At 41.8% G+C, this 553,037-nt stretch overlaps 5 protein-coding genes across 18 annotated transcripts; 3 read left to right on the forward strand and 2 right to left on the reverse strand.

The window, feature by feature from the left end:
- Positions 1 to 45,060: 45,060 nt before the first annotated feature.
- On the reverse strand, positions 45,061 to 365,815 carry TMEM117 (transmembrane protein 117). Of its 3 annotated transcripts, none has more exons than XM_048835994.2 (8): positions 365,374 to 365,812; positions 362,693 to 362,997; positions 320,224 to 320,356; positions 215,399 to 215,498; positions 163,327 to 163,424; positions 119,490 to 119,649; positions 65,177 to 65,306; positions 45,061 to 46,044 (listed from the first exon to the last, which is right to left on the reverse strand). In XM_048835994.2, the coding sequence occupies exons 2-8, from the start codon at positions 362,967 to 362,969 to the stop codon at positions 45,404 to 45,406; spliced, it is 1,539 nt and encodes a 512-aa protein (XP_048691951.1). In that variant the 5' UTR covers positions 362,970 to 362,997; positions 365,374 to 365,812; the 3' UTR covers positions 45,061 to 45,403. The 3 variants fall into 3 exon arrangements, with proteins under 3 accessions (XP_048691951.1, XP_074980495.1, XP_074980496.1); XM_075124394.1 differs by lacking the exon at positions 365,374 to 365,812 and adding an exon at positions 350,004 to 350,091 and having other exon boundaries at positions 362,693 to 362,783; XM_075124395.1 differs by lacking the exons at positions 45,061 to 46,044; positions 65,177 to 65,306 and adding an exon at positions 106,359 to 106,830 and having other exon boundaries at positions 365,374 to 365,815.
- Positions 334,047 to 335,047, forward strand: LOC125630287 (P2Y purinoceptor 1-like). Its single transcript, XM_048835995.1, has 2 exons — positions 334,047 to 334,095; positions 334,272 to 335,047. Exons 1-2 carry the CDS (start codon positions 334,047 to 334,049, stop codon positions 335,045 to 335,047), a joined length of 825 nt encoding a protein of 274 aa, XP_048691952.1.
- Positions 365,816 to 381,084: 15,269 nt separating the features above from the next.
- Positions 381,085 to 420,335, forward strand: TWF1 (twinfilin actin binding protein 1). The gene is made up of 9 exons (XM_048836011.2): positions 381,085 to 381,549; positions 385,858 to 385,935; positions 395,611 to 395,789; positions 396,904 to 396,999; positions 405,944 to 406,048; positions 409,102 to 409,227; positions 409,418 to 409,568; positions 410,021 to 410,142; positions 412,879 to 420,335. Exons 1-9 carry the CDS (start codon positions 381,525 to 381,527, stop codon positions 413,047 to 413,049), a joined length of 1,053 nt encoding a protein of 350 aa, XP_048691968.1. The 5' UTR covers positions 381,085 to 381,524; the 3' UTR covers positions 413,050 to 420,335.
- Positions 420,336 to 422,013: 1,678 nt separating this feature from the next.
- IRAK4 (interleukin 1 receptor associated kinase 4) lies at positions 422,014 to 449,294 on the reverse strand. 5 transcript variants are annotated; one of them, XR_012666492.1, is made up of 13 exons: positions 449,140 to 449,287; positions 448,467 to 448,631; positions 445,525 to 445,670; positions 444,983 to 445,177; positions 443,763 to 443,923; positions 440,373 to 440,437; positions 438,527 to 438,641; positions 434,579 to 434,688; positions 431,273 to 431,456; positions 430,268 to 430,330; positions 427,250 to 427,430; positions 424,558 to 424,702; positions 422,014 to 423,987 (listed from the first exon to the last, which is right to left on the reverse strand). XR_012666492.1 is itself a non-coding variant. In XM_048836004.2 (12 exons), exons 2-12 carry the CDS (start codon positions 448,625 to 448,627, stop codon positions 427,147 to 427,149), a joined length of 1,392 nt encoding a protein of 463 aa, XP_048691961.1. In that variant the 5' UTR covers positions 448,628 to 448,631; positions 449,140 to 449,286; the 3' UTR covers positions 425,679 to 427,146. The 5 variants fall into 5 exon arrangements, 4 of the variants coding, with proteins under 4 accessions (XP_048691961.1, XP_048691962.1, XP_048691964.1 ...); XM_048836004.2 differs by lacking the exons at positions 422,014 to 423,987; positions 424,558 to 424,702 and adding an exon at positions 425,679 to 427,179 and having other exon boundaries at positions 427,272 to 427,430; positions 449,140 to 449,286; XM_048836005.2 differs by lacking the exons at positions 422,014 to 423,987; positions 424,558 to 424,702; positions 448,467 to 448,631 and adding an exon at positions 425,679 to 427,179 and having other exon boundaries at positions 427,272 to 427,430; positions 449,140 to 449,294.
- On the forward strand, positions 424,695 to 471,389 carry PUS7L (pseudouridine synthase 7 like). 8 transcript variants are annotated; one of them, XM_075124396.1, is made up of 12 exons: positions 424,695 to 424,935; positions 425,229 to 425,319; positions 441,527 to 441,690; positions 450,997 to 451,251; positions 454,292 to 455,203; positions 456,053 to 456,212; positions 460,744 to 460,939; positions 463,980 to 464,078; positions 465,820 to 465,901; positions 467,801 to 468,081; positions 469,123 to 469,176; positions 469,872 to 471,389. In XM_075124396.1, exons 4-12 carry the CDS (start codon positions 451,245 to 451,247, stop codon positions 470,199 to 470,201), a joined length of 2,121 nt encoding a protein of 706 aa, XP_074980497.1. In that variant the 5' UTR covers positions 424,695 to 424,935; positions 425,229 to 425,319; positions 441,527 to 441,690; positions 450,997 to 451,244; the 3' UTR covers positions 470,202 to 471,389. The 8 variants fall into 8 exon arrangements, with proteins under 8 accessions (XP_074980497.1, XP_048691953.1, XP_048691957.1 ...); XM_048835996.2 differs by lacking the exon at positions 425,229 to 425,319; XM_048836000.2 differs by lacking the exons at positions 425,229 to 425,319; positions 450,997 to 451,251.
- The last annotated feature ends 81,648 nt before the right edge of the window (positions 471,390 to 553,037 follow it).

Here is a 553,037-nt window from a genome sequence, read left to right on the forward strand (position 1 = left end):
AATAAAATAAAGATCTAAAAAATATTCAGGAAAAAAAGGACCAGTGCAACATTCTACAGTGGACTATTAAAGCTATGAAGGTTTTCAAACTGAATAAATCTTTTTTCTCTTCAAGACCTTGTCCATAAATAATAGCTACTCACGGGATTTTCTGTTTTATCCTCCGTTTCTGACAAGCTACAATCAATGTTCTTGAAGAAGCATGTTTGCTCCTTAAAAAGAGGCTGTTTTGTGCACTGTTTTCCTGTCTGCAAATAATTGTAAGGGGTCATGTTTTGCCCTCAGATACACAGGCACATTTCCTGTTGATTTCAATGGCAGTTTTGTGCCTGTATCCGAGGGCAGATTTGACAGACGGTGTGACTGTTTGGGGATTATGCTGTGATTTCATTATAAAACGTGTGTTAGAAATACACAAAGCTCAGACCATTTGTTTTTTGTTGAGCAGGGTAAAAAAATGAGTTAACGTATTACTTGAGGGCAAAATCCTCTAGCTCAAGTAAAGGCTGCAGAAAGCCCTGAACGAACACTGTGAAACTAGCACATGGAAGGGGCAGGAGATACATAGCCCAGCTTCATGCATACTTAATGTTGGACTCAAGGGATTTAAGGGTCATGAAGGGGAAGTGGGGGGGGGGGGGGAGTCTGTTCAGTTGGTCCACAACTACATGAATCCAATAGCTTAACACCCTTTGTAAGGCTTAAGGATGAGGCTTGGGGCATTACTCCATGCCTGGAGCTGTAATAGCAGCCACAAAGAGGCTAGAAGGGTTTTCTATGCCTTCTCTGTGGGCTGGGATTCTGTTTCCCCTAACCTCCAATGTACTTTCTCTGCACGTAGTCTGGCTTGGGTTATGCACAGAGATCAGGTTTGGCCCTAAGACAAAGGTAAGATCATAAGATCTCTTCATTTTTTTTTTCTTCACTTCTTCGAGGCACAGTAACATTTACACTTCATACCAACCTGTACTTCAGAACTCAGAATGGTGAATGATGGAAAACAAATCTCTCCATTCATTGCCGACCCGCCCCTGGAATGATGTGTCTTATGTTTTGGGTTGTTGTGGGTGTTTTTTACCATCTCATTGAACAACCTGCACTTCGCCAACAACTAGGTCAAATACAGCCAAGACATACCATAATAGTTTTTTGTCAAAATGAACCATGTTCTCAAATCCTGAGACAGCCAGTCAATACTATAGGTATTTGAGGAGCACAAGTTATTCAGTTGAACAAAGCTGAATGAATAAAAGATGAGAAGGGGTTGAGTGAGCATTTTCTAATCCAGGTTGCTAATTAGATGGGAGTTCTTGTAAAGGTCAATAAATTCCACAAAGACATCTCGATAATCCCCCCCAGCTAAATTGACCCATCAATTAGTAGTTCATCTTTCTAATTTTCCCCCAAACAGAAAAATTAAATACTACTGAAAATTGATCTCCAAGAATTCCAGGCCTAAAGAATCTCTCAGGTAATATCAAACATTTATTTTCCCTTACAAATAATTCATTTGACGTATTTCTTAGCCATCTCACAGGAACAGTCAGAGTGAAGCTGCTCTGTTGTGTTCTTCTACTGACCTTTCATTATTGGTGCACTGTTTTCAGCATTAGAATTCAATAACTCCCATAGAAGAGTTGTCACCTGTTTGCAGAGTAATTGCCCTAAGTTAATAGACCTGCAGATACAAAGGCAGAAATGTCTTCAGTTACACTGGATTCAATTCTATGGTGAAACAAATTGGCAATGAATAGCTGCATTGTAAACTGTTGAAAACTAAATTCTTTAACTGGAAATTTCTGGTATCTATAAATTCACCCTGGGCAAGAGGAGGGAGAAAGCTAGATTTCTCTTCACTCAGTGCTGGTGTTAAACATTTCTATGTGAGACCAATTGAGCCTCAAAGTGAAATGTTTATCTTCATTCCAGAGGTTAGATTCATAGAAGTTGAACTGTGCGTCCCAATTATTCATCATACTGTGCAATAAACTTACATTAATATATGTATAGTACCAAAGCTCTAAAGCAACATGGTGACTATGCATATAGCTTTGTGTGTGTGTGTGTGTGTGTGTGATAAACTGAGTGAGGTAATATCTTTTATTGGACCAACTTCTGATGGTGAGAGAGAAAAGCTTTCATACTCAGTTCACAAATTTAAACTTAGTGGAAAGAGTTGAAACTGTCTAGACAATAGAAAGAGGTTCTTTGTGTTATTAGGAAAAGTAGCCTAGTGTAACACTGGACAAAGAATAATGCATATTTTATGGTGCAGTAAATGTTCCTGTTTTCTCCAAAATCTCCATCTGTTTCAGTCTTGCCTCAAAAGTAGAGCCTTTGAATTAAGGTTGAACTCAATATTTACTGGAAGAAACTGTAACAGTAATGGGGATAAATATTAGTTTATAATAGAAATGTGCCATAGAATTGCTTGTGTCTCAAGCCTGGATGGTCAGCTTCCCATTGCTCCTAATCACTCTTATATGGGGTGCACAATGGGTTTACAACCAGAAGTGCTGCACAAAGGGCCTGATTCAATGCCCATTGAAGTCAGTGGGAGTCTTTCCACTAATTTCAATGGACTTTGCATCAGACTTGTAGTGGGTTAGATTCTGATCTCAGTTAACCAGCATAAATCTAGAATAACCCCTCTAAAAATCTAAATATATAATCAGAATATGATCCATTCAATACAGAGTAACCTGGAAAAAAAGTTGCTCAGAAAATTGTACTTTATAGATTGGGATTTTTTTACGCAGCCCAAGGAAATTAAATGCACAATTTCCATTGCATCTGTGGAATTCGGGCACCTAACTCACTTAGGCGTTTTTGAAAATCCCAGATATAGATACTGCTTCACTTCTTAAAATATAAATGCCCACATACTAAAACGCTACAGATCAGTGTTGATTAGTATTTTCTGATTTCCAGAATTTACACCTTCTGTAAAATGCTAACTAAGAAAAAATTGTCTAATACAGTGGTTCTCAAACTTTTTTATCCACGGACCACTTGAAAATTGCTGAGGGTCTCAGCAGACCACTTAATGATCTTTCCAAGTGTTGTTTATATTGTTAGCTAAGTATTGTAAAGGCCTTTGGATAAAAGTGCTATATAAAAAAAAGTAATCATAAATGTTTTTTGTTCTACAAATAAAAGCACACAACTCATATTTTAATATCAGTAGTCTTACCTTTCTAATGCAATGGATGTGCCCTCCCTCCCCTGCCGTGGCAGCCCTTAGGCTGGGGCTGGGAAGGAGGGGGGTCTTTCCCTCTCTCCCCCACTGCAGCAGCCCCCGAGCTGAGGCTGGGAAGGAGGGCCGTCTCTCCCTGGCAGCTGCAGCACTGGAGCTGGGGAAAGTTGCCTCTTTCTCTGGCCGCTACAGCCCTGCAGGTCCCAAATTTCCCCAACCCCCTCTTCTCGCCCCACTGCCCCCTCCCACCTCACCTTACATGGGCGTCTTCTCCAGGGTCCAGGCACCTCATTAGTGAAGCCACGCCTGCTCGGCTCCACTAATTTGGTGGGTGGCCCTTCATTCTCTCGTGTGCGGCCACCCAGGCATGCACCTTAGAGGGAACTATCCGCGGACCATCTGAATGGAGCTCGTGGACTACTGGTGGTCCACCGATCACAGTTTGAGAACCTCTGGTCTAATATAAATAAAAAATGTGCACCTTATGTTCTACCAACTTTAGTGAATCGTTTAAATAACATAAACCCTTAATTACTGCAAACTGCAATAGTTTACTAATCACATTATATTCCATCCATAAAGCCACCACATATAATTACTCTGCTTTTCTTAAAAGTATTTTTTTCAGTACTATCATTTTACCCTTTAAGTTATACTTTAAATATAATTCCCAGGATGCATCAGAGGTATTGCTTGGAATTGCTAATATAAACAATTCCCCGGGTCCTATTTAAACTGCAAGGACTGAGACGTATTTGAACTGCCAAAGCCAAAACAAACTGATCTGCATCATTGCTTCTAGAATATTACCCTAAATAAAGAAGCAGATCACTCATAAAAATTCTGCCTCAAGAGAAATTTAGAAAATGAAAACAAACAAACCATCCCATTGCTAACCGGTCAAGCACTCGTTCCCCTTTTAATTATGAGACATTTTAAGATGAAAAAGAAAATTAGTGTGCAGTGGATTTTTCTTACTTTTTGCATGTGCCACTTAAACAAATTTCTTACAGGTGCCACAGCCAAAGGCATATTTACGGACTGCTGCTCTTGGACATTTCTTCCGACTTTGTTGGCTCTGACCATTTGCTATTTCTTTTCCCAGTCTGTTTTTCTGGTAATATGTCAGGATAATTTAGGATCATAGTATCACAGAGGTGAGGGACAGCCTGTTAGAAGCCAGAAATTTCACTAGCAGCAAGCACAGATGCATCAGTGCGGCACAGGGCAGAGGAGCTCTGCTGGGGTAATCCCCTGTCCCCCAGCCGGGATCCAGGCACCTGCATGGTAAGGTGGCAGGTGGCAGAAACCTTGCCCAAGGAACAAGTTCCCCTCCTGCTGCTTTATAGCTGAACCAGAGCCTGAGATTTTTCAGTTTTTTCTGTGATAACCTCCTCATGAGGGGAGGGATCAGACAAGAGAAGGACCAAGTGGCTCCCCTTGGCACCACATGAATCAGGAATGCCTCTCCTTGCACCTCGTGAGGGTGAGCTCTGCCTGAGAGACATTGCCAGCTGTCTTTTCACTGTAGTGGGATGCAGGGGATAGGAATGGTGACAGCCTTTGCTACCCTGGGAGCCTGTGACATGAGAGCAATGGAGGCAGGGGTGAGGGGAAGGAAGGGAACTTGTGCTAAGGAAGGAGATTGATAGTCAAAGCAGCATGAGCAGGGTTCATAGGATGACTTGCCTGTACTTGCCAAGTGAAGAGAGGCCAAAGGTTGTCAGGATGGGGGTAGAAAGGAAGGTTGGACAAAACTGAAGGATGGCTGGACAGTGGACTAGAACAGCAGCTTAGAGAGAGAAGGTGGGTGGACCTTCTGTTGTGAGAGATACCAGCTTTTGAGCTTACACAGAGCTCTTCTTCAGCTCTCTTTAGCTCGAAAGCTTGTCTCTCTCACAAACAGATGTTGGTCCAATAAAAGATATTACCTGACCCACCTTGTATCTAATATCCTGGAACCAACACAGCTACAACAGCAGTCTATAGCTCGGCAGGTGTAAGGGAGCACCGTGCTTTTGAGGGTATGTTTTGTCAGAATAAATGTGCATAATAACTAATGAATCATGTGGCCTTACTTTTGTAACCTTCATCTGCCTCTATTCCTGTTTTCCTTTACTATTTTAACTGCCTCGTATTGTGCCATGACTAGCATTAGAATATGAGCTCTTTGGAGAGAGTCCATCTGACTATACTTTCAAAACACTTTGCATATGTTGGATGCCACCACAATAGAAACTGAAATTGCTTGTATGGATAACAATAATAGCCAGAGTTATTACAATTAATGCAAAAAAAAAGGTGTTTTGGAAGGGATTAAAAACCTCATGCTTCAGGGGTCAAACCAATCTCTCACTAGTCAGGATTTGGATGAGGTCTCCACGGACAGGCAGAGTGTGGGAGGGTATCTAGCTTTTACTTGTAATTAGCTTCTACTTGTAATTCTATTTGGATAGGCTAGGAGAGGAGAAAGTCATGGACAATGGGTGCTCCATCCTTCCATATCTAATTTATGCTACCTATAATGTGCTAACCATCATTTTATATATCAAGATATACAATTTTCAGTCTCTTGGGAAGGTTCTTGATGTTTTCCATAACAATGTTTTTACTTTTTAGGCCTTCAAACTTTTTTAAACACACAGTTCTCTGATAGAGCAGCTTGTATTGTTGTCTATAAATGTCTTAGTCAATGGTAACTTTTTCTACAATACTTAATACCTCTGACCATAGACCGTTCTTTTTAAGACCTAATGCCCACAAACCTTGTAAAGTTTGGAGTCACATCTGAATCTGGCCTCAAACTCTGTAGTTCAGGCTCCTCTTTACTTACTGCCGTCTTGGGAATCTAACCAGACTGAAAGACCTGTTACTGAAATTTTAATTCCAATCTTGTGTTCATTCTGAATGGATAATTATAGCAAATCATTATTCCAGGTCTTCCAGCAACAGCTTCCTAACATCTATAGTTCAGACAAAATTTGTCAGCTGAACTCTTTCCCCACATCTAAGTCCTTCAATCACATTACAGCTAGATTTAAAGATTTCAAGTAAAGCCACGAATACCTGCACACTTAAGGGATCTTTTTATTTCTTATAACCAGGTTTCCCTCATTCATTTGGCTTTTAAATGGTTTTTTGCATGCTTCATGTATTTGGATTGCCTCTTATGGGTAATGCACACTTGCACATAAAGCTTCTCCGCTATTGCATTTCATTTTTCTAATCTAGTAGAATTTGGGATTCACCTAGTAAATCTATCCCTGGTAGAGCTCCAATCAGCAGAGTCACACCTCTTACACATAGGCCGAATTTGGCCGATTGTGTATAATTTGAAAGCTGAACTTTTTGTGTGTGATTTGGCATTTAAAACATTTTTGTGTGTGTTTCATAATAGCCTTCTGTAGTTCCCCAGGGTCTTCACATTAATGCTTTAGAAACATAAATGTAGATTGATTGAACAGTCAGTCAATATGAGGTAGAGTGAGGACATTTCCTCCCATCTGTGCAGTTTAGGGGTTTTTTTTGTTTGTTTTTGTTTTTGGGGTTTTTGTTTGTTTGTTTGTTTTTAAACTAAGAGGCATTAAATTTTACAGTAATGAATACAGCCATACAATTCACTGCAGTCTGACAACTACATGGTTTTCCTTTAAAAGGAGAGAGAAGACGATGTGCTAGGTTAAGGAAGCAACACATTATCATCTAGTTTAGTGAAATAAAGATAAGAGGAAAAATGAGACAGTTACAGATATTGAATGGCTGTTCAGTATTGTACCGCTAACCACTTGCAAACCCATGGGAAACAGTAACCGACTACCACAGGTATAGCCAGTTAATAATGAGATAATTTAGTCAAGATGAAGAATGTCATCTACCAAAACCTCCAACCACTAATTACTTTGAATATGTAGTGTAGACAGGGTTTAAGCACCTTTAAACCAAGTTAGCTGATTGTCCATAAGGTCAGTCATTACCAGCTAACACAGTTCTAAAATGTGTTAAATCCTGTCTACAATGGGTGCTAACATAGTTTTGTCACATTCTGGGGTGCAATCCAGATTAGTTCAGGGCTGTCATCACCTGCCCTGCAACCTGGGCTGCCTCACCAACAGACAAACAGCATGCAGGTCACACCCTGAGTGTCGTGTGTAGTTGCAGCCAGCCAGCTACACTCCAGTCATGCTCTGGCTTCCACCAGCCTTGGTTGCCATTTGCAGGGTGACCCCCCCTAACACACTCGCAGTCCCGAATTTTCCCAGAAATGTGGGTTCCACACTGTCCAGCCCTCCCCTAGCCAGTTCAGATATTAGAAATCTGTTGTGCTTGTAAGGGAGTCAATATTCAACAGTTTGTTTTTTAACTGGAGTTACCCAAACAGTTCAGTTTAAACACCATATTGGATTAGTTTTGATTAAAGAATATTACAGATGTATTTAACCACACAGAGAGAGCAATAAAGAAGAGAAATAAAGATAAACTGCAACCTAGTAATTATAACTTAACAACCTAGACTTGATTCAAGGTAAAATCCCCATCACCAGTTCCCAGTAACAGGACGGACCAAATTTTCAGATCAGAACCCATCCCAAAGTCCAAAGGCTGGTTCCTTTGTCTTCTTAGGTGAAAGAAAGAGCGAGACAGGGTGAGAAAGGATGAGAGACTACCTGGTGTGTTTGCCTCTCACTTTTCTAATCCAGTCGCCCTTTCGTGATGGTTACCCCTAGATACAGTTCCTTCCCAGTGTGAGAATGGAGACATGGAATTTTGTGGTGAAAGAGGTTCCATGTTGTTGTTAAAATGAAGATTGATCTGTTCTGGTCCCCCTATGTTGTCAAAGAACGGCCACTAGAGCAGTGATTGCCAATCAACTTGGATGACACCTGGCATCAGCTTGTCCTTTGTCTTTGACGAACAGGTTCTCCCCAGATTAGTCTGGTAAATTATGACCAAAATCTGTTTATGTTAATAACTTGACATATAATGTTGCTACACACATTTCACCATGCTATTATTGACCAGTGTGTGATGTTAGTTTTCAAATGATACCTTGCAAGGCATATTTTGTACAAAGATTATTATAATAATGTGTAGGGTCTTTATACAGGGATGAATTCCATCACAGTGTTTAAACAAGAGTTAGTTAAACCATGTTAACTAACATGCTTAAGACACACACACACACACAAACAAACAAACAAGTGTGTCTTTTGTCAGTTTCTCCCCAAACCACCAATATTACCCAAAAAACCCAACAACCCCAAAACCCACAGAAGACCAGAAACTGTCCCCAAACCCTTGCATTATTCATGTTGAAAAGCACCTGACTCCATGAGCAGTCTCACTAATTTCAATAGTTACTTGAAAAAAAAAACTACTACTCAATGTGAGTAAAGGTGGATGAATCAAGCCAGCAAAGTTCTATACTGTAAATCTGCTGAATTGTACTAGAACATTATAACACCAATGGCCCAATATAGCTATCCATCACAGCTGCCAATATTTATTCGCTGGCAATTGTTTTAATAACTAAACTTATACATTGTCATTGGAAAACATAGTGTGCCTGATCCTCAGAAAGTGTAAACTGGCATAGATACGCTGAAGTCAATGGAGCTACACCAATGTAGCTCAGCTGAGGCATGGGCCCATTTAAAAAAATGTCTTCTAGTGAATCATTGTGTATAGTCTTCGCTTTATACAGTTTAAATAATATAATAGTTTGTATAGCTTATTTAAGCACATTTCACTCTAGGGGGTTGTTTGCAGGATTTTCAATACAGCTATTCCCAGTGTGTGATTAGGCACCTTGGGGCAGATCCTCCATTCACATCAGTGGAGCTATGACACTTGCCACTAGCTGAGGCTATGAGGCCTAGTTTCTTCTTTGGGAGGGGATGACAAACCTTTTAAATAGGAATGTAGTGAAAACAATAGTGCTGCACATGCACGATGAATTTTTGGCTGTACTAACATTCATGAAACTTGGATTCCTGATAATTTCATATATAAAACTTGTCTGCCCTTGTCCATTTTCATAATGTATACTAGTGCTATTGCACTGGTTGCACCACTTGATATAAAAATCATAGAAAGTAAAGAAGGGAAATACAACTTGTGCCCGGACTGCACCAACTCCTAGGTTGTCATGGGAAATAGTGGTTCTTCACTATACCTGGAAGACAAGATAGGCTCTAAATAACAAGGTGCTGAGTTTGCCAGAAAGTCTTTCTTCAGATTTGTGTATTGTAATTATCCTTGTCGAGGCTCATTCATGACCTTGTTTCTCTGCTGCTGTGTATGCTCATAAAGCAGCAAGCATGTCAGCAAAAATTAAGTTACCTGCAAAATATTAGCCAAGATGTTCTGCCAGTCATGCACCATTCTTCAGAAATGCACAGAACTCAAATGCCGACTCCTTCAGATGTCTTTCAGCTTTACATTCACCACTTCCTAATTAATTTATAAGGAAGAGAAAAAGAAAGGAAAGCACAGAAAAAAAAAAGCCCTGAAATTTCCATTTTTATGGTGAAACTGCTTTATAAAATCTAACCCTAATAGTTTGTTTCATCACTCCTGCATGAAACAAATAGTCATTAACCAATATTTCATATAGCATAAAAATATGAAAATAAGATTTCTTAGTAGTGTGTTTTCTTAATGTAACATTGCACACTGAGCTATTTAATAACTGCTGAGCAAGTCTACTTTGTAATAGATGTCAAAACGTCCAGTTTTATGAAAGTGCAGTTTCACTTTCAACACTCCAAGAATACATGATGAGCCAATGACAAATAATCAAATATAACATGTTTAGGCCAATGGTAATGTTTTCAAAAGTGCCTATGTCACCTTTAAAAATTGAACATTTGTACTGCAAACATTAGGGCATTGGGAAAGTGCCCAGGGACTTGCCTATAGCTACCCATAACCTAGTTACCACTTGTAAAATTGATTATGGCAATGAACTCCATTTGTTGTGACATTTGGAAGGCTTCTGCTTGTGCACAATAGGCTTCATCCATGGTCCTCTGAAGTTAAAGTTAAGTTCTTGTTGTTTTCTGTGGGCGTTAGTCTGGGCCCAATGCCCTTAAGCCCTGATCCTACAAATATTTCCACCAAGGCTCTACTTTATTACTATGAGTATTCCCACTGAATTCCATTAAGTAAATTTGTTTGCAGTATCAGTGCCTTAATGAATGCATCAAATTTGTCCGCTTTCATTTCACACTGCAAAGCCTGGGGGTCTCTCTGAGGGCTCTATGTGAGAAGGGGTCAGGGCTGGTGGGTGTAATTTCTGTGAACTTTAAGGTTGGTACAGAAAAGTATTTTGTTTTTTGTTGTGAACTAAGTTCAGCTAGATAAATTTAATTAATAAATAAACGATAAATTCATACAACTGAAAGTGAGGTTGGCTAGAAACAAAATCGTCCATTTTTCATAGTCCAAAGTACTAGAAAAAACACATTTTAAAGCTATTTCAGTGTTCATACTTTAAGATGGTGTTAACAACACAAGTAAGGAACTAGTTTATTGTACATGTCTGGATTTTTAACCTGACCATGTCTCTTTAAGTGTTGAAAATGGTCCATATGCCAGAGGACAGGATTTTTTGAGTGTGCAATTAGGAGCAATGATGCAAAAAATTACACACACACACACAAAACCCAGAATGACTTGCAGATGTGTGATTGAAACACCTAGTGTATCTGAAAGAAGAATGTCCTGTCTAAGGCTATGTCTACACAGCACACCTTAGAATGGCGTGGTTATGCCACTGCAGCTACACCATTGTCAGGTGCGCTGTCTGGCCACTCTTTATTGCCGGGAGAGAGTGCTCCCAGTGACAAAATAGAACCACCTCCAATGAGGAGCGCTAGCTTCGTCAACAGGAGCACAGTTCCCGCCGACAAAGCACTGTCCACACCAGCGCTTTTCGTGGCAAAAAATTTTGTCATTCAGGGGGTGTCAAGGTTCCTTCCCCACTCTGAACTCTAGGGTACAGATGTGGGGACCTGCATGAAAATGCCCTAAGCTTATTTTTACCAGCTTAGGTTAAAACTTCCCCAAGGTACAAACTATTTTACCTTTTGCCCTTGGACTCTATTGCTGCCACCACCAAGCGTCTCACAAATATATAACAGGGAAAGAGCCCGTTTGAAAACGTCTTTCCCCCAAAAATCCTCCCAAACCCTACACCCCCTTTCCTGGGGAAGGCTTGATAAAAGTCCTCACCAATTTGCATAGGTGAACACAGACCCAAACCCTTGGATCTTAAGAACAATGAAAAAGCAATCAGGTTCTTAAAAGAAGAATTTTAATTGAAGAAAAAGTAAAAGAATCACCTCTGTAAAATCAGGATGGTAAATACCTTACAGGGTAATCAGTTTCAAAACATAGAGAATCCCTCTAGGCAAAACGTTAAGTTACAAAAAGACACAAAAACAGGAATATACATTCCCTCCAGCACAGCTTATTTTATCAGCCATTTAAACAAAACAGAATCTAATGCATATCTAGCTAGATTACTTACTAAGTTCTAAGACTCCATTCCTTTGCTGTTAACGGCAAAAGCATCACACAGACAGCGAGCACCCTTTTTTCTCCCCCACCCTCCAGCTTTGAAAGTATCTTGTGTCCTCATTGGTCATTTTGGTCAGGTGCCAGCGAGGTTATCCTAGCTTCTTAACCCTTTACAGGTGAAAGGGTTTTTCCTCTGGCCAGGAGGATTTAAATACCCCCCTTCCCTTTATATTTATGATGGGGGGTATTTTTTCACACCTCTGAGCGACAAAAGTTTTAGTGACAAAAGTGCCAGTGTAGACATAGCCTAATTGTGCACCTTAGCACTCAAAATTATGCATGTAACTTATGTGCATATTTTCAGTGGTTTCAGTGAGAAGCCTGGATTCACAGTGGGTCCCTGACAAATGCCTATATCCTTATTAAAAGACCCGATCCTTCCTAATTATGCTATGATTTGCAGTATGGGCCAATCCAGATCCTATTCAACTCAATGACAAAACTCCAAATTGACTTCATATAAGACTTCTTATAAGTCTTTTCACTCTTTTTGTTCAAATCATCAATAACCTCTATAGCCAAAAATACTTCTAAAAAAGAAAAGGAGTACTTGTGGCACCTTAGAGAGTAACCAATTTATTTGAGCATAAGCTTTCGTGAGCTACAGCTCACTTCATCAGATGAAAGCTTATGCTCAAATAAATTGGTTAGTCTCTAAGGTGCCACTAGTACTCCTTTTCTTTTTGCGAATAGAGACTAACACGGCTGTTACTCCAAAAAATACTACTGTAGCAAATAAAAGCTTACTTTTATTTATACTGGGAGAAAACTGCTATTTAACATTAGATGGGATTTTTCCTCTTAATTACATTTGGTTCCTTTCTGATGTAAAGATAAACTCTATCAGTCCCGTAGGTCTGCTATACTTCCTCCTCCATTACAGATCAAAACCTAGCCTTTTGTCATAAGGATAAAAACATTTTTCCAATGCATACAATGAAAACAAATGTAGAAGAGCATTGGGATGTGCAGTGTATTGTCAGATTTGGCACCGTTCTTCTATGGAACAGTGAGGAAATAAATCAAATATAGGTCTTTCTTTTCAAGCATAAGTTATTTGTTATGACCTTGATTCAGCAAGGTGAGTTACAGAAGGGTGTGCCTATCTTTATGTCATGAGATGTCCTATTGAAGTCAATGGGACTACTTGTGTACTTAAACATAAGCACACACTTAAGTACCTTGCTGAATCAGGACCTACGTGAATAGCAACATGGAAGTATATGTTTGTGGCTCACACATTGATAAGTATTTTTTATTAGATGACATGAGGGTTGCTTAATATCCCCATACGTAATTGTTAGGGATAGAGCAATATAAACTGTTATATTTTATGTTTTGTATTTGCTTTTTGTCCCTGTTGGTTGTGGAGTTTTGAAATTTGAGCTGCAGAATATAGAGTCAAATATGAATGAGATAAACTCCAGGTATGTTCACAGTGAAATACCTCCCAGTAATTTGAGCTTTAGGCAAAAGAAATCAGAATGCTACAAACTGGGGATCTAATCCTGAAAGGTGCTGAGCACTCACATCCCACATTGATTTAGTGTAAATCAAACTGTGGAGATACTTGATCATGCAGTTGCCCATTTCATCTACAGATGAACAAATCTTTTTGAAAATTCAGCCTGGTAAGAAAGAAAAAGAATAATTTTTAATAAAATAGAAACCTCACAAGATATGAGCTCAAACCCATTGTAATCTACTACATAACTTTTATTCACTAGACTGTACAGTCTTTTGTTACTATCTATGGGAATTTACAAACGTTAAATTAGTGACGGAGAACTCCCATATTACTTCCTTAATGTAACAGAAGCATATTGAGAATTACAAAGGAAACACTAATAAAAAATTGAATATAAGGGCTGCAAGGACTCATACAAAGTGTATTCCTATAGGGCATTAAGATCTGGCAATATACAAAGTGTCATGCAATTCACACTTAATAAACCGTATTTTGCTTCTTCTGTAAGAAAAACAAATTCTACATGAGAGCTTAAATTGTCTCTATTAATAACACACCTTTTTGAAAGTATTAGGTCAATGCAGAAAAACAAAAACAATGGTATCCAAATGGCTGGTATTCTTAGAACAATGCTCCGACTCCCTCATTGAGTTGGATGCTGTAAAGGTAGGCTTGTCAGAAACGGATTTTTATTTTTGTACAACTTCAAAAGATAATATAGATGTTTATTTTTAATAAATTTTAATCTATTTAAATTTTCACATTGGTGAAAAATTATGGGTTTTAAGCATTTTTTCTATTATGGATAGTATTGCATGAGTCAAATGCAATTTCAAAAAGCTAATATAGTTCTCTATACATACAAACTGGTTTGTTTTCCATGTACTAGCACATTTGTGACCCTTTTTCTGGTCTCCCAATTAAATGCTGGGCAAGGGTAAAACCAGCAGGTCACAATCACTTTGTTTTGCTTATTGTATAAATCAACCGAAACTACCACATCTTAGTGCATGTCAGATTATTTATGACCAAGTCTAATTGAACAAATATGCTTGTGAGCCTGGACCTAAGAAAGAAAGAAAGAAGAAGAAGAGTCAGCATCATAAATTGACAGAAGTGGGGAAGGTCCAATCTGAAACAAGCAATGAGTCAAAACATTGACCCATCAAATTAATAAGTGGAAACCCCAAATGATGAACTTCATTGGACCATGTGTCCTGGGTGTGGCCATTACATAGGTCATAGAATCATAGAATATCAGGGTTGGAAGAGACCTCAGGAGGTCATCTAGTCCAACCCCCTGCTCAAAGCAGGACCAACCTCAACTAAATCATCCCAGCCAAGGCTTTGTCAAGCCAAGCCTTAAAGACTTAAATTATTTAAAGTGTTCCTTTGCAACTGCACAATCCTGATTTGTTCTCATAGGATGTTTTGCATATACAAAATGGATATTCACAAGAGCTCCCTTTAAAAACCTGTAGATCAAAGCAACCAGCCAGACCACCTTTAACTTGCACAGGATTTAAGTGTGAAGCTACATTTTATCAAAAGTGAGGGCAACCATCCAGAAGATGTAAAATATAACTAGAGCTGGGTGAAAAATACACAGCACAATGTTTGTCTTTAGTCAAATTCATGAAACACTGGGAAAACTGGTATAATGGGAGACCACGTAGAATTTGAGGAGGACAGTGGCCTTCCCAAGACACTGGAAAGGAGGGACTCTTTCCACAAAATACCCAGGAGGTGTTCACAGGTCATTGTGTGACAACACAGAAGACAGCACTAAGGCCTGGTCTACACTAGGAAATTAGGTCAGTAGAACTACATAGCTCAGAATTCTCCTGTTGTCCTAGCGACCACACCTCAGGGAGGTGGATTACCTATGCTGATGGGAGGCATAGGTAGCATCTTCACTGAAGTGCTACAGTGGCACAGCAGCAGTAGTGCCACGGTGCCACTGTCGTGGTTTAGGTGTAGACAAGCCCTCAGTAGGGTTTGTCAAGGAGGGCTTGCTGCATAGTCTCCACAGGTTCAACAGCATTGTATCATGGCTAAATATCCAACCTCAGAATCTTTAAAATCTGCTGCATTCACTAGATTTATATGAACTGTGGCTATGGAAAGGCTGGTTTCCTGGTGCTTTAATATGAAGTTTGGCTATGTCAGTTTCTGGGTTTGGATTTTATTTCCTCATCGTCATAGAGTTAAACTCAGCCAGTGTTTCCATTTGCCTCTGAGGTGGAAATCAAGGCACATGACTCTTGAGGAGGAAGTCCTCCTAGGTGGTTGTAGTCTGGGAAGATGTCAGGTTCACTAAGTATTTTTTCAATTCCTTCAGTTGCCCCAATTAGGCAGACTTCTGTTTTCATGAGATTGAGTTCTAAACATTAATGCACACATAAACACAAGAGGGCCAAAGTCTTGCATTTACAATAGTCCTCATCCTTTTCCATTAGAGGGACCTTAATTCTCATTTTCAAATATTAGGGCAAAAACTCATCTCCTGTGGGACAAGTCAGACAGTCCCAACTTCTGAATAGTTGTGTGCATTTTGTTTTTCTTAAATAAGACTCTGACCTGAGCGTCCTTTCATCTGTACTGGTGACCAATGAGTTCATTGCCTTTAGAATTTATAAGACCCAGAAACTCGCTCTGTAAAATATTATGACCTTCTGGGGCACCCATTTGACAGGATTTCAGCTATTCATTGCGGCCATCCAGCTGGTACTGTTTTATCCATTTCACTAGTAATGAAATTTTAAAATCAAAATAGGTCTATTTATCTACATTCATGTTTAAATGCAGACAGAGTGACTATTATAATAATAGCTGTTAGCAAACAGATACTTATATTGAAAGTGCTGGCCCATCATTAAAAGACCTCCTATAGACTGATATGCCCCTCTGGAACTGCTTGGCTTATTAAGAAAGTTTTAAACTACTGTGTCTCTCTAACAGAAATATAATAAAGCCAACTTGCTAATGAGGCTAAATCCTGCATTCAGAAGCATCTCACCCTCCTAATAGTGTCTCGGAAGCCTCAAATGTCTCCATTTTGGCTGTTGCAGGTGGATAACTTTGATTTGAAAGACTACAAGATCTCATGACACTTTTATATTATGATTCTAATGATAGACACTTAGGCTGAAATTTTCAAAGATGTATAGGGGATTTAGCTGCGCATTAAAATGAATCCACTTCATCAGATGTATGAAGTAAAAGATACAGGAGCAGGTATAAATACATGAACCGGAATTAATTTGCAAACTAGATACCATCAGATTAGGCCTGAATAAAGACTGGGAGTGGTTGGGTCATTACAAAACCTAAACTTAATTTCCCCAATATTAATTTCCTCCTACTGTTACTCACACCTTCTTGTCAACTGTCTGAAATGGGCCACTCTCTTACCACTTCAAAAGTTATTTCTCCTCCCTTGGTATCCTGCTGTTAAATTGATTTATCTTGTTAGACTGACCTAACACTTGGTAAAGCAGCCCACATCCTTTCATGTATTTATACCTGCTCCTGTATCTTTTACTTCATACATCTGATGAAGTGGGTTCTAGCATGAAAGCTTATGCCCAAATAAATTTGTTAGTCTCTAAGGTGCCACAAGGACTCCTCAGGTTTTTTTGCTGATACAGACTAACACGGCTACCACTGAAACCTATTAAAATGAATCTGTACATTGTGTCTAAATCTGTTGGATAACATAGAAAAAAACCTCAGCAGTACTATATAATTTTTAATGAAGCAATTCTTTCTAGTGAATGCATAATCTACAACCTGGCTTGCTGTTGTAAATGGGCCAGGTCCCAGCAACCTTGAAGTATGCCAGCTGAGACTATGGACCAATGGGTTTTATAATATCTTAATTAATTCTGTGAATTAAGATGCATTTGCCAAATAGAGAGATGTGGTTCAGCAAAAGTTTTCCAACAGCTCACTTAAACTGTAACAGGCAGTGTTGCTTGCCAGTTTTGTGGCTCCTCTAGGCTTCTGATTGTACGGTTTGAGAAAAATCAATCTCTTATTTTGCACTGGATAGGCCAGGCAAGGGCTTCAGCTGAGGACTTGTGTCATTCTGACAGGGCAAAAAACCATGTTTTTCCCATTTCAAGCTCTACAGGTTACAAGCTGCTGTTGACAGCTTTGCAGCACTTTTTCCAGGAGAGATCCATCATGGTGGAGCTTCAAGGCACTATTGAGTCTGCTATAAGTGTATTTCTAAATACCCTCACCTGCCAAGTACAATTATAAATTCCTTAAGTGGTGTCTATCTTTGAACGTGCTCAATAAATGAGAAGAGTGGCCAAGAAACTGCATAGATGTTCTGAATCACCTACAAAGCCAGGGAACCCTAAGTGAACACTCATAGATCTGAACAGTACCTCATACGTTTAGGTCCCCATTTTAACAATAAATTCTTCCAGAGTTAATCTAATTTACAGCCAGCCTGATGCTGCTGAGCCACACAGAAAGGTGTAAACGGGATTTGTTTAACAAAAAAAAACCTAGAAACTGCAATTTTGTGCATTATGAAGAAATTATTTTCCCTGCATATGTAAATAGCACAGCTCTTAAAGGCTACTGCAGAGTATGCCGGTGGAAACAGTGGAAACAGTGACTGTATTCTTCAGCACCATATCTATCATGGTACATGTCAAAACAAAAGATCATTTTTAATGCCCACTTCTGAAGTACCATTACTATTCACATCAACAATCTGTGTTAATATGTTCTATCTCAAAATTTAAAGCTTTCTAAAAGAGTGTGTTATTTTTTGGGCCTATGTACATTAGTATAACAATGCAAATTATTTCAAATACCATTGATCACCTACATACAGAATGTAATTACAGCCCAAAAATACCTGAAACGAATATTAAGGTAGCAAAGTCAGGCACTCAAAAGTTAAGCAATGCCAGAATTAACTTTGCCAGGTCACCTTAGGAATGGACAGTTGAAGGATCCAGATGCTGGAGAGTTACAGGCTTGGGGAATTCAGGCAAATGAGTGGTTGGGTAGAGGACGAGGGCCCATGTTCACTTGCATGGTTCCCAAACATTTATACAACATTCATGTGAACCGAGCCTGAGTTGGGAAGAAAAACTGAAGAATTCAGGATTCAATGTAAATATTTCACACAGACAACCATTTATGTGGTTATGAACTAACAGTTGTAGCCTTTACAGCGTCAAGCATGTAACTGGGGTTTAACAACCAACACCATTATTTTTTGCAATAGGGTGCATAGACAATTGGTGCCCCCCCACGGGGGGGGCACCAGCTAATGAGGAGGACACGTGACCTCCCCACATGACTCTGTCCCCACCCCGCCCCCGCACTCTCCCCGTCCCCTCCCCACTTCACGTTACCTGCGGTGGGGCTCTGTCCTCCCACTGTGCCAGCTCCCCCCGTCATGTTTGGCTGCTCTCCCTAGCAGCCAGGCCCCAGAGCTACTCCCTGATGCTGCCTGGCCCAGCACAGCAGCTACCTGGGAGAATGCCTGGCTGTGGTGGCAGCAGGCTGCTTCCCACCTGGGCTTGGCTTCTGGGACAGCAGCTGAGCAAGTTGGGGCCCCTCCGCCCCGGCATGCTCAGAGTCAGCTCCTGTCCCCAGAAGCTAAGCCTGGGCAGGAAGCAGTGGCAGCCCTGCCCACTGGGACCTGTGTCATCTACATGCCTCCGAGAACACCAGTGTTGTCAATTTTTAACATTCCAGTAGCTAACACGCTGCTATCAAGAGTGCCTAATTATATATCAATATGAAGTAGTTAAAATTCAAATGCAGGTACTACATTTTCTACAGTTCACCTTCCAGAGAGCTACAGCAGCAGCTCAATTTGCTTGCGTCACAAGGGGAATTTTTGTGCAAATATTGGCCGTTTATATTCCAGTGCAAAGGAGTGGACTGCAAACTAGAACTGTGTGAGACTGTCATTATAATTTCCCCAAACAAGCATGTTCCATTGCAAGCTTGTATCTCAATCCCAGTGCGTCTAAGGATTTGTTACAGTTTGCAAAACATTCAAAAGCACCACAAGTTATTGGCTGGATGCAGAAATCATTGGGTGAAATGCTATGGATTATGTTATGCAGCAGGTCAGACTAGATCATCATAATTGTCCCTTTGGGCCTTAAAAAACTATGATTTTGGGTCCAGTTTGATAGGAACTTGAATCAGTCTATGGTTTCCACACTATAACAATTTAAACTCAATGGTTTTGACTGAGGTTTGTTTTGAGTTTTTGGGTCCAATAAAATTTAAAACTGAAACCAAAATTCAAGAGGCAGCAGTGATCCAAAAACAAAGAAAAGTTTCATGTGAAACCATGACAACTGAAACAATGGAGAGTCACAATATTACACACCCATAATACCCACAGCTGTCTAGGCACATCTCTGACACATGTCATGACATAGCTTCATAAAGCTGCTTCATTAAGTGAGACATGGGCCATGGAAGGCAATTTTGCAAAACCAAAGTTTTTGGAAGCTTGGGCCTGTAGTCCAGTTATATGAAACCTTGAAAGTGCTATGGGATCAGCTGAACGGTTCCTGTTTTGGATGATTTCTACTGAAAATGCCTAAAAGTCAATGCTGCTGTACATAGCTATAAACAAAGGCAGAATATAAACTCTACTGTCCTTTTTGAGGCTTGCTTTTGCTCAAGTATACTGTAGTGAGTTTTGGCAAGGACATGTAAAGATCAGCTTGTCAGAGAGGTTGGGGGTGTAGGGAAAAACATTTGCACCATTCACTCTTAGCCAATCTAACCTTCAAGACAAAAATCAGCAGCGTATTGACCATGACTTTTAGAACCAGTGCTTCCTCCCTCCTCTTCTGGCAGCTTGTGCACTCAAATTGCACTTACAATTCTCAAACGGCAGACAGGTAGAGATGAACTTTTGTTTCAGTGTAATGTAGGGTGACCAGATGCCCTGATTTTATAGGGACAGTCCCGATATTTGGGGCTTTGTCTTATATAGGCTCCTATTAGCCCCCACCCTCTGTCCAGATTTTTCACACTTGCTGTCCGGTCATCCTAGTGTAATGGTAGCCTGGACCATAATTACACACTAATTTTGTAAGCCATAAATGAGAATCCAGCCACCAATCCATGGGATTTCTCTCATCCAGTGTATATGTAACCCTTCTGCCCGTCAGAGTTGGCAGCAACAAGGGCTGGGTTCAATATCATGGGGATCCATTCCAATAACACAATGCAAACCGGCTCGAGCCTCCACCCAGTGACCTGGGATAAATATATACCACCCCTGCTGGGCGCCTCCAAGAGGCAATACTTCCCCTCTCGCAAGCACATAGTCTGAGTGTAGCAAAAAGCCTTTTAATAACAGAGAGAAACAATGTGGCATTATGTTGGGGAAACACCACCAACAGGATTCATAACACAACCCATGAGCAAAAAACCCACCCCAAGCAAATTGGGGCATGCCCTTTCCCTTTGGTTCTTGAGTCCAGCAACCCCAAATCACCCAAAGTCCCAAAAGTCCAATGACCCAAAAGTCTCTGTCCCTGGTCAGGGCAGCCCCAGAGTTCGAAAGTTTATTTGCAGAGCTTTACCTCCCAACCTGGGTGGAGATGGGGGCGGGGGTAAGAGGCACCTTACTTGATCTGAAGCTTACAGCCCCACAGCTCCAAAGGCCTTCGCTCCGCTCCGCTCGCCGCCCCATGAACTGCTTCGCTCAGCTCCGCTCTGCAGCCCACCAGCAGCTCCCGCCATCCCATGAACTGCTCCACCAGCCAGTCCACAAACTGCTCCGCATCCCACCAGCAGCTCCCGCCATCCTATGAACTGCTCCACCAGCCTGTCCACAAAGTGCTCCACCTCCCACCAGCAGCTCCCGCCATCTATGAACTGCTCCACCAGCCTGTCCACAAGGCACTCCAGCCGTCCCACAAACTGCACCACAATGTATCTTCAGGCTCCCCCACTACTTAACACAACGTTCAGTGATTTCAGCTCTTAGTCAGTTCAGCTCTGTCAGTTCAGCTCTTTGGTGAATTCAGCTTGTAGTAGGGGAGCCTTAGTGCTGGTGCACTATTAGCCCAAAGTGAGCTCAGCAGCCTGTAACTAGACTTCTAATGAAATTAAAATTAGCTCTGATATTCCACAATGGAGAGAGGAGGAAGTAAAATTAGCATGTAAGGCCCTCACCAAGGGGCCCATACCACCAAGTATTAATACTTTTCCCCAACCTCTCTCCATTCACAGAGTTTTGGAACGCATGACCTTTGCCTAGCAAGTGCTACTTAGTTGATGGTGAGTCACTCCATCATAACAAAAGGCCAAGTACAGTTCCAAGCACAGTTCGCATAATCAGGGTAATAACAATTTATTCTTCCTGCCCCAATAACAGAGACACTGGGGATCCCACAGCATGCCAAAGTGACCATTTGGGCAGCTATGGCCTCATTCTAGGCGGGGTGGGTGTGCCTATGCAAATGAGATCGGCCCCTGAAGTTCTTTTCTACAACTTGCCACACCTCACCACCAGATGTCAGGGTGGAGCTCATCCTGACACTGCTTACATCCTCCCCCCAGCCGAGAATTTGTCGTCCCGACAAATCACACTCCCTTTATACCAACTCATTGGTTTCCTCCAAAGGGCCTCAGGAAGCCCACTTTAGCTTCCACAAGCCTGTGTGCTAAATGTATTGGTTCCTCACTAGTCACCCCAGGTGCATCATAAGTTAACCGTTTTACTGGTCTTATCACCCTGTCTCGTCTATTGAGAATCTCTGTTGCCGAGGTAGGGGGAACATTGTTAGGATATAGATATTCAGGCCTGTCTGTAAAGGCCTATACTCTAAGAATTTAGGTGTATTCCTATCACTTGGCTAGTTAGAGGTATAAAAGAAAGAATCAAAATCACTGTCTGCCAGTGTAAGGGCCTTCTCTTACTGTGACAGTCTGAGGCCCTGTTCTTAGGCTAAGGCCTTTGGCTAAGCGACAGAGGCAGCCATAAGCTGGGAAGTGAATGGTCACATCCTCACATTCCAAACTAGTCACATTGAAATAAGGTGCTATTGGGCTGTTAGGAATTTAATCCTGTCCTTATAGTGCCTATCACCTCCAGAGAAAGGGAAGTGCCTAGAAGCTGTAAAAGGAAATTGAGGTTGATAGTTTTCTGTCTGGTAAGAACTCACTTATCAATAGACACAGCTGGGAAACTCTTATGTCTTTACAGATGTAGTTGTGAAATCCTCACTTCTGTATTGTTTTGTCATTATAGTTCCCACTTTGCTATTGTTTATTGGCATGGTCTCTGTCTGGTTCTGTGATTGCTTCTGTCTGCTGTATAATTAATTTTTCTGGGTGTAAACTAATTAAGGTGGTGGGATATAATTGGTTAGCTAATCCATGTTAGGATTGGTTAGTTAAATTTTAGTAGAATGATTGGTTAAGGTATAGCTAAGAATATTACTATATAAATTAGGGGCAAACAGGAAGTAAGTTGGGATTCGAAAATAAGAAAAAGGAACTTGTATTTAGCTTGCTGGAAGTTCACCCCAATAAACATCGAATTGTTTGCACCTTCGGACTTCGGGGATTGTTGCTCTCTGTTCATGCGAGAAGAACCAGGGAAGTGGGAGAGTGAAGGAATAAGCTCTCTAACAAACATCCTCTTGAGTGACGAATGGAGAGGCTTCCTTTGAGGGTCCCTTGGCTACTGGCTTAGGCCCCTGCACTCCTAGTTCTAATGCTGGAGGGTCCAAGGTGCCAGGACATCCTCTACCTGTGTGTCTCCACTGGCCAATAACCTGTGTGTGTCATCACACGGGGGTCTCATCAGCGGCACAGGGGTGTCAGAAATGGGCCTAAATAATTCCGCCATGGGGTTTAGGGCAGAAGAGGGAAAACTCTCATTTGGTTCAGCTGATTGAGACTGAAATCTTGTCTCCATCCCAGGATACACCAGGGTTGTGTCTTCCTCCTCAGACTCACTCTCAGATGTGCAGAATAGGGGTAGGTTAGCTGCACGGGGCCCGCTGTCTGTGTTGGATGGTGGCTTTGGTCTAGCACTCTGTTCTGCCCGGCTGCCCTGTCGTGGCCCGTCTCATAAGGGGTGCTTACCAATTCCCCCACAGGGAGCAAAAGGTTTCTATGCACCGTCTTTATTTGCACTGGACCGTCTTCAGGTTTGATCTTGTAGACCGGCAGATCTCCCAGCTTTTCCATCACCAGGTAAGGTATTGCCTTCCATCTGTCAGCTATCTTGTGTTTGCCAGCAATACCCAAATTTCGCAGCAGGACTCTGTCCCCCAGCTGGAGCTCCTGCGAACGCACTCTAGCATCATATCGATGTTTGTTGCGGTCTGCGTTCTTCCGAGCCGCAGCGGTAGCTAAGTGATAAGCATCCCGCAGCTTTTCTCTTAGTCGGGATACATATTGCTGATGAGTTTCATAGCTATCTCCATCCTCTAATACACCAAAGCACAAGTCTATGGGTAATCTTGGTTCTCACCCAAACATCAAGAGATATGGAGTGACTCCCGTAGCATCGTTCTTTGTGGCATTGTAGGCATGCACCAGAAATGCGACATGCTGGCTCCAGGTTGCCTTCTGTTCTGGTCGCAAAGTTCCCAACATATCTAATAGGGTTTGGTTGAACCTCTCTGGCTGAGGATCACCTTGGGGGTGATAAGGCATTGTCCTAGACTTTTTAATTCCTGCTATCTTCCGCACCTCCTTCAGAAGGTGACTCTCAAAATCCCGCCCCTGATCAGAGTGTATCCGAGCCGGGAATCCATAGACTGAGAAATATTTGTCCCACAATACTCGAGCGACGGTGGTAGTCCTCTGATCATGTGTGGGATATGCCTGTGCATACCGTGTAAAATGGTCAGTCACTACTAGAATGTTCCCAACATTCCTCTTGTCTACCTCTACAGACAAGAAATCAATGCATACCAATTCCAAAGGTTTGTTGCTGGTGATGTTCTTGAGATATGCAGCCCTCGTGGGCAGAGTTTTCCTTTGAACACATCGAGCGCAAGTCTCACATTTCCTGCGAACATCTTCAGCCATTCGGGGCCAATAGAACCTACTACAAATAAGTTCCAGGGTACTCTCCATCCCTAAATGCCCAAAGTCATCATGAAGGGCCCTCATGGCCAGGGATCTGTACTTTTTCGGCAGTACTAGTTGTGCTCATTGTTTTTGTAAAGGATCGGTGGTCATTCGGTGTAGCACTCCCTGAATCAGTTTTAGTTTGATCCATTCTCTCAATAGTAGTTTACCCTCCGGGTTAGGTGGGACAACCGTAGCTGGGCTTCGCCCCTCCCTTTTGGCAAGTAGTGTATCACGAATGTCAATATCTTGCTGCTGGGCTTCTTGCCAGTCAGCCACATTGAGCATGGGCAAAGGAGATTGGTCCAATGCAATATAGTTCACTGAAGCAGAAGGCATGCATTCAGGGGGCAGGCCCAAAGCTTCTGCTACACATCCCTGAAGGCTCTCACGGGCCTCTGGCTCTCGGTGACTCACACTGCAAATAGCTCTCACTCCATCTGTGGGTATCACAGCAACTTCTGGAGCCTGCGGATGCCTGGACAATGCATCTGCATCTACTTTGCTTCTCCCTGATCGGTACTGAATGCTGAACTCATAGCTAGCCAAGGCGGCCACCCATCTCTGCCCTGTAGCATCCAGCTTAGCACTTGTTAACACATAAGTCAGTGGATTATTGTCTGTCCACACCTGGAACTGAGCACCATACAAGTAGTCTCGAAATTTCTCAGTGATGGCCCATTTCAAGGCCAAGAATTCCAGCTTGTGGGTGGGATAGCAAGTTTCACTATCAGACAATCCTTGGCTGGCAAAGGCTACAGGTTTACGTTTGCCTTCCACTTCCTGGTATAGGACTGCTCCCAGACCCTCCAAACTGGCATCAGTATGCAGGATAAATGGTTTGCTTGGGTCAGCAAAAACTTGGACTGGAGCATGAGTTAGGCAAGTAATGATTTCTCAAAAAGCCCTTTCACATCTCTCATCCCACTGTGGCCCAAATGGTTCAAAGGGGCCATAGTGTCTCTGCATAGGAGGCTTTGGGGACCTCCCCTTATTCTTGGTCTTAGATTTGTTCTTGATGGACTGATGTCCCCTGGTAAGATCGTTCAGAGGCTTTACAATCGTAGCATCGTTTTTCACAAATCTGCGGTAGTAGCCACTAAATCCAAGAAAGGTCTTGAGTTCTCTGTAGTTACTTGGACGTGACCATGTAGTGAGTGCTTCTATTTTATCAGGATCAGTACTCACACCCTCTTGGGACACGATGTGACCCACATACTTCACTGAGGTTCTGCAGAACTGGCATTTGTCAATTGAAAGCTTCAGACCATAATCCTCCAACTTATCAAGCACTTTAAGAAGTCTTTCTTCATGCTCCTCTAAGGTTCTTCCAAACACAATCAGGTCATCCAAATAAACTAACGCAGTAAATTCATGTCTCCCACAACTTTCTCCATGAGATGTTGAAAGGTGGCAGTGCTCCAGAAATCCCTTGGGGCATGCGTTCGAACTGATAAAACCCTAATGGGCAGATGAAGGCTGTCTTCTCCTTATCTTCTTCTCCCAGAGGGATCTGGTAGTATCCACTTCGCAGATCCAACACAGAGAACCACTGGCTTCCCAGCAAACAGTCTAAGGCATCTTGCACTCGAGGCATAGTGTACTGGTCGACCACAGTACGGCTGTTTAGGGTGCAGTAATCAATATACATCCGGATTTTTCCGTTCTTTTTATGGACTACCACAATGGGTGAGGCGTATGGGCTGCGGGACTCTGTAATGATGCCATTCGCAGCCAGCTCCTGAAGATGGTGTCGCACATCTTCCATCTCAGAGAGAGATATCTTCCTAGATCTCTCCCTGAAAGGTCGAGAGTCATGTAGTCTGATATTGTGCTCTACTCCTTTTGCACATCCCACATCCCACTCATGCAGTGAGAACACCTTGGATCTTTCACAAAGTTTCTTCCTCAGGTGATCTTTCCAGTCCTCGGACACTGGTGAATCTCCAAAGTCAAACTTTGCTGGGTCTATTGTCGGAACTTGAGTTTCACACTGGGGTTTTACAATTGACTCAGGCTCAAAGAGGTCTGCTATCTTTTGTCCTTGCTTCACAACAACATCACGACTCGTTTCATTAGCAATCAGTATAGTCACCCTTTCCTGGGCTTCAGCAGGTAGGGTTATGACTCCACTGGGGACCAGCACTCCTTCAGGGAGCTCTCCTCCCATCGGCTGCTCTATCATTGCTAACGTCCCTTTACTGCCTTTCAGACAGGTACTCATGACAAGCACTTCTTGCTCCATCCTTGCAAGCACTACTAAGGGGGTCGTGCCCGCGTACTTCAGTGCCCCAAGCGGTAGCTCAGATGTGTCCCTTTTAGCGCTCTCAATTTTCCTATAGGCTTCAGCACAAAGCGTATGGATCATCAGGGTATTCAGGTATTGGTCCCCAGCCCGCCTTCTGCAGTAATCCGCGAGTACCTTGAAGAGACTGGAGTTGGTCCCTAGCAGCACAGACACATCAGAAGTCCCTTTAGGGTCAGGGCATATTAAGACAACTGTGTCTACCTCTTCTCTTACCCCAGCAACTTCCTCTGGGAATTCCAGGTGCACTATGACATACCCTTGGTACGGGTATTCATCCATGCTGAGGCCACACAAGCCAAGGCCAATCAGTGGCTGTATAGGCATCTGTTGGTAGAATGACTGAAAAATAATAGTCACTTGAGATCCAGTGTCAAGCACTGCTTTACACTCCACCCCTTCAATCCTCACCGTGACCTCTGCTCGAGGCCCTATCAGTCCTGCGGGGATCCCAGCTGGACAGTCTTTTCTGGGGGAATCTTCAAATCCTGCAGACCTGGGAGGTCCCCGTCCCCAGACCCTCTGGCAGCTACCGGATCTCTCCCAACTGATCCTCAGCTTTCCATACACTAAGGAGGGGTTTTCTTCATTACAGCATTTGGCAGCACTGTGTCCATCCTGACCACTTCGGTAGCAGAAGAATTGACCTTTCCCCCTTCGCCTGGGTGGGATGGTGGCTCTAAGTGCGGGCTTCTCAATCGCCACAGTTTGAGGCTTCTTATTCCTGGAAGTCTTAACTCGGTCAACGGTACTTTGCAGCTCAGCTATCCGTTCCGTCAGGACCTGCATTTGTCGGGCAAGTTCCTCTCTGGTGCTCACCATCAGTACACTGGCCATTTGCAGTGGTGTTGTGCTGGCTGGATCCGATGTTTGGGCTTCCCAAAACTCACTGGCAGCCTGCCTTTCTTCCTCCTCTCTGACCTCTTTTATCAGCTGGGAGTAACTTGGGGGATGTTCCTGTCATTCTCTTAGCTGGAGATGAAGTAGAATCGGGTTCTGATACTGAGTTCCTCTTACAATTTGAGCCAGTCTGGTCTGATCCATCTGCTCAGCAGTCACTGCTCCCCTCATGACAGCTCTCTGAAGCAGTCTCTCCAGTCTCTGTATGTAGGCTGAAGCCTTCTCGCCCTTTTGCTGTCGGGAATAAAGGAACTTATAGTAGCTGTCTTCACGGCCCTCTACGCTCCCAAAGGTGTGTTCAAGGGCCTCTAGACAGTCCTTCACACTGACCCCGGGGTCAATGAGCTTCAGGGTGCGAATCACATCTAATGCTGGGCTGCCAAGGCTCTCTATAAGGCATCTTCGCTTTTCTGCATCTGGTACGGCCCACTCTTGCAGCATTTCAGTGGTATGCTCTAACCAGGGTTCAAACTCCTCCTCCCCAGCAAATAATCTTAACTTACGACAAGAGTCCGACTCAGCATGGGACAGCACAACCTTTTCCAATGTTTGCCCCAGAGCTTTTGTCCAATCATCAGCTGAGGCTGCAGCCTCTGAGCTAGAAGCTGCTGAGCCAGGGCCCAACAAACCTGACATATTAGCCATTATACAAACAGTAATTTCCTCAAAATATAAGCACAAACAAACAAAATATAAATTGTTTCCCAGTGTAGTGGATCACTCAACAGGTGCTTGCGAGGGGTATTGACCCAGGGATCCTGGACGAGCCCCCAAAAATGCAACCCTTCTGCCCGTCAGAGTTGGCAGCAACAAGGGCCGGGTTCAATATCATGGGGATCCATTCCAATAACACAATGCAAACCGGCTCGAGCCTCCACCCAGTGACCTGGGACAAATATATACCACCCCTGCTGGGCGCCTCCAAGAGGCAATACTTCCCCTCTTGCAAGCACATAGTCTGAGTGTAGCAAAAAGCCTTTTAATAACAGAGAGAAACAATGTGGCATTATGTTGGGGAAACACCACCAACAGGATTCATAACACAACCCATGAGCAAAAAACCCACCCCAAGCAAATTGGGGCATGCCCTTTCCCTTTGGTTCTTGAGTCCAGCAACCCCAAATCACCCAAAGTCCCAAAAGTCCAATGACCCAAAAGTCTCTGTCCCTGGTCAGGGCAGCCCCAGAGTTCGAAAGTTTATTTGCAGAGCTTTACCTCCCAACCTGGCTGGAGATGGCGGCGGGGGTAAGAGGCACCTTACATGATCTGAAGCTGACAGCCGCACAGCTCCATAGGCCTTCGCTCCGCTCCGCTCCGCTAGCCACTCCATGAACTGCTTCGCTCAGCTCCACTCTGCGGCCCACCAGCAGCTCCCGCCGTCCTATGAACTGCTCCACCAGCCTGTCCACAAGGCACTCCAGCCGTCCCACAAACTGCACCACAATATATCTTCAGGCTCCCCCACTACTTAACACAACACTCAGTGATTTCAGCTCTTAGTCAGTTCAGCTCTTTGGTGAATTCAGCTTGTAGTAGGGGAGCCTTAGTGCTGGTGCACTATTAGCCCAAAGTGAGCTCAGCAGCCTGTAACTAGACTTCTAATGAAATTAAAATTAGCTCTGATATTCTACAATGGAGAGAGGAGGAAGCGCAATTAGCATGTAAGGCCCTCACCACCACATATTAATACTTTTCCCCAGCCTCTCTCCATTCACAGAGTTTTGGAACCCATGACCCTTGCCTAGCGAGTGCTACTTAGTTGATGGTGAGTCCCTCCATCATAACAAAAGGCCAAGTACAGTTCCAAGCACAGTTCCCATAATCAGGGTAATAACAATTTATTCTTCCTGCCCCAATAACAGAGACACTGGGGATCCCACAGCAGCCAATGTGACCATTTGGGCAGCTATGGCCTCATTCTAGGTGGGGTGGGTGTGCCTATGCAAATGAGATCGGCCCCTGAAGTTCTTTTCCACAACTTGCCACACCTCACCACCAGATGTCAGGGTGGAGCTCATCCTGACACTGCTTACATCTATATAATTATGGATTATATTTTTTTACATATCTATGCATACTCTTCACTCATGCGAGTGTCTGTGAAGCATTTGTTCTTTTCACCCAACCCTATGCAATCTGAGTACAAAGGACTGGCTCCTGAGAGCTTCCACGTACCAGTAACTGCTATAATAAAGGTGGTTATTTTTTATTACATGTGCCTAGGGGCCATGGTACTAGGCACTAGACAAACACAGAGTAGCTGACACTCCCTGCCCCGAAGAGCTTACAATCTGAATAGACAGAACAGACATGGGGTGGGGGAAGGGATGTAAAAGCCAAAGTGAGTGGTGATGGTTTGCAAGCAGCATGTCAGTGCCATGCTTCTTTCATTTTTTGGGTGGGGTTTAATTAGTCCGTGATTGGCTAGCTGGAAAGACAAAGGGTGAGGGCCATAGAAGAGAGGGGAGAAGAGGAGCATGGGAGGGCAGGTGGAGAGTGAGGGTGAGGACAGAAAGAGGTTGGTGCAAGCAGCCAATCAGCACAGGGGAGAGAGATCAGATCTGCAGAAAGCAGGTTGATGGCATCACTGATGCTCATGGTCCCTGTTGCAATCTCTACTGAGGCTGCCTCTGTACCTGCTGCTACTGGTTTGAGAGTTTCTCTGTCCCTGGGGCTGTCTCCTCCGTGGAATATCTTTCTTCTCCAAGCCTACAGAGCTCAGGGGAATGGGCTCAAATAAATTGGTTAGTCTCTAAGGTGCCACACGTACTCCTTTTCTTTTTACTTTGGTCCTAGTGCACCTACAGGGGAAGGTTACCTCTGCACACTGCTGGGCTTGAAGTCTTCTGGGGGCAGGGGTGCTCCCAGCTGGGCCCCACTGTTCTCCCCCAGTCCAGTGCTGTGGCTTCATCTTTTGTTTGCACCTGCCAGTTAGCGTTCTTTTGGTGCCGCATACAGATAAGAGCGTGACCTTTATTGCCTCTTCCCGGTCACATGACATGGGTCAGGGTTACAAAAGGGTATAACCTGCCATGCTTCAGGGGTCAGTATTCCCACATTGCAGGGGCTATTGTTGTAACTTTCACCGAGTCGCGTGGAAGTTACACATCTACAGCAATTCTGATTTGGCCTGAGAACAGCATCGTGGATGGTGTCATTAGCCACACAGATTGTGTTTGGAATCCAAACTGGTGGAGAAACTTTTTAATTAAAGGCCAGCCCACCCATTAATGAGTTATAAATATGATTACATTTAGCAACTTGCATTTATGGCAGCAGCAGGTCCCACCAGCAGTGAGTTCCCATCTGCTTTCAGGAGTAAATTGGCACCCAGGCTAAGTAGGGGGTGGTCAAGTTTTTTTATGTGTCACAGGCTGTGTTCCGTGATTTGTCATGCACACTTGGCTTGGCCCAGCATATTGGCAGAACCCAACATTTCTTACATGTCACAGACCACATTTCATGAGTCATCATGCAGGCACTGATTGATGGAGCACAACATCTTGGGTGTGAGTATTCTGAGAGATAGGAAGGATCTTGTCATGGGCCTGCTGCACGCAGTGATCCTCACTGCGCTAACATTTTCCCCTCAGCTTGTCACTAAAAATATTATTTATCATGCTGATGCTGGCTGTGCTTTTTCACATCTTGGATGAGACAGCGCATCAGGATTTTTTGGTGTAGAATCCCATTACAAATGTATTGTCGTTTTACAGGTCTCCGTGTCTCATCGTTCAAACAAGAATTAACGCACGTGCAATGTACATGAAGGGGAACATGTTAAGTGAATAATCTTCACTGCATGGCTTTTGAACGTCCAGCTTTGCTCATTGGTGACATTCAATATAACCAAAGAAAAAAACACAAATGGGCACAAATTCTAAAAGTGCAACTCCACAAACAACCGCAAACCCTGCACCTACCTTCAAGAGCGGGTTAAATATAAGAAAAAAATAGTTCAAAGAAGCAGTGGGGTTTATATATTCCTTGGAATAAAAGAAAGTACAGCTGTGAGGTACCTTATTTTCTTGGCCAGTGTGCTTTACTGTGTAATTTGCATACAAGTTTGCACCAGCCTATGCTATATTTAGAGCTATGCAATGTCTGACTACAAAATGAGACCAGCAAATCTGGGGTGTGTTTCCTATTCTGTTGGATGTAACCCTGGTGGCATTTTTCCCATCACTCGATGCATGTCATCTCATGTTAGCAAAAATAATTTTTGTGAACAAAACCTGTATTCCCCAAACTAAATACAGTATACAGTATGGTCAGGGCCCTCCCTAGTGGGGTGTGGGGCCTGGGAAAAATCAGCCTCCCAGCTAGTCTCCTCGCCATCCATCCGGCACGCCTGCCCGCCAGACTGCCACTTTCCTCCTTGCCATCCACCCGCCTGCCTGTCACTTGCCTCTTCACCCACCTGCCCGCCACTCGCCTCCCCACTAGTCTCCTTGCCATCTGTCTGGCGCGCCCCCGCCCCCAGTCCACCACTCTCCTCCTCACCCCCCACATCCACCTGCTGTTCTCCTCCTTGCCATCCAACCTGCCCGCCACTCGTCTCCCCACTAGTGCCTCACCGTCTGTCTGGCATGCCCCTTCCCCTATCCACCCAACTGCTGCTCTCCTCCTCACCATCCACCCACCCGCCTGCCACTCGCCTACTCACCCCCCTCCCGCCTGCCGCTCACCTCTCCATTTGCCTCCTCACCCCGCTCGCCCGCCTGCCCACCACCCACCTCACCTCCCCACCTGCCTCCTCATCTGAATATTGGGACAAAAGGCATTGTGATCATACATCTGTCAGGACACGGGAGACAGGACTAAATATTGTGACAGTCCTTATTTTATTGAAGTGTGGGGCCCCCCAAAGCACGGGGCCCAGGGTGGTCGCCCCGATTCACCCTACCCAAGGGACAGTTCTGTGTATGGTAGGAATACCCCCCCAACCCCCTTGCTTTGCAAATTCAGAACAATACCTGCTGTGCTAACCTAAAGGCACAAAGAAAACACTCGCCTTTACTTTGGGGAAGTGCAGGATAAGTCTGTCTCAAGCATGATGGGAGACTGAAGGAGCACTAGCTTAGCATGCAGGATACCTGGCTTCAATTTCTAGCTCTGCAATTGACCAGCTCTATGATCTGGGCAAGTGGCTTCATCTCACTCTGCCGCAGTTTTCCCTCCCATCCTTTGAGTGTCTTCTCTATGGTAAGTTCTTCCGGACAGGGTCTGGCTCTTCCTATCTGCGTACAGCACCTCACACAGTGGGCTTCTGCCAGGGCTGGGGGTTCTAAGTGCTATCATAATATAAACGATAAGAATACTAATAAGATGGGAGCTTGGCCCAGCTAAAATACAATTTTCCTCTGCAGCACTTGGCAGATGGAAAAGAGGCCTGCCTGAAGCCTCGCTTGTCTGGTTAAATTCTGAGACATGGTTATGTTTTGTCCAATCAAAATGGAGTTATGAGAACCCAACAGGGTTGTCTGATTTCTTGATTTTTGTTTTTTCCTCACACCTTTTTGCCAGAATACAATGGAGACCCCTGTGAGAATTGGTACTTTATTATGGTGCTAGAATGTTGGCATCATTTCTTAGAAGTCAGCTGGGTTTTGGGATTGCTCACTGGCAGAGGGTGAAGGGCTTTTGCCACCTGCTGCGAATAATAATTAATAAACACCACCAGGTCTATGCGTAAAGGAAAAATTAAAAATCCAGGCCTCTTTTTGGTAGAACTTTGTACATGTCACCGGTGGATTTCTCTGGATAACTCCAGCCTGGGAAGTCCATCTATTAGAAAGACAGATGTGCTTTACTGTGTAATTTGCATACAGGTTTGCACCAGCCTATGCTATGCAAGGTAAGTAACCTTACCTTACTGAGGACTCACTGTGTAAATTGAGAAGGACCATGGGGTGGGTTAGTGTCTGATCCAACATGGCAATTCTTATGTCAATAATGTATTCACTAGCCCTAGGAGTATTGACTTTGCACCAATGAGTCCAGGAGTCCCTAATGGACCTCCATTCCAATCTCAGTGTAGAAGAGGATTCCCAAGGATTTCTTAAAAGAAGTTCTTTTCTTTGGAGCTGGTGGGGCATATGTGGGTGACGGTGGGAGAAGGGAGTGGGACAGATGGGGGAAGATGGGTATTTTGTGGATTGAAAATTTTATTTTTATCTTATAAAAATTATGGAAAACATTACATTTTCATATCATTTCACAATGCAAAACTAGAACATTTTGCCCTTCCAGTCACCATGGAAACAATGATTATTGGAAACGATCTGTACTTGAGAGAACAGGTTTGCATTATCTCCAGATGACATGGAAGATAAAATGCACATGCTTGTTAAGCAGTGCTAACTGGCAAAGCTTTCACAGTCAACAAGTAAGGAAACTCACAAAGGACCTCTGGAATCTGGAACAGCTTTAACCCACGTGTTCTGGAACACACTGGCCCCCCAGCTGTCATTTTCTCAGATGTGTCTGCTTTAAAGCAGTGATTTTACTCATGACTAAATGGTAAAACGGTGACCATGTTTGAATATTTGTTTTATTCAACTAGAAGAATTAGTAACATCCATTAATATGATTCATTTTAAATTTTTTGAACCCATCTACAGAGGAGCCAGTAGAGCCACCAGTAATGTAGCATGACTAGGTGCTTGCCCTAAGAAATCATTAATGCTGTATCTAATCAATCATTTTTAGCAAGCGAAAAAACTATTGATATTACATTTTTGAAAATCTTGTTTTAATCTAACATTATCTTATTATCTGGTCTGTGTTATTTTGTCTTTCTGACCTTTGTGTTAGTCCCCGGACCTTTATGTAAGCCAGTTCTTAAAGAGCTAAATGCTTAATAAATTGTACTGAGCAAATGCCCATGAATTTAGTTCCTATATAGATCCGCTTCCTCCACACCCCACCTGTCCCTAAGGCATCTGAACCATTTTGCTAGTGTTTAATTCTTTTGAAATTTTGCAAAGTCACTGGCACACTCTTCCAGGTGTTTAAACTATCTGCAACCTTCAAAACAAGAACCTGATCAGCTCTTTCTTCCTTCCAGTTACCCTGTAGTAGATGGGTTATTTTTATTTTTAAAGGAACATTGTCAGGCAATTTAGGTCCAGCATGTAGGTTTTAATTAAAAGCTAACAACAAAAGCCCAGCAACTCCAGCTTGTCCATGTTGCACATGTGGAGTATTTGCTGTTCTGTTTTTCCTTTGTAAATGTAAACTCTAACACAGCATTTAGTATTGATTTGTACCATTTGAATGATAGGGTGTGCAACCTGAGTGAGAATGCTGGATTGAATTTTGTTTTTCATTTTATTTTAATACTTTTTTCATTTAATAGAGATTATAGAATAATGACTTCTGCGATCATGACCTAGTCAAACTGTACAATACTGAGTCCCTACTGCCTCCTCTAGCCGTTTTCCCCAAAAACTTTAAAAATTAATCAAACTATTGTATGTTACTAGTTCTTCTACTTGAACAAGAATAAAGTAAAACTCTTTCATGAATAATTCCAAACACTGACTCAAGATAATTGATTACATGAACCAAAGGTTGCAAAGTGCAGAGCTAATTGACTTCAGCAATACCAGCTAATAGATATTAGTTATATCAGTACAAAGTATCATTGCAATTAATTTCAGCATCACAAAGAATTTTCCTTTAATTTTTTTCAACTCTTAAAAGCCATTTCCGCTTGTCAATTATTCATGTGCAATTTCCAGTTGTAGCAATAGGAGTTGGTGTAGCATTTGTCCCTATAGTACAGTCCAAAGGGTATCTGAACACTGAGAACATAAGTGTTACATGGGCCGTAGGCGGGGCTTGAGGTATTTGCATTGATGGTGTGTGATAGTTTGAACGTTGCTGTTTATTGCTACTCTTAATTCCTTCTTTCTATCAATATTAACCTTTATCCAAAACTGTTTAAATCAACTGCAAGCATCTGGGTAAGATGGTTATAAAAGAGCACCCCTCTGCTTTCAGCAGCAACCCTTCCTTTCCAAAGGGTAAAGCTCTCAAACAGCAAAAAATGGCTCAATTCCCCTGTCCACCTGGCATTCCTTAATGGGATGGAGTAAGGAGCTGGGAATGGGAGTGAGTGGGAACATAAGAAGGGGGAGATGGAAGGGGACTGAGGACTTGGAGAGGATGCAAAGAATGGAAAAGGGAATGATTTAAATGGAAGAAAGGGAAAAAATCATATGGAAAAACTGAGCAGTTAAGAAACTGAGAACTAGCCTGACTCAGGAAAGGAATGTGTGATTCTGTCCCCAAATGCCATTTTTGGAAAAAAGTAAGAAAATGGCCAGTCTTGATTTTTTTAACAATGTAAACTTGCATTTTAATTTTTGACTGATTGATTCCCTTGTCTTCATTGTCCTTCCTGATTGCCTCCTTCTTCTGCAGCTAGAATCCTGTGTCATCAAAACACTGGGGGGACAGAGAGTAGCAGTTGTAGCTATCTGAAGAGTAGGGAGGATCTGCAGTTTCTTAAAAACAGACAACCTGGAGGGCTGTGGGAAGGGGAGCAGCCCCAAGAAGAAGCCATAGCAGTCATGGGGTAGGGAGAAGGAAAAGGCTGTGCGTGTAAAGATCACCAGTGCCCTTTTAGACAAAGATATGGCAAGCTGAAGTCACTTGTTCCTTGTAGGAATTAGAGAAAGAGCAGCAGAGGAATGCTGGGGGCTGGGAAGAAATACCACTCTCCCTGCTGCCCCACCTTTTCCCAGAATCTAGCAGTTGGAGGGGCAGGGAGTGCTCCCTTAATAATCAGAAAAATGTAGCAGAGATTGTTCCATTGTTATGGTTGTTTGCATATTACTAGAACCAATAACAAATTTGTCATGAAAAACCCCAGTGAGCTAAAACCTTATGTATTTCATGAAACCTCCTGGTTGTAAAGACCAGCCCCAGTCTTTGTTTGTGCAGTACTGTAATGAACTGACCTTGAATCTACTGTGTCTTCAGATTGTTAACTCTTTGGGGAAGGAAACTGTTGCTTCTTAAACATAGTTTCATCAATTGAGCACAGCTTTGTGCACAAAGGGCACTAGATAAATAATTACAACCATCTATGGTCCTCCAATGGGTGTTTTGTATTCAGAGCTGTCCAATGGAAAAAGTGCATGGAAGGGAAAGCAGGAGCCAAACAGACCTAACCCCTCCCGTCCCCCAAATCACTCTGATGAGAAAAGCAATGGAGGGTGAATTTCACCTGCAGATAAGCTATTCAGATGTCAAGTGCAGAGCCTACAACAATGAGCTAAAATACTTTAATTTCTGCCGCCCCCCCACCGCCAATCTGAAGTCAAAGGAAGTGCTATTAGCAGTGTCTAATAGCAAGGCAATAAGAGTATTGTATTGGCCAAGACTATAACAGGGTTCGGAAAGGAACTAGATAATTTCATGGAGGATAGGTCCATCAATGGTTATTAGCCAGGATGGGCAGGGATGGGGTTCCTAGCCTCTCTTTGCCAGAAGCTGGGAATGGGTGACATGGGATAGAGCACTTGATGATTATCTGCTCCGTTCGTTCCCTCTGAAGCACCGGGCATTGGCCACTGTCAGAAGACAGGATATTGGGCTAGATGGACCTTTGGGCTGACCCAGTGTGGCCGTTCCTTTGTTCTTATGTTCTGTTCTTATGTCTATGGGTCTGGCCTTCTACTGTAACTTATCTTTATGAAAGTGTTTGACGTAAAGTAATTCCTTTGGCAAATATGCCAATCACACAATGATGTTGTGACAGACGTAGATTTTCTAAGGATATAGCTCATATAGTATATATCGGTATAGTTCAGATGAGACACACACAAACTTAAACCAAATATTAATTTGAAGGGTTAGCACAGGATATGTGCCTTCTACTATCCCCCATCACTAGTCATTTGGGCTCCATTAGCTCTGTGCAGCCACAACTCCATCTCACCACAAGTGAAGCATTTGCAGAGGCCAGCTCATCCATGTAATTCCATCTGTTGCTGAATCCATCTGCCACCCTATGGAGTGGATTTAACTCTTGGACATATTGGTATAACTTTCCTCAGCTTCCCCAGCTGTAAAATGTGGCTAACAATGCCTAGCCAGTGCTTTGAGCGCTGCAGATGAAAAGCACACTATAAATGCTATGTGTTTTATTATTAGTATTATGACTAACGCTGAGCTAATTTGAAGTGGGGCCTAGCAAGTCCTAGCAGAGAGATTAGGCCCTGTTGGAACTTGGAAATAAGAGGAGGGCTTTGCTGAGGCCTGGTCTTCTTAATGTGGAGCAAGTAGTGTTGGTGAAGAGGAGGAAGAAGGATCTCTGTTGTCCTATGGAGAAGCTGGCAGAGAGAAGGGTATTTAGTGGTTCCCCTGCTGGGGGCATTGGCCTCAGGCTTTTTCCCTCTCCAGTGAAGGGTTGCCATGGAGTGAAAGGCAGAAGATTAGACTCAAACTCTTCCTCCCAAAAGAAGGATCAAGTTTCTTCTTCTATGTGCCTCTCCCAAGAAAACACGCAGAGAGGAATTGCTGATCTCAAACTTCCTCTGCATAGAGGAGCTATTAGTGGGTATCAGAAAGAAGCCATAATTATGAATCAGGGAGTTAGGAGCTGCTTGTGAGCACTATAGGGAAGGCCTCAAAATAATGCAGATTTTCATTTTTTATTGTTCCAAAGATATGCATAGCCTTTCAACACCAAGTAAAGACAACTTCCCTGCCCCAAACCACAGCAAACACCAGGTCACCAGGATGAGCTGACATCACATAAAGGCAAAGAAAATAAAAATGTCTGATACTTTATCCAATAGGCTATCAAGGCTCCTCCAGGAATGTCCTCCCCAGTTTTGGGTAAGAAAAAGAACGTTTGGTTGTTTTCTGTACCTCACCTCTGAACTTTTTCAGTTTTGCTGGGCAAACTTTCAAAGGTTTAAAGTTCAAGACAAGCATCCAAAGGTTCATATGTGTGTCTTACTTAGCCAGTGTTTTTCAGTCTCACTCCTTTACAAGCCATGACAACCTCTCTTTAACACAGTCCCCTACCTCAACATACCCTAGCTCCCTCCTACTGTGGTAGAAGATCTTCCTAAAGGCTGGAAAAAGAGGATTCCTAATGCCTCTCTTTAGGGTAGGGGAAATGTCCTACTGGTTATAGTTTCTTCTATGTTTATTTTTATCAGCTTAGGGGCTGGCACTTCAGAGTGTAGGGTTAATGTGTTCCACATCTCCCTTTGAGAATGCAAATGAAACAGGACTTTTTGTTTCTGAACTGTTTAAATAAATGATTTGCCCCACGCCCATGTCCCCAACTTCATCGCAAGTTTCGGGTACAAATTCAAGGAGTTATTAATTTTCCCATTTCTAGTAGTTTGAAACTATGTGTTACATTCTGAAAGCCCCAGCTCCCCAATGTGGATAGTTTAAGAGCCTAGTGAAATGATGATGGGTAGGATGAACAGCCCCTTCGTCAGTTTAGCCAAAGAATGGCTGTATAGTAACTGTGCCAGAACTGTTTGTGTGTTTGATGTGTTTGCTGTAACTTGGGAAATCTCTATAGTGATAAAAGGTTTACAATTGTTTGTTCATAAATGTAACTTGAACCAAAGCATCTGCAGTACGTCATCCTGAGTATTTCTGCCACTCAACTCCAAGAATAGTATCAGTTTAACATCTGATATAGTTCATTCCTCATCTGTACACTATACCCAGCAATTGCAAGAGGATCAGCTTTATGTACTTATACAAGCTTGGATCTGTCTCTGACATTTATTATTCTTATAGTCTGTTCAAAACTTCAGACCTTTCCTTGTAAGTGCTACCCAAAGTGCTGGTCAAAACCACATGCAGCTTCTTGAATACCTACAAGACTATGGCCTGAGATACAAATTTCCCTTGTACCTCTGTTAACAAGTTACTAAGATTTTGCACAATAGCTCATTGGATTCATTAGTTAAAATCTAGAAGTGTGTGTTGAGTGTCTGATGCATCATTTAGTGGTGGCCGATCCTCTGTACTTGACAATCTAGTGGGGTTTTAGATCTCCAGCTTCTGTTGTCCTATTTCTGTCTCTCATGTGACTAGTGCTATGGAGGCTATTCAAGGAAGGAAAGATGAAAGGGAAACACATTAGGAGTGTGAGGTGCAAATGCAGTCAAGAAGTTAATTCACAATTACTGTGCCTAGAGCCAGAGTAGAGAATATATTTAAAACAGAACAAGTTAGCTTTTCATGCAAATTAACTCAAAAGCATTCAGCGAGGCAGATAATAGAGCTACAATTTAAGTTAACATTTAATACAGCTAAATGTTAAAAAAAAAATAGTAGAGAAGAGAAATGTACTCGGAAGAAAAGATACAGGTTTGGCTGGGATTTTACAGATTTTTACAGCTGACAGGTGGGAAAATAGAGAAAAATTGTTCCAGGTAATGGCAACTGCAGAGGAGAATGTTCTAAAACTAATAATGCCAAATTATAGGAAGGACCAGGGATGAGGACCTGAAGGAATGGGGGAAGAAATGAGGTAGAGTGAAGCAATTTCCTGGAGCATTATAAAATAAGGAGAGCAGTACTGAAGTGTCTCCTTAAAGATATGGGCCATTTCTTCCAAATAAATAATTAAAAAACCAAAACCTATAGCCAAGTAAGCAGAGTCTGTTTTGAAGGGCTGTTTCAAAAATGTACTTACCCTCCATTTGTTCCACGTCATTTCTGTGTCAGCAAATGTAATCACTACAGATGCTCATAGAGACATTTGTAAGCACTTGTATGCTCATAAATCCTGCATGCTTATCCCTGGGATGACCTTTGCTATTATTTTTAGGGTACCTGTTATGATATCTTGCAATATATGTGAATGTAAAAAGCTATTGTACCAAATACATTCTCTCACAAAGCAGATATAGTTCAGCTATAACGGGAGAGCAACTCCTGAATGGTTCAGGCTTGAGAACCACAAGTGCTCTCCCCTCACCAACTCACTCATGAGGACAAGGTTTTGGAGTCCTTGGGGGTTATTTTCATTTTCTGTGGTAGGTAGACCATACATATCAAGGTAATGGCTACTGGTGCTGCATAAGGCCCTTAGATTAGAAAAGGTTTCCATTTTGATGTAAGAAAGCATATTGTGAATGTTAAATAAGAACTACCATGGAAAGAATGAACATATCTACTTCTGTGTTTACAAATATATACAGCAACAGTTACTGTAAAACTAGTGCCTTTTCAATTGCTTCCTTTAATTAAAATGCAGAGTTGACTGCAAGGGTCATGCTGAATCCTGTGACTCCTTTTGAATCCATTTTGGGTACAGTTTCTCTGCTTGACTCTTAATTTGAGCACTCATGGAAAATCTCAGGATTACTTGTTTTTCTCTCTCTTGTATGCAGTCTTGTGGCGACCTTAAAAGCATTAACTTGTAAGGTCACAGAATTATTTTAGCTGTGGATCAGTTGCTTAATAACAGTTGCTTTAGAGTCATGTAATCATGCAAGCAGCAAGGCTCAAGTCAGTCTTTCATTTTTTGCTTATATATTAATGGACTTAGCCACCCTATGCACAGAAAAAACAAAGCAATTCACAGACGGGTTTGATGTTCTAGAGTAAGTCTTCCAAATCACATGGAGGAGCATGTGTTTGCAAAAATAATTAGCCATTTTGTCTACCTATTTGTCCATATCAAATCCTGCTTGGACATAAAGCATAAATATAATCACTTCCTACACAATAAAGGGAGAATCTGAGAGTATTTTACCATAAGTAGTGAATGGCTTTGAATAGATAACTTCTATCTTAAACAGACTGAACAAGTTTACAGGCTGCAGTAACCAAATGCTAATAATAGATTTTTTTATAGCTATAATTTCTGGTAGATAAAAATTCAGCCTCATTAAAAAGGAAACTTTCTCTTGATAAAATATTAAATGTTCTATAGGCAAAATGGTTGGTTTTGATATTACAATGATTTCGATGTCTGTATTTTTAATGTCAGAAATATTTATGATTCTAAATAGGACAAAGTATGGGCGAAATGTTAAAACAAAACACAAAAAAACCCTAACAGAGGATAGGTTCCTGCCACATGATAAACAATTGTTGAATGATGTTTATTCACTTGGCTCTCAAGAGACAGATAATAAATGCATAGTTCTATTATGCATGCTAAATTCACCATGCTGAAAACTTAAAAGCAGATAGATCAAAACAACTGAGATAAAAAAAACATGAAGACAAAATACAGCAACATCAGTAAGAGATAGGGAAATAATTCAGACTTTAAAATGACTTCTTATTTAGTAACTTGTAACAACAATTTATGAAACTAAATTAGAGGCAAGTCAGAGTTTTTCTGGTATTTTAGATTTGCTATGTTTTTAGTGTATATAGCTTGAACAGACATCAGAGGAATTCAGATTCCAAGTAGCCTTTAAAAAGGCTGCAAAAACAATTCCTGCATGTTTTTGCTGCTAGGTTCCATTAACGGACAGTGTTTAATTCTTGAAAGGGGGAGGGGGGGAATTCAGGACAATTCATTTGCTAATCTATCTCATGCATTCACTATCCATCCCTCACACTATTGTTTCAGTCTTTGAAGAAGTTAAAGCTGTCAGTTGTGTTGTACATTTCCCAGTGTAATGTATCCCAAACCATAGTTACATAAAGTTGTAAAACACTGAAGGCTATGGGCTCTGTGTTCTTTCCTGTAATCACTACACTGGTTATTTGGCATTGTACAGGTTGTATTGATGAAGGGATATTGACTGTTGCTCCAACTATCATTTTAACCTTTGTTTCTGAAAGGTGAAGGGCAGGATTTTTAATCAAGTAGCAGTTTATCTTTAATTATGAAAAACATAATTGGCATTATCATCTAATTGCAATTACTGATCGAAATTACTATTTTCACAAGTATGACCCATGCTGCATTATCACTCCACTGTTACTCTGTTATGAAGCTGTATTTGTATTTGGCAGGCAGCCAGCAAAAATTAAAAGGTAATCAAAATGCTTCTCTGCAGTCCAGTTATCAAAGTCACTGACCCTACAGCTGAGTAAATAACAAAGTCAACCTTTAGTGTAAAAAGAAAAGGAGTACTTGTGGCACCTTAGAAACTAACCAATTTATCTGAGCATAAGCTTTCGTGGGCTACAGCCCACTTCATCGGATGCATGCAGTGGAAAATACAGTAGGATGATTTTATATACCCAAAGAACATGAAACAATGGGTGTTACCATACATGCTATAACGAGAGTGATCAATTAAGGTGAGCTATTACCAGCAGGAGAGAAAAAAAACCTTTTGTAGTGATAATCAAGATGGGCCATTTCCAACAGTTGACAAGAATGTGTCAGGAACAGTAGGGGGGAAAATAAACCTGGGGAAATAGTTTTACTTTGCGTAATGACACATCCACTCCCAGTCTTTATTCAAGCCCAATTTAATGGTGTCCAGTTTGCAAATTAATTCCAATTCAGCAGTCTCTTGTTGGACTCTGTTTTTCAAGTTTTTTGTTGAAGAATTGCCACTTTTAGGTCTGTAATCGAGTGACCAGAGAGATTGAAGTGTTCTCCAACTGGTTTTTGAATGTTATAATTCCTGACGTCTGATTTGTGTCCATTTATTCTTACACGTAGAGACTGTCCAATTTGGCCAATGTACATGGCAGAGGGGCATTACTGGCACATGATGGCATATATCACATTGGTAGAGGTGCAGGTGAACGAGCCTCTGATGTGATTAGGCCCTATGATGGTGTCCCCTGAATAGATATGTGGACACAGTTGGCAACGGGCTTTGTTGCAAGGATAGGTTCCTTGAGTTAGTGTTTTTGTTGTGTGGTGTGTGGTTGCTGGTGAGTATTTGCTTCAGGTTGGGGGGCTGTCTGTAAGCAAGGTCTGGCCTGTCTCCCAAGATCTGTGAGAGTGTTGGGTTGTCCTTCAGGATAGGTTGTAGATCCTTGATGATGTGCTGGAGAGGTTTTAATTGGGGGCTGAAGGTGACTGCTAGTGGCGTCTGTTACTTTCTTTGTTGGGCCTGTCCTGTAGTAGGTAACTTCTGGGTACTCTTCTGGCTCTGTCAATCTGTTTCTTCACTTCAGCAGGTGGGTATTGTAATTGTAAGAACGCTTGATAGAGATCTTGTAGGTGTTTGTCTCTGAGGGGTTGGAGCAAATGCAGTTGTATTGTAGAGGTTGGCTGTAGACAATGGATCATGTGGTGTGGTCTGGATGAAAGCTGGAGGCATGTAGGTAGGCATAGTGGTCAGTAGGTTTCCGGTATAGGGTGGGTGTTTATGTGATCATCGTTTATTAGCACTGTAGTGTCCAGGAAGTGGATCTCTTGTGTGGACTGGTCCAGGCTGAGGTTGATGGTGGGATGGAAATTGTTGAAATCATGGTGGAATTCCTCAAGGGCTTCTTTTCCATGGGTCCAGATGATGAAGATGTCATCAATGTAGTGCAAGTAGAGTAGGGGCATTAGGGGATGAGAGCTGAGGAAGCGTTGTTCTATGTCAGCCATAAAAATGTTGGCATACTGTGGGGCCATGCGGGTACCCATAGCAGTGCCGCTGATTTGAGGGTATACATTGTCCCCAAATGTGAAATAGTTATGGGTGAGGACAAAGTCACAAAGTTCAGCCACCAGGTTTGCCGTGACATTATCGGGGATACTATTCCTGACGGCTTGTAGTCCATCTTTGTGTGGAATGTTGGTGTGGAGGGCTTCTACATTCATAGTGGCTAGGATGGTGTTATCAGGAAGATCACCGATGGATTGTAGTTTCCTCTGGAAGTCAGTGGTGTCTCAAAGATAACTAGGAGTGCTGGTAGCATAGTGCCTGAGGAAGGAGTCTACATAGCCAGACAATCCTGCTGTCAGGGTGCCAATGCCTGAGATGATGGAGCGTCCAGGATTTCCAGGTTTAAGGATCTTGGGTAGCAGATAGAATACCCCTGGTCGGCGTTCTAGGGGTGTGTGTGTGCGGATTTGGTCTTGTGCTTTTTCAGGGAGTTTCTTGAGCAGATGGTGTAGTTTCTTTTGGTAACCCTCAGTGGGATCAGAGAGTAATGGCTTGTAGAATGTGGTGTTGCGCTACATCGATGACATCTTCATCATCTGTTTTTTTTTCTCTCCTGCTGGTAATAGCTCACCTTAACTGATCACTCTCATAATAGTGTATATGGTAACACCCATTGTTTCATGTTCTCTGTGTATATAAAATCGTCCTACTGTATTTTCCACTGAATGCATCTGATGAAGTGAGCTGTAGCCCACAAAAGCTTATGCTCAAATAAATCTGTTAGTCTCTAAGGTGCCACAAGTACTCCTGTTCTTTTTGCAGATACAGACTAACACGGCTGCTACTCTGAAACCTTTAGTGTGACATCTTATCAGGAACCTTTCTTCAGAAATCTCTACATCTATTGGTAAGAAATCAAATGACATTCTAAATAATTGCATACAAAAATACCCTTGCAAAATAGGTTAGAAGAGTTGTTCTCTATATCTTCTGGTGTTGAGTTAAAAATCAGTTTAATGTTTCAAGGCACCAACATGGTTAGAATTTTATACCTGCAAATATTTATCTATGCACTATTACACAGTAACATCAATGTATTAATAAATAGTTTGTGCAATTCTGAGAAGCAATCTATAAAGGAATGTTAGCTATACAGTAGGCACATATATTATAATACAAATAGAAAACAAAATTCCTAGAAAAAGCATGTTGAGCACCTTTGTGGCACGGGTTATATTTCTTGTGCTAAACACTATGTAAACCTTAACTTACAATAACTGAACTCTCACAATAATTGGTTATTTAAATCTTTCTTTTCTGGGTGGTTGGCTCTAGGTCATGGGATCACTCTTAGGCGCAGAAGCCTCTGTCATTGGTTGTAATGGGCTGTCTTGTTCATTCAACTGTAAGCTCAAGTTTTCAGAAGTTAGAAGGGAAGAATTAAAGACAATTTCACTTAAGTCTGATTTTATGGATACTAAATGTGGATCTTGAAAACTTAAAGTTTTCTCCACTAAAACCTGTGTATTTTCTCGTGTCATTCCCATGTCTGATGGTGACTTCTTTTTCATTCTTGTGTATGATTTGTCCAGATTCTCCATGCCTTGCTCAGTTTTCTGAAATCGCCCAAAGAACCAGATGAAGAACCCAAACAAAGCAAAAGCGAGCAAACTTGGAATAAAGGCCAGGCATTTGACATCAAGGCTAGTCCCTGTATATCTGCTATGCAAGAACATGTCTCCCTCAGCATAAGTCCTGTTAGTCAGAGGGTTTGTGTTATTTGATCTCCAATCCCAGGATAACTTGGTTCTGTTAAGGTCCTTTAAGCTTTCTGAGTCCTCCACTGTGTAGATCTTCTGTCCAGGACCAATATACTGACCATATTCATGAGGTTTGTAAAATATTTGATTCTTCCACATATTTAGATCCAGGATTAAAACCAGAAAGATAATTCCATAGTTAAACCATTTACCTGTTTGAAAAAAGAAAACAGTGTCATCTGATGTCCTTTTTATAAGTATCACAACCGTGCTGATACAGTAAATGCCCCTCAGATAAAATGTTTCATTCAATTAACCTGTAAAACAAAGTTATAATGAAATTCTCAGCAGACCCAGATTTATTCTTGAATCTCTCTTAGTATTTCATAATTATGTCTAGGCACATAATAAATCATTTTGTAGAGCAGTACAACAGTATATCAATTGAATTCATACTGCAGTTTGTAGGTGACCTGTTGATTAAACCATTAGGTGATGTGGTTTACATCAATCAATTTTAAAAATAGTTGCATGAAAATTCTCCTTGAAAAGGCTACATTTGATAGAACTCTTTGTATGCTAGTGGTGAGATGCTTTGAAAAGATGACAATTACATTGCTTTAATGGTACGTACTGTGATTGATTAGTACTCATGCAGTGAAGCCCAGACATATGTACGTGGGAAGTATTGTGGTTCTGAGACATGGTATCCAAAGTACATACAAGATACTACTTTAGTAACTATTCTTTGTATAGATGCCATTGCAGTATTGTCAGAGCCTACTTATTAACTGGTTTCAGAGGAACAGCCGTGTTAGTCTGTATTCGCAAAAAGAAAAGGAGTACTTGTGGCACCTTAGAGACTAACCAATTTATTTGAGCATGAGCTTTCGTGAGCTACAGCTCACTTCAAGATGCAGTGAGCTGTAGCTCACGAAAGCTCATGCTCAAATAAATTGGTTAGTCTCTAAGGTGCCACAAGTACTCCTTTTCTTTTTACTTATTAACTGGAAACGTCTTAAGATCTTACCTTGACACGGTATTAGCAATGTCCAAGAACTCATCACATTCACATACAGTTAAAGACATTTTTAGGACTGTGGATGCACAAGTATATCTAACTGCTGCATTAAGTGATTTTGGACATAAGACACTAAGGAGTATATTTGCTGGTAATTAGCAATGTTGAGCTGTGTTGATGTTTAGGTAAATGTAACCCTTCTGCCCATCAGAGTTGGCAGCAACAAGGGCCGGGTTCAGTATCTAGGGGTTCCATTCCAATAACAAAATGCACAACCGGCTTGAGCCCCCACCCAGTGACCTGGGACAAATATATACCATTCCCGTTGGGCGCCGCCAAGAGGCAATACTTCCCCTCTCACAAGCACATAGTCTGAGTGTAGCAAAAAGCCTTTTAATAACAGAGAGAAACAATGTGGCATTATGTTGGGGAAACACCACCAACAGGATTCATAACACAACCCATGAGCAAAAAACCCACCCCAAGCAAACTGGGGCGTGTCCTTTCCCTTTGGCTCTTGAGTCCAGCAACCCAAAATCACCCAAAGTCCCAAAAGTCTCTGTCCCTGGTCAGGGCAGCCCCAGAGTTCGAAAGTTTATCTGCAGTTGAGATGGGCAGGGGGGGGGTTTAAGGGGCACCTTACATGGTCCAAAGCTGATTACCCCACCTCTTCATGGGGCTCCGCTCTGCCAGCCACCCCCATGAGCTGCTCCAGGCATCCGACAAACTGCTCTGCTCCACAAGCTGTTCCACTCACCGTGCTGCAAACTGCTCCGCCATATATCCTCAGCATCCCCCACTACTTAACACAACACTCAGTGATTTCAGCTCTTAGTAAGTTTAGCTCGTTTGTGATTTCAGCTTGTAGTAGATGAGCCTCAATGCTGGTACACCACTAGCCCAAAGTGAATTCAGCTCAGCAGCCTGTAACTAGGCTCCTAATAGGATCAAAATTAGCTCTGATATTCCACAGTGCAGAAAAAAGAAAGTGCAATTAGCATGTAAGGCCCTCACCAGGGGGCCCATGCCACCAAGTATTAATATCTACCCCTAGCCTCTCTCCATTCACTGAGTTTTGGAACTCATGACCTTTGCCTAGCGAGTGCTGCTTAGTTGATGGTGAGTCCCTCCATCATAACAAAAGGCCAAGTACAGTTCCACTGTCCTTGATTCACATAATCAGGATAATAACAGTTTATTCCTGCCCCAATAACAGAGAAACTGGGGCTCCTACAGCAGCCAAAGTGACCATCTAGGTAGGTTTCAGAGGAACAGCCGTGTTAGTCTGTATTTGCAAAAAGAAAAGGAGTACTGGTGGCACCTTAGAGACTAACCAATTTATTTGAGCATGAGCTTTCGTGAGCTACAGCTCACTTCATCAGATGTATACCGTGGAAACTGCAGCAGACTTTATATACACACAGAGAATATGAAACAATACCTCCTCCCACCCCACTGTCCTGCTGGTAATAGCTTATCTAAAGTGATCAACAGGTGGGCCATTTCCAGCACAAATCCAGGTTTTCTCACCCTCCACCCCCCCCCCCCCCCCACACACACAAATTCACTCTCCTGCTGGTGCTAGCCCATCCAAAGTGACAACTCTTTACATAATCAAGTCGGGCTATTTCCTGCATAGATCCAGGTTTTCTCACATCTCCCCCACCCCCATACACACACAAACTCACTCTCCTGCTGGTAATAGCTCATCTAAACTGACCACTCTCCAAGTTTAAATCCAAGTTAAACCAGAACATCTGGGGGGGGGGTAGGAAAAAACAAGAGGAAACAGGCTACCTTGCATAATGACTTAGCCACTCCCAGTCTCTATTTAAGCCTAAATTAATAGTATCCAATTTGCAAATGAATTCCAATTCAGCAGTTTCTCGCTGGAGTCTGGATTTGAAGTTTTTTTGTTTTAAGATAGCGACCTTCATGTCTGTGATTGCGTGACCAGAGAGATTGAAGTGTTCTCCGACTGGTTTATGAATGTTATAATTCTTGACATCTGATTTGTGTCCATTTATTCTTTTACGTAGAGACTGTCCAGTTTGACCAATGTACATGGCAGAGGGGCATTGCTGGCACATGATGGCATATATCACATTGGTGGATGTGCAGGTGAACGAGCCTCTGATAGTGTGGCTGATGTTATTAGGCCCTGTGATGGTGTCCCCTGAATAGATATGTGGGCACAATTGGCAACGGGCTTTGTTGCAAGGATAAGTTCCTGGGTTAGTGGTTCTGTTGTGTGGTATGTGGTTGTTGGTGAGTATTTGCTTCAGGTTGCGGGGCTGTCTGTAGGCAAGGACTGGCCTGTCTCCCAAGACTTGTGAGAGTGTTGGGTCATCCTTTAGGATAGGTTGTAGATCCTTAATAATGCGTTGGAGGGGTTTTAGTTGGGGGCTGAAGGTGATCGCTAGTGGCGTTCTGTTATTTTCTTTGTTAGGCCTGTCCTGTAGTAGGTAACTTCTGGGAACTCTTCTGGCTCTATCAATCTGTTTCTTTACTTCTGCAGGTGGGTATTGTAGTTGTAAGAAAGCTTGACAGAGATCTTGTAGGTGTTTGTCTCTGTCTGAGGGGTTGGAGCAAATGCGGTTGTATCGCAGAGCTTGGCTGTAGACGATGGATCGTGTAGGCAAGGACAGGCCAGTCCTTGCCTACAGACAGCCCCGCGACCTGAAGCAAATACTCACCAACAACCACATACCACACAACAGAACCACTAACCCAGGAACTTATCCTTGCAACAAAGCCCGTTGCCAATTGTGCCCACATATCTATTCAGGGGACACCATCACAGGGCCTAATAACATCAGCCACACTATCAGAGGCTCATTCACCTGCACATCCACCAATGTGATATATGCCATCATGTGCCAGCAATGCCCCTCTGCCATGTACATTGGTCAAACTGGACAGTCTCTACGTAAAAGAATAAATGGACACAAATCAGATGTCAAGAATTATAACATTCATAAACCAGTCGGAGAACACTTCAATCTCTCTGGTCACGCAATCACAGACATGAAGGTCGCTATCTTAAAACAAAAAAACTTCAAATCCAGACTCCAGCGAGAAACTGCTGAATTGGAATTCATTTGCAAATTGGATACTATTAATTTAGGCTTAAATAGAGACTGGGAGTGGCTAAGTCATTATGCAAGGTAGCCTGTTTCCTCTTGTTTTTTCCTACCCCCCCCCCCCAGATGTTCTGGTTTAACTTGGATTTAAACTTGGAGAGTGGTCAGTTTAGATGAGCTATTACCAGCAGGAGAGTGAGTTTGTGTGTGTATGGGGGTGGGGGAGATGTGAGAAAACCTGGATCTATGCAGGAAATAGCCCGACTTGATTATGTAAAGAGTTGTCACTTTGGATGGGCTAGCACCAGCAGGAGAGTGAATTTGTGTGGGGGGGTGGAGGGTGAGAAAACCTGGATTTGTGCTGGAAATGGCCCACCTGTTGATCACTTTAGATAAGCTATTACCAGCAGGACAGTGGGGTGGGAGGAGGTATTGTTTCATATTCTCTGTGTGTATATAAAGTCTGCTGCAGTTTCCACGGTATACATCTGATGAAGTGAGCTGTAGCTCACGAAAGCTCATGCTCAAATAAATTGGTTAGTCTCTAAGGTGCCACCAGTACTCCTTTTCTTTTTGCATCTAGGTAGGGTGGGTGTGCCTATGCAAATGAGATCAGCTCCTGAAGTTCTTTTCCACAACCCACCATGACTCGCCACCAGATGTCAGGGTAGAGCTCATCCTGACTCTGCTTACATCAGTAAATGTTGAATCTCAAAGATGAGTTACTTTATTGGTTTGGTAAGCAGTGGTGTGGTTGAAATTACTGTCAGGCTGTGCACTCATGTTCTGCCATTAATTTGAATGTCTCAGTAAAGTAACTCCTTATAGTTTGGTATTTGGATTTATGTTTTTAAAGTGATTTTTTTAACCCAGATGGCCATTCTGGATGAGAATAAACATGAGCATTAATTTTCTTGTGGCCCTATCCAGAAACTAAATTACTGAAAGACCAGGGAGGAAATTCTGCTGTCAGCTTCAAGAGTATAAGTCCTCACAAACACCACTGAAGCTATTGGTATTATTCTGGATTTTCACCAGCATAGCTGAAAGCAGAAGTTAGCCCCATATTTCCTATTACTTTAGTCCCTTAAATGCTCCCTGAGACATTAATAATACTCATAAAAATGTAAACTAAACACAAAATACCAAGAAATACAAATTCTAAACCACCTTGCCCCTAGATGCAAAACTAGGGTTTTATTGCACCCAAAACATCTTTTGTGCATGTCAGTTACCTTTAGAGTCCTGACTGCAACAGTAACCTGTTTTGTCATATCTTATGGCACCACACTCATCATCAAACCTCTGCTATATTTTTCACTCTGAATGTAAAGGTTCCTGCTGGGTTGCACGTTCAGTTCTGTTTGCGTGCCAAGCTCAAAGTTGGAAATAGGTCACTAACGGTTTTCACACCTCCTCCCACACAGGCTATGAGGCCATCACCTGCATTCAGGAGGGTCCTCTCATGCCTCTTCAGCCTGCCTGGAGGAGCTACCTCCTCACATGCTTTCTTCTCTGATTGGCACCACTAGGAAATAGGCTATGTTACTGTGCTTTTTGTTTCCATGGAAACAAGGCAAGAGACTCTGCAGAGAGCCTTGCTAGGTGTAGGGGATGGTAGGAAATGGGTGGACTGTTATGGGCATTTGTAGGAAGATTATAATACTTTGCTTCAAGCTGACACACCTACAAGTGAAGCGGGATAGGAGGAGTAACGGAAGAGATTGAAATTAGGAAAAAAATTAAGCATAATGCAACATATGTTATACTCCTGTATAGATCTGTAGATGGCCAGTCCAAAAGGGACCATTACGAGTCTAGCCTCCTGCATAACACAGACCAAAGATCACCACACAATAATTTCAGCATCAGGTCCATAACATCTAGTTGGGCTAGAGCATGTCTTTTAGAAAGACATCCAGTCTTGACTTAAAGACTTCAAGTGATGGATAATCCACCAGATCATTTGGTAACTTGTTACAACGGTTAATTCCCCTCAGTGTTAAAAATATTTGCCCTTTATCTAGAATTTGTCTAGCTTCAGCTTCCAGCCATTGGGTTTTCTTATGCCTTTGTATGCTAGATTAAAGAGCTCCTATTAGAAATATCTTCCCTGTGTAGATGCTTATGCCCAGATCCAGAGACTTGATCACAGTCTCTAAGGCACAGATCCTTAAAGTATTTAGGGGCCTAACACCTAACCCATGGGTGTTAGGCCCCTAAATACTTTAAGGATCTGTGCCTTAGAGACTGCGATCAAGTTACCTCTTAACCTTCTTTGTTATAAATTAAATAGATTGAGCTTCTTAAATCTCTCACTGGAAAGCAAGTTTTACAGACTCTGAATCATTCTTCTGGCGCGTCTCTGAACCATACACAGTCTTTCAACACATTTTTTAAAGTGTGGAGACCGCAACTGAATACTGTATTTCAGTACCAGTCCCACTAATGCCATATACTGAGTTCACACCACCTTCCTACTCACAAATTCTTCTATGCATTCCATCCAAGGGTTATGTTAACCCTCTTAGATGTAGAATTGCACTGTGAGCTTATGTTCATGGGCTTATCCACCTAAGTTCTTTTTAGAGTCGCTTCTTTCTAGTGTAGCCCCTCCCTTGAGGCATAGCCCAAGTAGGGTGACCAGATGTCCCAATTTTATAGGGACAGTCTCGATAATTTGGGGCTTTTTCTTATATAGGCGCCTATTACCCCACACCCCCCGTCTCAATTTTTCACACTTGCTGTCTGGTCACCCTAAGCGCAAACCTCCTCCCTGATGCTGGCTACTTAGAGTGGCTTTTCCCTCTCCTTGTGTGAATAGGATCCTGTTATTTTTTTCTGATGCTGGGTGCCTTCAACCAAGGTGACTCTTCACTGTGCCAGAGAAACATGTCCCTTGGGGAAAAAATGAATAATGCTACTAATGGGCAAGGAGTATAAAACCTAGTACATAAGACACAATAAAATACAGCAACAGAACCCCAGCAAAATAATGACACACCCCAAACAACAATATAACAAAGGGCGACTTTACTGGGAGCAGGAAAATAGGATCTGGGGAAGGCAAAGGTTAGCCTTGTGCTAGCACATCAATAAACAGGTACTAGTACATTAGCAAATCAAGAAATGTCCCACTTCCCGACACTCACAACTCTTCCCAGGCACTAGCTCCAAGCCCGCCAGCTTCCCAGGCAAGTGTGCATTGAAGATGAGTCTAGAGACAAGTGCTGCAGTACTGTGAATGTTGGCCAGCTTAAACAAAAATGGTTCTCTTACTGTGTCTTCATTCCTGGTGGGGCAGGGTCCTCCCCTGCAGGGCTGTAGCTAGAGTTGGGCAAGAGGGTCAGCTGCCCAGGGTGCAGAGCCGGCAGGAGTGCAAAAATGGGGCGACGCAGGATCAGGACCAGCAGTGCCGGCTCCCCCTGCAGGATTGGGCACAGCAGCGTCGGCTGGAGACCATGAGTGTAGTTTGGGGCAGGGAGGGCATTGCCCCCTCAAACAGAGGCCTTGGCTGGGAGTGGAGAGGGTTGTCCAGAGCTGCTTCTCCTGCCAGGTGCTCGGTGCCTCTGTGCCCGGACGACGTCTCCTGGGTCCCAGTGCCAGTTGTCTTCCCTTCTGCGTGTGCTGGTCGCCCCATATGGCCACCATCCTGTTTTCTATACAATGGTTAGTGCCTGCCAGGGTGGGATACGGTGGAAGGGGGGTGAGGTGGGGGAAAGAGTCAGTGGGGAAGGAAGGGGGATGGGATAGGGCAAGGGGAAGAGAAGGGGATAGGAGAATGGGGGGAAGTGCGAGCCCTGCATGCAGCATCTCTGCAGCAGCTGGGTCTCCTCAGTTAAGCTGGCTCCCACCCCCTCCCCGAGCACTGGCAGCCCATCTCCAGTGTATACCCCTGCTGAAGGTACCCCCTCCAGTGCCCTCCAAATGCCCCCGCCAATAATCCCTAAATATCCCACACAGACACCCCCAGCACCTTTCCAGATAACCCCTCCAGTTCCTCCTCCTCCTCCCCCTGGTAATGTCTTCTATTTGAGTACTTGAAATATGGTAACCCTGGGGGTTGCTCCATTCTCACAGTCTTGGTTTCTGGAGCTGGTGGGAGCGAGTCCACCCTGCCAGCAGCTGCCTGCCCCCAGCACCTGGGCTGGGCACCAGGCTTGATGCAATGGCTGTGTGACCACAAGCCCAGAAGCCATGGGGCTGGGGCAGGGCAGCCAAGCGGAGCAAGGGGAAGTTCTGCTCTGTGCGCAGGGAGTGTGCGGAAAGTGACCTGGTGGCAATGGCAGGTCCCTGGGCAGGGACAGGGGTGTGACCGGGTTGCTGAGAGGTAGGAGCCCAAGGGGGATGAGTACTCCAGGGAGCTCCTCAGGGAGCATCTCATGGCAGCCAGGCTTCATGGGCAGAAGCTGGCTCCAGGGGGGATCACCGGCTGGCACCAGGCTCCTTCAGGACAGAGGCAAGAGCATGTCAGGGGTGCAACTCGGAGCTGTGCTGCCCACCCTGCCTGGGGAGCACCTGGCTGTGCAGAGCTGGCCCAGCTCAGGGAGCAGGGCAACTAGGGCTTCCAGGCAGCCAGCCAGCACCATGGCTCCCACAGCACAGAGAGCCAGGGGTCCGAGTGGGCTGGGCAGCTCCCACCAGCTTCTAATCTGCTGGCTCCTAGCAGGAGGAGATGGTTTTCAAACTGTGGGGTGCAACCACTAGCGAGGCCCGCCCCATAGTTTGACAATCTCTGTGCTAAATGGGAGGCAGAAATCTGGGGGGACCACGTGACCCCATGTGCCTCCCACATGTCACCTTTAGGGGGTGCAACTATGATTGCTCACCCCAGGCACTAAAATGCTTAGTTATGGCTCTGCTTGCCTGGCTCTAAGTCCGGAGTCCTGTGGAAGTCTCAGCTGGTTCTCAGTAGCTAGCGCCAGGTCATATCTCTGCCTCTCTGGATGCTGGTCTCTGCAGGGCTGGAATGGCCTGACTCATGGACTGGATCCCACAGCAGCTCAAAGCCCCCATCTATGGGGAGTAGGACCTAAACTGTTCTGCTTCTCTCTCAGCTCCCAACTCAAAAGAAGCTAAACTAAACCTAGTCTCTTTGCCTCTGAGTCGGGCTGACCCTTCCCCTGGAGGGAGCTGAGCAGCCCTGGTTCATCACTGGCCCAGCAACTGCTTTTCCAGATCACCCCATGCAGAAGCCTCATTATTGGGCTCAGCAGGAGGTTCCAGTCCATTCTATCCCCACCACTGACTCCAAGCATGCAGGGAAATAGTGTTGGAGGCTTTGGTAGCCATATGGTTGTAATTCATAGGGTAGACCCAGCTTGATGCTCCAAGGCCTGGCACTCCAGGAGCTGGCAAACTCTGAAGAGGGGTTACACTAGACACAGTAACCCATCCTGTAGTTGTGACATCTATCCTTTGTTCCTATATGTGCAACTTTCATATAATGTGTTAGAATGTATATTGTTTGAATCAGCCTAGCTAACCAAGCAATCCAGATTGCTGTATAGGGCTGACTTATCATTATTTACTACACCACCAATCTGTGTGTCATCTGCGAACCTTACCAGCAATTTTTTTCTCAGATTAATGATAAAGATAATGAATGGGAACGGGACCAAAACCAAGACTACCGCTGCAAGACTCCACTAGAAACCACCTATTTGATGATTTCCAGCTTTCATTTACAGTATTTCACATTTTGTAGACGAAAATGGAAGCTGGAGTCACTCATTATGAAATCTTAATGTCAGCCACATCTAAACAAATAGTTGTAAGCAATGGTCCCACTATTGCTCTAGCATGGATTCAGCTCTACTCATGTTCATTCAGTCATGAGCACTAGCATACAGTGGCCGCTGGCATTTTTGCCACCATGTTTTTTAGCCTTGCCCACAGCAGGGCTTTAGCACAGAAGCTGCCTGAAGTGGGAGTTTAAGAATGGCCACACTGGGCCAGACCAATGGTCCACGTAGCCCAGTATCCTGTCTTCCGACAGTGGCTGGTGCCAGATGCATCAGAGGGAGCGAACAAAACAGGGCAATTTGTCCAATGATCTGTTGTCCAGTCCCAGGTTCCAACAGTCAGAGGTTTAAGGACATCTAGAGCATGGGGTTGTGTCCATGACCATCTTGGCTAATAGCCACTGATGGACCTATCCACCAGGGGCTTAGCTAATTTTTTTAACCCAGTTATATTTTGGCCTTTACAGCACTCCTGGCAATGCCTTCCACAGGTTGACTGTGCGTTGTGTGAAGTATTTCCTTATGTTAGATTTAAATCTGCTGCCTATTCATTTCATTGGGTGACCCCTAGTCTGTGCGTGAGGTAAACCTTTCCCTATTCACTTTTCCCATACCATTCACAATTTTATAGCCCTCTGTCATCTCCCTCCCTCAGTCACTGCTTTTCCAAGCTGAACAGTCCCACTCTTTCTACTCCTCATGTGGAAGCTGTTGTATGTAGTATTATACTCAGTGCTGCACTCAAGGGTGAAAGCAGCAGTCAAAACAAAACACCTAACATACATTCGGGAAATGGGCAAACATTTAGTTGCTGGTCCAGCAAAGGATGTAAACATACATCCGTGACAAAAGAGAAGGAGGACTTGTGGCACCTTAGAGACTAACAAATTTATTAGAGCATAAGCTTTTGTGAGCTACAGCTCACTTCATCAGTTGCATTCAGTGGAAAATATAGTGGGGAGATTTTATATACACAGAGAACATGAAACAATGGGTGTTACCATACAGAGTGTAACAAGAGTGACCAGGAAAGGTGAGCTATTACCAGCAGGAGAGCGGAGGTGTGGGGGAGGGAACCTTTTGTAGTGATAAATCAAGGTGGGCCATTTCCAGCACTTTACAAGAACAGTAGGAGGGGAAATAAACAAGGGGAAATAGTTTTACTTTGTGTAATGACCCATCCACTCCTAGTCGCTATTCAAGCCTAAGTTAATTGTATCCAGTTTGCAAATTAATTCCAGTTCAGCATTCTCTCGTTGGAGTCTGTTTTTCAAGTTTTTTTGTTGAAGAATTGCCACTTTTAGGTCTGTAATGGAGTGACCAAAGAGATTGAAGTGTTCTCCGACTGGTTTTTGAATTTTATAAGCCCGTTGCCAACTGTGTCCACATATCTATTCAGGGGACACCATCATAGGGCCTAATCACATCAGCCACACTATCAGAGGCTCGTTCACCTGCGCATCTACCAATGTCATACATGCCATCATGTGCCAGCAATGCCCCTCTGCCATGTACATTGGCCAAACCGGACAGTCTCTACGTAAAAGAATAAATGGACACAAATCAGACGTCAAGAATCTGAAGTGTTCTCCAACTGGTTTTTGAATGTTATAATTCTTGACGTCTGATTTGTGTCCATTGATTCTTTTACGTAGAGACTGTTTCATGACCCATTGTTTCATGTTCTCTGTGTATATAAAATCTCCCCACTGTATTTTCCACTGAATGCATCTGATGAAGTGAGCTGTAGCCCACAAAAGCTTATGCTCCAATACATTTGTTAGTCTCTAAGGTGCCACAAGTCCTCCTTTTCTTTCTGCGAATACAGACTAACACGCTGCTACTCTGAATACATCCTTGAAACATACATCCCATTGAAATCTCTGGGACTACCCCTGTGTTTGAAGTTAAGCAAGTGCGTAGGGCCTTTGCTAGATGTGGACATTATATATGAACAAATCTTTTAATTGAAAGGTGTTTTTTAAAGCAATCAGTCAATGAAAACAAGAAACTTTGTATTTTTACATTAGCTATATGCCCCTGTTATTTCACAGAGAAAGTGTAATGTATCTCTGCATGGAGCTGTGGTAGTAATCCATCTATTATTTCCCTTTTCTAATAAAGTTATATCACTATCTCTTCTAATGATGTTGCATTCACTTCAAAGTTTTTAGCAGATTAGTTCTTTTATATTTCGGTGGTGTAATGAAACATTGATTTTCAAAACTGCGATTGTCAAGGCAATTTTGTTTTTGTAGCTGATGAAAAGTAATAAAATAACAGGCTAATTAATTTTAAAAGTTACTACATCAACCAACATGTCTTTAATCAGCCAAACAAATGACAGCACAACTTAGATTAAGACGATATTCCTTCCTGCTGGGACCAAAACACCACAAACACCTGTTTTGTGTTTCTTTTTCTTTCTTTTGCTTGTTTGTTTTAATGTCTTGATGTCATTAGGTATGACTGTGTGGGTCATATGATGAGCCAGTTTGGTAAATTAAATGGAAACAATGTGTTGTAGACACAAGAACTATGAGTGGCTCTAAACTACCTGGGGATTCCCACTAGAGTGACATGGGGATTCCCACCTACCCAGATTTCTCCTTTATACCAGAAAAATAGCACAAAGGGACCCAAGTGGATCCAAAGGTTGAGTCCTCAGTCTAGAATATATTCCTGGATATCTATATTTAAAATGAGGGGACCTTTTATCTTAGAATTTGCTCTCACAATTAAAGTAGGGATTTTTCATTTTACCCTTTCCAGCATTGCACCTACTTTTGTCCACTAAATACTGAATTATGTCCACTTTTAAAAGGTCTCCAAAGGCATATGTGTATGTACACCCAGGAGTTGGGTGTCAGACACCTGGGTTGCAATCCCAATGACACTGACTTGCTGTGTGATCTGGGCAAGGCACTCAGCCCAAAACCTTCAAAACTGGCCTCTGATTTGAGGTGCCTTTGTTCTGGTGGGTCCAGCTTGTCAGAGCGCTCCTGAAAGCCTGTCCCAGGTGTAGCTGGGGACCCACAGTTCCCACTGAGGCCAATGGAATTGTGGCTGCGCGTATTAAAATCACGCTCAAGCAGCCTCAAGTTAGGCATCCAAAACCAGAGTCTACTTCAGAAATATTGGCCATAACCTCTTTTGTCTCAGTTTCCCCACGTGTAATGTGTGGATAAAAATGCTCACACGTCTCTGTAATGCACTCGGGTAGCTGCGTGCTTTGCTGTTTGCTGGTGTTATTCGATAAATGCATACACACATACTGTGCACAACTGAACCAAACAGGAAACCCTCTGAGATTTCTCTCAGATCTTGTGTGCCTGGATTGCTTTGTTTTTGCCTCTAACTGTTCTATTTTTGCCTACAGGCTCCCTCAGGCATCTCTGTGCAGACAGTGCTCATCCTGGACCTAGACATGCTACTTTTGGGTTACCTCCACAAGCCATCCTTGCCATTTAGATGACAACCACCACTGAGACACTTTCTCCGCTGGCTGGATTTCCCAGTCCTTTCTGAGATAAGCGTTAAGGCCTCTCCAAAAACTGCCCAATAAGGAGGCTTAGTTAATAGTGAGCCCAATCTCCCCACACCCCTTTGTTTTGACACTTGACACACAGCATTTCCAACTTGAACCCTATCCACAGAGTTCGGGTAGCTCAAGACTCTGGATCTCCTGTGTGGTAGAATAATATGTTGGTATTAAAAATACCACCCTGGCCTCTAGATGCATTTTTAACAACGAAAGAATACGAAGGTTCAGTAACAACATTTACTTTTAAGAAGTACAGATTTCCCTGGGTACTGTAGAAACTAGGCTACACTGTATATTTTCGTAAACTGCAGCCCAGGAAGGAAAGCACATACACTGCAGTGAACCATTTGTCAAAGGAAATCCAGATGATTTAAGCAGATGCAAAAATTCAAGCTCTTTCTGATACTCAGAGATAAAAGCAAGTATGAAAACAGGATAAAAATATTTAACATGGACTAAACACACACTAGGATTCCTAGGTACAAAAGAATTAAAGCAGGAAGCAATACTGTCTTTCCAGGAAAAAAAGATTTTTTTTTTTATAAAAAATGACAATTAACTAAAGCATGAGAACTAGGGCCGGAAGATGTTAATTCTGCCGTATTGCCAACTCCAAAAGGTTAAAAAATCATGAGATTGGCTTAAAAACAATACATTGAGGGTTCTTTGTATTTGTCTCCTGGGTTTGTTTGGTGGGGGGTCGGGGTTTTTTGAGCCTTTGAGGTGCACCCAAGTAGCACTTTAAAGCTTTTCTCTGCAGCCATGAAGTTATTTTTTTAAATGGGCGCTGAGATTCTTGTGCAATCACATGACTCCAGGCTCCAAGAAAAACACCAAATAACACAAGATTTATGATAAAATCATGAGAATTGTAACCACAAAACCTTCAAGCCGCACTGAATAGAGCAAAAATACACTGAGCATAGCAGAGAAAAAGTGGTTAAGCAACCCTTTGCACTTACCTGTTCTTCATGCTGCTCTAATTTAGGCTGACTTGCAACAGCCTCAGGGCCAAAGGAGCAGCCCAGTATCCGGGGGGCAAAGGAGCAGCCCAACAATGCCTCCTTTTCTCCAGTCACGCCCCCTTTTCCCTGTTCTGCTAGTGGCAGCCAGGTCTGTGCCAGCACAGAACTACCCTTACATGTGCATGCTCTTTCACTAGGCTGGTTTTATTAACAGATTACACTGGGGATGCTATGCAAACCAGCTCACCCACATCAAATCTGACCAGGGATCAAAATCTGAACCCAGGTCAAGACCTCAGGGGTGGACAATATTCAGAGTCTGGATGTCTGGATCCAGATCACAATTTTGCAGCTTGAGCTTCTCCCTATACTAAACTAAACATTGTTTCCATCCCTAGACTCCTCTACTTGACCATTATTATTAACAAAAAAGGGAATTTCTTTTCCAAAAAAGATATGTTCGAATTAGGCATTCTTATTAGGCTACTGTCTAAAATATTTTAATTGGTTATTCCTGATTTTTTCATTAGCTCCTTGATTTGAATTGAGAATTGCTATATCTGCACACAGTAACTAGAGCTTGAAAATGCTGTAAGATGATGGAGAGCTGACGGCAAGAACAGATGGACCAGGTAAAACACCCACCCAAAGGAAGGTTCTCATGCCATCTATGTTAACAGCTGCTTTTAGATATCCTGAAGAGTGGCGAAGCACTAAGATAAAACAAGCACTCAGTATCCAGGGTATGTGACATGCACTCAAATGGATTGATTTGTCTAGTAAATCTAATAAATGGGTCTTATTAATTCTGAGCCAAGAGAGAAAATATTCCTCAGTCCTTATTCATAAGCTCATTCTCATTCAAGAGTGCCTCCTCTCCAAAAAATCAAAGGGGCCTCCATTTCTTTCTGCAGAGAACTCTATAATGCATAGGTATCCGTTTCCCTTAGCGGGTTTGTTTTCAAACAGCGGCACAGACAGTAGTTAAAGGAAATCTTTCAACTGTTGTAGTTTCTTTTCGTCACTACCTTATTTTCTTTAATGTTACTCATTCTCCCTTCTCTTGCACAGCCTTCAACCATCAATACCCCTGACTTCTCTGCATCCCTGAGTCAATCTTCTTTGCCCTTTATTCCCTCTTCTTCCATTCATTGTTTTGTCATCTACACTCTGTACTACCCGTAATTCCTTTGTCTCCTTCTGTCACTGCACAGTCTCCCCCACCAACCATCAGCCACGGTTCACACTCCCATCCATTTCCTTGTCTCCTGCTCAAACAATAGTTAACAGGTCTGGATGAAATCTAAGGACCTTGTGCGTATGTGCCACAGCAAATTCATGTTCTCCATCTTCAGTACTGCCTCCTCACAAAACACCAGGACTTCTCCACTGATCTTGAATCCCATACCCACAACCCATGTCATACATCTGCTACTTTTGATACCTTCCTTGAGCTCTCTCTTCCTCTCCTTTCTCTCTCTACCCAAGACTTTACTGACTTCAAAGAGAAGATTTATGTACTCCCTTCACGTACACTTTTGCCCCTCCCCTCTCTCTATTTTCTCTTCCTTTAATCTGTATTTAGTCTTTAGTTGAGGTCACACACACATGCTCCTAATTTCCAATCCCTCCTGAAATCCCTTTGTCTCTATCCCTTCACTGTTACTGGCCTCTCTTGCCGTACTCTTACCTATTACCTCTTTTGTCTCTTTTCTCTCAGTTTTAAGACATACCCCATATAACATAACCTCCAAAAACACCCCTTTCCCTCCATCTGTCTTTCCTACTACCAGCCCATCTCCCTTCTCCTTTTCAGTGAGCAATTTACAATTGCTGCACTGATTTCCTTGCCTCTAGCTCAAGTAGGGTGACCAGATGTCCTGATAAAATTGGGACTGTCCTGATATTTAACCCTTTGTCCCACGTCCTGATCAATGTATGATTGGGACCCCATTTGTCCCGATATTCAGGTTAGGAGGTGAGTGGGAGGCAGGTGCTGACTCCATAGGTGCTCCAGAGCTGGAGTACCCATGGGGAAAAATTAGCAGGTGCGCTGCACCCACCAGCAGCCAACCTCCCCACTCCTTGCCTCCTTCTCCACCCCGCAGCACGCCACGTCCCCGCTCCTCCCCCTCCCTCCCAGCACTTCCGCGCCCCCGCCACCTAACAGCTGTTTGGAGGCACTTGGGACTTTCCGGGAGGGAGGGGAGGAGAGGGCATTCAGGCACTCAGGGGAGGAAGATGGAAAGAGGCAGGGGAGGGGCAGGGACTTGTGGGAAGGGGGTGGAATGGGGCAGGGCAAGGGCAGAGCAAGGGCAGGAAGAGGCGGGGGCCGGGCAAGCACCCACCAGGAAGAGGGAAAGTCGGCGCCATAGTAGGTGAGTGGCAAGCAAGGGGGTGAAGAGGTGAGCGGTGGGCAGGGGTGTGAAAAGACAAGCAGAGAGTCAGCAGCGGATGGGGAGGGTGAAGATCCCTCTATTCGACATTGGTGAGGCCTCATCTGGAGTACTGTGTCCAGTTTTGGGCCCCACACTACAAGAAGGATGTGGATAAATTGGAAAGAGTCCAGCGAAGGGCAACAAAAATGATTAGGGGTCTGGAACACATGACTTATGAGGAGAGGCTGAGGGAACTGGGATTGTTTAGTCTGCAGAAGAGAAGAATGAGGGGGGATTTGATAGCTGCTTTCAACTACCTGAGAGGTGGTTCCAGAGAGGATGGTTCTAGACTATTCTCAGTGGTAGAAGAAGACAGGACAAGGAGTAATGGTCTCAAGTTGCAGTGTGGGAGGTTTAGGTTGGATATTAGGAAAAACTTTTTCACTAGGAGGGTGGTGAAACACTGGAATGCGTTGCCTAAGGAGGTGGTGGAATCTCCTTCCTTAGAAGTTTTTAAGGTCAGGCTTGACAAAGCCCTGGCTGGGATGATTTAATTGGGGATTGGTCCTGCTTTTGAGCAGGGGGTTGGACTAGATGGCTTCCTGAGGTCCCTTCCAACCCTGATATTCTATGATTCTATGATTCTAAGAGGCAAGCAGTGGGTGGGGGACTGAGGAGGGATGCAGCAAGCCAGCGGTGGGCCAGGGGATGAGGAAGGGCTCGGTGGCTGGGGGTGGGGAGGGCCCAAGTGGGGAGGGGGCGGGACCTGGACCTGGGGCAGAGTGGGGGTGGAGCTGCTACTTTTGATACCTTCCTTGAGCTCTCTCTTCCTCTCCTTTCTCTCTCTACCCAAGACTTTACTGACTTCAAAGAGAAGATTTATGTACTCCCTTCACGTACACTTTTGCCCCTCCCCTCTCTCTATTTTCTCTTCCTTTAATCTGTATTTAGTCCTTTAATCTGTATTTAGGAAGGAGCAGGGGTGGACTGTGGGTGGGGCTGACAGCACCCCAATGTGTCCTGATATTTTATGGTCACCTAAGCTCAGGGGGTTCTCAAGACAAATTATTTGGTGGTCTCAGAGTGCGGCCACCAACTCTTGCTGGTGGCCATTCTCACACCTTTTCCTAAAATACTTAATTAGCTTTAGGAAAAACAAATAAATATGCACATATACATGTCCAAATCATTGTAACTTATTTACTTCTAGCTAGTAAGTCTGCTGTGAAAAGTGATATTAAACATACAAGTACCACTTTTCACAACAGACTTAGCCCCAGCAAATCTGGGGACAAATTAAGCCCTAGATGAGGAATCGGGAGAGGCAGCGGGGGCCAGGGGCGATGGGGGTGAGTGGGTAGCCAGGGGAGGCAGCAGGAGGGCAGAGCCTGAAGCCCCACCACCCAAGGGCTGAAGCCCAAAGCCTGAGCCCCATTGCCCCTGGGAAGGTGGGAAACTCACCGGCTGCCTGCTCCTCCAGTGTTTGCCCTGGGTGTCTCCAGAGGAGGGGCAGGGCCCAACCCCTTCTGGAGGCCCCTGCAAACAACACCAAGGCTGTGCCCCCAGGAGCACCAGGGAGGGAGAGGGGCTGCTGGCCCAGGAGGCTGTGGCCACAAAAAAAAACCCTGGTGGCTGCATGCGGCCACAGTGGTCGCATTTGAGAAATCCTACTCTAGCTCATGTCTAGATCCACTCCAGTCAGATTTCTGTTTCACTGAAAATGCCATCTCCAAAGTCTCACAAAATGTCCTCCTGTCTTAGCAATAGATGCTCAGTTCCATCCTCCTCGACCTTCAGTACTGTTCATCAATCCCTCCTTCTTGGCAACTTCTTTTCCCTTGCCTTTTGTGACCCTGTCCTCTCATGGTTCATCTACTTTCTCTCTGACCTCACCTTAGGCATATTCTTTAATGGCTCTTTCTCCTTCTATATGGGAATCCCACATGGCTCTATCATTGGCCCCTTCACTTACACTTTACTTCTGGATATTACTGTCTGCTACCATGGTTTCTACTACTTGCCCATGGTACCAAGTTTAAACTACCCATCCTCATGACGCATACTAGTACCCTTCAGCCCACATCTTACAGCCCCCTTTGCCCTCATGGCTCTTATACTGAACATGATTCAGTCATACTTTAGGATTGGGTCTTTTATTCCTAAATTTGCCATGCTTTAGAACATCTACAATCTTTGTGATCACTCTGCTGTCTGCTTCTGGTTACAGGACTGATAAAAGTGTAGCTCTAGATAGTCTTTCCTGGATGAGAAAGACTGGAGTTAAGAAAGAATATAATAAAAAATCATACTGAAGCAATCTGAAAGCGGAACAGATCTGAAAATGTAATAAGATTCTTTAGGAGAATCATCTCAGATAAATATGATTTCTGCTTCAACGATAGGTAGTATTTAATGGCACAAGAAGTTGTGAACTCCTTGAAGAATTGTAGGCCTGTTTGGTTCATGGAATATATATTCTTGTTCTCTTCACTAATGGGTTATTTTGAAGAAAAAACATAATCTGGGTAAAAATCATATGGTCAACAGACTCATCCCAGCAGAAAAGAGTACCATGTGAGATAGCTATCACCACGTATAAGATTACGTACCTGTTATATGTATGTGATATTCTTCCTTGAAGATCTTTTGGAAGTAAGGTAGTTTGAACTGCAGATGTGCATATGGCAAGCCAGGAAGATTTACATCAACATCACCCATGAAATGTGGAAATTCCCAATCCTGTTAAAGAAAGAACAGAAAAAATAACTTCTTACAATATATTACCCCCCTATACAATGGTATAAATTAATAGTAGAAAAAGGATTCTGACAAGTAATATGGCAAAACACAAAAATATGGCAAGTTCTTGGAATGTATTGGGGACAACATTTTGTTTCAGGGGGACAGCCATTTCAGAGTTGGTTCTGACTAACTGGGACAAATTGGTTGAGAATTTGAAGGCAAGTTGGGTAAAAGTGATCATGAAATTACAGATTTCATGATTCTAAGGAAAGGAGGGAGTGAAATTAGCTGAATAAGGAAAATGGACTTCAAAAAAGCAGACTTTAACAAACTCAGAGAACTGGGAGGTAAGGTCCCATAGGAAGAAAATCTAAGGGAAAAAGGAGTTCAGGAGAGCTGGCAATTTCTCAAAGAGACAATATTAAAGGTACAACAGCAAACAATTCTGATACAAAGGAAAGATCAGAAGAATAGTAAGAGGCCAATATGGCTCCATCGGGAATTCTTTAACGATCTGAAAATCAAAAAGGTGTCATGCAAAAAAATGAAAACATGGACAAATTGCTAAGGAGGAGTACCAAAGCACAAGCACAAGCACCATAGTACAAGCACGTAGGGACAAAATCAGAAAAGCTAAGGCACAAAATGCACTACACCTAACAAAGGTCATAAAAAGCAATTAAGAAGTAGTTCTATAAATACATTTGGAGCAAGGGAAAGATAAGGAAAGTGTAGGCTCTCTACTTATCGGGGAAGCAGAGCTAATAATGGATGACAGAAACAAGGCTAATGCCTATTTTTGCTTCAGTCTTCTCTAAAAAGGTAAATTGTAACCTGATATTTAACACAATTAATATTAATAACAAGGAAGAAGACACAGAAAAGCAAAATAGTGAAAGAATAGGTCATATAGTATTTAGGTAAATTAGATGTATTCAAATTAACAGGGCCTTATGAAATTCATCCTATGGTACTTAAGGAACTAGCTGAAGCAATCTCAGAACCATCAGCAATTATCTCTGAGGACTCCTAGAGGATGAGTGAGGTCTCAGAGGTATGGAGGGGGCAAACATAGTCCCTAACTTTAAAAAGAGGAACAAAGAGGTCCTGGGGAATGACAGAATAGTCAGCCTAGCTTAGATACCTTGAAGGAACTGGAACGAATTATTAAACAATCAGTTTGCAAGCACCTAGAGGACAAAATGGTTATGAGTAATAGCCAACATGGATTTGCCAAGAACAAATCATGCCAAATCAAACTAATTTCCTTCTTTGACAGGGTTATTGACCTAGTGGATGGGAGGAACCTGTAGATGTAATATTTCTTAATTTTAGTAAGGCTTTTGACACAGTCCCACATGACAGTCTCATAAACAAACTATGGAAATGTGGTCTAGATGAAATGACTATAACGTGGGTGCAAAATGAGCTGACAGACTGTACTTAAAGAGTAGTTATCAATGGTTTGCTATCAGACTGTGGGGATATATCTAGGGGGGTTTACTTGGATAATGATGTGGAGAATATGCTTATAATATTTGTGGACAACACCAAGCTGTGAGGGGTTACTAGCACTTTGGAGGAGGAGGAGTAGAATTCAAAATGATCTTGACAAATTGATGGATTGATCTGAAATCAACAAGATGAAATTCACTACAGACAAGTGCAAAGTAGTAAACTTAGAAAGGAAAACTACAAACTGGGGAATAAGTGGCTAGGCAATAGTACAGACAGCAGTAGTACTTCTGATAATGATCTGGGGGTTATAATCATTAAAAAAATGAATGAGAGTCAACAATGTGATGCAGTTGCAAAAAAGACCAATATTCTGCGTCCAGTTCTGAGCGCCACGCTTTAAGAAAGATGTGGACAAATTGGAGAAAGTCCAGAGAACAACACAAATGATTAAAGGCTTCGAAAATCATACCCACGAGGAAAAGTTAAAAAAATTGGGCACGTTTAGTCTTGAGAAAAGAAGACTATGGGGAGACCGGAAAACCATCTTCAAATACGTTAAGAAAATAGAGATCAATTGTTGTCCATGCCCTCTGAAAGGAGGACAAGAGGTAACTGGCTTAATTGCAGCAAGGGAGGTTTACGTTAGATATTAGGAAAAACTTTCTAAGTATAAGGATATTTAAGCACTGAAATAGGTTTCCAAGGGAGGTTGCGGAATCCACATCATTGGAGGTTTTTAAGAACAGCTTAGATAAACGGAATGGTCTAGGTATACTTGGTCCTGTCTCAGCACAGAGGACAGGACTAGATGTCTGCTCAAAGTCCCTTCCAGCCCTATGATTCTGTGCTTTTTATACATTTAATACATTTATACATAACAAATCTGGCAAGAAGGGGCCTGATCCTGAAAGTGCTATGCATGCAGAATTCCAACAGAAGGCAATTGCTCCCAATTTTTGTGTTAATTCTCACAGACATAGTACTGTGGAACACACTATAATAATGTCTATCCCATTTTTTTGAAGTGAATCCTTGACCTAAAGTGAACCCCAGTATCATGATAAAATTAAAAAAAAATTCACCAGTTTTTAACATGCATATTGACCCACTAACCTTAAATTTAAAAAGTCACTCACATTATTCAAATTAGCAATAACATGTGCAAGGCAAAAGAAGCCTTAAATGACCTTAGCAATAATAGGGATCTTAAAATACTAATTTCCCAAACTAGGATAGAACTTGCATTTAAAGCCTTGTTTGTATTACAAGGAAATTAGTTTTAGTTGCGTTAATCATGTATTGCTGCTTAGACAGTTTATTAAGGCACTAGAAATCATATATAAATCATCTATAAGTGTCCTCACCACTGTTTCATGTATTAATTTGTCAAAGATGTTGCCTTGATAATACAAGCGACAGGTGTTGGACGTGTTGATCAATATATGCTGGGCTAATTATATATCAATCACATTATTAATATATATCATTGACATCACATATATTAATATGCATGAAGCACATAATAACAATATAACATTATATTGTATACATTTCCAGCAGTTACATGTCCTAAATTGGCCTGTCTTTTTATAATCCTGTTTACTTATGCTAAAAGAAAAGGAGTACTTGTGGCACCTTAGAGACTAACCAATTTATTTGAGCATGAGCTTTCGTGAGCTACAGCTCACGAAAGCTCATGCTCAAATAAATTGGTTAGTCTCTAAGGTGCCACAAGTACTCCTTTTCTTTTTGCGAATACAGACTAACACGGCTGTTCCTCTGAAACCTGTACTTATGCTAAGTATCTCGTAGCACTTACAAAACTGAAGTAAGCTTTGGCATTAGAAACTTGTTAAAGGCAAAATACATTAATGTTCTGCTCTGTACAAGCTGGGGAGGTACCTTCACAGACCAGTACCTGGAATGTTAGTAGCCAAAACAAAAATAAGGAAAGGTCCAGAACAACAAGTTAAGGAACTGGGACGAACTGGTGTGTTGGGATTTTAGTAATGTATAAAGGGTTTTGTAGCTTGTAAAACCATGCAGTAAATACTAACAGCTGAAATGTATAAGTTTGGGAGCACACCTTCTCTGTGAGAGTAATTTAAATACGCTGCGTGAGAAGCTTCCTGGAAACTAAGCCTTTCTTCCTATACTATATTATCTTTGACTTTTAGCAATAAACCTGATTGATATTGATTATTTTGTCTCTTGAATATATTTCATAACAAACCAAAGTGTGCTCAAGCAATTGACTGTTCAATTTATCAACAGTCCTCAACACAATCTGTCCCAATGAGTTCAAATACTGCCTCCTATTTACTTGTTTGCAGTGTTGTTATAGTCATGTTGGTCCAGGATATGAAAGAGACAAGATGGGTGAGGTAATATCTTTTTCTGGACCAACTTCTGTTGGTGGAAGGCACAAGCTTTCAAGCTACACAGAGCTCTTCTTCAGGTCTGGGGAAGGAAGCAGAGTGTCTGAGATAAATATAAATTTGGACAGACTGTCAAGAGAAGGGGTAACACATGTTTGAGGCAGCCATTTGAAATGAAGTGGGCGATTGGGGGTTAGATTCTCATGCATAAAGGTTTTGAAGTGGGCAATTAATAGATGGCAGGCAGTGTGTTGTGTGACAAATTGTTGTAATGAGCCAGTCTCCCTGCTAAGTCCATGGTTTTTGGTGGCTAGTAGAATGAAGAATTTAAGCATCTGGGCTCAGCTTTTGAAGGTGTTGTGCAGGTTTCCCTTGAGGATAAGTATTGAAAGATCAGATATGGAGTGATCACTTTGTGAAAAGTGTTTACCCACAGGTGATATGACTTTTATCATTTTTCTGTGTGAGTTCATTTGAGTGCCCGGTAATTGTCTCATTTCACCTACACAGTTGTTATTGTGGCATTTGATGCACCAGATGAGGTACACCACATGTTGTGATAAGCATGTATAGGACCCATGAATCTTGAAAGGCATATTGTGTCTAGCAGTGGAGATATGTCTGTAGGTTTTGCATCTGTTGTTCTAGTGGGGTCTGGTACCACTTTCAGTTTAGGGTGTCCTGGTCTATGATGAGGTTGCTTCTGATGATGAGCTTGGCAAGGTAGGTTGTTTGAAGGCCAGAAGAGGAGGTTCAGGAAAGATTTCTTTCAGGTTTTGATCCCCATCAAATATGGGTTGTAACTGTTTGATGGACCTATTTACTTATTTCATATGGCAGACAAAATGGTGTATGCAATGTGGAGGTTCTTATTAATTATTTTTATATTATGGTAGTGGCTCAAGGTCCCAATCCAACTGGTGCCCTGCTCTGTGAGGCACTGAATTTGGAGGAATTTTCCTACTTAGTTACATTTCCCCATCTCTGGCAATTTGAACTAGGGTATAATGCCATGTCCCTTTAAGGCTAGAACCTGAAAACTCTGGGACTGCTGGTAGACTCAGTGTAATTGCTGCCTGAGTGGTTACACTGTGAGATGCAGACTGCTGAAGCTCCGCTGATAAAACAGGATTGGATCTGTTCCCATATATGCACCTGGACTTATGTCACACAAGATGGTACAACTGGTATCTGAATTACTAAAAATAAAATAAAAGAATCTGAAATCTAATAGCTTACAGGATGTTTGCTTCACATGGACATTCCCCCTGTGTATTCATCCAACTTGAATAATCATTTCAATTTTCTCCAGTCTTCTAAGACAGGAAATTTAGTAACCAGATGAGGCAATGAAAAAGAAAAACATTAGCAACAGCAAATCGTCTTTGAAAGAGCAACCAGCTTTACTTCACTTATTTAATCATTAAGAATTAGTGTGGGGTACCGTGTAAAATCATAGGGTTAGAAGGGACCACCAGGGCCAACTAGTCTAACCTCCAAGATGCAGAATTTGTTGTGTCTAAACCATCCAAGACAGATGGCTATCCAGCCTCCTTTTGAAAACCTCCAGTGAAGAAGCTTCCACAACCTCCCGTGGCAGTCTGTTCCATTGTCCTACTGTTCTCACAGTTAGGAAGTTTTTCCTGAGATTTAATCTAAACCTGCTATTCTGTAGTTGGAACCCATTGCCTCTTGTCCTGCTCTCTGTGGTAAAAGTGAACAACTTTTCTCCATCTTCTTTATGGCAGCCTTTCAAGTATCTGAACACTGCTATCATATCCCCCCTTAATTTCCTCTTTTCCAAATTAAATATACCCAGTTCCTTCAGCCTTTCCTCGTATGGCTTGCATTCATTCTATCCCTTTGATCATCTTTGTTGCTCGTCTCTGGATCCTTTCCAGTTTCTCTACATGCTTTCTATACACTGGTGACCAAAATTGGACACAGTACTTCAGCTGAGGCCAACCAACACCTAGTAGAGCAGTACTATCACCTCCCGGGACTTGCATGCTATGCCTCTGTTAATGCAACCTAAAACTGCATTTGCTTTTTTGCAATTGTTGACTCATGTTGAGGTTGTGATCCACCACAACTCCCAGATCCCTCTCAGCAGTGCTGCTACCAAGCCAGGTTTTGCCCCATTCTGTATTTGTGCACTTGGTTTTTCTTCCCTAAGCGTAGCACCTAACATCTGTCTTTAGGTTGAATTTCATTTTGTTGTCTATAGCCCGGTTCTCTACCTTATCAAGATCCCTCCGAATTTTAGCTCTATCCTCCAAAGTATTGGCAACCTCCCCTGCCCCCAGCTTTGTGTCATCTGCAGACTTGAGCAGTATGTGCTCAATACCTACATCCAGGTCATTAATAAAGATGTTAAACAACACTAGACCCAAAACAGATCCCTGTGGAACCCCACTTGAGACCTCCCTCCAATCTGGCACCATTCCATTAATAGTTGTTCTTTGTGGTTGTTTAACCAATTATGTAGTTCTGTTGAGCCCACATTTCTACAACTTACTTATCAGAATGTCATGTGGGACTGTGTCAAAAGCCTTGCTGAAGTCCAAGTATATTATGTCCACTCCATTCCCCTTATCCACCAAATCAGTTACCTTCTCAAAGAATAAAATCAAGCTGGATTGGCATGATTTGTTCTTGGTAAATCCATGCTGGCTACTAGCGATTACCCCTTCACCCACCAAATATTTGCAAATTGAATTTTTATATATTTCTCTCTAGTAGCTTACCAGGTATCGAAGTCAGGCTGATTGGTCTATAGTTCTCCTTTTCCCCCATTTTAAAGATGGGCATTGCATTAGCCCTTCTCCAGTCTTCCAGGACCTCTCTTGTCATCCATGAGTTTGTAAATATTATTGCCAGTGACTCCAAGATTTCTTCAGCTAATTCCTTCAGTACTCTCGAGGGAATAGCATCCCCCGCCCCACTGATTTGAATTTATTCAAATTCGTCAGAAGATCTCTGATATGTTCCTTACTAATCCCGATCTGCATCCCTTCCCCTTTATTGTCGATGGTAACTTCACTAGTAGTCCTGTCATGTCATTTTTTTGTGAGAAGACTGAAGCAAAGTAGGCATTGAGCAGCTCTGCCTTTCTATCATCTTCTGTTACCAGCTCACCTTCTCCATTGAACAGTGGATCCACACTGTCCTTGATCTTTCTTTTTTGTCTGACATATTTGAAGAACCCCTTCCTGTTGCTCTAATGTTTATTGCTAGCTGTAACTCATGCTTTGCCTGGGCTTTCCTGATTTTGTCCCTGCAGGCTCATGCTTTTCCCATGTATACTTCCTTGGTGTCATGTCCCTCCTTCCATTTCCTGTATGTATTCCTTTTGGTTTTTAGATAGGTAAAAAGCTCCTTGTGCAGCCACAGTGGCCTGCTGTGGCTCTTCTTATCTTTCCTCTGCATCGGAAATAGCTTGATGTTGAACATTTAGTATTATATCTTTTAAGAACTGGAGGCCCTCATCAACTCCTTTTCTTTCTAATTGGTCTTTCCTTGGACCTTGCCTACTATTTCTCTTAGTTGGTTGAAACCCACCTTTCTGAAGTCCAGCGTCCTTCTTTTTCTGTTCTCATGTCCTCCTTTTCATAGGATCTTGAATTCTATCAGATCATGAACACTTCCTGCCAAGTTCCTGACCAGCTTCATGTTCTCAACTAATTCATCGCTGTTGGTCAACACCAGATCCAAAATGTGTGAGCCCGTAGTTGCTTCTTCAACTTTCTGACTCAGAAAGCTGTCCCCTACATATGCTAAGAATTTGCAGACATATTATGTTTTGCTGCAATAGTCTTCTAACGGATTCCCGCAGCTCCCATTGGCTGGGAATGGCGAACCACAGCCACTGGGAACTGCAGGGGGCTGTGCCTGCGGACGGTCAATGTAAACAAGATGTCTCACGGTCTGCCACCGGATTACCCTGATGAGCTGTGTGCCAAAGGTTGCCGACCCCTGAAGTAGACTAATAGGATTCGGATTGTCTCTTGATAAACAGATGCTGGGAAGTGGCTAGAATTAGCAGAGTTGTGATGCAGGATTTTTTTAAAAGGGCTCTTCTGGAAATAGTAACTTTGCCTTAATAAAAAGCTTTTTAAAAATCCAATATTTTTAGCATGAATAATCATTGGGTTACTTTGCAATTATGGAAAGTACCAGAACACTGTTCCAGCTTGCCAAACCAGTGCCAGAGCAGCATTCTGGCATGACTTGAGCACTGCTGCTGTACCATGTTCAAAGCCACTCTGCACTTGTGATACAAAGTAAGGAAGCCCTAATGCAGAGAAACATCTGGGCCTTTGGATTTTAATAATACCTAGCTCTTACGTTGCATTTTTCATCCACACATCACAAAGGCTTTGCAAAGGAGGTCAGTACCATTAGCATCATTTTACAGATAAGGAAACAGGTACAGGGAGGGAAAGCAACTTGCCTAAGGTCACCCAGTGGGCCAGCAGCAGAGCTGGGAATAGAATCCAAATCTTCTGAGTCATGGCCCTGTGATCTATCCACTAGCCCATTTTAAGCACATCTAATTAGCTGAGGCAAGTGTTGTGATATTGACTTAAACGGGTTCAGCTGGATATAACTGGGGACATTCTGATCCAACACATGGCTCTCAGTGCTTACTGTGATGCTAGATACCATATTGTGCATAAGTGTAAAACAAAATATAACTGTTTTGTTTGTGTGCGTGTGTTCTCAGCTCACAGTATCTCTTGCCTAGTTTACCTCTCTAGGCCAATATTTCACATGACAAAAAAATATGTTGCATACGATTGTATCCACATTAGGAAACACACATGGAACCTTCAAGACCTCACACATACTAAAACGGAGAAACCATGTGATCTCATTTCTATAACCCTTGTCCTTCCTCACCCCATTTCTCCTACTGCTTTTAACTCTCACTCACTGAGACAAATCTAAATTTACATTGTCAAGCATTCTGGTGAGGGATCACATCTTCTGAAGTTGTTCTGTAAAGTGCCTGATGCATTTTCTGCACTGTATAAATAACAATAGAGAAAAAATAGAACACCAGCTCTGTGATGACAGGAACTAAAGTTACATCTACATTGCACTTTAAAACACTCCCGACTGACAAAAGTTTTGCCGATGAAAAGTGCTGGTGTGGACAGCGCTTTGTCGGGGGTGGGGGAAATGCTCTCCCGCCAACAAAGCTGACACCCCTTGTTTATTTTGTTGGCAGGAGAGTTCTCGCCTGCCAACAAAGAGTGGCTACACTGCGTGCCTTACAGCATCAAGGCTTTAGCACCACAGCTGTGCTGTTGTAAGCTCCGGCAGTGTAGACATAGCCTAAGATTTACTTTTTACTGAAAATGTTCTTTACTTGTGTAGGTGTGATGTCTTTGACATTGCCACTCTGGTGTGTGGCCATGCCAGCACATACCAGCTCAGTGAGACATGAGTTAGCTTCTGCTGTCTCATGTCCGGTAAGGTTAACCAAGTGAAGACAACCAGAGGAGAGGGTAACCTATAACATGGATGGACAGTACTGTGTTGTTACTGATCATGAAACATATATTTATGGGAGTCATAAATCTGATATCATCACTCTAAATTTTTGCTTTATCCTATAAACATGAACTGTGGTTGAGCAAACCAGTATAACCGCCATTCCAATTTCCAGTGAGATATCCATAATCAACAGTGAATCTGACCACTGGGATGAAATTGAGGAGTTGGTCCCTGGTTTTGATGTATACATCACTCCACTAACTTTAAACCTGAAAATCTTGTTAACTGGAAAAATGCTCATTTTACACAAATTAGTAACAGCATGAAAAAGGCAGAGAGGATCTCACTTAGTTACTCCAAGATAGGGATCTTGAGGTCCTGTTGTCACACACTTGGGTAAAAATTACTTTCAAGGCTTTAACTGTAGTTCATTATACTTTTGATGGTGTTCAATCTATTTTGCTGCTTAAGATGTATGGGTGAGGAGGAAAAGATTGAAACTGAAGCTTTGTATGCCAATACTTTTATAACTTATGTTGATCCTTATGTAGTGTTGTGTAGATAAGTAAATAATAGTATGTTTATAGGCTTTGCATGAATTAAATAAGTGATACTATAAATAAGTGATACCATAAATACATTTATGGTATTAGGGTGGGGACTGTGGGCCAGTAGGCCAGCCTTGTAAGGCCTTCTGGCTGGTCTGTGAGCCAAAGTTGAGCCAAGGGACCAGAATGCTTGTGGGAATGTTAAAAAGTGGAAATTTATCAGCTTGCAGTTCTATTAAGAGGAAAGATATAATAACCTTTTGCCAAGTGTCCTTCTGTTTAACTGAGCAAACAATGTACTAACCTCAAAGAGATAGGAACATATGTAAAATAACTTGTTAACAGACAAACAGTGAGTAAGCAATAGATATGTGGTCAGGCAGCTAGAAATTAATGAAATATTACGAAAGTTCCAAGTTCTGGAAAAGCAAGATAAATTCAGGTCAGAAAAAGGGAACTACAGTACTAGGACCTGAAACTGCAGACATCCAAAAAACTAGGGGTATAATGGTAAAAAGGCTGTCAACGGGTCATTAGACCCAAGACAAGACTGGGATCACTGCAGGATCAGGCACTGTCTAATTAATAAAATAAATAAATAAATAATCTTAATAAATCCAATCCTTCTGACTTATTCAATGTCTCTTTAATTATTTAATAAATTGAAACCAGTCAAACATTGTTAATTTGATTAGAGAGAGAATTATTTGTACTGATTTATTATTGATTATTGGAACCCTGGTTATCAGTCCTTTGTCTCCAAAAAAAAGCACTGAGAACAGAAAACATTATGTTAAAGCTGAGACCTTTATTATTACTGGTATATACTATCAGTTTATATTGAAAGAGGGAGCTGAGTTGAGAGATCTCAAAGGAAAAAATACCATGGTTACAAAAGTTATATGGATACCCTCAGGCTGTAACTGTTTTCCATACACATCCCACATTTTATTAAATATGTCTGAACTCTCCAATGACCTCTATGAGTCTGATCCTATAATGCTGACTTAAGTAACACTCTCAGTGAAGCACATTAAGAGTTTCACCTAACATTGTTATTTTTTTCTTCAAAAGCATGCACAGATCCCACTCATTTTTTCTCTTATATGGTTACCGATTCCATGTATTTGATCCTAGGCATTATATACATTTGGGCTACCAAAGGAACACTTTTTAGAAGTAAGTAAGTAATGATATCCCCATTTCGCAATCCTTGGACTGTTGCGAGCTGGTGTCAATTATGGCTGCACCTATGCAATACCAACCTTCTCTAGTGCCAGGAGAGACATATACACTTGGATTATGAAAATTTGCAGTTCTAAAATGTCCTGCTATAAGAGTTCTCAGGATTTTCTAATCCCGCATTCATACAAGATGGCCTAGCACTAATTTAGAAACTCCCAACCAGCTTGGAGCCAAGGGGTTAAAGTAAAGTAATAGGCTGATGCTACAAATAGGAATTTAGTGATTCCTCCTGAAACTGATTTCCCCCAGAACAGCCACAATATATTAATGCAGACTGTCCACACTAGAAAACTAGTTCTAAATATCAACTACCCGATCATTGAGAAAAAAAGAGACAGAGTGATAGTGTGGGAGAGACAGAGGCTACGTTGGTATCCTTTTGTCTGCGAGAGACGATGGGAACTGAAGCCTATGATGTAGATGGTTTGCAAATGTCTCATGTGACTGAATAATTCAATCTGAGATTTGCATGATCTTTGGCAGTTATTGCAAATCTATGTATCTTGGTTGGGAGTTGCTTGCTTCCTATGGGCTCTTTTCTCCTCAAGCTGTAGGAGCCAGCTTCTGTCATCGGTTTTGATACCCTGATGGAGACAATGGCTCCACTTGTTACAATCACTTGCCAACATTTCCCATTGGTCAGGATCAATTCTAAATTTATTCATATCTCACTTGCATGTGTCTTTATAGTGAAGCTTGGGACATCCTGTTGTTCTTGTTCCCTCTGATAGCTCCCTGTATAGCATGTCCTCGGGCACACATCTGTCTTCCAACCTACTCAGATGTCCCACCAAGTGCAGTCATCTTTGCTTGAGCAGGGCTGTCACACTTGGTAAATTTGCTCTTTGAAGAACCTCTTCATTGGTGATTTTATCTTGCCATTTGGTGACAAGTATGTGGCATAAATATTTCTCCTGAGGAGCATAAGTTGTCCAGGTTTCCCCACCATACATGAGAGTGCTGAGGACGCAAGCTTGGTACACTAGCATTTAGGTCTTGATGGTAAACTTTGAGTTGTTCCATGCTCTTTTAGTCAGTCTGCTAAAGGTGGTGGCAGCCTTTCCAATGTGAACATTTAGTTCTTCATCCAGTGAGAAGTTGCTGGTCACTGTAGAACCTAAATAGCTGAATTTTTGGACTACTTCTAGATGGTTTGCATTTAAGGTAATTGAAGGATCTTGTTGAACCCTCTAGTTTAATACAACCATTTTCTTGATGCTGATGGTCAGAGCAAATGCCTGACAGGCACTTGAAAGGTGGTCCATGAGTTCTTGTAATAGATATTCATTGTGGGCTATGAAGGCAGCTTTATCAGTGAACAGAAGTTCCCTGATTAGCACTTTTTTTACTTTGATCTTTGACTTAAGTTGGGACAGGTTGAAGAGTTTCCCATCTGATCTTGTGTGGAGATAAACTCCATCTTTCATGTCCTAAATGCACAGTTCAAGAATACCAAGAAGAAGATGCCAAAGAGTGTAGGGGAAAAAACACATTGTTCCTTCACTCTGCTTTTCATCTCAAAGCTGTTCGAAGTGGACCTGTAAAACTGGACAGCTGCTCTCATGTTGTTGTGGAATGAATGTATAAGATTTAACAGGGTTAGTGGACATCCTATCTTTTCTAGTATTGCAAATAGACCTGCTGTTCTGCTGACTGTGTCGAATGCTTTGGTTAGGTCCACAAAGACAATGTGCAATGGTCAGTTTTGCTCTCTGCACTTTTCTTGGAGTTGACACAGAGAAAATATCATGTCTGCACTGTGATTCAGGGTAGACACGATTCACCAGCTGTTGTAGGTGCACTAAGATGACTTTTGTGAAAGCTTTTCCTGCTATACTTAGTAGCGAGATACCCCTGTAGTTGTTGCAGTCGCCTTTTTCGCCTTTATTTTTATACAAAGTGATGATGTTTGCATCACACACATGATACCTCACCCCCTTTCCAGCATTTAAGTAGCAGCTGATGAAGATATGGTAACAGGCTGTCTTTCCCATCTTTTCCAGGAGCCTTGCCACTTGATAGCAAATCAATGGCCTTGCTTAGCTCTTCTACAGCGGTCTCCACATTTAGCTCTGGCATGACCTGTAGAGTTGGTATTTGGTCCAGTGATTTGCTGGTGATGTTTCTTTCTTGTGCGTATAGATCTGAACAATGTTCAACCTAACGAGACATTTATCTGTAATGATTTCACCACTGTGCGATTTGAGAGGGGAAACTTTGTTGATAGTGGGACCTAGAGCTTTCTTCAGGCCGTCATACATGACTTGGAGGTTTCCTGTGTCTGAGGCTTTCTGCATCTCTTCACAGAGCTCGATCCAGTAATGATTTGCACAATGTCTGCTCCCTCACTGTACCTCGGATTTTGCATGTCGAAATCTCACTTTGGTGCTCTCTGTTGGCTTCTTGTGTTCCTGATAGGCTGTGTTCTTAATGTTGAGGAGAGCTAATAGTTCTGCTTCATTTTCTTCAAACCAGTCATTTTTTGATGGTCTCTTTCCCCCAAATGTAGCTAAAGCTGTTTCATGGATTGTTGTTCTTAAGTCTTCCCAAAATTCCTCTGCCTTCTCTGGTAATGACTTCCCATTAGAGAGAGGCCTAGACTTTTTAAAAAATAGGAGCCTAAAGTTAGGCTCTTAAACTCATTGAGTTCAATGGGAGCTGCTGGGGACACAGTACTGCAGAAAATCAAACCCCTTATTTAGGTGCCTAAACACAGATTTGGGAGTTAAATTTGGGATCCTAAATTTGATAATCTTGGCCAGGCAGTGCATGTGTGTGTGTGTCTCTGTGGGGGCCAGAGTCCAAAGCAGGCAGTAACACATTACATGAGCACATGAAGCTCAGGGTACATCTACACTTTAAGCTGGAGGGGTAATTTCCATCTTGTACTCATGCTAGCTCTGATTGAGCTAATGCACTAAAAATAGAAGTGGAGTCACAGCTGCATGGGCCGCAGGAGTGGCTAGTTGCCCTGGATAGGTATCTATTGGAGATACTAGGTTTGTTCTTGGGCCGCTGTCCCATTGCTTGTGCAACTATAGCTACACTTCTGTTTTTAGTGCACTAGTTCTATCAGAGGTATGCCTGCTTGAACTGGATGTTACACCTCCACCTCGAAGTGTAGACATACCTTTTGATAATAATTGGTCCGCTTCTCCACTGAATTACAGGCCAATAGGAAGAGAAGAGGAGTGGGAGCCTATCAACTTTGTTGGCTAAAACCAGTCTCAGGAGGCGAGACTCTAAACCCAAATAATCTGAAGGGGACATGCTCCCCTCCATATTCTAACTAACAAACTGGGGACTGGGACCGATACTGCAACCACGTGGTATCTTTGTGGCATATTGCATTAATGTATCATTGTGGGCTAGGGATTATACTCTGCTTCATGGGGGAAGATTACTGCATCCCCTCCAAGAATGAAAAACAGTCCCTGTAAACAGCTCCAGAGAAGTGCCCTGCCTCCAGGTGGCTTGCATATAATGCTTCAGGGTTTCAAGAAATGCAGACAAAAAAAGAAAGAACTTGGCGTATAACGGGTCATCTTGAAGTGACACAGGGGCCTTCCTTTTGATTCAGCAAATGGACATGTCCAACGAGGGACCCAGTCCTGCTGAAGGGTTGGGAAGAACTTTGATCTGCCAGACTCCCGCATGGGGACAATGGGTGACTGTTGGTATGTATTTATACATTTTTATTATTTTATGTGTTTTGTCCCTAAATAAATGTACTGTGCTTTAAGAGAACTGTTTGGTTATTGGTAACTGACACTGATCATAGCCCATGGGGAGGAAAGTAAAGTGCAGGGGCCGGACTTTAGTCAGACCTGCTGTGATAAACACAGTGAAGTGAAAGGGGGTTGCAAGCCTAAATCTGTAGTGAAGAGAGAGAAGTGTGTGTCCCCGCCTAGAGAAAGGTGAAGGCTAGAGGCCTGAGACCTAAGAGGGGATTCCTTGAATAGGCCAGGAGAAGGTCAAAGCTGCAAGTACCCTGAAACCAACAGGAACTATCCAGAGACAAAGTAGATGAGGTAATATCTTTTATTTGACCAACCCACCTTGTTTCTCTAATATCCTGGGACCAACGCAGATACAACAACACTGAATAAGGGAGCTTCCTAAACAGTCACCAGTGCAGTCCCAGCATGGGTATAATTGTTGTTCTTTGGTAATCTAAACACAGTTCAGCTTCTGTAATATTCAGACAACAATTTTTGCAGAAAGACCATGATATCCAACAGAAATTATCCCCACTGATGAGGGGAGGTGATCAACAGCTCCAATTTACAATCTGCACAAATTCTTTACTGTTGTGTTAGAAATAGATTTCATATCTGACATCATGCCTTCCCCACAGCTTCCAGTCTTCACTCTATGTTATCTGCTCCCACATCAAAGGTTAATCACTGCAGGTGACATATGCTGCGTGCTTTAACTTCTCAACTGATGATAAAGTAGATTTTACTTGATCAGTCTTAGTGTTTGCTATAGTGGTGCCCCTGCTTTGCAATATCTAGGGTCTCATTAACAACTGACCCCTGAATGCCATAACTAGATTGCAATCATACACATTTGTATAATTTTAAAAATAAATGCACACAACCATACTCATAGCTCATATTAGTATCTCTCATAATCCATGACTAAAACTGATTTCTTCTTTGAATTCAACAGCAACCAAGTCCTGCTATTGATCCATTTTGATTTCATCCTGCAGTTACAGGGAGAGGGCAGTTACAGGGAGAGGGCAGCCACAGGTGCATTTAAGACCCTGAGGATTCATACTGGACCCTCAGCTGCCAAAGTGGACACCTCTGATTTACAATTTCCAAAGGCTGCCTCATTAAACTGACATGCTTCAGTGCTGAGAGCTCCAGGAGAGGAGTGCATGTCGCAAAAAGGAGATCAAGCTTGAGAACAAAACTATTTTGATTTCCTCTGACTGGCATCTAATATCCCAAGCCAAATAAAGGGACATCCTTTATTTGATGTTCAAAGGAAGATTTAGAATGGAATGGAACAATGGAAATACTGTAGTTAAGACTGACAAGGCATTTCCACCTTAAATTCCTATTTCAGTTCAAAAATTAATTTCTATTGTTCAGTTTCAGCCTAGAACAATTGTTACTTAATTTCAGGAAAATCTGTTTGGTGTAATGCTGTGTGAGAGGGGAAAGTATTGTTCAGATACTGAGAATTTTTCAGAATACTGGATACCTCTTAAATAGCTTATTTTTCAATCTCAGCATATGATGTAAACACACACACACCCACCCACCCACCAATCCTACTTATCCGAATGGGCTAGGGGACATCCGAAACTTTTGGATAACTGGGCGTTTGGGTAAACTGAAATGCTATTAACTAACATAGGACTACATGGGGGACCTCATGGGACCACAATCCACACCATGGATTTGGATAAGTAGGATTTTTGCATAAAGAGAATTCAGATAACTGGAATTATACTGTATGTATATTCTTAATAAGAAGTAATGGCTTTGCCTTGCTTGAAGAAATCTGGTTCTGAAATAAGAAACTGAAAGCTGGAAGATAGTCAGCTGGGCATGCTGTGTTATTTATTTCCCCTAATTTCAGTGAGATGTTGCAGGATTCAATGTTCCTAACGGTGGCAGCTGTGAATAGCTGAAATACAAATAAGTGTTTTAATCCCACACTCAAACATAAAAGAGAAGTTACAGATGATGATGATATGCACTTTTACAGTGCACCAGTAGCCATTTATAACTGGGAGAACTGAGGCACAACTCAGTCTCTTCCAGTTTGTTGCATCCCATCCTTTGCCAACAAGATATTTGTTTAGATAATATGCTCTTTGAGGAAGGGGCTTGGTTTTCTTTGTTGACCCTGTAAACAATTATACACATGCTTTACTTTATGCATGTGAGTACTTCCACTGGCTGCAGTGGAATTACGTGCATGTTTAAAGTTAACTATGCACATAAATGTTTGTAGGATGGGACCTTCCTGTTTGTAAAGCACCTAGCATCACTTTGGCACTATTAAATACAAAACAGCGGATGCTGGTTCTCAGCAACCCCACTATTAACAACTTTCAGTTAATAGCAACGTTTTGCTAGGAACCAATCCTGTCCCATTGACTATAATGGTTATGGGATTCAGCTTTATGCCACTTATTCAGAACTTTTTTTTTTTTTTAAAGAAAGACCCCACTGCAGGCAGGAAGAGTGGCACATGCCTTCCCCGATTGCAGCCCCACCAAACTGGCCTACAGGCAGGAACACACTGCCGGCACAGGCGGTGAAGGACTGGGCCGGGCATCCGCATCCCCTCCAATGGGAGAGGCTCTGCCAGAGGGGAGCATGACCCAAGGACCTCTTGATGCCAAATGTTAAGTGCAGTATGTTAAGCAGAGTGGGTCCGGAGGTGAATTTTGCAAGCTGGTGGGTACTGTTCCTTTGGGAATAGCGAATCTAAGAGTTCTGTGGGCGGTCAGTGGAACAGGGGCTGAGCACTCCTGAGGGACACTCGGAGGACTGCGGGGTTGGTGTGTGTCTATTACTACCTACACAGAGAGATCGAGGCCTGCGAAGGCCAGGAAGGCAGTGTTTGTGTTGCCAGAGGCTGGTGGATTCAGGGAGCTGACACAGCAGGCAGAGGCAAAACTTCCTCATGCTAAGGGCAGGCGGTAGCGAGGTGCCTCACAACCCTGGGTATTCCCAGGAAGTGTCAGAGGGTGTTTGAGAGGGGAGGCTGTGGGCTGGGCAGCAGCAGGGAGAGGGGCTGCGGCCCAGATGTTGGGGCTTTCCATGGAGAGCAGGAGCATGTGGGCTGCACAGTACCTTTCCCTGCACTCTGTGGCTATGCCTTGCCCTGGCATCAGGGGCCCGGGCTAGGCATACTCCAGTGCTTCTATCCCTGGCTGCAGCTCCACCAACCTGCCTTTACCTTATTGGCAACCTTCGGATAATAGCAACTTTTTGCTGGGAACCCAGAGATTGCTAATAAATGAAATGTGATGGCGGGATCTGCCCCCCCTTAAGGGTAGGGGTGCTTAGGGGTCAGCCCAACCATGTCACGTGGCGTGGCCCTTTAAGACGTGGAAAGATCTGACATACAGAAAGACCAAGGAGATTTGGTGGAGAAGGTATGGGTAGAAAGCAATAAGTGGTGTTTGGGAGAAACTCTTGGCACTGGTTCGTAAGGGCCCAGGATCAGGAGCCTTGCAGAGTGGGCAACGTAAGGCTCCCCTCTCACCCAACCAATTGGGGTTGAGCTCTAGGGGGGGGACCAGCATATATACTGCCTCCTTCTCAGAGCAGGGCAGACAGCAGCAAGTGGAAGGACTGAATGGGAAAAGGGCTAGCTGGAGGAGAAGCTGCCTGAGGCTCTGCAGCTGGCCTAAAGTACAACTCCAGCTCCCAGGAGGAGAGGTATGGGGCTTCTGTCTTCAGGAGAGAGACAGAGCGATGTCTGCAATACACCCCAACTCTGAGAGGAGGGCTGGCAGCTCCTCACCAGAGGGAGGAAACCAACTGGGACTCTTACATGGACCTGCAGAGGGCACAAACTAGAGCAGCTAAATAAATGAGTTACCCTCTGTAGAATGAGTGAATAAACCAGATCCTGCAAAGGAGGTATATGTTTGAACTGTGAATACACCAGACCCCGCAAAAGTGCAAGTGAACTAATCTAATCTGGGTAATTGACCAAAAGAACTTAAGCAGTGCTGAGCACAATCAGCTGAGTTCCCAATAATGTGGAATCTGTGGTGTCAAGGTTCCTTCCCCACTCTGAACTCTAGGGTACAGATGTGGGGACCTGCATGAAAACCTCATAAGCTTACTTTTACCAGCTTAGGTTAAAACTTCCCCAAAGGTACAAATTAATTTTACCCTTTGCCCTTGGAATTTCCACTGCCACCACCAAACTTTAACTGGGTTTACTGGGAAACGTAGTTTGGACACGTCTTTCCCCCCAAAATCCTCCCAACCCTTGCACCCCACTTCCTGGGGAAGATTTGGTAAAAATCCTCACCAATTTGCATAGGTGACCACAGACCCAAACCCTTGGATCTTAGGGCAATGAAAAAGCATTCAGTTTTCTTACAAGAAGACTTTAATAGAAGTAAAGGAATCACCTCTGTAAAATCAGGATGGTAGATACCTTACAGAGTAATTAGATTCAAAACACAGAGACTCCCTCTAGGCAAAACCTTAAGTTACAAAAAAGACACACAGACAGGAATAGTCATTCTATTCAGCACAGCTCTTTTCTCAGCCATTTAAAGAAATCATAATCTAACACATACCTAGCTAGATTACTTACTAAGTTCTAAGACTCCATTCCTGTTCTGTCCCCGGCAAAAGCAGCATACAGACAGACACAGACCCTTTGTTTCTCTCCCTCCTCCCATCTTTTGAAAGTATCTTGTCTCCTCATTGGTCATTTTGGTCAGGTGCCAGCGAGGCTACCTTTAGCTTCTTAACCCTTTACAGGTGAGAGAATTTTTCCTCTGGCCAGGAGGGATTTTAAAGGGGTTTACCCTTCCCTTTATATTTATGACATGTGGTAATAACATAAATAGATTTTAAGGCCCAGAAGGGACTATTATGATCATCTAGTCCAGAGGTGGGCAAACTACGGCCCGCAGGCCACATCCGGACCACGGGACCGTCCTGCTTGGCCCTTGAGCTCCTGGCTGGGGAGGCTACCCCTGGCCCCTCCCCTGCTGTCCCCCCTTCCTCCTCCCCCCCACCCCCCACAGCAATGCCACCACATGGGAAGCGTGGCTGGCTCCAGCTGGGAGGCGTGGCTGCAAGCTCCTGCTGCTCTCAGCTGCATGGTAAGGGGGCGGGGAGGTTGGATAAGGGGTAGAGAGTCCCGTGGGCAGCAGTCAGGGGACAGGGAGAAGGGGACAGTTGGATGGGGCGGAGGTTCGGGGGAGGGGGCGGTCAGGGGACAGGGAGCAGGAGGCGTTTGGATAGGCATGGGCGTCTGGTGGTCCTGTCAGGGGGCGGGGAGTGTGGCTGGGGTCAGGGAAGTCAGGAGACAGGGAGCAGGGGGGGTTGGATAGGGGGTGGGGTCCTGGGGCGCGGTTAAGGTGGGGGATCCTGGGAGGGGGCAGTCAGTGGAGTGGGGGGGTGTTGGATGGGTCGGGGGTTCAGAGGGGGGCAGTCAGGAGGTGGAAAGTGGCAGGGGCCAGGCTGTTTGGGGAAGCACAGCCTTCCCTACCCAGCTCTCCATACAGTTTTGCACCCCAGTGTGGCCCTCAGGCCAAAAAGTTTGCCCACCCCTGATCTAGTCTGACTTCCTGGATAACTCAGGCCATTGAACCTTCCTCAGTAATTTCTGCATCTAGCCTATAACTGTGTTGTGATCTATAACACACATACCTCTTTTAAAAGACCTCCAGTCTTGATTTAAAGACTTTAAGAGACAGAGAAACCACCATGGCCCCAGCTAAATTGTTTCAATGGTTAATTAACCTCTTAAACATCGTGCTTTATTTCAAGTCTGAATTTGTCCAACTTCAGCCTCCAACCACTGGATCTTCTGCCTTCTCCTGTCAGAAATCTCTTTCCCATTACTTGTAGCCTGTGATTAAGTCACGTTTCTTCAATAGACACAGCACCGAGGGTCCTTGCCTTCTTCTTAACCCTTTCCACAAGGCTTTTCCCACAAGCCTGCTCAGACACCTTCCCAGCCTTGCTTTGACATCTACGGTGGAAGTCCCACTGCTAGTCTTGCCCAGTTACCTCCTCACTTTAGTTGAAATGATGACAATGACCTATAAGCAGCTCCTCTTTGTGAGGGACGGTAGCAGTGCTTACATGTCTTCCCCTTTCCTTGCTGGATATGGGCCTGTCCTTAAAGGCACAGCACACCCCATTACAAAGTCCATAAAGATTCACTCTTAGAATCATAGGTTTCAGAGTAACAGCCGTGTTAGTCTGTATTCGCAAAAAGAAAAGGAGTACTTGTGGCACCTTAGAGACTAACCAATTTATTTGAGCATAAGCTTTCGTGAGCTACAGCTCACTTCATCGGATGCTCACGAAGCTCACGAAAGCTTATGCTCAAATAAATTGGTTAGTCTCTAAAGTGCCACAAGTACTCCTCTTCTTAGAATCATAGAATCATAGAAGATTAGAGTTGGAAGAGACCTCAGGAGGTCATCTAGTCCAACCCCCTGCTCAAAGCAGGACCAACCCGAGCTAAATCATCCCAGCCAGGGCTTTGTCAAGTGGGCCTTAAAGATCTCTAAGGATGGAGATTCCACCACTTCCCGAGGTAACCCATTCCAGTGCTTCCCCACCCTCCTAGTGAAACAGTTTTTCCTAATATCCAGCATAGACCTCCCCCACTGCAACTTGAGACCATTGCTCCTTGTTCTGTCATCTGCCACCACTGAGAACAGCCTAGCTCCATCCTCTTTGGACCCCCCCCCCTTTAGGTAGTTGAAGGCTGCTATCAAATCCCCCCTCACTCTTCTCTTCTACAAACTAAATAAGCCCAGTTCCCTCAGCCTCTCCCCGTAAGTCATGTGCTCCAGCCCCCTAATAATTTTTGTTGCCCTCCACTGGACTCTCTCCAATTTGTCCATATCCTTTCTGTAGTGGGGGCCCCAAAATGGATGCAATACTCCACATGTGGCCTCACCAGTGCCGAATAGAGGGGAATAATCACTTCCCTCAATCTGCTGGCAATGCTCCTACTAATGCACCCCAATATGCCATTAGCCTTCTTGGCAACAAGGGCACACTGTTGACTCATATCCAGCTTCTCGTCCACTGTAATCCCCAAGTCCTTTTCTGCAGGACTGCTGTTTAGCCAGTTGGTCCCCAGCCTGTAGATGTGCATGGATTATTCCGTCCTAAGTGCACGACTCTGCACTTGTTCTTTTAGCCCAATCCTCCAATTTGTCTAGGTCATTCTGGACCCTATCCCTACCCTCCAGCATGTCTACCACTCCCCCCAGTTTAGTGTCATCTGCGAACTTGATGAGGGTGCAATCCATCCCATCTTCCATAACATTAATGAAGATGTTGAACAAAACCAGTCCCAGGACAGATTCCTACGGCACTCCGCTTGATACTGGCTGCCAACTAGACATCAAGTCGTTGATCACTACCCATTGAGCCCGACGACGTAGCCAGCTTTCTATCCGCCTTGTAGTCCATTCATCCAATCCATACTTTTTTAACTTGCTGGCAAAAATACTGTGGGACACCATATCAAAAGCTTTGCTAGAGTCAAGATATATCATGGCCACTGCTTTCCCCCTATCCACAGAGCCACTTATCTCATCAGAGAAGGCAATCAGGTTGGTCAGGCATGACTTGCCCTTGATGAATCCATGTTGATTGTTCCTGATCAACTTGCTCTCCTCCAAGTGCTTCAAAAATGGATTCCTTGTGAACGTGCTCCACGATTTTTCCAGGGACTGAAAAATCCCTGAGGCTGACCGGTCTGTAGTTCCCCAGATTCTCCTTTTTAATGATGGGTACTATATTTGCCTTTTCCCAGTCATCCGGGACCTCCCCCAATTGACATGAGTTTTCAAACATAATGGCCAATGGCTCTGCAATCACATCGGCCAACTCCCTCAGCACTCTCAGATGCATTAGATCCGGCCCCAGGGACTTGTGCATGTCCACCTTTTCTAAATAGTCCTTAACCTGTTCTTTTACCACTGAGGGCTGGTCACCTCCTCCCCATACTGTGCTGCCCAGTACAGCAGTCTGGGAGCTGACCTTGTCTGTGAAGACCGAGGCAAAAAAAGCATTGAGTACTTCAGCTTTTTCCACATCATCTGTCACTAGGTTGCCTCCCCCATTCACTAAGGGTCCCACACTCTCCCTGATGTTCTTCTTGTTGTTAACATACCTGTAGAAACCCTTGTTACCCTTCACATCCCTTGCTAGCTGCAACTCCAGTTGTGCTTTGGCCTTCCTGATTACGCCCCTGCATGCTGGAGCAATATTTTTATACTCCTCCCTAGTCATCTGTCCAAATTTCCACTTTTTGTAAGCTTCCTTTTTGTGCTTAAGCTCACCGAAGATTTCTCTGAGATGGCAGCTTGCTGTGGGGAGATATAATGTATTTGAATGTATTTTTAGAACTAACAGAAACATATCTTGTACCATTATTAAATAACATGAAATCAATAAGCAACACTAGAAAAAAAAAAGAGATAGAGCTTAATGGCTTTGGAAATTTTGTAACACCAAAAGAGACCCAAATATCTGACTCTAGTTACTAATGTGAAGGATAAAATTAATTAATTAAATACATTGTTATGAACTAGTATACCCCCTGTACAACGATAATATAAAAACTGGAGTATTTCAGGGCTTTCAAAAAGTATTCATGCTATCTGTCCCCACTTTAGAAGATTAGTCTCTATTTTGAGCTATATAGTTATCATTTTGCCTCTTTTCCCTCTTAAAACCTTTCTGTGTCCAGTTTATTTCAAATGAGATGAAAGATGTACCACCACCTCTCTCTTCCCACATGTCCACATTTATAGATTTCCATTGTTGGCTAGTAGGAAAGAGTTATTGGTGTATTTTAGTGCTGCTCACGATAATATGTTATTTCTCCTCAAAATTTTGTTATTTAAAAAAAGATTATGTTGTAATGTAAAGAAATCTAAAATAGGTAGTGATGGAAAAACAAGAGCATTTGCTTTTTGCAAAAACTGGCTAGAAATGCTTTGATTTTATGGAAAATAGTAATATAGAATATGTTTTGTTTTCCCAGTTCCCTCCATTCATTTTTAACTCAAACTGAAATAATAACTTCTTTGGGCCCTTTAAGTAGCCTTTGCTGTGTTTCTAGAACTAACAGAAGAATAAAATAGAAACAACCCGAGAAGCCCAGCATAACAAAAATGTATATAAGAGAATACATAAGGCCTACCAGCTATGCATATAATAACACCAACGCCAATTGTACATTTGTACTTTTAGGGCATGCACCAAAACTAATATTAACACTGCAAAAAAAAATATATAAATCATACTGGCACTGGTTTTATATGCGCTTATCTTACGCTCTTAGCTTTCTGACACACGTACACAAACTGAACTAAAAGGGGAACATAAAAAAGTTTAGATTCAGATCAGATAAGCAACCAAAAGACAGAAGGCTTATCCTAAACTTAACAAATCTACAGTACAGAAGGCACCCTTTCAGCCCTGTCTCCCAACTTCAGAGAATTCTTTCCTGGGTATCTGGCTGGTGAATCTTGCCCATATGCTCAGGGTTCAGCTGTTCACCATATTTGGGGTCAGGAAGGAATTTTCCTCCAGGGCAGATTGGAAGAGGCCCTGGGGGTTTTTCGCCTTCCTCTGTAGCATGGGGCATGGGTCACTTGCTGGAGGATTCTCTGCACCTTGAAGTCTTTAAACCATGATTTGAGGACTTCAATAGCTCAGACATAGGTGAGAGGTTTATCGCAGGAGTGGGTGGGTGAGATTTTGTGGCCTGCATTGTGCAGGAGGTCAGACTAGATGATAATAATGATCCCTTCTGACCTTAACATCCATGAAACGCAGATGTACCATGAGCCTTGACAGCCTGCTGATACTAAGGATGCTGGCAATGGAGGATGGCCTGCTGCCCCGACAGCCCCTCTTGGGATGTGTAGCATGGGTGGCGGGTATCATAGGCTGGGGGAGGCGGTGCCCCAGGCGTGGTCCCACCTGTTAGGATATAGATATTCAGGCCTGTCTGTAAAGGCCTGTACTTTAAGAATTTAGGTGTATTCTTATCACTTGGCTAGTTAGAGGTATAAAAGAAAGAATCAAAATCACTGTCTGCCAGTGTAAGGTCCTTCTCTTACTGTGACAGTCTAAGGCCCTGTTCTTAGGCTAAGGCCTTTGGCTAAGCAGCAGAGGCAGCCATAAGCTAGGAAGCGAACAGTCATATCCTCACATTCCAAACTAGTCACATTGAAATAAGGTGCTATTGGGCTGTCAGGCACTATCAGGACAGGATTGTATTCCTATCACCTCCAGAGAAAGGGAAGTGCCTAGAAAATGTAAAAGGAAACTTAGTTTGATAGCATCCTGTCTGGCAAGAACTCACTTGTCAATAGCTGGGATGTGAAATCCTCACTTCTGTATTGTTTTGTCATTATAGTTCCCACTTTGCTATTGTTTGTCTGTATAATCTCTGTCTGGTTCTGTGATTGTTTCTGTCTGCTGTATAATTAATTTTGCTGGGTGTAATCTAATTATTGTGGTGGGATATAATTGGTTAGCTAATCATGTTACAATATGTTAGGATTGGTTAGTTAAATTTCAGTAGAATGATTGGTTAAGGTATAGCTAAGAATATTACTATATAAATTAGGGGCAAACAGGAAGTAAGTTGGGATTCGAAAATAAGGAAAAAGGAACTTGTATTTAAGCTTGCTGGAAGTTCACCCCAATAAACATCGAATTGTTTGCACCTTCGGACTTCGGGTATTGTTGCTCTCTGTTCATGCCAGAAGGACCAGGGAAGTGGGAGAGTGAAGGAATAAGCTCTCTAACACCACCCGTGCTTCATCCCCAGGTCTCTTCCTGCTTCCTGCTCTGCAGTTCCCCATGCAGTGGCCTGGGTTCGGGCTGGGGGCATGCTGTCCACCCTCCCAGCACTCTGGGGCTGGGGAGGCTGGGGTTGTGCTGCCGACCCTGCTGTTGCTCCTTGGCTGGGGCCGCACCATCCGCCCTCCTGGCGCTGGGGACATTAGCCTCGGGTGGGAGCTAGCACCCACGGTGGTGGGGGGAGGCTCTGGGCTCCAGTGGGGGTGGTTGCAGAAGGGGCAGGGTCTCGGGCAGAAAGGGCGGGGGTGGGGGCTAGCCTCCCTCAGCCCATGGTTCACACACCGCCCATGATGTGTAGGAACCTGCCTACTTTTCCCAGACAATCTGAAGTCTAGTAGGTGACGTAAGACAGCGGAGCTGGCCACCTCTTCTCTTGAAGATTTCAGTGGGGGCTCCCTCAGAAGATATGAAAGGCAAACAGCGGAATGCCTGTTGAACAGAGGGAGGGAAGATCACATTCTTCTCAGTGGCTTCTGACTTTTGGTCCAGAAACTGGTTCAAAAATCAATAATACCTTCTGTATCAACACAAAGAATTTACAGCCTATGGCTTCACAGAGATCTGGCTAGGCACCAGGAGTTCCATTAACTTCAGTGAGGGTTTTACCTGCATGGAGCTTGTCAAGGTTCCTCCCCCACTCTGAACTCTAGGGTACAGATGTGGGACCTGCATGAAAACCTCCTAAGCTTACTTTTACCAGCTTAGGTTAAAACTTCCCCAAAGGTACAAATTAATTTTATCCTTTGCCCTTGGAATTTCCACTGCCACCACCAAACTATAACTGGGTTTACTGGGAAATGTAGTTTGGACACGTCTTTCCCCCGCAAATCCTCCCAACCCTTGCACCCCACTTCCTGGGGAAGGTTTAGTAAAAATCCTCACCAATTTGATAGGTGACCACAGACCCAAACCCTTGGATCTTAGGGCAATGAAAAAGCATTCAGTTTTCTTACAAGAAGACTTTTAATAGAAGTAAAGGAATCACCTCTGTAAAATCAGGATGGTAGATACCTTACAGGGTAGTTAGATTCAAAACATAGAGAATCCCTCTAGGCAAAACCTTAAGTTACAAAAAAGACACACAGACAGCGATAGTCATTCTATTCAGCACAGCTATTTTCTCAGCCATTTAAAGAAATCATAATCTAACACATACCTAGCTAGATTACTTACTAAAAGTTCTAAGACTCCATTCCTGTTCTGTCCCTGGCAAAAGCAGCATACAGACAGACACAGACCCTTTGTTTCTCTCCCTCCTCCCATCTTTTGAAAGTATCTTGTCTCCTCATTGGTCATTTTGGTCAGATGCCGGTGAGGTTACCTTTAGCTTCTTAACCCTTTACAGGTGAGAGGATTTTTCCTCTGGCCAGGAGGGATTTTAAAAGGGGTTTACCCTTCCCTTTATATTTATGACAGAGCTCATTACAGGATCAGGGCCTAAAACAGAGGTGCCATATAAATTCAAAATCCTTTTACATTTCACATAGGACAAGCCATTATTTAGTTATAAAATAATCAACAAACCAGACATCAGCATGCTAAAATAAAATCAAAGAAAAGTATAGCTTCTGACCCTGCAAGGTCTGTGTCATAAGACACCCTTTTCATTTTACTGTGTTTCATTTACTCCAGGGTTTGCCATGAGACTTGGAGAATAAGAAGAAAACCATAGTTTCCCTACATTAACGCAGGGTCTACTAGTTTTATTATTTTCAATATTTATAATAAGAGGCGATGTAAAACTAGCGTGCTGCTTGGATTATTATACTGTACCTTCCACCCAGACCATAGTATTCCATTGCTCACTCACAGCAATTCAATGACATGAAATAACCTTCTATTACTAAGAGTGTATGTGACTTAATAGTTACAGAAATTATTTACAAAATAAAAACAAACAGATCACTCTCCCTTCTCTTTGGGGAAATGCATCTAGCATAGTCTGTATGCAATGCATCCATAAATTACATACCTTAAAGTATGAACAAAATCATAAAACTAAAAATATGGCCTCAAATGTGAATAAATACCCAGGGAAGATAAATCTCCTTTCCAGCCCTCTCTTTGACCCCACTGCAAAAGCTCCCTTACCGCGTGTGAGAGCAGAGAAATGCAATTTCAGCTTTTTATTCCAGAGCAATATATCTACCAGTGCCAGCTCCATGCAGAAAACATGAACTTCATCCTAAAAGGCTTTCAGTGTTTAAAATCACTTGGGAAGAATTGTCAAAAACACAGTGAACCAAATTCTAATTGCACTGACTCACCCTGGCTTTGACAAACAAAACAATTTGGTTTGAATTTCAAAACCGTTCTCATCAAAATCGTTGGGAAAAGAGAGTGCATGTATTTAATGCTTCTTTTTGAATCTCAAAGACAGAGTCAGTTTGGTGGTGAGCCTGGAATGAATTAAAGAATTCTTCCAGTCAGATGTGAATCTATATATAGCAACCATCTCTTTTCAAAAGCAAAAGCTGAATTATAATTTTAAGAAATGGCATTTGAGGCGTGATGGGCAAACCTCAAAAGTTGAAAAATTCAGTCTAGATAAAGATCCACATTTCAAATGCTTGGCTGAAGCTTATCCAAACTAACAGGGATGCCCTCCTGCAACCTTCCTTCTCAGCCCTTACCTTTGATCTGGGAAGGAATCCCTTTCCCATCTGACTGCAATAGCACTTCGGGAAGGCAGCCTGCCAGCTATCCTATGCAGAGAATTTATTTAGGAGGTAGGCTCTGCAACCTTTGCTGATAGCTTTATTCCTTTTGACACAGGGCAGGTTCTCTTACCTCACAATCCTCTGAGAGGAGTGGTTCTGTACTTCATCTTCCCATATGACCTCTTCTCAGAAAAGAAGGAAAATCTGGCACCCTCTCCATGCTAGTGAGAGTGTTTGTGTACATCTTCCCCCCCCCCAGCAGCATTTTTTCCTTAGGTGGGAGGCTCCATAGCCTTCCCCTCAGTTTCAGCAGGTGGAAGGGCTGGATTTGATTCTGCTCATTTTAAATTTTGTACTTCTGGGTAGAGATGCCCCAAAATGTACAATGTGCCCTTTGGTGCATTGCTATAAGGGCCAGATCCTCAACTCCCGGAGCTCAATTTGAGACAATAGAGCCACGTTGCACCAGCTGAGGATCTGGCCCAGAACAATTAATAGAACAGCTAATGGTTTAAAAGTATACTGTGTGTCTGTCCGGTGGGGGGGACAGTGTTTTAATCAGGCCAAGTCATCTAAAGTAGATAGCTAACTTTGGACTTTCTGGGCAGGGAAGAGATAAGAATCAAGGTTTATTTTCAATTGTTTAAAGAAATGCTAAATCAATTCTGTCATCAGAGGAATCATTTTAGAGCAATTCACCAAGCCAGGATAATGAATGAGCCTTTCTTTCATGGCATTCCTAAAGGAGGCATTATCCCAAATGATATGGTTACTGAATATGAACATTTATAAAGGGACAGTCATTATGTGAATTATGCATTTTACATAATTTATTTTGACTTACAGTGTATAGCACCATGTTTATCTTTTCACATTCAGTAATAAAAAAGGCATCAATTACAACCCTTCTATCACAGAACAAATGTCTGTTCCTGAAATTGCCATGCTCAATCAAATATATAATTATACATTGAAGGATACAGGGCAATCTTAACTTGGTGTAATAAAGAAACACTCAAAAATACATGCTTAAATGAAGCTTCTTAGCATGAAAGGTGAAACAAAAACCACAGCATCTAAGCAGATCTCCTCTGCCGTCCAGCGCTTGATGGCTGTTGTCTGAAACATCGCTATTGCTAAGTATGTAAATCCACTCAGAACTGGGGATCAGTACACTTGCTGCAATGTTTTAAAATGAATACATGAAAAATTACTTTCACATTCCTGCAAACACAATTCATTTTTTGTAGAGGCTAATCCGGTTTTCATAGCTGAATACCTGTACATTAGCTGTGAAGCATAGAATGCATCAAAGGAATAAGAACCATACAAATTGTAACAAACAGAGCTGCAGTTTTAAAGAATTAATACCGTGTAAAAGGAGGTCCAGAGGTATAAGAGGTAAAGCAATTTAGAGCCACTTCTACAGGTTATTACGAGAGCAATGTGCTATTTAGGAATTAAAACATATGAGGCCGGGGTCTGCATCAGCATGACTGATGCGACAGCCATTGGCCAATTGCTGTGACTTGGTCTGAAAGTTATTGCACAGGTTTCTGCAAATTAAAGTTCAAACTCCGAATTACTACAAATATCGTTTGTCTGCATTGTGTGAAGGGAACTAATGTATTAGTTTGTTGCTCACATGCAAGTTCTGGATCCTGGTTCAGGATTTTTCTTTCTTTCTTTCTTTCTTTTTTTCCATTTTTAGTATTGCCCTTTTAGTTTGTTTTGAGTATCCCTTAGATTACTCTGGATTAGAAGAAACAAAACAGAATTTAATAATAATTAATAAATAATTCTCAAATCACAAAGGGAATCATTCCACTGACTTCAGTGGGCTTGGATCAGGCCCTGGAAGGCAACACTCAGGGTATGTCTATGCTGCAGCCAAGGGTGTAATTTCCTGCTCTGACAGATGTACTCACACTAGGTTTGATTGAGCTAGCATGCTAAAAAGAGCAGTGTAGCTGTGGGTACACAGGTTAGCCACCCAAATGCAATCCCACCCAATCCCCACACAAATCAACAAATTCCAACAAAGTTGACAACTTTTCACAAAGTAAAATTGTATTTGTAAAAAAACTATTTTTGACCCCAAAAAACCCCAATAACAACAACAAAAAATGTCACTTGAAAAATTTCAATCTGTCCTAGTATGGATATGTTATGTTATTCCCACATTAAAGGTGGGTCTTAGAGGAATTAAGGAAACTAAAAAAAGGAGGGTGTAAAGAAAAGCATTAAGTAATTGCTACAGGAATGACTATGGAAATGAGATTATGGAATGTTTGTATGGATGTGACTATCCTAGCGCTTGGGTTAAGCCTCCGAGCATGTCATTCAATAGAACTGAACATACTCAAAATTGTCAGCGTGGCTCGATTAGGAGCCATTCTATCAGGGAGTGGGAGTGGAAAATGAAGCCAGAGGCTGTCCCAGAATAGCTCACAGTGAGGGGAACCTCATCCCTGAAGATCCCCAAAATTAAGCAAGCGATGAGGGCATATAGCCTTCAAAATGCACAGTCTCCCTACCCTACTGCCTCCCAACCAGATTGGGAAATGCCAGGAAAACTCTGTAAGGAGAACCTCAGAGATTTCCTCCTTTCTTACCCCTGGGTAATATGGATTCAAGTACAATAAAAGAGAGATGAAACTATTTACATGATACCAAAAATAGAATTTTGACATTATAATTTCTAATAGCTGTGGAGTGGCAAGAGGGGAGTAATTTATGTAACCTACGTCATAAAGATACTCTGATACCATTGTGACAGGTGCTACATAAAATAGATAGGTATTCTAGTACATGGAGTTTCATTATGGTTATGTAAGTAGGGCTGGTACTGCTGCCTAATATTAAGGTTGCCTGACATCCATTTATAAGACCCTGCTTTCAGTTGCTTATAACTTTGCCAAACTTTAACCATTTGGAGTGAAATTTTCCATGCCAGCTGTCTGCCTCAGGCTGAATGTTGTTGGAAAATTTTAGCCTAAACAATTTAGCCATTTCTGAGAATGAGTCTAGGAATAAATACACTGTTTTGTCCATGTAAAAAAAAATTGAGAAGCTTTATTGCCCCCCCCCCCCATGCTTTAGAGCAGAGATTTGAAATTTGGCAAGGGGATGGCCTTTGTGTCAGGAATGTGCCTTTTGCCTGTGAAAATCCACCCAAATGCAGCCAAGTTATAAGCCTTTGAAAAACTGCACTTCACACATGCTCGCTAGAGACTTGATAGTTAGTCAGCTACAAATCTTCAAAGATGCTCTGCTCACTGAGCATGCTTGACCCTCTCACAACTCCCAATGTGGATAAGAAAGTGCATGCCCCATCCCTACAGAACGACTGAAAAAGCTCCAGCCAAGGACTACAGGGGCATAGAAGGAATTTTCCTGTTATTGCTGCTCATGCTGGGGTTGGGGCCAGGCACCAGGAGTAAGAGCAAGGAGCCTGTCTCTCCTGTGCACTCAATGACCCCCTCTCCCCCTGCAAATCCCTTACTGGTACCCAGGCAGCATGGAGGAGGAAGCCATTTGATTCAAATGAAGAGCAGACAAAAGATGGAAGCTGGAGCAGGGAAAGGAGTAGAATGGGACAAGGAGACTGGTGAGACTAAGACTGAAGGGGGGAGAGGAAATGTGACTGAGAACTGGAGGTGGGGGAAGGTAGGCTGGGACAGACAGGGCAGGGTGACTGAAACTTGATGGAAAAAGAGACTGGAACTATGAACCAATCAGGGAGGATATGGGGGGGTGGGTGGAGGGAAAAAGAGAGATATCTGACAAGGATCTGGCATTTGGGGAGAGAACGGGAACAGGCTGAGCAAAGACAAGGAGACAGAGAGGGAATGGGCAGGGAGGAAGAGACTGAGATTGGATGAGAAGACTGGGTACCAGTAGATGGGGAGAGAAAGATCAGACAGAACTAGGAGTGGGGAACTGCAATTGGCTGAGCAAGGGCACTGGGTGTGGGGAACAGACTGGACAGCAAGCTCAGAAGGGGTGACTAGGCCTGACTAGGCAAAAAGAATGGGACTGGGATGAGAAGTCTGAGGGAGTGAAGACCGGGACTGGGTAGGCAAGGAGAATGGGATGGGAAAGAGACAGGATTGGGACAGGGAGAGACTGGAGGGGATGGGGCATAAAGCTCAAGCTTGGGGGAAAGGGGTAGATGAGCCTGTGCCCACTAGAGCACACACCTCTCCAAAGCTTGGAATGGAACCCAAGATTCCTGAGTCTCAGCATTCCTCTGCTGTCAGGAAATATCTGAAACTTACTAGCAAAGTGTGTGTCTCATTCCCCTCTAGTGCTCAGCCACCCAGAGGAGGACAACAAACCACTGCTATCAGTCACTCCACTAGCTCAAGTGTCAGAGGTCTGTGTGAGAATCTATAGGTTTCAACCCAGCTCATGACCCATGTGGGTATCAATATGATGCCACGTGATGAAATTTCTATATTTTTCAGTTTGCTTTTTGAAAAGCCAGTGTAATTACATACAAAAAGCTATGTTAGGAGAATATTATTAAGGTTAAAAGTCAAGCACTGAAAATAAAGGAAATGCCAGCATTAATGTTGCCTGTGACAGCTTCATTTGGCCCCCTTGTGTATATGCATTATGATACAGTTTTAAATTACATATTCACATACTATTTTTTCCACAGGACTCCTTCCTCATTCAGTACACTTGGTGGACCGACTCTGGGGGTGAATCAAGTAAAGGAGACTGCTGTCTGTACGACCAATGCTTCCTGCAGAAATTGGAAGGTATGTGGTGAATGAGACAGGGAACTGCAGGAAAAGAAAGGAGGTTCTCATCATTAAACAGCTGAATGCTGCCTTGGGGAATTGGATTTTATCTCTGCCTCTGCCACCAAGTTCCTATGCAATGCTGGGCAAGTCACTTAAACCAAAATATTCACAGGTGGTCAATAGCTGTGTGTTGCTCATTTTCTAGGTGCCCAACTTGAGATCCTGAGGACTGATTTGTAGTCATGTGGCTGGCAGCAGCTGGACCCAGAGGGTTAAAAAGGACTGGACTGTGTATTCTCTGGGCACGGACTCTACTGCCTCATGCAGAGCCACTCCGGCTGGCTAGATGGTAATGCAGCATCCAAACGCAGAGAATCCGTGAACAGATCCATATTCACCCAGCATCATAGCATGCCTCTGAGAAGGGCCAAATGTCCCTACCTTCCTCTCAGCTGGCTGGGCAGGACACAGCAGCGCCCTCCAGCAGCTGGGAGTCACCCTGCAACCTTGGCAGCAGGGCAGCCTCTCCTCCCAGCCTGCCTTCCTGTGACAGTTCAAGAGCCCCATCCGGAGTTGCCTTACAGGACCCAAACACTGTGCAAACCAGAACCCCTTGCTATTGCCACCCATGACTCAGCTCCTGAGGACATGCGGGTCCAGCAGGTACCCAACACAGCCGCTCCTCTCCTGACCCTGCAGGGCAGTGACTGGGCTGGGTCTGTGGCATCGCACAGCCTGCTGCCAGGGGAAGTCATGGGGTGTCAGTGACTCGGCAGGAGCACAAGGCTTGGAGAGAAGGGGCACTGCTGGCTCAGAGTTGGAGATATCTCTGTGGTGAGTTCTTGGTGGGGGAGAAGGTCGTTCTGGCCATTCTGCATCTAGCATAGACAGCAGCATGTGTCTGAATGTCCCTGTGCCCTGGGCTCACTCGGCACCCTGGGGCCTCTTCCATGGCTCTTGGCACACTCTGCACACAGCACTCAGCATGGGTAGGGGCATCTTCATCTCAGCAGCCACAGTACTAGGACTTATTGTTAGCCCTGCCTTAGCCAAGCTGCAGCTCCGCTCATTCCGCCTGACATTGCCGGCCGGGCGTCTGGCATCACTTGGGTGCGCCTGGCACGGACATGCGAGAAGCTGACCTGCACCCAGACACACTGGTACAATGCCAGCTGCACTGCTAGCCCGGAGAGTGGGGCTCTGCAGGGCTCGCCACAGCTCCCACCACCTGCCCCCAGCTGGCAGCTCCTGCCTTGGTCCCCGCTCCTAAGCACGAGGCACAGTGGGCCTGTGCCCAAGGCTCTGGCTTGGGACTGAGGGGACTCACTGACCATCAGATGAGACCAGCTGGCCAGTGGGGGGCAGCCTGCTTCATGGAGGAGGCACCAGAGGAGCCAGAGACCCCAGTCAGTGTGACGGGTTGGATCACAGGAACCCCTTTGAGACGGCCACCTGATATGCCTAGACTATCTCTGAGCCTGTTTTCCCTGCCAGCTTGGGACTTCAGTGCCTTGCCTTGTTTGAGCCAGACACACTTGACTGCTGCAAACATAGATCCAAGTCTGAACCACAACCCCCACAAGCTGCAGACTTAACTGAAAACAGCTTAAGAAGTGCTCCTGTCTCCAGTACTCAGATACCCAACCCCCAATGGGGTCCAACCCCCCAAAAAATCCATTTTACCCTGTATAAAGCTTATCCAGGGTAAACTTATAAATTGTTTGCCCTCTATAACACTGATAGAGAGGAGTACTTGTAGCACCTTAAAGAAAATCATGGCCTACGTGTCTCAAATGGGGCACCCAAATTTAGTGGATACTTTTGACCTTAATTTCTCTGTGCCTCAGCTCCCTCTATGTAAAATGGGGGTAATGATAGCCTCTCCCATCACAGGGGTTTTGTGAAGATAAATTCAGGAACGTTTGTGAAGCTCTCAAATACTATAGTGATGAGGGCTATAGAAAATCCTATGAGGAAATTAATAATTCTGTATTCAGAGCAGGATTTGAATGGTGTACAGTAAATAAGGCATGGGGCCACACATCGAACAATGACAATACTACAAAATATTGAATAGCTGCTCATTAATTAAGCACTGTCCATCCAGTGCACTGAAAAAATATATAATCCTGTAATTAAAAATTGTATCGTAATTAAGGCCCTACTTGAATCGCAGGATGATTGTCCAAAAATTGAGGCTGAGTTGTGGACAAGCCATGTAAAATTGCGGAAAAGTAGTAATGAACCTTTTTACTTGAGGTAATAAGTTCCTTATTACTTTTCGGTGATTTTCCACTGCCGGCCGCCCAGGGCTCTCAGGTTAGCACTGCGTACAGCAAGGTTCCTGCTGTCACAGTTGCAGTGATTGCCCAATATTGCGGGATCCACAATATCGTGAATTAAGTAGAGCCTTAATCATAATGTACATGCACACGGGGGCTTTATTATGGTTGCATGGTCAACCTTATTTCTGTCTTCTTAGTGCTTGATTTTGCAACCCCAATAATGTACTGTTAAATATAATTACACACAAAAAACCCTATGTTAAGTTTGCTTAAATGATCAAGTGTTCATTTCTGAGCTTAGTCTTGTTTGTGCAATGCTTTTCATTGCCTTATCCTCTGTATTTGGAACTTTTTGTCTAGCTATGCAAATCTTTGCAGACTGACCTTGATGAATAGTAGGAGTTTGTATAATTAGTTCAGTAATTGTTTGGATCACATGCCAAAAAATCCCCAGAAGTATTTAACATTCACTCAGAAGACAGAGTTGTTTGTTCACAATTTAAGATCAGGACAAAGTAACTTCTTGGAGCCAAGAGAACATTCTGCTGATCTTGCCTTGGAAGTAGCTAGCTAGACATCAATAACAACTAACTGATACAGAAGGGAATGGGCTGATTCCAGAATTCCATTGGGTGCTGAGTTTGGAGTAACATATATATATATATATATAATCAGAACCAAAGCCAAGTGGTAATAAAAGGGTTCCTGTGACTTCAGACATCACATACAATCTTCCCTTTTACTTCCCTTAACACTGGCTGCCTGAGAAGATTGCTGTTGTTGTTGCTGCTATCTTTTGTTTTGCAACCTATTCTAAAGTAAGTTGCATTCTGGGAACTGCATCATTTGTTGCTGTTCAGGATTGTTTGCTTTGGGTGCCTACTTCTGAAAATAGAAGTAAATTTAATTTCTAACCTTGATGTGTACTGCACATTGTAGCCAAGCAGGAGAGAACACTGGAGAGAATCTAAAAGACAAGAGCCATCCAAGAAGGATTATAAGATTATATTCTTAAATCTGTAACAAGATAGATGTAAGAAGAAATTTGCATTATTTTCTCATTTACATCTACAGTCACTAGAATAAATCATCTAGACACACATTTAATTCCTCAGACCACACCTGATGTAGGAAATAGTGTAATAAAAGAACTCTCTCAGAATTTGCATATGTGGGGTTGAACCTATGCTCAGTGAACCTATACATGTGTGAGTGGTAGGGAAACAAATTTCCCTTTCTACCACCTTCCCTCCCCACCCCGCCCACAAGTTCTGTGGCCAACCAGGAGCTGCTTCAGCCCCTGACATTACTTAGAGCTAGCCTCCTAGCTTACCTAAATTGCACTGGTATGTAATGGCCTTTTGAAGCTGTTGTACTGAGAAACTGCTGGATCACGGAATGTACCAGCCGTGCTGCATCCTGCCTCTGGCATGCTGTCTCTGCTGGTGGAGTGGGAAGAAGTGGCATTGAGCCAGCTATGCTACTTTTACACCAGCTGATTCCCTACACTGACTCTAATGGGAACAGAGGAAAGTCAGCATTGAGCCCTTTTGAAATCTTACCCTAGAAATCCACACCTCTCTTGATCAGCTGAAGCCAGTTCTGCTTCTGCTGCCACCAGCTATTGGAGATTCTCTTTTAGCAGGTGTCATAGGATTACTGCTTTCGCAACCAAGAGTCCACCAGCTCTGCCAAGGATGGAATTCTCACGGACTAAATAGGACTTACAGGATAGAAGCAATTCACTGCTTCTACCTAGTGGACTACAAGAAGACTTATACAGCACTTCCAGTGACTGCTGGAGTTACGCTGAGGAAATGCCAATGAGATATTGCATAGAAACTACACAGTCCTGCACCAGTAGAATCAGAGTTTTGGAGAGGGCTTTGAGATATGCCACTTTCTCAATATAAACTGTAGCCTGAACGTACTTACTACTCTTCATATTATTTCAAAGACAGTGACAGTGTGCTATTGCTCCCATAGCACACCACTCAATGTTGAACTCCTTCAGAGCTCTAGGGACACTAAAAACAATGTTAAAAGAAAAGGAGGACTTGTGGCACCTTAGAGACTAACTCATTTATTTAAGCATAAGCTTTCGTGAGCTACAGCTCACGTCATCGGATGCATCTACTGAATGCATCCGATGAAGTGAGCTGTAGCTCACGAAAGCTTATGCTCAAATAAATTTGTTCGTCTCTAAGGTGCCACGAGTACTCCTTTTCTTTTTGCAGATACAGACTAACACGGCTGCTACTCTAAAAACAATGTTGTAATTGTACTAAAAGGGTAATCTATTTAGCTGAGAGAAGGTGGAGAATGGGTTCATTTTTTGAGGCCAGGTGAGACATAAGAAGGTTCCAGACTGGCTACAGTCAGTGAGAGAGATTGTTTGTGTACTTGTTATAGGCATGTTGTCACTGCTCTCCAGTGGGAAAAACAGATTCATACTGTGTCATGCAGTGCTGATTCCCTGTCTAGCTGTCAGATCTGCTAAGTGTTATGCTGGGGAATCCATTCTCTGTAATAAGTATTACAAGACAGCCAGGCAAACCCAGTTAGATACTAAGAAATACTGAAACTTTAAAAGAAAAGGAGTACTTGTGGCACCTTAGAGACTAACCAATTTATTTGAGCATGAGCTGTGGCTCACGAAAGCTCATGCTCAAATAAATTGGTTAGTCTCTAAGGTGCCACAAGTACTCCTTTTCTTTTTGCGAATACAGACTAACACGGCTGTTCCTCTGAAACCTGAAACTTTAAAATCTTTTTATTTTCTGACCTGTGGGAGACTGGAAATCTTGCTGAATTAAGACTCCAGCTGTATTGTCCTTGTCCACACGGACCTGACTCCAAATGCAACATAGTTGAGTAATTAAATGCTAGTTTGAAGCAAGAAAATACTACAACTATCACTTCAAATTGCTGTGTAACACTGGGAAAAAATAATTTCCCTATCTCTGTACAGTGTGAGAATTATCTATTAATGGTCACAGTAAAGTCTAACTATAACAGATGCTAAAATACCTAATGCACTCATTATCCCAAGACACTCAGTGATTAACTATGCACATTCCTTTTGTTATGCAAAAGAATGCAGCAGCTTTATTGTACATTACAGGAACTCAAAGGCAATAAAAATAAGCAAGTCTTTCAGTTAACGTACTATATCAAACTTTCTAAGCAAATGTAAACTGCCATTTAATAAGCTTTGCAGAAATTATGCACTCAGACTGAGAACATGATGCATATATTATCCTGCTGTTACTAGTCTATACAAGAAGCCTAATAGGGAACAAGTTGTTCTGGACCCTCTTATTTACTGTGTTCAATATTATTGCTGAGTATATCTGCATGCCCAGATATTATCCCTTCAATCAGTGAGTCCTGTAAAACCCAGCACTCCATATAGCTCTATTAAAAATATGAATAGAAACAGAATTACCTTAAGGTAATATTTAGGGTCTGACTAAGGCAAGTTAGAACTTTCATTCTGTTTTTCATTCACACAGTTGTTCTTAGGTATTTCAAGATTCTACAACTTAAAAATAGTTGAATCAGTTAAAAACCCCATAACAGTAAGATGAGAAATTGTGTAACAAGTTTCAGTCTGGACTAGATTTTCTTGGTCAAATGATATATTTCTGAATGTTGCTTTAGATAGTCAAAATGCTCATAGCCTCTTAACTACTGTCATGTTACTGTCATGTTACTGTCATGTTAAAGGAAAAGGAGTACTTGTGGCACCTTAGAGACTAACAAATTTATTTGAGCATAAACTTTCGTGAGCTACAGCTCACTCACGAAAGCTCATGCTCAAATAAATTGGTTAGTCTCTAAGGTGCCACAAGTCCTCCTTTTCTTTTTGCGAATACAGACTAACATGGCTGCTACTCTGAAACCTGTCATGTTAAAGTGCCACAGAAACAAAAAAACAAAACAACAAAGCAATCATCATACAAACATCACATAACAATGAAGTCTATCAGACAGTGACTACAGCAGATGGATAATCACTACAAGGGCTTTGCTTTGTATTAGAGCTGCAATTAGGGCTGTGAGAAAACAGAAAAAAAATTGCAAAGAATGTAGGCCTTTTCTTGTTCCTAGAATTTTGCTTTTCTGTGAATTTTAGCAATAATGGCGGTTTGAACAGTAAATGAACAATGCTATGTCCACTTTTGCAGAACCGCTCAATCATGTGATGCAAACACTAGGCCTGTGATAATGGCATCAGCACAACAGATACAAGGTAAAAGGGAAAGACTGTGGCCAATGGTAAGTCAACTGTTCTTATTATTTTTATTGTTGTTGTTATTATTTTATTATTATTATTACTTGAATTGTGGCATGATTGTCAAATAATTGCAGCTGAGTTGTGGACAAGACATGGAAAATCGCAGAAAAGTAATAATGGACCCCTATTAATTGCGGTAATTTGGAGAAGCCAGGAAAGATATGTTTGTTTAAGAAAAATGTGCTGGAACAATATACACATTCAAGTATGATGTTGTGCCTGCTAATTTTTTTAAACCAGACAGTTTGCTGCAACTATATTACAGTCATTAATGAATGGGCCTGACAGCCCAAGCCCCAGCCACTATCAGTTCTGATAAACGGAGTTCTTCTGTATTAATGGGGAAAAACGTGTGTTGCAAACCTCAAAATGTATGCAAAATTGTGGACTGTACAAAGTAACATAATTAAAATCAAAACTGGTGGAAGCCTAATATTGCAGGATCTGCAGTTTCCGCACTATCACACATTAAATTGGGCCTTACTTATATATAGTTTTATATTACAGTATGACCTAGAGGCCCCTAATAAGATTGGGGCCATATTATACTAGATGCTGTACATAGTAAGAGACAGTCCCTTGTTGAAGAGCTTACAGGCTAAATAGACAAAACACACAAAGGGTGGGAGAAAGAAAGTATTATTCACCTTTAACAGACGGGGAACTGTGACATGCATATTAAGGGCTAAATCCTCAGCTGGTGTAAACTGGAGCTCAGTGGACATATACCACTTTATCAAACTGAGGATATGGCCTTACATACTTTCCTCAAGGTTACAGAGGCAGTCTGGTGGTGCCATGAATTGAATCTGTATCACCTGAGACTCAATTCAGTGTTTTAACCACAAACCCAACCATCCTCTATTAATGCAGAAGGAGAAGCAGACTTCAAAATACAATAATTCCTGTAACTCCTGTTTTACAAAGCACCTGGCATAACCCATGCCACCCTCACTTCTGCGCTGCTGCTGGTGATGGTGCTGCCTTTGGAGCTGGGCTCTCAGCCAGCGGCCACTGCTCTCTGGCTGCCCAACTCTGTGAAATTTGGTCTCCCCTACAATAGCTGGATTTCGTGGGGGAGCTCAGATTTCACGGCCCATGGCACATTTTTCACAGCAGTGAAATTGGTAGGGCCCTAGCTATGACTATTTCACACCATTCTATTTGCAATATTAAATTCATCCCCAAACAGAAGTTTCCATTCAGATTCCATGCATAATAAAAGTAATGGGTTTTATTTTAATTCATTTCCAAATACAAAACTAATTCTTAATATGAAAAAGGAAACCCAGAAGACTGGCACTCTTAGTATGAGAGGCACAGTTCTACTTTATTTCCTGGCAAAACCTACAGAGCAAAGATTATGGATGGGAAGCTGGAGATAAAAGACGAATTCATGAGCTATATGCAGAAACAAGGGGCATGGAAATCTCTTACTCCCATGCTTGCTGGCAAGGAACTGACCTGACCTATTCTGACAATAATCAGACTAGGCACCAATGGGATACAGAGGGGCTGCTCAAGGAGAACAGCTAAAGAATCAGCCACTTCTTAGATAATTTCCTCTACAGATACATCACCTCTCTTTTCCCATTGCTCTCATCACAGAATATGTCAGTGTGGGGGAGGTGGTGGAATGAGGATCATGCGCTGGTTGTTCTGAGTTCTCACACATCTCTCTCCACTAGGCAAGTGGTATCTTCACCCCACGGGAACCTGAAATCCATTCCTGAACTGTCAGCTAGGGAATCATTGTTGGGGGCCACACTGGCCCACTTAGTCCATCTGGATGAGTGACAGACAGGAAAGAACCTGTTAATAAGAACATAAGAATAGATCATATTGGATCGGACCAAAGGTCCATTTAGCCTAGTATCTTGTCTTCTGACAGTGGCTAATACCAGGTGCCCCAGAGGGAATGAACAGAACAGGTAATCATCAAGTGATCCATTCCCTGTTCCCACTGATTGCACCTGTGGGCAGAATTACAGGAATGCTCACAGAAAGCATCCAAGGAAGCCTTTGGGAAGTGCCTCTGAGGAGACATGAGAGAGTAGCTCAGAGAGCACTTCAGCATACACAGCTCTGCCACTCCATAGAGTTCCATACCATGAAACCAGGCAGGGCCAGGACTTGGCCCAGAGGGAGAGAAAACTGTAAGGGGAAAATGAACAAAATACTTTAGCACTGAGAAATGTAATACTGATGCAAATGCAAAAAACAGCAGCAGAGATGGCAGATACAGAAAAGACAGCAATTGCAGGATAGGCCAGAAAGATCAGTGCCTGAGCCAACAGCAGGAACTGTAGTGATATCACTAAAGGCATAGGGAGCATTACTAATATGTTTCTGAAATTGTGTTTATGAATGAGCTTGAGTCTACCATAGGGATTCATATTATCGATGAATTGTAAGTTGGGTTATAAGGCAAGAGGAGTTGATGCTTCCTAGGCATTTCAGTATTCATAGACGTCATGGAGAGAGACGCAGTGCTGTGGAATCATCCTTTACTATAAGGGATTACAGGCAAAAACTGTTCAGTTAACTGAATACAACCCATCTTCAAAATACCTGATAAAACTTAAAACAATGCTGTGTTGCAGATGCCAGTGAAAGGCGATATACTTTGAGCTAGAGAGAATCCTTCATTTAACCAGTGAAAGAAATAGCTTAGTGTTTTCTGCTCCTAACCATAAAATATTGCCATGTGACAATGGCCAGGAACATAAGTGAGAGACTTCGACCTGCTGTCATATTTTTGTGAAACTCATTTATCTTGACTCCTTTAGAATATCACTCACTGAACACCTGCCCTTACGTCTAAATCTGCCTCCTGAAAAACAGTAGCAAATAAAAAAATTATGTAACAGTGTCTCACATACAGAATGCCTAAATGTCAGAAAGGTTCCAAAATGGCTGCCAACTTCATTAATATAGCTGCCTCTCAATGGGTTCGGCTAGTGTTTGCTCATTTTCCTGTGCTTTCAAATGTTACAAAACCCAATAAAAGCATGATGGAACTACTGTGACATTCACAGATTCACTTCTTTAGAAGTTTTCACAGTGAATGGGAAGTTTTTACAAGCACATTTGCTGAAACCAAATCCAAACAAACAACATGCAAATTGGGAAAGGAGCACATTAATAACCAGATCATGAAAGGGAGAGCTTTTTCTTGGGTTCTTCATTCAAATTTTGGAAACTGTCTCAGGAACAAACTGTGCATGGACATTTTCTTCTGTTGCTTGTCAGGAAATGGGGAAACATGTACACCGTTCCTGAACTAAATGTACAACTGTGAGGACACTGTTCTCAAAAGAATGCATAAATGAAGTTATTTTGTTTTGTACTTCCAGCTTTGTCTATTAACCACAAAATCATATCTTCACTATGTTTCAAAAAAACTATACTTATGGGGCCTCCTCTCACGTACATAAGTGTAAATCTGGATTCTCCTCTCATTTACATCAACTGTAAATTAATTTCACCAGTCGATAGTGTTACAGTAGTGTAAAACCAGAATAAGTTAAGGGAAAATCAGACTGATAAAGATGTGTAGATTTTCTAAAGAATTGGGAAGAATGTAAATCTTACCTCTTCTATGTACAGATAGAAGGGTTTGTTTTTTTACTCTTTATAGTTAAGCAAATCAACAGCTTATTGCTAACTGAAACATTTTTAATGTACTATACAAATTAACCATTCATTGGAGCAGATTCTAATCTACGTAACCAGTACATTGGTGTAAACCCATATTAACTAAAAGTAAATAGAGTTGCTCCTGATTTATACAGATGTAAATGAGATCAGAATCTTGTTGATTTTGTCTATATAATACATGGCTTACCAATGACATAATTAAAACATTCATAATGCCAGAGTTAGGAAATGTCTAAATAAACTATTTTCTTCAGCAGGGAAACAGATGAAGAGGCTGGGGAAAATACTTATAGGAAAATGATAAGTATTAAAATCTTTTCTATCTACCAAACTTCTACTCTCCATATTAATATTTGTCATCCAAAGGTACAGTATCAGCTCTAGAGAAGAAATTACAAAAAGCATGGTTAAATATGTTCATTATTAATTACAGCACATAACTTATTTTCAGGGGAGGTCTGGAAACAGTTTAAGTTTAACAACTCTGTGTTTTCAAGTTCAGCAGTTATCATTGACTTTATATCACAAGTTCCTCAAGATTCTAGTTTCTTAAATTGTAAGTGAGAAGACAGCATTTCTGAATTCAGCAATAAAGAACTGATGCCATCAGAAAACATAGGAATTAGAAAACATTTTCTATAGTAAAAGTTCTCGTGAATAGTTCATATTTAATGACAAATTATGACAGTATCTATGTACTGTATATGACTAGGAAAGTATGGAAGTCTTTTGAATCATCCATTAGGTCTGGTATTCTACATGCTAGTCTTCGTGGTTATGGTTTTATCTCCTAAAAGGATTCCCTATTCAAGTTTCCACTTCTCAGTCATATCAATCTCTCACTTGTGAAACTTTCCTTCTGGTTCTACCAGTTACTAACCTTCTACTGTTTAACTCTTCTTCTTGACACTGAGGATGCATGAGATTTTTTTAAGTATGAGTTAGCATGAGAATTATTCCTCCTAAAATTTTGTGTCGAATGAAAGGGGTACAGTATAAGTGCTTTGAATAATAAAACAGATTGTTGAAATGAAGCATCCAAATGCATTACCTCATCTGGGGGCACATGTATATTCATTAATAATATTGGGTTTACAGTAATTAAGAAATGCCTGAATTAACTACTTTCTTCAGCGGAGAAACAGATTAAGAGACTTGGGAAAGGATCTACAGGAGAATGGAAAATATTAAAATCTTTGCTATATACCTTCTAATATCCATATTAACAGAGAGCCAGCACCTGTGATGAAGAAGACTGCAAACTGTCTGAACCTATTTGATCATATTTCCCCTCAAGTGATCCAGTGGGCCAAATTCTGCTTGACTTATTTATAAAAAGAGTCCCATTTGATTTCAATGGGATTACTTGAGTAAGTGACCATAGATTCATAGATTCCAAGACCAGAAAGAACCATTCTGATCAACTAGTCTGACCCCCTGTCTAACACAGGCCATAGAACTTCCTAAAAAAAATTTCTAGAGCAGATCTTTCAGAAAAACACTGAATCTTGATTTAAAAATTGCCAGTGACGGAGAATCTACCAGGAGCCCTTGGTAAATTGTTTCAATGGTTAATCCCTCTGTCAAAAATTCATGCTTTATTTCCAGTCTGAATTTGTCTATCTTCAGCGTCCAGCCATTGGATCATGCTATATCTTTCTCTGCTAGATTGAAGAGCCCATTATTAAATATTTGTTTCCCGGGCAGTTATTTATAGACTGTGATCAAGTGACCCCTTAGCCTTTTCTTTGTTAAACTAAAGAGATTGATCTCTTTGAGTCTACCTCCATAAGGCATATTTTATAATCCTTTTTCCTTTTTGTAGCTTTTCTCTGAACCCTCTCCAATTTATCAACATCCTTCTTGAATTGTGGGCACCAGAACTGGGGGACAAAGTATTCCAGGAGCAGTTGCACCAATGCCAAACATAGAGGTCAAATAACCTCTCTATTCATACTTGAGATTCTTCTGTTTATGCATCCAAGGATCTCATTAGCTCTTTTGGCCACAGTGTCACATCGGAAATTCATGTTCAGCTGATTATCCACTAGGACCCCCAAATCTTTTTTCAGAGTCACAGCTCCCCAGAACCGTGTCCTCCATCCTGTAAGTATGGCCCACATTCTTTATTCTCAGATGTATACATTTACATTTAGCCACATGAAAATCCATATTATTTGCTTGAGCCCAGTTTACCAAGTATTCTAGACTGTTCTGAATCAGTGACCTGTCCTCTTCATAATTTACAACTCCCCCAATTTTTGTGATATCTGCAAACTTTATCAGCAATTATTGTAAGTTTTCTTCAAGGACATTGATAAAAATGTTAAATAGTATAGGGCTGATAACTGCTCCTAGAGAGGTCCCACTAGAAACACACCTACTCAATGATAATTCCCTATTTACAGTTACGTTTTGAGACTTATCAGTTAGCCAGCTTTTAAACCATTTAATGTGTGCCATGTTTTATATATTGTTTTAGTTTTTTAATCAAATGCCATGTGGTACCATGAACCATGTAAAAGCCTTACAGAGCTCTTAGTATCTTTATCTACCAAACTTGTAATCTCATCAATTTGGGACAGTACCTCAGATTTATCATCCAAAAAGAATTGCTCAAATGTAGGTATCTTCCCCACATCCTCTGCGCTAAAGACCAATGCAAATAATTCATTTAGCTTTTAACAACTTTGTCATCTAATGACCCCACTGTCTGTTTGGCAGGCTTTCTGTTTCTCATGTACTTAACATTTTTTTACTCTTAGTTTTCGCATCTTTAGCAAGTCGCTTCTCAATTTTTTTCTTGGTCTGCCTTAGTGTCAGGTTCTGGTTCCAGGCAGTAAGGGCTGGTGGTTGGTACAGTGGTCAAAGCCTGATGTAGGGTCAGGACTGGGCCGAGGGCAGTGTTGAAACCAGGGCTGGAGACAGGTTATGGGTCAGAACTGAGGTCAGAGTTCATAGACAAGCCAGGTCAGTATTGTAGTCGGAGTCCAGATGCAGGCCAAGGACTGAAGGTGGGTTGAAGTAAGTCCAAGGATCTGGGGGTCAAGAGGGAGATGCAGGGCTGGAATGGGTCAGTAACAGGGCTGAAGCAGGGTCACAGAAGGGCCTGAACAAGGCAGGGGCAGGCGGAACAAAGCTCAATCAAGGCTGGGGCAGGAACAGGTACTGGATCCAGGGCAAGCCAGAAGCCTAGGGAGTTTGTTACACTGAGAGGCAGCAGGAGCATTCCTGGCTGGGTAGTGCTGTTGCACAGACTAACTTGCAGCTCTGGAGTGGTCAGTGAAATACCTGTGCCAGGGGATCATCTGACACAGGCCCACCTTAGGGATAGGCTGCTGAAGTATGCATGAAGCCCTGGTCAGGTTGTGGGTTTGCCTCACACTTATACCTTTACATTTTACTTGCAGAGTTTGTGCTCCTTCTTATTTTCCTCATTAGGATTTAATTTCCAGATTTTAAAGGATGCCTTTTTGCCTCTAACAGGCTCCATTACTCTGTTATTCAGCCATGGTGACATTCTTTTGGGCCTCTTACTATCTTTTTTGACTTGGGGTATATATCTTGTTTGATTTGGGGTCTGAGCCTTTCCACTATGTCTCTAAACATCTCCTCCATGTACCTTTCTGTCTCCCTTTGCTCCTCCAGCCTCTGTCTCTGAGATACATGAGTTGCTTGCACTGCACACACACATATACCACCTGTCCATGAGGCAGATAATCATACATGGTGCACTCTGTGCAATAAACTGGGTAGTCCCCATCTTGCTGCTGTTCTTCTGCATGCATTGTTTTACTCTTGTGACTTTTTTTATGTAGCTTAAGTTATGGGTGTGTTGGGTAAATGTATTTTTTTTCCTGTCCATTATTTTTCTTGGGGACTTGGCGCCTTTCTAATTGTTATGATCCCTCAGCCTCCCCTGCCGCAGCTGAACTCTTACTGTAGCCAAACTCTCCTTACCATGGAAGCTCACTCCGCTACCATGCTCTCTCCCTCTGTTGTGGGCTCTTTCTGTTCAAGAAGAATGTTATTATATAACTACATCATCTCCCCCCCAATACAGAACAGAAATATTTATTGAGCACTCTGCCTTTTTGCATTATTATTGATAATTCTACTATTTCTATCTAGGAATGGACCAATGCCATTGTTAGGATTTTCCCTCTTAATATACTAAACTCCCTTTATTGTTCTTAACTCTGTTGGCCGTGGATTTCTTTTTGTGTCCTTTTGCTTTCCTTATCAGTTTTCTACCATTCCTAGTTTGTGATTCATATTCATTATGATCAACTTCCCCTTTCTTTCATTTGTTATACATATTTTAATTTTTGTATAGCTACCTACAGTTCCCCTCTAAACCAGGTCACTTTTTTTAACCCATACAGGCTTTTTGGGCTTCATGATTTGGCCCTAGATCCCCAAACTACAATTTTTCAAAGAGGCTGAGATATAAACATTGTCTGTTTTCTGCCTATTCCACTGTATTACTTTGGAGCTTATTCTGTTTCCTGAAGAAATAAATTTCATCTATTGAAAACAAATGACTAAATGTGACAGTATTCTTACAGAGCTCTGATATCTCTCAGACATTGTATCTTATTGCTCTGTCAGTTAAAAAGTGTCATGATTTGTAAGAAGTATAGGAATGTATACCCTGAACTTTGTAAAGTGCACAGCAAGGCCTCTACTCCGTGTAACTCCACAGACATACTAAAAATATTCCACAATCTTTCAAAATTCCACAGAGTCCAGGAAGTGCTCACAACGTACTCTGCAGGGATCCAACACTTCTGGATAGATGGTATTTAATCATCTAGCTGTCATTGGCTTCTAACCATTAGGAAACTTCCTTCAAACACTTGATATCAAAAATTGTATTGCATAGAGTAAGTAATGCACACTCTGAAATCTAACTTGTCCAAATGGAGTACTTTGGGGTTTGTGGTCTAGACTCTTTAATCCGCATCCACAAAAATCAACTCATATCCAACCTTCAATCCGCACTCCATCTTTTATCTATATCCGCATGCGCACCGCACCCGCAGCAGCATAGTGCCTCTCAGGAGGAGCATCTGTGTGCATGCATGTGTACTGTATATAGGATCTCAAAGGCAGGGAAAAAGCTATATGCAGCTCATAGCTTATAAAACTGCTTCCTCACCTTCCCACTCCCCTATATACAGAGAAAGGGGAGGTGATAGATCCAGGCAGGCAACAGAATCCCACATGCTCCTATTGCAGCGGTTTAAGCAACCAAGCTATTTAGGAAACCTCTCCCGACTTCATTATTGCCGTATCAAGTCAGTTGGAGAGGGAGGCAGCTGCTTAGAATCATAGAATCATAGAATATCAGGGTTGGAAGGGACCTCAAGAGGTCATCTAGTCCAACCCCCTGCTCATAGCAGGACCAATCCCCAATTAAATCATCCCAGCCAGGGCTTTGTCAAGCCTGACCTTAAAAACTTCTAAGGAAGGAGATTCTACCACCTCCCTAGGTAATGCATTCCAGTGTTTCATCACCCTCCTAGTGAAAAAGTTTCTCCTTATATCCAACCTAAACCTCCCCCACTGCAACTTGAGACCATTACTCCTTGTCCAGTCCTCTTCTACCACTGAGAATAGTCTAGAACCATCCTCTCTGGAACCACCTTTCAGGTAGTTGAAAGCAGCTATCAAATCCCCCCTCATTCTTCTCTTTTGCAGATTAAACAATCCCAGTTCCCTCAGCCTCTCCTCATAAGTCATGTGTTCCAGACCCCTAATCATTTTTGTTGCCCTTCGCTGGACTCTCTCCAATTTATCCACATCCTTCTTGTAGTGTGGGGCCCAAAACTGGACACAGTACTCCAGATGAGGCATCACCAATGTTGAATAGAGGGGAACGATCACGTCCCTCGATCTGCTCACTATGCCCCTACTTATACATCCCAAAATGTCATTGGCCTTCTTGGCAACAAGGGCACACTGCTGACTCATATCCAGCTTCTCCTCCACTGTCACCCCTAGGTCCTTTTCCGCAGAACTGCTGCCTAGCCATTCGGTCCCTAGTCTGTAGCGGTGCATTGGGGTCTTCCGTCCTAAGTGCAGGACCCTGCACTTATCCTTATTGAACCTCATCAGATTTCTTTTGGCCCAATCCTCCAATTTGTCTAGGTCCCTCTGTATCCTATCCCTGCCCTCCAGCGTATCTACCACTCCTCCTAGTTTAGTATCATCCGCAAATTTGCTGAGAGTGCAATCCACACCATCCTGCAGATCATTTATGAAGATATTGAATAAAACTGGCCCCAGGACCGACCCCTGGGGCACTCCACTTGACACCGGCTGCCAACTAGACATGGAGCCATTGATAACTACCCGTTGAGCCCGACAATCTAGCCAGCTTTCTACCCACCTTATAGTGCATTCATCCAGCCCATACTTCTTTAACTTGCTGACAAGAATACTGTGGGAGACTGTGTCAAAAGCTTTGCTAAAGTCAAGAAACAATACATCCACTGCTTTCCCTTCATCCACAGAACCAGTAATCTCATCGTAGAAGGTGATTAGATTAGTCAGACATGACCTTTCCTTGGTGAATCCATGCTGGCTGTTCCTGATCACTTTCCTCTCATGTAAGTGCTTCCGCAAGGTGAGTAAGTACAGGGCCAGGAGGTGAGGGAATATAGGATCTGGAAGGCAGGGAAGCAACCTCGTAGACTATGAGGTGCAGACAGCTGCTTTCCCACCTTTGAGATCCTATATTTAGAGCCCTGTGCAAATACAAAATTTGTTTATGCATCCAATCTGCAAAAATGGTCTGCAGATATCCACATCTGCGGATGCGGATATAAAGCTGATATCCATGGATTTGCAGGACTCTGTACGTGTTGATTGTGGCATCACATGTATCAGGAAAGATACAACCAAACAAATCACAAACATGGACAGCTTAATTAACTTCAGTGTAGGGAAAGGATGACAAAACTGGGGCTAAATTCTGACTTGGTTTAAGCACACATTAAAGTCAGTGGACTTGCACCTGCTTCCACCATGTCTGAAGTTGGACTTTAGTTTTACCATGAAAAAATGTGCATTTGTAATACTGACAGACCCTGGTCATCATCAAGCGGGATTAAACCTGGGACCTCTGGAGCTAAATGCATGAGTTTCTAGTGCAAGGATCAGCAACCTCTGGCACGTGACCCACCAGGGTAAGCCCCCTGGAGGGCTGGGCCAGTTTGTTTACCTGCTGCGTCTGCAGGTTCGGCCGATTGTGGCTCCCACTAGCCACAGTTCGCCGTCCTAGGCCAATGCGGGCTGTGGAAAGCGACGGCCAGCACATCTCTCAGCCTGCACTGCTTCCTGCAGCCCCCATTGGCCTGGAGCGGTGAACCGCGGCCAGTGGAAGCTGCAACTGGCCAAACCTGCGGACGCGGCTGGTAAACAAACTGGCCTGGCCCGCCAGGGGGCTTACCCTGGCGGGCCATGTGCCAGAGGTTGCCGATCCCTGCTCTACTGCATGAGCCGAAAGCTCCAGGGCTCTGCTAAGGCTGTAGCAGACACATTCATCTCTAAGTAGTCTTGGTGCCACTAGAGGGGACCGAACACCACTCCCAGGAGGTGTGTGGGTTACACATTCTCTTTCTTTTAAAAAAATACAACTACCAATAATCTCCCTCCTGCCCTTAACCTCCACATTCTCATGGCCTTAACTTCCCCTCCTTTCTCTTCTGGGTGCTGTGTAATCTCACATCTGCCTGCTCCACTCTACAAAGATTGCTTTCATTAAGTATACTCATGAGTTGCCTGTAGCCAGATCCAAGGAGCTCTTCTCCAACATTATCATTCTTGATCTATCTGCTGCCTTCGACAGTCAACATCCCCTATCGATCTTCCTTGACTTTCTCCTCTCTGTGGATTTTCAGTCTAACTCAGGATCTGCTTTCATGGCTTCATTTACTGTGTCTACATTCATGACTCTCAAATCTACATTTCAACAAATGGCATCTGAGATCTCTGGCTTCTCTTCCTGGATGCGGGGAGGGAAGACATGGCTATAGCTTCCTGACACTGCCTGGCCCCGAAAAGGAAGTGAAAAGAAGTGCACAATACAATCAGCATAACTTAATATCTCTCCCTGGGTAACACTTGGCCTCCCATATTCCCACCGCCACCCTCTGTTTATGGCATCACTTGCTATGTTATGTCTAATTTATAATTTTAGCCCTCCAGGGCAGGGTCCTGTCACTTCTTTATTTGTTTCTAAAGTGCTTTGCTCTACACGGGGGCCTGTATAAATATTAAATTCTAATAATATTCAGCAAGCAAACTTGTCCTTTACATTAATGTAATTATTTTTCACAGCATCAAGAATGGCTTTCCAAACTCAGTTACTTTTCTCCTGTTGCTAAACTTTGCCACATTGATAGGAGTAATGCTACCATTCAAATGCAGAAAAAAACATATTTCTATATACTACTCAGAACACTAAATGAGATTTCATCTGTGCCCTTAATTAATATCATCCTCACATGGAAATTAGAGGATTTAACCCAATACTGGTTTTTGTTTAGTCTGCTATTCTGCTGGAAAAGCTTACTGAGATCTGTAAAAACTGCCACTGCCCTTAAGAGAATGTGTGCATACATTTAATTCCAAAATATGCTTGTTTCCCTCTAGTATAATCACAGGGTCCTGATTTTAATATTGATTTTTGCTTGTAATTCAATACTGTGCTGGGTCAGCTTGGTTTTATTCCCATGCAAAGCACTGATACTATAACCACAATGCAAATAAAATGTGTTATCTTAGTTGTGGATTCTGAATAAATATCTTAAAAAGTAAGTAACTCCACTGTACAAACATCATTCTTTCACATGGCTTGGATAGGTAGCAACGATCACAAATTTATATCTAGATTTGATAGCCAGCACATTGCTTCAGCAGTGAGCTGGTGAATATATTTCAGGCCTCTGACGAAAGAACGAAGGGGACACTAAGGTCTGATGTGCTACATCATTTGTGCCTGGTGACCACAGTCACAGACAGAAATTTGGAGCAAGATGACAACCTGCATGTGGTGCTCTTGTTAAGTGTCAGTGTTTTTTGTGCTTTGTTCAAATTCACTAACATACCAATGTCTTCAATTGGCCACTGGACACTGCATTACCAACCTTGAAGAGAAAATAGCAACTATATGTACATACACGCACACACACACACATATATGCAATTAGAGCAAGTCTTACTTTATGTCGTAAAAATATGGAATAGGGCATGAGACAGTTCTTTTCAAATACAAATTCTCTAAACTCAAAACCCCCAAGGTCAAAATATGGTAACTTCATTTTTCAAACTCCAAAGGATGGTTTAATAATGATTTTGGGATTAAGACAGCCCCATTTCTATATGTGGCACACAATAGTCAGTGCAGGATAGGAGGCTGTCTGGTGCATTTCTATTCATGCTTTCATTACAGTTACACAAAGTAGATCCATTTATTATACACCCTCTTGCATCTTTTTAAAAGACCAAATTAAATGTAAAATGCAGAATGGGAGAGAAGAAAACATGATAAAGGACTCACTCACCAAGAGAAGTTGGTCCAATAAAAGATATTACCTCACCCACCTTGTCTCTCTGAAGGGCTCATTAGACATTTAATCTGAACTTCTTTTCTTAACCTTCTATTCAAACAACAAACAGCACATTGGTTTACTCCTGGACACTTAAAATGAAGCAAAACTGTAGAAGTTTATACCCCTCTGATGTCCCATCACAGTGCTGATAAAATCTAGCTGCCATGACATTGTCACTTCTGTGGTAATTACTCTGGTGATGGATACTTGTCACTATTTACAGGAAAGTTGGTACCTCATCAGACAGAACTGAACACTTCTTCGATTTGGTTACCTTTGTGAATAGATTTCAGTAATTGTGAACAAAGATGCAGTAGCATGCCCAAAAAAGAGGAAACCCAACCAGTTATTATGGACCTCTTCATTAAACTTTAACAGAATGATGCAACTCCCGGACAAATAACATTTTTCATTTTGAACACCAAACAGCCTCTTCCACCAAGTCAGCCAAAGTGACCTTTCTTGATAGAGTATCAGAGTTGTCTTCAGACACCACTATGACAAAACTCAAGCAATAGACAGAGGTGATGGGTAAGGCATAATGGCACATGAAACAAGTTGTTTGGACTTATATCTACTGCATATACTCCTTTCTTAATTTCCAGATACCAAAGAGCAGCCACTGGAAGGAGTAAAACAAATTATCTGCCTAGTTACACTGACTGGTGAAAGACATTGCAATGCAGCAAACTGTCACTGTCAAAATATTGTTTACATGAAAATGGAAATATTGAATACTGAGAGCAAGTGTTAATTTTCATCACAAAAATGCATCCCTATATTGTGTACATTTCAAATATTGTAAGCCTTTGACCTGACAGGCAGTCTTTTTTTCCTTGCTTTGCTGAGTTTCTCTCATCCTCATAATAGAGGCTTTACATTTACAAAATGACTAGCTTCCCTCCCCCCACCCCCAGTGTAGTTTTGGCAGAAGATACCTTCCCATTTGGAAAGTCACCAAGTTCTTACCTGGCACTCTTAGCAAAACAAATCAGCAATGTTTTCACAATAAAAGGCCAACTGGCTTTTTACAAAGTCCCTGAGAATTGTTGATGTAAAATCTCTCAGTAGTGATTGCAAACAAAACATTTATTTAACTTTATGAAGTCTCAGTTGAACAGTGTTTGCTCTAGTGGAAATACGGTGACTAGGCAGCTTCAGCAGCCTGAATGAAACATTGAGACAATGTACCTGCATGATAATAAGAAGGTCAAACACTAAGATGAAAGAAGCCAGGAAGGCTCTTGAGACCTCATCACTTGGCAGAAATCCACGATTCAACTTGTCCCAGCTGATCCAGTCAGTAGTGATGACAAGCACAACTGCAGAGGTCAAAGTAAATAGAACAGTCCTGCAAGGAGAAAAAAATACTTCAGAAACAATACTGTATAATACAATTCTACATGATTTTCTCTCTCCTCTAACAGTTAACGAATACTTTATCATACTGTTCTGCAGACCAAGCGAGCTTGAAGAAAATTCTGTGTAAAAGTAGGTAATTTTACTCAAGATATAAAAGGCACTGAACAGATCTTTAGTGCAAAGAAATGTGCTAGCTGTTTCCAAACAAGCTGAGAAATTAATGCTGAGCTACATCATTTTATATTTCAGTTTCATACTTTTCATATATATTGTAAAGACTAATAAAGACAAATGTAATACAATAAACCAATAATTACATGCAAAAGTACCAAGACTGCCATGGTGTCTTTGAAAAATGGAATGCAGACTCACTACCACTGCATTGTGTTTACAATTACCCCCATCAACTTTCAGCCCGGCGCCAAGGTTCCATTTGGGCGTATATATTCTATGTCCAAACCAGAGCTATCATCATTAAGGGAGTACCTCCAGAAAAAACTAACTACAGTAGAACCTCAGAGTTATGAACACCAGTCAACGAACACATCAGTCAACCACACACCTCATCTGGAACCAGACATATGCAATCGGGCAGCAGCAGAGACCAAACACACACACAAACAGCAAAAACAGTTCAGTACTTTGTTAAAAGTAAACTACTAAAAAAATAAAGGGAAAGTTTAAATAAAGATTTGACAAGGTGAGGAAACTGTTTCTGTGCTTGCTTCATTTAAATTAAGATGGTTAAAAGCAACATTTCTCTTCTGCATAGTAAAGTCTCAAAGCTGTATTAAGTCAATGTTCAGTTGTAAACTTTGGAAAGAACAACCATAAACTTTTGTTCAGAGTTATGAACAAGCTCAATTCCCAAGGTGTTTGTAACTCTGAGGTTCTATTCTAATCGTTTTATCCACTGCTCTGCCTCCCCTGAAGGCATCCTGGTACCTTTACCAAAGAAGAAAGACAGCACTCTGAGACTTTGTAGACTACAAAGCTCTGAACCAAATAACTACATGCAATTGTTACCCTTTACCATTAATCCCAAACTCTTGGATCGAGTACGATCAGTGTGGGTGTTTATTAAAGTGGACCTCAGAAGAATATATAATCTAGTTCAAATCCAGGCAGGGGATGAGTGGAAGACAGACTTTAGAACAAGGTATAGACACTTCAAGTATTTGGTAATGCCCTTTGGACTCACCAATGTTCCCACCACTTTTGAGCACCTAATCAACAAGATATTTTGGGATATCCTAGACCAGTTTGTTGGCATATCTAGATGATATCTTACTCTATTCCAGTAGTCAAGCAAGCCACAACCATCATGTCCGTGAAGTTCTCACATAATTGCCCTAGCAGGGGTTATATGGAAAACTGGAGAGTTGTGTATTTGAGCAATCATCCATCAAATTTTGGGGTTCATCGTGTCAGCAAACAGACTGTGCATGGATTGCAGGTATCTGCAATGTGGGATTGCAGAACCCTGGAGCATCTGAGATTCTGAGAGATTCATTGGGACTGCCAAAGGTCGCTGGCCCTATAACTGCAATCCTCCAAAAACCTGCAAGGTTTCACTGGCCCCCAGAGGCCTTTGAACTCCTGAAGATAACTTTCACATCTTCCCCAGATCTGGTCCACCCTGATCCTGACCTTTGTCCTTGAGTATGACACTTCTGTGTAGTATTGTCCAAGAAACAGGGTCCCAACATGAAATGCATCCATTTGCATATTTTTCATGACAACTCACCTCAACTGAACACATTTATGAAATAGCAGACTAGGAGTTACTCACCATCAAGCCTGGATTGGAGACTTGGCGACAATACCATGGGGGAGTCAAACACCTCATCCTAATCTTCTAACCATAAAAATCTAGAATAGCTACAATCTGCCAAGGCTCTGAATCAGCAGCAGCTGATCTAGGAGTTTCACTTCCTAAATGTCTGGCCCCAAGCATCCTCCACACACCACCACTGGCCAACTGGAATGGGTCAACCAGGTGCTTAAAAAACACCTATACTGTTTCCTGAACCACTGCCAAAACAACTGGGTTGTGGTATTCCTGATCACTGTATTTGCATATAATGTGGAATACTCCTCTACCCAATCCAGCCTCTTTTTCCTCCAGCCATGGTTTTCATTCTTGTTTCCACCCTTCTGTCCTCTTGTCCACAATGGTTCCTGCTGCCTCTGATCTGGTGCAGACCATTCATTAAACCCAAGACAACCTAAATGAGCATCTGGAAGTGGTTGAAACAGCCTACAAATGCCATGCTGACAAACACCATCAGAAGCCACAACTATAAAGGCAGGCCAGAAAATATGACTGTCCACAAAACACCTGCAGACCAGCTGACCTGCACACAAATTAGGCCATCAATAAGAAGGCCCTTTCATTATTACTCAGCAGATCATTTGAATTACAACTCCCTCGATCCTAGAAGATCCACCCAGTCTTACATGTCTCCCTCCTGCAGCCTTTCCTTGACAATCCGTTTCCCAGGCAGCATATGCCATCTCCACCCCTGGTTCAAGTTCAAGACCATGAGGAGTACCTTGTCCATGACATCCTGGACTTCCAAAGTCACAGAGGGACCCTGTACTCTGTGATTGATTGGGAGGGCTATGGGCCCAAAAACACTCTTGGGAGCCAACTCATCATGTGCACACCCCTGAAAAAGTATGGGCCTTCCACAGGAATCATCCTGAGCAGCCTGGCCCAAGGCATCCAGGGATCACCCTTGAAATGGGTGTTTGTGGGAATCAAGTTTCAAATCCAGGCTTGTAGGGCTGCCACGCGGGAGCCTTATCCTCTGTGCCATCAAGCTGCAAGGGCTGACATGGCAACTGCTGCTAATACCCCACCCCAGATGCTATACCCGCTGACTCAGCAGGGTCAGATGACTTACAGCAGACTAGTGATTGGACATCATTGGGTGTAAAGCTTCCTGTTCCTGTCCCATCCCTTGCCTGAGCAACTAGTCGCTAGGCCTGTTGTTGCCCAGACCTTGAAACCAAGTCCCTGCTTCCTTGCCTGGTTCCTGTTCCTCATGCCTGCTACCACACCTCATCCCTGTTCTTGTTACCACCCCCAGTTGCGAACTCTGGCTTTGACCCTTGGCATGATTTCTGAGTCAGACTCTGGCTTGACCCATGGCATGACCCCGAGCCCGATGCTACTCCTGGCTCCAGTCACCAGACAACCCACATTACAGGCCCTGACACATCCAAAAATAAATATTTGTTTTTGGCTTCATTCCAAGGCATTTAAACTCTACTCATTTTCTTCAGCTAGGGAAGAAGGCTAAACAAACTTGAGAATACTTCCAGACATGATCAATATCCAGTAGAGTAAAAAAACGGCAAACAGATAGACACTGATAGAGACATACATTTACAGAGATAAATCTTGCTGACATCTGTGCAGGAGGGAAAAGCCATAGACCTTCACACAAGCAGCAGTGTATTCATGTGGGCATCTAGATAGTATCCTGGCATGCAGGTGGGCCTGGGGCAAAATCTGAAAGTGAGTGCCCCCCCCCCCCAGAACACCAATGGTACAAAAACACTCATGAAAAAAGGATGGAGTGGGGCGTTGAAGAGCTGGCATGCCCCACACTAACCCCGCAGCAGTGGCTCCAGTCCCACAGGGGCTGAGTCGGCACATAGGATCGCAGTGCCACTCAGGTTCAGCCTGATGGAGGGGCAGCTGGGCCAAACCTGAGTAGCATTGTGACCCATGCACCGGGTTGCAATGCCACTCAGTTTGTTGGCTCTCTGAAATGGGGGTCCTGGGGCTCATTCCCTGCCTCCCAGGTGGCCCTGCTGCCATGGCACACACGAGTAGACCATCAGATACATCTTGAAAATATGTTAGAACATGTCATCACCACACAGAACATGGTTGGTCCGGTCTGTATGCTGCTATTTACAGCAAGCCGTAAACTAGTGCTGCAGCAGCAAATAGACTACTCCTGTAGGAACCCTCCAAGAGTGGTAAACCAGAAGCAAAGCATCACACATTTATTTTTATTTGTATTGTAATCACCTCACATGTAACATATTTAGTTACATGCACTACCATGGGCAGCACCATGTTGTCATTTGGGTGTATCACCAGGATTTGGGCCTTACCAGATTCCAGGGTGTGCACATGAAAAAGCTTGCACACAATTTTATGCCTGCCTCACCTGCAGGGACACAAATTCCAGTGTGTGTGCCCAGTTCCTGATTTGCATGTACTCATATCTTGATGCATGCACAAAACAGAGGTTGAACATGAGAATTAGAGTTTTCATGCATGAAATCTGGGTACATGTACTTTTGAAAATCTGGCTCTTTATATGTTTAAACCAGGGTAAACCAGAAGAACTTCAGCTAAGTTAAGGTCTGATAGCAATAAAACAGTCATGCTAGAAAGGGAAAGCTATTTGAAATGGCTAAATTCAACAGAACACAAGTAAGGTTCACTTGCTTTTTTTAACATATGAAACTGGAGCAGAGCCAAATATTTAATACAAGTCTTTTTGTAGCTATTTTTTAAAAACAAAATCGGTATGGTTTTGAGTTCACTGAATTTTTGCAAAATTGGAGCATTGTCCCGACACACCAGAAGGAAAGAGAAGACGCCAGGAATATCATTTAATTAGACCACAGCTTTATTAAGAAACATGAGCTATCCAGCAATAAGTCATCCAGTGCAGGTCGCTTTTCCTTTGTAATCCATACTACCTGGGGAGGGCTGCCCTTAGCTACTACACACCCACCATTAATCTGGTCTGAACAGCATAACTGGTACCCCATGTCCTCCCCTTAGACAAGAGTTATGGGGATGAGGAAGAGAGTGTTGTCTCTTTGCTGTACCAGACATTAAGAGGCCCAGGACCATTCCCCAGTTTCTTTAGGAGATTCTGTTCCAAATTCACTTTCAATTCCAGGTTATCAGGAAACTGGGCTCCCTATTGAATGATTGCCTGCACTGGATACCTGCCAAGCAGTGACAACAGACAGTTTACAACCTTCCCTTCCCACCAGGTCTCTTGGCTTCTGGGATGAAGATATATAAACACCATATCGCCCAGGCCTCTCTAGCTTGCAATGAGGGGGAAAAAATTCTTCCCAGCCCCCCAGAAACAGCTAACATCTTGTCCACAGAAAAACCTAAAAATCTGGCCCTACTCTAATCACAAATCTTTTGCTGCCAGGTGCAAAGGTTTCTAAGCTCTCCCCTAAGGTTCACAGGAGCCAACTGGCTTACATTGCACCCTTCCGTCCAACCAATCAGCCAAGCAGTACCTCCCTCCTCAAGCCCATGAGCACGCTGAGTGCCCACGAGGAGGGGAGTTAAAAAAAGAGGGGGGGGAATCCTTAAAGGGCCCAGAGTTTTCCTTCCCCTGCTGGCTGAGACAAAGGCTCCCTGTGTCTGAGGTTGGGGGTGAATGTTACAAAATATTGAAAAAAAAATTCTAATATTTGCCATTTTCTAGAGGTTTTCAAAAGCCTGAAAAACCCATTTCCACTCACAATTTATACTAGAAAATTAATATTTCTCCCTCACCCTAAAGGTCTAGTAGAGGGAGGAAGTGGTGGGAGCTCGGAAATCCTGAGTTATATTCCCTACTCTGCCTCTGACTGACAGTAATTTCCACTCACTGTAACTTTACAGACACAGAACTTTACAGACACAATTAAATTATCACTTTACATCCATCATTTATGCAGTGCCTCATATCACCCTGTGAAGTAACTAAATATTATTACCCCCAATTCACAGTTTGGGGACCAGATTCTCTCCCTGTGGGCCAGCTCTTACGCACCAGTTGAAACTGGCTGTGTTTAGCCTGCTAAGTGTTTCCTCAATGGAACAGATGTCTCAGCTAGTGGAAAAATCAATTTACATCTAGGTCTTCCACCAACCGCCCTCTCCCCTCCATAGACAACATATCAGGAGGAGTGGGATCGGAACGCAGCTGTGCCTGGGCAACTCTCAGATGGCACATGGTCCGTGGGGGATCACAGCCAGGAGGCACAAGTTAAAGGAACCTGTGGCTGTTCTAATTTATGCTGGGCCCAGACCTGGCAAAGATCTATCCACAGAAACAGGGAACCATAACAAGCTCACTGATGACCCCCCTCTCTTCCACTTGCCTGTGCTGAGTAGATCCCTGAACAGCAAAGAATCTGTCCCTGGAAAGCTAAAGATAAGTTAAATAACCAACCCAAGTCCACAAAAATCAGTGCCAGAAACCAGATTCTCAGGCCTGTGACAATTCCACTAAGTCACAGCACACCCAAAGCAAGGCACAACCTGAAATTAGTTTCCCAGTCAGTAACAGGTGAAATTTGAAAATGCAGAAGGTTTGCATACAAGATATATCCAGCCACATGTAGGTGGTAGATATTATTACCTACAATTACCAGCAACTTTGAGCTACTTATTGCAATTCTTATTTAGAATTTTCTTCTAAACCTTTCATGACCCTCCCTCCTCTGCAAAAGCCTTTATGATGTTTCAGCTTTGATGATCAGGAAGTAAGAGTTCTGCTAAGATCAAGTGATGAGATGAAAGTCATACTTTGACTATTTTCCTGCTCAGTTCTTGTCTTTTGTGACAGGCCAAAAAGTGCATTATTTTTCCCTTTTACAAATCTTCCTGTGTTAACAAAAAATCAGTGTGCTTGGTGAAAAGTAAGTTTTGAAATATCTGTGGCACACTATTTTAAGAGCCTTGTATTGCGAGTGTATCCAGGCGTAATTCCCATTGAACTCAGTTGACTGAGAATTGGCAAAGACAGCTAATGGACACTGAAGAGCATACAGCTTAATACTTGTAACTTCTTACCCAAAATAAGAACATCAGTTACCCAGAATTAATATTCGGAATGAAATTTCCATAGAAATTTCCATAGAGTTTTGTTTGAGCAAGGAGTAGAGAATCAGATGTTAAGTTACTGATCATTATCATTGCATGAAGCATGTGCACTTAGTAATTTATTTAATGTGTACTTATGTAATAGAACAAATAAACTGGCATCCTCTCCAGGCATATTGAAACTGAAACTAATATTAATTAATATTTAATTAGCATTTGTCAAACACTTTCAGCTCCTTGGATGGAGGTGTTACAGGGATATAAAATACCATGCTATTCATTATTTTCAAAATCATTAGGGTATGCATTGAATAGCAATAAGTTAAAGACACATTTCATAAACCTGCCAGGATAGTTAAAAGTACGCTGAAAATAGAGATAGAGCAGGCAAAAAAGAATTTGATTTTGCAACTCTTGGCATTTAGAAATGCTTTACAAACCTCCAAAAAGAAAGATTGTCAGGCAAATTAAATATTTTTCATCAATTTTAATTTCAGCTCAAACGCTGTCCCACAGTGTACAGTAACTATAAAGCACAACAGAGCTGCAGCTGTTCATGTGCAAATGCCAACATTTTTTATTTTTCTTGTTTTAATTCGCAAGGTTTCCAATACTAAATCTGTTTCAAAAAACGAATTTCCTAAACCATTTAAAAAATGAAATGTAAGATTTTTAGTCAGCCCAGTGGCTTGGTATCAGCACCACTTGCTGCCATTTCCGACACCCGTTTAGGACAGATCCTCAGCTAGTGCAAAATGTCAAGCTCCGCTGAACTCAATGTAGTGATGATCATTTACACCAGCTGAGGATCTTCTTCCTTGTTTCCAGAATGGCCTTAGATCACAGTTACCAACTTTCATGCAGTAAATAAGCACCCCGCCTTTCACAATAAGCCAAAAATCAAGCTAATCCCATTTCAAAACAAGGCCAAAACAAGCCAATCCCTAAGAACCCCAACACTCTATGTGACTAGATCCCCCCGTTTAGGACAGATCCTCAGCTAGTGCAAAATGTCAAGCTCCGCTGAACTCAATGTAGTGATGATCATTTACACCAGCTGAGGATCTTCTTCCTTGTTTCCAGAATGGCCTTAGATCACAGTTACCAACTTTCATGCAGTAAATAAGCACCCCGCCTTTCACAATAAGCCAAAAATCAAGCTAATCCCATTTCAAAACAAGGCCAAAACAAGCCAATCCCTAAGAACCCCAACACTCTATGTGACTAGATCCCCCCGGCGTGCAGTCTGGGCCTGTGGTGGCCTGCTGTGCACCCCTGACTGTCTCCCATCCTTGCCCCTGTTTGCCACCCCTTGTCCCTGCTTGCTGGGAGCCAATCAAAAAAAAGAAGCAACAAGCTACAACAAGCTACAAGCCAAACAAGCAACAAGCAACAAGCCAAAAACTAGCCAACAAGCAATCCACAAGCCAATTAAGACAAAAACAAGCCCAATTTCTGCGTTTTTTTCGTGGGTTTGGCATGTCTGCCTGACATCTCTTGCTCTCACAACAGCAGAGCCTGGGAATGCCAGATGCATTGGGAGACTTATCTGCACTGGGTTCCTTTGGTTTAACTATGATCACAAAGAGAATAATGCCAGTGTTTGTTCTTACAGTGGGGATGGGTGTATGGGGAAGGCAGGTAGTGATAATGCTGTCAAAATATATATTTCAATTAGTGTCTTAAATTCCAACATTAAAAATAATGTTTGATTTATTTGATATGATCTCACTTTAGTTCTTGACATCACCTACTGCATTTAATGCTGTCACTGCAGAGCACAGTGGGCCTGATTCTGACTTCACTTGCCTGTTTTTACAGTCATGTAATTCTAATTACTTTAATGGAGGTATTCTTGATTTACACTGGTGTAAGTGAGCTTAGACCCAGATCCACAAGGGCTAATTCACCATTCACTCACTTACAGTTGGTTTGCTGTAGAATGCTGTATGGTAAGAGTGTACAGTAGCGGCACCAGGTAATAAGACATGGCCTATAGGTGTAGGCTAATGGGGATTAGCCCCTAAAGCTATTTTGCTCGAACAGTAGTGTTACACAATACATGTACCAGATAGCACTTAGAAATGCACTAATGTGTGTTTCACATTATTGGAAAAACATGACTTCTTGTCCTGTGGAATTGTGATATAGTAAAATATGGATGGTCCCGGTAGTGGAAAATCTTTTCACACCAAGTACTTACAGAAGAGAAGCGCCAAGATAGTATTTAGAAATTTGGTCACCCTTTTTAGTGAACTCAGAGAAGGAGGGTTCCCCAGCCAGCAAGCCAGAATCTTTAGCCAGGTTTATTGAACATTAACCTGATCCTGAATAAGTAATAAGTAATGTACGATCTAGTATGTTAACATTATTGTAACTTTGCCTTAATGAAAAGTTTTGAAAAAGAAAAGAAAAAAGAAATGCACCAATGAATATTTTAGAGCTAGTATACACTTACTATATTAAAATACTTTACTTACGAAGATCGCAACTTTAATTACCAAAGTTAAATATCACTTACCTGAAAATATAATTTTGTTTTAAACTTTCTATACCATGATCCCTTTAGACAGAAACATTACCATTGCAAGATTTCACCCCAATCTCTCTCTCTCCCATGGTTGAAATTAATTGATAAATGATCTGCATTAAGAAATTGGTATTTGCCTATATAATTCTGGAATAGTACAGTTCCCTTGACTTAGAATAGAAAATAACAGGGGGACCTGTGTAGCGGGACCTGTTCACAAATGTTGATTTTTTAATAGTAACCATGGTATACAAGATTTGGGCTCTAAAAAACAGAGAAATTAAACATTTTGGGCGCCTCGCATTCCCCATAAGACATCACTGGTCTGTGCATACAGCGTTTCTGTTAGGTGGGATGAAGGGACTAGACAAGAGTGAACAGACAAAAACGTTCTGAAGGCGGAGAAAACAGTTCTAAGTCAATTTACTCTGCATAATGCATCAAATATACATGTCTTAAACCTCATGTAGGGGCTGCAGAAGGAATGCAGATGCCACGGTTTAACGCGGGGTGCCTTTACAGCCGCTATATGTGGTAGAAATGGTCCTTTGGCCAGCCTCATGCATACCAAAACATTTCATACTACTCATGCCCAAAACATCTGTACTACTGGTACAGAGGGGTTGCAGCTGTCGCTCCAACCTCAAGTGTCTGAGAGCCCTGTGCAGCTCACTGGCCCATGATTTGTGTGGTAGATATCATCTCCTCCACCTCTTCATACTCATCCACATAAACCCTGATTATTATTAATTATTATTATTATTTGTCTTACTCTGGTGCCTAGGAGCCCTAGTCATGGACCAGGACCCCATTATAGCTGGTGCTGTGACAAACACAGAAACAAAAAGACAGTCCCCTGCCCCCAAAGAGCTTACAATCTAAGATAAGCAATGAAAACTGGGTATAGACCAATAGATGGGGGAGTATGAGTTAACAATGAGACAATACTGGTCAGCCTGATAGGCAGTGATCTCAGCACACCGGAAGATTTTTGTAGGCATCATGGCTAAGGAGAGTTTTGGTGGAGGATAACAAGGTAGCTTTGCAGATGTTTATGGACAGCTTCTCTCTTAGCTATGTGGATTGAGAGGAAACACCCACCTTTTTATGTGGCTAGGATGTATTTCATCCTTTGTGTACTCTAGTAGCATTCAGTACTTATTTGCTGTGCATATGAATTTGAAATTCATTTTCTGAAAACCTTCATTCCAGTAACCCTTAAGGGCCTGATCCATAGACCACTGAAATCAAAGGGAGTCTTATGATTACTTCATTTGGTTTTGGATCAGACCTCACTTGTTCAAATATCTGTTGAAAATAGATGGGAAAGAGGGAGAAAAACAGAGGCAACAAGTTCATTTAAAGATTGGACACAGATATTTGTGGGAAAATTTAAGCAGTATTCACCAGTTCTAATCAAATCCTGGGTCCACGTGTGGCTGCAGATGGATGTTCTATGCAAACAAAGTAATGTAATCTGATATTTCATGCTATCAGCAAAGCCAACAAAATAAATCATAATACACTTTTCTCTGATACTAGTCATTACCCAAAATGCCCAATAAATAAATATGATTCCAGAGTTACTTGAGTTTTTTCCACTAACATTTGTATAAAATCTAAAATTATATTTATGTTAATGTGGAGAGGAAATATTTGTACTATGTTTCATGCAGAAAAATAAATCAGATTAGGTAATATAATTATATGATGAAGTATTAGAATTCTAGAGAGCATCATATTTTATTATAGGTAGAAGCATCTTTTAGCGGGTTTTTTTGCCACAGCATTAATTTATCGAAGTGAAAGTGTTATCTATTTCAAACACTAGCTCATTTAAATTAAACTAATTAGCCTTAAACCTTTAAGTTTCGAATGCCATTGCCTATCTGTAACATAGAAGAAGGAAAGCAGTCTAAGAAAGTTCATGGCTTGTGTCATAAACATACAGCTAAGGATATCATAAAAACCCTCCTTACCTGTAAAGGGTTAAGAAGCTCAGGTAACCTGGTTGGCACATGACCAAAAGGACCAATAAGGGGAGAAGATGCTGTCAGATCTGTGGGGGAAGGTTTTTGCTTTGTTCTCTCTGGGTCAGCGAGGAATCAGGACAGGGAAAATACATCTCCCAAAGCCCTACTTGAACTAAGCATCTAGATTACAAACACTGTAAGTAAAGCAAGGAAATGCATTCGTTTATCTTTAGTTTTAGCTTGTGAATTTTCCCTGTGCTAGAGGGAGGTTTATCCCTGGTTTTTGTAACTTTTAAGTTTTGCCTAGAGGGAAATCCTCTGTGTTTTGAATCTGATTGTCTGTAAAATTACCTTCCATCCTGGTTTTACAGAGGTGCTTCTTTTACTTTTTTTTAAATAATAAAGTTCTGTTTTTTAAGAATCTGATTGGGTTTTTAGTGTCCTACAAACCCAAAGGTCTGGTTTGTGCTCACCTTGTTTATTTTTCAAGCCTCCCCAGGAAAGGGGATGTAGGCTTGAGGGGGTATTTTGTGGGAATAGGAACTCCAAGTGGTCCTTTCCCTGATTCTTTGTCTAAATCACTTAGTGGGGCCAGCATACCTCAGTCCAAGGACAAACAGAGATTTGTGCCTTGGGGAAGTTTTAACCTAAGCTGGTAGAAATAAGCTTAGGGGGTCTTTCATGTGGGTCCCCACATCTGTACCCTAGAGTTCAGAGTGGGGAGGGAACCCTGACATGGTGGCAGAGCGGTGGGATCATTTTGAACCAGAGATCATTTTGAAACAGGAGCACAAACCTTAGGAATTTTTTTTCTTCTTTTAGCTGCTTGGGGAAAGAAGGAGCTGAGAACAGCTGGAGTTTTTTTCCTTTTCTATCTCTTTGCCTGGAGGCAGAGGTGTTAGGTTTTTTAACAAAGGTGTTAGCGATAGCCAGAAAATTCACAAGCTAAAACAAAAGATAAGCTAACACATTTCCTTGCTTTACTTACAATTTTTGTAATCTAGATGATTAGTTCAAGTAAGGCTTTGGGAGATGTATTTTCCCTGTCCTGATTCCTCGCTGACCCAGAGACAACCAACAAAGAGAACAAAGCAAAAACCTTCTCTGACAGATTTGAAAGTATCTTCTCTCCTTATTGGTCCTTTTGGTCAGGTGCCAACCAGATTACTGGAGCTTCTTAACCCTTTACAGGTAAGGAGGGATTTTATGATACCCTTAGCTGTATGTTTATGACAGCTTGCTTGTAAAAAGTTTCCTCAGTCAACACCTATCATATGCAAGGTAGTGTAGGATTCACACGAGTTCTAGTCATAGAATTCTACCTCTTGGTCAACTTTCACAGTCAAAAGTTAATTGCCTAGCTCTAGTAGAAAGCAGTTTGAAAAACAACCCTTATATATGTAAATGTAACCCACAAGCCGGGAGTTACATAAAGAAAAGGGAAATGATATTTCAGGCTTACTTTATGTGGGATAGGTAACCTAATTCTCCAGCAAAACTGGGGGGGGTGGGGGGGGAAGGGTCTGCAGCTGGTCTAGGAAACAGCAGAATCAAGATTTTTCAAAAATAAGGGAAAATTTTCAAAGCACCTTAGTGGCTTAGGATACTAAGTGCCATTTTGAAAACTGACTTGGGCAAGTCCTGAAAATGTTATCCTAGGAGGCTAAAGATACACTTTTAAAATATATTTCCTGATTTTCAAAAGTGTGAGCACCCAACTTCCATTGAACTTAATGGTAACTGTTGGAAATTTAGCCCTTTTGAAAACCAAGGTCGTGTCTATATATGGACTTAACACTGAGATTTTCAAAAGTGATCAGTTATTTAGGGTGCTTCAGTTTTGGGGTGTCCAAACTCAGACAGATAAAAAGAGCCTGATATTAAAAAAATGCTGAGCAACCACCCTCTGAAAATCAGGCCCCTGTAAACTGTCTCAAGCTGGGCACCCAAAAACTGAAGTACTCCAAAACTCTAGTTACTTTTGGAAATCTTGGCCTTCGATTCTAACTTCTGGCTCATAATTTTAAAAATCTTGATTCGTCAGGCTGACCTAGTGGAAATTCCAGGCTATCTTACATGTACCAGTAGGTGAGAAGGTTCGGGACATCACAGGGTGTGTACACAGCTTGGTCTCTCAGCCTCCATCAGATACCAGGGTCTGCAAGAAATGGAAGCCCTAGAGATGAAGGAAGTAGAAGACATCCTCATGAATTCCCCTGTAATAACACAGCTCCTTCAGGAGGTACTATACTGCCATTGTAATAGCAGCTGTCAGGAGGACCAAGCAGGAATTAGTAATGCTTCAGATGTGCCCACACTTTCTCCAGCCACTCTCAAGTGGCTCTACACTATTCAGTAATTCCTCTACACAGGGGGAATCCTCCCTGTGAACATATACATTGGCTTTAAAGCAGCTTTGTGGTGGCAATGGGATAAAGCTTTCACTGCATGGCTAAGTATCTGGTCAGGCTTCCTACTCCAGGCTCCCTCATCCTACCTTTGATATCTACAGGGAAGGCACCATCTTGGGCACAATGCCCAGTCCTCTTGGTGGACTCCTTTCCAAACAGGAACTGTGAGGGCCCAGCAATTAAAGATCACCTAACTCTAAAAAGATCTCGAGTAAGTGTGGAGGCAGGACTTGCCCAGTACAGCAATAGTCAGAAAGGAAACATGCTTGCTCTCATTGCCACTTCTGGCTGTCCTGAGATGGCTGTAGATGATGCAGCACAATCCAAGGTTCATATCTGAATTAGTCTGAGAACCACACGAGGTAATATGGGGCACTTGTGCTGTCAGCTCATTGGAGACAGCCACTGCTGGGAGATGTATTTTGTGAGTATCTTTGCTATATGAGCACCCTGAGTGAACTCTTGTGTTGGCTGCAGATGATAATATATTATGAAACAGCCTTAAATTAAAGAAGTGTTTTAATTAATTATATTTTATTATTTTTTTCAGTAATATAGGAACAAAACACAATAACTGACAAGTAGGCATTGGGTTGCAAAGAGAGAAGGCTTAACAAATTGGAGTAGATGTGATACAAAGAGGAGTACTGCTCATCAATTATAGAAGTTCCTGGAAAAGTTTTCAAAAGTTTTACAGCAGGTCCTAATGCAGGGCTTTTTGTAGCGAAATCAGTGGAGTGGCAACCTAAGTCAGATATCTGTCTGCTGGTAGGAGGTGTACTGTTGGTAGTCTGTGTTCAGCAGCAGTCAAGCTCTTAAACAGCCTTCTCACCAATGACAAGCTAATAGTCTGTGAGACATTTCTAGACATAAGCTGTCCTATAACTGCCTCTCTAAAAAGAGAGGTTGAGAATGTTCAGTCAGTCGGTAAATCCAGCTGGTGGATGAGCCTTCTGAGATACTTTATAATATCATAAATCCAAACTCTGCATTTTGAAAGGTTGTGGTTTTTATTTTAAGGTTTGGGTAACATATAAAAACTCTTTGAGTTTTGCTTTGTCTCCTGAAACCTTGAAAAAAATGTACCTCAGTAATGCATAGTTGGCTCTATTTCATTTTATAGAGGAACAGAAGAAGAGAACTTCCATCCATTATGGACACAAATCATCTATCACTTAAACCAACTGTAACTCCAGCAACAGCAGCAGAGTTATACCAGATTTGCCCAGCGATCAGTGAAATGAGAATTGGGTCCTCTGTATGCTGTTGGAGATTCAGATATGCCAAGGTATAAATTGGTTTATAGAGGAAGGGGTTATCGGAACAGTTAGTTGAACCATTGTGTGAATTTATTCTACTATGGCTAAATTCCCTCAAGGGCACAGAGGCTGCAGAAGGCCTCCAGCTGAACACAGCTACGGAGGTTCGACTGTGAGTGGAGCAGGTTGCAAAGTGGACACTACGGTGTTGTGTGCTTCCTGTGTATGGCAGAGTTGGACTCCATCCCAGTACCATATAAGCCATTCCTGAGGCAAGCTTTAGAGCCATGCTGCATAAGATGTGAGAATATGACCACTTAGTCGGCAATCATATGAATCTAGCAGTATGGGCAGGGGCACTGGCAACAGCCAAGCTGGGACAGTAACCCTAAAGATATTAAAGAATTGCCCTACACCATGCTCTGGTTTTGGAGTGGGGATTCCATTCCCCCTCAAGTTCCACACTATGTCCCACACAAAGCAACTTCACTCAGACTCTGTGCGGGGAGGAGAGAGAACTTCACCCCAATGCATAAAGGCACCTCACTGTACTAATTCATGTTAATGGCACAGTGGTATAAGATACTGGTCCTGTTTGCCCTCAACTGTCACTGAAGTCAACAGAATTTGAGGGTGGCTCTGCAATTCACAGGATTGGGTCTTTAATTAGTCTTTTAACACAAAGCATGCAATCTCTGAAGTTCAGAACATGTTCTCGGAAACCTCCTCGTCAGTTTCTTTCTGTTCAGTTCTCTGTCAAAACTAGTTTTGTTTTTGAAAAGTTTTATTTATCAGATAAATGGAAAGCATGAGATTCTGGATAATTTATGCTTATTCATAGTCTAAGATCAATAATATCTTCTTAGGTAGTAGTAGGCTGTGCTCAATTTTTAGAAAAAGACAAATGTTCATTTGTTACCTGTGACATTTATTGTATTGGGGATGTGGAGGGTCAACTGCGGTTGAACCAAATAGTAAAAATAATACTTACTACAGTGACAACAAATTTCAGATGACATTCTGAGCATGTAAAATACTTTGGTAAAATACTAAAGGATGCAGATGTGACAACTGAAGCTCATAGGTCTTATATACTAATTCAAACAGAAATAAATCCTTATTGCTGTATTTACTGTATAAAATTTAATAATAAAAATTTCTATATTTTTTGGTTTGAAGCTACTCACAGTTCAATTACTATCTTTTTTAACAAGCAAATAGGATTGTTCTCTGTTGAATGATTTGTTATATTTCTTTCATAAGTGTAATTGATTTATAACTTATGTGCCTGGTTATTAGGTGTCTTTCATTTGTGCAAAAAAACAAACTCCTTTGCTTAGTGACATATGGTGCGTACTCTCTTGAAACATTTTAACATGAAAAAATTGCCAGAGAAAAAAGAGTTATACCTTTTTGGATTTTTTTTTGCTCGTAAATATATCTAGCACTAGATTAATCATCCTAGTTAGATGAAAGAGACATATTTATTCAAACTCTTTGAAAAAACATTAAAGAGTTGTTCAAAACACTTGTAATTATATTTTACCTTGGTAAGCTTTGCACAAATTTTATTGTAAAAAGTACTTACAAGATGTCTTGATGAATGAGAAGTTACATCTTGCAAGATATCAGTGTGTGAAGTCTAAAATAACAGAAAATTTGCTATCGCATCAGTCTAATATAAAGCCAAAAATACAAAGCTAACGTAATGGGGAACATACAAAACTATTAGCCTATTATAGTTGTTTCACTCTAAACTTGAAAGCTGCTAACACTTGGAAAAAAGTATCCTTATATTTTTCAATTCTGCCAGGTTTGTGGAATTATAGATAGATATATAGATGTATTTGTGGAACTATAATACATATAATATATGGTACTAATACAATTAAAATATAAGCATATTATTTTACATTGAGTTCCCATCTGTACTACCACTTTGCTATGGCATCCAGCTGAATCATGATAGTGCAATGATATGCTTAAAATTGAGCTCTGCTCTATATAGATATGAGCAAACCATATTTTAACCATACTGTTTGGTAACTCAGTGCCCCAAAGCAGTAGGTTTGTAATGGAGTTGGAAACTAACTAGATGAGTTATCATACTGTAAAGGAAGTAATTCTTCACACAACACACAGTCAACCTGTGGAACTCTTTGCCAGGGGATGTTGTGAAGGTCAAAACTATAATGGGGTTCAAAAAATAATTAGATAAGATCATGGAGGATAGGTCTATCACTGGCTATTAGCCAAGATGGTCAGGGATGCAACCCTCTGCTCTGTGTGTCCCTAAAACTCTGACTGCCAGAAGCTGGGACTGCACTATAGGGGATGGATCACTCAGTTAAATTGCCCTTCTGTGTTCACTCCCTCTGAAGCATCTGGCACCGGCCATCATCAGAAGACAGGATACTGGGCTAGATGGACCATTGGTCTAACCCAATATGGCCATTTTTATGTTCTTATTTTCTGTCAGAACACATTAATATTACAGTTCATAATCTCATCTCATAAAATGTAAGAATGTGACATCCTACAATTCATAAAGCTATATTATGTACTTCTATGCCATAAAAATAACAGCAGAGCAGGCTTCTGATACATCATAAATCATGAGAATGCTATTACTGTTCAAAACTGGAACATAAACCTTTAAGAAAAATAACTAGCCAAAAGGAAAACTCACTAAATGGAGGGATGAGAGGGGATGAGGTAGAGGAAGCAATATGCACAAATACAAACACATATGCCAAGCAATGGTTGTATCATAGGAAAGATTTTTAATACCGACTCACACTGGTTTTAGTGGGAGTTTCGCATGTGGAATAATGACAAGATATGAGTCAGCAGTATGAAGGAACTACCATTGGGGTAACATCAGGAAGATGCTCTTGAAGCTGAAGAAGAAAGTGTTTAAAGACTTAACTCATCAAACACAATACCTGTCAGTTAAAGGCTCCAAAATCTAGTTGTATATACTGCATGGAGTTTGTTTACAACTGTGGAAGCTAACTGTTGAAGTTAAATATCAGTCAGAATTAGGGCCTGATCCTGCCCCATTGAAGTCGACTGGAATTTCAGCATCTATTTCAATGGGAAGAGGATCAGGCCCTTGTTCCCTTGAAATATATCTCTGGGACAATCAGTCATCTTAAGTGCTAATGTAGACCTCAAAAGCCAACAACCACAGCTTCTTGCAGATACCCAGGTCTACTTAAACTCGGAGCACCTCCAAGATCATTGGCCTCAGATTCAAACTGTAGATCCTGATGCAATTGCAAACATGAGTCATATAAAAACCTGCCTCCCTGCTGATGTTTGGGCACTCCCATATCCTATAAATATTCCCCTTTGTTCCTGACATCTCCAGCAAGAACAGATGTCCTAAAGTTCATATTTTTGAGTCCAATATGCTCAAAGTAGAATTTTAAATGGAATAGTCTGGGTTTTGAGTTCCTTCTTAATTACCTAATGTTTTGGACATCAAAGCATTCAGCATGTTAAAGTGAAAATAGAAAGGAAGGATGGTCCTGTGGCTGGGGCATGGACACTAGTCTGGGACTTTGGCCATGTAAGTTTAATACCCTGCCCTGCTATAGGTTTCCTATGTGACCTTGAGCACATCACTTAGGGCCAGATTTTTAAAGGTATTTGGTGCCTACAGATGCAGAAAGGCACCCATGGGTTAGGCACCCAGATGCTTTTGAAAATCCCACTGGGTGCCTATGTGTATCTTTAGATGCCTAAATACCTTTAAAAATCTGGCCCTTAGGGCTGAATCCCCAAAAAGAGAATTAGGCTCCTAACTTCTATTTAGGCTCCTAACCTCCAACTTTTGAGCATTCAGCCTTTAGTCTCTCTATGCTTCAGTTCCCCATCTGTAAAATGAGAGTAATAGCACTTCCCTACCTCATCGTGGTGCTGTGAAGATAAATCCATTAAAGACTCTGAGGCGCTTAGATACTACAGTAATGGGGGCCATTTAAGTATACAGATGTACTATAAACATTATTATTATTAGTCACAGGAGATTCAAAATATGGCCATGATTCGGTATTTTGTCCAGCACAAAAAAGAACCCACTGAGAGTTTTAGAAGGATCACAACCTGTTGCATTTAGTACAATGGTTACAATATCACTAGAACACAGGTTTTGTTCTAATAACAGCCTGAAAACTCATTCAAAAAACAAACGTTTCTGACTCTGCTTCAATGTTGAGTGTACACAAATGCCTTTGCTTCACCATGCCACTATCTGTCATGAGCGTATCTCATTATTGGAGCGCAAACTCTCATTCTACTAATGTTACTGCTTAAAGAACACATTAGGATGATATGGTTTTGATATGGGGGATATCCATACATCTCCCACAAGTTACTACATTATCAGCAATCCTCTTAAAATATTGGTTTTGCTTAGATGCCTTGCCAATGGCATGAAGCCTAGTTATTTGAAAATCCCACTTACCTGAAACCCATGAATTGATAACAAATGAACGAAGTGACGTGGTGGTGCCATCTGATCAGTAACACACCACAATGCTAAGAGCAAGTCCAAAGAAAATCTAGCTCTGAAACAAAATCTTTTTGCAGTAGGTTGAGTTTCTTTATCATTTGAAATGGTAGAGAGCAAAGAATTACTGACCCTCAAAATAACAGGTGTTCTTTTATATGTTTGGCAAAGAAGTGTAATAATCAGGAAATATTATCACTAGCATTCTAAAGAGCTCCATTATTCACTGAGGGTATAAAGAGCTGCTTCTAGCTATAACACAAGCTTCTCTTTTGTGAAGGATAAAAGTAATGATCTGAAGACACAGGATTCAGGCCATATCATAGGGGATTCTTATCTGAAATCCTAATAATGCTGCAGCAACCAGAAAAGGAAGTTTAGTTAAACACCCATATCCTAAGATAAATGGTATGAATTAAAGCAGAAGATTGCTTCGCACAGCTGGAATGATGCCGAATGGATTAACGAATAGAACTCTGCTAACCTGAATACTAACACTCCATTCTCTTACTACAGAGTCTACTTCTGGTTCCTGACATGGTGTTCAAAAGTAGAAACTGTCACTGTATCTGTCAGTCAGTGGTACATACACGGTGCAATAGGCACTGTGCTCAGAAATGTTTTTGGACCATCACGCAGCAGCACACAGAAAGGCTGTGAATAAATTAAACTAAAAATATAAGCCTTAGGCTGATGTGTTTGAACTTCACTGCAAACATTCTTCATACATATTTAATTGCTCCATTGAGACAGTGACTGTTTTGGAGACGTTCCAGGCATTATTTCCATTCCATTAGTAAGCTTGCAGTATATGTACTCCTTTACCCAAAATGATTGATTCCAGAAATGTCTTCCCACTTACTGACCTGAACACTAATTGAGGTTGTGTATAGATTAAAAGAAAGCGTACGTTTTCAGAAACCAGCAAAATATACTGTTGTCATTGAAATAGCTCATGATATAAAAAAAAAGTGGCACTTTTAACTGAAGACACCAAAATTCCCTTCTCAAGAAACCTTTTAAGAAATAGCTGGTGGAAACTGTACATGATTGGTTGTACAAATTCTGATGTACTTAAAAGTCTATTTTGACTTTTGTTTAACAACAGACTGCCTTTCTGAAACATAGAACAAACTTTCTGTGAGATATTAATATTGCATGCCAGATGCTTTCATCTGTACTTGGATCTTGTACTTTAATTTGCTTTGGGAGATAATATAAATGTTTTACAATGCATAAAAATAAAACTAAAGAAACACCAATAGTTTTATCAATTCAGCTATACTCAGGGGGGAAAGCTAAATGTTTTGTAAGGTCTTGTTCAAACAGAAATAATGTTGTGAAGTTTAAATGATTATATTACAAAACAAACTTTCTTCTTCATATAAAAGTTTTTAAATATAAGTACCTTACTTATGATGTGACTCAGCCTGACACACTGGTTTTTCAGATCTCACATTAGCTCACATTATGGTTAATCTGAAAGCAAAGGCTAGTTTAAAATTCTCTGCTCACTAAACTAACTGAAAATAAAATTAATAATAGCACAGTTTTAATGAAAAGGACTTCGCATTCATCGATACAATTCCATAAGATGCAGCTATGTTTATGCACCTTAGATGAGTCTACATCAGACATTTGGAGATTCCCTAGGAAAAGAAACCCTCTTACAATATTTTATTCATAAAGCACAATAACATTAGTATGTTTGACGTTATATGGTAGGCTACTGCTAAGTAGTTTAGATATAAAACTTGGCCAGCCTTATAGTGAGGATCTACTTTGAAAAGTAACTCTGTAGAAATGTGCATTCTATATTCAGCGTTTCTCAAGGTTTTCCGTATCAAATTTACTCAGTTAAAAGAAGAGTGTTTTTCCCCTTAATTTCCAGCTCTGTAACCTCAATTTATAATCTGAGTCAAACTATGTTCTTTTCTTTTTGCTTATCATCACAAGAAACAAAGGGTCTAAAGACCAAATGCTGTCCTCAACCACACCTGTGCAGCTTTGTTGTTTTCAATAGGACTGCATGGGTGAAACCAAGGGCAAAATTTTGCCCAGCAACTGGAATTTGAATGACAATTATTGTGATGATGTGTGAACCAGAATACAACCCAGCTCACTCCCCCATAGCTGTGTTGGTTCTGCACTATCAAGAGGAGTGAAAAGTAGTAAAATCATATTTCTATCAGTTAAAATAAATAGATATGATTCAGACACATAGAAAGAATAAGAGCAAGTAGGTGCCATTTTACAAAAATCACTTTTCAGAGCAGAGCTGCGCTTTAATTTGATCATAGTAACATCCTCTTCATTGGCTATTACAACTATGTTACTGAGAAATTAAAATCAAACACAATTTTGGAAACCCATACAATGTTTTGCACTCTTCTGCTGTAGATAGTACCAGCCAGCAGAAGCAGCATAACTTAACACTGTCCTTCCCATAATTGTGATATGATCTTTGGTGAAGTCTATAGACAATCATATACATAAAAATAATAACAATAAGAAAAATATGAAATGGCAGTTCCATTGAAAAACAGTCCAGAAGCTGAGAAGGAATCCATTTGTACCTAACAGAAAAGGGCAACTGAGGCAGAGAAAGTTAGAATCATAGAATATCAGGGTTGGAAGGGACCTCAGGATGTCATCTAGTCCAACCCCCTGCTCAAAGCAGGACCGATCCCCAATTAAATCATCCCAGCCAGGACTTTGTCAAGCCTGACCTTAAAAACTTCTAAGGAAGGAGATTCCACCACCTCCCTAGGTAACGCATTCCAGTGTTTCACTACCCTCCTAGTGAAAAAGTTTTTCCTAATATCCAACCTAAATCTCCCCCACTGCAACTTGAGACCATTATTCCTTGTTCTGTCATCTGCTACCACTGAGAACAGTCTAGAGCCATCCTCTTTGGAACCACCTTTCAGGTAGTTGAAAGCAGCTATCAAATCCCCCCTCATTCTTCTCTTCTGTAGACTAAACATCCCCAGTTCCCTCAGCCTCTCCTCATAACTCATGTGTTCCAGTTCCCTAATCATTTTTGTTGACCTCCGCTGGACTCTTTCCAATTTTTCCACATCCTTCTTGTAGTGTGGGGCCCAAAACTGGACACAGTACTCCAGATGAGGCCTCACCAGTGTCGAATAGAGGGGAACGATCACGTCCCTCGATCTGCTGGCAATGCCCCTACTTATACATCCCAAAATGCCATTGGCCTTCTTGGCAACAAGGGCACACTGTTGACTCATATCCAGCTTCTCATCCACTGTAACCCCTAGGTCCTTCTCTGCAGAACTGCTGCCGAGCCATTCGGTCCCTAGTCTGTAGTGGTGCATTGGATTCTTCTGTCCTAAGTGCAGGACTCTGCACTTGTCCTTGTTGAACCTCATCAGATTTCTTTTGGCCCAATCCTGCAATTTGTCTAGGTCCCTCTGTATCCTATCCCTACCCTCCAGCATATCTACCTCTCCTCCCAGTTTAGTGTCATCTGCAAACTTGCTGAGGGTGCAATCCACACCATTCTCCAGATCATTTATGAAGATATTGAACAAAACCGGCCCCAGGACCGACCCCTGGGGCACTCCACTCGACACCGGCCGCCAACCAGATGTGGAGCCACCAGTCACCACCCATTGAGCCCAACAATCTAGCCAGCTTTCTATCTACCTTATAGGCCATTCATCCAGCCCATACTTCTTTAATTTGCTGGCAAGAATACTGTGGGAGACCGAGTCAAAAGCTTTGCTAAAGTCAAGGAACAACACGTCCACTGCTTTCCCTTCATCCACAGCATCAGTTATCTCGTCATAGAAGGCAATTGGATTAGTCACGTATGACTTGCCCTTGGTGAATCCATGCTGACTGTTCCTGAGTACTTTCCCCTCCTCTAAGTGCTTCAGAATTGATTCCTTGAGGACCTGCTCCATGATTTTTCCAGGGACTGAGGTGAGGCTGACTGGCCTGTAGTTCCCAGGATCCTCCTTCTTCCCTTTTTTAAAGATGGGCACTACATTAGCCTTTTTCCAGTCGTCCGGGACCTCTCCCGATCGCCATGAGTTTTCAAAGATAATGGCCAATGGCTCTGCAATCACATCCGCCAACTCCTTTAGCACTCTCGGATGCAACGCATCCGGCCCCATGGACTTGTACACGTCCAGCTTTTCTAAATAGTCCCGAACCACTTCCTTCTCCACAGAGGGCTGGTCACCTCCTCCCCATGCTGTGCTGCCCAGTGCAGTAGTCTGGGGAGCTGACCTTGTTTGTGAAGACAGAGACAAAAAAATCATTGAGTACATTAGCTTTTTCCACATCCTCTGTCACTAGGTTGCCTCTCTCATTCAGTAAGGGGCCCACACTTTCCTTGACTTTCTTCTTGTTGCTAACATACCTGAAGAAACCCTTCTTGTTACTCTTAACATCTCTTGCTAGCTGCAACTCCAGGTGTGATTTGGCCTTCCTGATTTCACTCCTGCATGCCCGAGCAATATTTTTATACTCATCCCTGGTCATTTGTCCAATCTTCCACTTCTTGTAAGCTTCTTTTTTGTATTTAAGATCAGCAAGGATTTCACTGTTAAGCCAAGCTGGTAGCCTGCCATATTTACTCTTCTTTCTACGCATAGGGATGGATTGTCCCTGTAACCTCAATAAGGATTCTTTAAAATACAGCCAGCTCTCCTGGACTCCTTTCCCCCTCATGTTATTCTCCCAGGGGATCTTGCCCATCAGTTCCCTGAGGGAGTCAAAGTCTGCTTTTCTGAGGTCCAGGGTCCGTATTCTGCTGCTTTCCTTTCTTCCTTGTGTCAGGATCCCGAACTTGACCATCTCATGGTCACTGCCTCCCAGGTTCCCATCCACTTTTGCTTCCCCTACTAATTCTTCATCGTTTGTGAGCAGCAGGTCAAGAAGAGCTCTGCCCCTAGTTGGTTCCTCCAGCACTTGCACCAGGAAATTGTCTCCTACATTTTCCAAAAACTTCCTGGATTGTCTGTGCACTGCTGTGTTGCTCTCCCAGCAGATATCAGGGTGATTGAAGTCTCCCATGAGAACCAGTTATTTCATTATTCAAGATTTTACCAAAGTATTACAAATAAAAGAGATGAAAGAAATGTTGATGGTGTTATTCTTGAGATTGGCTTACTTTTTCATAATTTAACAAATTAATTTAATTAACTCTACTTACATACATGTCATCCTAGCTATGTTCTGATACAAGGTTCCTGCAAAATATATTATTTCTAAGTACATGGGGTTCTTCAAAATTTTTTGAATCACATGTTAAGTACAAATATTAACATAACGCCTTGGCTATTTGCAACTTTATTGCATAAAATCCAATAAGCACCCTTTCTAAAAAGTCAAACCTATGCAAAAACTGCAGCCGGGCCAGCTCACAGTTCAGGTTAAACAGCAGTCAATTAAGGCAGCAAAGAGTTCAGCGGGGCATACTCAGTCCGGCATGGATAGGAACTCGGACATCCCTTCGAGATGTCTGTTGGGAGACAAGGCTGAATTGGCTGTAACCTCCCTTCTGCTGTGAAATCCAAGGGACCAGTGGCGTGGACATGGCTAGGATTGATTCTGCTTCCGATAGAGCCACAGCCACAACTTCAAGCTGTCTCTTACCCCTTACACATATATTAGAAAGACCCAAGGGATGGTGCAGCAGGAATCATAGAATCATAGAATATCAGAGTTAGAAGGGACCTCAGGAGGTCATCTAGTCCAACCCCCTGCTCAAAGCAGGACCAATCCCCAATTTTTCCCCAGATCCCTATATGGCCCCCTTAAGGATTGAACTTACAACCCTGGGTTTAGCAGGCCAATGCTCAAACCACTGCCCCCCTGTAGGGTAAATACGCTTTGGGACAAAGGGGCCATATTCGTGCAGGGAGAAGTAATTTAGTCCTACGTTTGCCAGCACTAGTGAGTCTGGCCCAGTGCTGTTCGCAGTGTGATTTCATGATGAGTCTTGTGATATTTCATCTTTTTCTACAAGCCCCAGCTGCTGGCACCAGTAATTACCTGAGTGTCTCAGCTTCCATTTAAAAAAAGAAGTTTCTAGCCCTTGTCGTTATGTAATAAAGCTTGAAAATGCGAACCTTACCGGCTCCAACACCAAAAGGCAAATAAATCCTAGTCAAATTTATTATTTTAAAAATCTTATTATTTTTAAGTGAATCCCGTGGTTTTTGGGGCCTGACTCCTGACTTTCGAATACTTGGGGTTGTTCTAATGTGTTTGTGAGGGTGACTCCAAACAGACAGGTGGCTTGCCTAGAAAAGAAGAGCCTCGAGAGCAGAGCTGGGCTAATTTTTTTCACTGAGTAACAAATTCACTGGACAGGGTACTGAAACTATTTTTAAATTCAGGTCAAATTCAGCAAATAGATTCAGCTGGGAAAAAAACTGTTTTTTTTCCCCCCAAAATGTCAAACCATTTTGTTTGGAAAATGTCATTCAAATAGACATTTCATTTCAGAACGTTACTTCAAAACTACATGCAAAACATTTTGTTTGACCTGAATTAAAAAGTTTCAGCCTTTCATTTTAGGGAGATCAAATGGAAAAAAAAAATCAGATTCAGTTTGAAAAGATCTAATTTGTTTTTGATTATTCAGTTCAGCCACTAAACTGAAAAATCAGTTATTTGCTTCTCTCTACCCCAGAGGTAGGCCTATGTGGCAATGACCTTTTACGGGTAAGCCCTAGAGCTCAAGGGCTTAGAGGATTAGAACTTTCCACTTCCTCTTCAGCAGACAAGAGGAAAAGCCAGCTTTTACCAATGTGGCTTGCCCATAGTTCCACTTACTGTGATTTGTTGCTGTATTTGGAATTTGTATGTGTTCTGATTGTAAAAGTGCTAATAAATTGTTACTGTAACTGTACTCATCAAAGGGCACAGGAATTGTGCAAGAAGTGCCCTGGAGTACATGGGTCACTCTGCCTTCACTAGTACATGATTCTGGTTTCAGAATTAAGGATTCAAATTCAACAAGAAGGAGGATAGGGTTCTGCCCTAGAGATGAGGGGCTCTCCCCAAGGGTCCTGTTTTGCTCTGGGTTCCTCACCTGGACATTCTGAACCCTGTGTGGAATGACTGTGGGGTTATGCTGGGCTGTACTGCCCTGCACTGGACCACATCAGCTCAGTCTGAAGTGGCAGCCGTGCAGAGCTGGTTTAACAATAGGCAAGGCCAGACTGGCGGCACAAGACAGAGCTGACTTTGCAGAAAGGCCCAACCAGACCAGCCACTGTAGCACAGAGCTCACATCACAGTGCCCCAGACAGGTGATGGTGCAGAGATGACTTAACAGCTCACAGCTAACTGCACAGTGCCCTGAAAAGGGGTGTGTATACACAAAGATCATTTCACAGTGATGCCCAAGTGGACCAAAAATGACAGAGCTGATGGCAGACCTGGACTATGTAGCTGTGCATGAGAGAAGGACCTGGTGGTGCAGATTTCACTGAACCAAAGCAGAGAGCCACTCCTATATGCCCCTCTCACTAAATCTTAGTCTAATTGGACCCAAGAGTGGGTTTTAGATGTTTGGGAACTGTAGTGTGACCAAGAGGCCTGGACCTGAGCAAGCAAGACAATTCATTCTTGTTATGTTGGGGCTGCCCATATTCCTGACACAGTGACTGGGGTTTGTTCATTTTATTGTATTTCTCCAGGCCAGCCCCAGTGGGCTCAGGGGATGATAACAATAGTGATACCTAGCACCTTTTGTCAATGTGTCCCTGAGGAGCCTGGGCAGCCCCAGCCCTGAATCCAGGGGAGACTGTGCCTATTGAAATAGTGTGCCCAACAGCTGGTACTTACTAGTAATCGCACACAGCACTCTAGGCCAGGTGTGCATTTGCCCTCAACTGACAAAGCTTGAATAGGTTCATGTTCTGGTCATGCTGCAAGACTCATTTGTTCATTCATCCAGGCTTTGTCTCAGGTGGGTAGAGATCAACCATTTGCACATAGTGCAATCCAGGAGGCCAGGGGATCAATGGATCCCTGATGGTTATTAAGCAAGCAACAAGGTGGGTGAGGCCATATCTTTTAGTGGACCAACTTCTGTTGGTGGAAGGGACAAGCTTTCAAGCTACATCGAGCTCTTCTTCAGGTCTGAGGAAGGCAATCAGAGTGTCACAGTTAAGTACAAGGTAGGACAGATTGTTAAACATAAGAAAATTACACGTTGCAGGAGACTAGTTAAGGTGAAGTGGGCAATTAATACCTCTGCAGCCGTAGGACAAAGGAGGGTTAGTAGGTTACAAATATTTGTGAAGAGCCATAGAACCAGTGTCTCTGTTGAGACCATGATTTTTAGTGTCTAGCAGAGTTATGAATTTAAATTCCCAGGTTCGCCTTTTGAAGTGTTGTTTGCAGGTTTCCTTTGAAGATGAGAACTGAAAGATAAGATGTGGAGTTATCGCTTTATGAAACGTGTCTGCCCATGGGTGATAGGATGTTTTTGTCTATCGTCATTTTTCTGTGTGAGTTCATTCTACAGCATAGTGATTGTCTGGTTTCATCTACAGAGTTGTTGCTGGTGCATTTAATACACTGGATGAGGTACAGCACATGTTGTGAGAGGCATGTTTAGGACCATGACTCTTGAAAGGTGTGTTCTGGTTGGATATTGATTATCCTAGCAGTTGAAATAAGTCTGCAGGCTTTGCATCTGTTGTTTTGGCAGGGTCTGGTGCCGCTTCAAGTTAGTATGCCCTGGTCTGTGGGGAGCTTGCTTCTGATAATGAACTTGGTAAGGTGTGGGTTCTTTGAAGGCCAGAAGAGCAGGTTTGGGAAAAATTTCTTTCCAGTATCAACCCTATCTAGTATGGGTTGTAATTGGTGATGATATCGTGTATAGGTTCTGGTATAGAGTGCGTGTGTGATCCTACGCACCCCATGTTCACACCCTCCACAATACTGCAATCATATTTCTACAAAATATGCCTTGTGAGATATCCTATGAAAGTTAACACCACATTGATTATTAATATCATTGCAAAATATTTAGTAGTGCCACATAACCAATTGTTTCAGCATCCATGTTATTGAGCATATACACAACTTCAGATATGAAAAAAACTGACACAGCCTGCAGTTGTTAGGCTCTCACACCATCTTTGGTTCAACATTGCAATACACCTCACAAAGACATTTGGCCTCCAGCCTGTGATTCCTCCTTTACGGTATTTTCTCAATCCCACTGACTTCTGTAAGTTTACAGTAAACTGCATTGAGATCCAATCCACAGATTCAGTCCAGGTTACCCTGTGTTGCTCTATCTTCTCTCTGCAGGGTTGGGCTGGATCTGTGTAGTGCTCAGAATGGCTGCCAGTTTTGTACCCCTGACAGATTTCACTATTGATTGGCCAGGAGCTTCCACTTTACAGCTAAGGGGGCATGTGTGTACATGCAGGAATGTCTGTTCTTAAATGACAGCTTCCAAACAGCTACTGTGCATGGTGAACAACTTCCTGCACTCCTTGCCTGGGAATGTTTCCATATCAACTCAGAGCAAGTGGAAACAACAGCTGTAATTACAGCAATAAGGTGTGGGGCTTTCTTTGTTTGTTTTTTTCTGCTGAACACCATGCAATAAGAAAAAGAAAAGGGGGTTACAAATGTATCTCAGGTATACCATTAGTATGATGAAATAGATGTTTGGCAATTGTCTTTGGAGTGGATATATAAGTGTTGTCCATTGTCTGGTAGATATCTGAGGCAGGCAGTGATGCTGCCATGGTGAGGAAGGTTGGTGTCTAGGGACGTGACATTCATGGTGGCAGGATGGCGTTCTGAAGGAGGTTGTTAATGGTGCAGAGTTTCTGGAAGAAGTTAGGGCTAGTCTACACTGGCAACGAGGGGTGTAGCTACCAGCCCTGGAAGCGCGGCTCCCAGCGCTGGTAAACTGTCTACACTGGCACTTCACAGCGCTGAAACTTGCTGCGCTCCGGGGGGTGTTTTTTCATACCCCTGAGTGAGAAAGTTGCAGGGCTGTAAAGTGCCAGTGTAGACAAACCTTTAGTTGTGTCCTGGAGGAAGCTGGCCCTGTGTGCACTGAGTGATTTGAGGATGGTTTCTGTGAGTCCTGGTATTCTTTCAGTAAGAGTGCCATGGCCAGATATGAGGGATCTGGCTTGGTTTCTTTGTTTGTGTATCTTGGGAAGCATGCTGAAGGTCCCTGGGATGGGTTCGTGGGGGATGAGGTCATAGAATTTTTCTTGAAGTTGTTTGGGGAAGTATTTGATATCCTTAAATTCCTGTGTGAATTATAGTATAGGGTCTTTGAGTTCTTTATAGCAGGTGACGTTGGAGAGTTGTCAGTTGGCCTTGTTGACAGAATCATCACAGTTGACAACTACAATAGTGGCTCCTTTGTCTGCTGGCTTGTTCTCTAAATTAGATGGCTGTATTTTAAGCTCTTTAGGGCTGGGACCATCTTTTTGTTCTGTGTTTGTACAGTGCTTAGCACAATGAGGTGCTGGTACATGACTGGGGCTGCTGGGTATTACTGTAATACAAATACATAATACCTGTGCCCAGAGTGTATGGATAAGCACACTTTAAAAATCATGTATTTTAATAGACTGTAGCTGACAGTTAAGAAATCTATTTCTGTATTTCCCATTTACTAAAGATTTGTTTAGTATTTTTCAGTTTTTAAACAATAATAAAATAGAATAATAAAAAAGATTGATCATTTCTAAACCCATAAAAAATTCCTACAAAAATTAAAATAAGAAACTCAATCCAATGCATATTAATAATAAAAAAAAAAAGCAAGCAGCCAAACAGAACAACAACAACAGAAGAAATATCGCTCACATCCTTTAGACCCCACCATTCCCAAAAGCATTGTTGGCCTTGGAGCTTGCACTGGTAGTCAACCGATTGAGACTATTTCAAAGAGAAAAATGTATTCAGCGGTAGGAAAAAGCCACATATAATATACTTGACCTTAGCAACATCTTGTTCTTTTTCTTTCAAGCATGTCTTTGAAGAGGCTAGTACTGCTGGGGCAACAAATGGAATTTAAATGTCTGCCAACTCCATTTTAATGTAGCCTTCTGACAATTTTTTGGCTTGTGTTTCCTTCTCTCTCAATTGTATGATACTTGCTGCCTAGTGAAATTAAGTTCAAATACTTTGTGGCAGAGCTAGTGGTGGGCAATGGGTTAGCTGGAATGTGAGAAAAAAAGCTTCCCAAAAAATTAGCCCCTCTCTCTTCTTTTTTCTCTCTCTCTTTTTTTTTTTTTAAATAATCTTCCCTGGTGCTGCCATTCCCCCTTCAGTGCTCACACACAACATCTTGATCCTACTCCCATTGAAATCCATGGGCCTTTTCCCATTGTCTTAATTAGAAACAGAATGGGGCCAAGAAAAACGTTATGGTAACCATTATATACAAAGCAAAGCACTCCAAATGAGAGCCAAGGTCTTTCTCAAGGAAAGATCATTCATTTCAGTAGGTAACATCTGAATAAATGGAAGATGCAGAATAATTACTGACTACTGTACCAACAGTGTCTTTGTTTTACAGGCTGTTTACCTATGCTTTTGACTGCAGTTAGCCCTGTAGATATTTTATATTAATCAGAATAACCTCCTGCTTGAATAGAGTAACTAGAATATGTACATACTGAAAGTTAAATAATCGTTTTATTGTAAGAACTTGGAACATTAATTGCTAACATGATTTTTCTTCGGGATTTAAAAAAAAGGAGAGATCCATTAAAAAATAAAAATAAAAATAAGTATCAGCGTGTGCATTAGACACCGAAGAGCCTGCAGGGCACCTTTTATTAACACAATGTGATTTATTGACATTTTAGTCCATCCAAGCTTCTGCTTTTTTCTGCTGTCACAATTGTGAGCAGACAACATACAATTACATGAAATAAACATATTAACACAATGTTCTCATTATTACCTCTATGTTATAAGGGAGATTTTTAAAGTTGGATGCCTCAGTATAGATAGCCATCAGTAGATTCTTTTAGTTTAAAAGCTGTATTAATATTTGCAAAGTACAAAAAAAGTAAGAAAGGATCCCTAACTCATATTTATGTTTTATATACAAGTTAACTGAGCACAACCTAACTCATATTTACAATAGTGTTAAAGTACATATAGACAACATATTTATTTTAATTTAAAGTGGTTCTACTCCAATGATAGTTATGGAATAAGAACCTGAATAGAACAGAATGGAAAAAGCTCTCAAAACAATTGCCATTATTCAATTCATTGTTTCCTGTTCTCAATGTTCTCTTCCACTTTGAGACCCTGATCCTGAAATAGAATCCATGCAGGCAGACTCAGACAAAAAAAACAACAACTTAAATCCAACTAGGATCTGGCAGTCAAGCTGGGCTTTCTCTTTCTTGCATGTCACCACCAGATACAAAGGTTTAGTGGGCCCAGGGGTGACTACAGTTATACCTGAACTGTTCCACTATCTTCAGATTACACTCTGTAGCCTGGATTAATTTGGGGTGCAATTTGAACTTTTCGCAAACAACAGGTCCTTTCCTCAGCAGCTAAATAAAAATCTCTTTAATAGAGGGTATGGGTGAGTAACATCCATAAGCACATGAAGATTTTACCACCAAAATTAGTGGAAAAATAAAGTTCCACGAATGATAGATACACATAATTTAGAAGTCCCTAGGGATGTCATGCTCACACACATTAAGACCATAGAAAATACAGCAATAAGATGATAGCCAGTGGGGTACATCATAAGTGGGATGTGATAATTCAGTTTACACCATCCTGTCAAGCCCAATGTGCTCAATGAGGGTTGGATAAACACCTTCGTCCCATTCTATCCACACATATCCGGGGCCATATTTGATGAGATTTCAGACCTCCTGCTCTTGTGTGCTATTCCAGAGAACCTTGTTTGGTATTCTGGCTAATTAAACTTCTCAGGCTGGCATAAGTAGGGCTGCCAGGTATCCGATTTTCGACCGGAAAACCTGGTCGAAAAGGGACCCTGGAGGCTCTGGTCAGCACCGCCGATGGGGCCGTTAAAAGTCTGGTCAGTGGCACAGTTGGGTTAAGGCAGGCTCCCTGCCTGCTGTGGCTCTACGTGGCTCCCGGAAGCAGTGGCACGTCCCCACTCCGGCTCCTAGGCATAGGGACAGCCAGGGGGCTCCATGTGCTGTCCCAGCCCCAAGCGCCAGCTCTGTAGCTCCAATTGCCCAGGAACCCTGGCCAATGGGAGCTGTGGGGGCGGTGCCTGTGGACAGGGTAGCGCGCAGAGCCGCCTGGCCGTGCCTCCACGTAGGAGCTAGAGGGGGGGGCATGCCGCTGCTTCTGGGAGCTGCTTGAGGTAAGTGCTGCCTGGAGCCTGCACCCCCTCTTGTGCCTCAACCTCATGACCCAGCCCTGATCCCCATTCCACCCTCCGAACCCCTTGGTCCCAGCTCGAAGAACCCTCCTGCACCCCAAACCCCTCATCCCCAGGATCACCCAAGAGCCTGCACCCCAAGCCAGAGCCCTCACCCCCACCCCACATCCAACCCCCTGCACTAGCCCTGATCCCCCTCCTGCCCTCCAAACCACTCGGTCCCAGCCCGGAGCCCCCTCCTGCACCCTAAACCCCTCAACCCCAGCCCTACCCGAGAGCCTGCACCCCCAGCCAGAGCCCTCACCCCCTCCCGCATCCCAACACACTGCCTCAGCCCAGAGCCTCCTCCCGCACCCTGAACACCTCATTTCTGGCCCCACTTCAGAGCCCGCACCCCCTTCTGCACCCCAGCTCCCTGAGCCAGCCCGGTGAAAATGAGTGAGCGAGGGTGGGGAGAGCAAGCAACAGAGGGAGGGGGGATGGAGTGAGCAGGGGGCAGGGCCTTGGAGAATGAGTGGGGCCTCGGAGGAGGGGCAGGGGGTGGGGCAAGGGTGTTTGTTTTTGTGCAAATAGACGGTTGGCAACCCTAGGCATAAGTCATTTGTGTCAACCCCTTTCCAAATGCTTTTGATAAATCAATGCAGTTCACTTTATGAATACGTGTACCCTAATATCCAAAAAAACTGCTATTTTAACTTGTTTTTTCTTCTTTGAGGTTTAATTGTTTATCACAAGCTACAAATTGCTAAGTCTCCTAACCTCGGTCAAGCACTCTACTTATACTATCAGGCCTCATTACGCCTCAGCCTCTTGCCAAGCCTACCTTAATAATAATCCTCACTTTACAGGCTTCTCTACTTGCATTTCAGCTATATTAATATCTTGTATACATAATAAAGTAACTTAGCAAGCAATATATTAATTAAGTTTGCCTCATAATCTCCATAGGATCCGGTCCTGGGTCACTGGTCAACATCTCTTAGTGGCACCAGGGTAACCCTGCTGTCTTTACATAATTTGCCCAGCAATTGTAATTTAGCAAACAATTCTGTTGATGATGCCCAAGAAGAAATCAAATTCAGCTCACCAGGATGAACAAGAGTCAAAAGAGGTAAGATATTTTTAGCTGGTTTAAATGGCATAGCACCACTGAAGTAAATGGAGTTACACTGATTAACAACAGCTAAGAACCTGGCCCAGTAAGTCAACACGGACCCGATTCTGCAACCCTAACATTGTGTTACACATACTGACACGAATAATCTCATTAACGTCAATTAAACAACTTTTGTGAGTTAGTGTTTCTCAGAACAAGTAAAATATGCAGAATCAGGCTCCAAAGTATGCTAATATGAGTTAAACAGTTTTTTCCATTGGCATTATGTATGTTATGGAATTACTCCCTTCTGTTCAACTGAGAGCCATATAACCTTTCAAATGTGCATGCTATTAAGAAATGATATCTTCGGTGACCAATATGGCTTGTGATTATCTTTTGCCTTTTATATAATTTAGAGTTGCTTACATGCTAATGTGCTTTCTAAAACAAAATGAGTAAACACACAGTGGTGAAGAATAGGGGAACAGATACTCTGAAAATGAGTCAAGGGTTCAGTTACATGCATGAAAGCTTGGCTGACTGGCCGTCAGCAAATTCTAACACACATCTTTAAATATACCATTATGGAGCCACACAGTTAAAAAAAAATGACTCCAGCATGCCATAATTGCTTTAATCATTACATTTATTTTACAGAACTGACCTGATTTTTGGAACGCAGCCACAACAAAGGCTGTGAACAATGGCTATAACCACTAGGAAGGTGAAATACTTATTTTTGACCTACACTGAATTTTGAAGCCCAGCGTGAGCTTTGAGAGTGCATATTTTGCATAGGTCATTGGCTGAGGCTGTATTTTTCACATAGAGTATTCTGTCATTTTTTGACAGATTTTTGAAAGCATTGCATGAAACTTGAACTTGAAACATCCGTGTGACGTTTTGGGGGCATGAGAGTACAAGGCCTCTGCACAATGAAGCCAGGGAGAAAGGAAAAAAAATAAATTCTGAGACTGAAGGTCTTACAGGATCAAACTCTTTCTTAGCTTTACAGTCTGAAATTTATTTTGCTTCAGTATGTAAAATGGTGTACTTATACTATGAAACTTTGTACCTGGGACGGTGTCAGATATTTATTAGATATTGCATGCAACCACACTTTAATTTTTTTCAGTCTGTGTGATCATGTTACTGCCTGCATTGATAAAATACTGTCACTTATGGAGTTGTGTTAATTTCTGTTTGCTGGCAGTCCTGAAACAAAAACATTGTTCTGGTCAAACTGAAAGTGATTTTTTTCTGAATTTCTGAAAAGTTTAAAAAGTCAAAAAAAAAATCCATTTTGGGTCAAATAAAGTGTTCTGTTTCCTTTCTGGGCATTCTTAACCATTGCTAATAAGAACAGAAATGATGAGCTAGAGTCACAAAGCCAGAGTAGTCAGAAAGCCGGTGCCCGCCTTATACCCAATAGCTAGAACGCTCAGCTGGGAGGGGGGGGGGAAGAGCCAGCTTCAAATCTCCACTCTGGAGCAGACTCAAACCCAGGTCTCCCCCCATCCCAGGTTTGAGTGCCCTAGTCCCCTGGCTATTGGCTATTCTAGGGTGTGGTGCTTTCAGTCTCTTCTGTTGAAGCTGTTCCATTTTGTATAAATTACTTGAATAGTCATTGGGGCAAATTGAGAGCGAGAGAGAATGACCCTGTAGCCCAGTGGCGAGGGTAGTCGGGACAGGTGGAACCTGGAGTCCAGTCCCTGCTCCAATGACTATTTCATTTAAATATCACAGTCTCTAGTATTACACAGATGGACATTTCCTTATGTTATGGAATTACAAGATCATAAATCCTACCCAGAAATAAATAACCAATGTTGTTGGGGAAGGGCAACTTGGATCAATTAAATTTAAACCTTTACCAAACATCACTTTGCTCCTATAGTCACATTCACTATTGACACTAAGAAAAAAAAAAAGGAAGAACTTGCCTGTGCTATACTAGAGGAGTATATTATTTACTTCTTCAATGGATTTTAAGACTAATAATCCTATAATAGAGAATTAAATTTAAATAGAGTTTCTGGTTTAGATTCACAGGACCAGTCATGGTCTAAACTACCCTTTTGGCTTGTGACTGGGACCCTTAAGTCTATTCTATCATACACTCACTGCCTATGCCCTTGAAAAAGCCATTTCAATGTTTGAGATCAGGGAAATGTACCAGGCTGCAGGCGTAGGGTTGACAACTTTCTATTTGCAGAAAACTGAACACCCTTGCCCTGCCCCCAGCCTACCCATTCTCCCAGGCTCTGCCCCTTCTCCGAGGCCCCACCCCTGTTCACTCCATCCCCCCTCCCTCTGTCACTCGCTCTCCCCCACCCTCGCTCACTTGCTCATTTTCACCAGGGCAGGCGTTTCAGTGGGACAGGTGGTTGGGATGTGGGAGGGGCTACAGGCTCTGGGCTGGGGGTGCAGTCTCTGGGGTGGGGCCAAGGGATTCAGGGTGTGGGAGGTGGTGAGGGGTTCAGGGTGCAGGAACGGGTTCCAGGGTAGGGCAGGGGGTTGGGGCATGGGAAGGGATTTGGGGTGAGGGCTCCAGGCGATGCTCATCTCAGGCGGCTCCAGGAAGTGGCCGGTATGTCCCTGTGGCCCCTAAGCAGAGGCGCAACCATGCGGCTCAGCATGCTGCCCTTGCCTGCAGGTGCCGCCCCCACAGCTCCCATTGGCCACAATTCCTGGCCAATGGGAGCTGCGGAGGCAGGGCTCGGGGTAGGGGCAGCGTGCAGAATCCCCAGGGCCGCCCCAGTGTCTAGGAGCCAGAGGGACATGTTGCTGTTTCTGGGGAGCCGCATGGAGCCAGGCAGGCACCCTGTTTGCCGCGCTGTGGGAAGCAGACCGGATTTTTAACAGCCCGGTCTGCGATGCTCACCAGAGCTGGAAGGGTCCCTTTTTGACAGGGCATTCCGGTCGAAAACTGGATACCTGGCAACCCTATGCAGGGGTGAGGGTCTCATGGGAACCTCCATACCAGTCCAATGCTAACCAGGGGATAATCCCATATAGGCAGTTACATCAGCTTCAAGTCTATTTTGTACCACACTGGCACAGTGGATTGAGTTTTAAAAGCCCAAAGGAAATCTTGAGACCTGCAAAGATCCCAAGATGTCTGCAGCCCCAGGAGGGCTCACTGCCTCCACACATTGTTCCCTCTGGCTTCCACTTCCCCGAAGGCCTCATAGCTCCTCTAGGAATGATGCTGTTGTGCCTACTGGCAGCCGCACAGACATCCACTATTCCAGCCACAGCATGCTTTGCAGGTCTCAAGGGGAAGCATGAACAAATGCATGTCCTCACTGGCTTGTAAAACTCAGTCCACACACTGAGTCCAAATTGAGCACTTTCTGGGCTCTCTTTTTAATATAAAAAAATAGATGTAAGCAGTGTCAGGATGAGCTCCACCCTGACATCTGGTGGTGAGGTGTGGCAAGTTGTGGAAAAGAACATCAGGGGCCGATCTCATTTGCATAGGCACACCCACCACGCCTAGAATGAGACCATAGCTGCCCAAATGGTCACTTTGGCTGCTGTGGGATCCCCAGTGTCTCTGTTATTGGGGCAGGAAGAATAAATTGTTATTACCCTGATTATGGGAACTGTGCTTGGAACTGTACGTGGCCTTTTGTTATGATGGAGGGATTCACCATCAACTAAGTAGCACTCGCTAGGCAAGGGTCATGGGTTCCAAAACTGTGTGAATGGAGAGAGGCTGGGGACAAGTACTAATACTTGGTGGCATGGGCCCCTTGGTGAGGGCTTTACATGCTAATTGCACTTCCTCCTCTCTCCACTGTGGAATATTAGAGCTAATTTTGATTTCATTAGAAGTCTAGTTATAGGCTGCTGAGCTCATTTTGGGCTGACAGTGCACCAGCACTGGGGCTCCCCTACTACAAGCTGAATTCACCTAAGAGCTGAAATCACTGAGTGTTGTGTTAAGTAGTGGGGGAGCCGGAAGATATATTGTGGAGCAGTTGGCGGGCCGGCTGGCGGAGCGGAGCGCAGCTGAGCGAAGGAGTTCGTGGGGCGGCTGGCGGAGCAGAGCGCAGCTGAGCGAAGGAGTTCATGGGGCGGTCAGCTTCAGATCATGTAAGGTGCCTCTTACCCCTGTCCCATTTCCACCCAGGTTGGGAGGTAAAGCTCCGCAGATAAACTTTCGAACTCTGGGGCTGCCCTGACCAGGGACAGAGACTTTTGGGGCATTGGACTTTTGGGACTTTGGGTGATTTGGGGTTGCTGGACTCAAGAACCAAAGGGAAAAGGGCATGCCCCAATTTGCTTGGGGTGGGTTTTTGCTCATAGGTTTTGTTATGAATCCTGTTGGTGGTGTTTCCCAAACATAATGTCACATTGTTTCTCTCTGTTATTAAAAGGCTTTTGCTACACTCAGACTATGTGCTTGCGAGAGGGGAAGTATTGCCTCTTGGAGGCGCCCAGCGGGGGTGGTATATATTTGTCCCAGGTCACTGGGTGGGGGCTCGAGCCGGTTTGCATTGTGTTATTGGAATGGATCCCCTAGATATTGAACCCGGCCCTTGTTGCTGCCAACTCTGACGGGCAGAAGGGTTACATAAATTAACAACAAAGTTAATCTCAAATCTTTCCACCAGGCTTGGTTGCTCTTTGGCTTCCTCTCTCAGCGCTTCTCACCCCCATCCTAGCTCCTCTCTCCCCAGAGAGCCATAATCACTTCCCTTATTTACACACGGAGTAATCAGTCGCCCAGCTGTCTCAGTGAATTGGCAGACCCCATTTAACAGTTTCTGAGCAAGATCAACAGATGCTAGCAAGATGGAGTGCTACAGATATATAATGCTAGTCTGTTCAGGGAATTACTGCTGACTGATACGTGGACTGCGGTGATGGAAGATAAGTGATTTAGAACAGTGGCTCTCAACCTTTCAAGACAACTGTACCCCTTTCAGGAGCCTGATTTGTCTTGTGTACCCCCAAGTTACACCTCACTTTAAAACTATTTGCTTACAAAATCAGACATAAAAATGCAAAAGTGTCACAACACACTATTACTGAAAATGTGCTTACTTTCTCATTTTTACCATATAGTTATAAAATCAGTCGATTGGAATATAAATTTCAGTGCACAGTATATAGAGCAGTATAAAGTCATTGTCTGTATGAAATTTTAGTTTGTACAGACTTCGCTAGTGCTTTTTATGTAGCATGTTGTAAAACTAGACAAATATCTAGATGACTTGCGGTACCCTCTGCGTACCCCCAGGGGTACACGTACCCCTGATTGAAAACACTGATTTAGAATGAGAAAAAGAGTTAATGAGTGAAGTAAATGGGGGCGGGGGGAAGGTGAATAACATAACTAGCTAGTTCTTTGCTTTGTATTGGTTTACATTTGTTTTTGTGATACGCAATTTAGAAATCTTAACTTTAATGAAAGGGTTGTGTTGTCTAGGACAGCATTTAATTTAAGCTGACAAAGCTATGAAATCTACTTAGTTCTTTTAAATGCAGCGCACAATGAAAATAACTAATTTTAATAAGTTGTTTTTTCAAACAAATACAAGAACCGCTTTCAAATCTGTAAAAGCAACGTAATGCTCCAGTAATGCATTTTATTATTGTGACTACTGCAAAGCAAGAAATATTGAAATGCAGCTGATCAGGTCAAAGCCTCAATTAGGCACATCACAGAAAAACCATTTAAAAAGCCCATGTTTAATTTCCATTCTGGAGACATGGCTATCAATCTCAGATCATAGAATCATAGAATCATAGAATATCAGGGTTGGAAGGGACCCCTGAAGGTCATCTAGTCCAACCCCCTGCTCGAAGCAGGACCAATTCCCAGTTAAATCATCCCAGCCAGGGCTTTGTCAAGCCTGACCTTAAAAACCTCTAAGGAAGGAGATTCTACCACCTCCCTAGGTAACGCATTCCAGTGTTTCACCACCCTCTTAGTGAAAAAGTTTTTCCTAATATCCAATCTAAACCTCCCCCACCGCAACTTGAGACCATTACTCCTCGTTCTGTCATCTGCTACCATTGAGAACAGTCTAGAGCCATCCTCTTTGGAACCCCCTTTCAGGTAGTTGAAAGCAGCTATCAAATCCCCCCTCATTCTTCTCTTCTGCAGGCTAAACAATCCCAGCTCCCTCAGCCTCTCCTCATAAGTCATGTGTTCTAGACCCCTAATCATTTTTGTTGCCCTTCGCTGGACTCTCTCCAATTTATCCACATCCTTCTTGTAGTGTGGGGCCCAAAACTGGACACAGTACTCCAGATGAGGCCTCACCAATGTCGAATAGCCTCACCAATGTCGAATAGATGGAAACTCCCACATTTACATAGTAAGAAATCCCACACTGAACCATGTTTAACATAGTCTTTTTTAAACATAAAATAGATAGTCTCCTGTAGTAACTGAGTAATTTTTGATCAATTCCTTTGAATAAGCCATACCTTTTTTGACTCTTTTTGAACTATATTCCTAACTTGTTGAATCAAATTAAGATGACATCTAGTTTAAAAAAACCAAAATGCTAAAATGTAAAGAAAATTAGATAGATGACATGCAAAAACTATTATAAGAAAGTTATATAGGTTCCAAGTTAGGCACACGAATGTTAGGAAATACCAGTTTTACAATTGTCTGAGAGACCGGAATTTTTTCCCCTTGTGTGTCCATTCTATGCACTGAATGAGACTAGTGACCTGTGGAAAAAATAGTATGTAATCATGTCACTATGAACTATATGCACAAAGGATGCCCATGAAGGGGCACCTTGAAGGATCTGACCCTTATCAGTGATTTGCCTGTTCAAATATCCAGTTTATTTGCACTATTTTTGTAATTGCACATGTACATCAGGTATTGAATAGCACACCTATTTGGTGTTCAGTCCTAGGTTTCTGAGATATTTAAAATTCTGCCATCTTTGTGATTTATCCCTTATTTTGAGTAACTAAACGATAGCGCACTAAACTGACACTTATCCCAATTAAGGAGATGTGCCATTTAGAAATACTAATTAAGCAGATTCTACTACATCTATATTTCTGTGGCATTTTCTATTTAGGATGTTTCTTTTGGACAGCTTACCAAAATGAACCCATTTATGTCACAAGTCGCTAAACAAATCAAAGAAAGAAAGACTAATACTTTATATTACCACACATAATTTTAGTTAGCCTTCCCTCTCCCCCTCTCTCTCTCTCTCCTCCTCAAAAGAAAAAACACAAGTCTACTGTTACTGTATGTGTGACACATACTACATAAATAATGTCTCTATTTAATATGGAGTCTTGCCTAGGGTGATTTTATTTCATTGCCGATAGCTACAAATAAAAGTTTGTTGCCCTTTATGCTTTTGAGTCCTCATTAAAAACACTCTTTATTTTAAAACGTATTCATGAAAAGAAACATCTTTTACTTAATCCATTTCTATTTTCAATTTTTTGTGGCAATTTTAGTGTGAATGTTATGTGAAAGCAAATATGGCTTTATACAGTTTTGGCCTGTAAAAAATTCAAAACATCTTTTGTAAGGACACCGAAGGTTGTTGTTGTTGTTTTTAAAGCGTTTGATTGCTCTCTGTGTCTTGCAATGCTCTCTTTTGAAAATAAAATATCTTTACCATGGCACTTCTTACTTGTCCCCTAACTAGCCTCAGTATTTTCAATCTTTTTTCAAATGAGAGTCTCTTCATGACTAACTTCACTTCACCAGAGGCTCTCTATTTTATGAGACAGATTGACCAGAATTTAATACTGCATTCCAGATGAAGGCATACCATTGATTTAGGTCATGACTTGATCTTTTCTATCCTGCTAGATATATATTTTAGCATTGTGTTTGCCTTTTTGACCATTGTGGACAGCAGAATGAAAACCACTGTTTCAGAGGTGGGAGTGGTCAAAAAGATTATATATATATAATCTCATTATTGCTTCCAATATACATTGCCTTGCATTTGTGAACAATCAGTTTCATCTGCAATTCTGCTGCCCATTCACCTAGCATTCTTACATCCCACATAGTCTGCTCGAGTCTTGACAAGCCTAAATGATTTTATGTCATCTGCAATTTTTGCCATATTACTGTGCAATCCTTCCTCCAGGTCATGGTTAAATACAAATCCTAGTTCAGAATTTTGGGGCATTGCATTTTTAGTTTGCAACATGGCAAAAAAAGACTTATTCTTTCTGTTATCTATTTCTTAGCCAATTTCTAATCTGCTTTATCTCTCACCCCATGACTTATTAGTTTTCTTAATTGCCTTGTGAGAGGAACTTTGTCAAAGGCCTTTTGAAAATCCAAATACATTAGATCCACCAGTTCTCCTTCATCTACTATTTTCCTGACATGCAAAAAAGAGTTCTTATAGATCAGAGAGGGATTATTTTCCTTTAGAAAAACTATGCTGGTTTCTTTTATCATATATATCTCCTTAGATTAAAATAATTCTTAATTATCATTTCAATCAGATTACCTGGTACTGAACTGTCAGTGGTTGGTCATTGCCAGAAACCATTGCATTACTTTAAAAAAACAAAATAACAAAACAAGTACATTTATTAACCCTCAGTCCTCCAGTATGCTTGATTTTAATGAGAGGTGCATATTTTTGTTAGCTCGGCCCCTTCATTCTTAAGTTATTCCAGAACTCCTGGGTGTCTCCTCTTTTTGACACTCCCATTTTTTACAGTATCACATCTTTATTATCTGGAAAAAAGTAAGTATCCCAGTATCCTCTGGGGTGAGGACTGATGCAAAGAAATCATTTAGCTTCTCTATAACGTAACCTCCTGAATTTCTCCCTTTACCCTTTGCTAGAATAGCACTCACTGATATTCTCATTGGCCTCCTATATCTGAAGAATGTCTTATTGTCCTTTTTATATCTTTGACAATATGCTCTTCAAATTCCTTTTTAGACCACCTAGTTTCCATTTTTCATTCTACCTGCCATAGTTTATATTCCTTGTTATTAGCATGATTTGGGCTGGACTGGAATTACATTTTGTGAAGTATACCTTTTGGTTCATATAACTCTTTTACCCTGTTATTTAGCCATACTGGTTTACTTCTTGTCTATTTTTTATATTCTTTCTCAAAAAAAAAAATCTATGGGCCCAATCTATTTTTGCATTCACATTAAATTGTGCATGCAAAATATTACCACATTTAATTGCAAGCACATGAGAGGGCATTTAGATGTCTAGTTAACTTACATACAGGGACAAACATGTAATGAGATATCTTAATGTTATCATATGTGCCAGCAATTTTGCTCCTACACTTCTGTGCCCACAATTGCCTGGACAAAAAATGGAAGACAGGTTGAGGCAATTTTAAAATTTGGCTCATATGTCATATATTCTTATTTGAGGGTGTGCATGCATGTGCAGCCTGGATTTAAATTGCTGTAAAGCTTTTTTATTCATATAAAAATTGTTTTAAACAGGCTGGCAAATATTGTTTGACATTTTTTTAGAAAATATAGCTTAAATCCTTTACCAGTTTTATTCTGATCATGTATTCACTTCAAATTTCTTCACTGACATAGAGCGTTAGAGGGTACTTTGGCAGAGGTTTGGATGTCTATTCAAGGCTCAGTCTATTCAAGGCTCAGGATTTTACTGTTTTCCTACCAGAATAAAATGATCCTAACATTTCCTTTCTTCCAGAAAGCTCTGGCAGACTTCCCCCAGTCAGGGTAGGGCTTGTCCTGAAGCATCATATCAGTGACCTATGGAGGAAGAAGGAAATCATTTAAATCAGTGTCACAAAGTTTTAAACACAAATTTTTAGATTCCAAAAGGTTTTTCATTTCAGATCATTCTTATCAACATTTGTAACGACAGCTAAGCTGAAAATCTGAACAAAGATATTATCTGCAGCTCTCTTATTCAAAACCTACATGAACTCTGGTCTGCTTTCTAGAACTTGTGTGTACCCCTTCATGAGAGATGTGAGAAGGCTCATGCATTGCCAAAGATGCAGAGAAGACAGAAGTTAATCTAAACGAGTTACTTATGAAGATCTAGGAAAAAATGGATGTAGGTTACTTTCTTCATAGCCATATGAAGAAGGCAAACAGTACTATTCCAGTCCAGCTGGGTAGGTAAGTTCAAGTTCAATGAGCATAGTGTCGGGAGAATTTTGGCTATGAAATCTGAATTGCAGTCCAGAGGATTGAAGCCAGGGAAGCTTGTGCAGTAAGGGCCATATGCTACCCTCGATCCCAGATGCCAATGAGAAATGTACACACAGAGTAAAGGCCATATATGACCCTAAAACCTGTGCTGTCCCCTTACATGGTATTTAAAAATTGAAAAGCTTATTCTACTTTTCAGTACTCATATTTAAATGGACCATCTGTCAAACTCTGCCCAGAGACCCATACACACATTCTACTTTTGGATGATTGACAAAAAGAATTAGAAATGAGCCTGAACTAAAGCAATAGATTTGGATATCCATGATCTTTGAGTCATATCCTTTTTTTCATATCCTTTTTTTCAGATTAACACTCTTCTTAAGTATTGAAAAATACAGTATAGTCATTTCATCCACCATGCTATTTAGAAAACCCAGTGGTGGGGAAAACATACACAGAATGTTTATGTTTAAAAAAAAAAAAAAAAGTCAGTACACAGCCCTGGCTGTGATATGCAATAAAATAAATGTTTGTCTGCCACTAGCATCACTACACTGTTTAAACTATTAATTCCTTTTATAAATATAAAAGTAACTCCTACAGAGATTTCAAGACTTCCCTTCTCCCCCAGTTTTACTCACTTCCAAATAAAACCCAGTTTTACGGAGAATTTCTTATTTTTATTTTCTTCCTGGTTTATTTTTGAAGCATGGAGTTGTTTTGGTTTGGGTCTTTTAATTTAATCAGCTAGCATGTGAATTAGTACTTTCATTCAAAGACATTTTACAGTGTTTATTGAAGGGAACAAAAAGCCTATGTTTAAATCGAAGCCACATATGAGGGTTCTCAGCCCTCAGGGGGTGAAGGTGTTCAACACATTGCAGAACTGAGTCCTAAATGATGATGAAAACTTTAAGCATATCCGGGGTTCCAGGGTTCTATCAATCTTAGCTTGAAGAATCGATTGTATCCTGAAATACTACCATTTCCAATGGTTTTCCTTTGGTAATTCCTTTCTCCAAGCACCCATGTTAATAAGACTCCCAAGGTTAACTAAATAAATATTTGGATACATATTTAATGCTTAAAAGGCCCTCTAAAGATTTAATTAATTTCATTCAGAAATACTTTTCCAGTTCCAGAAAGATTCTGTACAGTAATAAATATTTGCAAGGAAACAGATGATTACCAAATGGGTTTTATTCAATTTTCAAAATGTTTTCTCCAGAGTACTTTCTGGGAAATACTTATATTTGCTAGAAGGAAACAATCTGCAGCTGTGTGACCAGTTATTACAGCAGCATGTTTTATAAGAATGGCAATCAAGTAAGTGACATTTGCTGAGGAAAATGGCAAGATGAAGCAGGAAATGTTCATTCTGATATCAGACAGCTGGTCTTTTTCATCTCTTAGCTTCAGCATTTATTTTAAGTCTTATCATCAGATCAATGTCAGGTCACTTGCAGCTAAATTGGCAGAAGCAAAGACAGTCATTAAAGGGATGCATTCAATAAAGAAAAATCCAATTATCTTTTGCATTAGAGAAATCAAATTCATTTTCTGCTGGTGGTCAAGGACAGTCATTGTGGAACATGGTGCATGGGAGGAAGGTACTCAGCTTTGTCACAATATAAATAATTTTGTTGGGATAGTATCGATGTAATAGCAATAAGTTGTTTTAACTTCCACCAGCATTGGCAGAAAACAAAAATTCAAACCTTTTGTTTTCTACAAGTTAAAGACTTTATTTCACATCTCAAAATCCAATGCACTGCCCAGCAAACATTCATCTCTATTAGATCGGACTATCTGGAAAAATGCTCTGTTACAGTATACTGCGGAATAGATGTTCCATGACGTGCAATTCTTGCATTCTTCAATTATTTTATGTATGTATCTTGTATAGTCAAAATAAAATGGGAAAAGCCACTTGAAAAATATCCATTACTTAATTAATTAATTTTGTATCTATAACTATGAAAGACTAGGAACGTGATACTCTGAAACCAATGTTAATACAGTAACAGCCGTGTTAGTCTGTATTCGCAAAAAGAAAAGGAGTACTTGTGGCACCTTAGAGACTAACCAATTTATTTGAGCATGAGCTTTCGTGAGCTACAGCTCACTTCATCGGATGCATACCGTGGAAACTACAGAAGACATTATATACACACAGAGACCATGATGTTTCTGCAGTTTATAATGTCTTCTGCAGTTTCCACGGTATGCATCCGATGAAGTGAGCTGTAGCTCATGAAAGCTCATGCTCAAATAAATTGGTTAGTCTCTAAGGTGCCACAAGTACTCCTTTTCCTTTTGTATTAACATTGGTTATACTGACTCAATTTAAAAGTGTATGTCTTTTTATGCATAACTATGTTCCTATGTTTCACTTAATGTTCCATTAGAAAAATGGGTATTGTCTATAAAGACTTACAAACTACAGTTACATGGTGTGCACAGTCAGATGCTTGTTCAGTGAAAAATAAAATTGGCATTTCTTGTATTGCCTTTTCGAACCACAGACTTCATTTTACAAGATACAAATATCAGTGTGGCTGCACGTTATCTAGGAGGGTAACCCAGGAATACTTTAGTGGCACATCTCTCTTCCTCATGGTCAAATATGCAGAAATGCTATGAGTCACAATGTTAAAGATAAAAAAAACCCTACGGCCCACTGTGAAATGGTACACTGCAACCATGTAGAAGCAGGAAATTTTGATTTTGAGTTGAACCGTTATGGGAAGTACAACTACCAGACAATACAATTACCAGTAGAGAACATGTATAAGATGGGTATAATGATACTTACTCATCTTTGTAAAGTGCTTTGAGATGCTCAGACGAAAACTGTTATAGGAAAGCTAATTATTTATTTATTCTTATCATTGCATCAGTTTTTCATAAAACTACCTTTGTCACTGGTCAAACCACTGCTTTTTTATTACATCACCTACAGCAGACAGAGAAAATTATTGTGAAGTTCTGCTTCTTAGAAGGTATCTTGCAGGATTCTCACTCCTGGCTTACAGAGTAGCAGCCGTGTTAGCCTGTATCTGTAAAAAGAAAAGGAGTACTTGTGGCACCGATGAAGTGAGCTGTAGCTCACAAAAGCTTATGCTCTAATAAATCTGTTAGTCTCTAAAGTGCCACAGATACTCCTTTTCTTTTTACTCCTGGCTTAGTGTGAGATTGGCAGACCTTTCCTAGTTCTTAAGGTTTTATGACCTTTGAGGGCTATGATAGCAAGGCAGTTATTGCAAACCGCCCCTTGCTGTGTATAAATGCTGCTTTCTGAATATTCCAGTCTGTCCCTTTGACTGAGTGGAAGGTGAAGCTCCCAGGAGGAAAAAAAATCTCAATTCAAACGATCAATTTAAGATCAAAACATGTGCCTCAGAGAAAAAATGAAAAACCAAAGTGTGAACACAACTCAAACGCTAATCTCCCAACTCTGAGGGGACTGAGCATGGGCAGAGAATCCTACAAGATGTTACCCGTGAAACAGCATAACAAATAACTGCAAACAGGAACCTTTCCAAATCTGTGCTATGAGCTCAGCTCACATTGTAAAGTCCAAATTCATTCTTCTTCTGATGTTTGACTTTATTAACAAAGAAAGCAACAATAAAATACTATAAGATTAGCTTGCTCCTTCTATCAGGTTTAGCTGCTTGTAGAGTTCTTCCCTCAGGGCTGCTCAGACCACACACTCCCAAGAAAGTCACTTCAAAGGTGCAGTAATGAGATCCCCACCTCAGTGAGTCAACAGACCCACTTAATCCTTTCACAGTAAAATCATCTGCTAAGAGGTGTTTCAGACAAACAATGACAGCCTGTTACAAACCTGAAAATAAATTTAGCTGCAAATAAAAAACTCTAAACAAGGACAACATGGGGACACTTTTGACCATTCCTTCAAAAATCTTCAAACCCCTTCCTGGGTAGGAACTAAAGCAGAAGTTCCCACACTGTAGTCATTGGAGCAATTGCTGGTAGTCTGTGGAGAGATGGTTTGTTAAATGGTGCTGGCTCATCATCTTTGTTTCCAGCTGCTAAATTGCATTTTAAAATAATTAAAATCTATTAAATGCTTTCATAACAGCCCTTTTTCTATGTAAATAATTGGAGTATGTGTAAATTGGAAGGAAAATGGACTATGAGACAATCTCTGTTATTAGGAAGTGAACTACCCTATGAAAATGTTTGGAAATGCCTGAACTAGAGAACAACGAGCTCACTGGAGTTTCCTTCAGTATTTCATTTGTAAAAAGAAAAGGAGTGCTTGCGGCACCTTAGAGACTAACAAATTTATCTGAGCATAAGCTTTCGTGAGCTACAGCTCACTTCACCGGATGCATTCAGTCTGAAGTGAGCTGTAGCTCACGAAAGTTTATGCTCAAATAAATTTGTTAGTCTCTCAGGTGCCACAAGTACTCCTTTTCTTTTTGCAAATACAGACTAACACGGCTGCTACTCTGAAACCTATTTCATTTGTAGTAGTCATCCCCTGGTCATCAAATTGGGTGAGGCACACACCTCAAGAATTAAACAATAAACAGAGGACGGAATATTGGAAGCCATGGTCCATCAGAACTCTCTAGAATTACAAGCATCTGATGAAAAAACAATGAGGAGTCCTTGTGGCACCTTAGAGACTAACATATTTATTTGGGCATAAGCTTTCATGGGCTAGAACCCACTTCAAAGCTTATGCCCAAATAAATGTGTGAGTCTCTAAGGTGCCCCAAGGACTCCTCGTTGTTTCTGTGGATACAGACTAACACAGCTACCACTCTGAAACCAAGCATCTGATGGACTCTGAAATCTTCTCTACCTCGAATTAAGCACCGAGTCATTTACGTTCTAACACACACCACCACAGCAACATTTTATGTCAACAAACAAGGAGTGCTCTTTCCCAACTACGTTGTCTAAAAGCTCTGACTCTGTGGTCATAATGCCTGGGACATTGAGCGTTTCCAATGGCTTTGTACCTGAAAGGACAGATAACTTATTAATGAACACATTAAATCACAGACTATAAGGTCAGCATGAGTGATCTCTGACGCAGTACATAGTGGACTTACTGCTCAGAAAGAGGGTTCAATCAATACACCTCTTCATAACTAACAGCAATGAAAAATGCCCTCTATTCTCCTTCAGAGCATGGACGGACAAAGATTTTTGTTACAGATCCATTCCTATTAGATTGGAGCAGCAGATTTCTATGTTTTCCCTCTAATCCCATGGAAATCAGGGAGCTAGAACATTCTCCACCTTGGGACTCTGAGAGTTTCCTTTTGTCCTAAAGGCACTTTTTCCTTTATTTGGCTTATGTACTAATAAGCCCCCCAAAATGTAGTATCTGAGCACCTCACAATCTTTAATGTAACATGCCTCTAAGGAAGGCAAGTGGTATAATCCCCACTTTACAGATAGGAAACTGAGGCACAGAGAGGCTAAGTGACTTGCTCAAAGTCACATAGGACATCTCTGATCGAAAAGGGAACTGAACCCAGGTCTTCTATAGCCCAGGATTACACAATACGTATGAGCCTATCCATCCTTTTCTCCTCCCAGGAACCTATTCAGGCTTGCCAAGAAAAAGCCAATTTCTGCTTGTTTTAAGCGGACAAGGTTTATCATTTCTTTGAGTCACTTATTGATCGTTTCTAGGCTTTTTCAGTAGCTTATTTGCTTGTTTCTAGGCTTTTCTGGCTCTTTAAGTAGCTTGTTGCTTGTTTTGGCTTTCCTTTTGGGCTCTTCTGGGAGGTGTGGCTGCTGCTTTTTTTTAATTGCCCACAGAGAGTGTGGTTGTCTCCTAGTTGCACAATCCCTCTCCCAACACCAAAAGAAAGGGGATAGGAAGAAATCAGGATCTGGAGACTGACAGTCCCCAGGGCCAATGCTCCAGGTCAGCCCGATTAACAGGACAATAGCAGGTCAAGGGGGGAACCAGGAGCCCAGAGCAGGGATGGGGGCCTGGCCCAGCCCGCTTGAGCTCCATCTATGTGAGCTGGAGGGAGCCAGCTCACTCAGTCAGCTTGGGTTGGGTTCCTCTCCCTGTGTGTGTCCACATGAGTTTGCTGCATGTGTTTGCTTCTTGAGTGACCTGCAGTGCCTACTCTCTCCCCATGGGCTACCTCCTACCTGCACTACTAGGTACAGGGGAGTTCACTGGTTGGTTGGTAGGTATGGGGGTGGTGGTTGGGAGCGGGGTACTGATAGCAGTACGCTGGCAGGTTGCAGCAGCCTAGGATTTGCCTGCCGTTGCTGGCTGCTGGTTCTGCAATGCTTGTGCTTTTTAAAAAAATATTTATTATTATTATTATTATTATTATTAAAAGCTCAGCTGTGGTCGGTGGTCTTTCCGTTGGTGCACCTCTGGTGGTGGTGTTGCATCTGCACCACTGGGGGGAGGTCTGTTGGGGGAGCTGCAAGGGGTGGTGGGATGCAGGCTGTGGGGGTTTGTGTGGGGGAGGGGCAGAGGGTGGCAAAGCTGAGTGCGGGGGGCTGCAGCATGGCTTGGGTCACAGAGCTGTGGAGGGGAGTAGAGTGGCACTATGCCACTGTTGTTGGTCAGTGACTCTTGGGGCATTTCCAGTCGTGTGGTGCACACCACGGGGTATCTTTTGGGGGTCTGGTGGTATTATGGCTGTTCTGGCAGTCGGCTGGTGGCACTGTGGATACAGACCAGTGCTGACCAAAATGGGATTGGCTTGTGCTGGGTAGCTTGGGCTTGTTTTGAAAGGCAGTGCAGCTTTATTATCTTGTGAGACTTGGCAACCACCCAGGTGTGTATTTATAGTGTGCCAATCATTATAGCACCTAGGCACCAAATACAAGAACTAGTTCCTGGAGGAAGGTTCCTACAGCATAAACTCAGAGTTCAGAGCCATCTCCTTTATTGTCCTCCTTTATTGGCCAGTCAACACCTTTCCACTCTTGGTGGAGTGGGAAATCATCCACTGAAGAGGGATTGGATTTATGGCTTATTACAACGATCTACTTAACCTTCCCTCTCCCCCCCCACTTCCACTCAGTTTTTTTATTTTCTCCTTTCCCCTCTTTGATTGGAGAGGTGTTAACTGGCCACTTGACCTCGAATGGTTCCTTGAAATATGTGCTAACTACTTATGCTAAACAATCTGTTCTACCTTGTATTTAGTAACCTATTTCCCCTTGTTTTTTCCTACCCCCCCCCCCCCCCAGATGTTCTGGTTTAACTTGGATTTAAACTTGGAGAGTGGTCAGTTTGGATGAGCTATTACCAGCAGGAGAGTGAGTTTGTGTGTGTGGTTTTTGGGAGGGGGGTGAGGGGGTGAGAGAACCTGGATTTGTGCAGGAAATGGCCCAACTTGATTATCATGCACATTGTGTAAAGAGTTGTCACTTTGGATGGGCTATCACCAGCAGGAGAGTGAATTTGTGTGGGGGGGTGGAGGGTGAGAAAACCTGGATTTGTGCTGGAAATGGCCCAACCTGATGATCACTTTAGATAAGCTATTACCAGCAGGACAGTGGGGTGGGAGGAGGTATTGTTTCATATTCTCTGTGTGTATATAAAGTCTGCTGAAGTTTCCACGGTACGCATCCGATGAAGTGAGCTGTAGCTCACGAAAGCTCATGCTCAAATAAATTGGTTAGTCTCTAAGGTGCCACAAGTACTCCTTTTCTGAAGGCATGGCTACACTTGCAGATGTAGAGTGCTTTGAGTTAAACCAGCCTTTAGAGAGCACAGTAGGAAAAGCGCTGCAGTCTGTCCACACTGACAGCTTCAAGCGCACTGGCGTGGCCACATTTGCAGCACTTGCAGCGGCATTGGGAGCAGTGCATTGTGGGCAGCTATCCCAGCATGCAAGTGACTGCAACATGCTTTTCAAATGGGGGTGGGGTGGGGTGGAGTGTGACAGGCAGTGTGTTGTGTGTATGTGGGGGGGGGAGAGAGTGATTTGGGGGGGCTGAGAGCATGTCAGCATGCTGTCTTGTAAGTTCAGACAGCAGCAGACCCCTCTCCCCCACCCGACTCCCTCTCTCTCACACACACAGCATTCCACACTAATAGTGTCAGGATTCCCTCCCCACTCTGAACGCTAGGGTACAGATGTGGGAAGAAAGACCCCCTAAGCTTATTTCTACCAGCTTAGGTTAAAAACTTCCCCAAGGCACAAATCCTTCCTTGTCCTTGGAGGAGTACTGCTGCCACCACCAAGTGAGTTAGAAAAAGATTCAGGAAAAGAACCACTTGAAGTTCCTGTTTCCCTAAAATGTCCCCCCAAGCCCCTTCACCTCCCTTCCTGGAGAGACTTGAGAATAATCTACCAACCAAATAGGTAAACCAGATTCTTAAAAAACACAAATTTATAATAAAGAAAAAAAAATAAAAGAAGCACTTCTGTAAAATTAGGATGGAAGGTAACTTTACAGGGTAATCAGATTCAAAACAGAGGATTCCCCTCTAGGCAAAACTTTAAAGTTACAAAAAAACAGGGATAAACCTCCCTCTTAGCACAGGGAAAATTCACAAGCTAAAAACAAAAGATAATCTAACGCGCCTTGCCTTATTTACTTACTCTTTTTGCAATATTGAGACTCATTTTAGGATGATTTTAGAAGAAGGAGTTTTCTGACCTGATGCTTCTCTGCTTCCCCAGGGAACACACAAACAAAGAGCACAAACAAAGCCTTCCCCCCCCCCCGCCCCCAGATTTGAAAGTATCTTCTTTCCCCATTGGTCTTTTTGGTCAGGTGCCAACCAGGTTATTTGAGCTTCTTAACCCCTTACAGGTAAGGAGGAATTCTAGGCTACCCTTAGCTGTATGGTTATGACAAATGGCTTGCTTTGTCTCAGAGCAGATAAGCAGACGGCTGTCAGAAACGGAGCTTTCAAAGGGCATATCCGCATTCCTGCAGCGATTCAAAAACAATGACAAGAGTGGCCACTTGACTTAAGGGGATTATGGGATGTTTCTGGAGGCTGATCAGAGCGCAGTAAAGCAACAACTCGTTCACACTGTCGCTCCAGTGGGGGCGCAGCAAACGTTATTCCACTCGCCGAGGTGGAGTCCCAGAGCGCTGTAGCCGCGGAGTCAGAGCACTCTACGTGCCTTGCCAGTGTGGACAGGGAGTGAGCTAGTGCGCCCGGGGCTCCTTTATTGCTCCGTAACTCACAAGTGTAGCCAAGCCCTGAGTACATTTCCCAGACCTGAGGAAGAGCTTTGTGTAAGCTCTGAAGCTTGTCTCTCTCATCAACAGAAGTTGGTCCAAGAAAATATATTACCTCACCCACCTTGCCTCTGTAATATCCTGGGACCTGTTACCACAACATTGTATACAAGAGCTTAACAGAAATGTATGTAATGTTCTGTGACTGTTCTGCAAATAACTAGCTTCTAGTTACAAAGAGTAACCAGCAAATGGAAGCTGTCAACAAAAAAAATAAACGGCAGCTACTTATGTAATACATTTTGCAACCTTTCCCAAGCCTCTCTTCAGCATTGCCTCTATCACACAAGAGGAAAGTACACAACTAAATGAATTTCTGTTCAGATCACAAGCCTTTTACCAAATATCCTTTAAATTACATATGTGCAACATTAATATCGGTTTTAATCACCCACGTGCACTGCTCCCTCTAAGCCATGCGCGTGGGCGCGTGCACACAGATCTTAAACCCCGCGCACACGGCGACACATCCCGGCTTCGGCTGTGGCTTTTTTTTGTGTGCGCTTCGGCGGCGGCACAGAAGAAATTTTTTGCGCACACGGCCTGTTAAAAATTAGAGGGAACATTGCCCCTGTGTATAGAAACTACAACCACAGTCAAAAAACAAAAGCCCTCAGAGTTTAGAAATCCCTATATTAAGCGATATCTTATTATACTTCCGAAGAAATACTGCCCTTGGAGAAAAGGCAAATCCTCCGCATAAATCAGTCAAGCCCATTTTTTAAAAGCTCCTCTAATGTCTGACTTCTGAGAACAAAGGTGCTGCATGGAAGCTAAGCTTCCGCTGGTACTGTTGTTCATGCTTACTGAATATACCCAATTCTCTTGAGGCTATTCCACTGTCACATGTACTCCAATTGGTAAACTGACTCAGAATACTGGCATGTGAAAATGACAAACCACTTTCAATGTAAGACTCTTTATTTAAAAATAGTCCAGGTAAACAATTCTTTATAAAGCTTGATTCGTAGGAAAAAAAAATGTAAAAAGGCCTGTAAAACTGCCACCAAAGACAGACAATGATTTGAGGCTCACTACAGACAGAGACCCTTGAAAGACAGCAAGAAACAGCAGCTCCTCTGAGCCTGCATCTGGAAGATTGTGTTTAGTTACCGGCATCCTTAAGAAAAAGACACACAAATTGGAGGAATTCATTCTTTCTGTTACTTTTCTCTGATTAGGGAGCAGAGGGGATTAATCGTTAAGCAAAGAGTGATTCCTCTATTAAAGTCAACTTTTACCAATGGTTACCACATTACAGTGCCTAAATATTGGATGCATTTCCTGTTCTAAACATAGCAATAATTGCCAACCCACAAAACAACATAAGACTTCCTTAAAAATCATGATTTTTTAAAAAAAATGTTTTTTTGAGGTTTTGTTTTATTTGCATTCTCTTTTTTGAGCCTTTAGGATTTAGGTTTTCTATCTTTTCTCTGTAACTGTTGTTAGGATAAAGATATTCAGGCTTGTCTGCAAAGGCCTGTACTTTAAGAATGTAGGTGTATTCTTATCACTTGGCTAGTTCTGGAGGTATAAAAGAAAGAATTAAAATCACTGTCTGCTGGTGTAAGGGCCTTCTCTTACTGTGACAGTCTGAGGCCCTGTTCTTAGGCTAAGGCCTTTGGCTAAGCAGCAGAGGCAGCCATAAGCTAGGAATGGGAACAGGGACACAGGTGTAAGGCTCTGTGGTGTCAGAGCTGGGAAGGAGGATACTAAGGAAGGAAACTGGAATCATGCTTGCTGGAAGTTCACCCCAATAAACATCGAATTGTTTGCACCTTTGGACTTCGGGTATTGTTGCTCTCTGTTCATGCGAGAAGGACCAGGGAAGTAAGTGGGTGAAGGAATAAGCCCCCTAACATCTGTGAAGTCCAGAAAATTATTTTTTCTTTTAAATGAAAGCTCAGAAGGACCTGGGGCTTCAAGAAAAATACCAAAGACTCATGATAAAATCACAAGACTTGGTGCTTTAGTGTAGACAATAGCTATGCTGACAATAGCTATGGTTCTCTCACTAGCATAGGTAATCCACTTCCCTGAGAGCCAGTAGCTGGGTAGATGGAAGAATTCTTCCCCCGACTGAGGAAGTTAAACCAACCTAATTTTCTAATGTAGACCAGGCCTTACTGTTATATGTGTAGAGGAAATGTTGCAGGTCTCCGGGGATTGTGGTTTGTTAAGAATTTTTTAAATGTTAATAAAAAATGTTAAATGTTTCAGAACTATCAAGTTAGCACTTTGCTAGCCCATGTAACCGTAAGGCATATGACAGTTACTCTTATCCGCCCTGTCCTCTTCCTTTGGATTCTTGTGTGTATGTGTGGGAGGAGGGGGCGGGGGGTGTCTGCGCACATGCCCCCTTTCTTAAATTTTATTGTAAACTCTTCAAGGAAGGCAGCATGTATAAATGCGTTTGGTAACACCTAGCACACAGCATCTCCAAATGTGCATACAACTGCAATACCAATAATAGTAATATATTTTAAAAACCTTTCTTATGAAATATCTAGTGCTGCTGCACAAACAACGCACCTGACATTAACCTTACAAAAATCAAGGAAATTAAAAGTTAAGCCACTTACTAGTCTGAATCCTGTGTTCTTCCAGCTGCAGGACTACAGTTTACCATTACAACTACCGTACACCACAAACCACACACTGCAGTCTGAGGTCCCACCCCTCAGCTTACCCTGCTCCAAACATCCTTTTACCAAAGTATCCCCTGCCAATACTATTAGTTGTGGATGTTTGCTCGACTAGTATGTTGTGTTAGGAGTGGATAGTTCAGAAAAGAGGGTGAAGGAATAGTGGTACCAGGGCCACAAAAAAATTCAAAGAAAATAAAAACTACCCTGGTGTGGAATTTCACATTGATAGGCCACCTGCTTTTAGAGACTCCAAAGGAATGTATCCCTTATTTTAAGCCCAGTTTAGAAAACAATCCTAACTATTGTGACAAAGTTCCTCCTCTGCCTTGGTGGGTCCTGCGCTTATTGGCAGATTTGCTCACCTCAAAGATTAATGGCAGCCCTCAGTTTGGCCACTTTTGCTATTGGCTCAAACCTGCCGTTCACTCAGGTAAACTTATCACTGGCACCATGGGGAAAAGGGAGGAGAACAATCCCTGCAGTCTCTGCTGGTCCACCTAGTGGTAGACAGGCCAGGGACCTTCCCCTCTGGTGGAACCCACAGTCCAGGTCAACTCCTCCTGGAGTTGGGGGATTGGGGGGAACCCAGGCCCGCCCTCTACTCTGGGTTCCAGCCCAGGGCCCTGTGGATCACAGCTGTCCACAGTGTTTTGTGTAACACCTGTGTGATAGCAACAACTCCCTGGACTACTTCTCCATGGCCTCCTCCCAACACCTTCTGTATCCTCACCACAGGACCTTCCTCCTGATGCCAGATAGCGTTTGTACTCCTCAGTCCTCCAGCAGCACACCCTCTCACTCTCAGCTCCTTGCATGCCCCTCCCTGACTGAAGTGAGGACCTTTTTAAACCAGGTGCTCTAATTAGCCTGCCTGTCTTAATTGATTCTAGCAACTTCTTAATTGGCTCCAGGTGCCCTAATTAGCCTGTCTGCCTTAATTGGTTCCAGCAAGTTCCTGATTGTTTTGGAACTGCCCCTGTTACTTTACTCAGGAAAAAGGGACCTGCTTTAACCTGGGGCTAATATATCTGCCTTCAATCACTCTCCTGTCATGGAACCTCCTGGTCAACCTCCTCTTGGCCCTGGCTGAAGTGGCCATCTATAAAACCAGGGAGAGGAGGTTGGCTGATGGGGCCTCCTCTGACTGGGGGGCCTATTTCTGATCCTCTGTCCGTTCACGCATCCGGGCAGAATTCCTCTGGGCGGCGTCCACTGGGTCCCTTGATGCCTTCAAGGAGCAGTGGGCGCTGTCCAGGGTTCTCTGCTCAGTGTCCCCGTCAGGTTCCCGTCGTTTGACCCTTTGATCGCACTCCTGTCGCTGTTATTTCATTAGTCGTCCCCCAGAATCATTTGGCTTCCAGGTCCTGTGGATCCTCCCCTTAGGGCTGGAGGGGGGTACTTTAGCAGTGGGCGGGCTTCTGCTGACCCTGTCACACTATGTAGTTACTACTAAGCTTCCAAAATAAGTCTATTTTCATGTTACGCTTTAACTTGAAATTGGAAAATTTCTACATAAATCCCAAATCAGTGATTTCTCAGGGTTCTCCTCCCCCCATGCTTCATACTGTCCATTGCCAGTTTGCAAACCTTCATCCCATAAGGAATGGAGATAGTTGATACTCATTGATGACATTTGGAAAAGAGCAAGCAACACTAGCTCACTGCTACACAGCTACTGGTCATTTGTTTGACATGTTCTTCCTCTATTGTCCATACACAAAGTCATATCAACTCAACTAATGGTCGCTCATTAAAATGCATCTTTGCCTTATACAGCATCTTCTATGAATATATATAATGCCAACCAACATGTGCTTTCAGAAAACAAACAAAAGAATATCCCAGCATGAAGAAGGACCACCTTCCCACAAACAGAAAATGTGCCTCTCAAGAGTTCAGATGCCACAATTTTTTTAAATGCTGCACTATCAACATGGTGAAATGTAGATTTTTAGCAGATTCTGTTCTGAACAATAATTTTCAACATTATGACTTCTCCAGAGTGGACAATTCCCAGTCTAAGCCGTCCTGTGTGCACAGCTGATATGGTACAATCTTTGCTCTACAGCTGGTCTTGTTTGTCATCTCAGCTTACTTGATTAAGCATTTTAATCAGTGTTTTGCATAGGACTGTGCACCTTCTGTTGAAAATCATGTTTGGCTGGTGTTTAGTTGAAAACTAGTTGACGTCAACAATTTATCCAGGCTTTCCATTTTTCTCATTTCATCATTTTTAACGGTTTAAGATCAATATTTTAAATTGTGCCTTTCCTTATATATAAAACAATAACAAAATATTCCCCAATCATTTCAAAATCCTGTACTAATGATGTTGCTAAGCAGCTTCTGATGCTGCTGGTAAGCTGTTTACATTTAGTATAATACCTTGGAGAATAGCAAGACTTGACTGCCTTCCTTTGCCTGTCTTAAGTTTTGACCTTCTTGCCTCTCACACATACAAAAAGTTTTTTTTTAAGTGCTGAATTCACTTATTCTCATCTGCCTCAATTTTGCTAACCTCTCCTTCTGCCTCCAGCCAGCTCTGCTGTTCTATTTATGTAGATTAAGCAAACACCATATTTTCCCCAATGTTTTTATAAAATTTAGCTTAAATGATACTTATAGTAAATACAAATATGTTTAAATAACCTACAGTGTGTAGGTTAAAAACCTGTTTTTCCATTCACAATGTCACATGCTACTCAAATGATGTTATCATAACAGTTATGCTATAACTTCTTGGAAATTCCATTTTTCAAAAAAACCCAAACAATTGCTAACCTTTTGTAACTGTTCTTCAAAATATTTTACACATGTCCATTGCACTCTTGGTGTGCGTGGCCCCCATGAACAGTTGCTGGAAATGTTTCCCTCAGTGGTACCCATTGGGGCAGCTTGAGAACCCTCGACTGCTTTGCATTGCTGGCGTCCGTACAAAGGGCCGAGCAGACCCCAAGCTCCCTCCGTTCCTTCTTTCTGGAAACTCCAATGTAGAGGGGTAAGAAGGTGGGTCATGCAATGGACATGTGCAACACATCTCAAGGAACAGCATTCACGAAAGGTTAGTAACCGTTTTAATTCAAGTGATTGCACCTGTGCATACCACTCTTGGTGACTCCCGGGCAATAATATAGGCAGAAGGATCGGAGTGCACGTACACACAGACAGTAGTATAGTTCGAGAAAATCATCATCATCTTTTGAGTACTGGGTAATGGCATAATGGGAGGATAAAGTGTGCACCAATGACCAGGTTGCTGCTTAAGGATCTGCGCTAGGAATGCCATTGAGGATGCTTGCAATCTTGTGGAGTGAGCAATCAGCTTGTCTGGTGGTGAAATGCCTGCCGCATCATAACAAGCATGGATATGGGAAGTTATCCAAGATGAAATTCTCTGTGAGGAAATTGTAGGACCTTTCATTCTATAGCCTATAGTTCATGCTATAGCCACGAACAGTTGGATATCCGGCAAAATGATTTGGTCCTAAGTAGAACACAAGTGCTCGTCTAACATCCAATATCTGTAGCCATTGCTCATCCCTATTTGCATGTGGTTTGGGGTAAAAAGACATGTAAGTAAATTGATTGATATAAAAATTTGAAACTATGATAGAGAGAAAATTCAGATAAGGGCATAAGTACACCTTATCTTTAAAGAAGACTGTGTACGGTAGTTTGGATGCAATGACACGCAGTTCAGAGACCCTTCTGGCCAGAGATGGCCTATGCCAGGTTCAGGTGGAGCAGCTGACCATGGTCTTAGGAGATCAGATCTGGGTGCAATGGGAGTGAGATTGGAGTTGCAACTGGGAGGTCCAATAGAATGGAGAACCAGTATTGGCAGGGCCATGCTGGGGCTCTTTATATAACCTGGGTATAGTCCCGCTTGATAGTAGTGCCCTGCGTAGGAGGAGTGGGATAGTGGGAAAAGCTTTTCTGTCCAAGATAGCAGGGAGGCATCTGTGATTAAACCTAGATTGTGGTCTTGTTGGGGGGAGAATTGGTGACATTTTCTGTTGGACTTATTTGCAGATATGTCTATCTGGGGAGTCCCCTTCTGCTGGAGAATGCGCCTGGCTACATCCGGATGAAGTGACCAACCATGGTGACTTGAAAATGACCCGCTTAGGTGGTCTGCTAACTTGTTCTGCTCCCCTGAGGGTAAGAGTCCTTGAGGTTGATTGAATGAGCTATGCAAAATTCCCCACAGGTGAATTGCTTCCTGATAAAGGAGGGATGAGAAAGTTCCTCCCTGCAACCAGGAGCTCCTATGCATGGCCATTGCCAAAGCCACGGACATGGCAGCTGAGTCAGCCCCATCCAGGCCCTTGCTACAACTTTCCCCTCCTCCACTAGGGAGGACAACTCCTGCCAAGCAACTTCTGGGAGCAGGTCTTTAAATTTTAGTGTGGAGTCCCAAAGGGGAAAGCCATACCTGCACAAAAGTGCATGCTGGTTTGCAATCCTGAGCTACAACCCCTCCATAGAATAAACTTTCTTATCAAACTTCTTTGAGTCTTTTGATTTTGGGGTTGCGCCCGGACGCCTCTGCCTGTCCCTCTTATTGGCAGCAGATACTTCCAGTGACCCCTGGGGGGAGGAGGAGTGGATGGGAGTAAGGGAACTCATAATCTTGGGCAGGTACATAATACTTGTGCTCATCCCTTTTGAAGTTGGGCAGGGGAAGGGATGCAGGATTCTACTTCAGCCCCATAACTGGGCCCATAATGGCCTCATTAACTGGCAGGGCCACTCTGGAAGGACCTGCAGTGGCTAAAATATCGACCAGGCAGTGAGAGGATTCTTTTACTTCCTCCACCCGTACACCCAGACTTACAGCACTCTCTAACAATTCTTGGTGTGCCTTATTGTCATCTGGGAGAGGCGACACGCCCTCTCCTGAGACTGCCTCATCTGGGGAGGAGGAAGAGGAGGCCCACTCTGGCTGTGGATGCTCTTCCTCCAATTTTTGATCTGCAGGGTCCTGGTGAGCTGGCTCTTGATGTCCAGCTGGGCTCGGTGCCACATGCCTTTCCAAAGTTAACAAATAGAAGTGCCTGGAATACATTTCAGAAACTGGGGGAAAGTCCCATGTATTCCAAAAAGGTCACCGGTCAGGCATAGGCCCCCAGTGACCTGCTGACCAACCACTCAATGGTATTCCTGTGACAGGATCCATGGAAGGGTAGGAACATCAGAAGGAGGGGTAGCGAAAGCGGCTCCAAGAATGGGAAATGTCGAACCTGACCTCTGATTTGGAAGAAGATGACTTTCCTTCTGCTGACCATGGAGACGCAGTTCCAGATGTTTTTGGCAATCAGTGCCAAGGTGGAGAGGCCCATAGATAAGCAAGCATTGTGGGTTTTCTTTTTGATGGTACCAAAGGGCGAGTCGTCAGGGGTACATGAGGCTGCCATGGTACCAAGCGATCTAGCAATTCTGTTGATTGCCCTATGTCCGATAGTGTCAACTCTTGTTGACAGTGATACCAGCACTGACAGGGTTAGGAGGTCCTTGGCAGCCACAAACTCCTCCAGAGTGGTCGGTATCGAGGTAGTGTTGGTGCAGTGTGGTGTTGCAGATGTGTAAGGAGCTCCTTCTGACTCTGGACTCGATGAAACCTACCTAGGTGGTGGAGTCAATGGTGCCATCTTCTGTGGTACCAAAGCAGAGGAGTGTTTAGACATAGACTACGCTCTCCTCTTGGTGTGGTTTTCAAAGATGCTGAGCACCCACAGCTCCCAAGGATGTCATTGGATTTGTAGGCACTCGGTACCTTTGAAAAATAAGGCCAAATGCCCACAGAGGCTGGGTTACAGGGATGTGACTTTGCTTTGCTAGAAGTGTGATATTTACTGGATTTCTATTGGTGTAATAATAGTTAGGGAATGACTGGCAAAGTCAAATATATTGAACCTGCCTGCCTGGAGTCCTCTCACACATGCAATGGCTATTGAACTTGAGTCTGCAGGGCAAGTCCCTGATGTTCAGTCAACCCTAGGGACTTGCTCAGGAAAATACTGCATGCTCTGCCCAGTTATTCCCTTCTCCCTGTACTCAGGATGGATACTTTGCAGAACCACTGAGCCGGTATCTATATTCTAGTATAGTAACAAGTAAGCTGTGAAGAGATACTGTCTTCTCTGAATTCTCAGTATGTCCAAGGAGTCTCAGGCATGATGAGTATCCAGTCGGTTAATGTGTATGTCTGTACAGACACCTGCCTAGACTATTGAAATGCAGTTTAAGCACTGGGAAGACAGATGTAGTCAATCAACGAGACTCAGCAGGGGTTACCACTCTAGGACCCCCAGATTCAGAACTGTATGGGAGCGACACTCAGAAATCTAGGGCACCAGGACACTTGCAACTTTCTTGCTGCCCCATGTATGTGAGTTTGAGAAAGAAAAACTCTGGGAAGAGCCACCCAGAGCCTAGGCCAGCAAGAGCCTAGACAAGCAGCTGCAGCAGGGCCTTTGGACACCACTGCTTTTCAGAAAATCTCAGTCCTTCCCTTTGAAAAGACTTCCCTCTGTGCTGATTGGTTGACTGCTTGCTCCACTCCTGTTCCAATCCTTCCCACATTAACCTCTTGCCACTTGCCCTCCATGTCCCTTCAATGTTGCTTCTCCCTTCCTTTGTCTCAGTTTAATCCCCTCCCAACAAAACCCCATTAAAGAACAAAACAAGAGCCATGGAACTAACATGAGATTTGCAGACCATCCTCCCAGCCTTTTGTCTGTCCTGTTTATTTAGACTGCAATGGGCTCTTTAGAAAAGGAATAGCCTCTTATTAGATGTCTGTACTGTGCCTAGCCCAATGAGGCATCCATATGCCTTTCAGCTGAGGACCCTAGATGCTACACTAACATAATTAATAGTAATAATAAATATGCAATGTGTATTTTTATCTTTCAGGAGACCTATTGTATAAGAAAATCCAATGTGAGGTCCACTGTGATCTTTTAGTGCATAGATTCATAGGAAACCTACACTTGTTGCATTTACATTTGTTCAGAAACTATGATGCAAACTCAGGATTTCTTTGTATAGGAGGTGGAAGAGATGGAACTCATAAAAATTTTATGACACAAAATATCAGAATGTTTGAGCCAATTCATTGTAAAAGGTAGTTTGTAGGTGCAGACAGACACTAAAGTTGACAATAACCTGGGAACTATATTATTTATTTTATGTGCTATCTACCAGAGTTAAACTGACTAAGGAAAATGAATATGCAAATATAAATGACAAAATATAGCTTACATTAATATTTATTTTTTATTTAGATTTAAATAATCAAAGACACCTATAAGAAGTTCTAGGTTCTCTAACACACAATTAGCATTGCAACAAAACCCTAGAAGCATTAAAATAATAATTCAAACAGAAATACATACTGTAATACATATATTAAACCATTCTAATCAACAGTCCTACTGAGTCTTTCTCAAGGGATCTCTAACACAACTCCTATCCCTCATCACCAACACACCAGGAACTGAACCAAGAACCTCCAGTACTCACAGCATGAGCTGGTGCAGTTTAATCAGAAAAGCCAACTAATACAGCTGGGGTTTTAGCACCTCAAAGACAGGGACTATAGTAACTCATAACCTCTGTGGATTGGCTCAGAGGATGACCTGCAATACATATTCACCAGTAGGTTATATATGAAGCTACAATACGCAGCTACACGGCCTTATCTCAAGAAAACAAGTACTAGTAGGGCTGGTTGAAAAATGGAAACAACTTTTGCAAAAACTTTGTCCTTTGTTTTGTTAAAACAAATTCCATTGTGCATTTTTGGCCAGCTCTATAGCTAGTTGAAAAACAGTATGAATGTTTTGGTGAAAATAACCACAAAAATGTGTCTTCCTATAAAAATGGATTTTGAATTTTTTCAAAACAGCTGTAATTATTGGTTAACTGAAGATCGATTAGTGTTGTAGGCACAGATGCATAATACTGGTGAATGTGCTAGAACTGGTGAAATGAAAGTTAAATAGGATTATATCTTATAATTATTGGCTGAAATTTGTGTGCCCCAGGGTTTTATGAAGCAATTTTAATAAAGACAGTCTCATTTTTCAGAAATGTTCCTAGATTAAAACAAGGCCATTTGCACTTTTCCCACAAAACCAGAAAAGTCTTGTTAAAAGACCCTTATCGGCTCTGAATAACAATATTTTGTGGGAAAATGGAAAAGAGAAAGGAGCCAGTATAGAGGGGACTGAGGAAGAAGATTTCTGGAAAGAGAGACAGACTCCTAGAAGGAGTGCATAGAGAGAGAAACAGAAGCAGTATACATGAGTGAGAATGTGAGCATATGCGCCAACTCCGTGGATGCTCTGGGGCTAGAGCACTCACGGGGAAAAATTAGCCAAGCTCCTCTCACCCCTTGCCCCACTTCCTCCTCCCCTGAGTGCGCCGTGTCCCCGCTCCTCTGCCTACCTCCCAGCGCTTCCTGCCCGGCTGCTGCCAAACAGCTGTTTGGCAGCATTAGCACACTCTGGGAGGGAAAGGGAAGAGCAGGAACATGGCGTGTTCGGGGGGGGGGAGGTGGGGAAGAGGCGGGGCCAGGGCAGGGATTTGGGGAAGGAGTTGGAATAGGGGCAGGGAGGGGGTGGAGCCTCATTGAAGGGGTGGAGTGGGGGCAGGGCCAGAAGCAGAGAGGGGGCAAGCACCCACAGGAAAGGGAGAAAGTCAGCACCTATGAATGTGAGGCAGAAATAAGTCCAGTTAAAAATACTTCTCACACCTTGTTCAGTATAAACTAAATGCTGACAACTCAGTACTTTAGGAGACGCAGAATTACCCATAGGTCAAAGAAAGTCATCTCTGTACCTTAAGAATATTGTTTAGGACATCTAAGTGTATCCACAAGTTTCTACAGAGTCCAGGGCCAAATCCAGAGGAGGAAAACTGGGCACCTCATACCAGAGACCAGTCTGTGGGCCATGAACTACGTCAAGCCAGTCTTAAGAAGCAGAGGATCCTGTCTTTTGTCTCCATCCAGCTGCCTCATCTTGTACCTGGGACTATACCTGGACAGAGACTGGGCATTACCCCCAAAGTATTTAAAAGTCTAGCTGGAGTATCATCTAAGACTTTCCACCTTAAGCTCTAGCTAAGAGTTATTTAAAATACACAACATGTGAGTGTTTTCATCTGAAAGCCCCTGCTGTCTGCTGGAGAAGAGATAGCATATCTGCTAAGTAACTTTTAAGTTTTAAGACCTTATTTGGGTAATACTATACGAAACTTTTGTCTAGGTTAAGCCTTTGTTTCCATAATTGACAAATGAATGCTTCTAATTGAATTAGATGTGAAGTGCTTTAGAATCTGAATTTTGGTTGGTTTTGCAGAACAATGTATAGGCTACAGAATTGCACTGTGTTGTGATATGCTCCTCCTTTTTTGCTTGTAACAGGTAGCAATAAAAGTAGAATTTAGTTTATCACATGAATGGAGGCCTGAGTCCTCTGGCTTTGGCTATATCAAATGCTAAAATACACGTCTTCTGTAGGAAAAGTCAGCCTTCTGATAAAACATCTGAGTTATTGACTGTTTAACTTGGGACACAAACTGGGCTATTCTTATTACCCTAAAATGTTTGGACTCAAACAACATGAAACAGATTCAAACAACTCTGGTGTGCAAATCCACCCCTGGTTTTGCTTATGTCTATATGTAACATCACATAATTTACTACTATAGAACAGAAACTGGTGCATTTGGGACCAATGTTGTAGCCCATCTGTGCCCTGGGAGTGCATGTCGTGACAGCAGAATCAGGTTCCTCTTTCTCATATTTGTGTCCACAGCAGGTTGCTCATAAAGTCACTATTTTAAAGTGAAACTTTGGCCAGACTCAGTAAAATTAGTCTCCCATCTCTGAATACACGCCCAACACACACATGTTGGGCATGGCAATGAGTCGTTTCTTGACTGGGGAGACAGGCCAGAATCTAGAGCAACATAGTATAATAGGTCCCAAGCCTTCCAATACTTATAACCATGCTTAACTTTGCACATTCTGAATAGTCTCATTGAAGGCAACAGGCTAAAGACTTTACAGAATTGGTGCCTTAAGATATGTCTTCACTAGAAACACTGCAGGTGTGCTGCTGTAGCGCTTCAGTGTAGATAGGAGAACCTTCCCATTGCTGTAGTTTATGCACCTCCCCGAGAGGCAGTAGCTAGGTCCATCGACCTAGCCCTGTCTTCACCAAGGCTAGGTCAGCTTAATACTTCATTGAGGGATATGGGTTTTTTACATCTCTGAGTGATGTAGCAAGTTTGCTGTAACATTTTAGTATAGCCTGGCCTTACATTGGACTAAAAATGTAAGTGTGCCTGGTAAAGGCCCGACAAAACAAATCTGTAGAATAATGAGTGGAACTGGAGAAAGAAGATTGGGTTTCAGAAGGGACATGATATGTCACAGTGAGACTGTTGGCATGGCAAACTTGGCTCTTGGTATATTTATCAAAGCTCCGATATACACTGCCTCCTATACACTGGTCTCACTGGCTGGTAGTTACACTAGTAGCATCCATAAATGAAAGCGGGGATGATAATTCATGAAAAGTGAAACCATGAATCAATTATAATGTTCCTGAACTTGCCATCCAATTTAGGATCAACAGGCCATAGTATCCCAGGGCCCACTGTTTGTTATTTAAGAATGTTCTATTCACATTGAGATCTTTTATGAATCCAGCACCCTTGTAGGGATTTACACCAGGAAGAACGAGAGTCAAACATGAATCTGAACGGTGAATAATTATAACTGGCCATGAGGCAGAAGCCTTCCTGAGTTATGCCACATCCAGGTTTTGCCCATCCAGGTCCCCTGTGCAGTGAACCCACCATACTTGATCCTTCCTACATCCCACCACAGTGCTGGGTTGCTATCTATTTTGTGTTTGTCAGCTCCCTCCCCTCCCTGACCACAACACAGTATTCCCGTTCCTGTCCCATTCCTAACTGAGAATAACGTTGTCCGGTATGTGGGGGAGTTCATACCGTTAAGGGGGTTTTGGTATACATTTAAGGCCCAATCCTGTGACCACTGACTTCAATGGGAATCTCTCCATTGACATCCATGGTCACTGGATGGGGCCTAAAATGATTTTTTTGGAGTAAATAAGAAAACAGAGTGCACATCAGTCTGCATTGCAGTGTGTAAAGAGTTGGCTGGATGCTGAACTTGTGTAAAGTGGCCTCTGCAGGCAATACCAAAAATAAGAGACTTCAAAAAGTGTGGGAATTGTAAAAGGAGACAGTGAGCAAGAGCTTCTAGAACAGGGGTAGCCAGCCTGAGCCTGAGAAGGAGCCAGAATTTACCAATGTATATTTCTGAAGAGCCACAGTAATAAGTCAGCAGCCCCCCATCAGCACCCCCGCATTTCCCCCACACTCCCAGAGCCTCTCACCCACTGGTAGCCACACCGATCAGTGCCTCCTCCTCCCTCCCCACACTGCCCAATAAGCTGTTTCGTGGAGTGCAGGAGGCTCTGGGGGTTGGGGAGGAGCGAAGGCACAGCAGGCTCAGGGGAGGGAAGGGGTGGAGTGGGGGCAGGGCCTGTGGCAGAGCCAGGGGTTGAGCAGTGAGCACCCCCCAGCACATTGGAAAGTTGGTGCCTGTAGCTCCAGCCCTGAAGGCGGTGCCTATCCAAGGAGCCGCATATTAACTTCTGAAGAGTCACATGTGGCTCCAGACCACAGGTTGGCCACCCCTGTTCTAGAAGGAAAGGAAGCAGAAGCTGGAGACATTACATTGCAGAGGAAGTGCTCCAAATTCCACCACCTGAAATAGCTCATCTCTGCTGTTGTGTCTAGACTTGCTGTGAAGCAAGTTAGACATGCTCTTAGTTGTAATGATCTAAAAGACCACAACTTTTATGAGGGAGATTTACATGCCACTCTTAATATAACTATGCAAGGAATATAGTATACAAACCCTTATACAGTAATGCACTATAATATAAGCAGTGTAACTTCTGATGGAAATATCTTAAAGAAATATTCACTTTGATTGTGGGCAAGCACAAAAGTCCTGTTAACATACAATCTGCCATTTCTCATTCTACATTCTTTTGGCTACTGTTTTACCCTCTGATCACTTTGTAAGTTTTAATCTCTGTTTCTGAGATGGAAACCTTGGGTTCAGATGAATGCTTGTCTACGTGGTCTGCATTTGTTTGTCTTCACTCATTTCCGTCTTTGTATTTCTCTCACCAGGAATCGTCTAGCTTTTTCAATTTTGCATAACTTTCTTCTAGACAATACTGTATCAAATGAGCCCATACGGATTTAGGTTTTAACTACAAAGAGCAAAGCCATTAAAAATATTAAAATAATCATTTTAACTTGTTTATAGATAAGAATGTATTTGCAAAAAACTATTCATTGATACATGACATCAACTAGGTTTCAGATTGAAACTAGATCTTGTGTCTTTGGCTGCATCATATTCCCATGACCTACAAGCAGAACATGGTAAAACAACAACTACCCAACAATAAACATTGTGGCACAATGGCTAAAAATAAAAGTAAAAATGTCAATTGGGAAGCGAGTAGTAACGGATTCCTGCAGTTTCGCTCGCTTTATGACCTCATCTTTAAGGAGTAAAAGCAGGAGAATTGCTAAACCTGCCGATTAGCTTTGTTAAATTAAAGAGGCAGAGTTGGAAATTGACATGGCAACAAGTAGCACTGAGACCTGCTGCTGTGCTGATCTTACAGGATGTAAGAAGATCACTAGGCAAAGGCCATCAGACCTGCAGAAAATGTTAGAGAAAGTAAAGAACAAAAGGCAACACTGGTGTAGGATACAGCAGGCACAGCATCAGCCCTTTTTAAATATATTGAGCTCTTAGGGTGGCTTGAGTGAACTTGCCCATGCTGCAGTGACTGTGGCAGGGACGGTGCACGATAATGAAGATATCAACATCTTTTGTCACAGTAGGTATTGAAGAATGGGCACCATCTTGGATGTGCTTTTTCTGGGACTAAGTCTTTGCAGCTAGTTTTAAAACATACAAAGCTCCTTTTTGCATAAGAAAACAGTTTACCATGGTTTGAGTTCAACATATTTTTCTAAGAGACTAATAGTATTTGACTAGATCCCCCAATCTGGATGAGCTGTGCTAAGTTGGAGACCAGGGCATGAGTGGGAAATGGTGGCATTAAACCGCATGTACTGATATGGTTTAATATATTAAACCTGCACTGATACCAAGGCTGTCCAAGGTCTGGTCCAGTCCTCAGTGTTCAGGCTGCTTTAACTTGGGGATATGGGCACACAAGCCTAAGGGCCGATTCGGACAGCTAGTGATCAGTCAGGCCCACAAGTGCCCTGCCACATGCCCTTTTGCTCTGTCCAGCCCTCCCCCTCGCCCCCAATGCTATTATAGCTGCAAGCATCACTAATTTTGGGAGCCACAAGGGGTAGCCCTACCTTACACCATGGTGAGATTTGATAAGGGTTTGCCAGACTCTTTGTTCTCCCTCTATTCTATTCATTGTTACTTTAATGGCGAGACTGATGCAGCCATGGCTGTGACACTATCAAAATCCCCTGGATATTGAAGGCAGTCTCGATGGCGAGAAACTCCACAGGAGACTGAATCTCAAACCAACAGCTTTTGTAGGCAGGGCAGGCTGACCTTCCTCTCATCCACAGCTGCCCTTTGCAACAGCAGCTATGTGATCTTCCTCTGGCATGCGAAAGAAACTTTAACTGCTTTGCAAGTGGCCAGACAAACTTGTTCGTCAGAAAGAGCAAAACAAAGATGCATGAGAAATGTCCTCTGCTGTGGCCCCTTGGAACTGAGCAGTTCTGAAGTGGGAGCTTTTTCTTGTAAAGAATGACAAACAGAGTACTATGAGACAAGCTTAAAGGACTAAATTCTGGTCTCCTTTACATGGCTGCAAAGCAGGGGTGCTGGAACAATTTTTATAGTGAGGTTGCTGAGAGCCATTGAAACAAACTGTAAACCCTGGATATAATGGAAACAAGGGGGTGCAGCAGCCAGAGGGTGTGGCAGCAGCCCCCAGGACCCCTAGTTCCAGCACCTGTCCTGCAAACCTAGAGTTAAACCCATCGATGTTAACTGATGCCAACTAGGAAGTTCAGATTTATACCTGTGTAACAGAGAAGATAATTTGGCCCAAAAGCTTTAACTCTATTTTGGAATTCTGGAGCATCACAAATCAGTCTCGCTTTGCTGTTGCAGTTTTATTATACTCTCATCAGAACTCTGATGTAAATTACAGACCTAATACTCTTGGCTGTCTATCATTTATTTCTTATGAATAATATGTAACTCATATAGCACAATTAGCTTTGATATTTCTTGCATGGACAAAATAAGAAAATAAGCTTTTGGAAATACTATTTCAATCAATGGGAGGTACAGTTAAACCAGAAATCTCTTAAACAAGGTCCCATTCCTACATGCATTCAACACTCAAAACTCAAGTTCAAAACTTGATCCCATTGATTAACTTCGGAAAAAAGTCACACTATCTGAAATAAGTCCAATATTTAAGAAGTGTTCACTCCAAATGTCAGATTGTGGTGAGCCATTTTGAACACCTTATTTAAGTAATTACTGATGGAAATAAAAGAAAACAAATAGTTTGTAATGAGAAATAAACTTAGACTAACTGAAAAATAGTTTCCAAATATTAATTAAAATGTGCATTTATGAAGCTATAAAAGATGAAAAACCTAACACATGGTTACAATTCTTTGAAGGTACCAGGACAACATGGATTAAAATTTCAATTCAAATAACAGACTGCAGCTGCTCTTAAAAACATATTCCTTCAAAGCTAAAAAGAATACTAATATATTCTTTGTGTAGACTTGTCAAATGCACACAAGAACTGTCAAACTATATTTTTAGCCATGGAGTCTGCTTAATCCCACAAGACTTTATTTTGCCTTTATGCTGACAAATGAACAAGGCTGAAATATCAGGGATCTGAGCTCCTGTCAAGATCTACTGTGCTTCAAAAGTTATTGTTCTTGCATGGCAGTTTCCTCTAAACCATTGGCTTAAAAGCCGTCTTGTTATTCTATTGGATTTGCTACTGAACGCTTTAGTAGTTGTACCTTAATTGTTTCTGAGCTTCACTTCTATAGACAGCCAATGAAATGTTGTGGAAACATAATATACCCGCAAGATGAGGTGCTTCTGATAAACTTCATTCACTATGGTGTTGTATTATACCGAAATTTTGTTATTACCATTGTCACGTTTCTTAAAATGTATTAAAAGTCCATCTTAACATTTTTAAATTTTTTTACTTATATTACCTGCCTTAGATTACCAATATGTACAATAATTAGTAGCAATAATAATTCTATGACTCTAATTTGCTTTTATTGATGCTTTTAGGTTGGGGTTTGTTTATGTTTGTTTTATTTTTGGTTTCTTGTTTGCATTCCTGAAGGTTTTTTAAAGATTGCTTCATTGTTTTCTATTCAATGGACTGTGACCATTTCATTTTAGATTTTATAAAAGCTTGTTTTGCAAACACCTATATTTTGGGTTAAATTAGCCTGGGGAGTGTCCCTTGAAGCCTCTTTCTCAAAATATGAACAGTTTCCCAGACTTTAATACAAACAAAAATACTACCAATCTGTTTATTTTAGTGCTACCGAGGCTGGCCACACATTTGCATTACATTATTTTCATGTTCCTGGGTGATCTTCTGCAGATGAGCTGCTAGCGCTTTGCTAGAAATAAATTTTTTCATTATGATTAATTTTTACTACATATGCAGATATGAAAAATTAATGTACTGTTACTGAACTCAATTGGGATTTGCCTGAGTAAGGACTAAAAATAAATAAGGGCCTGGGACTTTTTATGTGGGAGGATCTCCCAGTGAGCTGTCCCCTCTGAGTTCTCAATTGTCCTGTCATGGGGGTGGGCTTTCCTCCATGTCACGGAATAGTTGACAGAACCTACCCTCAAACCTAACTGAGACCCATGGATCTGCAGGGAGCCAGGGCCATCTCCTCTGGCACTGGATTGCCTGCCCCACTCCTGACTCCCTGGCAGCATGACTCCAGCGAAGCTACACCACCATGGACTCCCCTGATTGTGGCTGCCCAAGCGCCAAAGGGGGCTTTCATGGAAAGCACAATTCATCAGTTGCTTTATATTGGTTTTTTTGTACGACCCTTGGATCACTATCACAGACTACCTTGCATGAGTTTTACATCATAGAAATATATCAGTTCCATTCTGGGCTCTTCTTGGAAGGCTCACAGCCAATTACTAACCAGGCACAACCCTGCTGAGCTTGGTAGATCCAACAAGATCATTGCTCTAGGCGGGATGACACCTTTGTTTCTACTCAACAGTAAACAGGAAAGAACCAATTACAGTAATGATTTAAGGTTGTGTGTCCAAAACCAGTACCGCTGGTTAACAGGGTATCTCTGTGTGTGTGTGTGTGAGAGAGAGAGAGAGAGAGAGAAAGAGAGAGAGTGAGTGTGTGTACCAAGCTTTACTTGATTCTTCTACTGATTCATGATTGTAGTCTATTCAATGACGATATTTGTAGAGTCCCTAGAGGAATCCCTAGAGGAGTTCCTGGAGGATTCTCAAACAAAGTGATTTCAAAACAAACAGTGTAAACTGGGGAAAGATATAAAGAGGGAATGAAAAATGTTTCTTTTCAGTGTGAACTATCATCCTAATGTATTCTAGGTTGTTTTGCTTTTCATAAAGCAAAGATTTTTCTGAAGACAAATTAAAAAGTAATTATTTAGATTAGTCTGTTCTTTAGTGTAAGAGACCGCAAAGGATACTGCCTATTCACCTTTTACTATAATGTTCAACCTTAATCTCTAGTATATAATACACACCTCTAGGTAGCTTAAAGAACTAGTTACTTGGCATACCTTATGTGCAGAATCAGATGGTCACTCCTTTGGGCCTGAGGAACCAGTTAGCCAATGTTCAGGGTCTTGGGGTTGTTTCTAATAGGAAGAGAAACTGATGATGGAGTTTCTGGTATTTCGTGAGTGTGATCCTGCTTATTCACCAAGAACATACACAAACTCCCACTCCCCAGAACACAGCAGGAACAAGCAACAGGAAGCAGTGTCCTTGTTTGCATTTCCAAGCCTTCTTCCAGCAGACACTATGACCAAAGGAAGCTCTCTCTTGCCTTCCTCTTAGAGCCCTGCTAAATGTGCCGTAGACATTTATCCTGAACGAAGAGTGGCTAGCACACTCACCGGCCTCAAAGAAGTCTGGGATTGCCTAAAGATCAAAGACACACCTGATGGCAGCCCCCTCAATATCCTCCAGGATAACATATTTTCAAAATATAGTAGTGAATAATCCATAAAAATCTTCCTGGCTGATGTATGAAAATATTTAAGAACATGGCATGAAAACTGAAAAAGGACACAATAGTCAGCCCAACTGCCAGTCATGCTAACGAGCTCTAAATCCTTTTTGCCGTATGAGAGAGAGAGAGGGAGATGCAATTTAAAAAAATTATAGCAACGGTTATTAGACTATACGGAGCAAGTGTCCAGTTGAGATACTTTTTTTTTCCAAGTTAATTTAAATGTCAGATTAGAAGAAAGGAACCATCTGTTGTCTCCACGGCAATACAGCCGTTATCTAGAAAACATGTATAGCAACTACATTCTAGTGGAATCATTATTCTGTATGCTAAAAATGTATAATAATAAGAGCTACGTTGTGGCTTTAATCACCACCCTTAGTAGTAAATTCTTAATCTCTTATTCAAAGTGTCTTCCTTAGGAGGGAGTTTATAGGGAATCAATGGACCCACAAACAGCTGCACTAACCCTAGAGACTGGAGCCTTGGGCTGGATGTGGACATTAGAAATGCAGGAACTACTCCCTATCCTGTCAGACTATTTCCTCCTGCAAATGAAAATGACAACTTCCCTCATTTGCAAGGCAAGAGGAAACCACCACCGTGGTCTGCATCTGAAAACGCCTGGATCCTGCCACATTGCAAAGCTTTCTTATAAAAAGTCCTAGCTAACTGAGAAACCCACATCTATTGGCTTCCTATCAGACACAGACCTGGCCAATCCAATCCATGCATTTTTGACCTCCAGGCTTGATTTACTACATCTCATTATTTCTAGGAATGAAACCATACTTTGTGAAAAATCTCCCACTGATACAAAAAGGAGTTGCCAGTCTGCTTAGCAACAGAAGTCACTATGAACACATTCCCCTGCCCCCTTGTTCTCTGCACTGGTTTCTCACTGAATACAGAGTCCATAATCTTTGCCATGAAATTTAAAGCTCTCCATGGGACTGGCCCTAGCTACCTGATGGATTGCTTCACTCTCTGCAACTATGACCTCCTATGACAGCTACAGTCCTCAAGGACAATTAAATGGTCAACCCAGGGAAAATACTCGTGAGTGCAGGAGACCTAGCTTTCACAGAAGCTCAACCTAGATTATGGAACTACTGCTCACAAGAGAAGTGGATGACTGCAGACCTCACTTTCTGCAAAGTACATACAAAACTCAGTTCTTGGTCTTCCCTCCATTAATTTATTTTTCACACAAACACACTCCTCATAAACAAGGAAACAAAAGAAAAAGCTACAAAAATATTTTTTCCCTAAAGAATGGGAAAGGAGAGAGAGAGAGAAACAGAGAGAGAGGCCCTAATTCAGCAAAGCACCTGTGCACATGCTTAACTTGAAGTACTTTCTAACCTGAAGTACATTCTAAATCAATGGGACTTAAATATGTGCTTAAATTTTTGATGACTTGGAGCCAGACAGCAAAGAGTGTGAAACAGGTACCAAGCATAAATCCAAAATATAAATAAGCAAATTTGCATGCTAAGTGTCCGATATTGTTCCTATTCTCTTTTTGATAATGGCAAGTCCTTAGCTGGTGATGGGTAGAGAAGGCTGGAAGAGTGCCAATTAGGAACACCACAAATTTACCTCTTACTTAACCCAGCAAATACTGAAAATCAAGTCACTCTTATCAGCTCTATGCTGGTGTTCTTAAAAGAATTGGTGTTAACAACTTAAGGTCTTTTCCTGGGAAGTCAAGGATCCAAAAACTTGCATATGATGAAGTAAGAAATCTGAGCATTCCAAAAAAGAGACAGAGAAATATTTGCTTAATAATATGTCTAGTGAGAGAGGCTGGGAAGGCCTGGTCTGGATAAACTAAATTAGGAGACAAATCAAGAAAATAGCAAATGAAATGTTTTAAGTGCCAGAACTCACATAAGTCACACTGATTGCATACAAAACACTTCCCACGTTGAACGCGGAGCCCGACAGCAGTAAGACTAGATTGCAAAGCTCCTGTTAGACTTTTCAAAAGAAGCAGCACACCCTGTCCCATTACTGAGCCAATACTGCTGGCCACTGTGGAATCAGGGAGCATGGCTGTTTCCCAAGCAAAGCCTAATGGTATGTCTACACCAGAATAAAAGACCCATGGCAGAGCTGTGTCTGGCCTGGGTCAGTCGAGTCAGGCTCTGGCTGCGGGGCCTATCCAATTGCTGTGTAGATGTTTGGGCTCGGGCTGAAGCTCAGGCTCTGAGACCCTGTGTTGAAGGGCCAGGTAGTTTAGTACTAGAAATTTCAGAGGAAGGTGTAAGAAACCCACTAATGGCCAAGAGTGGAATAATCTACCCTAAAACAAATTTCATCCTAAACCCCATTAGTAGATGGCTTATGCCCCAAAGCATAAAAGTTTACATAGCCCTTCAAAAAATATCCTATTTAAAAAACAAAAGACGACCAATAGAATGCCTCACTCTTCAATTTTCAGTAACGTCCAATTCATTGCTGTTTGCCTACAAATGCCATGCATTAAGCAACATTGTACTTGTTGCTCAAGAGCAAGGTCAATATATGCTACTGGAAGTTTCAGTTTAAGTGAAAAGGGTTCAGTCTCAGACTATTATATCTGTATAAACAAGTACATTTGAAAAATCATAGTACAAAAGAGAAAAAGGATGTGGCCCACCACAAACATTTATTTGGATGCAGTGGATTGAAACCTAAATGCCTCCCTCATCACACTATCAAGCCATCAAAATTAAAAGCCTGCGCCACTCTCTTTTGCTATGATATAGAATCTACAATCAGATAAGAGCTACCCAGACTTTCCAAAACCAGAAACAATACAACTAACTATAAAATACAGGGTAACAGATGACCTAGAGTGAATACAAAATACATAATTTACTTGAGGGACTATACTACTGACATCAAACGAAATGAACATTGTGGAATGGTTTATGAACAGCGACAGAGCCCTGAGAGCCAAATGCACACCACAGTTTCTATGAAGTCAGCCAGTGTTTTATATAGAATAGATTTAAAATGTTTCCAAAACTTTGTTTATACACACAATGAATAATTTACTTTCCCTGTCAAGTAACCTCAGTGAAACGGTTGGGGCAGGGGAGGGTGCTCAGTGTTTAAAGTGGATTGAACCAGGACAGGGAGCTGTCAATGTACAAGCCAAGGAGGAGAAGGAGCTCTCCTTCTCTTTTCAGCTGAGTCCTTCCACATTCCCTCTTACTTTGGCCTTGTCTACATGTAAGGAAGTAAACTAGTGGTCACACTACACCCAGTGTTTGGGGTACAACTATTTCAGTTAGGGGTGTGAATTTTTGCCAAAATAGTTACATTGGTACAACCCCTAATGCAATTATACTGGCATAAAGGTGCTTTATACAGGTTCCCCATTCTCTTAAAGGCATAAACACTTTTTTTACTAGTATAACTGCAGGGGTGGTACTTTTTTTTTTCTTCTTTAACTGTACTGGTGTTAAAGAGGACAAATGTGCACACAAAGGCCTTTACCCCGGGGGAGGTATATTTACCACTTTACTAATGCCTGTGAAAAGTATTGTTTTTTGTGCTCGGTGATGTCACTCATCTATTTCAGCGTAGTCTACAGCAGAAGACAAAGTGACTATTTTCCCTGTGCTAACTCTGTATTCCTAAAACCATGTTTATTTCAATGCAAGTAGATCCCCAAACTGATTTTCTTTACAAAAAATACATTATACATTTGCTGCAACCAATATATTTCTGAACTGCATCATATTTTTAGCAATTATTGCATTTTCAGGAGCCTCAACCCTTTTGAAGCCAATCTGAATTTTTTCTGACCATTATTTATGAATACTACAGTCAATGGATTTCAGACAGCACCTGTACATTTTCATTCAAATATATAGGATATGCTCTCCCACAATCTGATACCTTTTTACCGAATGTAGGGGTGGGCATGTAGTTAGCATGCCTATGGAAGACTATCATGGACAAATTTCGCTCCAGTGTAAAGTCAATGGAGTTACACCTGGGATGAATTTGGCCCATTGTATCTTCTATAATTTGCTCTAAGAGCCTTATGAAATTATAGCCCTTGGAAGTGATTAGTGCATGAGTGTGGTCATGCTCCTGCTGTTTCCCTGTCAATCTCCCAATCTCTATTAGGCTCCTGTACAATCTTTTGGGATACTCTGATGAAAATCTCAATAAAATGTATTCAACTGTTTAAATTTTATTGACACTTCTGACACACTATTCCCCACTGAGCTGCACAGAAGTCCAGTAGACTGCAAAGGACCTGCATCAACGCTGGGCTCTTGTACTCGGTGACTGAGAAAGCTGTAATTTCATGTGCTGCCTCCCCTAGAACATCTGAACAAACTGCAGAATTGCAGCAGAGATGGCACAGCATATTCATGTGCACTGTCTGCCCTGTGACTCTGGACAAAAATATTGAAGGCAGGCAACGTAACTGAGCTAAAGCTCAAAGAAATCAGCTACAGCCAGTATTTACTATTATACTGCAGCATTTACATAGCCTTGTGCAGCATATTGTAAAGTAAACTATGCTGTAAATTAGGAGGTCAGTGCCAAAGAAACAATAGGTCTTTGTCCTCAAGTGTTTACAGCGTACGGCTTGTTTTCACTGGTGCCTGTACAAGACAGAAAGAACAAATGCAAAGTGAGGCACCGGAATTATGCCATGAATGTTTCAGGGATTAGATTGATGGGTTTTTCATTCCTTAAAGGGGTAATTAGATAGAGCTGGGTACAATTTTTTCTAACATACAGGGTGACATGGAAGAAACCTGAGCTGAACTAGGCAAATGCGCCACAAGCAGCCGTGAAAAGGGAAATTTGGCAGAGTATGACTTGCAGGAGAGAGGGCACTGCACATGGCAATAATGGCAGGGATGTATGCAAGGATGGAGATGGAAAGAGCTTGAAAGACAAGGAGTTTGAATAATATATGGAAGTGGGGGAGCCAATAGCGAGGACCAAGGGGAGGGATAGTGAGAGTGAGGCGTAGTAGTGGGAAAAGATAGCGATCTTGGCAGCTGCATTTTGGACCGAATGAGAGGGAAAGAGATGAGTGTGGGACAAACCAAAGAGGAGAAGGACAAACCAAAGTGCGTTGCAGTAACTGAGGCAATAGATTATGAGATCATGGAATAATGTCTTGTATAATATAGCTCAGTATAGTCATCACTCAGGGCACTTCTACATCAGGGCTGGCCTTATGGAAAATGGCACCATGGGCGAACTTGTATTTTGGTGCCCCTTGCCCCCGTGAGCTCCCCCCCCCCATTGGCCCTGGCCCCCAGGGTCCCACTGCCTCTTCCCCAGTGCTTAATTTGTATTGAAAGAGGTTCCAGGGCTCAGCCCCAGCACAAATTAATTGCTGGCCAGGGAGTGGCAGCTATTGGCTGGGCACCCAGCTCTGAAGGCAGTGCCACCGCCAGCAGCAGTGGAGAAGTAAGGGTGGCATGGTAGGGTGTATTCCCTACCTTACTTTGTGCTGGCGGCGGAATTGCCTTCAGAGCGGGGTGCCCAGCCAGCAGCCGCTGATCTCTGGCCACCCAGCTCTGAAGGCAAAAAACCAGAAAACCGCTCAGTTACAAGAAATCGGTCATACTATATCACAGACATGATTTGGACAAAAAATGTCAGCTTCAAAGTGCTATACAGAACAACAGATCTTTCTGTACATCGTAAAAGATGCCACTTCCTAGGGCTTGTCTCTTATATCTGCTCTATTCAACTAGTTTAGTACAATGCCATGAGAAAGGATCATTTATAGATCGGATTTCCTTCTTGCTGGTCTGTGATTGCAGAGTTAACATTTTAAAACAAACAGAATAAAGACTTATTTTGCCCATTTTGTATTTGTACTTTAAAAAAAAAAAAAAGAGAGAGTAGGAGGTAAGCAATCTAAAACAGAAGAACACAATTCCCACATTCCGGTAAAATAAGATGGATACTGCATCATCTACTTCAGGAATTTCCACTATCCATAGGTGTGGAATTGGTGTTTTAAGAGATTAAGGATTAAAAAAATATATTCACAATAACCAGTCAAACAGAATACAGAACACAGAGTTTACTTCTCCCGGGTTCTGTTGGTATAATTGCTAAGTTACACAACCCCTTAATAACTATGTTAGCTTAAAAAAAAAGCAATAATATATAAACAAGTGCAAAAACCATGGCATAACAGGTATAAATTTTGGGCTTGGACATACACTGCTATTAATCAGTCTTTACAAAAATAATAATTTGATTAGGCTAGTCAGTATAGCAAAAGTTGATTCCAGTGCTTATTCTGAAGAAATTATCTTTATTAGGAATGTATTTGTAGGGAAGTTCCTCCTGTGCAAACCCATACATTCTAGCTTTAACAACATTACACGTCTGCGATGTCGGTCTCAGAATCAGCAAGAAAACATGCTCTCTCTCTCACAATACGTGATAGATAGAGCGAACAGAAGTCTGCCACATGTGATTCCATTTCAGGATACAAAGACTATATGGTAGAACATAGAATCGTCCTTTATTCTTCATGGTAGCAGCAAAACATTCAAATGTTTGCAGATAAATTAACACAAATAAAGTGCTGCTCCAAAACTCCAAACTGCTGAGCAACAGTAGGAGCTGAGGACAGATCCTGCAACCTTCATGAGTTCAATGGGATGAAGTGTATGAGTAAGGACTCCTTGCAGAGTTAAGGTTTCAGGATCAAGTATTTGGTTTCTTCTGATAGGTTTAGGCATGCTCTCAAGAATAAAGTGATGGAAGGAGAGATCCCAGGCAGACAGAGGAAGAGATGGACCCATCTTGTGCTAGTGCAGAGAAGCTGAAAGATGGTAGTTACTGATAAAATTGAGCATGATTTCAGGCATCTAATCTGAGATATATGCCTGAAATTATTTTTAAAATACACAATAACAATAATAATGAATAACCACTTCTCCCCTAACCCCATCCTGCAACCCCACCTGCCCCTAACCCCTGCACTGTGTCCCCTTCTCCCCTGACCCCTGCACCCCCTCCCCCCCGTACCCCAACCTCTGTATCCCACTCCTGTATCCATGTAGGGAAACTGACCTGGATGCACAGAGCTGCTGGCATTGCTGCTTGCTTCCCCACCCCCCAGGTCGAATGCTACTCCTCTGTGCCCCCCTAGGAGGGCTGTGAGGGGAGAAGCGAGGATCAACACAAGGGCTCACTGCATCCAGGTCACTTTCCTGCCCTTCCCTCCTGCAACCCAGCTGGGGAGAGAAGCCGTTCTCGATGCTGGCCTCACAACACAGCCCATGTAGTAAACGTGACCTGAACACGGGGGCCCTGGCATTGCTCCCCCTCCTCAAAGCCCCACAGTGGGGCACAGAGCAACATTTGGGGTGTATGGGGGAGAAGCAGTATCTGTGCATCCCTGCTCCCCACCCAATTCCTCTGCCAGGAGGAAGCAGGGAGAAATCTGCCCCCCACGCATTGCCTCTGCGAGTTCATGGCGCTCCCCTGCCAACCAGTAACCTGCACCTCTGTACTACTGCACAGCATCTCCTTGACCATGGCACCCTGGGCAGTCACCCAATTGGCCCACTCCTAAGGTCGACCTTGTCTACACTGCACTTGTCTACACTGTTTTGTGACACTGGTTATTAATTTGTATTTTTTAATACTTCAGCTGGGTCCTGAGGCCCTAATCTGAATCAGGGCTCTGCCGTGTTAGATCCTGCACAAACTGATCTTTCCTATCCACTTAGAGCAGTGCTATCCCACCTGCAGCTTTAGAGCTGCATGCAACTCTCATTAGGCCAGATCTTCAGTTCCTGTTCTGTCCCATTCTATGTACCTCTCCCATGGTGCAAACTGCAAAGATGAAAAACTGGTGTAACAGGGCAGCTGGGTATTGCCCTGGCACAGAGGAATTCTTAGGCGGAGTAAAGCCATCACAGTTGACTCTCTGCTACCTGCTCCTGGCCCCCGCCAGCACAGTGGACATTCTTCCGGCATGCCAGAGACAAGAGGAAGTAAGTCCACAAGGTGCTGCACGCTGGTGATCCTGGACCAGTGTAAGATAGAGCAGGCCTAGAGTCACAGCCCCATAGTATCTCTACATTAAGGATTTGTCCCACCATAGCTACACTGATTTGTAGTTACACTCATCCAATTTTCCCTCGTCTAGATAAGCCTATTGACCCAGGGATCAGGGAACCACACAATTCCAAGGGCATATGGTCATAACAGTGCTGGGCTGTATGTGGAGCTGGGCTGTATGTGGAGCAGCCACAGTGCAACAAATCCTGGGTGTCCGACAACCATATCCATGTGAGTTTTGTACTATAGAGCTTGTTTCTATGGTGATGAAATTGCTTTCTGCAAAATCCTACATGGGGTACAGGATGCTCATTAAGCAGACATTCTTTTACTTTGTAGGTAAGGGGTGGTGCACAGGACCTGAGTCTCCATTCTCTTAGCATAAATCCATTGACTGTGGTGGGATTACTCAGGACAGGGGTAAACTCAGCCCAAGTCAGTGGAGAGTCAGGCCAAGAGAGTGATCTTCACAGCCCTGAGCTTTGCATGGCTGGAGGCAGCTCAAGCGTGGGCCACTGGAAAAGGAGGTGAGATCCCAGGAGACCTACCAGGGTGCAGTTCCCATTCACCTCCACAGCAAAGCCATATAAGTTGATCCAGCCATTAGCTGGAGTAGCCTCCATCGAACAGCTCCAACTTCTTCCGTTACATCTCCTCAACTCCCTGCCCAGCAGATGTGGCATTTGGGTCTGGTTTTCCCCTACAAGAAGGTATTTGGCAACTGGGCAGAGAGGGCACACATTTTACTTACACCAGGGTGCTGCCATCAATGGAGACAAAAAAAAATAATAGTAATTACAATTGGGAACAGGGATATCAAACACAAGACTGGAGTCAAAAGATTTAGGTTCTATTCTCAATTCCACCACAGACTTACTGTGTGTCCAAGGACAAGCCCCTTAACTGCCACATACCTCAGTCTGCAAAATGGGGACACCTAATGCCTTCATCTCACAGGGTTGCTGTGATGCTAAATTCCTTAGCTGTGAAATGTCAAAAAAAAAATCATAATAATAATCTACCCAGTACAGGAGCAGCAATTACTTTTGTGATATGCAGAGGTGTGCTGCTGTAAGAAACTTTAAAAATAGCTTTTTAATGGAGTTTTCAAAAGGTACTTAAAATAGTTGAGTGAAACTCAGCAACCTTTCTATCCATTTAATTAAGTTCTTGAAGTTCGCATTTCAAGGCATGTAAAGCAATAATACAAAAAGAGCAAAGACAAGATGAGATTGATATATACCAGGCCCATTTTATTAAACACAATATTAAAATGAGATTCAGTGAAAATCACTGAACTTTTTCATTTGAATGTCTTCAATTTCAGGAAAAACAGTTATGTATTTAAGGTCCTGGGTCCAAATTCACCTCTGATCTTACTTCCTATAGTCAGTAGAATTACACCAGGGTTCAGTTTTGTTTTGAATTACCACGAGCCATCTGTCACAGTTTCAGGGTAACTGCACCTGTCTCCCTCACTCCATTGTCCATTCCAGGAACGCCAAGTCAGATCTCAAGTCTCCAGCCAACACCTGTCTCTGAGCAGCGACCCCTGTCCCTCACTCCCTTCTGGCTAGGGGATTATATGGCTGCACAGCCCCATCTTACACTGTGATATCCCCAACAAGCCAATGTGCCTAGAGGCCAGCACCTGTGCATGGCTTTCTCTCTCCAAGAGCTATGAACAGTGTATTGCCAGCAGTTATTAGCTACCACAAAGCGCTTTCTAAGGGCAGGTCTACACTACGGGGCTAAGTCGACCTAAATTACGCAACTCCAGCTACATGAATAACGTAGCTGGAGTCGACGTACTTTAGGTCAACTTAGTGCAGTATCTACACTGCACTGGGTTGATAAGTCAATGGGAGAGTTTTTCCTACCTTATGCTTCTCATTCCGGTGAAGTACTGGAGTTGACGGGAGAGTCATCGGCAGTCGATTTAGCGCCGTGATTCTCAAACTTGTGTACTGGTGACCCCTTTCATATAGCAAGCTGCTGACTGAGACCCCCCCCTATAAATTAAAAACTCTTTTTATATATTTAACACCATTATAAATGCTGGAGGCAAAGCGGGGTTTGGGGTGGAGGCTGACAGCTCGTGGCCCCCTGAGGGGTCCCAACCCCCAGTTTGAGAACCCCTGATTTATCAGGTTTTCACTAGACCTGCTAGATCGACCCCCCCCCCCCAGTGGATTAATCGCCGGGCATCAATCCCCCGGTAAGTGCAGACAAGCCCTAAGCAAGCACATTCACTCTTAAGGGAAAAGTATTAAAGAGAACAGAATAAAGACAAAAGACAGATTTAAACACACACTAAAATCTATCAGGAGTCACCCATTAGTTTTATGTGGCTCTAGTAGGCCAAAGTGTTTCCAGCCCTTCCTCAAAAGTTGAGTCCTTCCTTGGGCAGAAGCTCCTGTTTGGTTGCTAGAGCAGATAGCCCCGAGTCATAGAATATCTGGGTTGGAAGGGACCTCAGGAGGTCATCTAGTCCAACCCCCTGTTCAAAACAGGACTAATTTTTGCCCCAGATCCCTAAATGGCCCCCTCAAGGATTGAACTCACAACCCTGGGTTTAGCAGGCCAATGCTCAAACCACTGAGCTATCCCTCCCCTCTCTAGAGAAAAAGGGGAAAATGTCAGTAAGTTTAAGCTCAGCCTTTTTATCTCAAAAGCCCTTCCTTTGCCTATTAGTCTCTGGAATACCCAGTTTGCACCAGTATATGCAAACCTCCCCGGAGGTGGTACCTGTCTGGAGGGGTTTACTACACCATGCATCCGACAAAGTGGGCATTCACCCACGAAAGTTTATGCTCCAATACGCCTGTTAGTCTATGAGGTGCCACAGGACTCATTGCTGCTTTTACTACCTGAGTGACTCACCGTAATTACTCTCCATTATTTTTAGTTCTTGGAGGAGTTGAGTGACACCCCACCACCACAACCACCTCTGCCCCCAGAGTTGTATGCAATCTCTGGTCCACAGTAACAAATGAAACATTCATAAAACTTAATACACTGTTCCCCAAAGCTACTGCATGGGGTTGCAGTATCTGTCATACTATCTAAAGTTTTTCCTACAACAGCCATATGAACATAATGAATCTCTAAAAAAAGGAAAGGAGGACTTGTGGCACCTTAGAGACTAACAAATTTATTTGAGCATAAGCTTTTGTGAGTTATAGCTCACTTCATAGGATGCATGCGGTGGAAAATACAGTGGGGAGATTTTATATACACAGAGAACATGAAACAATGGGTGTTACCATACACACTATAACCAGAGTTGTCAGGTAAGGTGAGCTATTACCAGCAGAAGAGGGAAAAAAAACCTTCAGCAGAGCACACAGACTCTGAGCTAGTGTCCAAAAATCTTACCCTCTTCCTGTGGTTTGACTTTAACAATGACTCAGACAACAAACATCAGCCTAAGCTTGGCTGTTCCTAAAGCTTCTTTGCTAAGATCTCTTCATCCTAGCCCTGGGTACCCTTGTTCACCTCCCCTATTATCTAGGTGGAGTTAATGAGCTGCACCTGCCACAGCAGAATGTCATCAGCTTGCTGCAGGTTTCCAACATCTGTTAATTGGATGGGTTAACAGAAGAGCTCTGACATCCTATTACAGCCCAGCCCTGTAGTGTCTAAACACTGCACAGGAAAATTAGGTCTGCACTAGGTAAGCATGTCCTTAAATACTTTTCTGAATCAGGGCCTGTCTGTACTGAATAGTTTTATGGTAATACCAGATACATTTTCTTAGGTCTTGGAGCTGGAAGTTGTTAACCACAGTTTCTGAGTCTGATTTTATTTTACACTTTAGGCTAATTCCAGCGTAAATACTGTTGGGTAACAGGACAGCACGGTTTGTCCCCACATCACAGCACTGGGGTGAAATTCTGCCGCCCTGAAATCAATGGGATTTTTGCCATTGATTTCAATGGGAGCAGGATTTCACGCTGATATATAAACTGAAGAGGTTAATGAGTGAAGACATAAGCCTTCATACAAGTGGGAGGAGGTAAGGATGGCTTGGATCCACAAGGGACTAAGGTGTTGCGACAATGAGCGCACCTAGAAGATCACTGGAAAATGTGGGATCCACAAAGCCTGAGTTAGGTGCCCAGGTTCCCTATACAATGCATAAAGAGAGACACCTTAGAATGTGATCTACAGAAGCTAGCATACTAGGTGGGAAGCCACCTAAGTTAGCCAATAGAAGATGCTAACCAGAAGGCTGTGCCCTCAGCCCCACCCTTCTCACAGAGCTTGGCACTTAAGTCCTGGCTGCAGGAAGGCACCTATTTCTGCTTGTGATCCCCAACCAGGAGCCTCTATCCTGGAGTCAGGTGACTGAGGTGCCTAAGTTGAGAATGAGTTAGGCACCTCCCTTGCTCCACACCTGGAAGATGACCTGGTGGGGTCAGCAGCAGCACCCTTATCACTGTTTTTTTTAGACCCGTGGTTAGATCACTCACTGGGAATGCATGAGACCTAGGTTCAGTTCTGAGTCTGACAGATGGGGACCAAGTATTTGAACAGGGGTTTTCCCAGCTCTCAGGAGAGTGCCCTAACACTGGGCTATGAGCTACTCTGATATGGTGCTCTCTCACTTGCTCTCCTGGTGAAGTCATTCCACTGTGTGTGAATATGTCAGGAGTCTTTGGGCCAGTGAAAGAGAGAGCTTGAGGCTTGCTCGTTAGCTTAGTGCTTAGGGAATGAACCTGGGGAGTGAGATACCCAGCATCCAGTGCCCCCTACTCCAACAGCTATTTAATTATTTATACAAAGCTTAATGCTTTCATTAGTAGAGATTGAGAGACCCCCCTCACACATGTCAGAGATGTGATTCGTGCCATGCTAGGAGACCCCTATTTAAATCCCTTCGCTACCTCAGGCAAAGGAAGGATTGATCCTGGCTCTCCTGCATCCCAGGGGAGGGCTCTAACCACTGGGCTAAGAGTTATAAGGTAGACAGCAGCACCACCACCACCTCCATCTGGATTTTGAATGGGGTCTGATTCCTTAAGTGTCCTCTGAGCTCACCTCCTGGATCAGGCACCACAGGTGAGAGAGATGCTCCTCTGCCAATCTTCTCTTGTTTCGTGGATCGCACTAGGGCTTAGGAGGGAGATAGGTGCCCAGACTCCTAGAGCGAGGCAGCAGTGTACATGCCCAGAGGCAGAAACATAGCTGCCTAGGGAACTTTTACCCTGAAAACTTAGGGGCCAAGTAAGGTTCAGCACCTACAGGGTTAGGTGGCAGCGGAGCAGTTCTGTGGATTGCAGTAGAGCCTAAAGCAGGGATTTAGGCACCCAGGTACCTTTGTGGATTTGGGCTGAGGCACTTGCATTGACAAAGATGCTTCCAGCTGCTTCTTCAGACTTTATAATGAAGTCCTGGTTGTACATAGCCAGCCAGCTTCATTAGAACACATTTAAAGACCAGATATGTTCTCTCTCTTTCTCTATCAGTTGCAAATGTGTAGTTTCCACTGTTAGGATATAGATATTCAGGCCTGTCTTTAAAGGCCTATACTCTAAGAATTTAGGTGTATTCTTATCACTTGGCTAGTGATAGAGGTATAAAAGAAAGAATCAAAATCACTGTCTGCTGGTGTAAGGGCCTTCTCTTACTGTGACAGTCTGAGGCCCTGTTCTTAGGCTAAGGCCTTTGGCTAAGCAGCAGAGGCAGCCATAAACTGGGAAGCAAACAGTCACATCCTCACATTCCAAACTAGTCACACTGAAATAAGGTGCTATTCGGCTGTTAGGAATACAATCCTGTCCTGATAGTTCCTATCACCTCCAGAGAAAGGGAAGTGCCTAGAAAATGTAAAAGGAAACTTAGTTTGATAGCATCCTGTCTGGCAAGAACTCACTTATCAATAGCTGGGATGTGAAATCCTCACTTCTGTGTTGTCTTGTCATTGTAGATCCCACTTAATTTTGCTGGGTGTAAACTAATTAAGGTGGTGGGATATAATTGGTTACATAATCATGTTACAATATGTTAGGATTGGTTAGTTAAATTTCAGGAAAATGATTGGTTAAGGTACAGCTAAGCAGAACTCAAGTTTTACTATATAATCTGTAGTCAATGAGGAAGTGACGGGGTGTGGGTGGGGGTGTGAGATGGGAACAGGGAATGGGGGTAAGAAAATTGGAATCATGTTTTGCTAAAGGGGGAGATGGGAACAGGGAATGGGAGTAAGGAAGTTGGAATCGTGTTTGGCTAAGGGCAGGAATGGGAACAGGGACACAGGTGTAAGGCTTTGTGGTGTCAGAGCTGGGAAGGAGGATACTAAGGAAGGAAACTGGAATCATGCTTGCTGGAAGTTCACCCCAATAAACATCGAATTGTTTGCACCTTTGGACTTCGGGTATTGTTGCTCTCTGTTCATGCGAGAAGGACCAGGGAAGTAAGTGGGTGAAGGAATAAGCCCCCTAACATCCACTGTGCAAGAGCATCATCTTGTGAGTCAAGAGTGACGTGATGGTACATTATCAGTACACAGATTATCCTGATTTCCTCTTTCCCCTGCTCAGGGTTTCAGATATCTCCTTTTACAAACCCTGAAGGAATTTAGGATTAAAGAAAAACTTTGCTGCATGCTGCTGCCATCTGCTGCTCATCTTTCCCTTTGGAAGTTGCAGGGGATCTTATTTGATCATATATTTAGTCCACTGCAGTTCTGCAGCTCAATTTGCATGGTCAATTGAATCCTTCTCTTATGATAATATCAGCCTTGCAGCTCCAAGTTTGGTACAAGTCTGCTCATTTTGTATCTTGGCAGGCTTTTTGAAGCTGTTGGCAAGGGCTTCAGTTCCACCAAAAATTATCCTTTATTTTTCTGTCAATGTAAAAGGTTTTTGTGTTCTTCAAGTCAGCCATTAGGGTACAGAGTCAGACAACTGTTCTCGATAGGATGTGTTCCATGTTAAAGACCTTAACAGAAGCTTGAACTTGTTCTGAAGAGATCTAAGTACAGATGGCTAACAGGCTATTTCCAGAGCCATCTCTGTATCCCCTCAGTTGCCCACACCTTTACAGTGTACGTGAAGAACACATCACATCTGAGTGTAGGATTGCTAGAAACAGCCATGCAAGGAATTCTGAGTGTAGAATTGCTGGATGGTTATTGTATTTTTGTTATTATATTTATTTTTGATGGTACATATTTTTGGTTTCCAAAGTATCCAATTAAAAAAAACCCAACACACTGTATGTCAAAAGAGAATGTTTAGTGCTATAGAGACAAATATTTGTTTAAATGAAGACCAAAAAGAACTTAAAACTAAAAAGGATGTGTCTATGAATATATTATAAAGAAGCACACAGTGGTTTTCTTCTTTAATCATCAAAAGTGGGAGGAAGAAAGGGCTCAAAAGCACCAATGCAAAGTCCATTGGGGAAGAAAAGGAATTCTGATATAATGCAAAATTTAAGATCTCAGGACACATATCTTTCTTGCCATGTTTTCCCTCTTCTGTCTGGGCATTATTCACAAAAAAACAGTCTGAAAGATACTGTCCTCACCATTAAGATATAGTTAAACAGCAGACCTGATCCTATACCTACTGAAGTCAGTAGGAAGCTTGACATAGACCTCAGTGGTTTCAGGATCCGGGCATAACATGTCTAAGTATGCAATGATGTGACTTAGTCACACAGATAAGTCTATGCACCACTTCTAGTGCAGAACATGTCGTTCCTTTTGTACTCCATAGTCTAGGCATCATCCTCTGCTATCCACTCTCTGCTTAATATACACACCTACTGTATAATAGATTCTTTCTATAAAACGTATCAGCTGGACAAGATTTGAGACTTGGGAAAGCAGATGCTCCAATAGAAGAAATTCTGCTTGCTCTCCATCTCTCACTCTCATGTCTTTTGAGAAAGTGACAGAGCCAAATCTTTCTGCTGCAACATTGGGAAAACAGATTAGCCTAATACTTTTCGTTAAGATTCAGCATTATACTGTATTTGCATTTTTAAAAATCTCAGAACCATACGACTTTTGGATACTGTTAGAATGGTACTGATCTACTTTAAGAATTGTTATGGCAAATAACATGCATGGATAGGTCTAAAATAAGGGTAATCCAAATATTTGGTTTTAGGTCACGACTGCAGGATCCAGAAGGAAATCACCATAACCTCCAGGCACAGCATTGTGCAACTGTCTAGGTGCACCATGGGGAGGGAGGTGAGCCTTGTTCAGAAACATCTAGTATGGACCAGGGCATGATCCTAGACATAATGGACCAGTGGTCTGTTCCGATATAGTGATTCCTGTGTTATTTTCAAATGTGTGCATGATTTTCTTACAGAAAAGCTTGCTATGCTGAACAAATTCCATGGCAATAACTACATCTAGGAATCAGGGACAGCAGTGTACATGAGGGCAACATGTCTAGGTTGTCTTTGATCAAAAGATAATTAGAAAACTAATGCTGAAAAAAGATGTCATACCAGCCTTTGATCCAACAATCAAGAAAAGTTGTTTTCATTTCCATCTATCCTAGGTAAGTTTTATAACTATAGGGCCCCTCACAATCCATTATCATCTTCTGGCCTTGTATTGTTGGATGATTAAAGGGAGGTTAAGTCCTCTTCTGGCCCAAGAAAACTTTGCTGGACTAGGGTTTTGATCTTTTACTACATAAATGCTGCAGGGAAATGGATGAGTTAGCTGCAGGACAGCCTGTTAAACTGTTTTTTAATCAGAAATCCCTCAGACACTGGACTGAGCCCTGGAAAAGGGAAAGGAAGAAGTGAGAGAGAAAGAGCACTTGACACCATGCGTACTTCTATGAATGGGCAGAATCTTGTTGCCTCCAATGAGGTCATTAATTACATCCGTGTGCAGTGTGGTTAAGTGAGTTTAGCAACGTCTATCATCCATTCCTCTCCTTCTATTTCATGGTTCACGGTTTAATTTCATTTCCACCTCTGAAGTACAGCAGAGTTGTTAGCTACCCTGTATTTCAGATGCCAGTTCAAATTCAATTACAGCTTTATTCTCTCATTTGATATGTCAGTGAAAGGGAAACAATCAAAAAGATTGACACTGATCATAATCTGAATTGTCATGCCCAACCCTTGACAGAATAATGAGTTAGAGGCAATGTCAGTCATTCCAGGGCTCATGACACGCCACACTGCCATGGAAGGTGCAGCACAAACGGTAGTTCTTTCACTGTTTGTGAATGAGACAATATGCAGTACTCTGCAGAACAAACTTCTCTGCTTTTCTCACCATATGTGTGGACAGATGGATTACTCTTTCACTCACATACACTTTTAGAGTGAATATTTGTGGCTGTCTAAAACCTACTTCTAGGGAACAAAGACAGTATCTCAGGAATTTTACTATTTCTATAGAATATGTTGCATTTTATTTTTGCATACAAAACATGCATTCTGTTTAAATTCAGCCCTGTAGTAAAGGAGATTTCTTTTTCAACCACTTCATTATTTTATTTTTGTCCATTTGGGCTGTAGTACATTTTAGCACAGGCTATTTTCAGCAACTGAAAAGTTTTTGCAGCATCAAGTGGAATTCCTTCTCTGCTCAATTTGTTTTAACAAACCATAACAAAACATATACATTAGCAGATAAAAGAAAAACAAAGATGTGGCACAAACTAATAAGTGCCTGGTATCCGTGTGTCCTTATTTCCTCTAGCATGTCAAGATAGGCAAGCTTGTGAGAGAACAAATGAGGATTAAAATAATCTTCTGTTCTAATAGACACAAGAGCTGCATTGTGAAAAAATATCATTTTAACAGTTTGTTCTCCCACTTTCTTCAACTAAATACAGTCTTTCAAAATCATAATGATAACAAAATAGACACAAACAAAATGTGTTCCAATACTGTAAATAAAACACATTCTTGCCAATGGGATATGCAGAACTATTTAAAAATTGAATTCAGGGCAAGAAATAATAAGCTACTCTTACTACAAAGAAGAGCAAAAATAAAACAATCTGAACAAAGTTTACAACTACTATTGATATTACTTGAACCTACACCACATCATATATTCAAGTAGTGTGTGTGTGTGAGGAATATATTGCTAACAAGGTTGAAACAAAGAGCTAAGCAACCTACTCAGCAGTTATTGATAGACAAATTCTTCCATCCAAAAATACAGAGGTTGTATAGTGGCCTCAATCTATATCGGGGTGGGCAAACTTTTTGGCCCAAGGGCCACATCTGGGTGGCGAAATTGCATGCAGGGCCATGAATGTAGGACTGGGGTATGGGAGGGGGTACGGTGTGCAGGAAGGGGCTCAGGGCAAACGGTTGGGGTGCAGGAGGGGGCTTGGGGCAGGGGGTTGGGGTGCAGGGGGTGCGGCAGGGGCTCAAGGCAGGAGTTAGGGGGCTCAGAACAGGGGTTTGGGGTGTGGCAGGGGGCTCAGGGCAGGGGGTTGGGGGCTCAGGGCAAGGGGTTGGGGTGCAGGAAGGGTGCGGAGTGTGGGAGGGGACTCAGGGCAGGGGGTTGGGATACAGGGAGGGATGTGGAGGGCGGGAGGGGGCTCAGGGCAGGAGGTTGGGGGCTCAGGGCAGGGTGTTGGAGTGCAGGAGTGCCGGATACGGCCCGCAGGCTGTAGTTTACCCAGCCCTGGTCTATATTGTAGGGAAGGGAGGTAGAGTCTCTACTCTGCAACAGGACTATCTGGAGGTATTCTGACCTATTGAGCCTCTGCCTCTGGAGAGTTATGGGTTGGGCACATCAGATCAGGAGCTCTGCCACCATTTCAAATGTGAAGCATACGTTCCGCCCATCTCACACCTGGACAAGTGCAGAAGGGTGGGGTAGTCAGTGTCTTGTCTGCAACCCTCCCTTTCCAGACCCATTTGGAGAGTCTAACACTGTGGGCAGACCTCAGGAAGTACAACTATAGTCAGCCACTAGGCAGGGGCAGAAAGGAAGAGCAGCTCTTTGTCATGCTCCCTGCTTGTATGCCTAGGGCTCAGTCAGCTCTTTTAAACTTAATGAGAGACTCTCATTGACTTCAGTTGGAGCTGGATCAGACCTGACACAGAGTGAGCCAATGTCCACAAGGAGTGGGTTTAGGAGGTAAATTCCCATTTCCATATATGAATCATGCAATGTTTCCAAAGTACACTCTTCCCTTTCAAATATGTTCCTGATATTAGAATCCTAAGACAACTTCTAAGAAATGTCTTACCCCGTGCTAGAATAGCATTTTTTTATTTCTTATTCATTTTGCAAATGAAAGTCCACAACTCATACTGACATTATCAGTGCTGACTTCTGCAGCCACCAATTCAACAGAGCATGGGGATCTGAACTCCAACAGGATTCCAGTACACAAAAATGAGAATACCACCTGCTTTTACTCATCTTATACTTAATACCATAGGCATGGCTGACTTCTAGTTATTGCAGAAGCCTCTTAAGCATATTAGAATATAATGGTTACAGTAAATTAGAACCTGCCACAAAACTGGATGTTTCTCTCCTTCTTTTCCTCTTTATAGCTCTGCCAGTATTGGAGGACTTCTCAGAATAGAAAGTGCCTACAAGTCACTTGTGCCACTTCAAGATATCTCAGTCCCTTGATTAGCATTCACAACGTTGTTAAGCAAGTCCAAATAGCCGGAAAAGCATGATACCGCACCTGTTCATAGCTAAAATGATTTGCCATGGCTTCCAAAGGAGTGGACAGGAATGGTCACTGAGATTAATGGTAGAACAGGAGAGGGTCCTGAATTCTGTGATGGATTTTTCCACAAAAATATTCAAGTTCTAGGGGAGACTTTTACGCAGCAGCATGTTCATGGCTTTCTCCTGTCAGCATACCTCAGTCTGCCTCCTGATGACACTGCTACTGGTGCTTTTTTGATACTGTTAGGCCTAGCAGCTTTGAAGCACTGCCGCTGCTGTAGTCTGCTGTTTCCACATTATGTGCAGCAAAGTGGATAGCAGGACTGATCCAGCAGCAGCAGTCTCACTATTCACTTTTGCTTTGAGGCTTTGCCCATGTGAATTCAAATTTTGCAAGTAAGAATTTGCACATTTCAGAAGGTTGGAAAAACTATCATTTCCCCCAAGGAATGCTGTTATTTGTGGATAAAACGTAAGTTGAAATTCTATACAGAAGTAAGTGTTCCCATATTAGCTATGTGCAAGAGCACACACCTCCTTTGTTGCCTCTAAAATCAAACAGCCTTTTTAGTGGAAATCAGTGAAAAACTGAAGGGAAGCCACAAACCATTTTGCTTTTCATAGTGCTCTACCTTCAAATTCAACATATCACAGTGGAAGGAAGCAGAGAACAAGCTAACATGCATGACATCCCCAAGTGATTTTAATATGCTCAGCAATGAGGGTTACAGGGAGAGAGATTCACATATGAAAAGGGAGTCCAGGATGCTAGTGGCCTCTGAACTCAGACATTTGCATAGCAAACTGACCCGTCAACTGTTTTATACAATGACTAAAGTGATAATACACTGTACTGCATGTTTCTTTGTGACACGTACTTTGGAGGACATGGGCGAAGAGCTGACATATTGGAACACCGCCTAATGTACTGTGACCAACACGTAATCCACCATTTGAACCATGAGCCATATATCTACAATAGACATGACCCCACTCCATTTGGTTTAGATCATACCTCATCTTTCCTTGCATAGCTGCATAAAGCTGTGGAAGTCCATAAAAGAAGGACCATGCTAATGAGGTTCAGATGCAGCCATGAATTTTATTACTGGTTTGATAGAAAGACACATTAAATGTCAACATCAAGTCCACAGATCAGCTGTGCAATGTTCTTATTCTAAACCCGTTCAGTTGGATGATTTGATGTGTATTTGGTTTTCATGGCCACCATTTTGTAGATGGTAATTTGTCTTGGACAAGCCACTGACACTTACTGTACAATATCCTGAAAAAATCCTTGATGATGCTCAAAATATGTAGAAGTTAGAAGATAAATGGGGAGAAACTCAGATGATTCCCCAAGGACTAAGAAATGGTACCAGCAGTTCTTGCTCCTAATTCTTATAGATACCCTAAGATTCTTTCTATTCTGGTACTTTGTTTTCAGTGCTTTATGTCACAGGTAGCAGTGAGTACTAACTAGACATGTCAAATGCTGACACCTTCTCCCCATCTGTCTGTACTCCTCTGAAATGTGTTCAGAGCTGTATTTCCTGCATTAATGGAAAAGCAACTTGAACACTGCTGTCTCTTTTGGGGTCACAAATTGGGGCACCATTGATTGGTTAGAGAAAGCAAAACTGCCTGAAAAAGAAAATGGCAAATGAATTTCAATGGATTCTGTAAGGTTAAAATTGTAGATGCTACTTCTCTCTGAAGAGCCACCATTGACATCAGTGGTGGCAGAATCAGATCTCTCTAAAAATAAATCTCGCCTATATTCAAATTAAAACCTTCAATTATTTAAATCAACAGAATTAAAAAATCTTATTTACTTTAAACTATTCATGCTGTTTTTAAAAAGTGTACTTCTTTCAGCTCAGACAAAGAAATATATGAGTAAATTCACTTCGGTGTGTAGTTAGTTGTCACTTTCCCATTCTCATGCATTGCTAACATGTTTGGTTTGCAAACATGGCAAGGGAACATGCTTTTTAAAAATGGTTTTCATTGGAATTTAAAGCAGCTCCATGAAAACATTTAGTCTTAGGTTTCGTAAAAGCTTATTTTTCAAAAACCTAAATGTGGGGCAAATTTAATCGGATAATGTCCCTTTAGATGGCTTTTTCCAGACAATATCTGAGTATATCTTAGACATATTATTGGTTCTCTTCCTTTTTCTTTTCTCGCTTCATTCTTAGAATCAGTTTGCTCAGTCAAGTCTTCCTCCTCGACTTTCTCCTTGTCACTATAGATGGAGACTGTGCTGTTACTTGCTTTTTCACTTTGCCACTATGTTGTCTTGGTGCTATTCCACAGCAAAGAAGGGGCCCAATTCTGCTTCCACAGAATTCAGTGACAAAACTCTCACTGACATGAGAAGAGTAAAATTAGGACCCAATTCATTTTAATGGGCTCTCCTTTGGATTCCCAGCTCATTACCAAACCCTGCCATTGTTACATCTGTACTTGTCTGAGTTGAAACATTGTTTAGATTTTAAGTGGTTCAGGATTTTGTTGCTTTAGTCAACAGTGATACAGTTTTTGTGTTTTGCATTTAAAGTATATTATTACATTTCTTACCATCCAAGCTGTGACAAAGTCTCCCATCCAAGTCCCCACTGCAGCAACCTTCATAAAACTTTCGTTCCTGATGCCCATAAAGTCTGTTATGATGTATGCCCTGTGGAAATAAGCACACAGACTGTAAGTTACACACATTCATTTGTTTTACTGAGGAGAAATATTTTTAACATGAAAGATTTTCCAGCTTTTGTATGATCACACATTCGGCCAGATCTAACATCTACCGGAGTCAGTTCCAATTAGAGATGGAGAAGTGAATACAGTTGTACAACCATGCTATGTTTTTAAGCCAAAAGACTGACAAAAGCTTCTGAAGACTGTAACAAGAGTTCTATACTTTTCACCTCTCCCTGAGCACAAACAGAACTGTAGCATTCTGTCAATTGGAGAGCTCCCATAAAAATAGTCCTTTCATCTCTCTTTAAAAATAATTGAGCCACCTGACCTTAAAATTCTGTGAATTGTACAACCATGTGTCTTTTAACATTAGAGTAAAAATACCCTTCATTTAATTCTAGTGAGAAGCAATTGTCTCATGTTCTTGTTAAATTTCAAAATCTCCATGGACATACTTTATCTAAAAATGAATGGAAATGTATTTTCACACACATTAAGCTATGTTCAGGGAAGGACGGAGTTAACAAAAAACAAAACAAAAACCCAAATATTCTACTCAAGCAATGGAGCAAATGGAATATGTAACATCACACGATGGTCTTCTATCCACTTCAAGCTCAGCACAAAGGCTCAAGTTGGGAACTACAAATACCAATTCTAAATTTGAACTTTCTTACTCACAGCGTAGTGCATATTTATTTCCTTTGTTAGCAATCTCTTTGTTTATTTTTAAAGAAAAGCTTGTTCTTGCTCATTTATGTAAGAGCTAATAAGTTGAACAATAATAGGTCTTACATTGTATCTTTTCAAGTAAAAATGTATTTACGGGCTTCTTAAAACAGACTATATAAATGTTATGCATGTTCAAGGATATGGATGATGAAGCCAACTGACTGTAACAACTTCTTGGAAACTAGTGTTATCTATTGTGCATGTAGGCACCCTTTACTAGAAGGACCTCTGAACTTTACTGGGAGTGTTCCAGGGAAAAGCCTGTGTGCTGCAATCTAGCCTCAGAGACTACAACTCCCATAATGCCTTGGGGAAAGAGGGGGAGACTTCCTCCTGCAAGGAGAGCAGGCAGTGGACACCATTTTGGGAAAAGGAGTGAGATTGCTGCTGTGGAGCTCTGTCTATATCAGGAGCTGTTGAGAGCCTGCAGGGGCTTTGATTGAGCAGGGAGCCTCAGGGGTGGTTGGTGGCTTTACTGGAGCCAGGGCAGAGACTGTGCCTAGAGATGACTGAGGTGGGCCTGTAGTGAAGGAGCTCTGAGTAACCCCCACTCTGGTTTGGGAAAGTAGGTGCAAGGGAGGGGGCACAGCAGAAGACGGCGTCTGAGGAGAGGCAGAGTGATCTTCCCACCGAACCAGGACCCAGAGCTGCTGACATGTGGTGGGGCTGGCTCCAATCGTCACAGGGGTTGCGCAGCTTGTGGCCTGGGCTGGACTGATACACAGAACCAACAAAGCACTGTCTCCAGCTGCAGATCCCCAAGCGCGCCCACGCAAGCGCCTAGGACTCTGAAATCCAGAGGAGTGTACACTCCGGGGTTGGGTAAATGGTGGCAGTGTAAATGCCAGTTAGATAAGTTTATTACTGTATATTTGTTAATTGATTTTATTCAACTGCCCCTATGGATTTAAATTAGTAGTGACATATAATCTTAGTCTGTTATACCCTGATTTTTTAAGTTGTTAAGTAAAGGTGCATTAACTCCATTTTAAGTATATTGAATGTACATTATTTATAATTGGTATTTGAGTTACACCCATACCACAGATTATATTATTTATTATTAGAATAGATTTATTCCTGGAGTTTCCCAAGGCTCACCTTTGAGTGTGTGGAGGGGACAGCCAGGTGGAGGCACCGCCAATTTTAGGAGTGAAGGGACTGCAGCAGAGGGGTGAATAGAGGATTCCTACCTATCCAGCAGGACCACTGGGATACTCAGGATCTTCTTTAATGTCAACAACATCAGGCACACAGGTGAGTGTTGCCTGCTCCCGAGTAACCCAGGGCGGAAATGGGAGTTACATGCAAATCTATCTAAATGCTTATTATGAATCCATCACCATAGTATCTAGGAGCTTATGGGCCAGACCCTGCAACTGTATCTGTGCAGGTGGACCCCCTGTGCCTATGTGGAGCCCATTAAAGTCAAATTTTGCCTGCATTGATCCAGTAGAAGGATATGGCCTTGTATCTGTATTTGGGAACAGTAAGTTACAGTGTGAGGTAATAACCTACTTTTAGCACAGATGTATGGCCTGGCAGACCATAATGGCTCTTGGATTAAAAGCTAATTTAGAGATATTTTAGCTAGCATGTCATTAACAAAACAAACCATGATGATGTCTATTATGTTAATCAGTTGAACAGCATGTAAATGTAAGCTCAGATTTCCTGTTGGACTGCTCAAAAAAAGAGAGAGATTGTTATAAGCAATTTTTAAATGTGTCCCATAAAGTCAAGTTAAACGTGTTTAATTTTTTCCCTTCTCTGTTGTCTGGTCTCAACATCTAAGACACTGTCACTTCTGAAAACCCAAAAATACTCAAGCTGGGGTGCCTAAAGTGAGGGTGTTATCAAGAAAATGGACAGTGATGATGCTAGGGTTGCCAATTTTGGTTGGATTTATTCTTGGAGATTTCCTCATATGACATAATATTTAATTAAAGATTAATCTTTAATTCCTGGAGACTCCAGGCCAATCCTGGAGGGCTGGCAACCATAGATGATGCCTGGTGTGTGGGTGACTGGCCAAAAATAGTAAATGGGCCTGATTCTCCACGTCCTGTGTCATCTTGTGTAAAGTTGGTGTAAAGCAATGTAATTCTGACTGGTAGCCTTTTAGAACCATTTTCAACAGGTGTAGCAAATGACTGCACAAGGTACCAAGAAGCAAAGGATCTCACCCCATCTGAAAAACAGGCCACTTATTTAGCTTCTGTTGCTTAAGGGCCTGGAATGGCCTTCTGGGGAATTTCCTTATGTGGTTCTATGTCTCTTCATCTTGCAGCCCTCTGCGTAGGAGTGTGTAAGGGTTGAGAAGGAGAGCCACGCACAGGCAGTTGTGCAAGACTGCTGTAAATTAATTAGTGCAGCCCTGGGGCTGTGCCAGCCACTTAAAGAAGCAGAATTAGAAAGTCATTAAAGCTACTTGTACATCCCCATCTCCATAGCTGGGCATTCTGTGCTGCCCTTCCTAAGAAGCACATCACAGAATCTGACCCAGTCTGAGCAAGGGACACACTGACCCAGATAAAATCCACACATGCTGTGAAAGGTCAGACTTGTTCTTTTCTGGGGTTTGGCTTTATTGAGAACTCAAATAATAATAAAGAACATAAAACTCAGCCACACCGACCTTTCTTATAAACTGGTCCTATTAATAAGCCACACCTTCCACAATGAATTAGCAGAACTTGCTCAACCACTTTCAGTAGATTCTAACTTCTGCAGACAGAGTGGTACCCATATATAGACTCATTAACTCACAAATGCTGTCAGGTCCCTCTCTGTGAAGGGCTTTATTTAAAAAAAATCTGCATAAACATTTTTAGAATTATTGCAGAACTTGACTGCTATGCTGTGCAATTGCGCCAGGACCGGATCACATTGTGAAAACTCCAAGTACTCAAATGAATCCTGGTACCAAATGCAGACTGTTAATCAAATGACAAACCAAATACTACAAGACAAGCATTGTAATACTCAATTAAGCAGCACAAAAAAGCAGGGATTAGAATCTCTGTCAGAAGAATGAAAGAAAATTCTGGCATCATTTCTTAGGTGCCAAGAAGCAGATTTCACGACTGCAGTGACATGGACGTGGAAGATCATCTGAATGAAACAACTTTAAGAGCATTCACTATAGCTGATACAGTACATCAGACAGCTTCTCCTGAGGAAATGCAATATACAATGATCATCACCTTGATACTGTGATCAGGGGAATTTACCACAATAAATAATTTAAAGTAAAATAATTCAAGAAAGTATACCCCACCACACACATCTCCCTGAGGTTTGAGTAGGTGAGTGAGAATTCTCTGAGAAGGTCAGAAATGCATCCTGAAACCTTGCACCAGGGTTGCAAACCCTTCTGATGCAGAAAAAGAAGAATACAACCACAAGGAAGAGGAACAATGTTGAGTTTAAAGTAAGATCTTGCGGATTTAGTAAAGAGAAAGGACTTCATAATAGCTAGTTCTTGGTTGTTTCAGTCAGTCTCCCTCAGAGACCCAGGAGAATAAGGCATGCTGGGAAATAAGTTTATAAACAATACCCCTTTCTCAGTATTGCCAACCCCAAGCATTGAAAATCACGTCACACTCTAAATCATGAGACTGGCTTAAAAATCATAGCATTTTTTTAAAATAATACATTTGGGGTTCTTCTTTTTCTCTTCTGTTTTTTGAGCCTTTAAACTTCATATTTTCAAACTTTCTTCCGCAACCCTGACTAGAATTAACTAGAAATTAACTTAATTTTTTTAACGAAAGCAGAAATTCTCAAGTAATCGGCCGATACCACGAATCATAGAATCAGCAAAATGTAGGGCTGGAAGGGACCTTGAGAAGGCATAAAGTCCAGCCCCCTGCACTGAGGCAGAACCTAGCAAACCTAGATCGTACCTGACAGGTGTTTGGAAGCCTATTCCATTGCTTAACTACCCTCTTAGAAAGTTTTTCCTAATTTCTGACCTAAATCTCCATTGCTGCAGACCCCATTAGTTCTTGTCCTATCTTCAGTGAGAACAATTAACCACAGTCCTCCTTATAACAGCCCTTAATATATTTGACGACTGTTATCAGGTCCCACCTCAGTCTTCTTTTCTCAGGACTAAATATGCCCATTTTTTTTAACCTTTCCCCATAGGTCAGGTTTTCTCCACCTTTTATCATTTTTGTTGCTCTCCTCTGGACTCTCTCCAATTTTTCCACATTTTTCTTTAAATATAGTGCCAAGAATAGGACACAGTACTCAAGCTGAGACCTCACCAGTGCCACGTAGAGCGGGACAATTATCTCCCATGTCTTACATATGACACTCCTGTTAATACACCCCAGAATATTAGCCTTTTTGCAGCTGCATCACACTGTTGACTCATTCCGTTTGTGATCCACTATAACCCCTGAATCGCTTTCAGCAGTACTATTAACTAGCCAATTATTCCCCATTTTGTAATTGTTCATTTGATTTTTCCTTTCTATGTGCAGTACTTTACACTTGTTTTTATTGAATTTCATCTTGCAAATTTCAACCCAATTCTATAACTTCTCAAGGTTGTTTTGAATTCTAATCCTGTCCTCCAGAGTGCTAGCAATTCCTCCCAGCTTGGTGTCATCTGCAAATTTTACAGCATACTCTCCACTCCAGTACCCAAGTCATTAATGCAAATATTGTATAGTACTGGACCTAGAACTGACCTCTGTGGGATGCCATTAGATATGCCTTCCCAGTTTGACAGCAAAACACTGATAACTACTCTTTGAGTATGGTCTTTCAATCAGTTATGCAGCCACTTTATAGTAAATTTCATCTAGATCACATTTCCCTAGTTTACTTATCAGAATGTCATGGGGGACTGTGTCAAAAGTCCTACTAAAATCAAAATATATCCCATCTACTGCTTCTCCCCTATCCATTGGGCCAGTAACCCTGTCAAAGAAGGAAATTACGTTGGTTTTGCATAATTAGTTCTTCACAAATCCATGTTGGCTATTACTTATCCTATTATCTTCTTGGATAATTGGTTTTTAATAATTCATTCCAGTATCTTTGCAGTTATTGAAGTCAGGCTGACTGGTCTATAATTCTTGGTTCTTATTTGTTCCCCTCTTTAAAGATGGGTACCACGTTTGCCCTTCTCCAGTCCTCTGGTACCTGATCTGTCCACCAGGAGTTCTCCCGTTTAATTGCTATCAGTTCCAAGATGGCTTCAGCTAGTTCTCTAAGAACCCTAGGGTGAATTTCATCAAGCTGTGGCAACTTGAATACATGTAATTTATCTAAATATTCTTTAACCTGTTCTTTCCCTATTTTAGCTAGCATTCCTTCCTCCTTATTTTTAATATTAATTGTGTTGAGTATCTGGTCGCCATTTTTAGTAAAGACTGAAGCGCAACACGCATTAAACACCTCAACCTTCTTGGTGTCATCAGTTATTAGCTCTCCTTCCCTGCTAAGTAGAGGACCTACACTTTACTTCATCTTTCTCTTGATCCTAATTCAGTTCAAGAATCTCTTCTTATTTTCCTTTTATGTCCCTTGCTAGGTGTAACCATTTTGTACCTTACCCTTTTTGGTTTTGTCTGTAGATGCTTGTGTTATTCTTTTGTACTCCTCCTTAGCAATTCTTCCATGTTTCCACTTTATGTAGGATTCCTTTTTGATTTTCAGGTCATTAAAGAGCTTTTGATGGAACCATATTGGTCTCTTACTACTCTTTCTAGCTTTCTTTCACAGAAGGATAATTTACCATTGTACCTTTAATATTGCCTCCTTGAGAAACTGCCAGCTCTCCTGAACTTCTTTTTCACTTGGATTTTCTTCCCATGGGACCTTACCTACCATTTCTCTGAGTTTATTAAAGTATGCTTTAGCTGGGGCTTTAAAAAGAACGTAAACTATCTCGAGATTCATGGTAAAATTGTGAATGGTGACAGTAATGCCCAAATATGGAGAAAGACCTAGAAGGAGTCAGAGTGTACTGATGGTCCCTTGGAAGTTGAAGTCAAGCAAACCCATTTGCTTTATTTTTGGTTTTGTCATCATCCTTTGGCTTTGTATCAATTTTGGGCCAGGCACCTCAAAAACAGAGCTTTAGTCAGAATATTTTTTGTTGTTTTTGGGGTAGGGCAAATATAAAGTCTGCAGTCACCTTGTTGCATAAAATAAAGCATGGAGCACCCAGGAAGGAGAACTTCTCTACTCACCACTTTCAAAGTGCCATTTTCTATCTGATCTGCAACACTAGCCCAAAGCATTTGCCATTTCATCACACACACATACACACGTACGTGCTGTTAATATATAATAACCTGGTGTAAATGATGCGCTTGATTTTAAAAATAATTAAGGCCTAATTTAGATATATAATGTAGATGAGTATCAAATTGTGACTTATAATTAATCTAATAAATTATTACAAAGATGCTATTAAGCAATATAACCTGTGTATATTTTTAGCTGTATTCATTAACTACAAATGAAATAAAGAACAACTTCATGTGAAACATCAGGAAACAATATCTGGCTTTACCATTGCCTCATTCAAAATGACAACAGAAATGCACTACTTTCTATTCCTTTTTAATGCTAGTGGCATAAAATTATTCTGTTTCTTTTATGTTCTATTGGAATAATTTTCATTTGAGAACACAACAAAATATGTGATTGCAGAAATTTGGCCACTATTAGGAATATAATTTTTTATTTGGTTTCAATTACTGCAGTTGAGAGAGATTCTCAATTTTCAAGTTTTAATAAAAGTACACATTTTCTTTAAAGTATACTGCACCATTATTTGACCTCGAAGGATATATTTGCATAGTGCTGCACAAGGAATTAACTTTAACATAGCAAAATCCTCATGTGCATGGAAAGAAGCAAGTCTGAGACAACTTCTCCTTTGCAGGATTCAGACTGGTCTCCACTGACATTCACCACTAGTGATAGCAATAGTGGAAAGTATGTACAGTGGAGTCGTATCGTACGCGCAGGTTAGATTCTGAAGTCAGCACGTAAGGCTAAAATCGCGTATAGTCAAAATTACCCTTGAAAATCCCTTCAATCACCCATAAAGTACAGTATACTGTGCATGATTTTGTGTATACAACTCTGTACAGTAATATGTATAAATATATAATGTATACAGTAATGTACAGTATATAATGAGTACATATGCAAAATATAATTTTACAGCACTGTATTTTAAATTACAGGGGGTAATTACAGGGGGTGTCAGGGCTTGATGTCGATCCAGGAGACGGAGGTGACGGAGAGCTTGGGTGATGGAGAGTGAGTCGTAGATGAAGTGGTTGGCTCTGGTTCAGCTCGAGAAGTTGATTGCGCAGGCTCATCTGCTGCTGGTTGTTTTTCCTTGAAAAACATGGTGATCGGCAACTGTCGCTGTTGTCTCTTGAGCTGCTCAAACATTTCTTGATAGGGTCTCAAATCGTCTGTAATACTACGTGTGATTTTGAGGCTTTGTTCCATAGAGGGATTGTATTCAGAAATTAGACCATTCTTCATTGGCAGATGCAGCTTCACCAGTAGTCTGCATGTTTTGAGGTTGAAGCGGTTCCCAAAACTGTTAAGCCAACCTTGGCTGGCTTTGAATTCCTTCTCATCAGAAGGCTGTCCCTCTTTGGTGGGAGGTTTGAACAGCGCATAGAGGCTAAGAGCCTTTTCTCACAATGTGTTGCCATCGATAGGCACATGTTTATGGTTCATGTCTTCCAGCCATAAGTTTAATGGCTTTTCAGTCTTCACTAAAGTCTTATCACGCACCTGGCTCATCACCTTAGCAGTTATTGGAGCACTTGATGCCACGGCTTGAAGAATTTCTCTCTCTTGAATCTTGATGGCACGGATGCTAGGTTCGTTGTGGCCATATTTACGCGCCACGTTGGAGACCGACATACCGTCCCTCAATAAGTCCAACACAGTCAGTTTTTCCTCTAGCATTGGAACAGATCACTTTTTCTTCGGTTGAGCACCAGATGAAGTATTTGGTTTGCATTTAGGGGCCATGTTGTACAAAAAATACGTATCTTTAAACACTAGAATCACACTCAGTGTGGCGAGATGCTTACACTATGAGAGGCACGCGGGAACTGAGACCGACTGAGGGAACAGCAGATTCACATCTCTCATCTCACGCTCACTCCGGGGCATATGCTCATTGAGTGGAATGGCGGGTGAATCGCCCACAATATTTACAGGTATCTTGTTATTTTTCTTTTTTTTTGCCGAGCGTGTATAGTTGAATTCGCGTGAGATAAATGCGCGTATGATGCGACTCACCTGTAATGCGGATGTAAGCAGTGTAAGGATGAGCTCCACCCTGACATCTGGTGGTGAGGTGTGGCAAGTTGTGGAAAAGAACTTCAGGGGCCGATCTCATTTGCATAGGCACACCCACCATGCCTAGAATGAGACCATAGCTGCCCAAATGGTCACTTTGGCTGCTGTGGGATCCCCAGTGTCTCTGTTATTGGGGCAGGAAGAATAAATTGTTATTACCCTGATTATGGGAACTGTGCTTGGAACTGTACGTGGCCTTTTGTTATGATGGAGGGATTCACCATCAACTAAGTAGCACTCGCTAGGCAAGGGTCATGGGTTCCAAAACTGTGTGAATGGAGAGAGGCTGGGGACAAGTATTAACACTTGGTGGCATGGGCCCCTTGGTGAGGGCCTTACATGCTAATTGCACTTCCTCCTCTCTCCACTGTGGAATATCAGAGCTAATTTTGATTTCATTAGAAGTCTAGCTATAGGCTGCTGAGCTCAATTTGGGCTGACAGTGCACCAGCACTGGGGCTCCCCTACTACAAGCTGAATTCACCTAAGAGCTGAAATCACTGAGTGTTGTGTTAAGTAGTGGGGGAGCCTGAAGCTATATTGTGGAGCAGTTGGTGGGCCGGCTGGAGTGCCTTGTGGACCGGCTGGTGGAGCAGTTTGTGGATGGCAGGAGCTGCTTGTGGAGCTGAGCGAAGGAGTTCGTGGGGCGGCTGGCGGAGCGGAGCGCAGCTGAGCGAAGGAGTTCGTGGGGCGGCTGGCGGAGCGGAGCGCAGCTGAGCGAAGGAGTTCGTGGGGCGGCTGGCGGAGCGCAGCTGAGCGAAGGAGTTCGTGGGGCGGCTGGCGGAGCGCTGCTATGGAGCTATGGGGCGGTCAGTTTCAGATCATGTAAGGTGCCTCTTACCCCCGTCCCATTTCCACCCAGGTTGGGAGGTAAAGCTCCGCAGATAAACTTTCGAACTCTGGGGCTGCCCTGACCAGGGACAGAGACTTTTGGGGCATTGGACTTTTGGGACTTTGGGTGATTTGGGGTTGCTGGACTCAAGAACCAAAGGGAAAAGGGCATGCCCCAATTTGCTTGGGGTGGGTTTTTTTTTTTGCTCATGGGTTGTGTTATGAATCCTGTTGGTGGTGTTTCCCAAACATAATGCCACATTGTTTCTCTCTGTTATTAAAAGGCTTTTGCTACTCAGACTAGGTGCTTGCGAGAGGGGAAGTATTGCCTCTTGGAGGCGCCCAGCGGGGGGTGGTATATATTTATCCCAGGTCACTGGGTGGGGGCTCGAGCCGGGTTGCATTGTGTTATTGGAATGGATCCCCTAGATATTGAACCCGGCCCTTGTTGCTGCCAACTCTGGCGGGCAGAAGGGTTACACGACTCACCTGTAATTTTACCAACATTCCATCTAACTCTGCTTACAGCTCAGAGCAGGGTGAGATGAGACAGTGGTAAAAATACCTCACCCTATGTACATTACAGCTTCCATCAGTGCTGCCATTGATGGAACTTCACCAGTGGTGAATTATGGGTCACCTTTTTGGCAGTGCAGATAAGGCTGTAAAGGACAGAGGTACCTGTTCACCTATGACCAAATACTCAGACTGGAAACTCAGACATCAATTTTTTGAGCAAATAATTACCTGAAAAGTCTAGATGGTGCAGAAAAAAATCAAGAGAAAGTTTTTATAGTATCATCAGTGCTCTTTTTATAGTATCATCAGTGCTTTATGATTCCACATCCACAGAATTTGCCACAGAATCTACTCTTTGTTTCAGAATTGTGCTTCACAATCCAAGCTTTTCTTTAAAAAAAGGTTCCTAGCACTCCAAGTTGTGGAGAAACTCTTCCAAATGTGAAACAAATACAAAATGATGCAATAGTGTCTGATAGCCTCAAGCAATACTTCTGAGAGGCATGGATTTATCTCAGTTGGCACTTAACTTTGAAACCAAATGTTGAAAATATAAGTGCCAATATTTTTAACTATTTAGGAGAAATTTCCCATTAATGTGTTTATCTCGCAATGTCAAACTGCCTCCTGCTCCTTCCCAGGTGCCAGAAAAATCTATTTTCTCCTCGTTAGTTGCCCAAACTTCCTGCTTCCCTGACCCCTTACAATGCTGTTCTGTATTTTCATACAAAATATGAAGCACAATGAAAACAGAAAAAAGGAGGAACAATGTAATACCAATATTAATTCCAATTTATGACACAGGAAATGGTGCACTGACCATATTGTTCATTTTCATACTTAATTCACTACAACCTTCATGTTTTAAATTTATTGGATGCTGCCACAGAATCTTCAGTCTGAACTGGAGCTTTGCAGGACGCAAACTCAATCCTGCAGAATTTACATCTAGTTTGCTGCAGAGTACAGGGGCTTTCACTGGTGCGGGAGGGATAGCTCAGTGGTTTGAGCATTGGCCTGCTAAATCCAGGGTTGTGAGTTCAATCCTTGAAGGGGCCATTTAGGGATCTGGGGCAAAAATTAGGGATTGGTCCTGCTTTGAGCAGGGGGTTGGACTAGATGATATCCTGAGGTCCCTTCCAACCCTTCCTGATATTTTATGATTTCATTGTCAGCAGTCTGTGGAGGACAGAACTACATTGCCAAAGTAGAGTTGAAGTGAGGAACCCACAACTAAACCAGGAGATCTGATTATTCCATAATATACCAGAGTGTTCTGATATTCACCCAATGGTGCACACCCCAGCTGGAGCCAGGCTAGTCAAGCTAACAAAGATAATGTTACTATTGCCTCCTATTCGTATTTCAGGGCAGTATTAATTGACATTGAATCCTCTCCAAAGTCATCCAACATACATATTTCAAGAAACAACAGGAATTTCTCTCTAGTCCCCCAACTCTTGGAAAGTGCTGTAAGAACCAGAACAGAAGCTCAAGAGAAAGGTGTGCATTTCAGTGCAGATATAATGTCATGATATCACAAAACAGAGGTAAAAGGAGCTACTTATCTCCCCTTCTCCCCCCCCCCAAAAAAAAACCAGAAAAAAGAAAAGTGAACTGGTCAAGAAAAGTTCTGACAGCAAGAGAACATGGAGTTGCTGCCCTATTGGCATAATAGGTAGTGAAATACATCCCGCCATGGAAAACCTGCAAAAGTCTATGCATCCTTCCACCCCAATGTACTATTATTATTTATTTGTATTGCAGTAGCACCTAGAACCAATCAGTCTGGGACTAGGATACCATTGAGCTAGGAACTGCACAACTGTAATCAATGACCAGGGGCTGCAGAGCACCACTTAAAGTGTGTGGGTGGCATCGATTTCCTCCTCCACCCCTTACCCTCCTCTTCCCTTCTCAGGCCCACCACCGGCAGCCTGACACCCCTGATCCATGAGCCTCTACTACCACCTCCCCAAATTTGAGCGAGTGGCATTCTGACCTGCTCATGGGGTCGCAGAGCCACTCAGCATGACCATTTTGGTTGGGCCAAACCTGTGACCTGGATGGCCCTCCCGGCTCCATGACCTATGAAAATGACAGTCCCTGCTCCAGAGATCTTACAATCTACTATATGATGAAAAACATTCTCAATAAAACCACCAATGGAGAAAGAGAAGATAACAGTAATACAATGAGGATTAGCAGCAATCAGCCATTATTAATTATTTTGTAGGTATCATGGTAGAGGTAAGTTTTAAAAAGGAATTTGGAGGTTTTATCTATCCTAGATACTTTCATGGCCTCTGCTGCTATAGTACCTGAGCACCTCACAACCTTTAATATGTTTGTCCTTACAACATACCTGCAAAGGAGGGAAGTGCTATTAAGCCCATTTTAGAGGCAGAAAACTGAGGCACACAGCAACTAAATTACATGACCAACATCACACAAGGAATCAGTGGCGGACCAGGAAATTGAACTCAGGTCCATGCTTTTCAAGGCTAATGGCCTAACTTCTGGGCTATCCTTTCTCTCCAAAATAACCTACTGCTGTTATGGATATCAGTGTGAAGAAGAGCTGGGGGAATAACTGATTTTTCAGTATGGTGTCATTTCAAACCAAAGCTGAATTTTTGTTGTTGTTTTTTCTTGCCAAAACAAAAAGACTGAAAATATTTAGTTCCAGTCAAATAAAAAAAAGTGTTGAATGTCATTTCAATCTGACCTTTCATTCTATTTTTTAAAAACTTTGTTGCTATTTCCAACATTTTCAGTTTTCCCACTGAAAACTATTCCCCGAATTCAACCTGATTTTGTGCATAGTTTCGGTGCTCCCCAAAAATGCATTTTTCAGATAATATACTATTCACCAAAAAATGTCACCCAGCTCAAATAGGAAGCTCTTCCTATGCATAAGAGCCAGAATGGGAGAAAGTGTGAAGGTGCTTGACAGGAAATTTGACTGTCATATGTAGGTTTGCAGTGGGTATAACTTGGGACAACATTTGACCCTTTGAGTTCCAAAAGCAGAAGAACACCTACCATTTTCAAAATTCATATCCTCCCCATTCTAGCACCAGCAGGAGAGTGAATTTGTGTGGGGGGGTGGAGGGTGAGAAAACCTGGCTTTGTGCTGGAAATGGCCCACCTGATGATCACTTTAGATAAGCTATTACCAGCAGGACAGTGGGGTGGGAGGAGGTATTGTTTCATATTCTCTGTGTGTATATATAAAGTCTGCTGCAGTTTCCACGGTACGCATCCGATGAAGTGAGCTGTAGCTCACGAAAGCTCATGCTCAAATAAATTGGTTAGTCTCTAAGGTGCCACAAGTCCTCCTTTTCTATTCACAGCAGTAACATTTTGAATTGCGTCAGCTGCTTAGGTTTATTCTTGCATTTTGTTACCATCCAATTTATACATTACTCAACATTTTTCAGTATTTTTACTACTTTTGTGGAATACACTTCATTTAATTTACGTTTTGTTTAGTCAGACAATAAAAATGTAGCTGCAGATTTCACTCGGTTGCTTACTGATGAGAAGAAGGAATTCCACTGCCAGGTCAAGGGCAGGCTGCCAGACGCCCTCCGAACACTGCTACACTAGTAGGTGAGCTCTTCACGCAAATATCCAGAGCTCATTCCCTTTTTCAAAGACTTCGCTCTTTCACCCCGGCTGTTTTGAGCAGCAAGGACTCTTCAAGTAAAGGGGTCAGAGGCTGGCCGTTATTTACAAAGCCATTTGCAGCGTGGGAGGCTGCTAAGAGGTTTTCTCACTGCTAAATACTGTAAATTGCTTAGTAAGTCAACAATTGAAAAGCCTTGTTTCTCTTTCTAGGACCTCTTTTAAGGGCTAGCAAGCTTCTGTAGCATATTTCATGCAACTCAGTCACTAGCAGGTCACGCATCTTGTTTAATTTGTTGCTTTTGGCTTTCACTATATACAGTGATATCAAAAAAGGACCAGAATTCTGTCAGAGCTGCCATATTAATGTAGTTTTTGGTAATAAAGAATTACATTTTGTTGTCACTACAGGAATTACCACCTGCTTGAATATAACACTAACGGGGGTTGGGCAAGGGTATATGGATCGTTGCACATGCTATTGAGTGTGCTGGATTGTTTATTACTAGATGTATATAAGTTTAAAAAAAAGGGGGGTTGCTTTATTGTACACCATCCTTTTTGGCACCTTTTGTCTATTTGTAATACTGAGCTACAAGCCTACATGAGCTACCCCTGGTGGGTATTTTCTAGGATAATGCACTGGACCCAAACCTTAGGTCCCATGTGCTCTTGGCTTTCTGGGGCTGTGCAGAATTTAGGCACTGTCTCTCTGGGCTGCGTCCAGACACTCACTCCAGGTACTGACCCCATGTCTGACATCCATCTTTGGCAGTGGGGCCCCTGCAGTCCAGCTGGCTCAGCCATGAAACAAATGCCAGCTTTCCCAAGCCTCCCCAGTAGCGGTTGCATGTTCTCAGAGTTCCACGAAGGCTGTGGACCCTCAGATATATTGTTTCCCTCTTTGAGGACTATGTGACAGCGAAAACAAGTAATGTATAGTTTCTGCAAAGGAATTTCTAAACACACACTTTACTCTTAGACAGCACAAGAGCTATATAGAACTATGGAAAAACAAAACCTGCACCCTTTGAATTTGGTCAATGTCGGTCAGGGATCCATGATTCCTCCTCCTCCTGCTGCTCAGCCTTCTCTGCTTCCAGTCCTGGTTTGCTCCCCTGTCTCTCTCAGGATGACGCATGACAGAGCCTCCCTTTTATAAAGTTGCAGTCTGATTTGTCAGGTGACCACTCTCAGTGACTTCAAACCCCTCTTCATATGATCCATTGCTTGGATACCAGGTCACTTGGAAGAATGGGTTTCCCTGGGGGTTAGTCAGCTCACTGTCCTGCTAATGCAAGGTTATTCAATTGTTGACAGTCCTTATTGATGTACCACTCAGAGGCAGACACCTAGGTGCCAGTCCCCCTTCCCTTAGCACAAGTGGTATGATGCAAGAATACAGCAAAAGACAATCCTAAGGGTATAAACACAGCGTTCATAAAAATCAAACTGGAATTTATATATTCAGATAGACAGACCCAAAACTGTCACACCACTCCTGGAATGGTTCTTTTTAGACCCACCCTATTTGCAGGTATTTTCTTCTTCTACCCCTGAGTAAATAAGCAGAGTTAGACTCTTATGCACTTCAAACTGGTGCAATTTGCCCATGGGTGCCCATTTGCTAATTAACTTAGACTCAACATGCAACTTGCATCACTATTTATATCATAATTGCACATGCATGTATATGACAGAAAGAGAGAGTATTGCTTCCAAGTATTGCAACCAAAAGCTTAGGGACAGATTGTTAAAGGCATTTAGATGCCTATCAGAATTTTCAAGAGCATCTAGGCACCTACCTCACACTGAAATCAGTGAGTGTTAGGCGCCTAGGTACTTCTGAAAACCCCACTAAGTGCCTACACACCTTTAAAAATCTGGCCCTTACTCCTCCAATATCTCATAATGTGTTAGTTTTAATTTGTATTGCTCATTGAGTTTGGTTACAGTGATATTCTTGAATATCTAAAAGTAGAAAAGAAGAAAGTCCTTTAGGTTTCTGCAGCACAGGGACCAAAAATCCATAGTTAATATGGCTTCAGGTCCATGCATGCTGTCTTTTACAAGTGGACTATAAAGACGCCTTGTTGCTAAGCGTACTTGTATTACCCATATTACAGTACATGAACATATGAAATACAGGGGTTTATAAGAGAGCAGGATGGCAATTTTTTGGCTAAACATTCCTTCATCTGAAAGTGTTGATCTACCAAAACTGAAACTATTTACGGGAAAGCATCAGTTTCAATACATTTCCCATTTTTAAAAAATGCTAGGGGGAAAAAGTTTAAAACTATCAAAATTTCTTTTTTTTTTTAGTTGAACCAACTTTTCCTTTCAAGATGCAAGTTAGTGCATAGTAAAAAAAAATTTTTAAATAAAAACTAAAACAAAATATTTTGAAATCAAGCAACATGTTGTGATTGACCTGACCTTAATTTTTCCAGATTTTTTGGGTTGTGAAAATATTAAAGATTTCAACTTTCCAGCCCCATTTGAGACAGGAATATTTTTCAGAAAACCATTTCCCATTCAGCTCTAGTTAAATCTGTAAGGTGTTAGATACATTTCTCCTTCAAAGTACGGTATACAATACAGTACAGTAATATTTCTGCATCAGGAATAAGAGAGAAATTAACAATACAATATTTTGAAGTCTACTTAAGGATATCACCATTTTTTAACCTATAGAGGCAGGAGAGGTAAATTGCTGTTCAGTTTGGTTTTGATACTTGACTAATTATTGTTAAAAAATATATTTTACTTACCAGTCTATTCTTTAACAATATACTTGCACTATTGGTATGTATGTGTGGACAGAGACCACAGAAAGAATGAGCAAGGCACTGAGAAAGTGAGCACAGGAGCATGGGGACTGTGTAGGAGCTTCAGTGAGTATTTTTAGTTTGGCCAATATATAGTTAAAAACAACTTTTATGTCTAATTTGGGGAGTTAATTTGGGAATTTATACCATCATCTTTTATATTTACAAAGATATCTAATTGTTCAGGTTGTAACTGCTGTAAGAACAGATAATAAAGCTAAACTGAAAACAACACTCTTTGAGTAGAATAAAACATCTCTTTGAACTAGTCTCAGTGGCAAAGTGGCATAAGTAAACACTCAATACATGCAGCTGATGGCCCTCTGAGCTCAAGAACTGTGATCAGAATTACTGAATTGGAAAAGCAGAGAGAGATGCAGAATTATACAGAATGACAACAAAGGGGCATTATGGAGTAGGCGCAGCTCAGAACTGACTACCCCAGTCCTCCAGTTAAGGAGGCCAGTTTCATGATACGAAGAACTCTTCCTCCGCTATGCCAGACATAGCACCAGTGCAGCTGAGGATCCAGCACAAAATCCACTAATTCAAATATTGGTCCTGGTCCACAGCTACGGCTCCTAGGCACTATGGTAATCATCATAATAATTGAACCTATCCTGGCATTAGGGCGGTCAAATACAATCAAGTATATTCTGCTAGACTTTACACTGAAGTGTTTGGAGAAAGACTAGGTAGCCACTCACTTAGCGCCACAATTTAAGATTTTTTTTCCTTTCTTCCCAAAATAAAATGAGACATACATATATTTTATATTAAGGTGCATATAAATATACACACATGCAAATATAAATGGGTTTATACAGAAAATGAATTTTATTCTTACATGATGAGATGGCATAATTCAAAGCTATAGTACAAAGTCAAATTAAAATATTAACTCTGACCAGCAGGTTTTGTGTGTTGTGTATAGGGGAATTGGAGATATAACACTTGGAAAAAGCTTAATAGGAATGAATGTTTGTTTCTCTCTGCTCAGTTGACTCTCGCATGAACACCACTGGCTTTCATATTTGTCACCTAGTTGCCTCATGGATTCCAGTAGCAGGTGTCAGGCTCCATCAGCATGCCCAGTTCTCGAACACTGAAGCTGGTAAATACCAGAGAGAGACAATCAACATAAAGAGGGAGAAAAGCAATCTGGCAAAACCAGAGAAAATTAAAAAGTAATAGGGGAAGAAGAACAAACAATGTTTAAAAGAGAAGGAATAGGGAAGGAGAACAAGAAAAAACAGAATGACAAGCAAGCAGAGTGAGGTAGTGCTAAACCAGAGGGGAGGGAAATGACATAAGAGTGACATATTATAAAGTGCAAACAACTTATAACATAAAGGGAAAAGAAAACACCAGCACAATAGCTCACAGGATGGGAGAGTACAATGTGAACAGCCCATGATCTTCACGAGTTTTAAGGAAAAGTGCATATTCAATTCTACTTTAAGCCCCTTTGCAAAATTGCTGCTCAACAAGGTAATGTCTCATCGAGAGAGATGCCACGAAGCAAATACTGCTATGAAAAGAACAAAAAGATTATGGCCCCAATCCAGCAGAGCACTCAATCATGGACTTAATTTTAATTATATGGGCAGTTCCATTGACTTCTATTGGACTACTGTGATGCTGTCTCACAGGTTGCTAGCAGGCTAATTCACTCACATGTTAATAGAGACCAAAGGAATGTTAAAAGGTCATAGTATGTTCAAACCAATTCACTTGTAAGATATAACTGTATTGTTAAGCTTGACTATATCCTGTTATTTATTTGCCATTATGCATGCCCTATAGTAAATAACCCTAGATCAAAAGTTGTTCATATAAAGATTAGCATTTACTTAGCGTGCAGAACTTCATGAATATTAAAGAAAGATACCTGTATTATTCCCACTTAGCCATCCCTATTTTAATGAATGGCCGGTAATTACATTATGTATATCACTGTGACTGGATTATTTGTGTATGCATAGGAAGTAGAATGTTAACTTCAAAGCAAGGTTTGTTTCATGTTCAACAATGGATGTTCACAGCTCAATGGGCAGCTGCTACTCATCAAAACCCACATGGGTGGAGACACCTGTCAGCTTGTTTGCTGTGAGCAAGATTTATAACTACTAGTTTAAGGGAATAATCTTTCATCTCTGGACTGATGACTTCTGACAGGATGGAATTCTGAGCAATTGGACCGAGATCCCTAGAGCCATTCTAGGTAACCCTGGGAGACTATTGGAAACCAACAAATGACTACATCTCTGATATCATATTGGACTTATACGTTACAAATGAATTAAAGTTTATTTACCTGCTTTAACCTCTCAATAACTCATTTCCTTCGCTTAGCTAATAAATCTGTAGTTTACTAAAGAAACTGGCTTCAGCATTGTCTTTGGTGAGATCTGAATTGTACCTTGACCTGGGGTAAGTGACTGGCCCTTTGGAGCTGGGAGTAATTGAATGTGAGATGATTTTTGGTTTTAATAACTTTTCATCCTTAAGTCTAGTTTGTCTGGGTGGTAATATAGGCTGGAGTGTCTCAGGGGACTGGCTGTGGGTCTATTATAAACTAGTATAGTGATCCAGGAGCAGACATTTGTTGCTGGTTTGGTTAAATCTAATTATAGAGTATACCACCAGTTTGGGGGTATCTGCCCTGTTTTCTGACAGTCTGACCTGAGATTGGCCCTCTCCACTGTGACCCATTCCAGGCACCGTGACAACTACTCATGCATAACTGCTTTGCTAGAGCAGGGTCTATATGGGTAAGAAGAGAGAATGAAGAGGTGAGTATAAGCAATTAGAAAATTGTATCTGACTGGGTTAGCACTGTGTAATGCCGAAGCAGTTTTGGAAAAAAAAAATTGTTGACATACTGTCCTTACTAGAATCTTCAAAGAACTATTTCTACAAAAAATGACAATTCAGTCCAAAACACTAGCTATGCCACCCTGAGATAAAAGATTCAGAATATAATACATGGTGCTGTCACTGAACCCCAAAGAACAGCAGCTTTCCAAGGAAAACATTTCAAAACTGTTCTGTGATAAAATTACATCCAAGTTCTGTAAAGCCTAAAAACAACGAACAATGAATATTCTGTGAGCAAACATCACTATGGAAATGCAAGTAATTCCATAAAATATGATTTATGGTGGCAAAAGCAGAGGAAATATCTTGCTGTTTTTAAGTACGCAAAGTCTGATGTCTATTGGAAACAATTAGTCACTTGTGCCAGTGCTTTTTCCACCCCACTGCAGCTCCCAAAAATCAGACAGATACAAAACCTGTTGGCTTTGAGGAGAAATAATGAGCTTTGGCCCCCTCTAATACTTCTGAGATGAAAAGGAAGGAAGAAGTGGGATGACAATTGACAAGCTGGTCGGAGGGTCAGGTTGGCTTCCTTTATAATAGAACAGCAGCAGATTGCAGAGCAGATGGAACGGAACCAGATATCAAGTACTGTAGAAATTAACAAATTATGGAGATTTAAACTTATATAGTGAAGAAGCAAGCAGTCTATAAAGACAAACTGGGACCAGTACCAGTCATTCTGCAAGACCTGGTATATAATCAAGACAAGAATGCCATATGGATACTGCAATGAGGAAGAGGAAAGCCCACTCTTCAACCCATTATCTAACCAACCAAAACAGAATACCTTGGTTGCTATTCCTGAGTCACCTACTGGTTGATATTACTTGAAGAAACATTAAAATACCACAAGAAACATCCACCCTACTCCTTGTTACTTTACCTTACTGTCCTTAATCTAACTGTCACTTAAATAATAATGGGCCAGCTTCTCAGCTGGTGTAAATTAGTGAAGCTCCATTTTATAGCTTCTACCCTAAAATCAACCCAAAAGCTTTTGTAATGACCTTTACAATGAATGAGTATCATATGTAGTAATGTCAGGGCCGCAGTCTGCAAGAGAATCTGCTAAACCATCATTGTCTTCTTGAGACCAAGAAGGAGAAGGCATAGATGGACATTGTGATGTAAATTTGCCACCCAATGGAACATCTGTCCCAATCTGTCCCAAGTGAAGAACTAGCAGGACTCCAAAAACAACACAATAACAACAAGCAGCATGAGTTACACGTATACAGATGTCCATATCTGTTACACAAGTGCTTGAACTTCCTAGTTGGGCTGTTTTTTTAAGCACTGGGTGTGAAGGAGTTTTCCTAAATGTTTATATTCAAATGGATTTATTATATATCTATTGGCTCCAATTATCCTCATCCATAGCAAACTCCCTGCTTGGGTAAGAGACACCACTTCCCTTTCTGCTCCAAGTCCAACAATTATCAGAGATATTCTTGTGCACAGCTGGGACCTTGTCTACATTAGGCCTTGATTCAGCAAAGAATTTAAGCACCTGCTTAAATCCATGTCAATTCAGTAAAGCACATGCTTAAGTCCTAATAACAACATCTCTTAAGTTTAAAACTTAAACACCTACGTAAATGCTTTTCTTTATTAGAGCCTTAAGCAGTTAAGACATAACAAGGTGTGGATTATGGTTTAAGAATGGCACTGTTTTTGAATATTAGACTGAAGGTCCAGTAACACTGCTGCACAAACATGTCCTTATAGACCCTATATGCAGACCCTAAAGTGCAATTTAAATATGTTAATTACTAAAGAAAAATATGCATCATGAGAACAAATCATTTTAAATGGAAAAAATAATGTTTTAATTACATGTTAGGCTGAAGACAGTAGTGCCAAGTAATTGTACATTTTCAATTACAAAACTTTAAGGAAAAAAATTAAATGATTACTGAACTGAAATGACAAAAATCATAAAAATAGATTAATTTTTAAAGTTGAACTCAAAATTATCATGAAAGATACAACTTGAAGTAAAAAATCTAGTCTATCTTTGCCTGGGGACAGTATTCGATGGCACTTCATGCTGTCACTGTTTAAGGGTGTTCTTCAGAAATCGTTTTATATTGTTTGAATAGTTAACAGCCACATGCCAAAAGCTGTACCATTATTGGGTCATTATTAAGAATAACTTGAGAGCTTTTCTTTGGATGCACATATGAACTAGGGGGCCAGTTGTAAAGGTGGAACTTACGATAAATATTTTCTTAGATTATTTATTGTTTTTTTGTGAAGAAGCTACCTAATTAAGCTGATATTCTTCCATCATGAAAGCCAGTAAGCAGTAAAAGTTCACTTTGGTGGCCCTGCAGAGGAATTTTAAATCCTTCTCTGTTAAGAAACAGCAGCTGCCAACATTCCATTGGCAGTTTAAAACTAATTGAGGCTGGGAGGATGGTTAGAAAGGCCTGCAATGAAGCAAATGAGATAGATCTACAACCTATCCTGAAGGATGACCCAACACTCTCACAAATCTTGGGAGACAGGCCAGTCCTTGCCTACAGACAGCCCCCCAACCTGAAGCGAATACTCACCAGCAATCACATACCACACAACAGAACCACTAATCCAGGAACCTATCCTTGCAACAAAGCCCGTTGCCAACTGTGCCCACATATCTATTCAGGGGACACCATCACAGGGCCTAATAACATCAGCCACACTATCAGAGGCTCGTTCATCTGCACATCTACCAATGTGATATATGCCATCATGTGCCAGCAATGCCCCTCTACCATGTACATTGGTCAAACTGGACAGTCTCTACGTAAAAGAATAAATGGACACAAATCAGATGTCAAGAATTATAACATTCATAAACCAGTCGGAGAACACTTCAATCTCTCTGGTCATGCGATTACAGACATGAAAGTTGTGATATTACAACAGAAAAACTTCAAATCCAGACTCCTGCGAGAGACTGCTGAATTGGAATTCATTTGCAAATTGGATACAATTAACTTAGGCTTGAATAGAGACTGGAAGTGGCTAAGTCATTATGCAAGGTAACCTATTTCCTCTTGTTTTCCTAACCTCCCCCCCCTTCCTCAGACGTTCTTGTTAAACCCTGGATTTGTGCTGGAAATGGCCCACCTTGATTATCATACACATTGTAAGGAGAGTGATCACTTTACATAAGCTATTACCAGCGGGAGAGTGGGGTGGGGGGAGAGAAAACCTTTTGTAGTAACACCCATTTTTTCATGATTTCTGTGTATAAAAAAAAACATCTTCTGTATTTTCCACAGTATGCATCCGATGAAGCGAGCTGTAGCTCACGAAAGCTTATGCTCAAATAAATTGGTTAGTCTCTAAGGTGCCACAAGTACTCCTTTTCTTTTTGCGAATACAGACTAACATGGCTGTTACTCTGAAACTTCTCTGTTTAGAGTCAAGTCTTTTGAACTTGAACCTCACAGGAAAATGCTTCTGTTTTTTTAAATACTTTTATATCAGTTTCAGGCACTTCCAAACAGTAATGGACACACAATACTCCATTCAAGCAGAGCTAGGGTGGAAGGAGATAAGACGTTAGGCAACCTGTCCTTAATGACTGCTCAACAGAAAGACAGGCTATGGTTTAATCAATTATGTTCCAGGACTTTTTAAATCCCACTTTATAACAGAAATTTTAAACTTGTCATTTTTTATTTTTGCTCATTGACAAAACAGAGGTCTTTAAATAGCTATAGCATCAGATATAAACCCTAATTCCTGGCATTCATTTAATTTAACAAAAATTATTAAACTTGCTCTGAAGCAGATTTTTAAAGTTTTGTGGAAAGTCACACCTCCCAGGGCAGTCTTATAATTTCCTTTGACTTATATCCTATCATGCTGTAGCAAATAGAGCTCCTCACTGCTAAAAAGGCATTTCTAAGGCAACTTACTCTGATTTAAAGGTAATATTATTTAAATATTATGGCAACAATACTTCAAACATGAATTATAATTTGCCATGTAGTATAAAGCTGATGGCAGGCTCAGCACCTATGAAAATTAGGCAACTTATCCTTCTGATTGTTACCCTTCACTCCACATTTTTTTAACCTTTGCCATACATCCTTAAAATAGCATACTATTCCTTGTTAAAATAGCATACTATTCCTTGTTTCAAATATGTAAGTGATCTTCATTGACTTAAATCATTTATTTACAAGAACACCACCAAAAGTTCACACACTAAAATTCCATTTAACTTTTTCCCTAATTCGACCATGCTCTTTATAAAAGTACTCTATTTTCTATTATAAATTAATCTTATATCCACTTTCATTCACTGCCTACCTTTAGCCTTTTATTTAAAACTTTATGGAACAGTAACCTTCAAAATATCATACTTACCTAACCAATGATAAAATTCAACATTAATAGGAAAGGCACTGAAGATTGGTGGAAACTGTAGAAAATAAATATTTCTAGTTAATAGTGCTTGAGGAGTTCAACTCTTTTATAACAAAAAATCTATAAAGTTTTAAGAACCCTATCATCCCTTGAAGGATATTCAGTGCAGGAACCTGCAAATTTTGTTAGCCAGAGTTTTCATTTCTTGTTACATACTGCGTATGAAAACAAAATAGCCTGCTACATCAGAGGAAAAATAATGCTCTGTGACCCTGTCCTTTTTGATTCACTGGTCATACAAGAACAGTGTGCATCACACTGAGCAATCACTTTGAATTCCTGAAAGGTTAGAAAGTTTAAAACTGGCAGAAGGTCTGCCCCTTGCAGGAATCTAGTTTCACTAGAAGATTGCCTTACTTTTTATTATAGGGTGGCCATTTGTCACCACTTTTTTTTTTTTTTTTTAAGGAAAAGCTGTGGTATTTCAGTCTGCTTGGTATTGAAACTTGACCTACAAAGTGACTTTTTGTTCCAGTTTTAAAAAAAAAGACAAGTTATGCAAGTGCAAAAGGAAAAAAGGCCATTGTTGGGGACACTGGGGTATGGCCACTAGGTAACTCGAGGGGATGGAAGACCACGAGTGTCGATGAAGCCCCCTCGCACTAGGCCCAAGTGTCCTTGACCCTTCCCCCCCCCCCCCCCCCCGTAGGCACTCGCAGCAGTTCTGCGTACTAGGCCCAAGTGTCCTTGGCCCCCCCGGCCTGGAGGCACTCACAGCAGTTATGCTGAGGATCTGCAACAATATGTTGCAGAGTCAGACTGCCTGAAACTAAGCAAGGCCGAACAGGGCAGATATGGAAGAACAATGCTGAATAAAGCAGCTTTATGTATAGTTTAACAAATGATACAAGGGAACAAGGGAACTAGCTGGGAACTGGATTGGCTGGCTATATGGATACTTAGGGCAGCTTGCTATTGGATAAGTATGCTGGGAAAAGGATGTATAAAAGCCTGTGTAACTTCCTGCTCTGGGTGCAGGATTTGAGATTCTGTTCTCCCTGTACATTTTTGCAGCTGCAAATAAACTTTTCTGCTTCTCCACCCCGTTGTGATTATTGGGTGTAGCACACCGGGTAGCAAACCAACCCCAGCTGTTGTTTAGCCTCTTGGTTCCAGCAACACCATGATTAAATTTGTTTTTTGCATACTTCACATGGTCTCATATTTCAAAAGCATCTGATTTTTGTATAGAGGACTTCAGTTCCCATGCATACTCTTTTAAGTAATAAATTTCTGGCTTAAAAAGGAAGTTTTTAACAAAAAAAATACCAAGATTTTCCAGCATTAAATTTAACAAGGAGTTTCTACATAGTACTATTTAATCATTGAATATGGTATTCTTGGGGAAACAGTTTTAAATGCCTTTAAAAAATTTTAAACACTAAACTTGGAAAAGTAGTTGTTGCGAAAGATTTGCAACATTTCCCCTACCATTTGTTATGTTTTTTTATTAGAGGCCTGATCCATCTCTTATTGAAGTCAACTTAAAGATTCCAGTTGACTTCAATGAGATATGCATCAGACCTATGTGTTTTAATACACATTCACACAAAAGAATTGCTACTCTGAAACATTTCCAGAGTAATAAACAACAGAAGAGATCTGAACAAGGAGGGCCTCACATCACTGCAGCATTCAGGTACACAGACTGATCCAGCCAATGAGACAGTCTGAAGCACAGCCATCACACCGGATTATATAACTTTCCTTTTGTGTAAGCTTCTTTGATTGTGAATTGTATCCTTTCCAGCTATCTCTAGTTCTACCATCTATGCCCTCAGAGGGTAGCTTTTGTTATTTCTTTGGTGGTTTGTACAAACCAGGTTTGTTCAGCTGCCATTCACTAGCAGAATTGCAGAGATTTGTTTTGAAGGTTTTGGAAATTGGGTTCCATTGGCCTTTGATGATGTTTTAAGTTACAGGCAGTATATGCTTAGGCAAGTCCCAGGAGAAGCCATTTACTTTACAGAAAGGGCTCCTCATTGGGGCATCCTAAACTGATATGTTGATTTCTGACATTATTGTGGATGTTGTGAGGTTTGATTATTTTTTTAAGATATCCTGATATGACTTTTTGTTTGACAGCCACTACTTCATACTCAGGAGTAGAGCACATTCCAGGGGGTGTTGCGAAAAGTTCCAAATCTCCAGGACTCCTGTAGAATTCTGAGGTGAGAAAATGCCCACTGTACAATCTCCACATAAGAGATCATATCTCCCAGAAGCTGAAAGCACTGCCATGCCGTGACTTTTGAGGATCACCGAAGGTGAGCAAGATACAATAATTTCTGTAATATGCCCATGGACAAGATTGTAACAAATGTGTCAGACCTTGTCCCAAGATAGACAAAGAAATCCTTGAAGGAATCATGGAGCTGTTTTTAAGATTAATAATTAATCAGTGATTCTCGCATGGTTTTTGGAAATTGATGAGTCTATTATTAGGATATCATGGTAAATATGCATGTCCTCTTTTGAAGCTGGGATACTGCATGCATCATCTTTTACTTCCAGATTTTTTGAAGCTGCAAGTCCAAAGGATAAGATCACAATTTTGATCTAATTTCAGTCTGAGGTTTAGTGTGCAGGTGCTGGGTGGTGTTGGATGGCTATGATATACAGGAGGTCAGACTAGCGGATCTGATGGTCCCTTCTAGGCTTAAACTTCATGACTCACAATGTTGTGTTCAAACCTATATGTCATATAACTTTACATTTTAAACTAAGCTAAGATTGGTGAAAGGTGAAAAAGGCCATCTTTGAGCTGGTGAAAAACTGAGAGGTAAATTATGCAAAACAAAAAAATTTTGCCCAAATTTTTCCTGTTTGTTTTGTTTTGGTTTGTGATCAACATTCCAAATTGATTAAAAGTTTCACTGAAATTTTGATGACTTTGACAATAAGCATATTGTTATTGAAAGATATTACTGAAAACAGAACAGAGTAAGAAAAGTTCTGCTAATTGACTTTGGACTGAAAATGATGGTGAAGAGTCATTGAGATCTCATTACCATCAGAATGATAAAAAAATTCTTGAAACAGAATGAGATACGTCCATTTAGATATACTCAGAACCATCTTTGCTTGGACATCTGATTTGGGTAATGGTTGATCATCCATTCCCCGTCTGAACATTTCTGGAAGGGAACACAAATAGGTTAAGGCATTCATTCATCACACCATCATCTCTGGCCTTTGGTTGTCAGCAGGCATTTATCTGCTGAGCACTTTTCTAGGTCACAAACAGACCACTAAAGAATGACAGAAACCAGACCAAAGATCAGAGAGGTTTTTGGAACTTCTCTACAAGACTGCTGGGTCCTAAGTAACTTCTAGGATACAATGTTTAAGATCCATACTACTCCTTTTCTTGTACATAGATTTTTTAACCGATTCAATTTAACCATCCTTATTGTCTTCTGTCTAATCGTCTCCAACCTTAACCATCTTTAGAACTGACTCAAATCCATTATGCCACCATAAATAGTATGCCCAACTATAGCAACATGAACGGTCCTCTCTTGTGAAAGAGAACTTGTGAGAAGAGACCACTAGCCACATGTTGTTTCCAGCTGGAGAAGTGAGCCAGCATCCAGAGAATGAGTGAGTGAGTTGTCCTGATATCCTGCCTGCAGCATATCAGTGAAGAAACACCAGAGATAGGAGGACAGAAAAGATTAGAACACTTTCTCTTATATTCATATGATTGCTGTTATAGGCTTAATATTAACAAAAATGACTCATGAGCCAAGATTCAGTGTTTAACTGATGCTTCCATTCCCGCTAAAATGGACATGACTATCAGGGGACTAGGTAAAAACCCTGATTGAGATCCTTTTTCTTTGTGTTCAAATAAAGTATTTCTTCACAAAATGAATGTTCTAAATTTTGTGAAGAAATACTTTATTTTTTTATTTTTGATTTTCAGCCATTTTAGCTATTTTAATTTTAACTTTTTTATTGGATTTAATCAATTCTAACTTTCCGCTTTTCCCCTTTTTAACATGTATATATTTTAAAGAATTCTTTTGTCTAGTTGCTTATCATTACGCCCGGTCTCTTTGCAGAAAGCAATTAATTTAAAATAGCAGCTATCTAAAATGTAACTTAATGTCTTCAAGTGCCCATTTTGTCATAACACAGTAGACTGTGCTTGGAGTCCACGTGGAAGTTCAAAATGGCTTCAGACAGGAAAGATGGAAACTGGTAATCCTTGGGAGTACCTCCTGGATGAGAAGATTTATGTTTTCTATTTAAAATTCTTGTTTCAATTATGATTAAATTAAATGGTGGAGGGGCCTCTAGATTAGAAAAAAAGTCTCCAGTTTGTTTTGAAGGAAGGAAGAAGATGGAGTTGTTTGTTCTTCAATTGACACTGAAGTAATTGAGCCCAGTTCTCTAAACTTAAGAATGGATTGAAGAACCATTAGTCTTTTGACCTAGTTGAAGCGAAGGGATATTTAGAAAAAGAAAGGGGAGTTTGCCAGAACTCTTATCATTCATCCCTTGCATATCACTAGTCATGCCCACTTGTCTTAAGCTGAATCAGCATACAAAAGGCCTCAAACATCACCCAGCACAGAATGGGACTCTGAACCAGCATAATTCTGATGTCACTGGGACAGGTTGTTCCGACAGAGTCTTGGGATGTCCTCCAAGAGAGGTGAGAAAAGAACAAATGGATTATAGTACTGAGGTAGTAAAAAACGGACATGAATATTTGAAAGGCTGACTCCTAGAATCCTTGCTCTCATATGCTAGAAAGCTTATCCAGCTACTAAGGATTCTTTAATACTTTCTCAAAGGAGTTTTCAGATTATTCTGCACATCATGGGGAGCTTGAGTTACACATAATGTAAGAATCTACGTCCAACATGCTGAATTACAAAATTTCTCCTGGACAGAGAAACACAAAAATCTTGTCATGCCACAGCATCATAAATGAGGGTGAAGTTGTAATGAAGGTGCTTGAAATATTTTTATCTTCTCTTGGAGAGTGAACAGGTTTCTACCGAGCTTTCTTATTGGAAAGGAATTTTAGCCACAACAGAGAGGCCCTGGAAATTATTATTATAGGTCATCTCGTGGTTACAGAAGCAAATCCTCTTATATGTATGTTTATTGAGGAGTTTAGGGAACCCAATATCATCCATTAGAATGATAATTGTCCTGTAGTTATTTAGCAAGGCCAAGGTGGAGGAATCAATCTTGGGAGAAGAGGAGATATTTGTACATTTGTCATTTCAGACCTTGCGGGCTTGTGAAAATCCTTGCACTGATCAGTCTTTTCTTAGAGAGTGAACACACTAGGAGTTCACAAGCTTACTATTGTGGAATAGTGAATGTTGCTTAATTGTTGGGTTTGTTCAGTTGCAGCAAAATTTTCAGACTTCAGCCTTCACTTGTATGAAGGTTTGTGCACACGTAATTTAGCACTGGTCTCCATGCTGACTACAACTGGTTGAAATTTTCCCAATTCCAACTTTTCAATGAAATTTTTTGTTAAAAATTGATTTTCAATTGAAAAAAATCCCCAAAATCTTGGTTAAAAATGTTGGAGGGTTTAAAACATTGTTCATATATTAACGTCAGGAGAGACATTTATGATTATATAGTATAACCTATGTAACACAAGTCATAACATTTCTTCAAGTCCATAACTTGTGGAGGAGTTGGACTGGATCCTTTAGAAAGCTATCAAAACCTTCATTTAAATACTTCAGGTGATGGAGAATCCAAAGAATCCCTAAGTAAATTGTGCCAGTGGTTAATTACCCTCAATGTAAAACATTTGCACCTTCTTGTCCAATTTTTCTAAATTTGTTTTAAACCATGCACACCAGAACTGGATTCAGTATTCCAGTAATGATCTCAGTAATGCAATATACAGTGGTATTAACACCTCCCTACTTCAACACCATATTCCCCTATTTATACACCAAGGACCAAGTTAGCCCACCTAGCCAGTGAATTGCACTGGGAGCTCATGTTAACGTAAGCTTTTCAAAAAAATCCTGTGAAATTGCTTATTCTACCAGTTTCTACTGCTAAAGTTTGTCCATGCCCTTTATAAAGTTTAACACCTGTGCACTTGCAATCGTACATTCAGGACAATGGGTTTTGCAGGTACAAGTCCTAATATTTGAATGTGCTGAGTAGTTGAGATGATCTAAAGAGGGCACACAATTGTTAGTATAGCCCACATGCCTTATATTGCAGTATTTGACTTTGTTTCTCCCAAAGACAGGGAGAAACAAAATGGGGCAGTCAGAATGAGGAACACCTGTAGATTTACTGTCTAATAGTTTGTTTAAAAGTTATTCAACTACTATTTATGATGTTTTATACGATTTACAATGTTTTCTGTGTGCATTAAATGTTACTAAGACAGTATATTGCACTCTCTTTTTGAAATTGACTGGGAACTATTAACATCTGTTTATCAGGGGTTTATGAACAATAGTTCTGAGGTTTGATTCTCTGTAATGCTTTCTGAAAAGTCCTGAAAAGACAGAATTCTGACCAGCCTGTGCTTCAGCAAAGCGTTAATGTACCAGAAGAAGAGGGTTGTAATAGTTATGCATAGTATTGCCTTGGCATTCTCTATGGTGCTACATTAGCATACATGTAAGCATTTACAACTGCCAAGTGCAGGCATAAGTTTGTTCATGCACACAAGCTGAAGTTGGGTAGAAGTGTAATTTAATGTATATCCCTTTGGGCAGATCTCTGAGACATTAGGATGCTTGATACTTCTCAATGTCCACTGTCAGAACAATTAATCCTTAGTTAAGCCATTTTTCTCATCTTTGTCTGTCCATATCTCAGACTGAGAAGGATCAGAGGGGAGTTCACCTTCCGTCGAAGTAGGCAACCTTACATGCTTTCTGGATTCGTTCTCAGATCTGGACATTCTTTTCTTGTATTATGGAGAGAAAGAAGAAGTTGCTTACTCCTTTAATGAAGCAGTGAAGAAAGGGAAAAGAGAAGATCTCTCTTCTTTTCATTTTTCTAGTCTTCTTTCATGTTTCTAGATAGCATGGACACACATTCTGTTTTTGTTTGTTTCCTGAAGTTGAAAAAATCCCTCCCTAATTGTTTCAAGGAAGAGAACAGCAGTGAGTTGATTGCTCACATCTGGATGAAGCGTAGTGAAAGCCCACATGCTTGAAGGAAAGGTTCCTGAGTTTAGTGGTGCCATGGTCCTTGCAAACATGGTAGTAAAGTTGGGTCCCGAAGGAAAAAACACTACAGCACTAAGGACACACTAAAGACCTGGAGGTAGACAGTCAGCTAGGCCTAACTTATTTAGCTGACTTGCTGACAAGGTCACTATATACTGCAGTAGTGTGCTTAACAGACACTTTTCAAGCTGAACATTTTAGTTTGGCACTGATTTTTGTTTATTTATTTTTAGAGAAACTCCATATATCATGGACCTACTGCTCCCTCCCCAACAAGTTAAAGTGGGAGTGTTTTGATTTTCCTCTAGTAAGGCCTGCTCCAATCTTGACCTGTAAGTTGAGGAATCTACCAATAACTAGTCTGTCCTTGCTAGAGAGACGCAAAGGTGGAAAAGCTTTCCTGAAGTAAACCAGAGGAAAGGAAGCTGCTTAGGAATCAATGTTGGGGTAGTAGCTAAAAAGCTAAACAATTGCTGTAGAACTGCAGCAGGGCTGGCTCAGTGGGGAGCATTACTGAAGCAGCTATTCTGAGATCCAACTGCCACTTCAATCAAGAGGAATACAGGCTGCAGAGGAGATAAATAAACTTTGGAGACTGGAGATGTGGCTTCCCAGCAGTGGGACTATCTATCTGTCTGCCTTGTTATCTAGAACACTCATCACCGGATCTTTGAAGAGTAAAGATGCAAAAACCAGAAGTGGCTCAGCGGGAAATGGTGGAGCACAGCTGCCTCTGAGGATGGAGGCAGCTCAACCTAGGTTGCCTGGAGTTGTTCAGCTAGTTAGCAGAGCTTCCTCTTGCTACAAGAGCCAGCTGATTCCATGGATGATTGGGTGGGACCTTCCCAGAACCGAGTCCTCTACATTGGTGGAGAAACTTACAGTTAAGAAAGAGAAATGAAATAAAGTTACATTTCAATAATGTAACATGGACAGAACAAAGCCAAAACAGGCAAAACAAAGTCAGGCAGCACATAGCATTGCCTCTAGTTTCAGAGCCTTAATTTTTCACTATTTGACTGTTAGTTTGTGTCACACATACTGGTTACATACATGCTAAGGCTCTGCTGTTCATTATCTCTTCTCCTTACGTCTAATTCTCTGTGCCTCTGATGACATTTTCACACAGTCTCATGGAGAATAATGTGTGGGCATTCCTATGGCTAACTGAAGAGATTTCATAGTTAAGATGTATTTCGCTGAAGTCTAAGCACTGCTCTTGGGGTACAAGGGATGCTGGAACTAGGAGTGCTGGGGGCGTGGCAGCCGCCCCTCGGCTTGAAGCAGTTTCCATCATATACAGGGTTGACAGGTTTGTTCATTGGCTCCCCCCACTATAAAAACTGTTCCAACACCACTGTCAGGTACATCTAAATATGTCATGGCATGTTGCTCATTTGTGCTCAAACCTTCTTGGTGAGGCCTCAGAGACTCCCAATCCAGCTTCATTTCACCTCTGTGCAATAATGCTTTTGGAAACAAGACTTTAAGTCACTCATGTTTAAAATGACTGGACATGATTGCTCTTCCCGCTGCTGCAGCATGCTTCTTCTCCAACCAGGTCGACTGTATTCTTGTATTGCTTTTTCAATATTAAAATGTAAAATTTGCATCAGTAGGTAGAGAAGGCATTTTGTTTTAAAGGATCCATTATGTCTCCTATGCATGGAGGCAGTTAGATTCATTCATTCCTGCTACAATTTCAAACAGGCTTTTATTATGATATTCTTGGAAGAGGAAAGGCTCCTCTGATTTCAAAATGAACATCTTTCAAAACCAGAAGTCTTGTTTTTGCAAGCCACCCATATGCAGAAACCAAGGGGAGGGCTTGTAGGACTGTGCCCGAAGTCATCTGCAATATATTATATCTGGAAATAATTACATGTTACTTTTTCCCTTCAACAAATGAGTTACATGTCCATTAAAATGAAAGGTGGTATAACAAGTTAATCAAATATATTATCATTTTAACACTGACAATATTGAAAACGATTTGCCCAATGAGTTAAATGACTATGTTACTTGTGAATTGAGCTCAAAATCATAAAAAGTCTGTATGTGATTCATTAATTTATTCAGACAGGACTTCATTAATGGCATCATGTTACTAATCTACTAGGCTTCCCTAAAATAACCTGCTTGATGAGATTAGGGATTTATGGGTACACTACCTCAGTCAGAGGTCTCATATCTTGGACTCACTCTATCCTCCAAAGAGGTTCCTGTGGGAGTAATTTGCTTTCAAAGTAATTATAATCAATAATTCTAGAAGCTCAGTTGTACAGCTTCAGACCAACTTAACCAAACAGATGAGTCTGAAGTTTAAGAAAAAGGTTTTAATTAAAAAACACTGTGACAGGATTCAGATAAATTTGTATTTTAAGAAGTTCGAATTCCAAATTCCCTTCATAATAAAACTTTAAGCATAAATTATTAAAAATTATAGTTTTATGTAGTTCTAAACCAATAAGAATAACCATGGAATTCTGTGTACTCTGTGACTGACGTTAAAAATCTCAACCATGCTATATGCTGCTTTGAAAATCTCTGCCAGTCACCTTTATTTTTTTATTTGTAGTCTAATCTTTACATTTTTCAAATCTACAGTCATTGGCTTTACAAAGGCACCATGTATCCACAGATACCTCAAAATCAGATGTCAAAATAAATGATTTAATAAGTTATTAGGGATAAGTGCAATTCCCTTTGGAGATGTCACTTAAAATAAAACTTGATTTCATTCAACATTAGACACACGCACTTTGCATTTACTAATTACAACATATAGCTACAAGATAATATAAAGAGTTTGATGTAAACCAAATAAAGCAAAGAGTTGCTAAACTCTGGGCCAAATCCTTGAATGGTATAAATGGGCATAGGTTCATTGGGGTCAATGAGCTAAGACTATTTACACCAGCTGTGGATCTGCCCTGTATTTTATATTCATCCTGTTGGGACTAATGTACCTTGTGGGAGCATTAACAATACTGATAATGATTATCGAGGTGGGGAAAATCAATTTCTAAATTATTTAACTATCATGTATTTTAGAGTGCTAGAATTTATCAACTGTTTTCAACTTGGGCTTCTTATTTAAATTTATTCCACCATGTGTTGTAGAGTATGTTAAATAGTGTCAAAGAGTCTCACACGTCTCGATACTAAAGGCATCTTGTTTTGGAAAACTACTGACAAAATACTGTCCACATTATAACCTGGGTTTGCTGTACGATGAACAATCAATTCAATGAAGCACTTAAGTACGTGTTTAACTTGTAGCATGTGAGTTGTCCCATGGAGAAATCGATGAGATTACTCACATGATTAAAGTTAAACAGATGTTTTAGAGCTTTTCTGATTCAGGGCCTAAAAGAAGAAGAAGAAACATATTGTTGGCCTTGTTTTATTTTCTCTGTTTTACTGCATTTTTCAATAATTGGCATTGTATACAAGTTTGTTTTTTTCCCAGGTGTTACTTTGTCACCCCTAGCCTTAGAGATCTAAAGGGTTCTCTGACATTATTTCCTTGCATGTCTCTATCTGTCTCTTTCTTTGACTCCTGATTCAATTTATACGACTTTTGATTGATTCTTTTTTGGTTCTCTGTTTTTTCTCTCCTCTTTATGTTCATTTTTTTCTGTTTAGATTAGGGATTACAGTACCAGAGAGTGGAGTACTAGCTCCTGACATGACAAACCTGCCTAGTTGAGGAGGAAATTGTTTCCTTAAAAATTAGTATTCTGAATATAGACCAAGGAAACCACCTGGAACAGGCAGAATAAATAAAATTATACTGCTGAAATTGTCTGCCTCAGTTGAAAGAGTGTGCCAAACTCTGAAGAGCTGACATTCCTGCATACATCTCAAGGTCATAATCATAAGTACAACTAGCTTAAATTTTAACTCCTAGTAGACAGAAAACCCCCCATCACAAAAAACACTGCACATAATTTAGCTATTTAACAGATGGTATTTCAAATGAGCCCTAGGGCTGCAAAAAAGTATGGGTCCCTTCAGATCAACATAAAGGTGCAGTGTACTCATCAAACTCAATACTGAAATGTGACGCATTTGTTTCCTGACTAGTCACAATTAGAGAATGTTCCATTGGTTGTTTACATTTCCATCTAAATTTACCTCTGATGACAAACAAAAGAACTTTTGTTTTTTGAATGCGTGTTTCATGTTGACTATTAAACGAAAAGTAATGTCTCTCCTTTTCTTTCCCCTGCCCAAAGAAAAAGATCCAAAAATGAAGTGCAACGGTCATTTGGGAATGTTTCAGAGAAAGAACATTTGCAGCATTTTTATCTGCATAAACATCTTGCTTCAACACTGCAGACAGTAGAGAGAGTCAATACAAGAAAACAATACAGATGTGGCTCATTTAAACAACTGTTTTCATGAACTATTTGTACTACTTTCAGCAGGTTAAGAATATTAAGTCTTTCTTCCTGCTGAGCATAGCTAGATATTTTCTATTTGTTATCTCCCTAGGAACTTGTCATAATGTCTCTTGGTGAGGATAAGATGCTACTACATTTTGCAGTTGCCAGCAGGTAGGAGGAAAACACCTGGGTGAGGTCCCCGATAGTTTACATATTTCATTTACATGGCAGACTTGACAGCCTTGTCTGAGTTGAGAACTGGCCTATATTTCAATAAAGTATAGTGCTGCAGATGAACAGTTTGAGGGGTTGAACATGACCCTCGCTATCCCGGTAGTGTGTGTAACTAATGTAGTTTCCCTCAGATAAACTAATGTATTCATTGCTGCATCTTACCACTGCTGCCTTGACTTATTTCTCTCCACTGCTGTTTTCAAGTGGCTTTCACTTACTATACCACAAATGCAACTGTTAAGCAAAATCCTTATTTTCATGCTAATATAATCGATAATTAACATAGGGGAATGAACACTGATTATTCAGCAGAACAAACTCAGTGAGTAATTGGTGTTATTAGCTAGTGTTGTACCTGTATTTAAATCTGTAGTATAAATATGAGCTCAGCATCAACAACCTCAGCATCACTTCATATTATTTACCCCATGTAATGGACATATATGGTGTAAAGATTGTAGCAAACTTTTCATTCCCCCGATCTCCATTGTTGATACTTCCATGTGATCTCATTATAAACTAGGTATTTTCCCACAAATCACAGGTTTAGCAAAGGAAAAAAAGAAAAGAAACAGTTCAGGACTATTGCTCCAAGGCTTGACTTGGAACTATTCTAGACCATCAAAAAGGGGCATAACAAAATATAGGCCAAACATGTAAAGTTATCTATTCAGTAATTCATTCAGAGTGCCACACTGGTAACAGTGTCTTGTGTTTTAAAATGAGGAATGGAAAGGTGATTTTAAAAAGCCTGTACTAGTTGCGACCCAGGAATAAGACACTGTTTTTACCTATGTGCACTATACCAGATTGAAAAATGGAATTTCCTTCCCACAGGAAATTCCAATAGTTTCACAATAGTTTTCAACCTGAATTGGGATGAAAAGTTGATTTATTAAAACTTCGCCAAAAGAAAAGTTCTGAACATTCTCAGTTTGGAAATGCTGTTTTGCTGGACTACATCTCCCGTGCTGTTCTGCAATCTCTCCTTCTGGCTGAGACACCGCACAAGAGATGTCACCTGGCTGGGGAACTTGTTCCAGGGGAGAATGGGGCATAAGGCACCCAAACTACAACGCCCATGAGGCACTGCTTTGGCTCAGGCAGGCACAGAGGTTAATGTCAAATTAACCTGAAATGAAATGTTTTATTTCAATTTGCCTCGACAGAAAATTGAAAAACTTCAGAAAAAATGAGCATTTTCCCATGAAAAATTCAAATTTTGTGGAAACCATATTTTCTGTCAAAAAACATTTGTACATAAAATTCCTGACCAGCTCTAATGTGCACTTATATAATTAGAAGCTTTTCCTTCTGGACCAGTCTGTAGTGCCAAACAGCACATCAGATGACCCAAAATTTGTTGCCTCTGCATAGATCTAATTTAAGGAAAGACACAAAAGAAAGGCATGGTGTAGTGGAGAAAAGCTTTTAGTGAATACATTGGTCCCCAAAGAGCCGGGAACCAAGAGCTCCGGAGTATTCCCCCAGCAATGACTCTGACTACTTCTGTGAACATATGAGAGTCATTTAACTTATCTGTCTAATTTTCCCCATTAACAAGGTGGTGATAATAATACTTAGTTGTCTACATCAAAGGGGGTGATCTGAGGTGGAATTAAATAAAAGTCTGAGTATTGCCTTGAAGATTAAAGGAACTGTACAGGTGCTAAGTAGCATTGCTATTTTATTATTACAACAAACGGTAGATTTTAATCAAGGGATTTGAATTATTTTAGGTCACTAAAAGGTTTTACTGGCAAGGCGTAGGCAAGAGCCATAGGCATAAACTGGCATCATTCTTTATCTGATGCAGTAGTGAAGTCAAATGAAATGGAAGCAATGTTCCCATCCTCTGTCATCCACCATAATTTCTCTAGACCTCTTTTCCCATGATTTCTCTCTCTCCAGTCTTTTTCCTGCAGGCAAACAGGATAATCTCTAAACCCAAACTATCCCACCTATATTCAGAGTAGGTAATAGTAACCCTTTCTCTTCCCCCTCCCCATACAAGGTCTCCTTCTCCCAGCTCTTGTTCATTACTCTATGATCACTTTCATAAATTCACAGAGTTGAAGGCCAGAAGGGACCATTAGATCTAGTCTGACCTCCTACATGTTACTGGTGATTACATTTCATCCTGTTCCCCCTGTATTGAGCCCAATAACTTGTCTGACTAAAGTATATCTCCCAGAAAGGAATCCAGCCTTGATTTGAAGACATCAAGAGATGGAGAATCCACCATTTTCCTTGGTAGTTTGTTCCAGTGGTCAATCACCCTCACTCTTAAAAATGTATACATTATTTCTAATTTGAATGTGTCTGGCATCAGCTCCCAGCCACTAGTTCTACCTGTCTCTGTTTAATTTAACAGTCCTGTAGTACTTGGTATTTTTCCCGTGAAGGTACTTACAGTAATCAAGTCACCCCTCAGTCTTCTTTTTGATAAACTAAACAGATTAAGCTCTTTCAGTCTCTCACTAAGGCATTTTCTCCAACCCTCAAATCATTTTTCTGCACCCTCTACAATTTTTCAAGTATTTTAAAAATGTGGACACTAGAACTGTATGCAATATTGAAGTATCAGGCTAACCAATGCCATATACAGAGGTAAAATCACCTCCTTACTCCTACTCACTACACCCTATTCATACATCCAAGAATCACATTAGTGCTTCTTGCCACAGCATTGCTCTTTCTGCTCCTCCAAGATTCAACCATCTAATGCCCCTTCACACAGCATGCAGGGGCTCTCTTAAGCTCACAACCTACTGGAGAAGAGGAAGCACTGCTTCTTGACTCAATACTTTTTATCTACTTTAGTGCCGTGCAAGGTTATAGCAGGAGCAACACAATGATGGACGTGGGAACACCCCTGAGTTTTCAGTGCCCTGTGTTGCTGCACAGGCCATTCACTCATCAAGGCAGACTCTGTCCCTTTCTAGCTGACTCTGCCTGCAGGTAATAAGATAAAATTTTGTAAGACAGCTCTCTGTGAAGAGACAAGCAGAGTGAGGAAAAGCTTTTAGTACATGCATCCACAATGAAAAACACAAATAGGTCACATTTTGGCCTGCCAGACTTGATAGCACCCCATCTGCTGACAGATGCAGATCAACAAAGGTTTTTTTGTTGTTTAGAAAAGGAAAGCAACGTAATATTTTTAGCATGTTATCTTTTGGAATTATACATGCTTTTACAATAAATAGAAGGGGGGGCAGCAATTCTTAAAAGGATGGTATTTTCAATCGTACTGTCTCTTCCCGAGCCTGCAGAGCAGCATCATTGTGTAGCAGATAGAATAATGCCTTTTAAGTTACAATGTGCCAACTGCTGAATAGAGGATATATTTACGATCCACTTTTATTTTACTGCTTTGGATGTTATAATGTGATTCTTTCCTATCCTAAAAAGAAAAGGAGTACTTGTGGCACCTTAGAGACTAACCAATTTATTTGAGCATGAGCTTTCGTGAGCTACGAGCTGTAGCTCACGAAAGCTCATGCTCAAATAAATTGGTTAGTCTCTAAGGTGCCACAAGTACTCCTTTTCTTTTTGCGAATACAGACTAACACGGCTGTTCCTCTGAAACCTTTCCTATCCTAGTAAACGGAAGTCACTTTTCCTCCCAGAGAGGCCCTGGCCCATGTATACTGCTACAATGGTGTGCAGTGCTAGTAACAGCCCCCAAGGGAACAGTCCTGGTGCAAGACTAGCATAGGGCTGGCATATGCAACCTTACACAAGACCTCCATGTAGGAGTATGCTACAGTAGAGCCAGGGACATGAGGGGGATTGACTGCAGGACAATCACTGGCTGTCCTGACCTGATAAACAGCCGTAGCCAGCAGAGGGGAGGCTGCCATAAATTAAAGCAGCCCCTAGGACTGCTATAACTTATACTGCAGATCACTCCAGCCCCTGGAGGACCCAAGTATCTCAGGGCCATAAAGCCATCTTTGACACCCGATCTCCTAGGCTGAGTCTTTTGAGAGGTTCAGAAGAGTGATTTCAGATATGCTGTAAGTGCCCAGATGTGGTCTGCCAAGTCCTAGAACACACAACGCTGTTGCAGTTTGCTATCTATTAAATATGGTGGTGCAGTCTATGGAGACTATTGATTCAAAGTTCAAATCTGCTACTCCTCAATCATCTTTGCACTAAACTCCTCCTCTTCCCCTTTATTTTTTATCACTGTCAACAAATCTATCATCCTCTCTGTCCTACAGGCTCAATCATCTTTCCTCCTTTCTCTCCTTCTACACATACTCCCTCAGCCCTATCATTTCATCTCCAAAACCCACCAGTTCCTGGCCTCTGACACCATGAAAACCCTGGTCCAGGTCTTGAAAGGGCCTTGACTATTGTAAATTCCTCTTCACTGACCTCTCCAAGACTCAGCTAACTTAAGCTTTGCATAAGGACACCATAAAAGTAATGCACATTGCCCTATGCTACAATAATATTCAGGTCCTCTACAATATAGGCCCCGCTTTCTACTTCTCCATTTGTCTAGTTTTGCTTCACCCTCATGCTTTTCTCACTCAGCTCAAGCTGCTCACCTTCGGGCCCTTTCACATCCTGTTCCCATGCCTACATCCATGCTTCCCTACAGTCTCCGCCTGGAACTCACTTCCGATCCAATTCACAACACCTACACCCTCTTCTTTTTCATGTCCCTTCTCAACACTCAAATCTTCAAGGAAGCTTATAAATTATAGCCATTTATATTAAGGCCAAACTGTGTAATCCTTAAGATAGGCACAAGCTACCATTAGAAGACTGTAGGTAAAGGGCTTACTGTTAAAAGGTATTTCATATTGGTTTTACACTAGATCAAAGACCAAGAGAGTCTTCCATCATTTATAAACTGTGAGGGTCTCTGTTATTGCTAGTTACCCACTAAACCAAAACAAGAGCAAAATATTTGACCTATCAGGTATTTGGCACCAGCACAAAAGACTGAAAAATAATTTTACTACCTATTTATGTAACCCTTCTGCCAGATGGAGTTGGCAGCAACAAGGGCTGGGTTCGATATCTAGGGCAGTGTTTCTCAAAGGCGACCACTATGGCCACATGTGACCACCAAGGGCTTTTCTTGCAGCCACAGCAAAGTAGTGCTCCCTCCTCCGCCCTGTTGCTCCTGGATGCACCATCCTGGTGTTGGTTGCCCTGGGCTTTGGCTGTGCGACGGCAGGCCCCAGGCTCTGGCCACAGGGCTTCAGGCTGCAGCCCCCTGCTGCCTTCCCCAGCCTATCTCCTCTGGCCCCCTACTTCCTCCCCTGACCCTTGTATGTTTGTTAATATCACTTTTCACAACAGACTTACTAGCTAGCAATAAATAAATTACAATGATTTGGCCATGTATATGTGAATATTTATTTGGTTTTCCTAAACTAATTAAGAATTTTAGGAAAAAATGTGAGAGCGGCCACCAGCAAGAGTTGGTGGCTGCATTCTGAGGCCACCAAAAATTTGTCGTGAAACCCCCTGATCTAGGGGTTCCTCTTAACACCACAAAATAGAACTGGCTCAAGCCCCCACCCAGTAATCTGGTAAAATTTACCACTCCTGGGTACTCCTGAAAGGCAATACTTTCCCTCTTGCAAGCACTGAGTCTATGTGTAACAAAATCAAACTTTTATTGAAAGGGAAAAGGAGACCCAACATTAATTTGGGAAAACACCACAACCACAATTCAAAAGCATGTGACCATAGGCAAACACCACCCCAGTGTGTTGGGCAGTATCCTTTGGCTCAGTTTCTCAGCTTGTATTGTGAAAGTCTGACGAACAACTGTCCCTAACACGCCACTCTCCGATCCCTCCGCTACACCCCACTCACGGTTGCTGATCCTTGGTTAGCAAAGACTTATGGCTACAGTGGCACTTTACAGCGCTGCAACTTTCTCACTTAGGGGTGTGAAAAAACACCCCCCTGAGAGCTGCAAGTTACAGCACTGTGAAGCGCCAGTGTAAACAGTGCCCCAGAGCTGGGAGATGCGCTCCCAGTGCTCGGAGCTAATCCCCTCGTGGAGGTGGAGTACAGGAGCACTGGGAGACCTCTCTCCCAGCGCTGGTACGTGACCACACTCGCACTTCAAAGCGCGGCCGCTGGAGCACTCCCGCGGCAGCGCTTTGAAGTTTCGAGAGTAGCCATGCCCCCAGAGTTCAGAGGTGAATTCACCTCCCAACCCTGGGGGTGGTGGGGGGTGGGGTTTGAGCAATGCTTCTGCTAAATGCTGCCTGTGCAACTGGTCTTACAGCTACCACTGCCTCTCTGCCACCGCTGGCTGCTGCCGCCACTGCTCTTTCTCTGCCGCCACGGGCCACCGCTGCTCGCTGCTCCCACAGTATTACCTTCTGAGGTTCTGCCACTTCACTAAGAGCTGGGTTAATTCAGCTTTCAACGATTTCAGCAGATAGTGGGGAATCTCCTGCCAGTGCACTTTCTATGTTGTCTTTCACTGCAACACTGTCCCCACACAAGGTCTTAGGCTTAGCCCCTAGACCTGCTCAGCAGCGATGTCAGCTATCAGCATCACCAACCGAAAACAAGGACTCTCCATTGAGTCTAGTCAGCTCTATCTTTAAACACTGGAAAGCAGTAGGTCAAATGGTGTCCAGAACTCCACACCACCAGATAGAAACGTCTGTCATCCCTATTCCCTGCTTAGCAAGCAAGGTTCAGTTTAGGGTGACCCCCTCAATCAGGGCATGCTAAGCACAGTTCTGCTGCCCTTTACTTGTACAAATAGGATAACATTTCATTACTTCTGCATTCAAATACTAGAGTGATTTGCAACCCAAAACCAGCTGAAATTAATTATTTTGGCAAAGTAGCTCCATTTGCTGTGCACATAGGCAGAGTAGGTGTGTCTATACCAGTGGTTCTTAACCTATTTACCATTGTGGGCTGCATCCAGTACTACCGGTATGGCCCTGAGGAGGTCACATGGACTGCAGCTGTTTGCTGGCTGGGCTGCAAGCAGCCTACAGGCTGCAGGTTGAGAACCACTGGTCTATGCAAACACAGTGTGCTCCTGAAGTCTTTTACTTCAGTTTCTCTCTAAATGGCAAGGGAGAGCTCATTCTGACCCCACTGACACTCATGTCCCCTTCCAGTGCTAGGTGAAGCTCATTCAAAGGTACTACAGGAAACATTAATGAGCGACTAACTACAGCTTGCTTTGCCTGCAGACAAAACCAAAGCTTCATTAACAATTCTGTGTTGCCACTCTGCTAATTTTAACCAGGGCTAATTTTCACTACCACCGTCTCTTCCCAAAGAAGAATAAAATGTCCATACGAGCATACGGTGATGGAATACAATACCTCCAAAGCTACAATGTCCCGTGACACAAAACATACACATTACTGAACCTGATGTATCTAAATCTAGTTAACATTTAATCAAACTTTAATCAAAATAACTAAGTGTAGAGCGATTTAAGCTCACATTAGATCAGTTAGTATGTACTTGCAATCTACAAATAAGTTTCACCTAGGGAGTCACTGTTTTCTTGACATCTCATTTAATTGATAACCAGAATCTCAGAGAAATCTCTTGGAAAGGAAATAATTTAGTAGGCCTAGTGGCCTGGCAGTAATGTGCTTCCCTGTTTCCTTGGGCAGCCCATAGAGGAACAGAATTGGAACTCTCTTTCCACCTGGTCAAACTCTACACCACATCTCTTTATTGAAAAAGCCTCTCCAAGACACAGATGTCATTCTCCACCCTCCATTCTCTCACCCCTTGAGGCTGATTTACAGAACTGTTGGCTGTGATCCTGGAGATAAACTGCCTTTTCCTCCCAGTGGAGATAGGTATATTCTAGTGATAAGGAAGAGACAAAAAATTGAAAAGAGAAGACAGCAGAGAAAAGGGACAGAGTGAAGAGACAAGAATGAAGATGACATGAGAAAGAACAGCAAGTCCAATTTAAACTCATTCATAATACCATTAGCTGTGGGAAGGTGAGAACTCTTGTGGCACACACTTCGTGACCAGAAAGGATGGAGAAGGATGTCCTTACTCTGATTCATGGAACTCTTCAACCCAGGATATCCAAAAGTTGCTGATTTTATTAAAACTGTTGTTTTACTGAGTCATATTTTAATGTGATTTTGAAACTCTTTACAATGAACAGTACCTGTGACCACTGGTGGTTCAGACCTGGAGTTTTTATTAGCCATCATTACCTGTTTCATAGGCATTTTGTCACATAAAAATATGTACAGAGCCAGAATTGGTATGAGAGAGGTGGGGAGAAATACGGGCTGAAAGCCAGAATTCTTGGAGCTGGTGCTATGCTACTCCTACAAAGAGTACAGCATACACTTCTCTCTGCATTTGCTCAGTGTGGCTGGCTGCTGCCCTCACCTCATCCTCTTGGAGGAGGCTAGCAGTGACATTAGCCTAGCCAATGCCTATGCTTGTCACTTAGATTGTATTTGGACCTCGGTCAGGGCTGTGAGAAGAAGAATGCCCCTTGTGCCTACTCTTCCCCCCTGTGTAGACAAGACATCCCCTAACAAAATATACACATACATATACACACAGAAACACTTTATTAGAGCAGATGCAGACTCTCAATACAAAGGCTAAACTCCAGGTCCCCCCCAAACACACACACAAATGTGCACCAAAATTTAAGGGTAAATTTTCAAAGTGATTGTCCCAGTATAAGCTGGCTCTGCCTCACCTGTGCTAAGTTTAGCCAACCTCCCAGCCAGAGTGTACAATTACAAGGGTCATGTAACAGCGCATAAGACTAACAGACCTGCCGGGAGATATAAAGCAGCCTAGGGCCAGTCAGGAGAAAGACTCCAGGAAACAGACCTGGGAGTGAATACTCCATTGAAAAGTGAGAGGTAAGAACATACATAAGAACAGCCATGCTGAGTCAGGCCAAAGGTCCACCCAGCCCGGTATCCGGTCTTCCGACAGTGGCCAATTCCTGGGGTGAAGAAATACTTCCTTTTGTTTGTTTTAAATCTGCTGCCTATTAATTTCATTCGGTGACCCCTAGTTCTTGTGTTATGAGAAGGAGTAACTAGCACTTCCTTATTTACTTTATCCACACTAGTCATGATTTTATAGACCTCAATCATATCCCACCCACCACCACACCCCAATTTAGTATGATCTCACCCCTGCTGTGAGTCTGAGGTCATGTCAGCAGTTCAGGCAAGGCAGATTCTCTGCTGCCTTCTCTCGCCAGTCCAGTCTTCTGGCATGTGGCAGTGGAAGACCTCCCCTTCTCATAAAGAATCCCCCTTTAAATACAGTCTCTGTCTCTGGTTTACTATGTTCCAAACTAGAAAACTTCAGCCCCTAGCCATGTGAGTCCCAAGTGAAAAAAAACCAACGTCTTCTGAGGTGGGCCAGTCATTGAGAGTCATTCAAAGTTGATGGTCTCTAATGGCTCTTTCACTGATAGTTCTTTCTGAACTGTCCCACAGACCTCCCAGGCAGAACAGTGTCTGGAATAGACCTTGTCATGATCAGGCTGGCTTTTTAACAGAGAACCTCAAAAGTCATTTAACACACAAAATGGAAGTCACAATACAAAATGGAGTTCACAATTCAATGCAGACATGTCACAGCTGGATCTCTAGAATAATGTTCAACACGAGTAACAGCTGAAAAAAAGTCTGACCTCTAGAATTAAGCTATAATTGTTTCAGTCTCCCACACACTTTGTTACTCTCCCTATCTATGTCCATCTGTTTTACAATTCTGTCATTTTTACCTAATGAATTAATTGCACTCAGTAAACTGACAGGAACACCAGCGTGCATTACCAAAGGATAACAAATTAAATTATAATTATGATTCCTTGTGAAGGGGAAATTAGGTATAAACATAAGCAAACTCCATTATAAAATAAGTATGTTAGACATTTTCAATAAAACGTGTACTGTTCAAATTATAGTAAACTATGATATGTTGTACACAAGGCTAACATTCATTTATAAAACTCGAAGTATTGCACCTCCCACACAAATGGGGAGGAGAAATGTTTCATCTTCAAACTACAAGTTTTCACAGATGGTACCAAGAAGAAAACATTGCCCTTATGGTGATATGAAAACTATTTCATACCTGTAGTCTACAACAACCACCATCATTCCACAGAATGAAAGTGGCACTCCCAAAATAGTATTCTCCTACCAGAATAGCAGCACATTCCCTCAACTGTCTGTTAGTCTGTCCTCACATCCTGCAAAATGTGATCACTAACAAGGGATCATTGTGTGTCTATATCTCCAAGTACAGTAGTTGAAATAGCTGTTTGAAAACAAGCGCAACAGCTGCTCATAGTGGGAAATATTCTTTGTAGTGTGTTAGTGTCTCTGAATTTGAAAAAGGAGAAGAGAGAAAAGAAACAGATTCAGGGAGAAAGAAGTGTGGATAGTGTTCAGATTCTGAAAAGAGGATATTTTAACTACTGCTGTCTAGAAAGGCAGGACATTTTTGTTTCATCTGCTGCTATGTAACTGGGTAAAGCATCATCTTCAGAGAGTACAGAGAATAGTATTGAAAAAATTAGCATATATTAGAAATGGATATCTCCAGCAGTCACAACTCTTTTTTCTAGAAGATTAAATTCAAAACATCTGGTTGTGCAGCCAGTCAGTGAACTCAAAACTACACAGATACACTGGGGCAGATGTTCAGCTGGTGTAAATTAGTATAGCTCCATTGACTTCAATGGCCAGAAAGGATATTTCACATTTCTGAGGGTCTCAGTCCAACATATTTTATAACACTGGTCTCTCTTTATTTGGTCTGTGCCATTCTTAAGGGTATACTGCACACAGGATTTATCTACCTTAGAAAAAGAAAATTAGCTCTTTAACAAGACAAGGGAGAATTCCTGTTTGGAAATACTTGAGACAAGCATTTGGATACAGGGTTCTTCATTGAGGGCTCAGTACTTCCAAGTTCCAACAAGTTTGGCCCCAATCCCTCAAGTCACTTGAACTTGTGCTTAACTTTAAGTATGTGAGTAGTCCCCACAGGAACTGGATTGGAGCTCCAGCAATTGAAGTCCACCTTCTAAACAGGTACAGCGGGTGAACCAGCAGTGCAACACTATCCTTCAAAACAACAAAGTTGTGTGTAAATTAGGGCTATCGCGTGATTTAAAAAATTAATCACGATTAATCATGTGATTACTCGCACTGTTAAACAATAATAGAATACGATTTATTTAAATATTTTTGGATGTTAAATAACATATCATGTTAATAACTTTGGATGTTCCTTATTACAGGATACGATCATGGTTAAATATTAAATGGATTAAAAACTGACTACCCGACAGATCTCAAAGTAATTGTTAATGGGACTCATCACTGAATGGGGGGTCCTGCAGGGGTGTATTCTTGGTCCAGTGATATTCAAAAATCTTAATCAATGATCGGGGGGAAAATATAAAATTATTGCTGGTAAAGTTTGCAGATGCCACAGAAATACGTGGTAGTAGTGACAGACAATTCAGCAACACAGTAATCTGGTAAATCGGACTCATTCAAACATTTTAATAGAGCCAAACACAAATTAATAATTTAGGAATCAAGAATGTAGGTCACACTTACACGGTGGAGGACTCCCACCAGGAAAGCAGTGACTTGGGGATCCTGGTGGACATCCAGCTGAACATGAGCTCCCAGTGTGATGCTGTGTTAAAAGGGCGACAATCCCTGACTGTATAAACAGGGAAATATTAGTAGGACTAGGCAGTTGGTATTACCTCTGTATATAGCACTGAGGTGATTGCTGGAATATTGTGCCCAGTTCTGGTGTTCAGACTTCAAAAAAAAAGATGTTGAAAAATTGGAAACTATTCAGAAAAATGACACAAGAATGACAGGAGTCTGGAACATTGCCTTACCCTGACAGACTTAAGAATCTGCATCTATTTATCTTATGTAAGAGATGGTTAGGAGGTTACTTGATCACAGTCTGTAAGTACCTGCATAGGGAGATTTCTTATAGTAGAGGGCTCTTTAATCTAGTACAGCAGACAAAGGCATAACAAGGTCCAGTGGCTGAAAGTTGAAGCTAGACAAATTCAAAGTGGAAATAAGCATAAATGTTTAACAGTGAAGATAATTAACCAGTGGAATGTGGTGAATTCTCCATGACCTAAATCAAGACTGGATATCTGTCTAAAAGATATGCTATTGCTCCACCAGAAGTTATGGGCCTGATGCAGAAATTACTTGGTAAAATTTTATGGCCGATGTGATGTAAGGAGTCATACTAGATTACCCTAATGGTCCTTTCTGTCCTTAAAATCTATCACATAGAAGCATAAACCATTGGGAATTACCATACCAAATAGAAATCAGACCATACCCCTGAAATTTCTAAACATTATACATTAAAAAAATATTAAATACAGATTTAAAATACCTACTTTCTGGAATAATTGAAACAAAATCAGTAAAATATTCATTTTAACCTTGATCTGCATTGTTGTAATATTTGTTTTTTAAACAAATATTAAATAAATAAACTTGTTTGAGTTGAATTTACGTTTGCATTATTTGAGTATAATTAGAATGACACCCACTGCCCTATTTTTCCCCTTTGCATATCCCTGGAGACTCTCAGTACTGTAAGTGTCTCTTAATTTGTCATATCACAGCCATATAACTACTCCTATGCTAGATTCACTCAATCCCCTCTTATTTAGACTATGACCATGTAGCTAAGTAGGAGGCTGGACCACTAACTGAAGTCCATAATGCTGTCACTGATCTTCATGGATAATTTACAGTGACTATGTCTATTCACATGTCAAGAGAAAAGACACATAAGTGTCATAGTCAAATGCTTGGTGGCAATTTATTCTGGCTACTCTGCTGTTGTAATTTTAATGAGTGCATTGCAAGTTCTCACATGGGACCTGCAGACTATAACAAGATGTTACTTTATACACATTGCAGGCACTTGACGGTCATTTAGTTCTCTGCTGACAAAAATGAAAATTATGCTATATATCTGCACAATGACATGCAATAAAAATGGTATTACGTTTCATACATGATTTATAAAATAGAAACCACAGCACGTGTACATTTGGTCGCAAACAAGATTTAAATGAGATGTGTGGAGGCATATGTGTAACTAGTTAGGGTTTTTAAATGTCTATAGGATTTTGTTGTTTGTGTTTGTATATTTATATATTAGAGAGAAAAAAAGATTTATGTTCTGTCAGGCTTTTGAGTGAAAAATTAATGTCTTTTTTATTTGTATGAATGACCGGTTACATCTTCAGGGGCAGATTACTGATGGGTTATTAAGCCATTATTTTAGGACACTAGGAAAAAAATAATAAATATTTGATGGAAAGCACCTAGTCAGAGCTGTCAAAAGTGCTATATAAGTCAACAAATGAATAATAAAAAAGTAGACTTTTGCTATAAATAGGCCTTTCCTCTTTCATACAAGCTTGTTAAAAAAGGAGGGATTTGGAGAGGAGGGGTACCTCTGATATACAACGGTGAAAATACAAGGATTTCTTTGAATTCACAATGTTATGTAAATGCACTACAACAGACTTTTCAAAACCTCACTTTACATTCCCATCATCTCATGTCTATACTGTACATCTTCTTTCTCTGATTTGCATTATCAGCTGAAGTAAATAAGGCCGGGGGAGAGAAGTGTTCATAACAACTTGGTGGTAAATGTTGTTGAGAGAGCCCAAATGAAAAGCTTGCTACTAGAAACTGTAAGAATATTTATGTGGCATTACCAGATCTTTCATTTATTCGTTACCCATAATTCACTTTATAATAATCTCACCCACTCCCATGTTCTTTGCTACATTCTGTTGTGTTTTGCATTACACACCCCCTCATGTTTTAACAGCATCATGAGAACATTGAGCAATCTCTATTCTAATGAATATTTTATTAGTAACTTTTGAAATGATGGGTGGTCCAGGTGCAGAGGGAGCAGGGGTCATTGGGGGTTTCTGAGTACAGGGGATGGTGAGGCTTGGTTGGAGGGGTCTTGATGCACAGGGCGTGGGCGGATGAGGGAGCAGCGCCCTGTACAGGGATCCCTCCCCCTGCAGCTGAGAAGCGATGGGTGCAGGAAGTAGGGGCTGGGGGAAGTTTGCAGAGCTTCCTGCAGCTGCGGGAGAAAGCTGGGGATCGGTCTGACCCGGCCCCGGATGCCGTACAGAGGAAAAGGAAGTCCCATTCTCCCCAACCCAGCCAGGACTAACAGCTGAGCTAAGCGCAGGGTAGGAGCTATCAGCTGGGTCTTCCCCAGTCCTGCCCCCTGCCCCACAGTGATTTACCTCTCTGCTGGCTGCCCTGGGCACCCAAAACATACTGCTGGGGAGCATCACATGATCACTTGTGGCTTCCCTTCGCTTCTCTGTCAGAGAGTCATTTTTTGCGGGGAAGCAGAGAAATCTGTGGGTAACCTGGCATTGGCCACTGTCAGAAAACAGGTACTGGGCTCGATGGACTATTGGGATAGACCCAGTATAGCCGTTCTTATGTTTGTTATGAAACCATAACTGAATATCTAGCAATACACATAGGGGGGCCACATGCTACCGTTTGCAGGCTTTTCCATGTTGGGATTTTGAAACTGTATAAACTTAAAGTCAGAGGGCCAGACCCTCAACTGCAGAGTTTTCAGACAATCTGCCCACTGAAGGATCTTGGTTTGCGTGTCTGAGGGGATGGTTGATGAGTCACTCTTTCCTGAAAATCCACAAGGATTCTCTCAAAAGCAAGAAGGGATTTGGCTAAGGCAGGATGGGTTGGGGAGCATCATGCCCTTGATGTGAGTTCACTGGCCTCCTGTGAATGTGCTAGATTTCTCTTCAGATATTAGGGTATTCTTAGATTTGGAGGGTCATCAGCCCATCTGTAATAGAAAGGGAGCCTGAAACATAAGCCCTCGTATCAGAGGGCTGGTATGAGGCCTGAACTAAAGTAGTGGTCAAACCTTGATAATATAAAGCAAAGTTAGTGAGACAGACTGTGAGCAGAAGTCAGGCTCTGCATGCATACAGGCTTACAGAACCTGGTAGGAACAGGGCTGGTATTGCATAAACACACTCATTCCTGAGAAAGGCTTGGCACAGGACACTCACGCAGACACATTCCAGAAGGATGGGACCAGAACACCCTGATACCAGGTATGATGTAGACACTCCCCGAGGAGGATACAGGAATATACTGACCCCCTCTTCGAGATAAGGTCAGGATGACAGTGTGATGGATAGAGATATTTTGATCAAACCAACATGCACAAGGTAATGGGTGGTAACTGACCATGTCGGAAGGGCAATAAGTAATTTGTTTGTATTGATGTATAAAAATGAAGTCTGACTGGCCTTGGGGGCAGAGGAAAGTCCAACCACTGACTGAGCTCGTCCATTGTGATGGGCATACATGCGTTAGTGGTCCTGTAGTCTACTGGATACTAGGACTGTGCCTCGTTAACAATAAACCTGGCCGGGTGCCTTTGCTACTGAACAGGTCTATGGTTATTGGGCAGTTCGATCAGAACCTGCTGTACAGGTTATCTGGCCCGAGCCAGTGCAGCACACGGAGAGAACACACACACACAGCCAACATCTGACTATACCATCTGCCCACTACATATGGAAGGAAACGCTTAACTTTTGATGGGATGATTTGCCAGAAACTTTGTGACCTCAAAGCAGAGGGATTTTCTGCCCAACTTTTCCCTTTTGTTTGAGAGGGTAGCAGAGGGAGAATGATTTAAAAAGTACATTCTGATATGTGTTCCATATGACTTTATACGAATGGGATGTTAATGTCAACTATTAGATAACACTTTCCTTTATTCTGTCATTACATTTGACAGGCCAATAAATGTCTAATACTCTGACCTGAAAGTACCAAAAACTGTGTTCAGATTTGTAATGGCCTTTTTGTTTATACTGATTTCTAGACTGGGCACCAATGTAAGAGTTATCCTAGCCCAGCTCCATACTAAATCCTCAAACTAAAGCAGTGCAGTCTGTCTTTAAAACATGCTACACAAACCAAAAATCAGATCCTGTTAATCACCAGAAGACTTTTTCAAAGGTTTTGAAACTTGTTAACATCATTTAGTGGACTTTTAAAGTACACTCCATCCACAAACCTGCTGATCCACCTGCTGCTGACTTTGTTGGCAACAATATTTCTTTTAAAGAAAAAACTTCTTCCAAAATTGAATCCCTTATGTTATCCGTCATCTACAAAACAGTGACAGCTTTTTATTAAAACTATTATTTGCCAGTGTCTTCATTCCTGATATTAGAGATACAAGGTAGGTGAGGTAATATCTTTTATTGGACCAAATCCTGTTCATGAAAGAGACAAGCTTTTGAGATTAAAGAGCTTTTCTGGTCTAAAGAAGCTCACGTCTTGGCAAGCAGTATTTTGAAAACCAATGCACGGTTCTTCAGCAATGTGTTTGAATGCTCTCTGGAAAGTGAAAAATGCTGAACTCTCAACTTGTTTGGTAAAAGCCAATTTTATTTATTGACTAAAGAACAAACAGGAGAGATCTACTGTGCACTAGCGGGCAAGAAAAAAAATCAAATATTGAACAATGAATGCCCTCAGCAAGAGCAGAACAAGGTAATTTCACATATGACTGTGAACAGCTTCAAAGAATCTTTGGAAAAGAGCCCACAAGAGACAGAGGGAAATCCTGGGCACCAAATAAGTGTAGTTGTATGTGAACTCAAAGTATCACAATGACATTCTTTTTAAAAGTAACTAAGATCACGTTCCATGCTGGCAGCCATGCCCATTTACTAGTACAGAACGTCTATGCATGGTCTGAGCTTCCCCTTTCTGTCATCAGGCTGGCTTGTGCTCCAGCCCACCCCCTGCACATGTACACACATCCTACTGGGTCTGCTCTGAAAGACATTTTGAATCGACAGATCACCACAACTCTGACACTCTTAGGATTTAGACTGTTATATGCTTGCTTGTTTTATCCTATAAATAAATCTCTTATTTCATTTTCCTAGTTAACAAACCTTTAGATAGTTTATTACAGAATTGGCTATAGGCATTGGGTTTATTGTCAGATCTATTGATCTGGGGCAAGTGATTGGTCACTAGGAACTGGAAGCAACCTGAATATTTTGTGATTTTTGGTGTAAGTGACCATTTATAACTACATCCAAGTTACCTAGGTGGCAAGATAGGGTGGAGAGTTTAAGGGGACTACATTTGACGCCAGGGCAAGATTGTTATAAGTAAGTGTAATAGGGTGGGACCCACCACTGTGTCACCTCCTACTGGTCATTCTGGGAATTAGCTCAGTCTTTTCACAGGGCACCCTCCTCTAGTGGTGTCTCGCCACCATCACTTCTGCTCCAAACCCACGTCACCTCAAGAATCACAGTGTTCTCTTCAGGACACAGCCCTCCAACCATGCCCCATTCCATTCTCCCCGCCTTCTGGGGAAACAGCAGTCCTCTGTTCAGACACTCACCTACATGGCCAACTGCAGCCCAAGGTTCTAGCCACTTGCCTCAGTGGCAAACTGCAGCCCTTCACTGGCCACTCCCCTCCATGGCAAGTGGGGGGGAAGACACCCAAGTTCACCCACTATCCCAACCCAGGGACCCTCCAGGCAGCAGCCACACACTGAATCTCCTTCAACCCCCACTGTCCGTTTCCCTGGGCCACTTCCCCGGGCCACTTCCCCATAGCCCTAGGACCTTCTCTGCCCGTTTCAGGACTTCAGTCTTTCAGCCAGTAAGGCTGGAGCTCCTGCTCATTCCCCTGACCTGACCCGACCTGACCTGACCTGACCCAGCCCAGCCCAGCCCAGCCCAGCCCAGCCCTGCCCTGCCCAGGGTGCTGGCAGTTCCCTCAGCCCTTCAGGGACCCAATCCCTTCTCCCTGGGCTCCCAAGAGGGAACTGCCACCTCTGCCCTGCAGGTCTCTTTATATATGGGCCTGTTCTGCCCTGATTGACTGCTCATTTCAGCTCCTCTCTGATTGGCTCTCTGCTGTGCAGCCTCCCCGGGGCTGCTTTTAACCCTTTCTCCACCAGTGTGAGGCAGACGCCCCATCACAGTAAGCCAGAAGTTCACATTTGTTATTGGGTTGGTGAAATTTAATTATAGAACATACCACCCCCGCTTAGGGTGTCTACCCTGGTTTTGACAGTTTGTCCTGTCAAACTAGCCTCTGTTAGTCAGAGGGTGGAGCTGGATGGCAGGAGAGAGATCACTTGATCATTACTTGTTAGGTTCACTCCCTCTGGGGCACCTGGCATTGGCCACTGTCGGTAGACAGGATACTGGGCTGGATGGACCTTTGGTCTGACCCACTATGGTTATTCTTATGTTCTTGTGTCCTGAGATAGGCACTCACGGTCATGAGTCATTCCAGACACATGACCATTGGCATAGTCTTGGCAGGATTCACATGTCACGGGTCAATTGAGTTTATAGATCATAACTGCAGCGCTGTTAAAAGTTTAAATTTGAGAATTTCTAAGGGTTAAAGATTACAATAAGTGAACCGTAGTGATATGAAAGTCTTGATACTAAAAACCTTGAAAAATTATGTAAAAATAGGGGAATAGCCCATAAAAAGAAATCCTCAGATCAGGAACTGAGAGCTTTGCTCATAAACTTTGACCAAAGAGCAGGGTCTGAATACCCCACTACTCCAGATGCCACAGAGACCACTCCAGTGGAACTGGCTCAGCTGAAGCGCCAGGCAGCGCAGGAAGAACATGAGCACAGCATGCTCATGGTGGAACTCCAGATCAAGAAGAAAGAAACCGAGGCGGCAGAGGAGAGAGCCTACCAAAGACACAAAGCCAGCACTCAAATTGAGGAAGAAGCTCACCACAGATGTGTGGAACAACTACAAGACGAGGAGAGAGCACACAAGAAACAGATGGAAGCTCACGCATTGCAGCTCAAAGTACTGGAGCAACAAAAGCAGCAGCCTCAGCCAGTGCAAACACCTTCCCAGAGCACCAGGGAGTGGGAGAAAGCCCGTTCAATTTATCAGGAGACTGACCGTATGGAGGAGTTCCTGTCCACCTTTGAGAGATTGTGTGGGATCCACAAGATTCCAGAGGGTAAGTGGATGCCAATCATTTTGACCAGGTTAACTGGGAAGGCAAGACACATTTTTAATGATATGGAGGAGGAGGATGCTAAGTTGTATAAGAAATGTAAAGAAAATGAACTGAAAAGGCTTTGGATTACCCCAAGTCAATTTGAAGTATAGAAATCGATTTGAAGTACAGAAATCTTAATTTGTTTGACAATATCACTCATGTCAAATATGTGCATAAAATGTGTAATTTTATGAGAAAATGGCTAATGGGTCAGGGAAAAGAAACTATGAAAAACTGTTTGATCTGATGGCGCAAAACAATTGTGGATGGTTGCTGATAAAGTAAAAGTGGCCACCTGTGACAAAAAACCTTCCGCAAAAAGAAAAGGAGGACTTGTGGCACCTTAGAGACTAAAAATTTATTTGAGCATAAGCTTTCATGAGCTACAGCTCACTTCATCGGATGCATTCAGTGGAAAATACAGTGGGGAGATTTGTATACACAGAGAACATGAAACAATGGGTGTTACCATACACACTGTAACGAGAGTTAAGCTCTTAAGCTCACTTAAGGTGAGCTATTTACCAGCAGGAGAGCGGGGTGGGGGGGAACATTTTGTAGTGATAATCAAGGTGGGCCACTTCCAGCAGTTGACAAGAACGTATGAGGAACAGTGGGCGGGGAGGGGGGAGAATAAACATGGGGAAATAGTTTTACTTTGTGTAATGACCCATCCATTCGCAGTCTTTATTCAAGCCTAAGTTAATTGTATCCAGTTCGCAAATTAATTCTAATTCAGCAGTCTCTCAGAGTCTGTTTTTGAACTTTTTTTGTTGAAGAATTGAAACTTTTAGGTCTGGTTTCAGAGTAGGAGCCATGTTAGTCTGTATTCGCAAAAAGAAAAGGAGTACTTGTGGCACGTTAGAGACTAACAAATTTATTTGAGTATAAGCTTTCGTGAGCTGAAGTGTTCTCCGACTGGTTTTTGAATGTTATAATTCTTGATGTCTGATTTGTGTCCATTTATTCTTTTACGCAGAGACTGAGTCTTGGGAAGGTAGTGAAAGAGTTTATGAAGAGTGCTAGATTAAATGGCATTGAATGAAAGGGCTGGAGGGACATGGCATCCCAGGTCACTTTGGTTAAGGAAAGCTTTTGATAAGGGAAGAAGACAGACCTCCTGGCAAAAGTCTAAATATTTTAACTTTGGCTGAATTTTCTGTTACTGTGCCCCTGACTAAAATCCACATTGAGTGAGAGGATTCTAAGGGTGATGTGATCGCAGACATCAGAAATTTTCTGCCCACTGATATTTTAATAGGTAATAACATTTTAGCTATGTCTAAGCAGATTCATGTTATAACATGCAACCAGAGAGACTATGGCTCTGACTCACCTGCTTTGTCTGTGGACAGCAGGGCTTCAGAGGGGGAATTTGAGAATTCTTCTGCAGTGCCAAAGTCTGCTCTAAACTTAAGTGAAGCTCAAAAGGAGTTTGTGAAGGGTCAACAAAATGACCCTTCTCTGGCCCAGGAGTGGGTTGCAGCTCAGAATTATACCCCAGCTGGGGAAGGAAAAGGTAGATTTTTTGTAGAAGGAAGTGTGTTCTATCGGGAGGCTTACATGGGGAAAAAGAGATGCCCTGGTGAGTTTGCAAGCAGGTATTTGTGTCTGAGAAATATAGTAGAGAATTGCTCCAATTAGTTTATGATTGTCTATTGAAAGGATACTTAGGAGTAGAGAGAACTTGTGACAGGCTTAAACAGAATTTCTATTGGCCTCACATGTTTGAGACAGTAAAAGATTACTGTAAGAGTTGCAACTTATGTCAGAAGCATAAGAGATTGAAAGGACCCTGAAAAGCACTGTTGCAACCTCTGCCCATCGTTCAAGAGGTATTTATGCAAGGGTCTGTGGATATTGTAGGCCCCCTCACTAAACCTTCCTGGAATGGAAAGAAATATATATTTGCACCACAAACAGATATTTCCAACCGGCTAGGTTTAACTGACAGGATTGTACATTCCATTGAAACTTCAAGGCCCCGCCCTACTCCTAGCAAGGCATTTTGTGCTAAAGGGGAAATGCAGAAACAGATGCAGGAAGAGACAGATTGCATGCTGGAGATGGGGGTAATTATTAAGTCAAAAAGTCCCAGGATGTCTCCTGTTGTGATGGTACCTAAAAAGAATAAAACCACATGGACTTCAGCAGGTTAAGTGTTATCACCCAAACCTGACCCATTCCCCCAGGCCTCAAATAGAGGATCTATTGGGGGGTGCAAAATTCATAAGCACATTGGATTTGACTCATGGGTACTGGCAAATTCTCTCAGTTAGTGATACCTAAGAAAAATCTCCTTTTATACTTGAATCTGTTTTATATGAATTTAAAGTTATGCCTTTTAGATTAATCAGTGCAGGAGCTACCTTTCAGATGCTTGTCAGTGAAGTGTTGCAGGGATTATAGAGCTTTGCCAGGGTCTATATACATGACTTGGTTATTTTCAGTAGCTCCTGGCAAGACCATTGAATCATGTGGGAATCGTGTTACAAAGGCTTAAGTAAGCCAACCTCACTGTCAAGGTCTTCAAATGCAAAATGGGGCCTGCAGAAGTATCTTACCTAGGACACAGGGTGGGCAGTGGTTTTGTTCTCCCTGGCCCTTTAAAAGTAGAATTAAGAGTTGGCCTGCCCCACAAACCAAGAAGCAGGTCCAATCCTCTATTGGGGTCTGACCAACTATTACCAGAGGTTTGTAAAGGGGTTTAGTGACACTGTAGCCCCCATAATAGACCTTACAAAAAAGGGGAAGCGAGACCAGTATGGACTTAATTAAATTAAATTAAATTAAATGGGTCATCATAAGACAAAAGCTTTGTTAAATGCCCCATACACCCATGGAGAAATATGTGCAGAAGGCCTGGTCCTATCAATTTGAATGCTGAAGAGGGAAATAAAAATAGCAGGCATTAAGATTTTTTCATCTCTTTGCTGTCTGAGCTCTCACAGGGCCAGAGACACTAAACTAAAGCAGAGATCCTCAGGGTCAAACTGACTCTGCCCTGTAAACATTTTGAATTGGCAGGATCAGTACAACTCTGTCACTCTTAGGATGTAAACTGCAACTCATTTGTGTTATATGCTTGCTTACTTTAAAGTATAAATATTTCTCATTTCTTTTTCCTAGTTAATAATCTTTTAGATAGTTTATTACAGGATTGGCTACAGACATTGTCTTTGGTGTCAGATCTAAGATACCAATTGATCTGAAGTAAGTTACTGGTCTCCTGAGACTGGAAACAACTTGAATACTTTGTGATTTTTGGTGTAAGTGGTCATTCATCACTACGTCCAGGTTGCCTGGGTGGCAAGATAGACTGTTACAGTGATGCAGGAGTTCACATTTGTTACTGGGTTGGTGAAATCTAATTATGGCATACCACCAGTTTGGGTGTCTGCCCTGGTTTTGACAGTCTGCCCTGAGGTAGGCACTCACAGTTGTAAGCCATTCCAGACAGTGTGACACCATACACAATTTCGTGCACACGTGTAATGAAACAAAGGTGGGAGAGGTGACTGCAACCTTTTAGATGGTTTGTTTGCTCTTTGCAATTTTGGCTGCATTCAGCTTCTATGGTAAAAGCTGCATTTTAAGGGTCTAATCAGGCTATTTGGTATGTATATTTTCTGCTGTGTGTGTGTGAGAGAGAGAGAGAGAGAGAGAGCATGCTGGCAGATCTGCTTAAATGTATTGTCCTGGAAAACAGAGCATTTGAGATATTTCAGAAAACCTGAACTTAAATTTTCAAAAGCCAAAGGGGCATATCCTTAGTTGGTGTAAATTACCATAGCTCCATCCACTTCAATGGCGCTATGGCAACTTGAGAACACTGAAGATCTGCCCTGAAATCTGCAAATTAGTCTTAATTCTCAAAAAAGAATTGTTCAATATTAATGCAGGAACATCAGAAATATACTTAATTATACCTCATGATAATTAATTGATAGAGTCCCTAGATTGTAAAATAATCCAAGTGTCTGATATAAAAACTCAGACAAGATTTAAGGATGGAAATGAAGATGAATTGAAGCAGCATACGTATGTTTCTGTATCTGATTATATCTGTTACTAGAGATGAGACAATTTCCCTAAAATAACTCCTAAATCTATAAACATGTGACTCAGCATTCATAACCATGATCAAGGAATCAACAGAATTCCACAAATTCATTGAAAAATAAAATTAAGATAAGATTTTAATACAGATGTCTGAAGACCAAACCTAGTTATACTGTATTTCTGCTGTAAATATGTTTTTAGGGAACAATACAATTTTTTAATTAAAGGAATTTATTTTATTTTAATTTATTTAAAGTCTCTATTGCTTCAAATCTGTTTCTGACCAGTTATGTAGGGTTACCGCTAACCAATTGCCACATTCTGCCTTTGCACATGGCTGTGTTCAGCAGTTGGTAAAATGATTATTGTATAGTCATTGTTTGAGGCTCCTCAGCATTTGTTGCAATAAATAGGAACATCCCAATATTAACCAGTTGAAGTCAAAGACCAAACTCCCATTGATTCATTAGGAGTATGACTGGAACTAAGAAAAGGAGAGTATTGTCCCCTAGTGAGAGCATGTTGTTTATTCAAACTAAATCACATAAATGGAGGCCATACACTCAATATTAGGAGCATTATATAAACATGTACTAAAGAAATAAGATATTAATCTCTTCAGTTATCTGAATTTCTAAGGACATTAGAAAATAGGTTGCCAAAAATAAAAGAAGACTTAATATGTGCGAAGCAGTAGCAATCTGAATATTGCTGACAGTATCAAAATTTCTCACATCTAGACTTCTCAGGTAACTTACTGTAGGAAACAGAAGCATTCTGAATATCCCTGATAATCTTTAAAAAGATACATTGTCACTCTCTCGTGTTACGCAATCCATCTCCAACTGAATCTGATGACTTTTTTCTAAAGTGGACTGACTAATATGCTTAGGAAAGCATTGTTCAGATCTAGTTTTACTAACAGATCTCCGATGTAAGCAATTGCCTTTAATACCACGAAATGTTGTCATCTTAGAAACACATTTATCAGCAGAAATCTTCTAGGGAGGCAGACTTCTGTAATTCTATATGCCATAGCTCAGATCCTCGGCTGGTGTAAATTAGCATAGCTCCAATTTTAAAAGCATACCCACTGTGATTGCACACTTTCATTGGCTCATTATTAATTATTATTATTATTTATTTCTATTATTGTGTAGCACCGAGGAGCCCCAGGCATTGACCAGAACCCTATTGTGCTAGGTGCTGTGAAACTACAGAACAAAAAGATGGCCCCTGACCGAAGGAACTCACTATCTAACTGTAAGAGAAGAGTCAAAAGATGGATACAGACAGACAGAGGAGTACTGGGAGGAGACACACACCCATCTTGCTGGTAGAAAGGCTAATGAGCCTTCCTGCAATCAGGCAGCACCAGTTAGCCACACCTGTGAACACGTTCCTCCTGCAGACGTGGAGCTTAAACAGGTAAGACTGACCACAGACAAGGGGGAGGAGATTTCCCAGGAGCAAAGAGGTTGCCACCAAGTGCTTGAGAGCTCCAGTAGTAGAGGGAGCCCAGCCTGAGGCTGACCTTTCCTTCCCCATCTCCCTCTGTTTGGGACAGACTGACACTATAAGCTTCATACAGGTGAGGGGCCCTGACGGGATGCTTCCTGCCAGTGACCTGTGGCAGGACGCAGGGAGTGCCTCTAGGGACTAGAGACAAGTGAACTGTAGCCGCAATGAATAGTCCTCAGGAGAGAAGTGCCCTCATGCTGAGAACAGTGATATTGCCCAGGAGCGGGCGCACCAGTAGGGAGCCCGGGGGCAAGGGTCTCAAAGAGAATACATCTGAATCCAGGCTGAGGGCTGGCCAACTACAAGTACATATATATATGACCCAATCGTTTTGCCTCTCAGCATGTTTTAAAATACTTTTGCTAAAGACAAAATCCTTCTGGAGTCATCTAATGGCCTCATCACCACCCTTAAACTTTTAAACGGTTTTTCATTCACAGCTTGAAATTAGACCCTAATGTTTTTGTAACAAAAGCTTTACAGCATGTTATAGTCATGTAAATACTTAAGGCTGAGATAGAAATTAAAAATAATGAAAAAAAATCCACTAAAATCCCCTGGGGAAAAAACAAATAAATATCATTGGGCTGGGTTTTTCCCAGCTCCATCTGGCAACTTTATTTATTAGTGCTCCACTTGCTGGCTAAGCATTGCTTACATAGTTAGGAGTTGAAAAAAATTAAAGGAAGTGTATTTAGTGTCCAATCAAATGCTACCCAGCCCAGTCTCACCACGTGGGATGGCTGATTGAGCTGGCAGTGGAATATGCAGCCTAGAAGGAAGGGATATGCCTCGGAAGGCTGGGCTAGGCTCCTCCTCCTCCAGGGGCTCTCTGCCTCCCACTGGATAGCCAGAGGGAAGCTGGGAGCTGATTGGCCCCCCACTCCACCCCTTCACTCCCATTAATTTAAGCCTCTGACCAGGCTTTTGAGGGTCTCTTGTCCCTTTAGCAGCTAAAGTATAGTTAAGCTGCTTTTGAAATTATTGATCCTAGACCTGAGGAAATCCCCTTTTGATATTGTGCCTTAAAAAAGCTAAAGGAAAGTACGTAATTATCCACCATCTATTTTATCCTCAAGGCTCCTGTGTAAATGACAATATTGACCCTCAGTTATGTTAAGTATTCCTTATTTGGTACAGTGGTAGCCACATTCTTTGAACATGGCTATCTCTATGGTCTCCTCTTTGGAGTAGGATTTGGGTCAGGTGAATGCACCCACCTACTGAGGGCTTTTCAGGAGATGGCTACTGGTGGTCCCGCTGGCCCTCTGGATGGAGTTCCATTTAAGACCCAACCCAACAGTTAATATATATGGGAATCAAACTGGCTACAATGCAGGATGTATCGTGGCTACCCATGGACAGGTTAGATAATGATGAAGGCAACCCAATGTGTTAAGAAAAGTACACTAAAACAGATGCAAATAGTTACTAGGTACTTGAACTTTGTGTGTAGGATGGTGGCACCAAGGAGAGCATTTTGTATTCATCTGTCAGCTGCCACCTCTGGAGTCCAGAAGCCTCATCCGTTGTCAAAGTGAAATGAAGAAAGGAAGACTTGAGGTATGAGTATCATTTCTGGAACAATTTAATGGGATATCAATCTGGTGACCCGACTGCATACTGGGAATGACGCTTCAGATACAATTGGATGCTTCTGGGGGAATAGGTGTTGGAATGTATTATGAAGGGCAGTGGTGTGCTCAGAAGACGCGATAGGAGTGGGCAGCACAGGGTATAATAAGTGTAAGCAGAGTCAGGATGAGCTCTACCCCAACATTTGGTGGCGAATTGTGGCAAGTTGTGGAAAAGAACTTCAGGGCCTGATCTTGTTTGCATAGGCACACCCACCCCACCTAGCATGAGCTGACAGCAGCCCAAATGGTCACTTTGGCTGCTCTGGGATCCCCAGTTTCTCTGTTATTGGGGCAGGAAGAATAAAGTGTTGTTACCCTGATCACGAGAATCAAGGACAGTGGTACTGTTTCATGATGAAGGGACTCACCATCAACTAAGCAGCACTTGCTAGACAAGGGACATAGGTTCCAAAACCCAGTGAATTGAGAGAGGCTGGAGATGGGCATTTGTACCTGGTGGTGTGGGGCCCTTTTGAGGGCCTGAAACACCAATTGCATTGCCTCCTCTCTCCACTGGGGAATATCAGAGCTAATTTTGATTCCATTAGGAGTCTAGTTACAGGCTGCTGAGCTGAATTAAGGTTGGGCTGATGGTGCACCAGCACTGAGGCTCCCCCACTACAAGCTGAAATCACTAAAGAGCTAAAATTATGAAGAGCTGAAATTGCTGAGTGCTGTGTTAAGTAGTGGGGGGGGCCTGAAGATATATTGCTGAGCGGCTGGCAGAGCAGAGCGGCTAGCGGAGCAGTTTGCGGGATGACTGGCAGAGCAGAGCGGCTAGAGAAGCAGTTTGTGGGATGGCTTGAGCGGCTGAAGGGACAGAGCAGAGCGGCTGGCGGAGTGGAGCAGTTTGCGGGACGGCTGGAGTGGCTCAACGGATGGAGCAGAGCGGCCGGCGGAGTGGAGCAGTTTGCGGGACGGCTGGAGTGGCTCAAGGGATGGAGCAGAGCGGCTGGCGGAGTGGAGCAGTTTTCGGGACGGTTGGAGCGACTCACGAGACGGAGCAGAGTGGCTGGCAGAGTGGAGCAGTTTGTGGGGCGGCTGGAGCAGCTCACAGGACGGCTGGTGGAGCGTAGCGGCTGGCGGAGTGGCTTGTGGTGAAGGCTGCAGCAGAACTCCATGGAGAGGTGGGACAGTCGGCCTCGGACCATGTAAGGTGCCCCTTAACACCCCCATTTTCACCCAGGCTGGGAGGTAAGACTCTGCAGATAAACTTTTGAACTCTGGGGGCACTGACCAGGGACAGAGACTTTTGGGTTGTTGGACTTTTGGGACCTTGGGCGATTTTGGGTTGCTGGACTCAAGAACCAAAAGGAAAGGACACGCCCCAATTTGCTGGGGTGGGTCTTTGCTCCTGGTTTGGTTTATGAACCCTAGTTGTGGTAATTTCCCAATTTAATGCTGATGTCATTTACCTCATGTTGTTAAAGATTTTCTGCTACACCGAGACTCTGGGCTTGAGAGAGGGGAAGTATTGCCTCTTTGAGGCGTCCAGGGGTGTGTGTAAGATTTTCCCAGGTCACTGGGTGGGGGCTCGAGCCGATTTTGCATTGCGTTGTTGAGAGGGAACCCCTATGTACTGAACCCGGCCCTTGCTGCTAAAAACCCAGCCTCGCAGAAGGGTTACATAAGGAACATTATTTTTCTTGAGGTTTTGCCAGTATAGGTGATGGTCACTATCCAGGGATGAGGAATTCAGAAACAAATGGTTTCATTTTTGGTGTGTCAGCCAATCAACAGGCCACTAAATCAGCTTGGGTAATGTTATAGGTGAGGACATTTGTATTGCATTGCCTTTTGTTTAACATTCTTTTCTGTGCAGTATATGTTCCTGGTATAGATAATGGAATTGTCAATGCTCTGTCTCAGTTTTAGGAGGACAGATTCCAGAAACTCGCAACATTTGCCAGGTGAGACTCTCAGGTGATGCCTCACTAGAGTGACCAGATGTCCCAATTTTATAGGGACGGTCCCGATATTTAGGGTTTTGTCTCATATAGACTCCTATTATCCCCCACCCCCGTCCTGATTTTTCACACTTGCTGTCTGGTCACCCTATGCCTCACTGACTGTGGAACCTGGGCTCCAGGATTAGCAGAAAATGCCTTTGGGACATTCAGGATTTACAAGGCCAGTTTTGTTGGGCTCAGAGAATTTAGAGGTAGGAAAGGACATTAGCACATTTGGTCCATTCCTGAGCTTCATACAGTGAGATATGTAGTGTCTGGTGCACTGAGGACTGGCTTCATCCACTATATCAGGTCATCTGAATGGCCAGTCATTTTGTTTCAGACTGGCAGAATTTGTTGACCAATGTAAAGGATTCTTATTAAAGAAACTCTTGGAAGGATGGTCCAGAGGGAAGACAACAGACACGCCATAGTCATACAGATTTTGTTAGGGTTATTGGACGCTCTGCCTAGGATATGCAGTGGAGAAATCAGGGCGCCAACCTCTTCCTGGGGCGGGGGCTGAGGTGGGCTAGACAGAAAATTGGGGGATCTGTACCCCCCTCACCATGAGGCCCCACCCCTCTGTGTGGCCCTGCCCCCTGCTCCTCCTCTGGTGAGCCCTACTTCCTCCACTTGAGGCCCTGGCCAGGGCAGAGGCCAGAAGCCGGAGCCAACCAGTGTAGGTGGCTACTGTTCTGGCTGGTGCTATGGTGCAGGCAGCTGTGGTGCTCCCCCATCTCCTCCTGCTGCTGCCACTGCTCGGGGCCGCAGGGCCATGGCTGCTCCTCAGCTGTCCACCACTTTGACTGTTCACAGCCCATAAGAGCCACCTGGGTTGGGGGACCTCTGGGAGCAGCAACTGTGGAGGCGGAGCCCAGGCTGGAACAGGTCAGTCTGGACTGTTGTGGGGAGCCCCAGACCCAGCACCTGCCCTGGGTGGTGCGCCCTGGTGGGCAGGGACACAGGCTAGGAGCTACTCTCTCAGACACGCCAGCTCCCTGCCCAGGCTTACTTCTGTGCTGCTGCTGACAGCAGTGCTGCTTTCAGAGATGGGCAACCAGACAGCGGCACTCCCCCACCCTTGCTATGCCCCTGGCCTTTTTTGGTTCTTACAGAGTTAGTGAGCGGGTGCCAAAGGTGGCTGGAGACAGGTCCAGTGTGCATTAGAATGAATGGATCTATAGTTGAAGGATATTGTTCCTTGCATAAAACTGACGTATTCAGAAACTAACCAAACCAGAAAAGGGATATTAGTAGAGCTAAGAGAATGCTTGGATGAATGTGTGTCCCCCATACAAGACATCAGAGCCTTTCTACTCTTATGGAACTGGGAGCCAGCCCCACTATTTGTCCCTGGGGATGGCAAATGCATCATAACTTTCTAACACAAAAGTTATATTTTTTCATTATGACTGATAAAAATCAACCAATCACTGGACTTGAAGTTGGTGGTTGTGTACAGACCAATAATCAAGAACTGATTACTGGTTGGGACTGTCCTGTGTTTGCCCAGATTGAATGTAATCTACCTGGTATTTCAAAAAGGCCAAATTTCCAAAACGGAGAGAAACTATGAATGACACTGATTGGGAGGAAAAATTTACAAAGAAAAATATGAAAGAAAACTCTTCTGAAAGAACTCCCAGTTTATTAGAATACTGAAAATCCATGAATTCACAATCAAGAAAGAGAACAATTTGGGTTAAAAGACCACCCTGGTTCAGTGGCAAAGAGAAGGCAGTAATTAGAAATAAAAAAAGCAATAGATAACAAATGGAAAAAGGGGGAAATAAATAACAATCAATATAACGTAGAAGTTACAAAATGTAGGAAATTGATAAGGGAAGCTAAAGACATGAGGGAAACAACCTGATGCCTGGAAAGCCTCATGGACAATAAGAAGTTTTTTAAAAAATACTAGGAACAAAAGCAATGATAGAAATAGTATAGGCCTATTATTAGAGAGAGATGGTAAAATTGTTAATAACGAAGTAGAAAAGGCAGAAGTATTCATAAATATTTTTGTTCTGTTTTTGGAAAAAACAAGTATATTCGCCTGCTATCACATGGAAATGGTAAAGTACTTTCCATTCCGTTAGCAACACAGGAGGATGTTAAACAACATCTACTAGGGATAAACATTTTTAATCAGCAGGCCTGGATAACGGCCACTCAGGAGTCTTAAAAAAGCTGGCTGAGGAGATCTCTAGTCTGCTGATATTAAAAATGAACAAGTCTTGGAAGACCAGGGAAATTTCAGAAGACTGGAACAATACTAATTTTGTGCCACTGTTCAAAAAGGGCAAGTCAGATGACCTGGGTAACAATAGGCTAATTAGCCTGACATCAATCCCAGGCAAAATAACGTAAAAGCTAATAAAGGAGTAAGTTGATATAGAATTAAATGACAGGAATATAATTAATGCCAGTCAATGTGGCTTTATGGAAAATAGGTCTTGTCAAACAAACCTGATTTCATTCTTTGATGAGATTACAAGCTAGGTTGATAAAGATAACTGCTTAGATGTAATATACTTAGACTTTTGTAAGGCATTTTTTGATATCGTATCACACAACATTCTGATTAAAAAAATAGCACTATACAATGTCAATAAAGCACATACAAAGTGGATTAAGAACTGGCTATCTGACAGATCTCAAAAAGTAGTTGTCAATGGGGAATCATCATACCCGGGGGGAGAGGGGAGTGTTTCTAGTGGGGTTCTGCAGGGGTCATTACTAGGCCTGACACTATTCAATATTATCATCAGTTATCTATAAGTAAGTATAAAACCACTACTGATAAAAATTGCAGATGACAGACAGATTGACGGAGTGGTAAATAGTGATGAGGACAGGACAGTGATGTAAACAAGCAAAATGCATTTGTAATGCAGGCTAATGCAAAGTTAAACATTAAGGAACAAGGAATGTAGGCCATACCTACAGAATGGGGAACTGTATCCTGGAAAGCAACAACTCTGTAAAGAATTTAGCGGTCTTCGTGGACAAGCAACTGAACATGAGCTCCCAGTGCAATGCTCGGCCCCAAAGGCTAACGTGGTCTGTGGCTATACAAACGAGTGAGTAGGAGGTGATTTTACCTCCATATAAAACATTGGTGAAACTCACACTGGAATGTGACGTACAGTGCTGGTGTCCACACTTTTAAAAGGATGTTGAAAAATAGGAGAGGGTGAAGAAAAAAACCACAAAACTGATTTAAGGGCAGGAGAAAATGCTTTAGAGAGAAAGACTTAAGCTAAAATGACTGAGCCCTTTTATCAGAAAAGACTAAGAATTGACTTGATTACAGACTATAAGTATCATCATGGACAGAAAATATTCGGTACTAAAGGGTTTTTTAATCTGGCAGTGAAAGGCATAACAAGAATTAATGGCTGATATGAAAGCCAGACAAATTCAAATTACAAATAAAGCAAGAAAATTTAACAGTGAGGGTGATTAACCACTGGAACAAACCACTAAGGGAAGTGATGGATTCTCCAGCTTTTGGTCTCTTCAAATCAAGATTGGATTCCTTTGTGAAAGGTATGCTTTACCCAAATACAAGTTACTGGGCTTAAGATAGGGATAACTGTGTGAAATGTAATGGCCTGTGATATACAGATTAGACTAGATGATCTGATGGCCTTTTCTGACCTTAAACTCTGTGGATCTATTAATAATTGCTGGTGTCGCCAGTCGCCAGTGAAGATAAAAGCCAAAGGCCAGCTTCCATAGGTAAAAGAGATCTTGAGATTCACTGGTGGACCTTGCGCCTATGGGAGAAGGCAAGAGCTGAAGTCTTCACAGAATGGGGTTCCCCTTTGGTATCCTTCTACTCCTCTCTCAGAGGCAGAGAGGATTCAGAAGTGAGTTGAGTCCTAGGGGCAGGCTGAGGAAGTTCTGACCCAAGTAACAGGTTATTATGTGGTGGGAACTCTACTACTCTGGTGGAGGGGGGGGGAGGAAGAGGGAGGGAGTGGAGTTTATAGCATCTACCCCCAAGCATTAAGTTAATAAAATTACAGCGAGCCATGTAAATCCATCTCTGTGTGTCTTTATTCTGTGTGTCCTGCTCAATCTCCAATGAAGTCAATAGAAAGACTTGTATTAACTTCAACAGGAGTTGGATCAGCCCCAGCCTGTCTACATCTGTTCAGAATATAATGTATGAAGGAAGAATGAACAGGTGCAAGCAGAGGTAATTCTGTTTGTTCAGTATAACAAATATCCAGATCTACAATTTAGTGTCAACAACAAAAAAATCATTATGGGGACCAAGTTTGTAAAAGAAGAGATTATCAAATAAAAGTGGTTTTCAGGCTTCATTAGTCATGTACGTGAGGTCTTAGTTTAAGCACTCACAAAAAAATTGGTGCAGAGCAAAACTTCCACCATTTACATTAGTTTTACTTGAATAAATAAAGGAAAAACTATTCTCCATAGACTTCTGAGATTATATGAAATTGGATTTCCTTATTAAATACAGTGTTTCTATTTAAAATGTGTAATGTACTGTATACTCTGTTGAGTCCCTGACGTACTGCAAATTTGACGTTTAACACCACAAAGGAGAAGGGACTCAAGTAAGTCTCCTTTGAGATGGAGGGAAGGAAAAGAGAGATAGTAACAATCAGTTGCATGTCACACTGCTTCAAACATACCCTAGAACTGGTAGGGCATTAATGTGAAGGAGTTTAGTCTCATATTGAGGCTCAGAGTCATTATGAGTGAAATCAATTATCCTGAGTGCTTTCTCTGTAAATTGCGGACTAAGCTAGGTCAGCATGGTTCTTTTCATGCCTTGCCACTAAAATTTCATTTCCTTCCCGAGGTTTATTATAGTAGTATGTCTGTTTGAAAGCAAAGGACAACTTAACTGATAAAATCAGTAGTCTTAATTAAAAGTCTTGAAGGTCGAGCTGGTAACAAATCTTAAAAAGTATTAACACATTTACAAACAATCATTTGTCTTAAACCGTCATGGCAGTTTCCTATTAACATTCTTTGAGGTACACTTTGCATAATATTCACAGAAAGAGGATAGCTAGGTGTTAGGCAACAAGAATTCATTATCTGTATTTATTGTTTGCTTTTCTATTGCAAATCCTGCAAATTCAGTTGTTCTGGAGGATACATTTAGAATTTCTGCAAAGGCATGCACATACATTTTTCAGCGAGACTGGAAAATAATAAGACAATGTTGGAACAATTGGCTAGATTATGAGCAGCCTGTGAAGAAAAAAATCTCACCTCCTAAAGACAAAGGATTTTATCTTTTCTTTGGGCATGAGCTGTAATCCACCACTAAACTCAAGACTGATAACCAGGGTCAGCTGTTACCAACACTATTACCTTCCTGTCTAAAATACAGACAAAGGCAGAGAACAACTGAGTCATGGTGCAGCTGCCACACGCAGCATGAAACTAATCCCAGCTGAGCTGCACAATCTCCACCAACAGCCGGCACACACCAAAGTGGGTGTGATTAATGAATGATTCACTAAATAGTCTAATTAAATAAATGGTTAATTACTAATTAGCATGCAATTTATGCAGCTAACAGCATTTAGACATGTCAGATATAAACCTTGCATTAAAGATATATATAGCTATAGATATATATATATACACATACAAACCATGAGCAGTATGCAAATTCTTCTTTTATGGTACATCAAGCCAAAACATCTCTGGTATTGTAAAAAATAATGTAATCCTGTACTTAATGGGCATCGTTTCTATACAGGAGATGCAGAACGTTATTGTGCATTACATGCTTTGAAATGCTGCAAACCTCAGTCTTTCATTGTAGTATCCTGAATTCTTTGTTCAGATGGATTTTGAGCAGAACCAAACTATTATTTTATTAATCAGCTATGCACACATAGCATATCCACTGTAGATTAGCAGATGGATTTAGAGTGAGTTATCTGGCACCTGTGCGTCTTAATTCATAAAAATTTACTTAAGGCCAGTTTCAGCTAGCCTAACTCACACTGAGTAATAGCTTACATTGATTTCAGTGGGGTGACTCATGGAGTAAGATACTACTCAGAGGAAATAAAGGTGGCAGAATCTGACCTTTAATTTTTCCTTGCATGTTCAAAAGCTGTCATTCCCAGTAAGTCAAATCATGAAGTCCTTCCTTAAGCAAAATTCATTCTATGGATAAAAATATTACTTGTTATTGTGTGACGGGACTGTTCAGGTTATACAGAAGGAATTTCTATTTAACTCAGTTTTACAAACATCCAGGTCAGACATCAAACACAAAATACATTTTATGGACCTCATGCGTTAGATAACTCCTTTAGGTTTGCTTCCCTAGCTGTTCAGAGAGGCAGAGATAGTTGACTTCAAATTTGGCATATATAGGAAAATCCCATCTGTCACCTACTTACACTCTGAAAGGTCCAGATATAACATATGGATACCATCTTTCCTTATCAACTATGTAATATATATATGGAAAAATAATTAGACACATAGATTAATGGATAGATGCTCTCAACATCTGAAAAAGTGCAAATAGTGGTAAATATCCATGTGCTTTGTAATGACTGTATTCTTCTGTGGGGAATCATTACTCTGCTATATGTGGTTTCCAATTCTTCATTCATAAACTCACCAAACAGGCAAACTAAATACCCTTCAGCTGCTTATTTTTTCATGGTAATTTTGAGCCATCCGCTGCATTGTAACGAATGACAGAAGACATGAGGGGTTAGTTTAAAACTATTGTTGATTCTGAATTACAACTACATTCTGGCAAGTAAATTATGTCTTGTTAAGAACGGATTACAAATGTTTAACCACAGTGCCCTCTAGCTGCCTTAATTCTGATTTCATAATTTCAGTACAATTTTCAACATGCATAAGCAGTGAATTCTTGAATGAGCCACTAGCTTTATAACAGTGTGAAAGGAATTTGTCTGCACTGGAGAGAATATGAGAGATTGGCGTACAGACTGTATAAAAATAGGTCAGAACCCAACAACCTGTTTTACCTTATCATGACTTGAAAAAGTAGAATGTCTTGTTAGCCAATACATATGTGCTAAAAATATATTCACCACATTAATAGGTATTATAAGCATGGTACTAATATACTTGATAGATAGATATGGTATTGGGAATTTATGTTAACTGAATGTATTATGCACTTCCCACAATTCTATTCACCCATGTCAGGTATCCAATAGCACTCTGCAAAGCTGAAGTCAGCTTTGGCATTAGAAAATAGGAAACTTGTCAAAGCAAAGATTAATGAAATCCCACCCACCTGCAGGTGGGGGAAATTGATGGGGCTGGTGGTGGAATGGGGACATTCCTGTGGAAAAGGAGGGAGACATATGCCAAGGGACAATAGGTAGCCCCTCCCCTGGAAGTCTCTAGCACCCATTGGCCAGCTTGGGGAAAGGGGTGCTGACTGGCCTGCATTCCCCAGCTTTTAGGATTTAGCTAAGCACAAGGGCCATATGGAGCCTCTTTTGGTAGCTTCCAACAGCAGCAGTCGTTGTCCTGCTCCTTAGGGTTGGCAACTTTTTAATGGCACAAAACCGAACATCCCTGCCCCGAGGCCCCACGCCTTCCCCACCCCTTATCCAAGGCCCCGCCCTTGCTCGCTCCATCCCCTCTCCCTCCGTTGCTCGGTTTCCCCCACCCTCACTCACTTTCATTGAGCTGGGGCACGGGGTTGAGGTGCGGGAGGGGGGTGACAGAGGGGGAACTGGGGCTGCATGGGGAAACCACTGGGACCCTGGTGCAGCCCAGGTTGGACCTGCAGCCAAGGCCCTCCTGCTCATGGAGGAGAAAGCCAGGGGCCACATAGTGCAGCTGCAAGTGGCCTGGCCAGAGCAGAGGTTCTTGCCATGGCCCTCCCCATTCCTCTTGCTGGAGGGGGCCAGGGGTCACAGGGCACCACTATGGTGGTGGAAAGGGCCTTGGCGCTGTGTGCTCAGATGGCCCTACCAGAGCCAGACCTATGAGACCTGCTTCTACTACCCTCCGCCTCCCACCGGGTGGGGAGCCCAGCGGTCACGTGGTGCATCTCCAATTGGAGGAAGGGATCCTAGCTCCTTGGGTGGCTCTGCCCAAGCTGGGGCTGTTGCTTTGGCCCCCTCCTCTCCCACTACTCACCGGGAAAGGCCACTACTGTGGCTGGGTGGGGCCTTGGGTGTCCCTGACAGAGCGGGGTCCACTGGTTTGGCTCCCACCCCACCCCTGCATGTGGGAAAGGGAGACACAGGCATACACTACTCCTTGTGTCCTGCTGTACGGCCCCCACATCTGGTGTCTGGTGGGGAAAGAGGCTTGTGGGGCTTTGGCCAAGGGTACGGCTGGCTGCCTGCAGCTGCCCATGCCAGGAGCCCCCCTGAGGGACTTATGGTCTTCCCCCCACCTCAGCGCGAGGCAGTAAGAGTCAGGACATCAGTAGTTTGGGTGCCCTTCTGCAGGCATGGGAGGGACCCAGCCCGGCCCTAATGGAGGCACTAAGCATGGTGGCCTCAGAGGTGGATGATGACTCATAGGAGCAGCTTTGCCAGGGAATTGTGGGATTGGGAGCACAGCCCTGTGGGGAAGGACATGCTCAGTCTTTGCAAGAATGGAGCTCAGGTGAGGACCAATGCCTGCAACAGGCGCAGGAGAAGAATTAAAAGTTGAGGGGAGCAGCTGGGCAGGAGCTGGGATCTCGGCATGGACAGTTCATTTTGCAGATGGTGGAGAGTCAAAAGAGCGTGTAATTCCAGGTTGGGACCTAGAACCCCTCATAGAGAAGGTCCACATGATGGATTCGGGGTCTAAGTTTGAGGATAGTGGGGAACAGGTGAGTACCCCGGGGCCTGTACCTCACTCCCATAACTTGACGAGAGTTCAGCAATCATCCTCAGGATATGGCAGTGGGGTTCTCAGATACTGAGCCTCAGCACTCAGGGGCAAGGGCTCCTTTTCCAATTAAGAAATGGGTGTTATGGAACTTGTTAATGGAGTATCCTAAGAAAAAAGACACTGCTTATTTATGGAATGGATTTTCAGATGGTTTTCAAATCCATTATGAAGGTCTGAGGTGTCACTGCTAGGCAGAGAACCTAAAGTCCGTTGAAGCTTTGAGCATATAGTAAGCCAAAGATCACCACAGAGTGGCAGCAGGAAGAGTGACAGGCCCCTTCCAACGTATTCCATTGCCAGAATTGTGCAAATCTCCCCTGGCGGTGGTTCCAAAGAAGGCAACGGAGGAATACAAGCTGATCTATCACCTGTCCTACCCCTGGGGCTCATCAGTAAATGACCATACTGGTCCCCAGCAGTGTTCAGTGAGATATTTATCATTTGATGCTGCAGTAGCCATGGTTATAGAGCGTGGCCCTGGGCCGCTGTTGGCAAAATGCAACATCAAGTCTGCATTTCAGTTGCTTCCAATGCACCTCACGGATTTTAACCTGCTTGAGTCTCAGTTTGAGGGCCAGTATTATTTTGGTAAAGCCATGCTTTGGAAGACATAGGTTTTGGGGTTTACTTTCAAGGAGAGTGGTGTGCATAGAGATGACCATAAAGTTGGTGGCTCAAGGTATTACAGGGGACATCACCTTCCTTGAGTTCTTTCCTATGCTGGTGGCAGTCACTATTTGGGGAGCAAACTTTCAGAACAAGAAAGTCCATTTCTGGTGCAACAACTAATCTGTGGTCCATATTGTAAATAGACAGTTGGCTAAGACTGCTTGGGTAATAAGGCTGGTGAGGGCCTTTCTTTTACACTGCTTGCTGTTTAACGTCCTTTTTCATGAAGTGCATCTGCCAGGAGTGGATAGTGGTGTTGCTCTTGATTTCAGGACAACACATGCCGGCCAGCAAGGATCCGTGGGCAATACCACAACCTTGGCTCAAGACAGCTGTGGCATGAGCAGAGGACTCTGTTGCCCCGTGGACTCTGAGGGCCTATAACACCAGCCATTCAGAGTTCATGGAATTTAGGGCACAGGAAGGGCCTCACCATGAGTGGCCTGTACTTACACACCAGGTAGTGCAATATGTGGTGTCCGACCCACCGTGATTTGGCTCCCTCCGCTATTTCTGGCTGGCTAGCAGGCCTGTCCTACTGGAGTAGGTTGGTGGGTTTCCCAGACACACGTGGGCATTTCATAGTGTGGAAAATCCTAGAAGGATGGGCCAGAAAAGGCAGGTGCCAGAAGGACAACAGGTTACCCATAACACTAGAAACCCTGACAGGATTAGTACAGGCTCTGCTGTGGGTCTGCAGCTGTTGGAGGGAGGCCACTTGATTAAAGACAGCATTCGTCGTTGCCTTCTTTGGCGCTTTTGGAGTGAGTAAGCTGGTGCTTATGGCAGCTGCGGACAGGTCCCAGTGTGCATTAAGACAGGTTTCAGAGTAGCAGCCGTGTTAGTCTGTATCCTCAAAAAGAAAAGGAGTACTTGTGGCACCTTAGAGACTAACAAATTTATTTGAGCATAAGCTTTCGTGAGCTACAGCATACTGCATCCGATGAAGTGAGCTGTAGCTCACGAAAGCTTATGCTCAAATAAATTTGTTAGTCTCTAAGGTGCCACAAGTACTCCTTTTCTTTTAGTGTGCATTAAATGTAACAGACAGGCAACTATCTGCAGAAGCCATATCCCTGCACTTAAGGTACTCAAAAACAGACCAGAAGGGAACAAGGGCTTATGCCGTGTTGAAGGAATGTGCAGATGGGTGCTTGTGCGCCTTAAAGGCAATAAGAGCCTTGCTAAAAATCCACGGCCTGGAACTGGGACCACTGTTCATACATATTGATGGCAGCTGCCTGACAAGTTACCAATTAGGCATGATACTGAGAAAAACCTTGCACTACTGCGGAGTTGGCCCCCCAAAATTTGGTACTCATTCTTTCCGGATGGGAACAACAGTATCAGTGGCTGCAGGGGGTTTTGGCCCATGGCAGGTGCAGGAAACTGGGCACTGGAAATTGAGAGGTTACAAGTCTTACGTCCGCATCAAAGAAAAGAAGACAGGGAACGGCAAAACATAATTCACCCAATGCACTCATTTGTTTCAGAAAAACACAGAGTATGTGCAATATCTGGATTTGCAGGGCCCACAAGAGAACAGTCAGAATGGCAGCTGGATCTCAGCTGGCCTTCAGGGCCTAAGCAGTTTGCATCCAGTGGTTCAGCAGAAGAAACATGCACTGGGATCAGCTCATGCCACTTCTGCACTCACTGAGAAGTGATGCGCACCCATCTCACCTCCTGGTTATTCACTTGGGGAGAATAACCTGGTACAGAAGTTGACTAAAGGGACAGAATCCAGAGGGATGTTAGCTTAATTAGGCAATCATGATCAGAGTTAAGGTTAATATACTTGGAAATGCTCACAAGGTGGGTCTGGTGGTCAGGTGCAGACCCAGCCTGTGTTGGCAAGGCTAGAAAGAAAGTGAATAGAGAGGTCACCATGCTATTCCTGGACACTGGTGGTTCAGTGGTACAGCACAGGGACATCCATTACAATCAGTCAGACTTTTTCAGGAATGATGGTGCACTTCTGTCAGAGGGAGGTGCTGACATAAGAGTACAGAATGTGAGGGAATGGATTGGGCAGGAATAATGATACCAGACAATGTGGTTGGGTGGGGGGAACAGCTGGCACCCCCTCTGACTGGTTTCCAGTAAGGTTAAGAGAATAAAATGAATGGTTCCCAGAGGTAAAAGATAAGAAATTTTGGCGCTGGGCCTTGGGCTCATGTGATAAGGTGAGGCCTTCTGGCCTTTGCAAGCCAAAGTCAGACCTTGTTGTCCTCAAAGGCCGAGGTCTCCACTCTTCTTGTGATAGTTCCAGCATAATCAGTCCCCACTCTGGATAGACGCCTGTTCATTGAGAGTAGACCCAGCTCCTGGATCCCACAGCTCTTGCACTCTAAGACACAGTCCCAGGGGAAGACCTTGTGTCTGCCTGACTTGCTTGGGATGCAGGTCTTCCAGGTCTTCCAGCTGCCTTAGATTCTGAAACCAGTGCCTAGACCTCCCATGCCCCCAGTTACATGGACACGTTCCCTCAGAGTTCCACCTCACTGTGTGTGCTTTGAGCATTTTGATTAACCCCTTTAGGGACAATGTGGCAGGCAAGCAAGGAACACAGGCTTAGCAAAGGAATATCTTACCCAGTCGCTGTACTCTTAAGAAGGCACTAGAATTACAGATCTTTACAAAATAACAAACAGTCTTAAGATGCTGTCGCCCCTTTAGTCTGATCTCAGTCCTTCTGGTGAGTCCATGGTCTGGTCAACTTTTTGGGAAGACAAAGTCCCTCCTTCCTTCTCTATCTCTCCAGCCCAGCTGTCTGGCATGTGATGGTATAGCCTCCCCTTTGCAGAGAATATACCCGCTTCAGTACAGTCTCTGACCATCCTTTCCCTGTGTCCAGGCTAAGAAAACTCCAGCCCTTTCCCCAGACATGCTTCTGTGCAGAGAGTCCATTGTCCCCTGGGATGGGCTGGCCAATGAGAGACAATCAGAGCTGATGGCACTATGTCACTCTGTGCCAGCTTCTCAGAGGTTGTCATTCAAAAAGGTATCAAGCCCCTATTACAAAATGGATGCTCTATTCCGTAACAGAGGTTGCAACACAACATGAAGGTCACACTCCAACATGAAGGCTACAATCCAGAACTGAGCCCTTGAAACCAAAATGGCATTCACAAGACAAGATGAAGTTCACAATTTGATGTAGACATATCTCACTCTGTCACAGAAAGTACTGGAAATCCATTAGTACGCCCATTTGCATGAGTTTTCTAGGCCTGTTTTGCAGACCAAAGGAGCTCAGGTATTATAGAAAATGTTTGCAGAAGTATCTGAATACTGATTTGTTATCCAAATGCAACCAGCACAATTATGTGGTTCTTCCAACTCTATTAAAATCTTAACCCCAAGAGTATAATTACTCATTATCAGTAATTATATTTTGTGCTTTTCTCCAGAATGCTAGTCACACATGTATAATTTACCTTAATATTAATTAAATATGGGCCCAATCTTGTATGGTGCAAAGCACTTTAAACTTCTCAGGATTAAGTCCCAGCAATTCTTAGTATTGCATTATTAATTACAGAGTGTCATAAACACACCTAGTACTTTATACATATACAAGAACACAAGTTCTGTGCTACAGGGGCCTCCACTCTAATCAGTTCTCTAATCGGTGCTGCCTTCAAAGCTGGGCAGCTGGAGAGCAGTGGCTGCTGGCAGGGAGCCCAGCTCTGAAGGCAGAGCCACTGCCAGCAGCAGCGCAGAAGTAAGGATAGCATGGTATGGTATTGCCACCTTTACTTCTGTGCTGCTGCCTGCAGAGCTGGGCCCCCAGTCAGCAGCCGCCACTCTCCAGCTGCCCAGCTCTGAAGGCAGCAGCGCAGAAGTAAAGGGTGGCATGGTGTGGTATTGCCACTCTTACTTCTGCGCTGCTGCTGGTGGGGCGCTGCCTTCAGAGCTGGGATCCTGGCCACCAGCTGCTGCTCTCTGGCTGCCCAGCTCTGAAGGCAGCGCAGAAGTAAGGGTGGCAGTACCACAACCCCCCTAAAATAACATTGCAATCCCCCTGCAACTCCCTTTTGGGTCAGGACCCCCAATTTGAGAAATCCTGGTCTCCCCCCTGAAATCTGTACAGTATAGGATGATGTGTTTTTCATGGCTGTGAATTTGGTAGGGCCCTAATTATAACTATATAGAAAATCAGAATTCATTAGGCAGTAGAACTGAACAGAGAAAGGGCTCCTAACTTATTGCAAGGACTCTGCTGAGGAGTCCAGCCTACTGGTTTCCTTTCCCTGAGGAGCCTAAGCTCTTGAGAGGACTTTGCAGCAAGAGATGATAACGCCTCAACAGGGTACAATGTAAGAAGAGCCCTTCACTGAAGCCAAAGAGGACAGCAGCAAAACTGAATGAACTCTCCAGAGGCCCCTTCTATTTAGCCACTAAATAAAGATGAAATCGCTATAGCTGGGTTAGGCGGCAAAGTTAGGCAGGGATTGGAAACAAGCACATCTCAGGACCCTGGGACTACTCTACCCACTGACACCAGACTGGGAGTGGGGTTTGAGGATGAGGAGGTAAGTAGGGTTGCCAGGTGTCCGGTTTTTGACCTGGTGATGACTGGGCTTTTAAAAATCCGGTTGGCAGCGCGGTGATGAGGGGGGGCCTGCAGCAGCTCTCTTTGTGGAACTTGGGGGTACTGTGAGCCCCGGCGGACAGGGGACAGATCCCAGTGGAGGGGCTGGGAAAGGCAGCCAGCTGCAGGCTGGGGCCAACCAGGTTAACCCTGGGCACTGGCCTCCGTGGTGGCCAGGGGCTCCCTGCGGAGCGGCATTGTGGCTTTTAGGAAGCGCCTTCAGCCCCCTCCCTGCCCAGCCCGCAGCTCCCCAGCTGAGGGGAGTGGAGAGAGGAGCCGGCCTCGTTCCCCACAGGCTGCATGCAGCCAATGGCAGGGGAGGGGTCTAGGGCGAGCTGCCACCACCTGCCTCGAGCCCCATAGCCCGCTCCTGGGGGGCTGCTGTGCTGGGCTCATCTCGGGACCATGCAGCCAGCAGTTAGTGGGTTGTGGGCTGGTCTGTCTCCTCCAGAAACAGGCCGCACAGAAGCCTGGGGCTAAAGTTGGGCTGCTCCCCCCAGGAATGGGTCCGAGCCGAATCGGGCAGCAGCTGGGCGTGGAGGCCCCAGCCAGCGGCAGGGCTGGTGGGGGATGAAGGAGAGGGGTTGGGGGTAACTACAAACAATGTGGGGGATGAAAAGAGGGCCTGCAGCAGCTCTCTCCTGGAGCTGCTGCAATTTGGGCTATGCTGGGGGTGCAGCGAGCCAGGGGCAGGAGTGGGGTGTGTGTATGTCACTGGCGGGGAATTCTCTCCCCTCTCCATTGTGTAGCTAGCAGTTCTGAGAGTCACATCCACAGACATCTGAGACTATAAGCAGAAGGAATGAAGTTTCCTCTATTACTGTTGAGCCTATCTCTTCCTGGGGTTTGCTACAACACTATCCCTCAGAGATGAAATTGGGGATTAGTATAATTTTTTTTTAAAAAATCCTTCCCCTGTTTTGCTCTAACCCTTTTTCCATGTAAACCCTGAAAGTTTAATTTTTTGCACAAGTTCATGATTTTCTACAAATGTATTTATTTACAGGCATTTCTATTTTGCTGTAATTCTCAGATACAAACACAGCTGGTAGCTCGTAATGTAATGAAAAAAGCCCAGACGTATACCTGTGATGCTCATCATCATAGAATCCAACCACTGTTTCTGATACTCCATGCACTATGCTTATTATTTGTGTACGCAGGGTCTGAATGAATACTTCCCTGACAGCTTGGTGGGAGGGGGAGAGACTTGGGTGTGTTTATGTAAATACACAAAAAGAAAAGGAGTACTTGTAGCACCTTAGAGACTAACCAATTTATTTGAGCATGAGCTTTCGTGAGCTACAGCTCACTTCATCGGATGTATACCGTGGAAACTGCAGTGTCTGCTGCAGTTTCCACGGTATACATCTGATGAAGTGAGCTGTAGCTCACGAAAGCTCATGCTCAAATAAATTGGTTAGTCTCTAAGGTGCTACAAGTACTCCTTTTCTTTTTGCGAATACAGACTAACAGGGCTGTTACTCTGAAACCTATGTAAATACAGTTTGCTCCTGTTCTGCTTACATATTCAACAGATACAGAGGTGTCAAAGTGATCAACTTGGGCTAGTGTTGGGTACAAATCACCTTAGTACTGAATGCAGGGGTAGTGAAATATGGTTACCCATGTAGTAATTATTGTAGGAATACAGAATAGCAGGACTGTGCTTAATCTGTCCCAAATGAGGGGTTTACCTCATTTGAAAGAACCTTATTAAACCAGGGGGTCAAATGTCAGAGGGGTGGGGACAGGTATCCCCAGCCAAGAATGTCCTCAATAGACTGGTTTAAGCTGTTCCTCCCCACTGTTCAAAGACCAGAGCTAAATAGGCTTCATTAGGAGCCTCTTTCTTATGTTAAATGCCCAATCAGAGCTGAAATCAGTTGTGGTAGGACTGTATTTCTGACCAGCCTGCAAAGAGCTAAAAATCACTGAGAGCTGAAATCACTCGAGATGGGGGCAGTGTTTCTGCCAAGAATAAATGGACACAAATCAGACGTCAAGAATTATAACATTCAAAAACCAGTCGGAGAACACTTCAATTTCTTTGGTCACTCGATTACAGACCTAAAAGTGGCAATTCTTCAACAAAAAAACTTCAAAAACAGACTCCAACGAGAAACTGCTGAATTGGAATTAATTTGCAAACTGGATACAATTAATTTAGGCTTGAATAGAGACTGGGAGTGGATGGGTCATTACACAAAGTAAAACTATTTCCCCATGTTTATTCATCCCCCCCCCCCCCCCGCTGTTCCTCAGACCTTCTTGTCAACTGCTGCAAATGGCCCACCTTGATTATCACTACAAAAGGTCCCCCCCCCCCACCCGCTCTCCTGCTGGTAATAGCTCACCTTACCCAATCACTCATTACAGTGTGTATGGTAACACCCATTGCTTCATGTTCTCTGTGTATATAAACCTCCCCACTGTATTTTCCACTGAATGCATCCGATGAAGTGAGCTGTAGCTCACGAAAGCTCATGCTCAAATAAATTTATTAGTCTCTAAGGTGCCACAAGTCCTCCTTTTCTTTTTGCGAATGCAGACTAAGACGGCTGCTACTCTGAAATCAAAATTACTAAGAGACTGATGTGCAGAGATCACAGCAGAGAGGCAGGTGGCAGCAGAAGGCGACTGCCAGTCAGCTAGTGAATGAGTGGCTGGTGCAGTGGAGAGTCGCAATGAGCAGCCAGCAGGGCAGCTGGTGGAGAGGCTCAGTGAGAGTGGTGAGCAAGCGGCCCGCAGGAGTGGCCAGTGAGAAGCCAGCAATGTGGCCGGCAGAGAGGGGTGACGAGCGAGTGCCTGAGCAGCAGAGTGAGTAAGGTACCTCTTTACCCCACCCAGGGCAGGAGGTGAACTCTGCATATGCACCTCTGAACTCTGGGTCTGCACTGACCAAGGACAGCAACTGTGAGTGGGGTGCAGACAGAGGTGAAAGTAAGCCGGTACGGAGTACTGGTAAAAAAAGATGCAATAGTGTACTGGCAAATAAGTGGAGCATTCAGTACCGGCTTACTTTCACCTCTTTTGGCTGCAGAACAAAAAGTTCAAACTAAAAGCTAATAAAAGCTTGGAAAGGGAAAACTCACTGTCACATCTGTTTGTTTCTCTCCCTCTCCTCCTCCAGCCAGGCTGCCAACGGGGCTAGGCTACCCGTTCCCCCGACCCCCACACTCAGCAGGGGCTGCAGGGGCTCCCCTCTAGCTTGTAGCAGGGAGCAGGAGGACTGGCTGAGGGAGAAGCCTCCCCAGGTAGCTTGCTGCCTGCATAAAAACAGTTTAAATTTAGCTGTTCACCCTGTAGTCTGAAGCACAGAATGAGGGGCTATTTCTGGCTTCCTTGTTAATTTCACTCAGGGTTGTTGCTGGGAGCGGGGGAGGTTGTGTGAGACCAAGACAGGGGCAGAATACAACAGCCATTTGGCCGCACAGCTTAAATCCAGAGGTAATAAAAGCCAGTGGAAGGGGAAAACTCACTGTCACATTGGTTTCTCTCCTCCCTCCTCCTCCACCCAGGCTGCCTTATGGGGCTACGCTCCCCTCCCCTCAGCAGGGGCTGCAGCGGCTCCTCTCTAGCTTGTATCAGGGAGCAGGGGGACTGGCTGAGGGAGAAGCCTCCCCAGGATGCCTCCTGTCTGCATAAGGACAGTTTAAATTTAGCTGTTCACTCTGTGGTCTGAACCAGGGAATGAGGGGCTATTTCTGGCTTCCTTGTTAATTTCACTCAAGGTTGTTGGGGCGGGGGTACCAAAGCCTGGGCAGTTCTTTTCTGCCCCCTGGATGAGGCGATCTTCAATAATATAATACATAAAAAATACAATCAAAGTCAGGAACCATTTCCAAGTTCAAATCTATCCCATTCCCTCCCCAGCAGAGGATCATGGTTGTGATATCCAAACTGCTTGTAGATCCTCTTTGAAATGTTACTGTTTAAAAAAAAAAAAAAAAAAAACCATGGAGAACATGGTGGGAAGATGTGTTCTGATGATCGGGGTTTATTTTGGGCAAAGCAATTTTGGTAAAACAACTAAAGATTCACAGGGAAAGCAAATAGCCCCATAGACAAAACCACAAAGGGACTGGAGGGGAAAACTGGATATTCCGGGAAATTATTGTGCCTCCTTTGAAAGAAATAGTAGTTTTCATTCCACCCTCTTTATATATTGAATTAAACACCTGAAATGTCCTTAGGACATAGGGGCTCAGATCTCCTTTTGTTTTGTGGGTGTCTGTGTCCTGCAGAGTGCAGATCCTGAAATTGACAAAACTTTCTCTAAGTATCTTGTATATTTCATGGCAGCTATTCTAGTTGTCCTTCATTCACCCCTGTCTTCCCCTACTAATAGCCACATATTGGTGTGCCCCCTGCACCCTTGCAACTAACACCTCAGGAACTTCTGCTTAATGTGTGCTGCTTAATGGCATCTTGCCCCTGGGGGGCTGTTGGTCCGATTCCTACACTGAAGAGCTATCTTTTCCGAGAGATCCATCCATACTGGACAGATACATTTAGAACATACCTGGAATAAGAGTAGATTTAGATCCGTCAAGGAAGACAAGAAGATTTTGTTTTCACAAGAAGACATTCATGTGGATGTTCCAAAGTTAGCTTTTGAGTGCATACCGCCACATGGTAATTGCGTGGGCTTGCTTCTTATTGGTCAAGTCTTGTCAGGCGCGGTATTAACAGCAGGAGGACAGTAAGTGGGGGAAAACATGCCGCCTAAGAAGATACATGTTCAACAGACCCTAACAGGTATGTTTAAACATAAAAGTGAGGAAATGGGGGATTGTCAGTCAAAAAGAACAGCAACAAATGAAGAAGCTGTAACTAGTCATCCACAGGGAAAAAATGCTGACACTGCAGCCACCACAAAGAAAGGAGACAAATGAAACTGCTGAACTGCCCTGTAAAAAAGCAGATACTCCACCACCATGCCCTGCTGTGTGGTCAAAAATGCAATTTGAGGAGTTCAAAAAGAAAAACTACTGGCTTTTTGCTTCGGGCGGTAAACTTGGGCGCACAGTATGTCATGACATTTCAGATTTGAAGCTCCATTCTGCAAGAGGGGTTAACATCTCTCCAAAGTGAGCCTCTTGTGAAATATCCTCATACGGAAAGAATAAAGAGACAGAGCTGTCCTCCCTTTCACAAAAAGATAAATGAACATAAGAAATCTGCAGCTCATATAGAGGCTGAAAAAATTCAAGCCATGGATAAAAATGAAACTCTTCTTAATCTGAATGCTAAAAGTGAAGAAGCAGCATTTGAAACTACTGCTCGTGTATTCCGAACAGCCTACTACATTGCCAAAACAAGTCGACCCCTCAGTGATCACGAGAGCCTCATTGACCTACAGCAAATCAACGGAATTGAAATGGGGCGTTCGTTGCATAGTAGAACAGTTTGTGTAGACATAATCAGTCATATAGCCACTGAAATGAAAAAGAGAATTGTCAACAAAATCATCGACAATAGGCAAAAATTACAGTACTTGTCGATGAATCGACTACTCTCGCTGGAAACTCGACTTTCATCATTTTTTTGAAAGCCAGTATAGATGGAATTATGAGGCCTCTTACATTTCCTCTGGACTTGATAAAGCTGCAAAGTGCAAAAGCAGCAGCCATTAAAGGGGAAATTTTGAAATGCTTGTTGCGTTGTGGGTTCACTAAAGAACTATTATTGGAAGTGATGATCAGCTTTTGTAGTGACAGCGCAAATGTGATGTTAGGAGTCAAAGCTGGTGTTGGAAAACTACTACAAATGGACTTTCCTAATGGGATATTATGGCCTTGCCTCAACCATAGACTGGAACTTGCTGTTGATGAAGCTTTAGAAGTCACCGGAGGTACAAATGACTTTAAGGCCTTCTTGGATGCATTATATTCCTTGTACAGTCAATCACCAAAAAACTCTTGTGAACTGAATGCTCATGCCAATGAATTACACATTGTACTTAAAAAAAAAAATCGGCAAAATATTCAATTTAAGGTGGGTGGCGTCAACATGGAGAGCAGTCAATGCAGTGTGGCAAACATACCCTGCTTTGGCAAAACACTTTGAGACAGCCCCACAAGACCTGTCAAGAGTCGGAAGCGAACGTATTATATTTCAAGAACTACACTCAGAGCTGTGTTCTGTAAATTTCATTAGAAACCTTTCGTTAATGCTGGATGTGCTGACAGAACTGAAGAATTTGTCCGAGATGTTTCAAGAAAGAGACATGACCATTCAAAAGCAGACAACCTAATGCAAATATACATCAAGAGAATCGAAAGCCTAAAAAGAGACCCAGGAATTCACTCTGAAGGAGCTCAGAAGGCTGAACAATCCATGATGTTCAAAAACAGCAAATTAAATGGCGCTAGAAAAAGCCCCAGAATCAACTCGTCTCAATTCATTCAAGCAGTCATTGACAACATGAGGACAAAACTCTTCACAACTGCCTCAAACAAAGCCGATCAAAGCACACGTAAAGAAAGGGCTTCCAATTATAAGGACTTAATTAACAATTTGTCAGTTTTGAATCCTGAAAAATGGCAAGAGAATCCAGAGAATCCCCACTTTGGAGAAAAGGAAATAAGAGCATTGGCTGATCAACTGAGAATCAATCAACAAGAAACACACTTGGAATTTGTTGAATTCACGGCTTCTGGAGGAAAAAACATTCCTGGTAAACTTAAAAAACTCGTCCTTGCAGTGGATACCCTTGCTGCAAGCAACGCTGATTGCGAAAGAGGATTCAGTGCGATGAACAACATCATTACAGGGAAACGGACTATACTTACCACTTGTCATGTGCTGGACTTGCTATTCATTTCATGGGTGGGACCTCCTTATACTAAATGGAATCCCATGCCATATGTGAAATTGTGGCTTGGAAAGGGCAGACGTGCAGCACATTCATCTCGAGGCATGGCACAACAACAGGGAGAGGAGCGAGATCAGCTGTATGGCCCAATGTGGGAGTTTCTATAAGGATGCTTTGCTCCATCTAGTCCCACCCAGGGATGCCCCTTTCTTGCCCCCATTGGCTAGCCAACTCACACTTTCCACATGCCAAGACTGAGCCAGGGACTGGGGCGGCTTTGCTGTGGGCAGTGGTTCCCCTTGGAGCTGCAGCCCCCACCTACCACCCCCTATCGCTTGTGTTGTTGCTGCTGCATACCCCTTGGACCTCTGTCTCCTCCCTGCTGAGGGGGGGCGGGGTGGGGCGGGGGAACGGGGAGCCTAGCCTGGCTGGAGGAGGAGGGAAGAGAGAAACCAATGTGACGGTGAGTTTTCCCCTTCCACTGGCTTTTATTAGCTCTGGATTTAAGCTGTGCAGTAAAATGCCTATTGTATTCTGCCCCTGCCTTGGTCTCACCTCCCCTCCCCCGCCCCCCAACAACTGTGAATTAAATTAACAAGGATGCCAGAAAGAGCCCCGAATCGAAGTCTGAACCAGGGAGGGAGCAGCAAGTTTAAACTGTTCCTATGCAGTCAGCAGTCATCCTTGGTAGGCTTCTCCCTCAGCCAGTCCCCCTGCTACAAGCTAGAGAGGAGCCATTGCAGCCCCTGCTGGGGGGTAGGTGGGAAACGGGGAGCCTAGCCGCAAGCCGCCTGGCTGGAGGAGGAGGGAGGAGAGAAACCAATGTGACAGTGAGGTTTTCCCCTTCCACTGGCTTTTATTACCTCTGGATTTAAGCTGTGCAGCCAAATGGCTGTTGTATTCTGCCCCTGCCTTGGTCTCACACAACCGCCCCCTTCCCCCGCTCTCAGCAACAACCCTGAGTGAAATTAACAAGGAAGCCAGAAGTAGCCCCTCATTGCCCGGTTCAGACCGCAGAGTGAACAGCTAAATTTAAAAAGAAAAGGAGGACTTGTGGCACCTTAGAGACTAACAAATTTATTTGAGCATAAGCTTTCGTGAGCTACAGCTCACTTCATCGGATGCATTCAGTCTGAAGTGAGCTGTAGCTCACGAAAGCTTATGCTCAAATAAATTTGTTAGTCTCTATGGTGCCACAAGTACTCCTTTTCTTTTTGCGAATACAGACTAACACAGCTCCTACTCTGAAACCAGCTAAATTTAAACTGTTCTTATGCAGGCAGCAGGCTACCTGGGTAGCCTAGCCGTGTCGGCAGCCTGGCTGGAGGAGGAGGAGGGAGGACAAGGAGAAAAATGTGACAGTGAGTTTTCAGGCTTATTCCAATAGTAAAGTTTTATTACGGACAGTACTGGTAGTAGTACTGTAAGTCATGGAATAGTAGGAATGGAATAGTAGTACTGTAAGTCATGGAATAGTAGGGATCCATGAAGTATGCAGGAGAGGTGGGTTGCTTGTGTTTGGACTGTACGAGTAAGAAATGTAACTTACTTCCACCGCTGGCCCTGCCCCTTCCGCCTGCGGCCCCGCCACTTCCGGGGGGGAAAGAGTAGGACCCGTACCGGTAAGAGCTGTATTTTACTTTCACCCCTGGGTGCAGAGAAGGGTCGGGCATATGAAAGGGACTTTTGGGTTGCTGGACTTAAGACCCTGAAGGGAAAAGGACACTGCCCAACCTACTTGAGGGTGGGCCTTTTACTCATGATTTATGTTTATGAACCCTGTTTGCAGTGTTTTCCCAAATTAACACCCAATTACTTCCCTCCTTTAATTAAAAGTTTCTTTTCTACACTCAGACTCTGTACTTGTGAGTGGAGAAGTATTGCCTCTCAGAGGTGGTGTGTAAATTTCCCAGGTCACTGGGTGGGGGCTCAACCTGGTTCTGTGTCATATCAGTGAAAAGGAACCCCTAGATATTGAACCCAGCCCTAGTTGCTGCTGGCTCCACCTGGCAGAAGGGTTACATTTGTGAATCACTTCATCTGAGGAAGCACATTTTAAGGCAGGGTAGAATAGGGAGAGTCTGGATTTTAATGGCCATGCAGTTGAAATATTCCAGACTACCGCCTCTTGGATATTGGAATCTTTCTGCAATCAACTCTATGAGGTGAAAACAAGACTTTTCCTGTCTGATCCTGCTTAAACTCAGAATTGAGCATTTATTTTCCATTTCCTGGGAGAAACACAGACAATTATAACTGGAAAAAATCTGATATCCCTAAGAAGGTGGATATTTCTGAGTCACAGGAATTGAACATAAACTGAATTTAGATTTATACTCTCGCTTAATTGATTTTAGTTTAAATTTATTGAGAAGGGATATTTTTCTGTGATAATTCCTTTATCCTAATTTATGCTTATTTTTTTGTATGTGTATGTACATCCCATTCCTATAACTGCAGGACACTGAATACTTTCAGAAGGTATCACTTGGATTATCTTTGGACAAAGGATTTTTCATTATCACAGATTAGGCTTTTTCAAATCCTAAAGCTTCTTGTGTTTGGCTCACCATATTGACACTGGTGCAAGCTGTGGGACAACAGAACCCAGGGAAGAAGAAAAGGATGAGTTCAGCCCCAGCAACACATTGGCTTCTGTGCCACAAATTCGTTTAACCTTCATGAGAAGTTTTTTCAGTTACATCCCTGTGTGGCACAGAAACCAGGATGTTGCTTGGTGTTTCAGACTCTTTTCAGTTATAAACGTCTGTGTTTCTACCAGGAAATGGTCACTAAAGGTTCAAGTCAAGGTTCAAGGGCCAAACAGGAAAAATCTTGTTTTCACCTCCCACAGTTGATTGCAGAAAGCTTCCATTGTCTAAGAGGTGATAGAATGGAATATTCCAACTCCATGGCTATTAAAATCCAGAAGCCTGTGCAATCTCCCCAAATCTTGCCCTATCCATTGCACAGTGGCCCTCCCTTGGCAGCTACAGAGGCTTACATACTGCAGAAATTGCTTCTCTCTGCTCTACAAGCATTTTTATTGCTAAAAAGTTCTTTTGATTTTATTATTAATTAATAGCACTAATCCCAGGTGACAAATTTTACTGTTAACCACTATCAATTATGTTCTCGGTTTTCATTAAGTACAATGGAGGTATTTCAATGGCTCATGTGAAATAAGGAGAACCTTTTGTGTATCTTTGCTCTTCACTTCAGAACATGTTCCCAATTAAAAATAATTTTTATCACAATTTTTTTCACAAGGTTGCTTTCATTTAAATATGCTCTAAGCTTTTAATTGTCAATGTTTCATTTTAACTTTTACTAGAAGCTATGCTCTCCATCCCAGTCCTGTTGCTTCTCTTGCAGTAAAAAGGGCTTTAAAAATAACTTTCCAACCCACATTTTGCTAGGTGAGCATAGATGACAGCTCAAAAATCTCTAATCAAACCACAAAGCACTCAAGAATTTCAAGTAACTGTTAGAAATCTTTGCATGCAGAGATTTGTAGGAGTATGTGGGAATTTTCCCCTCAGTCATTTACCACCACATGAATTCCTAGATTAATAATATGCAATGAGTTTTACTTATTTTAAACAGATCTGGAAAAAAAAATCTCCAAAGAAGAGACTTCTAATAATGCCTTCATTCAATGATGTGTTTCAGATTAATGAAGATCCTTTTCAATCCTTTAGAAACAACCATGTATTAATATGACTCAGTGTCTTCATGCACCTCCCCACATCCACAGGCCACTTCTTGTTTCTCTTCCCTCCTTCTCCTCCTCCTGTTCCTCCCTTTTATGGAATAGTTCTATTTAGCAGAAGGGGGAAAGAATCCTCAACACATGTACATGGATTTAGTCTGAATCACACTGAAAACTCCATGTTAATTTTAAAATGTTAACACTAGATGTAACAAAACAATAGTATATAAATGTAGAGAGCTCAGTGAATATTCACTACAAATAAGTTATTTGATTAATTTTTCTGCCACCTACAAGAAAATTAGTTACCACAGATATACACATTATTCAATATTAGTCTATGAATTCTTGAGTAATTTTATTATTCTGTGGATTGACCATGAACAATTCATAGTGAATATTCACTATTCAATATTTAAAATTCCAGCTGTGATGGTTGGTTATAACTGGTGTTTTAACTATCCAGATATCTGAGCACATTCATCAAAGAGGTTTTTAAATTTAGGACCCAGAAATAAGAAAATCCAATTAGAGAGGAAGCTACTCCTTTGCAACAGACAATAGCTGATTAAGAACATAATAAGAGAAAAACCTGGGTACTAATGATCACAAGATCATTGAATTCACCCTAATTCAGAATAAATATAGAACCAAGATTTCAGGAAAGTCAGTTTATTTAATTGTGAATTCTTTGGGACAGAGACCATGTCTACCTCTGTATTGGCCCAAGTGCCAAGTAAAATGAGGTATCAATCAATCAATTTGCAGGTTTTGGATGCTACTTCAGGACAACAAATAAAAATAATAATTGAATAAGTCCAGAGACTAAGGAGCAATGGGAAGAAACATTACAATTTATGAGCGTGGAAGAAGGATGAAGAAATCCTAAAAGATACAACAGACTGCAGTCCCTCTGAAAAGAGGAACTTGCTCAGGCAAAGTTCCTACAACAGTCAGGGCATTTGATTAGGGAATAGACGATTTGACTCAAAGGCTCTCAGGAAGAATAAAGGACCATCATGGCTTCACAGGGAACTGGAAAAAGAACTGAGGTTAAAATAATAATAAAACAGTAATGAAAAGAATTGAAAAGCAGCCTTAAGTTTCTTCAGTGAGTATCACCTGCAGGCTGTAATTTGGTGTTCCAAAGGCTGAGATTTTGTTTGTTTGTAGTGGAGGTAGTGTTTTTCACTCCCCATTTTAGGAATCGCTGAAGGAAGATTAAGGGCCTATCCAAAGTCCAGGGCAAAACTCCCATTGACTTCACAGATGAAGGACTGACCCCAATAGGCATCATATAAAATGACAGGTTTCAGAGTAACAGCTGTGTTAGTCTGTATTTGCAAAAAGAAAAGGAGTACTTGTGGCACCTTAGAGACTAACCAATTTATTTGAGCATAAGCTTTCGTGAGCTACAGCTCACTTCATAGGATGCTCAAATAAATTGGTTAATCTCTAAGGTGCCACAAGTACTCCTTTTCTTTATATAAAATGATGTATATAAGAAGAGTGGAATGTACTATTATGTGGCCATCTTCATTTGTGCCCTCTACTACCCTGTAAAGTGAACTCTGAGTTGAACTCTCTGCATTACCCTGTCTACTGAGTAGGGCTGGTTCAACAGTTTCTGTCTACAATGTTTTTTGATGGAAAATTGGGTTTTAGACTAAATTAAATTTTTATTGGAAAGCAACTGCTTGTTGGGAAAATGTTTAAATTTTAACTGAATAGTTTTCAGCCAAAACCTAAAATCTTTCCGTTTTTGGCTGAAAAGCTTCGGGTTTTTTTTATAAAAATAGAATTTTTTTGTATTCATTTTTCAGTATTCAACTCCTTCCATTTTTAACATTAGCAAGAACTGGGAGAGGATTTTTGACAATTTAATTATTCAGTTAATACTAACTACCATATTCTCAAAACCCATGTACAAACTCTGATGTGCAAGCACAACCCGTGATTTGCATATCTATACAGGTAGGCGTACCTATAAATGATTGGCTGTGCACCTAGCAATCAGGCATTCAGTGTTTAAAATCTAGACCTTGGAAAATAGGGTTAGTGCTGCAGGTTTATCACTACAACCTTGAATAGTCAATATTCCTCTTATCTATGTTTCCACATTTTTTCCCTTCTAACAGGCCTAAAAGTTGCACAGTTGTATTTGATTTTTTTTTCTCAGCTGGAAAGGCTATTGAAATTTTTCTAATTAGATTTCTGTGGTTTCATTTTGACTGATGGATAAAGCAACAAGAGAGGCTGACACCATATATTAGCTTCTGCTAAACTCTGATATTACTAGTATAAATTTCTATGGCCCAATTTTGCATCTTGACAACAAAATAGCATGTCTTGCAAGTGTGATAACATTCTTGGGGGTAGTAACATATCAAAAAGTATTCCTCCAAGCTCATACAATATTAAAACATTCTCTCAACAACTAAACACTGTGAATCCTGAATCTTACGAAGAAAAGATACAAAAATTGTTTTTAGATAATTAGGTTACCCTCTCTAACTAGTGTCTCATCCGTAAACATTAAGGCCCCAATCCTGCACAGACTTACTTATGTTCTTACCTTAATGCACGTAAGTAATTACACAGAAGTCAATGGGTCTATTCAAATGTGAAGTTAAGTACATGTGCAAATCTCTGCAGGATTGATGACTAATTTTGCAGATACATTCCTCTTTTAAAATAATATTTTTTTGACATCCTAAATTATTTCATCTTGAAAAGCTATTTTCATGAAGTTTTTTGTGTCATATTAATTCTCCATCTATTAAAATTGCATTTGTATTTATCTGAATGCCTGCATGACAGAGCAAAAGCAAGTTCAATTGGTTATCACCGAACAGTGGAAAGAAAGTGAAAATAATGTCCAGATCCTCAGCTGGTAAAAACTGGGATAGCTCGACTGGTTGTAATATTGCTACGCTGATTACAACAGCAAAAGCTCTGGCCGAGTGCAAATTTAATACCAAGCCATTTGAACAAGGACAAAGTACAAAGCTACTGCAGTCCAAGATTATAGTTGCAGCATAACAGCGTGAGTAAATTAATAACATTATCAGAGTCTATTACAGCAATGTTCTGAACTGTGAAAGATGAAACGAAGCAGTGTCATAGTCACTACACTGGTCTTAGCAAAGCGTCAGTAGTGTCAGTGAATGCCCCTGGTGTGAGCAAAGGAAAAGATAGTCTTTTAGCCAGGTATACTAACGATGTAAACAAAAATTTTCAAAAATGACAAATTTACAATGTCAGCAAAAAGAAAAAGGAAAAATTTCCCTTGTGATAGCTAAATTTTTATATTTACTACAAATTAATAGATACATTAGTTGAAATTTTGAACATTTTAAATTGATTGATTTTGTTAAACAAATACACTGTTTCAAAAGAAGAACAAGATAATATGTCAAACACTTAACAGGGTTGTATGTGAACTTATGGCTGAAGTGTAAATATATATACAGCTTTATGATCAATTTATTTGGCCTTGTGTTGTTCCTCACATTTAAAAGGACATTAATTTTAAAGGGGGAGTGGGGGAATCATAGGGCTGTAGAGATTGACTACATCACAAGCACATTCCAGTTGTCACCATGGCAACTCCACAGGACCCGTATGTCATAGTTGCAAGGTCAGCTGCACCTCTGTCCCCTTTGTGGTTTCTCTGAGTGTATCACCTCAGATATCAGACATGCCTTTACTTCTCCTAGGGAGGAATCATGTGGTTCTCCCACTCTTAGCCTGGGCCCTAGTCTACAGCACCCTCTATCAACCGTGTTTACCCAGCAGGTCCAGCTAGGTTCTGACAACTGCAGTTCTTCCCTTTAGCAGTGTGATCAGTGGTGTACAGTGATCAGATAGCATTGTTAAACCTAAGTACTGTTTATTTTAAACAGTAGAAACAAAGCATTGCAGGATTTAAAAACAGCAAAAAGTCTAAACGTAACCATTCTTGGTTAGTAACCTAGGCAGGCCTAATTTCATACACCCCAGCAGGTGGCTGAGTCTCAGCCTAATTCTTCTGAAAAATTTCCCTGTCTCTAAAAAGAGAGTCTGGTTTTTTTTAATTGCTATAGTATTTTGATCTTGTATGTTCCCAGGCCTTTTCTTGCCCTGGCATTGTCTTAACACCCATATGTGTTTGCGGAAAAGTGGCTTATCTTCAGTCATTTTACCATCCTGTTTGTTTTTCCTTACAGACTCTACAACACTAATCCAATATGTTCACACAGTAAACATCCCAATAACCAGGTCAACCTACAGTAGTCGTAAATTGTAACAGCACAGTTCCAATTCTGTCACAGCCTTTTCAGCAACTGTCCAAGAGATAAAAGAACGAAGAGTACTTGTGGCACCTCCTCGTTCTTTTTGCCGATACAGACTAACATGGCTACCGCTCTGAAACCTGTGACCAAAAGATGTTATTGACATAGCTCTGTGCCCCAAGAGGAGCAGATTATAGCACTTCTCAAACTTCTTTGCACCTCGACCCCCTTCTGATAATAAAAATGACTACACAACCCCAGGAAAGGGGACTGAAGCCTGAGCCCCGCTGCCCTGGGGGTGGGGGTGAAGCTGGAGCTTGAGGGCTTCAGCCCTGGGTGTGGGAGCTGTAACCTGAGCCCTGCTGCCCATGGCTGAAGCCGAAGCCTGAGTCCTGATGCTCAGACCTGAAGCCCTCTGGTTTTGGCTTCAGCCTTGGGCAGTGGGGGCTCAGACTTTGGCTTCAGCCCTGAGCCTCAGCAAATCTAACACCAGCCCTGGCAACCCCATTAAAATGGGATCACAACCCACTTTCAGGTCCCACCCCACAGTTTGAGAACCACTGGTGGGCATTCTTCACTCTTTCTAAGAGGTCTCAGGGCACTGGTATTCTGTATATGCTCTTCTATCCTACAGTCTCTCTGTGGCAGCGTGGAGTAGACCCTGAGGCTCCACTGCAGAAGGCTTTGTGGCCCTGCCACACCCCGCCCCAGAAAAGGACAGTGGAGAGAGTCCTCTAAGCTGCCTAGAGCAGTGGTGTGGGATGCAGCCAATCAGAGAGGAGCTGCAATGGAACAGCCAGTCCGGGCCCAGCATGCCCATATAAAAGGAGCTGCAGTCCAATGCAGAATTCAGTTCCTTGCTGGAGGTGGAGGAGTGTGAATGGTGCGCCTGACTGGTTGAGGAAGCTACAGGATCTTGGATAGAGCAGTGCTAGCAGAGACCTGGGGGAATGAGGAACTCTGGCCTGGTGGCTGGGACTCAACCAGGATGAGACATTGAAGTAAGGATGAAAAATGTGCTGGGGCCATGGGGAAGTGACCCATGGAATCATAGCAGCAACATAGCTTAGTTAAAAGGACACAATGGACGGCTGTTATTTTTAGGCTCCCTGGGTTGGGACCTGGAGTAGAGGGTGGATCTGGAACACCCTCCCACTCCCCAGCCACTGGGAAAATGGCCTGGATTTTGAGGCACCCCAGAAGGGGAGCTGAACTCTTTTAGTGGCCTAGGTGGAGAGCTGGGACCCAAAAGGCCCAAAGATGGTGAGGACACTTATTCCAGATCTCCCTCCCTGGAATATGGCTCAATACCCAGGTCCAACACCATTTTAAAGACTGTTGAACTAATTAAGGGCCAGAGCCAGGGAGGGCTACAGGGACAGAATGGCCACCTGAGGGGTATTAGGATAGGCCCCCCTGTTGGACTGTTTTCCCAGAAGGGGTTTTTATTTCACCTGCGGACTGCGTGTGACTTGGCCGAAGGGCTGAGTCACTGAAGACCCACCACAAACTGAAAGAGAGAGAGAGAGAGAGTGCAGGCACATGCACTTGGACAGGGGGCACTCACAAGAGGTGAGTGTGACTCACACTCATTTCAGGGGTCCTACAAGATTCTAGTCTGTCTCATCTTCTGAGGGGGTGGGGGTGAGCGTAGGATTTGTTAGAATGTAGTGGTTGTGGGCTTCAGAGCCACTAACATGTATGACCCTCATCTCTACATCTTACTTTTATGCCATCCAGATTGTGCATTTTTCTTGCCTGACTCTGGAGCAAGATAAACTTCCTGAAGTCTAATCCGGGAAAGATGGAGGTGATGTTAGCAGAGTTAACATAAGGAACTCATGAGGGCTGTGACTGATCCATCAACTGATGGAGAGTATGTGTACCCTTAGCCAAAAAGGTTAAGATGCTTGGAGTATTTGACTCTCGTGTATTGAGGACTGTGTTGGAATTGCAAGTTATTATGTAAGAGGAAAGGGAGAATTTCCTGGTCCAGCTTGTTGCTAGGGGGCTTTGTAAGGATGTATGCAATCAGTCATTCAGGAAAGTCAGCCTAGAATAAGATGGCTTGAATCCTGTCTCTCTGCTTATAGTGAGGCCTGCTTTATTTCTCTCTGGTTTTGGTTCTTGGGTATTAGATTTCTGGATACTATGAAAAAATGTAGTGTTGTATCACACAAGTCCAGAAAGACTCATATTTTTTTATTTAACTTCTTAGTTTATGTCCTGTGAACATAACAGACTGAAGTTCGGTTTGTCAAGTATCCACGGTGGATCATAACACTTTTCTCCTCTGTGGTTAGCTAAGAGGATGTGGCCTCTCCTTGTTGATGTGATCTCATCAAAGATCTCCCAGCTTTTGTCACCTCCTGGTAGGACTATTATAGTATGCTGTAGTTGGGGCTACAATTGAGGACCACTTAGAAGCCTCAGACTTCTACATTTTTGGAGTGGGTTAGTGTGAGCATTTTACACCTGTGATCTATCAGGTGCATTGCCTTCTAGGTGAACTTCCAGATGCTACTTTTAATTAAAGTCAGCATTGTTAGGCACTTCCTTAGATATGTTGGTTCCAGTCTCCCTATGCATCATTGAAACCACTGAGATCAGCTGAGGCTTTTTCAATAACACTCACCAGAAGACCAATGTCTAAGAGCATGGTGGGCTCATGGTTGTGGAATTCACTCCCTCTGGCAGCCCACAAGAGAACGAACTTATTGAACCTCAGAACAGCACAAACCCTCTTTTCCCCCTTCAAGAATCTGCTTGAGTAGGGGTTATCATTAAGTCATTTTTTTGTGTCTAGTTGGAGTGCTATGGGGGGAGACTACTTATGCTGTCTATTACGGGAACTCAACTTGATTATAAGAGACCACAATAATGACACACTAAAAAACAATAGATACTGATTCATATGTTTTGGTGGGGAAACTTTAGAATGGAGAGGTGGGCTCCTCAGCTGGTGTAAATTGACATAGCTCCATTGTGGTCTTTAGAGTTCAGATGGGAGGTTAATTATAGCCAGGAAAAGAATTTTGCCTTTGCCTCAGAAACTTGCTGAAAAAAACAAAACTGGTGATATGTCTATCATATACTTCATATAAAACCCAAGTGAAGAGACACCACCTTGGATCAGGTCTGGTGTAAACAACTGAGTAACAGCTAGAAAGTACCCGTTTCCAGAGGCACAAGGGTCTACATTTGTCTGCACTGGAAAAGATCTAAAGGTTCAGTAATTATTTAGCTAGGATTAGGATAAAGTTAATGTATTTCAAGGGGTATTTACTTTTGTGTTTCTTAAATATGTAACTTGTTTCCTGTTTTTGTTTTGGTGATAAATAAGAATGTCAGTGTTTGTTGTATTCGTCAACTGGAGATTTGTTTCAATTAGGCTCGAAGGCCAGATCTACAAAAGGGACTTAGATGTTGTGACACTATGCTTCACAATGCCTAAAGTTAAGGTGACTAGAAAATCACAGAAACACACTGAGATCCGCACAGCCTGAGTTAGGAGCTGAGGCTTCTATACAATGTATGCGGGGAAGAGAGGTGCCTTGGAAAGAGGTCCACAAACCAACGTACTAGGTGGGGAATCGCCTACGGTAGCTAATGGGAGATCCAACAAAAGGGATGCATCCTAAGCCCTGCTCATCTGAGTTCAGTCCCTAAGCTCTTGCTAAAGAAAGTGCCTAGCTCTATTGTGATTCATGAACCAGGAAGACAGGCACTTAGCCACCTAAGTCACCTGCAGGGCCTGATCAAAGGTTGTTGAACACCACATAAAACAGCTAGGGGAAGGGAAACAGGAGTAGGAAGAGTACTATAATCTATAGCCTAGTGGTTAGAATTCTCACCTGGGATATAGGAAACCCCTGGTTCAAGTCTCCCTCTCTGCCTAATGAGAGAGGAGTTGAACAGGGTTCTACAACTTCTCAGGTGAATGCCCTAGCCTATAGTAAAAAGAAAAGGAGTACTTGTGGCACCTTAGAGACTAACCAATTTATTTGAGCATGAGCTTTCGTGAGCTACAGCTCACTTCATCAGATGTATACCGTGGAAACTGCAGCAGACTTTATATACACACAGAGAATATGAAACAATACCTCCTCCCACCCCACTGTCCTGCTGGTAATAGCTTATCTAAAGTGATCAACAGGTGGGCCATTTCCAGCACAAATCCAGGTTTTCTCACCCTCCACCCCCCCACACAAATTCACTCTCCTGCTGGTGCTAGCCCATCCAAAGTGACAACTCTTTACATAATCAAGTCGGGCTATTTCCTGCATAGATCCAGGTTTTCTCACATCCCCCCCACCCCCATACACACACAAACTCACTCTCCTGCTGGTAATAGCTCATCTAAACTGACCACTCTCCAAGTTTAAATCCAAGTTAAACCAGAACATCTGGGGGGGGAGGGTAGGAAAAAACAAAAGGAAACAGGCTACCTTGCATAATGACTTAGCCACTCCCAGTCTCTATTTAAGCCTAAATTAATAGTATCCAATTTGCAAATGAATTCCAATTCAGCAGTTTCTCGCTGGAGTCTGGATTTGAAGTTTTTTTGTTTTAAGATAGCGACCTTCATGTCTGTGATTGCGTGACCAGAGAGATTGAAGTGTTCTCCGACTGGTTTATGAATGTTATAATTCTTGACATCTGATTTGTGTCCATTTATTCTTTTACGTAGAGACTGTCCAGTTTGACCAATGTACATGGCAGAGGGGCATTGCTGGCACATGATGGCATATATCACATTGGTGGATGTGCAGGTGAACGAGCCTCTGATAGTGTGGCTGATGTTATTAGGCCCTGTGATGGTGTCCCCTGAATAGATATGTGGGCACAGTTGGCAACGGGCTTTGTTGCAAGGATAAGTTCCTGGGTTAGTGGTTCTGTTGTGTGGTATGTGGTTGTTGGTAGTCATTGGCCAATTTAATATTTAATTAAAGAGGAAAAACTTAGATAACCTAGTGGTTAGAGTAGTCTCCTGCAAGATAGGAGACTGTTCAATTCTCTCCTTATCAGGCAGATGGAGGACTTGAACCAGGATCTTCTGTACTCCTAGGGGAGTGCCCTTAGCCACTGGGCTAAAGGTGTGCACACACACAAACCCCTAGGCAGAGGAACACCTATCTTCCTCATGGATTGTTCTGGGGTTTAGGCAGGAGACAGCCACCTGCATGTCTGAAGTAAGGCAACAGCACACATGCTTAGAGGCACAAACAAAGGCACCTAGGGAACTTTTACTGCAAAAACTTAGGTGCCGATCAACTTTAGGCACCTACAGAGTTAGACAGCAGCTGAGCAGGAGTTTGGTGGAATGCAGTGGTGCCTACAAACAGGACTTAAGGGCTTCAGGGCCTCTGTGGATTCAGCACAGTCCTTCGGTGAAATCTTGGCTCTGTTAAAGTCAATGGGAGTTTTGCCATTGACTTCACTGGAGCCAGAGTTTCACCTCTTGACTTCAATAGGATCTAAGCACATGCTTGAAACACTCTACATTAAAAGCAAAGACACAGAAGTACCAAGAAATGTTAATCTCAAACTCTATAAAAACAACTGAATCACAGTGAAAGAATACATATAGAAAGTGCATCAAAAACTGTTATGACAGACCCAGCACTCGCATGAGACAATAGTGACAACTGTATTATTAACTGCAGAAGGTCATAATCAACAACCAGAAAGAAAGTGTGTTGTGGCTACAGCTTTAAATTACTTTGTACTATTGAATAATGGTATATCTGAACACATCCATAGATAGATCTTTCTTTAAACAGGAGGCCAATATTCCATTTTAAGGTGTCCCATTTGAAACAAACTTCAATTAATCTTGTTATGAATTTATACTATCTTTCCATACAATAGTATAATTGGGTGGTCTATAGTCAAATGAGAACAAGTAATATGAAATAGACAGTTCAAAAATAAAAATGTCTATGTTTAAATGAAACTATACAGATTGAAAAGGAAATAAAAATTCAGTTTGAGATTTTGACACCAAATAATCCAGAATAAAAATTAGTTTTCAATAGAAAAAATCCTGCTGCTCTTAACTCATAACCATCATATTTATTTTTAAAACATGACTTTTGCTGCCATCATGTGGCTCTTCCCAGAACACATTTACAAATGTCAAATGCTATGTGATTACAACACTGTGGTTTTATACCATTTTCTCTCATCCTCATAATTTGTTCTTTTCCACTTGGCTAACAAGGATTTTTCCTCCCTCTTCCATATGTTTCAAATGAAGCTTTAAATTAACACAGCTGTCTTCTCATGTATCAGTTTCTTTCTTGCATCAGAATCAGTGATGAGGTTTGTAAGAATGTGAATGGTCTCAGTTAACCAATACTGCACAAGGGCAAAAGACCAACTATTGCTTTAAAAATAATTCTCAGTAACACTGAAATAGAAGGGACAATATTGCTTTTCATCTGTACCTTTGTCCTGTCATAGATATGCTGTCCACCCACCCTGGCAGCTGCTGGAAGTCCTGTCTGCATTATGACATTGCAGAGCCAATAATCTTCTAGAGATGCCTGAGAGATATCAGGAGCTAGGCAGGACTTTCCACAACAGGCCAGCACTAGTGGACTTGAGTACAAGATAACAGAATTTAGACCATGGAAGGCCATAGTAGATTAAAACAACATGAAGGTGGCTAAACAATTGGGCCTAAAACAGGGCACTGGCTTGGTAGTCAAGAGACCTGGGTTCTACCTACCATGTGACCTTGAGCAAGTCACTCATCTCATCTCTGTGACTCAGCAGCCCCTCCCTGTGAAATGAGGATACTGCTATACACTGTCCTTTGGAAAGTGCTCTGAGACCTAAGGATGAAATGCTATATGAAAACTAAGAATGACTGCCCAAAACCACCCTTTTCACTATTGCCTCAGTCCTGGCAATACGGCAGAAGGAGCAAGGCAGCCTCTCAAGCAGGCAGATCCCAGACATAGCTCTCTGGCCGAGATTTTCAAAGGGGCCATAACCACACAAATCCCATTGAATTCTATGGAAGTTGGGGGAAATAACTGCCTTCAGATCCTTTGAAAATCTCAGCCTTTATCACCACTCAGGCTAGCATTCTTCAGTTTCTCTTTAATCAGTTTTAGACTCTAGTGCTCTTAGAAAAAAAAAGAGAGAAAACTTTCTGAAATAAAACCTCTGTCATCTGTGCATAAACCACTCTCAGTTGCCTTAACTTACACACCATCTTAGTGTTACGAAGGTCACTGTCACTACCTACCCCCCGGTCTCTCTGTCTGGATGAACACCAGTTTGTGAGTGAACCCACCTGCTGGGAATCACATCTCATCCGCCCCCTGGGTCTGGAGAGTGACAAGGGCTGGGTGGGAAATTTTCACAATTTCAAACATTTTTCCTGTTCCACATTGGGACGAAACTGCAACCTTTAGAAATGCTTCATGAAAAGCAGAGAGACCCACCCCAGTAGTTAGGGAATTCTCTTGGGATGTGGGAGTCATAGGGACTTGAACTTGGGTATCCATATCTTATGTGAGTGCCTTAACCACTAGGCTAGTCAATGTCTCAGATCCAAAGTATATTTATACAATGAGGAACAGCTCCAACAGAAAAGAGATAAAGAGCACTGACCTAGAATGTGGCAGACCCAGGTTCATGTTCCTGTCCTTACGTTGAATCAGGCAGAGCAGGACCTTGAAGAGGGGTCTCCCACATTCCAGGTGAGTGCCCTAGCCACCTGGCTATTCCAGGGGCTCTCTTTCTAGTTCACCCCTAGTTCTGAGATGACTTCCATCAAAAATGAATAATTTCCACACAGGTTTTGTTTCAATGAATTGGCATTTAAAAAAAAATTGTTCTGTAGCAAATTCTCGACCTGTTCTAGTGGTGACTGGTCACAGTTTGTAGCTGTGGGTCTCTCAGGCATATTCCCAGATACACACCCTGTATCTAGCACCCTTCTTGGACAGTAAGATCCTTCAGTCCAGCTGCCTTAGATCCTCAAAGGAGCATTCCAGCCCTTCAGGGACAAGATGGCAGGCAGGCAAGGAACTCAGGTTTAGAAAAGGAATTTCTTAACCACAGGCATTTTACTCTTCAACAGCATTAGAGAGTTACAGATTTTTGGAAAATAACAAACAATCCTGAAATCAGCCCCCTCTGTGTCCTGTGTCTGGTGAGCCTCCATAGGATAAGCAGCTCTCCTGATTTTCTACCTCCTTAGCCCAGTCTTCCTGCATGGTGGCTATGATCTGCTACACACACTCCTGTCAGAGAGAGAATTCCCCTCTTAAATGTAGTCTCTGACCTCATTGGGCCATATACCCAGGTTGAGAGAGTTCATTGTTCTTGTGGTTGGGCTGGTAATTGAGAGAGAATCAGACCTGATAGCATTATATTGCTCTTTGCCAACTTCTCAGACAGTCATCCAACTAGGTGTCAAGCCCCTACTGCCAAAAAATGGATCCCTAACCTACAATGGAGGTTTCAATACAAAGGGGAGCCCCTAATAAGAAATGACATTAATGGGCAAGATGGTGTTCTCAATAGAGTAGAGATCTATCCTCACTCTGTCACAGTCACGAAAGGCTAATCAAAGATTTTGATCCAGCTGTTCATACTCTCAAAGCAACCTTTGGCTGCACAGTGTGTATTCAGCCACCAACAAACTGGCCACCTATTTTCAGCTCCCAGTAAAGCACAATTCCTAAACTTTTATTTTTTAAAGGGACACTAATGAAACATTCTTGGGTCTGACAAACATAGACACTCATTGGAATAGCACTTTAAAAAAGTGTCTCATCAATAAACACAAACCTATCCCATACTCCGAGATGAGTCTTGAAACGATGTTAAAGCTCTATCTCCTGTCTTGGGACTCACTCACTCCAAACCTACCCACTCCAACCCCCAACAGGACATTGTTTTTGTTGTGATCACCAGCGCAAACATGCATCTGGCAACATTCATCACTCTCCCAATATCACCATTCTGTGAGCCACTAGGGACTTTTCATTGACAAGATCAAGTATTCAGAGATGAAGGAACTTGTCAGCTTCATTCCCCTGCCATCACACAAAGCTAGCTGGTAGAGGGACAAAGTGATGTGCACACTGCACAAGAAGAGTTGATCTTTTCCCACTCAGCCTTAGGGGTTGGGATTTTAAGGCTTTCTCAGCCAGCTTTTGCCAGTCAGGGTGGAGAACCTTCCAAGAAGTTGATACTCAAGGTGACCACCCTGCTTGCCCACCCCTAAAACAAGCCCTGCTCTCAGCCCTTGTTTTGGAAGGATGATTTTATTATTGTAAATGTTTTTATTTTAAAGTATTTAATGTTCAGGAGTCCACATCGCAGTAAGTAGGCACGTCAGCAATCTGTGCAGAGACTACAGACTGTCTGACCATGGATACTGACCTACCCCTTTACCTTCAATGCCAGTTCCTCCAGTGTAGGATTGGGCTCCACTAGTAAGGCAATGTGGCAAAGTGCGCTGTCCACGCTGTAACCCCTTTGTATAGAGTCAAACAAGCAGCTTTCACAAACATTGTGTTCACAAAAATGAGAGGAAATCCACTCTGCTCAAATACATTGGTTAGTCTCTAAGGTGCCACAAGTACTCCTTTTCTTTTTGCGAATACAGACTAACACGGATGTTACTCTGAAACTCTCTAAAATGTCATTGTAAGAGAGAGTTAAACAGTGGGCTCTGGCATTCTCTCTTTTGTTGATGAGTCTCCCAAACCCAAATGGTGGGGTTTTTTTCAGAGAATCAATGCATACTGCATACCTGTACTCTGAGAGAGCCAATTCAAGCTCTGTTTTGTCTGAATACACTATCTACAGCGGAAAAGTTTGTTTCTGAATGGAAGAATTTTGCAGGAAAAGTATAGAGACACATATATGATGTGGGAGGAAGTGATATTATTCTACATCAAAGTGACATAGCTGAAGAGTGAGATTTTTTTTTTACTGTTTGTTTTCATTCTTGCCTACTGTCCCAACGCTAGAAATGCACCAAGCGCATTCCAATAAACCTTCAGAGTCCAAATGATTCACTAGGCATAGCACAGTCGATTTCTCATAACAATTTTCTTCAAATATCAGACTGGCGTAAATACCAAGGATGGAGAGACTTTATTTCATGTTATATAAGAAGATAGATTGACTAATACATGCTATTTTATAAATAGATCATGTCTGTCTGTGTGTACATGGGCTTTCACTATCAGGGGGTCATTTCAGCACAGCTGGCAGTATGCAAACAAACCAAGGGAGAGAGTAACAAAGGCGAGGCACAGACGTGCTGGCAAGAGTGAATTAACTTCATTTCTGAATATGAGTCAAGGTTACAAAAACTTAAAGCTGTCACCTGGCGGGGCCCAGTATCCACTGACTCCAAGAGCTAGATATATCTTCTATTTTTTGGAAAATCAAATGCAAATAAAGCATAATAGTAACAAAATGACAGTCAATAACCGACACAAATGCAGGATGGACATGTAAGACCTAAACCTCCATGAGTTGGGAAGATTATCCTACCTTACTTATATTAGGCATCTGTCAGTAACTACCATCTCAGAGCCTTGATGGTTTTCTGACCACATGGACACTTGCTCTCCTAGGATAGCAATTGCATTTGATGCCCTTATTCATATCTATTGGACCAATACAACTTCATAATTTGTTTGGTGGTATTATGGTGACCACATTATTAGCACAGTTGTTTTATCAACTAGTTAAGTTCAGCTTTTATTTTATCTTATGTTGGTAATGGGACTTCACATGCTGCATATATTTTTGGCAGCACACTGGGACCTATAATACATCACATTTATATTTCCTTAATGTATTTCAGTCCATTAAACAACACATCATCACATTCTTTAACAGTTTTTTTTTTTGGCTTGCTAAGTAGACAAGATATTCACCCATTTGATCATCTGAATTTCCTGGGTTGTAATGCTTCGTATTGGGATGATTACAATGTCTCTGTAATGTTTTTACACTTAAATTACTGATACATACTCAACCTTAACTTCAGTTTAATGTAGTTTTTTCTGTGAACAAACTATAAGCAGTAGATACAAGAATCATTAGTAAGTTGGCTTAATAATTAATAGCTTAGGTCACATTTTTATAATTGTGAACTAATTAGCTTAATCCTCCTCATCACTGATCATCAAACCTCTTAGTCAGTCAAACTGCTAAATTATCATCATGCCTAAATACAGAAAAACAGAGATGTTAAAAAGGTAGATTTCAAATGCTAATGTGTTTTCATTATAGTAAACTGTTAATTATACAGGAGCACACTATAAAATAAATTCCAGAGAGACTATATACACCAATAGAAGACAAAGAAACCCAAGGCCTACCTCATATTCCCTGCCATAAGGAGGCACAGATTGTAAATGTGAGAGAAAATGAAGAGGAAGAGAATGGTGCTGAAGAACATTGTCATCCAAGATCCATGATCCTCTCGAAACATTTTTAGCCGGAATAACTGACCTGTGGTGTGAATATTATAAGAAATCAGTTTTATTTTATCCAGAATACAAATGTATCTCTACTTTATAGCAAAAGCAAAACAGTTTGCTAAACTGTACTTACTTATGAAATGCAATAACTCGATTTTCTGTGTAAAAAAAAAAAAATTCAGGATTTTACAGTTTCTATACCATTTTCAGCCTTTTCTTGCACTCAGCATAGCTGGAGAATATTCTTGCTATATTATAAGGTATTTGGGTATGTGCTCCATAAACTGCTGTCCACCCAACTTAGGCCCTGCTCTTACAATCAGATACACTAGTGTGGACCCCTGTACCTATGCAGAATCCCATGGGCTGAGCAAGAGTCTGTACTAGTGGTTCAAACTGTAGGATCTCAGCCCGAGTCTGTTCAAGGAGAATAACACATTAATTCAATTAAGACAAATTACTATACAAGGGAAAACTATCTCTGGAATTAATCTAAAAGCCAACTTAATACTCAAGGCAAGAGTCACTTTTTTTTTTTAAACTGTGCTATATGTTAACTATTTTATCGGATATACTTTTGCAAAGGATGTGCCTTAGGGTTCTGTGTTCACACTTCTCAAATTCCCCACCAAAGGGCTTGCAGATGATGTCCACACCCTGTGGCATTGATAGAATTCCTTAATCTTATTATTTGATCTGATAGGGGTGCTAAAATTCATAAAGCTGCCAGACAAAATGGTTTAGATCTAAAAAGTTTTCACTACAAGCAGGATAACTTTTGCCCCCAAAAGAAACAATAACGAACCATTATGCAAGCAGAGAGAAGAAATGGCAACCTGTGCAAAAAACACAGGAAACTGTTAGGCTCAGGAAAAGCCAAAAAGCAAAACAGCAAGACATTTAAAAAAAAATGGTGTAAATACCATACTGAAGCAAAAGAAGGTTGGTTTGCTCTATAACAGGAAGTATAACCAAGCTTAATATCTCTTCAGAGTATCTGGTTCATAAATACAATGAAAACACAAAGGGGTTTATTTTACTTCTTTTTGCAAGAAGTAAAATAAACAATAATCAAACACACACTACCCAGTTAATATTAAATCCATGTCTTTCTCAGCACCTATCACCTTTTTCTCTACTAAAATATTTTTAAATTGTCTAAGCATCTTTTACTTTAACTGTTCTCCCAAAATGTCTTACAAATAATATGTACACTGAAAAGCAGTGATCGGAAGTGGAAACAGACTGTCCTACTGAGTCAGGAGTAGCAGGACTCCAGTTCAAGGAGTAGGAAGGTGATTGTTTAGAAGGGGAATTATACAACTGAAGGGGTATTTCCTAAATTAGGGCTTCATCCTGCAAAGTCCTGAGAACTCTGGTCCTGATCCAGCAAAGCACTTAAACACTTGCTTAACTTTAAGCAGATGAGCAATCCTATTGGCTCCAATCTATGCACATGCTTAAGTGCTATACTGAATCAGGACCACAATGCTCAGCACCTTAGACTGAGCCCTTAGACTGGGAAATCCAAAATCAGAATCTGGCCTAGCCTAGAACTGGCCAAAAACAACAAACAAAACTATTCACATAATTTTCCCCCTCCCACACATACACTTCTTTTTGAAATTTCATTTAGATGGTGATTTTCTGACCAGTTGCAGCGAGGACACACCTATTCTTCAAAATGTACTATGGCATCCTTAATTACCACATGTGTTTAACAAACAGTACTGCCTGGATCAGAGGGTTTGGTTTACTACAGTTGTTCTGTAACCTCCTCTCAGAAAGATCCAAGACAATTGTGCTGGGCAATTTCCCCTTTCTTGTAGAGTTCTGCAGGTTGCCATGTGTCCTGTTCCATATCCACGGAATGCCAATATGGGAGATTTTGAGATGGTTTGAGCTACTCAAAACCACTACTGTGGCAAGACACTGGAGAGCTCACATTCCAGTACTGACTAGGCTCAACTCTGCTTAACGGCTGAGATGGAACAACCGCACAGAAAGGTCTGGTGGTTAAGGCTGTGCACTCGGTCTCAGGGCAGCTGGGTTCAGTTTCTGATTCTTCTGTTGACTTCCTGGTTGACCTTGGTCAAACTGTTTACTTTCTCTGTGCCTCAGTTCCGCACCTGTAAAATGGGAATAACAATACTTCCTCTACACCTGGGAGCGAGCCTCCCAGCTCGGATCCACAGACTTGTTTTATCAAGGCTCACACTAGCCCTCTGAAGATAGCATCATAGATATTGCAGCTTGGGCTCTGAAGCCTGTTGGCATGGATGAACTTGGGAGTCTGAGCTCCAGCCCCAGCTGCAATGTCAGAGTTATGTCCACACAGCTAGCATTAGAGCCCTACTAACACAAGTCTGTGGACCCAGGCTGAGAAGCTAGCTCCCAGATGCAGAGCAGACATGCCCGAAATGCTAATGTAGTAGAAATAGTAAATAATCACATTGCAAAGCCTGCAGTGCCACTAACAAGATAATCATTTTTTATTTCCTAGCCAGAAATTGTCACTGCATCTCAGAGGACTAAATGTTATCTGGAGTGTCTGAGCTGTGATTATTTTCATGTTAATGTTCTTACCATTTCATAAATATAATATTACAACTGTATTTGGAGTAGGATTGGCTTTAATGTCATAGGCACAACAGTCTTTCTGCAATATAATGACATCCCCCAGTTCTACAGTTTACACTTAGCTGTAATGACTCCTACCTTCTGTTTGGCTCTTCATTTGCAGCTATTAAAGATCGAAGGAAGAGTGGGTGGGTGAAAGCAGGAAGGTTTAGAATTATTTTGCATTCGGGGCCTGAAGCCCAGCAAAAACAGAAACGAAATATCACAGATTTGATTTTTAAAAGGGCTTAGATCAGCATATTACATTTAACACCCCACTAATAACCTGACACAGAAGGAATTTTTACTGATGAGGCAACATATGAGAAACATAAAAGACTTGCTGCTAAATACCAGGCAAGGAGATTGCCTGATTAAATATGACAGGTGGTAATATACAGCACATTGCTGTAGGCAGCAATGCTAAAGGGTCATCAGCTAAAATCTTAAACATTTTTTCATCATTTATTCACTGAAAATGCTCAGTATTTTACCCACAAATTTCCAATATTGTATCTTCAAACATGACAGGCTAAATATGAAACTCAGTGCAACAGATTACTTGCATTTTTGAGGTGGAGCTGGGAAGGTTTACTGACCATTATGATTCATTTCAACCATTGGAGAAAGCCCATTGACTCACTCATCCCATTCTCTCTGATCTGTCTAATGGGAGCCTTTTCTCTTATCAAATATTTGAAATAGAAAAGAGTGCATTTTTGGTAAATTTTTGTTATACCAAAGGCCATATTCTGCCCTGACACACATCCTGTGCAATCCAATATTGATTTCGCTGGGGTAGCGAAGGGCATAAGACTGGGCAGAATTTGGCACTAAGCATGTTATTCATCCACCTAACAGGTGATTTGCTACTTCTGCCTTTTTAGTTTGCACAGAATCAGGGCCATCCTTAGGATTTATGGGGCCCTACGCAGTATTATTAAACTGGTGCCCCTATGCCCAATGGCAGCCCGCAGCCCGGGGAGGGGGGGCCGGACGAAACAGCAAAGGATAATGAGACTCCCGGCCTGCCTCACAGTGGCAGAGAGTCACAGTTCCCTGCAGAGACCCCCGTACCCTCTCCCTCACGCACAATGGACATGCAGAGAGTACCTAATTAAAAACATTTAACTTGGGAATAAAGTATGTCAGTCACAGGTTTTTTGATATGCCCTGAAGTTTGTCAGACATTTATTTGCAAAAACTTTGTAGTAAGGGCAAGTTAGCTGTCTTGCTGAATACAACAATTAAATATTATGGAATACATGACGCAGCTCTTCTCTGTTTTACATTTTCTTAATCAGTATTTCTAAGCTGATTTTATATTTTAAATGTACTCTTAAGCCTTCATAATCATTCCAGATTACTACATCTTTAACTCACTGAAACAAAGACATTATTTTAAATTAATCAGTAACAGAGGTTTAGTGTGTTCATAACAATGTTCATTGCTGTTAGAAAAAGAGAACACTAATTTACTTTGTGATCTCCATAACAATAGACATGTTTATGAAATTTCACCAACTTTAAAAAAAATGTTTCCAAAGATTTTAGGCATTACAAAGGATTTTATATCTTACTAAACTACTGATTTTGCCAGAGGGTTCTCTTAAAACTAGTTCATCAGATAGTCAGACTGTAAAGAAAGGGAAACTCTTTGTCCAGCTATCTGGAAGGAAAGGGGGGTTGTCCCTTTAAGGGCTCTCTTCAATGGGGCGTGGGGGGAGAGGAGGTGAAGGGAAAAAGGGATGGACAGAAAGGATAGGAAGACTTTGGGAGCAAGTTTTTTTTTTTTTACTATAGTAATTAAAATGTGTATTTTAGATAAGGGTGGTCTTTGGAAGGATTTATTTAAAAAACTGAATGTCTGAAGATCCAATCATTTAAGGCTAAAGTTGAATACTCAGATTGTGCATCTAAAAATCTATGCAAGGATTTTTTTTTAGAGATGTGATTTTATAATCTTCAGCAGCAACACACTGAAATATTTGAATAATGAAATATTTTTAAAACAAATTTTAAACTAAGGTCCCGTCGACTAACATGTTCTGAGTAAATATTACAGTAATGCACAACTGTTTTTGTCAGGAAATACAGAAACTGACAGTATATACCTGGGGGTTGGCGAATGCCTGTTAAATGACTTCATTACCCCATGAATGGCTCTTTAACAGTTTCAGTCTTGTGCTAATAGGTCTGGAACGCTTTTTCACTTTTAACTACTAGATCCCCTCCGGAGGAAGACTCACCAGGCTGCAGCAGCCAGCTGTGGGAGCCTGCAGGAAGGGTCAGAACAGGGATAGTTAGAGCCGGAAGGGTGGACACTAAGACCTAGGGGTGCCCCAAATTTTCAGGTGCTCTCTGCAGCTATGTAGGTATGCCTAAGGACGGCTCTGCACAGAATCATCATCTTGTCTCAAAGCACACCAGTATATCCCCTGATAAATACTTACCAGGGTCCCTTCTGTAGAGGGAGCCCTCTGGAGGGTTCAGTATGTGAAATGTTTGCCATGATTTTGCACAACATATACAAATAGTCTCACTAGCAGTTTGTAATAAGGGTAAAGCCCAGAAGCAGAACTCGAGAAAGGGTGGGGAATGATAAATGCAAGTAATCAATGTGAAACTCTGGCTCAGTTTTATGCTGTGCCATTCTATACAGTACTTCTGCACAGCAATTTTGAAGCAGTGAAATATGAAATTGACCAGTTACGTTAGATTTGAACAGCTCATTTCTAATTAGTGTATATTTTCTGTAGACACTTCCCACATATACAAGACCCTGCACCTAAATGTACACTGGTGAATATGAATGAAGCTGAACTTTCAAAAGTTAAGTGTCTTGGTCCTTATAGATCAGCACCACTGCTCTTTATAAAAGGCATAAGGGGCCTTATGTGATGACCTAATTAGGATTTTGTGTACAAGACATTACTCTCAGTCTCTAAAAAATTATTTTTGTTATCAGCACGTTGCAAGGAAAACCTGATCCTGTGGTCTAGGCTTGGGAAGGTGAAGTAAATCCAGGACTAAGAATACATAGTTTATCTATGGGGAGCAGTAGTATTCGTTCAGTTTCCCTAGTTGTAAAATAGAGATAACAATACTTCCTTGCATAAAAAGAGTTCCATGGATGAAAACAAATATTCTTGATAATGACATTGATATATAAAATACTAACTGACAGACAAATGTTCAGGGTAATAACATGAGAACAGTCCATGTTTCTAAAGTTAAACTGGCTCTTTATTAACAGAGATGCTGAAACTGCACCTAGAATTTAATCACTGTGCAAACAGACTGACTGCTTGCTGCCTCTACCAACCTATTCCTTCCCGCAGTCTGTGTGCCTCCCTTCACGTTCCAGGCAGGTTGTGACATCTTTCCTTTTAACTGCTGTTGTTGTTGTCTTTTGTGCCACCATTTGCTGACTTGCTGGGGCCAGAGGTTACTAGTAGATAGACCAACTCAGGGACATGGCCTTTACCACCAGCACATTGCAGTCTGTTAGACCTCATAGTCTTTAAAGTGGGCTGTCTTCGAACCAGCCTCCCACTTCTTGTACATTGCAGCTGCTGGTGGGGGACTTGCTTCCACCCTATGGCTGTATTCAATCAGTTGGTCGGCTTACTCATATGCCTCAGTTCTCCAGGTATACCTACATCAGGCTAGCTGATGGCTGAGGGTCTTTCTAAGCCCACCTCGTCCTAGCCTGAGTCCAGTATGTCTGGGGGTTCTGGCTGTCTGCTGCTACTCAACAGTTGTCTTCAATGAAGTCTCTACCACGGTTCTTATTCTGTAGCTATATCATAGGACCTGTGTCCACTGTGTTGCCTTTTGCTATTGTTTTGTGTGCCTATTTGCTGGCTGGACCCAGGCCTGCTCATCCGTGTGTAGTGGGATCAGGTTCTTGGCTTTATTGTAGTGAGCTGCCCACCTAGGTTGACATTCTCTTAACTACTTATGTGTACTGCCCATCGTTCTTCTGCTGGACCATGGCAACTTCTCATGGGAAGCAGAGTCTTGGTTCTCCAGACCATCAGCCCCTGTGCCAGCCTACTACAGTAAAAGCTTTGTTATCCATCAGGTTGGGGGAATGGGGGGGTACTGGTAAGCCAAAAATTCTAGTTAAGTAAGAGGGAGGGAGTTTGGGTGCAGGAAGAGGCTCAGGGCTGGGGGTTGGGGTGTGAGAGGGGGTGCAGGGAGGCACAGCCAGGCAGCTCTGCACTCTGCCTCCACCTGCAGGTGCTGCCCCCGCAGCTCCCATTGGCCACGGTCCCCAGCCAGTGGGAGCTGCAGAGCCAACGCTCGTGGTGGGACAGGAGCAGCACACAGCGCTCCTGTGGCCGTTCCTCCACCTAGGAGCATTGACCTGGCCATGCCTCTCTGGACACGTTGCCGCTTGTGGGGAGCCGCCCTGGTGAGTGCCGCCCAGATCCGGCACCCCAAAATCCCTCCCATGCCCCAATCCCCTGCCTGAGCCCCCTCCTGCACCCAAACTCCCTCCCAGAGCCCGCGCCCCGCACTCCCTCCCGAAATGCCAGTTTATAGAGCTTTCCAGTTTGTAAAGTGCCAGGGAACACAGCTTTTCCTGTATCTAGTTTATGGGAGGATGTATTGCAAATGGTTCAACATTTCCAGGTAGGGATTCCTTCCTATCTGTTTTGCATTTGCTGCCTTTACTGCTGACTCTGCCTACCCCTATGTAACCACAAAGCTAAGGTAAGACTTCTTGCGCTCAAATTCCCCTTTGGTGCTAAATCATTTGAATATTGCTGCAGTGTACTGAGAACCATTGTTTAAGCATAGCATGTCACGTCTGCCGTACCTTGCAAAAAAGCACCTTCAGTTTCCTGATCACAGTTCTTGCCTGAGCATCTGGCAGATAGCCCACCTCCCAGAAATGGCAGTAGTAATCTATCATGATCATTAAAAGTGAACAGGTCTGTTCCAACCTTTTCCCAGAGTTGGGTTGGGATTTCATGGAGCTGTAGAGTCTCGTTCCATTGTTGATGTCTATACTTTTTGCACATCTCGTACTATTCCATGGACTTTCTCAATTGGACATTCATGTCTGGCCAGTAGATACACTCCCTGGATCATCCCAGGCATGCTTCTCTACACAGGTGTGAAGAATGTAACCATCTAATGATGTCAGCTCTTAATTCAGCTGGGATTACTGCTCAGTCCCTTTTAAACAAAAACCTGTTTTGCACACACAGCTCATCCTTCACCTGATATTACCGGATAATCTACTTTGGCACTTGCTCCTTGAGATCTGGCTTGGAGTATGAATCGTTTTACTGATTGTAGCACCCAATCCTGTTTGGTGCTTTTATTGAATTACCTGGAACTCCCACAAGAGAGGCGAAGTTCCTGTAGCATGGTGATAGACAATCTGTTCTGGATTGTAATCTGAAATGTTGTAATCTGAAAACTATGCCCTGCTCAGTGTATGTGCAACCACTGTTGACTTTCTTGGCAGTAACTTATCCTCACCTCATAGCACTGGAGACTGAATAACGTGTGTTGTAGTGATTTGGGTGCAATCAGCAGCGGCTTATTCATGTTACCTTCTAATGGCTTGTGATCGGACTGCATGTCCACTGCCCAAAGGCAAACGGATGGAATCGTTCCATTCCAAAAAGCACAGGAAAGAGCAACTCTTCTATCCTAACACATCATGTACAACAACTGAAGCATATTTTCATGATTTTATCTGTTTCTGGGATTTACAAGAAGACCTGTCTTTCTCATGGCAAAACTGGGTGGATGCAGAAAAAAAATATGGTAATGGAAATGTATCCTCCCTTACTGAAAGGAGGAGCCTAACAGTAAAAGACATCTCTCTTATGCAGTTTGACAATTGCTCTCTGAAGAGTAATCACAGTATATGGAATATTACTAAATCCACAGATTAACAACAATATTTGCAAAATAGCACTGTACTTTGAAAAGACTCCAGGTTAATGGAAAGTAAAAACATGGTTTGGAACAGAGAATTCTGTATCACAGATAATTTCAGCATTTTCAGACAAGGTAAGGGAAAGATTTACTAGATACTCCTGCCATTTCTATTCTTTTAAAGTGCCTTCCTTTTTCCTATTTTATAGAAATACATCTATCACACTCACACTGATTAATACACACATACATATACAAATGCATATAACTTTTTAAATGAAGTAATGTTTGCTTCATCTTGGCAAATTCTTAAATATCCAACTACTGTAGCTTATTTCTGACATATAGGATTTGATTTACTCTCACTCTCAGATAGGTGCATAACTTCATTGCCTGGTGAAAGAAATAGTTTATATTGTGGATTATCTGTTAAAACGTTACAAAAAACTTTACAAAATATTTGAGAATAACAACATATGCTCACTTACTATTATAGGAATAGTTTTATGTTATATATTGTTCCATTCATACTAACAGACATAAATCCTGAAAATATAATATGCTGAATGCAGTTGAACTTGAAATGTTCGACTTTAACAGTCCATTACATTTTATTATAGCAACTCAATTCTGCACACAACATAATGTACTGAATGATTAATAACCAAAAAGATAAGATGTTACAGTGAACAAACATTGCAAACTACGTTTGATAATATATTTATAACAAAACTCCTCTTAATATTAGTTTTATAAGTCTGTGTAGAATGTGAACTAACAAGAACAGTATTGAGAGCATATGCAACTAATGGGAATATATTACATGGTGCTCAGTCAGTAATACAGAAAAGGACACCAATGGAACACCATACCACAACAACAAAAACTAGTAATCCAACCTAAATAGCACCAGGCAGCTTCAAATACAGTCATGAATGGCCAGGTAGCACTATGGAGGTCAATAAAGAGAAAGAAAGCAATTCATTCAAAATCACGGCATTAATTTTAAGGAACAGCAGAGAAGAAGGGAAAATGGACTGAGAGAGATTGGATCTTAAGGAACTAAATTATATAAATGGCATGTGATGTAATGTCTTTCTAGATTGTAATTGGATTTAATCTTTCAATAATAGAGCCAAATTAATGCCTGGTGTAACTCCACTGAAATCAATAATGTTATACCACAGCAGAACATGGTCCTTGGTAAAAAATTACTTATACAATAAAATATTTTTGGAAAAATATTGGCCCAAGTCTAATGGAAGACAATCTTTGCCCAATATTTTATGTTAGATGCCATATGAATGGTTGTTTAATAAGCTGTAACCACAAATTAACTGTAGGTAGGTCAGATTAATTTCAGTGATGTAATATGGTCTTCCCAGCTCAAAACACAAGTTCAATAAATCATTTTTGTACAAACATTGAACTCTACTGAGCCCAACAATTTAGAGGCCAAGGCAGGTATAGTAGCCAAAGGAGATTCAGTTATCTCACTATCCACTGCTTGCCAGGCTCTGTAGCGCCTAAGAGATATTCCATGAATGGAAAGCAGAGCCCTGGGGATTTTAGAGCACTGAGGCAAGCCAAGAGGTGAATTAGCATACCTGTTACAAGCAATATACCTCACGCCACAATGCAGCTAAGGCAATTTACACCAGGTGAAGATCTGGCCCTATTTGTTCTATATAATTAAAAGGATTGAGCAACCTAATTTCTTCTAGAAACAGAAGCCAAGTTTCAGAGTAGCAGCCGTGTTAGTCTGTATTCGCAAAAAGAAAAGGAGTACTTGTGGCACCTTAGAGACTAACCAATTTATTTGAGCATGAGCTTTCGTGAGCTACAGCTCACTTCATCAGATGTATTCGCAAAAAGAAAAGGAAGCCAAGTTGGCTCCTATAACAGCTTGTAGCTATTCAGAGGGAGGGGAGCTGCCATAGAGTTCTAACCCATATTTCTTTCTGATCCTAAAGAAAAACCACAATGCTAATGAAAAGATGTAGAAATTAATCCAATAAAATGGATCACATTTTTTAAACCTACAATGCTTCTATGTTGTTTAGAGCTGTAGCACACTATCAAACAAAGCATGAGTAAGAGTCTGCTCTATACCTCTTAGACATAGTACAAAACTTGCAGCCCTTGTGGATGGGAAGTTAAAGTGGCTTTTATTCTCCTTTCCATCTTCCCAATTCAGGACTGCTGAAGGGGTCAGTGTGGCTCCTGGAGTGACTCAGACTTCTGCTGAGTGCTTACAGGGTATTCAGATATCCGTCCAATTTTCAAATCATAGGTATTTGGGGTTTTTTGGATGCTCCATCAGTTGATTTGTCATTTGCATCTACTCATTCTTCCAGGCCATCTCCATCAAAAGCAGACATTGATCAACTGAAAAAAAATACTTGCAGTGACTCCAGAATATTTCTTAGCCCCAAAGTTCAATCCTGTTCCTGTTGAAGTCAAGGGAAAAACACAAATTGACTTCAGTGGGAGAAGGACCAAGCACTAACAGCATTTGTGACTGCTCACTAGCAATAGAAGGATATTTTCATGCTTCTGTTGCTCATTGTTTTAGTCACTGCACTAACAATTTCCTTTCCTGCTGTCACCGTTAAGGGTTATTTATGGATTAATGATACATGGACACAGCCTTGAACACTGCAATCTGTGGGGACAAAATTCTCATAACTCACAAGTGCAATGTCCTAGCCCTAAATTCTGAAATTGATCTAATCAAATCCACTGGATCGTGTTATTCTGGTGGTACTGGCTAGCAGAGCAGTAAAGAAGAACCATTTCAGTGGCTAAGGACAGGGTGCCAGGATGGGAAGAAAGAACTCTATTGTGGTGTGGGGCAGACAGGCAGATGCAGAGGGGAGTTGAGGAAAGGTTGTGGGTAGAGGGGATAAAACTGAAGGGCAAGAGCATCCTTTGCAATTAATGGATCCCGAACTGCAACGAATGTTTTAGATAAGCTTACAGGAAATATTTTAACTGATGTGACTGTAAATTCCATGCAACATCTCTCTCTCTCACGGTCTCCGTTATCACTAGAAATCTTTGATACATTTATGGCACGGTACAATAAGCACTATCAGTACCTATAAGGTCTTTGGGATAGCGACCATCTTGTAAATGTTTATACAATAGATAATACAATGTGGCCCTAATCCAGATTGATGCTCTGACCAATATTGTAATATAAATAATAATTAAGGATAATAATTGCACAGGCATCATAGCTATTTTAATATTTCAGATTTGGGTATCATGATTTAGCCATCATGAGTAAGCCTGTTACAAATGTATGTTTACTAAGTAAGACTTTATATCCAGATATCAAAAGAGAGCCATAATCAAAATGGTCTTGTTCAAATACAAGCTGGAAGTCAGAAAATCCAGCCTTTTTCCAAACTTTCCCACAAGTTTCTCAGCAATTTTGGCCCCAATCCCCAAGCTGTTGGGTGCCTCAACTGGCAGGTTTGAGCACCTTCGATTCCCATCTACGTCCATTAGAGCTAAATGTCCCCAGAAGGAGCTAAGTGCCCTTACCACCTTGCTGCATCAAGCTCTTAATTTGAGCCTCAGTTTCTCCATCTAATAAAGTGCAGATACTAGTACTTGCTTACCTTGCAGGTCTCTGACCCATGATGGAAATGCCACCACATCTACAACTTCATTCTTGATGTTTTTCAGGAAATCAGTAGCACGTTGGAAGGCAGTGTATTCTTTCACACAAGGTATTATTGTATGTGCGTTTTATTCTGAGAAAAACTTCTGAATATTCCCTAAGCAGCAGAAATAGAGAGCCTCTCCACTGGAGTGTGGATAGTGAATAGATTGCTCTGCTCTGCACCCCTGCTTTGGACAGATTTTCCACCCTTGGGAGCTGCTGCAGTAATTTGGACAGAGATGTGACAAACATAACCAGCTAGACTTAATTGTGACCCAGCCCAGCAAAATATTCAAACTTCAATTAATTATTTGTTAAGAATGCAAAATTCTTAGAAAAAAATTAAAATTAAAAGGCAAGCTAAGCTAAGGCAGAGTATGATTTCACTCCAGCACTCTAAATAACGGAAAAAGACAAGTCTAGTGCTAACTATTCATATAACTTCAGATCAAAGGACTATTTGAAACCAAATCATACAGTATAGTAAAAGAAACCCTTTCATTGAAATGACCACAAAAAAGACTTGTTAACTTGTCAGGGTTAACTTGACTTGGAAAATATTTAACAACTACCACCACTCTTATTTTCTCCAATTTACAACAAGCTTTATCAGCATAAAACCCTTGTTGTGAAATATACACAACGCTACACACTATGCTACTCTGTTAGAGTCAAAATCACCATTTTCCCACCCACTCTTCGCCACCTCCCCCTATCAGACAAAGCCAAAGTAACTGGGCTTTGTGCAGGCAATGCCATGGAAAGTGAGACAAAATTCATTCCCCTTAGTCCCAGCAAATACAGTGTCGATGGGCTAGATTATTATTAGAATTAGACAAAAAATAAAAAGGGACCTATCAAATGCTCTAGGCATCAGACTGCCATTGACTTCAGTGGGGTCAGGATTTCATCCCAGGTTCTCAGGATTCAGGGTTTGAGGTCTCAGACTGCCAGCCGCTGAGCAGATGTCCACATTACAAATGCTACTCTCAATAAAGGTACACTTATTGACATTCAAGGTAAAAAAGGCCAAGAATACAATGAGCGTTGAGCATTAACTATACTCCGACCCTTCGAGGTCTTTCCTCCAGAGCTGGGTAAAGGCACATTGGGAGGACAGTGGGAAGATCATGCTACTGTATGCGCTCTCTCTCTCTCTCTCTTATGAAAAAATAAGTTGTCCCATGCTTTCAACCTAGATTTTCTCCTCAGGGCTAAATTTACTTACAAATATTAGGTGGAAAAGAGAGAATGTGTTGCTATAGGTTCATAATGATGGCCTGAGCTGCTGCTGCCATAAAGCAATGGTTTATCTTTTTAAAATATACATATTCTTCAGGTACTGAAGATGAGCTATTACAGAATAGCCTCTGGTTTCTGAATTGTTTTTACTGATTAAAACAAGTTGGATTTTACTCAGAGCTCTGAACTGTAAATTCAATAGATTTAATTCATGCTTTCATTTTATTTCAAAAGCTTTTGGTCTCACTTTCCCCTTTAGGCAGAGATCATGGAAAGATGCTGAATGCTACATGCATTACTTTCTTCTGCAACACCTATAGTAAACTGGAGTGGTACTGTTATTTTCTGATTATGGTTTGCCTTTTTGCTTTATTACTGGGATTTCTGGGAAATATCTTTGCAATACTACATTATGCATACAGCATAAAGTCATGGACTAGTAGCACTATATTTCTGTTCAATCTGGCACTGTGTGACTTTACTTGGATTCTCATGGTTCCTTTTTCAGTTTACTATAATCTACAGAAGTTAGCCATATACTCCAGTCAGACATTTTGCCAGTTTAAAAGAATATTCTTCAATATTAATATCTACGGAAGTATCTATTTTCTGACACTCATCAGCTTTGATCGGTATGTAGGTGCTGTCCATCCTATCAGTTCATTAAAGTGGTGGGACAAAAACAAGGCTACATTTTGTACCATTGCAATATGGATCTTCATTTTCATTGAATCAGTTCCTGATTTTTACTATACGTTTGCAGTTGGAAGACGAAATGACACTGTAGCTTGCCTGGAATACATTGGAGAACCTTTACACTTCGTAGTGCCATTCACAATCTCCAGAGTTGTATTTGGATTCCTAATTCCAGCCACAGTCATATTTACCTGCTATATGTTGACTCTTAAGGCATTACAACAACTGAAGAAGCGTCAACAGAGAAGAAATAGAATTGCTAAACCTCTGATGTTGATTTCTGTGGCAATGATTGTTTTTGCTATTGCATTCATTCCGTATCATGTCATGATGATAGCAGTATTAATTTACAGATTGAATTACCAACTAAACTCTGACAATATAAGCATGATATTTACCATTTATGAACTCACTGAAATCATCTGCAGTATTAGCAGTTGCTTAGACCCTATCATTTTTATATTGGTAAGTAAGAATTTCCATCAAAGATTTCAAATGATAAAATGTCCTGCTAATTCTGGGTGTCACTGCTGCCATTCACGGAAGGTCAGGGATATCACTGTGGCCCAGCAGAGAATGCGGAATTAAACTGCAATCCACAAAACACCCCACGTGTTTCTCATGAGCCGGTTAGTTTCAGTGTCATGCACTTTTTAATTTCTTTTTTTCAGCATGGTTACAACAATCTCTTGGGAAAGCAAAAATATTGAGAAGCCATCTGGGAAATTAGAATTGCCAGATGGATCCACTGAAAAAGAAGAACAGGCTTTTGGGGTTTTTTTGGCCATACCGTTGACAGTTTAAATATTATTATACATTGGAGTATGTAACACCAACAGACCCCGGTCATCAGCGAGTGGGATCAAACCGAGGACCTCTGGAGCTTAGTGCATGAACCTCTACAGCATAAGCTAAAAGCTAACTGGCTGTTAGCTAAGGCTGAAGAGCAGACTCATTTTATCTCTCTTTCTAAATGGTCTCAGTGCCAACAGATGGGACAGAACACCACACCGAGGAGGTGTGTGGGTTTCATACTTCCCCTAGCTAAGGAAGCACTTCCCGAGCTTCAGAGACTTCCCAGTTGAAATCCCTGGTCATCGGTGGGCAGGATCGAACCTGGGGCATCTGGAGCTTAATGGATGAGCCTCTACAGCATGAGCTAAAAGCCAACTGGCTGTTAACTAAGGCTGTAGAGCAGACTTATTAACTGCTCTCTAAGTGGCCTCGGTGCCACTAGATGAGACAGAACACCACGCCCAAGGGGTGTGTGGGTTACATGTACACATACACATACACACACACACACACTCTCTCTCAGGAGTGCATAACATTCTGTGTAGCACAAACAAACCCAAAAGGGTTCTAAACAGCAGTTTATTCATTGTGGGTTAAATTCACGCCTGCACAGCCACCCAGCAGAAAGGTGATGTCCTTCAAGGACTGAAGTCCTGCAATGAGGCAAACACTCATGCCTTATCTGCACTGGAGTTCCACTGACACTGCTAGTGGAAAGTAAATCTACCTGCAAAGAGAGCGCGTGCTGCTCGGCCCCAAGTGAGCAAGGTACTTAAGTACGTGTGCTTAAGTCCATCCCTATATAGCAAAGCTTTGGAGTATAAATTGTTGCTAAACTAGGGCTTTAGAATTAGATTTTCAAAGAAGCCTAGTGGCTCTTTGAAAATCCCAGATCTAATGCAACAAAGGCTCAAAAAAGCAAGTTCAGACAAAACTCAATCTCCAAACTAAGAATACACATGAACCACCACAGTTATAACAGGGAAACATGTAATCAATCACTGAGCAACTAACTTCAAATGTTCTCCAATGTATTTTCTGAACACCTTACACTAGCAAAATCCATTCATGTTTTTGATTCATCTACCTAGTGAGATGGTGTTTTGACAGCACTTACACAATTTGTTAATTATTAAAGCAGCTGTGTCAGTAAGAATATTAAATTATTTTCCAAGAGCCTTGGATAATCTATTCTTGTATTTGTACAGTTCAGTCATTGTTTCGTTTCCATAGTTTGAAAATGACTTGATATAAAATTAATTCCGTGTTCTATCAGGACCAAATTCACTTTACCATACATGTTTCAACTCTGTCAAGCAAAAACAATACCTGTCTTTGTCTAGTCCAATGGATTTTTTATGTTGTCACTAGCTATTTTAGACAGCGAAATAAAGGACTATGACTTAAGCATCTAAAGTACTTGTTAAGCTGATTCAAACTGAAATATCAGATTTCACATGAAAATGGTACATCTTTGGATCTATTCTTTCCTAAGGAGTTTTATACCCAACTGGGGAGACGAGCCCTCCTTTTCCTCCAGATGCTTCTTAATCCTAAATGTGCTTTTGTTTTAAAAAAAAATAAAGGAAAAAAATAAAACTATATTGTGGAGTTTGTTTTATCCATTGATTGTCCAGTACAAACTGGACAAGTTTGTTAACAATGCACTGTGTTCCATAATATAAGCCCTCACAAATGCATCACTGGACAAATACTGAGAATACTAAATATAGACACATACATCCCGAACGTGTGGAAGTAATATTCATGGGCCAGATTCCGACACCATTTACGGAGTAAGGTGCATCTCATCAAGAGAATGGACAAGAATCTGATCCCATGTGAAGAACTACACAGCCACGGGGTGAATGAATATGTGTACCTTTGATTGCTTTCCCTGCCCTTGGCAAACTGGCCATCTCCCCCAGCATCACCCCACCGAACAGCTTCAAACAGCTGCCATTTTTTTTTCTTTAAATTGACCTGCCACAGGCACATTTCCACTCCCCAATGTAATACTGCACTCAATAAAGTTAACCTCAGTGAACACTGGATGGGCAAGATTCAGTATGGGACCAGCAACAGCTTTCCTAGGCATAATGTCACACATGTAAAGTCCAATATCTTCTGACCCTGCAGGGCATGTGGCCACAGGTTGGCCACTCCTGAATTAGATGCTTGGGGTGTTAATAGTAGTATTGCACATTAAGTAGAAAGCTCTTTTTTTTGTTATGAAAGAAGCACCCCCCTCAAAGAAGGAATCATGTGAACTGCACTTGAAGGCACTTTTTGGATTTAGAAACAAGATTAAAATGGTTTCCTCGTAAAATCCCAATCTTTACAAGACCTGAGAATTCAATCTCTGGTCACAAGGGAACCAGTAGTTGAAAAATTGTATTATTAGAAGTTCCAAGTGAGGTTGGATTGAATATGCTTAGCAAGCTTTAGACAGTTTTGTAGATAGCCCTACAGCAACTGGTATGCAATGCTTTTTCTAAGCATTGCTAAAGTGGATTTCAGAGATTCTTTAGCACAATCCATGCTTTGGATGCTTGGGTTCCACAGTAAAAAAAAAAAAAAAAAAAAAAGGAATAACAATTTTTCAAGGACAACAGTGAAGAAATGGTTTAGTCAGCACCCAGTATGACTTTACAAACTCTTTATATCAGCTAGCGAAGAGCAATGATTGCCACTACCACAGTGGTATCCAGTGATCAGAAGGTGCATACATGTAATTGATCACAATGCTGTTTGTGTGCTACATTATATAGGGCAGGCCCCTGTGCAGTGAGGCCATGCAAAGAGTGAAGGTGGCAAAATAGGATGGCTTTCCCCTCCCTCCATAAACAGCTGCATGGCCAATGGGGATGAAGCAAGGAGAGAGTGAATAGCCCTGCTCTGCAGAGAACTCATAGTGCAACCAATTAATCCGATAAAAATAAGACAGTAGCAATTCCCACTGCTCCCTCAGTAACTCCTCCAGAGAGTCAGAATGCAGACCATGACCAGCAGCCCAAGCAGCAAGGCTCCAAGTCCTGCTGCACACTCCTCGCTGGGAGGTCAGGGAGAACAGATTGGTGAGATGCACAAAGGATGATCCCCTTGGTTTAGTTAGGCAGGACCCACAGGGTTGGTGGTCCAGATCCTCAGTTCACCGCTACCTATTCAGATCCAGCTCTCCATCTATTCTACGTTTGCGGTGGTCCTGCACACCCTCTATCTGGCCTCTGTAGCTTTAGTGAAGCCACATAGTTTCTGTATTAATTTGTTCCCCTCCATACACTTGTTCAAAGGAAGGAGCACGTGGACTGCTGTATGAAAAGTGTGAGAAAGTATGACCTGGTCTACATGTCTGTTTCCATCTTGGCTTGGCCAAAATGAGGTTGGGTTTGGCCAAATGAGGTTGCTTGAAAAAACACACAGAGGCTCTTCATATCAGCAAAAGCAATGATAATATAAGTCTAAAGACTACAGGGCTGGATTGTGACTTGGACTACAAGCCCACAGAGGAGAGAAAGGGTAAGAGTAAGGAGGAGTAAGAACCACCCCCTTACACACTGTTGTAGGGCTACCCAGAACTTGTACACAGAAGTTAGCAGGTATTGCTCACCCATTTACTCCCTCCCAAGAAGGACCAGGAGCGGGCTTAATCCCCCCTACTCACTGGCCAATACAGCTGAGGAAGCATGGGAGCTGTTGTAGTTTGTTGCTGGTATAGGCCAGGAGCAAATGACTGCCCTCAACCTCCAAGCAAGCAGGAAAGAGACTGTGACTCAGGAGCGTGTCCAAGGCACAATGCCTCCCCGCAGCTGCTCCTGGGGTGGTACATCTTAGGCTCCACACCTTGCTAAGGGCTGAGCCCAAAGGCAAACAACTAGTCCTTAGAGTAGGTCTACACATTCACTGGGAGGTGTGATTCCCAGCTCAAGTAGGTGTACATAGATAGCTCTGCTCGAGCTAGCACCTAAAAATAACAGTGTAGCCGCAATGGCAGGGGCAGAGGCTGAGGCTAGCCCCCTGAGTACAATCCTACCTGACCCCCTGGGTACGTACTCTGGTGGCAAGCCTGGGCCGCCACCCATGCCACCACAGCCACACTGCTAGTTTGAGGCACTAGCTGGAGCACAGCTCGTGTGTGTACGGAGCTGGGAATCACACATCCCAGCTGCTGTGTAGATGTACCCTTAGAGGTTAATTTTAGGTTACATAATTACTATGATTCAGAGTGGAAGCCCTGTTAGTCTGTATCAGCAAAAACAAGGAGGAGTCCTTGTGGCACCTTAGAGATTAACAGGCCCAGGCTGACCTTTTAGAACCCCCCATTCCTAGGTGGTGAGTCATCCACCACCTGGCTGCTTTTCCAGCAGGTTTAGGTCTCCCCTCTTCCTCCAAGCCAGAAAGCATTGCCCTCTTCTCCCAGACAGCCAGACAAACCCTCCTGCCCCACCCCTCACCCACTTAAAGTGCAGGGCGGTGACTGTCTGGCTATGCCGGAAGCATGACAGGAGACATTAGATATGGGTTTAATCAGGCCTCAACTTTATTATTAGATGTTTGGGACTAATCCGGCAGATAAAATGTGCAGTGCAAGTGAAAACCCCCACAATTCACTGGGGAGGAGGGGAGGAGTGCTTTTTACGGCTCCCCCTCCCCCACCCCTTTCCGTTCATGTCCCTCCAGCAGATCCACTGCCGGGAACCTCCAATTCCAGCCATTCCAGGGGGGGAGCAAAGGGGGAGCCTCCATCACTTTTTCATCCAGGTCCCTCCAGCAATTCCCTTGCTGGGACCTTACCGACCACCCCCGCTCGTAGGAGGGGTTACAGTGGACTATAATGATGCAGGGTAGGCTCCCTGCTGTACCAATCATAGTCCTCAACTGCCACCAGCTTGCTCAATTACCAAGTACCTCTCCTTAATTCCTTTTTCAAGCCATTTATCCATTCTTTTGTGCTTTCATTTATGGAGTACCTGTGCTGAACATCCACCACAAAGAGGCACCAGCCATTAGCTTGGCTGCATCCTCCCCACACCCCGCCAGGTTCCCAGACATCTTCCAAGGCTTTTTTTCATATCAGCCAAAAATATGGCAGCACCTGAGTTTAACAGGTGCACCCCATTCTCCCAAAATAACTCCAGTGCCCCATAGAATATGCCAGGAGGTGAAATTACTGTCCCCCAGAAGGGCAACAAGAATTTGGCCACTTCCCTGTTCACATACTTCCTGGTTTTGTCCACCCCGGCGGGGTTCATGGCTCCCCACCTGACACTGCGCTGAAGCATATCCAACCAGACAATGTTAATGCCTGGAAAAATTGCCAGGATCTGCTTCAGGTTCCTCCTACTTTGAAGCATTAACTCCACCCCTTTAAGTGTTCCCAGATCAATTTCTCCCAGGGATATCACCAAAATATCTGGTGGCCACTGACACGCCTGCACAGCATACAAGAGCGGTATCAGTTGATCCCATAACATGCCCCTCCGTGCATGCCAACTGAGTAATGCTTCGCCACCAAATCCCAGCTGGGAGTCCTCGGGCAACCTGGATGCATGCCTATGCACCCAAAACACAATATTGTGCCCACAGATACACACCCTCGCATGTATAGCCGGCTGTCCTGTATCTGAAATGAGAACACAACCAATTAATGTTGATTTCCCACCTGTAGTCTTACATATATTCAGTATGCAGTTGACTGCCAGTGCCCGATTACCAGAATAGCCTCTGTTTCCATACCTATCTGCACTGCTGCCATAGCCGCCCCCATTCTGAACGAGTGGGGACCAAATTCATGTGCTGGCACCCCCAACCTTGTTATCCCCCGTCTCAATATGGTAATCAATTGATATGCCATGAGGGGAATCCTGTCTCCATGTACAAAAAGGGGGCCTTCTCCCTTCCACCATATTGCCATGTAAGCCCTCAATGCCCGAACAGGGCAGACCCCAGGCTTGCCACCCTCCCATAGGGTAACGAATGCACCCCGGCCTACTTGATCAGTCTGTCTCTAAGGTGCCACAAGGACTCCGTGTTGTTTTTGATAATTACTATGAAATTTCCTTCCCTCTTCTACTATCACCACCTAGCCATGCTCCATCTCTGTATCATTCAACAGTGTATAGTCCTCTATGGCTGACAACATTTCTAGAAGTTCTCTCTCCTCTTGATAAATGAGGTTATAATCAGTTGATAGCACTTTTTTAAAAACGTATTTACTCGACCATGCAGAGCTGATGCTAATGTTGTCCTGATTAAAATTAATGTTTCCCTGCAAAACAAAAGTTAAAAGGTACTGAGACATCTGCTTATATTTACCTAGTCATATTTTCATTTGGAAACACATGGTCCTAAAATGGTTTACTATAATATTCCCCATTTCAGTTTGACACATGCAAATACAGTAAAATAAAACTATTCCATTTTGCTGCAATAAGAGAACAATAAACTGAATAATTAAGAGACAAAGTCAACATTTTCACGGATTACAATATATGTTGCAATACTGTGTTCTCCTAGGTCACTGTTTGCATTAATTCTGAGGATATGGTGCCTAATAAAATGCCCAGATGGTCTTAATAAGTTAGTTAAACACTGTAATTCATTAGCCCACAAAACAACCTGCATGGTATGGGTCACAACATGCTGTGCAGCACATCCAGACTCTCAGATATGCACTGTTCTAGAAACCTGGATCGATACAGATAGAGGAGATCCAAATTTTGCAGACTCCTTAAAGATTTGAACATTTCTGGATGTGATGGACTGTGTTCAGAAATAGAGGACCAGCTTCATTAGTTATTACAGTTGAGTTGGGGCATGTTTCATCAGAGAAGCGAGAATTAAAGTGCTACTGTAGAAATCTATCAGCTGAAGGGGTAAATCATGCCGTGTGTCTTTAAACTGCTGTATGAAAAGGTATCTTTACACCTGCATGAACATTAATTTTGCTTTCCAGTGCTATGATCTCACTGATGAGCTGCCTTGAACTGAAACTTTAATAAATAAGGTAAAAGTTACACTTCTTTAATCGCAATAACCAAGTTTTCCTAGAAATTGTGGTTTTCATTTTGATTTACATAAATACCATCAGAAAAAATTGTCTTTCCTTTTCAAAACCCCCAGATAACAAAAATTTCAGCCAGATCCTCAGCTGTAAATTGGCATAGCTTCATTGAAGTCATATAGCAATGCTGATCTACACCAGCTGGAGATCTAGCCCTCAGTCTTTACAATCTACAGGTGAAATCCATTCCATTGCAATAAAGTGTGAGTATTCAGACTCTGTGCAAGTGTCATAAATATAAAGGGAAGGGTAAACACCTTTAAATCCCTCCTGGCCAGAGGAAAAACCCTTTCACCTATAAAGGGTTAAGAAGCTAAGATAACCTCACTGGCACCTGACCAAAATGACCAATGAGGAGACAAGATACTTTCGAAGCTGGAGGGGGGAGAAACAAAGGTTCTCATTAAAGGGGGTGTAGGGCTTGGGGGAATTTTGGGGGGAAAGATGTTTCCAAGTGGGCTCTTTCCCTGTTCTTTGTGTAACCCTTTGGTGGTGGCAGCTTTTAATCTAAGCTAGTAAGAATAAGCTTAGGGGGTCTTTCATGCAGGTCCCCACATCTGTACCCTAGAGTTCAGAGTGGGGAAGAAACCTTGACAGCAAGTGCTCTAATGGAGAGGAAATATCTATCCCCAGCCCAGGGCGAGGGTGTGGCATGACCATGAGTCCCTTCTCCTATCAACAGGGATAACAGTTACAGCCCAACCACACCAGTTCCACACTGTTTTGGGGGCCACTAGATCCTCATAAATGTGGATCTGTGGCCATGCACCAGCCCAGCCTATGCAAGGCAGACACAGAGACACTTTCTGTAACTCGTAGGGGTGAACAGACATTCCTCTGTGGCGGCTCCACCAGTGGGTGTCCTGTGCAGCCTACAAGTAGGGTTTTAGTGGCGTGGAAGGCCTAGTGCTGACTCGCTGTACCATGGGGAAAATTCATCCTATAACTTTCTGTTTAAGCCAATTATATATCCAAGAATAAAATTCAAGAACTTGTGTAGTAAAGATACAAACTATAGCAACAAAAAGCTGTGGGACAAACCATGCAGACATATCACTAAATCCACCTCTAACTTAAGGCTGAAACTTACTCAGCAGAGCTATTTTTAGGACATATCAGACACCCACTGGAATGTAAAAGGCAGAGGGGAAAGAAAATAGTAAATTCTTAAACTGTGCATAAAATAATAGAACTCTAATGCGTTCTGATAAAACCATAATTCATATTTCTAGTAGGGAACAAAATAAAATGTAGTTTTGAATGAAAATATCCCAAAGTGACATGAAAATCTTTACATTAGGGGACAAAGAGTATCCTTACATGAAAAATATATTTGTATGATACGGAGGGGAAAAAATCCCATAGCTTTAGGACTGGTAAACTCCCTTTCATTTTTAAATACCCACGGAATAGGTGGTATGTTCAGCTGTGCTGAGGGCATCTCAAAGTCTCTTGAGTCTTTAACAAACAGTTACTATATTTTAAAAGAAATAAATAGAAAGCATAGAAAATGTTAACATGTATCCTCAACTCTGCAGGGCAACCGTCAGAGCAAGAAGTTTTATTTTCTTCAAAGGTAAGTACTTCATAAAGGAACATGGGAATTGTCATTCTTGATCAGACCAATGGTTCCTCTACCCCAGTATATCCTGACCGTGGCCAGTAGGAAGGTGCAAGTAACCTTAGATTGGCCAATTAAAAAATGATCTGCTAATAAGGGAAATTAGACACCCTTCCCCCATTGTATTAAGTGTGAGCTGAGAGCATTTTAGGATTGAACTCAATAAGCATGAAAGGCTATAAGTGTAAAATCTGACTCTCTGCTTTCAGTTTATCCCTCTCTAACATAAATACCATTATACCTAGACATTATACCTTCACCATTACTGAAACTGCAATATCTAGGCACTGTGGAAAGGCAGGGGCCTCGTCTATACAGCAAGTTACTGCACAGCAAGCCTGGGTGTGAATCGACAGCTGTCAGTCACCAGGTGGGCTGGCTAAGGCAGGATCAGATGCTGGCTAGCATGGACACAGGCATAGACTAGAGCAGCAGCAGACTGCAGCAGGAGCAAGGGCTGGCTGGAGCAGACTGCTGAAACTACTGGCAATGGGAATACTTCCAGATGGATCACAGGCAGTGGTGTCGAGCAGACTGGAGGGACTGCTTTCCTTAAGAACCTATATACCAGCCTTGGCATCACCCAGATGTGTCCTCGCCTGTGAATTGGCTGAACCCTGGCTGAATGGCACGGGGCCTATCACAAGATGTGCTGGTTATTGCCTCTGACTCATCACACTCTGGATCAAAGATGGCTCATCAGGCTTAAGAAGGCTAGGGCTCAAAGTTAAATCAGGATTAGTCAGGCTCAGAGATATCATAACAGCGCATCAACTGTCAGGTGGACCCCGCTACAGGACACTGAAAGTTCCATAGTACACTTTGGGAGCATGTCAAAGTGCTCTACTGAACTTCTAGGATACATCTACACAGGGATAAAAGACCTGTGGCACAGCCATGGCTGGCCCAGGTCAGCTGACTACCATTCATGGGGCTCGGGCTCTGGAGCTAAAAATTGCTATATAGACATTCTGGTCCAGACTCCAGCCCAAGGTGCCAGACCGAGCCTAAATGTCTACCCAGCAATCTTTCAGCCCCACAGCCTAAGCCCAAGTCAGCTGACCCAGGCCAGTCACATCCACTGTGTAGATGTACCCCCCTAGTACATAGTAGCAGTGTCCACTTAATGAGTTAGTCTGGCAAGCTAGTGCGCTGTAGATTCAAACAATGGATTGCCATGTATTAACTAGTCATCTAGACAAGCCCTTAATGCACCACCTGAGTTATGGTGAGCAGACAAGTTTAACTCTGAATTTCTTTGCTTTGGTCAATTTAAGGTAGACTTGTGATGTCCTTTTAAATATAAGTTTTGTATTTACCGCTGTTAGTATTACATCAGGCTGACACAACTGTGCTGAATCAATTCAAAAGAAAACAGTGAAAATAGACGACACTGATTTCTTGTAATGCTTTAGAACAATTTTCAGTGAGTAAACAAACAGATGAAAAATCTGCTTTAGCAGTTGAAAAAGCAAATGTGTTTCTTGCTGAAGTGCAAGAGCTCAGCAGGTGTGATACATTCCAGATTATAAAATGTTCAATGAAAGTTACTTTGGTGAATAAATTTCTCCTCTCTCTAGATAACTTCAATATAAAGAAAATTATCTTAGTTAGAAGGCACCTAGGGAATGTGTGGTGATATGCTTTTATTGTCTTCCCCTTTTGAAAAGTTTCAAAAACTACATACATTCGAACTACAACATATTTAAAATTCTCCTGTGGCCTTCTGTACTCTGAAACTAATGCAAGATTCTTCTTCATTCTACTTCTCATAAATTGTTTCAGAACTCCATCCAAGGCAGTAATTAGAGGGTTTTTTTCCAGTACTTCACAGAAAAAGAGTTTAACTGGAATCCAGATTCTTCACAGGTGACATTTCTGCCTTGAAAAAAATAGCTCCAGTATAGTATTCAGTGTGTTGATGTCCATGTTGGTCACAGGATATTAGACAGACAAGGTGGGTGGGTAAGGTAATATCTGAAGAAGTGCTCTGTGTAACCTCAAAAGCTTGTCACTCTCACCAACAGAAGTTGGCCCAATAAAAAATATTACCTCATCCACCTTCCTTGTGTCTCTAGCTCCAGTATAGTACATATCCAAGGTAATACCAACATTAACCTATGGTGGGCAGTCCTGGGATTTCTTTGTCTCAATACTAAATTAACGTTACCATGAAATAGAGGTTATCAAACTAAATGTTACAAACCATTTATTCATTGAATAGGGTCATTCTGCTCGTTGATAGTTGCTCACAAACTGATCACAATTTATGAATGTGTTATTTATAACTCTTTGACAAAATTGTTTTTACAAATGTATTTGAGTCTATGGGTTTTTCCAAATCGTTCACAACGTTTACAGGAAATGTATTTGGCCAGATTCTCTTCACCTGAACTGGCTTCTTTACACTGGTTGGACAGTGCAGAGAAGTGGAATCTGGACAGAATTATCCCAGAGAGGGGAGTTCTCAGCTGGCATAAAGCCAGGGTACCGAGCTCCTATGCCAAATGTTCCTCCCTCAACCTGCAATAAAGGGCATGTCAGAGATGGGGGGTAGGTTTTCAGGGACAGAAAGAGGCTGCAATGCAGCTGTGCTCTGTCAGTTCTCAGCTTTCATACAATGCCTTGGGGAACCTTACTGGACCAACATAAATAGAGAAATCTTTAACCTCCTTTACATTACAGTTTAAAAGAACAAAGATCAGGAAGATCTTGGCAGCAAACTTGAAGGAAGGGAAAATGCAGCCAGCACTTACAAATCCACTAAAAAAAATTGCCTTTTATATGCTTTTGTAGATGATTAGTCTTTGCTTCAGATTAATTTCTGGAGGTAGCAAAATTCTGGAGGCCAGGGCCTGCTATCATGAAAGCCCTGCCCCTAGTTCACTCAAGTCTCACTCTCTAGAGATTAATATTAGTGCACCAACAGTAAACAGTGAGGAAATCTTAAAAAGCAATTGGAAAGACATGCTGCATCGTTGTCCTCATTATCTCCTGTAGTTATCACACACAGTATTCCCAGGAGTTTTACAGATCACTATTCTGAGATTACAACATAGCGGCTTTACTTTCCCCCCTCCTGCCCCCAGTACCCTCTTCTTTCTGATGGTGTCCTAAGGAACACAGGATTCCAAGGAATCCTTCTTTAGGGTATGTTCTCTACTCTATGTTCATTGATCCTAATGAAAGAATATGAACCTCTCATCTCTTGTAATTTATCTAACATGCACATCTATCAGACTCACATTTGTATTTGTGAGGTTCTGTGATTGCAACATATGCTCCTGTAGTTGAAAATTTGGTCCATTTATATGAGTTTATTGATAGTGATGGATTAGTAGTGAATGAATTGAGCATATAGCCAGACTGATAATGACCCAGTCAAAGATTATGCTTTAAAAAGAAAGATGCATGTTTTTATTTCTACCTTCCTCTGCTCTGTCATTTACAGGTTCCAGATCATTGAGGTCCAATCTGATGAGTTCCATCTACATTTTGTCATAGTTAGGAGCCAAGTGATCCCTTGTCTTTTGTCTAACTTTCCCCTACATCTCACATAGTCATGGGCTTTTATCATCCATAATAAACACACACAAAAAGTCTTTTGTGCTTTGCCATCCAAAAGGAAACATGCTGTGTCTGAACACTACAAGATTATGTTCCTTTTTGGAGACTAACAAATTTATTATGTTCCTTTTTGGGGAAGTTCTGTAGCCTGTGTTATACAGGAAGTCAGACTAGATCGGGGTAGGCAACCTATGCCACAGGGGCCGAGGGCGGCACACGAACTGATTTTCAGTGGCACTCACGCTGCCCGGGTCCTTGCCACTGGTCCGGAGGGCTCTGCATTTTAAATTTAATTTTAAATGAAGTTTCTTAAACATTTTAAAAATCTTTACTTTACATACAATAGTTTAGTTCTATATTATAGACTTGTAGAAAGAGCCCTTCTAAAAATGTTAAAATGCATTACTGGCATGCTAAACCTTAAATTAGAGTGAATAAATAAAGACTCGGCATACCACTTCTGAAAGGTTGCCGACCCCTGGACTAGATGATCACAATGGACTCTTCTGCCCTTGGAATCTATGAATTTATGAATTCCTTTGTTTTAGTTGGTCATATATTCACTTAGTGCCTTTGGGTTGTCGTGATATTTTGAAAGTTCTTAACTGATTTCCCAAGTACCCCACAGCAATAACATCTGAGCAGCCCCAAATACAGTACCATCCCTGATGCATCTTTCAAGAAAAAAGTGATTATACTCAGAGAACCCTACTGTACCAAGGTTAATACTATCTGATAGGAGGGACTTCATGCAGCAACAGAATGGCACTTTCAATATGTTACAGGCTGATCATTTAAACCAGTTTTTCCCACACCCATGTCCTAATGAAACTAGCATAACACCTTATAAATGGGCATAGTCATGTCTGCTTGTTGGTGGCAGGCACTAAAGTGGATGCAACTAGTTAACCAAGTCCTCCACCCAGTGGCTGGACTTACTGTGTGCAACCTGAATATACTACAGCTAAGCCTCAAACCAGGACTTTGTGGGTATCAGCAACATTTCTAACAAAGGACCCTGAACTAGGAGTTGTGCTAAGTTTGTCTCAGGTCGTTTATTACCTTACAGACACCATGCCATTCTTATTCTGAGGCCGGGAGGTACTGCATGCAGCAAAAATATCAGCTATTTCAATAAATGTGTTTGATTCCACGCCAGAAAACAGTGGAATGGGCTTCCCCTGGTTTTGTATGGGCTTCCCCTGGTTTTGGGTATATGCCAGACTTGAACTGAAGCCCCTTAAAGATTTTTTTAAGTTTCCTTAGCAAAAAATGCATAGTTCTGAACTTTTATATGTAAGGATTGTAACAGGGTGGCTTGCCCCTTTAAGGGCTCTAGGCCAGGGGCCAGCCAAGCCGAGTTATTTAGTAGGGACACCTGCAAAGGAATCAGTGGACTCCCCTATAAAGAGCAACAGAAGGTTGCCGAGAAGAGTGGGAGAATTGCTTTATTTCCCAGTTCACCAATGCCTTCAACTATGTGACTGTGGAGACTGACTGCTCATGCCCAGACCCCTCAGTCACAAACCAAAGACCTCAGTGAAACTGGGAAATAATCTCTGTAGCTTCCTCCTGTGTTTTATAGGAGAATGAGCTGATCCTTGCTCAGGTGTGCCTACTTATTCCTGGTCTACATAGGAATTTATGTCAGGATCCATACCCCTGAGAGAGGTAGGTATACCGACCTAACCCCCAGACAGTGATAGGTCAACAGAAGACTTCTTTACTCTCAGGGAGGTGAATCCCCCCAGTCGGCATAGGCAGTGTCTTCACTGAAGTGCTACAATGACACAACTGTACCACTGTCGCGTTTTAAGTGTAGACAAGCCCTTAGTAATTAGGGTTGGTTGGCTCCAGGCCTTTAACCCTTAGAGGGGCAAGCCACCCTGTTAAAAGAATTAATGTTCACAGAAGTAGAAAGAGGAACTACAGTTAAGTCTTTTTTGGCTCTCTGCAAAAATGGCCCTGTAGAATAATGTTTTTCGAGAAAGTTCATATTTATACTGAACAAATACATAGGAGCCCAGGTCTCCAAGTGACTCAAAAACTCATGCAAGTAGTTCCCATTAAAGTACGTAACCCCTCTCAGAAAAGGAGGCTTCAGGGACATTAATCAATCATACTAGATAGCCCCTGCATCTTATTTACATATGCATCTTCACTGAGGTTGTCAACCTTCAGAATGCTGTCAAAGAAGATGTATTTTGTATGTACAAATGGAGAGTACAAATTCCTTTAAGAAGTAAACAATCAAAACCTTTTTATTTAAAGGCCTCTGTAAGCAAATGAATTTCTAAGCAGGTTTATTTTGCAGTATGTTGCCTATAAAATAAACCAGCTCAAGAAAATTACTATATTCAGAAAGTTAATTTATCTGCAAAGTAGGCTAGAAGGGAATTCAACCCTGGGAGAGGGATCAATTTGTGTTAACACTGACACACTAGACCAAATAAACAATTTTATAGGCTCTACAGGAAGTTTTTGAAACCACAACTCACCATAACCAGAGAACTGCAAGATGTGGGGCCAGGTCCCCAATGGAGTTAAGATGATAACACACCAGCTGAAGATCTGGCCCTCAACAGTCTAACACAAGGAAAATAGGAGGTTAATCAAGCTTTTGACAAGGAAATACTGGGCTCCTTTTAGAAGAAGGAGAGAAATGACAAACAAATTCAGTTTTGGGTAAGATTTTCATAGAGCAAGACCCAAGTTTTGCGTGGTTTCTTGTGCCTACTTTTGTGAAGCTGTGTGAGCATATAAAATATTTGTATATGCAAAATGGGTACATGAATGCCTAAATATCTATTTGCATCTGGAGAGCCCTATTTTGCATGCACAACTGTGGAAAACACAGATGAAAATGTACAAATATGTATTCAAATCTCAGGGATAAGGTAATGAATACATTCCCCTTAAATTTTACTTTGTATTAAAGGTAGACATAATTTAGTGATGTGTTCGTAGCATAGGATTATTTTTGCAGCATTTAACAATATTCAGTAAAATAAGCAGAAGACATTGTTTTAGCATACATTTGATTCTATGCCTTACAAAGAATGATGATGGATAAGCACTCCATCCAAAAAAACAAAATTAGAGCTGGCTGAGAAATAGAATTTTCCCCCCATGAAAAATTTCAACTGTGTGGAATACTTTTTCATACCAAATCAGGACAAAGCCAAAAATCTCAAAATGTTTTGTGGAACTGAAATTCCACATTATTTTGGTTTGGAATCACCAAAACGTTCCCATAGCAGGAAAGTTTTGGTGGCGTTTCCAAAATAAAATATGCTTCCCAGGATCCACAGCAGCCCATTCAGTGGGTTACTTTGTTTCAAAGGCTCCCAGTCTCCTCTCTCCATGACCTACTGAGCTGGCCAACCCCAAGGCTCCCCACCCAGCAAGCTGTGGAGGTGGCTCATCTTCTATGTATGTCATTCAGGGAGTTGTGAAGCCCAGAGAGCCTGGTAGCCAGGCAGCTAACTTGCCTAGCTCACCGGCAGCCAGCCGGGTAGCTGGGAACTTTTCACCCCTTTCGGAAGGAATGCTGCAGCTGCTCTGAATCCAACTGTCACATATTGGACACTGGTACTTTTTTAAACTGATGTGAAAATAGAAGTTACCTTGTAGAGACACACTAGAATGGCAGCCTCCATTTCCTGCACTAAAAACAGGTTATTTTAGCATGTTTGCAATTCATTAGTATCTTCCCTGGAAAGGTTTCAGAGTGGTAGCCGTGTTAGTTTGTATCAGCAGAAAGAACGAGGAGTACTTATGGCACCTTAGAGACTAACACATTTATATGAGCATAAGCTTTCGTGGGCTAAAGCCCATTTCATCGGATTCATGTAGTGGAAAATACAGTAGGAAGATATATGTATGTACAGAGAACATGAGGGCAACCCCCATTTTTTCATATTGTGTGTGTGTGTGTGTGTGTATATATATATCACACACACACACACACAATGAACATGAAAAAATGGGGGTTGCCCTCATGTTCTCTGTACATACATATATCTTCCTACTGTATTTTCCACTACATGAATCCGATGAAATGGGCTTTAGCCCACAAAAGCTTATGCTCAGATAAATGTGTTAGTCTCTAAGGTGCCATTAAGTACTTGTTCTTTTCCCTGGAAAGGTAATTCATGCAACACACTAGAAACCTACTGACTCTTCTCACCTCCATCTGTCCAGCTGCATCTAGGATTTTTCTTTTTTTTTTTTGGCAGAGAACCACTGAATGTTTCCTTATCAAAAGCTAAGAAGTGTGTCAGTTTGTTTGTTTTTAATTTTAAGAGGTCTTCAGAAATAAATTGCTGCAAAACAGGCAAATGTGATCAACAGACAAGATGGGTGAGGTAATATACTTTATTGGACCAACTTCAGTTAGTAAGAGAGGCAAGCTTTCAAACTCCTCCTCAGGTCTGTATTTCTTTCACCAACAAAAGTTGGTAAAGTAAAAGATATTACCTCACCCAGTGACCTTATCTCTCATAGCTACAACACTGAATGCAAATATGATTGATTTACATTCTCTCCACTAGTCAGGCTCTGTTTTTCTCCCCCCTATGATTTTAAGGAATTATCCATTTACCAACACAAATATTGAGAGGAAATGAAATCACTACTATTCTAATTTTTCTCCATCATATTTAAGTGCTACACTTCAACTTAGCTATTTTAAAGACCAGAAATTCATAATTTAACTAACTGTAATTTTCAGCGAGTCCCACTAGAAGATGCTCCTCTATTGGAAGACAACTAATTCTGTTCTCCCAACTTAATATAACCCTTATGTCTTTATGTAACATGATGTATAATTTATATCTAATAACCACACTGATCACAGACTTTGTTAAACCATAGGCATAAACACTAAATTTGCAAATGTTCAGTATTAGGAACTCCACTGCAGTACCATGTGTGGTGTGAGCAGTTAGACACCAGATGCCAGTGACAGATCCTTAGCTGATGTAAGTACACTGAAGTCAGTGGAGCGATGGCAATTTCTACCAGTTGAGGATCTGCCCCCTATTGCTTTAGGAGAGGGCTAGAGCATGATCTCCCTTTATTAAGTTCCCCCTACACCACATGCTGGTCTTTACTGGAGGACCAAGAACTCTACAAGTTCAACCCAGCTCCACATTTCCTTTTCTGTATAGTTTTAAAGCTGTTTTTACTTAATATAAAGAATTCAAAATAAAACCGAAATCATTTAAAACGATTTACATTAAAATCTTCTTAAAGCTCTTGAGCCAAAACTTTTTGTCCTGGCCTCACCTCTACTAATCCTTTCGCTTTGTGATAAATATTGAAGTTTTGAAGTTTTATTTCACCAGCTTTTTTTTTTATCTTGGACTTTTGGCTTTCCCTTTTCCTCCTGCCCCTTGACCGTCTCAGTACTCTCTTTGTCTCTGTACTGCCCTTTTCCTGCTCTTTGGCGTTATTATGTTTGTATTTCTTTGAGTTGCTTTTTACATTTGCTAGCTCTGGGTTCCCCATAGTGTCTGGTTCACAGTCTTCTTGATCAAATGGAGAATCCTCTTCCACTTCATAAGGTTTGTCACCTGCAAGTCTACATCTGTATAGCTCTCACTATATCCATGGTGGAATTTGCCATATCCTTCACACCTATCTTCATAAATGATCTGGAGGATGGTGTGGATTGCACTCTCAGCAAATTTGCGGATGATACTAAACTGGGAGGAGTGGTAGATACGCTGGAGGGGAGGGATAGGATACAGAAGGACCTAGACAAATTGGAGGATTGGGCCAAAAGAAATCTGATGAGGTTCAATAAGGATAAGTGCAGGGTCCTGCACTTAGGACGGAAGAACCCAATGCACAGCTACAGACTAGGGACCGAATGGCTAGGCAGCAGTTCTGCAGAAAAGGACCTAGGGGTGACAGTGGACGAGAAGCTGGATATGAGTCAGCAGTGTGCCCTTGTTGCCAAGAAGGCCAATGGCATTTTGGGATGTATAAGTAGGGGCATAGCGAGCAGATCGAGGGACGTGATCGTTCCCCTCTATTCGACATTGGTGAGGCCTCATCTGGAGTACTGTGTCCAGTTTTGGGCCCCACACTTCAAGAAGGATGTGGATAAATTGGAGAGAGTCCAGCGAAGGGCAACAAAAATGATTAGGGGTCTAGAACACATGAGTTATGAGGAGAGGCTGAGGGAGCTGGGATTGTTTAGCCTGCAGAAGAGAAGAATGAGGGGGGATTTGATAGCTGCTTTCAACTACCTGAAAGGGGGTTCCAAAGAGGATGGCTCTAGACTGTTCTCAATGGTAGCAGATGACAGAACGAGGAGTAATGGTCTCAAGTTGCAGTGGGGGAGGTTTAGATTGGATATTAGGAAAAACTTTTTCACTAAGAGGGTGGTGAAACACTGGAATGCGTTACCTAGGGAGGTGGTAGAATCTCCTTCCTTAGAGGTTTTTAAGGTCAGGCTTGACAAAGCCCTGGCTGGGATGATTTAACTGGGAATTGGTCCTGCTTCGAGCAGGGGGTTGGACTAGATGACCTTCTGGGGTCCCTTCCAACCCTTATATTCTATGATTCTATGATTCTATGAATGAGGTCATCCCTCTGTCTGTGGAATAGGAGTTCATCTTGCCTGCCTTCTGCACCAGTCTAAGTTCTCAGGCAAATTAGGCATCTTTCAAGTCATAGTAGCACCAATATTTTGTGTGGAGCCTAATTTGAATCCAGTCAGTGAACTAACTTGTTTTCATCTGCAATAAGCTCCAGGCTTGATCTAGTTTCTGTGGCATCAGTCTCTACATTTGTGGGCTTATCTGTTAAATTTGCTGATAAATCCAGCACAGGTTTATGATTACAATCATCACTGAACTGCTCCTCAGGGGAAGGATGTGGCAGCAGAGGAGTCAGAACTTCATTCTGATCAGTATCACACTCCGACATCTGCAACTCTATAATCACGTCTGTCAGACACTTCTCTTTCTCTGGCTCTTTTTCACTCTCTCATTAGTGCCATGAAGCTCTGTTACCAGGTCTGCTGTAGAAATTCTCTCTTTCTGGGATATTTTTCCACCATTCTCAGCACAGCTGCAATGAGTTCGAGAGCTCTGTAGCCTTCCCTGCTGTGATCTCCTCTTTCCTTTCTTTCGGGTTTTCCTCTGTTAAATTCTTCTCTCACAAAGTCTTCATGAAAACTATTTGTGTAGGTCAAAGATTTTGCCATATCCTTCACACCCCCAACTGTTACTTTTACTCTCCGTAGTTCCCACATGCTATGCAAGCATCTCCCCGTGTTCTTCCTTTTTCTTTGCATCTACCATTTATTTTTTGTTAATGTGGAACAGCTCAGGCTTCTTAGTGAAATAAATAAGCATTTTCTTTACTTTTTCATACTAATTCTATTGATTTTCGGTGAGGCCTGATATTTGCAGAATATCATCTTCCTTCCCTCCCTCCCCCCCCACCCGCCCATGATGAATATGGGGAAATTGGTATTCCTCACTCTTTACAAGTCCTGATTCCACCTGAAAATTGTTCATCATGGTATAGCCATTTTAGCCAGGGTGATTCAACGACAAAATTAAAGCACGGGTGGAGTAGCAGGGTGGAGAATCAGAGGAGCTGTTGGCTCCATTATCCTTGTACTTCTCCAGGCTCTTTATTTTGCTTTTGTCCCGTTGAGGGCATTTGCGCTGTCACTCTCTCTATGACCCTGTGGAGATGGCCCCTCTCTTTCTTCTTATAGGGCTCCTTGCTATAGCTCCAATGCAGTTCAGGTTTTTTGTATTCTGACTGCCATTTTCCTTGTCTCCACTCTCATATTCTCTGGACTGGAGCTTTTCCTACCCTATCATCCCTTCTTAAAACCTTATCTACTCATTCCTTTTTCTTTCTCTTTTCAGCCCCAAGCCTGCTTTGGACCTGCTGCAGTGTTTGGGGCCGAGGGACGCAAACTCTCCCCAAGAGTTCACACAAACACAATCTCTCTCTCCTGTGTACAGTGAGCAGGGAAGCTACAATGTGTGTAGAGGCACATGAAAATCCAAGTGCTGAAGTACAGAATGACCTCCTGCCTGGTATGAAAGTCCCTCACTTTATGAGGTTCAATAACTCCCATTCATCTCTGGTAAGGGAGAATCAAGAACTCTGCAAGTTCAATTCCACACCATGAGTTATGCAGGGCAGATGAGATCCTCCTCAGCTGGAGTAAGTCAAAGCCGCTCCAGAATTTGATCCTGCATATTTTACTATTGTAATAAGTTACAATATATGTGTCTATATTAATCCATATTTAAGTGGCTAAATCCATGGGAGAAGCATGCATTTAATATTATCTAAGATTCTGTACTTGAGACTTCTTTGAGATTAGTGTAAGAACCTAATGAGCACAGAACAGAATACACAAATTGAAGCATGTGTTTAAGTGCTATTTCTGAATAGGGATGTTTTCCTAGACTGGAGCCTAAGACAGATGAAATAGATACTTTAAGTAAAGATGCATAGTTAAGAATACTCAAATAGTTTGGTAAGTTAAAGACACATATTCAGGTACTTTAGTCCCAAAATGTGGCCTATTTTAAAAAATTATATATAATTAAATCTAATATACAAAGAACTTATTTCAGAATTCACAAATGGTCCTTAACATTCTATCTCAAACACCGAGGAACATTAATATTTACTAGTGTCAAATTTGCTTTCTGTTCCTCAAAAAAGTTCAATAAGTTACACAGTCAAGAGCGTCAACATTGCAAATCATGACCCATATTCTCTTCTCACTTCTATGCAACCACACTGACTTGAAGAGATGTGTGAGGCAGCAGGCTGGGAAAGTGTTTTTTTCTGATCACTTGTCCACAGGCAGCTAGAATTTCTTGTCAAATAACCAAGCGGATTGTCCCAAATTTCAGGCTTTGATCTTAGTGCCTCAAGTAAATTAAAATGAAATGTTGTTGCTGGTGTGATTGTCGGGAGATGTTTCTCTGCATTCTGCTTTTTCTGTCTAAGACGATTGTGCCAAGATTTGTCACTTTTATTCTCTATTAAGTGTGTATGACTTTCCCCTGGCTTTATAGGGTTAATTTTCTCTTTCTTGTAATATAAATAAAAATGTGTTTTTATTTATATTAAAAGCACATTAAATCAGTGCTCCAGGATATGCACTTGGTTACCAAGTGAGCTGCAACCTACAAAGCTTTAAAATGGCTGCCGATTTGAGAGATCATGCTATACCATTGTAGCTGTGATCAGTAGAAGCGCCCTACCTGAATCCCACTCAATTCAAAAGAGAGGAAGCCCTCAGTGGAGACGCCTGCAGCTTTTCAACTAACAGCCACTTTGCTCTGAAACACTTCTTGTCTTTTCAGCCCATGGCAAAGCATATCTATTTTCTAAGTCTGCTGGGGAGGGAAGGAGTTAGTGGGTGTTGAAGCTTGTGAGAGCATAAGGATGCTTGTGGGAACCTTTTATTGGAGATTTATTTTTGTTGGGAATGGGGGAGGGACGTAAAAAAGATTGGTGTTAGCAGTTAGCTTTATTGTTTGTCTTCATAACCTTTGTTAGAGATTTTTGTCAATATTTTTATAAATCAAAATAATCAACTAAAAATCTGTGCCTCACAAACTAGCTATGTGCTTCAATACAAATCAGTTCAACTCTTAATCTGAACCTTTAGAAGACATACATTTCTGATCACTCTGTTTGACTGGAATTCAAGGTTGTACGTGTATGGAAGCGAAGGCAGAAGGTATGTGTATTGCGAGTGATACCTGGGGGTGGAATAATGGGAAAGGTGAAATTGTGGTTGTAGGTTGCAGTAGTCAGGTGAGGGGTAAGCTAGGTATTTCCTGGATTTTGTTCAGTTTATGAACTTCAGTGACCTTATTTGGTTTTCAAATAAGTTTGTCTGATGGATGTAAATAAAGTTGTCAGCTTTTTTTCTTTTAAATCTGCTTTCAAGCATTTGACAATGAGCCATAAAAATAGCAAAATGACATTGCATTGCACTTCTACAATTTTCATCTGACAGGTTTCAGAGTAGCAGCCGTGTTAGTCTGTATTCTCAAAAAGAAAAGGAGTACTTGTGGCACCTTAGAGACTAACAAATTTATTTGAGCATAAGCTTTCGTGAGCTACAGCTCACTTCATTCGAATGCATCAGATGAAGTGAGCTGTAGCTCACGAAAGCTTATGGTCCAATAAATTTGTTAGTCTCTAAGGTGCCACAAGTACTAACTTTCATCTGAGGATTTCAAGCATTTTACAAATGGCAAATCTGATTTTTTGCTTGCATAGGTCTAAATGACTCCGCAAGGTGAAATTCTGTTCTAGGTAGGTCATTATACCACCCCCATCAACTGTGGTATCCAAGCACCTAGGCAGTGGAGCACTGGTTAAACCTCTCAACCCTCCTGTAAGGGACACATACAGGAATTCACTCTACTTAACACTAGAATGCAGCCATCTCTGGAGCAGAACACAGCAGAATGTAATAGGACACAACAGTACTACACAGCACCTTAGGAAACCACATGAAGAAGAAAGGTATAGTCAGGTGAAGCTACAGTGGGAATTTAAGTTAACACAATGTCAGTGTGTTTACAAAAAGAGCCATGGGTTCATCATCTGTTACCATGGATTACAAGTAGATGGTGCAATATTTATTGAAACACTCAGGCTCTGCTTTGCCACTGCCCTCGGGCCCCTTTGGGCCAGTGATGCTGACACAAAGGGTCTGCAAATCAGCTGTCCTGCCCCACCCCTTACACTTCCCCCACTGTATTCCCCGCTTCCCCTTCTCTTCCCAGCAGCAGGGACCAACTCCAGACACTCCACATGCCATCAGCACCATCAGAAGCAGCAGGGAAGCCTGAGTGGGCCACCAACTACTTCTGAGCTATATAAATACAAGATACTTAACAAAAAAAAGTCAGATGTTTGCAGACAATTGGTCTTGCTACTGGAAAGCCTTGACTTCAATGGGAGTTTTGTCTGAATTAGTATTAATATATAAATATTATATATTATATTTATATTTCCAGTCATCCGGGACTTCCCCCGTTCGCCACGAGTTTTCAAAGATAATGGCCAATGGCTCTGCAATCACAGCCGCCAATTCCTTTAGCACTCTCGGATGCAACGCATCCGGCCCCATGGACTTGTGCACGTCCAGCTTTTCTAAATAGTCCCTAACCACCTCTTTCTCCACAGAGGGCTGGCCACCTACTCACCATGCTGTGTTGCCCAGCGCAGCAGTCTGGGAGCTGACCTTGTTCGTGAAGACAGAGGCAAAGAAAGCCTCAAAGAAAGAAATTGAGTACATTAGCTTTTTCCACATCCTCTGTCACTAGGTTGCCTCCCTCATTCAGTAAGGGGCCCACACTTTCCTTGACTTTCTTCTTGTTGCCAACATATCTGAAGAAACCCTTCTTGTTACTCTTAACATCTCTTGCTAGCTGCAGGTCCAGGTGTGATTTGGCCCTCCTGATTTCATTCCTACATGCCCGAGCAATATTTTTATACTCTTCCCTGGTCATTTGTCCAATCTTCCACTTCTTGTAAGCTTCTTTTTTGTGTTTAAGATCCGCAAGGATTTCACCGTTAAGCCAGGTTGGTCGCCTGCCATATTTACTATTCTTTCGATTCATCGGGATGGTTTGTCCCTATAACCTCAATAGGGATTCCTTGAAATACAGCCAGCTCTCCTGGACTCCTTTCCCCCTCATGTTATTCCCTCCAGGGGATCCTGCCCATCAGTTCCCCGAGGAAGTCGATGTCTGCTTTCCTGAAGTCCAGGGTCCGTATTCTGCTGATTACCTTTCTTCCCTGTGTCAGGATCCTGAACTCGACCAACTCATGGTCACTGCCTCCCAGATTCCCATCCACTTTTGCTTCCCCTACTAATTCTTCCTGGTTTGTGAGCAGCAAGTCAAGAAAAGCTCCCCCCCTAGTTGGCTCCTCTAGCACTTGCACCAGGAAATTGTCCCCTACATTTTCAAAAAAACTTCCTGGATTGTCTATGCACCTCTGTAGTGCTCTCCCAGCAGATATCAGGATGATTAAAGTCGCCCATGAGAATCGGGGCATGCGATCTAGTGGCTTCTGCGAGTTGCCGGAAGAAAGCCTCATCCACCTCATCCCCCTGGTCTGGTGGTCTATAGCAGACTCCCACCACTACATCACTCTTGTTGCTCACACTTCTAAACTTAATCCAGAGACACTCAGGTTTTTCTGCAGTTTCATACCGGAGCTCTGAGCAGTCATACTGCTCCCTTACATACCGTGCTACTCCCCCACCTTTTCTGCCCTGCCTGTCCTTCCTGAACAGTTTATAACCATCCATGACAGTACTCCAGTCATGTGAGTTATCCCACCAAGTCTCTGTTATTCTAATCACGTCATAATTCCTTGACATCACCAGGACCTCCATATATCCTACTATATATCCAAATTTGACACCAGTTCAACAAAGACTGTTGCTGTAGATTATAAATGTGGTGCAGTTTGAAGCATGCTAGACTGCTACACACAGTGGAAGAGATGGGAGCAGTTTAGACATTTTCCTGAATTCATGGAGAGATAATGGGGTGTAGTCTCCTCTTGATGTGTTCTTATTAAAGTGTGTGAAATAATGTTAACAAGTGGATATCTTGACTGTAAAGGACATCTGTGAAATGCTTTATTACATGGTAACATGCAGTGCAGCCTTTGAAGAGGAAGCTCCGCAAGGGTTTTCCCATTTTGTTCTGATGACTTAAAAGTAAAGCATGCCATAATCTGCATAAGGAGTAAAATAAATGACAAATTTTCTCCTGTTCAGTCAAGCCAGTCCCTTATTTCATTCGATGAACATCTCCAAAGAAAACAGTCTTTATCTATGTCAAGGTTCCTTCCCCATTCTGAACTCTAGGGTACAGATGTGGGGACCTGCATGAAAACCTCCTAAGCTTCCTTCTACCAGCTTAGGTTAAAACAAACTATTTTACCTTTTGCTCTTGACTTATCGCTGCCACCACCAAACGTCAGATCACCAAATGTCTAACCGGTATTATTATTATTAGGAAAGAGTCCGTTTGGATACATCTTTCCCCCCCAAAATCCTCCCAAAGTTATCCCCCTCCTTTCTGGGGAAGGTTTGGTAAAAATCCTCATCAATTTGCATAGGTGACCACAGACCAAAACCCTTGGATCTTAAGAACAGTGAAAAAGCATTCAGTTTCTTAGAAGAAGAATTTTAATTGAAGAAAAAAAAAAGTAAAAGAATCACCTCTGTAAAATCAGGATGGTAAATACCTTACAGGGTAATCAGATTCAAAACATAGAGAATCCCTGTAGGCAAAACCTTAAGTTACAAAAAGACACAAAAACAGGAATATCCATTCCCTCCAGCACAGCCTATTTTCTCAGCCCTTAAAGAAATCAGAATCTAACGCATCTCTAGCTAGATTACTTACTAAATTCTAAGACTCCATTACTGTTCCGTCCCCAGCAAAAGCATCACACAGACAGAGAGAGAGAGAGTCTTTTTTTTCCTCCCTCCCCCCAGCTTTTGAAAGTATCTTGTCTCCTCATTGGTCATTGTGGTAAGGTGCTAGCAAGGTTATCCTAGCTTCTTATCTCTTTACAGGTGAAAGGGTTTGTCCTCTGGCCAGGAGGGATTTTAAAGGTGTTTACCCTTCCCTTTATATTTATGACAATCTAGCATTGTTCTTCTTGTCCTTAGTGTATTTGGTAAGAGTAAATTGAATTTTAAGTGTGCCTTTTGGCTGTTAACGCCATTATAGTCGTCTTGGCTTATGCCTATGTATCTTGGTGAACTATAGATTTTTCCATGGGTTTAATTTTGCATTTGAAATGGAAAGTTCATAAATGAATAAGGAAGAACTAGGAAAGGAATGTTTAAAAATATGTATCTGTCTCTCAAAATGGAACAAAGAATGACCGTTACTCGAGGTTGGGGAGAAGATGGTGCCTGCTGTGCGCTCACTCTAGGGATTTCCTTAAGCTTGCTGATTTGTCATCTGCCTGGATAAAAAAGCAGAAACAACTTACAAACTGATTTGATTAAATGGAATTCTCTATCTAAAAATCGTGTTAAAAGCCCCAGACACTGCCAATAAAAATAATAATCCTGAATCAGATCTTGTACACATATATTCAAATTACTTTGGGCCTTTGTCGGAAAAACAGTACATTTAAACAATTAATTTATTTAATTAATATTTATTATATAAATATAAATGAGATATACATTTATAGTGAAAATCATAAGTTTATCATCAAAGATTAAGATTCAAGAAATACTGAGTAAGGATAACTGAATCAGAAATGGTGATGTAGAAAACAAAAAGGTATAACATGCATTTCATAAACTAAACTTAACTTTAACACGCTAAAATCCTTGTCTAAAGTAGTTTTATCTCACCCCAAACCCTATTTGCAGAATTTTCAACCAACCCTAGTTGAGATCCTGTTCTCATAAATGCAATCACACTGCCTGATTAGTTCCTGAAGTGCCAGATAACAAAATGCTTTACTTGTCCCCTTGTTACAGTCCAGTAAACCTTTGAAGTGCACCCCCAGATAAAACTCTTTTCCCCCGTTACTTGTTTTTCCTGTTGACGTCCCATGTCTCTCTTTTTTTATTAGCATTCAGTTCAAACCAGTGATGGGAGGCCCACTGTGAAAAAATATACAATGCTTAACGTACATCTCAATTTGCTAGATGGACAAGCACTCCTGGTCTGAAACCTCTCTGTGCTGGTGGCTCATACCTCGATACAGACTCTCAGGATATATTTTCAGTCTATATATGTAACTTCTTAAATATCATCCACACATATATCTCACAATTATGAAGATCAGTATGACATACACTTGTATTAGATACCTTACAGGACATTCTTTATGGATAAATACTATGAAAGCAGTGTTTCAGTGTAGTGAGTTGTGAGGCCTGTTAGGAATTGCTGACACAGAGTACTGAACCCTTTGCCAGCCGGCACCAATGGATCTCTGTGTCACGAGAATGTAATCTTTGTTGTACATTCTCTAGGGCATTCTGCATCATTGTTTCAGAGGGTTTTTATTGCAAAGTTTTAAGCATTATAAAGAATACAAAGCTTAAAAAAAGAGAAAGAACTACACAGTGATAACATTAGTGAGAAGTCATTTAATGTATTACAGAACTTACCAAACAAACGCTGATGGAACAGGAATTTCCCAGCTATCAATCCTGTGAGAACGGCAAGTAGCCATAGAAGCACCTTCAGAAATCTCCAGCCTCCTCCTCCAGGGTATTTATTTGTTACAAACGAAAAGCAGTTGCCAACAACAATAACATTAGCTTCTGTTTGACTGTGAGATACTGGATCCTCAGCAAATATTAAGAAGTTACAGAAGATCACCAGGTAAGCCACAACTAGGCGAGACCAGGGGTGCTGGAAGTAGTAGCGGAAGCCTTTATCCATTCTCAAATACTTCAGTACAGTTGTTTGCCTGTGTATAAAAGATATCAGTACATTGTTATACACACCAATCAGCATGGAATTCGGAAGCTGCCTAGACATTTCAAAAGTCAAACCACTTTACATTTTCAGTGATTTACTTTTGATATTCTAGACTAACCCAGTGATAAACAGTTCCAATCAAAAGCTGTGTTAGAACCCAGGCAAAAAAAAATTAAGACTTCCTGTTAGTTTCAGCAAAGGCATGCTATACATTTTAGCACACCATTTTTATTTTTAAAATGTCTACATTCTTTTTAAAGTATAACTACATGAATATAGGTCAGCACAAAACATGTTATATGGCACTTGAAATTCATAGTGCCAGTCTCATGCATTCAAAAAGATATAGCAAAGCCTCCAAACCTTTCATCCCTCCTTCTACCTCTTCTTTGACATACATACATAGATGCTGGAACTATGGGTGCTGGCAGTGTTGCCACGCCCCCTGGCTTCAAATGGTTTCCATTATATACAGGGTTTACAGTTTGGTTAAATGGGTCTCAGCACCCCCCACTATACAAATTGTTCCAACACCTTTGCACACATACACATAGATCCCAGGCCTACTACTAAATCTACTCTATCACCTTTTTCAAAAGAACCTGGACTGAGTCTGCATGAAAGCCACATAGTCCATTCTTTTATCACCTACGAGATTTATAAATGTCCCATTGACAGCACCAGAGATTACTACACATGGAGGGCTTGACCCAAAGCTCATTGAGATCAATGGAAGTCTTTCTATTTACTTCAATTGGTTTGGGATAAAGGCCATAATGAAATGCAACCTTACAAGCAGGGCACTCCCATTTCCTGCACTTCAAAACAACTTTGCATGAATACAAGAACGATTCTAATTTTGAAATGTTTACTTATAAGAGCACAGATTTATATTTTTTTCCCCAATGTGGTCTGTTTCAGTGCTTTTCCATCTACATATTTGTCTCTATATAAACTTTTCAGAGTGTAGGTTCATTGTATATTCATGCAGACACCAAGCCAGGAGTGCAATAGAATACTACAATTGTTCAAAACAACCAGACCAGGGTGGGCAGGCTGGGTGGAAGGGGGAGTAATCCAACAGTTCTTTTTACAGGATGAGCATTTAAAAATATAGTCTACATGACTGAACAAAAAACAGTTTTTTGCCAGTGTCATACAACCTGGAAAAAAAATAAGATGCTTCTTGAAAATGTTTACAGCATAATACTTGTTTCAATGACAAAGGTCTCTCTGATAAGTATAGCTCTTTATGTAGGCACTTTTAAAAAAAAATTCAGTATCTGATTTTTCTTATTGTCAGATTCCTATATTACATTCAGTAAATATTAAAAACAACAGATTCCATTTACTAGTCAGGGCAACAATGTCAAACTTCATATAAAACAAAAATTTTATTAGAGAAAGCACAAAATATATTAGTATGTTTAAAAGTTGCTTAGCTAGTACAAGGAAGTATGTCATCCTTGGAAGAACTTTATGAATTGAAGAAAGTGACCTGAAGTGGGAAGTTATTACTCAAACAAGCTAAGGACTTTAGCAAGGTCACAGACATTAAGAAACCAAAGATACCTTTAAGACTACAAAGTCAGTACATTCCTGTCTTCTTTTTGTGCTACTGTTAGCATGAAGAAAAGTCGTAATTATTCTATTCAATTAGACATCTTAAATTTAAGAGGTGGGTGGGCAAAGACAAGACAATTGTGTGTCCACCCAATATTTTAGCCACCAGGTTAACCTAGAGTTACCAGATAGCGAGCAAAAGCATAGTCGACTGGACATTATTTGGTCACAACAGGAACCAATGCTTTAACTAGTTGCATTAGGTTAGAAAATAAACAGAAGAGTGCTCTTTGCATCTAGCAAAGGTTCCGAAATTTGGGGATAATTTTTAAAAACACGTTTGGACTGCAGCATGCTCATTTAACCTATTTTATTCCTGGGCAATACAAGAATTTGGCTTTTTTTTTAAAAAAAAAATCTTTTTAGAATTAATAAGTGGAGCTCGTTAAAACCGACTGTCTCCAACTAAAACAGACTGCGGTTTGTTTATTAGGGAAAGCAGAACCTGACACCGTGATACACACACCCACCCACGCGCGCGCACACCCCCGCTTCCGTGCCTGCTTGGGAAGAATCCTGCCCACATCATACGGGCAGAAGAGGGGCTGTAATCTCCCGCGCCGGGGGGGTCACACGACTAGCTGCAGCAGCCCCCTTCCCGCGCCAAGTCCTGCCCATCGGCAGGAGAAATCCCGCTGCAGTGTGGCCACAGCCGCTGCGGGGCCAGGGTGAAGCTCCCTCTCGCCCACGGGTGGCGGGGGAGCTAGCCTGTTATACGCAGGGACAAATGCAATGTACTCACCGAGCTCGGAAGCCACCTTTTGCTCTAGCGGGAAACGCCTACGTGAGCCAGGCTTTGGCTCCGCCAGGGCGCTGCTGTCACGGTGCTATAAATACCAGCCGCTGGCTGGCCCGCGTCCTCCTGCTGCGCCGACCTCACAGGGCCTCCCTCCTTGCCAACAGCCTGCGCAGCGCTCGCCCCTGGGGCAGGCGCCCGGCGCGGGGACCCGCTCGCTGCCTGCCCAGCCGGCTTGGCAGCTGGGCTCCTCTCGCGCGCCCACCGCCCGGGTCAGCAGCCGGGCAGCTCCCGAGAGGGGGCCGAGTGAAGGACGAGAGCCGACCGCACAAGCAGGGGTGCGTGGCGGGAATCTCATTTCCGCCGCTCGGGGAGAGACGCGGGATATTTCCCGCCCGTGGCCTGAAGGAATGCGGCGGCCAGAGCCGTCTGTGCGTGGGGCAGAAAACACGCGTGGACGCTTCCGAGTTTTATCGGGCGTGGTCCGGTATCTAAGCGCCACCTGTGCAATTGTACGGCTCCATTCTGAGCCTCCTGCGGGGACTGCTTGGGCAGCGTTTCTCTTTGTTACACAATGCGAGACCCTCTCTTCCGCCAGGAAGATGTTGGACCGGGGAGCCGGTGGCTCAGATGCAATTATGGGAGGGCAGGCAATGGCTCATCAGGCCCCATGGAGATGGGTTCCCAACACCCAGCTCTGGCCGCTGAACTCCAACGTTGCACAGGATACCCTTGTATGAAATCTTACACATGGGTGGATTATTAACCCTTTTAGGGGCACATTCTGTGGCACCCCTAGAAAGCCCAAGGGCAGTTTAAAATGTGGGAATAACAACAGTGGAGACGCCTCTCTCAAGAGGACTCAGCAAGCCCTAAGGTTGCAAAGAGGACCTCTACGGCAGTCCCATGGGAGGGAGATTGTCAGCAAGACAGGGACACGGTCAGCATGGCCATGAATCAAAATCATGCATTTAGTGGGAAGCAGTGGTGCACATCCATTACTGCTGTATTATTGGCTGAAACCTAGCTGCACAGCAGTGTGGCTGGGTGAGGTTGCCCGACTCTTTATTGCAGATATCTTCCCCAGGATTTGATCCTTAGAGCTGGCACCCACAGATAAGCTTCTGGAATGCTATCAGTAAATTTGCATTGTAACATAGTAATGCATAAAGCAAGACCAGTTCTAGGGTCCCATTATTTGGGGGGGGGGTGAAAGTGGGTATTTTGGGGACCCAAGATGTCACTATTTAAAAAAAAAAAAAAACCATCTTCCTGGAGTCCAGGAGCTAGTTAGTTAGATCCCTGGAAAATACCGGATTTTAAGACTTTAAGAGAGTAAAATTTGGCCACTGTGTCAGTATTTTGCTGTGATTTATAATTTTGGCATCTCTAAAAATAATTTGGGGGCTCTTTAAGATAGTTTTGGGGGGTAAATGTCTCCCATTGGTAGTGCTGGGCCCAGAGCTGGTCTTACCATGAGGCGAACTGTGGCAGCCGCCTCAGGTGCCAGACTGTGGGAGGGCGCCACTAGGACCCAGAGTGTAGAAAATGGTGTCTGCTGCTGGTGCATATGTATTCTCTCTGCTCTAGATGCACAGAGATGGTGGAGTACTGTGCTGGAGGAAGGAGAGCACAAGAGACATAACAGGCAGGCAGGAGAAAAGGTGAGAGGGAATAGCAGAAAGCAGCAGGAGCTGCAGAGAGAGAGAGAGAGAGAGAGAGGAGGAGGAGCCTCTTAGGAGGAAGAGCCTGGACTGATTAACACCAGCTTCTCAGGGAGCTTCCTGTTTCCTGCTGCTTTCCTGAACCCACTTGAGGAGATCAGGCAGTCAACTGAAGTAGTAGGAGCCAGTTAAGCCCTTAAGACGCTGATATCTTCCCTCACTCAGGCCCTGCTACCAGCCTGTTTATTTGTCCCCTTCAACTGAGTGTTGAGAGCCACTATAGCTGGCACAGAACAGCAGTCATGAGTGAAAGAAGAAAATGCGCCTCTGGAGCAGCATTCAGAAAAAGAAAGAAAGCAAAGGAAGCTTTTCTATCTAAGCAGGAAGGAGCTCTCCTGAGATACATAAACACAAATGTTCATGGTGAGCCTTCTGGCCCCAGTGAGGATGTGAGTGGTGAGGAGATGCCTGATCTTCCAGTTAGTGAGAGTACAGGTGACCTGGCAGCTACTGCAGCATCCATATCTCCATCTCAAATGGATGTAACCATGCATATTCCTGAAGAAAAATATAGATCAGAGAAGAGTGTGGTGGAGGCGCAAGAAACAGCTGCTGCTGAGTTTAGTTCCTTAAGTCTAGGTGATCCAGGACTGTGGACCCACTTGAGCAGTAGCCTGAGGGACTTCCTTGTACTGCATGGGCCACAGCAAGTGAAAAACTTCATGTTTCCCAAAGACAATGAAAATAGAAGTTTCCATCCAACACATTACTGGCGTGAAATCCCCAATGGTGACAAAATGGAGAGGCCATGGCTTATGTACTCAAAAACCCAAAATGCTGCATACTGTTTTTGTTGCAAACTCTTCCAGTCTAATGTTCCAGTCCCATTGGGTTCGACAGGAACAAAGGACTGGAAAAATCTGGCTAGAAATCTGGCATGCCATGAGAAGGCAGCAAATCACCAGAGAGCATTCCATAGGTGGAAAGAGCTTGAGATGAGACTAAGGTTAAAGGCCACCATAGATGATCAGCATGCAGAGAAAATTGCATCAGAGTCTCTTTACTGGCAAAATGTTCTGAAAAGGCTCATTGCCATTGTGAGAATGCTTGCTACCCAAAACCTAGCACTGCGTGGCACTTCAGATCAACTGTATGTACCAAACAATGGAAACTTCCTTAAAATTGTGGAGCTGATGGCTGAGTTTGATGCTGTACTCCAGGAGCATCTAAGAAGAGTCACCACCCAAGAAATGTACATACACCACTACCTCGGAAGAACGATTCAAAATGAGATCATACAGTTATTGGCAACAAAAGTCAAACAGAAGATTGTGGCAGATCTGAAGTCAGCAAGATATTACTCTGTTATTCTGGACTGCACACCTGACATCAGCCATACGGAACAAATTACTTTAATGGTGCATTTTGTAACAACAACAGAACCTAGTGAAAATGTCCCTGCAATGGTGACTGTCGGAGAGCATTCTCTAGAATTTATTGACATTGATGATACTACAGGAGCTGGTATGATAAATGTGCTTCTTAAAAAGCTGGAAGATACGGGAATTGCAATAGCTGACATGAGAGGTCAGGGCTAATGGTGCCAACATGAGATGTAAGAACAGAGGAGTGCAGACACAGATCCGACCCTCGAGCTTTTTTTGTCCCATGCAGTTCTCATTCATTGAACTTAGTGGTCAGTGATGCAGCATCAGCTTCTAGTGAGACTGCTGAATTTTCTAATGTAATTCAAAGCATCTATGTATTTTTCTCTGCATCAACTCATCGATGGCAATTTTTGAAGCAACATCTGGGAACATCCTCTCTGACACTGAAACCACTGAGTGCCACACGATGGGAAAGTCTAGTGGAGGCGATAAAGCCTATCAAACACCAGATTGGGAAGATAGATGATGCCATAGTTTCCATTATGGAGGATAATGCTATGACAGGAACTGTTCATGGGAGAACAGTGGCAGAGGGAAATGGAATCACCAGAAACATACATAACTTCAAATTTCTTTGTGGCTTAGTGTTGTGGCATGATATACTGTTTGAAATAAATGTTGTAAGCAAGAGACTCCAAGGTGTTGACCTTGATATATCTGGAGCAATGGAACAACTGGACAAAGCAAAGTCATACCTACTGTCTTACCAGTCAGATGAAGGATTTCAAAACGTTCTGAAGAGCGCACAGAAGTTGGCAGAGGAACTTCGCACTGAAGCTATTTTCCCACCCATTCAAGAATACAAGAGTCACCGAAGAAGAAGACATTTTGATTACGAGGCACAGGATAATCCCATAAGAGACCCCAAACAACAATTCAAAGTTGAATTCTTTAACCAGGTGCTAGATTGTGCAATACAGTCAGTTGAAGAACATTTCATGCAGCTCAAGGAACACAGCAGTGTATTTGGGATGTTGTATGATATTCCAAAACTCCTCACTATACCTGAAGAAGACCTACACCAGCAATGCAGGGCACTAGTGACAGGGTTGACACATGATGACATGCGCGATATTGATGCGAGTGATTTAGGTGATGAACTAAAAGCCCTTTCAAGATACATTTCAGCAGGATCAACTCCAAAGGCTGTTATGGAATATATGTGCACAAATAAGATGACCACCCTCTTTCCAAATGCTTTTGTTGCTCTGCGCATACTTCTAACACTTCCTGTAACTGTTGCCAGTGAAGAACACAACTTCTCCAAACTGAAGTTAATAAAAACATATCTACGCTCCACAATGACACAGGAGAGGCTGGTCGCCCTTGCAACCATCTCAGTAGATCATGAGCTGGCCCAGACTGTGGACCTTCAGGAAGCAGTTCAAATCTTTGCAACCAAGAAGGCATGGAAAGCACCACTTTGATTATTCAAACAGATAAAAATGCCAGTGTTTACTATGAAGACAAGAAAAGTTACATTTGCTGTTCAGGCGTTTGAAAGTTAAGTGTTACTTAAAATTTTTGAACAAGGCATTTTAAGTTGTTAGTTCTCCTTTATTGGGGTAGGTAGCAGAGCAGTACCATGAGAGGAGTAGAACAGGAAGAAGGCAGAATTGAGACCTTTCAAAGTTTTGGCTCAAGCGAGGGAGCATGGGGGCGTCATTTGAGCTCCCCGCCTCAGGTGCCAAAATGTTGTAGGCTGGCCCTACAACATTTTTTCCATTTTTTCCATTCCCTTTGTTTAAAAAACAACCTGAACCATTTTTGCTTATATTTTCATAACTCTGAACAAATGGGACAAATTTCAGCTCAAAAGGGTAATTTGACATGTTTATAAATTATCTTTTAGAATATAAATACTTATGCAGCCTGAAGTGTAGGTCTACAGTTTTCTTCAAAGTAACCCAGATTTGGTGGTGCTGAGAAACACAGCCCTGAAGCAAATAATTTCAGTAGTCAGAAATACTCTGGTTCATTGAAAAATGAGGTTGTCTATGGTACAAAAATATAAAATACAAAATTCCATTACAAAACTGTAAACAGCTAACTAAGTTGCCCTTTTTGGCCACCAGTCAAAATCAGTTAGTCGAAGCTATAAAGCAGGTTGAATCAAGATGATGAGTCATCTTGACAGCCAGTAAGGCTAATTTTAAAATGGTTTCTCTCACAAGTATTACCAGCACATGAACCTGACTAAAATAGGAGTAGTAGTGTGGGAATAATCTTTTCACATTCAGTTGCCAGCAGTTTGAGGCCATTTATTTTATTGCAGTATCAACCACTACAAAACCAATTTTTCACCTAAGTCGGGAAAAACAGATTTCCTGTGCATTGGTCTGTAATTTTCCCTCTGAAAGCTCTTGTGAAAGAAGCTGCTGTCTCATTCAAATATAAATCAATTCAGAACACTGCATCTTTGCAAGTGGACAGGTTTAAAAACACACACACACACACAAAATGTATAGTAGTGGTAAGGCTGCAGATCAGTAGTTATAGGATTTATATATCACTCGTACTGTTTTAAAACAATGCATAAAGGAAAGTGCATACCAAACACAAACTTATGTACTTCCTATGGTTTCCCCTATTAAGGATGAAGCCTGCTCACCTCTAGAAGGACCAATATGCAGCAGGACCATTGTAGTTCTACTAGACAGTGTGAGAGGCCAGGAATCTGAGAGGTTGTTCTGAAGGAGGAAAAGAATTCCATAGCTCCCCGTGGGATGGAGCCAAGTGCCATGGCAGCCTACTCAGTGGGAGCACATGGGGTTTTATATAGGCCGGGTGTCTGACTAGTTGGTCTACAAACTGTGCATATATGCTGTCCACAAACAACATGAAGATACAAGTGTGTTTGCTAGCAGCTACTACTTATAACCTATGGACTCCAAGGAGTGGCTGCACAAGTGATTGGAAAAAGCAATAATCAATTTACTTAGGATTTGTTCTACAAATATGAATTTTATTCAGTCCCTCAAAAAGTGCATCCCTAGGTCAAAAAATTCATATGTATGGCTTCAGTAGACAGGCCTCATTTATATCCTGAAACTACATTCAAGGACATCAAAGTTATCACCAACTTGATAACAGGAGGGACACGAAAGCAGTTATACATTTTTATATAGAATATAAAACAAATGGAACAAAGGGAAAGTTAATAGCTTCTAATTTATATTTATTGCTGTGAATTGTAGACAGTTGATAAAGGAAGCAAAAGGTCACAAGGCGAACTCTATGGCCAGCAGAATTAAGGACAATATGAAGGAGGGTTTTTTGTAATTACACAGGAACAAAGGAATCTTATTAGTCCATTACATGAGGGAAATAGTGTCATGTTCTGGGGTGCAGTCCAGGCCAGTAGGGGGTTGTGTCCCTACCTGCCTTATAACCCTAAGTGCCTCAAAATGCTCTGTTGCTGTGGTTCTCTTGTCTGGACACTTCCAGCTAGCAGAAAAGCATGCAATGAATGTCGTTAAGCAGATCTGATTCCAGCAGCCTGCTTGTTACATCCTTGCCACACTGACCTCGTCCAGCCTCGTACATCTGGCAAGATGACCCTGACAGCTCACAGTCCTGAATTTTCCCAAAATCATGTGCTCTGCAAGGTCCAGCCCTCTCCTGGAGCATTCAGAGAGAAATTAAGGGTCTTTTGGTCCTTTAAAGATACAGTACTCAGCAGTTTGCCACATTAACTGAAGTTAATATTTGTTTTAAATCAAACACAGCAATGTGTTTGATTTAGATTAAAAGTAAAACAAATTTATTAACAAAAGGAGATAGGATTTTAAGTGAGTTCAAGTATAAAAGATAGAGTTAGAAATGGTTACAAGCAAAGAAAAGCAAATAACACGTTCTAGAGGCTAAGACTTAACAAAACAAGCTACAGCCTTTGTTCAAAGTAGTTTCCTTAGTAATCTACCTCCAGCAAGACGGCTGACCAACCCCTCTGGTCAGGATTTCCCACAAAAGTCTAAAGTGCTTGGTTCCTTTTTCTTCTTAGGTAAAACATAACTTAGGTTTCTCTGCCCCTCTTTTTATAGCCCAGTGAACCTTTAAATGGATTCTTCTGAAGGTTATCTCCCTGCAAAGAAAGTCCATTCGAATTGTGAGGAAGGCAACATGGAGTCTCCTGGTGAAGGAAGTTTCAGCATGAAACCAGCATGCTGGCTTCTTCCCCCACTGGTGTTTGCTAACATGCAAATTGATCTATTTCTTGCAATCTGATCCCTCTGTTGCCTTGATGGTTCTGTTTACATTCTATTGCATTCCCAATGCCTCTTAATGTACTATGGAAATACCTTCCAGGTGGCTGATCCTCATTCCTTTGTCTAGCGTGGGGTAACTTTAGCCCTGCCTGGCAGACACACTTTGCTAACAATTTCCAATATGTTGTAATTTTGAATTTGTCCTCCATACATACAGCACACATTAATATTCATGATCAGTATTATATTAGCTTTCTATGGAGATCTTACATGACACCTTTCAGATACAGGTTATGACATTAGTGGGAAATATGCGTGAAATAGTGAATGGATTTGCAGAAATGGGTTTCCCTGTGGAGGGGCAATAGATGGCACACACATTCCAATTTTGGCACTAGACCACCCTGCAATGGAATACATCAAGAGGAAGGGGTACTTCTCCATGGTGTTGCAGGCGCTTGTGGATCAGTGTGGGCGTTTCACTGACATCAACGCAGGGTGCATGACTCACGCATCTTTCGGAACACTGGCCTGCTCAAGAAGCTGCAAGCAGGGTCTTTCTTCCCGGACCAGAAGATCACCGTAGGGGAAGTCAAAATGCCCATTGTGATCCTGGGAGACCCCGCCTACCCCTTAATGCCATGGCTCATGAAGCCATACATGGGGCAACTTGACAGCAGCAAGGAGTGGTTCAATAACAGGCTGAGCAAGTGCAGAATGAGTGTGAAATGTGCATTCAGTTGTTTAAAAGCCCACAGGCCATGCCTGTATGGGAAGTTGGACATGGCCGATGACAATATTCCTATGCTTATAGCCGCATGCTGTACGCTCCATAATATTTGTGAAGGGAAGGGTGAAAGCTTCACTCCGGTCTGGACCACAGAGGCTCAGTGCCTGGAGGCTGAGTTTGAACATCCGGAGACCAGGGCTATTAGCCCTGGTCTACACTAGGACTTTAGGTCGAATTTAGCAGCATTAAATCGATTTAAACCTGCACCCGTCCACACAATGAAGCCCTTTATTTCGACTTTAAGGGCTCTTAAAATCGATTTCCTTACTCCACCCCTGACAAGTGGATTAGCGCTTAAATCGACGTTGCCGGCTCGAATTTGGGGTACTGTGGACACAATTCGATGGTATTGGCCTCCGGGAGCTATCCCAGAGTGCTCCATTCTGACCGCTCTGGACAGCGCTCTCAACTCAGATGCACTGGCCAGGTAGACAGGAAAAGAACCGCGAACTTTTGAATCTCATTTCCTGTTTGGCCAGCGTGGCAAGCTGCAGGTGACCATGCAGAGCTCATCAGCACAGGTGACCATGATGGAGTCCCAGAATTGCAAAAGAGCTCCAGCATGGACCGAACGGGAGGTACGGGATCTGATCGCTGTTTGGGGAGAGGAATCCGTGCTATCAGAACTCCGTTCCAGTTTTCGAAATGCCAAAACCTTTCTGAAAATCTCCCAGGGCATGAAGGACAGAGGCCATAACAGGGACCCGAAGCAGTGCCGTGTGAAACTGAAGGAGCTGAGGCAAGCCTACCAGAAAACCAGAGAGGCGAACAGCCGCTCTGGGTCAGAGCCCCAAACATGCCGCTTCTATGATGAGCTGCATGCCATTTTAGGGGGTTCAGCCACCACTACCCCAGCCGTGTTGTTTGACTCCTTCAATGGAGATGGAGGCAATACGGAAGTAGGTTTTGGGGATGAAGAAGATGATGATGATGATGAGGTTGTAGATAGCTCACAGCAAGCAAGTGGAGAAACCGGTTTTCCCGACAGCCAGGAACTGTTTCTCACCCTAGACCTGGAGCCAGTACCCCCCGAACCCACCCAAGGCTGCCTCCTGGACCCAGCAGGCGGAGAAGGGACCTCTGGTGAGTGTACCTTTTAAAATGCTATACATGGTTTAAAAGCAAGCATGTGAAAGGATTACTTTGCCCTGGCATTTGCGGTTCTCCTAGATGTAGTCCTAAAGCCTTTGCAAAAGGTTTCTGGGGAGGGCAGCCTTATTTCGTCCTTCATGGTAGGACACTTTACCACTCCAGGCCAGTAACACGTACTCGGGAATCACTGTAGAACAAAGCATTGCAGTGTATGTTTGCTGGCATTCAACCAAAATCCGTTCTTTATCTCTCTGTGTTATCCTCAGGAGAGTGAGATATAATTCATGGTCACCTGGTTGAAATAGAGTGCTTTTCTTCAGGGGACACTCAGAGGAGCCCATTCCTGCTGGGCTGTTTGCCTGTGGCTAAACAGAAATGTTCCCCGCTGTTAGCCACAGGGAGGGGAGAAGGTTGAGGGGGTAGTCACGCGGTGGGAGGAGGCAAAATGCGACCTTGTAACGAAAGCACATGTGCTATGTATGTAATGTTAACAGCAAGGTTTACCCTGAAAGACTGTAGCGACTGTTTTATAAAATGTGTCTTTTTAAATACCGCTGTCCCTTTTTTTTTCTCCACCAGCTGCATGTGTTTCAATGATCACAGGATCTTCTCCTTCCCAGAGGCTAGTGAAGCTTAGAAAGAAAAAAAAACGCACTCGCGATGAAATGTTCTCCGAACTCATGCTGTCCTCCCACACTGACAGAGCACAGACGAATGCGTGGAGGCAAATAATGTCAGAGTGCAGGAAAGCACAAAATGACCGGGAGGAGAGGTGGAGGGCTGAAGAGAGTAAGTGGCGGGCTGAAGAGAGTAAGTGGCGGGCTGAAGACAGGGCTGAAGCTCAAATGTGGCGGCAGCGTGATGAGAGGAGGCAGGATTCAATGCTGAGGCTGCTGCAGGACCAAACCAGTATGCTCCAGTGTATGGTTGAGCTGCAGCAAAGGCAGCTGGAGCACAGACTGCCACTGCTGCCCCTCTGTAACCAACCGCCCTCCTCCCCAAGTTCCATAGTCTCCACACCCAGACGCCCAAGAACGCGGTGGGGGGGCCTCCGGCCAACCAGCCACTCCACCACAGAGGATTGCCCAAAAAAAAGAAGGCTGTCATTCAATAAATTTTAAAGTTGTAAACTTTTAAAGTGCTGTGCTTAAAGTGCTGTGTGGCATTTTCCTTCCCTCCTCCACCACCCCTCCTGGGATACCTTGGTAGTCATCCCCCTATTTGTGTGATGAATGAATAAAGAATGCATGAATGTGAAGCAGCAATGACTTTATTGCCTCTGCAAGCAATGATTAAAGGGAGGAGGGGAGGGTGGTTAGCTTACAGGGAAGTAGAGTGAACCAAGGGGCGGGGGGTTTCATCAAGGAGAAACAAACAGAACTTTCACACCGTAGCCTGGCCAGTCATGAAACTGGTTTTCAAAGCTTCTCTGATGCGTACCGCGCCCTCCTGTGCTCTTCTAACCGTCCTGGTGTCTGGCTGCGCGTAACCAGCAGCTAGGCGATTTGCCTCAACCTCCCACCCCGCCATAAACGTCTCCCCCTTACTCTCACAGATATTGTGGAGCACACAGCAAGCAGTAATAACAGTGGGAATATTGGTTTCGCTGAGGTCTAAGCGAGTCAGTAAACTGCGCCAGCGCGCCTTTAAACGTCCAAATGCACATTCTACCACCATTCTGCACTTGCTCAGCCTGTAGTTGAACAGCTCCTGACTACTGTCCAGGCTGCCTGTGTACGGCTTCATGAGCCATGGCATTAAGGGGTAGGCTGGGTCCCCAAGGATACATATAGGCATTTCAACATCCCCAACAGTTATTTTCTGGTCTGGGAATAAAGTCCCTTCCTGCAGCTTTTGAAACAGACCAGAGTTCCTGAAGATGCGAGCATCATGCACCTTTCCCAGCCATCCCACGTTGATGTTGGTGAAACGTCCCTTGTGATCCACCAGAGCTTGCAGCACTATCGAAAAGTACCCCTTGCGGTTTATGTACTCGGCGGCTTGGTGCTCCGGTGCCAAGATAGGGATATGGGTTCCGTCTATAGCCCCACCACAGTTAGGGAATCCCATTGCAGCAAAGCCATCCACTATGACCTGCACATTTCCCAGGGTCACTACCCTTGATATCAGCAGATCTTTGATTGCGTGGGCTACTTGCATCACAGCAGCCCCCACAGTAGATTTGCCCACTCCAAATTGATTCCCAACTGACCGGTAGCTGTCTGGCGTTGCAAGCTTCCACAGGGCTATCGCCACTCGCTTCTCAACTGTGAGGGCTGCTCTCATCTTGGTATTCATGCGCTTCAGGGCAGGGGAAAGCAAGTCACAAAGTTCCATGAAAGTGCCCCTACGCATGCGAAAGTTTCGCAGCCACTGGGAATCGTCCCAGACCTGCAACACTATGCGGTCCCACCAGTCTGTGCTTGTTTCCCGAGCCCAGAATCGGCGTTCCACAGCATGAACCTGCCCCATTAGCACCATGATGCATGCATTGTCAGGGCCCATGCTTTCAGAGAAATCTGTGTCCATGTCCTGATCACTCACGGGACCGCGCTGACGTCGCCTCCTCGCCCGGTATCGCGTTGCCATGTTCTGGTGCTGCATATACTGCTGGATAATGCGTGTGGTGGTTAATGTGCTCCTAATTGCCAAAGTGAGCTGAGCGGCCTCCATGCTTGCCTTGGTATGGCGTCCGCACAGAAAAAAGGCGCGGAACGATTGTCTGCCGTTGCTCTGACGGAGGGAGGGGCGACTGACGACACGGCTTACAGGGTTGGCTTCAGGGAGCTAAGATCAACAAAGGGTGTGCCTGTACATCAAGGAGTATTTCAGGCAGGACTGCACGGAGGGTTCCAATAAGAAATGGTGCACCTAAGTTATCGTTGTTATTGGAACAAGGAGGTTAGCCTGGCCTCTGATTGATACATGGCTAGATTTACCTCGCTGCACCTTCTCTGTGAGTGACTGCAGTGTGATCTAGACAGGGGAGGAGGCAAATGAGTACAAAACAAATCTGGTCTATTTCTTGTTCTGACCCACTCCATCTATCTTTTACATCTTTGGCTGGCAGCAGACGGTGCAGAAGGACTGCATGCCATCCACATCTCATGGCTGCTCGGCAGAAGATGGTACAGTACGACTGCTAGCCATCTTCATCTCTTGCCTGCCTGGCATAAGATGGTACAATACGACTGCTAGCAATCCTCATCTCTTGCCTGCCTGGCAGAAGATGGTACAGTATGACTGCTAGCAGTCCGTATCGCCTGCCCGCTCACCATAAGACGGTTCAATAGGACTGACTGCAGGACTAAAGAGAATGACCTGGTCAAGTCACTCCAAATTTAGTCCCTGCGCCCATGTCTGCCCAGGCGCTCCCAGCCGACGTGGCCAGGAGCACCTCGGACATGACGAGGACGACTACCAGTCGTATTGCACCATCTGCTGCCAGAAGGCAAGGGGTTGCTGCTACTGTGTAGCAATGCCGTACCGCGTCTGCCAGCACCCAGGAGACATAGGGTGACGGTTACCTGAGCGGGCTCCATGCTTGCCGTGGTATGGCGTCTGCACAGGTAACTCAGGAAAAAAGGCGCGAAATGATTGTCTGCCCTTGCTTTCACGGGGGGAGGGAGGGAACGGGGGGCTGACGATATGTACCCAGAACCACCCGCGACAATGTTTTAGCCCCATCAGGCATTGGGATCTCAACCCAGAATTCCAATGGGCAGCGGAGACTGCGGGAACTGTGGGATAGCTACCCACAGTGCAACGCTCCGGAAGTCGACGCTTGCCTCGGTACTGTGGAAGCGCTCCGCCGAGTTAATGCACTTAATGCACTTAGAGCATTTTCTGTGGGGACACACACACTCGAATATATAAAACCGATTTCTAAAAAACCGACTTCTATAAATTCGACCTAATTTCGTAGTGTAGACATACCCTTAGAGGGGCACAGCACGGAGCCATAAGGATCAGGGATGCTTTGAGGCAGCAATTTGAAGCTGAAAGCCAGTAATATTTGTTGCTATGCTCGGGATTGCAGTGCTTGTAATGCACATTGGTTGCATTGGTGCACATGATGCAAGAAGGGACCTTAACAATTGTATGTTGCTTTGTAGTGCTCTTTTTGCTTTCACTTAATAGAATAAAGATTGCTTTCAAACAAACACAATCCTTTTATTGAAAGACAACAACCAGAGGAGAGAGTCAAAACGAAAAAATTCATCAGCAGAGAGGGGGATGGGGGAATGGAAGGTCTCAAAAGGAGGAGAGGTCCCGGGACAGCTACAGATTTGTGTATGTCCAGGGATCATACCCAACCTTCTCCTTTGGAGTACAATGCAGTTCAGATTAAAATTTGAGATTTTAATGTAGTTTTATGTGAGTTAAATCAGTCAGCTGGCAGTTTTCTGCCCTCCATATGTGGCAGTATCCTTACAGAAACTATTGAATGTAAATTGATGAAACTAATACTTGGCATAAAACATTCAAATAGGAACAAGAGATACATGTTTAAATTAACATCTAAATTGCAATGATGAACTACAACAGTTTTTCCATACATAGGCATGTGCATCTGTCAGCAGGATAGAAAGTAATGCCACAACAGAAAGAATGGGCTAGAGCAGTGTTTTTCAAACCGTGGGTTGCGATCCAGTACTGGGTCGCAGCACGTAAGGCACTGGGTTGCCTTGCTCTGGTCAGAGTTGCTGACCGGAACATTAGAAGTCCCATTGGCGGTGCTTCCCAGCTAAGGTGGGCTAGTTCCTACCTGTTTTAACACCGCGTTGCACCCTGGAAGCGGCCAGCAGCAGGTCCGGATTCTAGGCAGGGGGGGCCACAGGGCTCTGCGCGCTGCCCCAAGCACTGGTTCTGCGCGCCCATGGCAGGAGGGGGTGGGGGCGGTGCGTGCAGATGAGAGTCACACACCTCCGCCTAGGAGCCAGACCTGTTGCTGGCTGCTTCCAGGACACCATGTGGTCCGCAGTGCCAGGACAGGCGGGAAGCAACTGGAGGTAACCCCATGCCCCAATCCCCTGCCCCAGCCCTGAGCCCCCGAAACCTGGAACCCCCTCCTGCACCCCAAACCCTTTATCCCCAGAGCCTGCACCCCCAGCCCAGAGCCCTGACTCATCCCTGAGCCCCCCAACCATGGAGCCCCTCCTGCACCCCTGATCCCTACCCGAGCCTGTACACCCAGCCCAGAGCCCTGACCCCCCTTCCACACCCCAACCCCATGCCCCAACCCTGGGCCCCTCCCACTCCCCTCATCCCCAGCTCCATTGCCTCGATGGGCATCAACAATTTTCTTCAACTGGGTCCCCAGAAAAAAAGTTTGAAAACCACTGGGCTAGAAAAACCTTTGCCCTGTAACTGATATTGCTGCTAAAAACAGCACAAACATGAGATTATCTAATGTTTTCATCAAGTACTTTGGCAACTGATTAACTTTGTAGCGTATCTGAGACCACTCTACCCAAGCATAGTCTACAGACCTATTACTCCAGTTAGTAAGCATTACAGAGTATTAAGTCCTCTCCTTATTAGAAAGTTGTGAAGTGTTTTCCATTTTAAGACTGAGACTTGATTCCCTCCTCCAGCTCATCTTAAGTGATCACTCTCCTTACAGTTTCAGAGTAGCAGCCGTGTTAGTCTGTATTCGCAAAAAGAAAAGGAAGACTTGTGGCACCTTAGAGACTAACCAATTTATTTGAGCATAAGCTTTTGTGAGCTACAGCTCACTTCATCGGATGCATACTTATAGTGTGTATGATAAACACCCATTTTTTCATGTTCTGTGTGTATATAAATCTCCTCACTGTATTTTCCACTGAATGCATCCGATGAAGAGAGCTGTAGCTCACGAAAGCTTATGCTCACATAAATTGGTTAGTCTCTAAGGTGCCACAAGTCCTCCTTTTCTTTTTGCAAATACAGACTAACAGGGCTGCTACTCTGAAACCTGTAATTAAAGGTCTACACAGCACCTTAAACGTCATCTGTGCTCTGCTGCCAATGGAGAACATCGGACAAAATGTAAAGTTCATCAGAGAAGCTATTTCGGAGATGAAGTTTTTAACAAATAATTGTGGCTTATTTAATGGCAAGTCCTCCAGCTGTTTTGTGTGTGCGCGTGATATCCTCTTACAAATAGGTTGGCAGCCAAATGTATTCCAGTTAAGTGCCCTTGACAGGGTTTTCGTTCAGAGGCTGAAGTACTTCACTAGGGAATTGTTCGCTTCAGATGCACTGAAATCACCATAGCAGCCTCCAGCAAACCTCCCAACGGTCTGATGGACGCTTCACAGTTGCACCTCTGGCCCCGGTGCCGTATATCCCAAAGACTCCTGCCTGTGCACGGATCGCTTAGCCCCGCCCGGCCCCGCGCTCCCAACCCCGGGCAAGCCCCTGCTCCCCCCGCCAGCCCCGAATAATCCCCCACTCTAGAAACGCTCCCGCGGCTGCCCGCCCCGCCGCTCCGGCCCCGCTCCCTAGCGGGCGGACGCGCTTTCCGCCTGCAGCGCCCGCCCTCTCGGGCCTCTCCCCCGCCGGGGCTGCGAACGGGCCCCTTGCAGCCCAGGGCGGGCGGAGAACCCGGCCGGGGATATTCGGGAGCTGCCTGGCCGCGTGGGGCAGATGGGGGGGAAGCGGCTGGAAAGAGACAAACCCGCCTCAGCGCGGCGCGGCGCGGGTGTCCCAGGGGCGGCCCCGGCCCGCGACACGCCCTGGGCGGGAATCGGGATCCCCCAGCTACCGGCTGGCCCGCCCGCTCGCTCACGCCTGGAGCCGGCTCCCGTCCCAGGGCCCGCCCGGAAGGAGCCGGGCTCCCGGCCGCTGAGTGGCGGGGGCGCGTCACGTGCGTGTCCCGGGCCAGCCTGACCCCCCGCCCCCCAAGCCCGCCGGTTCCTGACCGAGGTGCAGACAGAGCCCCAGCGTCGCGTCCCGGCTCCATCGCAACATGTCCCACCAAACCGGCATCCAAGGTACCGGCCTGGGGCTCCCCAGTGTCCCTCTCCCCCCAGCCTCTCGCTTCTGCACCGGCCCTGGGGCTCCCCAGTGCCCCTTCCCCCCCTCCCCCCGCCGCCTCTGCACCCCGCCGGGGATCTCCAGTGCCCCTTCCTCTCCTTCCAGCTTCTACAGCCCCCCCCCGGGGGCTCCCCAGTGCCTCTTTCCTCCCCCCAACCTGTGCACCCCCCCGGGCTCCCCAGTGCCCCTCCCCCCCAGCCTCTGCACCCCCCCCGGGGCTCCCCAGTGCCCTTTCCCCCAGCTTCTCCACCGCCCCCTTGTTGCTTCCCCCAGCGTCTGCACTGCCTCTTCCCTTTTCCTCCCCTCTTTTCCTCCAAGCTGCCTTCTCCCTCATCCCACTCTAGGGCTTTTAAACTGCCCCTGCTCTCTTGAGGGCTGAACTGCCTGGTTTTCCCTCCCTCCCCGAAACCTTGAAATTGTCCCTTCTTCTGCCCTTATCCTTCTGGGTTAGAGACCAGGCAGAACAAGGTCTTTGTTCGTAACAAGCCACCTGGGCCCTGACTGTGATGCTTGGGTCCTCTGTTATCCTTTGCCTAGAGCACGCATCTATGATTGATTAGCAGTCTGTGGGGCACCCAGTGGCCCCAAAACTCTGGGGCAAGGTGAAGCACAGAAGGGCACAATATGTTTTGTGAATAATTGTACAAACCATATAGCTGGAAGGAGGAGCATAGAAATGCAGGGCTGGAAGCATCCGGAGAAGTCATCAAGTCTAGCCCCTGGCGCTGAGTAGGACCAAATAAACCTAGACTATCCCTGACAGGTGTTTGAGATGGCTGGGAAGTGATCAAATGTTTTAGATGTAATCTGATGATTTAGAATAGCTGGGGAGTTATGGCTTCTCTATTCCTTCCTGGTGCCCCAGTATAAATTGATTATTTGCTCCCTGTTGGAGTAAATCTGAGTACTTGGCTTGTGGCTGATATTGTGTTAATTGGATGCTTTATGTTAAAACCTCTTTTGCAGACACTTACTGTATCCATAGGGGAGTTAATGAGATGTTCTATGTATTTCAATGTCTCTGCTTTTGAGGAATTCATTTTCTATTTAAAAAATCCAATTTATATTTGATATTGCTTTTATTTAGTTCCTTTGTCTTGTTGGAACATGGGACAGGGAAGTTTAATAAGATAAAATTCACATCTTCAATTCAGGCATCAATTTTAACCTGGCTGCCATCTTTTAGATTTTGGTCTGCATGGGACAAAGTCTCATGGCATTATGACATCATAACTTTTGAGGTTGTTGCATCACAGCTTTATCTGGCCAATACAAAATCTTACTTTTTATATTGCTAACCATACTTCTCAACCTTTGGATGACCAAGACCAGAAGTGTCCCTAGGGGAAAAAAAATTAGTCTAGTTAGTTGTGTATTGGATTGGTAACTGGAAGAAATAAAACCTCCCTGTTCAAAAAATTTGAAGAGAGGTAGGAAGTCTCCTCAACCATTGATGAAAATAAACTGAAGCATTTATATGTGAGCATGGATGATAGCATAGTTAAGCACCACATATGCACCTGTCTCTTTGATCTGGACATGTGACTAAATCAAGACTGTTTGTTTCCTGGTTTGGTAGTAGACTTTCATCTTGCTGTAACTATGGTTATATTGTGTGATTACTTGGGAAGGGCAATATGCACAGTTCTGCAGTAAATCCTATAAATAAATTAATTTAAATTCAGTTATATTCAACGGAGTTGTTAAGACTAGAATTGTGGTGATAGACATTTGGCTGTGTGTGTGTGAGTTCCCTTTGTGTGCTGCCCCAGCCCTGTACAGACAGCTGGCACGGCAGACCTTGAGAGAACTGCCCAATGATCACAAGATCTGTTAAGGAACGAAGGCACCCAGCCAGGTTTATGGTCAACAAAACACGGTACTGGTATCCCACAGACTCTACTGGACCACTAATACATGTATGCCCATAACAATGGACCAGCTCAGTGAACGGCGGGACTTTCTGTTTCTCCTTAGGCCAGACAAAGATACTCCCTCTGAGATACATCTTTATACCCCGATACAAACAAGTTAGTACTGTCCCTCTAACATAGTTAGTTACTGCCCCCTGACGTGGCTAGTTATCACCCATCAGCTTGTACGTATTGGTTCGATCAAAACATCTCTATTACGTACTGTCATCCTGACCGTATCTTTTATGAGGAGTCAGTGTGTTCCTGTTATCCTTGGGGAATTATTTTGTACCATCCTTGATATCGGGATGTGTTTGCATGAGTACTCTGTGACTAGCACTTCTTAGGAATGTGTATTTCTGCAATATCAGCCCTATTCTTGCCAGATTCTGTGAGCAGGTCCTGCCTCATAACAGGCCTCTGATACAAGGACTTATGTCTCAGTCTCTCTACCTACTACTGGAATAATCCTCCCAGGGTTCAAACACAATCTTCAACATGCTTGTATAAATGAATTTGCCATCTTTCCTTCATATAGATGTTAATGATTTTAAAACCTGTTTAACTACTTTCATAGTATAGTTTAGTAGTGTGGATAGGGCTATAGAAAAATAATAGCACTGGAAGTGGTGAAATCCCACTGTTTATCTTGGTGGGGTAGATTTGAAACCTAATTATGACTACTTAACACCTGCATATTAATCACTTCAGTTCTGAAAATGAAACCACAAGCATCCAGTTAGTGCGCCTTCTACTGTTGCAGACCTCATTTAAGTAGTTTTTTGATACTACAGATAAAAACAAAGATAATTTGAATTTTTCTGTGGGAAAGTGGAGTAACAGACCTTCTCCTATTTCCTTCCCAGTGGCCAGCAGGCTGTGCTTGGCAAGGAAGAATGAAAGAAACCAAAATGCTGCTTCTCACTTTCAGCAGTTAGGCGGGGGCAATGCTTTCAATTTGCATTTTGAAAGTTATTTTCACAACCATTAGGGCTAGAGACTTTGAGAGAGATTTTAATCTAATTTACAGTGACTTTCAAAGTGAGTTGAAAGTCTAACTGCAGTTAGTGCCTCAAAAAATCTCCCCCTAATATTTTTTTAAAATGCAGACGTAGATGGTAGAGCACAAGGGAAAAACCCTCCAGGGGAATGAAGCTGCCCCAGTTCAACCTCAGATCCTTATAATACACAAAGATATACCAAACATTCTGGATGATCTAATCAATCATCTATAAATGAATTCATTTACAAAAATAATTAAAATGTGACTTTGCAAAGTATATTTGAGTGTGTAAAAAGATGCAGCCAACAAGCGCTACAAAGGAAATTTAGAGGTTAAGACAGATGCTTCATTCTAAACTTGTCCTATTATGAAAAGTGAGGGACTGAAAATTGTTATCAGACATATACTAGTGTGAGGTAGATATGAAAGATGAAAGGGAAGCTTCATCAGTGGTACTCAGAGCCCCGAGAAAAGACCAACAACCAGATGCTAAAAATATCCACCTGTATGCTTCTTGGGGTTCTCTTTTACGCATACGGTGACCAGATGAAGCGGAGAAAATATTGGGACACATGGGAGAAGCAAAAAAAAAGAAAGACAGACAGAAAGAAAGAAAAGCTGCTGGAGTTGCCAAAGCAAAAACAATAAAAAACGCCGGAGCGGCCAAAGTCGCAATATCGGGAGAAATGGCGTCTCGACTGTTCATCGGTTGGGACGCAGGACAAAGACCTAAAAATCGGGACAGTCCCGATTTTATCGGGACGTCTGGTCACCCTATTTACACATCACTCTTGCATTGTATCTAGCTAGTAGGCAGTTTATAAATTTGAAAAGTATATACCTGAGCCTGCAGGAATCCTGAAGCTATTGCTTTAAGAGATGTAACATAATCCATCTCCATGGAGTATTAACTGAAACCTAAGAATGATGACGTAAATGTCAGCATTGTTAAGTGTTTTATTGCTGAGTAAGGAATACAGGAAAGAGAGCTAATTGTTCAGATAGGGTTGCCAAACCTCCAGGATTGGATTAAAGATTCAAGAATTAAAAATTAATCTTTAATTAAAGATTGTCCTGTGATGAAACCTACAGGAATACATCCAACCAAAACTGGCAACCTTATGTTCAGACCTTCATAAGATAATGTGAATGGAGCAGGAGTTGTGGGTGGAAATTGGGGAAAAATAACTGATTATTTGTTTTCAGTCTGACTTCTGGTAAAGGTGCAGCTGAATGGTTTAGTACTAGCCTCTTTTTACAATCACATGAACAAGTGTACTTTAAACATACTAATTGTAAATAGGTGAAATGCATTAATTCAATTACTAATATCTTTTTTTCTTTTCCAGCTAGTGAAGATGTTAAAGATACCTTTGCCAGAGCAAGATATGGACAATACAGGATTTTAAAAATAGTTATTGAAAATGGTTAGTTTTATTTTAATATATATTTTATTTCTGTTAGGTCTCGTTCTATTTTAGTATTTTACTAGTTATGTTTTAGTGACTTGCATGTGCAAGTAAAGAACACACACACCTAATCAGTGCTAGTGTCTTCCACATATGAAGATGTGATTGAATTTCAGTGATGCTTCAGTGCTTTCCAGTATTTTCATCTTTTGCTTTATATTGGAAAAAAAATTGTCATTTCATGTCAGAGTAAGTAGTGTTGTGTGGCTCGTCAAAAATCTCAAAGGATTGAAACAACTTATTAAAACAGTTAAAAAGGAGAGGTGGGTAGAGAGTGGTATGAACCCTTGTGTAGATTCTTTTGGTTGCTTTCTACTCAAGATTTTAACACTACAGCAAACCCCTTTGGATGACTTTTAAATGTTCCTACAACTACAGTAATGTAGTCTGCATCCCCAGTCTTGCAAGAAGTATAACTATTCCTTAGTTCTCATGCACAAATAACCAGATTATTTTTTATTGAAAATAATTTGGTGCAATACATGAAATTTATCTTTGAAAGTTTTAAGGCAAATGTTCAAAGCTGAAAACATATGGTCAAAATATGGCATTCACCAGCTTTTTATTTTTTTTTTAAATTAACTTATAGCCATTAGCTTTTTAAACAAAGCTTGTTGTGTTTAAATCTACAGTTGAATCAATCTCTTTGAAACATTGCATAATTTAGTGTCTGGCTAAGCACAAACAGACCTTTTGGTTTGTTCCTGGAGCTCAGGCATCAGCACTGCTCTGAAACAGCTGTAAGCTGGAGAAGCATTTTTGGTATTACAATGTAAATGAGTCCACTTTGACCTTCCCTGCCTTTGTCTTTTTTGGGAAATTTCCCGCCATTGCAATACCCCTGCTCCAGCACCACAGCACTGGAATAATCAACAATAGATATTCTAGTGTAGGCAGGACAATGTGATAAGGTTTTTCCAGATTAGGTTAGCAAATATTGACACACTGTATGCCTGTTGAATTTCATTGACATCAGCAAGGTTGTGTGTGTAAATTTTATGTTCCATCTCATCTCACTTTTAAATAAAGCATGGAGGCAATAAGAGGGGAGTGTCTTCCATTGTGAGTTCTATGTGTAGACACAGAAAATGGAAACAAAAACCAATATGATACTGTAACATGCTGTTCAGAATACCCAGAACTGAGAGCCACTGTAGTAGTTATAGGTAGTTTCTTTACCAGTCTTCCTTTTCCAGCAATGGATATGGGGATCCTGACTAACAGCTAGTCCAAGGTGCTCGTTTTCTCTGTTTCTTCAAGTGAAGGATAACTTAGGGGTTCTCTGCCCCTGTCTTTATAGTCCAGTAAACCTTTGAAAAGTATATTTCTGAAAGTTCATTGACCCTGTTTCAAGAGGTAGAAGGCTTCCTGCTGGTGCAGTCTCTATCCTCCATAGAGAGTAAGTGATCGCTTTTTCTCTACTTGCTTTCCAAATGGTTTGTGTGCTTGTCTTTCTTTGGTCACACCTTGCTCAATTTATATGGGAGACATATTCAGTCAGACAGAACCACATTCCTTTATCTGAAGAAAACCTGTTTATTAATTCCCCCAACATGCCTGGTTTAAACACATTTTCATCATAATTCCAGCACATCTGTATAATCTTTTGTGGTTTGATGGTACATATATCACGCAAGAATGTTAATGATCAGTGAACTATTAGCTTTCCAATGGCTTATTACATTACACCTTTTAGATACAGAGTATAACTAGGGCTGTCAATTAATTGCAGTTAACTCACGCGATTAACTCAAAAAAATTAATCGTGATTAATCGCACTGTTAAACAATAGAATACCAATTGAACTTTATTAAATATTTGTGGATATTTTCTACATTTCAAATATATTGATTTCAATTACAACACAGAATATAAAGTGTACAGTACTCACTTTATACTATTTTTCATTATAAATATTTGCACTGTAAAAATTATAAACAAAAATAGTATTTTTCAATTCACCTCATAGAAGTATTGTAGTGCAATCTCTTTATCATGTAAGTGCAACTTACAAATGTAGATTTTTTTTGTTACATAACTGCACTCAAAAACAAAACAATGTAAAACTTTAGAGCCTACAAGTCCACTCAGTCCTACTTCTTGTTCAGCCAATTGCTAAGACAAACAAGTTTGCTTACATTTATGGGAGATAATACTGACATTTCTTATTTACAATGTCACCTGAAAGTGACAACAGGCGTTTGCATGGCACTTTTGTAGCCTGCATTGCAAAGTATTTACATGTCAGATATGCTAAACGTTCGTATGCCTTTTCATACTTTGGCCACCATTCCAGAGGACATGCTTCCATGCTGGTAATGCTTGTTTGGAAAAAAAAAAAAAAAAAGCATGAATTAAACTTGTGACTGAACTCCTTGGGGGAGAATTGCATGTTTCCTGCTCTGTTTTACCCGCATTTCGTCATATATTTCATGTTATAGCAGCCTCGAATGATGACCCAGCACATGTTGTTCATTTTAAGAACACTTTCACTGCAGATTTTACAAAACACAAAGAAGGTACTGATGTGAAATTTGTAAAGATAGCTACAGCACTCGACCCAAGGTTTAAGAATCTGAAGTGCCTTCCAAAATGTGAGAGGGAGAACATGTGGAACATGCTTTCAGAAGAGTTAAAAGAGCAACACTCCGATGCAGAAACTACACAACCCAAATCACCAAAAGAGAAAATCAATCTTCTGCTGATGGCATCTGACTCCGATAATGAAAATGAGTGTGCGTTGGTCTGCACCGCTTTGGATCATTGTCGACCAGAACCAGTCATCGGCATGAATGCATGTACTCTGGAATGGTGGTTGAAGCATGAAGGGAAATATGAATCTTTAGTGCGTCTGGCCCGTAAATATCTTGTGAAGCCGGCTACCAACAGTGCCATGCGAATGCCTGTTCTTACTTTTGGGTGATGTCAACAAGAAGTGGGCAGCATTATCTCCTGCAAATGTAAACAAACTTGTTTTAGTGATTGGCTGGACAAGAAGTAGGACTGAGTGGACTTGCAGGCTCTAAAGTTTTACATTGTTTTATTTTTGAGTGCAGTTATTTTTTGTACATAATTCTACATTTGTAAATTCAACTTTCATGATAATGATATTGCACTACAGTATTTTGTATTAGGTGAATTGAAAAATACAATTTTTGTTTTTTACAGTGCAAATATTTTTAATCAAAAATAATATAAAGTGAGCACTGTACACTTTGAATTCTGTGTTGTGATTGAAATCAATATATTTGAAAATGTAGAAAATATCAAAAAATATTTAAATAAATGGTATTCTAATATTGTTTACCAGTGTGATTAATTGTAATCTAATTTTTTAATCACCTGACAGCCCTTATAACAGTAGCGAGTTGGTGTACACTGAGCTGGTCAGGCCACTGCTGGAGTCCAGGGAGCCCCTTGTCTTCTGGCACTGAGATGCCCTTAGGGTCACAGACACCTCTTTTCTTGTCTTGAAAAGAAACTCTTAACACTCTGAGCTAGATGGAAGGGCTTGTCCCATATCTCTGGTGGAACTCTCTGCACCTCTTAGTCACCATGACTAGACAGGGCTCATTCTGGAGCATGTTGATATCCCTCCTTAATCAGCTAGTAGGATTGCTGTTGAGCAACGTAATTTCATTCTCCGCCTTCCAATCCCCTGTTCTGTAGCTTTCAAAAGTGGCCACTGATTTTGAGTTCTCTGATATTTTAGGTGTCCCATGTGTGACACTTTGAGCCTGATTCTCAAAAGTGTTGAGCACCCTCAATTCCCAGTGAAGTCAGTGTAAGCTATGATTGCTCAGCACCTCTGAAAAATAGTGTTAGTGGCCACTTCTGAGAGTTGGCAGAAATTCCACCACTGTGCAGCACACTTAGTCTGCAGTGGGCTGGAGTACTAGAGGCCAGGTCTAGGACTCTAACAACACATTCTGCGTGGCAGGATACAACACTACAATAAGACTCTCAAACGAGCACCATATCTATGTATTTTATCAAGCTGTGTATTTTCATACATATCAAACTATGTATTTTAAATATTTATTTTTATTTAGTATTTTTTATAAGGCAGGTAAATATTTTGAGAGATATTACTGACATACTTTGTTTGAAATTGAGATATACTTCATAACCGGGGGCGGGGAGGAATCCTATTGTCACATCTGTTTCAGTAACTAAGTCTTCCAAAACATTTCATATGAAAATTAAGCCTATTTAAAGATGATAATAAAAAATATTCAGTCAGTTGGATAAAACTGTGATACTTATAAAATCATATTTGAAAAATTTATCAACTAAATGGTCAAATTAAGCAAGACACATTTAATGCAAACATAGTCTTCCCAACCTATTTGCAGTTTATAACTGGGTTTCTGAATCCTCTGACATAGAAACAAGACACTGAGGGCATGTCTACACTATAAACGTAGGTTAACCTATGTTAGGTTGACTAACAACCACCACAGTAATTCATGTCCACGCTACCCTTCTTTTGTCAGTGATGCGCATCCTCACCAGGAGCGCTTCCACTAACTTAAGAGGTGAAGGGTGGAGAGCCAGGGCTTTCAGCTCCATGCACAGATCCACACTGGGAGCTGGGCTGCCTGCCCCCCGCCCCCAGCTCCTTGGCTGCTCACTGGCAACGGGGCAAGCCACACTAGGCTTGTAGGCTCCCTGCCGGGAACAGGCCAGCCGACCAGACTCTGGGGGAGATGCCAGGTAGCTGAGAGCCTGGGGGAGCAGCCAGGCTCCTAGCAGGAGATCCATGTCTGCTCAGCTATTCCATTCCCGGCAGGGAGCCAAGAAACCCGGTGCGGCTGCCCAGTTCCCAGCGGGGACATCTGTGAGCAGAGTCTGGTCAGCTGCTGTGCTCCCAGTGGGGAGCTGAGAACCCAGGCAGCAGCCTTGCTTGAAGTGGGGAGCTGGGACCCTGGGGGGCAGCGGGGCTTTGAGCAGAGAGCCCAGGCAGCACCTTGAGCCGGGAGCCTGTGTGGCAGTCTGGCTTAGAGTGAAGACTGGGCAGCAGCCCAGCTCAGGAGCTGGAAGCCAGCTTTCTTTGAAATGCATAAGAATGACAGCCAATAGATGTAAGTAATGCAGTGTCTGCAGGGACACCGATATAAGCCCTGCGCCTGTTGTTGAGTTATGTGCGTGTAGTTCGGCACTTATATGGGTGGGAGCAAAGATTGTAGTGCATATACTAACATAATTAGGTCAACGTAAGATGCCTTATGTTGACCTAATGCTGTAGTGTAGACCAGGCCTGAGCTGCAAACACTTTAGGCATATGCTTAACTACATATCTTAATAGTCCAATTGATGTGTGTTTGCAGGATTGAGGTTTAATCCTAGTGGATTTTTGATGTGACTACTCTTCATGTATGACTGAGAGTTTAGTAGGTTTTTTCCCTAATACAGTTTATTTTATGTGAGATGCTTTCTAGCTGGTAACTCTTAAACTGCAGCAAACTAGGATGAACTGTCTGTGCACTGATGGAAATAAGAGAAATTTTAATAAAATGTAAGCCTTTTAACTGGATTCTGCAAGGTGCTGAGCACCCTCAATCCCATTTACATTTTAAAAAAATGTTCACTTTTGTATGGAAGCTGCAAAACGCAATGCATTCAGTTGATGAGGAAGGACGTTTTGCATGTATACTGTTCTTGGGATGAATTAAGCATCAAATTTCTGACATTAGTTTTTTATTCTTTTTCCTTATGATTCTTTGTTTCTGTTGCTCAACGATAACAAGGGAGATCTGGTGCTAAGTTTGGGTCTGATTCAACCTCCAATTGAAGTCAAGGAAGTTCAAATTAAAGGCCTGATCTTGTGAGGTGCTGAGGCATTCCATGTTGGACTTTTAATTTGAACACTACCTGTTTAATCTAGGTTTACAGAGAGGTTTTAATGTTTAAGTTTTTAGTTAAATGTTGTAACGGGGACTTATAAGTGTAAAAAATTTATAGCTCTTCAAGATTCCAAACTACGACAAAGGTATATAGCCATTGTGTACAATGTCTCAAATTCTAGTAAAATACATCACTATTTGTCCGGAAAGACACTGTTGCCTTGGAATCCTGAGAAATTTAAACTGAGGACTTCTTGGCCTCCATACTAGTGAGAGTGACCTTATAGTTACCATAAACAAAGGTTTCAAAGAACCATTCTGTGACGGGTTGGACCCTTGGGAAGCCACCTGATGTGCCGAGATACCACTGGGTCTATCTGTTCTACCAGCATGGGCCCCCTTTAACCTGTCTTGCTGAGCCAGGCTCTTGAAACCTTCTCTAACATACACAAAAAGGCAGGGCCACACCCAGCTGCAGATCAGCTCTGGGAATACTCAGCTTAAGGGACTTGCTCCAGCACTCAAATGTCCACCTCCCTTAAAGTGCAGACCCAAAGATATATTATGAAATTCGCCCCCTCCCACTTCTTGTTCCCCCAGTTAGAAATTACGGAAACTGGGTTTAATAATAAACAAAGCAAATTTTATTAACCATAAAAGGCAGATTTTAAGTGGTAAAAGGGGTAACAAACAGAACAAAGCAGATTACTAAGCAAAGGAAATCAAACACGCAAACTAAGCTAGTTTCACTAAAGAAATTGGTTACAAATAGTATTTCTCACCCTAGATATTGTTGCAGGCAGTTTGCAAAGTTTCTGTGGTTTAGAGTTCCAGTTTTCAAATTGGACCCCTGTCTTAGTCTGAGTTCCCCCCCTCCCTACCTTGCCTTCCCTTTTGCAGTCTTTCTTCTTGGGCAGACAGGCCATGGAGAGGAGGAGCCTTGTTTGCCTTTCTCCCCACCCTTAAATAGGATTGACATAAGGCGGGAATCCTTTGTTTCCCAAACTTGACCCTCCTTCCCTTACAGTGGAAAGTTACAAGAAGTCCCAGGTAATGTTTTAGTATCAGGTAACAAGACCACCTGACTCTGTAGATCACAGCGTCCATGAGTCAGTGGCAGCATGGAGTGGGCACAGGAAGGCCAAGCTTTTCACAAATCTAATGTCCTCGCTGATGGACCATCCTCCCTGTCTGGCTTTTCCGTTGTTGTACCTGAAATGTTAGCAGTGGGCGTCACCCAAAGTAGCATAGTTGAAAGGAATATTGACTATATCTGTATAACTTGAGATACAGAAATGATATATGCATACAAATTGGATAATTGCATTCAGTAAATCATAACCTTTCCAATGATACCTTACATGAGCCATCTTGCATAAAGTATGTCTCAGTTATGTCATATTCATATCATAAGCATATTTTCATAAAGAAAATGGAATGACATGTCACATATTCCATTCAAAATGTTTGTTTTAATTCTTTTTGCTTACAGTAGCTGATACATGATGCTATATACTCTTGGAGAGCGGAGCTATCTGCTCCAGACTATCTGCAGTATCTTGGGTAGTTTTTTAAACAATAGCATTACATATATACTATTCAGCCATGTACATGTTCTTCCAGCTCTGGAATTTTATTAACAAATGTTCAACTTTTTAGCAACACATCTGAAAGTTACTATTTAAGGATTCAGTCCAATTCCCAGTGAAGTCAATGGAAAGATTTTAATTGACTATAGTTTGTTTGAACTGGGACTACAATTCCCTTCAGAAGAGCTGCTCTTGTTCTGTCAGTGGAAAAGAAACAGAATAATATGGAAAAATTAATAATCTATCTCAAGGGCTGTTGCTTAATTCATGCCAAAGTCTATATATATGCAAAATTTCATTCCGTTTAGGTTACTACATAAATTCTATACAAATAATGAAAACACATTTTTTTCTATATATTCTCCATAATTACGGATCTGGTTAAAACACAATTCTGCATGTAGTGCAATTAGGTTTGTAGAGAAGGGACGGGGGAGTGAAAGTTCCAATCTTTGCAAGGTAGTCTAGTGGTTATGGTGCTGGACTTGGGAGTCAGGAGACATAGGTTGTCAGTAGCAGAACTGGGATAACCTGCTTTGGACAAGTCACTTCTGTGCTTGTTTCCTCTCTCATCCTTCACCTATCTTATCTATTTAGATTATAAGTATTTGAAGGGCAGCGACTGTCTCTTACAGCAATTAAACACCCATGGCTTGCCTGGGTCAGGTGATTTGGGCTCGTGGGGTTCAGGCTATGGAGCTAAAAATTGCAATGTGGAGGCTTGGGCTGGAGCCCAAGCTCTGGGACTCCATGAGGGGGGAGGAGCCCAGACTCCAGCCCAAGCCCGAATGTCTACACTTTAATTTTTAGCCCTGCAGTCTGTGCCCTGTGAGCCAAGTCAGCTGACCCAGGCCAGCCACAACTATGCGCTGGGTCTTTTATTCTTGTGTAGGCTTACCCTGTTGTCATAAATATAAAGGGAAGGGTAACCCCCTTTAAAATCCCTCCTGGCCAGAGGAAAAACCCTTTCACATGTAAAGGGTTAAGAAGCTAGGATAACCTCGCTGGCACCTGACCAAAATGACCAATGAGGAGACAAGATACTTTCAAAGCTGGCGGGGAGTGGGGGGAGAAACAAAGGTTCTCTCTGTCTGTGTGATGCTTTTGCTGGGAACAGAAAAGGAATGGAGTCTTAGAACTTAGTAAGTAATCTAGCTAGATATGCATTAGATTCTGTTTTGTTTAAATGGCTGATAAAATAAGATGTGCTGAATGGAATGGATATTGCTGTTTTTGTGTCTTTTTGTAACTTAAGGTTTTGCCTAGGGGGATTCTCTATGTTTTGAATCTGATTACCCTGTAAGGTATTTACCATCCTGATTTTACAAAGGTGATTCTTTTACTTTTTTTTTTTTTAATTAAAATTCTTCTTTTAAGAACCTGATTGCTTTTTCATTGTTCTTAAGATCCAAGGGTTTGGGTCTGTGTTCATCTATGCAAATTGGTGAGGATTTTTATCAAGCCTTCCCCAGGAAAGGGGGTGTAGGGTTTGGGAGGACTTTGGGGAGAAAGACGTTTCCAAGCGGGCTCTTTCCTGGTTATATATTTGTTAGATGCTTGGTGGTGGCAGCAATAAAGTCCAAGAGCAAAAGGTAAAATAGTTTGTACCTTGGGGAAGTTTTAACCTAAGCTGGTAAAAATAAGCTTAGGGGGGTTTTATGCAGGTCCCCACATCTGTACCCTAGAGTTCAGAGTGGGGAAGGAACCCTGACACCTGTGCATGTATGTACAGGTCTGTTGCAGCTCTGATTTCAGATGGGGCCTCTAGGTACAATCAATAATAATGAATATTGTCCTGGCTTCCCATGAACTTGAGTCTTATAGAAGAAGAGCGCTATCTGCTATTACTTACATAGTGTTACATACATACATTACTCTCTCTCCAAACCGGATTTATTTTAAGAGAAATTCCCTTCCACATCTACTTGCAAGTCCTTGCTCTGAAGACCTTGCAGGCCAACAATGAAATGAGACCAACCCGTGGATATTTTCTTATGTTCTAGTATTTGAGATGAAATAATTTAGGGCTTGATCCTGCAAACAATTATACATGTGTGTACCTGTTGCTGCATGAAGTGCCATTGTTTTCCATTTTCTGGGGCAGAACTTTGCAGGATTAAGCCATAAGTATCTTTAATTGCAAAAGCTTAATGTTTCAGACCATTGTACTGACCTGCAGTTTTTGTTTTTGTTTATAGAGCAGCTTGTAGTGGGATCCTCTAGGCAGCCTGCTGAATCATGGGAAAAGGATTATGATTCCTTTGTTCTTCCCCTTCTTGAAGACAAGCAACCATGTTATGTATTATACAGATTAGATTCTCAGAATGCTCAAGGATATGAATGGATCTTCATTGCATGGTCACCAGATCACTCTCATGTAAGTAATATTAATGTCTTTGTATTGTAATATTAATGTCTTCGTACTGTCTCAGGATTGGGTTGCAGAAGAGAAAAGGACAAGAGAAAATTGGGTAACTGAGGAACTCCTGAACGGTAAAGATTACAGTCTACTTAATGCTAATTATGTATTGAAATAAAAGGTTTTATCAAATATTAGATTGATGAAGTGAGCTGTAGCTCACGAAAGCTTATGCTCAAATAAATTGGTTAGTCTCTAAGGTGCCACAAGTACTCCTTTTCTTTTTAGTTGAAGAGTGTAAGTTTTTGATTTCATTAATTAAATTCATGAAAGGAAACACCATCTTTTTAGTAGCATTCAGCCATAAAATAAACAAGAACTTGAATATTTTCTGTGATACAGATGTCTTCCTCAAAAATCTCCTTTATCCTTTAAACTCCACCCTAATCAAGAAGAAAAATTGGATTGACAGGGCTGATATATAGAGTTATTTCTGTTTGTGAGGCAGGTGACTATGCTTAATAGGCTCCAATAAATTTTTTTAATTAAGTTTTTCTTAAGTACATCTTAAATACTGAAGTGGATATCCAAGTTATTTTTTATTCCTTGTGTGGCTGCGATAGTTATTCAGATCCATTACTGAACCAAACAGGGGTTTGTAGGCTATTGTGTGTGTCTGTCTCTCTCTTTTTCTTTTTTTTTAAGCCAGTTGCTTCCGTCAATATTCAGACCAGCAGCAACAGAATCTAGAACAGGTGTTTTTTTGTTGTTGTTTGTTTGTTTGTTTTTTAAAGATGTTACTGTGTTTGTAACTTTTGAAAACATCCCCCATACTCTGAAAATTACCTTAACAGTTGCAATATAGAACACTTTGATTGGATTGTTGTAAAACTTCTCTCATTATTGTACCCTTGAAATGGTTAATATCATGTCAAATTATCACACTCCAAAGCTCATTGTACAGAGTGTTTTCCTATTATTAATTATAGCTTTAAATTGTAACTACTTCTTCTTGTAACTTTTATTTTGCTTAACGAAGTATTTCAGAAGTCCAATAATAATTTTAGCATGCAAATGCACTTGCTTCCACGTACATAAAAAAATTAAAAGCAACTCTTTTGCAACATACCAGGTACGTCAAAAAATGTTGTATGCAGCAACACGGGCAACTCTGAAAAAAGAATTTGGAGGTGGTCACATTAAAGACGAAGTATTTGGAACAACAAAGGTATATTTTTAATGTCAGCATATATGCTGTTTTTTAGGAATAATTCTTCTATGGGTTAAGTTGCATAGTAAAACGTTTTAAATAATAATTGTGGTCAGATGTTCGTCTGCATGCATGTGTTGTTAGCTGCCACAGCAGATCTCAAATGAACTGCCCAATAAAACCACAAGACTTCGTTTAGTAGCAAACACGCCTGGGCAGGTTTATTGTTGACGAAGCACGGTAATAGCACCTGGCAGACTCTACGAGGATACTAAGGCATGTATGCTTGTGACAACGGACGCAGCTCAGTCAGTGACGGGACTTTCCACTGCCCCCTCGGCTGGACAAAGACAGTCCCTCTGAGATACATCTTTATACACAGATACAAACAAGTTATGTATCACCCTCTGATGTATCAGGGTGCCACCCTCTGACGCAGGGGTGGCCAACCTGAGCCTGAGGAGGAGCCAGAATTTACCAATGTACATTGCCAAAGAGCCACAGTAATACATCAGCAGCCCCCCATCAGCTCCCCCACCCCGCTCCCAGTGCCTCCCACCCACTGGCAGCCCCACCGATCAGCACCTTCCCCTCCCTTCCCACGCCTCCTGATCAGCTGTTTCGTGGCATGCAGGAGGCTTTGGGATGGGGGGAGCGGGGAGGAGCGAGAGCATGGCAGGGGATGGGGAGGGAAGGGGTGGAGTGGGGGCAGGGCCTGTGGCAGAGCCAGGGGTTGAGCAGTGAGCACCGAGCACCACCCGGCACACTGGAAAGTTGGCGCCTGTAGCTCCAGCCCCGGAGTCGGTGCCTATCCAAGGAGCTGCATGTGGCTCCAGAGCCGCAGGTTGGCCAACTCTGGGCGCCACCCATTGCCTTGCACCTATAGGTTCAATCAAAACATCTCTATTCATCATGCTGTCATCTTGACCTTATCCTTAAGATGAGTCAGCGTGTTCCTGTTACCTTTGGGGAATGTAATGGTATCGAGGTGCTCTGGTACCAACCTTCTGGAATGTGCTTGTGTGAGTGTTTTGTGCCTCGCATCTCTTAGGAATATGTGTTTTGCAATATCAGCCCTATGCTTGCCAAATTCTGTGAGCAGGGCCTGCCTCGTGCTCACAACCTGACTTTGCTTTATATCAGCAAAGTTTTGACCACTGCTTTAACCTAGGCCTTATACCAGGCCTCTGATACAAGGCCTTATGTTTCAGACCCTCTTCTTAGTACAATAATTTAAATATAAATCTTTTTTCCTGTTATTTAGAAAGAGAACGGCCGTATAAAATGTGCACAGAACAGCATTTCTGTTTTAAGTGTCACTTTATTTTAAATTCCTTTTTCGATCAGTTTATTTTGAGGCTGTATAGTTCTTGTGCTTAATTACTGTAAAGGGTAAACAGTCACCTCTAGGAACAGTTGGAGGATCTTCCCATTTTAAATTCTTACTTGCCCAATGATTGTGCCCCAGAGTCCCAGCTTTCATTTTGGGAGCAAGAAAGGAAAAGAGAGAGTTGTTTTGGTTTTTTTGAATTCACATGAAGCACTCTGATACAACAGTGATGAGAATCATATACCTGGATATATAAGTAGGAGCTCCCTGGTATGTCTTTGTGAAAGCTCTCGATTCCAGGCCTCTCCATATCAAGGTCTCCAGATTTTCCGCTCCTGCATTTATGTGCTAGAGTGGAGAGCAGTGTTCAAGTATCAGTAAATCTTCTACAATTGGGCCCAGTGAATTCTGTTCATCTGTCAGGCTGCCATAAAGCCCTAAGCCTTTCCAGGCTTTCCTTTTGCCCTGTGTCGGCAGATGTAGGAGCTTGTCTTGCAGTTGGAGTGCTCTTCCTGCACAGATGATATCTTTAGAGAAAGGAAGATCATTCTGCCTTGTAATTCTACTTCTCTGAAGAGATCATCTTGCAAGATTCTCACTCACAAATCCACTTACCCCTGAAAGTTTGGAGATTACTATTTAGAGGGGTCTCCCTTTGCGCACTTTTAATTTTTCTGAGACATCTTTTATTATTTTTCCCCTGTTGATCCTCTTGAATTGGCTTTTTCTTTCTGGGTGCTTCACCTCCCATGCAGTAAATGGAACTGACTGGGGTGTAAGCATACTTAATACTCCATAGGAGATGGTGCATGACAGCCAGTTGAGGGGGCCCTCACTTACACCCTACCTTGTTATCCCTTGCCTTTAAGGGTAAAAAACCAAAACTTTGAGAGCTAGGAGAGTTCTGCTGGGCTCTCTACTGAGCTACGTCTAGGACTAAGAATCCCGCAAGATATCTTCAGAGAAGAAACGTTACAAAGTAGATAACTTTCCTTTGTAGAAGGTTTGGCAGATGTTCCAACAGAAACCTTTTTTTATACCTTCTTGTTTGGGGGAATTTGGCTCATTTTCAAAAGGGTTTCTTTGAACCCAGGCAAAAATGTGATCCCTGGAAGGAATTTAGAGCAGAATCCAGGAGCGAATGAATTCATTGGTGGCACAGAAATCTCTCTGCTCTCTTTCAGGTAGAATGGGGTTGGGAGGGGGTAGAAGAGCGAGAGAGATGATCATATTTATTTTATTGTTATATATTAGCATTACATTTCCTTCTCTATTTGCACATGCTTTTATAGCTTACTATGTTCTGCAATCTCTTCCTTTCATTCTCTTCTCGCTAGATGTATCTATTTTTTTTAACCTATTGTGGTCTTTATCACACCCTTTCCCATCATCCCCATTGATTTTTCTTCCCCATGTTTTTCATTTTTTACCATCCATTTATCCTTCCCTCTTTCATTTCCATCCCTTACAATCTCATCCTCACTTCCCTAGCTTTTTATTCCTAAACATGTTTATTCAGTAAGGTTCTAATGTGTGTATAAAGTTCTGAGTTGTATTTCATGTCTGATTTACATTTGTGGAAAAATCCCAGTTTCTTCGAGTATTTGCTGGTGTGGATTCCACTCTCACTGTGCATACACCTCATATGCATGACATAGGAATCTTTGAACAGCAGTGTGTGTTGGGTTTCACCTAAACTGTGCATGTCTTGCTGCCCTCCCCAACATAAGGACATAAAGGGCATATCAGTTGTAATTATCTCTTACTGTCAGTGGCGGAAAGACAAAACCAGGCTGTGTCCATCCACGTGCTGCTCCTTAGTATATTCTCCCCCTTTTCCTGTTTAGATTCCAAGGAAAGGTAGAGCAGGATACTGGATCAAACATGGTTCCCGTCACCAGTCTACCTCCCCTGGCTGAGAGCATAAGAAGAACTATTTGCCTTTGATCTATCCACAGAAATTGAGTGCAGAGCCCTCTTGTAATACAGGGGCAAGTGATACAGGATCAACTTCCTACTTTGTACCTAGTAACACCAAAACAACCCCAGTACTTACATCTGCTACCAATGTGTCTGAACCAAATCCCTCAGTACCAGCGATGACAATCAAAGCCCTAATAGTTCCAGCAGACTTGTTGTCAGAAGTCACTAGTTCTCCAGCACCATCCTAAAGGAGGTGCAGAATACCATTGAGGACATGCCCTTTGAGAGCATACACATATTCATCACCCATACAGATGATGATTTTTATTTGCTAAAGGATTCAATAGTCACTTTATGATTACTAATTATACCCCTGCCTCATTGCCGAAGCCCTTCAGATACTATAGCCAGACCAGGTAGAGAACACCCAGTTATTCTTGACAACAGCCTGCTGTTTGAGGCTGGAGCACATGACTTATGAGGAGAGGCTGAGGGAACTGGGATTGTTTAATCTGCAGAAGAGAAGAACAAGGGGAGATTTGATAGCTGCTTTCAACTACCTAAAAGGGGGTTCCAAAGAGATGGATCTAGACTGTTTTCAGTGGTACCAGCTGACAGAACAAGGAGTAATGGTCTCAAGTTGCAGGGGTGGGGTGGGGTTTAGGTTGGGTATTAGGAAAAACTTTTTCACTAGCAGGGTGGTGAAGCACTGGAATGGGTTACCTAGAGAGGTGGTGGAATCTCCTTCCTTAGAGGTTTTTAAGGTCAGGCTTGACAAAGCCCTGGCTGGGATGATTTAATTGGGGATTGGCCCTGCTTTGAGCAGGGGGTTGGACTAGATGACCTCCTGAGGTCCCTTCCAACACTGATATTCTATGATTATGCCACTAGAAAGAATCCTGGGTTTTCATGACTGAGACCTTGGTCATATGTAACCACCAGCCTCGTGCATAGTCATCTAGGTAGTAGGTTTGAGGTGCAAGGTCAAGAGTCACAATCCAGCCAGGACAGAGCCTGCCTCCCCAAACCCTGCCGTGGGATGCTGTTTTTCCTTATCCTTAACTACCTACAAATGGGTACAAGAAATCATCTTCTGCAGGTTCTCCATTCAGTTCTAGTCTCTGCCTCAATCCCCCTTCTCCTTCCCTTTTCAGGGACTCTTCTCACAAAAAACAACTGAAAGAAGTGGCTTCCCTTCATTGTCTAGGAGAGGTACCTCTAGAATTCAGGGAAGAGTATTTCTTTATTTGGTGGGTAGGGGGTTCTTCATACTGTCTGTGACTTGAGAAGACTCAACAAATATCTACATAGTTTCAGATTCAGAATGGTAACATTTGCCTTCATCATCTCTCTTTACAAACTCAAGACCAGTTTGGCTTCTGAACTCCAAGACGCACGCTTCGATATTGAGATCCATCTGACCCACAGGAAGTATCTGTGATTGACATTAGAGTCTAGGTGCTATCGATGCAAGGTCCTGTCTCTTCACAACATTGAGAGAATTCACAAAGTGTCTTGCCTTGGTAGTGGCACATCTGAGGAGACAGAGTGTTCACATCTACCCATATCTAGATGATTAGCTGGTCAAAGGCAGATCCCATTAGGAAGTCTCCCATAGCCCTATATTGTGTCCTTGACATAATTAAAGTATTAGGCCAAATGATAAATTGCAACAAATAATTTCTCAGCCCATTGCAGTTATACAGAGTTTATAGGAGCTCTCGTAGACTTCAGATCATCAAGGGTGTACATTCCCAAATGAAAGATTTCAGTCTATCAAAACAATAATCCCCAGCATCAGGTCCATCAACCACAGTAAGGATCAGTCTCAAACTCTTAGATCATGTCAACTTGCACTTACATGATGCCGCTATCCAGACTTCACCTATGACTGTTACAGGGCTGACTAAGGTTGGTTTATCACCCCATGAGACATTAGATGGACATGCATATTGTTGTTCCAGCTAACATCCTATCAAATTGGTGGACACATTCTCAGAATATCTGCAAAGTTGTACCCTTCTCCACCCTTCCAGCCACAAAGATACTGATGCTTCTGGAACAGATTTGGATGCCTACCTGGATCAACTTCAGATACACGGAAGGTGAGACTACACATATATGTTAGGCAGTAGTCTCAGCACACCAGCAGGAATCAGGGTCTCCTTTATTGCATTTCCTCCAATTCCTCTCATACCCAGAGTGATAAGACAAATCAGACAAGTCTAATAGCTTTTTAGACATCCAGACAATTCTGGCTGACTGATCCAATTCAGCAACTCAGCCTAAAATACATTTGCAGACTTGACATATCACAGAAATCATAGCCAAATTCTACATTCAGACCTGAAATCATTACAGCTAACAGCCTGGAAGTTGGCTGGCTAAGTGTTACTGAGAGACTATTTGTTGCAGGTACAAGAAATCTTAATAAAATTTATTAAGATAATGTTGAAATAAAAAGAAAATGGTACAGAGTTCAAGCATAGAAGTTTCTGGTTATCAGGGAATAAGGTACAGATCATCAAGGGATGCGAAAGTCGGTTTAGGAGTTGGTGGCATAAGGAATACATAATCTGCAATCTCCCCAATTGGGGGTAAAAGTTTAACCAGTCAAAGTACAGACATTGAGATATGGGGGTATACAAAGCAGGAAGCCCTCCATAAGGGGAATCCAATCCTCAGAATGGAAATGATTCTCAATCTTTGCAGAACTGCGACCCTTTGGAGAGCCGTATCCCCAAGATTTTGACTATATTCTGTACCTGAAACTCTCTGGACTCTCCATCACTTTCATCAGGAGCCACCTTGCAGCAAATTCAGCATGACAGCCTCTGGTTCAAAAGTTTACTGGACCAACACAAACTGGTCCAATAAAAGATAACACCTCACCCACCTTGAGCCTCTGGTTCAGTCATGCTCTGTATTTTTCCACGCTGCTATTTCTAGTTTTTTTTTAAAGGGTTAACTTTACACTTTTTCACCGAGGAGAGAAATAAATAGTGTAAAATTAACTTTCTCTCCACTCAGGGAGTGCCCTTGTTCTTGAGATCTCGCATTGTCCTTGTGAGTCTCGTGGAGCCCCCCAACCCATTTGGATCTCTTGGTGAATGCTCTCTTCACCACTTTCCTCTCAAGATGGCCTTTTATATCATCTGAAAGAGCCAGTTAATTAGTGAACTCCAAGTCCTCATGGCCAACCCTCGTCATAGCATAGTCAATCAAGATAAGGCTGGTGTTGAGACTTCATCCTAAATGTATTCCCAAAGTAGTTTCAGATTTCCACTGAACCCAGTTGATTCCGCCCCGTTTTCTTTTTTTAAACCCCATTCAGCTCCAGGGGAGAAGAAACTCCCCACCATAGATATTTCTAGGGCCCTGCTATGTTACCTAAATAGTACAAAGAAAGCCCTTTAAATAAGCTCCCTATCTTTTTATTGCACTAAATAATATAGGTATGGGGCAATCCTTATCTTCTCAGAGATTATTTAAATGGATTATGCAGGAGGGATGTATTAGGCTTACCGTTAACCGACCTTAACCCTCTGTGTGCTGGCAGGAGCAGCCCCCGGCCAGCTGGAGCAGCCCCGGCCCCTCTCCCTTTAATCAGTTAAACAATATAATTTTAAGGTTACATCCCTATTGTGCACTGTATTAAAATCTGTTCCCTCATGGCAGGCGTACCTCATCCCCCAAATATCAAAACTCAGACAACCAGAGCTCAGGCTGCCTCCTTTGCACATTTATGGGAATATTCCCATATCTGACATCTGCAAGGTAGTGTAGTTGTAGCCATGTAGGTTGCAGGATATTAGAGAGACAAGGTGGGTGAGGTAATATCTTTTATTGGACTAACTTCTGTTGGTGAGAGAGCCAAACTTTCAAGCCACATAGAGCTCTTCCTCAAGATGCTGCTTGGGGCAAGATAGAGAAGTACAAGGCATTGGTAAGACCTCATTTGGAATACTATGTACGGTTCTGATCATCCATGTTCAAGAAAGATGCATTTAAACTGCAACAGTTGCAGAGAAGAGCTATAAGGATGATCGGGGGCTGTAGGGCCTATTTTATGAGAGAAAACTGGAAGAGTTTGCTTGTGTAGTTTTGCAGAAAGAAGGCTGAGAGAGGATATGATTGCCTTGTATAAACACATTAGGGGGGTAAATACCAGGGAGGGTGAAAAGCCATTTAAGTTAAAGGATAATCTTGGTACAAGAAAAAAGGGATATAAACTGGCCATAAACAAAATCAGGCTGGAAATTAAAAGAAGGTTTCTAACTATCAGAGGAGTGAGGTTCTGGAACAGCCTCCAAATAGGAGTTGTGGGGCAAACAACTTAATTAGTTTTAAGAGCGAGTTGGACAAATTTATGAGTGCAGTTTGTATGATGGGATTGGTTGTGATAGTGGGGGCATGACTCAACAGCCCTGAGGCTTTGTTCCTAAATCTCATGCTTTATGGTTTCTGCCGGCCACCAGCAAGGTCAGGGATGGATTTTTCCCCTAATGTGTATTCTTGAAGGGTTTTTTGTTTGTTTTTTAAAATCTCCTTTCTCTGAAGCATCAGGGATGGCCACAACTGGAGATGGGACACTGGGCGGGATGAGCCAAGGCTCTTGGGTGGCACTGAGCAGTCTCTCTCTCAGGTGGCTTGCTGGCGCATTCTTCCTCACATATCCAGGGTCTAGCTGATAACCATACGTGGAGTGAGGAAGGAATTTTCACCCAGGTCAGATTGAGAGTGACCTTGGAGGGTTTTTTTGCATTTCCCTGCACCATGTGGGAGCAGGTCACTTGTCAGGATTATCTGTGTATATCTCACATAATCATTTCCTTGCCATTACAAGGGCCTCGAGCACTGATGCATCTGAGTCCCTCTTATTCTCTTCCTGTGGCACATAACAGTCTAGTCTCCTCTGGGCTGTATTGCTTTGGTCTAATTTCAGTTGTTGGATTTAGTATGTGGGTGCTGTGTGGTGATGGTGGCATATGATGTATGGGAAGTCAGACCCCAGTGGTTCTCAACCTATTTACCATCGTGGGCCACATCCAATACTGTCTGTATGGCCCTGAGAATGTCACATGGGCCTCAGCTGTGTGCTCATTGGGCTGCAGGTTGAGAACCACTGGACTGCATGATCTAGTAGTCCCTTCTGGCCTTAAATTCTGACTCTGTGACTATGCCTTTGACCTGGACTTGAGATCAGATGCCAAATGTGAGACGGCAGTGTTACAATCATAGTTAGTGACAGCTAGGACCTCTTGATTCCATTTTCCACATGGGGTACTGTTAGCTGTTCACCTAGAGAGGGATCCAAGTGGACAAATACTTGAAGAAAGATTTGTTACTTCCCAGCAATAGCTGTGGTTCTTCAAGATGTTCTGTCCATGTGGATCCCACAACTCACTCCATATCTGCTTCTTCAGTCTTCTCTGGATTAGTGAGGAACTGAGGGATGGCTCTGGCCACTCTGCCCTTTATGCCCTTGTGTGGGGAGGTCATGAGGATATGCAGGGCCCAAAAAGACTCAAAGATTTTGATCTCACGCTCATGAGGTGAATGCACGCATACTAAACATATTAAAGAACCACAGATACTGTAAAGTAAATTAACTGTTCTTTCCCTTACTTAATACTCAGAAGGAAGAATCTTCAAAGAAAACTTTAACTGAAGAATCATTGATGCCAAATACTGATTCTGTGTTTTCAGGATGATGTTTCATTGAATGGATACAGAAAATACTTGATATCACAGTCCTCCCCTGCCCCTCTGACTGCAGCAGAAGAGGAACTTCGGCAAATTAAGATTAATGAGGTACAACATTGTCTGGGAAGACAGGCAGGGGGATGAGTAGAAATTTCTGAAGTGTTGTAGGAGGAAGCTTGCAGGAGGAGAGAAGCAAACCAGTCGAAAGTTTTCAGAAAGTCTGCAGGGTGGGACAGGGGCACACAAACTCAGGTTGGGCATTTGACCAGTCCAAAAAATAATTGGCCAATTGACTGGTTAAATAATGTCTCAAATGACCCAATATTTTCAACTACTAACTTATTAGCAGAGTAACAAAAAAGAATAAAACTTGGTGATCTCCAGTAGGCCTAGCCTTAGGTAGATACTTGTGCCTAATTACAAAAAAAAAGACCTAATTGAGTTATGTTAGCTCAGAAAAACATGAAACCCAATGAAAAGAAATGATAAATGAAAGTATAATCATATCACCTTTTTTAGTAATGTTAGGTTAGCGTTTAAATGTGAACATGATTCAAGACTGAATAACACAAGACTGAATTACAAAACAAAAGAATAAATAAATAAAACACATAGCATAAGTGCATTTAAAATGACTTTTTTCCTTTTATATTTGCTAAGTAGGCAGCAGTCCAACTCTTTAAGCAGTTTAGTGGTTGTCCATCTTTTTTCTTTTTGTGTTGGGGGAGGAGGTTTAATGACAGGTAAGCCTCCATTCCCTTTCCCGCTCCCTTCTGCGTTGATTTCTGTGTGTTTGTCTAGTCAGTTTAGATTGTAAGCTCTTCAAGGCAGGGAACTGTGTCTTTTAACTTGTTTAATGTGGTTTGTAAACCAATGTGTACAATGATGGCCTGACAAATAAAGCTATACATACGTACTTGTTCTAGAACAGGCATCGGCAACCTTTCAGAAGTGGTGTGCCGAGTCTTCATTTATTCAGTCTAATTTAAGGTTTCGCTTGCCAGTAATACATTTTAATGTTTTTAGAAGGTATCTTTCTATAAGTCTATAATATATAACTAAACTATTGTTGTATGTAAAGTAAATAAGGTTTTTAAAATGTTTAAGAAGCTTCATTTAAAATTAAATTAAAATGAAGATCTTATCAGTTTAGTCTGATCCTTGCCCTTACTGAGTTTTCCAATGTCTAGAATGTATTTGGATTCTTTAAGCTGCACACAGGCTTCTGAGTGATCAGTTGTTAACCGGCTCCGAGAGGGACAAAGGACAGATTTCATGTGTGAATACCTGTTCACACAGGTATGTGGATCTAAATGCTAAAAGCATTGCAAACGCAATTTTCTTCAAACAGTTAAATTTCACTGGCAGGGACGTCCAGCAGGTCAGAATAAAAGCCCTATGATCTCACTCGGTAGCTTCAACGGCACTCCGCAGATCTCCAAACTTTGATACCCACAATTCTGAGTTTTTTAACTGAATGAGCTGCATTTCGAAATCTTCAACGTCCATCCACTGAAATACAGACAAATCCAATTCGCTTTCGTTGAACTTTCCAGGTTTAATTAGAAAAGAAAGAATGGGCCAAATCGCTGGAAATCTTGAAATCTGTCAGAAAATTCTGATTCCAGTTCTTGCATGTACATTCTAATCCAAATATCAAATGCAGTGCGCTGTTCCACGTGACATGATAGTGATGTAAGCAGAAAATCAGGACTTAAAAATATCCCAGTACAGTGGCACTGGAACAATTTTTAAGGTGGGGGTGCTGAGCTGTGCCCCCCTTGCCCCGTCTGCACCCCTCACTGCCCCAGGACGGGGGCCAGTGGGCCACAGGTGGGGGTAGCTGCAGAGCCCCAGGCTGAGGGCCAGGACCCCAGGCCAGCAGCAAAGGCCCCCAGACCAGTGGCCAGGACCCAGGTCCCGGCTGCGGCCAGAACCCCGGGCCGGCAGCCGGAACCCGGGCAGTGTGAGTGCCACTGAAAATCAGCTTGCATGCCACCTTCGGCATGCGTGCCATAGGTTGCCTACCCCTGTTCTAGAAGATTCCTACCAATCATGATGCTCTGCTTTCAGTTAGTTCTCCTTTTTCCCCCAATAGGTGAAATTAGCAGGTAGTGAGTAATCATGTGAGTGGTCAAGACTTCTAAGTAGGCTTGCTCTAACAAGAGGCTGCTGCCTACATCAGAACATTCTTGCTGGAATATTTGACAGTTTGGCTGCAGTCAACTGACATTACTTGACTGGTCAATTGACTGGCTTGCCAAGCCGAAGCACAAAGAATGTCATATTTTCAGTTACTAACTGGGATTAAAATGTATACTGTAACACAAATATGTGCAGTGTGATTTAGCATTGCTCCAAATACCTTATCTTTTCATTTCCTGTTTTGTATGATTTTAGATTTTTAAACTTCAATGTTGCATTAACTTCAGTTTTTGATTTTAATATTAACATATTGCGTTCATTTAGATCCAAGTCTAGCCTTTTTAATGTTGTACTTCAGTGATGATGATGAACATAAATCAGCCACAGGAAAATGCTTGTGTGGCTTTGGAAGATATAGCCTATATATAAATAGGCTGCCAAGGTAAATTCTGATCAGTTCGATTTGGAAAATAAAATACAGAGCACAGAGTTCATTTCTGGAACATTGCATATGTGGACAATAGTTCTCTGAAAAGTGACTCGAAGTGACATAATTGGTTTCCATATTTGTAGGCTTTTGATGAGTTCCATATCAAATCTGCTAAGTTTACAAGAAAAGAGATGTTTTTTCTAACTGCCAGCCAGCACTAGGATTCCACTGGAATATGAAAGCTTTCTTCTTTCTGGTTTATACATAATCATCAGAATTAAAGATTCTGAAATTGCAACTTAACTAATTATTCTGTTGATACTTCAGCACTGCAGAGAGGTTTTTAGAGTTATGGGAGACTGATATAAAAAAACAAAATTGTTTTTTTAGAAAAGTAAGTAGATGTGATTCTATAAACATAAAAAGGAACAGAACTGTTGAGTAAGGCGATGCCATTTTAGTCATTTTTAAAAATCTCTGTCACTTACTGAATGCAGAATGAAATACTACTTACTCTGAGACTAAAATCTGTATGAATACTTTGAAGATTTTAGATTATAATTAAACTGATTTATATTAATTCCAGGTCCAAGTGGAAGTCGGTGTAGATACCAAGCATCAGACACTGCAAGGAGTAGCATTTCCTTTGGCTAAGGAAGCTATTCAGGCTTTGGAAAAACTGAAAAATAAACAGCTCAACTATGTGCAACTGGCAAGTACAAAATATTGCATTTAATTATTTTACAGAATACAATTATGCAGTAGTTGTTTAAATTGTACATGTATGAACATGTACTGCAATGTTTAATTCAGAATAGGATTCTAAATTATCTGTTTTCTCATATCAGCTTCTCTGATTATGCTGCTCTCTGTATCTGCTCTAACTTTTGTTTGTTTAACAGCAAATTGATATAAAAAATGAAACTATTGTTTTGGCCAGCACACTCCATACTGAACTTAAGGATTTGCCAAACAGGATTCCAAAGGATTCTGCACGCTATCATTTTTTCCTTTATAAGCATTCCCATGAAGGAGATTACTTGGAATCCATAGGTATGAGAATTACTATATGTGAAATTTCATTTGTTCATTTCATATAACTTAGAAGTAATCTTGAGATGGGGAAGATGGTATATAAATGATAAAATTTGGTGCATAGTTTCAGTGGTCAAGGCTTTCAAAAGTGGCCACTGATTTTCAATGTCCTTTGAGTGTCAGACTTTGAAACTGCTTTAAAAAGCCCTGATTTTTCAAAAGTGCTGCACGCACTCTGAAAATCAAGCACTTTTTAGAGTGTCTCCAGTTGGGCACCCAAAACCATTGTTCACTTGAAAATATTGGCCAATATCTTTCCATTCATTGGTCACTTATAAGTTTACATTGTAACTAAAGATGTATAATGGTGTTGTTTCTTCCCCTTCAGACTTTGTAGAATATTTTGTTTAAATGTCTGTCACAAGTCATGATTTTAAGGTAATAGTTCTTACACCGTTTTCATTCTGCAGTATTTATCTACTCTATGCCTGGGTATACGTGCAGTATTCGAGAACGGATGCTATACTCTAGTTGCAAGAGCCCTCTGTTAGAAATTGTAGAAAGACAACTGTGGATGCAGATAATGAGAAAGGTAAGCATATTAGAGGTCCCATATCTGTGCAGTGCGGGAAGAACATTAATTTCCTTTATCTTGAGTTTTACCTTCTGTATAGCTGAATTGTGTTGGTTAATGTATAGCCAATTAATTTTGACTACACTTGCTTGTCAATATTAAAAACATTTGAGACCAAATAACCAAGCTGAGCCAATTTATTGTCTATAGAGAAAACAGTATGGTACAAGAAAGAAAGAGTTTAATACATCACCAGTCCTTCTCGCTGTGTGTCCAGTTAACATTACGCAGAATGTGTGATCCCAGAATACGCCCCCAAAACTACTCTGTTTAAATTAGACCTGTTTACAAGTAAGAAGCACTGTATACATCACCCCTCGGACTAAAATTTCCCCAATTACTTTATTTTATGGTACTTTATTTTACTGGTACCATGGTATACCCCTCTTGTCTCTTGTTTTCGAACACCGAATTCCAAACTAGTTGGGTCATGAAGGCATTCCCCTACCTCTACCAGGGTAGAATATTTACATATCTTACCTTTGACAGTTTTCCCATTTGCTTATGCAAAATGTTGACTTGTACTTTTACAAGGTATTGTGGGATACTTAAGTGAGCAAGAGAAGGCATAATACAATTTATGATTACCACACACTTAATATTAATATAATATACCATGTGCATAATACCTGGAGGGATAGCTCAGTGGTTTGAGCATTGGCCTGCTAAACCCAGGGTTGTGAGCTCAATCCTTGAGGGGGCCCTTTAGGGATCTGGGGCAAAAATTGGGGATTGGTCCTGCTTTGAGCAGGGGGTTGAACTAGATGACCTCCTGAGGTCCCTTCCAATCCTGATAGTCTATGATTCTATTAATATGTGAGTGTAGCCTGTATGCATTGGATAACAATGGTTTATGAGGTCAAGCAAATTTTTTAGGGCTGTCAATTGCAGTTAATACATATGACTAACGCAAAACAAATTAACTAGATTTAAAAAAATAGTTGCGATTAATCATCATTTCAATTGCCCTGTTAAACCATAATAAAATACCAATTTAAATTTATTATAAATATTTTCCGATGTTTTTCTAAATTTTCAAATATATTGATTTCAATTACAACACAGAATACAAAGTGTACAGTGCTCACTTTATTTTATTACAACTATTTGCACTGTAAAAAATAAACATAAGAAAATGTATTTTTCAATTCACCTCAAAAAGTCCACTCAGTTCTGCCAGTCACTAAGACAAACAAGTTTGTTTACTTTTATAGCAGATAATGCTGCCCACTTCTTATTTACAATGTCACCTGAAAGTGAAATAGGTGTTTGCATGGCACTGTTATAGCTGGTGTTGCAAGATATTTATGTGCCAGATATGGTAAACATTCATATGCTCCTTCATGCTTCGATTTGTAGGCTCTAAAGATTTACATTGTTTTGTTTTTGAGTGCAGTTATGTTTTAAAAAAAAAAAATTCTACATTTGTAAGTTGCACTTTCATGATAAAAAGATTACACTTTCAAAAACAATTAATTTTAGGCAGTGACCCTGTAACTTTAATTGCTATCTTTAAGCACCTTATTTACAAATCCTAGTTTGCACTAATTAAGTGCATGCCTTTTCTTATAAAGAATTCCAGTCCTATATTACCATAAAGAAAAAATTGCTTCTGTACTCAAGAACTGATAATATTTGGTGGGGCTCTTCAAGGACTGCAGTACATCAGACCACGTTCTTAAACTACAGATACTACAAATGAGGGAGAGCTTTTTAATTTTGTTTCTGTGGATAACATTTCAGTATTAAACACATGGCAGGATTAATATCAACCAGAGATTCTCTTTCATTGTCTAATGTTCATCTATTGAAGCTATGTCAAAAATAACTTTATATATACATATTTCTTAGATGGAGGTCAATATGCTTTTCCTTTCTTTAAAATTAAATAATGGCCTGACATGACCTTTGAAATCACTAGGAAGAGTATTCCTGAGGATTTGTTTGACCTCTTGCTGCAAAGTAGTTGCTGATGGATCTATTACTGGCCGTAACTGGGGTGCCAGGAAATTCTAAATGCTCAGTGGTACAGGGTCAAAGCATTTTCAGAGATCTAAGTTCATACAATAAAACCAGTGGATTTTGGCTTGAGAACAATAGTTTTCTTCTAGGCAGGGTTGTGTTTTGATACTTTTATAGATAAAGGTTTTAATTTGTTATAGTTTCTTCCTTGTCTGAATAGTTACACTGGGCTGGGCTGCATTAGGCTGCTCATTAGGTTGCAGATCATTCAGGTCCATTTTACTCTCTCTGCAGGGAAAGCAACATGTATATTGGTTGCCTTTACAAATATTATTTTTAAAACACTTTTAATAAGTAAAATGATTGATTGTTTTTCTACTAAAAGTTGAAAGGTTGTGATAGAACATGAGGTTTGAAGGAGTTTCTTCCAACTTGAGATATACATTGCACATTTCTGTTATACTCCTGAAAAATGAACTGGAAAGCTAAATCACAAAAACTGCATACCAGTAAGGGTCTGACAAACTCAAAAACAAATGAGGATTTGTTCAGTTTTGTAGAGGGCACTGGACACAAATGAATTAAGGGTCAACGTTTCACCTTGAACTCTGAACTTTCTTGCTTATGTTTGTTTGAATATAGTTTTAGTGCTTCAGTAAATATAAACTCTTTCACAGGTTGTTAATCAAAATCATGAAATACGTTTAACTGTCTCTTATCCTCCCTTGGCAGATTGAAATAGATAATGGTGATGAGTTAACTCCTGACTTCCTTTATGAAGAGGTTCATCCAAAACATCATGCACACAAACAAAATTTTGCTAAGCCAAAAGGTCCTGCAGGAAAAAGGGGAATCCGAAGACTAATTAGGGGTCCTGCAGACTCTGAAACACCTACTGATTAAAATCTATTACTTGCACTCGTGGTAATACATTACAATAGAGATGAAAAATTCCAATTTTTAGTAATGAACTGAAATCATTCCACACTGATATATGCTAGAAATAAGCCTTGTTTTTCCATAGCACTTATCTGGCTCTGCCATTTTAGAGTTTATATTGTCCATATATTGTGGAAGAGTTGTTAATCAGTTCAAAACTAGAAAAGGATTACAAAACTAGTACTGCTTTATTTTTAATTATTTAATAGCTACACACTTTATTATAAACTCCTGATCTCTGTATTGAATATTGATTCTATGTAATCTTCAGTCAGTTCTTACTATTGGCTTAACTGTCACTGTGGGGCTAGATTTGCAAACATTTACTCACACGAGTAGCCCACTGAAGCTAATGAGTACTCATCTGAGTAAAGGTTTGCAGGAGTAGATTCTGTAGCAGCATTCCAAATAAAGACCTATTTTTTTTCCTTTCAGCCATCATGAAGGAAAACATTTTATTGTATGTAATGTCTGTCTCTGAAGGTTTTTTAAATAGAGAAGATGAATGAAACTAGTATACCTGATGCAAATATTCAGGAATAGCTAGATTATTTTTCACATAGAGGAGTTGCTGCTTGAAATTAACTTCTGGTTTTGTGGAACTGTCATTTAAAGAAATCTGACATTGAAAGCACTAGAATTATTCATACTTTTATACGATCCTTAAACTGTTAAGTACTGTATGATCAAGTAAAACACTACAAATTTGCATAAGTTAATGCATTCAATCAATTATGGAGCTGCTCTAAAATCACTATACTAAAATGTTTCTAAATCATGCTGTTAAACTATAGTACCTGTATACTCTGATGCAAAATTGTTTATGCTTAGTAAAAAGGCTTCATGATACTGAATCAGTTCTTGAGAGAAAACAAATTGATTACAAATGGTTTTCCAATGCATTTGCCATTTCTACTGCAATATAATAAATACATTACGAAGGCAGCTTTTTTCCTTGAATGTTTTGAAATTAAATAGCATGAACATTTACAAATCCAACTTGTTTTAAAAAAAAAACTGCTGGCAGAGCCTTAATAGCTTTCACTTTACTCCTTTTATTGTTTTTCTAAATTAGTTACTAAAATAAGCCAAGGAGAGTCTAAATTTGCTTTAACTAGACCTAATCTGTTCAATAGAAATAGCAAAAATACACATTTTGTAATAAGTAGGTAAGAAAATCAAGTATGAGACATGTGAGTTAAGTTCTGGATGAGCTTAAATAATTAAAATGTGCTTAAATGCAACCGATGGTCCAGTGGGCAAAGTACATTCCTAATAATGCAGTGGTTCTCAAACTTTTGCATTGCTGACCCCATTCACACAGCATGCCTGAGTGTGACCTTCCTTATAAATTAAAAACACATTTTTTATGTTTAACACTATTATAAATTCTGAGGAGAAGCAGTATTAGGGGTGGAGGCTGACAGCTGGTGACCCCCCCGTGTAATAACCTTACGACCCCCTGAGGGGTCACAACCCGCAGTTTGAGGATCCCTGTACTAATTGGACTTGAATTTTTTTAAAGATAAATATAAAGGGTTTGCAAGTCTTAGATCATTTCATAATACATCCTGGTGTTGGGCATGTACGTTAACAGATGGCAACATCACAATTGTGCTTATTTCGTTGGGGATGTATTTTAATCTCATTTTCTGGGGCGATAATGCATTAACAGTAATACTTCCTGGTGTGATTTACTTTAGTTCCACCTATTATTTCCAATAGAGACTTTTAAGTCTATTTTATATTGCAATAAAATTTTACATTTCAGCTATTTTAAAAAAATTACATATCTTGTATCAGTGCTGTTTAATATATTTCTCTGATCCTCCGTTAATCCCCTTCCATCCCCTCAGTGCTCTGATCTTCCTCCTTTGTCTCTTTTGCCCTCTTGTAGGGCAAAGAGGTGTGTTCTTCTATAGGTTTTTTTCCCCTCTCTCCCTGCACCTATCAGGTATGTCTCATGTTTTTGCTTAACAACATAATGTCTGTGTAGTACGTTGAACAAATCACTATAAAATTGCTAAGTGTTTATTTAAAATAACTGAATCAGGAGCTACTTAGTGTTCCCAACTCCATTTTTAAAAAATGTGAAGTTAGAACCTCGTGATTTAAAAGCACTGCCACAGAAGAAACTTTAGAAACACATTTCAGCAGTGAAAACATTTTTCTCACTGTTTCTCTGTCAGGAATTTTATCAGCTCTACTTGTGGCTCAGTTGACTTGTGTATGTAAACTTTTACTCTGAAGTGGGAATATTAAAGGCTTTCATATTTTAGGTCTTATGGGTTTTGGTAATGAAATGGTCAAGTCTAGTTGGATATATGTGGCTAATATTACTACATTGCACTACTAACTGGGTGAGGGTTAGAAATCTTACCTGGGATGGAATTTAAGTTTTTGTTTTAAATGTAATTTTAAAAGGAAAATAATAAGACTAGCTGTAGTAATCTTGGGACTCAATCAAATAGAACATATGTGATCTGCTGATCCATACAACTTTCTGAAGTCTGGAGATGTAGCACCATTACTGTAGCCTATCCAGGGGTGCTGCTACAAAAGGGCAGAAAAACCCAACTCCTCTCCAGTTTTGTCCAGGAATTATAGACCTGGAGGAGAACTAGCAAAATGAATGTTCTCTTGTACCACAAAATACCCTATATAGGCCCTTTCTGTACCCTCTGGTCCTGTGATGTAGGTCTGCAGGAAACTTTTTATACCCCTTGTGACAGATATTACAACTGCATGCAATATCTGTGGGGACAATTTTGTCCGAATTGTAGGAGTGGTCTATGTAACACTCGCTGGGCCAGGAATTGTATGCAACTCCAAGGGGGGAGTGTTGTTACAATTCCACCAGGAATTAAAAACAGGAGGGGGTGATTAAGGTGAATCACTCAGGTTGTAAACACCTACAGAGAGGTACCATCCCTCATGAGGTTTGGTTCAAACTGGGTCTTCCCAGAAACCAACAGCCAAAGAAAGTGCTTTTGAAATAAAAAGCCAGAGTTAAAACTGACTCGGGGCTGCCTTGCTGATTCAGCAACTAGACAGGACCATCTGTCCAAGAGCTCCAACCTTTGCAGGAGGGTTGGAAAGACTTGGGCCTACTAGGGCCTAATAAGACTGATGGGTGACCTCTGCTAAGCTTTTAGCACCTGTATAGGAACTTGGGTTTTCATGTTTTACTGTAATGCTTTTACCTTAAGAATAAATGTGCTTACTTAGACTGTGCAATAACTGGTAACAGTTGGCAATATGCTGTTCATAGCTTTTGGAGAGAAAGTATAGCAGAGCCGTGGGCCTTTAGGCAGACTGGCTTGCTAGGGATATCACAGTGTAAGGCAGGCAGCTGTGCAGGCTTAAATCCCCCAGTCAGTAGGGAGAGAAGTTGGGTGCTCTCAAGGGACCATGAAGGGGGAGATACGGGTTACCATGAAACTATCAGCCCTATGTCAGGAGTAAGTCTTCAATGGTGCCTCAGGCTGTGGGGGAGAATTGGCTTCTCCACTTACCCTACAAGGTGGGTAGGAGAGACTGTTGTCCCCATTGCTTAATCATCAGACTGCTGTTGTGGGGGCTTATGAGCTCCCGATCACAATCACTTAATGGACTGTTCTGGAGCTCACCCAAAGCCAGACCATGTCAGACTGCAGCCTTTTAAAAAAAAAAAAATTCATGTCAACTGATGGCCAGCGTGCACCGTGTAGTCTTTGCCCCAGGAATAGGAAGCAGCCACAGACACTAACGGAGTTGAATAGGGCCATATGGTTTGCGTGCTGAAGTATTATGGATCTAAAGGCAGAGGAGGCCTGGGATTACTTCAAGTCAAAGCTGCAGAAGCTATTGGAAGCCTGCATCCCAAGAAAGGGGGAAAAATTCATAGGCAGGAGTTGTAGACCAAGCTGGATAAGCAAGCATCTCAGAGAGGTGATTAAGAAAAAGCAGAAAGCATACAAGGAGTGGAAGATGGGAGGGATCAGCAAGGAAAGCTACCTTATTGAGGCCAGAACATGTAGGGATAAAGTGAGAAAGGCTAAAAGTCAAGTAGAGTTGGACCTTGCAAAGAGAATTAAAACCAATAGTAAAAGGTTCTATAGCCATATAAATAAGAAGAAAACAAAGAAAGAAGAAGTGGGACCGCTAAACACTGAGGATGGAGTAGAGGTTAAAGATAATCTAGGCATGGCCCAATATCTAAACAAATACTTTGCCTCAGTCTTTAATAAGTCTAAAGAGGATTTTAGGGATAATGGTAGCATGACAAATGGGAATGAGGATATGGAGGTAGATATTACCATATCTGAGGTAGAAGCAAAACTTGAACAGTTTAATGGGACTAAATCTAATTAAAGAATATTAAAGAAATTGGCACATGAAATTGCAAGCCCATTAGCAAGAATTTTTAATGAATCTGTAAATTCAGGGGTTGTACCGTATGACTAGAGAATTGATAACATAGTTCCTATTTTTAAGAAAGGAAAAAAACGTGATCCGGGTAACTACAGGCCTGTTAGTTTGACATCTGTAGTATGCAAGGTCTTGGAAAAACTTCTGAAGGAGAAAGTAGTTAAGGACATTGAAGTCAATGGTAAATGGGACAAAATACAAATGGTTTAACAAAAGGCAGATCGTGCCAAACCAACCTGATCTCCTTCTTTGAGAAAGTAACAGATTTTTTAGACAAAGGAAATGCAGTGGATCTAATTTACCTAGATTTTAGTAAGGCATTTGATACCGTGCCACATGGGGAATTATTAGTTAAATTGGATAAGATGGGGATCAATATGAAAATTGAAAGGTGGATAAGGAATTGGTTAAAAGGGAGACTACAGCGGGTTATACTGAAAGGTGAACTGTCAGACTGGAGGGAGGTTACCAGTGGAGTTCTTCAGGGATCGGTTTTGGGACCAATCTTATTTAATCTTTTTATTACTGACCTGAGCACAAAAAGTGGGAGTGTGCTAATAAAGTTTGCGGATGATACAAAGCTGGGGGGTATTGCCAATTTAGAGAAGGACCGGGATATCATACAGGAGGATCTGGATGACCTTGTAAACTGGAGTAATAGTAATAGGATGAAATTTAATAGTGAGAAGTGTAAGGTCATGCATTTAGGGATTAATAACAAGAATTTTAGTTATAAGCTGGGGACACATCAATTAGAAGTAACGGAGGAGGAGAAGGACCTTGGAGTATTGGTTGACCACAGGATGACTATGAGCCGCCAATGTGATATGGCCGTGAAAAAAGCTAATGCGGTCTTGGGATGCATCAGGCGAGGTATTTCTAGTAGAGATAAAGAGGTGTTAGTACCGTGATACAAGGCACTGGTGAGACCTCACCTGGAATACTGTGTGCAGTTCTGGTCTCCCATGTTTAAGAAGGATGAATTCAAACTGGAACAGGTACAGAGAAGGACTACTAGGATGATCCGAGGAATGGAAAACCTGTCTTATGAAAGGAGACTCAAGGAGCTTGGCTTGTTTAGCCTAACTAAAAGAAGGCTGAGGGGAGATAAGATTGCTCTCTATAAATATATCAGAGGGATAAATACCGAAGAGGGAGAGGAATTATTTCAGTTCAGTACGAGTGTGGACACAAGAACAAATGGATATAAACTTATGGCGGTTCAATACAAGACAGGACACGGCTTTAGGCAAGCAAGCAGGCTGGTCTGCTGACGGGATCTTTCCTGTCAGCTTTTCCACCTCTCTTTTATTTCCTTCCCCCCTGCGCATTACATACTCCGCCCGCAAAAGGCATCAACAAAGGAAATAATATGACTTTGATTAATATTCTTATTTACCAGCCTCTATCTACTACAATCTTTGTTCTCAGGCCTTGAGCGTAGGCCCAGGAAGCTTCCCACGGTTGATGTCCTTATTTTGACTTCCCAAATGGTCCATGTCCTTGGACAGAGCAGAGCAATGTGTGCATCGCTCCTACACAACAGTCAGGGTGTGCCCTGACTGTTTCCAGGTGCATGAACGCTACATGAACTGTTCATAAACTGGCCATCGGGAAGTTTAGACTTGAAATTAGATGAAGGTTTCTAACCATCAGAGGAGTGAAGTTCTGAAATAGCCTTCCAAGGGAAGCAGTGGGAGCAAAAGACCTATCTGGCTTCAAGATTAAACTCGATAAGTTTATTGAGGAAACGGTATGATGAGATAACATGATTTTGGCAATTAACTGATCTTTAACTATTCATGGTAAATAGGCCCAATGGCCTGTGATGAGATGTTAGATGGGATGGAATCTGAGTTACTACAGAGAATTCTTTCCTGGGTATCTGGCTAGTGAATCTTGCCCACATGCTTAGGGTTCAGCTGATCACCATATTTGGGGTCGGGAAGGAATTTTCCTCCAGGGCAGATTGGCAGAGGCCCTGGGGGTTTTTTGCCTTCCTCTGTAGCATGGGGCATGGGTCACTTGCTGGAGGATTCTCTGCACCTTGAAGTCTTTAAACCATGATTTGAGGACTTCAATAGCTCAGACATAGGTGAGAAGTTTATTGCAGGAATGGGTGGGTGAGATTCTGTGGCCTGCATTGTGCAGGAGGTCAGACTAGATGATCATAATGGTCCCTTCTGACCTTAATATCTATGAGTCTGAGTATTCACCCCTACTACATTATCTATTCTGTCATATATGTTCACTGGACAAAAGCACTAGTAGTATCTGGTTAATACTTTGTCAGTGAACACTCAGAAGCAGCACACAATAAGGGCATTAATAAAACCCTGAACTACTGTTCCTTGAAATATTACTGGCCATTTGATGGTTGTATGACTCCTTTCTAAAATGTTGTTTGCCTTCATAAAGCACATGGGGAAAGATGTAGCTGCTTGAACAAATGAATGTTAGGAATGTGATGAATAACAACTCAAACCCCCTAGTTTATTTAATAGATTTGTTAACAGAAAAAATATAGATGATGAGCAAGTGATAAACTACTTTTGAAACACTCATACAGCAAAAGGCTAATATGGGGAAAATGAGATTTTTAAATTAAGTTAACTTGTGTTAGAGGTTTGTATAACAAATCAAGCTGTTAATATCATTTGCTCTATGTAGGCACTAGATAAATCTAAAAGTGATTAAAATACTGATTATGAAAACTTCCCCCAGTACATACCTATTGAATGTAAAACACCTTCAAATGTTTCAGTTAAATAAACCTCTCCTTACTGTCTATTTTGTCATTTCAATATATCAATAAAAACTGAAGTTTTGGTTCAGTGTTATCTGGGGTTTTCTGTAAGATCTTTCAGCAAGAACTCACATTATAAAGCCATCATGTATAAGTACATAATTGTCAACATATGTTTAGACACCGCACAGAATAAAAACATTGCTGGGGAGAGATGTGCTCATGGGAAACAAAATCCTCCAGCTGCTGCTAGTGATGAGTATCAGCCTGCTAGAGGGTTGAGGAGGCAGTGGGCAGCTGCTTCTATAAAGCAGCAGAGAGGCCTTCATAGTGGGGGAAATCTCTGTGCCTTTCACACCTGAAGCTTGTGATTTTTAATGAAAACTGTAAAGCAGTGTACTGCACTCTGACTTTAAAAAAAAAAATCTGAATTTATAACTACCACTGTAGCACCCATGCAAGATATACTGCGGTATACTTCAGTAATCGCAGTTCAGTTGCAATGTCCATTTTACACTACATATGGGAATACTATAAAACAGTATAAAGAGATTAGATGAGGTTGAGCAGAATTTTGAGAATAATTTAGAACTTCAGTAGAGGAGTATTCAAACTGAGGGGAGAACAACTCTGGTATATTAGCACTTCATCAACATATCCTGGTCTGCTATCACACTGCCTTTCTGACCAACTGGGGAGAAATCTTGTTTGGGAAGTTGGAAGGTGGCACCTAAAAATAGAAAGAAGGTTGAGGTAAAGGTCAAAGAGAAGCAAGTTTAAAGTGAGGTTGGAGGAACAAGTGGTATAATGAATCCTTACTACATGCAGTCCTGTAACAACTCCCTTATCTAGTAATTTGATAGAAGAAGGCTGCCTTTGGAGGGATTTTCTAGCAGGTCTGAGAAGGGCCTGTCTCTTGGCTTCTTCCACTCCACCACTGCCTCTTAGGAGTTTGTGTACCAGTGGATGAGAAGCATGATGGGTCCTGCCATTGTTCGTTTGAGTCTCATGCCTTGGATGACTAAATTGTGTTGATCTATAGGTCTCCATGACATTGATATACAAAAAGGTTTGGAACTTCCATTAAGAACTGAGCCTTTTGCCACCATCCTCCTTTCCAAGGCAGGAACAGCAGCAATTGCATTTATAGTACAATCTGGAATTAGACTTCATTCTCTAGCTGCCTCTGGCCCAGAGTGGTCCTGGGTTGCTGGTGCTGGTACCAGTACCAGGTCATCTGAGCTCAGAGTCCCCAGACCTAGCTTAGCTACATTACTGCTCCGAAGAGCTTTACTGTAGTTTTAGGGCTTGTCTACACTTGAAATGCTACAGGAGCACAGCTGGACCACTATCGGCTTCAGTATAGACACCATCTATGTTGACCACAAGGATTCTCCCATTAGTGTAGGTAATCCACCTCCCTGGGAGGTGTTAGCTAGGTCAATGGAAGAATTCTTCCATCAACTGAGCACTGTCTGTAGCTGGGGTTTGGTTTGTTTGACTATGTCGCCCAGGGATGTAGCTAACCCCCCACATAGAGGCAGGCAGAGGCAGTGAAATTATCATTTTAAATCTGAAGTATATTCTGCAAAATGTGGTCTTCTAGCACCTGAACTACCACTGTCTGAAGTGCCTCAGATGCATGGGCTCAAACACTGAAAAATATATCTTTAAGCATATATGTTTGGGTACAGTAAGCACTAGGAGTCTACTTACTCCCTCCACTGGCCCTTCACCCTGTGCTACTCATGTGAAAATAGACACGGTGTTGCTCAATTTTAAAATAACCAGTTTAATATAATTCACAAGTGCATCCTATCTTCTGTCAGATGCTGTGTCACTTACTGCTTGAAGGTCCTAGAAATACTTATTAAAAAGTAAGACCATTAATAAAGAAATAACACCATTAATAAGATGTAGTTTTAGATTATTCTGACAGTGTTTTCAGATCCCTTGTGAGTGTAATGATATTAAATGTGAATGCTTCCTACAGTTATGTCAACTCCACTTTGAGTTATGTCAAAATACAAATATACTTAATTAATGATTAAAGTTCTAAAAGAGCCTTAAGTATCTATTGGTAACTAATGCTTGTTCATATGGTAATTCATCCATGTCCAAAATATCCATGTAAGGCAGTGGGGCGTAAGAACAGCTGTTACAATTTAACTATACTTTGAATACACTCCTTTTAAAAGGCTTAACTGTTCTGAACATGTAGCTGAATCTAAGTGAAGAGTGGTTTTCTTAAGTTGTACAATTAATCTATACAAGTCTATACAAATAAAAATACTAACTTTGTTTAATGTGGCAGTTCAAAAGATAAGCAAGGAGTTTATTCATTTTAAGGAAAGTATTTGGAAAGCTATCATTGGCAGTTGAGTCTACTAAGGGCAGCCATTTTACCTAAATGATATTGTTTTAAAATAAAAACTGCCAACACATTTGTTTGGAACCTTTGGGCTACAGGATCAAGAACTAGGTTTTCCATTAAAAGAAAAGAAATTTCTGTACAGTGAATTGATACAAATACTTAAAGTTAGGAAGCAAAACAAGCCAGGCTATCCCCACTTAAAACTGATCTGGAAGTCTTTACTCCCCTCCCTGCAGGCACACATCTTATTAACATTGATAGAGCTACCTCTGTCTTGAATGTTGAGTTGATTCTAGTTCCATAATTAGATTACATCCTTAAGATTACTTGATTTTGTTTTGACACCACCCACCCTATTAAATGCATTGTATGACTTTTACAGACTAAGTTGAAGTCCATTTTTAAAAATTAAGATTTGAATTAATTTGGAAAAAACACGTGAAAAGACTTTTTCTTATCCCCTCTCCCCCCTCACACACACAAATGTATGTATGCAAAAACTTTAGATTTAAAGCATCCACCTGGGAATAAAGTCAGGCTCTTAGGAATGTCTGTGGCTGAATTACAAGCGCAAAATGGGGACTGAAAATGGCAACACTGCTGTGAAGTAGCTCTGAGTGGGAATTGGGTTTCTGTCCAGTGAAGTTGCATTGGGCTTTAGAAAAGTTACAGGGAAAAACCCTTTTCATTTGCTAAATGCAATAAAACTATTTAACTTGTTTTAGTTGGGACTTTCTTCTGGTGTGAGTGAATTTACAGCATAACAGTAAATTGATACTAGTGATCTCATAGCAAATGAAAGTCATTTGGGTAACTAGATATGGCAAATGTAAGGAGTCCAGGCCACTGTCCTTATCAACAGTAAGTATATACTTAAATCCTTTTAATCACATCTAATGTTTAGCCTGTCTATTCCATTTTCAGCACACTTACATTTTGTATGTGGAAAACCATGGTAGATTATCCATCTCTTGAGCCACATTAGAATGTGACACACACAATACAGCCTTTCCACTCCCCCAAAAGAGAGGGCCTTTCCTCCTGCTCCTCTGGCAGAGAATAGGAAGTAGTACCAAGCCCAGAATGTTCATAGCCAAATGTTCAAAAGTGGGTTGTGTTTGTCCAGCTGGAAACATTTGACCCATTTTCCAGAAGTGCAGAGAACCCACAGTTCCTATTCATCCTGTTTAAGATCATCTAGTCTTACCTCTTATATCTCACAGGTCATTAAACTGCACTCAGTTACCCCTGTATTGAGCCAAATAACTTGGTTTGCTTAAAGCATAACATCCAGTATGGAATGATTTGAAGACACCAAGAGATTGAGACTCCACCACTTCCCAATGGTAGTTTGTTCCAATGGCTACTCACCCTGTTAAAAAAACAAACAAACAAACTGAACAATTGTGCCTAATTTGAGTATCTGTCATCAGCTTCCAGCCACTGGTTCTGACTCTCTCTGCTAAAGAGCCCTTTAGTACCTGGTATTCTCTCCCCATGTAAAGGTATTTGAAGATTGAGAGGTGATTTGATCAGTGTTTTTGATAAACTAAACTGATTGAGCTCTTTAAGTCACTCGCTGTAAGGCATTTTCTCTAGCCCTCAAATAATTTGTGGGGCTATGTCTGGCAAGCTCAATTTTTCAACATATTTTTTAAAATGTTAACGCTAGAACTGGATGCAGAAGTCCATTATCAGTCTCACCCATGCTGTGTGCAGAGATAAAGGAGCCTCACACTACTTCCCTGCATATAAAAACCCCCCCAACGAAGTCCACAAGTGTCTGAGGAGGAGGGGAAACAGTTGTGGGTCAACCTTTATTCCAAAGCTTCTTTAGTTAAGGACTCTTTTGTAAGAAAACCCTAGTATCTTTATTCTGAAAATGGAGAAGCTTTACCATAAATGGGCCTAAGTGACACATTCCTGCCATGTTAGTACTTACAAGCTGAGGTTTACATCCGTTTCGTTATGAAGAAATGGCCAAGTGCTTTCTTTTGAAAATGGCTTCTTTGACTTCTAAGTAACATTTTGCACTGGACAATGAAGAACTCAGTCAGGTGCACTGAGAAGATACAGACTCCATTCAGCTGAGGAAATGGAACAGTAGAAATCACCCATCATTTGCAATAACAGCGAGAAAGAGCATACTGGCATTAACTGAAGTACTGATAGAAAACGGAGGTCCAGGTGGGAGCTAAACAGCACACCAGGGTTGAAAAACAAATCCTGAACTAGAAAATGCAAAAATCCTTGGCTGCTGACATACAAATGAGTGATCCACTAATGCTACAGAATAGGTGAATAGATGCATGTTTCACAGGTAAGTCAAATCGTTCTACTGCATTGTTGGTGAGTAGTATATTGTCTTCACTTCTCTACCCACCAAAGCAAAAATGCTTGAGAGCTGATATTTCATACATTAGAGGGTAGTAAGGCTACACACAAGCTCCCAGGGGTATGGGAGAGCAAATATGTCCTAGGAAGGTGTCCTCAAGAAGTGCTCAGAGAGACTTTTTCTGCCTTCTTATAGCCATCTTTACTTTCTGTCTTCACAATCTGCTATTCTTCATTTTTGTAAAGTTCAGTTCTTAACAGGAATCTCTTCCCAATCAGCCTGAGCTTCATTCAGGGTCCTCGGACACCTCCAATTCTAGCACCAGAGCGACAAAGTGACTGTTTCCCAAAGCTGCATAACACTCTAGTAGTAAGTATATTAACAATTATGGCTTATTCTGACTCATGTTAAAACCCTTTAACCTATGCTCAATTTAAGTCACCCACCATAACAATGTTAAAGTTAATTTGTATTTAGATGTACGTGTTAGTCCATTTATTTAAAGAGGCACTTTAGGACTTATTAGCTGTATGGGAGAATTTGTTTACTAATATAATTAATAATTTGAAAATGACACGTACCACACCTTTAATGGAGAGAGGTCAATCTACTCTACTCTGATTTGAGGTGCCCTAAATTCTACTGTTCTTGTTCCATCACAAGTATGGATTTCAGTTTGTTCAATTGTTTTCTATGCACAATAACTGGTCAAGAAAGAGCTGAATGAATGGCAGGTGCAAAAAGGAAAGTTTATTTGAAATTCGTATCTTCTATTTACAAACAGTAGCATTTTTATACAAGATCAATGTAGGTTATTCTTTCACTGTGGAGTGATCAATTTTTAGCCTGTGGTTTGGTCCATCATATATTCTTTTATTATAAAACCTTTCAAGTACACAAGTCATTTTAGTCTATATAAGCTCTTAAATTAAACTCGGCTATTGGATGTGAAGACAATACTGATCACTTACAAAATGAGTATTAATGATACTTTACATTTATACAGCATTTTCTCCAAGGAGAAAACAGGTCAAACAGCTTTTTCCTAAATGGGGAAATTGAGGAATAGAGATGAAATGGCTTGTCATTAGGTCATATGAGTCAGTAAAAGTAAACCCACACCTATCAATTCTCAGTTCTCTACTCTCAATTTGCACTGCTCTGCAGCTTTTCCTTTTACTTGTTGAAAAAAAAAAGACTGCAAAATATGCTTCCATGTAAATACCACTGCTCCCGTGTAGGCTTTTTAAAAACACAAATCTGCAAACTCACAGATGGCAGCTTATATTTATAGCTATTGCCAAAGGGACTTCACATTAATTTCGATTCCCAACATAAGTTAAAACATTGAGCAAAGTAGCTCAGTTTGTTTTAAATGGGTATTACCAAGATCATGTAGTTTTAAGAAAGAGCTGGACAAATTAACAAGTGTGACTATGACAAGGTTGCTTATGGTGGTGGGGGGCTGAGCTCAGCAGCCTTGGGGCTCACTTCCAGTTTATATCATACATTCTTCAAAGCTTATGCTTCAGGGTTTCAGCTGGCCATCTGCAGGGGTCAGGAAGGGATGTTTTTTTAAATGATGTGTGCAGGTGCTGGCCTGTGATATAGAGCCGGTCAGATTAAATGATCTGCTGGTTCCTTCTGGCCTTGAACTCTGACTCTATGACCACATGGAACAACAGTTTAATGCAGGTTACCTAAACTCTGTCCGAGAGCAATACAGACTGATCTCTTCAGTTTGAAATGTTTTTGCTTAGAGTAGAAACCGAAAAGGGCTAGTCTTTCTGCTTAGAAGCAATTTACCAGTCATCGATTTGTTTATCATAGTCTCCTTGTAACAGGTACGTGTTACCCAGGGAGCTGCAGAAGCCTGGATTCTAGTCAGGAAATATATTTAGAAAACGAAGTGGAGATGGTATAGCAGAAGCACAATGTGTTGCCATAAAAAGAACCTCCGTGTTCTCGCTCTCTCTGGCTACTGAAGAAAGTCTTATAGAAGTGATTTAAGATATCCGTTGTTTTAATGGGACATCAACTCCCTTAAATGACTAAAGCATAAAGTCTATGAGAAAGTTCCTTGCCTGGTCTTTCAAGGAAAGAAGGCACAGTGGTGAAAAGCCAACAACAGATTGCACATAGAGGCCACAAAAGCCTGGAATGCAGGAATAGCACCAAACTGGTAAGAAACAGATATCAGGCTATTATCTCTTGTAGATGCTGCTGGACCTGCAAAAGTAGAACAGATGTGAATTAGTTACATTACCACCAGCACACAAAATATATTGGCCAAACAAACCTTAAAGTGAAAATCCATGTACCATCTTAATGTCTGGCCTCCTGTTCTTTTTTTCATTCAGACACTGACTAGCAACTGAATACATTTTGTCAATGGAAATGGTGTCCCAATCACTCATTTTTTCATCGACATAATCTTCAATGGTCTTTTCCTCATCTTCAATTTCTTCTTTGATACTTAACTGTAAGAGAATTTGGTAGTGTTAAAACTGTTTTGAGTAGAACAACTTTTTGAAAGGAGCAGTGAGGTTTAAACTTGTGAGTACTTTACATTTTACTGAGAGTTAGGGTGGGTGAGGTAATATCTTTTATTGGATCAACCTCGGTTGGTAAAAGACACAAGCTTTAAACACGTGCATATGTGTGCACACATGTAGAGGACCAAAAATAAATAAATAAATGCCACCATGGCTAAACAGCAGACTAGGAAAGGCGGTTAGAGGCAAAAAGACATCCATTAAAAATTGGAAATCAACTCCTAATGAGGACAATAGAAAGGAGCATAATCTCAGGCAAGTATAAAAATATAACTAGGCAGCCAAAAAAGAATCTGAAGAGCAACTAGCAAAAAGACACAAAAACTAACAACAATTTTTTTAAGTATAGCAGAAGCAGGAAGCCTGCCAAACGATCAGTGGGGCCATTGGACAATCAAGGTGCAAAAGGAGCACTCAAGGAAGACAAGACCATTGTAGAGAAGCTAAATGAATTCTTTGCATTGGTCTTCACTGCAGAAGATGTGAGGGAGATGCTCATGCCCGAGCCATTCTTTTTAGGTGACAAATCTGAGGAACTGTCCCAGATTGAAGGGTCAATAAAAGAGGTTTTGGAACAAATTGATAAACTAAACAGTAATAAGTCACCAGGCCTCTTCACCCAAGAGTTCCAAAGGAAATCAAATATTAAATTGTACTACTACTAACTGTGATATGTAACCTATTGCTTAAATCAGCCTCCATACCAGATGACTAGAGGGTAGCTAATGTAATGTCAATTTTTATAAAGGGCTACAGAGGCGATCCTGGCAATTACATGCTGGTAAGCCTAACTTCAGTACCAGGCAAAATTGGTTGAAACTATAGTAAAGAACAAAATTTTCAGACACATAGATGACCACAATATGTTGGGGACAAGACAACACTGCTTTTGTAAAAGGAATTCATTCCTCACCAATTTATTACAATTATTTGAGGGGTCAACAAGCATGTGGACAAAGGTGATACAGTTGATACACCGTACTTGGACTTTCACAAAGCCTTTGACAAGGTCCCCTACCAACCGCTCTTAAGCAAAGTAAGCAGTCATGGGATAATAGGGACGGTCCTCTCACGGATCAGTAACCGGTTAAAAGAAAGGAAACAAAGGACAGGAATAAATGGATAGTATCACAGTGGAGAAAGAGGTAAATAGTGGGGTCCCCCAAGGATCTGTACTGGCACCGGTGCTGTTCAACATATTCCTAAATGATCTGGAAAAAGGGGTGAACAGTGAGGTGGCAACGTTTGCAGACAATACAAAATTACTCAAAATGGTAATGCCCAAAGCTGACTACAGATTTCAAAGAAATCTCACAAAGCTGGGTGACTGGGCAACTAAATGGCAGATGAAATTCAAAGCTGATAAGTGCAAAGTAATGCACATTGGAAAACATAATCCCGACTATACATACAAAATGATGGGGTCTAAATTAGTTGATACCACTCAAGAAAGAAGTCTTGGAGTCATCGTGGTTATTTTTCTGAAAACATCTGCTCAATGTGCAGCAGCAGTCAAAAAAGCTAACAGAACATTAATAACCATTCAGAAAGAGAGAGATAATAAGACAGAAAATATCATAATGCCACTATATAAAACCATGGTATGCCCACACCTTGAATAGTGCATACTGTTCTAGTCGCTCCATTTCAAAAAAAGATACATTTGAATTGGGCAACAAAAATGATTAGGAGTATGGAACAGCTTCCATCTGAGGAGAGATTAAAAAGACTGAGAATGTTCAGTCTGGAAAAAGAGATGACTAAGGGGGGATATGATGGTCTATACAATCATGAAAGATGTGGAGAAAGTGAACAGGGAAGTATTATGCGAAGGGGTAAATAACACACGAACCAGGAGTCACTCAATGAAATTAATAGGCAGCAGGTTTAAAACAAACATAAGGAAGTACTTCTTCACACAATACACAGTCAACCTGTGGAACTCATTGCCAGGGGATGTTGTGATGGCCAAAAGAATAACTGGGTTCAGAAAAGGATTACATAAGTTTGTTGGGGATAGCCACTGCTGGACCTATTCGCCAAGATCATCAGGGATACAGTCCCATACTCCACCTCCCCCTGCCAGAAACTGGGACTGGACAACAGGGGATGTATCATTCAATAATTGCCCTTTTCTGTTCACTCCCTCTGAAGCATCTGGCAGTGGGGAATGTAGAGACACCAGGAATATGGGGTTGCATCCCTATGTTCTTTTAATACAAACTTAGTATAAGTTAACTATAAATTCCATTTTAAATAGAAGTTGTAAAGCAATTTTCTGCTTTTAGATGTAACACAAGCTGTGAACTTTTAACCCAGTTAAGACTCAACAGTCCCTTACTAAGTTCCCCAGTTCTCCTGTTTGCAAAACAAAGATGTGATAGCTGCCATGAGATAACTAAATTTACCTCAGGAAATGATGAAGGATGCATGATGGAGTGTGACTGGTTCCTTTCTTTTGTTAGGAAAGGATTTATTTCTATGAACTTGTTGAGGCCTTTTTCCCAGATGTTGATGCAATGTGTCACCTGTGGCCCAGAGGGGTAGGATAGGGCAGCTTCCTCAAAACTGGCCTTGTGTTTTTCCTATTCCTGATTAGACTCTCTCCCACTAGCTCAAGAAAACTCCTGAAACAGACTTTGGCATAGCAACTGGATGCACCGTCAGTACCTCCTGGGTGACAAAGCTGGGACTTCTTCAATCTGGAAACTATGGTTTATTATAAAACAATTCTGGGATGAGGAGAAAAAAAAAGTCAATACCAGTAACTGTGGCTCCCGGTTTTCATCTATTGGCGAAAGCCCCGTTATTATTTCCAGTAAAACCTACAAGAAACACAAAAGAGGTAACGGCTAGGAAAGCATCCAGAAACAGTTAACACACAAATAATTTGAAACAAAGGAACAAGATCTTCAGTTTATATTAATAACAGTTTCAAGTACAAGTCCCTAGGATCACAGCTTGCAAAGAAGAACACATTTGTGGACATAACTGGCTGACTCCTGCCTCTCTCATTTCCCCATTTTTGGAAGAGCAGGTGAACTCCTTGTCTTCTCTCACCCTATCCCACCTAATGAGGGTCTCCATTTTCTCCCTCTCCTGCCTAGCTGATGGGTGAAATTGGTTTGTCACCCCAAGTCTATTTCCCTTCCATTTTCACCTCGTGTGCAGTATGGGCACTCCCTGGAGTTCTTCTCGACCCCATATGGTGGTGTTTATTTTTCCTATTCACGCCCCCTTCCCTCCCCAGCAGATGATAGGTATTTTTCAGGTACTTAAACATTTTCCTTGTCTTTTTGTCCCCCAAGCTGATAGTTGGAAAGCAGGCGTTGGCAGCTCTTGTGATGCTGGATAATCTGTTCAGATTTGGGTTCACCACTTTCCTGAGTACCCCTCAGGTAGAGCAAGAAGCACTAACCCTCCACTCATACTGACTTACGAGCAAGATAGGCATGACGGGCATCAATTACTATCCTTCAGCAGCACACAGCGTTCAGGTTTGGGGTTGTTTGTTTCAAAAGCAGAAAAGTAGGAGAACCAGTTCCCTGTTATAAACTGTGGTAGTGGAAACCATATTTAACATATAAATGTAATCTTAAGGATTGTAAAGCTGGTATTTAAGATAATTGGAACTTAAGTTTGTGATCTTACATTGATGTTCCACATCATCAAACTCACTTTTCAGGAAAATAGCAGCCACCAGTAATAGACTCAAACGCCAGTTCTCATTAATTAGAAAGTATAACAGTTTTTTATTTGCTACTCACCACACCAAAACTGAAAATATCAGATTTGGGTGTTATCTCTCCACGCAGGGCTTCGGGTGCCATATAGGCTGCTGTTCCCACAATTCTATCAGTCATGATGGTTTGTGTGAATTTCACGGATGCCCTTGCAAGTCCAAAGTCAGAAATTTTTGGCACAAATGATTCATTTAGTAAGATATTTGCACTGAAAAACAAAAATAATGTTCTCTGTAGTAGTGGAGTAACTCTGTGTTTTCTATCTCACTTTAAAAAGCATTTAAACATCTGTACATGAACTGTAATCACTATTTTAACTGATATTTGGAATCTGGAGAACTCACTGAAGTTGATGATTTACTTTAGTAAGCAAAATATAGGCAAGTGATCTTTGATGGGAATCTACCATAACTATCAAAACAAACTGCTCACTAAATAAATCAGTAACTGGCTGGCCAGCAGACTAATCCACGCACAAGCTCTCCTGGAGACTAAGAGGGAGAAAAACTAAAATACAGAAACTACTTAAAGGCTACTAATCCCGTTACATTCACATCCCAAAATTCTAGGCACAGTTTGAATACTCCTCCTTTAAGCGAAACTGTACAGGCTTGTTAATTTTAGTAAAGTTCCTGATGTAGAATCCTCCACAAAACCTTCTCGATTCTCTAGCCTATCCTACACAAAACACCAAAGAGCTGCTTTTGGTGCATATCCATGAGCCAACAAAAATTACTAAGGAGGCAGAAGGAATACAACGATGTTTATTTTCCCCTTGAGGCATGAACATACCAAGTTAAGGGAAGTCACCTAGGCATGTCCACATATTACCTCACCCCACTTGATCTCTCTAACATCCTGGGACCAACACAGTTACAACACCACTCCATGCATATAAGTCATTAGTGGCCTCAAAGAAAAACTGCACTGAACTAGGCTAAGCTATATGAAAGGAAAAATACTCATACTTTTTACTGAATGTAGATATATATTTTACTGTTTTTAAATTTAAATATTTTTGGCTTCTTGAACCTGAGACAGGATTAAAGAACCTCAAAACCTAGGCAGTATCTCTCCATTTTATGAACATACTACTGGAACCGTAAGAGATCCATAGGAGACATCTCAAATAAACAAAGCCTATTAGAAACATTATTATCTCCACCCTCTCTTAGAGCTTTCTAAGCAAAATGTTTAAGCACAACCATCACTTATGAAAGATTACTAGCTGCCTTAATCTTAAAAAATAGACCAGCTATAAAAGGATCCCTAATACATGATCACAGCAACAGGCCAAACACTAACCAAGGGTCCATCCACCAATGCGTGATGCACATAACTCCCAAATAGGCCAGTGGGAACACCATATGTGAAAAAAAAAAAAAAAAAAAAACACAACTTTTTAAGTAAGTCATAGTTCTTCTCAGATTGAGAAGGCAAGCAGCTTATAAGGGAGACCGTAATTTGATATGCTTCACAGAGCAGAATGGAAGCGAGTTCTGTTGTGATTGTGTCCAACTACAAAAGACCAACCCACTTTTTTCCTGCATACAACACAATCAAGAGTTAAGAGCAACAATGAAAACAACAATTCAGTGATGGCTTCCCAAATCTGCAGAGACCCCATCCTCATGCCTCTGTTAATATTCAGTTTCCCCAAACTGCAGCAATGTGAAGACTGACCAGAACCTTGTTTGATTTCTCCACAGCTATTCATTACACCCATGAACATAGAAATTATAACAAGAATTGCCTTGTTTACGGTGCTCTTTCTGCTTGAAAAAACTATCAGTGGTAGCAGTCACACTCTCTCATTGAGCTATTCACTGTGGAAAAAGACAAAAAACAGAGTCCAAGCCGGGGAGGAAAGGAGGACAAAGTGGTACAAAGGGAGAACAACTCCCTCTCACAGAGGTCAGGAGACCAGAGGAGGGGTAAAGTAGAAGACACTCTGTTCCCCAGAAATTCCAGCTGCTGGGAAGCTTGAGCAGAGGGGCGGTTCTGACACACAGAGTCAAAGCAGCAAGGAGCCTTTGGGGTGGGAGCTGGAGTAAGAATACTCCCTTTTTCCAGCACCCAGAGAGGACTGCAGGGTTGAGGTGAACTGGACTCAGCAGGAGTGTTGCGGGAGACAGGACTTCTTCAGGACCTTCTGCATGACATTATCCTACAGTTCAGCCAGTCACAATCCTTCTCAAGGTCTAAGATGCTTGTCCCTCAGGGATGTGGCTTGATTCCTTCCCAGGCATTTCTTGAAATAGCTGAACTGCATTGCTACTCTGAAAAACGCTACACAAAAATTTAGCTCTAAGAGCTGGATATAGCAGAAATTACTTTTGGGATAACAAGTAAGTGGAAGAGTCCACTTCCTTTGTACACCATTGGCATGCAAACTTGATTAAAGCCAGTCTCCATTACAGAGGTTTTTTAATTAAAAATAGCAATAACTCAAAGGAGGTACTCAGAGGAAATGCTCCAGAAAAGAGGTTTTTCAGTGGAAAAATCCCCCATCGAAGCTGTCATGGTGCAGCACTACTAAAGCATGTGTAGTGACCAGCAAATGCTCTTACACTGGTTGCAGTTAGATTAGTTGCAGTTAGACAAGAACTGACTTTTGGATACACTCAGGGATCACACATCGTCTGTTCTACGGTGGCAGCTCACGCCACCTTGACAGGAGCAACGTTTTAGAACTCTAGCTATGGAAATTCTCATCTGGTCACGTCTTTGCAGCACAGACCCAAAAATAGTATGACAGGACTCTTTCGCAGGAAAAGTTCATGTCCTTGAGTAATTTTTGAAGTGACGTTTTGCAGGTCTGTTCAGTCTCACTAAGATTTCATTTGTGGAGGAAAGATGAAACAGACTTTGGAAAGAGACACCATACTCAAAAGGGAGAAAATATGCTCACACAGTGCAAGCGTTAGGCATAAAACAAAATCCAGAAAGACTGCATAATGAAGAGTAAGTTGCAAAGCCACTACGATACTTTGGAAAATGTGAAAAGATCTAGGGGTCAATTACTTTGCATAAAACTGTTCTGTATACACAGAGATGTTCTGATATTCTCATAGGTAAATCACTACATAAATAAAGTTGTCTTTAAAATGACTGACAAACAGGCCTTAAAATTGTAGGTAAACAGTCCTGATACAGAAAAATAGAAAACATTGTGATAAGAATTCTATCAAAGTGGTATTTGTAAGAACTAGGCTACCTTGGCAAAGAGGACATACATCACTCATCTCCTAGTCCATTCTCTTCTCTACTCTCTCTAAAATGCACTCCGTGAAAAATCTGTGGGCATTATTGAGCGTTAGCAGCTTTTACCTTTTAACATCTCTGTGAATATGATTGTTTTCATGTAAAAAGCTGATGCCATTTGCTGTACCTTGAGCAATGTTACACCTTGTACTCCAAGGAATTGGTGCAGTGTCATCCTTAAAAGAGAAAAGTGGGGGGAGGGAAAGAGTGAAAAGACATCAATATATGTATTTGATTTACAAATATGTGTCCCAGAAGAGGAGGTAGATCTATGTAGGACTTTATTCTTCATTCACCATGTCAGTTTCCGCTCTACACCCAAAAAAAATGTGCTTGTAATGGTAACTGGTAAGTCTGAGGTCTGGTCTATGTTTACCATTTAGGTCGACATGTCTACAGCGCTCAGGGGTGTGAAAAAAACCCACTGAGTCCCACAGCTATGCCTACCTCACCCCTGTATAGACATAGCTAGCTCAATGAAAGAACGCTTGTGTCAACTTAACTACTCGGGGAGGTGGTGTTCCTCCGGTGAGAGAAAAATCCCTTCCATCACTGTAGGCTGCAGCTACACTATGGTGCACAGCTGTGCCGCTCTAGTCCCTGTCGTGCAGGCATGGTCTGATTTCTGACCCAGGAACATTTCTATTCCTGAAAGGGGAACACAGCGATCAGATACAATCAAAAGTGGCTGCAACATATAAGACGACAGATGAAGGCCTCCTAGTGCTGCATTAAACTCTTGAATAGAAGTACAGAGGCCTGATCCCAAGTCAATGGAAAGACTTGAAATCAATGGGAGTTAGGCATTTAGTGGGATTTTCAAAAATGCCTCGGTGCCCATCTGCATCTTAAGGCACCTAAATACATTTTAAAATGTGGCCCCTAGTGACTAAGACACTTGCGTATCATTAAAATGGGGGTGGGGAGGAAGCATGAAAAAAGTAAGAGATTAGGTGTTCATTTTGCTTCTCTCTCCTTTTGGGTCTAAAACAGGAAGATTACATGAAGTTTAGTAAAGAGACTATAGTCTATAAAAAGTTGGTTTCAGCAACTCAGGAATAAAAATTTAAAAAGCTTGCCTCTGCAATCTCAAAAGACTGATGATCTTTAAAACAGAAGACATAGAAATATTATTTATATCACTGGTACATCTATCAACACTCCACTTGAGGCCAATTAATTTCTGTGCTAAACGGATAGCAGACACTTTAGATTTTAACCATCCCTTGTGAATCCCTCAATACTGATAGAACACAGCAAGCCCCAACAAACAATTCTATATGACAGATCAAGATCCAAACTCCAGAGAGTAGGTTTTGGATGCCAAATAAACTTGAGGAGACACTGTTTATCATTAGGTCATTAACACCTTTTCCTGATCTCTCAAGTGACCTAGGGAAGAGGAAACATTTTAGGATAATGAAAGACCTGACTTTGTAATTAGGGCAAACTCATTTAGATGTATTAAAATCTGAAGTGATAATAATCTGATATGTTTCATTTCTCTTGCATTGCTTTCAACATTGGTCTGACAGTTTTAGCTGCTTTCAGTAGGTCATTTTAAAGACTAATAAATGTTTCTCTCTTTCTTCACTTGTGTAGCAATATATAGATTTCCTCTTCCCACCCCTTTTTATTTTAAGAACTGCATTAGGTTGTTTCAAAACTTGCTCTTTATTGCTTTGATTTTACCTACATACCGGCAAACACCAAATTGCAAAACAAAGAGCTAACTACATCGACAACAATTACATCCTATATTTTATTTCAGCCACAGCAGTCGCAACATCACATCTACACAACCAAAGCAAATTGTTCCAGTCAATAAACATCTTTATGAACATGAATGACAAAGTGAAAAGCTAATGTTCCTTCAATAAATGATTGCAAACATACAATTTACCAGCACAAGATTTTCACTTTAGTTCATGGCACTAATTAGGCTGGAAGAATGGGGACATTTAACTCCCCCCCCCATCCGTACCCAGTCAGCCACCTAGGGAAGAGGATTGGCATGAATCCCCTTTCTCCAGCTCAGCTCAGCCTAGGCTCTGTGTAGTGAAGGGGATGAGCCAAAAAAGCAGTGCCAAGTACCCATGGGAATTCTTGAAAGTCAGCAAGCATAATAAACATTCTGACAACCACCCATTTCCCCCTCTAGTCATTGGACGGAGAAGCCTTGGGGACATAATAGGGAATAAGCTTGCTCTCTCTCCCTTACATGCAAGGGCCTGGCCTATTTCTGCCTCCCCTTCAGACTAGGAGTGCTCTGCCCAGCTTCCTCTTTCCCTAGTGCTGATTCCTGAGGTTACAGAGACAAATAGCAAAAGATTTTCACACACACCTCTTCCAAAGAAAGAGGCTTGTCTACAAGCCAACTTGCATCAGTTTAAAGTGTTTTTTTAGTTGTTTTTAAACAGATTTATTTACACCGGCACAAGTTTGTACACCAAGACACTTAAGACTTGTCTACACTCAGATGTTGCATTCGTTTTAAGTCAGTTTTTAATATGATTTTACTAAACTGATACAAATGTAAGTGGACACTCTTATAGGGTTAACCCTGATTTATAATGGCTTAGTTTGGGGCTTGCACCAGTTTAACTAAATTTGTTTAAAGTTACACCTTTAGTAAAAACAGTGAGATTGTGTTTTACACTAGGTCTTATTTCAGTTTAGCTTGATCAGTTTTCTACAGGATTAAGCTAAACTGAAATAAGCTACTCTTAAACCAAAATAAAGAATATCTATAAGCAGACTTGCACTGGTTTAACAAAATCCGTTTTTTTAAAAACCCCAACAAACACCTTTTCTGAAACTGGTGCAAGTCTGTGTGTAGACTTGACTGGCATTTAGTATCTTAACACGGACATAGTGGTTAGCTTGCTTATTTCATGTGTACATGTAAGGTCCATTTAAAAGTTACATTATAGTTTTTCTTAAATGATTGTATTTTCTTAGACAGTTGTTTCCCTCTTGAGACTAATGCAAAAGAAACCAGTCACCAACATCAGAAAGACGTGATCTTTCAGGTCTCTTTTCCTGAACAGGAAGTTCTTGAGATGAATGTGTATACTGTCACTTTATAATCTTTGAACAACTAGTTTTATTACTAACCCACTATTTTTTGTTGTTGAAGTCTTCTAAAGGGGCAATACTAGATTATAGTTAGAAGGAAGCTATGCTCATTTGGCTCAGCACCGTACTAGGAAACCACATGAAGTAAGAAGCGTTTCTTCTCATGTTCATACTGTAAGTTACATCTGTAAATCAAACTGACATTTCTGTGCCAGGGAACATTTTCTCCCTCATGTAGGTAGCTGCACACCTGCCAAACACGGATGGCATTTATTACAGTTACTAAGAGGCTCAAGCCTCCACGATAAGTCATTTCCCTACATCAAAAGGAAGAATTTTACTTACAGAAAATATTTATTTCTTAAATACAGACAATATTTATTGCTTAAATACTGCTCTTCAGCTTGCTAAGCCTGGTTTATGGTTTTTGACACTGACTCCCACACTCTGGAAGTTTCAACTGATGTTACAAGGACAGAGACTAGAGCAAGAAACAAACACTTATGCCTGACAAAAATGGTTACAATGGACAGGGTGGGAAGACCACAACTTATCACAAAAGATAATAGATTGCTCTATGAATGATGACATTTAAAAACCAAACAAAGAACTCTGGCACTCACTGATAAACTTACAGGTTTTTAAACATTTCACAAAACTTTCAGACTTTTTTCAGTCTCTCGGGGAGCTGCTATTTTTCAGACAGGTTGTTAAGGACAATGGTCTAGCTTGTTCTAATTAATTAATATTATATCTGATCTCCTAATAAGTTAATATGTTTGTATAAAATGTTAACTGTATTTGCCTTCCAGCTGGAAGTAGAATATCATAGCTTGACCACTTCAAATCCATCAGTGTCTCAAGGACATTAGAATAAACTTCTAGTCATTGACAGAAGTAGAAGACAAAGTTAGAAAAGTAATAAATCTCACTTACCAGACAAGCCAGTCTGTCAAGCAATGAACCATTGGGCATGTATTCGTAAACCAGACAGGGCTGATCACCATCACCTGAGAAACCAAGCAGTTCTACTAGGTTCTCATGTTGACACCTGTGGCAAAGAGAAACCTTAATAATTAGTTCTGCTGCATGATACTTCTAACATTTAGAAAAAAAAGTTGAGTCCTGTTAGTGGTTTGGTGTGGATTATTGATTAGTAAGACATCAGATAACTCAGCTCAATTAGTTTATTAATCAAAGGTAGATCAGCATAACCAGAGAGGTTCATACATTATCAATCTCTGGGAAACAGAGTTGTAGCAGTTCAGTCCATCTCAAAGTGAGAACTTAATTTGACCTATAGTTATAGTCCACTTGTTTATGACAAGTAGAAGATTAATATACCTTACTCCCCTTTCTTTAATCTAGCTTCATAACTATTTTTCAGGGTGCAAAGACATGTGTACCAACCATATGCAACAACATTCCAGATGTTGGTAGACCAGAGGTGGGCAAACTACGGCCCGTAGGCCACATCCAGCCCACGGGACCCTCCTGCCTGGCCCCTCCCCTGCTGTCCCCCAACCCCCGCAGCCTCAGTGCACCGCGCCACCGGCGCAACGCTCTGGGGAGCCAGGCAGCGCAGTTGCAGAGCCATGGCCTGACCCAGTGCTCTGTGCTGGGTGGTAAGAGGGCAGAGAGCAGCGGGGGGGGGGGGGGGGGGGTGAGGGGTTAGGGCGGTCAGGGGGGTGTGGATAGGGGTCGGGGCGGTCAGAGGGTGGGGAATAGGGGGGTTGGATGGGGCAGGGGTTCCAGAGGGGTAGTCAGGAATGAGAGGGGGGGTTGGATGGGGCACAGGGGACAGTCAGGGATGGGGTGGTCCGGAGGTGGTCAGGGGACAGGGAGCAGGGGGTGGCAGATGGGGCAGAAGTCCCAGGGAGCCCAACAGGGAACGGAGGAGGGGGTTGATGGGGTAGGAGTCCTGGGGGGGCTGTCAGGGGAGAGGGGGGTTGAATGGGGCAGGGGTCCCAGGGGGGTAGTCAGGAATGAGAGGGAGGGTTGGATGGGGCAGCAGGGGACAGTCAGGGATGGGAGGGTCTGGAGGTGGTCAGGGGACAGGGGGTGGTGGATGGGGCAGAAGTCCCAGGGGGGCCGACAGGGAATGGGGGAGGAAGGGGGGGCATCAGAGGGCGAGAAGCAGGGGGGTCGGATAGGATGCAGGGGCCGGACCACGCCTGGCTGTTTGGGGAGACACAGCCTCCCCTAACCAGCCCTCCATACAATTTTGGAAGCCCAATGTGGCCCTCTGGCCAAAAAGTTTGTAGTAGACTATAGAATACAAGTTGCATATAGAGACATGAACTGTTTTGTGCTAATGGTACCCAATACAATTTATATACAACATTCCTTAACAGAACATACATCTTATTTCTGACAGACTCCACACATACGGAGAACAAACATTGGAACAGTTTAGCTATTAGTAAATTTCTACAATAAAGCTTAGCATGATTACAAAGCATTCTAGGAATTCAGTTCATAGTTTTACAACTTAGCCTAAATGCAAAGCATTTTGGAAATACATGACACTGGCTAACAGCCCACAAACCTGCAAACTCAATGCACTACTAAACTGTGCAGAGTTAATCATAAGCCTAAACCTTTATCTTGAGCAGAAAAGATCCACAATAGTTTTACAATGTTTTCACTTAACAGTTTCCAAACTATCCCATGCAAAACTATAGTAATGAAACCCTAAGGCAGCATGCTAACAAGGAGAATTCTGCAAATGTAGGTCCTCTATACCTACAGTTATGCTAAATTTGCATGACTTAGTACCTACTTTGCCATTATTTTTATTTCTTGATCAAACTGCTGTTTCAGATCTTGAATGCTTACATCAACCATCTACAAAGAAAATATTAGTTCTCCATTAATTTTGTAGGTGATATTACATACAAAACAAGTTTATTGCAAATCTTACTTGGGGACACCTCTTTTTGTAAACCATAAAAAATTGGTTTGAAACAGTTGGCAGTACAATATGTACTATGTAACATCCTTATCACACGTCTTTGCTGACCCAGAAAGACAGTACTGATTCACATTCAGGTGGCTACTCTCATAGATGCAAACACCTCTTCCCCTCCCCTCCCCATCTCCATCTCCCCCAACCAACATCCTCCTGCAGAAACTGATGGGCAGCCCCACCCATGTCCACATGCTTGCAAGGGAATTTCTTATTTGCCACTACACTGCTCATTGCATTTGTCCAGTCCTATATAACAGCTGTTGCAGTCAATGGAAATTAGTTGGTGCTCAACACTTGGAGGCGAGGGGGGATCAAACCACTTCCTTAGTCCACATTTAGGCACACGCTTTAAAGTCATGGAACTGGATCCTATTCTTGGCACTACCAGAGATTTCCTTTGTGACCTTACAGAATAAGAGTTTAAGGCCAGAAGCAATCATCAGATCATCCAGTCTGACCATTAATTGGGGATCAGTCCTGCTTTGAGCAGGGGTTTGGACTAGATGACCTCCTGAGGTCCCTTCCAACCCTGATATTCTATGATTCTATGACCTCCTGCACATCAGGCCATTAAACCCCATTCAGTTATCCCTGTACTGAGTCTAATCAAAACATTACAGCCCTCAGGAAATTAAACTACTGTGTACCACAGGCAGAGAATAGGAGGGAATGAATGCACTAATGCCAGAGGCCCCTTCGATGGCAGGGAATTGATTTGGTAAAATATAACCGGATGATCCTAGCAAGCAATCCCTACCTATGCCACAGCAAAAAACCCATGGCCCTTGCCAATCTGACCTGGTGGAAATTTACTTCCTAATCCCAAAAATAGCTATCATTTTGATCCTGAGCATGTGAGCAAGACACACCAGCCAAGCTTCTGAGAAAGAATCTCTGTACTGCCATGGAGAACTGGCCCATTGCATACCATGTCCCATATCCAGCTGTGGCTGTTTCTGTTTCAGAGGAAGAATAAAAGAAAACCCAGAATACAATGGGGAGAGAAGTTCCCTTCCTGAGTCCCTGCAGGTGACCAGCTGAAACCCTGAAGCATGAGATTTAGGGAACATAAGACACAGGACTGGAAGGAACCCCATGTTCCACTGAACTCAGCCCCTTGCCTCGGCAGGTAAGCCCATCATACTGTCTCACTCTTAAATGTATCAAGCTCTCTCTTAAAACTAATTAGGTTGTTTGCCCCCACTAGTAATATTGGGAGGCTATTCTAGAACCTTACTCCTCCGACAGTTAGAAAACCTTCTAATTTCTAACCTAAATGTATTCATAGCCAGTTTATACCAATTGTTCTTTTGATAACTTTTCCCTGTAAGTTAAATAGTTCTTCTCCCTCCCTGGTTTTTACCCCCTTGACTAAATAACTTGGCTTCTGTGCAACAGGGACCTTTCTCAGGGGGTCAATGAAGGATGTTCTCTCCATTTCCCCCTTGCGGATGTTTAAAGTGTGCCAAAATTTGTGTGTAAACTTTTGCCACTACTTGTGATGGAATCATTGACTCTATACAGTCATTCTTTATCATTGTTACACAGTATTCTCTTGTCCTTTGAAATGCTGATTAGAATGACAGAATTTCTTTTGGGTCTTCCACACCAAACTTGCAACATTCCCTTTAGCAACAAAAAAAAAAAGTAACTATGTAGACTTCTCTCCCTCTTAAATTTTCAGATCCTCTACAGCCAAGGTGGTGGTCTTGACACTGAGCCTCAAGGGCCTGGGATAAAAAGGAGCAGTAAAATATTAGGGTAATATCAGAATTCTTACAGGGTTGTAGAAAGACGTTTATCCCCTCGTATGACAGATCAGTTTTACTGTATGTGTTTGTAAACTGAGTGGTCCCACTGATTTCACTAGACCACTGGTAGGGGAGAGGGCTGCAGAAGTAGGCTCCCATTGTTCAGTTTACCACGAGCTACAAGACTGCGCCCTTGGAAAGAGAAATTTGGGCTCCTACACAAAATTCCGGCAGCTGAACCTTAAATTAAGGTATTTTACTCAGCATTTCAAGATATAGCAGCACAATAATGCAGATAAAAGCTTATCTTTTTCACTTCTAATTTGAGACAAGCTACATTCTCCTCCAAAAACAAACATGTTAGTTACACTGTCCCTCTGAATACCCATGAATGACAATGTCAATTACTTTAAAAGCTAAAAATAGAGAACAGTATGTAATAACCAATATTTTTCAAGAATTGAAAAGATTCTTTCCTTAGCAATTCTATCCTTTCCCATTTAGAAAATGTTATTTTTTACTGTGTGGTTTTTAATGGAACTTGAAAATGAGATATCACAGCATTATTATTTACTTTCTTGATTAGAAGATAACTGGATCTAGGATGTCAGCATAGAAGCTAGATCACCTGTTTTTCCTCTAATTGCAATACTGTGCTTAATAATACAAAAGTAAATATTTATACTTAGCCAGCAAGTGTATAATAGATAAAAGTCAAAATATTAATGTAATGTATATTTAACTTGTGGGGTCACCCACCCAGTAATGAGGCAGAGAGCTTAAAAAAAAAACAAAAAAAAAAACAAAGACCAGACACATCTGAAGCACAGAATCACAGAAATCAGAATGGGAAAGACTTATAAAATCATTGCTCCAATCCTTACCAGTACTGGATTATTCCTTACAATAGTTTCTTGGCCTTTAGAAAACTCTTTTTAAAATGGAGCTTTCACGTCTTACCTTGGAAGCACCTAAGTTGAACTAGAATAAAGTTACAGAGACTATCCATTCTGAAACTTCAGAGCACAAACTGATCACCAGGCCAGGAAAAAACTAACCTCTACAATTCATCTCTGTCAGTTGCATACTACTGCATCATCTGGTATACCACAGTAGGTGAGGAAAATTACACCATCCTCTGAAACATCTGGTATTGGCCCCCTTTGGAGACAAACAACTCAGTAGATGAACCATTAACCTCTTATATAGTAAAGTCTATGTTACTAAAAATCCCAACAGGTGACTTACATTTTGATGAAAGAATAATACATTAAAAAAAAAAAAAAAAGTTAAAATCTGAGAAAGATTCTCACCCAACTGAATTTTCAATGATGTCAAATTCTGGAGTATCCCGGTCACTTATAATAATACTGAATATGTCCACTTAAAATACACAGTAGTAATACCATAAAGCATACGACGCCCATACAAAATAGTTATGACAACTTACAGCAGCAAGCTTTTTCACTGCCACAATTCTGCCATTGATGTAGCCCTTGTACACAACTCCAAAGCCTCCTTCTCCCAGTTTATTACCTCCAGCTGATATAGGTCGTTCATCAAAGTTGTTTGTAACATTTTTCAACTCATGGAACCAAAAGCTGTGGAAACCTGAAACAAAAACATTTCACATTTAGGGTGGAACTGAAAGGTCAATTTCACTCTAAGCTACTTGTGTGTGAAGTGGCTATCTCCCTGCTTTTGCTCTATTTAAACAACAGATTTACCAGAGTACAAATAATGGCATTGTGGAGCTTTAATTTTGGATTCATTGCGAGTTTTAAGCCAGAATTGCTCTCTCTGAGCAGACACCAGAAAGTAAGAAAAGCAAACAAATTACAAGTGAGTTAGCTATTCTTTGATAACTTTGCTCACTACTTGCAGGTAATTTGAGTACAAATATCTTCCAGTTCCTTGTGTGGAAGAAACCAGATATACAGTCAATTCAGCTTTAATTTTAGAACTCAGGAGACTAAAGCGTAGCCCATGAAGCAAGTACTCCAACAGTCCAACCTCATCACTAACATTGATGTAGAGCACATTGGAATTAGAAGCTTCTATATCCAACACTCCACCTCAGTGGCCTTGTTAATATCAAGATGGAGCATGCATACTGGAAGTTTGATGACCACAGGCCAAAATCCCTTTGTGCAGGCAGCACAAAAACTGGACAAGGGGTAGGCGGCTTTTTACAGGGACTTGCAAAGGCATATCAAAATCTGGCCCCTTGGTTGCTATACAGTAGAACCTCAGAGTTACGAACACCAGAGTTACGAACTGACTGGTCAACTACCCCCCTCATTTGGGATCAAAAGTATGCAATCAGGCAGCAGCAGAGGCAAAAAAAAGCAAATACAGTACAGTACTGTTCTAAATGTAAACTATCAAAAAAATAAAGGGAAAGCTGCATTTTTCTTCTGCATAGTTAAGTTTAAGTTTCAAAGCTGTAGTAAGTCAATGTTCAGTTGTAAGACTTTTGAAAGGACAACCATAATGTTTTGTTCAAGATTTACAAGCATTTCAGAGTTACGAACAATCTCCATTCCTGAAGTGTTCTTAACTCTGAGGTTCTACTGTAGGTCCTTTTCACTTCTAGAACTTGGGTCAAGGATGTGTGTAATGATGGAAGGCAGTAGCTGAAGCTGCATTTAATTCTACCAAAGTGCATACCTGTGTCACTAAGTTGCAGACTGTTGTTCTCTTGAGGTAAGCAGGAAGGAGCTGAAGGTTGTCCCTCACTCTGAGCTAATAGAGGTGTTGCAGATATTACTGGTTTTTCCTGTACAGGCACTTGTTTTTCATGTATAGGCATAGTTTCTTGTGAAGAAAGAGGTACCGTAACATCATCTGCCCCCCTAACAGCATCTGCAAATGAAATTAAAAATCTATCAAAGAGTGCTGGGAAACAGAAAATCATAGGTTACATAGCATCAGCATTTAGTAAAGGCTGACAGATCTAAGCTTCACTAAAGGTGACATGTTCTGTATGTGTCTAAAATTTAAAAATGTATGCCCCTTGTAATGTCCTAAACAATTACTCTTAATCTTTGTTATTAAAAAAAAATAAGTCAGGAGAGATGTAACTACCTTCAGTTATCATTTAAACAAGCTAGTCATTTCATTTCTTTTAAATAGAGAGCTACTGTGAAGTTACAAAAAAATCTGTGTAAATGGAGAATGCAATATATAGATACTGTGGAGAACAGAACTACCTGGAAGCAAAAGGCTAGCTGGTGCTAGGAACTGATTCCTGGTCAATAGCTCCACAAGATCACCAACCGTACAGTTCGATGTTCCCCAGTCATACAGTAATTCGCAGGTGGGGCTCTTTCCCATCTTTATTAGCCCTTCAAATCTCCTTAAAAGACAAATTAAAACCAAATTACTTTTTTAAATAAGAAGTGACCTGCAAAGACAGGTAGGGTGGGCGGGGGGGGGAGGAGGAGGGTGATAGGTTTTCACCCTTTCTGTGTTTCCTCATGGCATAGGCAGGAGACCTGAAAAGTTTAAAAAAAAAGTTTTCTCCTGTTTATTCCTAATATTTTAATGATAGAAAAATAAATCTATTTTTCCTGTTTTTGCTAGAGGGTCCTGCTGGAAGACCCAGGTAAGTGGACTGGGTGCCTTCTCAGCCCTCAAATGAAGGGGGGTGGGTGTTGAATATTTAGCAAAAAGAATGTTTCTTCCACCTGTTTGTTAGGTGTTCCAATTAAGAAGCTGTTAAGAAATTTTAGACAGCTTGACTAAATCCCTGAGGTAGGTTTCACTTCCTTGGTATTCATCATATTGTACAACTAGTTCTTCAGTTATTCATAAAGTCTTCCAGAAAATGCAAGGTAACAAGACCTAATGTAAACAGCAACAAAGAACACACATACAGAAACAAAAATCTCTTTCATCAGAAAGATCACAAACCCAATTTTAAAATACATCTGTGCAGATCATTTACAGCATTCTTCCAAATACACACAATATTGCTGCATATGTGAACAACTACATGGTGTGTTATCAAAATAAAAATAATTCTTATAATTTTTGTTCCATTTTGACTTTGAGTTTGCTTAGACTATTTAACTTGAAAGGGACAGAAACTGAATGAAACTGGAACCTAACTAAATGTCTTCACCACTTTATTATTATTACAGAAAGGCTATTGAGGCTTTAGTGTTAAAAGGGTACTAAAAATATGTAACAATTGGGCTTAAAAATTTATCCTAATTGTGAGCTCAACTGTAAAAAAAAATTATGTGAAAGTTTATAAGATCGTACAATAACCTATAATAATAAATGTTGTTGGGAAAAGGTATGAAAAGGAGACAAAAAAACTAAATTAATCCAAATAAAAGGGCCTGCTGATATGGTTCAAGGGCTATGTTAAAATCATGCTTTGTAAAAAGAAGAAGATATGGAACCAGAAATTAAGGAACCAAAGTTGTTGGACTTTAGACCCAGCTGGTAGATAAAATAAAGAGGGGATGGGCAATTCCACCCCTCACTTCCTTTTGGCTCCTTAAAGAAAGAGACTTTACGTGAATAACTCAAGTAAGAGACTAAACAATCAGTTTTTAAAATAAAGTAAAATGGCTAATAGCCACTGATAGACCTATCCTCCATGAATAAGGATAAGATTTTGTCATGGAGCTCACGGATTCCATGACTTTCAGAGACCTCCATGACATTTTTTGCTTCAGCTTCATCCCTGTAGCTCTGAGCCGATGTGGGGCCCCAGCAGCTGTCAGCAGCTGCCACAGACAGCAGGGGCAGGAGCTGTCAGTCCCTCCCCTTATTTTAGTAAAAGACACAGGTTTCCTTATTTTAGTAAAGGTCACAGGTTTCCATGAATTTTTGTTTATTGCCCGCGATATGTCTGTGACTTTTACTAAAAATAACCATGACAAAAACTTAATCTTATCCATGAATTTATCTATTTCTTTATTGAACCCAGCTATACTTTTGGCCTTCACAACAACTCATGGCAATGATTTCCACAGACTAAATGTGTGTTGTGTGAAGTACGTCCTTTGGTTTGTTTTAAATCTGTTGCCTATTAACTTCATCAGCTGACCCCTAGTTTTCTTGTGTTATGTGAAGGTGTCAGGGTTCCTTCCCCACTCTGAACTCTAGGGTACAGATGTGGGGACCCGCATGAAAGACCCCCTAAGCTTATTCTTACCAGTTTAGGTTAAAAACTTCCCCAAGGCACAAACTTTGCCTTGGTCTTGAACAGTATGCTGCCACCACCAAGCATTTTAAAGAAAGAACAGGGAAAGAGACCACTTGGAAACGTCTTTCCCCAAAATATCCCCCCAAGTCCGACACCCCCTTTCCTGGGGAAGGCTTGATAATAATCCTCACCAATTTGTACAGGTGAACACAGACCCAAACCCTTGGATCTTAAGAACAATGAAAAATCAGTCAGGTTCTTAAAAGAGGAATTTTAATTAAAGAAAAGGTAAAAGAATCACCTCTGTAAAATCAGGATGGAAAATACTTTACAGGGTAATCAGATTCAAAACACAGAGGATCCCCCTCTGGGCAAAACCTTAAAGTTACAGAAAACAGGAATAAACCTCACTCTTAACACAGGGAAAATTCACATAAAACAAAAGAAACTAATCCGCCTTGCTTGGCTTACCTATACTGGTTGCAATATTGGAGACTTGGATTAGGATGGGTTGGAGAAGATGGATTTCTGTCTGGCCTCTCTCAGTCCCAAGAGAGAACTAACACATAAACAAAGAGCACAAACAAAAGCCTTCCCCCCATCCCCAGATATTTGAAAGTATCTTGTTCCCTTATTGGTCCTTTTGGTCAGGTGCCGGCCAGGTTAGCTGAGTTTCTTAACCCTTTACAGGTAACAGGATGTTGCCTCTGGCCAGGAGGGATTTTATAGCACTGTATACAGAAAGGTGGTTACCCTTCCCTTTATATTTATGACAGAAGGGGTAAATAACATTTCCCTATTCACTTTCACCACACATTCATGGTTTTATAGTCCTCTGACATATCCCTCTTAGTCATCTCTTTTCTAAGCTGAACAGTCCCAGTCTTTTAAATCTCTCCTCACATGGAAATTGTTACAAGTCACAGGAATGAGGAATTGGCATTTGATTAAAAACAACAAATCTATTTTCGCATGACTTTTATACAATACCTTATATGCATTTGGTTGTATCTGTTTTCACCAGAAGGGTCTTTTATATCTACTGCTAGCTTCTTCCATCCTTCTTGTGGATCAATGAAATCAGCCAGCTGCATCATGAGTTTATAGCCAATGCAGCGCACGTATGTTGAAGGAGTTATGGATTTGCTCATCTTCCTAACAAATGCATTGCATCCTTTTAATACAGGCTTGTAATTAAAACGATAATTGACATAAGGCATAAGACTCAGTTATCTCGTTTTAATTCACTGTTTTTTAATCACACCATCGCCTGCTTTCATCCCCTTGAGTCTTGCCACTACTCTTTCCGCTCTTTCTTCTACTTCCCCAGCGTTAACATTTATATTGTGGTACTAGAAGTCAACTAGGCCAGAGCTCCATTGTGTTAGGTGCAATATAAACATGGGGAGTCCTCCATTTATGTCCATCTCCAAGTCCCTCCCCCGTAGCTCCCCTTCATCTCAGCTCCACATCATGCCTTCTGCCCCAAAACAGGTTTTACAAGTTGTACATACCCAACCTACTTCACCAGGTGACCTTATTGAAACCCGACCCCCCCCCCAGTCAGGTTTGCGGGGCCGTAGTGCCTTGCATGGGACCCGGCTCTCGCGCGCACCCCCCCGACCCAGAGGAGAGAGCGGGGCCCGGCGGCCACGGGACTTACAGCGAGGGCAGACAAGGAGGGATCCTCGGGCCTCAGGCTCTGAACTCGCGGGGGCAGGAAGCACGTGGTCTGGGTACCTCGTACCGCGCCGCAACTAGGGCGGGGCGGGCGCCGCCGGGGGCGCAAAAGTGGGGCCGTGCAGGATCGGGCCCAGCGGCGTCCGGCCGCAGCCCAGGGCGCTCGGGCCCCGCCCCCGCAGCGTCGCGGGCCCAGTGTCCCGGGCGGAGCAGGCGGCCCCGGCGCTAGGACCGCAGCGGCAGAGCTCTGAGCGCCCGGGCTGGTGGGCAGGGCAGGAGGCCCGCGCGCTCTGCTTGCAACCGCGCGCCGGAGGTAGGAAGTGGCTGCACCAAGTGCCTGGGAGGGGGGGCACCGGGCCAGGGCCAGGGCCAGGGCCACGGGGGTAGTTGGGGAGAGGGGGGGTGGGGACGACTGACACCTGCATGCTCTCAAGTGAGGTTAAAAGCTGCGAGTATTGATGTCTGCACATTTTAATGTAACGTTTTGATCCGCGCAGGGCTGTTTATTTGTCTCAGACGCAGGAAAATGTCGCCCAGAGACAGCCCAGTAAAAAGGCTCTTGCTTTGGTCAGGTGCAGGGCTGCTGTGAATTAGCCTGCTAAGCACACCCGGGATAACAGAAATCTAGTGCAACAGATGTAATAGGCAAGGAGTAAATGCAACGACCGTGGTTTGTTCTGTGTCAGGCTCTTGCTGTGCTGCTCTTTCATAGGCCATCCCCCCATTCCTATCTTTACTGTGCTTCTGATTTACATTGATTTTGTAAGCTCCTCAGGGCAGCACTCCTGTATTTATCTACCTATAAATACTCAGCTCTTACATCACATGTTTCACTGAAAGCTCTCAAAGCACTTTACAAGCATACATAAGTGCAATTACATATGAGGAAACTGAGGCACAGAGAGTTTAAGACTAAGATTACATGGTGGGTCAGTGGCAAAACCAGGACTGAGCTCATCGCTCCTGACTCCTAGACCAATGCCCCATCTGTTCAGCCACACTACCTATTCCACGCATTTTAATAAACGAGTTTGCACTCTTGATGTCCCTCAAACCCCAGTCCCCTCTCCACTCACATTGGACAATTGCGAATGCATTGTTTCACAATGTTTGTAAATCACAGACTCTGGAGATTAAAAAGACCAGTTAGACCTTCTAGTCCTTCTCCCTGCCAACACAGGATTGTGCCCATTTGTGCATTTATTACTATTTGGTCCAGGCAGATTTTAAGTGTGTCAAGCAATAGGGCTTCCACAGCTTCTCTCAGGAGCTCTCACTGAGGACATAAAGAGCTATGTTAAATTGTTCTGCAGCATCGATCCAAAGCATTACAGCTTATAATAACACTTTACTGTTAGATTGCATTTTCTAGCTCTTAAAGGGTCGGATCCACAAAGTAGGTATCTAAGCTGTAGGGATGTAAAATGTTAGCATTAGTCTTACCTGTTAACCCGCCTTAACCATTAACCCCTGGATGGGCCAGATCAGCCTTTAATCGGTTAACCATTTAAACAAAATATTTTTAATCATTTAAGCAGTTAACTTTTAAACGTATTTACATCCCTATTAAGCTGTCCGATTCCAGGTGGTGAATGTTCCTGTTTGGGGATTGCTAAACTGACATAAGTGCCTCAAAGCAGCTTGGCTGTAGGTGCCTATCTCTGAGAACGGGGCAGGGCTTAACATAACATATGCCTGTGGTCCACATCTCCCATTCCCTACTTTAGGTAGGGAGCAGCAGTGCTGTCTTTTGTGGATGGCATTCTTAGCCACTTATCTCTCCCCATACATTGTACAGAGAGCTAACTGAGGATCATGGTGTGTTCCTGTCATTTTCTAGGTGCGGTGACACTCAGCATTGCAACACCTAAGTCCGTTTGTGGATCCGATCCAAAGTGCTTTACAAAAAGGGAGTAGCACCATTATCTCAATTTTTAGATGGAGAAACTGAGCAGGCAGAGTGCCTTGCTGCAGTGATTAGGACTGGGAAACAGATCTGATTCCCAGACTTGTGTCAAGCCCAGTTCTAGTTGCTATCCGTGCTCTTGCTGTGATTTGCACCCTTACTGCAGAATTCAGCCTTGGGAAATGTCAGGTATTAATTACTTACTGTTGTTTGGATGTCACTGTTTCCACTTGCACTTTCTATCCCACAGCCCCTATGCTTTTGCTGATGGAAAATCATGTCTTGCTCTTTTGACACTTAGACAAGTTAATTTGCTTTGGGATAAGGTTTTATTATTTCACTGGGAAAATGAAACAGCCTAAAGCCATTTCTTTTTGTTTTCCTTTCCCCCCAGATCTCATCATCCTCTTGATTTGCAGGAAGAACACGGGGGCTTAGATAAGTGTGTGGGAGGGAGGGGTGTTAAAATCTGTACTTCAGACAATACAGTGAGGAAAATAATGAAGCATGTGAAAGAGGAAGATACCTACTTTATCTGACACATGTTTTAAAAGGGCTGTGTGTGGTGGGAGCTGGACTACTAGTCCAGGACTAGCCATGGCCTGCTGTAGAAAATCACATTTCATTTCAATTCCCCAGATGAAAAGGCGATGCTGGCTAATTTGAATCTAGACATTAAGACCCCATTTCAAAACTCAGAGTAAATTAAGCTCTCTTCTTCTCCCCAGCCTGTGGGCCTTGGTTTGTTGTTATTAATCAGGAGACAGAGAAATTGCTATCACCATAAAACTTGCACTTTTTTGCTGGAAGCAAAACACTGATCTGATTTTGCCTGATGGAAGAGGCTTTTATGCCTGTTGGACATGAGTATGGGAATGCTTCCCAGAAGAGAGCTGTTTAGCACAGCTCCTGTGGGCTAGGATGGGAGAGGCAGATTACTGACAGAGTAGGAGGGGCCCAGCTGGAGTTCCAGCTACACTGGTGGATCCCATTCACTGGGACATATGTTAGGCAGGATTCTCTCTCTGGAAGCCACACGTGGGCATGGGTTTTAGTGGGTCAGAGGATTAAGTTTCAGAAAGGCATATTTGAAATATTTATAAAATAGATACTATAGCACTGGTCCCAAATGCTGTAGTGACTTCATGATCTCTAAGGCTAGAGTTTACAATGGCAATATTGCTTTCTGTGAGGTCTCTTAATTTGTGATCTCTGGTTTATGGGGAAAGGGTCCCTTTTTCACCTTGTACACATTCTGGAGAGATGAACTACTCTAGTTTGCACTCTTTACCAGTGAATTATGCCTCCCACCGTCCCTCTGTAGAGTATCTTTCCAATAAGAGAAAACTGAGGCACCAAAACATATGATCTACCCAAGATCACAAAGGAGGCAAGTGGCAGAGTTACAGAGGCCGAAACCAGGGTGGGGCGAGCACGGCAGCCGCCCAGGGCGCAAAGCCTCTGGGGGAGAAAAATGACAGGGGAAAAAACGGTATGGGGTGCAAATATATTTGCTCGCCCTGAGCGCTAAAATGACTAGATACGGCTCTGCAGCACCAAGCACACTGCTACCCAGTGCAAGATGTGAATCCTACATGGCTCGCTCCAGGCCAGCGGGAGGGGCTGGCCCTCACGGCAGAGCCTGAGGGCATGGCTACAGTTGTAGATGTAGAGCACTTTGAGTTAAACCAGCCTTCAGAGAGCACAGTAGGGAAAGCGCTGCAGTCTGTCTACACTGACAGCTTCAAGTGCACTGGCATGGCCACATTTGCGGCACTTGCAGCGGCACTGGGGCGGTGCATTATGGGCAGCTATCCCAGCATGCAAGTGACTGCAACGTGCTTTTCAAATGCGGGGGGGAGGGTGGAGTGTGACAGGGAGTATATGGGGGGAGAGAGAGTGTGTTTTGGGGGGGCTGAGAGCATGTCAGCATGCTGTCTTGTAAGTTCAGAACCCCCCACCCCCCGGCCTCTCTCTCACACACAGCATTCCACACTAATGGTTGCTTTGTCTCGGAGCAGCCAGCTGTCAGAAACGGAGCTTTCAAAGGACATATCCGCATTCCTGCAGCGATTCAAAAACAATGACAAGAAGTGGCCACTTGATTTAAGGGGATTATGGGACATTTCCGGAAGCTGATCAGAGCGCAGTAATGCAACACCTCGTCCACACTGGTGCCGCAGCGCTCCAGCGGGGACGCAGCAAACGTTATTCCACTCGCTGAGGTGGAGTCCCAGAGCGCTGTAGCCGTGGAGTCAGAGCACTCTACGTGCCTTGCCAGTGTGGACGGGTAGTGAGCTAGTGCGCCCAGGGCTCCTTTATTGCACTGTAACTCGCAAGTGAAGCCAAGCCCTGAGTCAGGCTTCCTCCAGCCCAACCCCCACACACATTAGTGCTACTGAGAGCAGGGTCTGGCTCGCAGAAGGACCCCTCCTGCTGGGATCACTTGCCCGGGGCAGGCGGCCTCACTGTCTGGGCCTACTCGCCTCTGTCTGCTACGTGTCACACTGCCCACACCCCTCTCACGCCAAGATGGCACCGAGGAGCCTCATGTATGTTGTGATGTAACTCCCCCCACCCCCACTGGGCAGGCGAGTGCGGTATGGTCAGCGCCCGTCACTGGGGGCTGAGACACAGCCCAGGGCCTATCCTGAACCTTGACATCCCTGCAGGGCTGATCCCAGGGCACTGTCACCGGGCAGATAGTGGCAGCGCCCCCTGTGGACAGGAGCTGGGAACCTCTTGCTCCCTGGATGGGGGCAGCACCTCACCTCATGGTCCCCTATCCAGGCCCTGCGCTGTGCTATGTCTGCTGCCCCCCACATGCACAGGGCAGGGGTGGGGCTGGGTTTGCTGACTTCTGCCCACCAGGTACACAGTGCAGGGGGTGGGTTCGCTGGCTCCTGTCCACACAGGTCAGGGGTTGGGGGCAGATTCGCTGGCTCCTGCTCGCACAGGGCAGAGGTTGGGGGCAGGTTCATTGGCTCCTGCCCCTCACATGCACAGGGCAGGGGGAGGAGTGGGTTTGTTGGTCCTGCTGCTCCTCGCACACAGGGCAGGGGATAGGGCCAGGGTCGCTGACTGCTGCCCCCACAGGATGGGAAGTGGTACCCCTTGTGTTAATGTTTTGTTTCAGGAGGCCACGCTAGTAGCTGGTAAGCCGCAATAACCCCTGGGAAATGTGGGGGTCCTCTGGCCGCTGTGCGATGACTGGTGCACTCTCTCACAGGTGTGTGGCCTCGGGGCAGGACTGGCACCATGCCGGGTGTGCTGAGCATGCGGAGCAATCACGCCGGCTTCCAGGGTAGCGTAAAAACCTCTGCCAATGACTTTATTGTCACAGAAATTGATACCCTTGGGCGGCTGCTTAGCGAGAGCACAGCCAAGACTCCTCGTGCACTCGGTGACACGCCTGCAGCCCCAGAAAGCTGCTACCCACAGAGCCCCTGCAGGTCCTGTCCAGAGCCTCTGGAGCTGCGCAGAGAAGAGGTGCTAGGTCCATTCAACAGCCCCAGTCATGCTCCAGTAGAGGGCCTGTCACCAGCCAAAGGCAGCACAGAGCACGTGGCTGGAACTGCACCCGAAGGTGGGCACCATGAAGTAGGTACATTGGACTCCTTGTTAGACGAGTCTGTGAATGAACTATTGAATCAGTTTGCTTGTAACATAAAAGATTGGTGGGACTCAGAACATGATCCAGCCGCTCATCCCACCGAGTTCTCACTGGGGCCTGTCCTTGACAAGAGGAATCGAGCTGATTTACACAGCGCCATTAGACAGAAATTTCCTTTCTTAATGACTGTTACAAAGAATAATGAAATTATTGTCAAAGCAAACACTGATTACAAACAACTCTGTCAACTAGTGTCTGAGGAGGAAGCATTTGATTTTTTAAAATTTTTAGATGCAAAACTGGAAAACTCTAAATTTTCTTTTAAGCCTGATGGGAATAAGGAGCACAGAAAGGCAGTCCACCATTTTGTCAGTCAGAAGTTTGGAAAACTTGTAGAAACAAAGTCTTTTTCTGTGACAGACTTAAATGGTCAGCAAAATGTAGCAATCATAGTAAGGTTTCGGGAGAAGAGTTTGTCCAGGAAAAGGCCAGCTGCGGATTGCCAGGAAAAACAAGATATTTATACAGGTAAATATTTAATAATGTTGTATAGTTTCCTTGGTTAATTGTTTTGTAATAATTGTTTTTTAAAAGAGTACAGAGTGCCCGATTCTCTTCTCATTTACACAGGCATAAATCAGGAATAATTCTACTGAAGTCAGTGGAGTTGAATTACTGAAAAATTGGTGTGAGAGATGAATCCAGTTACCGCAGTGAATTAAATAAATAGCACAGTGGAAATGGCTGAAATACCCTCAGTGCAACCTCTTTCCCTGTGTAAATTGCATGCTTTATAGTTTCTCATTTTAAAATAACTTGAATAATTCTGGATGTTCTGTTAGGTGTTCCTAATCTGTTAGATGTTAAAGCTCCACCATTAATTGGAAAGGTTATTTCTCACAGTTTTATAATAAGACCAGTTTTGATTTCTGATTTCATTTTTTAAAACCATTATTTTTTGATCTGCAGAATGATGTTCCTGTTAGAAGAATGGTTTGTAGGCCCAACATTAAATCCACAGACTGTCTTAGAAATGTTCAGTATGTCTTTTTTTTTAAAATTGCTTTGTTTGATTGTTTCTATATGAAGAGATTTGCATCTTCTGAGCACTGAAAATTCTGTTGCTTTTATGGCCGACTATGGTTTCTAGTAGCTGTAGTTTTGAGCATCAGTTATCACCATCTAAATCTTCTTCTTCAATACAAAAACATTTTTTCCTCTACCTATAGTTTAGTTTTGAGAACAATTGATTGTGTTCTTACCAAATCCTATCCTGTTCTAATGTTAAAGAATAGCAGCTAGCCCATTAATGATGACAGAGTTGCCAATATAATTTGGAATGGTGGATTTCTAATAATTTTGAGCTGTTCGTTGCAGGTTTTACCCTTCGAAAAGAAAATCTGGAAACACTAGAAGCAATTAGCTATTTGTCTTCTGAACTTGGTGTGCTTCCTTCAGACTTCAGTTACACAGGCATCAAAGACAAAAAGGCCATCACCTACCAAGCTATGGTTGTGAAAAAAGTGACTCCTGAGAGGTACTAAAAACTTGGTTCCTCACATACAGCAATTTCATCATTGGAATAGGTTAATAAATGTGAAAGCACCTTTTAATACCAATCTTATTATATTGGGCCATCTCCTCCTATGTTTGAGTCTGCTTAGAGCAGTTATTTTGTGACTTAATGCTTTTCTTACTAGGGAATATCAGGTTTGACACTGGATTAGCTTTGGACTTTAAGAGGAAAAAAGTATATATTTTCTTATTCTTGCTTGTTGCAGAGAGCTGTCCCTGTCCTTTCCAATGATCTAGTGAACTAATCAGGGTGCAGCATCTGGGACACACTGAATATCAAAATCTACTTTTTGTGTCATCAGAAGAAGTTGTCCTGGGGGACGAAGGGCTGTCTTCCCTAAGGACATGCCATCACCCAGCATAGGAGAACCAGGTCAAGTTACTCTCTCCTCTACTTCCTGGCATTGTCTTTCAGGCCAGCACAGTGCTTGCCTGATGTAAATATGTGGTTGGAGAGGGTGCAACTTGCCATCAACCCCCTCTATCCCAAAATTCTTAGTCCCTCTCTAAGTGAAGTGAAGAAAAGGAACTGCTACTGTAACCCAGCATGGAGAATAGAGCCATGGTCACTGATGTGCCACCCCTTGCAACCTTAGGAAATGAACAGTAGAAGCTGCATGTCACCCGAAAAGGTGACTGTGTCGTACAGCCCTTTCTCCTCAGAGAGTATGAATGACACATCAGCACTTGTTGGATCAGGAGAAGGGAAGGCATGTGGGTAGATGCCCCACAAGACCAACAATAGTGATAGTTTTTCTCTGTAAGGGTTCTCTCCAGTATTATATGATCTCTGAAACAGCAGGTTCTTTCCCATGAGTGTGGGCATAGACAATGGAAGGCTTGAGGTAGCTTTAGCCCCCCAGAAATTTAGGGATTACATTAATAAATAAAGGAGATACTGAGTTTGGAACAGAAGCTCATTTATCTCACATTATTAAAAGTGAACAAATTTTGTTGTAGTACAATACTACTTATTAAAGCACTATTCAATAGCTATTTTATTATTATTAATCTAGCTCCCCCTCCCCCGATAAAACAAGTTATCTGTGACCCTGCTAAAGGAGGCAAGTTAGGTAGTGGCTTCTCTCCATCACCCTCAGTAGAGAGGTTTCAGGGTAGCAGCCGTGTTAGTCTGTATCCGCAAAAAGAAAAGGAGTACTTGTGGCGCCTTGGAGACTAATAAATTTGTTAGTCTCCAAGGTGCCACAAGTACTCCTTTCCTCAGTAGAGAGTCAATGGGTATAGGGAGAGAGTATAAGGAGTGAGCAGCACTCTAACTGGTGAGAGTACTGCAGATGAGGCCTCACCAATGTCGAATAGAGGGGAACGATCACATCCCTCGATCTGCTGGCAATGCCCCTACTTATACATTCCAAAATGCCATTGGCCTTCTTGGCAACAAGGGCACACTGCTGACTCATATCCAGCTTCTCGTCCACTGTAACCCCTAGGTCCTTTTCTGCAGAACTGCTGCCTAGCCATTCGGTCCCTAGTCTGTAGCGGTGTATTGGATTCTTCCGTCCTAAGTGCAGGACTCTGCACTTGTCCTTGTTGACCCTCATCAGATTGTTTCCTTGATTCAGCCAACTTAAGAAGGGAGTTTTTTCATTTTTCTTTCTTCTTTGCTATTCATATAAAATTATGCTGCATCATTCTTCAGTCACTGTTATTTAAAGAATTTATGGATAGTGCCAGATGAAAGCAATATATACATTTAAGTCATTATCGTTAAGCCATAAACTTAAGACAACTTTGGAACATAAATAAATCTCGTTACAAAATGTACCGTAGGTGGTGGTGGAATCTCCTTCCCTAGAAGTTTTTAAGGTCAGGCTTGACAAAGCCCTGGCTGGGATGATTTAGTCGGGGATCGGTCCTGCTTTGAGCAGGGGGTTGGACTAGATGACCTCCTGAGGTCCCTTCCAACCCTGATATTCTATGATTCTATGATTTAGTACATAAAGATATATCAGGCAAGTTCTGCTATACTTTGACAGCCATAGAGTAGGAGACTGCTCATAAGCGGGGAACCATGATTCTGACTCCAGCAGTCTCCCTTCACATATAGGCCTGAGTTTAATATGATGAGGTAAGATAGCCTATTAAGGAGGAGGATGACAGATTTTCCCTTCTAGCCCTTTTTGCCCTTTGATGAGCAGAAGCCACTGCAATGGGATTTTGCTATTTACAGTGTTGTAGCTACTGCATTCAGATTCCTCTGTGTTGTCATAAACAGGACAAAAATCTTCTTCTGTCACAAGTAAGAAAGGGGAAGCCAAAGAGGAAACTTGTTTTTCTTTTTTTAAAGAAAGAAAGAAATATTTCACCTTTAAAAGAGAGGGAAAAAGATTGGTCTTTTGTGTAGCTTGACCTTCCCTAATAACAGAAATCTGAAATTAAAATATCAATTTAATGATACATCTATCTTGAAACTTTGTAGGAAAGTTAAACTTCAGGAGCTAGTTGCTGAATAAATACTGGGAACACCAGGGATTGGGAAATGTATGGTCCTTTTTCCTTTTGGTACCACAAGAACATCCCTTCTTTGTGGTCTTAGTTCGATCCTGCAAATAATTACTACCAAATGTACTGCTTACTATGATAAGTAGCGCCGGTGGGACTTCAGTAGTAAACATTGCACTCGGTAATAAGTTTATGCAGGATCATCATCTAAGTCATCATTAATTCAAATATTAGCTAATTTTTAATTGCAGCTCAATTGAAAATGATCATCCTTGTATTCAAAGTATTAATTTGGTACTTCAGAAATATTTAAAGACACTTTGGTTGATTTGTGTTTATAGCCTTCATTGGACATTCACCAAAATGGAGTAACTTGAATATCTTAGAAGCAGTCTCTAGGTTGACTGTACTGAATTTTTATTTCTCATTCTCATTTTTCTGATCCCTTAAAATCTGTTTTTCATCAAGAATAAAGGCTGTACTATAGAAGTCTCTAAAACACAATTACTCTCTTCTGGTCAGCCTTATAAAAGCAAACTCAGAGCATTGATTCTCTCCTTGGGTTTGCATGCACATGCTTGTAATTGGAAACACAACTGACAGTTCAAATATTTGGCCTTTATATAGCCTCTTAATCTTTCAGTTCTTACATTCATTCAAGTCAAGAGAAGTTTTGTGTATATAAGAGCGGCAGGATTGATCTTGAATTTTGAATAACATTTTTATAATCTACTTTAGAATATTGGTAAATGTAGATTTTTTTTTTCCTCCAGAGATAGCAAGCTGTTTATGCATATGTGCTTATATGTACTGTTTATGCATATGTGCTTATAGATTTAAATATCAATGCAAAATTTTGCTAATTTATTATTTATTGTTAGTTTTTAAGACCAGTTGGAGCAGAATTTTACTGTGGATAAATACTGCAGTTGGTAGGCCCTTAATAAGCTGTATTTAACCTCCCATTATTGCAAAGCCAATTTCATTGTGGCTCAGGACTAAGACCACAAGAAAATTGACTGCAAAACGGTGAAGACAGGAGATAGATTATTAAGAGCTTGATCCTGGATATGTTTACTATAGAGCTAACAGAACTGAATATACTCACTCATATTATTTACCTAGAGAGTGTGACAAAACCAAACAAAGGAAAACATTTAATAGTGCTATTTGTGCATTATTTAGAATTTACTTTTGTCCCGATTTTGGCAAATTGTTTCTTACTTACCTCCATATTTCCAAATGCGAAGTACAATAAGATTATAAATTTAGAATATATAAGGAGAAATTGTCTATCTGCAACACATTTGTGAACTTTTTCTTTTTTCTTTGTTTCTTTTACTTTTTTCTGTAATAAGAGCAGCAGTTCTCAGACTGTGACTTGTTGACCACGAGGGAGCATTTACTGATGGTCTGCAGAGTTTTGTTTGGTCACATGATGCTGGCTCCTTCTCCTCGTTTCCAGCTACTAAATTGCGTTAAAGAAACTATAAATACCACTTAATTTAATAGTAATAGTAGGGGGGGAGGTTATGGCTTTTCCCATGAAAGCACTGCTGTAGTCACCACAAAGATGTCATTCAATCACAAATAAGAGGGAAGATGGTCCATGTGATTATGAATTGGAATGAGGTAGTCCATCAGACAATCTCTTTATTAAAACGTGGTCCATGTTATGAAAAATTTGAAAACCCCTATATAACATTAAATCCACCTGATGATAATTTTTCACTCATAGACTGTTGTTAACCTTCCGTTAAACTAATTGTATTAACTTCTAAGCATCATTTGATAAGGGGTTAATTTCTAGATCACAAATTATTTTAAATGCTTAGTCAGTAAGCATGACTGTGACTTATTTCAAGTAAGACGAAGGGAAAACCTTTGAATGACAAGTATTTTTGAATCTTAGTTTTACATGTAATTAGTGCTGAGGCAAACAAAGCATTTGTGAAGGAAACGTTTGTTTTTTTCAGTTGGAATGTCTTATCAAGAGTTCTTCATAAACTCCCCATTTATCATTTGTGTAGGTTGAAAGAAATTGGAAGCACAATTGAAAAAAAAGGAATGAAAGTGTATAATATCCATTCAGTGTGCCAGCACCTTAGACTCGGTCAGCTGAAGGGGAACCACTTTGATATAATTGTGAGAGATCTAAAACCTCAAAGCAATGACTTTTCTGCAGATCTGAAAGAGAGAATATCTGAAGCAATTGAAAATGTTAAGGTAAAAAGAGATGCCATGCCATGATTTCATTTTCAACAAGGAAATATTTTTGCCTCATAAAAATTATCATGCTGTTTTTTCAGAACAAGATGGTTCTCATGCTACCTCTTACCTGCAATCTCCACTCGTTTTAAAATATAGAAGCTGTGTGCCCTTTGATCATTAGTCTCTGTGGTTCAACAAACCAGGAACAGAGCAACTTGCCAAAAAGGGAGGACAGGTAGTGAGTTCATTCTGTGCCACAGCTTTCTGGTTCCAGAATAGTACAGGACAACAGATGGGGAATTTGACAGATATGGGGTATCTGTATGAAACTGTGCTGCTGAGGCCTAAGGCTGGCCCTGATGGAGAAAATTTGTATCTTCAGAAAGCTGATGCTTTTGACTTCCGACAGGTAGAAAATATAGAGTAATACCTGCCAAACAATTATAGACTTTGGCTGCATTAGCAAAAATGCAGAGACTTTTCATGGAAAGGGGATGGGATAAATAACTGTGTTTTTTAAAAAAACAAAAAAAAAACAGCAGCAGAAGAAGAAAGTGATAAGAAATTGATGGAGCCCTTTGTAGATGCTTTCCTGAGCCACAAGCCAGGATCTCTAAATTCCTCAGAAAAGTAGAAGGTCAGGAAAAGGGAAAACATATTAGCTTATTTAGAAGTGTTTTATTTGACATTAATCGCTTTTCCCATCTCTCAGTCTTTCTGAATAATGGTCATAGTACCAATTTTTTGCAAAATAATTAAGTCAGGAATTAAAGACCAAACTGAGAAACACCCTGTCTCAAAGTGGTAGCCATGTTAGTCTGTATCAGCAAAAAAATGAGGAGGACTTGTGGCACCTTAGAGATGAACAAATTTATTTGAGCATAAGCTTTCGTGGGCTAAACCCACATCTGATGAAGTAGGTTTTAGCCCACAAAAGCTTATGCCCGAATAAATTTGTTAGTCTCTGAGGTGCCACAAGTACCCTGTCTCAAAAGAGTAATTATACTGTAGAAAATTATTGGAAGTTATTTTTCACAAACAAAAGAAATGTTCAGTTGTTGCTTTAATTTTCTTTTCTGTGCCCTTCCTTCTTTTGACTTCACAGTGCACAGGAGAAGATGATCAACTGAGGGATATTTTTTATGGTGCAACTCTTCCTGAAAAATGAACATGGCCTGTATTTGGTCCTGTTTTATTAGACTTAGCCTATTGCCAGAACATGAAAAGACTTGTTCCATTTAGTGCAGCTTAAGGATTTTATCTCTTAATTACACACACTGGCATATGCAACCTAAGTAAGGTTATACCTATGTAGCTTCTCCTGTTATGTATTTTTGAAAGGTAAATGCCCTTACATTATTTCACATTCACCTTGCTCTATGTGTATTTATTGGTTTCCAGAAAATTAACCCTCATTGGGTCATGTGATCGTGACCTCACTGGCTCAATTTTACTCAGACAGGTAGTGGCCAGCAAAGCACTAGGAAATTCTGATCCCCACACATCAGTAATGCAGTTGCTCTTGGGCTTTACGATAGTAATAGCTTTGCAGGTGGAGTTCTTCTGTGAAATAAGTTGTGTTTAAAAAAATGCCCGATATCAATTATTTATTTATATGTTTGTTTTGATGAGGCCATTGCTTCGTTTTGTACACAGTGCTTACTCAGGCAAAACTCCCGTTGACTTCATTGTGAACTTTGCCTGAGTAAATATTTCTGGCGTTGCTCAGGGAAAATACCAACTCTTTGACGTGATCTTTAGTAGGATTCATCGTGAAGTGATTATACATATATATGGAGAAAGATTCTAGTTTGGTTTGATTTCATGCTTATTTATTCAGCTTGCATGAGAGTCCCAGAGGTGTGGGACTCAGGAGTTCTGGGTTCTCTTCCTGGCTACATCCTGTGTGTATTTGGTAAGGCAGGTCATTAAGCGCCTGGTTTTTCAAATGTGCTGAGCACCTAAAGCTGTCATTGATACCATTTGAAGCTGTGATGTTTAACACTTCTAAAAAGTGTCCCCTTTAATCTCTCTCTGACTCAGTTTTCTTAGCTGTAAAATGGGGAGACTTAAAGGGGTGTAGAGTAACAGCTGTGTTAGTCTGTATTCGCAAAAAGAAAAGGAGTACTTGTGGCACCTTAGAGACTAACCAATTTATTTGAGCATGAGCTTTCGTGAGCTACAGCTCACTTTTTTCGTGAGCTACAGCTCACTTCATCAGATGAAGTGAGCTGTAGCTCACGAAAGCTCATGCTCAAATAAATTGGTTAGTCTCTAAGGTGCCACAAGTACTCCTTTTCTTAAAGGGGTGTAATTAAGCTTATTTCATTAATGTTTATAAATTGCTGTATACCGATAAGTGTAAACTCTTGTCATTTTAGTATACGTTCTGATTGTAATCATTATCTGAATAAGAGTTGAAACAAAATTAACATTTGCCATATTTAGGCCCAGATTTTTAAAGATATTCAGGCATTGCTCTGCTCACCATTGCAAAGCCTAAGGCCCAGATCCTCAACAGTATTTCAGTGCTTAATTCCCATTGAAATCATTTGAGGATCTGTGCCTTAGCAGTCTCTCATTGAAAGTCAATGGGACTTAGGCTCCTAAGGCCACGTCTACACTACCCACTAGATCGGTGGGTAGCGATCGATCTATTGGGGATCAATTTATTGCGTCTAGTGTAGACGCGATAAAGCGATCCCCGATCGCTCTGCTGTCGACTCCGGAACTCCACCAGGGCGACAGGCAGAAGTGGAGTCGACGGGGGAGCGGCGGCTGTCGATCCCGCGCCGCGAGGATGCAAAGTAAGTGATTCTAAGTTGATCTAAGATACGTCGACTTCAGCCCCCCCCCCCCCCCCCCCCCCACACACACACAGTGTAGACCAGACCTAAGTGCCTACGTCACATTTGAAAATGGGACTTGGTTGTCTAAGTTACTTAGTCCTCCCAACTCTAAGCAGAGCAATACCTTTAAAAATATGCACCTTATGGTTTTAATGAATATTTAATATTTTCATGTTTTAACCAGTTGATTTCTTTTTTAATTGTAGACAAAAGGTTTTGTAAACTACTTTGGACCTCAGCGATTTGGGCATGGACAGAATGTTCAGACAGATCAAATTGGACTGGCTTTGCTGAATGAAGAAATGGTATAATTCACCTCATGATCCAAATGACTAGTCCACTTCTTTTCCATGGCTACAGTTAGCATGTCTGAGTCAAACATTGGAGGCTACCATCCTATTGAACGGTGATCTCAATGTGTAGCAGTAGTAGTGTGAGTGTTGTTGTAGGAGACTGCAAAACCAACTCCCACCATGATTTAACCATATTGTGTCACAATCATGAATGTTTTAACATTTAAACAAAACAAATGTTTAATTTTAACATTAAGCTTAAACATTATTTATTTTAAATAGCGTGGAAAGTAGTTTTCAGTGTTTTTGTGGGGCTGTTACACTGCAATTGTCATAAATAATATAATTTTACATAAAGACATCTGCTTTTAATACTAGGCTCAGAACAATGTAAATCAAAAGTTCCTTTTTCCAGTTTGTTCGTGATGATAAGTGCTCTTTAACTTGTGAATATTCAGACTGTTGGGCTGAGTACACTGGGAGAGATTTTTTTTAAAAATTTTTTGCAAGAATATTAAGTAAGACCAGATCTAAAACCCAAACCCTTTAAGATCCCAGTAGATGTATCTGTATATCTCAATATGTTGTTGCTTCTCATTATCCCTTGGTTACCATCCCTCAGCCAGTCTTCTTTCCACATAAGTTGTTCTTTGCAAGCCAATTTGAATTAATTTCTCAAATAATATTTCATGAGACATAGGTCCTGATTCTTCTCTGTCATGTAACTTGTGTGGCAGTTTGCACAGGTAAATGATCGTACAAGATACGAGGCTGTAGAGAATGAGATCCATGGTATCAGAAATTATTGTTGAACTAGATATATAGGATCTGATTTTCCTCTTCAGTTACACTGATCTAAATCTGAGAAATTTAATAAAAGTCAATATAGTTACACCTGCATGCAAAGAGAATCAAGCTGTTAGATCCCACAGGATGCTATCCACCAAAATAACTTACACTCTGTGCAAAATTTTGAGTTCAGGCAAGGTAGAAATTAATGTGACTAGTTTGCTGCAGATTGGTAATTTTTTACTAAAGATGCTGAGGCACTTGCTCTGCTGCACTGCCTGGTGTAGATGGGGACAAATGAGCAGGAAAACAGGTACTAATGGCCTGAAACTGACAGGTGAGGGGAAAAGCAACTAGGGTCTTATATACACTTGCAAAATACCTAGCTCCACTGGTAGTAGAAATAATGGAAGCTGTAATACAGACCATGCTCAGGTGTTTCTCTCAACATATCATCTAATCTTGTGTAGACACAGCTTAGGCATATCATTGTCCCCTCTGTGTGAGGGTGTGTGAGCCCCTCCATGTGAACATTGTATGGTTAGGCCTCTGTGGGCTTTGTTTGGGGGCCACAAGGTAGAACCAGAGTGCTACTGCTTTAGGCCGCATGCTCACCTTGCAACCTGGAAGATTTCCAGCTGGAAACCTATAAAAAAAAATAATACTCCCTGCATCATTACCTTCCCCTTTGTAGGTTTTGAAGGCTGTTCCCATCCCTTCTATTTGACTGCAACCCCTTCCTTCCTTCCAAGGGGAGAATACAGTAGGCACTTGATTTCACAACTTGTGACATTTTAGGACTTTCTGTCAGAGGAGAGAGTTCGAGCCATCATGCATAAGAAATGGTCAGAGTTTTGAGATGCTATATGGTATCCTATCACAGAACTGACATATGGTTGTCTTTTTCATCGAGCAAGTAGTTACATTAAAACACAATAACCTCATGTGTGTTGTTTTTTTAAAGGTAAAAGCTGTGAAGTTGTTTTTCACACCAGAAGATACAGATGATCCTGTAAACCAGGCAAAGAGATATTTTCTTCAAAGTGGTAAACTCCACATTTAAAATGTTTTTGTCATTATTTGGAACGTGTGTTTTTGGGGGTGATGGTTTTGCTGCATACTGCCTGAGTTAATAATTCTTTTGTCACTTAAAATTATTCTTAATAGTCATATTTTTTCATACTATTTCTGCTTTTGCCAGTAGCTGATTTATTCTTCTATATAAATTCACAATGCAATAAATCGCTCCATGCTTCTTGAGGGCATTGGAATTTTGAGACCCAAAATGTTTTGGGTTCTGATTCTCCTCTGCCTTGCACCCTGTGTAATTATTTACACCTTGCAAGTGAGTGTAAAATGCTACCATCTCCCAAGTACAGGGCAGTGGAGAATCTTTATTTCTGGTAGAGGCTTTACATCTATATAGTGGAAAAGATATGAGAAGTTCCTAAAGGCTGTGTTCTTCTTTTGCCCTCCACCTCTCTTCTTTTGAATTATCATATTCTCTTTGATTGGGAATTACAAAGGAGTGTACGAAAGTTGGGAGCCTGGCTACAATTGACACTGAATGAAAGTTGGGTGCCAAACTGTCTTAGGTTCTTTGAAAATCACAGCCTTTGTTTACAACTTTGGCCATAACGTCTGTGTAATTGACTTTCAACTCTTCATCTCCCCCCACTCTCTCTCTCTGACTCACCTACTTCCTTTCTTGAGTTCCATTCTTCACTGAAACATATTTTCAAAAACTAATATCTGTCTTTTAAGTAAAATGCCCCGTTTTGTCACATCTCTTTCTGCTGTCATTCTTCAGACCACTGCATGCATCCGATGAAGTGAGCTGGAGCTCACGAAAGCTTATGCTCAAATAAATTTGTTAGTCTCTAAGGTGCCACAAGTACTCCTTTTCTTTTTGCGAATACAGACTAACACGGCTGCTACTCTGACACCATTCTTCAGACCCTAACTTTTCTCCCAGAGTCAGAAATCTTGAAGTCACTCTTGACCCCAAATCTCTCATGTCTGTAAATCCAGTTATCACTGTATATTGCCTGAACAGCTAGGGTATGTGGCTTCAGGGGGTACAGATGTGCTTCATTTCACAGAAGAGAGCCTTGAGTCCTTCTGTACTGTAGTTTGTTGTATGATGCATGAAAAGGCATTGATAACTCTGAAAACAGCTGCTTATCTTTTCCCAAAGCAAGAAATAAAAGGCTACACAAATGACTTCTCACCAAATCAAAAATCTGGATAAAATTACAAAGGAAAGCAGGAAATATGAACGCAAAGGTGTACATTTCTACCCAGGTTGAGGCTCAGACTCCCTGTTGTCAAGTGCAGTTTGCACCTACAAAATAAAACAAGCACATTATTTTTTTGCTACAAAATGTGTTCCCTCAAATGACTTGGTGCTTATGTTGCTTTGATGAATCAGGGTACTTAGCAATGCAAGTGCTAATAATGGTGTAGGTTTGGGGGTGCTTCCAAAAGGGAGGTCCATCTTCTGACGATGTAGGCCTAAGTCTGAGTACCTCATGTTCTTTGATAGGAATACAATTCTCTTACAATTCTCTTACAATTTCTCTTCCTGCTAGTAAGAACACCCTGCTAGCAATGATGTGGTATGCTTTTATTTCTAAGGAACTAGAAACTCTTTGGACTGAAGTAATGAACATAGTAAAGCCAGTTTAATTTATATTTAGTGTAAATTACAGAAAATTGAATTAATTAGCATAGGTTACAAGGTAAATAAGATGGAATTTATCTGACATGAGAAGTTAAAGGCAAGGAATAATAAACAAAACAATAAAAAACAGTGTAAATAAATGAGTCTGACATCCTTTTCCTCATTTGATTTAATTTATCCTTCTTTTTAAGTTTTTCACTTTCTAGTAGACTAAACTTGGAAAGCAGATGGTCGTTCCAATGTTTATTTCTGTTTATTTCAGATGATGCAAAAGGAACCCTGGCAATGTTGCCCGAATTTAAAGTAAGAGAGAAGATGTTGCTTCGCGCCTTGAATCGCTATGGTTTACACCACGAGGGTTGTACCCGAGGATGGCTCAGCATTCCTCATTCCATGCGTATATTCTACGTTCATGCATATTGCAGTAAAATTTGGAATGAAGCTGCATCTTTTAGGTTTCTGACGTATGGTTCAAAAGTAATGGAGGGTGATCTGGTCCTCTCTGAAGATAATGTTGGTGAAAATTCTTCTCTGAATGATAGAGTGAGTTTACAAAGTATTTCTTGTAAAAGTTAGCTTAACACACTTAAATAGGTTAAGATATAGGAGTTCTGCTTTTTATGTTTAGCTAAACATTCTAACCCATTTATGCTACTTAGTTTGGCTAATGTGGAGTGGCTTAGCCTGCCCTCAACTCCCCACAAATAGGCATACATGCTCTATACACCATAAAAGCTCTTTTCCGTCCTGACTGTTCAGTGTATTCATGGCAAGAGTAGGAATGTATGAAGGTGTTTGTAGGAACCTGGACTTGGCCTGAATGGTTACACATACATGATGCCTCTAAGCTATTTTCTGTTACATCCTTCTGTGGATCTGGTCATGGAGGACCTAAAAGGCAGCTATCTTTCCCCTATGTATCAGCACCATTGTGGAATTTTTGCACTATTGTAATGGTGTGCACAATGGCACATACATAGCCAGGATGTCACCCAAATTGTTTAGTTGAAGAGTGAATTTCTTGTAGATATTTCTGTGAGTTAGAGCAGCTTAGAGGTCACTGTAAATAATTTTCAGAGCTCTAAAACAATAGCATCCTATGCTTATTGTGATTTTGCCAAAATGTTAGGGGGAAAAAAAAGAGTGAGTTTAATAAACTGAATAGACCAAATTCAGTGGAAAGCTGAGCTATAAAATTTAATATTAAACAATGGAGTTTTATGCAGTAACATTCACATTTAGCATGAGAACCAATCTTCTAGCATGAAATTACATTGGCACCATGAACTTGAGGTGGGTAAGCATATTAGAACTATAATGGTAGGTTCGTACAGCAGTAATTAACATTAGTTTTATTTAGTTTCTATTTAATGCAAGGCCTTGTACTAATAAAATGGTTACTTTGTGTTAAACACTTCAAATTTTTTGTTGAGTGAAACAGTTTCGCCTTGGAGTAGTCAGACAGCCTTAGAATTCTTAATTTTAATAGAGGCTGGGATTAATACAAATATGTGATTGGTTCATAATCTAGTTTTTCTACTATTTGTCAAGCTATAAGTATTTTTTTTAAACATTTTATACCAGGTTCACGTAGTAACTGCTCCAGAAGAGTCAGCTAACAAATATGCAATACACCAAGTAAGTTTGTTTGAAAAATCATGTTTCAGGGGTTTATGAGTTAATGAAGATATTTTTTGTTTTAAAAATAGATCTGATTAATTAACAGGTGCAGTTTTATTTCTCTTCAGAGTGTGCACCTTTATGGAAAATGGGCATAGAAATTAATCTGGACTCACAGCAAACACAGAGATGAAAGTCTTCACTCATGTGTACTGACATTACAGGCAATGTTATCTAGGTTGGATGTGCTTTTTTGTGCAGTATTACTGTCAATTGAGTGTTAGCAAACTACTAATTCTAGTTTTCTTGCAACATTTTATTTCAATCCCCCAGTGTTAGGAGAAGCGTTCAAGAGTATTTGAAGGTCAGGGTATGAAAAGGCTGAAGATACAAGGGTTTGGAGACTCACAAAGAATACTAACATATTCTCTATTTCTATATCTCAGAACAATCCAGAAAACAATCAATTTGGTATGTTTGTAGTCTGTTATTAGAGAGAGTACTGGCATTTTGACTGGCTTCTGTGCCTTTCAGTCTAAGCCTCAAATAACTGTCTTCCATGGTTTTGCTTGGGCTTTTATGGTGTGGAAGCAAGGTGGCTTCTTTGCAGAATCAGGCCCTAAAACATAAAGGAATTAAATTTTAAAGGGGTAAGTGGTGGTTTTGTTTCAAACACATTTGTGGCTCACATATATTTTCTTTTTTTCCTTGAGGTGGTTCTTCCAATGGTTGGACACAGTATCAAGTATCCCAATAATAAAGTTGGGCAGTGGTACCATGAAAGGCTTGCTAAGGATGGGCTGCAGACATGCAGCTTCAGGGTGTCTGCATTACAGCTGAACACACCTGGATGCTACAGAAACATTTTGAAATATATCCACAATCTGTCATATCATTTCTTAGAGGACAATGAAAAGGCAATCAAAACTGAAGAAGACAGTCACCTAAATGAATCAAAAGCATCTCTTCTTTTGTCATTTGACCTTGATCCTTCATGTTATGCAACTGTTTGTCTGAGGGAAATAATGAAATGTGAGCTTTAGAATGTTCATAGTAAAACGTTACAGGAGTAACATAATCCATGGAGATATTTTACATATGTTGTCTATAAAATAGGGAAAACAAATCTTGTTCATCATGTACAGTGTAGTTCAGAAAGAATTAAAGAATAACTTGGGGTTTTATTACTATGTTTTTAAAACTAAATATATAGTCCTGAGTACATTGGAGCCAAACAGTGCTAAATTATATATTATGTCATATTTACTTAGCGGAGCCAAGAGCTGCAGGCCTGGCTTTTAGCCAGTGATATTTGCACAAGCTTTACAACTGCATGACCAAAGCTGGATTATGGAGAAAGGGGAATATGGTGAATGGTCATTTCCTCCTTGCCTTTTCTATTGTCATCTTAAGGGCTAGTTATACACTTGGTGCTGTATAAGACACACAAAGACAGCTTCTGCCACAAAGCGTTTACTGTCTAGTACTATTTGTCTACTAGGAAAGCTGCCATACCATAGTGAAAATCCAGGCCTGTTGAAACCTTGCTGAGTTCTATGGCCCATTCATCCTCACCTGTTTTCACTATGCACATGAACCCAGAGCTAAAAGGATATGTGATGTGAGTAATAGTGCTGAGTCATCTCGCTGATTAGAGGACATTTCTTCAAGCCCACAGCGTGCTCGTCTTTCTCATTCTTGTACTGAGGAATTGAAGGAAAAAAACAGGCTCAAAATAAAAATCTGTGTAAATGGGTACTTCGAGACCCAGGAGTGAGTATGCCATTAATACACTTACAGAAGAGTGTTAATGTTTTTATTTCAGGCAGTTAATGTTTTTATTTTGTTGCTGGCCAAACCTGCTCACTGCATAAGTTTAAGGGTGTGAGGAAATCTTGCAGTGATTGTCACCGAAACGTTGTCATTATCACAATTAAAAGTTATTTATAATTCTTCTGTGAAAAAAATTTGTAAAAAGATGATATTGACATGAAAGGGGAGAAAACTGAATAATAAACTAAGAAGCAAAACTATCACAAAAGCTTTGAGTTGCATGTGTTATATTTAATCTGTAGATGGCACTGTGAGTTAAAAATAACCAGTGGAAGAGAACTACTTTGGCCATTTTTGAGAGAAGGGATATGTAAATTACAAATGCTTCAATTTTGCATCTGATGAAGTGAGCTGTAGCTCAGGAAAGCTTATGCTCAAATAAATTTGTTAGTCTCTAAGGTGTCACAAGTCCTCCTTTTCTTTTTGCGAATACAGACTAACACGGCTGCTACTCTGAAACCTGTCAATTTTTTCACACTCTGGTAAACACAACATTGATTTGCTTCTATCTGTGACCCCAGTCCTACAATTCTTGCTCAGTCCTTAACAAGGCAAATATTCCAGGTTTGATTCATCACTTCTTTACACCAGTTTGACAGAAGTGTAATTCCAGTGATTTCAATGGAAGTCTAAAAATGGTAGTCTGGAATGAAGGGTCAGGTCTCCACTGTCTTCAGTGAAACTTCATCTTTGCAAGGCATAAGTAAGCATTGCAGGATTTGGCACTGAAGTTTCAGGTGGGAAATAAGCTCATACCAGTAATATCTGCAGTGTTATTGTACACTAAATAAACTATTGTGACTATTGCAACATATCATTTTTAATGCATATAATCATATTAAACTAGAACCTATGTGAAAACTAACAACTTGCTTAAAGATTCAACAAATCACTTGAGAAACCAATCCTAAACATGTTTTCCTACAGCACATCCACTTCAGCTTTCTAGATTTGCTGAATTATATCACTCATCAGAGGGAATTACTAGAGCCGATGAATTTTTATTGAGAACAGACTGTTGCTTTCACTGATTGGCTCAAAATAGTTTTGAGGATCATCAGTTTTTACTGGCATCAACACAACAAATGAAATCTAAGTGTGAAAAATATGTGTGTTAATAGCTGATACTTTATTTGAAGGGACACATAAAAGGTCAGATTGAAAAATTTTTTTCACAGAAAGGTCTGCCATTTTAAAAATGTTCAGAAGATGTTAATGGAGTTAATCTATAGTAATTTTAGGCTCATTTGTCCAGTACTACTTCTGAGCATTGAAAGGACTAATCTTCTTATGCAAATCATTCTTTCAGCAACTCTGAGCAGAAAAAGCTAATGTACTGATATCCATAAGTATAATTCCTACAATAGAAGCATTTTACTTGGAAGAAGTCACGGTGATCATTAAATTGTTTGTATATATGATGATCTTCTGCCTGCTTAGTTTATATTTAAAAAAGAGTCAGAAATATTTCAGTGCAAAAAAAATAGGTTTGTTCATATGTATAGCCTTCGGGTCCAACTCTGCAACCCTTCCTTCTGTAAAAACTATTGACTTTAATGAGAGTTTTGCCTGAGAAAGGGATGTAGTATCGGACTCTTAAAGCCATTCTGTGTAAGCGCAAAAGCTTTAGCAATACAATGAAAAGATAATCACTATGCACAGATTTGATTTTAAGAAGGAAAGATCAAAGAGCTGATCACCCATTGACTTGATTCTTTGTATTTCTATTGGTAGTCACCCTTCCTTGATAAACCTTGTAGGCATTTTGTTAATACTAGTGAAGGCAGGCACTGAAGTTTTTTCCTAACAAAATAGGTTTTAATCTTTAGTGGCATGTTCACTTTTCTAGTCATTGATGATGAATGTGCATTTTTAATGGAAAAAATTCAAATGTTCTTTATTTGTGCAATAGTTAATTTTATTGACTCAAATTGGACAAATATCTTATTAATTTTGATCAGAATGTGCAGAGCTTTCAGAATGGAATGGATTTATATGCACATTCACATCACAAAAAACTTATTCATATGATGTGTATTTCTGTTCTTTAGAAGCCAGGTAGATGTTTTGTGATCCTCAGTTGGTATAAGTCTGCATAGCTCTATTGACTTCTATATTGATTTCAGTTTACACCATCTGAGGATTTGGCCTATTCTACTCAGCTAATAAACCCAGTCCTACATTCCTTGTGCTCTGAACTCCCACAGAAACCAACAACAGAAGTACAATGATCCAAATCAAAGGATGATTTGAACTTTTATTTCATCTTTTTCAAATCAAATCTGTTGTTGCAAAGCATTTAGAAGACAAAGGGAGCTTTAGGAGTGCCGGGAAGGCAGGATCATGCTCAGACTTTTGTTTCCAGCTTCTGAAGACAGCCATCTCCACCAATGCCATGCAAAAGCATGTTTTAATTTTCATAGTAGTTGTGCTACCTGACCAGTAAATGGGTATATTTAGTCAAAGCGTAGGAATGAGTTAGTTTCATGTAAGTGAAATATCTATTTTAATAAATCCTAGCAATTTAACAAACCAAACCCCCAAATCCACAGTATTGTCATTTTACCTTTATACCTGTACTGAGGCCATTAATTCCTTTTAACTTTTAAGTTCATAGGTCAAATCTGAGAAATCCAGGGAAAGTTCATTTGGAATGAAATATGGCCCAGCCATCCACTTGTAACAGTTCACATTAGAGCACTTATTCATTACATATACATTGGGTATGCACGCATATAGAGTTGTACTGTATTTTACATAAACCACAATGCTTTATATAATTAAATAATGCTAAACTGCAGAAAGTATATCTGTGTGCATCTGGGCCTAAAAGTTTGAGGTAAGTCCATGAAGAGTTTTACTCTGATGCCAGCTTTGAAGCGGATCCTGAAATGAATGTGGAACCAATTGGGATATCTGGAAATGGGGCTATTTAGTCATGCTTCTTCGCCCGGAGGATGCCAAAAATACACTGCACAAGCTAGAGATAATTTATGGCACAAAGGCCACAACTGTATTAAGCAAATAAATAACAAGACTGCAAACAAAAGAGGCTGATGAACAAAATCTTTGTGGGAAAGGGGGTTGTAGATCCTCAGCCTGGTTATGATCCAGCCCTAGTTCTGACAGGCTGATCCCAAGGTCAAAGTGGCTACCCATCCAAAGAAACCAACCAGTCCAACTAGGCCTGGACACGAGGCTTAAGATACGAGTTACAGTCTCTACCCTTGTAGATAGAACTAGAGCTTCAATTGACACAGATTCCAGGCAGTCTCTGCTACTCAGTCTCTTGGTGCTAACTACTAGCTGAATCGCAGAATTATGGATTTTATATATATAACTATCCCTCCCTATTAAACTGGCCCAAAAAGACCAATACATTTACCCCTGCCAAGGCTAGGGGTAAAATTTTTAAAAGCACATAACTCAGGTTTAAAAGGGGGACTTAGGGCTTGGGACCCTATGTCTAATAGACAGTCAATGGGATTTAGGCTCCTAAATCGTGTAAGCACATTTACAATTTTTATCCTAGGTCCATCTCCAAAGTTGTGACATAACATACTGAAATACACGGAAACCCAAACAATCCTAACTTGACCCAAACAAAACAGCAATGCAGTGGCTAGTAAGCATTAACAAGAGTCAGCAATTAAATGCCAATACAAAATCTCAAGGAAAAGACTAGCTGCTTGCACTAAACCCCCCTCCCCAGAACGCTGGCAGGCAAAAAAATATATACAGCTTTGCTTCTCCCTAAGGGTGGGGAGGTTGGCACCTCCATCTAAACCAGAGGGCTTCTTAGAACCAGTGGCACAATCCAACACCAAGCCAGGCCATAGTTTGTCAGGAGGGGTAAGGTGGCCCTGGCATCCACCCTGAGAAGCCCAGCCCAGCCCAGCCAGCCACCACCCTGTGAATCTACATGAAAGATGCTGCAATGAATTGTATGTGTGACAAGATGGTGGCAGTGCTGTGCACATTCTGGAGTTGGAGTCTGGGGTTCAGGAGAGAGAGTTTCAGCACTCAAAGTGAAATGAAAAGAATGTGTGTGTTGGGGTTTCAGCAGTGGTGGAGTCAAAGCAATGGTATCCATGGGCAGTGTTGCTGAAGTGGTGATAGGTAGAGTCAGAAAACTTGGCGGTGTGGGAGGAGAGAGAGCTCAGAGTCATGGATGATATCAAAGATTTTGAAGTCTGAGTTGAGGAGGGAAACCGGAGAGAATTGTGAGGATGTACCCCAAACTCAGACCTCCTGATAGGAGGAAGTTTACCATAATCCTGTACCCCAAATAATTAAAAGTCTCTAATGAAAAAATGCAACCACCACATGGGTTGCAAACAGACCAGGTAACTTAATACCAACATTCCCTTTGTATAGCCACATTCTTTAATTAACATTGCAAATGGTGCCTGTCAACAGAATGGCCACCATGTTGCTAAACCACGTTCCTCAAAAAGTTATGTGCCAAAAGTCAAAGTTCACACTATCATGCCAGCGCTAAGAAGTCCTAATTTTCAGTAGTGCACCCACTACAGGTAGCTCTCTATTCCTATCAGGACATTCAGAGTAAGCAGAAGTTTCTTGTTTCACTGACCATATTTTCACATAAGCAAAACAAGGTAAGGTATTTTTAGCAAAACGTAAATCACAATATTATACATATCCTCTCTGGGTGTCTTAATATAACAATAAATTTATAACTGATCTCTATTTATGCTTCCCAAGAAAGAACAAACTAATTTTAAATTGAAGGTACAGAGCCTCTAACATTTATTTTACCCAATATGTTCCCTGCCACAACATGGGATTGGCATGTTTCAGGATTAGCAAGGTAAGAGAAAGCTATTTTCTTGATCACTTGGCTGATTGAGAAAACAGAGCTCCATGTGGCTTGAAAGCTTGGGATGAAGGTTGTTAGTGAGTTGGGGTGGTGGAATGGGTGTTGTGAAGAAGTGACTTTAGAGAGTTGGAGAAGGTATCATGTGAAAAGAGATTAGTGATAATATAAGGAGCAAGGCAGGATGGTAGAAATGCTGGGAAGGAGAGGCAGTCTAGAGAGAAGATAGTTTTTGTAAGTGTGGTTGATGGCAGGAAAGGAGAAGCAAATTAGAAGGAAGACAAAGGTGTCGGTGAGGTCAAGTTTGGGTAAAGGAGATATAAGACCAGATCCTCAGGTTGTATAAATTGGCATCCATGACAGTCAAGAGAGCTATGCAGATTTACACCTGTTGAAAGCCTGGCCCACTGAGAATTGGAGCTATCTTAGATTGGAAGAAGGAGGCATATTTCTCAAAGATAGCAGGTTAAAAGCTGGGCTACTGGAGAAGGAGTGCTATGTGGATATTAATGATATTCAGAAGACAATAGGGATTGCCAGGTCCTACGGAAATAAGGAAGGCACAGAAATTGAGGGCTTGATTCTTCACTGCCCTGCAACTAGGGTGACCAGACAGCAAGTGTGAAAAATTGGGATGGGGGGGGAACTGGGAGGAAATAGGAGCTTATATAAGAAAAAGGTCCAAAAATCGAGACTGTCCCTATAAAATCAGGACATCTTGTCACCCTACTTGCAACTTGTGCAGACATTAACATTTACAGAATGGATGTAAAATGCTACCAGGTCAGAATACTGCTGCTTTACACTTATTTTACAGAGGTGCAAATGACTACACAAGGAACAAGTCAGTGGAGACTTAGTCCTGTGATGTCACTGCCCAGAAGGCATCCATCCCTCGGAATTATCTGGGATTTCCAAATCTTGTCATGAAATATCGGAGGAACCAGTGTAGGCTCTCCTGAAACAAACTGATTAAAGGGATTAAACAGAAAGAGAGTTTAAAATACAGGAGAAAGCCACGGAGAAAAAAGCATAGTTTTGGTCTACATTACTATAGATGCACAGGCAGTGTGTTTGTAACATTTCTAACCTTACATTTGGTGTAAGGTTTCATTTTGTGTTGGTTCCTGTAATGGGATGCCACAAATTTCCTTAAATGGTTGTGTATCATTGTTAATTTATGGCTTCTCTATTCATTCCATATTGAGTGTTTAATGTTAGGCAGCTAGTCGGGAAAAAGTGTGTTTCAAATCCTTTCCCTCCCCATCACATTCTTTTTTTGTTTTATTTAATATTTAACTCTTCATTTTAACCTTTCTCCCTTCATTTAAAGCCCCTTCTTTCCACTAGTACAGTCTTAAGTGCCTTCAGTATAGGAAGTAGTATGTAGCACTTTACTAAGCTAAAAACGTGACCTTTAATGCTAATCATTCCAGTTAGAGAACCTGCCTCACTCCTTCAACACCAGTGCCGACTCAGATTTCAAAACGAGATGCAGCGCTGCACTGCTGACACCAATATAGCTTATTTGCAGTGTTGTAGCTGTGTTGGTGCCAGGATATTAGAGAGTCAATGTGGGTGAAGTAATGTCTTTTATTGGACCAACTTCTCTTGGTGAGAGAGACAAGCTTTCAAGCTCACACAGAGTCCTCAAGAAGAGCTCTGTGTAACCTTGAAAGTTTGTCTCTTTCGCCAACAGGAGTTGATCCAATAAGAAATATTACGTCTCCCATCCATATAGCTTATGTAACTCATGCCAGACTTGCTTTCATATCTCACTGATATGAAAAGAACTATGCGAAGTATAGTAAACTGCAATGCAATAGTTTATTTTTGCTAAAGAATCTAGACACGCACAAAAGCTTCTTATTTGCTCTCACACTAATCCCATTTCTTCAAGCAAGTCAGGACTTCACAGGGAGAACTGGATTGCAGTAGCACCTTCCAGCACCTCACAGATCTGTCCCACTCTGAGTTACACAAAGAGTTTGACAATGATCACAAACAGGAAGTCTGCAAAAGGCCTACAGTATTTTTGCTTGGGCAAAGCAGCTGCCTTACAGCTGACACTTGATTTTCCCCTCAGGAGATTTTTTGTGCTGATTCTGTTGAGGAAGTGACTTGTCATCTTCAAAGGATAGGTTTGTCTTTAGTAATTTTAAGGCTTAGATTAACAAACAGCTGAAATGTCATATCTAGTGTGAAGTAAAGACGTAGGTCTCTCTGTCGGTAGACAATGCAAAATGTTCTAATGAATTTACAAGTGAGAATCAGAAGGCCTTTGTGGGCCATCAAACCATCAGACTGGCATTAACAAAGAAGGCCTTAAGAAGAGCTCTGTGTGGTTCAAAAGTTAGTCTCTCTCACCAACAGAAGTTGGTTCAATAAAATATATTACATCACCCAACTTGTCTCTCTAATATCCTGGAACCAATACAGCTCTAACTACACAGCATTACCAAGGAATGGCAGCAATATTGTATCAAAGACTTTCCTGTTGCAGGATGGTGTATTTATTCTCTAATCTGATCTTTCCTCCCTTTCAGTACTATATGCATGCACTATAAAGCAGAGAAAGGGAGGCCTGGAGAGAAGATCATAGATTAGTACATCCCGTCTGTAACAACTCAAGCCTCTCACAAGCGGAGGGCTGCTTTTGAGCTCATTGGATGTTTCTCACTGGTAATACACAAGTGGCCTCCTGTGTCTCTTGACACATTCTTCTTTCAGAAAACCATTTATGCTGATTAAATAAACTAGTCATGACTCAGTTTCTTAACAGTATAATCATCTGTCTGAAATACAGTTACTTGTTTTTGCCTCAAACATCACAAGGGACTTGGATCCTAAGATTTTCATAAATTTTAGACTTTTAAAAAAATATTTCCAGAACGTTCGTGTTTTTGCATATGTGAATGAAGAGTAGATGAATAAATTGTATTGAGGATCTTGGTGACAGGACATGGCTGCATAGGAGCATATCAGGAAACAAGGCGAGACAAGTTAGACAAATTCACTGAAGGGGGGAAGGTTAATTTCACATGCCATAAGTTCCAAACACAAGGGCTATGAGGCAGAACTGAGAAAAGAGGTAGCATGAAAAAAGGTGTTCAGTAAACATATAATTACTATAAAGAAGTCTATACCCACAGGCAGACTATAATGGAGGAGAAACTGGGGATCCAAAGAGACTATTCTTAAAATTACATGTGCAGGTGGTTACTACAAAATAATCGGAAAGACATTTATGAATCTGATAAATGTTTAAGTCAAAGAAAATGTAACAGACCAAATTATAGCAAAGGCTGTACAAGAAAACCTATTCAGAGCAGCACTGAAACCCAAATTCTAGGTCTCCCCAAAACGTGGGGAAGTCACTCCATGGGCCCTTTGTGACGAGAACAGTGGAGATGCATTCTAGGATTGGGTCCCGACATTTGTGTGTGGTTGTGTCTGCCTGGTACAGATCACTCTTACACTGAGCAGGAGTAATTTGTGTGTGAAAGGTGGATATGCCTGGGGCTTATACTGGCCACAATACTGGCATAAATTAATGCAGTTTATGAATTTTTGTAGATAAATTCCCCATTTTCAAAATATGGCCTGTAGATATGGTTAAATGTAAAAAAAGAGTTCATATTAGTGAACACTGTATTTTAAATACTATTTGGTGTGTTTCACAATGAGCATGTCAAACAGCTTCATTTTATAGTTATTTCCTTTAGATTGTTTAATGAGGTTCCCTCAGGATAAATATTTAGAATATCTGCTGGATTACCTTGGTGCAATTTAATTAGATTGGAGAGTAAATATTTAAAGATCTGTTGCAAAGAGCTTCAGACATGGTGTAATTTAAAAACTTGTACTCTGAGAAGTGATAGCTTTGGTGAAGTTGAAGTAATGAGCTTTGAGAACGTCTAAACATAAAGATGAACTTATGTATCTAAGGAGATTTGCAATGGAGGGAAAATTAGCACTGACAAATATTTAGACTGAAATCTGAAATGTCAGGTTTTCTATTAATAGTAAAGGAAGTAGATACAAACGGCTGGCCTATAAAGCTCTGCCCATCTGCCATCAGAAACAGACCTGTCAGCCCAGAATCAGCATACGTCTAAACTTCAGGCTATTGCTCTTTAGTGTTTCTCTGACAATCAACTGTTGTCTACACATCAAGGAAGGTGCTAACATTTCCCCCCCTTAAGTGTAGGGATGACCCTTCCACAAATGGAGATACTCTATTGAATCCTTATAATTAATTCTTCCCTCAGATATCTGCACCCAACTTCTATTGATTTCAGTAGAATCTGTACATAGAACCACAAGGGCCCAGATTCACACCAAGGTCTATGCAAGTGGGGGTCTCTAGCATCAGAAGCCCTGCTGGGGTGCAGGCATGCTGCAACAATTGAAAAAATAGCTATAACTTCCCTTCCACTGGATAGCTTGCAGAGGGTCAGTGTAAACAAAAAAGTGTGGAAAAGGTGTCTGAAGGATGTACAGATGCAGCACCTTTCCTGAACAGCTTCTGGAAACCTACTCACTGTGTGATCCACTGCCAGCCTTTCTTGGGGTGAGTCCTCCTTAGGAATGTAGGGGACCAGGAAGGTTCAAGGAGTCATAAATAACATGTCTCTGCACAATCGTGGGTAGCCCAGACTGATGGTTATTACCTCTGGTACTGGTAGCAATGCCTATATTTAAGGCCCTGTTTTCAGTTGCTTATAACTTTGCCAAACTTGAACTATTCAGGCTGAAATTTTCCATGCCAGATGTCTGTCAGGCTGTCTCTCTCTTATTTTTTTTAAAGCTTCAGCAAAAATGGTTCAGCTGTTTCCAAGACCAAGGTTAGGAGAAATGTTGTTTTGCCATATTGAAAACATTATTGGAACAGTTTATTTGAGAAGCTCTAATTCCTCAATGCTTTGTAAATTTGGCGGGGAGTCACGCTGGTGTCAAGGATGTTCCTTCTGCCATCCCTGTGAATTTTTGCCCAAATTTGACCAAGTTATAAGCCTCCAAAAATAAAAAATCTCTGTTTGCACATACTCAGTAGAGATTTGTAGAATTTGGCAGCTGCTTTGTACAAAAATTTGGTCTGCACTGAGCATGCTCCATCCCCTCACAGCTTAAATTTGCCACTGGACTACAGAGTCATTCTCACTCTCTTTGTGACCCAATGCATATTAAAGTATTTAAAAAACCGTGGAACAGCTTCAGTAGGAGAGCTTAAGAGAGACCCACATCAGAATAGCCCATAGCCCAGTGGTTACAGCACTGACCTGGGAGGTGAGAAACACAAGGTTAAATCCCTTCTCCTCATCAAGTAGAGGGGGGGAAATGAACTAGACTCTCCCGCATCCTGAGTGAGTTCCCTTTTGCTGTGCTAAAGGTTATAAGGGAGGTTGCTGCTGCTCCCTCTGCCTCTGCCTTCCTACCACCCCCGGGTGCATTTGACATAGGCCACCACTGCTCTTGCAGGAAATGGCGTAGGCACCAAACTACAGAAGAGGGTTCCTGGCTGCAGATCCCATGTGCAGATCCCACGATAAGTGTCTCCCTCCTGCCTGGACTTAGGTGCCTGAATCTGTGTAGCCAAGCCCTGTGAGAAGGATGAGGCTTAGGCTACATCTCTTTCATTGGCATCTGCTATTAGTTAGGTTAGGCTGCTCCCCGTCCAGCATGCTGGCTTCTGTGAATCCTATTCTTAGGCATCATCTCTCCCCATGTATTGTATAGGGAGCCTAGTTGTCTAACTCAGGGTTTGTGGGTTCCACTGGGTAGCTAGGCACTTAAAAGTTAGGTTTTGCAATACTGAGCCTAAGTTCCTTTGTGGATCTGGGTCCGAGAGCCTCCATATCCTGTTACCGGTCACTGATCTTTTAAGTTTTAATAATGATAAATAGTTGAATGAAAGTAATTGATGGAAGCAATTTACTCTTTGCAGCTAAATGTGAAATTCTATAGGTAAAGAATCTGTCCTTGCTCTTTTGATCCAAAGCTTGGCTTGGTCAACCAGAAGCTGATCCATGAAAAGAAGAACACCTGATTTAACTGAACTATGAGATAATATGAAATAGCAGGTGAGGAAAAACCCCTATTTGTGAAGACAATGGAAGCTTTTGTCTTGTAGACTCTGGCTGTTTAAATCTCCAAATAAAAGTATTAACTGACATCAAAGAAACTCATGCAGATGAAAAGGGAATGCCAGAAACAAAAAATAATAAATGAGGTAAACTATACACTTTGACAGCATGATGTTTTTCATTTACATCAGGATTATGTTAGTAATAGCACTAGCTTCTTAAATTGAAGGTATACAGCCCTTTCATTCCAAAGTATTTTTCAAAGAACTACCACAATGGAGTGAACCTAAGCAGCACTAACATCAATTTGTTTCACAGCCTGCAGCAGAGTCTCAGGATGCCCTGACTTATTCTCCAGAGACAGAGAGAAACGATGACAAGGTGACCTCTTGAGGTCCCTTCCAGCCCTACATGTCTATGATTCTATGACCTGTGGTTATGAACTGGACTGGGACTCAGGAGATCTTGGTTCATTTCTCAGCACTGTCACATATTTCCTCTGTGACCTTTGGCAAGTCGTGTAATTTCTCTGTGTCTCAACTTCTCATTTGTAATTGGGGATAATAATAAATGTCTGCTCTCAGGGCTGTCCCTACCCATACGCAAAGCACACAGCTGCGTAGGGCACCAGGAAATTTGGGGCACGAGGAAATTTGGTGCTCCAAATTTCCTGGTGCCCAGTTTAGCTATGTGCTGCTCCAGCCCCTGCTTGCCTCTTTCCCAGGCCCCCCACCCTTGCTCTGCTCCAGCCCCACCTCTTCCTGCCCCTGCTCTGCTCCATCCCCATCCCCATTCCGCCCCTTCCCCAAAGCCCCCACCCTGCTCTGCCCCCACCCTGCCTCTTCCCGCCCCTGCTCCGCCCCAGCCCAGTCCCCACTCTGCCCCTTCCCCAAAGCCCCGCCCTGCTCCACCCCCACCCCACCTCTTCCTGCCCCTGCTCCACCCCAGCCCCGCCTCCACTCCCCTGAGGACCGCAGCAGGGTTGGGCCTGCACTCCCCAGTGGCGGGAAGTGCAGCGACCCGGCCCCAGCCGCGTCCCCTGTGAGCGCTGGGGGGCAGTTCCACCCTGCCCCCCAAGCCAGCCTCGCCTCCCACACGGAGACCTAGTATCCCACACCCCCCTCCCACACCCTAGTATCCCACACATCCCAGAATAGCTAGGGATGGCCCTGTCTGCTCTCTCTAAAATGATTTTCTGTCCCATCAAGTCTTCAACATGGTAAAGAAATTTTAATTGATTTATCATCAGAATATGCTTTTGAACTAGATGATCCACACATAATGCTGTTTTTGAGTGCTACTGTCAAAAAGTAGAGCCAAAGGATCAACTGCAACTGACAGAAAAAAGGGAAAGGAAACAAGTGTTTTGAGTCCACAGTTTTAAAGCCTATGATTATTGTAATCAGAACCGTTGGGTATGCAGTTACCTCTATTCTGGAGGAGAGCATGCAGCACATTAAACAATGGAGGAGGAGAAATTTTGGCAAAAGAGCAATGAAGAGATCCATAATAACCATGTTAAGCAATCAGACTTCTGTTTAAGGTGTCATTTAAAAGTTATTCACTAGTAAACTGCATGCATCTTAATTTATATAGCTCAAAGGATGAAGGACTTAGTTGACCCCACTAGGACTTGACAGATCATTCCAGTAACTAGGTGTTTTGAACCTGATGGTTAGATCATTAAGTCATCCCCTCTGGCTTAATTAAATGCTAACTTGGGTGCACTTCCTATTTATGAAGTATGGAAAATTCTTTTTCAGTAGGGTAATAACTGAAGAGCAAATAAACACAGTGCTGGATTGTAAACCATCACTATCCCTACATTTAAATGCATCTTAATACAAGAAACTTCTATCCAATTACTGAAGACATATAAACTGGATCATATCTAAGAGCCTAAACTGAAGTAAAATTCATTATTTTGCAATTAAATGGAAATCCTACACTATGCATCTTTATTTTCTGCAGTGAAAGATTCCCCATACTGTTTTGTAGTTAACCTAATTTTCATACACAATGTTGTGTGTGGAGGGCAAATATACATTTTCCTATTTCAGATATATTCACAAAGACTGAAATAAAATGTATTCAGTAACCAAAGAAACTAACTCACTACTGTTGTCTCATTTTTGCGAGTGTGGGAAAGAAGACAAGGAGGTATCTGGATGAAGACTATTCACTGACTTCAAGACTTGATAAGCAATGTTAGAAGAAATGGTGTGAACTTGTCTTGTTGGCATCAGAGAAGATTAGAAACAGATAACAATAGTGTAAGACAGAACCCATGAAGTAAACCCAGGAAGAAAAATAAAATATTGTCTGTTCAAAAAGATGTTAGAAATGAGTTTTCTTTAGCATTTACATTATGTGAACACATAAATACGTGGAGGAAGTAGATGCAGACTAAAGGCCAATACATTATATTCCCATGTAAACTCAAAATGAGATAATAGAAATATCATATCAAGAGTAATAAAGCTGCCCTATTATTATTGTTATTGTTAAACAAATCCATGGGCCAGTTTATACCACACTGCCACGGACATCTGGCCATAGAGCCAGCATTACTGGACCTGGGTGATCACCTGAATGCAAAGGGAATCCTCTGGTGGCAAAGAACTGGCATAGAGGGTCCTCTGACATTTTCTTCTCTGCTGAGGGTATAGAATGTGTGGCTGAGGAAAAGTGTTGCCACTATGCTAGATTAAGGCAGCCTGAGGGTTTCTCTAACTTATTCCCTTCTCATAGAATCATAGAATATCAGGGTTGGAAGGGACCTCAGGAGGTCATCTAGTCCAACTCCCTGCTCAAAGCAGGACCAATCCCCAACTAATCACCCCAGCCAGGACTTTGTCAAGCCTGACCTTAAAAACTTCTAAGGAAGGAGATTCCACCACCTCCCTCATGGTGCCCACTTGCACCACTAGAGCATCTCTGTGCAGAACAGCTCCAAAAATCAGGGTAGTGCAAAGTTGAGTTTTATGGCTTACCTCTGTGCACATTTTCTGAAATCCAAGATTTGTCCCTATGATTGTAAACTCGCAACTGTGCTTGTCAGGTGTACAATATCGTACTTTTAGTATCGTACTTTTCTCCCTGGCAATCTAAATTATAAACAAAATTACTGTATGTTTTTACTTTCTAGAAAAGTACTTTATTATCTTTAATATGGAACTCTGCTAACTGTTAACTTTCTAAAACTATTTCTTTTAAACTATCACATTGCTGCTGTTCTCTGCATTTTGCTTAAACATTACAGGCATCCCATCAAGTGCCTCAGGAGAAGGAGAGCTTGTTGGAGGAACTTTGAGAAGACTACTTCTCGCAAGAATACAAGCATCCATGTCTGGGGAGGAGAAATTTGGGCTAGTGAACTGCAGGAGCAACATATTAGCTGGGCATATGGAAGTGGGACTGTATATTGATCACTAAGGAGAGGTAAACAGAATTTCTAGTGCTGCTCAGGACACTAAATCAGAATTTTAGATTATATGGTAAAGTAGCATTAGACTGGTAAATTAACTTCAGACAACCAAATATATCACTGTAATATTCAGGGCAAACTAATGAGGAAGGAATCTCCTAATTTTATTCTGTTTATATAGCAATTTCTTCCAACAAATTTGGAGTTAATTATAGATAATTTTGGAGTTAATTATATAAATATGGAAAGTGTAGATACAATAGAACTATCCCAACATGAAAACAGACCGGTAGCACAAGTTTCAGAGGGACTAAGAATGCAAAACTGTCAGATGCCAGAGATAGTGTACAAATATTAAGGTCAGCTAGCAAGAAAAGGAATCTTCAATCCAAAATAAGGAAAATGTATTTTCTTCTGCTTCAAATCTTATAGGGAACAGAGGAGAATTTCAACCATCATGACCTCAGGGATGAATATATTTGTCTTCAGTGGCGTACTAAAGATCAACTACTTATTTTGGGCACCTCAGGCCCTGTATCTCCCATAATTGCTAGTCCATCTTCATTATTCCATTTTATTCCAGCAGAGTTTCTTCCCGTCTCCAGAATTAGAGGGCCAGGTTCTCAGCTGGTGTTAAATCAGTGTAACTATTGAAGTCACTGGGGCTATGTCAATTTACACTGCCTGAAGAACTAGCCCAGCTAATTAAAGTCTGTATCTGCCATGTGTATATGCATATGTTCTAGCCTTCTGGGGGCAGGGATAGCTCAGCGGTTTGAGCATTGGCCTGCTAAACCTAGGGTTGTGAGTTCAATCCTTGAGGAGGCCATTTGGGATCTGGGGCAAAAATTGGGGATTGGCCCTGCTTTGAGCATGATATTCTATGATACTTAACAACAGTGGGAAAAGGTCCCAAACTGATAAGCAAGGACCCTGGCATTGCATAGTTAATGAGAAAGAAGCAAAGTTGAGGGGCCCTTGCTGCCCCCATAACTTTGTCTGCTCTTGCTATCCTCTTCTTAACTTGCTCCAGTGAAAGATATTACCTTACTACCCTGTCTCTCTAACATCCAGGGACCAACGTGGCTACAGCAATACTGAATTCTAGAGCTTTTGTCTCTTTCCACATTATGAATTCCTGACTTCTGTCTGTTCTTAGGTTCAGTCTTCATAGTTGTCTTCTTAGATTGTCTGTGTTGCTGGTCGTTGAGCTGTGCAAGAGGCGATGGCGATGTGTCTTTTCTTCTGGTACTTTCTGCAAATAACCTGGCATGCCCCGCAATCCTTCTCAGCATGTGTAGTTTGTACACAACGGTCACACAGAAATTCTTTATGTTCCCCGTTCCTCTGTCTCACTGATTCAGGAGGTGAACTTCCTCAGCTCCCACTAAATTCCAGAGAATTCTTCTTTACAGTTTGCATGGCAATAGCTATTTCAACAGCCTTCTTGTAAGTACTGATACAGTCAGTAATATCTTTCAGATTTGCTCATTGTATAATCCAGAGCAGCGGTTCTCAAACTATGGGGTGGTCCTCCCAAGGGAGGCATGGGAATATTTCAAGAGAGGTGTAAGCTGTGGTTTTTGTTATTGTTTTTTTTAAGAGCTCTGGCTGTCAGCCCCAGGTGGCTGGGACTTGTGCGGAAGGGCCATGCACATCCGGGAGTGGGGATAAAGGGCACAGCCAGAGCCCTGCCACCCAGGCTCAGGCTCCCCTTCCCCACTTCTGTCAATCCCTCACCGGGAGGCAGCGTAGGCTCAGGCTCTCTTCCCTCCCTCAATCCCTCACTAGGAGGCAGCTCAGGTTCTCCTTCCCACCCCTGCCCAGTCCCTCACCTGGAGGCGGCGGGGTTCTGGCTATCAGCCCTGAGTATCAGAAGCAATGCAGAAGTAAGGGTGGCAAAATCACTTTTCACATTGCCATGCTCACTCCTGTGCTGCTGCTGGCATGACACTTTCTTCAGAGCTGGGTGCTTGGCCAGCAGCTGCTGCTCTCTGCTCTGCCTTCAGAGCTGGGTGGCAGTATACGTACCTGGGAGGAGGGGCGTAAATGACTACAGACACAAAGAAGGGAAGCCCAATCAAATAAGTTTGAGAACCATTGATCCAGAGACAAACTGGTCATGCAGGGCATCAATTAATGTTGCTCACTAAGGAGGAGGTAAATAGAATTTCTAGTGCTGCTCAAGACAGTAAATCAGAATTTTAGATTATATGGTAAAGTAGCATTAGAGTGGTAAAATTAACTTCAGACAACCAAATACACCACTGTAATGTACAGGGCAAACTAATGAGGAAGGAATCTCCTAATTCCTAAGTAATGCACCTGAACTGACAGTGCTCTGACAATTTCCTTAGAGTAGCAACGATCTGTGCTACTGAATTTCCACTTCTCTGATGTCACTGATGGAGTAGGAAAAATATTTTCCTGCATTGCTGTAGTAATTGCAGCAAATGTGGCAGTTCCATGACAGTTGGAGACAACAGGTCATGCTGCAGTCTCTATGCCTTTGGACCATCACTGTCAGCATGGTTGAAACTCTTTGTCCATCTGGAATGATGTTGCAAGCTACATTTGCTCAAAACATCCAAGGTACACCACCCATAATTTTTAGTTTTCGTTGAACTCACTAACATTGTCCATAAAAGTTTCTCTGCTACAGACACAAAGAAGGAAGCCCAATCAAATAAGTTGGACTTTGTGCTCTCCCAGATGTCTCCACTGCCACAGGTAACTGTTTGTTTTTTCCTTCACTGATACATTCGTCATCTGTCCAAGTTCTTTGTCAAAAACGTATTTCTTGAAGATTTTGAGATGCTTCTATGTTCACCTTGATCTCACTCCAATTCACCTTGAGCTTCTCAAGCCCAGATCTGCCAAATAATGGTGGATATTTTGCTTCTGTCTCATACAAGGGTAAAATGACTGATTGTCCATCTAGTTGAACTTTCACCTGGAGTATCCATTTTGAGACTTTTTTCTCTGGTATAAATCTTCAAAACCATGGATGTGTCTTCCAGATGGACTTGTGACAAAGTCTGGTGATAGGTAGATGCACAAATCAGTGAGACAGCAGCTCCAGTATCAAGCTCTGTTCTTGTAGGAATGCCTTCAGTCAACACTGTGACCCAGCTCTGACTCCAGCTTCCGATAACAAGGTTAGTGCTGGGTCTTTGTCAGTGTCATAAGAGCTCTTAGAGACAGCTCCAGGCTCAGCCTCCCTGGCAAGCACTGACTACCTGGATGTGTTCGAGAAGAAAAATGCTGACTCACTCCCCCACAGATAGACTATGACTGCCCAGTGGACCTCCAGCCCAGGGCAAAGGTGCCCTGCAGATGGATATACTCCATGTCTGAGCCAGAGCTGGAGGCACTATGTTGGTATATCCAGGAAAGCATCTCCAAAGGCTTCTTTCGGTGAACCACCTCTGCCTACATTTTGCCTGTGTCTGCTTTTCTGTGCCTGGCTCCTTTAATCTCCCACTGGGAGAAAACTTGCTGTGCTTATCATCCAGTCCCGAGTCTAAGAGAGACTTGAATTCACAACCTGTAGTCATGAATGCAGCACTGCTGTTGACTGAGTCATAGCGCAACCTAGCTAATATAGTTTAGTGCAATGATATGAAACTTGTAGCTGCCATCAGCAAAAGCACATTGCCTTTCTAACAATAACAGTACAGTCATTGAAAACCAGTGGAATTTCTTCTTGAAGTAAAGTGGAAATATTTCTTGTTTTTCAGGCAGAAGGAGGTTGACTGAGTCAACTGTAAATTTTCCCTCGTATAATATAGCATGGCCTTTTAGAATAGATTAGGCTTTTTTCTGTAACAACTGTCCAATCTGAAGTAGTTTAGCAGTCTTAAACTTCTGATGGCCTTTTTAGTTTTAGAATAACAGCATGTAAGACAGATCACACTTTCAGAGATGTGTAATAGATCTGCTGATAAAAATATTTCATTGTGCACCAAAAAAAGCACTTATTATCCGATTGCCTTTTAAACAATATTGTGATGAAAGACCTGCATTTAAAAATGGCTAACATTTATCAACATGTCAAAACCAGTGTAGGATTTTTTTTCAGTTCAGATATTGATGACAGATAATGTCTGTTAGGACTAATATATATTCCAAATGCCATTTTTTTCCCTAGCGTGAATTACTGTACTGGTGATTGAAGTGTGAGCTGGCACTTACTGAGGAGATTATATTAAATGACCTTGTAGGCATTATATTTTCAGTTTCAATAAATCTAATAAAAACACTCTTCATTCCTTAGTGATTTCTGGTTCATGCTAAATCTTAGAAAACCTATTTGCATGGAACTGGTTGTTACTAAGCCTTGCTAGTAGGTTACAGTACTATATCTCTGTCTCTAGGAGCTTCCTTCTTAAATTTTAAGAACTACTTCATCCATAAATGTGTGTTCATATGTTTATGCTCTAGTTCAGCAAGGTACTTAACAATGTGCCTAATATTAAGTACATGAATCCATGAGACTACTGATGAGCTTAAATTCCTAGCTGAATCAGGGTATCCGTCAGTTAAGGTGACCAGATAGCATGTGTGGAAAATCAGGATGGGGGTGGGGGATAATAAATGCCTATATAAGACAAAGTCTTGAATATAGGGACTGCCCCATAAAATTGAGACATCTGGTCACCCTACTGTCAGTACATTGTAGGATAACAGTGACTACATTCAGTTAGGAGGAGTCTTTGATGTATCATATGTAGTTTGCCTAGAAAATACTGGGGGAATTGGCTCTTTTTTAAAAAAAAGACTTTAAATATTTTGAAGTTTAACTCTGTTTTTTCCAAATGTGCCAGATATGCAAAGTCACAGAAAGTTGGATAAAGACACAGAGTTCCATTGTTTTATAGGAAAAAAATATACAAGCCTAAACAAATGATAAAAGATGTGAAATCAAAGAACTCAGGCCAGAATACACTGTCACTCTTGAATGATGCTAATGTTCTTTCCCTCTGATTATTGCCTTTAGATATTGATGTGACACTCTTCTGAGGCAGTGGCACTGTTGCAGCCCATGGTAGCGATTATTAGATAAAGGTTGCAATTGTGTACTTATTTTCGCCTTAGAAAAGGGTCTGATTGTTAAAACATTCTCTGAAGAAGCTGTTTCAGGACCTTTCTACTATGCTAGACTTCATCCCTGGTGATTAGCAGCCTCTTTCCTTTGAAGATTTAGTGCAAGAAAACTATACTTCTGTGACCTTTCATTTATCTTCTGAGCTCAAAGAAAATTATTGTTTGCCACAATAGCAGCAACACACATGCTGACTTGAGGGAAGGAAAACAACTTTCTAAAACTAAAAGGTATAAAAGGAAAAAGAAAGTAGTTCTGATTCCTCATCTCCTCATTATTAATACTTCGTGTTCCCCCTCCACCATACAATCACTTTTTCAGGCACTTGTCATTTAGAATTGTGTACCTGTGGTAATTTTTGACTTCATAATATTTTGTTAGAAGGCAGGATGATATTGTGGTTAAGGCAGTGGCCTGAGACTTTAGAAATCTGTTTTCCATTCCCAGTTCTTGGGAAAGTCACCAAATTTCTCTGTGCCTCAGTTCTCCTTATTTTACTTCTTTTCCACTCCTTGTCTTCCTTGTCTATTTAGATTGCAAAATTTTGGGGGCCAAGTCTCTGTCTTATCACCTGTATAGCAAACTGGGGTCACAGTCTGAGTTATGTCCCTCTGTAATACAAATAATAACTATCAGTCACAGACTTTCACTGAAATAGCATTCTGAAATAAGGTAGTTCACATAGATACTTAATATGTGTCTTAGATACGTGCACAGCTTGTAAACTCCACAAGACTCCTTGTGAGTTTGTATAGCAACCCTAAAAAGCTTACAACTTGGAGCTGTGGATGCCTTAAACTCCATAGGTAAAATCCTGGCCCCACTGAAGTGAAATGGTAAAATTCCCCTTGACTTCACTGGGGCCAGGAATTTGGCCCATAACCAGTAATGTAATGTGTCAGGGGACTTGTTGGAATCCCTGGTTAAAATTGTTCTACCCACTGGTTAAAAGGTGGGGATGATTTATCAACCTTGGTGGAGTTTGCACTATCTCTGCTAAAACTTGCCACAGATGACTTCTATCTAGTACTCCATACTACATGTCAGTACCTTTCAAGGGTAACTAGAGAGCTCCACATTTTCTTAGTTTTGGAAAGTCCTTGCTCCAGGGAAAATACTCATAGATAATGTTCTTATGCTTCTGAGGGCTTCTTAGCAGAATGAAGCTACAAAATACTATGTATAGTGGATCCTCTTTACTGGTCAGATTCAGTTGTCTATGAAAGACACTTCAATTAAATTGGGAAAGTTTTGGTTCCAAGCCCCAAAATTGTTTGCATCTTAATTTTTCTTGACTAGGCTTTTGACCACAATAGACTTCTCTTTATTTGTTTTATGTCTCTCATCTTCTGCAATCTTTAAATGCTCCACAGTTACTCAGTGGTTTATATGTTGCTATCCAGATTATCTAGTTTGGGTTCCAGAGAGCCAGTGAATTCCTATTGTTGATTGCTTTTCTTAACAAATGACTAATAAAGCTCTCAGAATTAACTGGCTGCTTCCTGACATTATAACTGAAGTAGAACTACCATTTTAGGAGGCAGTACCTCTGGGAGGGACATGGTACAGGTAATGTATGGAGTGTTGTTGTAGTCATATTGGACTCAGGATATTAGTGAGACAAGGTGGGTGAGGTAATATCTTTTATTGGACCAACTTCTGTTGGTAAGAGAGACAAGCGTTTGAGCTTACACAGAGCTCTTCTTCTTCAGGTCTGGGAAACTAACTCAGGGCTTGTCTTCATGTACAGAGCTACAGCAGCCAAGCTGTACCAGACCCTGTCAGAACAACAGATGCAAAACCTAAAGACATATCTACACTGCCACAATGATCAGCACCCCCCACTACACACCTTTCAAGATCCACAGGTTCTACAAATGCCTATCAAAACATGTGGTATACTGTACCTTGTCCAGTGCACTAACTGCCCCAACAGCAACTGTGTGGGTGAAACCAGACAGTCACTACACTTCTGAATAAACTCACATAGGAATATGTTAAAAGACAAAAACACCACATCACCTGTGGATGAACACTCTTCACGGAGCGATCACTCTATATCTGACCAATCAGTCCTCATCCTCAAAGGAAACCTGCCCTACACTTTCAAAAGATAAGCCTGGGAGCTTAAATTCATAACTTTGCTAGACACTAAAAATCATGGACTGAACGGAGACACTGGATTTATGGTTTATTACAACAATCTGTAATCCAATTACAAGACCTACCCCCAGCAACTTCCACCCCTCTTTCCTCCCTATGATTGGAGGGGTGTTAATGGGCCATTTCATCTTGAATGGTCCCTTGAAATATGTGCTAATTACTAATGCTGAACAATCTGTTCCACCTTGTATTTAGCTGTGACACTCTAAGTTACGGCATGTCTTCACTTCGCTTTAACATGACTGTGTAGTCGCGGCATAGCACTGGGAGAGAGATCTCCCAGTGCTATAAAAAAACACCTCCATGAGGGGAATAGCTACCAGCGCTGGGAGCGCAGCTCCCAGAGATGGTGCACTGTCTACACTGGCGCTTTACAGTGCTGAAACTTGCAGTGCTCAGGGGGTGTTTTTTCACACCCCTGAGCGAGAACCTTGCCGCGCTGTAAAGCACCACTGTAGAGAAGCCCTTAGTTTCTCAGAGCTAAAGAAGAGCTTTGTGTAAGCTTGAAGCTCATCTCTCTCACCAACAGAAGTTGGACCAATCAAAGATATTACCTCATCCATCTTGTCCCTCACAGTCAGGGGTGAAAGTAACTTAAAGGATTTACCAGTACGCTGGAGTCCTGAGCAGGGGCATGGCCTCAACCAGAAGAGGTAGGGCCTTTAAATCAAGATTTAAAGGGCCCAGGGCTCTGGCTGCTGCGGGGAGCCCTGGGCCCTTTAAAGCGCCTCCTGAGCCCCGTTGCCGGAGCTCCGGCGGTGATTTAAAGGGCCGGGGCTCCCCCCAGCAGCGGGAGCCCCGGCCCTTTAAATCACCGCCGGGGAAGCCAGTATGCTGTACTGGATCGTACCGGCTTACTTTCACCTCTGCTCACAGTACAGGTAAGACAGAAGAACCAAAAAAGAAACCAAATGTTTTAAAGGAAGTTACAGGGCTTGTGGATTCATCTCATCCAATTTGGTAAAACATTTGATTTGTACATACTGGCTGCTGTCTGATACAGTAATGTAAATCTGAAATGACTACACTGTCTTCAGAATATGGCCCTTTGAACCTTCCATATGTGTCTCTGTGTAACATTTCTCAATACAGAGAAAATTCAATTGACTTCAGTGGAATTACTCTGGGTTTACACCAGAATTTGGAAACGGAAATAAAAGTCAAGGCCAGTAGTATTAACTGCCTTTACTGAACTATGTTATCATGGGACTAATCCCATGAAGATATTAGGTCTGTTCAGCGTCACTATACTTTGTGTTGTTGCTTTTATTGTGCTATTATAATGGGCTTTGTCTACACTAGCACTTTTGTCGGCAAAATTTTTGTTGGTTGGGATGTGAAAAAAACCCACCTCCCTAACCAACATAAATTTCACCGAGAAAAGCGCCAGTGTGGACAGTGCTATGTTGGTGAGAGATGCTGTCCTGTCAGCATAGCTACCGCCACTCATTGGGGGTGGTTTAATTATGCCAGCGGGAGAGCTCTCTCCCACTGGCACAGCATAGCTACCCGGGAGACCTTACTGCGGTGCAGTTGCAACGGTACAGTTGTGCTGCTGTAAGGTCCATAGTGTAGACACAGCCTTAGAAACTATTCATGAAAAACAATTGATTTAAACACTTTCTAGACATAATCAGAATTGGATAATTATTACAAATTAGTTTAACAAATTGTAAATAATTTATGTAAATTAGATTTGTATTCAGTTACTGTTTCTACACTACTGCTCTATGACCAAAATAAACTTTTGTCCACTTAAAATTTTCTAAAAATGTTATTAAAATATCTGTTATTCCTCAGATTTTCACATTCCCTTTTGTGTTCCTTTTTACATCCCATAGTTTCTTGAGGGGTAACCTACTGCAATGTCTTTCTTCCTAAAGCTTACAGCAGGCTGCAGACCTTCTGTAGTTTAAACAAAGGCAATACTTTAGAGCTTTTCTGATTGAAACAAAGCAGGGGGAAAGAAAATGCCCTGACACTGGTACTGGGGTGAGAGGTTGGAGTGTAGGAAGAGCATGAACTTCTCTTTAGACTTTGTTGATGCACATAGCAGAGATAAATGGAGAGCAGTTATTGTCCCACAACAGATGTGCTGTGTGTTAAAGCTTTTATCAACTCAACAATCTTTGTATTAATGAAGTGGGATAAAGAATTTGCCCTGTGAAAAGTGACACAAGTCCTACGCTTTTTCCTACAACTTTAAAAAATTCTTTACTTGATTTTCTTTTATTGCACTGCCCCTATTATTAGATGCCAAAAATTTCCTAGGATTTGGCAGTCTTTTGCTATCATGTGGCAGCCCCCTTCTATGCTCAATTAGATGTGTTTTGGGTTTACATTGTGTATCTCCTTTCTACATGTCTGAGTCAGTGGGTTCTTTTTATCCTGTTCGTGCTGAAGCACTGCCAGAAATCTGCAGCTGGGGCTGTAAAGAGCTCTCCAGGCCTGGAGTTTAGACCCCAGAACAACTTTGACAACAAGGTGAAATAAAACCATAAATAACATGTCCTTTTCTTCCCATTTAGCATAACTAGATCTAGAACATGGGGCTTATGTAGTAAGGGATTGTAACATCTTGCCAACCTTGAACAACACCTTTAATACTGAGAAATCTAACTGTTGAAGTTTTAAGTCAGGAAGTATCATGCTCTGGTATTGTAAGAGAGCCTAAAATCAGCTTTTTCTCTGGATCATTCATATAGAATAATTTGATTCCTCAGAACACAGCAGGAAATCACTCCTGTGATCTCTGAAATCGCTGAGGGACATAGACTCTCACAGTATTTTTTTTTTTTTTTAATGAAAAGACATTAAAAGATTTGAGGAAATGGTTTATTTGGGGAAATCACTTATAGTGATAGGAGAACCTTAAAAGGTTCAGGTTTGGTTTAGATAAGAACCCAAAGGTTCAAATACTTATCCCAACAGGGTTAGAATGAATCCTTGATTCAGATTGGATTAATAATTGAATCCAACCTTGTAATTTGATTCGTATTTGTTCCAGTCTGTGACAGAGGCCTAGTCACTGGTCACTGACCTTGCTGCAGTACAGAGAAAGCTGAAAGCTTAATTGAAGCCAGTCAGCCAGTTTCTAGTGGGGATTACTGATCAATGGGTGGCTAAAGAAGTGCCCTGTGACATGTGGGGGCTTGTTCAGGATTGTGATGAGGTTTATAGGCCCCTCACTAAGACTACAGGAGTGATGGAGCAGTACTGGGTCAAGAAGGCCTCACCCCTCAGCAGCTTCAGAGCATATTCCATATGGAGGACTGGCTGAAAAAGGGACTCTGGAAATCAAGCAGAAGGAGTGTGAAGGAGAGGCTGTCTGCAAAAAGGAAGCCAGTTACTTTCTGGAACGGTGAAATCCACAGGGGAAGGGCCTTCTTTGACTGGGGTATGAACAGGCACTGGACTCCTTTTTCCCTCCCCTTCCCCTTGATGAGGGGAATGACTGGGTACTAAGAAGGGAGCTGGGAAGCCCCAAATGATTATTTGAATTGTTGAGACTGCTTGAGGAACCCTGGGAGGGAAGCAGAGTGCTGTGGCCACACCCTGAACTCCTGGGAGATAGGAAGCAGCCCAGGAGAGGCTGGTCTAGGGTACCAGCTAGAGAGGCTGGGATGTTCTTCACCCCTTTCCCTTGGCCCTGGACCAGGACCCAGTGGAGAGGGAAAGCTGGGTCCCCCATCCTTCCCTCCACCCCTTGTTTGCCCAGGGGAATCAGTAGAAGGGCAGACTAACTTGGATGCCGGCTCTCAGATTGCCCAACAATACTTCCCTGGGACTTTGGGGACTATGGAGCTGTGGTAAGCCCACTAGGCATGCTGGTCCCTAAATAATTGAGCTCCCAGGATCTTAACCCTCTCAGTTGAGGCTTGAGCAGTGACTTCTCCCGGTGCGACGGGGGCGGTGGGGGATCCTGCGCTGGCTGGTGGAGCCTGTCTGGAGAAATATCATCAACAATACAGGGCAGCTAGGTGGAACAGTGGGATATACTTCCAGGCTTTTGTGCAAAAATTATCTGACTAGCCAATTGGTAGTTGAAGCCAGATAGACAGGACATAGAGGCCCTGATGGACTCAATTATTCCTGAACCGTTTACCCAGAATCTCCCTGAGGCTACAAGAGTTTGGGTCAGAAGGCATCAGCTGGAATTGCTAGAGGCTGCTGTAAAACTAATGGAGGCGTATGTGGAAGCGGACTTTCCATGGAAAGAGCTCTGTTCCCCCACAAATAGGGAGTGGGGAAAGAAGAGTGAGGAACCTCATTCATCGAAGCCCAGGTAGGGGAGGCAAGAGGTGAACAAGGGTGCCCTTGTGTCTGCTCAGTTGTTTGTTACCCGTGTGCTGGCAAAGGACATATAATGAAAGACTGCTCAGATGTGGACTGTGGGTTTGCGGAGTTCTGTGGGTGGACAGGTGTAAAAGTTGGGCCTGGGCTAAAGTAGGCTGGAGAACCACAAGGGATGTGGTGGATTCGGCAGGTACGTCTTCCCTTGTACAGAGTACCTTGGTTAGATGGCAATAGCAACAGAAAGGGGTGACCATAACCATCCACTGTATACATGGGGGGTGGGAAAGCATACTTACCCCATGGCAGTCATTCCATTGGAAGTGGAAGAAAAATTTAAGTTGCAGAGGGAGGGTGTTATAAGGTTGTGCCCTATGCGGTGATGACAGGAATGTACTGTGCTCCATTTCCCTGATGTAAAAATTGCAGAGGACACACAGACACCCCAACGGTGGGGTCTGCTTAAAGAAATCTCAAGAGCAGAACCTCCAGGTAATCCTCCAGGTGCACTGTTTAAAGACATAGACATATTGCAACAAGTTCGAAGTCGACACACTGGAGGACTTGGGGAAGAAGTTCTTGAAAGGGGGGCAGTGGATCTGGGAGTGAAAGATCAGACACACCTAGCGGAGAAGAGGCTTGACCAACTGCCCAAAGGAACAAGCCATTGGCAAGGCCCAGGATGAAAGGTGTATTGAGGAGGGAGAGAAGGGTCCTGATAATGAGGTCCTGGGGGGTGAACTTACCCAGATAGTCCTCAGCCTGTGGCAAGATAAGTCAGGGGAAGAGGAGGGATCCCGATACTGAGGCGCTGGAGGGGCAATTTATTCAAATAGATACAAGGCAGAGGCAAGAGAAACCAGAGCTAAGGTCTGGGGGGAGTGGTTGGTGAGAACAACTTATCTTCTGGTCCCTAATGGAAGCAAAGAGGCACACAAAAATGGAAAAAATAATAAGAGTTTCAAACGTCAAAAAAATTTGGTTTTGGTTCACAGGCCATTTCTGAGGGAAAGTCTAAAGTGGGCGTGTTTTTAAAATGGCTTGCTCTTTCCCACCCTATGTCTCTTGAGGGTATGTGCACCTCTTTCCACCTGCTCAAATTCAATTGCTAACAATACTTACAGCCATGTAGCCCATTGACTAGTATATTTGGACCAAATATACCAGATACACCTGACCCTCCCCTGAGTTTGAATCTTTTTAAAGGAAAATTTGAATATATTTTCTTATAGGCTTCATGTAGAGAAATACTGAGCTACTGATGAACAAAACCTAAACTCAAAATAGTTGCTATAATATGAAATATGATAAGTCAGAATATTCAAATTGTATCTAGATCCTCCCACTATCTGAATAACCAATAACTCCTATTAATACATATTATGACCTAGCCAGGTTATGTACTGTGGAAATTAGTGTTTCAGATCTATTTCTGAGATGCTGGTGTCCTAGAAGCTCAATTTTACACAGCTGTGGGTATACCATAATGATAGGGTTTTAGTGGGTAGGAACACAACAAAATTAATTTTTCCTTAATACCTATATCTCTCTTAATCATCCTGGTTAACTTATGTAATATACAGAACTCCCCAAGGCTTATGGACCTTTACAAACAATGTATTCCCTATACTTCTGTGATGGCCAAGAAATTTTAAATGTTTTTTTTGAGGGCCAAATCCTATGAGGTGTTGAGAGCTCTCAACTCTGAATACAGTTAATGGAATGAGGGAACTCTGCTTCATGCCGGATCAGTTCCAGAATAATTGATCTGGAAACTCTGAAAAGATAACCTATGAGAGATACAGGCCCAGATTCTAATCTCAATTACACCAGTATAAATCTAGACTCCTTTGACTTCATTTTTACAACACCATAACTGAGATCAGAATCTGTCCAACAAACTGCAAATATTTGACAGCGTATGGTCTTTATTATTATTTTTTTTGTTTAGAGCTAGGACACATGATGGGTAACTTAAGTTTCTAGGAAACAGAAGCTGGAAGAGATGCTGTATCAGTCTACTTAGATTGTAAAATCTCTGGGGCAGGGACTGTCTTTTTTTGTTCTTGTGTTTGTACAAGTGCCTTGCATGGGTGGCATGTATCGTAGGTGTGGGGAGGGTGTGCGTCCCCAAACAGCCTGGTGTGGCCCCACCCATGCTTTGCCCCCAGTTCCTGGCACTCTGCCTTTGCCCAGGAGGGCTGGGGCTGGAGCTGGCTGGCCTGCCTCCCACAGGGACTCGCAGTGGCTGGTGCTGGGTCACCTGCTTGGACCACGCCACCCAGCCTCCTGGCGCACCAGGGCCTGGAGCATTGTGGCCACACTGCCCAGTGCTGGGGTTGGGGGCCGCAGCAGGGGTGCTTTGGGCTTCTGTTGGGGAGGGGGGAACATGGGGAGGGGAAGGGGAAGGGGCAGGGCCTCAAGCACAAGGAGAGGGGCTGGGGGCTAGCGTCCCACAGCGGCCAGGTGACTGGCCGCCCATGGCGCCTTGTACAATGGGGTCCTGATTGATGACTGGTGCTCCTATGCACTAAAATGATACAAATAAATAATAATTGCTCATGCTACACATCTCATGAATATCATTTTAGGAAAAAGAATCAACGCATCCCTACAAAAGAGATGAAAGCCTTCAGTATTTTACTTGTACCGCTAAAAATTGTTGGGTTTGCTCATACATGGACATGTGTTTAAATTACAGTAAGGTATTTGAAAGTGTACGAAAGCGATAGTCCTATATAAAGAAATGGTATTTTTTCAATCTTTTCCTATCACAGTGCATGTTTTAGTAAAATATCCAAACATACTTTTTTACAGTTGCGGTCCTGACCTTGCAAACATTGCCGAGTACAGTGCTTATTGCAATAAGTAGCCCAAATGAGTTTATGACATTACTTGAAGTCCAGGGGACTATTCATTATAGCAAATGCTTGTAGGATCAGGCTCTGTATTTGTTGTTTTAAGGGGAGAGCACTACCTTGAGTGGAATCAGAGAAGATTATTACACAGATCATATTTCAAAGGGATCACTTCAAAACAAGTTAAGATGTAAGGACATGAGTAAAGTATGTAGATTAAATCTTTGATCCACTATGCAGGTGAAAGGCTGCTGAAGTTTGGTATAAGTAAGTTACTAAATACTAGGATCAAATGACAAGATTTTGAAAGTACTTAATTTTTATTAAGTCAACACTGAGGGAAAACACAAAGACAAAATCTAGTTTGCTGACCAATAGCACCTAGGGCCTGTTTTTTAAAACAACCTGCAATTTTGCAGGTGCTAATACTAAGGCCTGACTCTTCATTGTCTTGCACTTAGCATAGTCACTTTCACTTATGCAAAGCGGGTGTGGATTTCTATCAAATCAGAATGGTAGCATTTTACACATTCTTTGAAGTGATGCAGATATAAAAGGTGGAAAGGCAGTGCAAAATGGACAGCATAGCTAATTGATTATGCCCACAAATCCGTTAGACCTCTGAATGCTTTTTAAATTCATAATTAATTCAACCTTTAAAACTGGAGGCAGGTTTGGAGCCCCTTTAAAGATGGCACCTTAGAGACTAACCAATTTATTTGAGCATAAGCTTTCGTGAGCTACAGCTCACTTCATCGGATGCATAAAGTGGAAAATACAGTGAGGAGATTTATATACACACAGACCATGAAAAAATGGGTGTTTATCATACACATTGTAAGGAGAGTGATCACTTAAGATGAGCTATTACCAGCAGGAGAGTGGGGTGAGGGGAGAGAAAACCTTTTGAAGTGATAATCAAGGTGGGCCATTTCCAGCACATTTCCAGGAGTTAACAAGAACGTCTGAGGAACAGTGGGGATGGGGTGGGGGGGGCAGGAAATTGCGTGGTGTGTGGTTGCTGGTGAGTATTTGCTTCAGGTTGGGGGGCTGTCTGTAGGCAAGGACTGGCCTGTCTCCCAAGATCTGTGAGAGTGATGGGTCATCCATCCATCCCATCATCAACCTCAGCCTGGACCAGTCCACACAAGAGGGGGAGAGGGATAGCTCAGTGGTTTGAGCATTGGCCTGCTAAACCCAGGGTTGTGAGTTCAATCCTTGAGGGGGCCATTTAGGGATCTGGGGAAAAAATTGGGGATTGGCCCTGCTTTGAGCAGGGGGTTGGACTTGATGACCTCCTGAGGTCCCTTCCTATCCTGATATTCTCTGAAGAGATCCACTTCCTGGACGCTACAGTGCTAATAAGCGACGGTCATATAAACACCGCTCTCTATACTGGAAACCTACTGACCGCTATTCCTACCTACATGCCTCCAGCTTTCATCCAGACCACACCACACAGTCCATTGTCTACAGCCAAGCTCTTTTTGCTCCAACCCCTCAGACAGAGACAAACACCTACAAGATCTCTATGAAGCATTCTAACAACTACAATACCCACCTGCTGAAGTGAAGAAACAGATTGACAGAGCCAGAAGAGTACCCAGAAGTCACCTACTACAGGACAGGCCCAACAAAGAAAATAACAGAACGCCACTAGCCATCACCTTCAGCCCCCAACTAAAACCTCTCCAACGCATTATCAAGGATCTACAACCTATCCTGAAGGACAACCCATCACTCTCACAGATCTTGGGAGACAGGCCAGTCCTTGCCTACAGACAGCCCCCCAACCTGAAGCAAATACTCACCAGCAACCACACACCACACAACAGAACCACTAACCCAGGAACCTATCCTTGCAACAAAGCCCGTTGCCAACTGTGTCCACATATCTATTCAGGGGACACCATCATAGGGCCTAATCACATCAGCCACACTATCAGAGGCTCGTTCACCTGCACATCTACCAATGTGATGTATGCCATCATGTGCCAGCAATGCCCCTCTGCCATGTACATTGGCCAAACTGGACAGTCTCTACGTAAAAGAATAAATGGACACAAATCAGATGTCAAGAATTATAACATTCATAAACCAGTCGGAGAACACTTCAATCTCTCTGGTCACTCGATTACAGACCTAAAAGTGGCAATTCTTCAACACAAAAACTTCAAAACCAGACTCCAATGAGAGACTGCTGAATTGGAATTAATTTGCAAATTGGATACAATTAACTTAGGCTTGAATAGAGACTGGGAGTGGCTGAGTCATTATACAAAGTAAAACTATTTCCCATTGTTTATTCCTCCCCCCCCCCCGCCCCCGTTCCTCAGACGTTCTTGTTAACTCCTGGAAATGGCCCACCTTGATTATCACTTCAAAAGGTTTTCTCTTCCCCCACCCCACTCTCCTGCTGGTAATAGCTCATCTTAAGTGACCACTCTCCTTACAATGTGTATGATAAACACCCATTTTTTCATGGTCTGTGTGTATATAAATCTCCTCACTGTATTTTCCACTTTATGTATCCGATGAAGTGAGCTGCAGCTCACGAAAGCTTATGCTCAAATTGGTTAGTCTCTAAGGTGCCACAAGTACTCCTTTTCTTTTTGCAAATACAGACTAACATGGCTGCTACTCTGAAACCTTTAAAGATGGTGGTTGTAAATATAAGAATTTATGTGACTAGGTATTCTATATGAATCAAAGACATTTTTGAAACCCAGAATGACAATTTTTAAACAGAAATGCAACTAAGACATTTGTCATTTTGCTAATTGCCTGCAAAATCTCAAGTTTAAGAAGTTTCAAACTGAAGCTGCTCTAGTCTTCAAAAACAGAAGGAAAAGGCCTTTTTTTTTTATTGAACCTCTAACGTAAAAACAGATTTTTTTTTTTAATTGGAAAGAGAAATTATTAGCTGAAATCTAGTTTGGTTTCTTTGTTGCTCAAAGGTTTGCTCTTAGATGTTTTCTCTGTTAAATAACATTGTCATCAAGAGATAACTCCTCTCTTTAGTGCACACGAGTGGTTTGGTTTAATGGAGTAATTAAATGAAATTTAGTGCATTGTAGTAAAGAGCCATGGTGTTGCACACTTGCCTTTTATACACTGGTGATAAAGAGGATACAGTGTACTTCAGGAATAAGTGGAAAAAGCCCCATGAAAATAACCACTGGATTTCCGTAAGTGCCCAAAGTCCTAACAAATGTGGGATTTTCCACTTCTAACAGTCCTGATTATTTTCAAATTGACTGCCACCACGTCACATAGAAAAAGTAGTATTAAGAAGGAGAGCAGCGCCAACAATGTACATGTTCCTGTTTCCCTGTGGAAATTCCTTAAGTGCAGTTCCATACAAAGTGAGCTCTGTGGGAATATGACTTGCGGGTTGGAGTGAAGAGAGGTGCAGACAAGAAGCAGCTACCTTTCATGATCCCTGTGCATATCTGTGTGGCAGTTAATGCATTTCTAGCAAAAAGAATGTATAACAATAAAAAGACTAATGGATTAACACAAATTTTTAAGTTTTGTAGTGAAATCAACACTGGCCTGCTGACATTTTACTGAATAAATGCAATGTCTGATCTGAAAGAGTTTATAATCTTCTGAGGTGGAATATCATGAATCTATTTAATGTTTAAAATACAAATAATTTCCTCTTGAGAAGTACTTTCAGTAAAATTTTTGTTCGTCTTGCTAAGGTTTACTGTGGCTAGAAGTTTAAACTATAAAAAGAACATTTGTGCATTGCTAAGATCTGTGAAATAATCATAGATAACCTCTGTCTAATTAAACATAGATAACTGGATTGTAAAAGTCAGGACACTGACAACAAAATGGTACAATTGGCTGCTAATTCAAGTACATTTTAATAGATAGTAGGTGATCTGTAGTATGTCTAAATCTATTATCTGAGTGCATATCAAAGGACCTTCAAAGAAGCCAAGTAGAAGAGCAAACCTAAACAATATCAGAAAATTGAAGGGCTGTTTAATTATCAGATTTTCCATCAACTTAAACAGACTCCAAAGATGCACAGCCAAAAAAAGTAGATTATTTTTGTTTAAATAATATTTCATGATAGGAAGTTTCTATCTAGGTCACAAATCATCTTTCATTTCTTTGAATCTCAGAGCAAAGCCAATCAACAATGTTTAGAGACTAATGTGAAACACACTGAGGGCAAAACCTACATTTCTTTAGTGTGAGTAGGAGTTATATAGGCATTTACATAGGATGGGACTCCAAATTAAAATGAACAGAGTTATCCCATGTCGTTTCCTTGATTTATTCAGACCCTATTATTGTTTCGTGTTGTCACTTAGAAAGGTTAGTTGCATGGCTGGTGAAATGGAAAATTAAAATTGAATGCTACCAAGATATGTGACGTTAATAGTACAATGATCACGCTAAAATGCTTGCCAATTTTACCTTGTATTCCATTACTTCAGTATTAGCACATGGAATACTTTAGCAATACTGCAGGTACTGAGCTAACGTTTAGTTATCAAAGACACCTGAAACATTTTAACTGTGCTCACTGATGATTAATTACAACATCCTCCAGTATGTATTTCTCTGAGCTGTGGCTTCTAATGTGAGACTACGCTATCTGGTAAATAACAATGGGCGTTACTTTTTCCATGAGTGAGGGGATTTTGGCTCGGGCAGGAGCTAGTCTGGCATGATGGGAGAAGTTCTAGCCCCCTAGCCAATTTCAGCCCTGTCCCGAAGGGGGGTGGAGGAACCTGTTCTGATTGGCTGGCTGTCTCCACCAATTGCCTGCCTCCTGGAGAAGAGCAGCCAATCTGAGCTGCTGTAGGAAGCAGGCTGAGCTCTTCCCCTCTTCAGCAACCTAACCCAGTTCTCACAGGAGGGAAGGAGGAAACAGAAAGTGCACTGTGGCCCCGATTCCCCTTTCCCTCTAAGGAGCCTCCTGTTGCTCACCTGCTCCTCCCCTTCCCCTTTCCTTCTAGCAACAAATGCCCAGGAAGGGGAAGAGGGTGAAGAGAACCCTTGGAGCTGCCCACCTGTCCTAAGACGGGGAGAAGGGATCCCACTGCAACTCCCCCCCCCCATTCCCCCAGGTCAGGGAGAACAGGTGAAGAACCCCTGGATCTGCAGGAGCAGAGGTGAGTTGGGAGGTAAAGGGCCAGAACTGATGCAGGCATAGAATTGATGGGAAGCTAGGGGCTGGGCAGATGTGGAGGTAGGGAGAGGCAGAATTAATTGCTTGGCAAGAGATGGGCAGATGGCAGGGTGAGAACTCCTGCAGCAGGGGTCCGAAACATTTATATAAATTGGGGAGTGTTGGCAACACTGTCTCACACACTGAGCATGGGCCGGGGAAGTTCAAAAAACACAGTATAGCCTTTTTTTTTAAAAAAATCATGATTTTGGGGCTAATCCCATAATTTTGGGGGAGTCTGACTTATGATTTTTGAACCTTTGCTTCTGGCAATATTGCAGCAACCTAGTAATGTGGCAATCACATCTTTATAAAAATTCCTTTATAGAGGAGAAACTTAAAGGAGAGTTAGCTAGAAGCAGGGATTTGTGATCTCCTAATCAGTAGGAGAAGGTTTTGCTCCAGCGTTCCATGGGGAGTTGGAAATGGCAGAATTTGAGGCTACACTGTAGTAGACAAAGAATTACAGATTGGGAGCGGAAACAGAGCAGGGAAGGTAAGCAGAGGCCAGAGGGAGGAGGCCAGTGGTGAGCTGGAGCCGGTTCGCACCGGTTCACTAGAACCGGTTAAATTTAGAAGTCCTTTTTGAACTGGTTGTTCCGCGAGGGACAACCGGTTCTAAAAGAGCTTCTAAATTTAACCAGCCAAAAGTGGCGCCTTAGGCGCCGATTCCATGGGTGCTCTAGCCATGGAGCACCCAAGGGGAAAATTTGGTGGGTGCAGAGCATCCACCGGCAGCTCCCCTTCCCACCCCACCCCCGGCCCCAGCTCGCCTCCGCCTCCTCCCCTGAATGCGCCGCCCCGCTCTGCTTCTCCACCCCCTCAGGCTTCCCTCGAATCAGCTGTTCGCGCGGGAAGCTGGGGCAGGCTGAGAAGCAGGCCGCGGCTTCCTGCTCAGGCCCAGGGAGGCAGAGGTGAGCTGGGGCGGGGTGGGTGTGAGGAGGGCCGCCCGCGCTGCAGCAGGTAACCCGGGGGGGGGGCACAGGGGAACCGCTCCCTGCCCCAGCTCACCTCTGCCACCCTTGACCGGAGTGTGAAGCCACTGCCTGCTTCTCAGCCCTCCCAGGCTTCCCGCCGAACAGCTGATTCGCGGGAAGCCAGGGTGGGCGGGGGGGGAGGGGCGTGGAGAAGCAGAGCGGGGCAGCGCATTCAGCGGAGGAGGCGGAGTGGAGGTGAGCTGGGGCCAGGCACGGGGCGGGGAGCTGCCAGTGGGTGCTCTGCACCCACCAAATTTTCCCCATGGGGGCTCCAGCCCCGGAGCACCCAGGGAGTCGGTGCCTAAGGCGCCACTTTTGATGTGATCGGTGCGGGAGTGGCCACTCCCCCTGCTCACCCCCAGCTATGCTCCCCCACCCCTAGGAGCCAGAGGAACCTGCCGGATGCTTCCTGGGAGCTGCCCCAGGTAAGCAGCTCCGGGACTCCCAACCTCGCCCCCCAGCAGGTGCCTCTGGCTCTTTGGGGTGGGGTGGGCACCAACTACCTGCCCGGTTCTGAGGGCAGACAGGGGACAGGGGAGGGGGTGGATGGGGCAGGTGTCCTGGGGTGTGTGTGTCAAGGAACGCAGGGGGGGTTGGATGGGGCAGGAGTCTCGGGGGGGGTGGGGGTGGGCAACGAACCCCTCGTAGGGTGAGGAGGGAACTTGTTAAGATTTTGACAGCTCATCACTGGAGGAGGCTACGCTTCAGGAGTAGGAAGGGGTTAGGAGGGTTAATATCTCTGTCTTGCCTCAGGAAGTCCTTCTACAGTAAGATGATGCCAGCGATCCCTTCCTTTCTTCTTCCAAAAGATCAGCAAAAGGCAGGCCCAGGATGCAGCCCAGCCAAATCCTCTCAAATTGTGGCATTGCAGGGTGGTTTTTTAGATATTGTAATCAATGTTACATTTGAATAGTATATATGTATTTTCTTTGTCTGATTGAACCTGCTCCTACGCCCACTGAAATCAATGAGAGTTTTGCCCCCTTTAATTCAGTGGGACCAGGATCAAACTGATGAAGGTAGGTTATTGCAGTTTTGTGCTTGGTTTTTCAGTCAGTAACGGTGAGCAAGTGGAGCTATGTAAATCTTTTTTTTGTTTTGTGATCATGTTAAACTGAAAATTTCTGTTCACATATGCTGCTGTGATGCCTCGTTATCCCCTTCTCCAGGCCAGGTTCCTGTCTAAACTTCATTTCCTATGACACACACTGTCCTCTTCTTAGCCCTGCCATATAACAGGAGATGTTGTCTAGGGAACACAACTTATAGAGAAGAATGGGGCAATGAGACACCAGAACTACAGTTCCCATGATGCACCACAGTGGCATTTCTGCATCTCACATCTTCATTTTTGGCAGAAAACAGAACACTTTTCAGATTTTGAATATTAATATTTTGGATGAAAAGTTGACATTTCCCATGGAAAACAGACACTTTTTGTGAATAAATTTGTTCTGTTGGAAACCCAATTTTTTGTTGAAAACCAGTTTGGGCTAAAATGTTCAAATAGCTCTACTATGTCCCACTTAAACCCACTTAGGTTAAACCTGAGCTATTCATAGGTCTTTTGCCAGTCCACTGCAGGGGTATACATTTCACTGCAAGTGAGCACAGACTCCTCTACTCACTCACATCATCTCTCATTATCTTTGTTGCACCTTTCTCTCACACAGTTAGCCCCACTAATAGTAGTGCCTCCTCAGAATGAGGTGGGCAAATGCGGGATACAGCTCAACATATGCAGGGCCACATCATCCCTCACTGTTGGCCTCCCTTCTGCCAAAACTGGGTCATCTGTGCATCTGAAGAGGTTTTAGGAAAATCCTGGCCCCACTGAAGACAATGGCAAAACTTCCACTGGCGTAAATGGAGCTTGGATGTCACCATTTGTGTTACCCTATGGATACAGTATGTTGTAATGAGGATTAATTTGCTACCCCTAAGGCCAGGATTTGGTCTTAAATGTGTATAGTACATTAAAAATAAATAATAATAGTAGAGACGAAAATCTTCATCACAGTGACAATATTTTTTGCTCATGCTCTTTAACTGAGCTGGCAGCTTAAAGAGGGAGCTTATTTTGATTTCAAGAAATAACATGGAAATCACTGCTAACCGCTTTTATTAATAACAAAAATGAGTAATTCACAGACAGAAAACACAAAATCTATTGAACTTCTGACACTGAAACAGAACAACCTGAAATACTAGAAGCCTAGAAACATACGTTAGCAGACAAAGTCACATTCATTTAGATAACATGTTGTACTGCCTAAATATAAATATTTATGATACTCATCCATAGGGCAATAAAAATGTAATTGCTATTTTTTGTTAAATTAAAAGAACACACATATAACTTACACAGCTAAACAGACAGACATGCCCATTTATAGTAACTGGAATTTCTGTTAGATTTTGTGTTTAAAGACAGCCGGGAACTGTTCCATACATCTTTATCTCCAATGCTATTTTTAGCTAGTAGTTGTTCTGAATTCATTTCATTTTCATGGACATACTTGCAGTACACTCAACACCCCCATGCTGTTGATATGTTGAAAATAGTAAAGCTTTAATTCAGTTCACTACCATTTCTACAGTATTAACCCTTTGTGAAATATCACCAGATTATAATCCTAAATGGCTGGATTCTGATGCCCTTGCTAATGCTGAATGATCCATTACTCTGGGAGTAACTGCATCTCTCTGATTTTGAAATCAACAGAACTACCCACAGGGTAAGGGACTATTGAATGTGAGCAAGGGTAGTGGAATGTGGGTCAAGGGGCACAGGACTTAAAGTGAACCTGTGCAGAAAGGATGAACACTTTTCACTAAATTTCATGCAAATATTTCTTGCCATTTAATCTTAGGTAACTTTGTGCCTCATGAATTTCCCTTTTCCTTAAATTTTTGGCAAAATGACAACAGGAAAAAACACATTCTCCCACGTTTTCCATGCAAAATTCACCTTTATATGAAAAGGAATAGGTGTTATTGGAAAAGTTGAGTCTGAAAAAGTATTAGAAGGGAAGTTTTAACAGGGACAAATCATAGTTGTTTTCTACTTTGCATCAGAGGCATAGAATCTGTCTATTGAAACCTGTTTCCTGAAAGTTACTACCCTTCTTTATTCTCTCACTCATACAGTCTCAGAATTGATTTATTTGTCCAGTAATTGAGTGTTTCAGGGGACAGTTTCCCCTCCCAAATGTTAATAAGTAGTCAAGGGTAGTTAAGGGCACTTGGTGTCTTATTGGATGTGGCCTAATGTGATTCTTTATTAGAATCTCCAATACTCTGTAATAGGTCATGTGTGACACTGTATGGAATCTGGGGGACACTTTAGGATATTATGAATACCAATATTATAAAATGGCAATGAGTTGTGCCAGATATGCCGTGTGAGGTATCTGCGAAAATGTTATAATTTGCCAAGTATGATAATCATGTTTATATGTTTGTATCACCTTTGTATTATGAGTTATAGATATGTAGGGTATATCTGTATTTCCAAACTTGGGCTGTGTTTCTGGGTGACACTCCCAGACAGACTGGCATGAGCACTAGGTCTGCTTGATGGCCCATCAAGGGACATCAACTATATGATGAACCCATTGAAAGGGCCAGGGACTACACCTTATGACTCAGCAAGGCATGCAGGGGCATGCCTATGGAGAGAACTCAAAGGCCTTTCAATGCCATGTGCTATGAGTTTGTGTTTGAAACAAAGGAAGTACCAGACGCATGGCAAAAGGACTATAAAGGGCAGCTGCATCATCTCCATTTTGTCTTCAGTCCTGCTTCTTGTCTTCATTCCTGATTCTTATCTCTGGAGTAACCTTTCTACAAACTGAAGCTCTGAACAAACAACTGAATGACCCATCCAAGCTGTGGATGTGTTCCAGAGAGACTTTCAAGCCAGCAAACTTTCCAATACTGCTAGGAACCCTGATATATGGCCTTTGAAACCTTTGTATGTATGTGACTGTTTTACCATTTAACATTTCTCTTCTTGTTCTTTCATTTTTCTTTATAATAAACCTTTCATTTTAGACACTAAAGGATTGGCTGGCAGTGTGGTATTTTGGACAAGATCCAAACCTATACTGATCTGGCAATGTGGCTGACCCTTTGGGGTCAGAAGAACATTTTGTTTTTGTGAGCAGAGTTCTTTTAAATACTTCTCACTGTACTGGACCTAGGTACTGATTGGGAGCCAGAGAACTGGAATGCAATAAGGGGGCTGTGTGATTTCTTTTTTGCTTTTTGATAACCAGTGTGGGGGATCAGGAGAACAGTTTGTGACTGGTTGGGGAGTTTAACTTCAGAGTTACCCACCAGTCTTGGGAGTATCTGCTCTCCCTTTTGCAGCCTGCCCTGACGTTGGCATTTCCAGTGAGGGCTGTCCCAGGCATACCACATCACATCAGGTCCTTGACCATTTAATAGAATAACAAAGGGGAGTGGCCTAGAAGAGGTCAGGCCTGAAACAGATACATTTCTCAGAGCACATGGAACACTCTACAAATACTGATCTACCAAGCCTGTATAACTCATGTTATTTTAAATCCCTCCCAAAACGCTCACTTCTTCCACAACACCCACAAGAAATTAATTAGTGATGCTAATAATTGATCAGATGAGGGTATGAGCAGAAGTTTTGCTTTGGTTTTACCTGTTCTTCCTATCTACTCTGCGTCTGCCTTATATTACTGTAAGCTATGTTGGTGAGGCACAGCCTGTCTTTTGTGCCCTGTACCGGGCTGAGCACATTGGTAGCATTTAACAAATAGTATTATGATGCAACAACAAAACAGATTAGTGATCTTGCAAAAGAAAGGGATTGAGTGTGCAAAACTGAATGTCACTAATTCTGTGAAGTTCAGACATCTGTGAAAAGAAACAGTTTTCGGGAAGTAATAACTCCATTTTCTAGAAGTTAGTGCTGTTAGACTAAGGGAATGCAACAGTAACTAGGCTGTTATATGCCTGGCCAGGAGTAAAGAGATAGCAGACAACAGATTAAAGAGTGTGATTTTTGGTAGAACAGAAATGGTTTTCCTTAGTGAAGGGGCTGCATATGTTTCCTTGAACATCTAGAAGTTTAATAATGTGAGGCTCAGGAATCTACAATGCTGCAAAAATCATCTAGTTCCTTGGTAGTAATAACACTGAAAACTCATAAGAACAGCCATACTGTGTCAGACCAATGGTCCATCTAGTCCAGTATCCTGTCTTCCAACTGTGGCCAATACCAGGTTCTTCAGAGGGAATAAACAGAACAGGCAATCATAGCGCGATCCATCCCCTGTCATCTACTTTCAGCTTCTACACAAGATAAGTCTATTAACTGGAGAAAAGGCTCTGCTCTAGCTTCTGATTTGCCTTGTACATGCTGATGTAACGGACCAGTTTCTTTGCTATGCCAGCTCCAGTCATCACAGAAGAAATGTGAGAGCCATCGCAAAGCTAGTGCTGTGCAAGTACCAGCCCTGGTCTTTGTGGCGCCAGGAGCTGCTCTAAGTCTGGTCAGCTTCCAAGGAGCTACATACCAGCAGGGATAGCTAGAGCACAACAAGCTTCCAACAAGTCTCTTACTCTGGGGAGTGACGTGACGCCAACCATGTAATCAACCTTGTCTTGAAATTTGACAATTTAAATACACTACGAAAACAGCATTAGTTTTTCAGAGCATCCAGATAATGCCAAAAAAAGTATCCAACTTCATCCAAAGTTTTCAGAAGAATTTGTCATGCTGACTACTCAACAAACCACCCTGAACTAAAAAAACAACCCCAAACCATTCCAAACCTATTTTTAGTTCACTTCAGCTGAATTAATTTTTTGGCACATTATATTTGAAATAGCAGTGCCTTCAATCATTTGTTATCTTTTAAGTGCCTTGTCCTAAAGAGGTAAACAAAAAAATTGCATTTTCTTTTACTGCAATTTATTTCTTGTAAAGATGATAGCAATGACAGCCCTGGAATGAAGTCTGTTTATCCATAGAACAGGTACAACACAGGCAGTAACAGGGCAAACTTCTCCATATTGTCCCACCAATAAGCCTCAATCCTGGCTCGAAGGAGATATCTCTAGGAGTGAAAGGACAGTTCAAGCCCCATGACCATTCAATCATTGGCCTCTCTAAAGAGACTGCCAAAAAAGTTGCCAATTAGTGCTAATTGTAGTGGAGGTTTTTGAGAATTGGATTAAGACCATCAAACTCATTTCCTATGCTGATGATATATTGAAATTACTAAAGCTTTTATTCAGGTCAGTACCACTTTGACAGTGTTAGTCTTGTGGAAATATTGTCTGATTATACATAAGGAGAGTAGAGTTTGAACTCTCAGTCATTGGTTACTGTACATTCTCTTTATCTTAAAATGTTAAATTTATTTCTATTTTCTTTTAGTTGATGGAGTTTTCCCAACCACGCTACATTACAAAGTACAAACTTCAAGGGGCTTAACGTCTGCTAGCTCTTTTGTGGTTACATAACAGTACATAAATGTAAGAGAGCGCAATTTTAGACCTCAAACCTTTGACAGATGTTTTTGGATCTAGTTGCATGTTGTTACTCTCCATTACTATGGTATCCTTTGATCTGGAACATTCTTCTTCTGTGATCAAATGTTAAAATGAATTCAAAATCATCTCTTTTCATCTCATGTGAGCAAAATGTGTGAACCATTTACTTAGAGGCACTCCTCTTTACGATAAGCATTGTCTTTTTCATTGGTTCCTGGTAGGATTTTTTTTTTTTTTTTACATGAATCAGCTCCTTTATATGTTCTTACAAAAGACACTGGTGGGATGTCACTTCACATTTGTCAAGAACAAACAACACAATCTTTTTAACCAGTGATATTTTACAATGTCCTGCAGGGGATTTTTGCGAACTGACCTTAATTAGCCCAGGAAAAAGATAAGTAATTAATTAAACCACCAAAATCTGCTTTCAGATAATCTGAAAACTCTGACTCAACCTCAGAAAATCAGATATTAGGAATCTGAAACTGTGTAACATCCTAAACACACCTCTGTATGCCTAGGTACTGCATCACACATGGAAGAGTATCCACAGTTTGGTAGTGTTGCCTAAATAGTTGGGCACAACAGGGTATGTTTAAACAGAAGTTTCAGCATTATCAGGTTTTGTTTTCATGTGTTTAAATCACATTTTTAACATAACAGAAAGCATTTCCTGTAGCTTTTTTTTTTTCTGTAGTAGTATATGGAAAAGGGAAGTAGATAAACAAAATGTCCTCTTCCCTTTGGACAACTCATATCAAGCTCTTATATTAAAACAATAATTTAAAATTTTGGATCTGTTGCTTGACTATAATGGTTTCTTTGGTGTTTATATGAATAAGTAAACAATGTTTGTAAAGGTTTTTGAAGTCATATTTATGTATTATTATTATATAGATACATATTTGCAAGTGATTTTTAAACTGTCCCTAAACCTTTACACCAATATATTTAAATCTCATGGGCCCCAATCCTACAGATATGTAAGAGTGTATACCTTTCTCATGGGAATATTCTTATTGACTTCAAGGTTAATGAATTAAAAACTTGGTTTAATTTAACATTTCTGTATCTATTACAAATGTCCTGCTGATAATTGCATGATTATTATTTTAAACATGTTCAAAGCAAGTCTGTACAATACATAATTGGTTGTTTTAACTAAATGAATCTGTACAGTTTTTGTCCATAATCACCATTTTTGTAGCACTTCCCTGGCTGTGCCTGTCTTCTATCTTTTTGTATCCAAGTGCTAAAGACAAATTTATAAAACCCTCGCTGTCCATGGCTATTTGAGTCTTAATTTTGATAAAGTACGTACAAAAGGGACTAAAACACATTTATGAACTGACTGTTTTAAAACATTAATGAAATATAAAGTTATAGGCGCTCCAAAAGAGGATCAGTTTTTGCCTGGGTCTGCCTAATTGCACAGGGGCGTGGAACTAGGACTCATGGAGCAGTGAAATGCAAGGAGCAGGAGCCAATCAAAATGGCTGGGCTTGTGCTTCCCCAAGTGCAAGGGCTGATCCAGTGTAGTGCCACGACCAGTGTTAGCCTCGCCACCGCTGAGGAAGCTATGGTCTGTCCTACTCCTTCCTCCATAGCGGTTGACATAGCTAGGGCAGGCAGTGCATGCTGCATCTTGTGGAAAGGTGACACAGGGCTTCCAGGAGCTCCAGGTGGAGATGCATGTGTCTGCACTACAGCTGCACCGATAGACTGCAATTGAGCCAGCCCTGAACTGGTAGATTCTTTTGTTCTTGCAGGATTTAAATGTACGAAATGTTCTGTATTTTTATTTTTAAATTTCTTATTCAAAATGAAAGCCTTCAGTTTCCTCCTCAAGTTACACTTTTACAGCTAAGTTATAAAACCATAACTAGAGAGATCTAAAGAGAAATGTTGGTAATCTTGGTAGCTGTAATACTGTTTCAGACTAGTTGGTTTTAACAGGTGTGTTAAAGTTTTAGAGTTCTTTTGGTTCACAAACTATCTTTATGCCATGATCAGTTGCAATTCATTATCCAGTGAGTCACATGAAACATCTCCTGGAGAAACATGTTTGATACTGTAATGTACAGTGAGGTTGAAAAGACAGGCAAAGTTTGTAAAATTCTGTGGCAAGGACATAGACATCAATAAATGCTAAGGATGAAATGCATTCCAATGTAGAAAACCTGTGCAAGACCCTTTTCATCTCTTTAGCCCTTTTTAAGCCCATTTAGAGGGTGCTAACAGGCAGGCTGCATTGTCAAGGAAAACAGGAATTTCTTGCCTATATTTGAGAAAGCAGAAAGATCCTGGAGCAACCCACACGGAACTTGGAGAGAGGAGCACAGATTGCAAAAGGAAAGAGTTTGGAGGAGGCACCAGGAAATCAGTATGAGTGTTACACAAACATTAATGAATTAAACTAGCAATTTAGGTGATGTAGGAAAATATTATCAGTATGCTATTTTATAGATGGGGAACTAAGGAAAAGGCAGATTTAATGTCTTGTGGAAGATCACACAAGAAATGTGGTGTCTGACTTCTACTCCAGATCTTGACTCCCACTTCTGGTACCTTCACCACAAGACCATCTTTCTTCCCACATGTTAAGGGATTATGTAGTACACAGGATCTTGCGTAGGTCCTCTGCACTTGAGTGAATTTCACCCTTATATTGTAACCTCTTCAGGTGAGGACTGTGTCTGAGCCCTGAGCTCACTGTTGGGACTTGACAAATAATAAGGAAACTGTACTGAAGGACACAGTCTGTGTCTTGAACATGTGTCTGAAGAAAAATCTTCAATTTGATGAGTCAGTAGGAGAGGTCCTAAATATATTCCCCTTCCTTCTAGTGATTAATAATAGCAAATTACTATTCCTACTTCTCAGCTGCTCTGGCAGGCACAATGAAGATGCAGCCAAGTCTCCCCGCTTTCCCCGCCCTTCTCCCCGCCACTCCATGCTCGCCTACATGGGGGTGGGGAAAGTACTGGCCTGCTCACTATGTCTGGAGTAGAGATGCAGAAGAGGCTGGCCAAAAGCATAGTGAAGTCTTACGTCCCCTTTCTCCTGTGCAATCATGGCCTAGATGCAAACTGAGCCTGAGCCATCTTGGTGTTATGGGCAAAGGGTCATAAAAACAGTAATACTGTATTATTTTACAATTCATATATTTCTAAAAGAGATGTTTAAAAAAGTAAGAGGCATATTATAGTCTGGGGCGGTAATGTTATCTATTATTGAGGTTGCCTGACACTTCCCATTATAAGACCCTGTTTTCAGTTGCTTATAACTTTGCCAAACTGTAACCATTTGGGCTGAAATTTTACATGTCAGATGTCTGCCTCAGGCTGATTTGTTTTTGGAAAGCTTTACAAAATACAGTAAAGTGGAGGTTGGTTAAAGGATATTACAGATGGGACTACTGAGGCACCGGGAGATAAAATGATCTGTCACACAGGAAATTGGAGGCATAGCAAAAAGTGTGGTATGGTATGACTATATTATTGGCAGTTGTTTAAGATGGCTTTCATAACTCCTGTTGCTTCCCTGCATGTGAGCAGTGTGCTTATCCCAAATACATGCTGATAAAACTCTGATTCCACACCATCTTTTTTTCTCTCTCTATTTTATTGTAAAGCATCACTTTGTAATCAGTTATTATTGAAGAATGACATTTCATACTGGGAATATTTTCCATAAATGCTTTTTATTTATTGATCAGATGATTACAAATTCTTTGCTGATTACACTTTAAAAACTTCAAGATCCTTGTAGGGTGCTATTGTTGATTGGACATTTTTTTTTATGTTATGGTAGAACCTCAGAGTTATGAACACCAGAGTGACGAATTTCAGAGTAACAGCCGTGTTAGTCTGTATTCGCAAAAAGAAAAGGAGTACTTGTGGCACCTTAGAGACTAACCAATTTATTTGAGCATGAGCTTTCGTGAGCTACAGCTCACTTCATCGGATGCATACCGTGGAAACTGCAGCAGACATTATATACACACAGAGATCATGAAACAATACCTCCTCCCACCCCACTGTCCTGCTGGTAATAGCTTATCTAAAGTGATCATCAAGTTGGGCCATTTCCAGCACAAATCCAGGTTTTCTCACCCTCCACCCCCCCCACACACAAACTCACTCTCCTGCTGGTAATAGCCCATCCAAAGTGACAACTCTCTTCACAATGTGCATGATAATCAAGGTGGGCCATTTCCTGCACAAATCCAGAGTGACGAACTGACCAGTCAACAACATACCTCATTTGGAACTGGAAGTATGTAATCAGGCAGCAACAAAGACAGACCCCGGCCCCCAAGAAAAACAAATACAGTACAGTACTGTGTTAAACATAAACGACTAAATAAAAAGGGGAAAGTTTAAAAAAAAAAAAGATTTGACAAACTAAGGAAACTGTTTGTGTGCTTGTTTCATTTAGATTAAGATGGCTAAAAACCAGGGCTTTGGAGCTGTGCTCCGGCTCCGCTCCAGCTCCAGGCAAAAACCTGCATCTCCACTGCTCCGGAGCTGCTCTGTGCTCTAGCTCCGTGCTCCGCTCCAAAGCCCTGCTAAAAATAGCATTTTTCCTCTGCATAGTAAAGTTTCAAAGCTGTATTAAGTCAATGTTAAGTCATAAATTTTTGAAACCATAGGGTTTTGGTCAGAGTTATGAACATTTCAGAGTTACGAACAACCTCCATTTTTGAGGTGTTCATAACTCTTAGGTTCTACTGAATTTATTATCTCTGGGTGGCAGTGAAGGGGCTGATGTAGTAAGATTTTCTTTCACACTGGGTATTTGTGTGCAGCTTTGTGGTGTCCACTACGTCAAACACTTTGAATTCCAAATTGTTATAGTTCTTAGATAATAATATGTCAGTGGATATTAACTTCAAACTGTAACATTCCAGTCCTCCACAAACTTTTCTGAGCTCCATTTTTTCTCACAATATTTCTGGTATACATACGATTCTGCAAGTTTTGGCCAAATAATCCAGTGCCATTTGAAATTATTTAAATTTCATGCATGCTCCATGCAACACTGTACATATATATGGTATCTGAAAGTAATCTTAACTGATATTTAGCATCTGAGAAGGTGTGTACTTCTTGGTGGCTTCTTAGGTCACTGAATATTTCAACAATGAAATCAGATGTCTATACGATACATTTAGTTACATGGAAATGAATTCTGCATTTTGATTACCATTAGGCCCAGAAGAAATGAATACACAAAGGCTATTTTTCAGCTGTGGAAAAAGATTGCTAATAGTTTTGTTCTGCCAAGAACCGTCAGTCACAAGGGCATGCAACATTACTGTTTGCTGCTTTGTAGGGCCACAGTTACATTTACTGTGCATAACAATAAAGTGTTATGCTCATTTAGGGGAATTTCATCCAAAATAGCAGGGTCCACATAAGGCTTATAGTTCCATTGCATAACGAGTAGGAGAAAGAACTGTGCAGCAGCAAGCATACAAGGAGCCTCTGCACAAGCTTCTTTGGTGCTCATTGCTACATCAAAATTAGTTTGTTTCATTCTTTTCTTTCTAGTGCAGGATATTTTACTCTTCCCTTTCTTCCTTTCTGGAAGGCAGAAAGAAGCTCAGTGGTTTTGAAGTTGCCAGGACTCTTGAGTTGGCCACAATGGTAGCAGTACCACATATGCATAGTTCAGAGAAAGCTTCATCAACATTTTTCAGAGCATCCTCTTCAGTGAAAATGCCCTTTATACCAATACCAAAGCCTGCAACCTGAAAAGCACAAGTTGCATAGAGATCCTCAGAGCATGTGTATCAAGAGTGTTGTCTTTGAGACTGGCTTCAGAGTAACAGCCGTGTTAGTCTGTATTCGCAAAAAGAAAAGGAGTACTTGTGGCACCTTAGAGACTAACCAATTTATTTGAGCATGAGCTTTCGTGAGCTACAGCTCACTTCATCAGATGCATACCGTGGAAACTGCAGCAGACTTTATATATACACAGAGAATATGAAACAATACCTCCTCCCACCCCACTGTCCTGCTGGTAATAGCTTATCTAAAGTGATCATCAGGTGGGCCATTTCCAGCACAAATCCAGGTTTTCTCACCCTCCACCCCCCCACACAAATTCACTCTCCTGCTGGTGCTAGCCCATCCAAAGTGACAACTCTTTACATAATCAAGTCGGGCTATTTCCTGCATAAATCCAGGTTTTCTCACATCCCCCCCACCCCCATACACACACAAACTCACTCTCCTGCTGGTAATAGCTCATCTAAACTGACCACTCTCCAAGTTTAAATCCAAGTTAAACCAGAACATCTGGGGGGGGGGGGTAGGAAAAAACAAGAGGAAACAGGCTACTTTGCATAATGACTTAGCCACTCCCAGTCTCTATTTAAGCCTAAATTAATAGTATCCAATTTGCAAATGAATTCCAATTCAGCAGTTTCTCGCTGGAGTCTGGATTTGAAGTTTTTTTGTTTTAAGATAGCGACCTTCATGTCTGTGATTGCGTGACCAGAGAGATTGAAGTGTTCTCCGACAGGTTTATGAATGTTATAATTCTTGACATCTGATTTGTGTCCATTTATTCTTTTACGTAGAGACTGTCCAGTTTGACCAATGTACATGGCAGAGGGGCATTGCTGGCACATGATGGCATATATCACATTGGTGGATGTGCAGGTGAATGAGCCTCTGATAGTGTGGCTGATGTTATTAGGCCCTGTGATGGTGTCCCCTGAATAGATATGTGGGCACAATTGGCAACAGGCTTTGTTGCAAGGATAAGTTCCTGGGTTAGTGGTTCTGTTGTGTGGCTGGCATTCCATGGCCTTGTCTACACTAGACCTTTTTAAGGACATAAACTGTTTTTTGAAAATCTTGGCCTTCCTTTCATCTTTGTCTACGTTCTTGTCATTATAATGTACAGACTATCATCAGAGTAGCTAGTGTGTTCTTTTCTCTATATGTAAGCAGTGTCAGGATGAGCTCCACCCTGACATCTGGTGGTGAGGTGTGGCAAGTTGTGGAAAAGAACTTCAGGGGCCGATCTCATTTGCATAGGCACACCCACCCCGCCTAGAATGAGACCATAGCTGCCCAAATGGTCACTTTGGCTGCTGTGGGATCCCCAGTGTCTCTGTTATTGGGGCAGGAAGAATAAATTGTTATTACCCTGATTATGGGAACTGTGCTTGGAACTGTACGTGGCCTTTTGTTATGATGGAGGGATTCACCATCAACTAAGTAGCACTCGCTAGGCAAGGGTCATGGGTTCCAAAACTGTGTGAATGGAGAGAGGCTGGGGACAAGTATTAATACTTGGTGGCATGGGCCCCTTGGTGAGGGCCTTACATGCTAATTGCACTTCCTCCTCTCTCCACTGTGGAATATCAGAGCTAATTTTGATTTCATTAGAAGTCTAGTTATAGGCTGCTGAGCTCACTTTGGGCTGACAGTGCACCAGCACTGGGGCTCCCCTACTACAAGCTGAATTCGCCTAAGAGCTGAAATCACTGAGTGTTGTGTTAAGTAGGGGGGGAGCCTGAAGATATATTGTGGAGCAGTTTGCGGGACGGCTGGTGAAGCAGTTCGACGCGGAGCAGTGTGTGGATGGCAGGAGCGGCTTGTGGGCCGTGGAGCTGAGCGAAGGAGTTCGTGGGGCGGCTGGCGGAGCGGAGTGCAGCTGAGCGAAGGAGTTTGTGGGGCGGCTGGCGGAGCGGAGTGCCGCTATGGAGCTATGGGGCGGTCAGCTTCAGATCACGTAAGGTGCCTCTTACCCCCGTCCCATTTCCACCCAGGTTGGGAGGTAAAGCTCCGCAGATAAACTTTCGAACTCTGGGGCTGCCCTGACCAGGGACAGAGACTTTTGGGGCATTGGACTTTTGGGACTTTGGGTGATGTGGGGTTGCTGGACTCAAGAACCAAAGGGAAAAGGGCATGCCCCAATTTACCTGGGGTGGGTTTTTTTTTTGCTCATGGGTTGTGTTATGAATCCTGTTGGTGGTGTTTCCCCAACATAATGCCACATTGTTTCTCTCTGTTATTAAAAGGCTTTTGCTACACTCAGACTATGTGCTTGCGAGAGGGGAAGTATTGCCTCTTGGAGGCGCCCAGCGGGGGTGGTATATATTTGTCCCAGGTCACTGGGTGGGGGCTCGAGCCGGTTTGCATTGTGTTATTGGAATGGAACCCCTAGATATTGAACCCGGCCCTTGTTGCTGCCAACTCTGACGGGCAGAAGGGTTACATATATATTAATGAGCATTATGCCCAAGTATTGTGAGAAGAATGTGTCACATGTTGGCCTTGACTAATATCAAGCTGTTTATGGACAAAATGAATAGTCATTTATCGATTAAATATTGCATTACTGATAGCCGTTATATACCAGCTCATTTTACCTCGCTGTTTTAGTTGAAATAACAAATGTCACAACATGTTCACAGTTGGTGCTGCAAAATTATAAATGTCAATTTAATATTGGGGTTATATGATGTAAAATGTTGCAACAGCTTTTGTATAATGAATGAATGATTTTTGCCACATGTCACTGTACACTTTCCTGGTGCCAGGAGTGGGTATCCAGCATAGCCTTCTCGTCACATGTATTAGTGCTATGGTTTATTGGTGATGTGTGCTCTTTATTCTGATTCTGGTACAGAGTTGATCTATGCTCCTGTATCAACTTTGAATTTTATGGGTGTTTTAGCTTTCCCTGTCAGTAATGTGATGATTGCTTCATCCATATCTGTCACTGCTGATTGTAGTGATGCCAGAAACAGTTTAGTGTCTTGTTCAGTATCAGTCTCTGATTCGTATCTTTCCATGATGGTATGTATCTCTCCCTTCGAGGACTCAAAATTACTCAACTGGCAGAGGTGAGGAAAAATGTTTTCCCTTTTTACACTTGATACACATTTTTCCTTGTGCTTGGCATGTCTGTTTTCCTGTGCTTCCATTCAAATTTACTGCAGGTGTGCCCATTTACCTTTTTTGTCTGCCCACTTTTTCTGAGCTCCCATTTCCAAAGGGCTCAAAATCAGAGATGCCCAGAATAGGGGAAAATGTGTGAAACAACCTCATTATGTTCTCTGCTGCTCAGTTCTATACATTCTTGCCATATTGTAATGCATTTACTTTCCAACTGGTATTTTTCAGTATCTTAGTACCCTGTGGATTTGTGCTATTTTCTGTATCTTCTATAGGACTTCAGCTAATTTTTCCTAAAGCTCTTTGGAGTTTGACACCTAATAAAATTCTGTCTTTCAACATGTCATCTTCATCTGCAAAGGCAGTCTTTCATTATGAGTTTCAGCAGTATTAACTATTCATCTATTGGCTGTATTGGGCCCAAATTGTTCTTATAATAAGACTTTCTTTTGAACTGGATCATTTTTATATGGAGTACAAGAAGCATCTTACACTTATAAATAATTTGCCTGTAGGTTTACAGTTGTTTGGGATGATTTTTTCTTTTAGTTTCCCATGCCTATATATATACACACTTGATAAATATGTGTATGTGTGTCTTCGTGTTAAGTGTATTTTTAGTGATCTGGGTATACGCCATGCCCCTAGTGATATGTAGTGGCATAAGATAACCTACTGTACAGAAAACTTTACCTGCGTACACCTAAGTGCTTCAAGAAACAAACCACTCTGCAGGGCAGTACTACTATTGGACATGTGAGTACCTGTGTCCTATTTTATACTTTATTCATTTTATTGTATTCTAATTCTTTGAAAATTTGTATTACATTGGTAAGTATAACTCTTAGTTAACCAGAATTTTTGACTAACCAGCACCCTGCATTTCCCCAACATGCCGGGTAACAAAGCTTTTACTGTATATGTGAACACTTAGTCTTTTTTGAGTTGTTGACAATCTGTCTGCTTCGTGTCCAGCAAACTCCATCAACCTCAGCTTCTTTTGTCTGGTCCAGTTTTCAGAAACATTTCTTACTTCAAAGTTCATTGGAGGTATATTTCTTACTGTACTAGCAGATGCCTTTCCAAGTTACTTCTGAAGGCATGTCTTGTCCCTATATTATGTTATAAAGTGAATTGCATTCAGGCAGAGGTTTCTCAAATATTATTGCTTTATATAGCTGTTGGTAGAGAAATACCTCACTTCCTGAGTTCACTTTCTGCTGATGTTTTCTGTCATGAACCTGAAAGTGACAGCTCTTTCAGCATGCTGATTGTTGAGGTCATTAACTTGTGTTTCATGCAATACAGTATACCTGGGCTGGTGCATTTGATTTTTCTGCTGCCACTGCTAAGTCACTGAGAAGCCTTTCATACTGGCATTATGGGAGCAGCAGAGGAGAAAACAGAGCAAAGGATCTTCTGATCAATGATTTAAAACAATGTTGTAATATATTTGTCAGATGCCTGTGCCTACACATATGCCCTAATCTGGATTTTTACTGTTACTGTGCTTAAATGGTTAATGGAATTCCAGAGTTCTTACTTGTATGTCATGGCTGATCTTTATTTTTAATAGCTAGTTTACACATACAGTAGTTTTTAGCTTCTCAGAATCTCTTTAGTTTCCACTCCTGTTGTAGAGGCAGCTGCTCTAACTGACCTCAGATATATTTACCATCTTGACCTTTAGCACCAGAAACTGAATGACAGAATTAGTTCATTCTTTCAGCAGCTATACTCGAGGATTCATACAAGGATGGGGAGCAACTGGTCCGTTTCAACTCTCTCACCTGTAGAAGAACATGTTACGAAATATGGAAATAAAAGTCACTTTATAGGAATTACTTGCAGGTGTCTTAATGCTTTGCAGTACCCTCTCAATCTCAGTCTCCCCAAAAATGGGGAAAAGAATTTAACCTTACTATCTAACAGAAACCTGGGAGGATATCTGGCTTAATGTGAAAGATACTTCAAGTTCTTTATCTTTGCTATTCCCAGAACAAGGTATTAAACAGGCACTAGTGGACACCAGAACATTTGTTTAAGGCTAGGTTGACAACACACAGTGAATGCTGGAGATGTAGACGGCTACATGAGAATCTTTTGCACATCCTTTATACCTGTCAAAAATTCATGTGTCTGGATACTATATTCAGTGCTCTCTCTCTCAGAAACTGTAAGTGTCACTATCTTTCCTTCTCCAAGCTTTGTGCATTTTAAGGGTGCTGGATGAGTTGGTATTACCAGTTAACATTAAGAAATGGACAGCAGTAACTATTTTAGTGGCCAAAAGAGTTATTTTGAGAATGAAAAACTGCAATTCCTCCCTCATACACAGATTGATTTAATGAGCTCTCTACTCCCGCAGTAGTGGAAAAAATGACTCTCTCTAATAGTAAAGCTTGGAAAAAATATGAGGATGTCTGATCACACATGAAACTTTGCAGTTTAGTACATATTCGTCTCCAATAATCATAGGTTATTTTCTCACTTATTTATCTAGTCACTTTAATATTGATGCCCTGCCTCAGCTAATGATATCTGAGAAATGATTAAATTATTAGGTGGAACTATTTCACTGATACAAATAAACTGATATTCAGAAGAGAGAAAGTAGGACATTGCAATTCTTCATTGTTCAGCAAACATGCCAGTTCGATTAGACTTTGATATTTTTCAGCTGTCACAGAACCACTTGGGGATTAAAAGAGATGTTTTGCTACATTACAACCATTGAAATCAATGTTTTGAATCTTGTTAAAGCACATTCTTGTTCCTACTGCATGCCTGAAATAACTTCTAATACATTTAGAGAGGGTGTAAGAGTGTACTCTCTCAGACTGGAAGTACGAACTAATATAGCCCTCTAAAGAATGTCAGGCTGCATACTTAACTCTCTCTTCACTTTAACACCATTTCTGAGGTCCATGCATACTGCAGTAGGTGTTGTAATAACAAGGTGTTGATAATATATTTAAAGTAGTTTGGAACAAAGATATATTGGTCTTATGTTGAGAAAGAAACAGTTAACTGTAACAAAGTTTTATTATGAGGGTCGCATTGTATTTTAAGCATATGAATGCAGATCCGGATCTTTTTCACAGATTTCCTAAGTGACCTTTGCAAATCTCTTAATCATGGTATGTTTCAGCTTTTTCCATCTGTAAAACCAGGATAAAGCCAGCTACCTAATCGGAATATTTGTGAGAATTAAATCGTTGTTCATAAAGCACTTTGAAATCTGCAGCTAGAAGTTACTTTACATTTATATAGCATTATTTTAATTAGTAATTGTATTTATTATCATGGGATACTATAGTAATAATTGTGATATTTTCTTTTTAAGTCTTTGTTTTCAATGGCTGTTGTCAGTTACCTTGGACTGAAATTTTTCATGCTTATCTTAGCCCAGAAATGATTTTTTTTTAAAGTTTTGATGAAAATCCATACAGGGTATTTAAAAAACAGTCTTGTTTGTCTTTTAAAGAAATGGCGCAAGAGTGTTTGGAGCTTGGTTTTTAGCACATATGTACAGTAATCCTCAACATGAAATGCTGCTTCGTTAAATCTTTAAAAAATAATTTAAGATACAAAGAGGTTCATTTATCTAGTTTAGATACTCAATATATTATATTCTTTACCTAAGAGGGTGCCAAATTTAATTATCAAGTACACACATCTGAATAGTTTCACAGACTCAGCATTCATGACCTCCCTGAACCCTCCCATCATTCTGGAAAGCCATCCTTCCACTACAGATGCTTTGAATGCCCTCTAGTTTTAAGAAAGTGTAAGAAAGGGTCAGCAGGTTTGGTGCCTTGTCCTTTGGGCCCTGGCACACATTCTAATATTAGAGTTTGCATTTTCTTGGAGAGCAGAGCACTGTCTCAAAGCGTGCACATTGTGAAAAGAATATGTTGTGATATAATGATTGCACCTAGCACCTTTGATTTTTTTCCTTTTTCTTATTTTCCTCACAAACTAAATGCAGTATTCTGTATTAAAGCAATATCGGAACTGAGATTCTAATTGTACAAAATCAGTATATTTGAGCTTCTGATATCTGTGGCATCTATAACTTAGCATATATGGTACAGTATATGTTTAAAGAATTAAAGATAATACACCATATAGACAGAGATACAAAATGCTGCATCCTGTACATTCTAGAGACCAACTTACTGCTGTTGTGGCAAACAGTGGCCCCAGTCCTCTTCTACACTGGCTGCTTTGCACCACACTTCCAGTGCAAAGCAACTGGAAGGCTGATGGATCCAGAGCCTCAGAATTTGCCTTGCAAGAGGAATCCGTGAATGCCACAGAACCAGTATAGTGGCACTATATCACTCCTACTGCAGATTCTTGGCTTAGAGAGCATGGCTGGTGGAAAGAAGGCATGGCTGGAGCAATTCCTGGCTGCCAGAACAACCCAATATGAGTCACAGGCAGCTTTGCATAACTTACAGTGGTCCTGAGGCTGCTCTAAGTTGTGCCAGGGGACAAATGCTCCCCCAGGCAGTCCCCAAATAATGAAGCTGCAAAGTAGCATAATGTCACTTTTGCCTTCCATCCCCATGTCTTGTGCCAAGTGTAGCTCAGCTGGAACAAAGAATCTGGTCCCATATGTGATGGGTTGGACCCCCCTCCCACTTTTGGGGTGCCACTGAATGTGCTGGGGTCCCACTAAGCCTACCTGTCTTACCAGCCTGGGTTTCTCTCACTCTCTGCTGCTGTGACCGGCTCTCAAGCCCCTTTTCAGCACACACACAAGTAGGGACACACCCAACTGTAGAATCACACAGAATCTGCGATCAGCTCGCTGTGGGAGGACTCAGCTAGGGGAATGACCAGCACGCCTGTGCACACACCCTCTGGAGTGTAAACCCAAAATGATATTGTCTTATGCTGGATAGAAATCCATATAGCGTAAGCTCATGAAATTCAATCCCTCCTTCAATGTGGAGGGAGATATGCACAGCTCTTTGCACCACACCCCACAGTTATGAATTGCACAAACTGGATTTTGGTATAAACAAGAAATAAGTTTATTAACTACAAAAGGTAAATTTTAAGTGATTATAAGGGATAGCAAACAGAACAAAGCAGATTATTGAACAAATAAAGCAAAATATGCAAACTAAGTTTAATACAGTAAAGAAACAGGTTACAAATAGTAATTTCTCACCCTAAATGTTGTTTTCAGAAGGCTTCAGAGTTTCTGCAGCTCAAAGTTCCAGTTATTTCTCTTTACAGGCTAGACCCCTGTCTCAGCCTAGATTCTGCCCTTGCCTTTCCCCAGCTTAGTTTGTTTCTTCAGGTGTTTTTAACAGTCTTCCTTCTTGGGCAGGGATTGGGGAGGCAATAGAGAAGAGCCCTCATTGACTCGCTTTCCAGCTTTACATAGGATTTACAGAAGGAGGGAATCCTTTGTTTCCAATGGAAAAATACCAGCAGTGTCCAAGGTAGTACTCCGTACCAGGTGGCATCATCACATGACCCTACAGTGTCAAAGCAACATCCCAGGAAGCTTCTCAGGAAGGTGGGAGATTAGTATCTTCAAAGTTCTATTGTCCTCCTTAAATGGCCCATCCAGGCTGATTGCCTACTGTCTGGTAGGCATTCCCCCAATTACACACACAGTTGTAATTGTTACATAATCAATATTCCTAACTTCAGATACAGAAATGATATGTGCATACAAATAGGATAATCATAATCCGTAAAACATAACCTTTCCAATGATACCTCACATGACTGATCTTGCATAAAATATATCTTAGTTATGCCATATTCATATCATAGCAATATTTCTATGAAGAATATGGAGTGTAGCATCACACCATAACATTAAATGTTCTGATTTTTGTGTAATTAAAATCTCAGCTTAAAATTTGCCTTACTGTAGAGCCAAATACCACTGTTGGAGGCACATGTGCAGTCTCACTGAAGTCACTGGGAATTATACACATGAATTCAAGGGCACAATTGACCCATAGTTTTTCTCTACTTATGTGAATGGGACTGTGTCAGTTTATTTCAAGGGGAATCTGGCCCAGTAATTTGGGGGGGCAGGAGGGAACAAACAAAAAAACCTCCTCTGTGAGCATTTGGATCTTATCCTTTCAAAAGTTTGAATTAGTGACTGATAGATACTTTTTCAGATTTCTATTTAGCTTATCCAGATTTACATTGGCTTAAATGTAATCAGAATCTGGCCTTACTCATTTTTGTAAGGAACCCGGTATTCTGTCAGTGTACCATGGGGGAAGCAGTTTAACAAGCTCACTTCTCAGGACTATTGGATTTTACTGCTGTAAATCAAAAGAGAAGCTTACATAGGGACAGGTGGAGATAATATTTGAACAGAAATCTGAATCCCAGTTGAATCCAGCACAGACATGGATAAATCTGCTGCTAAGGCTTACTAGTTTTCATGGCTATGGGCTTTTTGAGATGTGTGAGGATTTTCTTACTGTGAATAGTTTTTTTCTTTTGCATGGGCTGAACTTGCTGTCTCTATATGAAGAACTACAGTAATATCAGACCTTACTGCTGAGATCATTAACATGGACCTTCTTTGTTCTAACTTCTTCCTAAGCTGCCATGGAAGAGAACATATGTTAAAGTACATAGGAATGAATATTTGAAGAATGTTATTAATAGGCAGACCCTGTCCTGACACTGCTTTACAGTTTGTCTGTTCTGAGGGGGGTCAAAGAACTGTCTCTTGGATTGAAGGGAGGTGCAGAGACAGAATTCAGGCTCTAATATTCTCCTCTAATGCACAGTGCAAAGGGGAACGAGACTACAAAGATATCCGAAAATTATCTTTTATCCTCTAGTGTAGACGCGATAAATCGATCTCCGATCGCTCTGCTGTCGACTCCGGAACTCCACCAGGGCGAGAGGCGGAAGTGGGGTCGACGGGGGAGTGGCGGCCATTGATCCCGTGCTGCGAGGATGCAAAGTAAGTGATTCTAATTCGATCTAAGATACGTCGACTTCAGCTACGCTGTTCTCATAGCTGAAGTTCCGTATCTTAGGTCGATTTCCCCCCTCCCCCAGTGTATACCAGGCCTTAGGGAAAGACATTGTTTCTCTTCTATGCTGTACTGTGCCCAGCACAATGGGATCCCATGTCAATTCAGGACGGTGGGTGGTGGTGTTACAAGTAAGGTTGACAGCACCACCTATTTTTGAGGTTGCCTGATACTTCCTTGTATAGGATGCTGTTTTCAGGTGCTTATAACTTTGCCAAACTTTAACTGTTTGGGTTGGTATTTTCCACATAGCACCTCTACCTTTGGTTGAAGTGTTTGGTAAAATTTCAGCCAAAGTAGTTCAAAAGCCATTTCTGAGAATGAGGCTAGGGAAAAATACATTGTTTTGCCCAAGTTAAAAACATTTTGGTGACAGGCAACATAAATTCTGACATTTCCTAACTTTTTAGTGCTTGATGTTACAACTTTAATAAAGTTCTTCAAATAAGTGTGTGAGTGTAATAATACAAATATTTACTTCTACTAATTAAACTCTTTGAAAATAGGACATCAGTGAATTAGAAGATGTGTAATGAAGATGTGAAAAGGTGCCATGTCAAACCTACCTTTAATAAAGAACAGAGGGGAAAAGAAAAAAGCAGTAAAAGGATCAGTTGCACCATGCTGTTGATTTCAGGTTGTGCTCATTACTATAGATATACAAATATCAATTTTAGAACCTGGATAATGAGCATTGACTGTGGTGAGGGAATAGGTAAAATTATTTTCTCATCCAATGAAGAATCCAATTATCTCTGGAGAAGGCTGATTTGTCCCACATTAACTTAGATGAATGCTGTTGCTCTTAAAGATAGTGGCTATCTGTGTGTGTTAACTGTGTTTGTTTGTTTCTATCTTAGATCTTGTAATCGCTCTGGAGAGAAGGTAAGCATATGAAGTTACAATGAGGAAGATTGGGAAATGGGAAAAAAATCATGTAAAATAGTTTATGACCAGACATAATTAAGTTACCCCAACCTCCCGTATGGTGGAAGATAAGCAATGGGCTCAAACATGCTCCCCACTGAAGTTGATAGGCGTTTTACCACTGACTTTAATGGGAGAAATGTCTCTTCTATTTCTTTTATAATAAAATGCATTAAACACCTTTAAGACAAGTGATAAAATAACAGAATGTTGTAAATGATACATGGCAACATATTTACATTGGTTTTAGATATATCTTTAATAGCATGAAAACTGGCCTTTTTTGTAATATTTTAAATATGTATTTTCACAAATATTCTAAATGTTTTTGTGCTATACAAAAGTAGACTGTGTATATATGTGCATTTTCCCATGTGATTCTCACTCCTGATCTCATTGAAACTTGGCTTCCAGGGGATCAGAAGGATGCCCATAGCCCTGCTCTCCTCTTTTGAAGGCTACTGCTGCTGTTGGGACGAGCTTGTGGCAGTTCTTGCTCTCCCTGAGCACAATAAATGGGACTGTGTCTAGTCTCTTCGTGGGGACACATGGTTGTGGACGATTAGTTGAGCCTGGTTCTCCCACAGTCTACCTCTTACTATATAAGGGTCTGATTCAGTGGCAGCATATTTGCAGCCAACTCTAAATATACAGCTTCACAAAACGTACTAGACAATTTAGACCTCCGATTAGGGGAATCAGGAGAATAAATGTCTCATCCAGGATACAGTGTGTTTTTCTATTTCAATATTAAGTTAAATTTTCATTCACTGACAAGTAATACCAGGTTTTTTTGTCTTGTGCATGTGTAAATCTTTTTTATAGTATTGCTTAGCACTGTTAGATGTTCATAAAAAGTGCTTTAATTATATTTCCTGGTGATAAATTTTAAAATAGCTCTTATACTTTTACCATTATTGTAGTGCAGCAAGTTACCTTGTGCATTATAAACCTGCTGTATTGTCAATCAAAAAGACCACAAATAATTCTTTTTAAACAAGTCCTGTATTTTAATAATAAACCACTTGCTGACATTTCTCATAATTTAGCTTTGGAGGTTATGTTTGTGAAAGAGTGTAAGTTATGCTCTGGCAGTTCTCCAGAACATTTGATTGCCTCTTGCCAATACTTTATTTTATTGTAAAATAAGAGACAGGTTGTTGTGTCTGTAATAGTGGTTAATTTTTAACTTCAAAAACTTCCCTGTGATCTTAAAAGCTTATAATTTGTTCATAGGCACAAGCTTGTACAAGCACACTGCAGCATCTGTATGTAAATTTAGCAAATAGATACAGTGGAAGCCTGTAGTCTCTCCAAAAATCGTTTAATTAGATGTGAAAACTGGATTAAGCTCTTACATTGACTTTAACAGCTGTAAACACAACACCAAATGTTCACGTATTGGACCTAATACTACATCATGCTGTGTACCTCCTGTAGGGTGCTGAGCACCTTCAATCCCCGATGAAGACAATGTAATCTGAGAGTATGCTCAGCATCTTTCAGGATCAGACTCAAAATATCTAGAGAGACTATCTGGCCCCACTGAAGTCAATTGCAAAACTCCCATTGAGTGAAATGGGACCAGGATTTCACTGCTGAAATGTGCAAATGTATAGTTTATGGCTGTGGGTATTAGAGGGTTGTTATCAAAACAAAGGGCACAATCTTGCAGGCCCCTGCTCATGGATAGTTACATTCTCCATGGTTTCCACATACAATCCTCAGTCGGGATAACTTGTGAGGTCCTTAATTTAAAAACAAAAACAAACAAAAAACCTCATCTGTGTTACCAATAACACCATAGAACAATAGCTGAAAGAATTTTAAAATTCTCAAGTATTTTTCACGTTTTTTGTTTAAATATGTTTGCACTTTTATTCAGCTCGGACAGTGAAACTAATCTGGTTAGTTTAAATTCTAGTTACATTCTTACATAATAATTTTGTACTTTATAGTCAGTTTCAGATTGAGTTCAACACTGCAGGGTACTATTTATTTTTTTTAAAATGAGAACATTTCTGTTAAATCTTAGGTTTTGAGAAATCTTTTTTAAAACTCCTCCTCTTCAAAATACCAAAGTAACCAACAAAAACAATCCCCTACACTTTGTACCTAAAATGGCTATGTTCCTTTAAATTGCTTTTCAATTTTATTTTTCTAAAGGATTGTAGTTCTTTCCTTTTCAATCACATTAATGTTTAGGGAATCCTTTTTCAAACCTAAAACACTAGATTTTATAAGATTTCTAGTAGAAGTAAATTTAGGATAATTATTGTATTTTACATTATAGAAGAAATAGGATTATTCTTTAAACACTGTGGGTAAAATTTACTGTTTCAGTACAACTATAATTACTTTTTTCAAGTAGTGATTTTGATCTTATCTGTATTAAAATAAAAAAAGTGTTACAGTGAAAAACACTAGTGCTTTTTTCAGAGTAGCAGCCGTGTTAGTCTGTATTCTCAAAAAGAAAAGGGGTACTTGTGGCACCTTAGAGACTAACCAATTTATTTGAGCATAAGCTTTCATGAACTACAGCTCACTTCATTGGATTCATCTGGTGCTTTTAGAATTTATTTCAAAATGAACTCAATTCTGCTCTCAGTAGGAAAATTCCCACTGATTTTAGTGAGAGCAAGATTAAACCCACTATGTTTCCTTTCATAGGGTTAGATCATGCTTGTTAGACATAACCCATAGTGAGTAGTGGTGAAACTCCGCAGTGTGCTGGAAGACACAGAATTTTTTCCAGAGCTATCTGGCATGCAGTGGAGTGTGCTTACTGTCACACCCATTTCTGCATGCTGCCCCTTGAGCTACTGCAGAGGGTGAAGTAGCTGTGGCTGCATCTCCTCTCCACCCCCTTTGGTGTTCAGGGTACCATTAGGGGAGTTGATAGAGAATGTTCATTGTACTTCCCTCATCTCAGGGACTGCAGTCCTGCCTGGCATTTACACAGGTTGGGGGAAAGGCTCTGTGCATCCTTCCCCCACTGGACACCCAACATAGGGGCCAGTCACAATCTGGTCCATAATCATTCTTGCTTCAGACTGTTTAATGAAGGGCAGTTTTTGCATAATTTTCGGTTCCTTCCTTCCTCCCGACCATTCATAATTCCACTGCTCTCATTAAAATGCTTTTTGGCATCCACTAATGGGAGTGGGCTTGAAGAACTACAGGTCAGGTTTTGAAATACCCAACGTGTCCACATAGCCAGTAACATAGCAGTAGCAATTGAGATACACCTTCCTCTGCTGATAAACATGAAAAGGAGAGGAGATAAAAGTGAGTAGTAAAAAACCAGACATTTAATTTCAACATTCAGCTGGGGATGAGCAGCAGGAGAAGGATATGGCCTGCAGTTCTCTTTTATGTGATGCAGCTCCCTTTGTGATTGAATGTCTGCATTCCATAAAAATACAGTAATGCCTTAGTAAAACATGGAAACTATTCAAAAACCCTGTGAAAGAGATGTAGCTAATGTGTCTCTGTTGTATGGAACTGAGATTAATATATTTTCAGCCATGTAGGTGTCACATGGGGAAATTTGGAGGACAATTTTGAATAGTACACAAAATGTGGTTTGTGGAAATATATGTGTTTGTTAATTGTGCTGTGAGGCATAACTTGTAGATGCCATCTGAGAACAAATGTGTCATTGTGATATCCAGGCTTGGGAGAATTCATTGTTTTATTTGAAGACAACTAAATGTTCCATACTTTAGGTCACCTTTTTTAGGAACCTGATATAACTGGATGCAAGTGGTCTTGTAAACAAAGCAGCTATGCACAACCATAGGTATTATTAGCCCTATTTTACACATGAGGAAACTGAGAGCTGAAGGGATTTGCCTAAGGCTATGGAGAAAGTTAATGGTCAAAGCAGAATTAGCACTCTGGAGGACTGCTTGACTCCCAACCTTATGAATGCAGTGTTGTTGTAGCTGTGCCGATCCCAGGATATTAGAGAAACAAGGTGGGTGAAGTGATATCTTTTATTGGTTCAACTTCTGTTGGTGTGAGAGACAAGCTTTTGAGCTTACATAGAGCTTTTTCTCAGGTCTGGGAAAGGTACCTGAGGAAGAGCTTGGTGTAGCTCGAAAGCTTGTCTCTCTCACCAAAAGAAGTTGGTCCAATAAAAGATATTATCTCACCCATCTTGTCTCCCAAACTTATGCTCATTCCTTTGGGCTACAGTGTCTCCAGTGAAGTAGAATGTTTCTCTGTTGCTAGTGTTAACTTCTCTGGAAGAGTTTTATTATTTGGTATATGGACCTTATTAATGATGATGCTGTGTGACACCTTGCATGTCTGTTGATGTTTAGGCTGCTTCTACTTTTTCCTCCTGCTATTTTCAGAGTTTAGAAATGAATTTCTGGATCTTTGTACAACATAAGTTTTCCACAACAAATTTTCAAACATAAATGTGTGGAAACAAAGACGGTGGACCATATTCTCAGAGTTCAGTGGAGCTACACTCATTTACACTAGCTGAGAATCTGAACTGACATGACTAAAACTGGTTTGGTCCTAAAAAGATTTGGTTATATATTTACTCTTCTCCTCTTACTGTGCAGAGCACAAGTATTCCTATGTTTTTCTGTGATACACTAGCTCACAACACACACAAGCAGTAAGGAAGTATCATGGTTGGAGAATCAGTATTCACTTCTTTAAGAGGGAAAAATAAAAAACATTTTGAGGAGTGAAACTTCCTCTCATCTTTTTGAGAATTCTGCTTTACATGAGCCTGAAAGAAGGAGTGCAAAGTCCTTCAGCAACAAATTGACTGGTGAATAATAACAGGTCCTGAAGTCACATTTCTCTGTCTTTTGAGAACAATTTCTTTAAGGTTTTACTCTGCAAAAGATCTAACATAACCAAAAGCTGAAGGCAGCAAACATCTGTGATGGGTTGGATCACAGAAACCTCTTTGGGACTGCCACCTGATGTGCCTAGACTACCTCTGAGCCTGTTTTCCTTGCCAGCTTGGGACTTCAGTACTTTGCCTTGTTTGAGCCAGGCATGTCACAAAATCAATGCTCATTTTGTATAATGCCCATAAATTCCATTTAAATAGCTTTGATTCCAAATTATTTTGAATCAAAATTTAACAAATATTATTAGAAGCACAAATTATAATTTCCTGTGCCCTGTCCACTCTTTCAGGGATGGAATCCTACTATTCTCTTGCTTCTCCCACAATCATCCCTGTGCTTTCTTCCACCCTTTATGCATGGAATTCTTCCTTATCCAGAAAGGCACTACCCTTTCTTCTGTCACATCCTGTCCTCAAGACACACTTCAACCATGGCTTCTACAAGAAAGTAGACTACTAATTGTGCTATATACAGGGGCAGGTGGGGACGATGACTATTGTTAAAAAAACAACAATAATAATATTTATCTTTCCAACTCCCTACCCCTCTTATGGGGAGATCTTTGGAGCAGGGCTGTGTCTTCCTGTACATGGGCAGCACCTAGTACATTGTGGGCACTCCTGTAATACTACTGCTTAACTAATACTAACTTAAATAAAACTGACTTAAAATAGCTTTACATTATTACTATTATATATACAACAAAAACAGGAAAAGAACTTTTCTCTCCTCGCTCAGTTAAGGCCAGCATTCAAGGCAGCAGGCAGGTTCTTCTTCACCACTGTAGCCTGCTACTGCAGCGCTCACCCCTTTCTTCCTCAGGCACTGCTCTGTCTTGCCAGATCCTACTGGTACTGTTCAGCACCCCTCCTTCCTATGACATCTTTACCTAGGCTCTCCAGCAGCTCTCTGCTCTCTGAATGATGGCCTCTCAGGACGTAGGCGTAGTTTGACTTCTGTATTGTGGGGGTAGCTCTAGTCAGGCCACAGAGCTGCACATGGGGTTGGGGGACAAATTTTGTGCCTGCCCAAGTCTTGCAACGCTCCCCCGAACTATGCCCATGTCTCAAGATGCAACACAGATATACCTCTGGATGCTGGTTTTCCAGATGGTACCAGACAGTATCTGTTCCAGCATGATAGTTCTCTCTCGTCATTACCAGGTAGCAATGCAGGCATTCAGAAGAAAGGATAAGCAAATCTTTGGCTCTGTACTGCCCCTATGGTACAGAGCCCTCTCCCACTGCTTCTGGTAGAGGTGGTTGCACATCACTCCACCCCTCTTTGCTACTGCTGCTCAATTTTCAAATTTATTTTACTTAAAAAATGTCCTCCAGCTCATCTGAAGCAACCACACTCCTTTTCTCTCATTCCAAATTCCAATCCACAAAGAGGTTTCAACATGCCAGCAGGAGCATTTTCAGGGTAGATACCCTTTTGAGTTATTTATTTTCACAAATATTCACAGCTCTTTCACTTTGCACAAACAGCAAATATTTGCCAGTAGCAATTGAAAGGAATTCCAAATACAAAGAAAGTGTACACATCAGTTTTGTGTGAAAAAGTGTTTTCAAAGAATTGTTTGCTGTATTTACTGAGTTTTATTCTTTAATTAAAGGCAGAGAAAGTGCTCCCCACTCATGCTTGGACTTCTGCCCTCTTCTCTTTGACATGGACTGCCAAAGGCTCCTTGCCTCTCTTTTTACCCCTGCCCTGATGTCGTTCCACTGTATCTGGCATCCTGTCAGGTCACTGGGGTAAACTCTAAAATAAGTTAACTTCTGTGTAATCTCCTGCCAGATTATTTTCCTGGCAAGGGATCTGGCTGGATAAGTGCCATATAGTGCCCTTTTATTTTTTTTAACACCTTCTTAATAAGGAAGTTATTTTCTAATTCTCTAAATTTAGGACACCTTTGCCTTACTTGAACATGAAGCTTTCCTACTAGCAGCCAGCCCTCTCATCTTCTGTTCCCTCCATTTCGTTTTGTGATTTCCAGTTTTTATAACTAGTCATTTAAACTTCAGTGCAGAGAATAGCATCTAATAAGCCAACAGATATGGTAGTTGAGAAGCAAAACTTAAAACACCATATCAAATTTATCATGTTATGGAAGAAGTTTTGACATTCAAATTATAGTATTTTTAAATCACTCCATAAATATAAAATTATTTTGATTTTTAAAATCAACAAATGTTATAGAAATGTTGTTTTTTGTGAATCTAGACTAAGGATACAGACATAAACGCTGTTTGAAACGGGAAGATTCAGTAAATGAAATGACAATCTGTAGGAAATGAGTTTGAGTGATCCTGGAGGGCTATGACCAAGATGTGCTTTGTTATTGTGTTTATAGTTATTGAGTCTTGCACATGTGAGGAACATTTCCTATTGTTTAATGATCAGAAAGCAGTTAGCAGAGTTCTTCTTTTGGGATTGAGATTTAGTGTATCAAGAAGGGATCAATTCTGTTGTAACAGGGGCTCTTTCCAGTGTGTTCCAGTTCAGGTTATTTTACTATTTACTTCAAATGAATTAGCAAACTGAAGTTGCTATTTGACTGTCTTACGATCTGTTAGTCTTAGCTAGTTAACATTTTTCATCCATAAGAAATTGCAGTAAAGATAAATATAACTATGTTCCTCTACTCTGCAGTGTGACTGCCAGTAAATTACAACCTAGAAATATTGGGACAAATTCAGTTATACTCTTTCAAGCCCATTGAATTTAATAGGGATATATGGGTGAAACTCACTTCAGAATTTGTCCCCATATGTTTTTTAAAGGTTGAGGTGGATTATATTTTTTTCCAAAAAGGAATAAGATATAGTAATAATGGAAGTATATACGCATTATGGGTTAGATTCTAATTTCAGATGCATGGTGTGCTTGCTATATTTCTGAGACTTTTTTTACTGTGCTTGAAGTACCATATAGCCCACTATGAAATGCAACACAAAAGCAGATTGTTCAGGTTATGCAATAATGCACGCTATGTTTCTCAGATTAGAATGTTATAGTTTAATCTGAATTAAGAATTATCACGTATTATAAAATGATCTCAAATTAGAGAACCTGATTCTCCACGGCCTGCACTTTATGGCATGCAGTCATTGCAGGTGCAAAATGTTACCAGATCAGAACGGTAGTATTTTGCACTCAGTTTGCACAGATGTAAATGATTTCACAAGGTACAAGCACTGGAGTGTCAGGCCCAGAAAATTAATTATGAGAACTCTATAAGTGCTCTATATCATTGGGTACATATGTATTTGCTATGGAGTAATGCACATTGTAATGTTTTAGAGACATCAATTTTTAAAAACCTCATTATTGGAGGTAAATGCATTAAATGTAAGACTTTTTACAGCCCATTAAGTCCATTTGTCTACAAGAAAATGTATTGATCTCTGGCACTTTAAATGAACTGCAACAAATTTGGTAGAAAACCCCTAAAATAATATATCTCATGTGAAATGAAATTAGAGATTAGAAAAGGGAAATAATTAAAAACATACCTCTATCTCAGTGAAGAAAGATATAAGTAATTACCTAATTTTAAGGGAAAATTTGCTCTCATGTCTGCATTGATGTCAACAGGAGAACTGCTTGTAGGAGGAGCAGAGTAACCAGTGTTTAGTTCATTCATGATGATATGACAGCAGAAAGAGCAGTAGGCAGAGAATCTGCACAGGCAGCTCCCCTATCAGAAGGAGTGAAGGAGCGTGGAGTAATGGAGGACCTCAACCTGAAGGAAGGGTTACGATAGTCTTAGATATGTAACATACTGTAGTTATATGTGGTGCTCAGATGAAATGAGTGCAACATCTAAATTAATAACAGGTTTCAGAGTAGCAGCCGTGTTAGTCTGTATCCACAAAAAGAAAAGGAGGACTTGTGGCACCTTAGAGACTAAACAATTTATCTGAGCATAAGCTTTCATGAGCTACAGCTACTGAATGCATCCCATGAAGTGAGCTGTAGCTCACGAAAGCTCATGCTCAGATGAATTTGTTAGTCTCTAAGGTGCCACAAGTCCTCCTTTTCTTATCTAAATTAATGATTCCCCCCAACAGTTTCAGTCGTGGCGAGGGAGTGGATCATGGGTGCATGACACTTTATGTAGTGAGTAAAAGCATGTCCTTGACCCAAACTGTTTAAAATCTAAACTGATATCCAGAAGTCAAAACACTCAGAGATAACAGGAAAAGGAGGTAAGGTGTGGGGGTATAAATACACAGAATAAACCTGTGGGCAAGGTATGAGCTTTTGTTGATTGGTAGGCATGCTTGTTCCTCTTCCTCCTCCCCCCCCCCCCCCCCCCCGCACCTCAAAGATATATTTCTCCATTGGCCTATATTAATGATGATCATTAAAGTGGAGAGTAAATTAAGCATGAGATTACAATAATCAGGCAACAAAAAAAAGGCTCAGTAAAGACCGAAGGGAAATAAGACCATTTCTGTGTGGTTTTAGCTCAACTGCAACTGGAATACTGCAATCGTTCTGAATTACCATCAAGGTAGTAACAAACTGATGGATGTTCTGAAAAGAATAATATAAATGAAATCCATCCCAATCTCCTAATGACTGTTAAAGGAAGATTAAAAAGTTAAATATCTACAACAGAGTTGTTCTACAGCTTTTCTATGAAAAATGCAATTTCTGCAAAACTGAAATTTTCTGGAGAAAAATTTCAATTTTGCTGAAATTTCTTAATTTTCCTTCCTGAAAGTGGGAACAAAATATTTCTGAATTGAAATAATATATTTTGTCAAACCAAATCGAAACTTTAATGTTGAACTGGTCTAAAATGAAATCAATGGCTGCTTCTATATAGGTTCTTATACTGCTTGAGTTACCATGATGCCTTATGTCTCCATTCTTTTCTATGGGCTGGGCTTCCTGGCTGGACAATATGTCCCATGATGCACTACAGTCTACCCTCTTGTTGAACCAACATGGTGCATTATGAGAGTAACATGACCATGGGGCATCAGGAGACCTACTGGTCTTTGAAATAGTCTTCCAAGGAAAAGAACCTCATTACTTGTTACATTTAAAATTAGACTGTCTTAAATTCCAGAAAATATACCATAGCAACAGTTCTGTATTAAGGCATGAAAAGACTTGCCCATAAACAGTGAAAATATTGGCATGGTTTAGTTTACGGGGAGTCTAATAAGACAGATAAGAAGTATAAAAATAATGAATAGTGTGGGAAACGTAAATCAGGTGCTCCTATTTGCCCTCTCATAACACAAGAAGAGGATGTTCAATTAAATTGAAAGACAGCAAATTTAAAACTGACATAAGAAATATTTTTTTATACATCATCGTCATCATCAAGGCAAATCCCAAAGGGATGTAGCCTCCTTGCAGATGGACTGCCACCCAGATCAATCTCTACCTAGATCCTTAAGACAATCTGGCTGGATGTTCTGTCTGTGTCTGTCACTAGTGGTCTTATTGTGCCACTGAAGATTTTGGTGACCACTTGATTGCTGGTCATGTAGTAACTTTCCTTGGTAAACACATTTCGTAATTCTTTGTTCTTCCATCCTGATAATATGTCTATAAAAAGAAAGCCACGAAATCTGACCAGTGCTGATGGAGGTGGTTGCTGGGTTTGGCTACAAATATTCTCATTGATGATCTTGTCCTGGCACTTAATATAGAACAGCTTAAGACAACAATGAGAATTGAAAACATCAATCTGCTGCTCTTCAGCCTTCCTCAGTGCCCACATTTCATGGTCCTATAATAAAGTTGGTGTAACCCTGGTTCTGCAGATTTGCCGCTCCGTAGGAAGCTTGATGTGACAGCATTGCCACAGAGGCCACTGAAGGGCCCAAAGCATGGCAGTAGCTGCTACTATACAAGTGTCCACATCTTTTGGGCCAGACTAGTTATGATGTTTCCCAAGTATTTGACAGTTGCCACCTGTTCGATGTCCTGGTTAGACAAGGTTTATACTGAACTGGTTGTAATCAAGGCTGCTTGATAATAATGGCCAGGGACTTAATTTTATCAGAATTAATAACCACACCAAGGAGCACTGCTTCTTGCCAAACTGATTTATTTTTTACACAACACATATGGGATACTCATACCACCGCACATAATTGAGACCAAGAGCTCAGAAAAAAATGAAAAAAGGTTAACTGTTTATATACATAATGAGAACATCCACAGTTAAATTTGACAGGTTTGGGGAAAAAAGTAGAACTGCTATAAACCCTTACGCTTGTTTCAGGGTATAAACCAACCTATAATTTGCAATCTTAGAAAGCTATTGTCCATTATAGGCTTTCATGTAGTAACATACTGTACGTCTTTTCCATCTATAATTTCTATGGTTCTTTGACATGCTGCATATGTATGACCTACCAAGACATACCTGGAATTGTCAGACAGTCTAAGTGATATGCATGCAAGATGGTTGTAAAATTAATCTCAGCTGTGAGAATAAAAACTGTTCAGAAGAAGACATCAAGTCTGACACAGTTTTGAGAAGAGAGGGTTTTCATCATAAACTAATACACGAAAAAATAATTTATGATTGTGTTTGATCTCCTTGGAAGTGAAGAGGATGTTTATTACAAACTTAATCTGAACTTTATCCCACTTTTAACAAGTGTGGTGTTTAGGTGTTGCTTGTAATTATTAGAATTGGGAGCACTGGCTGTTGGGAGTCTGAAAGGACAGGAAAGGAAGGGGGAGGAGTTGAAGAGGCTGAGGGAGAGCTACTGAGGGTGTAGCAGCAGCTTGGAAAAGAGGTTTCCACTTTAAAAAATAAAGTCCTGTTGAAGTTTGTTAGTACCTTGCCTGGCTACTACAACATTTTGGCAACAAGGATGGATCTTCTGCCTCTGAACCCACCTGCACCCTTTCTACAAAGCCCAGGTGAGCCTCCAATTGCTTTTACTGCCTGGATCCATATGTTTGAGACTTATCTGCTTGCGATCAGTGCTACAGAGATTTCTGAAGTAAGAAAGCGTACTTGGCTAATCCACTGCCTTGGAGCAGAAGGGCAGCATATATTTTACACTTTTCCCCTTGCAGACGATAAATATGAGACTGCACTCACTGCATTAAAGAACTTTTTTGTACCAAAAGTGAATGTAGTAGCTAATCGCTACAGATTTCGCCAGCGTGAGCAGAAACCAGGGGAGACTATAATGCAGTGTATTGCTTCCCTGAGGAGTCTGATTTGTAACTTGTGACTTTGGGAATATGGCAGATGAGATAATTAGAGACCAGCTCATTGAGAAAACAACCACGCTTCGTGTAAGAGAACGTTTACTTCTAGAACCACAATTTACATTAGAAAAAGCAATAACCATTGCTACCCAGATTGAGTCAGCTACAGCTGAAGCCAAAATAATGAGCATGGATACAGGAGGCATAGTCCAGGCTGTGACTCCTTTGCAGAAAAGTTCACTATCGCTGCAGACAAACAATTACAAGAGGAAAACTAATGAAAAACCACCAAATCAGCAAATTCAAAATTCAGTAAAAGCATGCTTTCGCTGTGGATCCCCAGAACACCTTGCAAGCTACACAGGATGTCCGGCAAAAGTAGCTCAGTGCAATCATTGCAAAAAGATTGGGCATTTTGCTGAAGTATGTCACAGCAGCCAGTTCAATCAACAGGTGCATGCAGTTACAATACCAGATGTTACTGTGCTGAGCATGGACAAAATCACTACTGCACATATTCCAGAACAAATAAAGTGCACGGTAAACGTTTCCGCCATACCCTCAGGCAAATCGCACTCTATTCAGCTAATGTTGGACACTGGCTCAGCAGTATCTATACTACCTGATTCCATCTATTTGCATTACTTTAAAGATGTGCCTCTTACTGAACCCAAGCTTCACTTGGTGTGCTATTTGAAAAACCATATTCCAGTACATGGCTGCCTGCCAGCAGTAGTTACTTTTGGTGATTGCTGTGTAACTGCACAGTTCTACATTGTCCACAAAGGCACTCCTATCCTTGGCAGAGATTTATTGGCTGCTTAAATCTCAGGGTAGTTAATGGACAAATTGGTCTTCCTCAGCAAAGCACTCTTGCGATACACACACCAGTTTCAGCTGGGACGCAACACCAGGTTGAGGAGAAACTCAGCTGTGCTTATGGGTTTCTGCATAAAGTTAAAATGCGGAATAATGTGATGCCTATACGACAGAAATTACGGCGCTTACCATTTTCAGCCAGGGAAGCTGTTTCAGAGGAACTTAGAAAACTTGTTCAAGAGGACATTATTGAAGAGATTAACTCCTCGAGATGGGTTTCACCTATAGTAGTGAAGCAGAAGAAGGGTGGAGGCATTCACCTTTGTGTGGACTTAAGGGAGCCAAATAAAGCTATTGTGATTGACAGCCATCCTCTTCATCACATAGAAGAAGTATTTGCAGAACTCCATGGAGCAAAGATGTTTTCTACTTTTGATTTTCAGAATGCATACCATCAGGTTATGTTGCATGAAGATAGGAGAGACCTCACAGCATTTATTACACGTGAAGGACTATTCCATTTTAAATGTGTTCCATACAGTCTCGCATCAGCCCCAAGTGCCTTCCAAAAATGATGTAATTGATTTTGAAGAATCAACGTGGAGTTCAGTGCTATTTGGATGATATGTTTGTGTTTGGAAATACTTTGGAGGAGCATGACAATAACCTGCAGTCTGTACTAAACTGCATCAGCAAAGCAGGCCTTAAGCTCAATAGGTCCAAATGCAAATTTAGATAAACTGAACTCTCCTTTCTGGGGCATACAATTTCACAGGCTGGACTAAAACCTGATCCAGCTCATATCCTGGCAATTTCAAATGCTCCTCCTCCAACAGATTTGCAAACCTTACGTTCCTTCTTGGGTCTTACCTCCTGGTATGCAAAATTCATTCCCAATTATGCTCTGTCATTGAACTATTACAAGAATTACTACGGGGAAGTTCAACCTTAGTGTGGACAATGGATGCACAAGCTAGTTTTGAAACGGTGAAAGACTTGATTGTACATAGTCCAGTACTTGCACTATTTAGTCCAGCATTGCCCACAACTGTAACTACTGATTCTTCTGATTATGGACTTGGGGCTTTCCTCACACAACTTCATGAGGACAGCACAGAGAGGACTGTTGCATTTGCTTCAAGGACACTAAGTACTGCTGAGAGAAAATATTCTACAGTCAAAAAAAAAAAGCACTTGCTTGTGTCTGGGCTACTGAAAAATGGAGAACTTACCTGTGGGGCCGCATGTTCAAGTTGTGCACAGACCACAGCCCTTTGACAACGTTGCTAACCACGAAAGGACTGGGAAGAGCAGGATATTGTATTGCTAGATGGTCTGCAAGACTACTCTCTTTCAATTATGAACTGGAATATAAGCCTGGAAACCAAAATGTGGTAGCTGATTGCCTTTCTTGCCTGCCTTTGTCTTCACCAAATCGTCCACCGGAGGATGAGGATGTAGTAGTTGCGCTTATTACAAGCACTCTTACTGCAGTTACAAGAGAACAATTTCAAGCTGCTTGTTCAGCGTGTCCAATTCAACAAAAACTACGGGAATTTCTGACAAAGAGATGGCCCAGTCACCCTAAAAACCTCGACCCAGTTTTGCTGCCTTATTTTAGAGTTTGGGATGAACTTTCTTTGCTTGATGGCTGTGTGCTACGAGGTACACACCGGCTACTTGTGCCAGAAGAATTACAGTCAAAACTTATACACCTGGCACACGATACTCATCAAGGAATTGTCAGAACCAAACACAACTACGGGATCTGTATTGGTGGCCAGGGATGGACTCTCAAACTGAAGCAGTCATAAAATCCTGTGTCACTTGCCAAATGCATGATAAGACAGCAGTGACATGTACCCCTCCATTACAGCCTGTTCCTCTTCCTGAATCTGCATGGGAAAAAGTGGAGATTGACATTCTAGGACCCTTTGATACTGCTCCAATTGACTGTTGTTATGCCATCACCTTAATAGACTATTTCAGTAAATGGTCTGAGGTAGCGTTTACATCGCAAATCTCTTCTGCTACAGTAATTAAGTTCCTCTCTTCAGTTTTTAGCAGGGAAGGTAACCCCAAAGAACTGGTTTCAGATAATGGTAGTCAATTTACTTCCCTGGAGTTTGAAACTTTTCTAGCAGAGAGGAACATTTTACACAGAAGGTCATCCCTATACTACCCTCAAGCCAATAGGGAAATCGAACAGTTTAACAGAAGTTTGAAACAGAGTTTGGAAACGGCTAAACTGGATGGGCAATTGTGGATAACCTTCACTACTGATTTCTTGCAAGCATACCAGGCTACACAACATACCACAATGCAAAGATCACCTGCAGAGTTACTGCATGGGAAACAGATGAATACTAAACTGAACATTGCTGGATTGTTAAAGGCACGACCTGAGGCCCCAACCGAGGATGAAGTGAGAAAAACAGTTGAACAGAACCAAGCAAAGTATAAGGCTTTCACAGACAAGTGGCGGGGTACTTAGGAACCAAAGTTTGAGTGTGGTTCCTTCATTAGAATATGAAAACCTGAAATTTTATGCAAAGGGGACCATAAATTTACAGCTCCTCTTAAAATCATAGAGAAGAAGGGACCTTACACCTATCAACTTTCTGATGAGCTGGTATGGAATGCTTCTTATCTTGCACCTGCCTATGCACCAAGAGGAGATTAAGTCAACACCCAGTCTGCATTGGATGACTTCACCGTAGTATCAACACAACAAGACATTACACTGGAACCGGGGCTTGAGAGACGGCCTGTCAGACCCAGACGATCACCTGTCTGGATGAGACTATGTTATGTAGTATCTATAGTGTTTTTAGTATAATAATTCTGTCAACAGTATAGTGCCTTGTTTCCTATTTGTTCCTGTGGTTAGAACAACAATGTTTATTGTAATTGGGAGAGTTTCTTAAGAGATGAGGGAATGTGGTGTTTAGATGTTGCTTGTAATTATTAGAATTGGGAGCGCTGGCTGTTGGGAGTCTGAAAGGACAGGAAACAGGAAGGAGGTAGGAGGAGTTGAAGAGGCTGAGGGAGAGCTACTGAGGGTGCAGCAGCAGCTTGGAAAAGAGGTTTCCACTTTAAAAAATAAAGTCCTATTGAAGTTTGTTAGCACCTTGCCTGGCTACTACAACAAGAAGCTGGCCCGCAGATATACATTCAAACTAACCGTAAAGGAGAAGGCATAGCTGTATGTTAAAAATTTGAAGAAATAAACAAATTAAATATATATGATGACTTAATAATATGAAAATGTCTCTAGTCAGATGAATCCCAAATAGTCAATCTATTTCAACCTATTTCTGGCAAAAATCTCTGGGAAGAAAATCACTAGAATAAATGTTGTTAAAAACTGGGCTTTCCTTCTATTTATTGGAAACCTCTCTCTTGATGTTCATCTGATTCATTCTTTATTAAAAACCTGAGTGATGCCGTGGATACTGTCAACTTTGGATCAGTCTGTCAAGTCAGTTACTATTTCCTTGTACCACCTGCTGTCTGTAATGTAGCCAGAATTCAGCCAATGCTTTTATGGACTGGTGACAAGATTGTAATCCATTTTTTTTTTTGTGACCTGTAGCTTAAACTAGGGGCTTTCCTGAGAGAACTTGGCAAGGTTTCAACTTGTTCAAAATGCTGCCATTATACATTTAAACTTGCAAAAAAGAAAACTCATCAAATTCAAATATGGAATTTGTTTTAGAATTGCTTAACCACCATGATTTGGTAACATTTTTTTACCCACTGTGCACTCATTTTGCAGAAGTTTAAATGACTGCACAAGCTGTAAGGGAGTGGAGGATCTGGCACAATGTTATTATGTATCTGATTTTAGCACATATGTTATGGAGCACATCCTAGATAACTAGAAATAGAAATACAAGCCACCATTTTTTAAATGATTATGGCTTATCTATTTGTTTGAATATTTTCACAGGGTATGTGAACTAAAGATAACCATTGTTTAATTTCTCACAATCAGTATTCATTTGACACATTATGGCATGTCTCAAAGTAATGCCAATCTTCAGATTACTCATTATTTAAAGGTACATAGTCTACAGTGTTTTGTAGTGGAAGTTTTCAAAAAAATATGTGTGTGTTCAAGGTAAAATTCCCCCTTTTGCAGAGGCCCTGAACTACTACTTAAGTCCCATTTAAACCCTCATTTTAGTAGTTAAATGGTAGTAGTTAAATGGTGGCTAGATCTTGTGCTGGCCCTCTGCAATGTTTTTTGTCAGGGAATAAGGATGCCAGATTGAAGTATCTTTTCATTGGTTTTTCCATTTATATAAAAACCCTTTTTCATCATAACCCTAACCTTAGGAGAGGTAAACTTAGATGGTAAAGTTTATATTTTGTTTTAGAAAAAATACTGATATTTTGATAGTATGTGTATTTGTGTACATATAGCTCACTGTTCAGCTTATGTAATTTAAAATGATGAAGGAAAAAGGAGACAAATAAAGATCTTGTAGGGTTTATCTTTCACCTCTAGGTTGCCAGATCAAATTCAGACTAGCTTAGTAGAGATCAAAAGCTGTTTCCATCTCCTGGCTGCTCAGTGTTCTGTACAGAATGAATGGATGATTTTACACCAGGTCTTAGTAGACAGGTGTCTGTATCTCAAGGCCACTATTTCATTCAGCACAAAGCCCTTGGTATTGTCCACAGAAGATATTCTGCGGTGCTTACTGTTTCAGTTTGAGTTCTAGTTTCTTGAAACTACAAGTGTCAGCTCTGGATCCCAGCTCTAGCCTTCTTCTTCATAGGAGACTTTAATTATCCATAGATCTTTTGGAAAAGTAATACAGCAATTAGTCAAAACACAGAATGTTCAGTAAGTTCTTGAAAAGTGTTGGGAACAACTTCTTGTTTCAGCAAGTGGAAAAGGTAGTGACCAGACCAGTGAGGGCCCGCTGTGTTACCACCTGCCCTGCAACCTGGGATGCCTCACAATGCTTTGCGTTGTAACTCCCAACCTGGGCTGCTCACAGACAGCCAAACAGCATGCAGGTCACACCCTGAGTGTCTGTGTATAGCCACAGCCCTTGTCCAGGAGCTCTGACCCCAGAAGCCTGTCAGCAAACACTCCGGCTTCCAGCAGCCTTGGTTACTACTTGCAGGGTGATTCTAACACACACCCAGTCCTGGATTTCCCCCCAGAAATGTGTCCTTCTCTGTCCATCCCCCTCCTAGACAATCCAGCTATGTTAGGTCCATTGTCCCTCCCAGGGGATCAACATACAACAGTCTGCTACCTTAAATGGAAAAGGAGTACTTGTGGCACCTTAGAGACTAACAAATTTATTTGAGCATAAGCTTTCGTGAGCTATGAAGTGAGCTGTAGCTCATGAAAGCTTATGCTCAAATAATTTATGCTCATGAAAGCTTATGCTCAAATAAATTTGTTAGTCTCTAAAGTGCCACAAGTCCTCCTTTTCTTTTTGCGAAAACAGACTAACACGGCTGCTACTCTGATACCTTAAATGGAGTTACGCAAACAATTCACAACACTGGATTAATTTGAATTAAAGAATAAACTTGTTTTATTTAACTACTAGGAGAGATTTTAAATGAGTACAAGTAATGAGACATTAAAGTCAGAAATGGTTACAAGAAAAATAAAGGAAGACACGATACTGGGCTGATGGACCATTGGTCTGACCAAGTATGGTCGTTCTTATGTTCTTATGAAAAAGCCCATACCTTCATCAAAAAATGTCTTTTCTGGATGTTAGTGTTAGTAACCATTATTCTTTACTTTGCAATCCATAGATTGGTTTGCAGTTCTCATAAAAAAACCAAAACTTGCCACCGAATGGGGAGGCGGAATCCTGCCCACCGAACACGGAGGCGGAGTGATGGTGCAGCCGGCGACCGAAGAAGAGTCGCGTCCCCACTGCCAAATTGCCGCTGAGCGCAAAACGCGCTGTGATGGAGTGGCCGCCGAATTCCCGCTGCTGCCGAGGGCAGATTGCCGCCCCAGAGCCCGATGTCCTGCCGCCCCTTTACATTTGCCGCCCCAGGCACTTGCTTGGTTCGTTGGAGCCGGAGCCGGCCCTGCCTGTGGCTGCAGGTTGGATATGCAGCGTGGGGGAAGACCCCACCAAGCCTGCTCCTTGGGTCACTTCCTCCCATGGCCTCTGCTTCTATAAAGTCATTACAGGGGGTGCTTAGGGACTCCTGGGCAGGGGGTAGGTTCTCCCTAATCATGATCCAAAGAACTTTCTCCTTCAGTCACAGCCCGCCATCCCCAGTCTCCAGGGGCCTTTGGCGGCTTCGCAGTGGGGTCTGGATCAGGCGCTGTGGAGCTCCTGCACCCTGTCTGCTTCCTTGCTCTGTCTGCCCCCGACTGAACTGGGTGACTCTCTTTTGAGCTTAGTTTCCATTACGAGTATGCCCAGCAGGTGCAGCTGGGCAGGGCTTTCTGGGCCCAGAGCTGCTCATGAACCTTTTGTTCCCCTGTGTGGGGCTTATATACCACATCAAAGTCTCTCAATATCATCTGTCAAAGTCCACTTGGCTGCTATATCAGCCATGAGTTTGTTGATAACTCATCTGTTTTTGCTCATGGCATATGAATATGGGTTTATCACAAATTATGAAGTACTCCTGTGAGCCCATGGCAGAGTACTCATTGATCTATTTGTTTATATAAACTGCTTTTATTGTGGCAATAATGCAGGAGGTCAGACTGGAAGATCACAGTGGTCCCTTCTGGCCTTATAATCTATGAACTAGATAGAAGGGTTATACACCCATATGGCTGACCCATCATACACTATATTTCACAAAGATAAAGTGATACTTTGTCCTAACCCAAGGTTTTTACTAAAGGTAGTGTCAGAATTTCAGATTAATCAAACAATAAAACTACCAGTGGTTTTCCCTGGACCTCATAGTCATAAGGGTGAGACTTCATACAGTGGATACTAGAAGGACCCTCGCTTCCTATCTAGATAGAAGCAAGAGTTTTTGAAAGCTTCCGAATTTTTTTACAGAGACAAGATGGGTGAGGTAATATCTTTTATTGGACCAACTTCTGTTGGTTATAGATACAAGCTTTCCAAAGATATTACCGCATCCACCTTGTCTCTCTAATATCCTAGGAACAACACGACTACAACAACACTGCATAGAACTATTATTTTTATATCTTATTACTTCTGAGGGCATTTTTCACCAAAAAATTAAAAATTCTGCACACAATATTTTAAAATTCTGCAAGTTTTATTTGTCAATAAATAAATGCAGAGGCTCCAGCATGGTAGTGGGGAGCACAGGCCACTGGCTGTACGAAGGTGGGAGATCACCCTGCAGCCTCCCCACCCCCGGGACACAGACTTAATGGTGAGGCTGCACCCAACCCTGACACAGCACAAGGCCTGGGCCTGCCCAAGAAACACCCTGGGGCCCTGCCCCTCTGCTCTATGTGCACCTGGTGTGGGGTAGGCAGGTTCAACCAGGCAGAATCCAAGTGTGGAGGGGCTCAGTGTGGGGGGGATCCATTTGTGGGGCGAGGGGATTCTGTGTGCGACAATCTGGGTGCAGGCAGCTCAGTGGGGGGTCTAGATGTGGGGGGATCTGGATGCAGAGAGGTTCATTGGGGGGTTCCAAGTTCACGGGCAATGGGACTCTGCAGGGGCTTCCAAGTGAAAGTGGTCGGGGATCAGTGGAGGGGTCTGGGTGTGGGGGTCTCAACAGGGGGGTCTGGGTGCTGGGGGAGTTGGGCTTGGTGGGATGGGGGTCTGAGTGCAGCTAGTTGGGGGTCAGTGGCATGGGGGTCTGGATGTGGGGGCTCGGGGTGGTGCAGGGGATGGGGCTCATCAGGGTGGGGGTTTGAGTGCAGGGAGCTCAGTGGGGGGGTGGTCTGGGTGCAGGGGTGGGTGTCTGGAGGCAAGGGATCTGGGTGCAGGGGGGGGCTCCAGATACAGGGGTTGAAGTTCAGTGGGGTGGGGTTCGGGTATGGAGGGCTCGGGAGGTTCTGGATGTACGGGATGTCCCCAGACCTGTGGTGATTTACCTCACTGTCGGCTGCTCTGGGTGCCTGAAATTATGTACCTGCACTGCTAGGGAGTGGTGCATGACTGCTCTTGCAGCTTCTCTTTGCTTACCTGTCAGAAAGTCATTTTTCTGCAGGGAAGCAAAGAAATCTGTGAGAGACATGAATTCTGCACATACGTAGTGGCGCAGAATTCCCCCAGGAGTAATCTTATGTAGAAGTTCACAAGGGTAAATCCATAGCTTCTCAAATATTGTGTAGATGGGTCAGGCAGTATAATTTGGAGTGTTGATCTGCAGCAGAGGTCCCTCTACCTGGGAGAATCAGAGCTCATTGTCCTAGAGCAGTTGCTATATCCCTGGCACCCCTTAAAAATGCCTTACAGATCTAGATCTGTAAGGCTGCAACTTGGAGCTGAGCACATATCTTTGGAAAGCACTAAGTATTAGACCTGGTGTCCAGGTCAGATGCTCAGTTCAATTGGCCAGTGTTTCAGTATTCTTATTTAATTAGGACAATGGTTCTCAACCAGGGGTATGTGTACCCTTGGGGGTACTCAGAGGTCTTCCAGGGGTACTCAACTCATCTAGGTCAGTGTTTCTCAACCTGGGAGTTGCAGCCCCCAGCGGGATCATGGGACAGGTTTAGGGGAGTCACAAGTGCATTAGGGAGTGGCAAGCAGGGCAATTGCCCAGTGGTCCACGCCACAAGGGCCCTCCACAAAGCTACATTACATACTTCAGCCCCGCTGCCTGGGGCTTGGGCTTTGCACAAAGCTCACAAGTGAAAAACAGCTCAAGTATCACACTGAAATGTAAGTACAATATTTATATTCCAATCAATTTATTTTATAATTATATGGTAAAAATTAGAAAGTAAGCAATTTTTCAGGAATAGTGTGCTATGGCACTTTTTTGTATTTTTATGTCTGATTTTGTAAGCAAGTAGTTTTTAAGTGAGTTGAAACTTGGCGTATACAAGACAAATCAGACTCCTAGAAGGGGTACAGTTGTCTGGAAGGGTTGAGAACACTGAATTAGGAGACTGAGTCCCACCTATCATGAATGGAGTACTACTTGTTAAACTATCTCATGAGTGGGAATATGCAGAGCACACTGAAAGAAAAAATTAAGGTTATTCTCTTGTAACTAGAGTTCTTCAAAATGGACTTTACATCTTCACACTTCCTGCTCACCTTCCCTTCCTCAGGGTCCTAATGAAACATGATCTGCAGAGGTGATGGAAGGAACTGAGGTAATAGTGGACGAGATGCCTTCTTTTATAGTCTCAACCTCAAAATGTTCAGGAACACTGAGGGGAAGGGTAGGATGGGTGCATGATACCTTCACTGAAACCCCTACGAGAGGTTTTACCTTCCAGGCTGCACTGATTGGTGCAACCAATGAGTGGGAATATTCAGAGTCCATCTCAAAGAACTGCACTTACGAGTAACTTTCATTTACAAGTTCGTACTAAAGCATTTTGAACCATTGGAGAAAATGTCCTTGTACTTTTACTCTAAAGTCTAAAGGCTTCCAAGCTTTGTAAACATAGGGCTCTTTCCATCAAGCAGCTGCATCTTCCAATGTTTTCCAGATAAGGTGGTAGAAGGAGTCTTTAACTTTCTTCACAAAAGAAGTTCAAATTGCACTTAAACCAGTCAATTTTCTTTTATTCCTAAACCTTCTCACACTCTGGAAAAACAATTCTATGTGGTAATAACGGTCATGGTGGTAAAATTCTACTTTTATAAACCTGTGGAGGAAATCTAATCTGTTGGTATTATGTAGAGCATGGAGGATCTAGTTTTGATGCTTTACTCCCCTTCCTAAGTCAACTATCTTCCAAGCTAATTGGGCAGCTAGCTGAGATCCTCCTGATGATATAATTGCTTGTTCCACCTGGAGCATAGCTACTTTGTGGATGAAGACATCGAACATCTTATGGTGCTGAACAGCTACTTGGGTAGCTGTATGCTCATTCATGAAGCACTGATGCACTTTTTACTGTCCAACACTGCCTTGAGAATTCGCTTGTTTTTCTTCTATGAAAAGTCTCTTTTGGGGAAAAAAAGTTATACATTTTGGTCTGTTTGTACAATTTGCCTTGATTTATATGATGTTTCCACTTTGGACATTTTCACTTTCTCCCCCCAACTTACTTGGGGCCTGTGGTGGTGGGGGAACTTCCCAAAAGTTTTTTGGTAGCAGATTCCCATGATAGAGAATAACTAAAAATACCTGCAACTATGACTTCTCTGAACAGGAGTCTGCTGCTCTGGCAGAATCCTGGTTTATTGTGTTTGACACATTCTTAGTGCCTGGCCACACAGAGATGGTAATTGATCCTTATCTTCGGATTCTCTGGGAAAAGAGAGAGGAGATGACAAGTCTGCTTTTATTCCATCCTCTCTCTCTTTTGGAGAAAATTTTTCAGCCTGATGTCTCAATATCTAATCTGTTTCTTCTAGTGTTTTCTTATTCCTCTGAACTTTAGCATTTGTGGCCTGGTTAGCTATATCAGTACATGCCTGTAAAGAACAGTTAGCAAGTAGACAGCATGAAGGAGTAGCAAGGCAAGAAACTTCTTATCTGTTTCAAGAGATGGAAAAGGTAGACAAATTCAGCAGTCCCAAGCCTAACTGAGCAGTGGATTACTACTCAGACCAGATAAAATTACAGGTAAGGAAACTAACTAATTTTGGTAAACTACCCTGAATTAAATAAATTAAACATGAAACATAAAACAACATGA

Source organism: Caretta caretta, chromosome 1 (assembly GCF_965140235.1).
Source record: "Caretta caretta isolate rCarCar2 chromosome 1, rCarCar1.hap1, whole genome shotgun sequence".
Taxonomy (NCBI): domain Eukaryota; kingdom Metazoa; phylum Chordata; order Testudines; family Cheloniidae; genus Caretta; species Caretta caretta.

Bases quoted from the DNA above. Each gene is read 5' to 3' on its own strand.
- PUS7L (XM_075124396.1), top strand. The intron at 465,902-467,800 runs GTAAACTCCACA...TGTTTATTTCAG, and splicing joins GAGATATTTTCTTCAAAGTG to ATGATGCAAAAGGAACCCTG. The intron at 468,082-469,122 runs GTGAGTTTACAA...ATTTTATACCAG, and splicing joins ATTCTTCTCTGAATGATAGA to GTTCACGTAGTAACTGCTCC.
- IRAK4 (XM_048836004.2), bottom strand. From the start codon at position 448,627: ATGAGCAAATCCATAACTCCTTCAACATACGTGCGCTGCATTGGCTAT. The intron at 445,178-445,524 runs GTAGTTCTGTTC...TTTCATTTGCAG, and splicing joins AGCTAGCCTTTTGCTTCCAG to ATGCTGTTAGGGGGGCAGAT. The intron at 434,689-438,526 runs GTAAGTGAGATT...TTCTCTTTTAAG, and splicing joins TTGACAGACTGGCTTGTCTG to GATGACACTGCACCAATTCC.
- TMEM117 (XM_048835994.2), bottom strand. From the start codon at position 362,969: ATGGATAAAGGCTTCCGCTACTACTTCCAGCACCCCTGGTCTCGCCTA. The intron at 215,499-320,223 runs GTAGGCCTTGGG...TTATTTCCACAG, and splicing joins CTTATGGCAGGGAATATGAG to GGCATACATCATAACAGACT. The intron at 46,045-65,176 runs GTACGTAATCTT...TTTTTCAAACAG, and splicing joins ATATCACATACATATAACAG to GTAAATGGTTTAACTATGGA.
- TWF1 (XM_048836011.2), top strand. From the start codon at position 381,525: ATGTCCCACCAAACCGGCATCCAAG. The intron at 395,790-396,903 runs GTAAGTAATATT...GCAACATACCAG, and splicing joins GGTCACCAGATCACTCTCAT to GTACGTCAAAAAATGTTGTA. The intron at 410,143-412,878 runs GTAAGCATATTA...CTCCCTTGGCAG, and splicing joins GGATGCAGATAATGAGAAAG to ATTGAAATAGATAATGGTGA.
- LOC125630287 (XM_048835995.1), top strand. From the start codon at position 334,047: ATGCTACATGCATTACTTTCTTCTGCAACACCTATAGTAAACTGGAGT. The intron at 334,096-334,271 runs GTACTGTTATTT...TTCCTTTTTCAG, and splicing joins ACCTATAGTAAACTGGAGTG to TTTACTATAATCTACAGAAG.